The sequence below is a fragment of the Spodoptera frugiperda genome, chromosome 6 (assembly GCF_023101765.2).
Source record: "Spodoptera frugiperda isolate SF20-4 chromosome 6, AGI-APGP_CSIRO_Sfru_2.0, whole genome shotgun sequence".
In the NCBI taxonomy this organism is placed as follows: domain Eukaryota; kingdom Metazoa; phylum Arthropoda; class Insecta; order Lepidoptera; family Noctuidae; genus Spodoptera; species Spodoptera frugiperda.
The window spans coordinates 1,029,718-1,519,644 of NC_064217.1; the positions used below are offsets into that span (position 1 = coordinate 1,029,718).

At 35.3% G+C, this 489,927-nt stretch overlaps 9 protein-coding genes and 5 non-coding genes across 20 annotated transcripts; 10 read left to right on the top strand and 4 right to left on the bottom strand.

Moving 5' to 3' along the window:
- The first annotated feature begins 13,539 nt into the window (after positions 1–13,539).
- On the top strand, positions 13,540–15,525 carry LOC118267712 (aquaporin AQPAn.G-like). The gene is made up of 2 exons (XM_035581849.2): positions 13,540–13,866; positions 15,093–15,525. The coding sequence occupies exons 1-2, from the start codon at positions 13,542–13,544 to the stop codon at positions 15,506–15,508; spliced, it is 741 nt and encodes a 246-aa protein (XP_035437742.2). The 5' UTR covers positions 13,540–13,541; the 3' UTR covers positions 15,509–15,525.
- A 6,739-nt stretch (positions 15,526–22,264) lies between these two features.
- LOC126910741 (fumarate hydratase, mitochondrial-like) lies at positions 22,265–32,612 on the bottom strand. 2 transcript variants are annotated; one of them, XM_050694143.1, is made up of 10 exons: positions 32,354–32,612; positions 28,300–28,416; positions 26,422–26,503; positions 25,768–25,889; positions 24,964–25,196; positions 24,442–24,647; positions 23,865–24,068; positions 23,622–23,783; positions 23,308–23,438; positions 22,265–22,766 (listed from the first exon to the last, which is right to left on the bottom strand). In XM_050694143.1, the coding sequence occupies exons 1-10, from the start codon at positions 32,396–32,398 to the stop codon at positions 22,635–22,637; spliced, it is 1,434 nt and encodes a 477-aa protein (XP_050550100.1). In that variant the 5' UTR covers positions 32,399–32,612; the 3' UTR covers positions 22,265–22,634. The 2 variants fall into 2 exon arrangements, with proteins under 2 accessions (XP_050550100.1, XP_050550099.1); XM_050694142.1 differs by lacking the exon at positions 32,354–32,612 and adding an exon at positions 28,990–29,155.
- A 241-nt stretch (positions 32,613–32,853) lies between these two features.
- LOC118267379 (RUN domain-containing protein 1) lies at positions 32,854–35,832 on the top strand. Its single transcript, XM_035581298.2, has one exon. The coding sequence runs from the start codon at positions 33,592–33,594 to the stop codon at positions 35,233–35,235; it is 1,644 nt and encodes a 547-aa protein (XP_035437191.1). The 5' UTR covers positions 32,854–33,591; the 3' UTR covers positions 35,236–35,832.
- Positions 35,833–40,955: 5,123 nt separating this feature from the next.
- Positions 40,956–428,968, bottom strand: LOC118267378 (fumarate hydratase, mitochondrial). Of its 3 annotated transcripts, none has more exons than XM_050694141.1 (12): positions 428,957–428,968; positions 53,584–53,662; positions 53,229–53,368; positions 48,449–48,565; positions 48,100–48,181; positions 47,880–48,001; positions 47,205–47,437; positions 46,347–46,552; positions 44,794–44,997; positions 44,497–44,658; positions 44,225–44,355; positions 40,956–43,955 (listed from the first exon to the last, which is right to left on the bottom strand). In XM_050694141.1, exons 3-12 carry the CDS (start codon positions 53,337–53,339, stop codon positions 43,824–43,826), a joined length of 1,500 nt encoding a protein of 499 aa, XP_050550098.1. In that variant the 5' UTR covers positions 53,340–53,368; positions 53,584–53,662; positions 428,957–428,968; the 3' UTR covers positions 40,956–43,823. The 3 variants fall into 3 exon arrangements, with proteins under 3 accessions (XP_050550098.1, XP_050550097.1, XP_035437190.2); XM_050694140.1 differs by lacking the exon at positions 428,957–428,968 and adding an exon at positions 364,180–364,194; XM_035581297.2 differs by lacking the exon at positions 428,957–428,968 and having other exon boundaries at positions 53,584–53,739.
- LOC118267374 (acyl-CoA:lysophosphatidylglycerol acyltransferase 1) lies at positions 55,242–311,031 on the top strand. Of its 2 annotated transcripts, XM_050694137.1 has the most exons (8): positions 55,242–55,601; positions 58,641–58,763; positions 66,109–66,308; positions 205,461–205,675; positions 306,188–306,324; positions 306,860–306,996; positions 307,904–308,091; positions 308,898–311,031. In XM_050694137.1, the coding sequence occupies exons 2-8, from the start codon at positions 58,753–58,755 to the stop codon at positions 309,132–309,134; spliced, it is 1,125 nt and encodes a 374-aa protein (XP_050550094.1). In that variant the 5' UTR covers positions 55,242–55,601; positions 58,641–58,752; the 3' UTR covers positions 309,135–311,031. The 2 variants fall into 2 exon arrangements, with proteins under 2 accessions (XP_050550094.1, XP_035437185.1); XM_035581292.2 differs by lacking the exons at positions 66,109–66,308; positions 205,461–205,675; positions 306,188–306,324; ... (1 more) ...; positions 307,904–308,091; positions 308,898–311,031 and adding an exon at positions 59,576–65,811 and having other exon boundaries at positions 55,265–55,601.
- On the bottom strand, positions 277,232–282,422 carry LOC118267375 (uncharacterized). 2 transcript variants are annotated; one of them, XM_035581294.2, is made up of 2 exons: positions 281,414–282,422; positions 277,232–279,496 (listed from the first exon to the last, which is right to left on the bottom strand). In XM_035581294.2, the coding sequence occupies exon 2, from the start codon at positions 279,488–279,490 to the stop codon at positions 277,697–277,699; it is 1,794 nt and encodes a 597-aa protein (XP_035437187.2). In that variant the 5' UTR covers positions 279,491–279,496; positions 281,414–282,422; the 3' UTR covers positions 277,232–277,696. The 2 variants fall into 2 exon arrangements, with proteins under 2 accessions (XP_035437187.2, XP_035437186.2); XM_035581293.2 differs by lacking the exon at positions 281,414–282,422 and adding an exon at positions 280,196–280,408.
- LOC126910795 (uncharacterized) lies at positions 318,792–320,014 on the top strand. Its single transcript, XM_050694476.1, has 2 exons — positions 318,792–319,450; positions 319,930–320,014. Exons 1-2 carry the CDS (start codon positions 318,792–318,794, stop codon positions 320,012–320,014), a joined length of 744 nt encoding a protein of 247 aa, XP_050550433.1.
- Positions 319,966–324,127, bottom strand: LOC118267758 (chaoptin). The gene is made up of 2 exons (XM_035581934.2): positions 323,930–324,127; positions 319,966–322,758 (listed from the first exon to the last, which is right to left on the bottom strand). Exons 1-2 carry the CDS (start codon positions 323,949–323,951, stop codon positions 320,024–320,026), a joined length of 2,757 nt encoding a protein of 918 aa, XP_035437827.2. The 5' UTR covers positions 323,952–324,127; the 3' UTR covers positions 319,966–320,023.
- Positions 383,030–424,522, top strand: LOC118267654 (uncharacterized). 2 transcript variants are annotated; one of them, XM_050694138.1, is made up of 3 exons: positions 383,030–384,002; positions 404,773–404,945; positions 420,871–424,522. In XM_050694138.1, exons 2-3 carry the CDS (start codon positions 404,794–404,796, stop codon positions 423,545–423,547), a joined length of 2,829 nt encoding a protein of 942 aa, XP_050550095.1. In that variant the 5' UTR covers positions 383,030–384,002; positions 404,773–404,793; the 3' UTR covers positions 423,548–424,522. The 2 variants fall into 2 exon arrangements, with proteins under 2 accessions (XP_050550095.1, XP_035437654.2); XM_035581761.2 differs by lacking the exon at positions 383,030–384,002 and adding an exon at positions 391,887–392,048.
- On the top strand, positions 407,896–408,011 carry LOC118268016 (U5 spliceosomal RNA). Its single transcript, XR_004782994.2, has one exon. It is a non-coding gene; the product is annotated as a U5 spliceosomal RNA (small nuclear RNA).
- On the top strand, positions 408,706–408,821 carry LOC118268018 (U5 spliceosomal RNA). Its single transcript, XR_004782996.2, has one exon. It is a non-coding gene; the product is annotated as a U5 spliceosomal RNA (small nuclear RNA).
- On the top strand, positions 410,445–410,560 carry LOC126910818 (U5 spliceosomal RNA). The gene has a single exon (XR_007705392.1). It is a non-coding gene; the product is annotated as a U5 spliceosomal RNA (small nuclear RNA).
- Positions 419,412–419,527, top strand: LOC118268017 (U5 spliceosomal RNA). The gene has a single exon (XR_004782995.2). It is a non-coding gene; the product is annotated as a U5 spliceosomal RNA (small nuclear RNA).
- Positions 420,246–420,361, top strand: LOC118268015 (U5 spliceosomal RNA). The gene has a single exon (XR_004782993.2). It is a non-coding gene; the product is annotated as a U5 spliceosomal RNA (small nuclear RNA).
- Positions 428,969–489,927: the final 60,959 nt, after the last annotated feature.

The following is a 489,927-nucleotide window of genomic DNA, read 5'->3' on the forward strand; positions in this document are numbered from 1 at the left end:
TCCCTGTTGTCATACAAGAGTATTCATCGTGTATGTTTGCAAAAAAGGCAGAGGCTTATAAATACTAAAATTCTCTATAAGGTGGAGGATTTTTGCAATACATTGGATTTTGCAATGCAATTTCTCAGTAATAACATGGAGTCCAGAATTGTGCCCAGTATAATAAATATACGTTGACACTAGCCCCTAATACATCCGTGCGTACGGCGCGTCTCGTTCTGCGTGCACCTCAAAGGGCAATCAGACCACCAGAGATGGGGCCCAGCAGGGCTGATGCCTGTTCTGGAGCATTTCACCTCACCCACGGCGGGAGAAGGTATTGGATTATTTTTCCCCCTTAAAAAAAGCTCCTAATACATAGGACTAACTGACTGCTGAAAATCGAATGTTACAACCTATACTAAACTTACGTAAAGCTTTGCTTGCTGAAGGGGTTCGCAAATTAATAAAAGACAAGACACTATGCCAAAAACAGGAGAAGATTGAACTCTAAAAACAGACAAATTAAAAAGATATCACAGTAATTAAAGACGCAGAATACCTAGAAGCACGTAATTACTTAGTGAGGCTCTGCCCTAACGCCGCCTACGCCTAATCAGTGCGTGAAAGCGAAATAATTAGGCAGCCATTATTTAATACGTATACTAATTAATACTTTCATTCTTCTCCGGTAATTAACGATTTAATTAAGATCCCACATCTGCACGTGAGCCTGTTGTGCTCGAATTAAAACCTTACTCTGTTGCTATTACTATTAATATAATTATAAGGAATCCTCTTTCAGTAAAGTAATATTGGATTAACATTACTGCGAACGTATAGTCGGCTAAGTTATTAAAATGCAGGTGAGAAAATAAAGATTGATTAATTAGATAGTCACAAAACAAAATGACATGAAATTGTCTGTTTAGGTTTTAAAACAGTGCAAAAAAATGACAAAATTGATAAAAACATAAGTTTCTTGAGCTTTTCTGGAATAGTTAATTTAATAAAATTAGGCCATAACTACATTTCAATGCAGCAGACTGCCTAACGGGTTACCGGAGCTCCGATTCCAAAAGCAGGAGTAGGAACGGGGTGGTTTTTAGGCAGTAAGACTCTGATACTACCTCTCGTCTCGCCCAAAGCGAGAGAAGTCATTAGATTATTTTCCCCGCCTTAAAAGACAAAAAAACTACATTTCAATGAATTTAGTATCTCTTACAAAAATAATAATTCACAAACATGCCCATAAATCCCTTTTGGGAAATGATAAACCATGTTTTCATGCTTTTTCTATCAAAACACATTTGAAAAAAAACATTGTATAACTTAGTAAATCGAGTTTATTTAAATCAGTGCCGACTTGGGCACAAATTGGCGCAATCGTATATCTTTTGATAGAGGTCGGAGGGCCATCGCACGCATGTTCTGTGTCCTCCTCCCTGGTGGGTAACTCCTTATATAGGGCTGTCAGATACGTGATTTATGATTGTATTACTAATATCTTTTATTTTCTGTGCGAGGACAATGTCCTCTTGAGGTTTCGTGGGTGAAAGAATTTGATTGCTGACCCATAAGTATGTGGGAAATAGTTCATGTAGGTATCTTTATATTTACTTTTGATTCAGCAGTAGTAGTAGTTTAAAAAAAAGTAAGTGATGTTCTTGTTATGAGTATGTATTATTATCAAGTCATAGATTAAATTTTCAAGCAACAGGCCATGGTCGAGGGGCATAGCAAAAAAGAATTCTTCGTAAAATATTTTTCTATTTCTGTTTTATGTATTTACTTAACAATGTAGTTAGGCAGACACGTAGGTATTATTTATAAGGCTGACTAAAAGGTACCATTGTGAAAAGTACCCATCGAATCCCATATTTATTTCGCTGCTTTGCTTTAACTCAACCCTGCATCACAACCTTTTTCGATTCATCCAAACAGATAATGTTATTTCGTTGAATAGAGCTGACAAGTCAAGTTCGTCAAGTTTGTCGAAACTATGCTTAGTAAGTTATCGAGATGTCGTCAATACACGTGTAGTTCAGCAACATTGTAGAGGCTGTATTCTTTATTACAAACTATATTTTACAGGAAGACTGGACCTTAATATAATACCAAAAAGTAATTTAAATAAAACACGTAACGATTGAACACATTTGTTTAATTTATGAATAAAGAGAAATATACGACTGCCTCGATGGTCGCGATCGGGTTCGATTCCCGGGTCGGGCAAAGGTAACTGTGTTTTTTTCTGTTTTTCTATAATTTTTTAGTGGCAGCACTGTGTCTGGAATTACCCCCTATTATATGGGATTTATAACACAAATGGTGAAAAGTGGGGGTGCACCTCTGCCTACTCCTTCGGGTATAAAAGGAGTGACGTTGCAAAAAAAAAGAAATATACTTCAAAATTCTCCCTACTCCGATGGCCCTATTCCTCTCCTTCCCAAGTTCCTCCATTCCTAATCCCTACTCTCCAATCCTCTAATCCAATACTCGAAAGGTCAGAAACGCACCTATAACTACATATAGAGCAGCACCGCATGCAGCATGGGCAGCACGTACTATATGTATGAAGCTAATCTACCGCCTATGCCGTAAAACAATTCTGACAAATTATTTCTGATTCTAATATAGCTAAGTTTCAAGAATACATCCTGTATACCTAAGTCAGGGGATCACAGAAATCTGTAAGATTACGTTCGCATTCATTTCGTCCCAAAGTCCTGTTAATTCCTTATGAAGTTAGTAAGTACTTTTGGAACTTTTGCTCGATTTCGGTCCAATGAATATGAAGTATGATAAATAAAACTCTAGATTAGAGAGGATTGATGTCAATGGCGTGCCGTCATAGAGGCCTATGTCCAGAAGTGGATGGGAAAGAGCTGATGATGAATGACTACCTCGTTGATGGAGTTGTCGCAAATGAGATTGCCAAGGGTCTCGAGTTCGATTCTCAATCGGGCACTGAGAATCGAACTTCAATCCCAATCTTTCTAAACAACCCTTAAATTCCTAATCCCCAAAAACCCGGCAATGCACTTGTAATGCCTCCAATGTTTCGAGTGTCTATGGGCGGCGGTGATTGCTTACCATCAGGTGACCAATCTGCTCGTTTAAAATACCGGCTTATACCATAAAATAAAATAATTTATGACAATTTAAAATGTAAAGGGATGTAAACCTTCTCACGTAAAACAATAAGGTAAGAGGCTACGGAAGTTTCATTATTTCATGTGACTCGACGGTTTTCAGGCAACAGTTTAAGAAAAATATATTATCATTGATGATAGCGTGAAAATGCTTCTTTGTACTTTTAAATTGTTTTTTTTTTATCTCCTCTCCCATCCAATTACGATATAAGATTGCGTTTAGAAGCTGACGAGGAGTTTATTTTTAATTTCTATCTGGTAGCTTAAGCTGGTCATAAATAAAAAAGTTAATAAGATATTAAGTTGTTTATCACAACAGTCTTTCTTTTTAACACTGATGCATTTAGTTAGGATTGAACTAATATAAATGTTACTAATATTATGAATACGCAAGTTTGTGTGTTTTATGTGTTTGTGTGTATGTTTGTTACTCAATTTAAGTGTGGGAAAACCATGCATCGACCAGAGTGATACCACGACTTCACAGACCAACGTGAAACAACGCTTGCATTTTGTTGTGTGACTCACTAACATCGAGGTTTCAATTACCCCCCTTCCCAATCCTCGAATCCCCAACAACCCTTAAATTCCTAACCCCCAAAAGGCACTGCACTTGTATCAGGAGCGCGAGTCAAGCCGCTGACAGGAGCTATTATACGTAGTACGCCATTAGTAGTTTAGTATATCTTTAGAGCTTATAAAAAACTTAACATTCTACTTATTTCCGGTTTGATTTCGCTTTATCTGTTTGTTGATTTGAGTCTAAAGTAATAGTAATTTCAACACCTTCCTGACGACAGATCGATCAATCTTAATAAAGATAACCATACAATATTACAACCTAATTACTCCATTATTTATTTCTATAATTTCAAGTATGACATAATTTTGTCGACATTTATCTTATGTTTCATAAAAAAAAACATATCGTATGTTATAAGGCAATAACAAACTCTTTATACCTTTGTCCTAGAATTTTCCGTCTAGATTAGGCACAGGGTCAATACTAAATCTATCGTCTACTCTACACTATCCATCACACACGAGACAGTTACGACATGTGCTGTACGACATTATGTCGTCCTAGTTTTTGAGCGTTTCACTACTATATTGCGCTATTATGTGATATAACAAGAGTAGGCTGTGAGGCTTATAAAACCTTAGTTAATGTTAGTTGTGTTGTTGTTAGTAAGTAAGTAGTGTAGGTTGATATAGGTGTATGCAACGTTACGCCTTTTATCCCCAAAGGGGTAGGCAGAGATGCACATTACGGCACTTAAAAAATACTAAATGATAGCTGTTTCATAAAAGATTGGGAAGAATTTCAATGCCGGTTTTCATCTTTACTTCTTTCATTAAATCTTTCCTAAATGCTACATACATTTTACGTAGGTACATTATATCTCAGAAAACGATTCTCACAGTAATAACATAAAAAACCCTATCACTCCCCATAAAAGAAAAGCACACATAATATGTTTACATCACATCTTCATTATAACCATTTACTTGATATATAATAACTAAATAATAAAATGAACCTTATCTCCTGAGTCATAAGGATGCCGTATTCAATTACTTCTTGCTAAGCCTTAGTAGATAACAAGCTTGGTTACTTGAGAACAAACTTGAGACGTGTTCCAACTTGTTCGGGGAAGCTCACGATATGGTTCTTGACACGCGATTATCAGCTTTATTGTAACGTGATAGAGGATTTATTTGTGTGGATGGTGGAGTTGTGACTATATAGGTTCATGTAGAATGGATTATTATAATTTATTATCAGTAGTGTAATATTGGAAGAAAATAACTGACATGGATATTATAATTGCTCTTTGATTAGTTGGTTGCAAATACGACTGTTAAGCAAAGAGTTATTGGTGATATCTCATCATTGAACTTCGTAAGACATCATTATCAGCTGAAAAAAGTCCACAGCTGTAACAAGAAAGCTCCTAATTTATCAAACGACTACAACTTGGCACTTGCACACCTACCTGATTTAGTTAACAATCATGATTTATATCTTAATTATAAAAAATACACATCACTATTATAATTAAGTGTAGGAGAGCCATGCTTCGGATCGAATGGGTCGGCTCGACAGGAGTAATACCACGGCCTCACAGAAAACGTGAAACAACGCTTGCGTTGTGTTTCATTGTATGGGTGAGGTTACTGGAGGCGGTAATTGGCCCCTTCCTAATCAGGTGATCGGTGCGATCGTTTACCGACTTATACCATAAAAAAACTTCATCTCCTAACACACCTTTCTACACTAGTTATATGTACTTTTAAGGAAAATTGTGGAAAATTCTATAACTTCGTATACGAACATCAAGCTGTCACTATGTATTTCATTTTCATACCGTAACGCTACACATGACGTTATTAGATTTTCTCCAACACACACACACATACACACACAATGGTATTTCATCCAATCAACGTTAGAATTTTTATGAAACATTTTCTCGTGAAAAATGTTTATTTAGAAGCAGAGTAGTGAAAGGTATTTTGAAATGTTTTGTACCAAAAAGGAATTCCCTTTTATAAAATAAAAAATGTTTAAAAAATTCTATCAATTAATTTACTTCTATTTAATTTATCTGTATTTTATTGATTTAGCTGTACCTACATATAGTCCGACTATACAATTAAAACGTAAGCTGTGTAGCGTACATAAGCATGATAATATTGATCATGTTACTCGTATATCCAAGGTGGGCTTGATAGAGCAATTTAATAAAGACAAACAATCTGCGTTTAAACGGAGCAACTCTTTGTTGTGATCCACATATTGTCGTTTTGGATCTGGGTGTCTTGTGCATATGAAATTGTATATTATGAAAATCTAAGAATAGGGCAACGTTTTATTAAAAAAATAGGTATGTATAACAAAGCTCAGGTCCTATAGAATTAAGGAAAAAACTTCACAGCAACACACGAAATAAAACATATTTAAACAAACAGACAAGCAGCTTCACACAATATTGGTTAAGGCACAACTTGACCACATTTTTCGACAAAATATGGGAAGTGTGGGAGAGCCATGCTTCGGCACGAATGGGTCGGCTCGACCGGAGTAATACCACGGCCTCACAGAAAACCGACGTGAAACAACGCTTGCGTTGTGGTTCGTTATGTGAGTGAGGTTACCGGAGGCCCAATTACCGCCCTTCCCAATCTTCCCCATCCCCATTCCCGAACAACAATCCTTAAATTCCTAACTCCCAAAAGCCGGTAACGCACTTGTAAAGCCTGTGGTGTTTCAAGTGTCCATGGGCGGCGGCGATTGCTTACCATCAGGTAATACGTCTGCTCGATTATGTCCGGCATGTCTCATAAAAAAAAAGACGAACCATCCTTACCGCCCCTGTGTCACCCGACATCCGTGACACCGCTATAATGTGTGTAATAAAACGCTTACAGCACAGGAACACAGCCCACGTCGCTACAACAGATACACGAACATACACACAAACATACGTATGTACTTATAAAGGCTTTTTATCACGATACTCTTTGCATCATACTCGTCATATTTTTCAGTATGATGTTTGACGAGCCTGGAAATATTTTTTGACATCACTTTTAATGATATGCTTATGTAGAGCAAACATATGAACTACAGCATTAACTGAATCGAATAAGTAATAGATACAACTGTTAAGTTAAAATTGCACAGTTAAATCGTAAGATGTGTTGGCTGTAAGATATGTTGACTGGATGGACCTACGACTTAACTATACAGTCTGCCTGTACAATGCAAACTACACAGTTAAATTGTAAGGTGTGTAGCGTGCATTAATACTAATCCTTAGATCTTTTCTAATGAAGTCTATTATTAGGAATGGCCATATAGATTTATTTTTAAGACGAACTTACTACATATGTTGTACAAAATCGTATTTATTTTCTTAAAGAATTTTCTTTCACTACCTTAAATTCGTTGGCTATTTTATCAGCTGCAAACGAAAGCCTACAAGAGCGAAGCCTTTCAGTCCACTGAAATATCGTTTATTACACAAGATTAATTTCAAATCCATTACTGAAATTCAAAAGAACTTAGAGCTCGCAGTGTTTTGTAGTTCTTTAGAAATAAAGGCCGAAAGAAACTCTTCGGCCGTGAAATAAGGACTTAAGTGACCGAAATTATTGCGCAGAAAAAAATGTAATTGAAAACGTCTGGGCTTCTCAAAACGGTTTTGACTTAAAGAAATTTAAAACGGTTTTAATAAGTGGGTACCTGTAAGTTTTGTTAGATATTTCTATAGTGCTGATTGGTTCTGCTAGATTTAGCAGTTATTCGATGTTAACGACTTCTATAAAAAGGAGGTTCTCAGTTTGACCTGTATGTATGAACCGATTTTAATGCGGTTTTCAGCATAGTATTTTTCAGAATTAGTAAAAAGCTTAAGGTATATTACGCAACAAAAAAATTGAGGTCTTCAAAAAACGATTTATTATGATGCCTGTATTACATTTCAAAATAACAAAAAAAAAATAGCTGCAATGCAACGAGTAGCGGAATCGGAGCATCTCTTTGTGTCATCCACAAATTGTTGTTTCGGGTCTGGGTGTCATGTGTATGAAATTGTTTATTTTTCAAGGCACACATGACACAGGAGAAAATCCTAGTATAGGGCAACGTTAAAAAAGAAAAAGAAAGAATTACCATTGATGCTAAATTAACAAGATGAGCCGTCGAATGCGTTTCAAAAATAAACCTTAAAATTATTTAATTAAAGCTCCATCTACTTCCAGATAATGAACTAATTAACTCACTCTTGGGATTCTGCTCAGGTATTAAAAAAACAAAAGCCATTTATCCGACGCCCGCGCTGCTTGCTAAATATTACCCCTATTTTTCAAGATTCATTAAACGTAACATTTTCTAAGTAAGCTTAGTAAAATTTAATGAAGTGTCTTCCCTTGAAAAAAGTAAGAAAATAAAAAAGTGAAATTTATTTTTGAAACAACTACCCAAGGGGTAAACCGACCCGAAGATTCGGGCGCAAAGTATCGAGAAAATTATTTTAGAAAATTTCAATATTTTGACCTCTTTCGGTCATAAAAGCGAGGTCGTCCGTTCAAGGTGTTCGAACCCCGGGTCAGTTGTTAAATTCTGGGAAAATTCGTACAGAACTCTTGTCTTGATTTTCTTTTTTGTCTTATTATTCAAAATCAAAGTAATTTAAATGGACAAGTTACAGGCACCTTTGAGTGGCAGCAAATACGTCTCGCGATATTTCAAATCAAAATATCGTCGAAAGTATTTAGTTTCTGTAAGAAAATAAAGAATATGTGTCTAATGTTTAAAATAATCTACGTGACGGACATTAAAATAAAACTTAGTCATCCATGAAAATAATAACTGAAAACAAATATATCAATCACACAAAAAAATAATTTACTTTATTTGGCACAGACCTCTATGAAAATAACATCAATTTTTTAGCAAGGCATGGAGCCAAATTACATAAACTTAATTATATGGAGATGGTTTATCTGCCGACCTATTTACTAGAAGCTGTCGCCATGGGCGGTCTGCTCGGATACCTCCCGCTGTTATTACAAAATTGTTCTCTTGTATTTGTGAGTTACTGGAGCAGGAATAATAATAATAATGTTCAAAATGTTACACGAATACCTACACTATAATCATATCATAACACATAAGTTTATGTACTTGCCTATATAGGAATATAATTATGCCTGTTGTATAGGGTAAGTTCGCCTGTTTGCGTCCACCCAACAGTTTGCGACCATGTTATGAAACACCCTACAAAAGTGTGGGAGAGCCATTCGTCACGAATGGGCCTGCTCGACCGGAGTGATACCACGGCCTCACAGAAAACCGACGTGAAACAACGCTTACGTTGTGTTTCGTTGTGTGTGAGTGAGGTTACCAGAGGCCCAATTCCCTCCTTCCCAATCTTCCCAATCCCCCATTCCCGAAGAACAACCCTTCAATTCCTAACCCCCAAAAAGCCGGCAACGCACTTGCCTTTGGTGTTTCAAGTGTCCATGGGCGGCGGAGATTGATCAGGTGATACGTCTGCTCGTTTACCGTTTAGAAAAAAAAACCACCATATTAGTAGGTGTTACCACCTTATATTAGTAGTACACAACTGTTTGGTGTATTTCCAAAGACGTAATTTCATCAACCAAACCTGGAACAATAGTTTCAATCATAGAAAGATTTATTCCGTGCAAGATTCCTGCATTTTTTAAGGGGGGTAAGTTATCCAATGAATTCTAGCCTTTGGGGAGTTAGGGTTGATGGGGAATCGGGGATTGGGAAGAGGGTTAATTGGAAACACGTAGCTCCACAGCTCTGCTCCGCTTCTGTGAAAAGTGAAATCGCACCCTAAAAGAAATATGATAAAATTGATTTTCCTTCAGTTGTCGAATTCAATACTTTTCATGCATTGCTTGTAATGTATGTATGTACACGCCACCTTTTTATTTATTTCCCTTTGAACTCTTACTTCCAATACAGTACGTGTAGAGATTGCGTTTAAAATCATATTCCCTACATCGTCGCTGAGTCACTACATTAATATCGATTTGGAGTTGTGTTTTTTAAACAACATTTTAGTCTTGTTTCTCTTGAGAAAAGGAAATAAAAGTTTAACACATACAACAAATGAATTATTATATTATCGGCTTACTCACATAACCACGACAATCGCCGCGTCGTGGGTCGCGGAATGCTGCTCATGAATATGAGCCTCTAGCATGGTCTAAAAATAGTCGAGTTCCTCGTCAAACAGTTACGTGAGTTAGTCGATAACATAATAATCAATTATGTCCCATGAAATTTATATAAAACCGTACATAACAAAATCAAATACCAAAACAAAAATTAAGACTAAAAAGTAAGGTATAAAATTATGATATAAACTTGACTTAGCAAAGTAAGTTTACACTATTTGTAATGTTTGTTACTTTTGATACCTTATAATGCCAGAATTAGTAGTAGTCTTAGTACCTATATATACACAATCCAATTTTTCTCTGTCACATTTCACGGTTCACTGTTAATAGATTCCAAACATATACCCACCGAAATAACTGTATAAACAAGAAAAACACAAAAATCTCACATATTCGTATCTGAACAAAGATAAGACGGGAGAATAAAGATTTATTTTCAAGAGAGCAGAGAGGAAAATATTATGTAGGAACCTTGGCTTGTATTGTTTTTACATAAAATATTATTATTATAATGAGACCTTCATCTGCCGATTCGAGTCTTATATCATTATTGTAATATTAAATATTATTGTAATATAAACAGGAATATTTAAACCTAAGTAAATTTAAAAATGTTATTAAAGAAAAACTTTGTAGTAAAGCTTTTTATAAAATAAAAGACTACTTGGAGGATAATCAGGCTTGGGAATGAACTGCTATAATGTCCACACAGGTCTTGCTGACATGTTTGTAACATATAGTTACATTTTTTATACAATTTGACATTAACATAATTTGACATTGTTTTATATATTTTTTCCTTTTATATTTTTATATTTCCTTTTAAAATTGTTAGTTTGAGGACCGTGTGAGACTTTTGCTAGTCATTTTATTTTTAGTAAATTATATTCTGACAGTTTCAGCATTTGTGTGGCCTACCCAAATGTTCTTTTGGTTGGTGTTGTTCGTCGGATCATTCAGCAACAGCCGTCAGCTGAGCTGATTGTAAACTGACACATGCGTGCTGCCATCTGAACAGGTCCGCTCAAACTGCTGTGGTTCTTTCCTCAAAAGACCACTACAGAATCAACTTGCACGGTTCTCCGACATCTTTATTTGATTTTGTCTGGACTTTAAAAGAGACTATGACCTCTGAGTTTGTTTCGGCATTTCTTCTCAGAGTAGTCGGATAGGAAATGCCGGCCTCATCTAGTTATTTAAGAGATTGACGTGTAAAAGTGTTATTTTATAACCTATTTGCAAAATAAATATAATTTATCATTTATGTAGATTATGGTCTGGAATTTACACATAGACTACTTTTTATGCCAGGGGAACGCGGGCGAAGCCGCTTACAGAACCTAGCAATTTCATATTAAGTCAATCTCTTCATAGTGCCAATAGTGTAATAACTTTCAATATTAAATAGGTAACCAAGTAGTAGGTATAAATAATTTCTTTCAACAAAGTATAAAAAAATATTTTTTCTGAATATCTAGATATAAAAAGTAAGAAAATATTCTTTCATTCTTATAGAAAACAATAAAATTGCCACTTCAGAAACGAAAAATTTTTAGACGTACAAACTGAAAATTTCGCGTTTGTATAGAAAATGGAGAGAAAAGTGATGAAACAACAAACAATACATTCGTCTGTTTGTGTTATAATCAAGCGAGATATTCGCGGGAATGAAAAAATATGATACTTCACACTGCGTGGCGTCACTGTCCGCGGGTAGCGAGTTTCATTAAATAGTTATTGGTGTAGTACACCCGTATATTTTTAAAGGACAATCAGTAAATACCTAAGTAACTCACTTTTTACGTTAAAATGAAACATCAAAGTCTAGTATCGTTAATTATTATGATCGGCTTACTCACGTAAATGTTTGACGAGGAACTCGACTAGTTCCAAGCCATGCAAGAGGCTCATATTCATGCAGCATTTCGCGACACACAACGCGGCGATTGTCGCGCTGCTACTGTAATCTAGTAGCGTTAACATTAGTAACATAATACAATCTGTCACATTTAGAATTATAACTAGCACTCGAATTAGCAATAATTTGAGATAGACATACCCATCATCATCATCATCATACCAGCCACAAGACGTTCACTGCTAATACGCCTAATACGCCTCCCCTAATGACAGACATTCCTGTTATATGATTACGGTACTGTATTACTTTTTTTATAGAATAAGTGGCAAACGAACAGTCGAGTCACCTGATGGTAAGCGATCATGGCTGATTACTACTCAATTTTCTTTCTTTTTATCGTAAAGCCGCACACACATTTTCACTGCTCTTCAAAAATAAAAATAAAAAACTCAAATCATGATAAGCCGCCTACATTGCGACCACCCATCACATTTCACACCGCCGTAACTCGAAACACTGATTCTCCAAGAGCAAACGAATACATTATTTACACGCGAAAAATGGATTTAACAAACAAATCATATCACAGGATTGGATGAAATTGGCCATGTAAGCGTACCTTTACGGAGTGACGGCTATGGGTGTCAGGGGACGGGAGCACTGCCTATACCTGCTCATGTATGTATGTACAACAGGAGTTTTACATATTGACATAATTATGTTGGATTTGTGATGAGTTGTGTTAGAAATGTGTCAATAGGTAATTTGATTGTTCTAGAGACATTAATTATCAATTGCGAATTTTCGGAATCCTGCCTTTTTCAGACATAAAAATTTGACTTGGGTTACCGGGACTACGGCTCGAAAAAGAGGAATAGAAATGGAGACTGCCCCGTTCCATCCGACTAAAGTGGTTTTAGTCAGTAAGAGTCTGACACTCCCTCTCGCTTCGCTCAAGGCGGGAGAAGTCATTGGATGATTTTCGCCCCTTAAAAGAAAGAGACAAAAATTATAAAAAAACCTGTGAAAACCAAGTCTTTCTTTGATATTTGCACCTTAGTCCTTTCGTAAAACCAAATAATAATGGTTTATGTTTAAATATTTAGAAAATAATTTAGAATATTAAACATTCCAACGAACGTGAACAAAAGTAATTAATTTAACAGATCAGATAATCCGAGTTTAAGAACTGACAACAAAAAAGTGTATCTAATTAGTACGAAATACATCGAAGTTGAACAACGCCGCAAGCTGTATTGGAAATTAAGTATAAACACGTCTTTGAGAAAGGTTTACTAATAAAGATTGGAAGCAATCGCAAATTAATAAACTTCGCCTTAAGTCTAACCAGCTTTAGCTCAAACAATTATTTCAAGATGACTTCCCTTAAGCTAGGAACACAAAGGCGATGAGCAAAAATATAAACACAAAACTGCGTCTTCATAATATCGTCAAGCCTTTTATCCCTGACGGAGTAGGCAGAGGAGCATATTATGACCTGTAATGCCACTGTACAATGTACACCCACTTTTCACCATTTATTTTGTAAGTCCCATGTAATAGAAGGTGAACCTATTTCCATATATCGGGCACATTTCCAGACTTTGTGTTACTACTGAGAAATTTTCGAAAAACCGAAAAAAAGCACAAGGCCCTTATAGATTTTTGATCTTAGAATGCATAGATACATGAATGGTAGTTCAGCATGCTACTGTCTATACATAGCCTATATTAAAAAAAAATAACGTACTACATTGTACAACCGTCCTTATACTGAACTGAAACCAACCCCGTTCTTAATCTAGTAGGCTTATCCAGTCACAATGTACGCCATAGGCCGCTGCCTAGGCACGAAGGAGATAAAAAACTACAGAAAACTCTTCAAGCAATTATTATCAGAATTCCTTGGAACCTTCTTGTATTTAAGCATAGTTTTGTCTGCTGGTATCGCCCATGGGACTAATAATAATACCGTTGTGATTTCTTTGGCTAATGGTTTAATAGTAGCAAGTATAGTGCAGATGTGTGGTCATGTCTCTGGTGGTCATATAAATCCCGCTGTGACCGTTGGAGCTCTTGTATGTGGACATATAAAGCCGTTGAAAGCTGTCTGCTTTGTTGCTGTGCAAGTTTTGGGTAGCGTTGCAGGTGGGTCCTGGTTCTGACGTGTGAATATTTGTGGTTAGAATTTGTGGTGTGGAGGAAATTGTGTATTAATTTGTGTATATTTTGAAGGTGTTTAACCTCTTACTACCGCACTCAGAGACTTTTGATGATTACCTAAACTATTCCCTCACACATTAAACGCCACACTTGACTGAGGATTTGGATTCAACAGTTTTCTATTGGCAGTCAAAGACTTAATAATATTTTTGTTCCGAAAAGGACTAAGGAAAATTACTAAGGACTAGGTTAAGTAAACATTACATGACTCTGAATACGGCGTTTATTCTATAATAAACCATTCTATCTAGCATATTCTAGTAACCCAGCAATTAATAGCTACTATAATGTCGGTTTTAAACCAAAATAATTTACTACATCAGTTTTAGTGAAAATAATAAAAGAAATTTCATTATTCTGGCTTCGTTTTATCATAAGTACTGAAATTAATTGCCTCGCCTCAAATTTGATCCTACGTACGAGACGCCAGACAATAAATTAATGAGGACTTAACTTTATTTTAATTAAACTATAATTATCTTTTTATAATAAAGGACGGTGTTTTTACGTTAGTAGCCTTCAAATAGCTACCTATTTAATTACAACATTTACCTACGTAAATGTCTATACATAGCCTATATTAAAATTACCTACGTAAATGTTGTAATTGAATGGAAACGTTAGTTTTTTATTTGAATGAAAAACCGAAGACTTAAATCATAATATATATTTTCAAAAAGGTTCTATAAAATTATTAATTACAGTAATAGCACGTAATAGATCTAATACAATTACAAATACCATCGTGAATGATAAGTATTTTTAAGACAACACTAAACAGAAAATATAATATCCTAAGTAAAAATTTAAATGTTGGAGTGCCAAGCTTCGGCTCAACCGGAGTGATACCACGGCCTCATGGCAAACCGGTGTGAGACAACGCTTGTGTTGTGTTCAGTTGTGTCAGTGAGATTACCGGAGGCCCAATCACCCCCATTCCCAATCTTCCCAATCTCCTATTTCCCAACAACCCTTAAATTCCTAACCCCCAGAAGGCCGGCAACACACTTGTAACACCTGTGCTGTTTTGAGTATCTATGAGCGGCGGCGATTGCTGGCAAGCTGCTAGACTATCCGGTGACGCGTATACACATTTAACGGCTTATACCATAAAAAAATCACTAATCAACTCAATTTCTCCACACCTCCAGGTTCAGCAGTGGCATACTTAGTGTCAGCAGCCAAAATCAAAGGGAACCTCGGAGCCACACTCCCTTACCCCGACACCAGATACGACCAGGCCTTCGCACTGGAGTTCCTGATGACGTTTCTTCTTGTGTCTGTCGTCTTAAGTGTACTAGACGCCAAAAGAGGATCTAGGGGTCTTGGGTCCTCGCCTCTAGCCATCGGCATGTGCATCACAGGCTGTTATTGTGCAAGTATACCCTACACCTTCTCCCTAAACCCTGTCCGGTCTTTAGGACCAGCAGTGCTGATGGGGATCTATGATGCCATTTGGGTCTATTGGACTGGACCCCTTTTAGGTGGCCTTGTAGCCGGGATTGTGTACAAATTCTTTCTTGGAGTATCACACTATGAATATGATTTGAGAAATCGTTCCTTTTAATAAATATGGTTGTTTCATTTGGTGTTTGGTTGTAATATCCTGTCAGTATTTTTTTTTTGACTGCACGGTTGGTGCGGTGGCTGGGCAACTGGCCGCCGCGCAACAGGTTGCGGGTTCGATTCCCGCACGGAGTAACTTTGTGTGATCCACAAATTGTTGTTTCGGCTCTGGGCGTCATGTGTGTGTGAACTTGTATGTTTGTAAACGCACACAAGACACAGGAGAAAATCCTAGTGTGGGGCAACGTTTTAAAAAAAACTAAAACACGTGGTTTATATTCGTACCTAGAGAATTTTTAAACAGACATGGTCACTAACACTAACATTGGAACTTAAGACGGGACATATACCATGTTTATTTAGAGTTCATCCGTGATCATGGCGCTTGCAACAGTGCCGAAATATCGGAAACTCATAGACATAAATAAATATGGTAAATATCCCGTCTTAAGTTCTAATGTTAGTACCTAGAGAAGTTCAGGAATTTAAAGTTTCATGTTAAGACTTTATCACTAAGCGATAGTAAGGACCAATTTCTCCACGAACATAAAATTAACGGGAGAATTTGCCTAATTTTTCACAGATTCATATCACAGTGTCAAGATTAACTTTATGGACTGGGTTTTTCTTTTTTAATTCGAGCCACTAAACGTTATCTATTTGAGATAAGTAAAATAAATGGACTTCGTGTTCCAAGGTTGTGGAAGGGGTTGTGGTCGCGAACTGGTGACCAATCCATCTTGTTGGTAAACCTACGCGTGTCATGGATCCCTTACATAGGGCTTCTGGGAAAGCACTATGTTTGCTGAGTAAATATAGGGATAGGTACTGTTATAAGATATCATGTCTATTAGCTTCCTATTTTCTTGATAGAATGCTTTTGTTTTGGTGTTTATTTAACTCTGTTTTTCGTAAATTTCTCAGAAGTAAGAAGTCTGGAATTGTGCTCAGTATATGGCAATAGGCTCAACCCCTATTACATAGGACTTATAATACAAGTGATGAAATGTGAGTGTACATTGTACAGCTGCATTACGTACCGTAATGGGCACCTCTACCTACCCCTTCGAAGATAAAAGGGCGTGACTTGGCACGTTTATTTAATTCTTTTTATAAGAAGTTTTAAGTATCAAATTCATTTGTTTACCAAGGGTGCAATCAAAGTGTCTAATAGGTAGCACCATAGTCATAATTCTCACACATTTCGCATATAGATAGAGGTCGACAGTTTTTGAAGAGACTTTTGGCCAAAGAGTGTGATGATATATTTCTTTCTCTCACAACTAGACATTAAGGAGTAAAGCTAAATAGCAAGGCCTTATTTTATGATAAACAGTGAAGTCTACCTACCTATATAACAAGCTTCTTACTCATTGTATTTTCTTTAAAACCGTTCCTTAGGATTTAAGAGTTTAGTTTGAAATCGTTCAGTTAGCAAGAGCTCCTTCAAGTAAACTGCTTTTCGAGGCGAACTGTAATAGTGTAGCAGTAGCACGCTATTCAGCGCTCCCATGCCAATTGAAGCGAGGAGAGCAATTGATAGAAATACGAGAGATTTCTCTGCAAACTAGCATTTCATGCTCTTTCAGGGACTGGGACTTGTAAAATAGAATATTTTGCTTTAATATTGTATACCATATTTTAGATAGAAATGGTGCATTAAATCCTAGGTAAAATGTACAAGCTAAATTCGCAATTGGGACGCATTAGACGAACGAAGTACACGGATATTAAAAGAAGACTAAGGAAGTGCCCAGCGGATATAGGACGATAGACACACCCTCTAATAAATAGGACCTGAGGGCCCTCTACCCTTTGGTCAAAGTTGATGCTAAATACTACTACTACTACTACTACTACTGAGAATTTTTCCGAAAAACAGAGTCCAGCATTACATTGCCCGACCCGGGAGTCGAACTCGAGACCCCGGTCAGGTAATCGTACTTCCGACCACTCGACCAACGAGGCAGTCTAATAATCCAGCAGGACTAATGACTATGTACGTAATTCATTTTTCAAAACATTTCATTGTATAAGTTTCTCGATAGCTGTTGAATTCAATATCCGTAGCTAATTGCCTTACGCTCGGTGGTGATGTATTGATTTCACACGTTAATTTTATGCCTTCCCACCGGCCCTTGTACACTCGCTATACTTGGAGTTTGCAGGTAAACATGGCAGGTTTTTATGCCATAATATAGTTCATGATTATAATGAAGGATGTATTCATATACATCCTTCATTATAATCAACCACAACTATTAAAACTCATGTTTCTTATTAAAACTCAGTAGTAGTAGTATTAAACTCATGTTTTAATAGTTGTGGTATGGCTTATAATACACTTTTACATCGGAAGAATAGATCTAAAGGTCTTTTACTGTAGTTATTATAGCGTTCGAATGTGTTTGATCATTTTTGCAAACAGCGCACCCGAAATCTTATACCTTTTATTTGAGGGGAGAAAATCATCCAATGACTTCTCCCGCCTTGGGCGAGGAAAGTGGAAGGAAGTGTCAGCCTCTTACTGACTAAAGACAACTCCGTTACTATCCTGCTTTTCAAGTCGGAGCCCCGGTAAACCCGTTAGTTAAATTTTTGGTGACGGGGGAAACCTTCAAAAGGCGCCTAGCTTTTTGGGGATAAAAGACTAGGGAGTGTGGGATTTTTACCTCACTAAAACCACCCCGGTGGCCACCCTCAACACCTGTAAGGGGCACCGGGTCCTCTCAATAGACCTGCTCCGGAGCCCCACGGTGCAACGCCTGTTACGGCACTTCCCTAGGGAGGGAAATCTTATACCTAGCTTCGATATTCATTTATTTAACTTATACAATTTTAATTATCTTTTCTTGTAAAATAACTTCAACAAAATAAGCAACAGTGAAACTAATATTATTACAAAGAAAATGTAACAGAAACATTACTAACAAACCACTTGAAGCGAACATTCCCAACAGACAACAGAACGCAAGACATAGCAACGTACCTACTACCACAAACACTGTTAACAGAATATCTTGAGCCAGAAAACAGCTCTCTCTAGCAACAAACAATTTGTTAGATTTATAAATTAAATCTAGCTGTCCGGGCGATCCAGTAAATTGTCATTTAAAACTATTAGCTGGCAACATTCATGATATAAAGTTGTTGAACGGCTTTATCTTGAGCTGTTTATCGGGCAACACTTTACCCCATTGTTTTAACTTAAACTTCGTGTTTACAAACCGTTTATGTTACTCGTAGTTAGTTCACACGATATAATTTTACTTTAGTTTGATAACGTTAGCTTTAATATGGATTAGGTAAATTACGTTCAGGTTGGTATTTTCAAATGGAACTAATTTCATAGAAAAAGGCGGCCACATTCTTCTGCTTTAAATTGTGTTGTCAGTTTTAGACTATTTGCGTTGAAATATTGATTTCGACACACGTGACTACCTAATCATCACCAACTTACATGGCTAGCCCTTTATGTTTATAATAACTATCGTGAGACATACTAAATTAACTAAAAATCACGGTTTACTCACGTAAATTAATAGAGAAATGCTCGACGTCGCCGCGTCCGCATGCTACTCGTGATGAACAGTCCCTTTGTAATTTGAAACTAGTAGAGCTTTTCTCCATTAATTTACGTAAGAAAATCGTGATTTTTAGTTAGGCTAGTCCTTTATATGAGATCTTTACACATGTAGTCTAGCAAGGAACTATCAGGGGTTGTTAGGTAATGTTAATTTGTAGGAAAACTAAGTATGTATGAGGGCTGCTAACTCTCTATCGGATCTATCTTGATTCCATCATAACGACTCAGTGAGGTGTCAAGCAATATTCGACTGACGCAAACAAGACACAAGTATCGATTTGCTGCAAACTTTTAATTGAGAAAGTTGACACGCGAGCGTGAGGTCCCTTCAATATAACCGTTTGTGACAATCTTCTGTTCAGCGCCAAACATTTTTAAGATTACACTTTTATTACAGCCTCGTTTGGTGAGTGGTCGTAAGTGCTACTGTTGGGCAAGGGGTCTCGGGTTCGATTCCCGGATCAGGCAAAGTACTACTGGGCTATTTTTCGGCTTTTTCGAAAATTTTCTCAGTAGTAGTACGGATTTTGGAATTGTGCCCAGTATATGGCTCACCCCCTATTACAAGGCACTTATAACACAAATGGTGTACATTGTACAGTGGCATTATGCTTAAAAAAGAAATTATAATGAAGAAGTTGATCGTCTTGACTGTGAGACAGATGAGTGACATACTTTGACCTGTGAACATGCGGTTGGTAATCACCAAGTAGACCTTAGACCATTTGGAACGTCATGGCTCATTCGTTTTCTATTTTGATCTTCCAAGCAGTCAATAGAAACCGTCACTAGTCAATTTACACATCAAAGTATTGACAATACCCATCACAAAGCTAACTGCTAACTGGCTAAATCAAAACAATTCGACCACAAACCGACAAACCGTTGCGGAAAATCAGGATCCAACAATTGATGTTGAAAGTGGAAATAGGAATAAAAGGGTTCATTGTCCCTGGTTGTAATAATCATGATTGATACGGGTCTCCTGCATAAAGGCAGAGAGCCCTCCACCGTCTGTCTGTCACGTTTAATGGCAATTGGAACCATGTGGAGAACGATATACGATTTAAATGCACCACTGGTCAACGTCAGGAGGGACAGTAGCCTTTGTACGAACTCTGATTGGTTGATTTATTCGAGCTTGCCAATCAAAGCGCAGAACGCACTCTCGTTTCGATTACTTTAAACGTAAAGCAAACTCATACTAAGGGTACGGTTCCCACAACGATAATTTCCGAAATATGAAGGTGTTAATGGCCATTAACGCCATATTTCCATAATTCCCCATTGATACGTGATCTGAATCCACAAAATAAGCCACAAAATTATCTATCAACGGACCATCGCCGCGCTAAAATAGATATACGTGGACGATCAGAGCAGAGAGGCTCAACCTGCGGTGGTCAGTCAATGGGCAACATTTTTTAGTTGAAACGTGGATAATATTAAAACTATAATATTCTTTATGGTGCTTTTCCACCAGATATGTGCTATGTAACTAGGCTGGTGTGCTAAGCTGTGTGGTGAAAGCCAAACGCATCCACAGCAACGTAGCATAGACCACGATGGAAAAGCACCTTTTTTAGGGGGGAAAATCATCCAGTGACCGCCTTGGGCGAGGCGAGAGGGAGTCTCAAACTCTTTCTGACTCAAAACCACCCCGTTCCTACTCCTGCTTTTCGAGCCGGTAAACCCGCTAGGTAGTCCGCAGCTCCGGATCAATGGAAAAGCACCCTTAGGTAAGTATAAGTAACTGAAAAGTCAACAAGCTAATTGTCATAATATGCATGTGTACGACTCTATTCTTAAATTTAATCTCCAGATTTTAATTTAGACACATTCTAAAACAATCGGTCTTCAGATTCAGATAATATCGAACTATTAAATTAAATCAGCTCATTATTGGAATTCAACCACACATTTCACCGGTCACCGGACGACCTAGCAGGTTTACCGGGGCTCCGGCCTGTGCTCCGGCTCTAAAAGCAGGAGTAGGAACAGGGCGGTTTTTAGTCAGTAAGAATCTGATACTCCCTCTCGCCTCGCCCAAGACGGGAGAAGTAATTGGATGATTTTCACCCCTTAAAAAAAAGCTGAACACTATTAAAAATAGCGATAAACTGATGGACACTTAGCTAATTAACCTGTGAACTTAATATGCGAGAACAGGCAGATTAAATTACCTAGGAAATGGCGTCAACAGAAAATGTTGCCGGCTCCTGGTGGTGGGGGAATATTTTCCTAATGACCTACTTTCAACGGCAGGCCAATTAATTACGCCTCGTCTCGATAATACGCGGACATTGGTTGCTGATAGATAGCTTTAAGTACTTTGCTATGCTATACGATACGTTACTAGCTTTATTTTAGAGTACATTTTCCCTATTGTGTCTATTCTTTCTGTAGGTATTAACAGAAGTAGTAGTCTTTTTTTATTGAATAAGCCGGTAAACGAGCAGACGGATCACCTGATGATAAGCAATCGCCGCCGCCCATGGATCCGAAACACCAGAAACGTTACAATTGCGCTGTCGACCTTTTGGGGTTTAGGAATTTATAAGAATTTTTGGAGAATTGGGGATTAGGAAGATACGGAAGGGGGCCTTCGTAAGTAATTGAGCCTCCGGTAAGTAACAACGCTATAGTAAACTTTATAATATGTGATCTCCGAGCCACCTGCCAGGCGTGGAGATTACGACAAACTCCTCTTGATGGAGTATATAAGTACCTTGCAGTAATGATTACAATATTGTATGGCCTAGTGGACTCAAACACGATTATCGAGCAAACAAAAGGTAAGTATTAGGTTCAAGTTTCAATTTCTGAAAAATATATTTTTGGGATATTTTCGGTTTTTCAAAAACTTTTTAGTAATAATGTGCAATCTGCGATTATGCCTTTGAATGGCTATTATCAATAATAGCCCGGAAGGCAGGTCAGGAAATAGCATCCGAGCAGATATTTTTTAAAAATCTGCTAAATAACATTGACACCAACTGCCATCTCTCTTCATAATATAGAAACATTCCTCGTATAGATATCAGGAGTGGATGTGCTATGATTAGTTTACTTTAGTTAACCTAGATGGCGCGAGTAGTATGTAAATTTACCAGGACAGTATCAATCAAAATTATAACGATTTTTTAAGGACTTAATACAAAATGAAATACCTTGTTTTATTGTAATATGTATATTAATAAAAAATAAATAAACATTTCAAGATAATGAGTAACATAATTAGGTATAACTGAGAAGAATCTGTTCACGCGCTAGTAAATATATTAAACGAATTTCTGCATGACTGTAACGGATAATCAGATCTAGAATTCTAGCGGATACAATATAAACACAAGGAACTTAAGCTATTGAAACGTAAACAACTAGTTTTTAATGAAAATGGGCCACCATAGAACAGGCAGAAAAATTGGCACCAGAAATCACACAACGTGAATTCGTAACAGGAATTTGTGTCTTTATAAAATGGTTGCAGAAATACTTTAATGCCTAAGCGAAAAAATCGCTCTTTTTTCATTATTACAGTCTATTTCGGTCCCAACATATCTTCTGGCCTGACCCATTGGTCGAACTGTTCAGGTGTTAGGATTCCTAGCTTGATGGCTGTGTCTCTCAAGTTGCCTCCCTCTTTGTGAGCAGTTTTCGCGATTTGAGCGGCCTGAAATAGGTATTAGAAATATGAGATTATGTTATACAGCTATTGGACACATGGCTCTCGGAAAAATGTTACAAACTAAAAAAGAAGTGACCCAGCAGCGGACGAAACGTGCTGATGATGATGAAGAATGAATTGGCAATAAGATAAATGACAGGGCAGTATGAGTGTGCTTTAGCACCAGATATGTGACGTTGCTGTGGATGCGGTTGGCTTCCAGTGATCATATTCACTGGTACAAATGGATTAGCAATGGTGGAAACGAACTTAGCGAAACTATGTTTTTTTATATGGAAAGATATGCAATAGATGTGTGCTTCGGATGGCTTCCCTACTATCGATACATTTTCGCATACTCGAACTCCGCATCTTCCTCGCACAGCTATATTGCTTAGTATCAGTGGAAACGATCACATAATTTCACAGCTTAGCTATAACATTTTCGTATCATAGCTACATAGCACATCTCTGGTGGAAAAGCAACCCCATCACGAAGAAATTTCATATAGAATAATAAACTAGCTTCAACTTTTAAAAAAATTACCTTATCGTATCCTATGTGCGGGTTCAGGGCTGTGACCAGCATGAGGGACTCGTTCATGATCTTGTTGATCTTGCCGGTATTAGCCTTGATGCCGACTGCACAGTTCTTGTTGAACGCCTGACAAGCATCACCTGTGGACGCAGAAACATAATCCGTGAAGAAAACTGGACAGTTGAATTTGAACTTTATTTTAACAAGCACAATACCGAATTTGGCATAAAGGACAAAATTGCCAACGAGAGTAACAAAATCACAATGTTTTGGATTCCTATATTCCTGATATTGAGAACTTAATCAGTAAATTCAATACTTACCCAGAAGCCTAATGGACCTGAGCACGTTAGCGACAATCATAGTTTTGAAGACGTTGAGCTCGAAGTGTCCGTTGCTGCCTCCGATGGTGCAGGCCACGTGGTTGCCCATCACCTGCGCTGCTACCATAGTCAAGGCCTCGCACTGAGTTGGGTTCACCTTACCTGGATAACACAAACCATGATTTAATCAGGGGATCTCCAACAATACCTCATTCTTTTATAGACAGGTCGTGCAAACCATACCAGGCATGATGGATGATCCAGGCTCGTTCTCTGGCAGCATCAGTTCACCCAGACCGCATCTAGGCCCGGACGCCAGAAAACGAATGTCGTTGACGATTTTCATCAAGGAGCATGCAACTGTATTCAGCGCTCCCGATACTTCTACCATCGCGTCGTGAGATGCCAGCGCCTCGAATTTGTCTGGTGCAGTTTCAAAGGGTATGCCTGGAAATATTTTCAAAATTGAAAATTAAGGAATTTTATGATTGAAGCGATCGAAAAATTAAGGGGCGCTTTTTCACTAGAGATGTGCTATGCTACGTTACTGTGGACGCGTTTGGCTTCCAGGAATCATATTCATTGATACTTAGAGCTTAGCACTGGTGGAAACGGATTCGGCAAAGTTATCTTTTTATTTGGAAAGATGCATACTATGGATGGCTTTCCTACTATCCGATACATCGCATACTCGAGCTGTGCATGTTCCTCGTGCAGCTACTTTGCGGTCACATAGTTTCACAGCTTAGCTAAATTATATCTTTGTAGCACATCTCTGGTAGAAAAGCACCATAATTAACTTAGTTGATTATAATTTTACCAGTTATTGAAGCGATCTCTGCTGCGCACTTTTCAGCAAATCCGATGCGTGTGTTGAGTCCGGTGCCGACAGCAGTGCCGCCCAGCGCCAGGTAGTGCAGGCGGGGCAGAGTGGTGCATATGCGCTCGATACCAAAGGTCAACTGAGTCACATATCCACCGAACTCCTGGCCCAATGTCAGTGGTACGGCATCCATCAAATGAGTTCTGTGGAGAAAGTCATTTTTTAAGAAGACATGGACGTGTACAAAACAGATCATAGTGATCTCTAACATTAAACATTACTCAATTTACGGCAACTTTACGGCAACAAGAGCGCGTTCGGCGGTCTGATTGGTTGGTTTATTCGAGCCGGTCAATCAGAGCGCCGAACGCACTCACGTTTCGATTACTTCAAACGGAAAGGAAACTCATACTAAGGGTACAGTTACATTATAAAGTACTTTAGTTCGAATAGTAGCAACCGTTTCTGACTACATTTTAAGCAAACATCAACAATTTAACAATGCTGTCAACAAATTACCTTCCGATTTTGATGATCTTTTCAAACTCCTTAGATTTTGCTTGTAGAGTATCGCGAAGTGCTACAAGGCCTGGCATGAGCCTGTCTCTCAGTTCCATGGCCACAGCGATGTGCATGGCAGTGGGGTACGTGTCGTTGGAGCTCTGAGACTTGTTCACGTGGTCGTTGGGGTGCACGGGAGTCTTACTGCCCAACTTGCCGCCCAAGAGTTGGATAGCACGGTTTGCAACCACCTGGAAAACAAACAATTACAGATATTTAAGCTCTATCTAACATCTGCTAAAAACGCTTGTTGGTGCAAAAAGAAGAATGATTCTGATAACACTTGACATAGTTGTACGAGTACATCACAGCAGTTAAAATAAGATATTGGTGACCAATTTTAATCTGGTACTGTCAGTTTAAACAATGACTTAATCAAAATAAAATTAACATATTCAGTGGCATGATTATCGTCAGCTCATTCTGATTGACCGCAAAAGCAAACTCCTACTCAGGGTACTGTTGTAGTTAAAAACAACTATCAGAATTTAACTCAATATTTCGTAGGTATTGCATGCATGATAACCTAAACCAATACCGCAATAATTTATATTCTAAACTGAAACGTATCACTTACAACATAATGTTGTGGTTAGCTCATTGCAATGATCACAATGATTGATTATAATTATTCACTACCGTTATACCGTTATAAGGTGATAATTTCAAAGTGTGCGAAATTTCATTCAGATTCATTCCACCATTTTATTTTAGCATGATGGAATTTAATAGGTATGTGTAAAGAATTAAGGTCTATATTACCTCATTGGTGTTCATGTTAGACTGCGTGCCAGACCCAGTCTGCCAGATGACGAGAGGGAAGTGGCCCTCTCTGTACAGCTTCCCGGATATGACGTCATCGCAGGCGTGCATAATGGCTTCCGCTGTAACAAGTGCGAGTTAATTATTATGACATGGCGATTGTAATCTTTTTCTTAATTAATAAAATGCTTCATTATAAATTTTTCTTGTTAAAGAAAATTACAAGGAATCGTGAGAAATAGCTGAATTAAAAATACACGACCCGCTTTTTACGAAGATATTATCTTGATCATAATTTAAATCAGTGGGGGTGAACAGTCAATAAAAGATCGATCAATTTTAACCTTATTCACGGAATTTTAAAGTGTGAAATGCCTTCGGGTGTTCAATCAATGGGCAACGTTTATGGCTTATCCATCAGGTGATTCATCGGCTACTCATTTGACCCTATTCCATAAAATTGGAGCAATTTGGACATGATATAATTCTACACACTCTACACTGCATTGGGTACACTTTGGGATTGGCCGGTACTTAAATGAGCAGACGAATCACATAATGGTAGGCAATCGCCGGCGCCCTATGGATACCCAAAACACCAGAGTATTGTTGGGTATCCGGGGATAGGGTAATTGAAGTAATTAAAAAACTTACCGAGTTTCTTGTCAAGTCCATACTCCATGTTCACCTTCGCGGCAGCTTTCTTCAGGATACCGAAGGCGACAATCACAGGGTACTGAAAAAATTAGGATTACCATTAAATTATTTTTTATAGGAATAGATAGTACATCATTCATAGCCCGGGACAATACACTGCTGGTCTATGAGCCTCCTCTACAAAAAAGTGTTTGCCATTATAATCTCAAAATTTGCCAAGCAGGGTAAAAAATCACATATTAAACATACATCTTTTTGATTTATCTACTAGCTTCTACCAGCAGCTTCGCTTGCTTTCCCGTGGGACAGAAAGTAACCTTTGTGTTATTCCAGTTCCTAATTTAACCCTGTTCCAAATTTCATACCGAATGATTTAGCCGTTTTGACGTGAGCAACAAACATTCTTACAAACAAACACATAAACTCGGAAACTTAAGCATTTATTAATTATTAGTAAGATTTTTGTTGTGGTTGTTGCAAAACTATACAAAATAACTTCCATCACATTTAGGTAATAAATAAAAAATAATAATCATTCAATCATCACTATTGTGTGTCCACACCGATCATTATCAATTCGATTCAACAAACACTTATATTAATGTCCTTTGAAGACCTTCGATAAAGAAGTTTAATAACCTCTTTGTATGGCCACACACTATGATGTGTGCAATCTCAGGTAAAACGCAGTATTTTAATTTAAACAATAGCCAATTACCCAACAACTGCACTGACCGTGCACATTCTAAATAAAAATAAATAAATAAAATAGCCTACATTGCTGAACTTGTTTTTACAATTTCGTAAAAATATGTTTACTAACTTTAAAATATACATAAATTAGGGACTTATTGGTAAAGTGTCGTTTTTACTCTGCAGCTTGTCTTCCGACATAAACCTCCTCTAAAGATTTCCACTCTATCCTATCTTTCGCAATACGGATTCATTAAGAAACTGCTATTTTTCTGATGTCATCTTCCCATCTTCTAGTTTGTCAGCCTCTATTTCTTTTGCTATCTCATGGTTGCCATTCAGTTATTAGGGCATATCATGAGAGAGAAGATGGAGGAATGGATGAGACTAATAACTAATAATAAAAATAAGTCGGGTTTTCCTTCCTGACGCTATAACTCCAGAACGCACGAACTGGTTTATAGCAAAGAAAATTCAGGAAAAATTCAAGAGAAAAAAGTCATTATAAATACATGTGACTAAAAATATAAGGGACACAATAATAATAAATAGTTCAACAACATTGATAATAATCATTACGTGAATGATAGTTGCGATGTTGCATCACAGGGCATCGTGGAATCGTGGGTCACTTCACGACACGCAATACATATACACAATAGGTATTTCATTGATATCATTTACGTATTTGTTTATCTTCAATGATTCGATAGTTCAGTGTTCGTATGTAATGTAAAATACAAAGTACGAGATCTTTTTCCATCTTGGGTGAGGCGAGAGCGAGTGTCAGACTCTTACTGACTAAAAACCACCCCATTCCTACTCCTGCTTTTCGAGCCGGAGCCCCGGTAAACCCACTAGGTAGTCCGCAGCTTCGGAAGATTGCGTACCATATTTAACTGACTTAGGTTAGTAAGTTTTATTCCCATTTATAAATTTCCAGCTTTAGGGCGGAGTCCAGAAATTTGTCAGGCCTTTGATGTAGTAACAAGTAATAGTAACAAGTTAACATTCTCCTCTAGCTAGAGAGCTCTTTCGGTAGGTACCTACCCACATTTTTGGTTAAAGCTGTTGTACTTAAATTAAATATTCCCTTTCATTTTCTTGATCCAGTTGATGCTATTAAACTTAGCTACTACATATTTCCCAAATTTATTCCTGTATTATCTAATGATCACTTACCGGCATTCGTTCCTCGATCCCTCCAATGGGGAAGTTCATGACAGACCTGACGGTCTGAGCTCCATATAGTCTGTCATCTGGTACTTCCAGTTCCCCAAGAGTGTCACGCTCTTTCCTCTGAAATTAAAGAAAAAAGAGAAGATTAAATTTTGTCTACTGCAAGTCTATCATATAGACGACCAAAGTCGTATCATCGAGGCATCTAATCGATGACAAATTGGAATTGGAAATTGAAATTTTATTTAAAAACCAACTTGTATACAACTATGCATTTATAGTCATGCAACCTTTACATCGATACAAAAATTCAGCTCAATCGGCTGAAGATATCTGTTGCCAAATTCAGTTTGCAAGATTCCATTCCACACACATACTAGAAGTTAAGGTTGCTCAAACCCTACACTATAAGAAAGTTAATACGTTGGTGATGAGGGCCTGTGTTGAAGTTTCCCGAGCCCCCTACAAAATAAAGTAAAGTAATTGACAAGGACTCACTCACATTAGCCATGCCTTGCCAAACCATTGTATCACACACAAAACCATAGAACACGCAGAAATTTAGAAAGACGCTAGTCTAAAAATAAACTCGTTTCTTTAAGAATACCACGCTAACAGGTCAGATAATTACTTTCTACCTAATGATAAAAAGTCTCAATACCATTGCTTACATACTCGTACGAGCCCACTCACCATTTTTACCGGTTTCCCCTCAGTGTTCATACAAACTGTGCACGACATTTTTATAATGTACTTATTACAATTACAATGAAATAATAAAATTCAAAATACAACACGTATGAAAAATAATAAAATAAATGATAACAAAGCAAAATAAATAAAGAGTAAGCTTTGAATCTTGTCAAAGTGACAATGTCTTAGAAAATATTATTTGTTAGTGACTTTTTAAGGAGTTTTCATCCGTCCTAAAAAGTTTGCCAAGGTATCGAGGTCTCATATCGTATCTGGATAAATATTAGCGGTTTTCCTTTTTTTTAAGGGGGGGAAATCATCCAATGTCTTCTCCCGCACTGGGCGAGGCGAGAGGAAATGTCAGACTCTTACTGACTAAAAATCACCCCGTTCCTATTCCTGCTTTTCGAGCCGGAATCCCGGTAAACCCGCTAGGTAGTCCGCAGCTCCGGATCAGGCATCAGCCCTATCCAGGTGGATAGGTTACTCATTTTCAATCAGGTTCACAATACAATTCTTGGTTACATTTTTTCGATTGCTACAACTACGTCAGAACAATGTAACACCGATATTCAGTCAGAGAGATAGAAAAAGAAAATAACCTTGAGGACGACAAAATTAATTGGTGCCCATGAGTAAACAACAATGTCAAGGTCTGTGACCTAGAATACTATATTTTTTATTTAATGGTTCCCAACGCTACCTAGTTATTTAATATCCTATCTACACGCCATCCCTACTCGCTTCCTACTAATAACTATTTTTCGCGTTTGGAATAGGTCTAAATAAGATTATAATTAGAAATTGTGAGCCCTTGTTTTCTTATGATGTCTTACTTCACTGTTTGTCAGTGGTGTCTAAATATGCTTAGAAAATACATATAACTCGGAAAAAGTCACATTGGTACTTTGCCATAGGTACATAGGTTTCGAACCCCTCACTTTGATGCATGAGAACCTCTGGGCCACCACGACATTTTATGCGAGCGGTTTACAGATAATTTTAATTTGTTTTATACGCATTGCACATTATACCTGAATGACACACGGTATAGGTACTCTCAAGAGCCATTTCGTATGTTTCATACCAATTGTGGCACGACAGCCAGCCAAAACAATAAAGCAGGTAAACCAACATGTTTTGGTTATGGGATAGTAATAACTTGACCGTCGCACGAGTCGATGTTTCATTTGTAAATTGATCGCATCCGGACATTGCAACCTGTATTGCATTTTGCTTTTTTGTATTAAGTAGATGTTATATCTAATACTTCCTATACATTAGTTTAAATTTCCATCTCTTGAGGACACGAACTTCATTACGCACCCAAGGAGGAGGAGACGGCATACCAGTCTCCCACGCTACGCACCAGGGCCTGAACCAATGCCGGACGCAAGAGGTTGCCGTCGCCGACCACATCCCTGAGGACACGGCGGTGCTCAGCCCATGCAGGGCACACCGCCACCGTGTCCTCGGAGCGGTCCTCGCAACCATATCACCTACTTACAATTATTGATCGAATGTTTAAATCAATAAACAACTTAAGTTACCTAAAACCCTATTGTATTCTGTGTGCCCTAACACTTCGATACATAAGTAACCTATTATCACATTTGACTTCCAAAACACGAAAAGACAAACGAAAGTTGCTTTACGTGAGTAGCGTAGGATGCACTTGTCGCGTAACATACAATGCATTTTTATAAAGTTACTGCAGTCTCTTGAAACCGAGCCAAGATGTTGCTGAATTTTCGATATGTTACGTATTGTATGTAAACTAGAGGTGAGATTAAGCATAACAAGCCGTAGCACATAGTCGAAATTGGCAAAGTTTAAATCGCATTTACTACCCATTTTTTTATTGATATTTGATATTTTACATCAAGTGGCCACTGCTGACCAAAAGCTGCGATTTTAAACTTATAATTGATTAAAAATTATAAGCCCTGGTTTCCTTAAGATGTTTGCACTTAGAAAGCACATAATTTTATTATAATTTGGTAGGTTTCGAATACGCACCCTCATGCATGAAAAGGGGGCTTCTTAAACCTCTGGGCCACCACGACACCGCACCACACTTTTTTACCCCTATCTTTATACTTCGGATCCAGCTTACTCATGAAGTTTGGTTCATTAAACATAGAATGAGCTAAACCGAATAATTTCGAAAACATTGTACTTAATAACGTTTTTGACAACAACCCCAGATTTTATAGACAGCCGAACAAATCCCAGTATCTCCTCCTCTACCATGATCGCCTTGATTAGAGATCGGATGTAGTCCCTTGGTCAGCTCTTACGAATTGAAAGACAAGAACCTTCACCATACGGCAAAAATTAAATGTTCCTATACTGATATTGTACAGCTTTCCAATCTCACTTATTAATAGGTACCCATTGGAATTGGAACTAATTTACTGTCAGTAAAGTTTCTATCTCACAATGGCCGGCTACTCGCTCCCTTGAACAGTAAAAAACATGGTTGCACATTGCCATGAACCCATTACTTTCACTTCGTACCTACATTGGGCACGTAAGTGGTACTTTATGTAGGTGTATGCTGTGTGGTGGAGATTGATTCATTAATAAATGTTTTTCTATCTGCTGTTATTAAAGCACCCGAGCATAAAAATCATAGTATCATTGTAATATAGACGAGTGTTCTTCAAGTTGCCTATAAAACTGCACCCAATTTTTAAACTACGACAACTCCGTAGCACTAAGGATAAGTGTCAATAAAAAAACTTTCTGATCCAAGAATCAAGTCAAGTCATGTAATTTATTCCAATTAAACCATATACTATAAGTAGATATCTACTTTTGACACGTCAACAAAGTAAGAAATAAACAATAGTCTGTTAGTCTGTCCGTCAGTGAAGAATCGAACCTACGACCCGTTACCCAAATCACAAAGCTCACTAAACCATTCCAAAACACAATTTTGTGTCGCTAAAGACGTTCGTATTTTGCGTGAGACATAGATAGGGAACTTTGTCAATAAATAAATAAATAGAAAACATGACATCACCAATAGCTACGATTCAATAGTATCAAATACTTATATGTATGTATGTATAAACATCGATTTGTAAATCATTTCGTTGCTAGGCAGTGTTGCCGAACTTGACCCGCGAGTTATAGCATTACTATTCATTATCAAACCGGCAAGTAAACAGCCCGGTCTTGTTTTTCTAGTTTAAGTCACATGATTATATTATAAAACGTACTTAACAGCCGTATAAACGAATTATTTACGCATCAAAAACATTTATTTCCTTACACGATAAAATTAAAACGCATGCATACAATCAGAAATCAAATAAAAAATAATAAGTAATAGGTAAGTACAGATAATAAAACTCACCATCTTAACTTCTTTTATTTCTGCCTTGCATTTACAGCATTCCATTTTCAAAGCACAATATTAAAAAACTCTCCTAAATAAAAATGAAATGCACACGAATTCTGTACGACTAAACAACACTGGTTTGATGAACCGGTATCACAGTTTTTTTGTTGATTTTTTGCGAATATTTTAAGTAGACTGTGTTCTCCGTCGAAGGGTAAAGATACAATAAAGGCGACCGGTCGGTTCGGGTGCCCCACCGCGAAATGAATTTCTGTATAAGTAGTTATTTTGTTCCCTCTGAATTTATACGTGTGTAGTTGGTACTTTTAACGGGTTATCAATTTGCAATCGTGCCGCCCGCATTGGGAGCTGTGGTGTAACTGTTTGCGAATGGTTTACAACCACAATGTGATGTGATATGACTTATCAATTAACATGTTGATTCAACTATAGTCGCTATTTGCATAATATTTTAGTTTGTTTCTTGTTATGAACAAGATGTAGGTCCTATATTATCTATTACCAATTTATGAGATTGGCAGGTAAGAATGATCGTATCTCTTTTGTAGTCGCTCTTTTACCTGGATATTAATATTTGAGTACTTACATTACATGAAATCGAATCAGATATTTTGACCATTTACCCTTATTTTATTATCAAAGCAATTTTAATTAACGAGATGAATTTAAGCGATCTGAAATCTTGTTTCATAAAACCTTAAAAGATTTTATCTAGGTACCTACATACCTATATTCAAACTTAATTTTTGATTTGACTACATTCATATTTCTTAATTTAACTTTATTGGAATCGTATCATAAAAATGCCCTGAAACTAAAAAATAATCTTGTATTCCCTGCCATCTGGAATGTGATCCTATAGCTTTGGTTGAATCGAGTATTGATAGATGTCGCTACCAGAAGGAGCATTTTTATGGACTCGTTGACTCCAGATTTTAGTAGACTCTAAAATAATTCTAAACGATTTATTTAATTTTAATTTAAATATCTATATTTACTTCTGTAAATTCCAATTTCATTCTCTTCAAATTTGTCTTTCATTCAGTCCGTCCGTGCGTCGTTCATTTTGAAATTTTCGTTCCCGCAATCGTAATGACGTCAATGAAAATGACATTTCCTTTGTGACGTCTTTCTATAATTTTCAGGCTTTTTATAAGTTTTGATTGAAAATCAATGAAACATGTTTGCTTCTCATTATTTTGGTTAATAAAATCCGATAAACAAACCTAAACATGGATACACCCGGTGAATACGAAGAGAATGACTTTCCTATCTGGCAAGAACCGCGGTGCGAACCCTTGGGTGCACCCAAGGAAACACTTTGTGATGAAAACAACCCAGATCAGACACCCGACAACCACGGAGACCGACTACATGCCTTGGAAGAAGAACAGGAAATCCTATCGTCATCTGTTTTCTCCCTGACATCGCATCTTGCTCAGGTAGAGTTCCGTTTGCGACAAATTTTGAAAGCCCCGCCGGACGAAAAAGATGAAATGCTGAAAGCTCTTGAAGAGTTTACTTCACGAGGAGTACATGATTCTCGGGCTGCCCCTCAAGGCAGTTCGGGAGACGCCTCCTGCACTGAATGTGTTGAGTTAGAACGGAAAATATCGCGCCAACGTACGAAACAGGCACACTTTATAGATAGACTTAAAGTACAACTAAAGGAATTAGAACGATTTGCGGCAAACCCGACTTCCACATGTGACAGTAAACACAGAACATTAATTGACCATTTACGCACTGAAATAGATCAGAACCTTGAAGAAGGATGTCATCAACCACTCACTGCTGAGGAGCTCAGGCACCAGATAAACTGTGCGGTCAAACAGTATGCAGACAGACAACTATCAAAAGATGAAATCATAAGTAAATTGCAAGCTCATATTGAAGATATGCAGAAATTCATCAAACTAATGAAAAATGAGGAACTTAAAAACACTAAAGTAACATCTGAAGCCAAAAATGTTGGAAAATCAGAGAAATTTGACAAAAATTTCAGCAAAAGTAAAAGTAATGATGATTTGAGAGCAGAAACCATAAACTTAATGAGGAAAGCATCTACTTTGATTCAGATCTTTACAGTTTCACAGTTTGGTTGCTCGCCCAACACCAACAGGAGGCATGAAGGCAAGTCCTCAACCATTGTCACGCATTGGGGCAATTTACGTGCAAGATTGGAGATGTCAGTTGATGGGGTGCTCCACTTAGTTTCTAGAGACAGACCATCTCACACCATGGTGGATAATTATGACAGTGAGTCTGAAGAAGGTGGTATTATTATAAATGATGCTCCACTGACTACTGCTGTTCGCAGACACCTTGCTATCAACTTGCGAGACCTTCTACACCATGGACTGACTGGCCCTGAATCAACCTCTCTTGTTCCTATTATTGGATGTTTTCCTGTACGCAGATCTTCTTCATCCAGAGCTACACATATATGGGAGGTGATCCTTCGATACTATGATTTAAATGATGGTGATCGATTCAATTCCACTCCAGCAAGGAAGTTGAGTCAAAGCTTTAACTTGGATATTGTTGGAGGAACAGCTATAACCAATAAACAAAGTCTGCTGAGTGCTATTGGCAGCATTGTAGCATCCCATACACCATACAAAAGGAGTTATGATGCTCATTTCAAAGCCTTTGTTTGTGCAGCATTGAATGCTCATAAGCTTGTTATCTGGCTGAACATTATTTTGAAAAGCAGATCCTTGATTGATGCTTACTATTCATCTACCAGCTATGTGGTGAACACTGGATTCCAAGATGCCCTGCAAAGTTTAGATCGCCTAACTCCATACAATTTTGATCTACCCGTTGACCTTGCTGTGAAGCAGTTTCAGAATATTAAAGATGTATTTATGTAATTAAGTAATTTTATAAGAGTACAATTTTATACATAATGTATATTTGAATACTGTTTCTAAATGTGACAAGAGGTTACAGAAAATGTACCAAATCTAGTCTGATTATTGTAATGTTACCAAAGTACTTATTACAATGTGATGTATTCTCCCACCTTCGAAGAGTTGTCATCCAATTGTATAGTTGTAGATAATGACTGGCTTCTTGTCACATGTTTGGAAGCAGGCTTATGATGCCTTCCACAATATCAAACCATGCTGTATGCATTTACTGTAGTTGATCTAGTCTAATTAGTAATTAGTCCTATTTCTGAATATTTTAGTTAAGTAATGATCACTTACCTACTAATAAAATTACTTGCTCTCAAATTTACAAATATGAAATGTTTAAGAATCTAAACTATGAATCTGGAGAAATAACGATATTTATAATGGGAGAAAATAGATGACCAGTATTTATTGTAATTTTATTTGAAATCGAGTACATTCCAATCAGATCTTTTAAAATTGGATGATAAAATACCAAAGATGTAATTAGTATTATTGTATCTGTGTATAAAACTATCATTGTTGCTAATTATAATGTAGTTGAAGCATGAACTCGTAGTTTCATTTATCGCTATTGTTGTTCGTCAATCAATTTATGCGGTCTGTTATCATGTAGCACACAAGTAGTTACTTTGCCCAGTAGGTATATTGTGGTTACCTTGACCATATAAAAATAAGGTCAGAGCTGCTATTTTATTTATCAGATCTGGTTCAATTTTATTTGAAGGTCACAAAGGGAGTGAGGGAGGCTCACCTTAACCGATTTGATAGGTAGAGGTACAACAAGTTATGTGTAAATCTAACGCTAGATACCTAAGTATAATCATCTCATGACTGCCACGAGTTACCTACCTACTAGGCTATGTTACCATGTCGTCAGGTCTTACCCTTTTTATAATTTTCGAAAAACAATAATACTTAACTCAACTTTTCAACTCGGTTCCACAATCAGTTGTGTTGGTTTTCGGTGACCTAATCAACACTAATGTTCTGGAGTCTCCTTATAAACACCAATCGGTCTACGAATGGTGTGCTAATGAAACAAGGGCAAGATTCCATTATCCGTTGCGTCGTTGTAGTGTCGTTTTACATAGGTTTTTTTTTGTATATGTACCTATATTTTATGACATACCCCATTACACCGTTGCATCGTCACTTTATAGACGAAGTTTGTAAAGGAAGTTTGAGGAAATAAAGACAAAAAATAAATAAAAACTTCATTTATTAAAAACTAGCTACTTTCGCGCGGTTTCACCCGCTCTGCTTGCCTCCTATTGATCATAGCGTGATGTTTTATAGCCTATAGGCTTCCTCGATAAATGCACTATCCAACACAAAAAGAATCATTCAAATCGGACCAGTAGTTTCTGAGATTAGCGCGTTCAAACAAACAAACTCTTCAGCTTTATAATATTAGTATAGATTGTCAAACACATAAATAAAAATTGTGTCCAACATTTTAGATTAATATGTCTGCACAAATACTGACGGTAACTGTAATCAACAAATCTCTGTCAGAGGTAAATAGTATAGGTATAGGAACAATCACATGAACAAAACATGGTAAAGACAATTTATAACAAGACGATTGATACACTTTGCTTATTCATAACATAACACATACCTAAATGCAAATTACAGGGTCGTGTTTTGTTGTAACCAGAATTTTATTGTGTATTTGGCACTACGTTGTCTACACTAATATTATAAACGGGAAAGATGTGATTCTTATTTGGATTGAAAACGGTCCGAAACTACTGTAGCAGTGTAGCGATTTGAAACAATCCTTTACCAATGGAATCCTATATTATACATGGCGAACATAGGCTATAGGTATATTATGAGAATAAACGGGTGTGAAATATTAACCCGATGTATTAAAAAAAAAACCAAATTACTCCTTATATAGTAGCGGTGAAAATTATGAACAAAGAGCACAGTGATGAACTAATTTAATAGAGGACATAAATATCAACATTGTAGACGTTACTACTATACAAATATCTTTATATATATAATTCTTCTGTAAGTGGGTATGTCATTGAACTTCTCTTAAACGACTGGACCGATTTTGATGAAATTTTTTGTGTGTGTTTAAGGGGATCTGCGAATGGTTTAGATTCACAATTTTGTCCGCTGGACAGTGTTTTTGTTATTAATTTTTAATTTATTAGTAGTTGTTGATTTTGGAATGTTTTACATGACAAATTTTCAAATTAAAGACGTGTAGACAGGACAACGTCTGTCGGGTCCGCTAGTTTTATATATTTTAGTTTATATTTTTTGAACTAACAAATATTACAGTTAATATTGCACTAATAGTAACGTCCTCGCCAACAGAAACCAGGTCACATTATAAGTACCATGTAAGTACCAGAGTAATATCTTGAAAATCCCAAAAGAATGATGGTCGCTATCTTGTTTGGCGACGGGATCGTGATTCGTGACTATTCCCGAACAGCTCAAAAACGAGGTGGTGGTGTTTTAATCGCAGTTAAACGTGAACTAATTGTAGTTGAAAGACCAGAGTGGCGTAGTTCGGCTGAGGATATGTGGGTGTCACTTATTCTTCGACGCTCCAGGCCACAGGTAACGTACAATGTCCATCTATGTGCTCTTTATTTCTGTAAAGAAAACTTGGGACACTCATAGTAAGTATTCACAATTAAATAATTTTACTGCCAAACTAAACGAGCTATCGGTAACTCATCCATTGGATAAGTTTATAATATTAGGAGATTTTAATTTTGGTAATGTCGTTGACTGGGGTTGTGGCCATGATAATGAATTAATACCAGAAAAACAATCAAACGGCAATTGGTTGATTTTTTTGACACTCTCGAGGTTTGTAACCTACAACAATACAATGGTCAGCGAAACCTAAATAATAGATTATTAGACTTAATATTTTCAAATGACTCCTTAATTATTTCCGAAAGTACTAGGTAATCCCTTAGCGATACCTATAGATATCCATCATAAGCCGTTAATTATTCAATCTAAATTTGTCGAAATTCATACACTATATGCGACAACATCACGATTTATTTTTTCTCGCGGAGACTACTCAGCTATAAATCTGATCTAGACCAAGTGAATTGGCCAGAATTTTTCCTAACAAAACTCCTTAAGTTGCTTAAATCACTGGATTTAAATAAATCTGGCGGTCCTGATCAAATACCACCATTATTTATTGTTAACTGTGCTACTAGCTTAGCTGCACCGATGACCATTTTGTTTAGGCGCTCTCTGTCCGAAGGAATTGTCCCCAAGATATGGAAATCGGCCTACGTAACAGTGTGGGAGAGCCATGCTTCGGCACGAATGGGCCGGCTCGACCGGAGTAATACCACGGCCTCACAGAAAACCGACGTGAAACAACGCTTGCGTTGTGTTTCATTGTGTGAGTGAGGTTACCGGAGGCTCAATTCCCCTCTTCCCAATCTTCCCCATCCCCATTCCCGAACAACAACCCTTAAATTCCTAACTCCCAAAAAGCCGGTAACGCACTTGTAAAGCCTCTGGTGTTTCAAGTGTCCATGGGCGGCGGCGATTGCTTACCATCAGGTAATACGTCTGCTCGACTACCGGCAAGTCCCAAAAAAAAAAAACCCCGAAAATGGTCAACCACATCTAACCTTATCCTTGCGCATGAGTTCATATCCAAAGGGATGTATCAGCACGCGCAAGTCGATATAATTTACACCGACTACAGCAAATGTTTCGACCGTATTGATCACGTGTGTTACTGGACAAGTTGTTATTAGCCGGAATTCACGGTGACTTGTATCGGTGGTTCTGTTCTTATGTCGAAAATAGGACTCAAGCAGTGGTGCTCCAGGGTTATACTCCAGGTTGGACATCTGTCCCCTCAGGAGTCCCTCAAGGCTCAATCTTAGGTCCGCTATTGTTTATATTATTCATTTCTGATATAAAATATTGTTTTAAACACTCGTACATTCTACTCTATGCTGACGACATGAAGATACTCAAAATAATCTAAGTGTGGGAGAGCCATGCTTCGGCACGAATGGGTCGGCTCGACCGGAGTGATACCACGGCCTCACAGAAAACCGACGTGAAACAACGCTTGCGTTGGCCCCATTCCCCCCTTCCCAATCTTCCCCATCCCCATTCCCGAACAACAACCCTTAAATTCCTAACTCCCAAAAAGCCGGTAACGCACTTGTAAAGCCTCTGGTGTTTCAAGTGTCCATGGGCGGCGGCGATTGCTTACCATCAGGTAATACGTCTGCTCGATTACCGGCATATCTCATAAAAAAAAAAAAATACACATACATACATATCGTCACGCCTTTGATCCCCGAAGGGGTAGGCAGAGGTGCACATTATGGCACGTAATGCCACTGTACAATGTACACCCACATTTCACAATTTATATTGTAAGTCCCATGTAATAGGTGGTGAGCCTATTGCCATATTATTATACCGGGCACATTGCCAGACTCCGTGCTACCACTGAGAAATTTTCGAAAAACCGAAAAAAGCCCAGTAATACTTCGCCCGACCCGGGAATCGAACCCGAGACCCCTTGCGCGGCAGTCGCACTTGCAACCACTCGGCCAACGAGGCAGTCAGAATAAAATAAATAATAATAATATATAATGAATCAGATGTACACCTCTTACAGGAAGATCTTTACAGATTTGAAACTTACTGTAATTTAAATAAGCTACAACTCAATGTATCCAAATGTTATCACGTCACTTATACGCGCAAAAAGTCTTTGATAAGTACAGGATATACATTGTATGGTCATAGCATTAATAAAGTCAATTCCATCAGAGATCTTGGTGTCATACTGGATAGTAAATTATTATTCGATCAGCATATCGAGTCTATTGTTAAAAAAGCATCAAAGGCTCTAGGATTTATAATAAGAACGTCTGCTTCCTTCCGATCTTTAAAAACAATAAAGATATTATACTGCTCATTTGTGCGTAGTCACTTGGAATTTGCGTCTCAGGTTTGGAATCCACAATATGATATTTATAAGTCTCGTATTGAAGCTATACAGAAGAAGTTCTTAAAATATCTTGACTTTAGGGCGCATCAGTATTCGACAGACTATGATCATCGTTGCCATAGATACCATTTCTTACCTCTCGAATATAGACGACGTATAAATGATGTATGCTTTTTAATGAATATAGCAAACGGAACTATTGACTGTTCTGAGCTTGTTGCTAAGTTAGAATTAAGAACGAATCAACTATGTTTGCGTCAACGTCCACTTATCACTACGCTTTCTTTGCCAGGAGCGCGTCAAGTTTTAATAACCTATCACGTGAGTTGAGCATTGATCTTTTTTGTACTTCTGCTAGCACAACGAGGCGAATATTAGCCAAACAATTTTTTGAACGAGAATAAATAGTTATTGGCGAACAAACTGTAGTGTTGTTATACCTATATAAGTTTATGTGTTTGGTTTTCATATCTTTTCCATAAATAAAATTGTATCAAGTACTTAGACCTTGCAAAACAATTGTTGATAACAATTATAACAATAAGTTGCAAGTTTGGGGACTTCGGGTGAATTAAATTTGAAATAATATTTACTTGTGGAGGCTTGTTATTAGCAATTTAAGTATCATGTATTTTTTATTAGTTTTTGTAATTAGTCTGTTAGCTTTCTTAATAGAATAAAAAAAGAATATTCACCAACATATTTATTCATTTCTAGAAAAGAAAAGAAAAAAGTTTTAGAAAGAACATCAACACAAACATGGCATGGCATGGCATGGTCTATAAATTATTTGAGCAAGTTATTGGAAATATTGACAACAGGATTCCTGTGGTTGGCCTTTTTATGGACATGACAAAAGCATTTGACTATGTAAATCATGAAATTTTGTTGCACAAGTTGGAACAATACGGCATCCGGGGTAATGTACTGATGTTAATTAAATCATATCTCAGCAATAGAACACAGTTTACTCTCATTAACAAATTATGCTTAGAATCAAAAACAGAGAATACATATGTGTCAGAATGCTGCAAAATTGTTCGAGGTGTACCACAGGGTAGTGTGTTAGGCCCATTATTATTTATTGTTTACATTAATGATCTGCCTAATGTCATTAGTCATCCAACGGTGTTATTTGCAGATGATGCTACTGTAGTTTTTTCAGGCAAAAATAAAGTGGAAGTAGAAAAAGAATTAAATGATAATCTTATTACAATAATTGACTGGCTCAAAAACTCAGAAAAATAACTGGTAACATTGGTTGCAGCTTATTTTCATTTATTTGACACACTAAAAAATACTCGTCATCAACATAAAATCTGTGCAAAACCGCATAAAAAAGCTATATTTAGTGCAAACTTTTTAGGTATGGCCCCCAAAATTTATAATAATTTGCCAAATATATTACTACAAATGAAGCCTTCTACTCAATTAAGGAATATTTAAATAAAAAAGATGTAACAGAGTAATGATACGATTTGTGTGTTGTATTTTGTTCTGTGATTATTGTATTGTGTTGTTTATTTAGTTTTCTTGTTATTGCGATAATTTTTTTTAGTATTTTTTACTGTTATCACACGCTATTGACATTTGTTTATATACTTTTTCCCAATTTTTTTAACATATAAAATTTTGTACGCTTTCCGAAGCAAAACATAGCAGGATCTATTCACGTATAGCAGCATACCCTACAACTTATAATGTACCCTATGTTTCACAAATAAATACTTTGACTGCACTAGAATGGTCCATTGAAAAAAAGGTGGCATCTAGTAACTCCTACGTAATTATGTAGTGTACACTGTACAGTACTGTCAACGGATCTTGGCACTACGAACTACGTGCAGATGGCTGCGCAATAAGTCTTTTTTAGAACCAAATGGTGGCATGAGGCGAGGTGCGGGGGGCGGCGATCTAGGCTAGAGATTGACCATTTCTAAATACAATTGACCCTTTATCGATCAAATATCGCAATCGATATTTTTATTTAGAGTTTATTGTTTTTTTATATGATATATTAAACGAAATAAAATGTAGAAATATAGTTAATTTTGTCATTAATAAACGATATTTCGACATGAAAATAAAACTAAAAGAAAGTATTTTCTCAATTGAAAGTTATGATTTACTCGAATATCAATTATCATTAACGACTATTTGAGTAACGACTGTTTAAGAAAATTTAAAACATCAATATAACATTGAAAATAAATATATTTTTGTGTGATAAGTAATTTGTCTCGTAGTAATCGATTTTAAGAAAATCGATTAAACAACACCCTCACGCACGCCACTTGGACATCCCTTTTAGGTTACTTCGTGAATCTTCGTGCTTATTCGGCAATACTCGGTACCCGGTAATATGTCTCTGTCACACGTTAGGATCGGCGTTGTGTTAGTGTCACTAACTCTTTCTGAGTGCAGTCGGTAACAAAACTTTTCGTATATTTCGTTATTACTGTTGTTAATTTTTATTGTTAAGTTTTTAAGTATTTTGTTAATTTTTGTTTAGTGTTTAAGTTTGCAATTAATTTGTGCAAATGTCAGTTGGCACTTATATTATTAAATATGCCACCAAAATACAATAGAGTTTTAAATCGCCAAGCGACAAAACTCATTTATGATTTAACGCAATTTATGAAAAAATATTATATTTGGTTTATTTGTACTTCGTCACTGATTAGGGAATTTTATTAGTACATTAGGTTTATAAAATAATATTGCAGTAATAGTTTTGTACACGAATGTACATGCGCGAAAGTTCGCAAAGCCTAACTTCAGACCTGCCAGGTCTCGTTCATAGCACTGTACACACATTCAATTCAATGTACTACTTACTTTATTGCATAGAAATACAAAATATAACTTTGTAACAAAGAATAATTGTATTATATGAATATATATTTACAACACACAATAACAATTTTATTATACAACATGTAACAAAAAGGGGGTATACATATCAAGTGCACAGCTTCTAGATAACATAACAAACAATACGGTAAGGGTTTTTTAAACTCATATTTTCATGGTACCAAGTTATGAATTTTTCAAATCGCGCCGCCTCGTGTTTCCAAATTAGGTAGACAGGTACTAGGCGATCAGATTGACAGAAGAAATGTTTCGTAATATTAGCGAGTGACTTCTGTAGTGTTGTGACATGTTTGTATGATTTAAAATCAAGAACCATGCGATACCAAGTATTTGGTACAAATTTTTTTTAAACGTATTTTAAGCTGAAACTTCGTTTAGAGACTCTATTCATCCTGTATTCATCAGCGCTTCTTGATGTATATGGGTATTTTGTTACACGTTGTATATTTTTGGCCTCCACTTAAATAACTAAAATATAAATTTTAAATAATTCCGCCGAATTTAAAACGGCGGTTTATTTTGGAGGAACGGCAACGAACTCAGTGTTATGTTGTGCCCATCACTAGTCGTGACTAACTGATAGGTGTCAGGAACGCATTCTCTGAACGGTCGAATAATAATCCTAATTGCAACACAACAACAAATTGTTCTTCCATTCTGTGTTGACAGCGCCTTATATTCTTTACTTGGGTCCCAACATGTTCTCTGGCTTGACCCATTGGTCGAACTGTTCTGCGGTAAGGATTCCTAGTTTGATAGCTGTGCCTTTTAGGGTACCTCCTTCTTTGTGGGCAGTCTTGGCGATTTGTGCAGCCTAGAATGAGAAATAGAGCATGTTAAACTTTGCGTTAGCTTATATTCATCTTTAAGTACGTACTTTGTTTACTGTTTATGTTTATAGGATAGGATGGCAAGTAATCAAACGGATCACCGATGGTAAGCAATCGGCATCACCCTTGGTAATACCAGAGGAATTACAACAATGTTGCCGTTAAGTGAGGACTCGCATCACAACGCAAACATTGATTCACGCAATTTTCTGTGAAACCAAGGAATCAAGGCAGTGAAAAGTTAAAAGTCTACCTTATCGTAACCAATGTGTGGGTTGAGCGCTGTCACCAACATGAGTGACTCCTGCATAATCTTGCCGATCTTCTCTTTGTTAGCTGTGATGCCCTTCGCACAGTTTTTGTCGAACGCTAAGCACCCATCACCTGAAAAAATATATTTACATTGTAATTTTAACCTCTTAGCAAGAAGTTTTGTGTAAAGAAATAATAACAATTACACAAGTTTAGAGCGACTAGTAACTTGTATAGTAACTTAACTAGTATCTACATCTTGTATGGACTTACCAAGTAGTGTGATTGACCTAAGCACGTTAGCGACCATCATAGTTTTGAAGACGTTGAGCTCGAAGTGTCCGTTGCTGCCTCCGATGGTGCAGGCCACGTGGTTGCCCATCACCTGCGCAGCTATCATCGTCAGAGCCTCGCACTGAGTTGGGTTCACCTTACCTGGAATATTTAGAAAGTCATATTAATTTGATGATTCACTCTACTCTATTAAATATATGATTCACTCTACTCTATTAAATATTATATCTTTTTACTTGTTATCGAGATGAGGAATTTCACAAGTGTTATGCTTACCAGGCATGATGGATGATCCAGGCTCGTTCTCTGGCAGCATCAGTTCACCCAGACCACATCGAGGTCCGGACGCCAGGAAACGGATGTCATTGACAATCTTCATGATGGAAACCGCAGCTACGTTGAGAGCTCCCGACACTTCTACCATCGCATCGTGAGCAGCCAACGCCTCAAACTTGTTTGGCGCGGTTTCAAATGGAATGCCTGTTATTAGACAAATATAAAGGAGATTGTCCAAAGCTGGCTATTTTTAAACAGGCTGCTCAACAAAAATGTAATTTACCAATAATTTTATTTTATATTTTAATAAATGTCTGATGCTAATAACTTTGTACAAATTAGCACTATAAAAAAATCGATTTTTATTGGTATTTGTTATGATAAGACCAAGTATTTGTAGTAGTTGGCTTTGAATTTGACTTTAGTGCTGCCAATCTGCTGTCAATCTGTTGTGTTTTTCGTCAAAATGACAGATATTATTCGCTTTGTTCTTTTGCATTTGTCACCACAGTTACTCTTTCCGCGGGTGTTGCAAGAATCGTCTAAGGGTAAGGGAGTACATGATCAGCAGCACCGTCCTCTTTCTTAGCGCTTGTCTACAGAGAGAGTAGATGACACTGAAAGGTATCAAATGACAATGCCAGATCCTGCCCCGCTTAATTTCATCAATGTACAAGAAATGTAAATTAATCAAAATTATGCAATGAAAATAAGTCCCTTGGTTACTTAATTATTATTCTGATAAACTTGCGGATAAAAATTAGGAAATAAAAAGAATTTAAAAAACCCAAGGCCTATTTCCCGTATTTATCGCGACCATCTGCGTTTCTTAGTACGCTTGCACAAGGAACAAAACGAGTCATTCAATAAAAAAAAGATTTATTAATGTAGTGTGTACGGATTTTAATATGAATGTGGTTTTAATACATACTATTAGTTAATTTAATTTGTTTATAATATATATTATAATGAATGCATATTCTAATTATTATTTCGTGTTAAAACGTTAGTGATTAGATGTAAAGAAACGTCATTGGCGTGCGTGCGTCAATTATGTCCAAAAAGTCATTATTTGACATTCGCTCTGTCTGTTGTGTTTACATTGTTGTTTCGTTATGACTATGAATTAAAAGTAGGATTACCAAAGGTGATATTGGTGATGACATTCCTGCCTTTCATAGTTAAACACCCTTTGATAGCATTGTAATAATATAAAGCACTTAATTTAATTATTTCTACCATTATAACTGCAAATTAACCTAAACTGGTACCTAACCTAAATGTAATACATATTTTGTTCTTAGATTTATATAGAAACCGCAAGGTCTAAAGGCTTTTAATCATGTTTTTAGTTATCACTAATAGAGTAGCAATAAAATGCTACATTTGGCATGCCTGTACACTATATTTTTTGGTGGGGCAAAGCTCTATAGAGATTCTGGCATTGTCATTTTCGTCAATCCAATTCAATATAGTTTTCTACTCTACAAGTAGACAAGCGCTAAACTGGAACTGGACTGGGTTAAGGAACCATTTTTTTGAGTAATTCTCACCAGTTAGGGAAGCGATCTCCGCGGCGCACTTCTCAGCGAATCCGACACGTGTGTTGAGTCCGGTGCCGACGGCCGTGCCGCCCAGCGCCAGGTAGTGCAGGCGCGGCAGCGTGGCGCACACGCGCTCGATGGCGAACGTCATCTGCGTCGCGTACCCGCTGAACTCCTGGCCCAGGGTCAACGGCACGGCGTCCATCAAGTGGGTCCTATGCAACAACATTCATCATTACAACATATTTTTGTTTTTTATGTTTCTAATGGGATATCCACAGAAAGAAAGAAAAAAGAGAGAAAGACTGCAAACTTACCTTCGATGTTGACCTTACATCCGAAATGTATCCGATTAAAATCGAAAGGCGTGTAACTTTCTTTGTGGGAGAACCATGCTTCGGCACGAATGGGCCGCCGGCTCGACCGGAGTGGTACCACAGCCTCACAGAAAACCGACGTGAAACAACGCTTGCGTTGTGTGAGTGAGGTTACCGGAGGCCTTATTCCCCCCCTTCCCAATCCCTGATTCCTCAACAACCCTTAAATTCCTAACCAAAAAGGCCGGCAACGCACTTGTAATGCCTCTGGTGTTTCAAGTGTCCATGGGCGGTGGCGATTGATTACCATCAGGTCAGGGGCCTTAGTCTGCTATTACAATTGTGTCACAATGGTCGATCATGGAGCAGTGCAAGAGGGATGGAGCTATACAACCTACATAGCTCCGTCCCTCTTGCACTGCTCAGTGCCTTATTCTGCTATTACCATTGTGACACAATTGTAATAGCAGACTAAGGCCCCAGGTGATAAGTCCGCTCGTTTACCGTCGTGTTCCTTAAAAAAATTGCTACTTTCATATACAATACATACCTTCCGATCTTAATAATCTTGTCGAATTCCTTTGCTTTGGCTTCCATGGTGTCCCTGAGTGCTGTAAGGCCTGGCATGAGCCTGTCTCTCAGTTCCATGGCCACAGCGATGTGCATGGCAGTGGGGTACGTGTCGTTGGAGCTCTGAGACTTGTTCACGTGGTCGTTGGGGTGCACAGGTTTCTTACTACCTAACTTACCGCCCATGAGTTGAATAGCACGGTTAGCGATGACCTAATAAATGAAAAATATAGGCTTATAAATGCGAAAGTTTGTGAGGGTGTACGGAATGGACAGGGCTGATTTGGATGAAAATTGGTAGATGGATTATTGGTCTGGAATAATACTTGATGCAACGTCACGTCTTTTATCTCCGAAGGTGTAGGCAGAGGTGCACATTACGGTACGTAATGCCGTTAGACAATGTACACCCACCCACAAGTTCCGGATAGTATACCGGGAACACAGGCCAAGCTGCTAATAAAAGTTAGTAAGAAAAATAAATGCATGGTAGCCACTTGAAAGATTTTAGAAATTATTTTTTATAGGCGCGGTTCGTTAAACCAATGTGAATGGAATGTGATAATGATGAAGGTATACACATATACCTCACTTAACCTTTTGGTGACCTACTACTTGAAGAAATAAGGTTTTAAAAACTAAAATGGTATCATACCTCATTGGTGTTCATGTTAGACTGTGTGCCGGAACCAGTCTGCCAGATGATGAGGGGAAAGTGGCCTTCCTTGTATAGCTTACCGGAGATCACATCATCGCAAGCTTTTATGATATTTTCAGCTGTAATATAATTTGATTATTAGTATTTTCACCAAAATATTTCCATAAAAAGATAGATAGGTTTATTTAAACCTTGCCTGTATATTAGCATGACTTACCGATTGTCTTATCTAAACCAAACTCCATATTAACTTTAGCGGCAGCTTTCTTCAGAATACCCATTGCAACGATGACAGCAAGCTGCAAATATAATAAAAATCATGTCAATGCCACACATTTAATAAGGTTATTATTTAAACATAGTAGGTATAGGTACAGATTTAAAACCTTTCCTTAGGTATACAATATGTAATACATTAGTGAATGTAAATAATGTCAAAGCAGAGACGTCTAGTAAACTATGTTGTATATGTACACAAACAAAGCATCAACTTTATTATTAAAAGGAAATACTTCTTGGCCTAATATGATGTCATAAAATTACTACTGATTAACAGAAAAACTAACCGGCATGCGTTCCTCAATGCCTCCTATAGGGAAATTCATAATTGACCTCAAAGTTTGAGATCCATACAGCCTGTCGTCAGGTACTTCCAATTCTCCCATAGTATCGCGCTCTGTCCGCTGTAACATTATAAAAATAAATAAGTATTGTTAATATGAGCTACTTGAATTTTAAATAACCTATTTGGTAGGTCAAGTTGGAAATACAATATAAAGGTAGAATCTTAATATTTTTGGGTTTTTTTTTTTTTTGAGGGGGGAAAATCATCCAATGACTTTTCTCGCCTTGGGTGAGGCGAGAGGGAGTGTCAGACTCTTACTGACTAAAAACCACCCCGTTCCTTCTCCTGCTTTTCGAGCCGGAGCCCCGGTAAACCCGCTAGGTAGTCCGCAGCTCCGGATCAGGCATCAGCCCTATTGGGCCCCATCTGTGGTGGTCTGATGGCAATATTTTTGGGTAGTTATGGTTTTTGAATAACTGTTTAGATCCTCACGAACGTCTTCATAACCTGATGATGACCAGCACAATCACGCGTGCCGCCAGCTTTACATATTACCATTGGTTCGAGGTCGTTTTCGGGTTACATTTTTACTGACAAAAAAAAATATTTAGCCACTGGAGAACAAGTAGCACTGGTATAGCAATCCCAATTTTCACAACGCAGAAAACAAAAACGAGGGAATGTCAGACTTCTCTCACGCCAGGTACTCTCATGATATCAATGCCACTTACATTCCATGCACAGTACCATAATTTCTCTGTAATACTAATTTCTCACTAAACTTACCATGCCTCGACTACCACCTTTGGGTTTCGAACAAAGTGGACACGACATTTTGTTTTTACCAACCTAGGTACTATAATTACCACTGAAATATTAATATATAAACTAGCTACAAATAACGTAAAATTGAACAACACGAAAATTTTTTCATTGCTTATGGGCAGACGTGCTCCACCGTAGGCCGCATCATCACTTACCATCAGGTGAGATAGCGGCCAAACGTCGACCCATTAAATGTAAAAAAAAAAAAAATTGCCTATCTTCACTAAAAATTGTCAAACTGACAGAGATGACAGTGTTACTGATGCAATTATTACATACTTAAAATAGTTATTAGTTTCTTCTAAGAAAAAAGTCTAATGTCTATATTTTAACTTTACTAATCTATATATTAAAATCAATCGCTGTTCGTTAGTCCCGCTAAAACTCAAAAGGCTGGACTGATTAGGCAAATTTTGTAGAAGTCCATGGAAGGTTTAAAGGTGAGAAAATAATGTTTGTGATGTTTGCCAAGTCAGCTAGTAAGAGATTTATATAAATGTTATTAAAAATACATAACACACCATTGATTCTGTTTTGAATAACCAATCTAGTAATGTTTTACATTAGAAAATATTACATTACATTAATCTCATGAGATAAAAATTAGCAAAATCAAATGACATCCAGTATTTGAATACAAGATTACCTAAGTTTTAGATGCAAACCAGACATTTTTTTAGAAGAGAATGCCTTTTGTGTTGTTTCTATACCTTTGGATGTCTACAATATTAAGGTAATGTTAAGTCTGGTAACTAATACCTTGCTAAAAAGTGTTCTACTGCACATTTGATTTGCTGAAGCTTTAAGATTTGCTAGCAATAAGCATTCTCAGACATGCCCAAAATGAGCAAGCTATTTTTGAGCAACATTACGACACACAAGCTATTAAGCGGCAATGTTTGAAATGAGCATGTGCAACAGTAAATTTGCTTAAAATAAATAGGTATTATAGTTGCTAGTTAATCAACCAGAAATTGTTCTTTATTGCACTTCCATAGTGGAAAATTTGTCAACTGATATCCCATTACACTTAGATTTAAAATATCCTACAGGTCTCATTGAGTTGGTGTCACCTTCGACTTTTGGTCCCATAACAACTGAAGAGGTTTATTATAAAATAGCTACTCCCACATTTTCACCAGCTGCTGCTCGGCTCCTATTGATCGCAACATGATGTTTTATAGCCTTTTTCAGTAAATGAACCATACAATGCAAGAAAAATTATTCAATCTAAACCAGTTGTTTCAGAGATTTTTGTGCATTCAAACATACAAGCAAACTCATTGGTTTTTAAATTAAATTAAGTAAGTATATGAATATTAATTTAATAATTCTTTTACTTATTTAAATTAATTTCATTAAAAATATATAAGATTAATTTCTATCTTCAATAATTGTTATTATATCAATTCATTACATAACTACATAATAATATAGTGTTAATCAACACATTATTCTAAGATAAGGTGATCCTGTATATCAAAAGCAAAATGATTATTAATCATTAATTAAAAATAAACATTGACTGCATGTTGGAGCCATGGCTGGGTAACTGGCTGCTGCGCAATGTGTATGTTTGAAAATGGATACCCTAGATACTGGAGAAAATCCTAGTATGGCAATGTTTTCTCAAAGAAAAAGAAATTGTGAATATTGTATTTTGAAGACCTGGCTTATTTAAAAATGTGAATGGGTGTAAAGTCAACAGACTAAATTTAGTGATGGATAAAATATCTAATAATCTTATTGGCATTGTAGTTAAGAGTAAGCCATGGATAAAATATTGAATCAGATCTGACATTGCCAATGGTACTGGCCACTACCACTAAAAACTATTTATAAATTCGATCAACAAAATAAGGGACTAATAAGAACTTAGAACTAACTTGTCCATGCAACGAAGTACAATATACAGGGTGACTTTGAATTCGACGTATTCCTCTCGGGAGGTGATAGTACAACTAATTTCCTACAAAATTAGCCCTGAGGTCCTTGGGCGGAAAGTGGCTAGTTTCTGAGATATTCAACATTTTTGGTTTTGGTAAAAAAATCCCGAATTGATTACAAAAACATCAATAAATAAAAAAATACTGGTTGGATTTTAGTAGTTTTAGTTTTAATCAGTTGCCAATACACCAGTTATCATTTATAAATACTAATAATGGCAGAAATATCATTCGTTTTAAAATAGCAAGTAATTTCTTATCAAATTTTGTTTTGTGTCACTAATTTGGTCAATAGAAAACTGGATTTATTTCAAAAAAAATATATGACACTAAGCGTATAAACTATTAGAAAAACTTCTTTGGTTTATTAGCTACCCAGAAACGTAAAATTATTTACAAAATTCTCAAAAACAAATGAATTAATTGATGATAAGTAGAGCGTAAAGAGAAAAGGGCAACTTTAAAAACATCTTAATTTGCAAAATTTTGTTCAAAGTGACCTCTCCTATGACGAATACATGCCCAAACAGGCTTCCTTATCCCTGTAACGGTCACTCTTGGACTGAATATGCGTGTTATTTCTTCATTATCTTCAAGTATGAATTTCGATACACGGCCAAATCCGTTTGAATGAACAAGGGACTTCATGTAAAAATCAACCGGCTTTAGGTTCTGGTCATTGTGTATGCCATGTAGTTGGACCGCCCTACTAATCCAATGCCTGAGAATCAATGTATCCGACCATTGCCGCACAGTAGTTCGATAATGCACTTGACAATCGTTGTGTGGAATAAATTCGTCAATGTAATTCAATAAGTAGAATAAGTTAATTCATCTTGTTTCTAAATTCAAATTTAAAACAATGACCCTAGCTCATTCCTTAAAAATTCTTCATAATTCTCACCATTTAAATTGTTGGATGAAAAGTAGGGTCCAATCAAATAATTATTTATGATACCCATGCAAACATTTGAATTAAAACCGTATGCCTGAAACCGATGGTTTGCTTTTTTCGGATTTCGCTGACTTTTTTGAGGCTAATAATGGATATTGTGATGGTTTATCCAGCGCACTATCGAACTACTGTGGGGCAATGGTTGGATACCTTGGTTCTCAGGCGTTATATCAGCACGGGGGTCCAACTACATGGCAAGCACGGTGTCCAGAATCTAACGCCGGTTGATTTTTACATGAAGTCCCTTGTTTATACTTACGGAATTGGCCGGGTATTGAAATTCTTCTCCGAAACATACTTGAAGATAATGACGAAATAAGACGCATATTCAGCCCAAGAGTCAACGTCGTAGGGATAAGGAAGCGTGTTCAGGCATGTATTCGTCGTAGGGGAGGTCACTTTGAACAAAATTTTGCAAATTAAGATGTTACTGAAATTGCCCTTTTCTCTTTACACTCTACTTATCATCAATTAATTTATTTGTTTTTGAGAAATTTGTAAATAATTGTACCTTTCTGGGTAGCTAATAAACCAAGGAAGTTTTTCTAATAGTTTGTACGCTTAGTGTCATATATTTTTTTTGAAATAAATCCAGTTTTCTATTGACCAAATTAGTGACACAAAACAAAATTTGATAAGAAATTACTTGCTATTTTAAAACTAATGAGATTTCTGCCATTATTAGTATTTATAAATGATAACTGATGTATTGGCAACTGATTAAAACTAAAACTACTAAAATCCAACCAGTATTTTTTAAATTATTGATGTTTTTGTAATCAATTCGGGATTTTTTTACCAAAACCAAAAATGTTGAATATCTCAGAAACTAGCCACTTTCCGCCCAAAGACCTCAGGGCTAATTTTGTAGGAAATTAGTTGTATTATCACCTCCCGAGAGGAATACGTCGAATTCAAAGTCACCCTGTATATATCTCTCTTCTCACGGACCATTTTCTTCACTGCTCCATCAGAACAATTATTCTTCCAGGATTTTACGAATGAATTTATCACCGGCATATCTTTTCAAAGGTTTACGGGGTTACGCAACTTACCGCTAAGACACTGCTGGTCGAAAATCTCGTCCTCTGTATAGTGCGGACATATCTTAAGTTTCTTGATGTCTTCAATAAATTTGAAGTTAATAACTTAAAACAATTGGCCATGATTTCCTCAAAATAATCTTAATCTGTTTCTGAAAAAGAATTTCAAAAGATGTTATAAAAAGGATAATATTTCAAATTGTTCTAAAAAAAATCGAAACGTCGCCGACTCCGACTACACAGTCAACAACAGACTAAAAAATAAAAAAAAGTTTAGGCTATTTTAGTTTATGGCCGCATAGTTCGATGGCCAGAAAAAAAAGTATACTTATTCGTAGAAAATGTTACAAAACTCTTTTCGGTTTACCTCAAAATTGTGATAATAACATTAGTTATTTATGGAATACAACAGCAATGAGACCTATTTGAGAAAGACGAAGTAACTTTACAAAATTACAATCCCGTTTAAGATTGTAAAGTGACAGTGACAGTTGACGGAGGCACATGACATGATGCGAAAAACAAAAAAAGCATAGATTCATCATCTACTTGAGTGTCTATGGCTCAAAATTATTCAGCTTAATAAGCTGAAAGCATACTGCACAATATGTACAGTATCCAGTGAAGCGTACAACGGTACAACATACATAAGTAGTGTATATTTAAAGTATACTAGTGGCCGCCTAGTGGTCGAAATTCGACCATATACGATTTAATTTACAATACTACTTAACATACGTTCAAGGATAATTTGTATTTAACGAATTGCTATTAGTTTTTTAAAATTCAAATTAATATATTCCGGCGCATCATGAATAACCAAACCTCCTTCAATTAGAAACCTCTTTTCATATGAGACGTGAGTATATCATCGCAATGTCTGTCAATTTTGACGTTTTGTCAAATACGATACTATGCATGGTAGTGTGTGTAATGTTTTATTTATTGATTTAATGTATTTTATAAGCATTATTTTTGAAAAATATTAACGTTCTGCAATTCTCCTACACATAAACTATAAGTGTACCAAATTTTATGCTCCTACGTCCGCGCAATTTTCATAAAAACAGTTACAAAGTTTTTGCTTCACGTATTAATATACAACGTGTAACAAAAAGGGGGTATACATATCAAGTACACGGCTTCTAGATAACATAACAAACGATACGGGAAGGGTTTTTTAAACTCATGTTTTCATGGTACCAAGTTACGATTTTTTTAAATCGCGCCACCGCGTTTTTCAAAATTATGTAGACAGGTACTAGGTGATCAGATTGACAGAAGAAATGTTCCGTAATATTAGCGAGTGACCCCTGTAGTGTTGTGACATGTTTGTATGATTTAAAATCAAGAAAAATGCGATACCAAGTATTTGGTACAAAAAATTTTTTAATCGTATTTTAAGCTGAAACTTCGTGTAGAGACTCTATTTAACCTGTATTCATCAGCCCTTCTTGATGTATATGGGTATTTTGTTACACGTTGTATAGATAATTAAATTTGTAAAATATATAAATCATATATAAATATTTTATCAAATACAAACATTAATAGGTAAATATCTATTAATGAAACAATAGGTGATTACCTATGAATCATCATCATCATCATCATCAGCCTATAGCAGTCCACTGCTGGACATAGGCCTCCCCAATTGTTACCTATGAATAGGTAAATATAATATAATAATGTTTGATTTAATAAATAATAACATCCCATGTTACATCGATATCACACATTTTTGTTTTGGCGTATTGTAAGTACTAAGAATCAGTACTACTGTGCCAGTGCCTGCCACTGCTGCAAAATCAATATTTTCAATCATTGTCTGTCTGTATTTAACAGAATTAAAAAGGCGATAATATAATGACGACTTAATTCGATGGTTGGTCGTTTGTAGATAAATTCTTATTTCTACTCTACACACATACTGCTTAGTATTATTTTAGTTTTATAGAAATTATTATTGAATTTAGAACGCAGCCATAGTGACTAGCGACAAGAGCGCCCCTAGCGTTAATAGTCGAAAGTTGATACTCGGACATGTTCGGGTTTTCTCGGGTTAGTCACGCCTAGACTCGTTCGAAAAGCGAAACCAAGTCATTCCACGGCGATGTACGAAGACTGATGCTCTTGTCGTGGACTCCCTGAGCAAACGTGCTATTTTACTCATTCTAACGGGCTTTGATATCCGATAAAGATATTTTTATAAGTATAATGTTGTGATTTAAACCGTCGTTTGTGGTGTTAAGTGTTCCTTACGTTTAAGTGAAAAAAATATATACAAAGAATATTGTGTGTGGTGCAATAGTGCTCACGGCAGTTCCCTTATCCTGGATTCTAAAGGATTGTTGTTCAACCAGCAAAGAGATAATCTTTAATACGGTAAGTTTTAATTAAGTTAAATACAACGAATCATTCTTGGAGACAGAACGCGTGGCGTTTATTGGAATGGCTTCCGTTTATCGACTCGCGTGCGCGGTAATGGCTGACTTTCTTTTCTTTCACAGAAGGGATTTCGTTGATAGATATTGGCGAGAATATAAGTCAGCATCGTAAAATGGACTGTTTAATAATGAGTTTGTTATTTGTGACATTCTGTGAACGTAGGTGGTAGATTACACCGAGTGGGTGGAGGCAGGGAATGTAATCAAAATGTTGCGGCACGGTAGGCCTGGTATACCGGTCGGTCGCGGTCCTCGGTCGTGCACCGTACTCGTTCGTAGTGTTGTCTATTCGATAAGGCGTTTAGTTTTTGAAACCGACGCACGTTCCAGCGCAATATCGTGATCGTTTTTTATCCACGAACTTTGTAGCCTTCCCATTAGGTAAATAATATAAATATAGGCTCGTGTCCGTCTAGTATTTATGTTCCACAGTTTTCAAATAAACAAAGCTTACCAGATAGTGATAAATTAATGTGTTTGAACTTTGTACTCGTACTATGAATGAATTTTTATGACTCATCATCACAGAACTTTAAATACCTAAGATGTCTTAAGATTTTAGCTTATTTTGTCTATGGGGCATAATGCCTATGGTCAAGGGCAATATCACATAATGAACTACATTGAAATCCCGACATGTCGCCCTCAAATAACGAAATAGGCATTTCGGTGAAGTGTTAAATTTTAAGATAATAATCAAGTCTTCTTTAGTTCAGACGTTAAATATCTTGATTAATACCGGAAGTAATAATTTGGTATATACCTATCTAAGGTACCTAGATTTTTAATGGATACAGATGCTCAAAAGAGTACATATTAGTAATTCTTGAAATTAGTCCTTAAGTATGTCGTCATTCCTTGCTGTGTTCGCAACATACGATTTTGTTATCTGTACCTACATCAAATGGTAGTCGATTACATTTTAAATTACGAATTTCTTATGGTTTTTGAGCATTTTTAAAGTAATTATTTGCTATTTTTTATCGATTTTACGATTAACGATTTCTCAAGTTATGATAGAGGCTCGATACAAAAATCTTGGAAACGTTCTATTGATCTATTGATGTAGATCGACTAAGCTCCTATTTTTTTTCCTAGTAAAAAATAACCGGCAGGTAAATGACTGTTATTTTTTCGCCCCCACTTGACGAAATCCAAAAAGGTTTAATTTTTTTTTTCGAAACTGAACTTGCGGTCCTTTTACGCCGATTGTCTTTGAAGTTTCTTAAATGTTTTTTCTTCTTTTGTTTTTTTGATACTCTGAAGTCATTTGATAATAATATCATCCCTAAACTGATATTGCAGTTGAACTTATTATCATTTCTGAAAACATCAGATAAAGCAACATTGTCCCGCATTTTAACATTTCGATGCCGACACTCGATAAAATAAAATAAACTAGCTGGTTCCGTAAACTATTCCGAGACTGCTAAATTCGAGGCCCCTTTAAATGGGTACATAAACGAAGTAACTACCTAATAAGATAAAATGTCTACTGATAGTATTTTGATAACTGATTAGGCCCATCATTATGTTGTAGTAAGTACTCAATGCCATCGGGATTACGATTTGTCGTATTATGACATTATGCCTATTGAATAATGAAAAGTAAGTACATAGTGGTTACCATCTGTGTGTCTGATATTTTTCTTCTCAATCCTCATTAAGAAAGTCTTCCGAGACAAAAAATAACGAGTCTATATAGAACACACCCAAGCTCTGCCATGACACTGGTTCCTCATTTCCTACAATTTTCCGGCGACTTTATCCACGACCTTCACCAGGTCATTAGATCTTTCAGTTGCTTACCTATTTTAACAGGAAACATCTGATTAATGTTTCAACTGTTAGTTTTTAAAAGTAGTTTGGTATTTTTAACGTTTTGAATTCGTTGATTTCCAAGTTTGTAGGTGAAGTTCGTAAAATCACAGTTTCTAATAGGTCTTAGAGGAATTGGTGTTTAAACGAACGTAACTGGCGTTGAAAAAAAAAAAGGTGTTTTAAAGAACTAACACACGTGTGGATAAGAAATTAAAAATATTTGTTGTGTACGCGGAAAATGATTATAATGCATAGAAACGCAAAAATATCTGCTACCTAGCAAAGTTCAGTCTTAAGAAATCCTCATACAATTATTTCGATAGTGACTGATTTGTTATACATTGGTAATATCAAATCAACCATCAATGTGGGGCCTCAAATAACATCACAATCTACAAGCGCCTTTATCAGATACTAAGGTACAACAGGCCTTTGCGATGAAAAATCCCTGTACGGTGAACCAAGAATAATAAATGGATCAGGTCATTTAATTTAGCTCCTCGAGATCAAATTCTATTAAGGGTAAGAATGACCGAATGTAAGATAAAAATATTCGCGTAAATTTGGAGATCTTGGTTAAAGAAATTCTGTCGCGAGATTTCTTTTCCTTTTTAGATCAAGTTCAACTCTTAACTTAGTTTCTATAGTAGGATTTTTGTTTGCGGAGTTACGCCCGTTACACATCACAACTGATAAATGACGATACGTCATCGATCAAGCAGCTCAACCCTCTGATAACGCATTTCCAATTGTATTGTATGTATGCTTGTACACGAAGTCTGTAGGACTTGCATAACATAATTATGTTGGGTTTATATTTAGGGCGGTGGTAGTCGTCGTGTGATATTCGTCTAATTATTAATAAATAAATAAATGGTAGTCATTTGATATTGTTATAATTAGGCATAAACAATTTAGAAAAACAGTAGCTATAAAAGTCAGAGAAAGCTACAAGATAACGACTTAACGAGCTCATCTATCACGTTGTGTAATTTTATTCGACGTATCATTAACGTATTATGTTTATCTTATTGACTTGCTTAAAAAAGCATATGAAACAAAGCTAATAACACAACTGTTTTGGGTAAAAAAAAAACGTAAATCTTGGCTCTGATTGGGCCTTGATGGGCTTTAAACATAACATTTGTTGTTCCAGGTCTCGTCCACGAGCTTGCAGCGCTGTTACCGCACTATGAGAGTGCGTCTCACATGCTTATGATCTCAATATAGAACAAAATACACATTTGAAGCCCGTATCGTACATCACAATGGCCTTTCTGTGAGTATACATTTTTCGGTGTTTCGAATTGTCGATGTTTTTCGTTTCTCCGATTTTTCTTTTTCATTATTTTATCGTTACGCTACCACGTTCACTCCCTCGTTGCGAACAGCATGCCAAATTATTATTTTAGTTAATTCCCTTTATGATGATGCTGAGGCTTTCGTCGGCGTGTACCTTATATATCAGTGCACTGACCGCGTCGGGGTCGCCCGCGCTATTCTGGTACTAACCTATTTTAAACATATATTGATTAGTTACTGCTTATTAAATTAATTTAACTCATATTTTTAATAAACAACGGGCCTAGCTATATCTGGCGATTGCATACATTGTTTTTTATTTCGTGTTAACGGTTATCACGGAAGTTAAATGTTATTGTAAACTGCATAATCAATTATATACCCCAAAATAGTTGAAAGTCGAATTAATGAAAAGACTTATGACCTGTAACGATATGATATTGACGCAAAAGAAGATTATGTTGGAGATAGGTTGGTACCAATATCGTTTAAATGGGATGTTGGTGACTGCGTGTCACCAGAACAGCACGCGAATTCGCTCCGACCGCACTGGACCTCTCCGAGCCAATACGTGTACTCGTGCGCATCGCGGTTAAATAATACTTATAAAATACGCGATAGGTCCTCATCGTCGAATCGTTAACAGGCCACACTGGACCATTGTATAGTAGCACTTAGGCGAGTAGCAGGCGGTGGAGCGGTGCGGTGCGATGGGAACGAAGCGGCGACAGCGGTTGGTCCGTCGCACGGGCGCGGGCAGTGCGCCTGAGTGGGTGTCTCGCGTTGCAGATGCATGGGGCGGGCGGGCGGCTGCAGTGCGACGAGTGGGCGGCGGCGCGCGCGGTAGAGTGCCGGCCACATGCGCCCGCGCCATGTGGCGCGTGCTGCTGGCCCTGGGGGCCGCGTGCGCCACCGCGCGCGCCTCGCAAGACGTGGTCCTCTCCTTCAGCGACCCTGTGACGGCGCCCTATTCGTTCTTCAATCATCTGGCCGTCGACCGAAACACCGGCCGGGTGTACGTCGGCGCCGTCAACAGAATCTACCAACTCTCCCCCGACTTGGAAGTCGCACAGTCGATCGTCACGGGCCCTGTTAACGACTCTGCCCTCTGCACCTTCGACTGCCCCTCTAATTATGTGAAGAAACCTACGGACAATGTGAATAAAGCTCTAGTGATTGACTACGCTACCAGCCGCTTGATCACATGTGGTTCGGTGCTGCAAGGGTTGTGTTCTGTACGAAACTTGAATAATATTTCTCACGATGTGCGCGAAGTGCGTGAGCCAGTTGTGGCGAACAATGCAACTGCCTCAACGGTGGCATTCATCGCTCCAGGACCTCCAAATCCTCCGATGACACAAGTTATGTATGTAGGCGTCACTTTTACAGGCAATTCGCCTTATCGTTCGGAAGTTCCTACAGTAAGCAGTCGCTCTCTCGAAGATGACCGTCTATTTATGATAGCTAGAACGGCGGTTACGACTGGTACGAGAATGTTTGTCAATTCACTATCTCGCGAACGCTATCCAATTAATTACGTCTACGGTTTCAATTCGGAAGGATTCAGTTATTTTTTGACAACCCAATTGAGGGGTGTGGGCTCTGACACATATTACAGCAAACTAGTCAGAGTCTGTCATGATGATGAGAATTACTATTCCTACACTGAAATTCCAATGTCATGTACCGGAGAAGGTGGTGGAAATTATGGATACAACCTGGTACAAGCAGCGTTTGTCGGTAAAGCCGGTTCCGTTCTAGCTGGAGAGTTAGGGATAACTGCTCAACATGACGTGCTGTTCGCTGCTTTTAGTCAGAGTGAATCAATCAATACTAACACTCCTTCTGATCTGTCTGCACTGTGTGTTTATTCCCTCAAAGCAATCCGGCGTAAATTCATGCAAAATATAAAGACCTGCTTCAGTGGTAATGGTTCTAGGGGTCTAGACTTTATATCACCCTCCCACGCTTGCATTGGAACAAAGCTACAATCAATTAGCGAAGATTTCTGTGGGCTTGATGTGAATACGCCGCTGGGAGGCGAACAACCAGTGGAAGCAGTGCCTGTTGCAATATTCACTAAGAGGCTAACAGCGGTTGCGGCGACCGCCACTGGCGATTATACCGTTGTGTTTGCTGGCACTGCTCAGGGACACCTCAAGAAGATCGTGGTTGAGAGCGCCACTTCTGCGTTTGAGTACGGAGATATCGTCGTCGACGAGGGCTCTGCTGTCAACAAGGACCTGCATTTCGATACTCAATTTATGCATTTATATGTGATGACTGAACGTAAAGTGTCTAAAGTGAAAGTTCAAGAGTGTAGCGTATATAAATCATGCTTAACTTGTCTTGGAGCCAAAGACCCGTATTGTGGATGGTGTTCTTTAGAAAATAAGTGTAGCTTACGATCAGACTGTCAAGACGCAGCTAAAGATCCTTTGTATTGGATCTCTTATCGTAGCGGCCGTTGCACAACTATTACTCAAGTAACACCAAATCAGTTGCAACGAACGACTGCTAGAACGTTAGATTTACTTATAGAAAACTTGCCAACTCTCAATGGACAATTCTTGTGTGCATTTACAGCTCTAGATCGTACTCTCACTACTAATGCTACTCGAAAACCTTATGGCGTTAATTGTACCACTCCGCGTACCGACACGCTGCCCTCTATACCCACCGGCCAGCATCATTTTACAGCGAAACTGTCGGTTCGAACTACCCAAGGTCCTGATTTTGTCGCTACTAACTTTACATTTTTTGACTGCAACACGTACAGCTCGTGCACGCAATGCGTAAGCTCCTCATTTCCTTGTGATTGGTGTGTCGATGGACATCGTTGTACACATGACACAGCTGAAAATTGCCGAAACGATATTCTAGTCACCGGTGTTAGTAGAATCGGTCCTAGTTATCGCTCAGGGCCCGGCTTCTGTCCCACTATAAATTCAACGTCCGACGGCACAAACGAGATTTTAGTTCCATCCGGTGTAAAGAAAGCTATAAAAGTTAAAGTCCATATAATAGGTCAATTTATCGTTCAGACAAGGTTCGTTTGTCAATTCAATATAGAGGGGCGTGTGACTCATGTCAACGCTCAGCTCCTTGCTGACACAATTTACTGTGAAGCTGTTGAATTTACTTACACATCTCGAGCTCCAAACATTACCGCTTCCTTTGCTGTTATATGGGGAGGGTCTAAACCTTTAGATAATCCAGATAATACTCACATCTTAATTTACCGTTGTAATGATATGGCAGATAATTGCGGTATGTGTCTCGCACTCCCAGAGAAGTTTGGATGTGGTTGGTGCCAAGGATCCGACAGATGCGAGGTTCAAGAACAATGTGGTGTTCCTAGTGTATGGTTGAACCGTACTCAAACTTGCCCTAATCCGGAAATACACTCATTTAGGCCTCAGTTAGGTCCCTGGGATGGCGGTACTAATATAACTATTGAAGGTATTAACTTAGGTCGCAACATATCTGATATTTATAACGGCGTTACGATTGCAGGTATCAAATGTCAACCGATCATCGAACTATATGTAAAAACTAAACAAATTGTCTGTACTGTAGATGGGCCGGGTGAAGAAGTGCCTCGAGACGGCCCCGTGGTCGTACGCGTTGCGGACTATCGCGGAGAATCAAAACATCACTACGCGTTCGTGAACCCTAAAATAAATTCAATTCAACCGAAATACGGTCCCCAATCTGGAGGTACAAAATTACGTATAACAGGCGAATATCTCAATGCAGGGAGTAACATTCAAGCATTCATAGATGATTTGCCATGCGCCATATTATCTGTATCACATGAAGAGGCTGTCTGTAGAACTAGTCATTCATATCAAATTAAAATGGGTACTTTGCGAATGCGTTTCGATAACGGTATGCGAACACTAGAACGTGAAAAGTTTGAATATATGGAGGATCCTATTGTTGTGTCTGTGGAGTCGGGTCCACCTCTAACGACGCAAAGAAAACAACCGAAGGGTATTCCATCGGGCGGCATAAGTATTAAAGTGACCGGCCAAAATTTCCATACAATTCAATTTCCGCAGATATACGTGTATCACGATAACCGACCCTATATCGCCCCTTGTAACAGGATTGATTATCAGTCGCACCTTATTTGTGAATCTCCGGGAATAGAAAGTGCTGGTCTTGTTTTAGATCCAGATAGACCTTTGGAATTAGAATACGGTTTTAATATGGACGATGTCCAAAGTGTACAAAATCTGACTAGCAAAAGAGGCGAGGCGTTCTTACTTTACCCCGATCCCGTTTATGAGAGATTCGACGAAGATGTAAAGTATTTTAAGTCTGAATATTTAACAATTAACGGTCAAAATCTCGATAGAGCTTGTACTGAGCTTGATGTAGAAGTTCACATAGGGGATAGTTTATGTAACGTGACATCTCTGTCACGGCATCAATTGACTTGCCGTCCGCCTTCGCGGGATGAACTTCCTGATGGCGTAGATACCCCTGAAGTAGTAGTCAAAGTTGGACGTGCTCTCACGTACAAGATTGGTAAATTATCTTATTCCTCGCAAGCTGGCCTCCAAGCCGCCATCGGCAAACCAGCTTTAATAGGGATTGGGGTCAGTGCCGGTATACTCCTTTTAATATTTTTCGGATTTTTAGTTATGTATAGGAGAAAGTCAACTGAAAACATTAGAGTATTAAAGAATATGCAAGAGCAAATGGATATTTTAGAGTTAAGAGTAGCTGCCGAATGTAAGGAGGCGTTTGCCGAGTTGCAAACAGAAATGACAGATTTGACTGGAGATGTGACAGGCGGTATACCTTTCTTAGATTACCGTACGTATGCTATGAAAATATTGTTCCCTAACATCGACGACCATGCCGTCCTGCAATGGGAGCGCCCAGAGCTTATTAGAAAAGACAAAGGTCTCAGAATGTTTGGGCAGTTAATTATGAACAAAACATTCCTTCTATTATTTATTCGTACTTTAGAAAGCAATAGATATTTTTCAATGCGCGATCGTGTTAATGTAGCTTCTCTTATTATGGTTACTCTTCAAAGTAAGATGGAGTATTGTACTGATGTATTAAAGACATTATTAGCGGAGTTAATAGAAAAATGTATGGAAGGCAAGAATCATCCCAAGTTGTTGTTGAGACGTACCGAGAGCGTCGCCGAAAAGATGTTGAGCGCTTGGTTCACATTCCTCTTGTATAAATTCCTGCGCGAGTGCGCTGGCGAACCACTGTACCTGTTGTTTAGGTCGATGAAAGGTCAAGTCGACAAAGGGCCTGTAGACGCGATTACTTCCGAAGCACGATATTCCCTAAGCGAGGAAAAACTCATTAGGCAGTCCATAGATTTCAAACCCATGACTGTAAGTGTGTCGATATCACAACAGACGTTATTCGTTAGTGGTTTAGAGGCTACTACTGAAAATGTTCATGTTAAAGTTCTCGACTGTGATACCATAAGTCAAGTAAAAGAAAAATGTTTAGACGCGATTTACCGTGCAACTCCATACTCCCAGAGACCAAGTCGTGATGACCTCGACTTGGAATGGCGCACGGGCGCCTGCGGCCGTCTTATCCTCTACGATGAGGATAGCACTACTAAATGTGAAGGCGAATGGCGCAAGCTCAATACTCTGAATCATTATCGCGTACCGGATGGAGCATGTCTTAGTCTCGTTGCCAAACAAAGTTCCGTATACAATTTATCGAACATGGAAAAGAACGACAAGTCCCACACTTATGAAACGCTTAATCGCGGTAAATATGGTTCGGCTAGTCCACCAGCCAGTCCCCTCAAATATGAACATGGTGGCGGTTTCAAATACTGGCATTTAGTGCGCCACCACGATGATGACGCACGCAAAGAGGGAGAGCGTGGCAATAAAATGGTCTCGGAAATATATCTTACCCGTCTTCTTGCCACCAAGGGCACTCTGCAAAAGTTCGTCGATGATTTATTCGAGACTATTTTTAGCACAGCGCACCGTGGCTCGGCGCTTCCTCTCGCTATAAAGTACATGTTCGACTTCCTCGACGATCAGGCGCTGCAGCACACAATCTCCGATCCGGAGGTTGTGCACACCTGGAAGAGTAATTCCCTTCCGCTACGTTTCTGGGTCAATCTGATTAAGAATCCTAACTTCGTCTTTGACGTTCACAAGTCTAACACTGTAGATTCTTGCTTGTCCGTTATTGCGCAAACGTTTATGGATTCGTGCTCCACATCTGACCATATCCTTGGTAAGGACTCACCATCGTCCAAGCTTCTTTACGCGAAAGACATTCCTGTGTATAAGGAGTGGGTGGAGCGTTATTATGCAGATATTAAGTTAATGCCAGCGATATCCGATCAGGATATGAATGCTATGCTCGCGGAGGAGTCCCGTCTCCACACTAAAGAGTTCAACACGAACTGTGCGCTGAACGAGCTGTACGCGTATGCAGAGAGGTACAACGAGCAGCTAACGGTGACCCTCGAGGAGGACGAGTTCTCGCAGAAGCAGCGGCTCGCGTACCGCCTCGAGCAGGTGCACGGGCTGATGTCGCACGACTATAACGTGTGATCGCCCGTGTGGGAGGCCCGTGACACCAACCCCACCGCCCTGTATATAGAGCCCCCGCACATATCTATGCTGGCAAATATTGTATATATTAGATAGTGTACAGTCATTAATATTGTAATTTTTGTATCATTTCTGCGGTCCGATGTCGTTTTTTAATTTTATATAATGAAATTTGTATTAATTTTACACGACGAGCTCGGCCGGCCGCGGTCGTGCCACAGTAAGCATCGTAATAAAAATTGTGTATGTCTGTCTATGTGTGCTCGCGTCGTACGAGTTAATGTTACGTCGATCGGTGTAAAATGTGTGTCGCAAACGAAATCGCATGTGAGCTCGCCGGCGAGCGAGATCGTCTCTCGCCGACGGGCGATTTTAAAATTTGTACTCACTACTTAACGAAATATCCGACAGTGATGCCCTGAACGATTCCAATAAATAAATATCGTCGAATATAAACATTTGTTTGATTTGTCGGCGGTAGTGAGCAGCGCCATTGTCGCGCACGACGAAAGCCCCCGCGTCTCGGCAGCTGTCGGCAGGGTGAGCGCGGTACGACCATGCCACCTCGTCTCGCTAGCTCGCGTAACCCTTGTCGGTCGCGTCACTCAACTGTGGTGTCCAGCACGTCACATCTCATATCACCAATCATGTGTATGTCGTTGCGTTGAGGCACGCCGCCGGCCCACGAGGGTTGTTACGCGCGCCGCGCGGCGAGACGGTCATGGATGAACCTACGCGGCCCTGCTGTTTCAGCCGGTACGTGCGGATCGTGGCAAGAACGACATTCGCGGTCGTCAACAACCTTTACTGCATCCCCGCTTACGTGGTGTGGATGATGGCGCTGCGCCTCGTCAGACCCTTGTTCGCCCCCCTCTATTGGAAGATTGAAGGACTCATGTATCACTGGCTGCTGGCGATGGTGTCTATGTGGGCTTGGACTGCTGGATATGAAAGTAAGTCAGTTTTGTTGTTCGGAGGAGGCGCGCCAAATACTACATATTATGAGTGGTTAAAATTCAGTTCCATAAGCCGCTGAGTGGGAGTTAGTTTTGAATAGCGTAATTAGCATCTATGTATGTGGTAATGTTCAGATTGCGTTTAAGATAAGCATAAAGCGTACAGAAGATTTAAACACTTTTACCATTGTTCTTTGTGAACGGTATTGTTGGAAAGACGTATGCACATCCGACTTATCATATGGCGCGCCTCGTATTACATATGAACTCAGCAAATGACCCTATAAATGCCGATACTTCATAGTTACTAAAAATATTCTACAATGGGTAATAGAGATATAACATGGAAAACAATGTTACGCTTCTGTTAATTCCGCTTGCATTATGAGTGTACTTTCAAGGAACTTATTAAATCAGTGGTAAGCGGACGTAATGTACCAATGTAAAGCAACCGGATATCGTAACAATGAACCCGAACCGACGCTCGATATAAACTTATGTAAGGTATACAACTACACACTTCAAGAATGCAACGACTGCTGTGATAAAGGTAAGTAGGTCTAAAGTTTATTATAAGTAGGTACAAGAAGGCCTGTTATTTTCCATGATTCCTAAATTATGTGTATTTACATAGGTGGAACACAAGCGCTATTTTACATTACCGAGAATTAATTAGCATCGTCGACAATCTTATTTTTATAAGGAAATATATTATCTTCCTGAAACCAATGCTACCAAATTTAAACTTTATGACAGAATGGTTCAAAACTATACTATCTTATCTTTAATATATGATATCACTTAAGAAATATTTAAGATTGCTTTTGTAGCCACTTAAAATTGCCTCTGCAAACGTTGTTATCATAAAGTAGTACCTCACACGTATTATTATTCTAGCACATGTTTTATGAACACCATGACTGATGTCTGTAGCGTACATATGAATCATAGGATCAGGTGACACGTCAGAAGCAGATGTTTGCAAGGTGACAAGACGCAACACAGCATCTTCATATAAAACTACGTAATACATTAAATCGCCAATGTGAGATAGCTCCATTCACGCGGCTGCAAGGCTTAATCACGTTATAAAAGTGGGCTACCGTCCGGCGGACACGTCTGGCGACGACGACTAAACGGATTAGCGACCAATCATTTCTAGATAATACGCCTATGTAATATCATGTTACTCAATAGGGGGAATTAAGTTTCACATTTGGCGACCAGCTACGTCAGCTAAGTAATTGATTTTCGAATAAACAATAGTGTTTCGAAAGGTTCTGGTCGCGAGTGGTCGGAGACCGGTCGTGGATGGCGCGCGCTGTATTGACCTTATGCGGCTGCGTAGTTTATGCGCGGCCGCCTGAGGACGGTCGATGACCGTCGCCGCCCGCGCGCAGCCCCCGCGCTAGGAATGCTGCCTCCCCCCACGTCATGTCACGTTGCATTTCGAGTAGCGAATTTGCATGTTGTTGTCGAGTCAGCGCGCTCACGATCGACATTTCAAGTTTTTGAGATTTTGCACGTGGTGAAAGCACGTGAAAGTACACCACGCGATTGTTTTTCACAAAGCAGCAGGCAAACCGATTTAAATCATCTCATGGTACGCTTTTTAGATTGATGGTTTGGTAACATTGACATTAACAATGACAAAATTGTTTAGCGCGCTTTCGCTTCCTCTTTTGTACAAATAGAGAAATTCAACCGTAATCCACATTTATCAGTAAATACCTAGTTAGATATTGTTAGATTAGTAGGCTTATTTGTAAACTCTAGTTGTAATTTAAGTTTTAATAGCATATTCGTTATTTGAAATGTAACGTTCCTTTCGAACGAGCCTCCGAACTTGTCTCGACTCGACTGACACATCGTCACTTCATTCGAATTCTGTTCACATTAGACCTCCGGAGATAAATTAACATTGAAAGACTTAACACAAACAAATGATATTCAGAGCGTGTCCACCTACAATCATTATTGGTGGATTGCGTAGTATCATTCTCGGAGTTATAAATTCCTTTTGGTACATCCTTCGATTGTGGCGGTTCGCGTTTCAAATTGAGACCTTCCTGTATATAAATCAGGCGTCGGGTGCGTGCGACAAAGATCTTGGTAGGAAATTGTCGTTTTGCCCCAACATGGCGAAAATGATGGTTAATGAGGCCACAGCGCCAGATGTCTGGCCGAGAACTGGATCCGTACCACTATTACACGCATCTGTAAACCTGTGTGGACGTAACGCAATGCTTTACATACTGCTCTAGTCATTAAGAAGTGTGTTTAGCTAGATCCGACATGCGATGCTAATTCTCTTATATAAAAACAGTCGTGTATCGATGTCTTTACATATCTACATATTGATTATATCTAATAAACAACTGGTACAGAGGGAAACAATCCCTGACTTCCTGTAGGATAAAACATGGAAACAAAATAGGTAGATACGGAGATTAAACACTAGTTTTATTTCCTTTTGGCCTTATGCCAAGTAAATTGGGGTCACCGCTGAATCATAACCAATTGAATGTCGCAATTAGTAACAAAAGCTAGTTAGGTACGAGTAGTATAAAAAATGCACGTTTTGAAACTCGATTGATAATAATAACAGAATTGTTTGATGTTCCTCTGACCATCAGAGGCAACTGGTACGGCATTGGTTCAGTGGTACAGTCACACGCCAAAATAACAATGGTCTTATGACGAGTGATGTCATTTCCTTGTTATATCACATTTTGTTACAAATTCACATCAAGCAATAAAAACAAAACTAACAAACTAGGTAGTGTCTTGCGGTTTTGTCCATTTTCACATGAAAAGAAATATAATAATATTCTTAAACACTTTCCTTTGTTCTACTGTAATAAGTGTAATACACACTGCCAGTGCTGTACTGGATATCCGTATCCACCGATATTTAAGGAATATAGTAGGACTAAGTTTCCAGATGGGTATGCAGAGACCATAGATAAAAAATAGACCATATACAGGGTGTCCCTGAAATCGACGTCCAACGGGCACTAGATGATCAGCAAGGTTCTAACTGTTATCAGAAAAATATAAAAAAATTCTAAGTCCTACAGTTTTTAAATTACAGTGACTTATGTGTTATCCACGAAAAAGTACACCCTGTGGCAGTCTTTTGACTCTTGTTGCTACAAATCTTTATTTTTTCGTCTGCAGTCTTCCTTACATTATCCTGAATAGTGCTCCAGTAATATGGAATCATAAATTCTTAGCCAACTGCTTTAGATTGGAAAACATTGTTAGTTTTAGAGTAACCAAATACTCTGAATAAAATTTTCACCTTACTTTAAGTGACTGTACTGAATAAATTATGTATGGGGCTAGTAGTGGCAAATTTCACCAAAGTTGGCGCATTTAATAAGGATTATAAAATGGTATAGCACTTTGCAAATTATTTCTTAAATTCGACACAAAAAAAGATTTTTCAACGAAACTCCGTTTCGATGAATTTATTTGAACTTACTAATATTTCTTCTAGTGTACTCAAATCATACGTTACAACCTCGTATGCACTAGACAACACTTTGCACGCGATTTGTTATCATCATGTTGAAAATCAGCGAGGATCTCTTGTCAAACAACATTGTCTGTTTACCCGTGATTTCGCTTATTCGATTTCGATTATCGCTAGACGAACTGGTGTTGTGCATCTCGAGCTATCGTACTCGGGCTTCGGCATTTTAGCTTATTTATTTTTTTAAATTATTTTTTGCTTTTCCTACAATTCCTTGTAACGGTACAAATAACTCTTTCTCGACAAACTAAAGAATATTTGATGCTTCATCCCGCATTTGATCACAAGGCACGTAGAACACGTAACTTAATCGGAGGATTCACCCATTTCTTTTTTTTTTGATGGGGATATGACGAGTAATTGTGCGTAAGGGCTCATGTACACCACACCACTACCGCGTCGATATGCTGTATACATGACGCTGCCGCGTCCGTTCCTTTTGATTTTACTACACATTTGATAATGTGTTTGATGCACTATGAACATCATATTGCAATCATTCAATATTATTTAGTGAAACATGATACAACACAACATCAGTTCCTCTAGTAAGTCTAGTAATATTGCCGACGAAAGCTGCAAGCGAAATCATGAGTAGACAGACAATGTTGTTTGACAAGAGATCCTCGCTGATTTTCAACATGATGATAACAAATCGCGTGCAAAGTGTTGTCTAGTGCATACGAGGTTGTAACGTATGATTTGAGTATACTAGAAGAACTATTAGTAAGTTCAAATAAATTCATCGAAACGGAGTTTCGTTGAAAAATCTTTTTTTGTGTCGAATTTAAGAAATAATTTGCAAAGTGCTATACCATTTTATAATCCTTATTAAATGCGCCAACTTTGGTGAAATTTGCCACTACTAGCCCCATACATAATTTATTCAGTACAGTCACTTAAAGTAAGGTGAAAATTTTATTCAGAGTATTTGGTTACTCTAAAACTAACAATGTTTTCCAATCTAAAGCAGTTGGCTAAGAATTTATGATTCCATATTACTGGAGCACTATTCAGGATAATGTAAGGAAGACTGCAGACGAAAAAATAAAGATTTGTAGCAACAAGAGTCAAAAGACTGGCACAGGGTGTACTTTTTCGTGGATAACACATAAGTCACTGTAATTTAAAAACTGTAGGACTTAGAATTTTTTTATATTTTTCTGATAACAGTTGGAACCTTGCCGATCATCTGGTGCCTGTTGGACGTCGACTTCAGGGACACCCTGTATAATAGGTATTAAAAAAATGATAAGAACAATGCAATTACTTCAAGTTGACAAAGGAGCCATATAAAACAAATTCGTCCTTTCCCACAAAGGAACAATAATGAAACTTGAAAATTGTCGTGGTATGGCCTCTCGACTCGTATAAAAAGTAATTTAACTTAGATAAGCGTGACATAATCGAAAATCTACTTGCAGGGTTTGCTAGGTTTCGCGATTTCGGTCTTACGCATCATTGAGCTCGATACAATAAAATTGGTGATAGTTAGTTGAATAAAATAAAAAGATGTTTATGTTTTTCGAATTGGCTGATCATTCAATGGGAACAAATGTAAATAAATGAAAATAACATAGCTTTATTTATTGATACCAACCACCTTTGTTACCAAATATTAGAATTAAGTTACAAAATTAAAACTGTATGCAATGATATGGATATTAGGTATTTATTTCAGAATAGGTGTCTAAATGTATGAAACTCTCCTAAACTAAGGAAAACCTGTGACTTTAGGAGTCGAGTGTTGCAGTTGCCTTTGTTAAAACTAAATATACCATAAGTTCTCTATGATTAAGTCCAAAATGGTTTCCTGACCCAATGGTTACAATTTCTTACCATAGCTTTGCATTGTAGTACGTTAACATTCCTATCTGTTGAGTTAATCATAGCAAGTAATTAAATAAGTATGTCATTGACTAACTATAAAAAGTCTCGTTCTGTCCCTTTCTAGCGTATCTTGAGTTATTAAGGCGAAATCAACAAGTAACTATCATACAAATACGATTATTGGGATTTAGGTTGATGAATGACTAATACAGTGAGTTTATTTTCTAATTATTATGAAAGTGAATACTAAATTAGTTTTACAATATCTAGTTATAAGGTAACATAACATTTCTTTCTACACACACGATTTAAAAATTCATTGCACAGTTACACTACAATGTTTACGAACCGATATAGAAAGTTCATACGAACCAGCTGATACAAAACTATAGACGAATGAAAAACTAATTTTAGATGCATTATTTTAACATAATGAGTCATGCATCCTGCATGAACAGCTATTGATTAACCAGTAAAGTGCGTTACTATATTTTTATGCCTGATTCATCTTCCGGCGACAGTGGCGCCATTTTTTCTGACTTCATTCATGTATTTTACTTGCAAACTGGTTTGGTTTCCGTCAGATTATGCAGAAAGAATGCGTTTTCCGTTATTCCATTACTATTTAATCGTACTTAAACGTTTTGCATAATTTAACGATACAGACTGCATAGTACGAGTTCGTTTTGCGTATAGCGTGATCGAAACGTTACCGCGTTCGGCGCTCTGATTGGTTAGTTCATTGGAGCCGGCCAACCAGAGCGTCGAACGCGGTCTATTTTCGATTCGATTCGTTCAACATAAAATAAACTCGTACTAAGCCCTATATTATAGCCCTTTTGAACCATATAATTATGTATTTAGGATGAAAGTTATTATGAAGGTTGGTTTACAATAGGAACCAACTAATTCACGTACAATAATTGTGACTCAAATAATGACATTTCATGACACGATGACACGCAAAATTTCAAGTAGTTATCGCATGTGTAATCGTTTATCGTCTTCCGTTTTCCGTAACAGTAGGATAAGCTGGAACATATTAAAAATAAACTAAACATTTAATCGGAAGGGCAATGTCCGATGAACCTAAATATTTATCATGATTTATTTGAAGCTGGAATTTGTTTAGATGTAAGTAATAGATTTATTTATTTTTACATGTTACCTGTTCACAGATAGTTTACTAAAATAGTTCGGTATCCCATTCATAAGGTTTTACATATAGTGGAAGCTATGAGGCTGATGTTTTATTGCCTTTAGTGCCATAGATAGAGTAGTGCTTGGAAAAATCGTTAAACAATAGTCACTAATGTGATTAGAGATTAGTAAAGTAGTTGGTATCGGTCAGCAGTGAGTCATTGTTTACACTTTATTGGTAAATATGTATGTATGTTAATGGACTGTGTAATATATGTATTATAGAACTATTTTAGTCGCCCTTTACTATTTTTATCAAAATTGGAGGAGGAATCATTGTAAGTATCTAAACATTAAATAAGAACTGTCCTGTAGCATAATATTCAACTCAATATAAAAATGAAACGAAAGCAGAACACGTATCTTTCATAACACTCACTGTTCCTTATGCAGCTAAAAGCACCGTATTTTCATTTGAGAACGGAACACAATTCATGAATTTATTATCAAGTACCGCTGCATCTAGATAATTTCTAGTTTCCCTCACTGCATCAACAGAGACGAGAGATTGTATTATTTCCTGCAATTACATTTACAACGGAGATGCAATGCAGATCTGTTTCCGTTCAGCAGCGTAGATAAAACCGGCGAGTAGAAACGACTGTGTTATATACGCGTCCTCGTTCTAAAACAGTTGTTTCTGTGCGTCAAGGACGTTCGCTCCGTCTATGTACTCGTACTCAGAGATCGTGACAATTCGTGATAGCGACTTTTCTCAATTGAAACAAGTGTATCGTTCCGTATATCGCCGCGCAAACACTCCCCCTTGTACCTAACAACACATGTACTGCAAACTCGTTTTAGATCCGATCTCGTGGTACGTGGGTACGTAAGCTAAGTAAGGAGGTAACAAAGAACTGGTTTGCGCCGCGGTTTTATGGACCATCTTTCAGTAAGGCTGGAGAGCAACTAATTTTAGAGTCGACCGATCGCCATTTAATGAGCACTTTGGCTTTGACTTTGAATGCCGAAGTTCCTGTTGCCTTAAGCATTGTTTTGGGTACCTACTGTACGAGTGCCAAATTCTGCTTCCCATATTTTGCGTCCAATATCTCTTTGTGTTGTTAAATTCATAGGTAGGTATTTCAAATGAATTTATGTTTTTGATCGCCTAATGAGTCCGTAGCATAAAATATTTAGATAAGAATGTACCCACTTGTAATTTTTCGCTTGTTATTTTATCACTACGTACAATCTTAATTAAAACTAGGCAGGTTGGTACTTTTATGACCCATTATATCATAAATTTTCTACAAAATATGGGGACACGTGCTGTGTAAATAATTGTTACTTAGTATCTAGGTATTCAATTCACTGGAACAGTACATAAAGTCAGCCTTTATCTCTGTCTCAGTTGTCTGGAACAGGTATTGTAGGTACAGCATCAGTTTCAATATAAAAGTCGACGCCAAACATTAACTTGAGACATGTGCGTACATTAGTACACCACAAAAGCACTAGAGCAGAGCGAGTTCTTGCAATAAAACCACATTGGCCGTGTATTGTTGTCTGTCCGACTTTCTAACCAATAGGAGAGCGTGTTTTGTAGTGTGTGTGGCTTTATACGTATTAGGACTATTGTTTGGGCCAGTGTAGTATCCGTATGGTATGATCATGTTTTTTAAGCGAACAAAGATGGGCTGTGACAGTTTTGAATTTGAAAGCGAAAGTGTGAAGGGCTGCGGGCCTGTAATGGACTACAACACCACATGCACGTGTGACGCTTCACTTACTTGTTTGGAAATCTGAATATGGTTGGTATTAAAATACTTATGTTTGGGCGCTTGGAGACTTTGGAATTTATAACTCCAGGGCTTGAGGAAAACTGGACGTAAACGCCATCAGTGCTAAGTGCCTCCACTCTTCACGCATTTAGGTCAAGTTAAGCTGTGGCGACACTTTAGCTACCCATTTCGTTTACCAGATTTTTGCATTAAAATCCGGATAATTAAAACAAGTGGGTTGGACACGCCTGTGTAGCGCTAAAGTTTTCAACGGACCGTTTGATACGAAATAGTGTAACCACGATCGCATCGGAACTCCAATTGAAAATCCTGCCGTGCAATATGGCGGTAATTATTTCCCGAGCACCCGTTTCAAGCGCTTTAACAGGAATTCCAGGCATTAAACATTCAAACTAAAATCCGCTTCATAAATACGGGTCTTATCCTAATACCCTTTCATTATAATTGTTTGCGTTCGTATTACTCTGAAGTGACGAAAAGGGTATGAAATTAATTGGTGAAGGCTGACTCATTTCACAACAGATTTCTTTAGACGAAGTCAGGGCTGATGCTATGGCTAATGTGCTTAGCGTAACTCGTTAACTAGGTACGTGGTTACAACATAATATCGTTGACCTCTTTTACGGTAGGAGGATAACACAGTTTGCGAGAAACAAGGTATTCAAACTCTCCTTTATCACAAGAACCAAGTAGCAACCCTAGCTGAACTTAGTCAGCCACTTGACTGTCACCACGTGTTTATTATTAGCAAGTATTTGCTTTACTTTGAAACATAAGGAAACGGGGATTTAGTTAGCCTCCTTAGATCGTGAATAAGCATACCGTTGGGTTAGCTGGAACTGAATAGGAACTAGTTTTTATACATAGTTAAGGAACCACCGTACTTAGTCATTTAATGGTTACTTAGCAATTATTTTTGATGCAAAATCGCTACTAAGGAATAGTTTAAGGCATCATTAAATGTCTCTGAGTGCTGTAGTACGTAATTATTTATGTATTGTATGTTTTCTAACCACAACTTCAACTACAGTTAAGAGAGGAAATGTATTCGTCAGAAATATATTTTGATAATTACCTACATACATGATGATGACATCATTATCATCACTTAAAACAGGCCCACCTCTTCTGTCCTCCTCCTGTTCTCCACCCCCAAAAACTCTGTTACCTACAATCTTCACTACTTACTTACTCGAACTTACTGACCAAAATGTTCCTGTTTTGTTACTTTAAATATAAAGGACCCATCAGCCTAAGAATAAATTAGTAGAACTCGACTAGTTTTAAAGAGTAATCCGAAATTTTAATGAAGAACTTTACTAGTTTTAATAAGTAAACCGAAAAACATAATAAGATATTTTAGTTATGTCTCACGAAAGTTATAAGAATAGGTTACTTACCGGCTCGCTAAGACACTTAGTAAATGGTGTTAACAATATAAAATAGCTAGACTATTATCTACCTTTTCATCTCAAATGAAAGCAACGTGATTGTGCCAAGAGTTCACAATAGTTCAAGTACAGGAATTTGAACTTAACCTCACGACTGCTATTAACTCAGTTGTAGGCAGAGTAGCTTATGGTTATAAGTGCTATAATAAGAAGAATAGTAAGGCTGACCGTGAAAAATGTATTGTCATTGGATTGGAACTAAAAGTATTGAATTGTTAAGCATAGAAAAAGATACGTCATTTTTAATTTACACTCCTGATCGAGATTTTAAGTTTATTTTTATAATCTTATGAAGTAACTTTTGGAGTTTTTGTATTGTAAATTCTATGGCACAAATCTACTAACAGAAATGTAGGTGCATAGTGTTAGTTCGTAGTATTAAGTCCTTAGGAATCTATAGTTTATCTAGATGAATCATACATGTAAGTAGACCCATACAGATCCACAGTCACCACGACCACAGATCACCACCTTCATACTTCACCAAATGCTGCATCACTCGAGACAAATGCTGTAAAGAAAACCTCAAAGGTAGGTTGAACCATTAATTCTTAACTTGTTCTTCCATATATTTTAGTTGAACAGTGACAATAAGGAAGGGATATTAGATGCAACGTCTTCAATACGTCTATAAATCCTAAGTAAACACATCAAATCTTAAACTATCTTTATTCCCAACAATACACAATAAGGATCAAATTGACGAATAATGGCGTATTCAAAACCCATAAACCAATAGTGAATAACAAAAGCTTATGAATTGAAATGATTCCAAACAATCGCTTGGATCGGAACTGCGTCGTGTAAGGTGGAATATAAATAGCAGCGTGTTTGTTCGAATATTGTGCAGTACAACACGTGTCAGGTACAATAGCTTATTTTGATACGATGATACTTTGAACACACCCACTGGCACGTTTCGTAGATGGGCCATGGAACAAGCGAGACGCGAGTAAAGCGATTGAAAGAGAAAGATAATTTGATGTTGAATAGTTAATACATATGTACTTTATTTTATCACTACTAAACTATGGCTTTTATTACCTACAGTTAAAACAAGAGAAACAGATACTACATGTATATTATAAATTAATTAATTTAATTTAAATCCTTGGTTGATTGAACGATGTAGCCACATCAAATTCATTGGTAGGTGATGATGTAGCTCCACAGCAACTGCAACAAAATAAACGAGATAAGTAACTGCAAACAACCGCGACCAACGTAAAGTAAAGCAGATGGCGCCCTTATCTTTTTGAAGCCACAAACACTTGAACTTGAAAATATTTGTCAGTTCGTACTTGTGGAGTCTGTCTGTATTCATTTCTTTAAATATTTACTTTAAACTTCGTTGGACTGTTGAAATGTAACGAACGGGCCAACGCGATCCAATATTTACTCCAAAAGTTACTGTTAATGCAATTATCGAAATAGTTGAATGGATACGAGAAATAGGAGTTTGTTCACGGTTTAGTGCTTGCTTTTATGTTTTGAATACGTAGAATGGACGTAGAGAAAAGAAACTGAATATTGTATTTGGGAACTTAGTTTAGAGACGCGTAAATAAGACTTCTAAAGATGTTTTAAAAGTTTCCGTTAGGTACACCAGCGGTAATGGCGGGCTCAAAGTTTTTGGTGACTTACACTTCAATTACATTTAAGAATTTTGCCTCTACCGTAAATAAAGAAACATCATTCCGTCTAAGGTATTTCGGACGTAAGTTTAGATAAAGTTGCCTCCTTTACTTATGCGCCACTTCTAACCTTGCGATTTATTTTTAGTAGGTAATAATATTTTTACTTTTATATCTATAGGGCAATAATAGGATACATTGTTTAAACATACTTTACTGTTTTCATTATTATTCGGTACGCATCGTATTGAGCTGTGAAGCGTGACAGTGGATACTTTAAAGGGCTTAAAGCGCTGCAAAAAATGTTAACAATAAGTATGAAATGATCCATAACAGAAATGATCCATAACAACTAGACACACTTTTGATTGAAATTCCTTTACGTGTACTTTCTCAATCATTTGTATTCGAGTCTTAGTTTATCACTTTATATAGAGGTACTGATGGTCGTAATCAGAAGCATAGATAAGTAATTCATATTGATTGATACTGTAGCTAATTATAATATCTATGTGACAGTTGTATGTAGTTATTTTTGCATAAGGATATATTGATATTAGTTGTAGTTGTTCTAGCATATTTTCCTCTTGTATTGTGTGGTTGAATAAAACATCCTCATTTAAGCCAAAATGGTTTTAATTTAATTAGGTAAACAATACATGTGCTTCATGAATACTTGTTTACAGTCTTACCTTCCAAATGACGAGTTTGAACTGGTTTAAAACTGTTTTGATTTTTTGTTGTTGTATTTCTCATCATTGTTAGTCACTCCAGATTCATCGGAAACTTATGTTTACTCACTTAGTTTCTTACTACCTAATTCTGTACATTGTGCTTTAGTCATACCTACTTAATTAAAATTTAGTGCAATATATTTAAGGTCTTAATTTCTTTAACACGCTACTTAGTCATTTCATGCTTACTTAAACTATTCTTTAGTAACGATTTTGTATGGAAAACAATTGCTAAGGACTAGGTTAAGTAACCATTAAATGACTCTGAGTGCGCGAGTTAATGTCTTTAACACGCTACTTAGTTACCATATTAATGTAAATTACGATAATCACATGAACTTCAGTTGAATGAACTTGAATTCTTAACATAAAAAGGAAAACAAATAAAAAGAACAACAATCAAAAGCAGGAAATCCAATTCATAAAATCATTGAATTCATTCACACGTGTCAACACAGAATCAGTAGAATAAGCTGCTTGAAATAAGACACAAATTATTGTAGATAGATATTAGGGATTTGTAGTAAATAACCTAGCTAAAAGCCAAGAGAATCTTTAGCAGTCTACTACGTCACTACCAAGACGAGAAATCCCATCACAATCTCTTTGAAATCTTCCGAACTCATAATACAAACAATCTGCTTTCCAAACATTACAATCTTTCGACGATAGGGCTGCAGTCCATACGTCCAGCTCCAACCATCCATACCCCGTTATTTACAATTACTGTCAGCTTGTTTATTGTTGCCATGCCAGCCTCGGGTAGATCTGTACCATGTCATTTCACAAACATTATGGAGGTAACTTCCAAAAATAGCACCGCTTTAATCCTTGATCTTAAGACTTTTTTCTTACTTTTGGCATTCCAAGATTTTGTGTTGCCGAATTGTCTTCACTTTTATTATTTGTTATCAACTAAATCCATTATTTGTCCTCTAAAGTAGGTGACTCTTTGAAGGGCAATCTTACCGTTTGGCAATTCCGAATAGTAAAGCGAAGACGTTGGATGAACTAGATTTTTATGACTTGTTGTTTTGCCAATTTTTATTAGTTTGTTGGCTGCAAAAAACAGCAATTGTTGAGAGTTTCATAAATAGACGTGATTTCTTTTGTTGTAATGTTGACGGTTATCAATGCAAGCTTCTGGTTGTCAATAGTCTTTCTTTATTTTTAACGTCCGTCCGTTAGACGATATGGCTAGAAGACGTTAACTCTATTCAGCTTGATCCCCAGAAGGACTTAATCGACTGTTTCGTTTTATGGATTTTATTTTGGAAGATAATGTCATAGAATTAATTAAATGTGGCCTCGTTAGTGGCATTCATATTGTCGTTCCGAGCTTAAATGCTGACCACAAGATCTCGGCTTTGATTTCCAAAGGGATTGATGTTGTGTATGGCAATGCGTAGGTCTCAAATAACATAGGACTGGTAACATAACTAGTGAAAAGAGTAAACTACTGAACCTTTGTAATATTATGAAGTATGGGTGAATGCAGCTAGAAGTATAATAGTGTAAAAATGTCCAACGCTAGCAAAATCACTATAATTTTATGCATACCAAGATGGCGATTATTCACACAAAGATCTTATGAATTAAAGCCGTCTATGGCATTATAATTTACTAACTTATTTTGTAAATATGATCTCTAATTATATAGATTTACGACTAACTCATAAATCAGTTCTTAGTATTCAAATATAACCTGTAATCGTGACTCCTTCAAGGCAATTAGCCTCATTAAGTTCAAAGTTTTTATCTTTCGTTAAATCGATGCTTTTTTCTTCAGTGAAAATATTTAACGCTTTCACTTCACTCTCTACTTTCGACACGACTTACCGGGTTTACTTAAACTATGCTTAATGCAAGACGTAGGTATCTGAAATTACTTTTGATACAGTCACAGTGAATATTTTTGCTGTGAGTAATAAGCTGCAGTTCCTCGTTAGGAGCCATTTTGCATATACGTATTTAATCAAAACTGATTCATGAGTTATTTCTTCGAAGCATAAAGGACTAAGCTTCTAAGTCACGGTTCCACAGAGAACCAAGTTGCCATTGGAAACTATCCCTATAAAAAGTTAGTTAATATTCGTGCCAGAGCGCGGGTTTTAAGTTACGACAACTTTTTTATTACTTTACACCCTTCAAGATGGTTTGTTTACTTCAGATGTCGGGATAAATCCCCTGGTTTAAGTTTTTAATGTTAAATAAGCTGTAGTTTTACTGCCAATTTCAAGAAATACCTGAGGTAAGCTAGGAGGATTAACATAAAAAGTTAACGTACTCTATTATTTAGAGATGTCGTCCTGTACATACAAACTAATTAATACATTCGGGCTTTAGCTATTATTACAGTCAAATCAAAAAGTTTAAAACTAACCAATCAATCATTACCGTCTGCAACACCAGCCAGAATGTTCATCGTCACATGGTAAAAAAGAACAAAAAAAAAAAGATAAAAGCTCTCAAGGATCGAATTCCCGAAGTAACCGGTTTTGAGTCTCACGAACCTTGAATGAACGTACGAAAGCATTCGATAGCCTCAAAGGTTATTTCTCAAACGGCTTTTTTCAAACTTCCATCCCTAGTTTCTGGAATTTTGGAACACATGCTATTAAATATTAGGGTGTTATTTGCTTGGGGCTTAATGAGTGCGACACAACTCCCGAGTCAGTAAAGTAATTAGTGCCTAAAGTTTTAATGTTTATTAGGTCCTCCATAAACGTTTTCATCGTTACAAAGTTTAGAAACTTTAACCTCAATTAGATCTAGATATTTAGCTCTTTGTAGCCATTGAATGTGAGGATGCCACGTGTAACTTTGAAAGTTTTAGATACTGCTTTTTACTTTATCCAATTTAAACAAAAGGGATTAAAAAGATTAGCTTGCTTTAGGTGATCTCGTGGACCCGTACTTGTGTCTCTCAGTATTCTAAGTTCGAAGATAACGATCCTTTCAACATAAATTAATTCGATACAATATTCTTTAGTCCGATATAGATACGAGTCTTCGTTTTCACTTTCTTTCATTACATGAACTATTAAAGCCCAAGCTTTCCTTGTTTCATTAGCCACAGATACCGACCTACCCTCAGCTTCAGATAAAGAGACTGTGACCTTTCATAGAGCGATATAATTGCCCGTCTCTTATCTTCCCTCAGCCTTATCTTGAAGGTTAATTGCCTGCGATAAAGTGTCTTGTAATTTGTAACAGAAGGCAGTAACTGGCTCAGCGTGGTCCTAACAGAAGCGCTTTTTAAAGTAGGTATTTAGACCTTTAACTTTGGCGTATTTTTTCCTGCCCTGAGTGGGTTGAATAATAGGGTAATGAGGTTTTGTTCTGTTTTACTTTGGTGTTTTTAGGTTATATTCTTTTTACGGTTTTGGTGTTAAAATGCTAGGATAGTCAATGCAATAACATAACCGACGAGCATGCATGACAGGACTGATGACTGTTGATGAAGCGAAAGCGGTGTGCACGTTTCATTATTTTTGCCTACCGCCATTGGAGACAGGCGTGATGTTATGTACGTATGCATATCAATGCAATAATACAATCAATAAGAACAACGAGCCTCGATTCTTCTAGATAAAATTAACCCAATATGAAGTCGTTATCATACCTAATTTCTTGTGTCTATATTAGTCTTGGATCAAGAAAAACATCTAAATATAATCGTATACCGTTTCTTATCACGTTTGTAAGTTGCTTACATATGACTGAAGCGATTACGGTGTCGATAACTCGGAATTTATTGATAAAATTGCTAATTCTTATCTATTTGCGACAGGTATACGAATAAGGAGGTCACTAGGTGTCTTTAACACTTATTTCAGTACTTTTTTATAATAACTATCGTGACACATACTAATTTAACAAAAAAGTCACGTTTCAATACTGGTTATTTTGGGTTTTCGATTTTCTATGAAATACTCTATTTTTCATAGTTTAGAAGTACGATAATCTTATGATGTCACCAATTACGTCATATTTTAGCAGAAACTTATCGGTTCTTGATGTTTCGGAGAAAATAATAGAATTTGACTAGTTGTCAACTTCCCTGTTGAACTGTTTCAGTTGAGTACACAATAAAAACGTTTACAGTGTGATAAAATTCATTGGTCGTACTAGCAATCTTCCGATATGTATCTTTAACCGCGCCATGTAATGGTTCGAGTGGTTTTTACATTATATCGCGTGGAGTTAAACGGTCAATTTGAAAAGAATAATAATATTTTACATAAACGTTTGTTGTTAACGTAATAAGTTTCAGAATGTTGCCTTTTAAACTGTTATTGAGTTTCATAGTAAAAACTTGATACTACAGAATGGACCTTGTTTTTTTATACATCTGACTGCAGTGTCTCGTCGTCAGTGAAGTGTTTGCGTAACTATAGAACAAGGTTTTAGGTTTTATTCTATGTAGATTCATGGCTAGGTTAGATATAAACGGGTTTTTGGGCCAATAATCTCACTAGCACAAAATATCAATATGCAAAACTATTTTATTAGGTATATTTTACGCTGCATCATCAAAAATGACCTACATAATTGCTGAGATTTATTAGTAATCAAATTATGTTGAATTAATATAAAAAGAAAGCATAACATTGTTAAATAGCATAGCTTAATATAAACCAGTATGTAATCCAGTAAAGTTCACAAGCGATGACAAATATCAGAATAAGGAGATCAACAAGTAAAATTACCCTGATTTCCTCGACATATAGCGTTTCTGTGTCACATTCTTCTAGACCTATTAGTCTAGCTAACTCGTTCATTCATAAAGATAATAACATCCTGACAGGATATCTTAGTCTGTACACTTCAGACTGATTAGGTTTAACTAGGTATCCTTTGTTACTCCCTGCTTTAGTATGTCTTATTCTATTGTTTGTGTTCTTTCCTAATGCCTAAGGTTTATGTCCCTCATTCGCTTTTTCAAACAATTGTTCCACATTAGCAATATGGTTTTGTCTTCTATTTCCAAATTGTTCTAAATGTTACGTAGCTTCGTCTTCTGGTCTTTGAAACTAATTTGCATTATTACGAATAACTGGTTGGGTTGCTGACAAAAATGTTTGATCGATTGTTTCTTTATGTTAATTGATGATTATTATTTTAAATTCCTAAGACTAGTTTCGTAAAAGGTATTATAATGGATTTGGGTGTTTTTAAAGCCTTTTGTTTGTGTGTAGTCAAAGAAATGTTGAATGGTGTAAGTCTACGTAGTAACAATGTGTTTTATTGCGTGTCCATGTATATAGGTAATCGATCTGTAGTACAATATGATTTATGTTCAATTTACTACAAACAGGCGTACTGAACGTGTCATTTCATATATTAGAATGATGGTAATACAAAAGTACTTGACATTATCTGATATTGAAAACAAATAATTGATTTACCTACTTATAGATGTTACTTATTTCTTTTATTTTTGGGATTTAGTCTATATTTCTTTTCGTTTCAATATACTGGCCACTATTCTACTCACGTATGTTAATGTTCCTTAATTAAAGCATCTTATCTAAGAGCCAGCTACCATAATAAGATAAAATATGAAATCAATTTACACAAATTAAAATTACATCAGCTGTTACCGTCCAAAGTTTAAACAAATATGCGTTATCAGAACAAATACAAACGAAATAAAAAACTGTTTAAATTAATGTATATCGCAAATCAAGTGTTTGTACAACTTATGGTCGTATCGCATCCGACAGACGATGATTAGATAACATTCGCCAAACTGCACTAGGTGATAGGTCCCTTCACGGTATCGCTTGACATATTTTTCATTCATGATACCAAGGCAAACAAAAAAGAAATGGTTTACCTAAATACTTACTCTATCAGTGGGTGATTTTTTATTTCCTCGTATCGTCACGCCTTTTATCCCCGAAGGAGTGGGCAGAGGTGCACGTTGTGGTACGTAATGCCGCTGTATGCACAATGTACATCCACTTTTCACCATTTGTAAAGACCCATGTAAAAATAAGTGAGCCTATTGCCATATACTGGGCAAAATTCTAAACTCCGTGCTACCACTGAGAAATTTTCGAATAACCAAATAAAGCCCAGTAATACTTACTCCTTACCCAGCACACACTTGTGATCAATTGACCAATGACGCAGTCAGTTTTTATTTCCCTTAGTGACATTTCTATCAATACTGGCTCGCCTACTCCTATTATAACTAACATTCTTAGTAATTTTTTTATAAAAGTTTATCTGTTTTATATTTTCAACACTTTTCTCTCCATCCTTTCACGCGTCCCACACAATCGTTCCCTTTCAACATTCTCCCAGTGATAAACAGGTTACCTACATATTCCTTTGTTCCCCGATAGTGACAGCATTTATAAAACGACGCATTAAAACATGATTTCATCATTTACTCATGTATATTGATGTTTGCATGCGTAAAGATAAATATTGTGCAGTGATTCATCCATTATGGTCATAATTCAATAACATTGAGGCCTCACACCATGATGCTACATTACCACCCAGTACCGTTAAAGCAGAACTTACAGTCAATTAAACTTTAACGATGCAGCTTACGCAACATGTTCCGAAAACGGCGAAACGACTGAACAAGTTACTCCCTGTCATCATATACGACTTGCAGAAAATCCATTTGCAATGGACGACAAGAAACATGACACCGCATGTTGTGGCTACGGTAGTGTTGAACATGTTTCGACCTGCTGTTATTCTCAGAGTATTGTAGTGAGTGGATCTTAAAGGGCTCGTGACATGAGATAAGAATAAGAGGGCAGTGTGCCGAAGGTAGATAACTGATATCTCCGAAGGTCTTGACGAGATCATCATCTTAAATAGGGTCATTATGTTTTGGTTGGAAAAGTATCAAGCTAAATACGAAATTAATAAATATATTAATACGTATTGTAATTATATTAAACCTACTAATACACGGAAAACCACAAGCCACAAACTGTTGCACTTGTACAATGCAAAAGTGACTTGTGTGTACCTGTGGTATTTTCAATAACCTACGCTTCAGTTTAAACCTTCTGTTTCAACTTTTTCCTCCCCTGTCTCAATGTGGATCGTCAGTTGTCAAGTTGCGTCCGCGCAGGAATTTGTTTGCCCTTTGCTTGACGCCGCATTCCTGTGAGAGGACAGGGCTGGCACGTGGGCGTCTTTCATCTTGTCGATAATTTTATGATGGCGTTTCGAAAGCCGTTAAAGAAATTTTAATAGACATTAAATATAAATATCTGCATTCAAATTAGATATTTATCTGTCATTGCTATTGGTAGATGTTTTAACGGTACCTGAATTTTTGCTTGTACAACTTAATTGATAATTAATTCTTTAGACTTGAAACTAAAACTTGCTTCTCTCAAGTTTAGAGCGATGTTTTCTTGTGTCTAAGCTTGAAAAATACTTTGTTATTCCGTTTCATATAGTTAACATGTTCCATCCCCCTGTTCGTGTTTAATGCAGCTATCTTATAAATAAGTAAGAGCTTGCGTCGCGCCCCTGTCCCAAGATATGTACCGTCATGGGAAAGGGAGGATGTGGTAAGAATGTGTAAATATTATGAGAAAAAAAACTCATCATTAAGAATATTGTTCTAGTATGTCGCTTGGGGAATTTTAGGGGAACTGTTTACTTTGTGTGCTCGTGTTTTTTTCAATATGTTCGCATTTTTGGGACTTAAGAATATAGTGATGGGAATGGATTCGTATTTAAGAGGTTACTCTATGAATTCTAATAAACTTGACTGCTAGCCTCATTGCTTCGTTGGTCGAGTAAAGTATTACTGGTCTTTTTTCGGTTTTTCGAAAATTTCTCAGTAGTAGCACCGCGTCTGGTACCGCCTCTGCCTTCAGGGATAAAAGGAGTGACGTTGCTCTTGTTTCTCTCTAAAAACTTTTGTGTAGGATCCCAAAATGTATCTTCAGTTTTAATTTTAATTGCGACAACTTGATCATCTTCGAATTAGTCTTCATAAATATACTCGTAGAGTTCAGTAATTTACTTATCTCTCCTCCACTCATTACATTGTTGTTAATTAGATTGAATTTAATTTAGGCCTGTAGCTGCACATAAAATTCTTCCTTATCAGTTTCCTAACTTGGCAGGATACATGATACGATAAAACAACATGGCTGACAATTAATTTGGTTATAACCTTATCTCTATTTCTAATAACTTTAGAACAACCGAAACAAGTTTGAGACTTAAAAGGAGTTATTATAACTACAGAATACCAATTACTGGGTATTTGTATACACAATGTACTAGGTATCGAAATCATTGTTTCCAATTATATTTGGTTCCTTAAAATAGACTCTAGTTGTGGCTTTCTATATCAAGATTTATGTTCATTACTTGGCTAATATTTAATCTAAATACATTTTGATGTATTTTGTTTGTTGGTTTTAGTATAGCAATGGTCTTAGACTGTACTAAAATTAGTCTAGTGGCTACTTATCTTCATTTATCTTTAGGGTTAATCCCATTTTTAACAATAGTCGCATATACATTTCCATTGAATTTGTTTTAGTACGTTTATTTTCGGATCGTATAAGGTTACACACAAATACATTTGTTTCAGTTGTTGAACTTCTTCGGGAGGCTCTCCCTTTGCGTCTATTTTCTTATTAACTCATGTTTTTTTTAATGTTTCACTCATTTTCATAGCCTTTTAAATCATATTCATTCTCATATCTATTACCTATCATATCCAAATGTTCTCTCTAGGACCGAATTCCAACCAAGTCAGTAGATACCTATCTACCTACCAAATTTGCCAATATCAAACTCATTGATTTCAATTATGGTTGAGGTCGATTGACCACAATGCTAGTAATTATATTGAGTATATTTTGATCGGTATTTGAATAATGGAACCTAGCCCGCGGCAGACATGTTTAATCGAGTGTCAATCATACTGGTTCTGATATGACAGTTTAGGCATTGTGTTTGTGACAGGTAGCACTAATATATTATCATTTACAATTAAAGATAGATTCTGTCACATCAGAATTCTTACCTATTACATGACGGGTCTAAGTCTCTGGTTAAACAATATATTAATGGGGGTTTTTCAATATCCCCATCATTAGACATATCAGCTATAGGCTTCGCCCAAGTTCCCTTGGGATAAAAAGTATCCTATCACTCAAGTCGGCATACCCTGCCTGTATAGCAAATTACATCAATATCCATTCAGTAGTTTCTGCGTGAGCTTTTATGTATCATTTTTTTCTCGTTTACCACCACGAAATCATTTAAAAAAAGTTATTGTTTGTCCTAGCAACTTAAAACTCAAAATACTTTACCAAAGTCTAGCTACATCGAGTATAGGTTCAAGCTTCAAATAAACTATTTTCAAGGAGCTCCAAAGCTATAAACTAGCTGTGTTCTCTGACTCTGTTCACGAGAACAGCTTGTGGTTATCACCCAGTTAGCTATATATTTCCAAGTTGGCATGCGAATCTGAATTTATTGTCAAAGCGCGGTTCTCTCACGCTATGTTCCTGTTGTGCAATTGATTTGGATTCACAATGTTTGAAGGAAAATATTGCTTGAATTTGTGCGGAGAAATATGGGACAGAATAATGTGTCTTGGCGGAGATAGATAGAGGAAGAACATGTTTTTTTTTACATTAAATTAAGCATTACCCCTACACTAGAATTTTCTCCTGTGTCGTGGTTGTTCTTGCAAACATACACGTTCACATGCACGTCATGTGCATGTAAACTTATACCCAGACTCGAAACATACACATCACATAAAGATTTTCTCCGTGTGGGAATCGAAACTGCTACCCGCTTCACCGTAGCAAGTTGTTCAGCTACCGCACAGTGGTAGAAGATTATGGGTGCATTATGCCAAATCACAGAGCTATTGTTTATAATTTCAAAGATTAATTAGAAAATAATTTTTAAATTACTTTAATTGCACTGACAATTTTTAGTACTTAATTAAGTACTTCCGATTATTTGGGAGATAGGTAGTCATACTCATATCAATATGTAGCAAGAAACGCCAAGCAAAAATAACCTTAATTTAAATAGCCTTGGTATGATAAACTCGATACGAAATTAACCAGGATGTTGTTCAAACATTTCCAATTAAAATGCAAAAAATAAACTGATACAAATTATATAATACCTACAACTTATCGGAATATATTTTGCAGTAACCCTGAATCTCATCTCTGAATCCATCTCATTAAATTATTATCTGGAAAGATACATACACAACTAGGTAAATAAATACTTATTTAAAGCTTCTTTACCAACTACTTGTACAAAATCATTACATACATTGTCCATTTTAATTTGAACTCTCACAGTTTTGTCTGCCAAACTAAACACGGTCTTTTAAAGTTGGTTATTGAGTGCGAAGTAACTGTTAGAGGATTTCGTATTGAAGTATTTTTGTCTAGAGCGATTTAGATTTAGGTATTACTAATACAATAAACTTTCAATCTTCTTTACGTTGTTTTAAGGTTAAGTATTCTTTGATTAATCTTTAGATCTTGTTAAATGTTATTGTAGAACTTTCTAGTGCTTTTCTCTGATTTTTTCATTGATTTAGTTTTGGGAGTTCCCTTATTTCCCTTCAATGTTTAAGCACTTCTAAAGATGACTCATTCGGAGATATACAATTGATTGTTTTTGATGTTAAAGTTACTGTTGCTTCAGGTACTCTTCTAGCAATAAAGTCCACGGTTCATCTGAGGGCCAAGTACAATTTTGCTTTACGTACTTATATCGAGATTGAAACGAGATCGCGTTTTGTGCTCCGATTAGTTGGTTCATTGAAGCCGGCCAATCCTAGCGCTGAACGTGGTCTCGTTTCGATTTCGTTAAACGTGAAGCAAACTCGTACTAAGGCCTCTGATGGTATAATGATCACTTGATCACCAAAGCTTATGTACATATGTCTGGCAGGCGAGACATCCTATGTGCGTTGCGGAGTGGGGGACATGGAGTCATTTAATTACAATTTGAATCACACATTAACAGATTGATTTTTATGTAGCTATGTAAATGTTATTTGTTCCAAGTTGCCAACAATCTCTAAAAGCTGCTATCGATATTAAACAATGCGAGTAAATAAAGCCAAGACAGTAAGTCAGACAACTACTGCTTGCTTCACAACATCTAATCATAAAAACAATTGATCCGCCTAATGACCAAATAATTCCCAATTTAAAATAGTCCGTTAACAATACAAGTACAGGCTCAGCTAGATAAGACGGTCGGTAGGTTATCACTGCACTGTTATCACTGAACGTCCGGCGAGCACGAACGATGACCTCACGGTATCAGTGTTTCACTTTGATTTACTTGTTATGTTATTTATTCGCCATTTTACATTACTGCTGGGAATGTGATAACACAGTCTTGTAATTAGGTCTTTGTTGTTTAATCAAATTGATACTATGTAACATGTTTTATAATACGAAGGTTAGATACTTTATCTTCGACCAGAATATAAGTGTGCTCTGCTAAGCAAATGCCTGTTATCACAAGGAAAAGGTTTGAGTATTAATCACCGCTCAATACAGATTAGCGATTGCAAACTTATAAATAGAAATTATAATAAAAATAAGGCTAAAATAAAAGTGTCATTAACCGCAGAGCATGTTTGAAATTAAAATACCGATGACTGTTGATGAAACGAAAGAGGTATGTTAGATTCGATGCAATTGGCGTTCCTTTGTCTCTGCGTACCTCCATAGGAAACAGGCGTGAGGGTTTCATGTCATCGTCATCGACAGCTTGGAACAGTCCACTGGTAGACTATAAGCCTTCCCTGCAATATAATATCTATAGGTATTCGGCAGGTGAGCTGTTTTAGTTTAAAAGGTTCAGGTTTATCATATAACACACTGTTGCCGTGTCTGTGTCAAATTAATAGTCTTTTTTCTATCCTAATGAACCGCCTAAACAACAGGCTTGTTAAGTTTTTAGTTAAACAAAGAAACAAATAAAATAGATGGAATTCGCAATTTAAATACTTTTGTATTTTGTCCCAATATCGACGTTCTACTTAATTATGTATTGTCTTATTTAATATTTATTTATTCATGAATTTCTATAATTTATTATATGTAAATACATAATATATAATAGGTGATAGCTATGCATATTTATGTAATTTTTAGACACGTGCGGTCAATGGCCCCGAAAATGTTTTGAATATTGAGAAATAGGTATTAGAGTGCATCTGTGGGCTCTGTAATGTACTAAACTAAACTAAAAGCATTATTTCAAAAAGTAATTAAGTTTAGCGTTATTTGTTTTATCAATAAATTATTGCATTCCACAATTTATTCGTTGGTATAATTTGTAATGAAAATAGTCTATCATATAAAAGTTTTAACTTAAAGACTTTTTAAAAGGAACATTAAACATTTAAATAAGAATAAACCAAATGAAAGATACGAACCTATTGTACCGTCAATATGATTACAATGACAAACCCTTTCTAGAGACGTTTTTCTAGATTAGACCTATGGCCACTGTTACTTACTTATGTGTAGGGTCAAATACATCTCTCCATATACATTATTATAAACAGTTATGTACGGAATCCTAAACTTACCAAAACAACGTCTGCATTATAATTCGCATTTACCAGAAACAGGTGAGTATTTCCAAATCCTGTTCGCGTGACTTTGCATAATGATGAATTTCTTTTTACAGGCAAAAAATGGGTCTTTATTTAGACTAGTTAGGTTTAGGTATGGACTTTGGTGTCGCCCAGGTGTCTATACAAAATCACTGTTTGAAGTAAATGGTAAAAAGTAGATTTTATATTACCTGAATTGAATTAAAGTTACAAATCTGTATGTTTCTAGTAGTTAAGTGGTCACAAATATATCTAATTATTACAAACCTATAGAATTATTTGTTAGGACTAATAAGGAGTCTAGAATTTTATTGTAGTATTTAGAAATAGAACCCTATAAGCCAAAAATTATAAAAATTAATATGGTGTTCTTTGTGTATTGAGTGATTTTATTTAGGTGCATATACCTTCTATTTTTTAAGGCGTTCATTATAGGTTCTCCTATTGATAAATCATAGGTCATTACTAGAAATAGGTACAATAAAACAATACTATTGAATAACGTTCGAGATTGGCTTGAATACTACATCTCAAAAATTTAATAAATTAATGACCACCAGGTGTACAATATTATTTTATTAATCATCAAATTAATGAACATACGAAAAAAATTAACATAGAAGCTACAAATTAATGACACGTAACGACATAATTAATTGGCTTTTCTTAATGTTGTAGCAAAAATTATGTAATACAAAGTCAAAGTAAATGATATGGTTTCTGTCTTAACGTAAGCAAAGTTATTGTGATTTGTTTTTAATGATCACGCCAAGGTTAGATAAGGAAAATGTTAGGAATATGTGCCTTTAGTATGTAATCTATGGTGTAGTGTGAATAATAAGGTAAAATCCAGTTGCTATGTACTTTTAGTAGCATTAAAATATGGACAGAATGAAGTGGAAATCTTTGATGATGAGAAATAATACTTTTGATTGTTTTAAAATTCTATAGATTTTTAGTAAAAAGCCTTTCCACTTCGAGTTCTTTTATTCTTTGGTAAAAGCTAGGATTCTCTCCTTCCTCCCAGGCCCTTACGGTAGCTAAGATCAGTACCTATACTAAAAGTGGGTACTAAATAGAGTCCTGTAAGTAGACCAGCTCCAACTCCACTGTACAACACCTATTACAGCACGTCCCGCGAATCAAAGCTTTGGTTTACATTTTACAAAAAAGACCAACAGGCATTCCTTTCAGATCATAATTTCCCGTAAATTCATTAATATCGTAAAAAGTAAAGGCTTCGTAAGTAAGTACTTACTCTGAAATATAGGGTGCGTGACTCCGAATAATTTAAAGTCTATTAATATAAATTCAAAGCAATGGAATTTTGTGTTTTTAATGCCTCTTACTCGTCCCCATACTCCAATTCTATTGAATCAATATCACCCACGTGCTTACGTTAAACGTTGAGGTTATTTTGTCACAAAGGTCGTTGCTATGACATTATAAAGTGTAGAAAAATCATATTTTATGTCTTGATGACGTCATAGTGAAAACATCTTGATTTGGTACAACTTTAAATCCAACAGCCTGGTTGGTCAAGTGGTCGTTAGTGCGACTGCCGGGCAAAGGGTCTCGGGTTCGATTCCAGAGTCGGGCAAAGTATTGCTGGGCTATTTTCGGGTTTTCGAAAAGTTCTCAGTAGTAGCACGGAGTTTGGAAATGTGCCTGGTATATGGCAATAGGCTCACCCCCTGTTACATAGGACTTACAACACAAATTGTGAAATTGGGTGTACATTGTACAGTGCTATAATGCAAACCTCTGCCTATCCCTTCGGGTATAAAAGGCGTGACGATATGCATACATACATACATTTAGATCGAAATAAACCTATGAAGGATTTTAGATATTTAGTTTTTAAAGCTAATAAAATTTAGTTTCGCCTGTGCTATTTACAGTTGTTACAGTGTGAGTAGTGTGACTCATTGGGTCAACAACTTAACAAGTTGGTAAATTGTTGAAAGTAACGTTTTTTCTTCAAATGTCGATCCTCTTGATATGATGATACATTAAAAGTAAATACTTAGAAGTGCCTACTTAGCTAAAAATGTGTGTGTATCATGAAACCAAACTTAGTTTATGTTAAGTATATATTTTAAATATATACTGTTGAAATAATTTATCATGTAAATCAAAACAAATACTCAAAGGCACACTCAATATATTTCATAAAACAAAAGAAAATTATAGTTTACATTCTTATAAATGGCTAGCTTTCCACAGATAGTATAAAATATGTAGCAGTTAAGAACGGTACATAATGAAGAAACCTAATAGTTTCTGCACGACTTATACTATATACCCGAAAGAACACAACTTTAAATGTAAACACTAGTCTTACATTAAGAATCTAGTAATTTAACGTATGTATATATTACTATTCAAATAAAACAAGCACCAAATTGTTTACCCTACGCATTTCTTCACTCACCAACGCCAAGACTCAAGACGGTTGTGTTAAAACCTTTGTGGTTACTGTACCTAATGTTTTGATACCCAAACACGCCAGTATGTCACCGAGTGACGTAACTAGTGACTCATTCCGCTTGACCGGTTACAGATTAAAAAGATAAAAATATCCATACATACAACCACGTGTGGTCAAAACGTGTACAATGTATACGCTTTTCGTATCGTAGGCGTTATTGGTATAACTACAGTTACATTTCGAATTGTAACTTTATTTCATGTGAGGTAAAGTTGAGATTGCATTGAAGGAATTTGTTAGGAAGGTGTATGTTGATGTGCTGTTGATGGTTAGTATATTATTTATGAGGAGGTCGTCTTTTTATAGGATTTCGTTGCGTCTTTCATTGGTGTTTGACGACAGTAATTTCTGTTTGTAATTTGTGTAGTTTGGTTGATTTATGGGTCATTTCAACATTCGACATTCCATAACAGTCTACTGCTGGACTATGATGCGTCTGTTATCAAGATCAAGGTTCAATAATATGACGATGTATGATAATTTTCACACATGTGTGCTAAAAAAACTGTGAACAGTCCAATCATATTCTTCGTGAGGTCTTAATATTTTACTTCGGATTTTGGTCGTAATACATATAAATAGCAAATATGGTGTTTATTTCCGTGATTGCTAGAAACTGTTAGGAGTTAGGTATGAAGTATTAAAATATAATATTTTTACTTATTTATGAAGTCCCAGTTCCGTTGTATATAGAAGTGATATGATGCACAATAGATCCCGTATTCCACAATTCAGGGCAGAACTAATATTTATCATGATTTTCTAAATAAAAAAAATAACATAACAGTTTTTCATGTCACAATTCAATAGTTGGATAAAATCCTTGTTCCTCAATTCCTATTTTTTTTTCAAAAACATAGCTAAATTTGATCTGATACAGCGGTGACTATTAATTTACTGCACATTGAATAATATCAGCAACATAGAAAGCCACTATAAAGTTAATCGCTTACCAAAATATTCAGATTTTTATATTTGTTTACTTATTATATATTATATATTTGTTTGCGACTTTTTGTTAGGTGTCCAATAGAATCTTATTATTATGTTTCTAACCAAATGCACAGCTCGTTTTCGTCTTAAATAAAAAAACTTTAACTTAAATAAAAAAATACTTTTCAAGTTACACCACGTTGGCCTTCTGCCACCCTGTTCCATATGTATAAGTATATACGGCTGTAGTTTCGACCTCGTTACATTAAACATACGCTCTCCTCTAACTAAATATCGTGGGTTCAGATCAGGACAGAATTGATGGAGTGTTGTTATTGCGAAGCACCCAGCTTTACATATGTATTAGGCTTTACCTGCAGGTTGTTGTAGAAAATGTGAGGTTATGGAAGAATGGGGAAGGTCCTTTTTTGGAATAGGATAGGTTTTAATGTTCTAAGAAGATTTACTGGACTAATTTGGTTTTGTTTACAGAAAAGATAAAATAGTGTTTAAATCTAAAACGTGTTCAATTTGGGCATAATCCCGTGGTTTATTTCAATTAAATCATGTACTTAGGTACTTTTGAAATGTTAACAAAGAATGAAAGAAATAATAGTATGACAGTCGGTCCGCCAGTGAAGCTAGGTGCTCGTTCCAAAGTGTAGCTTCGAATGGAGAAGAACGAGCAAGAAACTCCATTTGTAAAGACAGTTGTTATCCAAAAGGCCTTATCATTAGAACTCAAAGCGGGATATTTACCATGTTTATTAGTTTTTACGAGTTTCTGATATTTCAGGACTGTTGCCAGCGCCATGATCACAGATGAATTCATGGTAAACATCCCGTTTTGAGTTCTAATGATGTTACTAGTGACAATGTCAGTTTAAAAACTTATATCAAAAGGCCTAAATACCACATTTCAAAGAAGACTATCACTAACATATCACAACATCACCTCAGGTAACAAAGTTGATATTTCCTAAACACTCCATAGCCGTGTGGGTGTATGGCTTATTCAACATGTAACCTGTAACATCAACACGCCTGTATTAGTAGTACATTGCATTGGAGTTACGGCGTCAGGTTATCGGGCTCAAAGGTTAGCGAAGTAATGAGAGGTCGCCCTTTGCGAACAGAATAGTGATTCTTCTTAAATGGTATAGATTTGATAGTAGGCAATTATAGGGAAATCTTAATGTATAAAATATAGGGGCTTTAGTGTATTATGTAGTTGTTGGACTAGAAGTGGTTAAAAGTTTTATATCTGTCTAAGATTGTAATGTAAAGATAAATTGAAGAATTATTGTATGAGAAAAGAGTAATGAAATGTTTTTGTCATCTGTAGGTATAGTACCCTTAGTATGGGTCTGCTTTGCGTTTAAAGTGCTGAAATGAGCGCGTTTTGGTTGGTTTATTCGGCCGGTCAATTAATGCTCCGAACTCGTTCTAGCGGTTGAATTACTTTAAACGTAAAGAAACTTTACTAAGGTTACAGTTTCCTTAATTAGTTCCACTGTCACAAGCAGCATTTCCTCTCTCTCTATCACTTCCAGTACTTCCTCTAATATCATCATCATCAATCATTCCTTATACACAAACAAAACACATAGTTATGTACATAACACTCATCCCTATGACACCCAGCTTCACTGACCCATATTCCACCAAATAATTCACCGGCCAGAATAAAAACGTAAATTGAATTCGCCAATACATCACGAACGTTGTCCGTTCGGATGTTGGTAACACATGCAAATGGATAGATTACACCACGCTTCAGCCTCGTGGAATGTTATTTGCAGCACCAGTAGTTATATGCAATCAATTGTTACAAAAATATTTTATGGCCCCTCCGTTTTGGTTGTTTGTTTGTTTATCTGGTGAAGCCATTTCAATTTTTGCTGGTTTCATCTGGATATTGAAGCATAGCTAACAAATGTTTTGGTCTATTTAGAATATGAATATTATATCCTACATTGTTAATATTACTTGTATTATAACTTTATGGTAGACGCGTTTAAGAGAGTATCTTTGGTTTGAAAGTGGCAGTTGTGCGTCTCACCTACTTTTTCAGGGTAAACTCCTGTAGTGAAATCAACGGGCAGATGTTTTTCTGTTCTCTATATTCTAAGTCTTTTTTATTACAGGTGACTGTATTTCGCCTTATCTTTCTTCAGATCTATGATTTACCTCATCTAGTTTTTATAGAAATATTTCTCCTAACTTTTTGTCAACGTTCGCAAGTTCCGGCAAAGTGTCATGCACCTCAGTCATCTGTATATGACCTTTTAGAGATAAATATAGTAAAAGAATGTTCTGATTCAGGTTTAGAAAGATTACATTAGTTAAATATATATTTTTTTAATCACCAGCGGCATCCGGATTTTTTCATACACGTGTTATGGAGATATGCGGTAAAAATTTTAGAGAAATAATTTATTTAAATATGTATAGCACACTAGTTCTTAAATCCTGGTTTTAATCGCTTGCTCAAACTCTTTAATCAAACTATGAAATATGTTTTTTTTATCTTCTTGGATTTGCCTTCGGCTACTCCTCTTTTAAGAATTTTTGTGTACGACACCAAAAGTGTTGTATGTCAAAAAAAAAAAAATGTTGACTGCACTATACAAACCCAACTCTAGATAAGTAAAGCTAAAGAACTTACACTCAGTTTGTCTAATTCGCGTTCAACTGAGAATCTTATTCAGTCCACACATTTTGGTATACAGTTACAAATGGCTGTAAGGTGCCAGGATGCCGTTGAACTTATTTTTTTCACGCACACATCCTTCTTAGAGCACTCGCAGAAATGTAGTACAACTGGCTTGGCACCTGCCCCGCTATATTTAAACGTAAACGGTCCCATCCGCCAATATGGACATGTTCTGACATGACATGTGAAACGAGTGGACCGATGACATGTCCATGTCCATACTTTGTGTCTACAAAGGAATGTTACTGTCTTTTAACGTCAACTTGATAGTTTATTGAAGGCAGGGATTATGTTTATGGTTGGTTCTTTAGATGATAGAGAGAAGGGTTGAGTTTATGGCAGGCTTCAGATGATTTTGGTATAAGTCAACTTTGTACCATGTGTGTAGTTAAGTCTTTTGGAAAATACCCATTAGTACTTTTTCTCAACCGAATCGACCCCAAGGTCAGAGAAGGCCTGTTACATTATAATTATTGTCCATCACACCACGAGATAGATATTGTTCTCTTCTTTGATTGACTAATGTTTAATTAAAGCATGACATGCGTTGATATAGCGTGAGTCATATCACATATGTCGGTGAAGGAGCTTGATCAATTATTTCATTAGGTGAATGACTTGATGTCCAAAAATTAAAAGCATCTCAATTACGCTAAGAATAGAGTTGTTAATATCTTTTATGGATCTCAACTTACAAAAATAGTCTTGTGTGTGATGTATGGTACTTAGCTACTCAAATATAAACTATCTTGATTCGGTAATACAAAATGTGCTCGTAATTGACCAGTGAACCAGAAATATTGAAGAAGAAGATACAATAGATATAGAAAACAGAATTTAGTAACAAATTCGTAAAGCACAAAACATGGCCGCAATTCCAGATAAGTTATTATATCCTATTGCATGGCGAACTAGGTCCATAGGTACAATTAACTTGACTATGACTATGCAAGTGGCCTAATTCATTTTAGCTGTTAACTGGTACAAACTGGCATATCGAGCTATACAAACCAGTTTATCAAGGCCTTGCTTTGTTTGATCGTTCCATACATTCGACGGTCAGTTTATACTGGTTTTGTATAGCTTCATATGTATCTGTGTGAACAGTATGGACTCATTTATATGATCTCATTTTACTGCAGCTACTTAATTACCGGAATTACTTAGTTGAATATGTTACGTTTTGTAGTGCAAACAATTTTTGGAATTCCTTACATTTGGGTCAAGATTACTTGGTATGGGTAGAAACTTCAAGAACGTTTTGTTTGTTTTCAACCATGCGATTTCATTGAAGTAATAGGATGTGAATTCAAAAAATGCCTAATCGAAATTTTAAAACGTATTGGCAAGAGCTATAACTTTAAGGTAACGGTACATATGTATAAGATGTATTTTTAAGATGACACGATACAGTTGCTTTCGAAAACACTTAAGTATATTTATTTAACATCTTTTAATTCCGACCTGTGTTACATACACACGAAGATACGATCCAGTTTGCAAACAACTTACTTAATAAGGAGAAAAGTATGAGCAATAAACATTTGCATTCCAGAACTGCTTTCATTAAGTAATCTCAACTTAACTCTTTAACCCATTGAGCAACTGCGGATTCCAAACTAGTTATTATGGTCTGTTGACATTCAATTAGTTAATAAAATACAAGCAAATTAAGGCAGGACGCGATTGCGTTGCATAAAACCGCGCGCTTCTTTACCATTCGCGAAACGTTCCCTTCACGGTCCGTTTGATGCAAAGACCTTTTATTTGTAATGGCCGTGCTGTTATAAATATTAAACCATTTAATGTATACTCTACAACACAAACGGATACATTAATAGCGTTAAATTGTTTAGAAAGTTGGTTTTAATTTGATTTATCGTTCTATATCGATGGTACCATGATTTATGTTCCAATTTAGGTCATTGTTTGCGTCACTTTGTCTTTTAATCGATTTTATAGTTTTAATTTCTGTCACTCGTCATTATGTAGCGACTGGACATTTTACATCATCACAGAATCGATTTGAATCGTAAATGAATTCGGTCAGTACTGTGAGGCTTTCGTTGATAGCATGGTTGAATCCCGTCGCATCGTATCGAATTTTAGGTGGTGTGAAATTAGATCCTTTGTACGGACCCTAATCCTTCAACCTAATTTCGAAGCCCGTTGATTGCAATGGTTCTGCGCAATCGGTAGGCCTATTTTCTCAGCATAAGTATCTAGATATACCTTCCACACTGGTTTGTCTTCAACAAGATGCAATTACCATAATTTTGGAGACTATAAATTCCACCATAATAGTTCCCAGAGTTTCTGTAACCCCAGTTACTACGATTTATTGCCGTTGAATAGCTTTGGGCATTCAGTATCGAGGTAGTAACGGCCCTTATTTACGTTGACACCTTATAACTAAAATAGGTTTCAATTAGCACTAAATGCTTTAGGACTTTGGTCATCTCGTTAGGGACAAAGGCTTATGAAAGATACTCATTATAAATGCGAGTTTACAACTATTAATGTTCGTAAATTAAACCTATGTTCTGGCAACGAATTAAAATAATTCCAATTTTGTGAATTCTACTTCTTAGAATTTGATACTGTTAGTTCCAATTTGTGTTCTATAAAAACGCTAGGCGACGTCCTCAATCGACTTTTATCATTAACGCCTTTTTCTTTTACTCGAAATGACCGTGGAAAAAGTGTGTGTAATAGGTAGTTACCGTAAGACACTTTCGTAAACCAAAACATTTCTGGAATGCATAATTTTTCGGTAATTAATTCCATGGTTACTGCATCAAATGCATTTGGTGAGGGTACCGGCGCAAATCGTGCTGTCTTTGAGTCGTCTTCATTCTCTGTGAGTAAAGGTACCAATTATAGAGCAATGCTAACGATCTCACTAATTGGTCCCTACGAACCTTTATCTTTATGATCGGTACCATGAACTGATGTTCGTGACAAATCGTGTAACAGTTACAACGGTTTCTCTTACTAAGAAGGTTGAATAAAAGGATAGTTATTATAAAGCATGAAGCAATATTCCATGGCATTCAATTAAATTTTTCGGTATTTCTGTAATACTTGCTAGTTATATTATGTTCTTGTAAAAGGTACACAGATACAGATATCGCAAGTTTATGCCCAACCCACGAATATATTCTATCTTTGTTCCCAATCCTGTAGTCCCAGCTGACCTACCATTTGGATTTGTGACCTCAGATACCCAGCATCTTTACAGATTCAGCCATGAGTGTGAACTAGGCCGTCTGGGAAGGCGATAAATACTAGCTTTGTGATATAACAATACGGCATGATTGTATTTCTTAGAAGGATATCAAAGGAACGAAAGTTGAATAGAAAATCTTTGGGAATCACCTTTGTATTGTTGTTCATTTTACGTGAAAAAAGAAGGTCAGACAGGTGTATTTTATAAATATCCGATAAGTAATGTCCAGAGGTCGTTTGGAGCAGGTTTATCTTTTAAATTACAAAGTAAGCACTGCGATAATTACGTTAACTCAGTTTGCTACCAAGCTTATTTAAAGACAATACAAAATCAGCTTCCCATGGTAGGCTCATCTTGTCATAACGGTCGTATCATTTACATTTTTCAACACTTCGACGATAGAAGACGGAGGCACGATGACAGATTATACGACCATAAACAAGGTACACCTTTTGTTGGTAACAAAGATGGCTGCCGTCAAAATGGCGGAACGTTACCGATACAAAATTGGCGGTAATTGACGCCTTTGTCGGCGGCACAGGGCTGCTATCCCGGCCTTTCTTAAAGTGTCGTATCATTTAATGATTCTTTAATTTTCTCAGAATAGTTGGGCCGTGTAATATAATATACAAAAAATATGGTACGTCACTACGTTAGCGTTGATTTTTTTCTTTTGGGTCGTAGGTTTTTGCATGCAACTTAACCATTTGAGTAGTCGTAATTATTTTTATATGGGCTGTAAATGGCTGCGTGCTGTGATTTGTATGTTGCTATTAAAAGTGTTACCTAATTACAGAACAAGCTAGCCGCTTATTTCTGCGCAAAGCTTGATGTTTCATTTCCTTTTTGTAAAAGTTTTGACATGTTTCTGTACATTTTAATCACTGCAGTAACTCTTTAAAACTCGTGCAGATTAATTAACTTAGCTTTGCTAAATTCAATTACTTGAAGACTTGAATACGTGTGTACTTTGTAATCTAATTCGTGTCGTGACTGCATAGAATTTGTAGATCTGATAGTGTCATGTGATGGGTCGTTGAGCTCCCTAAATTAAGGTTGAACAGCACGATGACCGATGTGTGCCAGCTGTTTGGACAGCTCACTACAAAATTGCAGCTCTCCTCTTGACTTAGGACCTTACTTTATTACCTCCTAAATTATTTGTGTCTGAATTTATGTTTGTGGTATCTGATGCTTATCTCCCTTATTATGTGGAGTTACTAGCTCTGTAAAGGCTTTCTCTCCTATCTTTTTCTCTCGTTAATATTAAAGCCCAAGCTACCTTTCTTATCATTGATGTATTTAGATGGATGACTTTTTTATGAGTAACTACCGTAAGTATTACTTAATTACGAACAATTACATAACTTACGTCAAGGAATTTGTACTTTCAAGGTTATATTTTGACGTCATAATATTTTATTTTATTGTATACTCACTCAGTAGAACCTCCATTATTTTATTAATACACATACTAGATTGATTACAGAAAAATAGTAATGTTGTGTATAATCTATTTGTACAGTCAGCGAAGTTATTTAGTATACAGGTATGAAAAGGATTGGTTGAGTACGGAGATGGTATCTATTGTTATAAAAAATTTTGCTCTTTAACAAAATCAAATCTTTGTAACCATTGGTCGGCTCAACAGCCGACTAACCAAATGTTAATTATAATTACTGACTGTACATCTACGTCTACGTCATAATTAACGCGATCTTGGGTTTTAATTAATTAAATAATATTCACAGAGTATCTAATATGGCTAAATAGGTACTTAATATTTATTAGATAGATATTTAAAATTCCATACGGAAACGAGATAAATTGTTATGAGGTGGGGAAAATTGTTTTGAATGGCAGTTTTTTAATATTTAAATTAAATTTTTTACATTTTTAACTAAATATGGTTGGTTAATTTATGCTGTAAGGAGCTGTTTTTTTTTTTCTCTCTGTTATCTTCTTGGGTGGTCGCTTTGCCAAAGTAATACATTGTTTGTGCGCTCTCATTTCGATTACTTCAAATGTAAAGCAAACTCGTACTAAGCGTACTGATTGGTTGGTTCATTCGCACTGGCGTGCCAAATAAACCCGTACTAAGTCATAAGGTAATGCAATGCAGGAAAAAATATCCCGTGGTTACAGTGTAAAACTGCACAAAACAACTGTTTTTCCTTCCTTCCACAGAATAGTGTTTCAATAAACTCGGCTATATTTAGCGACCATTTTGTAATTATATTTAATTGGAACCGTTAACTAGTGTAAACTGTTCGCAATTAAGAGTCGGTGACACTTGGTGATTTCATTCTAGGTACCTATATCTAGGTACCGCACAAAGAAAGTTGGTTTGAACCTTAAACCGTTAAAAAATTTAACTTGTAGAGGTTTTCCTAGTAGGCTACAATATAGGGTACTTCAGGAAGGAAGTAAATAGGTTTCTTAAAGGTAGGCAAGGTACATGTAATGCCCCAAATGTTGCAAGCGTTCATATGCCACGGTAACCATAACCACTTATCATCAGGTGGGCCGTGTGCTTTCTTGCCACCGTCGTGGTATAAGAAAAAAAAACTTTACTGTACAGTTCCCGGCCACATTATTAGATAAATAGGCTAGCAAGCACTGTATTCATATTGGGATAATATTTAGGATAGACTTTTTTATCATCAGGTGGGTCGTAAGTTTTCTTGCAACTGGTGAGCAATGCACTTTGACTTTACAGTTCCCGACCACATTATTAGACGAATAGACTAGCAAGCACTATATACATATTGGGATAGTATTTAGGATAGACATAGAAGAAATATCTTCACAGTTCACACTACTATTCATAGTTTAGGAATTCGCAAACCCTTACTTAAAAGCCTCTAACCCGTCGTGATACGTAACAATAAAATCACATACAACCCGCTAAGCACGTACTAAGCATCTGATATTTTTGTAAAACCTTTTCACTGGGTCGCCCGCGCACGTCTTACGACTTGTAAACAAGTACTTATACCTATGTACAAAGTATAAAAATGTATATGTGTGTGTGTTTGTTGTATGGACTGTGTTTTCCCGTTTTTATTGTTTGTCCGGATATGTAACAATTTTTGTTTCCAATTTTGCAATAAATTAACTTTTAACCGTGTTCATCCGATGATAATTTTTGTAAGCGTTGTTGTTTTCCTCCAAGATAAAGAAAAGAAAATCTTTCATTTAAATTAAAAGAACTTTTATCGATCAGAATTTGACGATTTAATTCTTACATTGGATCATGTATTAATAAATATGATACATTTACAAAGTGTCACGTTAACATATCAACGTAAAAGATCACACCATACTATACACTGTAGTATTACATTAGTAACAGACACAATAAGTCATCAAACATGTAGTGCGCAAAGCACCATTCTCAATAACGGCTGGACTGTAAGGTGTTCTTTATTACTGCCGTTTTTCCCTGATTCTATAAATGTATTATGAGGAAAACCGATCAAATAAACATTTTGATCGCTTTTCTATAAAAAACACAAAACTCCCAGTCAGTTCATAAACACGTAGTACATTGACCTTTTCAAAATAAATAAAACTGAACTTTAGTGTAGCATTTCAAACATATTATTCACAAAACTGTGTGCACTAATTGTTCCAATTCCAAATAACAGTTTAAATAGCAATTGAGGAACTCTATTGTCATACGACATGCGTGCGTGCAACGCGGTAATGGACACCTAGCTATGTACCTACAGGACCACAGCATATCAACCTAACCCATTCTGTAAAATAGACTTTAAGAAAAAAGGGATAAAGTTGAAATTCAAGTAATAATTTGTTTCTTTTGTGTAATATAACTTGACGTGCTGTTATTGATAGAATTTCAATCATAATCCTTTTTAATAAAGTGGAATATCTATTGTTAGATATTCGACAGTTTGTTACCAACTGAGGTGGTCTAAATAAGTACCTACTTTAGTACAGCTGTCATCGCAGAATTCAATACTTGCGTGTTTTGTAATTACGTGGCTAGTATTAATCATGCTATTAGGCAGTTACTCATTGTTCGTTTGAAGCGGTTCGTACAAAGATAATGTGCTTGTAACTAATAGGTATTTTGTATGGACAAAGCTGAATAAAAAGTACTGCTATGAATTATGTTTTGCGAGTTCTGTTTCGTGCTGCAGAAAACACTCAAAATATGCCTAGTTGTGGCATTTGACAAAAACCGGGTGTCAGTACTCTAATTTACCTGAAGTTCACCTTGGACTGCGATCTTCTACCTACCTGACAAACGTAGGGATGATGACAAACTTTCTTATATACAAAAGGCTCATAGTTCAGGAATTTATTATCACGGGCTATTGTGGTCATGCAGCAAATAGAAAGAAATGTCATATATAGATTTCCCTTTAACACAATGTGTGACACTTTACGGGGAGCGCGTGACGTTACAAACCACGCCCCTCTCTATTTTCCATCTAGCAGTCCGATACTACAAAAACGTTTCCACTTGTCCACATTTAATGTGCCACTTTCTGAGCGCTTATAACCTATCTACACCTTTTTACTTATAGTATTATTGGGTAAGGCCCATTTTTTGTGTCACAGTCAAATCACATTATGGCATCTCCTCTTTGTACTTACATCATGGTTGTGCTCAATGATTATGTAACTTTACACAAAATATTCAACGTGACCACTTAATTAATAACAAAACAAAAGATGGCTGATTGCCAGCTGACTATTTACCTACTACGCTATCAAACAAGCTAAAACGAGCTTCGAATCAAATAAAACTAACTATGCATACGACTATTATATTGTGATGAATTAATAATAATGTGCAAAGTGCAATGTCCTCCCATATTATGATGTCTGTGTGGTTTTAATAATATTAACCACAAACGTCCGTTTCGTGTCGATAATGGTTCTCGTACTCATATACCACTTTCACACAGGCTACTGATTGTCACATGAGTGGTTGCATGGCTGTTTAATTATTTTTTCTGATGTAGTAAGGCTTGGTTAGCGGAATTTTGTAAATGGTTCTATGTGGACAAAGTGGGGTTGGTGAAATGACTGCATAGTTTTAGTAAGGGTAAAGTCTTGGTGCGCTTTTTCCACAGATACTTATTCTAATTTCAATTTAATTCAAATTTAAACGTTGTGCTAATTAATGTATTTGATTAATTAATTTATTTAATTTTATTATCTCACTTACCATCAGGTGAGATAGCGGTCAAACGTCGACCCATTAAATCTAATAAAAAAAAAAAAAAGCAACGCGTGCTTATAGTAGCTGATCATAATTATGCAATATAAACTTAAATAACGGACGATGTACATACGAAAACCGAATACAATCAACAATATTTCCGTTCTTAATCAGTAAAATTCCTTAAAACGTTTTCGTTAGACGACCCAGTAATATCCTCAGTGAAGAAACAAGTTTATCGCGATAACACAAGTTTCAGACTTATTATTCATCAAAGTTGAACGTTGTTTATCATGATAATGCAGGTGGGAAGTTGTTCCGAAGTCGGTACAGGTGGTGCAAATCGCAGTAATGCAATAGCGAACTGAGAAGTAATCCATTTTACTTTGTTGACTCTTGGCATGCGCTTCGGACACGCTCGTTCGCGTATTTGTTTTGAATAAGTCAATTTGCTTTCATTGGGTTTGAACGTTTTTTTTTATGTATATAGTTTCAACATACTCCATTCACTGTGTGAAGAATGGATTTCTAGGATCGATCTTCAAGCTATTTATTATTGACAATTCTTATTTCCTAAAATACTTTTAATGTATTGTTAACGGCTGAACTGCATGAAATAACTTCTCTGTATATAAAGAAAATCTGTATATAGAATTGCGATCAGTGTTAAAATTGTGTGAAACTTTTTAACAGAAACGAATTTTATATTTGAAATGAGTTTGGTTTTATTTGTGAAGTAACTGTAGAACATGCATAAAGGGTTAAACTCATAAAGATACTTGACTCTTTAATAATTTCCATATGGTTGTTCCTTATGTAACTTCTGCCTATCTAATGAAGGCTTGGAATTAACAACTTAACATTTGTTTGTTTTTCCATAACCTTCAACGATTTCAGTGACTTCAAGTTTATCTTCATGAATATCAAGTCCATCAAACCTGTTATTAACCCCAAAATACGTTGGAATATCAACAATGGATAACAATCTATCGGCAGTACAATCGTTTGACCAAACACTGCTCAATGTTCGTACTTCGACACCTGTCATTAAAAACTGTGCCTACCCACGCGGTCAAATAGGATAATTTCAATGAATAAATCAATAATGTCGTGTTGAAAGCAGGTTTTCCCTAAGGGCAATAAACTGGTTTCATGTATGTGGTACAATCTCTGTAATTACTAGTTTAAATGCTGTATTGTTTGGGAGATGGATCATTTTCCGATGTATGGTGTTGGTTTGTGAAGTTGTTGTGACTTTGTGGAGTTTAACTGGTCTATAGAGTTGTGGAGGTATAAGAGAATTTCTATCGTCTGCCTCGTGAACTTATATTTCTTGAGACTTCATGGCTTTATCTTGTACCCATGACTTATGGATTGTTGTAGTTGGCTAAAGCTTTTGCTCCCATAAAAGTGAGTCATCTGATAATAAACTAGTCTTCAGATAAGTAATACAACTATTTATGGATTATTTGCACATCTACGCCAAATTAACTATTATTGTGTTCAGTTATGTCATTACATTTGTTATATCCCTGATACACTTTAGCTAAAAACTTTTTAATAGATCGCTCAAAACTGAATTTGGATTCGTGACGCATCATGCGGCCAGATGCGCTGAGATACCGGCTAGATTAATGTTCCAGAATCTTTATATTATTATATTCATCCCAAATAACGTTCCATAAATAAGCTTCTCGATGAGGTTATAGTCCGCATAATTTGCTTCTTTTATTTTCTCTTCGCTGTGTTAATAAATTGCTCGATCGGCGATTGGTAACTTCCATAGAATTGTTATGTAGACGGAATAACGATAGGAAAAACTTTAACGAAGATTACTATCGTAAAAAAGTATCAAGTATTAATTTTAAAGTTGTTTTAAAACATCCTTGAATGATTTCAACTGTCCTCAAATGGTATAATTTTATGTTTCAAGATCATACGTAACTAATGTAAAGATGGAATTAAAATATTCCACATACGAGGTGAATCATCTTAGAACTTTATGATACGAAAAAGACGCAGATTTAACAAAGTAATCTTTTGGCCTAATGTAAATATTCATGCTCGACAAAATCATGCTCTGTTCGGCTTAAACAAAGCCGTATTATTTGACTCGTGAAATTAACATACGCTGTATAAAATCAATGTTTTAATAGGATTCTTCGAAGAGAAAGGAAGGTTTTGTCGCAGTATTTAACATTTTATAGGCATTTTGGCGAAGTTTGAATTAAAATCGGTCTTTCGCAGTCACTGACTCGATTTGCCTCGATCGATTCGAAGACATTAAGGATTTTCGAGTATTCAAATGACTATCTAACCAAAGGGCCAGATAACCTCGAAAATCCATTTATTTTCTTGAATCTTGACATTTATTAATGTATCTAAATCCTTAGGACGGCCTGTGAGTTTGGGACTGTACCCATAAACACCACATTTATTTGGGGTACCGTAATTGCAGTATGATGTTACTGTTTGTTCACAGGTGGCCCTTGGCCCTTCCCCTGGAACCCATTACTTCTTAGTTGCCTTTTACGATACCCCAGGGAAGACAACAGGCGCTTATTGCTGGATTGATGGCCTTATTGCAGGCAACGGTCAACATTAAATATACATTAATTTATTAGGAAGAAGGTGTAATTTCTTTTGTGTCTATTTGTTTAAAGGGCCCTTTTTCGCATAAGTTTATTGCGTTCATGTTCAATTTCAGATAAATATTTCGATAACAGTAGCTGTTGCTCAGATTCCAATACCTAGTCTTCAATTCGAAAGTCTTCATTACTTCACAGGGTCAAAAATGCACTATAAATTGTAATCTCATATAGAAACCTTCATTTAGAATCACTTGTTTCATCCACGTATGTGATTATGTCATCCATCACGCGTATAACATGGGAACTAACGTCAATAGCATTTCGAACAATGTGCATGACCTTCGTGATGGAACAATTAAAACTGTCCAACTGAGCCGTTGTCTGATGGACGTACACACCATGGCCTGACAGCATTATGACTCAGGGATTCATATGCTTTTACTAAATTATCAACGTTTTGTTTCCCCTTTGTTTTTTTACGACCGTATATTGTAATGGTGATATGTTTTGTGGTCATGTCTTTGTTTGGTGAAAGTAGGTATATTTTTACACATTTATCTGTGTGATTTAAATTGTCGCTATTAATGACTGAGTCGTAACTAATAAATTATGCGTTCATTGCAATTGCGGTTAACTAGTAGACTTGTAATCTAAAGTGCTAGACTTGAATAACGCTAGTAAAGCTGTTTAAAGTTACTTTAGGATTTATGTTATAACTGCCTAAAAGTATCTGAGTATTATTCTACTATCTCTGTTTAGTATAATCTCCAGGTTCCTAATAAAGCCACTGAGGGCTTAATGGGTTGCCGGGACTGCGGCTCAAAAAGCAGAAGAATGGAGTGGTTTTTAGTCAGCAAGAGTCCACCACTCCCTCTCACCTCACCTAAGGCGGTAGAAATTATTAGAAGATAATCCCCCATCAAAAAATACGTCTAATAAAACTAATGACTATTTTATCTTCAGCTACTCTTTAGCTATCGTTATCTCAATAATTAGCTTTATGTTTACCTTAAAGATTTCCTAGTGACTACTAAATGTTGATTCAATTTCGTCTACCTGTTTCCTTTTATATATCAAGAGTTACCGGTTGACGTATGTATTTGCTTTAGTTTTGTTTACACAAGGTTTTAAATGATTGCCTTGAGTAGTATATTCTTACCTAGTTATTACGTAGTCGTTACATCGAGGTATACTAATAAAATCATTCATACGAGTAAGCATAGCGTATAGTTAACAGTTTTTTTTTTATGTTCATTACATACATACCTACATTACGGATATTAAGTGTATCACATACTTTAGTTAATATGTTATAAGTCAATTGGTGTACAATGATCAATAATTCAGATTTGGCACTGTCAATAAACATCCTTAAAACCTATTATATACCACATTATATACCCATCTATTAACCTAATATTTTTTTACCCAAATCAGGAACATAGATCAATATCTTGAAGTTAAAAGTCCCAGTAGTGACTAATCAACAGTCTAATATTTTGTATAGATTGCATAACTATAATTTTAGCAAAATAAGTATCGTAATTTGTTTAGGACAAAAACACTTACTGTGTTTGGCAATAAACATTGATTTAAAAGGTCATGTACGTTAATAAGCTTATTTTTATAATTTACTTGTGGAAACTGCGAACTTTGTTTTGCGACGTGAAACAACGCGTGCGTTGTGTGAGTGAGGTTACCGGAGGCCCAGTTATCCCCTTTCCCAATTTTCCTAATCTCCGATTCCCCAACAATTCTTAAATTGCTAACCGGCAAAGCACTTCTAACGCCTCTGGTGTTTCGGGTGTTCGTGAGCGGCGGTGATTGCTTACCATCAGGTGATCCGCTGCTTGGTTAACGGCTTATACCTTAAAAACTTCTTTCAGTACATCTTTTTTCTTTGTTTTGTCAAGCATTCTCTTAAAAACCCATAATAATTATCGAAATCGACTCCGCTGTTCTCGACATTTGCGCTTAGCAACACATTAAGAAATCAAATTGTCTTTCTGAAGAATTATTTATACTAGTGGCCGCCTAGTGGTCGAAATTCGACCATATACGATTTAATTTACAATACCACTTAACATACGTTCAAGGATAATTTTTATTTAACTCAAACTCAAACAAACTCTTTTATAAAACTCTATTTATATGAGACGTCAGAATATCATCGCAATGTCTATTGATTTTGACGTTTTGTCAAATACGATCAGATACTATGCATGTGTGTGTAATGTTTTATTTATTGATTTAATGTACTTTATAAGCATTATTTTTGAAAAATATTAGCGTTCTTCACTTCTCCTACACATAAACTATAAGTGTACCAAATTTTATGCTCCTACGTCCGCGCAATTTTCATAAAAAGCGGTCCAAAGTTTTTGCATCACGTATTAATATATAGATTCATTACTTTATGTACGAGCACGTTATTTATTGATATCATTACACTCTGAATGAATTCTAGTTTCCCTAAATAATAGGAACAGTGGCAGCTCAACAAGATTTATAAACAAAATTGGATTATGTTAATAATACATGCTAATGTTATTGTTATCTTATAAATATGTATACTATATCTTCTGTGTATTGACACAAAGACAATTACTTTTTAGCTTAGAAGTCACAGAATACATTACAACAGTAATGTTTTGAGAAATCTGAATGATACAAAGACTAATTTCGGTTTTGTATTTCACAATTATTATTTCAATATCTAAAATTAATAAAGAGCATCAACATTTTTCAATAGCTGTTTCTATGTAATGGTCAATTTTACTTGAATGATAGACCATCTGACAGTTCTTTTTTTACTTTCAAAAGTATGAATAAATAGCCAATTGAAAGAAATACTGTGTCTTTGCAATAACTTTGGTATATTTTATATGACCAAAGTGTGATGTAAGGTATCTGTAGTATCACGAATATAATATTTAAATCATTTTAATGTAATATTCAACGTAGCGTGCAAAGTATTACAAAACGTTGCGTTTAAAACTCAATGGTCGGGTGACTAATTGCTTAATTGACTATTTCTTTATATCATACTCTATTATTCACTGACAGCATTGTCATTATTTCGAAATATACCAATATAATTTTGAGGTGGACCTATGATGGCGCCTTGTGGCACTCCAACCAAACTATTGAGATAAGTACACTTATTAGGTACCTTTACCAAAACAAAAAGGGTTATAGCTCGAATTAAGAAGTTTCTTCTGTGAATTGGCATAATAAGAAAAACTGGACTAGTTTTAAGCCGTGCTAGACACACAGTAGCAACACGACTATCGCCACGTCGTGTGTCGCGGAATGTTGGTCATGAATATGAGCCTCGAAATGAAACTAGTCTAGTTCCTCGTCAAACACTTACGTGAGTAAGCCGATAACATAATAATTAAAAAGAAAAACATTTCTACTAAGTTAATCTAGACACACGGCAGTGTGTCCGCCAAGTTCGAGCAAAAAAACCGACACACCGGCCGTGGGTTATATTACACGAACCATTTCGGGCCAAGTTCGACCCACCTGTAACTCAAAATCTATTTTATCTACGCATATGAAATTTCTAGTGTCTGTCGAGATCTACTTACTTATCTAAAATACAAAATTTCATTAATGTACCTATTGTAGGTCTTGAGATATTGACGTCAGAAAATCGCTATTTTTACTATACACTCACTGACTGACTCACTCACTCACTCATCAAAAACCTAGACCACTTCCAATGGTCGTATTGACTTGAAATTTGGCATGGAGGTAGGTCTTTAGGTCAAGGTAAAGGAAAAAATCTGAAAATGGCCAAGTGTGAGTCGGTTTTAAAAATAATGAAGGTGTAAATTCATACCCCTAAGGAACTAAAACAAAAAATTTATCTATATCTTCCAATGGTCGTATCGACCTAAAATTCGTTACGAAGGTTTGTATTTAGTCAAAGTAAAGTAAAATAAGAAAAAAGAAAATAAACCTTACAAAAATAAATGAAATCCCACCCAAAACATAAATGTGAAAGGCTGCCAAGTTCGATAATATTGGAATGCTTCGCCTATAAAAGAAGTGAGATCTAAATAAGTACCAAGTTCCATACACAGACCTCAGTTAAAAATGATATAACTTGGCAAGTTTTAATAGAAAATTATATACTTGACTCTTTGCGTTTAGTAGGTTTATAACAAAGTGTGTGAAAACTTGCCAACTTGTTATATCATTTTTAACTGAGGTCTGTGTATGGAACTTGGTACTTATTTAGATCTCACTTCTTTTATAGGCGAAGCATTCCAATATTATCGAACTTGGCAGCCTTTCACATTTATGTTTTGGGTGGTCTTACTTTTCCATGTACTATACAAGTAAGTCAATTACAGTCATGTAGATTTGATTCACTATTTCGCTTTAATCGGTATTAGCAACAGTAACATCCATGTAAGTCCCGTTCCTAATACACACATTGAAGTTAACAAAACCAAACTTTATTAATTCAAATTAATTGGACCATTAAACAGATGGTTACGGTAAAAGCAAAAAATCTATTGATGAAAGCCGATTGTGGCTTTCAATTATTCATTCATCGACCGTTAGTCAAGGCTTTGTTTAGAGAAGTTTTTGACGTTCATTTCGTTCATATGTTTCTGCTCTAGTTATTAGAGTAACGTGGCAAGCAGCGGGTGGTGGCCTGTCATAACTTATGCATTGTTGCAATCTCTGAGTGAAACATGTTATGGTTAAATTCGCTTGAACCTTTTGTTAGCGAGGTTACGAACAGGTGAAATTTATGTTGCGCAAAATGAAAAGTGACTGCATTAAAAGTAGTGCTGTGGTTTTCAGTTTAGTGACTTATTTTCTTATCTCATTGCTATATTTCATTATTAAATCGGGACAGCAAATTAAAAATCCAACGTTTTCGAGCTTACCCTCTTAATCACAATATTTTTTCAACCATCTCCGACAATTGTTGTACGAAACAAATCTTTTTTCGCTTCAAAACACATTCTCATAAAAACAGACAATTATCCGTTTCCAACTCGCTTCCATACAAAGACTTTAAGATCAGTAGGTCCTTTCAAAAAACGTATAAACAAGGATTGAAGGAGCACCTTCATTGTCCAGGCTGGTAATATCGTTGGTCTTTTGAGGCGGGAAGGGAAGCGCTTTGTCCTCGCACTAATTAAACCCTCTCGGCTTGTCGCGGCGACGAACTTGCTGAGATGCGCTAAAGGGCTGAGCAGACGAGCGACGCAACGTCAAAAGTTATATGTAGTTGAAAAAAAATATCTATACTATTTTATTTACAAAAATCCTTTGTCTTATCCATGTATTATCCTTCTCATTAATATCATTAGTATAAATGTTTTGTTCTTGTAATTTATACCATGATGGAATAATGCAATAACCTATTCACAATTCGTCTATTAACAATAATTTCATCTATTTTGTTAATGAATATCAAACTTAATTACATTGTTTCAAGGCTTACTTTTCAGTGTCCATTAACAATAAAACCACTCAGACAATGAATGGAAAAAATAGCAGTTTCTAATTTTAGGTAACGTATATTTGAATAAAACTTGTTAGACGAATATTTTCTAGTCGGTAGTTTATGAATAAATATGGTTTCAAGGCGACTGGATTTTTAGTAATTCGTGTCTGAAACAGTGTCAATGTAAATGATTCATGGCTCCATTGATGTTTCCTTGAAAACTAAACAATGAACATTATTTACTGAAAACTGTCAAAATTATCATACTAAGGGCATAATGTGGTTGATCACAATTTTAATGTCGCAATTAGAAAATTAATTTGCATGAGTTTATTTGCAATTGCGGCGCTTGATGGCAATAGGTTTTGTTCATTTAATAAATACATTTATGTAGTTACAATTTTTATTATAAGCATCATGAGACACACTGAATTAACTAAAAATGCGCGAAGTCGCCGCGTCCATGCCCGCTGCTCATGATAAAGAGTTCTTCTGTGACTCGAAACTAGTAGAAACTAGACTAGCTTTTCCCAATAAATTTATGTGTGTTAACCGTTATTTTTAGTTAATTTAACTTACAATTTAACTACTCAAAGATCTGTAGACACTAGAAATATCTATATTCAAAACTTGGTGAACTGACGGTTTTACATGAAATTACTATGTATGTTACATAGTAATTTCATGTAAAACCGTCAGTTGTGTTGATGAGCCAAATAACCTAATCTAAAACGTGATTTGCTGTTGAAAATTTGAGGAAGGAAACATAATTTGCAGTCGTACTACCTATTTCCAGACTTGTTATCATTACGATCAATACTAAAACAAGAGCAACATTTAGTTGCCTTCGAGTTATAATTTAGTTGCCCGTCTATCCCCACTGACTTTTCCTCTGGCTATGTTCCAAAACAACTGACGCTTGTTTTAGCACTATCTACAAGGTTTAGATGTGTTATTTACTTTGTTTATTACATCGTAGATGAATGAACAATTTCATAGTGAGTTTCTTAAAGGGTGTTGCTTTTTGTGTAGTATTTTTTTTAAGACGGCCGTCTATAAGCAATGCGTCATAGCGTGTCACTTTTTACGTACAATCGTGTGTTCGTAAGAAATTAAGTATTGATTCATTTAGTTAATGTATAGTTTTAAGCTATTGGCATCCATTACTGGATACAGACTCCTGTATTGATGGCTGATGGATTTATAATAGACTATATTAGGAACACATTTATGAAACCAAACTGTTTAGCGAACAAAATAATTTCCATAACGACAAATATTAGTATTTTACGTACTTGTAAAATGAATTACAAGTACGATATTAAACGGGACAGAGATTTCAATCATGTTGATATTTATCTACACAAAGTACTGTACATAATTCAACAATTTTAGACAAGAGCTCAAGGATCATGTTTAATAAAATGGCGGCCTTTTGTCCCCAGTCATATTATAAGCGATAAAGCCGTCTTAGGAAACGAATCCTTTTAACTATAAAGATTATGCTAATAACACAAGTAATAACTTGAAGATAACAGTGCCCGCTCCAACACAATATGTTAAATAGTTTTTTAACGAGATGCTACAGCAAAAAGACAACGAATCGCCTTTTAAAATAATATATTGGCATCATTGAAATACATATTACCATAATAGATTTTTTAGATAAGGATACATTAGATCTTTTGGCTAATAAAAAGCCTAGAAATGTTCGATTATTCAGAGGTCAAGGTCAAGCTGCTGGCACGCTGCTGGAATAAATGAATTATTTTAAAATGAAAGCAAAAAAGTCGCGCTGCGATCTGCGTAGACGCACAGCGGCACCTCGTGTTACGCACACATAAAATAACGTTATGCCATTGGTGGAAATGTGTAAACACGTACTGCTTATTAAGTTACCTACACACAGTCATTGAGACTGAGTCATGACTTTGTACATTGAAATAATAGAAATAAGTAAATAAGAACAGTTTATTTTTATAGCAAGATTGAAGCGTGTACCGTAATCTTAATTTCACGCACACAACACACATTTTTATATCTCTTAAATCCATGAGCTTAGTTGAAAATAAATTTATATATCAATATTTTTCGAACCGGAACCATAACAAAATAAATTCACGTGGCCATACGAATACGATGGTGAATGTGAACGTTCTCTAAAAAAGCATTAAAGATTCGACCTTGTGCGCCAAACGTGAGTAACGTCGGTCGTCAAACCGCCGACCGAATATTTTCTAAACGTTTTTAGAGATTCGTGTCATTGATTCTTTTGCTGTAAATATCTGGCATTGCAACTAAATCTGTCTGTTTGGAATTGCTAGTTTTTACTACATAACAAAATGGCGAATTATTTGATTGTAAGTAGGTAACGCTGTCATTTGATGAAGCGTGGGTAAAGTGACCGCTAGGTGGACCGACATCGCCAGAGTCGCTGGGAGTCAGTGGATGCAGGTGGCGAGCTGTCGTTGGCCATGGAGGACTAAGGGGGAAGTCTTTGTCCGGCAGTGGACGTGGTCTTGCTGTTGATGACAATGCTGATTATAAACCTCATCTAGCTATTTGAAATATTTAAGTTATTTTATAACAACACACGCCATGTTGTAAAGACTGCATAGGTAAGTATGTAGATAATAAATTAGGCTTCAAACTTAAGGTTCACAATTCATATCATAATATGAAATACAAACATGAACAAAAGGTCAGAATCCAGTATTAGTAGGAATATTTTAATTTAAGAAAAACGCTAATACTGGTGTTTAAACTACTTGATAAGGTAAAGACTTGTACTACAACGTTGTTCGCTAGTTACATTACTATTGAAATTAAGACATATTCCTTTGTGATAAGGACTGATTTAATACTAGTGGAAATTAATAAGATGTGCAATTACATTGAAGAAGTTATGAATGAAATACAGTAAAATATTTCCTTATATACGTACTACGTATATATGTACGTGTCTAATTTCTTATAGCTAAGTTCCGATTTGTGATTTGGTCTGAAGTTCCCAGGATATTTTATAATGAGTCAAAGCAACTAACTTTTGTCAATTAAATACACTATTAATAGCTCATGGAAATGGTTTGTGTTCCTAGTTTAGAATTAAATGATTCATTGTATTTATGTTGGGAATTAACTTTGTTTATGTACATAAAATATACATATTATGTATGTATGTATATGTGATAGTATTAATGAGGTCACTGCCTTGTTGACATAGTTGCGGTAAGTGCGACTGCTGAGGTCAAGTTTCTGGGTTCGATTTCCGGGTAAAACTATAATACCTACTATCTTACTTCTTGTCGTAAATACGAAATTGAGAATGAGTGGTAAATTGATCTGCATGAAATATAGTGTAGTGTGGTTCAAGACTTAAATTGCTATTTGCTAGGTTTTGAATTAATGAGAGATACAAAAGTAGCTAAAGTTGACTTCATTATAAAAGATCCTGGGAACTTCAGTCCGAATCACAAATCGGAACTTAACTATAAGAAATTAGACAATAACTCAAAAGATAAAATTGTTGATAACCGAAGAATTAGAAATGAATCCATAAATTCGATTGGAGACTCGTCCTTCGAATTTATCTGGCATATTTATGGGCTAGATAACGATACTGTCGGTGTTTAACGATGCTTGTATCGAAAATTCGAAACTATTCGTGATTTCTTTGATTAATAAGTCCGTCAGAAGTTCTTTTATCGAAAATTTTATCAGAAATTATCCCTCTTATTTCTACCGTTGCTATGGTCGTTATGTTGTTTATTTTAATTGCTATTAGTCTTTAATTATGTTAATGAATGTGTAGACTCAGCTACACATCGAACTATGCAGAACCAGTATAAACTGACCGTTGAATGTGCAGTAAGATTGTACAAAGCGAGGTCATGATAAACTGGTTTTGTGTAGTTTGATGTGTGTACTACTATAGAAGCTTGCGTGGTGTCGCCTCCACTATTTCTTGCAAACGCATAAATCTGCTCGATGCGTGTCAAAAATCTAAAAGCCTTTAAGTGTTTGTATAAAGTATTGCAACGTTGTAATGTCGTTTTATAACATTTAGTTACAATGCATTTTCTTTGTTTGTGTTATTAAATTCCATTTCAAACACTAGCTACCTATAGATTTCACTATAGCATATGGTAACAGTAAAAGTGATCTATAGACATTTTTAAAACATTCTTTATTAATTTCGTCGATCGTGAAGAAATAGTTACTTCCCTTTGGTATTCTTCCAAAATTATTATTCATACTTCCACCTACAGTCGATTCTAGCTCTCAAATGTCATTACGAACGCCATTTAACATTCTATTCACGAAACATTCATTAAGATGCCCTTGCCCTTAAAGAAGTCTCCAAAATCGAGATGAGCGTGACTCCTCTCCACATTATGTTCTATCTTCATTAGGAATCTTAGTAGGTCAAGCAGTATTACTAACGCCTTCACAGTTTACATTGCACCATTCATTATTATCATCTACAAATGTAACGTGATCTCCTACATATCTCATCTCACCGACAGCTCTATGTTTTTCATTATCACTATTCATTTATTCTAAATAAATTATTTTCGTTCGTTAAAATTCTTTATTTGGATCTTTATTCACGCCTTTACGATTATTTATTTTTGTCGTTTTGATCGTAAAGTTTGTGACGATTCTCGTCTCTATTTCATGTTTTTCTATTTTTGGGATTTTGTAACATTAATTTTATGATGGTTGTATTAATTATATGTTTTCACGTTTCCTCATCTTGTTTTTCCTTCTGTGTGCTGGATATGTCCACTTGTAAGAAATCTAAAATCGGTTTCTTTTATAGCTATTAGATAGTACCTTCATAAACTTTGTATTCAAACTACTGTCATCAATTTATTCACTACTACTAATAAAATAAGACTTAGTTCATGATTTGGAATTGGATCCCATAGAATTAAATGAGGCACATATCCAATTTAATTACACGTCTCTCTTAATTGGAAGATTTAAGTATTGGAACGTATTTTAAAGTAAACTATCTTGCTTCCTGCAAGAACACTAGTACTTAGTTTAATCACCATCCATTTTCGTAAAGGAAATGTTCGTTCCTTGGTATTTTAATTAATAAACGCATAATTCCTTACTAAATGTCTCTTAACAGTGTAAGATGTATCTACCTCATAAATTTTCTATCGCGGCAAAGAGTTATATCTGAGCTCGGAGATTAAAAAGGTTTGAATTGAAAAAAAAGAGGAACTCTTTCTAGATAATTCATTCTTAGAAGTTGATTAATTACATTATTTTGGTCCTATAGACCTGATCAGCAATTTCTTACGAAGTTTCTGCAATTGCTTTCATTTAAAATGATGTGTGCGGATAGGTGTATGTCTTGATTGCTCTATCAAACAACGTCGATCAACATAAACGTTTCCGTTTCAGAACATCTGATCTCACTTTGATCATCTGCAATCCATACTTGATTAACTTCGCATTACATCAAAGGATTATTCAAGACACACTTCCCTATAATCGTTTATCTTTCTTACTAAAAGATTCTATATGCTAGCCGTCTTTATTGGTCCTATGGTCCGCTGTATATCTCCATTAATATGCGTTTGACATGCGGTAATGTGACCGTCCCCTATATCATTATCAGGTACACCAGTATCTATATATCAACTTTATGCCTTATACGTGGGTGGAGAATGATTCACTTTATCTTACCCCTAATGTAAATGTTAGAAATTAATTATTATGAGTTCGTTGTTCTTTTTAAGAACACGTTATTAAAACTGACAAGTTTTATATATAAAAATGTTTCAGACCTACTTTTTTGATATCAATATTTCTCCATTTTTGTCGCGAACCCCAATTAGGGCGACCTGATTCCTGTGTCCCTTTTTACAGACGAAACAATGTACCTAAATCAAAAAGTCTTAGGTAAACATGAAATAATTCGTACATCGGTAGTCACTTAAGGACAGATATATGTGGGAAAGGGCTGAATATTTAATAAGGGACGTCAGTCCGCCATGTCCGGCTGCGCGGTTCCGTAAAAGCCCTGCAGGAATCTTAGTTGCTTATTTATTAATGATTCGTGGACGTTTCTCGTTTTCGTTTCCTTTTTATTTTATTGTTTTATTCAACAGCTACCGATATTCTCTTGCTATTTTTAGACGTAGAAATTAGGTTGGAGTATGTTTCTGTTCCACGATATCGAGTATAACCGGCAATGGTTTTGGGTTGACATAAAATTCGGACGAACGATGTCAGAGCACTTAGGTTTCTGGAGCTAGACGCGATTTTATTGCCGCCCTCGATATGGCTGTAGTTTTGCTCCCTAGCTACGTTCTAGTTTCAGCACAAAAACGATTATTTTACTCACAGAGAGAAATTTTATGTTCATGATTGTTTGCACAAATATCTGTTCTAAAACTTGAAGTTCCCACAACCATGAAGTACTAATAAAATTGTGACCTATAAGGATTGGAATTTAACATTGCAATATCCAGCGGACGGTTACTACACCATCGCTTGCATACAGTTCACCTGACTTGCGAACAATAACATATTTCAAGTAGATCCTACGATGTAATATTGGAAGTGTGAATTGTGAGATAAATTCGAGCGGTCTGAGAATATTTGCTGCTATTAATATCTGTGGAGCGCCGGTCAGCTCCGGTGACATAATGGATTGGTTATCCAAAGGTGGTTTTAGATATACGGTGAATGAACAGAAGCGACCAGCCAAAGCGGAGAGGTTGGATATTTCAATTAAATCTTGAAGACATCAAGCAACATTTTAGCTTTCGTGCACTGTTTCTTTTCTTTAAGTGTGAAGAAACGTAGGGTTATTATTCTCTAGAACTTTTCTTGTGTTGTGTGAATGTGTGATATAAAGACACCAAGACTCACAAAAGCGAATGAAACAGTCTCAGACAGTCAATTCAGACGGATGTTGGTTTCTTGTCAATCCATTAATTTAGCGTTAAGAATTTTACACATACATTTAATTAAAATTTTCCATGAATCTTTTTGTTCGGTTAGAGTAATATCTATCGCTATTAATAACATTGTACAAAGACCTTTGAAGGCATTACTCATAAATGCGGTACTCAGTCGCCTTGACCGGTGATTACGATTTATTACTCGAAAGGATGCTGCTTTAATATTAGGATTTGTTCTCATTGAAAATCGGGAAGCTGTTTCGTTAATGGTTTTCTAATCATTTCTCGATGTGGATTAATGGGTTTTCTATCAAGGATGATTCTATTTTTAGCTTTTGTTATTAAAGTTTCTTCAACATTACAATCAATCACACCGCCATTGAGGTGCGTCATTACATACTTATTAACGTTAACAGTAGCTCGTGTAGGTATAACATTCTACCTTTGTTTATACACAATCTCAATGCTATAGGTATTGTTTAATTAAATCCTGCGTTGTTTACAGCTAGTAATACCCGACCTAGATCAGCATAGCAACAGCTGTTACCAACTTAATGATCACAATTATCGTTTTCAGTATTGCTTGTATTTTCCCACGCGTTCCCAACCGTGCCAGTTGACCCTTGTACTTGAATCACTGTAATATTACTTGATTGTGAATTTGTAAATGTCAATGTGTTTCTTTTATTGTCTTGCTAATTAATTTATAGATATTCTTTTACTTAAAAAAGAAAGGAACAGATGGGGTGTGATTTATAATGATTTATTATTGCCTTTATAGAAAGATTGTATCTTATAATTTCATATCGTTTGGTCATCATTGAAATATCTTATATATAAAAATGAATCGCTAAAAGTGTTGGTAAGCGCATAACTCGAGAACGCGTGGACCAATTTGGCCAATTCTTTTTTTATAATATTCGTCGAAGTTCAAGGATGGTTTTTACGGCGAGAAAATATCAAATAATTGACGGAAAAACCCTAAAAACTGCCCTTTTCTTTATCCCATACAAACGTTTTCTAACTAATACGTAGAGTCAATTTGAGCTTTATTGCTATTGGATAAAGTTCATTGTTGGATAAATGCTATTGGATACTAAAAAACAAATGCTATTGAATAAGTGTGCGTTGGAGACTTGGAGCACAGAATCCCTACTAATATTATAAATGCGAAAGTAACTCTGTCTGTCTGTAATTACGCTTTCACGCCTAAACCAGTGAACCGATTTTGATGAAATTTGGTACTGAGATAGAATAGACCTTACTTACTTTTTATTGCAAAAAAATAGCGGAGAATGGGTAAAAATAGGGGATAAATGGTCATATGGAAATTCGTCATTTTTAAAGCTGTAACAGTGAAATTTTGTATTTAGACACTTAATGAGGAGCGAAAGAACATAGGCTACTTTTTAATAAAAAGGGTAGAAGGCGTAGAATGTTTGATAGAGAAGATTAATGTTTGCTTGAAAATTCGTCATTTTCGTTAATACGTTGCCTGTGGCTTCACTCGCGTTCGATTCTTATTTAAATACACATATACTTATTTAAATCGCCAATATCCCTACTACCATACTAATGTTATGAATGCGAAAGTAACCCAGTTTGTGTTAAGGTTACGCTTGCACGAATGGTTTTTTATGGAATAAAACAACGAAACAATGTATTTTTTATTGATAGGCAATATATAGGAAATTAAAGGATAATAATATAGATAACCTTGGCTACTTTTCATCATGATTATAAAATGGTCGTGGTTTCTATGGAATACATATCTTTAAAAATGCTAACAGTAACATATTCTAATTAATTCACATTTTAGTTGACATACGGCAGCATTTTGACCACTAAAACCACTACGCGGACGCGGACGAAAGACGAAGTCGGGAAAAAGCTAGATTCAATAAATTTTCATTTGTACATGTCAAATTTTAAATTCAAATTCTGTAAATAATGATTGACATTATGCATAAACTATGAAAAGGGTGAATAAACAATTATCTGTTTTTTTTTTAATCTGTTGAAAATGTTGAAAAGTGCATTAAGCATTAATAGAAATTCCTCAAATATTTATGCGTGCGTTCAGAAATAATGACAAATTATCAACAGTTACGCGTGTGTTCAGAAATTTATTTTGTGTAAATTAAAGTTCTATTCACGTTTTCGAACAAACGATTCTCTCACAATATAGTCTATTGGTGTGAATGACATTGACATTCGTATTGCGCGTTTTTTGAAATATGCAAAATTAAATGTATATAATATTTCAATATTTCTGAGAGATTATCTTAATATTTTTTCGAGTTTTAAAGACTAAGAAGAATTTTGTTTGCTAATAAGTGTTTGTTAATCAAGGTAAGTTCACATCTTCATATTGATTTTTAGTAACTTTTGGTGACTATACAATACTACAATTTGGTATACATGGTTATGCAGAAAATGTATGAGAGCTTTTTATTTTCAGTTGGAATTTCGTTTTTAACAATGCTACCAACCAGACGTACAAGCTTAGGCCGCAGAACTCGGAATACGGCAAGTCAAAGAAATATAAGAGCAAATCAAACTGATGAGCAACGCGAAGCGCGAAATGAACTTGAACTGAATCGATATCATAGAAATGTTGTGTTTAATCCCCACAAAGCTGCATTCAGTTATAATGTAGCAATTGATTACAGTTCAGAGCAAATTGTTGCTATTGGACTAATGAACATTGTGTGTCCACATTGGGATTGAAATTCAAAAATGAAGCCTCTGGATTGTGTTGCGCCAGCGGCTAAGTCAAATTGACGCCATTGGTACCGCCACCAGAGCCACTACATTCATTGGTTCATTTTTTGACTCATATCCAGCAGTACAATAATTGCTTTCAAATGGGGTAACAAAAGTTATACGAGACAATTTTTTGCCTACTTTTAGCAAGTAAGTATAATGACAAACGTGTAGCTGGTGCAAAATATGTCGAGTCAATGATGTGTTTATTTTGTAAACAATAAGTCAAATACATAATAATAGTCTATAATCCGAAGACTTAATCAGCAACATTTTATAACATGTTGTATTTTATAGTGGCATGAGCAAGGTGTTCTTGGTAAAGCCTACTACCTAAAGCTGCCGTGGATGGCTGTTTAATGTCAAGGTTTAAAGTAGTTTTAATTTGAAATGATGTAAAGTATTGTGGCAGTATTTTGCGAGCCTCATCGTGGTACAATTTGCAATACAATTACCTGTATACATATTTATATTCTTACAGATTCAGGGATTCAAATATATCATCAAACATGTTTTTATTGCCAGTGCCTGTTGAAGACTGTACATTTTTGCAAATATATTTTATGGACACTTCAGCAAGAGAAGTCGATCAGCGTTGCGCACACAACAACTCAGTAAAAAGATCCATTGTGATGAACAACTTCAAACATGTTTCCATCATCACAATTATTTAGTTGCATTATTCACAAATGCATTAGACCGCATGCCATCAGATAATCACAAAATTGTCATCAGAACCGATAAGGCGCCTGCAGGACAGTGAAATGATTGAATCCTATGAAATAAACACTATTATGAAAATATATTTAGTTTTTTTTAAATTAGTAAAGTCCTTTTTAGCTATAGTGAGATCAGGAAATGATGGATTCATTTTTATATTGAGGATATTATAGATTCCAGTTCAAATTGAATAGGGACTCATACATAGCTCAGCTATACAAAATAAAGTAGAGCATATGGCTACGCGAAAGCGGTACGAAGTTCGCTGGGTCAGCTAGTTACTTATATTTTCTATATAACAGTTTCTTATGTTTTTAATAAATGTATTTTTAATGAATACGCTTATCTTATTATCTCTACATTTATTCACATTTTTGCTTAAATGTTTTTTCAATAGTTTCAAAGTCACATTACACAACTAATGACATACATAGGCATTGCATTCTCTGTGAGAAACATTTGGCTTTTTCTTATAAACTTGCAAATCATTGATTATCATGCGATTACGCGCATCAATTGGACGGAGAAACCTTGCCAAGCTGTACGTAATAATACTCAAATAGTACCCTAAGTACTGAGCGGCCATAAACAGAAATATTCAATCATGTTATTAGCAGTCGTAAAGCCTAGTGCAGCGTCTAGGTCGATAGGATATGATAAACTGAGTCAATGACATTATATGCGTTCACGATCTGCTGCAATAATTCCCGTTCACCATTAATAAGAATGAACTTTATTAAATGCATCGTAAAGCTCACATTTGAATATTCCAATCGTCCATTAGTTGTAATCACGCCTTTGTATTCATGTCCATTGAGTGCTCACATTACTGCACGAAGTCTATCTTTCATTGTTGACATGAGACGTGTTCCATCCCTTTCTAATGTACCATTACTTTAATCCATCCATCTTCTTCCTTCGCTGCATTCTTTACAAGTTCTTTAGTTGTCCTTACGACTGTTCGTCTTATTTTCACCACTATGAAAAGTTATTCAATTGTAGACAATGAAATCTTTTCTCCCGTGAGCAATGCTTTTTGTTTTAACATATTCCTTTTTTTTGTGGGCGTGAGTACCGGTTGTAATTTGAGCAAGTTGTTTGATTGTTAGATATAGCCGGAATTCCGTGGGTGGTGGACAAGTAATAGAGAAGCTAGGTATCTGCCGATGTCATGTCAGGACTGGTATTCAAGTACATTTAGTTACCATGTTTGTTAAGCGTGAGATAGGAGTTACAATGTACTGTAGTATTACTATAGAGAGACAATGATACGTGTATGATGCCATGTTATTACGCAAAGAACTTGTGTCTATGTCTAACGCCGTATAGAGTGTGTAGCCTAGAAACAGTATGTGGGATGTATGCGCTAATTCATGCGGTAACAATATGCTTATCATCTGTAACTGTTCGTGGACTTACATGAGAGCATTTCTGCGAATTAGTACCTGACTATTAATGTCTACACCTGCATTATGTGGGTCAGTTTGATCAGTTGTATGTTTTATTGATCTGGTCTGTATGACAAATAGGTTTTATACATGCGAAACGTCATTGATTTAACAACACGATTAATTATGCATTCAACAGTCTCGAAGAGAACTCCTAGCGTAAATAGTTGAAAAATATAACTGATGCTTACCAAAATATTTTTAGACAAAGCAATATATTATGATGACCTTAATCAAATTTAAATCTTTTCCATCACTACTTAGGGTTGATTATCAATACTTATCAACATAGAGATTTGTCTTCGCACACAGAAGTAAGCTCATCTCGTGTAGTAGGTACAAAGCAACACGATTAACCTCACTTATCTCCGATGTCGCCCCTTCTAAATGACTCGTGCAAAACACAAGGGTTAGAACTTGGAACTAAGATGGGAAGGATGTGACAAGAGGCGCCATACTGTTGGTGTGTTTTAGAATAATGCTTACAGAGTACAGAGTAGTAGAGTTTAGTTTTGGTTTTTACTTTGAAGATTGGATTTCTTTTACGTTTTCTGTGGAAATTTAATAAGTGCATAGTAGTGCATTTCTTTAATGATAACCTGTCTGAATATGCTTAATCATTTTTAGTATACATTTTGTGTATGAGCCTGTTGTCTGATCGTCTAAGTCTAGGCTCTGAGGTAAGGTGACGTATGAAACCATTCCGAAGGAAATCTGGGGATTAATTTATGACGTAATAATATTAATTATGTGGTCCTTTTATTAAAAACTGTTTTCAACTATAAACGAAACTGCAAATCTGTTATTTCTACTATGCAGTGTAACTATGCAGTAGATTTCGAAACAACATCGATTCTATATTACGTTTTTGTGTACAACAAACATATTTGGTATACATTTCGTAACTAGAAATCGTGAGATCTCGCTTCTTAATGTTCGGGGTTGAGTATTCGATCGTTACGCTGCTGTGTAGTTATAGACAGACAGACAATGATGCTAAAGTTTTATTTGATCTTACAAGATAACAACAATTTTTACTTTGGAAATCTCGGCCGTGCTTCAAACTCTCTCTTTTTCGTCTTGTAAAATTTTTGCTGAGTATGTCATTATAGCACTGTTTTACTGTATTCAAGTAAGAACTTCTTATCTTGTCAAAAGTCTATAGTAACTTAAATCACACTTATATTTTAAATGTGAAAGTGTGTTTGGATCATCAATTACGCTGAAACTGCACGGATTTTTATAAAATTTGTATACGACAGGGTAATGAAACGGCTTGGGTGATAGAATACTTTTACACCACGGTAACGCGGGTGAAGCCGCTGGCAGAAGTTCGTTAACTATATTTTAATAAAACGTAATTATTGCGAACTATTTGAAATAGTAGATTAAACTTGATAAACGCAATTTTTATCGTAATCAGTAAAACTTTATTTTATTCTTTAAACTTATATCGATCCTAATTATTAACTTTTTCAGATTTTGTATACAACGTTACATTTTAAACTGTTAACTCTTTCGAGACAAATACGTAATTATTTCCAGAAACATCTCCCTTATTTCTATACTCCGAGTCCTCGCGACGTATTAGACAATGGAGAGGCTTGGGGCGGGGCCATTGTCACTACACCTAGATCGTTCTAGACGACTTGTTTGGTAAATATCGCTTTAAGGACCACGGTGATACACGGGCCCCTTTTGTTGGGGTATTAAGTTCTAAAGGGGTGAATGTTACTATGTACAGTATACATTTTCTTGTTCAAAATTTGTGTTACAGTTTACAACCTTGTTTTATGAACAGATAAATTATATTACGTTTTAATCACCTAACTGACAAGCCATAACTATCTGCCACATTCTGTTTCGTACAAACGTGTGATAGTAGAGGGTTTAGTTCGAGTTTGCTTTACGTTTGAAGTAATCGATATGAGAGCGCGTTCGGCGTTGTGATTGGTTGGTTTATTGGAGCTGGCCAATCACAGCGCCGCAACGCAGTCTCGTTTGGATGTCGTGGATCGTAAACCAAACTCGTAGTAAGGCCTGAGAAATTATATGAACTTCAGTCGTTAACGTCTCTGTACATCAATTATCTCCTCATAAATACGTCGTTTTGGATCCAATTTGCATCAATCTCGCCAGTAACGAATCCCTTCACTACATAACTTAATTTATTTCGTTTCTCATCAGCACTGGAGCACATGCAATATGTAAACCTCGTAGGGAGCGAAATCAACGCACAATTTGCACGTCTCAAAAATATATTAAAATATAACGAATGAACGTTCAGAATCTCCTGACGATTGCTGCAACCCTTACAATGCCCCCAACGAATGCAATATTACCTTGTCTTTGTAAATTTATTATTATTACACAACATTGCATTTCGAGGGTTGAGATCGCATAGTGCATTTGATGGCAGCTGCTTCTCTGTCCAACGTGGGGTACAAATTATAAGCTCTACAAACTAAACGCAGCCATAAAACTTAGTTAAGAAAGTTCAATTTGGTGTGTGGGCGAATAAAATCCCATAGGCACATATGGGATGCCCACCCTCAAAATTAGATTTAGGCAGAAAAAATTACTTAATGGGGTGTTTTCTGTATGAACGGCGAGAGTAGATGGTGTCGTATTTTTTCTAAATCTGTCCGTATCCGCGTATTCACGTTGATATATGAGGATCTAGGGGATTTCAAGCCTGATTAGTTTTACTCGAATACTTGCCGTGTACATATAATATAATATTGCATTTTTGTACGTGGAAAAACATAACCTTAAGAAGTGTTACTAAATTAGCGAAAGAGGTATGTAAGAATCGTAACAATTGGCGGTCCATTGTCTCTGCCTACCCCCATGGGAGACAGGCGTGAAGTTATGTATGTATGTTATTAAATTAGATTACATCACACATGTTATCCCCGAAGACTTAGGCTTATCCTAGTCTTGTATTTACTTATGCCTATTTGTATTAAAACTTATAGCACATGAATTTTTCTATTTTAAAAAGGGGCGCGCTTATTATTTGTAAGTATACTGGGTACAATTGCGGACTCCATACTAATTACAGTGAATCTTAAAATGCTGGGATCTTTCATAAATTTCCATATACTAGGTATATGTGGTCATCAGTATAATAATCTCAATAGCAATTACCTAAACTAATACTGATAAACAACTACCAATTAATAAATTTGTAAATTAAATTAATTCCAACTATAATTATTGTACTTTAGTTCTATGTATTGTAGAAATATATACCTACCCACATTATAAGGAAGTAGGTACTGAAATTCGGCAAATTAATAGAATTCCAGGAAATAATTTGGAATTTACTTTCAAAACGTGTTCAGAATTTTAGTGTTTCTTATCTTATTAATAAAAGTACTGATTAACTTTGACCTTTACCCAACCTTTGATATAATTTGACTGAAAGACTAAAGAAATGTTTGAGTAAGTCAAGAGTTTACCATTAATTATAGTTATTTAGGAAAATTATTTTGGATGTTCAATTAATATTTTCTTTTTATAGCAACTGTAGGCGTGGTTATTTGTTGTCCATGATTTGGCTATAATTCACTTGTCTAATATAGGGACTTATTTAATGATTCATCTGGGTAATGAATATTCCTATCTCTATCTTTATAAAATTAATTATTGTTCCCTAACTAGAACTACACCACGAACAAACCAGGTTTAACTCGCAGACTAGGTTATAAAATTCTCTGTTGAAAACTCAAAAATGTTTGGTACCCCTAGTAGTATTCTGTACTGTGATTCTGTAAGCTCCCCAAATGTAAGAATTAAGTCCCATTGTGATCCGTGGCCTGTGGTGAAACGGGGGAGAGATGATACCCAGTTACCGTGCATGATTTTAATCCGGAGTTATAACGAACTGTACTAGGTAGGTACGTTTGTATGTATTTATACGAAATATCGAGAAGAATATTGGTGCAAAAAGAATTATATAGTTTAATCAAGAGTTTAAAAATGTATGGATCAACTTTGTTTCGATATGCTTGATTGTCAATGAAATTATTTAAAGTATATTTTGATTATAGGAGTTGTGGCAGTATAACTGACATCGAAATACTGAAATGAAATTCTAGAGCTAACGCAGTGAAAGGAGCACAATTAATTTATAGGTCAGTGTCTTTATAAAGCGACACAGACAATTTATGCCAAATGACAATTATTCACGGATTTACTTGGAATTAACACGAAATATTCCTCTAGACACCTTTTATACTGTCACCACAGGCGTCAGCGCGAACCGCAACAATGCGCGGTAATCTATTTGCACAGAGCGTCAACCGTACAATACCATGAGCTCTCACAAAAGGGTGTTTACTTAAACCCCTTTCACACCTCCATTGTTCATTGACCACTCAACTAAGAACCCCAAGTTTGCTTAAAAATTTACCTCTTCACTCTCCAGCTCAGAGAGAATCGGAGCGGCGCGGAAGATCAACACAAAATGGCCGGCGCCGTTCTGAATGGCCGTAATGCTGAATCGAGTGGTCCTTGCGTAGTGTGCAGGAATTTTAAACATACGACGTTGATAATATATTCGAAAACGACGAGATTTGTATGTTCGAGGATGCTTATAACAAGTGTGTATGAGTGGGGTTTAAAAGCCTTGGGATTTTTGGGTGTGTTAACAGGGTCTTTGAATACGATTGTGACGGAACACGTATAATATGTATAGTGTTTAATAAGAGGCGTTGGCTAGTCGGTCCTTAAATAATTAATTGAATTACTATAATCTAGTTAACACATACACACTGTTTATCTAACTAGAGTAAACATTGCGCGTGTAATACAAGCAATAATTTTTCAAGTGAAGTTTAGCAAGCAGAATTCATAGAAAACATCACTCTTATCTGTTTGTTAATTATGTCAGAAACAAGCTTCATGTTAACTTCTAAGAATAACGTTCCCCCAAATTGTATATCGTGCTTTGATGTCCCCAGTTCATCCAAAATCTCTTAGTAAAGTCTCATCACATAAATAAACAATGGCCTGGAGACGTTTTAAAACTTTGATATGAACAGCACAGCAACACACGAACACATCCATTGGACAACGAAAGTACTTCGAAAGACTTACGCACTCCTAACAGCTGTTACGGCTAGCCATTCTAACACGACCTTTCCACCCTTATAGAAAGATCCTTTTCGCTCCTTTATTAGATAGATTTGAGAGGGGAGAGGCAGGTCAACTAATCTTGGTTTGGAGTTATAAGGGTCGTTGAAGGGGCGCCATTGTCCCACGTGTGGGACCCCACGCATCGCGACAAGTGATTTAGTAGTTGTTACAAAAAACTTTGGTTTTGAAGATAGGTACTGTCGTGTAGTGAGAGATAAGTAGTATCGATTTTCGGGGGCAGTTCTGCTACTAGTGAGCAGAAAGAGGGCCTGTGCAGTGAAGTGATTACAATTAGTGGCGATTTTATCTCTTTAAAAGGCTCAGTATTTAGTTAAAAGGACGTTTAGGTGATCCTTAGACAGAATATTTATTGAGTTATCGTATTATCGATTCTGAATTATGTTTTGTATAAAAATACGAGCTAGATTTAACGTATTGTATCTTTTCTGAAATATGTCATAACAGGTATGTCATCTAAATGTCATCAATCATGGGATTTAGGGGGCCTTTTGCCCAGCGGAGGGACAGTGTAGGTTAATAAAAAACGACATTTACTTTAACATCAACAATATTATTATTAACAGCTCATGACTGTCCATTGTTAGACTTTTGGCTGCTTCTATGTAAGAGAGTTTTTTAAATTTTACTTATTAATCTATTACAATTATAAATTTTGACACACCAAAAACTAGACTAGACTTCAAACGACAAAATGTTTGTCGTGGTGGCCCCGTGGTTTAAGACGCCCGCTTCTCATAAGAAGCGGGCGTTAGTAGTAGGTTTGAACCTGCATGCTCTCATGTATGCATGAGAGCATGCAGGTTCGAAACCTACCAACGGCAAGTACCAATGTCACTTCTTCCGAGTTAAACTTTCTAAGATTATTTAGACACCACTGACAAACAGTGAAGGAAAATATCGTGAGGAAACCTGGGTTTATAATTTCTAATTAAAATCGCAAATTCGCATTGAGCAAGCGTGGTGATTAATGCCCAAACCTTCTCCGCGTGAGAAGAGGAAGAGGCCACTTATAAGCTGATGATGTGAAACAACACAATCATATGCAAATTACAACAAAACCTTTCAAAGACCCATTAATGAATCCTTACACAATTATCAGTATCTATACATTGAACTGTCTTTCTTCTAACCAAATCAATAGTAAAACTCCTACCGAATGTAAATCAATACGTCAACAATCATTGGCCGTCACTATGTCATCGTCTACGGAATGTCAAGTGTTCTAGGAACGTCTGTGGTATTGACCTTGGTGACATTCCGCCATGATGTTTGCTTTACGTTAAAGCTGATGCGTATTTAGATATTCGACTTTAATGCTCTTGCTATTGAGAGGAGACGGAGTCTTAGATAATACGCGACATATCTGTGGTATAATAATATAGAAGTTACTTAATCTTAACTTGATGAGTGTTGAGATGAATCTATTTTTGAGTTTATCAAGATACTTAGAATTGAACAATGTTTTGACTGAACATCACTGATCGTGATACAACTGCTTTTCTGAAACTTATTTTTAGACACAATGCCTACATACATAACCTTACACCTGTTTGCCACGGTGATAGGCAGAGACTATGGAACGCCAATTGCTACAATTCTTACATACCTCTTTCGCTTCATCAACAATCATCAGTTTTTGTGGACACAACACATTTCACATATTGCTCAGCTCTCACCGTACTTAATTAATACATAATTCTATCTATACCACATACCTGTTTCGAAGACATTGCCCCACAAACTAACATTATCCTCTCTGCAATTCCCTCCTCATTACCCAGTATTCGAAACTATGTTCCCGTCTCCACGTACTTAACACACCTACTGTAAACTTTGAATACATAACACATTCATCTAACCAACTTCAGCTAATGCTGTTGTATGCAAATGATAACACAACCAATTTGAGTAGGTAATTAAGTCAGTTCAAATTTTACGTCCCGTGTAGTCGGATTTAATTAGTCGGGTTACTTCGCCGAATTTGGCGCTAGGCGTCACCGTGGGCTGGGGCTGCTACAATGTACTTGTATGTGGAATTGTTGGGTTTGTTACATAGTAGTGTAATGGTTTAAATATAATTTATTTTATTTTCAGTAGCTCTATTAGTGATTTTATCATACATACGTATGAGGTATCAAAGTTGCAATAACAATGTCTTATGTCTATATGTATACCGCATACTACACAGTTGGGTACGGACTCAGCTAACCTATGTTTTATATATGGAAAGATGCGTACTATAGATGCGTCCTACGGATGGTTTCTCTACTGTCGATACATTGCTTACTCGACCTGCAGATCTACCTCGCATAGCTACATAGCTTAGTATAAGTGGAACTACCTACCCCTATCGGGACATGACATATGTATAATCGATTCTTGCGCATGAAATTCCTCGGACATACTTGTTTCAGTGGAAACGGTCACATAGTTTCGCAATTTAGCTTTACACTTTTTTAGTTACTAAATACCTATTGTATAATTAAAACCTCATTAATGATTTTTGAAACAGTCACAAAACGGTTACAATACGGTGTAACAGTCAGTTGACAAGAGCCCTAAGCGATCTTCCAGACTGTAGCTAAACCCATGTGCTAACTTAAACCTTGTTTGACAACGGATTAACTGACGTGCAGTTTGTAACAGTAGCGTCGCGTTCCATGCTGACAGTTGCACTGTATGATGCAATTCTTGCGACATGTTGTGAAATTATTCGGAGTTCTTAATTTAACATACTAATCATAACTTCGGCTAGTCTCCCATGGGGGTAGGCAGAGACAATGGTAACAACTGCTACGAATCTTACATACTTCTTTCGCTTCATCAACAGCCATCACTCATCAGTCTTTTCATGCATGCTCATCGCTTAAGGGTACTTTTAATTTGGCCCTTCTTTAAATATTGCCAATCTGGTCTCTATATTCTTAATTTTAATTGTAAGTCTATCAATTGCTACTTCTATTCGAGTAGTAGCATGTGTGATAGTCGATAAAAAGTTTCAGTTTCGATTCGTGACAGTCACAAATTTCATGGAATCACATGAGGATAGACAGATCACAAATATTCAGTGGTATTTTCTAATCTGCATAAGGTTATTAGATTCTTTCCGGTTAGCATTATAATTAAGGTTACATAGTAATTATATAACTGGTGAGGTAGTGTCTGAATACAAACACTATCTTGTTGATTTAGTCGTCACATTTTTTTCTGACAAGCGTCCCTATTAAAGTGACACGTGTCTGCTTAAGCGGATTAAGGCTCTTGTGATCATAAGTACCACTGCCACTGATGAGTATGAGATACTTACTGCCGCACTCAGAGACATTTAATCAATAAAACTTAAACTCACGTATACCTTAGTAGCGATTTTGTACCGAAAACTAATGCTAAGGACTCCGGGTTATGTTGCAATATATTGCTAATTCATTTTACTTAATTAGTTATTCCATTATAATTGAGTCCTAAAGTTATTGATGAAAAGTTTGCACAGATTAAAAATATCATGTGAAAAATGCCTACTTTAGTTACATCCTAATATTTGTAGAAATATTATTCATAGCCGTATAACATTCCTATGGTCTTGTTTGAGGGGGAAAAATCGTCCACTGTCTTCTCACACCTTGGGCAAAGCGAGAGACAGACTCTTACTGACTAAAACCATCCCGTTCCTACACTTGCTTTTCGAGCCTGAGCTCCAATAACCCGCTAGACAGTCCGCAGCTCCGAACATACGCATTGTATAAAATACAGTTCGTTTGCATATGAACTGTATTTTATACAATGTGGATACAATGGTACCATAGAAAAACAATTAATCACAGCACAACAAGTTCACACAAAGGTATGTCAGTAGGTACTTTACCAGTTTCAGCCACTAACTTAAATTCGCTTTAGTTCCTTTGCCAGCCGGCTTAGCAACCGTAGATTGTATAATTAAGCAAGTTAGCGTCCTATGACGTCGCCTGTATTGTGTGCACTTGTACTTTGTTGGGTAAAGGAGGTATGTGGTCGGTGATAAGGAAAATCTATGTGTTTTCTCATTTATGTTAAGTTAATGTGTCAAGGTTTTGTAAGTTTCACTTCCTTGAATGAAGTTTGGAGACTGATTAAATATTAAGTGGTTGAAATTCGGAGTTCTTCTGTAATGGTTTCTTTTTGAAGACAATTTTGGTTATCAATAGAAAATACCTCATATGTCTAAAGGTCTTATTTCTAACTAGCTAAACTTATGCTCAGCAGTGGATATCAGAAAATGATGATCGTATCAATTCCTATGGACTAAAAAGGTTTTTTTGAGGGGGGAAAATCATTCAACCCGCTAAGTAGTCCGCAGCACGGATGGAGTAAAATGTTTAAATTACTGTAAATAAATACCCACCAAAACATTCTCAACCGTCAAACTAATTTGCACTCTAATAGAAAACAAACTACGTTCAATTTTCTTCCACAATCCGCGGGCAAAAGTTTTTTCTAACACCAAAGGCACAATGCAGATTAAATCTGTTCACCAAGTTGGTGCTCTGAGCCTAAGCTTACTCTGTGTGTATAATTAAATGCGATGACACCCCTAGGCGCACGGAGAAGCTCGGATTTGTATTAACACCTTCGTGTTTTGCTAAAATAGTGGATTAGAGGGAATGTCTGAATACCCTGGCATGTTAGGTAAGTAAGGTAGGATATGTAAATAGTATGGAGTGTGCTGTGTGTGTGGATTTGTGGTTTTTAATGCTTCTATTTTTAGTCCAAGAACTAAGTAACCAACTAAAGGGACTAGATATGTGACAGAGACTCCACTCAAAAATTTATTGAACACAATAAATAAGGTGCTTGTCCACTAAGGATGTGCTATTGGTACGGCAGCTCAGCATTGGATGGGATACTGTAAATTGCTGTGGATGCTTTTGGCTACCACCAATCATATACATTGGTACACATAGCTTAGCACTGGTGGAAACGGACGCTATTAAGCTATTAACGAAACGGTCACTAAGTTTCACAGCTTAGCTAATACACCAATCCTTTCTTTATAATTATCTCCTTTTTAATCTTTTATACCAAAGATGGAGTTCTTTTATGTCCATTCTTCATTGGCACAAAAGGTTCGAAAGCAAATCTGAACCTAATAAGCTCAAATTCGAATACTAATCAATAATAACGATTTACATATTGACACGGATTTAACAAATAAGGTATTATTTCATTTAACAAACAATCGTTTCCTGTCAATAAATTATCAATATGTATTGATCAATCCTTTTGTTGTTTCTCACTTCCATAAATGAAATGATACAGGTTTAGACTCGTCTGTGGACAACCAGCTCATTATGCTACCCTCTTCTTATTATGAGATTATTGACCTTATATCAAGTGAATAAAGTTGAAATTAAAGAAGTGGCGAGACTGTACTATAGAAAAACCAGTTCATCAAACTACCCTCATCTTTTTATATGATTTTTAACTTAATAACAAAACAAATAGAGTTGATAATTGTATTGACAGTTCTGGAGGTGGCGTCTGCTAGGTACTTTCCAAGAACGATGCATGAGTCAATGTTTACGTGACGTCATCGTCCCATCCAGTCTGATAACGTGAGTAATGATAAGACTGAGTCAGCTTTCAACGTTTATTTGTCGTCGATGTGTCGATTTTGTTTGTGTAGTATGTACCTAGTAATTTGTATTTAATTGGACATTTAGAACTGATAGTGACCTATCAGTATGCATAAAAATGGGGTTGAATAAGGACTCTTCCATTTTTAGGGTCCGTAGCCAAATGGTAAAAAACGGAACCCTTTAGATTCTTCATGTCTGTGTCCGTCCGTCCGTCCATCCGTATGTCACAGCCATTTCTTTTTTTAAGTCGGTTAAAAGAAGACAATAAAATGGGTGGTAATATTACTTTTTTAAGAATATATCCCCAATTTAAATGAAATCAGCAGCAATTTGTAGCTATTACTACATTTTGAAACTTTTTGAAGAATGTTTCCTAAATTGAATCCTGTTTTTATTTGTTAGTACAACAGTGTAAGACTAACCTCCTAATTTAAACAAACCGATATTGCGTTTATACACGACACACTTAAATTAAACAAAAATATACCAAAACTTACAAACACATCACGGTGTGAATTGTAGCATCCTACAATTCTCAGAGTGCACAATAAATTATCATGCGCAAGTGAACTCGATATAATCAATACAGTATTAAACTTTAAACTGCACTCAAACTTGCACACGTGGCCCCATATGGGGGTGTTTTACAGGGTGCTTTATGGGGTCTTTTATGTTAGAAGTAATCTCTAGGATCACAAGCGATTGATTGTAAATAATGTTCTTAGTTTTGCTCCAATAAGTATAGCTGTAATCGCAGATCAAGCTACCCTATTTATTTTAAAGGATTTTCATCTTTATGTGTTTGTAGTAAAGTTTAATGTAATTTGACGGTTTTGCATCTGTAAATGTCCACTTGATTAGACTGGATCTCATGTTTCTTTGCTCCGATAAATATGGCCGCACATCAAGCTACCCTTAACTGTCAAATTGTTTAAAGGATTTTCATCTTTGTTGTTTTGAAATAGAGTTGGAAATGCTAGAAGCTATTTGCGTCTGACCATGTCCACTTGATTAAACTTAATCTCTTGTTTCATACTCATGGGATTGGCTGTAATTGCATTTTTTTTTAAGAAAGAAGGGACAATAAAGCCTCTTTGACGCATTCGCACTTTTTTAAAATGAGACTACAATAGTGTTGAAGAATTAAAATGCGTCATATTAGTTCTATTCAAGGTAGAATTTGCTTTACACAGAAACGATAATGTATTGACGTCTTGTTAGTTCTTAGATGCATAAAGAACAATAGTTTTTAAGTAAAGTTTATGTTTTATAGTACTAGGAACCACCTGCTACTAAGTTAAGTCCTGTTGGATGTAGACTACAATATGCTCATCATTTGTATTATGTATGAATACTTCTACTTCGTTTTATTTTGCTGTTTTGCAGTTTTATAGGGAAAATACATAGTAGACTGCCTCGTTGGTCGATTGGTGATGATGATGACCTCTTGTCTCGGGTTCGATTCCCGGATCGGGCAAATAATTACTGGGTTTTTTTAGATTTTAGATTTTTGAGTCTGGAATTGTGGGCAGTATATGGCAATTGGCTCATATAGGGAATGTAAAAAGTGGGTGTACATGTACATTGTATAGCGGCATTACGTGCCGTAATGTGCACCTCTGCCTACCCCTAAAAGGCGTGACGTTGTTTTTTATACAAGGTAAAATTGTAATAAAATCTCTAATTTTTGAGGTCGTTATTGGGGTATTATTAGTATTGAAAGAAAAATAGTTAAAATCTATAACTGCACTAAAATCTTAGGGCGCATATGGTATAGAGGGGTGCAGTTTAAATAGGAGCTGCGATTAACCACCCCGGCGGCGCCTTTGATACTACTACAACGTTGTAATCGGGGTAACGTTCTCACGGTTGCACGCGATCATGGGACGTGGTCGCACTGCTAGCGATTCTGTGATAGTAGCCGTTGGGTTGTATGTCGTGTGTGGTGTTAAATTAGTTAACTGCTTTTCCGCGGTTTCATCGTATAGTAATGTTTTCTATATTTTCTTAAAAATTGCTCTTAACTGTTCTTCATGGTTCTGGCAGAAAGCGCGTTGGTGGCCAAACGTAGACAACCGCGGACTATTCAACACAAAAATATTTTTTTCTATTCGAATCAGTAGTTTCAAAGATTCAAACAAAGAATTAACCGTTAATCGGATATGCAGAAAATTAATATTCTAAATTAATAGTACAATTACCAATTCTCTCTTATTCAATGAATCATTTTTTCTTCTTCTTTTTATCTGCCATGGGCCGTTGGTTTGTGGAGAGTAATAGGCATTTGTGAATACATCTCCTTTGACAACTGTCTCAGTTAGTATCTTTCATCCAGTTGCAATATCTGCCAACGCTTCAGCCGTATGATGTTACCGTACGTCTTGAATTGTCTCTTGCCAGTTCTTTAGTGGGTGTTCAATAAAATTTATTAAATAATGTGTTCGTACAATAATACTATGTACTTTTAACACTTATACCTAAACTGTTAAAATTTATTTATTTTTACTAGCTTTTAAATTACTTTCTCGCTGTTAGTGTGACCAAGGCTCATTGCGGCTTTGAAGATTTAAAAAAGAAGGGTAGTTTTTTTTTAATATTTAATTTAATAATAAAAGCTTATATTAGTGAGTTCTTCGTGTTGTTTGTTATCAAACATGACTGTTAGAAATGACTATATTGAGATAACATTCTTACCTAATATTGTGCGGTTTCCTTTATTTTATTTTTATAGGAATTGTTTTTGTGGTTGACTTTTATCCTTATAGATAGGGTATGTATAAGAATAGGGTTTTCAATGCATCAATTGCCTGTTTATATTTTATATTTAAAAGTGCACATTATAAATCATAACACCGGATTTTCATAAAAGTTATGAATTCAATTTTTGGTGTTTATTCTAGTGGAGAGTTATTGCTATATACTACAACCTACCTAAAACATACATAGGTACATAACCTCACGCCTGTCTTCCAAGTGGTTAGGCAGAGACAATGAGACGCCAATTGCTGCGATTCTTTCGCACCTCTTTCGCTTCATCAACAGTCATCAGTCTTTTCATGCATGCTCGTCGGTTAAAGGTTAATTTGGTCCTTCTTAAATATGGGTATATTTTGAAAAGCCGAAAAGGTCCCAATAATACTCAGCCTAACTCGAGACCTTTTACTCGGTTACTGGACTAACGAGCCTAATAATATCATGAAATTAACACAATATTCATGTCATACACATATTTCCTATATCTTTATGGTCCTAAAAGTATTTTACCCGGCGTACCCCATAAATTGTCGATGTGTGGCGAGTAATTCCTTTGTTCCTACTGTCCCCTACATTATTTGTGTACAAAACTGAATTATTTTCATATTGTTGGTCTACATTCGTGTAATATTTATTATTATTTTTTATAATATGGTCTTTCAACAGATATTTTTGTTCTATTGTTTTTTTTGTGCAGTCTTTTAGGGTAGTGATGTCTTTTGTAGTTGACTGTAGTTTTTGTACATCGACATTGAATTTAGTTTTGGAATAAATATTATATTATGAGTCGTGTGAGCTTCTGTTCGTGATTTTTTGATAATTCAGTTTTCCTCGTTTCCGTAGGATTTTCGGGAAATCCTTGGATAATAAATGTCCAATTTCCTACTCCTGGTACAAAGCTTCCTCCTCATCAATTTTCAGTCAAATCGATTTAGCCGTTCTTGAGTTATAGATAGATATACTACTTACTTTTGTATGTGGATTTGAGGGAATGACAAATGAATGAAATTATTTCACAATACATTTTGTAAATTATTTGTACTTAATTTATTAGCATTTTAGTCCCTTTATACTCGAAAACCTAGCGTAATTTAAATGTGTATTAACGAAAACTGATTCTTGATTTAAGTTTCATACTTAGAGTCAGCTACCTCCAACTAATTACTCCTGTCGTTCACTCATTGTGAAATGTACAGGTATCTACCATCTCCTAAATGTTATTATGCATTATAATAGAAAGATTGTTATAAATAATTTTTAAATTGCTTGCTAGATATCTAATGGGAGATCCATGTTTCATGTTAGACGCGAACAAATCGATGTACGGAGAACAATTTAGATAAGGAATCGCGATTGTCAGACAACTCATACAACTACACATTCATTTTCTTGCCAACATCAAAGCCTAAACGCTCTGAATGTTGCACCTACAAAAAAGTGAGTGATTACAAACTATTATTACCATCATTGTACTGTCACGCTCAAAATTAATCTCATCAACTAAGTATTCACAAATCAAAAGAAAGAAGAACCTAGCAACTATTCTTGTCTCCTTCTCACATCTTGGGTTCATTCATTTAAAACCACAACACAAACCAAAATGTCTCATAACTAGCGACATCTATTAGCCGTTACTTGAGATACGTTCGTCCCTTTCGTTCTCTCAGTATGGAGTCGGCGGCGCATAATTTTACTCACGCGCATCTGGCAGATCTTTGATATTTTTCCCTTTAATTTTAGACTTTATTTCTTGAGGGTTAGAGGTCTGTTTGTGTTGTATCAATCTGCAAAAGATTCTGTCTTTATTTATGTCCGTCGTGACTGCACTGCTTATACTTCAGCCGTATCTACCACTACATAAAACTTCTTCGCGTTTGCATATTTGATTGTATCGAACAAATTTTATTGATCTGACGTTTCTGCATATTACTTTAATTTGCGTTTACATTAGTATTTCTACAAAGCATTATTTTACTTATTTTGTGAGTTATGAGCCCTTCAACTAGTTCATTTAATGTACCGTAACTTTATTTATCTATTCTAACCAAAACGACACGATTTACTTAAACCTCTAATAAATATTCTCCCATTTACTATGACACCGAAATCTATGACCACGATAATGATCAAAATATTTTAAGGATAAAACATTAAGCATGCAGGCAACGTCTAGTAATCCTCTAATATTAGGTACTCTATGATAAATCTCCGTTTTGGAAGTCTTGTGTTGAAATGAGATACACGATTGCCACATTCGTATAAATTTCAACTTAATCCTTGAAGCTTAAGGTTGGTATTTGTGTGGCAGTTATGGAAGACGTGGGTATACCCTCGGGGTGAAGGTATTGCTGGACGAGCATTGTGCAACGCCACAGGAGAGCAAATACGCCGTTATTCTGACCGATTTCATTGGAATACTGTTTCTAAATCGTGCGACTGTTATTGCCCTGTGCTCTCTCGAAAGTTACCGTCTTCGTAAGAAACACAAGTTCTTGTTCTTCGTAGTTTAATAATGTGCTACTGGTACACTTTGTTCAATACTTCTTTTGTTTGTTCTAACTCACTCAATGACAATGGCAACAGTACTTCATTTGCATTTGAAAGACTTCTAATTTTGAGATTTTCTTACATTTGCTTAAAATTGCTTGTTAACTCCCATGGTCCACATTCTTGTTTATTTATCAAGGATCACTTTTATATGAATATTTACTTCAATAACAGACAATGGCTAATTACAGATTTATTCTGGTCAGCCCTATCATTACAAGATATCCGCTTGCTCCAGAGGCTTCATTCATGACCATTGTAAGCAGACACATGAACCCTCATATAGCTAACAAAACGCAGGTATAAAAGTAAGAGAATAATAGAACTGTAAAGGTCTCGTTATGGTGGTCGTTCCAAATGTTATAGTTAACGGTTTTGGAATTCTCTTGGCGATCGCGAAGGCCTACGGGTCAGGTTTGCATAAGCCCTGCGTTGACCTTTCGTAAGATAAACATGAAAAGGTCAGTATAATGTCTGTTATGGCACAGCCCTGTTCTGTTGTTGCAATTTGTTTGTAAGTTATGTCTTCTGATATCGGTTGTGTAAGGTGGGTGAAGTTTCGAGTTTATTAAGGACCCAACCGCATTGAGTAGAAATTGTAACAGTTACCCCTAATTTATTAGAAACCATTTCTCTTCAATGTTACTCAAAGAAAAGGTCAAAGAAAGGAGACTAAATTAAACTTGTTGGGTGATAAAAATCAAATCAATTACAAGTTTCATCAGACATCCTTTCTGTAAAAATTAAAGTGGTCCAATGAATAAAGTTTTGACAAAGAGATCTGGGAAAAAAGTTGAAGAAGTCGAATGAAATAAGTTTGGGGACCATTGGTCTGTTAGCTAACAGTTTCGTGATTGAAATTTTAGATTCGATGCTAAGAAATTAAATTATTTGCATTTCTTACTTGGTGAAGACCTGGCTCTGTATGATTCATTATTTCATTGTGCATGTCAACATAGCTAATGGAGATTTCACAGTCTGATCTGTGACCTAATAACATGCGGTCGCACAAGTCAATGAACTAAATAAATATGTCTAGACCAGCTTGATTCCATGACGGCTTCTTAGTAACATAGATTAACCAAGGATTTACAAAATGAATCACAAGAAACCTTAATTGCGTTTTGTCTTGAACAGAGGTAGACTCACATATATGTCATATTTAATTAATTCTTAATTGGCAAATGTCGTAAACAAATTTATATGACGGATGTCTTCCACAAATCACTGTATGTGTCGCGAAATTCAATATACGGAGTATGGGGAAATGATGAACGTTTATGAATAATTGAACGAACATTGTTCGCGACACAGACTAAGCAGTAAATATTTGTGGTTTTCCTCTTGTCCTGGTTTCTGGAGTACATTCAACTTTGTACTATAGATAAATATTTATTTAAGTAAATACATAGTAGCGATTTCAACGTCATCTGTCCATTGAGACTTTACTTTGTCTAGACCTACTGCGGTTTTAATAATATCAATTGATCCAGCTTTGTCTATAACCCAGACTAGTCTCATCTCTATTGGGATTTTGACTAATTCCATCTAACAGGGCTGAAAGTAGATAGGCTGATTTAGACAATGTAGTAGTTCTATTCCAGAATATTCCAAAATATTTGAAGATGATACATTATCGCAAGGTCTGTTTAGTTTCAGGCCATGTGTGCCCATCTCGAAATATTTTGTTTGCGTTTGCCCGACTGACGGATTCTCGTTTCGTAGAATAGGGTCCAGGTAGTTAAAGCTAATAGGAAGGAAGGAAAGGGACGAAGTCGTAAAAAGGTTGTTAAAAAAATATTTAATGTTTATTTTGTCCATGTTTCGGAAGTTGGGCCGAAAATATACATTTTTTTGGGAGTTTTAACGCACTTGAACTTATAATCAGATTTGATACGTGATACTGTGCCTAAGGACACAAAGTAAAAAATTCGGTGCAAATATTAGCGCTTTGTTCGTTACTCACATTGAAAAGAGGGAGTAATTGGAACTGGTATCGAAGTTCTCGCTGTTCCCTGATTGGACCAATAAAAATTCCGTTCATTCAGATTCTTATTTGGACTCAGCTTGATGATAGGCAAACTGTGAAACGTTTTCATAAAGAATGATTACTGGGATAAAGAAGACAGAAAGAATAATGCTATAAAATTGTATTTAACATTAATAAATCTGCTATCCTTACCAAATTCTTAATTCGAATCGAAGTTATTAATTCAAATTAATTCCCCCTATTTTGGCACTGTTCCAAATTCTCCACAAATCCCAATATTAACTCCATTTATATTAATGAAGCCTAAATTGCCACAATCAAAACCAAGAAAATCTTTATCGATATATCAACTTGACGCTTTGGGCTAATAGTTCAGGTATTATTGCTAATGACTAACGTTACGTTGGTGCTAGCTGGTCTTTGGTAAGCAAGGTATTTTTCCAAGGGGTGAGGGTTAAAAAGTATAGTTCTTACTAATATGTAAAGCAATAACAAATATTTTATTCTAATAACCATACGTATTAGAAACACCACGTTTTAGATTCTAGTACAGCTGATAATGTAGAAAATTTGTAATAACCTAATAGTAATTTGTTTGATTAGGATACAGAACCTAAGAGAAATGAATTAGTTTAAGTTTTTTAAAAACTACAAAATGGCAAAAAGTCTGTAAGAGTTAAACAGAACAACTAAAAGAGATATATGATTAATAGTAAAAAGGAAATGATTGTAATAAGGATACAATTGATTAAACAGTTCAATAAAATGATAACTCATGGTACAAGTACGCTAGATGCATCGATATCGGATATTCAATTAATGACAATTAGGACTGGCCATTGTTATGGGCCAGTGAATAGAAAGTTTGATAACGTTCATGCATGGGTTTCGATGGTGATTTAGTTTTCATAGTAAGATTTTCGATTGGATAAAACAGTTTTATAAAGTGGATTTGATTAATGACAATAGAAACATTACAAAACAAATAAAAACGTTAAACATATTAAAATTGTTATCCCTCTCAATCTATCTAACATGTTTCACATTCGCACTTCACCCAAGAAAATCATGATAAACTGTCAATTCGGTCAGAAATCGTCTGACTAAACCCTTAGGGTAATATTTGTAGAATCCACGACAGAATAACTTATGGCCAACTTAGCTCCGGAATGAATTCCTTTTCAAATATTACTCTGGAAATGTGGTGTTGGACAAATAAAACCTTTCGATGTCCCGGATTGAAGATTAATGGTGTTGGTGGAGATTAATTTGAGAGTTATCTTCGTAGGGGTCAGGTCGAGAAGTGAAAGTGGTACTGTGGTACTGCGGTCTGCGATTTGATTGATCGCCGTGTTTTATAATTAGGTTTGGTTTAGTGATTATTCTGTGGGAATATGAATTTATAGATTAATTTTTAAAATTGATGTTGGTGATAATGCCGAATTTCTGGACACTAGATATGAGTCTCGGTCATATATGACATACATACCTACAACAAAAAAAAAAATTAAGAGTATGACACTGCTGAACATAGGATTTTTCATATCCAATAGTTCGTCAGTGGGCTTAATTTCCAGCCAAAAGAAAGAAACAATAGGCTTCATAGTACTAAAACATCATCAGTATCAACATTATTATACAGTTTGTCTATCATTGTGTTAAATGACACCTTCTATTTTATAACCTTTCTCTCATCATCAGCCTTCTGAATCATTACTGCGAGGTGCGAATAACATTCCAAATATTTTATCCAGAGCAAATACCAACCTAAAGAGAAAATCGTTAGACAAATTCACGAATTTTCCAAATTCTTGAAAGGAATTTTCGTATCGGCATTTCAACTGAATAATCTAAAATACTGAACAATGTTTACAGTGGTCGTTCATTTTAAAACATTTGTTAACTTGCTTGTAATTCAGGATTTTTAAAGAAAACGTCTCAGTCGCAATGCACGGTTTGGGCAAAGTAATCTATTATCAGCAGGCTGCGTGACGTCATCGCATCTGGTGAAGCTGCTCATGATGAAGAGTTCCTCTGTAAGTCGAAACTAGTAGAGCTTTTCTCCATTAATTTACGTGAGTTAACCGTGATTTCTAGTTAATTTAGTATGTCTCACGATAATTTTACAAAAAAGTAATCTATTAGTAACATATAATTTTGATATTATCAGCGAATTAGCTCAATCTATCTATAACTTCCTTGGCAGTCGCTCGCAAGCTTTTGACAATTGCAGTCATTACTAAAGTTTATCTTTCTATGAATATTATACTCGATTATTCTTTATGTATTGATTATTCCAGAATATTCCTGTAACAAACAAAATAGCGTGAATTAATTTATGTTGTATACTAAGTACCTGTGCGTTGAAAAGCTTGTTTTCGTCAATTAGCATAATTTCTATCTGTCAAGCTGTCACTGCAACCCGACTGCCGAACAAGATAATTGAATTTATGTAATTGAACCAATTGTATTGGATTAATTTCATTAATTACGTTTTGCAATTTTGGAATTCGTATTGGAATTAAAACTAATTCTTTGAACAAGTTTGGTTGGTGGAGTTAAGCTAAGTAAGTGATTTAATGTTTTAAATGGAATATTGATTTCATTTTTCGATATTGCTAACATAGTCAATTTTTTGATACATATCTACATTTTCGCTAGTTGTGTTCTATGTAATAATAATTCCATTTTATTCAGCAGTGTAAGAAGTTTCATATCTTACAACATTCACATATTTAACTTAAGCTTCAATATAAACCATATTCTAACCATTTTCTTGGCACATAATTATAGTCACGCTTGAAAGGTCTGCTTACCCATAAACGAATAAGAGCATAAAGATGTAAAAAGTAAATAGTGCAGGGTAATTACCCATGACTTGTTCGCCCCCATAGCGACTGTATATGAGGTGTAAAGTAATGGGGAGATAGACAAGGCTCATTGAAAAAGTATAGATAGATAGCAGCTATACTCGTAATCCTGGAATTAAATTAAAAATTTTGCGTCTAAAAATAATATTTCAAACATCAGTTCTCTCTGTTCTTGAAAGGGTTAGAAGAGAGAAGGGTAAACTGTATTTCCAAACCGATACGCCTTTCAAACCATCTAAAAAGAGCGTACTCCTTTTTGGTATGGTCGATAACGCACTTTGAGGTTGCAGGTGTCCATGGGCGGCGCTGATCACCTTATTATTAGGTACTCCATGTGCTTGCCCTTATTCTGTAAAAATGGTGGTATCAATGACACCTGGTTCTATTTACAAGACTTACAGCACATTTCAATGCCCAAAGACTGGGTAAAAGACTGACCAAATCACACTTACGTCTCCTCAACACCATATCTACCTAATATTCAATTCTTATTTACTTTAAACTCAAATTCCTAAGATTCCAAGCATGCTTGTTATGCGTTAGGATGTAATTGACCGTGACTGATGTTTGTAGTCGTGACCGATGAGTTTTCTTGAACACGTAGGGAACAAGGCAATATTGTGAGAGTCGCGTGACCTGTATTATTCAGGACTTGAAGACGTTGTGTCTGTACTGTTTTGTTGCTTTATTTTTTAGCTTCTTTGGTTATTAGATCATTATTTAGATTGGTTACATCTTCTAGTGTTCCTTTATCTGCCCTGTGATATTTGTGGTTGGAATCCAATTCGTTGTTTTTGTAGGAAAGTTGATTGATTGGTCCACATGAAGAACGCTTTTTTATTTATTTATTTATTTTTTTTTTTTTGAGGGGGAAAATCATCCAATGACTTCTCCCGCCTTGGGTGAGGCGGGAGGGAGTGTCAGACTCTTACTGACTAAAAACCACCCCGTTCCTTCTCCTGCTTTGAGCCGGAGCCCCGGTAACCTTTTACGTTGTCCGCAGCTCCGGATCAGGCATCAGCCCTACTGGGCCCCATCTGTGGTGGTCTGGCTCTTTGAGACGCGCGCGGAACGCGACGCGCCGTACGCACGGGTCTGGTTCTGGTCGGGCGGCGAGCTACCCTTGCTCGCCGTCCGCAGACCCGCACGGTGGCCGGAGATCGTCACGCGATCCCCGACGCCCGGAGTGTCTTCTGCGGCGGCTGGGGCGTGAGGAGGATCGTTCCCTCACGCGCTCCGCCTCCTCCTTAGCTAGCATGACTGCTTCGCAGAAGGAGGAGACGGCGTCCCATTCCCTCTCGCTCCGCATCATGGCCTGAACCAAAGCCGGACGCGAGAGGTCACCGTCGCCGATCACATCCCTAAGGACACGGCGGTGCTCAGCCCATGCAGGGCACACCGCTACTGTATGCTCCACCGTGTCCTCCGGGTGATCCACGCAATGCCGACACCCGGGCGTTTCCTCCCGCCGAATCCGAAACAGGAACCTACCGAAACTTCCGTGTCCGGTAAGCACCTGCGTCAGGCGGTAGGTGAGGACGCCGTGACGCCTCTCTAGCCACTCCTCAAAGAGGGGACTTACCGCTGCTATAACAGCGAGCCCAGCCTTCGGTTGCGACAGTCGTTGCTTCCATTCCGCCATGAGATCGCGCCGGAGCTCATCCCGCCACGCACTAATCTGGCGCGGCAGTGGACTTTCGCCCCGGCGATGCGCCTCCGCACGTAAGCTATATACGTGCGCGAGCACTTTCGCCTCCAGATCCCACGGCGGTGATCCCGCAAGGACGTTAGCCGCCTCCCCGGAGATCGTGCGGTATCCACGGATCATCCGAATGGCCATGACCCTCTGGGATGAAACCAGCGCACGAGCTGGTCGTCGCCGTAGATTTGGCGCCCATACCGGGGCCCCATAGAGGGCCATGGACCGCACAATCCCCGCGTACAACCTCCGGCAGGAGGCGTTTGGTCCCCCAAGGTTGGGTAGGAGCCGCTTTAGGGCAGCCCCCGTCCGTTCCAACTTGGGAGCCAACGTCGGAAATGTACATGAAGAACGCTGAGACGACATAAACTACTCATATATGTTTATCAGATGGACTGGATGGACTGGATGGACTGCACGGTTTGCGTGGTGCGAAACTTGCTCTCGTGCAACGTGTAGCGGGTTCGAATCCTGCACGGAGCAACTCTATGTGATCCACAAATCGATGGATGCATGATTCCTTGTGCAGCTACTTTGCGGCGCCGTATCTTCATCGCACATCTTACTCGCAAAGCTTAGTATCAGTGGAAACGGTCACATATTTTCACAGCTTAGCTATACTGCATCTTCGTAGCGTAACTACATAGCACATACTCGGTTGTCCACAAATATAATTAATTGTTACCATAGACATTTTGTTATCAAAAGTCTCAGTCGTGTCATTGTCTAGGGTGAGAGCAAACACAAGCATGGTTTGTATTTTAATTACTGAATTATTAATTACAGTCACTTTCATACGATGAATTATTGTTCTACTGTTTTACTTAACCTATGTTCAAAGTCAAAGTTTATCATTAATTATTGTGAAATTATGTATACGACCTGTGGAGTATTTAGTGGAGATAGATTATCTTTAAGATGGATATTGTTAAATCTTCTTAAGCAATAGATTAAATGGAATAGTGTTATTGTTTTTCGAAGGCGTGAGGTTAATAATTCTACTAATATTATGCTCGTATGTGCGAAAGTTTGTATTGTCTGTTTGTTACTCCTTCACGTCAAAACAGCTGAACGCATTGAGATAAAATTTCGAACAGGGGTAGTTTATGGTCTGGAGTAAAACTTAGGACACTTTTAGACACACGAGAACGTAGGTGAAGCCACAGGCAGAAGCTAGTGATTACATAAATGTGACTATTGTACCAAACAAAACAAACACTCGAAATGCAACAATTATTTCCTAGCGTGTGCCTATTAAAATGACTTCTAATGAAATCGCGATTATGCCCATAAGGCTGAGCACACGCGAGCTTATTTCGCTTTTTGTTCTACGAATCCCAGGAAATAACATTCTTTGTGTTGGATACTCGTGTGTCGGCGGTTTGCGAATGACGTACCGTTTGTACCTTTTGTGCAAGGATTGTTTGTGAAAAGTTTAATTTATGTAGCTTTACGTAGTGCAGCCTGAGGTGGATTACTCCGGGTTTAAAGGATAACTTATTATTTAACGTCAGTTAGTAATTTATGTCTGTTTCTGTTTCCATTTGCTCTTTGTCTGATATTTTGAAATTGTTTTGTCTTGGATTTAGTTGTTAAAGTTAGTATTAAATGATTGTGGAAAGCGATTGTTGTTACGTGTATAATTTTGTTTTTATATTGTAATGTTATCTTTCACTTACCACCTTCTCGCCACCTATTACTTGGGACTTATAACACAAATGGTGAAAAGTTGGTGTACATTGCGTAGCGGCATGCCGTAATGTGCACCTCTGCCTACCCCTTCGAGGATAAAAGACGTGACGTTATCTGTCTCTGTTATCTTTCATTGTTATTCTCTGTTAAAATGTGGCGCTGTCATTTGCATTTAGAACAACAATAGATGTCACTAATTGAAATAAAAAAAAAATATTAATCTTACGTCGAAGCTAAATCAAAATAATCTTCAAACTTTAAAACTAACCACGATGACCTCAAAAAATACGATGCATCATGCAGTGAAGAAATCGATCGTCCACAGACGACTATTCTAAAACAAACAATACACATCACACGTCAACACGAGAGACTCCGTTACTTCCTCTATTTACTAACAAATTCCTCTCAGTAACTGTAGCTGTTGCATGAGATAACCTATCTCAGGTCATAGTACCAGGAAATCCTCTGATACGACAGCTGATGCAGACTTTGCGACGTCTGCTTTATGTCATGTGATAACGACATTAGAATTGTCTTGTTAGATAGATATATTATAGAGTTGATGTGTCATTACCGAGTGTAATTGTTAAGATGGTTTTGAGTTTGGGAATTTAGCAAAGTTAATCTTGAGTTTAGTTTTGGTTTGTATATGTTCAATTTAAGCTTAATTTGTGTGTAATGGTAAAAGGCATGCGAAAAGTTGGGATTTAAATTAAAGGCGAATGTTCCATTTAAAATAGTTTAATTGAAATGAGAACGGGAGTCTCTGTAATTGTATTCGGTGTAGCCCTGTAGATTAGATTTTATGTAACCAATCTCATAACTGGCAAATGCGTGTCCATGGCATGTGAAGGTCCATTTATAATATATATCTGGTAGATATATAGATAACATAGTATAGACAGCAAAGTATAATTAATAGTTTATATGGTTTTTTATATACAGACGTAAGAAGTTGTTAGAAAAACAGATCAAACTATGATTGTACTTGATATAATATACTAAGGTATAAAAGTAGTTAGCAAATAATAATCAATATCATCATGCAAGACCTTGAATAAAGTCTACGAACTTGAAACGTAACGTGAGACGTTATGCAGCTGATTGACTGGCTGCCGTCGATACCTGGCTATGACGTGAAAACTAAACAAACACGTGTCTTTTTACATTAAAGTAGATAGCCAGGCAAATAAAAAAGTGAATCGAATCGAATTCCATGTAACTAAGCCTTTAGATTTTTTACAATTTAATGTTAACCTAAATAGAGTCCGGAGCTGCGGACTACCTAGCGGGTTTACCGGGGCTCCGGCTCGAAAAGTAGGCGTAGGAACGGGGTGGTTTTTAGTCAGTAAGAGTGACACTCCCTCTCGCCTCGCCCAAAGCGGGAGAATTCATTGGATGATTTTCCCACCTCAAAAAAATAGAAGGCAAATAATAATGTGAATCGAATCGAATTCTTCTTTTCTAGAATAAATTTAATCTTAACTGAAATAGAGTAAGAACTCCGCCATATCTCCATATCTGTGGTACACTATAAAACAGCATCTCGTGTTATAAACCTGGTATTGTACTAACTTCACGGCAGCGAGCGCAGTGTCGGCGCCAGTCTTGTCGGCGCCCCTCAAATAAATGCAAACGACTTAATGCATGCTATAAAACTTCACAATATCTACGTCACTAAACTGTTTTTATTTGTCAACAGATTGTCCTAGTTCACCAACATTTGTGGTGCGTGAATATTTAGTTGTGTTAGCGTTTGTTTTGATTTTCTATCTGTTTATGCAGTCCTGGTACCTTCTATCCTATATTTCCCAATGATGTGAGAAGCCTTTCTGTCGTAAAAGTCTTCTTTTTGTTTTGAAATTGACAAAACACATCCACTAAAATGAATATTTTTATACCTACGTAATCTATTGCAGCATGGGATACCATTATTTTTCAAGAATGGTATCTAATAAGTTTATTAATAGGTCATACAAAACTACAGAACCTTATCTTTAAGCAAGGAGTAAAGGCAAGGAGCTCGTGCCAAAATAATTTTAAAACATAATATCTTCTTTGGAAACAAAGTTGAAAACAAAATGTTACAATACAACAGTGCAAAGAACGCTCAACAAATAAATCTAAGTGTCTAAAGTGTACGAGTGTCGACACGTGTGTCAGACATCGGTGCCGGCTGCTCTACGTGTTGCGAAGATATTTCCTAATTTATATGTTATGTGCAGATGATAGTTTAGTTTGGATGGAGAAGGCAAATCTTTATTGCCTTACCTGAGAAGTTTCAACTGAACGTGGATTTATATGTTCATTCTAATTTATTCCCTTCACATAATATTATATGTAAGATCTCTCATCATATGAAAGGTAGACTAGTATGTGTATGACGAGGTACTTGGTTGAACAATTACGTAAGTCGTAAATCATAATTAATTTAATTAAGATCTCGTTGTTTTAATTTGACTTCTGTTTAAGTGCACCATAATTATGATTGTGTACGCATATTTTTGCCTCTGTCAACTCATCCTAAGTGCAAATGATCTCCTGATACAGCAACGATTCCAATTAATAATAACCAAATCAGTTTGTTTAAACATAAACATGGCTTGATACTTCATATCAAACCTAAATTTTCGTATCTAAATCCACCAACGCCCACTTCAGTCCTACACTTGAATAAAACCAACCTGTTGTTCAAACTATCAGGTATCAAGATTGAAGTGTCGAAAGGTGTTCCACAAGGCAATATCGTGACGACAACGCGCCAAATGCGAGAGACATCTCCGACACAGACCGTTGACTCGTCTTGCACTCGATTTTGATGGAACGATTTGAAAAGCCTTTGAGAATTTTGTTGGACATTTGCTAGTGGTGTTCGAATTTTGTATTCGATAGAGGAAAGACGTTTTTAAGTAGTGATTGATGTCGTTTAAAATGATAGTGTGTTGTCAACTAAAAATCACGGTTTACTCACGTAAATTAATGGAGAAAAAATCTACTCATTTCGAAGGACATAGGGACTCTCATCATGAGCAGCGTGTTCAGAAGCAGTGACGTTGCGCATGCGCAGCCTACTGTCTACTCTTAGTTAATTTAGTGTGTCTCGCGATAGTTGTTACAGTGTGTAGTCGTTGGTTATCTTGCTAAGGTTAGCAGTTCTTTTCGTTAAGGTAGGCAACGAATCATTGTTTTTTTTGTTGGTAGTACCTCTGTACTAGACTAGCTTCTTCTCGTAGTATCTAGTATGGTACCTATTTTCGACTTCTTTTTATTGGCAATAGAAAAAAAGTCTAATAGGCACCAGATACCAGTATAGTGAACTAATACGAACTGTCGGTGTTTATTAATCACATGCCGCACATCCCAGATCAGTTAATTTCTAAAAAAAGAAACTCTGTTGAGGTTAAGGGCCAAACGTTTTTAGCAATAAAAATCCCGTTGTCATTATAAAGCTAATTGCAAGTAGTAATTACAGTGAAAATACATAAAATAATAATGCATTAATTGTTATATTATCTAACACCCAGCGTCAGGGTACTAACTACAACTTAATGGTTGTAATAAACTTTAATTCTATAAACGACCACACGTGACTTTCAACACAAAAACAAACAATAATGACCTTTATTACCATTCAACAAAGGTCCTTTTTACATTCCATCTTTGTTTATAATCTTCTCACTGCACAATAAACAAAAAGCATCTTTATTTACATAAGATGAAAGTTCAAATTCGTATGTGTCTTTTAAAACAGAAGGATGTAAATTTTTTGCCCTTGTTCTCGCTTTAACTGCTAACAGACAGACTAACAAAGAGTTTTTATTCGTTGATGACTGATGAGCCTTAATCATATAATTGACGTAATCTGCCCCGCTCCCAGCTGATTTGAATGCCGTGAATAAAAGGTGATGAGTCTGATGACTCAATTTTCTTCTTGTTAGAGAACATAGTTTTTAGTATTGATTGACACTTCTGGTTAAGTGGTTTTGTATGAATGAGGCTCTGACCCAGAATTCGGATCTCTGTTCCTGGGATTTGCTTTTAACCTAAATATTACAAAAATACAAATAGACAAATCTCTGAAGCTCTCATGAGAACTAGCGAGTGAGACTATTGCTATAAACTGAGTCCAGTTCTCAAAAACATACCATTTCTTGTTGGCACATAAGTGTAGGAGAGTTATGCTTCGGCACGAATGCGTCGGCTCAACCGGAGTGATACGACGCGACCGCCGCACAGAAGACCGACGTGAAATAACGCTTGCGTTGTGTGAGTGAGATTACCATAGGCCTAATTACCCTAACTACCCTTTCCTATTCACTGCGTTCTTGTTTTGGGTGAAAGTCGAATTCAATGTTCCATATCCAATTGACCGTTCATCATGATAGCTTATGCATCTCATAAAACCCACCTATAAAGGACCACATAAATTTCAGATAAAATTTTGATCCAAACATGTCTTCAAATTGACAAAGTCTTTTTTTATTTGCGTTACGAAGGAAGTCTTCTCAAACCATATCAATCCACTCACAATCAAACTAAACCACTATAAACTGTTACTTTACCCAAGAATCTTCTAGATCGTTCTAGAAACGCATTAGTATAGCCAACAACACTGAATGAGTTCACTGCATCTCATGAACGAACGTTCATTCGCTACGAACGGAACTAGTAAAAATGTTTGCGTTTCTGCATGTGTGGAGCCAATCAACTTGAGTATCCGATTGGGGCTAGGAAATACGCGAGTAAGCAGTACTTTGTTAGGCTTTTCGAGTAGGTTTATGAAGACTTAGATATTTCTACAGTTCCTAAACTTAACAGTCTATTCTTTCTCTTTCTTCTCCTCTAATTATATCTACTGATTAATTTCGTTGCGGGATCCAAGACAGTCATTCATGTACCTGAGACGCAACAGACTTTAGTGTTACGGTGTTTTTCATGGTTGTTTCTACTGTAGATCCTGGCTTACAGAAGTTGCAGCAGTTTAGAAGGTTACGGCGGGCTTGTCCTATGAAATAAGTTATAGCCTAATGACAATAAGTCTTAAATTAGTTATAGGCTATTTTGTAAGATTTATACCTAACATAAATGGCTAAAAGTGAATGTTACAATCTGTATGTGTCATATTTATAAGAATTATACTTATTTGCATGTTTTAATTTGTTTCAGGTAAGTGAAAGATTTTATTTAAACGCAATTCGTGATGTGTGCTTAAAGGTAAGTACAAATAAAGTAATATTTTCCTTTCAACTTGGACACGTGTACACTAGATTTAATGACATACCTAAATTAATCATAGAAGTCTAGACTCATAATTTCAATTTTATTAATTGCTTAAGTTTCGTAAAATATTTACATTTGCTCTGACATATTTGTTTCGAGTTTTGACGTCTCGTTTCATTGTAATGAATGAAATATATTAGGTAGGCACGCGAGTGGCCTGTCCATAGAAATATGGTGGTATAAAGAAATCATTTGTCATTACGTTAAATAAATATATCTTCTAACTTAAAAACTAACTTTTACGTTTTAAAGCAATGTCCTGCCTTTTATCCCCGAAGGGGTAGGCAGAGGTGAGCCTATTGCCATATACACAATTCCAGACTCCGTGCTACTGCTGAGAATTTGTTCGAAAAACTGAAAAAGGCCCAGTAATACTTTGCGCCTGTGAATCGAACCTGAGACCCCTTGTCCGGCAGTCGCACTTGCGACCACTCGACCAACGAGGCAGTCATTTACGTTTTATGTAATCGGTATTAATAAATACGAATGAAATGTATTCTAAATCATTTTATTCATCGTATGACAGAACTATAGCACCGTCAATGTTTATTATCGAATATTTTTTGAATAATTCATAAAGCATCAAACATCAACAAATATGTATGGAAAAATACTATGTGATTTTTTGCACCGCTGACTTCATAGCCTCATGCCTTTAGTCAGCAAAACATCATATAATATGCGATGTAAAGCTATCTTTTACTGCTTCCCTTATTCAGCTATAAACCTAGGTTACCTAATATCTAGGGTTTTCTATCTTTGTGCTTTTAATTTTATACTGAGAGTATGTGAAAACCAATACTGGAAGAAAACCAATATTCGACTGGGTTGTTAAAAGTTTGAAATCATGATATCTTTATTTTTACAACTAGCTTCCGCCCGCGACTCCGTCCGCGCGGATGTCGGTCTCGCGTGGAAGTTTTATTTCTCCATTTTGAGTAACTCTGACAATGACATCTTATAAATATCTATTGATTGGACCGAAATACGGTGAGGCCCATAATAATTAAGGAGATCCCTCTATTGAGCTCGCGTTCTGTAACTTAAGAATAAAACTGAAAAATAAAGATTATTTTCTACGTATTTTTCACCTTTCGCCCAAGATCTTAAGGTATAATTATACCAAGTTTCATCGAAATCGAACCGTTAGTTTTCACGTGATGCCTGAACATACAGACAGACAGACAAAAAAAAATTTAATCACATATTTGGGTTTGGTATCGATCCAGTAACACCCCCTGCTATTTATTCTTTCAATATTTTCAATGTACAGAATTGACCCTTCTACAGATTTATTATAATATGATGATGATGATGAAGATGATGAATGAATTAATGAATAAACGTAAGAGTAGACAAATATAATCAGAAAGCTCCGAACTGCTAAGCTATCGGGAGTTATACGTGTCATTGTGAGTCAACCATAAAAGATAGATATTTGCTGTCGTGGAATATTTTTTAAACAATTTTAAGGAGAACATTTCCGTCATACATGATTTCTGTGTAGCTTTAACCATTAAGGCTGCACACGCGACGGAAGCTTAAAAAATGGAGGAAGTTCTCCTGTTTTCCCAACATTTCCCTTCACTGCTCTGCTCCTATTGATCATAGCGCGATGAAAAGTATACTATAACCTGCCCAGGAGTATGAAGAACAATTGTACCAAGTTTCGTTAAAATCTGTCGAGTGGTTTTTATTTCTATAAAGAACATACAGACAGACAGACAGACAGACAGACAAAAATTTTTCTGATTGCATTTTTGGCGTCAGTATCGATCACTAATCACCCGCTGATAGTTATTTTGGAAATATATTTCATGTACAGAATTGACCTCTCTACAGATTTATTATAAGTACTAGCTTTTGCCCGCGACTTCGTTCGCGTGGAATAGTGACTTCCGGCAAATTTTTGGTTTTAACCACATAGTTCCCTATCTCGCGGGATCTCTTCAAAAATGAGATGTGGAAGATATTCCAGGGAACTCTTCAAAAATCAACATAATGAGCTCTGCGTTTGAATTTAATAGATGTATACTCACTTAGGGCATTGAAAAAATAGTTTAAAAACGGACCTAAACTAACTTAAAACTCAAGAAAGCTACGAATTACGAATTTATAACAATTAAAAAAGAAACTATATTACAACCTATCCTCTATGCTATAATAACCAAGCTTAAACTAAATAATTTAAAAGAAACGACTTAAATCTAATCTAATTAAAAAAAAAATTAGACTTACAATTTTATTAAAAAAACTAACTACAGTAACTACTAATAATCGATATCAAACTAAACCTATGTTAAATAGTTTAACCAAAAAACCAGGAAAACCCAACAAATAAACTTATTAATTGACAAATACAACGAAACCAATTTAGAATATACGAAACAGCAGGCCCACTACAGACAAATAATCATACGACTGATAATACACTTTTTCTACGATAGTACCGAAGCGCTCGGCCGATACCCAACCAAATGAATGTAACGAAACCATAGCGCGATCTATTTCGATGCCAACGCCATCTATCGAGGATAAAGACAACTTGGATTATTTATTTATACTCCGTTCGGGCATTTTCTTTGTACTAAAAGTTTAATTATATTGATATTATTTTATTTATTCATACCTTTTTACTATTTATTTACTTTTTTCGATGAATTAAAACAATAACATGAACCGAAGTCGTGTAACGATCGACATAGAATTATCTATACTCCGTTAGAGCATTTTCTTTGTACTAAATGTTTTATTATATTGATATTATTTTTTTCATACCTTTTTACTATTTATTTACTTTTTTCGATAAATTAAAACAATAACATGAACCGAAGTCGTGTAACGATCGACATAGAATTATTTATAAATAATTTATTTCTTATTTTTATTTTTTGATTTTTGAAATAAAAATATATCTATGTCCTTTCTAAGGTTCTAAACTATATCTGTACCAAATTTCAACCAAATCCGTCAAATAGTTGCGGAGATTAATGGTATAAGCATAGAATGTTCGACGTGATTCTTTAATTTGACATAACTTTTTTATTTATGAACCGATTGACATGAAACAAACACTAAATGTAAATTTAAGCATCCCACAATATATTCGTGAAAACCGCATCCAACTCGGATCAGCCGTTTCTGAGATTAGCGCGCACAGACGAACAGACAAACAGACAAACAGACAAAAAAAAGTTAATTACATTTTTGGGTTCGACATCGACATAACAATAACCCCTGCTATTTTTTTTATTTTTATTTTCAATGTACAGACAGCAGTTTTCTACGATTTTATTATATGTATATAAGGTTTTAGGCGACACAAAACACAATTGAGTTTCTTTGTTGTTAAGAAACAACATTTAATGTTTATTATTGTGTCGTTTCTTAATTAAATCGATATTCATTTTATACACAATGACAGTTACTTTTTTATGACGTCCATAATAAACTTAAACTCCTCTCCACCAAAGAGTAAACTTAAAAGTAGGTAAAAACACTTAAAAACTCTAATTAATGAAAAATATAGTTTTCATTACATCTCCCCTCCAAAGAGAAAATAAAATAATGAGCGTCATTATAGATACTCTTCAGATGCAGTCGGGGGCTGGCGTTAGTTTTGAGATGTGGAAAAAATTTGACTCTGACTTCCTATGATCAGTGTTTACCCTGTAAATAGACCTTGATATTTTTTCTATAATTTTGTAAGGTCCAAGTTTTAATTCTTCAAGCTTCTTCCTATTGAGTCTGTTTCCATTCTCCACAAAAACGGTATCACCAATTTTGAAGTCTATATCTCTGCGATTTTTATCATAAATTGTCTTGTTGTAATCATGTGATCTGATTGTATTTTCCAGAGCTTTTTTCCTAGCCTGGAGTAAATTATATTCTGTCTTCTTCTGCTTTAGCTCATTTGGTAAAATTGTTACATCTGTACCATAGAGTAGGTATTTTGGAGCATACCCTGTAACAGTGTGCTCTGTTTCATTATAATTCTTTACACAGTTGTGTGCTATAGTTGACCAAGCTATTCTTGTGTCACATTCATTTATCCTGCACCTGATTCTATTGACTAGCGTTTGGTTTAGCCTTTCATTTATGCCATTTGAGAAAGGACAGTTCACTGCAGTAAAAATTAATGAAATATTCTTTTCATCCAAAAAATTCTTGAATTCCTTTGAATTGATCCCTGGGTATTGGTCTGAGAGTATCAATTCAATCTCATCCTTTTCTGCACAGTTTCTTATCAGTTTGATGAAATCATTTGCATTTTGAGTGCTTGATGTTAAAATATATGCATACCTAGTAAAGTGGTCTGATAGCAAGTGTAAGTATCTCTTTGTTGATCTAGAACCGCCAAAACCTCCAATGGTATCAATAGAGCATATCTGAAAAGGTTTTGTCGCAGGACCCAAGTAGGACATCAATCCATATTTATTTTGCCCTCTTGATTTATTTTTTAAACATACTATACAATTTTCACAGATACTTTTTATGTTTTTTGACATGTTTTCTGCTGTATACACTGAGCTTATCATTCTTTGCATCTGTTTAATTCCTATGTGACCAAGATCTGTATGGACATTTTTCATAAATTCTAAGCTGAATTTCTCAGATATAATTATTTTTTCTTTTTTGTTTACTTTCTTGTAATAAACATTGTTCCTTATTTGTAACCTATCTTTTCTGCACTGTATATATTCATTGTTCATTTGATCTTTAAGGATGTCTTCTAGTGTTATTGTGTTAACTACTTTTAGCTGTTCCTCTTGGTTTTCATGGGGTTCGAGGACTGGATTCCTACTCAGGCAATCAGCTTCAATGTTATATTTTCCGGGAGAATATTTAATTTGGAAATCATATTGTGATAAGTAGTATGACAGATCACCTAATTCTTCATCTGTTCTACACCTTATGTTCATATTCTCCAGTGGCTTGTGATCCGAAAAGACAGTAAATTTCCTACCTATCAATAGATGTTGCCAGTATTTTACACATTCTTTAATTGCCAGGCATTCCAGATAAACAGCTTTCTTTCTTTTTTGTACTTCATTTAATTTCTTTGAGAAGTATGCTACTGGTTTCTCTTCGCTGTTTTCTTGTGGTTGTTTTAGGACAGCTCCCACTCCTAGTATACTAGCATCTGTGTATATGTGAATAGGTAAGTTTGGATCAAAGATTGTTAATATTGGTTGAGAACACAATAATTGTTTCATTTCTTCAAATGATTTTTGGCATGACTTAGTCCAGTTAAAAGGTTGTCCTTTTCTCAAAAGGTTATGCAATGGTTCTAATTTTATTGCTATATTTGGCACATACTTATGGTAGAAATTTATTTTTCCCAAAAATTGCCTCACATTTTTTTGAGTTTTTGGGGCTGGAAAATCTCTTATTGATATTAAGTTATCTTTTAGTGGCCTGACTGAGTTATTCTGTATTATATGACCCAAGTATTTAACTGAGTCTGCTGCAAATGTGCATTTAGAGAATTTTAGTTTTAAGCTTTCACTTTTAATTGCTTGAAATAGTTGTTTTAGGTGCCTGACATGATCCGAGAAAGATTTTGAGAATAGCAAAATATCATCGATGTAACATACCGTGAACTCTGTTAGCTTATGCTTCCGTATAATATTACACATTATCCTCTGGAAAATGGCTGGAGAAGTTTTTAATCCGAATGGTAAGCAGGTCCATTGGTAGTGACCTTCTTGTGTCACAAATGCAGTTTTGTGTCTATCTGAAACACGCAAAGGTATAGACCAAAATGCTGAATTTAAGTCAAGTGTTGAAAAATATTTGCAATCTCTTGTTTTTATTATGAGGTCCTCAATAAGTGGAAATGGCTGTGATTGAGGTACCACTATTTTATTTAAGTCTCGAAAATCTATGCACAATCTTGATCTTCTGTTTTCATCTCTTTTAAATGCTAACGTGACTGGCGCTGCAAATGGGCTATACGATTCTTCTATTATATTTTTTTCTAATAATTTTGCTACTTGATTCTCAATTTCTTTCTTGTCTTCCATTGTGCAACGATATGGCCTTTTACTGCAATATTTTTCTACTAGGAGATCAATGTGTGCTTCATAATCAGTTACCTTTCCTATGTCATATTTGTCCTTTGCGAACACTGTTTTATATTTGGATATTAATTCATCAATCAATGCTTTTTCCTGATAGTCCAGGTGGTTAATACAAATTTTGAAGTTTTCTTCATTGAGGTCTTCATTGAAGTTTACTAAATTTTCGGCTTTTATTTCCTTAAAGTCCATACTTCTTTTATTGTCTTCCTTAGAATCAATTTCACCTCTTTGTATTGGTATTTTCTGACTAATTTCCAAGTTTTCATTTTGGACTAGATAAAATTCCTTTATGCAGTCTAGTCCCACTAAAAAATCATAATCAAAATTTTCTTTGTCTATTACAAAAATATTCATTTTCTTTTTCAAATCAAATATGGCAACATCAAGAGTAATCATTCCATTTGCCTTTTTGACGCCATTAACCGTTTTTAAATTAGTTTTGTTGGAGAGACCGGTTTCCTCATTTTTTATCTTTAATGATTTTGAGTTTATCAATGAGACGTTTGACCCCGAGTCATAGATTCCAAATACTTCAACATTTTCATTGAGTACTAATTTTATTTTGATCAATGGCGGCACTATTAGTTTTTTTGGTCTTCACATTGTAATTCACATTCTAATTCTGAATTGTTTATAAGTTTTATTTGCTTTTTATCCTTTTCAATATTTGTTTTTTGTTTAAACCAACAGGAATCTTCTGAATGATAGCGTATGCCTTTATTTAATTTTTCACATATGCTGCATTTTTCTTTAATTGGCTTTGTATCTTCTTTTTTCTTGAATATATATTTTTTTCTTGTGACCAGATGTTCTAATTTGCCGAGTTCGTTGAATAAATTGCTTGTATGTATAATTTCTTCTTTGTTAAGTTTGTCTGTTATATAATCCGGTAAGCCTGCAGCAATTATGTCAATTAGGGTTCCTTCATCTATTGTTTTCCTTATTTCGAGTAAAAGTTTTTCCTTTTTCACTGCATACTCTAGTAAAGATCCTGATTGATACTTGAATGATAAAGCATACTTGCTAGATGCCCAACCCTTATTGGCATAGGTTTGCAAGAAACTTGATTTCCATTCTGACCATTCGGAGTGTAGACTAAGCTTTATCATCATGGAAGAATACCAGTCAGTGCATGATTTTTCTAGAAATAGTCGGAACGTTTCAATTTTTTCTTCATCTTTTAGTATGTCAAACCTTGCACATTCGTTTTCAAATACATTCATCCACTGATTTGCATTTGTGTTTTTTCCGTCAAACTTTTCAATTACAAATCTCTCCGCTAACTTTTTTACACTTTTTTTTCCTTGCTTTGTTGACCTTCAACTAATTTTTCTAAAATTTTCACGACAGGATCTTCGGAATACTTTTTACTCACACAAGATAGTTGTTCCTGGGTAGTTTCCTCTTGAAATTGGTCCTGGAAAATCATGTTGCTGTCCTCATCGACATATGTTTTTAAAATATCCTCTGTAGTTTTTATCCAAACATTTCTGGTTTGATATCTTTTTTTAACGTATTTTTCACAGTGGCGAAGCTTTTCGAGGCTTGGATATGTTTGTGAAGCGATACTGCTTGATATTCTTCAGGAATTAAGTAAATTTTGTCGTCTTGCGTGGCAATTGATGTTATGGCAATAAAGTTTGACTTTCCATCTGTTGTTGGTTTTATTTCAAATGTAAATTTTAATTTTTCCATCTTGTTACAATAAATGTTGTTTTATAAGGTTTTAGGCGACACAAAACACAATTGAGTTTCTTTGTTGTTAAGAAACAACATTTAATGTTTATTATTGTGTCGTTTCTTAATTAAATCGATATTCATTTTATACACAATGACAGTTACTTTTTTATGACGTCCATAATAAACTTAAACTCCTCTCCACCAAAGAGTAAACTTAAAAGTAGGTAAAAACACTTAAAAACTCTAATTAATGAAAAATATAGTTTTCATTACATGTATAGATAGATATAGATAACTATCGTGAGACATACTAAATCTATATATTAATACGTGATGCAAAAATTTTATATTCTTTTATACGAAAATTGCGCGGACGTAGAAGCATAAAATTTGGTACACTTATAGTTTATGTGTAGGAGAAGTGAAGAACGCTAATATTTTTCAAAAATAATGCTTATAAAGTACATTAAATCAATAAATAAAACATTACACACACATGCATAGTATCTGATCGTATTTGACAAAACGTCAAAATCAATAGACATTGCGATGATATTCTGACGTCTCATATGAATAGAGTTTTATAAAAGAGTTTGTTTGAGTTTGAGTTAAATAAAAATTATCCTTGAACGTATGTTAAGTGGTATTGTAAATTAAATCGTATATGGTCGAATTTCGACCACTAGGCGACCACTAGTTAACTAAAAATCACGATTTACTCACGTATTGATGAAGAAAACGGGACTCTTCATCATGAGCAGCGTGCGCAAACGCGGCGACGTCACGCAGCTGGTACCATAAGTAGGCATAACGATTCTTTCTATGTGTCAAAAATGACCCTTACCTAGCAGTGGGACAGTTGATGGATATAGCTAAATTGTATGCAAATCATCTTTAAGACTCCATTTTGTAAAGAGAAAATGATATTGTCTTTACAAATGTAATTTTCATCAGAATCCCACACGAATGAGTAATTACAAGCTTAACTTTCCATGAATGGAGTATAAAAAAAGATATTATTTTTAGATCGGCTACTTCTACGAAATCTCGTATTTATATACTTGAAAGCCTTATTTTATTCGTCTCAGAATAGATGTTCAATTTTTAGACTCGGTTGGGTTTTTGAAGGTATTCTTATTTTATTTCATTGACTCGATTCAATAATGTAAGGTCACTTGTGATTAATTCGGTCATTAATATTATTCTTATACCTTTCATGAAACATACTAAATGAATTGTTACGTTTTTCGAGGAACTCGACTAGTTCCAAGTCATGCTAGAGGCTCATATTCATGAGCAGCATACCGCGACACACGTGGGAACTAGCATGGCTTGAAACTAGTCGAGTCTTAAGGCCCTTAAATGTGGTTGATATACGAGGATATGTTAGTGAGCGCTTACATGCTAGGTTTTTGTAATTCTTGGTTACAAGATTGTATGAAAATTTTCATTATGTATATCTCACATAGTATTTTAAAGATATTTTTCCTCTATTTGTGAATCTACTAAAGTAGATAAGTATGTAGAAATGGTAAGCTATTACATAGTCTTTCGATATTTCCATTCACACCAGTGTTCGTGTCTGCTTAACAATATCAATGAGTATGATGTGGTTTTTGTCCAACATGCTTTTTAATCTTTTTATAAAGTTGGTTATATCAATTTCTTAACAATTACGTATTCGAGAAAATTTACTTATAGCACTTTGTAAACAGTTTTGGAGTGAAAAAACACAATGGTTCCCAAGTAGGTTGACATTATTTGTCTAGTAACAGTGAACGGGGCAGATTCCGAGAGTTCAATGACCTCCCGATTGAAATCTATTATATCAATCGAGCTTTCTTCTCGAAGTATTCCAAAGTTTGCACGATTTACTCATGTTTCTAGGAAAGGATGGATTTAGTTGTTAGTATAGTAGCCATTGTGTGATGATTCAGGCCGATTAGTCTGTCTAGTATTCATAAATGTTACTTGAATTTCGCATTGAATTTTCTCCTAAGATATTGTTTATTTGGTTTCATTTATATTTGTGTTTCTCAACACATTCACCCAAGGGAATTCTAGGCGTGTTAAAAATAAAATCTATATAAATAGTACAACATGATTATATCGTTTACCATTGATCAATAAAAAGGTTTACTATTTAGCGGTTTGTAATAATGACCGCAATTGACTTTGACGGTTTACACCGCATGTCATAAAATGTGGTAGTTTTATGACGTACGCGGTCGTGTTACGGTTTGAAATGCTTTTGGCACCGAGTGTGTAGTTCGACTAACATTTAGAATTAACTAGATAACATGAGAATTAAACACAGTTTCTTAGAACAAGGTGTACTACACACATACATAGCTATGTTAGTTTTGACTTTTGATTCCTAGTAATCTTGCTTATTAGACTTATGGAACCCATCACAAGTGAAACGGCTATGTTCCTACAAATACGCACACATAGGCGCAATTATATGCCTATGTATTTTCATTGGGAAATAAAAAAGTGTATTGAATACGGTTTGGATAACAACCTTGCGAAAATGGCCTAAAACTAACTCTATTTATATACTCCCACCAAACAAAAAACCAGATTTTCAGTGTAAATAGTTTCAATATTAAAGGAATAATCTAGCGGACAGCCGGACGGGGATCACAAAAGGCTTGTGTCCGAAATGGCACAAGAATTCCACACCCCGTGGGAAATAACGGCGTTTCTTTTTGTAGCCGACCTATCGAAGATCGTATCGACTGTCCAAGCATTTTGTGAGGGCCTCGTCATGAGTGACCAGCGGTTTACGGACGAAATTCTTGGATCGAAGTTAATTCAAAATCTTTGAATTTTTTAAGTAAGCTGTATTGAATTTTTTGTATAAGTAAACCAATGATTTTGATTGGTAATTAATTTTTAATACTATTTCAAAAGTATTTTACAATAAGATCGCAAATGGCTGGCGTGTAGGGTGTGGCGGGTACGATACCCGTATGTAGCAACTCTTTTTGTGATCCACAAATTGTTGTTTCGGGTCTGGTTGTTATGTGTATGTAAACTTGTATGTTTGTAAACGCACCCACGACACAGGAGAAAATCTTAGTGTGGGGCAACATTTAAAAAGAAAGATTTTTTCTAACATAATTAAATTTTGCTAATCAACTATATCTTCTTTAAACAATAAACTACGTGAATTAATGTTAAATTGAAGTAACTAAAAATAGCTCCTGACATAATGATCCGCGTGAGAAAGTTTACATAATATGAAACTTAATCATGTTAATCGATATTGATTTGCCAAATAAACGATAACACAAATATTTAAAGAATTCAAGATTGCCATTGATTAAGTAGAAAATAAATTTTATAACACCAAAATTATCAAGATTTGGACATCAGCTGTTAGATTTGGTTCATTAAAAGGTTAATTTGTTTGAAGAATGTTGTTTGTTAGTAGCTTATCTGATTTATCAGTCTGCAATCTCGTAATAAACATGAGAAGAACATTAGCATACTTATACCTAATTGACGTATACACGTGGTGTCGAGTTTCATGGAATTGCAAATTTTTATTAACTCCGATAACAATCTAGCCGTTAGATAAACATTTTAAATAGACGTGTTTGTGCCTATTGCTTTGTAATTTATTTTCTCTTAGAAAACTGACAGTGAATTATCATATTTTGGTACTATCTTCGGAATTTGGATGTTAGATGAAAAATAATTAAGTTGGAGATAAGATCTTAAAGACTGGTCAAAAGTCAAGATTTTGCATTTATTTGACAGTATGGGTATTTTGTTATGGTATAAACCGGGAAACAAGCAGACAGATCACCTGATGGTAGCAATCACCGCTCCCAATTGACACCCGAAATATCAGAGGCGTTGGAAGTGTGTTGCCGGCCTTTTGAGGGTTAGGAATTGAAGGGTTGTTGGGGAATCGGGGATTGGGAAGATTGGGGAGGGGGTAATTGGACATCTGGTAACCTCACTCACATAACGAAACACAACGCAAATGTTGTTTCACGTCGGTCTTTTGTGAGGCCGTGGTATCACTCCGGTCGAGCCGGCCCATTCGTACTGAAGCATGGCTCTCCTACACTTAGGTCTAATTGCTAATTCTGTATTTCTTATAAAAGGATTTTTGTACATTAATGCTTAATACTTGAAGCTTGAACTTAACATTTTTCGTAGGGACCAAGTAAACAAAACCAGTTTCTTTAAACTTGGACCACGTCCCATATTATTGTGTCGTGTCGTTATTATGACGGGCGGTGTCGGCCGGCGAAATTATGCAATTTGCGGTCGATACTCCAACAGCGGTGATTCAAGAAAGTGCCGTGTTAAATCGACACACAGATTTCAATGTAACAGTATTATAATTTGTTCTACCGTTTTTGGGAAACAGTTTTGTGGTACCAAATATATTTAAATTAAGGTTTTTATGCTGTAACAAAAAAGTACTTCAATTCCATTCAATTTGAAATGATTGAGTGTATTTTATTTACAATAAAGCTGTAACGTGCGTTGCGTATGTTCAAAGCGTTTTTGCAATAAAATGTACTACATAACAATGATAACTTTTTTAAGGGAAAACTTAAACTGTTAACCTACATTTTTTGAAGACGGGTTATGTACCTAAAACCTTCTCCCAAATCTAAAAAATACTATGTTGAAAACCGTATCAAAACTGGTTCCGCTAAACACAAGATAATCGGGCACAAATATACATACATACAGGTCAGAGAGCCTAATTTTTTTGAAGTCGGTTACCAATAATTATTAAGTTAGCCTTACTCGCTTTTCAACATGCATGATCTTAAATAAACAAACACTTGTTTGTTAATAGGCACCTACAAGCCCATTATGTTCCGCCGCATAAAAGAAAAGCGTTCATAATTTTAAGACTTTTAAACCATTCATCTACATATGAAAAACTCCTATCAGACACTTCAAACAGAAACCCATAAAGGTCTGTGCTTTATATAGCATATTTTGAACTAATTTTAAAATATTAATTACCATTTTAATAGTCTTTAAACGAAACGTTTTGGTATTTCCATTAGTCGAACTCGTAATGTCGGTAATACACAGGCGTTTTGCGTTGATACATTGTATGGAACACGTAATTTCATCTCCATGTATTTTATAGCACATAAAACCAGCTTTATGCCTAATTTCTGGGAGAATTGTTTAATATATTGATATACGAATCCTTTGCGATAATATCCTGTGGGAATGAAAGGGAATTCTCCAGTGAATTGAACATTTTTACCGTATTATTATTACTTGGGTATAGAAATGTTTAAGAATCGAGAAGCCCCGCGGTTGTTGGGAAAAGCTAAACATACTTTCACAAACCCATGCTTAGGAACGGGAAAACTCATGTATTCAATATAAATAACGATTTGAGTTATAATCGAGGTTCTGATTTTAACAATCATCTAGATTGAATGGGTTGCCACAGAAACATTTTATTTAATATTTTAAGACTACCTTTTCCTTAACCCTCGATCTTCACAAAAATACGAAATGAGAAATCAAATGTTGAATATTGAATATATTATATCGTAGACAAATCAAAATCAAAGCCGAAGAAGCAACATTTTGAAATTGAAGCTGTTATCTTTGACGTTACGAAATCATGTCGGGACCTGTCGTATGCCTTCGACAAGTTCAGACAAGTGAGAGAGAAAAAAACAACTGTCTATAAAAATAAATAATCGTTGACAATAGACAGACATTGTAAAAAGGTCGGTCGAGCGTTGGTTACAAAGGGTCTATTGTAAGATCTGGGAGGCGACGAAAGCAAAAAATAAAAGGGACCATTAAGGGATTTGAAATGGTGCCCGAGAAATTAGTAAACGGTTAAGTGGTCAACGATTTATTGGAAACACGAGGCCAAGGTTTGGCGTTGATTTATTTTTAGATGGAGATTTTACAGCTAAAATAAGCGTAAATTTGCACAGGAATAGTAACAAGGTTTCAACTTAATAGATTCCATTTATAGGAAATTGGTTAGTTCACACTCCTAAATTCAAATAATGGATTAAAATCTACTTTGCGTACAACAATCTCAATTACAGCAACATCTCTTTAATTAATACATACTTCCTAGTTTCTGTATTATCTACACAAAATTAATAAAGTGGACGTGAACCGATATCTTACCATATTCCAATCTATTACTATTCACATTTTATATTTACAGCAACTCAGGATACGAGTATTTTAAAGCTAGATTAATAAACATTTTCATCACCTATTTTATCAATACACTTTACACCCAGCAATTCAACCACTAAAATTTATCCCAAGTCCCTTAATAAATCTATAAATAAATCGCACCTCGTGTCTGATTAGCATCCCAACTGTAATTCCTGTTCACAGTCGCCCGTTTATTTCCAAGTTAGGAACACGCCTTAGGGCGTCACTTAGCGATGTCTGAACCACTAGATGGGTGTCTAGAAAATTTATGAGGAACTAGAAGGTTGGCTCTATTAAATTGGAAAAGCTTTGCACCATGTTTGTTTTCTTTGAAAGCTTAGCAAGTCGAGCGAAGTTTGTTAATTAAGAATTTAATAGTGGTTGCTGCTTTGTGCAGATAGATTTTTGATGCGTTATATGTATATAGCGTAGTCGGTCTTCATTCGTTGCGGTAAACATGGTTCTTTGCTGTATATTTTATTGGTAGATTGTAGAATCTACATTAATTGTTTTCGCCCAATGTCAATCAAAGAAAAAGATTATTGTCTAATATGTAAAGATCTACGAACTCATCCAATACATTGCATACTTTTATGGACGACAATTTTTCCGATTTATCTTAGCTGCGCGATTTTGAAATCGCGCAGCAAATGATGCATGATAAATGTTGACATTTATCATGCATCATACATCGGAAACTATCCCATGCATAATATGACAAAAAAAATCCTCCCTCTGCCACTGCTATCTTTATTCTAGAATAATTCCTACACCTGTGTCTTACACAGCTTACTTTAAACTAGGTAAATACGTTACACTACCTAACAAAGTAAATGTGTCCATTCTATTTTACTTTGTTATCAGTCTAGCAACTTGGACCTGTGTGTCTTCGTGTTGCATATTCAAACACCGTGTGGTCGTCACTCCTGCCACTAGATGTAATATTTATGTTTGCTGCTCTCTAGTCTTCTGCAATATCATTAATTATCTCTTTGTCCTTTGTTTTAGGATTTGATTCTAAAAAGTCTGAATTTTTCTCTTGAAAATTAATTTTCTGTTCAGCTTACTGTCTTAATCTTGAATGTGTCTACTGCAACTTTTAGACACCAATTGTCTCATAAGTCCTCAGCAAATCGATTTTGTATTTTTCACCTATGACAAGTTACGCATATTGTTATTGTCCAATTTGTTATTGTACTGCATCTATCGCGCAATTAGAATTAAAAATCTAATAAGATTCATTGTAGTATTGACGACAGCACATCAAGCCACATCAAATTTTCTATTTATGAACATCTTCAATTATCAACTTAAACACGAAACAATACAGTTGAAAATCAAATAATAAAAGACCTGCATCATAGGTAAAAACCGCAAACAAATTATGAACCACATGTCCCTTCCCCATAAACTTGCATGTTGATTATTCTCTCTATTTTATGGTGACCACTGGGGATCGTAGTTACGAAATACAATTTGTACCGGCTTCCGTCGTTCCTAACTTTATCATGCTTGCATTTCAAATGTGAATGCATTATGATATCCTCGTTTTGCCGTTTTGTTAGAATTTTACTCGGCTTTTCTGTCTTGAGAGAATTATCTTTGTTCTAAAACATTATTTGTATACGTAGAATGTACTTTTTGAAAGTAACCTATGTTATAAAATTCATTGCAATAAATTTTTATTTATTTTTAAACATAAAGCTAGAGCCAAATATCTTTTTAATGGAGAAAATGATTCAATACCTTTTCTCGTCTTGGGCGAGGCGAGAGGGAGTATCAAACTCACTGACTAAAAACCATGTGTACCTATTCCTGCCCTTTCAGCCAAATTCCGGTAAACCCACTAGATAGTCTGCAGCTCTATTGGGCCCTATCTGTGGTGGTCTGATGGCTCTTTGAACGACACGGGTCTGATTCTGGTCGGGCGACGAGCTACCCATGCTATGCCGTACAATCCGCACTAACGGTCAAGCCCAAATGTCTATAAAAAAATCTAAAATATTAAGAAACCAAATCATATGTTCAATACTGTCAATTGATAAAACCACTCATCAGTGTAATACAACAAAGAATATACACATCTAAATGATATACTATTATTTATGTCAGTACATTTTTACATAGTAAAAGAAACTGTTAGACGTTCAAAAGCGGCATGTATTCGATGCTATCACCTAATAACCATCCCACTTCCAGTCAATTAACTCCGCTGACAATAGTCGCTTGGTCGCAGATGAGAATATGATTGCTACCGACAGACCGACAAACAGTCTGCCTTCCACTATCATTAAAAGCCGTTGGAAACTGAGTTGTACTTATAATATTATACATACATACATTGTTTTTTGTGTTATTTTCGCGAATGTCCCGTTTTATTCTGTAGGTGTCGTATTTTTTGGGGCATTGTGTCAAAGTTTTGTACTAATACACAATTGTAACACTTCTGGTGTTTTAAGTGTCCATGGGCGGTGGCGATTGCTTATCATCAGGTGCTCGTATACCGGTTATTACATAAAAAATACACATATAAACTCACGTTTTTGTAAATTACAAAGCGTTCCTTTTCTGTTTGCATCATATTTATGCATTTGGTCATACTGCAGCACACTAGTTAGAAATATTCTGCACTGGTCAAATAATAAAATGTGATGTATCCAGATTTTTAATTACAAAGGCTCAACAGGCAAGGAGTATAGTAGTCCCATAATCATGATCCACATTAAACAAAAATAATTGATATACCTAACATGAAAAATATTATAATCGTTAGCGAATTTATTACTATCAATACGTTACATTAAAACAATTGCGATTATGAATAAAATTATGCTTCCACGTGCGATTAAAAAACACAATACCTTTATGCCAAACACATAGCGTGGCGCCATGTAACCTGCCTATACGCAAATGTAGCAGCATGACGTCAATGTACCACGTGATGTAACCACCATCTGACCTCCGAGGCCCGACGAATGAAAGATACCGATATTCCATTGTTGGCTTTTGTCCCTTTTAAGGGTCCAAAGGAAACGAAAGCAATTACTCGAGGGAAGTGATTGAATAATCCACACACGTTGACTTTCGGTTGCTCTCGAATTTACGGGTTTGTTGAACCAATGACTTTATGGTTTCCTGGTGCCTTTAATGAATAGGACCGTTATTGGAATTAGTCAGCCTTTGTATTTGTTGTAAAGTGCCGCCAGTGTCTTGTTTTAATTGGATGTCATCTATTAGATTGTTGGGTCTATTTTTGTTGTGAACCTAACCGCTTAGTGCTAAGATCAAACGAGTCGCATATAGTTGTTCGCTGCCAAAACTTGATATGTTTATGTAGCTAAAGTTTTATGAATTATTTATAAGTTTACTTGTAAAAACTAAAGTATGTCTGGTTGTTGACCGCTTGTCGATTCTCAGTAGGTCTGGGAATTGTTCAGTTTAATATCTTTTGGCTCCGAATATAATTTCCAGTTTTGGTAGTGATTTAACATTACTAAGTACATATAGTAAGTGCTATCTGGAAAGTATTTCATTTTATTCAAACAATGAATATTAATTCAGATGGAAAATGTGTATTTTTTGCATTGTTGACCAGGTTTTACTGCTGTACTCAGAGTAATTTAACACATTGAACGCCGTGATGGTCACCGGTGACCGACGTTAGCGGAGGATTGGACTTCAACAGTTTTCTATTGGCAGTCAAAGACTTAAAGGTTACTTTATTCAATCCTTAGCAATTGTTTTACGAACAAAATCGTTACTAAGAAATAATTAAAGTAAACATTAAATGACCGTAATTGCGGCAGTTACACCAATAAGTCGCGTGCGATTATTGATCTTCTGAAATCAGATACTAATCTGTTTTCAAGTTGTATCTGGACACCAGATACAGAAGTAACGTGTACCTGGCAAGGTTTTACATAATAATGTAGCGTAGGTAGGCGGATAGTGGCGTCACAATATTCGTCCTGCTTGAAGGATGCCTGCCGTACGTGTCGCTTCGTTGTCTACGTCGTCTGAATAGTAATGACGTTGTGTGCGCCACGACGCCCGGTCCACGTAGAGGATCTTGGGAGTAAGTGGGAGTAAGATTTTAGGTAAAAAAATTATGATTAATAAAATTATATTGATTTAGTATTCAGTAAACTTGTCCGTCTTGTAAATTAGACCTATAAGCAAAAATCTTGTGCTTTTTTTTTGTGAGTATTCTTATACTACGTTACTTAAAGTTTAATTTTATTAAAGTTTAATAATTAAAATTTATTTATTCTTTTCAAAGACGTATTTCGTAAGTATTTATTAATTTCATGAAAATAGTACTAATATTGAGAACTTTACATTACAACAATAACACGGCATCTAAATTATACTCTAAACACTATTTTAAATTTTGATTTTGACAATGAATGATACATAAAAAATAGCATTTTATTCCCCATTAACACAAACTTAACAAAACTCAAACACCTCACGTAACCCAGCCGTCGCCACGCACACGTCTCACAAACTCATCCGTACTCGATATTTCACACACGAGAGCCCACTTATTTAAGGGATCAGAGGTGCCCTAGCTGATTTATTCACGGGACTACTCTAGATTGTTGCTTGACGTCGGGAAATGGCGGACGTTGGGCGATAACGTTACACCTAATGTCAGTTTTGTGTAATGGTGTGTGAGTGACGTTTGAACGGCTTGAGACTTGATGCTTTAGCCAGTTTAGTCTTGGTGTGTTGCTGCGATTTTGTGATTTGGATTTGTAACTTTTTTTTGTATTTATTTGTATTGTACTGTATTTAGATACTTATATGTGGAAAATATGTTAGTTAATTGATTTATTATTTGCAGCCTAGTCAATACTGCTTGGCTACAACATGAAGGAAAATATTGTGTCAATTTGTCTGCTTATTTTTTGGAAAAACCTTGCCCCAAATCTAGGATTTTATTTCCTGTATTGTGCGTTTACAAACTTATACCCATGACACCTAAACTTTAATTTGTGGATCACACAAAGAGTTGCTTCGTGCGGGGTTCCAACCCGCTACATACCGCGCGGCATCCGATCGCCCATCTATCGCACCAACTATAAAAACCTGTAAACCACGTGTATCTGTAAAATCACACTATAAATAGATAAGCCTAAACTACATTTTTAATCTTATCTTCAAGAACAAACACACACATTCTCGTTTATACTATTTTATATGTATGTATGTTCATTCAGTGTAATGTTGTGAAAATGACGCCGATACCCTGCATTTGATGGGGCTGTATCGTTCCCGTTTATTTCCTCATACACTCTCATATAGCCCCATAGAAATAATAATTAACTATATACCTTCATACATATATCACTGCATATATGTCATAGCTTGTAGTTTGATGCTTCGTTGGGCTTAGGGTTGTGAGCTCGACTGGTGAGCATGAGACTTTGAAATCGATGTGTATGTTTAAGAGTAGGTATAAATATAGTGGGTGATAGAGCTTTTAGTTCACGTACGAAGCCTTGAGAAATAGTCTATATAACTTTCTAGTCGACCATCTCCAGATTAACAAACAATTTTTCACATTCACATTATCACATTAGCTAGGATTGTTGTTAGTAATTACATTAAATTATTTATTAGTAACATACAACATCAATTCTAATAATATTAGTAAACACTTTTTTTCGCTAGTACCGAAAATAAATCTCCAACATTATTTTCAATCAAAACTTTTACATAATTGCTTTAAGTGCTCTTTATTTAAGAGGCCTGAGAACTAGAACAATATATTCAAGTTAACGCTAACATGTTAATATAGAGAAATAAAATAATTCACAGCGACTGCCCGGTAACTTCCCTTTTTGGATCAATTCCAAACTCGACACTGATTACGTCACGACTTTGAGGGCTCGGTTTCAATACACACGCAGGTAAGTTCAGAAGGACAGGTCCGTATTTGTTGACTTACCTGTACTTCATATCGTGATCTTTGTGGTAAGTTCAATACCTTTTCTTGATACTTTCCTGTACAGAGTGTTAAATATCATCGTACTCCGTAGGTTACGACATCCGAAGGTTCTAAAATTATTTAGACATCACTGATAGTGAAGGAATACATCATCAGGAAACCTGGGCTTATAACCGGCCAACCCGCATTGTGCAATCGTGGTGATTAATGCTCAAACCTAGAGAGAGAAGAGGGCTTTGGTTAACAGTGGCCAGTTATACGCTGATGATGTGATGTGATGACATCTGAAAAATAGGGATGATGATCATGAACATATCCACTCTACTGTCACCACATCGCTAAATTCTAGTGAAGATTGAAAGTCAGCAAGGTCACCATTGTATTTTTATGGCAGTTTCATTTTATGTCCTAAAACTTCTGCCCTCTCTCCCCAATGTGGCTAAGTCGTAGTAAATTATTCATAACATTCGTCTTTAATTAACATGCACTGAACGCCTTCCGACCTAATAAACTTTTATGTTGATTTATTTGTTGCTCCTCTTCCAAAATACCTTGAGACGGGTGCCGCATTGGCCTTGCTAGTTGATACTTTAACCAAGTTTCGCTGCAATAGTTTTATATTATGTCTGTTTGCAACTGTATTGGGTTGAGTTATGGATATTTTAAGCAGATACTAGGAGGTGTTACATTGAATATGTGGTACTAAGATACAACGTCTAAAGTCCACTATCATTTTGTGCAACCTGAGAATTGGATCTGAGAGAACATTTACTCCGACGCGAACTTGTCGACCAACGAGACAGATGTTTTTTGGCTTTACGTTGATTAAGGTATTAAGTTAGTCTCTTACTAACCAAACTTCTATTCGTAGTCATACTTTAGATAAGTACCTTGTACAAGAAAACCAGATTTTGGGTAACCTATGTTTATAAGTACACACTATTAGTACACACCGCAGTACCTAATGCATCTTAATATACAGACCACAACAATGATCCAATGTTATGTAATTAGATCCACGCCTGCAATGTGCTGCAGCTATTCAGGTATCCTAAATGTTTGGGCTAGATAATGATGGCCACGGAATCCCGACTATTCATCATGTATTCGGTTTGACGTAATTAGTACATTGTATCGGTTTAGAGGCAATTGTTACGTGGTAATTAATTGCAATTACGTTATGTGAACAGTAGGGATAGGGCCCTGTTGTATTGTCGTGTTGATGAAATTTTCGGTTATGGGAATTTGTACCTTATTCCTTATCAATATTATATTTGTTTTTCTTTTTTTCGCGTTGCAATGGGTTGATTTGATAATAAGATTTTTGTGTTTGGAGATACATAGTTCAAAGATTAAGAAGTGATAAAGGCTACTTATTTCCTTTGGTCACGAGCTGCATGTAAAGTGTTTTGATTAAGAAAGGGCTCATTTTTTGCTAAGGAATTAAATAACAAAAATTTCACTTGTACTTTTTTCTTCTCTATTTCTCTTTTTTCTCATTAGGCCACTGCAACATTACCCTCATTGTGTTAACCAATTAAAATTGTCATCGTTTGAATACAATATCCTATTTTAACTACGAACCACCACGGAACACACCCACATTTTACTTCAAAGTTATCAAAATCTAGTTCAACGGTACCTGTATTTGGATACTCGAGAGGTCAACTTTAGAGGCATTCAGGGACGTAGTGGACCAGCCCGGTAATTATAAATTACCATTTCAAAGAACTACAAACAGACCAGAGGGTCCGCAGTGTACCTAGAAGGCCAAAGATGTCAGGGTTGGCTGACATCACAAAAATGTATTAATTTCTTGGAAGACATTTTTTATTTCGTCTAAAAAATAAGTATCTAATTGTTGACTTTATTAATACATTGTTGTTTTCGAAGAATTCGGTAAAGGTTGTGTCAAAGTCAAAGCATTTATTTCAATGAATCCTAAATTAGGTAGGTACTTTTGAAACGTCAAATTGAATTGTCCGTCAGTCTGTCTGTCAGTGAAGCTAGGTGCTCGTGTATTTTTCTGACTTTTCAAAATATCAAATTGGTATTTAAATTTTATTTCATGATTACAAATCTTAAAACAATACCAATTTGCCTAATAATTTATCAATGCCTAAAATATAGATGCACGATTATTCAACCCTCGACAGCACTGGTTTGCCTGCAATGTGAATAGAGGTCAGAAAGGACATAAAGGTTAATAGTACGAGATTGTGAAATTTCAATTTGTACCATTTTCTAGTACTTAGTAGTTGTAAATAAATTGCTTTACTTCAACGCTGATGGACTATTATGGCGGACAATATTGAGTTACGTTAGGATAAAATGAAATAAATAAATGAAAATGGGGAAAGATAGAAATAAATAAATGAAAATGGGTAAAGATGGGATGAATGGTCCATGTAATAGTTTTGAAAGTAATTTTATTTAGATTTACTGAGTTTTTTTTTAATTTATAACTTTTTGTAGTTACGTGTAAGGGTTGAAGATAGGTATGTGTATTAAATTATTGCATAAAATCGTTCCTCATATTTCACTAGGATTCTCTGTGTCGAACCATGGGTGTGAACCGTGGTGTCATCTGTTTATCTCTTAAATATCAGACCTATAAAACAATACTTCTTTCACAACACTCTTTAAATACTCAGACCAGAAATATGCTCCTCAACTACTTCGGGGAATGTTCACGAATAAAATTAGAAATACGTAAATTGGAAAATTAAATATTGTATTTTCTATTCAATACTTATTTAAATATTGTTTAAAGAAACTAACCTAATCCGTCAACCCTCGCCGCGAAGAACACGAAAGGTCGAATAGGTCACCGCTGTCGTCTTAGTGTTGGAAAATAAGAAAATAGAAAAATAAACACATAAGTATGTTAACTTAATGCGATTTCTTTGTATTTATGTAAACAAATGATGTATTGAATTCATAATTTGGAATTTAAATTCGTTTTGTGAATGTAATAAATATTTATTTGTGTTTTTACATCTGTTTAGTAATATTACATTATTATGATTAAAATGTAAGTGTAGGTAATTGAATGATGTGAGTGAGATGTGATCATCTTGAGAACGTCCTGAGGTTGTATATCAGTAACTCATCGTTTTCTTTACTCTGTTAAAATGTTTTGTTACTTAGTCGGTTAAGACTTCAGAGAATAAAACTAATTACACAGAGGCACATACATACGAGTACCTCACATCACATCAACAGCCTATAAGTGGCCACTATTGACCAAAGGCCTCTTCTCTCGCACAATAAGGTTTGAGCTTTATTCATCGCGTTTGCTAAATGCGGTTTGACGATTTCAAACTTATAATCAGAATATACATATAAGTCCAGGTTTCATCACATTGTTTTCGTTCACCGATTGTCAGTGGTGTCTAAATAATCTTAGAGAGTACATATCACTCGGAAAAAGACATACATACATAGCTAATTACGTTATACTTATGCTAACCCTTATAAAAACAGTACCCACTTCATAGGGCTGGGTACACACACGCGACAAATTTCAAATGTATACGAATAGTATTCGATTGGATGTGAAAATTCGATTGTGCAGCGACCCGAGCGGTATTCACTAGTATTGGTTCAAGCAGACGTGCTCTCTCGTAAATGCACTTTTGTTGTCGTTGTTTACCGTTGCGTCTGCAAATGTTGGGCTTAGCGTTTTATACTTTGTGGGAGCCTGATGTGTTTATGGCCTTATAGTCGTGTGGTATTGATTGGATGGATTGGTTTGTTATTCGATACGAGTTTTTTTAATATCCAATGAAACGTACCTAATAGTGGTGCACAGAACACCCACTTTCACCAGTTGTCTTGATTTAAGCACTATGCAATGAGTCTCATGTAATATAGTTTTTTTTTTGAGGGGGGTAATCATCCAATGTCTTCTCCTGCCTTGAGTGCGGTGACAGGGAGTGTGAGACTATTACCTACTGATTAAAAATTACCCCATTCCTATTCCTGCTTTTCGAGCCGGAGCCCCGGTAACCCACTAGGCAGTTCGCAGTATGTAATGAAACTGAGCTCAATTTTCTTGACAGTTTCTGTTACTGACAGAAGCAGGCTGTGAGACCCTCTCATAGCCTAACCTAACCTAACCTAACTTTTTAAACTGAGCACTATAATATATATAAGGGAGTCATGGTCCATCGCCAGTGGTAGACTGACACGGTCTTGTTAATCATGAAAAAGGTCATGAATCAAGTAAAAGTGTTTGTTTTAATAAAAGACTAAACAAAAGGATACATTTAAACACCCTTTTCTTAGCAACATAATTAAAGTGTACCTTACAATAGCACCCAATTAGCTACAAAATTCACTAAACAGATATCTAGCAGCTACACAGCTTGAATATAATCGCTTTACTAAATTCAAAGGCAATAGTAATTAACTAGCTGACAAATGGTCGTTTATGACACACTAAATGAGAATAAATTCCTAAGAAAGTAATTAGTCTTGAATAATATGAGTCGCGCCTTGTGTTTTATTACAATGAAAATCTTTTCTTATTTTCTATTGTTAGGTTATTATCCTGTCATTATTAGGGAGGTTAGGTAGATTACTTGTGTTGGTGTTTGGTCAATTAGGTTTAGTTACGTAGGTGTCGAATATAATTCTAAACGCTGGGATCAGACTTTATGTTATTATTAGCTACTATTACATTGCACGGTAAAGGGATTACCGATCAAAATAAGAATAATTAGATTCGGACTAGCAGTTCCGCAGATTAGCGAATTCAAACAAACTCTAACAGTCGTATAGATTAAGTAGGTAGTATACATAGATAAGGTAAAATAACAAATAGATTTTTAATATTGTAATCGTTTTTAACAATATTACTGTTATTTAAGTAATGTCATATAATGGGCATGTAAATGTGAGATGCTAATAGATTCTGAAATCCTTTGGAATTAGTATTTTCTTCTTGTACTCCTTGACTTCGATAAATTATTTTCTATTACTCCATATTGGCGGTACTTATTTTACTTATGACGACTCCTGAAACAAGGAAAAAGGAACTTTAGGATGTTAGTAAATGAATCTACATAGTTTGGTACTTCTACCCCACAGAGATAAAAGGGCGCGATGTTACGTTACATTACACGTCATAGCATAACGCCAAACTGACATTTCAGTGACACCATCACAACGGCCCTTTTGTATGCTTAATTAATTTCTACACTTACTTCCTTGGACCACTAACATCTACACACAATAAACAAACCAAAACACACCTTATACCATCGTGATACAGTCAAATATAACTCGGTATATCGCAAAGGGCCTATTATTTTACGTGGCTCAAGTTACACATGAGTTACGGTCTTTAGCGGACCTTTTGGGTTGTCGTTTTGACAAATTTATATATGACAGTTTGGATGAAGCCTTTAAATAAACGCTAGCCCGAGTTAAAATATTGTTGGGATTTCCTCCAGTTAAGAAGTTATTTGCAAGCGAAAGTATTTTTTTTTGTACTTTTTAGAAGAATTTATGTTCGAGCGCTGTAGGCGTATCCATTATAGGTTTGTAATAAACCTAGTTCGTGATGGGTAGGTTCGGTAGTTTCGACTTGTACATAGGTAATGTGTTAGTATAAAAAAGATACGCGAATATCGACCTTATTTCAGAGAGACATGTGTACTATTTTGTGAAGTATCACATTAGTTCATATTATAATGAAGGTCTGTTTCACAAAGTCTGGTTAAGCTGTTTATTTATTTATTTATTTAAGGGTCTCCAACAAGGGATACACATTGAAAACACGAATAACAATACAATCAATATTAGTACTGTTAACTTAATAGTAGCTAAACATATTTTATTGTATGTAGGAGGGATTTCATGAAAATACTGACTCAAACTTCAATTTCTTTCGTCTTCCTACAAATATAAGAGTAAACCCACACAGTGTCAATGTCTGTCTATGATGTCTTGAAAAATAAGATTAAATAATAAAAAACAGAGGGAGAATTATTGAAGCAAAATTGTTCTAGAAACCGCATCCCACTGCTTCTAGGAATAAGTGACATGACAATATTGATGTTTTTTATAATACATAGGCCTTTTCCAATGGCTTCCAATATTTCAATGATTTCGATTAAATTAATGCACTTGATCATAACAGAACTGCATACTTATTAATTTTAACGCGAATAGCGAAAAGTTATTAATTTCCATACTCTTTTAAGGACAAAAAAGTATTATGTATTCGAGTATGTACACATACTCGAATACATAATACTTTTTTGTAATTAACACATTAACCACCACGTCTGTCACTGGTGACCGACGTCTAGCGGAGGATCCAGCGAGACGTCCACTGCTGAACAAAGGCCTCCCCCTTAGTCCTCCACGTAGAACGTCAAGCCGCCACCTACATCCACTGGCTCCCCGCCACTCTGATATGCGCTCAACGGCTTTCTATCGGCAGTTTATGCTTTAATATTATGTTTCGATATAAAATCTCGAGATCTAATAATGATGTGGTCCCAGGATTTATGTACAAAACTAATCAGTATCCAGGGCGATATGATGAATCCCGTTTTCATTACGCTCCTTGCTTTATTAATATAAGGGCGTAGGATTCGAATGTGGGCAGAGAATACACATCCACCATCTTGTAATTTGATTAAGAGTAAATAAGGAAAGAAATATTACAGTCTCTCTTCTTAGTAACGCTTCGCTAAATTTGATAATAGGTCTGTAACTGTAAGTAAATTGTTTATTTTTCTTTATATATATAAAATTCTTAATTTATTTTCTCCTGTGTCGTGGGTGCGTTAACAAATATTTCACATACACATTAAACCCAGATCACAAAGTGGTTCTTAACTTGGAGATTGTACCTTTGGTGCTGAAATTAACTGTCTACTCACGTCAATTAATTGAGAAATACTCTACTAATTTCGAGTCACAGGGGACTCTTTATTATGAGCAGCGTGTACAGACGCGATGACGTCACGCTGCCTAGAAACTATTAGAGCTTTTCTCCATTAATTTACGTGAATATAAACCGCGATTTTTAGTTCAATTAGTATGTCTCACGATAGTTAAGCATTATAAAAATGAAGACATAATACAAACATACATAATATATCACGGTTCTTCGTGAACAGATGAACCGAAAATCCATAAAAACTTTCGGAAAATCGTCCGTGAAATTCTTGGTGCTTATATCACGTACCGCTGGCCGGGCGAACGTGCTCGCCGCCCACTCGTTAGGCTATCAAATCGAAGACTTAATTCATCAAATGTACGGCCAAGGCATTTGTCAACAACCGTGAAATGTTTGCACAAGGAATTGTTCGTGTACATTGCTCTTTATGTTCATGAAATATGTATTTGTAGTTTATTTTTCTGTAGTCACGCGGTAATGTAAGGTAAATATACTGTGTTGGTGTGATTTTGAAAGTGATTTTTGAGGATAAATATTAGAAAGATTTTCATCTTTATGTAGTCGTGTAGTTTATTTTAAACTCTTAAGTTTTTAACTACTGGATTTCTTCTAGAAGTTAGTGTAGTTTCACATTTTTTTTTCATATTTAACTTTCTTTAATTTCAAGTTATATTCCAGATTGTGCATCATAAATATTACTTCCCATATGTGTATGTAGTTTAGCCATCTTGTATTATTTTAGTCTTCCTTCTTCAAACTCTAGTAATTATCAGAGACATCGCAATAAACGCTTTGACTTTGACATTTCTAAAAGTACCTGCAATTTTAAAAAGTAAACAGGTAACCTCAACCACCATACAAAGGCACCGTGTTACTCTCACAGTTTGCAGCTTATTCTAAGCCTGGAACAGCCAGTGCGGGTCGTAAGTCGACTTAATTCATCAAATGCACGACACACGCTATTTGTCAACAATCCCTCCGGCCTGAGTTATTTGTCGCTATGACAGGAGCCAAGGGGAGCCGATGTACATTGCTGCCTTTGAAGTTTCAACCATCGATAGGGTTGAGTTTTGAGCTGATAGGCTTTTATTAGTTAGTAATCTGTTCTAGACTTATAAATAAAATTTTGCGAGTCTTTTTGTAATATTGAAATAACCTCTTTTACCTATATGCATATTAATAGAAATGCGTAAAGAAATACAACAAAAATGATTCTTTTTAACAATTTTGTCTCTGTGTCTGTCTGTCTATTCTTTTTAATCTGAAATGTCTGGACCGATTTTAATAATTGTATTGTTCGAATCACATGCACATTACCGCTTTTCAGAACTTTCTAGAAAAGCTAAAAAGAAACTAAACCATCAACGTACATCAAGACAAGCGATACGATCACATTGCTCTCACACATTCTATGCATTTTCGAAATGCTATGTCGACGTTATCCAAACGTTTTGATGCATGACTGCTATGTTATGGTCACTGCTCGACAGTGAAACTTGAGCCCAGTCAATAGCCCCCCATTCGTATATACAGACCATCACATCACTACACGAAAATGTCTTCATCGCTGCATTCAGCATCTATTGCTCGCTGTCAATACAAACGATGTTTCGTCGCCAAATTAAACCCAGCAATGTATGCCGTATGAAATAATCTTGTGGTTAGTTTATTTGATTATAGTAAAGGGTTTTACTGTGCATGTTGTTGAAATGTTGGTCCGTGGGCGTCCTGATATATGTCTTGTGGTCTCTGTGTTGTACCCAAAGGCGCCATAGCACAAATAAATAGAGAGATCTTTGATATAGATATGTTTGTACTATCTGACGTGTTTGAAATTATATGTCTTTATGTTAAAAGTTTTGTAGGGCTTACTAACTTGTGCGATATTATGTTGCGGTGTATGTGTGGGTATTAAAATGGGAAATGGTTTAATTATCATAACTTTTGTAATTATAGTTTAAGTCGAAAAGACGGTTGTGCTATTTCGTAGTAGCTTAAATCATCAACTAGTTTTATGGTAAGTCGTCTATTTCATAAAATATATTAAACTTATTTCTTATCATAATATAACTCATATAAACCTAGATACAAACAGTATTTTAACAGCGTACCTTTCCTTATATAATCCATCACAAATTGCTACGCAATTATGACCTCTATCAACAGCCTCCCCTAACAACGCAAGTCAATATCTATACCTAAATTATCCAAAGCACATGTTCCTTTGTACGCTACGTTACCAATTAAACTGTCTGGACAAGTACTGCAATGGCGTAGTAATTCCGCCTTCAATGTGCATACGACGTCTGTGTGTTTTGGCTAGCCAAAGGCGACGGCTTGTTGACGAAACGTACGTCCAAAGCATTCCCGCACTTTGATTTCAGAAACCTCTCTATCACCTACGCCTAGAGTCCATTTTCCTTTATTATGGAGCTATAACGCTCATGGCATGGGTTAATTCAGGTGTTCGTGTGTACGGTGCGCTAGATTAGTTGAATTTGGACCTTAGGTGTGAGGTTGTGATCATAACAGATGTTATGAGATTGTCAGGTAATCTCGAAATCTTCGTCGTAAGTCTCTGTTACCTGTTGAAGTACGTCATGTACTTACAAGATTATTCATAAGCTTATTCCATAATTTTAGTTCTTATTCACTTTTTTATCCGTTGTCTTTGATCACATGGTTGCTATATAAAAAACTGGTTGACTAAAAAAATAGTATGTCTCGCCAGCCATGAGATCCATATAGTAACATGCTTACACTTCATGAAATCTATGCTATAAACGCAACCCTTTCGAATAAGCATTAGGGAAGTTGTGATCTCCTCAACCCTTAATCCCCAACAACCCTTAAATTACTAACCCCCAAAAGGCCAGCAACGTACATGTAACGCTTCTGGTGTTTCGAGTGTCCATGGGCGGCGGCAACTGCTTATCATCAGGTGATCCGTCAGCTCGTTTATCGGCTTATACTATAAAAAAATATCCAAAGCAGGCCCTGCATTTTGGTCTGTCTATAGCTATATGTATATATATCGTACCAAACCGTGCCTTCTCCTGACCTGTCTTCACTTGTCTCTGTCAAGACGGTGTTGACATTTGAAGTGACCGATCTTACGAACATGCCTTAGTGCTTAAGCTCCTGTTTCAAAGGACATACGTCCATCTTCATTACATTAGATGGACACTTAGATGGGATTGTAAGTTATTTTGATCTTAATTCTTAAGTAATTAGGATTGAAATTGTTGTTGCAGAAAAAGTTACATAAATGTTTTGTATGAGCCTTATAAAATTGCAGAGTACCTATTTATTACGACAGCTAATTAATAAACGCATTATAACGTCACTGAAACTATAATATTAAATTTAGTGTATGCAATAATATTAATTTATTCTCGTTATAGCTCTATTGTAATGCAGTAATTGCATAAAATAATAATAATGACACCAAGGAAGAGGTCTAGTCGATTTACAGCTATTGTGGGAGCAACAAGTGCAATCACTAAGGAGTTTCTTCTATGGTAAGGCAAACAGCAGTAAAATTCATGAAGCAATAATTAATATAGACAAAAACTTTACACCTTTAAATTTACAAAATAAAGAGATACAGTTTAAATCAATAGGAGATCACCAAAAGATAAAACTAGATAGATGGCGCGCTAAAGAATTACATGGTAGACATATCCACGACCTAGAACAACGTCACGTAGATTTCGATGCTTCTAATAAATGGCTAAAACTAGGCTCATTATTCCCCGAAACAGAAGGCTTTATGATTGCAATCCAGGACCAAGTAATTAACACAAAAAACTATAGGAAATATATACTAAAAGACCCTAATACACAAAACGACAAATGTAGGAAATGCCATAGACAATCCGAAACTATACAGCATATCACAAGCGCTTGCCCAACTCTCACTCAGACTGACTATACACACCGACACAACCAAGTTGCACACATCATCCACCAACATCTTGCCACTAAACATCAACTTCTAACCGAACCTCCCAAGCCTTACTACCAATATATACCAAAACCTGTGCTGGAGAATACCAATCACAAGTTATACTTCGACAGAGCTATATTAACAGATAAAACCGTGCACAACAATAGACCGGATATTACCCTTATAGACAAAGTTAACAGAATAGTATATATTGCCGATATAGCTATTCCAAACACCCACAACTTACAAAAAACTATAACTGAGAAGATACACAAATATACAGAGTTGAAAGAAGAAATATTAAGAATCTGGAGAATGAACAAAGTATATATTGTGCCATTGGTGCTCTCCAGTACAGGAGTCATTCCTAAATATTTACATCACGGAATCAATCTGATAGACCTACCCAAAAATATATACATAACCATGCAGAAAGCCGCAATTCTCAACACATGTCGGATCGTGCGGAAATTCTTGCAAGAAGATGCCGTTGAAAACGAATCCCACCATGAAGTTCACTTGGTTTAGGCCCGTGAGCTTCATTAATACCGAAATTCTTAAAATTTCGAGAAAAAGGAAATACCTTAATAATGACACCAATATTTTATAATATGTCATGTCATATTTATTATGACATTGTCCGTTAATTATTACTCTGAAACTACTGGACGGATTTTGATGAAATTTGGTATACAGACAGGGTATGAGCTGACTTTTGCAACAAAGCCGCTGGCAGAAGCTAGTCTCTAATAAATACTGAATAGCTAATTTAATATATACCGCTGTTATCTAGTCTCTGTCAAATCTTCCATTAATCGGCACCTAAGACACCCATAGAAAGAGCAGTGGTGGATTATTTATTCTGCCATCTACGTACAGCTTAGAAACTTACACGTATTTTATGTATAACGTTGTTACAAAACATTCTTATGTAAGTAGCTAACCAATTACAGTAACACATGCTGAAGCCCCAAAATTTATAGGTCATAGGTACACGAATATTGGTTACGTTAAGTATCGAACGTGACACGTGATACTAAACATTGATTTTATTTACCTAATTACTTTAATCGTAGCTACATGTTGTTCTATTTTAAAGATATACGCCCGAATACAGAAACGCTACTCAATTTTAAGTTGAACTTAAATATTGTTCTATCTGTTCTTTTGTAAAATAAATGTAGTGACCTAGTCTTGAGAGCGTCTTAAAACTGAGTGATGTTTCAGTATTTGAACATTAAAATGTTAAAACTTTCTTCTAGAATTGGTATTGATTAGTCAAGTGGTAGAAAATGTGACTGCTAAGATAGCAGTGCCGGGATCCGCGGAATACTTACTAGGTTACTGAGGCTCCGGCTCGAAAAAGTACGAACGGGGTGATAGAGTCAGTTAGAGTCTGACGTTATCTGGCCACACCCGGATGGGAGAAACTAGTAGATGATCCCCCCCCATCCCCCCAAAAAATTGTCGTATACAGAATCTATAGCGTTATGAACTAAATGCATGCGTGAAATTTCTCAAAACATTTGATATATGTATGTGTGTATCTCCTTCGCGCATCCTCTATTCATCCCTCGGTACTCAAATTACGCTCTCATTGAACGAATCAAGCGTAGAGATGGGGGATATGTGGGGAAAAATGGGATTAATTTGCGTAAATTAAAATAATATTTTTATATGGTGTAAAGTTTTATAAGCTTTGAATGAATTGGTGATCAATAAATTCAAATTAGCATGACACTGACGACGCAAAAATCGCTTACTTTTTCTTACTTGTAAATATTTAAAAAGAAACTGGTTCAAAATAAAACTTTTTATCTTAAACATTAGACAATTTTTTACTATTTGTATAAAAAACTTTGTCCCACACTAGGATTTTCTCATATGTCGTAGGTGCGTTTACTAACATGCGTATTACGCCCAGACCCGAAGCAACAATTTGTGGATCACACAAATAGTTGTTCCGTGCGGGAATCGAACTCGCTACCCGTTGCACGACAATCACCGCGTGAACCGTGCAATCTTACTGCGACTTAGAATTATAAGAGAAAAGAAATACTTTTACCGGACTCATACCCATCTCCCATCTCTAATAAAACACAATTTCTCGGTCGTCGATACATAATCTAGAGTATTGTAACAACAATACATATTACGGAGTACAAGAGGTCGCGACCGCTGCCCGTATCCTCTAATCTTATTAACAGAGGACAGAGGGCATTCCCTCTGACTATCCAACTATATATTGTTATATCATGTTTCATTACGACTCTATTGAAGATCAACCATGGCTTATTGGTAGCGAATTGAGCGTATTTTTGGTAAATTATGTGTGGTCCATAAAGTATTGTGTTTGCCGTTTTTATGCTCAAAAAGGACAGGTTTGTGTATTTTATAGTTGTTCTATGAATTGCAACTGCGTTTTTGTTTTTTTTTAATGAAATAAGTCGGTAAACGAGCAGACGGATCACCTGATGATAAGCAATCGCCGCCGCCCATGGACAACCAAAACACCAGTGGTGTTACAAGTGCGTAGTCGGCCGTTTGGAGGTTAGGAATTTAAGGGAATTGGGGATTGGTAGATAAATTCAATCAATTGGGACTCTCGTCCGGTTCCGGTGGTAATTATTGTGATTCAACACCCGATTTCGTATCATAATTATGAAATTGCGATAGAAAATCTTGATACTTGATTTAACTTCATAAAACTATAACGAATAGGAAGCAATAACAAAGCAGTCCAATCATTATTATCAGAGCAAGTCTTTCGATTAACGAGTTCTCTATAAACATGAACTATCGAATTATAATCACCATGCCACGGTGATCCCATTAGAACGATAGAAGTTATACGAAATGTCATAACTTTTACACCTTTACTCCATTTGGATTATAAATCTTATAGTTATAGATTCTCCAACCCACTAATAATACACGGAGCTCATTAATCTGCCTGCCAATTGTAATAATTATTGTCTTGCACTGCGGAATATTCAGTGGTAATTAGTAATTATCAAGCCATTGTTCCCTTAATTGGTGTGGAGGGCTACTGGACATGAGCATAGCATTGTATATGTGATATTTTAATGATAGACTACGATTATGTGGATTGCTATGTTCTGTTGTATATATATGGGGTATGAACATACCCCATATACATATATACCATATCTGAGTATCGGTACTCTTCATAGAGTACGTTGTGTATAATGATTAAATCTATCCTGTATGGATTGTATGTGGAACATATTTTTGTGTCATAAATGATTTGCATTTGATTCAAGTACTCGTAACATTACACTAACCTGGCTTAGTTTCCAATAAATATGAAAAAATGTTCTTATGTCTTAGTTATTAGCCAAAGCTGTTGCAGGAAATTAAGTCATTCATCCAGTCATTACCTTTACGGGATTTTAATATGCGATTCCAAGCCAACAAAACTGACATCATTGCGTAACAAAGAGCCACAATCGCAGAACCAGGACAAAACATCAAATGTACCAGTTTCCCAGAGCACGTGCAATTAACCAATTGTTTAACAGGATACGTTCATTACTGGACCACCTACTGAAGAAACTTTATAAGGATGTGAACTGATATCAGCTTATTTTGATATCCACCAAATAATGCGAGGTGGGCGGCCATACGGCTATGCTTTTTACTCACTCGCTAATACAAAATGTCAGTCATAGTTCCAACTAGAGCTATGGGCTGTCAAAAACAAACTATAAACGTCTCAAGAGATTTAAAGACATCAGTTTGGATGGTTAAATTGTTGGTGTAAATCAAATGTAGTGTTTTATTGTGGGAACTTGTTCAGGTCGACCTTGCTTTGTTTGTAATTTGGAACTGTAGTAGTTCATAGTCATTTTCATAGTGTTGGTAGCAAGGCATATTAGCATTGAATGTGCCATCCATTTATCATCAGTTGTGTTTTATGAGACCTCCATCATTATTTAAATATTGTTTTAATACATTAACAATTTAGCTTTAAAATCAAACTGAACCAAATTTAAAGCTTCCTAAACTGTAATTTTCTGATCCGGAGCTGCGGACTACCTAGCGGGTTTACCGGAGCTCCGGGTCGAAAAGCAGGAGAAGGAACGGGGTGGTTTTTAGTCAGTAAGAGTCTGACACTCCCTCTCGCCTTGCCCAAGGCGGGAGAAGTCATTGGATGATTTTGCCCCTAAAAAAAAAAAAACTGTTACCAACGTCCTTGTCTAACCTAATTTGTTCCGTGACACTGTTACACATAATCCGATGAGCACTCACTGTTAGAAGTAGTTCGGGTGCTAGCATACGTAGCTCTTTCAATGACCAATCGATAATGTCTCGGCTTCGACAAACTAAATCAGTCGCGCCGTCACCCTCTAGCGTTGATATTTTTGGCCTAGCCCACTTCACTACTGTTTGCTTTTCAATGGTCTTGTATGTATGTGTGTGTAATAGAACTTGGAAGTAGTGGTAGGTAATTTAATTTGGTTTAATTGATTACTTCGGCATTCTTGGATTAGTACATACCAAGGTACTTTTTGTTGCTACGGAGGATTTTCTTGGAATTTGTGCTTGTAAACAGTCTTTTATTTGCGTGGTCTTTTATTTCTTTTAGATGCTAAACTAGGCTAGACACTATTCTATTATTTATAAAAAAGCGGAGCACTGAGTTAATGGTCTCCAGTTCGAATCCCGAGTTGGTTAAAGTAGGATTGAATTAAAATGTACCAACTTTTGCAAATAAAATTATTTGAATTTGGACTTTTGGATATGCAGTATGGTTTATTTAACAGAATACGTAAATCAGGGTATTTATAAACGTCAGTATTAATACAATTTCTACTGAGCTTAAGTGAATCCTCCGTTTATCCAGTAAATATAATTTCATTTAATAAACTCTCTCATCATTTATTTAAAACTACGCCATTTTAAATATTTTAAAATTAAATGAATGCTTTTCACTGAACATTCTCACGGGAGAATGATAATATCAGCTCAATTCTGTTTTTATAAACTTATAGTAATTTTATTATATGAAACGAGAAAAATGGGAGCATATCGGAATTATTATACAGTGTTTCGTTATTTTATTTAATGAACAAACAAGCTTATACATTTTAATTATGTCAATATTTTAGCTACTGAAGTTAAAATTAAATCTTATATTTATATTTCACACTTTATGTACAAAACGAACATAGGCAGGCTTAATGCCGAATGGCATTCTCTACCAATCTACTGCAGGGTGATGCGAAGAACTGTTAGGATAGGTTTGAAAAAATATCTTATCTTATTATTCACTTGTTTATTAACCATTAAATTTCTCTGAGTACGGCGGCTAGTTACTTAGTTAGTATGTTTGATAGGTATGTGTATGTTACACCTACACATATCAAAAAGTTAATAAAATATCCACTATGAAACCCTCAGTCGCCCAAGGAAAACAAACAAATACCTAATCGGTTTATAATAACGCATGGGGGCGATGCGACAAAATAGATAGAGCGACCTACTCAAAGTGATTCGACGGTACAATTACCAAAATATGTTTTATTCTATCCCTCATAGATAAGGAAAAACTATAGAAAACAAGGATATAAATTATTAAACAACTGTCATTTGGGTTTTTGATGACTCCCTACATCGGCCACTCTGTTAAATTCACGGGTATGATTGTAATTTGTGGGCTTCCAATAACTTTCCGTGCATTTACGGGTTAAATTATTCGTAAGTGATTTTTTTATGGAAAAGTTTGGTAGTAATTTAAGAGATTGGTATATGTATGTGATTCTATGTTGATATTTTCTGATTGATTGATTCGTTGGCCTAGTTGTTGTAAAACAAGTTTTTTTTTGAGGGGAATAATCATCCAATGGCTTCTCCCGCCTTGGGCGAGGCAACATGGAGTGTCAGGCTCTTACTAACTGCAAACCACAAGGGTCCTACTCTTGCTTTACGAGCCGGAGCCCCGGTAACACGGGGTAAACGGTTGGTAATATTGGTACCATGTTTTGTACCATGTTACATGGTACAAATAATACACAGAAAATGGACAGAAACTTCTTTTCAAAGTAGTGTCGAAGTCAAATGTGAAAGAAATAGACACATGTTTCATTTATATTTTGTCTTCAATACAAGTATTTCTGCCCTAAAGGGCAAGGCAGAGGTGTTATCAGTAAGTTACGCCTACGTTTTAATATTCAAACAAGGGATTCCATGTATTCTAGCCCAGCCTGCTATTGACAAAACATCACACCCTTTATTCCTAGAACGGGTAGGCGAAAGTATATCTATTTACACCAACATTTCGCTAAAATTGTGATACATTGCGTAGGCATTGTAAGGTAATTTATTCCTTAGTGCTTAAGTTAGTACTTAATTAATTATGTTTATTTGTTTGTGATGTACCTTAAAATATTAAACCAATTTTGTTGAAATTTTGTGTTGTTGAAAACGGAGCCTTGGGAAGAATAGGTTCTTTGAATTATATTCTTAGATTGCCCGCGACTTCGTTCGCGTGGAATAGTGACTTCCGGCAAATTTTTGGTTTTAACCACATAGTTCCCGATCTCGCGGGATCTCTTCAAAAATGAGATGTGGAAGATATTCCAGGGAACTCTTCAAAAATCAACATAATGAGCTCTGCGTTTGAATTTAATAGATGTATACTCACTTAGGGCATTGAAAAAATAGTTTAAAAACGGACTTAAACTAACTTAAAACTAAAGAAAGCTACGAATTTATAACAATTAAAAAAGAAACTATATTACAACCTATCCTCTATGCTATAATAACCAAGCTTAAACTAAATAATTTAAAAGAAACGACTTAAATCTAATCTAATTAATTTATAAATTAGACTTACAATTTTATTAAAAAAACTAACTACAGTAACTACTAATAATCGATATCAAACTAAACCTACGTTAAATAGTTTAACCAAAAAACCAGGAAAACCCAACAAATAAACTTATTAATTGACAAATACAACGAAACCAATTTAGAATATACGAAACAGCAGGACCACTACAGACAAATAATCATACGACTGATAATACACTTCTTCTACGATAGTACCGAAGCGCTCGGCCGATACCCAACCAAATGAATGTAACGAAACCATAGCGCGATCTATTTCGATCCCAACGCCATCTATCGAGGATAAAGACAACTTTTTTTTTTTTTTTTGAGGGGGGAAAATCATCCAATGACTTCTCCCGCCTTGGGTGAGGCGGGAGGGAGTGTCAGACTCTTACTGACTAAAAACCACCCCGTTCCTTCTCCTGCTTTGAGCCGGAGCCCCGGTAACCTTTTACGTTGTCCGCAGCTCCGGATCAGGCATCAGCCCAACTGGGCCCCATCTGTGGTGGTCTGGCTCTTAGAGGCGCGCGCGGAACGCGACACGCCGTACATCACGGAGGATAAAGACAACTTGGATTATTTATTTATACTCCGTTCGGGCATTTTCTTTGTACTAAAAGTTTAATTATATTGATATTATTTTTTTCATACCTTTTTACTATTTATTTACTTTTTTTCGATGAATTAAAACAATAACATGAACCGAAGTCGTGTAACGATCGACATAGAATTATCTATACTCCGTTAGAGCATTTTCTTTGTACTAAATGTTTTATTATATTGATATTATTTTTTTCATACCTTTTTACTATTTATTTACTTTTTTTCGATGAATTAAAACAATAACATGAACCGAAGTCGTGTAACGATCGACATAGAATTATTTATAAATAATTTATTTCTTATTTTTATTTTTTGATTTTTGAAATAAAAATATATCTATGTCCTTTCTAAGGTTCTAAACTATATCTGTACCAAATTTCAACCAAATCCGTCAAATAGTTGCGGAGATTAATGGTATAAGCATAGAATGTTCGACGTGATTCTTTAATTTGACATAACTTTTTTATTTATGAACCGATTGACATGAAACAAACACTAAATGTAAATTTAAGCATCCCACAATATATTCGTGAAAACCGCATCCAACTCGGATCAGCCGTTTCTGAGATTAGCGCGCACAGACGAACAGACAAACAGACAAACAGACAAACAGACAAACAGACAAACAGACAAAAAAAAAGTTAATTACATTTTTGGGTTCGACATCGACATAACAATAACCCCTGCTATTTTTTTTATTTTTATTTTCAATGTACAGACAGCACTTTTCTACGATTTTATTATATGTATGTATAGAGATTGTCGAATCTTGTGCCGTAATATTCATTTGATTCCCGACAGGGTAGACAGAGGTGCACAAACACGGAATAACCTCCCTTTTAGTAGTGATGTTATTAGTCCTATGTAATATATCATGCTATTAAAAAACCTAATTATACTTTACCCGACACACGTTTTTGGCTCTTGCGAGCATCGACCAATGACGTAGTGTAAATAAATCAATAATTAATCTCTTACTTCAGTAAACTAAATATTTGTTTGAAGCCTAGGTCGGCCCACTTATTTCTGTGGGTGTTAGAACCTAATTAAATTGGGATTACGTTACAGATTTAGCCGGATTAACGGTACAGTTAGGCTCTTGTTTTTTTAGCGGTCGTTTGTATCAACATGACCTTTTATTTATTGAACATGATTTTAAGACTATGGGCATTTAAAGAGGATTTATTATATTCTATTTAAGTATTTAATTAATTTTTGGAGAGCATGAATTATTATTAGTGGTGCTACTGGTCATTGTTAATGCTACAATTTATTTCGGTTATTTGTTAAGTTGTGAAAACCTGCTTACTTTGTTTATCAGCTGTAAGGTCCTGGCTTAGGGTGCTTTTCCACTAGAGATGTGCTATGTAGCTATGAGAAGCCATCCATAGCACGCATCTTTCCATATAATAACATAGCTTAGCTGAGTCAGCTATGCTACGTGTACCAATGAATATGATTGGTGGAAGTCAAGCGCATCCATAGCAACGTAGCACAGCACATCTCTGGTGGAAAAACACCGTTAATATTATACAACTTGTTCTAGAATAGTCGTCTTAATAAAGTATATGATTCAAATACATAATATTGTTTAGAAGATTGAGACTTAAGGTAAAAATAAAATAACTTTTGATATTATACGAGTATATTGTAATATTCAAAGTAAAGTATTTCATCATAATGTACTTACATCTGATTTCTTTACCAAAAAATGTGTGGGTATGATCTCTTGTTTTTCATCTACCAAAAGAAAAACTTAAGTAATAAAGTTGGTATCAACTAAAAATAACCTGAAACTTATAAAACAAAGCCACGGTTTACCCAGGAGTCCTCTAAATTGTCTACACGGGGGGGTTGGCTACCTCGACAATTTTATATACTCTCATATTACAGTGTACGGCCAAGATTACTGTAATAAACTTTAAGAACTGCTATCGAAAGGGTACAGACATGGATATTTAATTGACTGGATGTACCATCTCTTATTATTATATCAAGACCTTGATAGTACTCTACTTTTGAATAAGGGGCAGAATAAGTTATTTATACTGGAGTCGGTTTTATCGTAGCCTATTTACTAAAATAAATTCATTGTGTCATTTACACGTCAAAATTAATATAAAAATGTCTAGATGAGGTCGGCGTTTCCTAATGAACTACTCCAAGAAGAAGTGGCGAAACAAACTCAGAGGTATAATAATAGCACGGGATCCAGAATTGTGTCCGATACATGGCAAAAGGCTCACCCTTATTCCATAGAACTCATAATATAGTTGGTGTAAAGTGGGTGTACGTTGTATACATGGTACGAGTGCTATTATGTGCACCTCTGATCATCCCTTCGGCTCTTACCCGGTATCTCTTAATTTTCTAGAAATATTAGTTTCAAACAGGTTACAAAAATACTGCTTTACCTCTTCACCATTATTATAAAATCTTGATCTTTTCTCCTGTATAAATCTACAATGCTTTTACAAACAGATGTTGACGTAAGCCGTTCTTGAGAGTATGACCTGCTGAAAGTTGTATGCGGCACTCATAACTAGGTTAATTATAAACTTCAGTTAAAAATATTAACCTGTTTAGCGAGAGGTCGGGTCAAACGTACCGGTACACTAACCTAACTGAATACTTAACTTTTCTATAAATAATTTATTATTAATTACATTTCATTAACTCTGATTTTGTGTCGATTGTAATTAGGTATACAAATTATATGGATGCTCGTATGTTACGTTTATATTATGTAGAATTTATTTTATTTTATATTAGAAAGTGGGTCGTGTGCTAATTTGATTTAGTCTTTTGGAGTTAAACTATTAAGGCTGTTTTTGACGTTGTAATAAAATATAATTATTGTGTCTTGTAGCACAGCTTATAATTTGTGGGTTTAAGATTCATATTATACTATGAGATATTTTTAGCTTTGGAATTTAATTTTAAAACAATACTTGTTTATATTCCATATAATTATATTTATTAAGACATCATTATAAGAAATATTTATTGTTATAAATGATGCTCGCAACCTTAGAACAGTTCACAAAGATTATACTTACATAATCAGTTAGATTTTAATACAAAAACATAAAAGTATTCTTGTTATTCTATAATCGTCCCAATTTACAAACAGATAAGGGTTATAACCAGTCCACATTGAATCAGTCTAGAATGTTCCCAAATGTGTATTTCTGTCGATTTCAGCTCCTTTCATATCAAACTATAGTAGTGGAATTGTACGTTTCTTTCCATCTCGTGACCGCTGTAAAATGACCCTTGTAAATATAAACCATTTGTTGGCAAAATTATTTGGTTTCTATATAATGTGGGGGTCAAGAGAAAATGGTTGGGTTATCTCCGACCAAGTTTGTTTCGCGAAATAAGTAAGGGTATGTTAGGGACTGAAAATTATAGGATGACATGCCGTGTTTTTCTTTCTGCGAGATAAAAATAAATAGATTTTTTTCTTCTTTTTCATCCGTATTCCGGAATTCCGGGATATTGTTTGGTATAAGGTAAGTTTGTTTTGAGGACGGATTTTGGGTTCTGATAATTGTTTCGCGTGACTAGTATTTTTGTATGTATTGTCGAAGCTTGTTATTGATAATTTTATTATAACCTTCGTGAGACATACTAAATTAAGTATTGTGTTATCGGCTTATTCACGTAACTGTTTGACGAGGAACTCGACTACTTTCAAGCCATGCTAGAGGCTCATATTCATGAGCCGCATCCCTTCAGTAGCAGTGAAAATCGCCACGTCGTGTGTCGCGGAAGCCAATAACATAATACTTATTATTGATATTGAATCCTAGAAACTAACTGCCGCACTGAATCATTTAATGATTACTTAACCTAGTCCTTAGCAATTGTTTTCGGAACAAAATTATAACTAAGGAATTTAGGTAATCATTAAAGGTCTCTGAGTACGGCAGTAAGTGTTATTGTGTAAACTGACTGACTATAATATCCAACAAGAAAAGGTTTTGTTTATTTAAAGTTTTTAGTATAATAGAATCAGGAAATGTATAAGGAAAATAATTAGCGTCATAAAGACAATAATCGAATATTTTTATTTAAGACAACAAACGGCATAATATGGCCAAACAATGCCTATTAATTACAAAATATAAAAACAATCCCTCATTGAATTCTATAAAGTATAACACATAAATAATACGACATAATTAACAGATTACGTCACAAAACGTCTGCCGGTGCGTAGGCGCATCAAACTTATGAATATTAACGACTTTTGTGTTGCGAGAGGTTCTGCACACAATGCCGAATTCACTTTCGTTTTGATGAGCAGTTTGACAAGTTGAAATGCAATAATTGTTGTAATACAAATGTTTATAGAAAGTAGATAATTATGTCGGTCTGTTTTTTAGTCAAGTCTAGGTTATGTCTGACAAGAATAAATACATATTGTGTGTTATTCCATCATATTTATTCATGTTTTCTTGTACCCAGCTAAACAGTTAAGTGATATCTTAAACTACATAGTAATTTATATTGGAAACATTCTTGATGCATGTATGTAGTATCATGCGATTTTTTCTTCTTCTTTCTTCTAATGGAGTAAATATCGACGATAGAAAAACGTCTATTCGTATTGAGTCACTATGAACACAAAGAAACAGTCAAACTATTCCCCTAGAATTATCTATAAAGCTTTATCAATACCCCAACATAAAGAAAATTGCGCGCTACAATCTGTTATACCATCATAATGAGGCGTTACGTCACGCCCCGCATCGCTGCGTGGGCGCATCGAACGCATGAATTATTGAAACGCACAGTTCTGGTGTATCGCTAATGTTTCCTTCACTTTCGTTGAGGGTATGGTCCGTGTTATAGGATGAGGCGGAGTTTATTTATTTGTTTTAATACGTAGGTAACGTTTTTAATGGAAATTGGTACTTTAACTAACAGTGAGTAAAATTCCCTAAGAAAAGAAAAGGAGGATCCTCCGACCAGGCGATGTGATCGTGCCATGTTAATTTGCATGTAAACTTCATAATGTGCGTTGTAGAATTTATGACGTCATCCGTTGTTTTATTCGTCGATTTGTCATTTGTCATGTCACGTATCGCCACAGTATCTATGTATTGATAGCAACAGTTTACCACTTCGCAAGAAGAACGTCTAAGAAGGAATGTGACATTTATTGGTCTTCTGGAATGTTACGACGGTCCTCCTACTAAGTTTTAGACAGCGAATTAATTACGTATTTCACTGGTTTTAAACTACAGATAAAATATTACAATAAAATAATATCTACTTTTAAAATTCAATTCCACAGAAAAACTCAATTTTAATCAATTTTACTAGGATCTTACCTTGGCAAAGGTACTCATTAACTCGTTAACGTTCATTAACCTTGTAGTTAACAAGGCTGCCTTGCCTATCTTGCTTGACAGAAAAATACCAAAAAAACGCCACATCCAATAACTTACCCCACCCCCCAAATCATTGTTACCAACAAGATCCAATAGCACAGATAGCCACTTTGGAAACATCGTTACAATTGTACCACTTCCTAAATCCAATGTAAATTATTCAAACGGCACAATTGTTCGCTAATGTATTCAAATCCATTTTTAATTGTCTCCCCTCCACTGAGTCATGCATTTAATGTACGTTATGTATGTAAGGAGCTAAGGTTAATGTATTTATGCTCATAAACTAATTGGTAAATGGTAATTTTGAGATTTAGTTAATTTAGGTCAATGAGGTTAATTTTTATAATTGTTATAAAAAGGGGGTAATGTTTGCTATGTTTCTTATGTTATGTAAAGATTGTTTTGGAGTGCTTTTTTGCAGAGATGTGCTATGCGTTGATGTGGGTGCGTTTTGCTTCCAATTATCATATTCCCTGGTATACGTAGTTTAACACTGGTGGATTTGGACTCAGCTAAGCTGGGTTGTTTATATGGAATGATGCGTGCTAAGGATGTGTGCTATAGTTATCTTCCCTATTGTCGATACATCGCATCTCGAGCTGCGCATTTTCCTCGCACAGCTACTTTGCGGCGGCACATCGTCATAGCAGATTATTTCAATATTACAAGCACATACTCCAATTTTATTTATTAGTGTAGGTAACACATGTCTCGTATAGTAATTCTACTAAAATAAAATTTTATTATGCATCTCTATAAGTAATAATCACATTAATATTTCATTCATCAAATTATATACCTAGGTATCATTGCCATGTTAGGCATTCGTACTATGACCGTCGCGTCGTATCCATGCGATACTGTGGTACTATTCACCGCCATTGCATTTGACAGAGAATATTGCAGAAGGTTAATTAAGAAATAAGTGTGGGAGAGCCATGCTACAGCACGAATGGACCACCTCGATCCGAGTAATACCACGGTCTTACAGAAAACCGACGTAAAACAATGCTTACGTTGTGTTTCGTCTGTCGAGAGATTAATGGAGGCGATTATTCCCCTTTCCCAATCTTCCCAATCCCCGATTCCCCAATAACCCTTAAATACCTAACCTCCAAAAGGCCGGCAACGCACTTGTAACGCCTCTAGTGTTTCGGGTGTCCATAGGCGCTCAATATAAAATTATCTGTATTCTGTAATCATATTCCGTTAATTTGTCAAATATTTTGTTCTTGGATCAAATGGAACTTCTTTAATCTAACATTTACAATCGCAAGGTCGTCGCATGCATTGGATAGCACTGCAGGTATGCGTGCCACGTCGCTGCTGACGTAACCTTGAAGATACCTGGGTTAGCCAGCTAGTAGCACTAGGTATCTACGTGTTTATAGTACTAGGTGTGGTACTTATTTATGTGTGAAGCGGATTTTAGTGGATGTTGTGAACTAATTTGTATTATTTTGTTTTGAGTTTTAGTGCCATTGTTTTGGTTGATTTCAACTCTATTATAGGGCAGTCAACTTGTGGTTAGTTCAATGCCTTATCAGCATTATCTTATTTGAGTGATCTGCTGCTAAACTAATACCTCTTCTTCACAGTTTGGTAGGCTCGGTGCTAGGTCACTTACTTGGATGATACCAATTGTATAGTCGCAGTTTTAGAACATTCATAGTTAGATTTTTTTATAGTCTAGTTTTGGGTTTTCCATCGTCAGTAATGGTATTGAATAAATAGCTTTTTCTAACTAATAAAATCCATATGGAATTGTACCCGATTTTTTGTGCTACAAATTAATTGACAGCAGACCTCACGATCGAGATATGAGATTAGATTCAACGCTTCCATTGACTCGTCAGTCCAATCGTGTTCGCTGGTATTGGCTGAGTATTTTTAACTAGGCCGCAGTTTTAAAGGCCCATACAAGCCTGCATTCCTGTGCACTCCAATTATCCAGAACTCATTTGATTGAAGGCCTATTCAATCTTTGAGTTGGTAGGCCTTAATTATTTTCTCCTGTATTTTTGTATATTTACTAAACACGTAGGGTATGTATATCTAGGGTTCCAAATGGTTTGGTATAAGCTTTTTAAGAACGAAGAAGTATTTCATTAGAGTTCAAATCATTATGATAGTGTAGTTCTTTTAGTACATGTTGGACAAACTATTGTTAGGTTTTTTGATCTTGTATTGTAGATGAATAGAAACTAATATTATTTCTGAATAAAGTTGATCGACTCCATTCTTTGGGTGCGTTGTAGTAAATTTTTCTATTAACACGAGAAAAGTAACTTACTTCAAAAAGCAACCTCATTGCATTGAATTAAAGATACTTTTAGATCCAAATACCACCGTCTACGTATGGTCATGATACCTTGACCTCCTTTATCAAAAATATCCTCTTTGTTTCCTCTCTCCCATTGTCATGCGAATTCCTTCAAGACTCGTTTGCCTAACGAGTTTTGGGACCGACAGAGATGGAAGATATAGATAGGCTATTGTAAAAATGGGACAGAAACCATTTGATAGGAGATAGGTATCTTTTTGGAGATTTGCGTTTTGTAAAATGTTTTTGTTTGTATTTTGTTTTGAGTGAAGTGTTACCTAGTGATGCTACTAATATTGTTTTTCTTACATAGTCTTTTTTAAGGGGGGAAAAATCATCTAATGGTTTCTCGCGCCTTGGACGAGGCGAAAGGGAGGGTCAGACTCTGCTTTTCGAACCCCGGTAAATCCTCTAGGTAGTTCGCAGCTCCGATCCTTACATAATCTAGGAGAAAATTTTATCCATGTATAATGCTACTAAATATATTTGACAAAACATGGGCTCAATAAATCTCTACCCTATTCCAAAGCACAATTTGTAGAAATAATCTCTTTCATTATTGAAACTTAAACGTTTCATCAATCATCCTACTTATATTAGTGTAAATCAATACCCACCCAAATAAACACTAATCTGAAACAAACAAGCTCTTCAACCTTCCTAAATTAGTATAAACAAATCAGTCTAGAGTAAACATCTACGATTCCACCACCGTCACAATCAAAACAAGAACACAAACAGCGAGACAAATAACAAAGCGAATGGAAAATCGTAACGATTTTATTAAATTCCCGTGTACATTACAATAGGTAAGGTAATCCGGATTCACCCGCGGCTTTGCCTCAAATCCCCGCCATTGCAACCTCCAATTACTTAGGCAAACGCCTTGAGATGCTTAATTACAGCTATCCTTTCGTATTTAAATTTAACTTTGCATTAATGTTCGTGGAATATGAAAGAGAAAAGATGGCCGCTTTCGGTTATTTGCTCTGTAATATTATTTATTGTAGTTTCATTCTTAGAGATATTGTATGTTATTACTAGCTTCTGCCAGCGGCTTCGCCCATGTTCCCGTACGATAAAAAATATCTTATCACCCAAATCAGATCATATCCTGTCTGTATACCAAATTTCATCAAAATCCGTTCTGTAGTTTCAGCGTGGTTGACGGACAAACATTCAAACAAACAAACAAATATTAGTGTGAAGTGTAATTTATAAATTTTGTTTGGACAATCTATTGCAAAATCCAATGGTGAATGGAAAAGTAATTTCATTAAGAAGTATGAAACAAATACCTAAGTACAATTAAAAGCATTATTGCCCTTATGTTTTCAACACTTACACGATATGTGACTATATAACAATATGATTAGACTTTTTTCAAAGTTAGTGCTATCTATAAATCATAAGTCATCAAATCTGCTAAAGGCTTTTGACATATAAACGTTATAAAGTCACAAAATCTCATTTAAGGTTCAAATATCTATAGTTTTTGTCCTTTCCAAATATCTATTAAAGCAAAGTAAATTAACTTTAAATCACCGTCTTTTATATAAGTAAAAATAAAATGAAAAGAAAATTCACACCGAAAAAAAAAACCAATTCACATTATTAAATCTCGCCACCTTTGTACTATATTGTACTTTAATATCTCCAGACTAAAGAAAAAGCACTAAGCTCACTTAAATCAAAAGGAGCAGCTGTATATATATACAGGGTGTATAAGACGAAGATATTTCTTTGTGGGTAACGCCACGTCAGCAATACGACTGTATCTTCTTTGGTAATTACTCGGCAACTCGCCCCAGGGATGTCTACGTACTGAGAACGATGGAGCATACGATTTGGATGCGGTATCGTGAATTTGTGTTTAATATATGAAATGTCTGTTTGTGTTTAAGTCTTGTTTTGGCATGAATATGAGAGGTCAGTGTAGCGTGTGTTTGTTTTCAATAGATTTTATTTTAATTTCGCAACGCAGTATCACGCTTTTTATCCCCGAAAGGGTAGGCAGAGGTGCACATTACGGCACGTAATGTGTGCACCTCTATACTATACTACGTACACCCAAAGGGGGTGAGCTTATTTTAATTTCGATTGTCAAGAAAGTCGATACGTTTACTTACAGGGGCAATTAACCTCATAAAAAATCAATAAAAAGAAATTCTTCATCAATTCTCAAAGTAACGACATCATTATTCTCCAGCCATTTCTGACGTACGCATCATAATTTCGTCGATTAATGTACACCACCCACGGTTGGTAACAAGATATACCTACTACCCTACTCCTAACAAATCTCAATCTTAATACGCTACATTCATCACATCCACGCTCTCATTCTTTCTTCGTAGAATATCACCAGTTAATAAAGGCAACTAATGAAGGACTTTCTTTTAGCTACCGTCTTTACTTTGCGTTCCGATGCAACGCCCCAGGGACTAATGTTGCCAACATTTGACTTTGAAGAATTAATATAGCGCTTTCTGTAATGTATTGCCAATTTATTGGTTAAAAGAAGAATGGAGTCCTAATGTGATGTATCGTGAGGTGGAGTGTAATGGAAATGAATAATGATGCATTGTGATCGAGTGGCGCATTGGTAATTTTATAATAGTGGCTTCAGTTGGCAAACTCATTCCTGATAATGCGGGGTTCTTGTCAATGCATAGAATATACTTATTAGTTAAAAGAGCTTTTTTAGATGTTCATATTCAATTTAATCATAATAACTCAAATTGAGCTGAAATTAACATTGAATAACACGTTGACAACAAAAAACGATATAATCACATGAAATCTAAACTAACACAAAACTACAGCGCTACCTATAATACAGGAAACAATTTTCTCCTACCTCATAATGCTCAAAGAAAATACAATTTCTAGGCGAAATTAAAATTCCCTCGAAAAAGGGCAACACTAATACATTTTTAATTCTGGTAACCTCAAGAAAACGTGGCTCGTAGATCACTGCGTCTCATGCAAACAGAATTACAAATTCATGAAAATGTTAATAATTTTTACTGAGGTAGAATTTTTTTCTTTTCAGACTGATAGAAGGTGGGATTTTATTAGGGAGGTTTCAGGAGGGTGTTTAAGTAGATATACTGTAATTTGAATCTTAATACGAAAGCCATTATTTATTTTAAGTAGGGAACGAAATGCGTGATTCTTTTTACGTAGGATTTTTGGATAGCGTTTGATGTTAAGTGTGTTAGAAGTTTAGAGGGCTCTCGTATTGTTGGAGTTAGTGGGTCAGGACAAATGTTATTGGAATCTTTGTTTGTGCCCTGAGAGCTTTCTTTATCTATTACGTCTTGTGATTCATCGCCATTTGATATTACTTCTGTTGTGTTTTCACTTTCAATTGCTTCTTGAGTTTTGACATGAATTACCATATTTATTTTGACCAATATTTTAAAACAAGAAGTTATTATGTGTATCTATTTAAAAAAAATTAACCTGATCGCTTCTGAAAACTGTATGTTTATAAAATTCTAAATAGCTAAACTTTTATACACATTGCACACTCTTAAAATAATAATCAATTGATGATGTATTTAACTATATTATTACCCTATAGAAATAATGTATCACCTACTATAAAAAACGAATATAACTTTTAATATAAAACAACAAACACTACCCAATCAATATCATCTCCCACACACCCGACATCAATTTTTTGCGACCGTCTGATAAATAAGTGCCATCATAACTCCGACCTTCTTTATAGTTCCAACACAACACTCGAACACGTTTCCACAAAAATGCTTCCACATTTTCTTATCCACACGGTACCACCAAATTCTTAGACAAACCATACACCAGAATCAATATCCATCTTCCTATATGTCACGTTCGGCAAACATGAGCCAACATCTAAACGGTCTCGGAGCAAATAAATATTTCAGTGTAGTTTGTATTTACGCGACGTTTGAACAAACAGTCCTTAGAGTCTTCAGACTATGCTGTTATAGTTTTGGAGTGAGACTCTGAAGCCCTCAGTGGAACTGAATTCTTGATCAAATATTAGAAATTCAGTTTCTTCGTTTCTTTAAGTACCTAAGTGTTTGTTGTTGAAAGCGTCTTGGACGGTTCAATTATTTTTAGTGGACTTTATTTTAATTGAATTTTCTTATTTGTGCAAATATTTTGGAGGTGCTTCTTATTTCTCTTAGAATGTCTATAATTATAAATAGTACAGCCACAGACGAAATAAAACAGTGAAAATGAAGAGTTTTCAAGAGTTCAACCTTTATTAAAATTTCACCAGACAAATTTCTTGTCAGTAGTAATATTGAACCTTTTTTCACAGTAATCGAAACTGGGGACGAGCCAGCAGCATGCAACGGGAGACGGACCTTGGTCCTCGCCAACCACCAGAGCACAGCCGACGTACCCATGTTAATGGCCGCCTGGAATCCAAGACCTGGAATACTGCCCAACCTCATGTGGATCATGGATAGAGTCTTCAAGTTCACCAACTTCGGCATCGTCAGCGTGTTACATGAAGATTTCTTCATACAAGCGGTAAGTGATTTTTGATAATTTCTTTTATCTTTGATATGCATTTGCAGGACATAAATCTTTAGTATAACTATGCATTTGAATTTGAACCTATAAACGTTGATGATAAAGCTGAAGATGATTCTGCAGTAAAATTTACCACCTTTTAAGAAGAGAATATTGAACAACAAAACAATGACGGAGCCATCAAACAAACAAGAATCTTTATTACACATTTACTGCACCATCTCAATAACTAATTTATATCCTTTCACTTTATGGACGTTTACAACAAAATCACCCGGCCAGGTGTCTCCGTAAAACTAAGCTTTTACATCCAATCGTAAAATCTAATCGTTTGACCCACTTGGGTAACCAGGTCGTGCTGTCAAAGGCCAATATAGCCCTAATTATCCTACACTATAAATTAGTACTGGTCGTCAATCCCGATCGTATCAATGTTACAGTTTTTAATTTATGTCATCGACTGTATTAGAGTTAATGGATGAGCTATTGTTCTTTGCTGATGACATTTATCTTTTGTATATTGAAAAAGTCTTTTTGATTTTATCGTCTTGTTTGTTAACCTTTTTAGCTTTGAGTTTAGTTTTTGCTGTATCATTATCTCAATCTGTAGCTTAATGCATTTCTTTCAACAACATTTTTGCTTCCAGTCTCATAAAACAAAATATTTTATTACTTAATTGCCTCTCATTAAACCTTTCAACCGGTCCATCTATTTAAACTGTTTCACAAGTTTAGTGTTGGTTAGAATATTCTCTCGAATTCATCTCGCCATCAATTAGGGGGCGCTAATAACCCATCGATAATTAGCTCATCCGGGATCAAGTTCCCACGATACACAAATATCCCGTGCTAGAGGTGCCATGTGTACCGGGAACAAGATTTAAGGCGTCCCATGTTACGCCCCTTGACTTGGAGTTCAAAAGTCATCTTTCCGGGATGATGCGCATTTACTTCTAAGCTTTTGGACTAAGTAAATGTTACGCCTTATTTGAAGTGTAAAAAGTTAGTACAGTTGATTATGTTGACCAGGTCTTGATGTGTTAATAAATGCATTTGTGCAGTAATAGACGCTTCTTTTATATGTATTTTAACACTGTCATATTCATCCATAAAGTTCGTGATCAATTTTGGTACAAGAAAGTTTTGAAATCAAATAAGCCCCTAATTGCTAATATCCATTTCATCCGAACAAACAAATATCACCTTTTATATTAGTTTAGTAAAGTCTAGTTACACAAACAACCGCTTACATACTCCCATATGTAATAGTCCATACAATTACTTGCAAGCCCGTTGTTTGATCGTTATCGCATTAAAAGCACACATTCCGTTTCGTCTCGCAGATCCATTAAACATTCGTAGCATACAGTTAAATGAAGCTCTTTCACTACACACATTATAAACGTACTTTGTTGCCTCTTTGTAATATTAAAACAAATTCACGATGGGTTTGTTTGATAGTGTTAATTTGAAATAACTGTTTAATTAAAAGATGGGATTGGATTAATATTTTATTTTGTAGCTTCTATGTTCCAATGTGTCTGGTTGGTCTTCGAATGTGCAATATCGATCATGTTTTGTGGAGGTTATGACCTGCGATGCAATGCAGAACATGTCTAAATGTCTGTCTATAGGTCATTGTATACATACAAAGCTCATGAGACATAAAGAGTCATGTGTACTTGAATAAGCACAACAATTACTAAAGACTAAAACTGTTTCTTAATACACTTAAGTGACTTTTTATAGATTCGTATGTTACAAATGACAAGTCTAGTAGTCTGAGGTTGGTCCTCCACCACATGAGCTACGTTACGTTTGACCAATCATATTATTAGGTACGCATAGCTTAGCACTGGTAGAAACAGACTCAACTAAGCTATGTCTTTTATATGAAAAGATTTGTACTATGTATGTGTGCTATGGACGGCTTCCCTACTATCGACACATTGCATACTCTAGCTGTGCATCTTCCTCGCACAGCTACATAGCTGAGTATCAGTAGAAACGGTCACATAGTTACACAGTTTAGCTATTAAAGCACATCTTTGGAAGAAAAGTACCCTTAAGGCCTAAAGGACTTGTAATGGAGTTAAAGATTTCTCTCATGATGACAATAAAACACATGACATCAAATCAAATACAAACAGAGATGCACAGTTGACACCAAGACGGCACGTGCATTAAACATTATAACATCAGGAAACCGAACCTTTCTTTTTCACACCACATGCGTTTAATGCAGTACATATAAACGTATGCAAATATCACAGCGTATGTCACAAACACATGATTAATTGTGGATAAACAGCAGCTATTTACAGCGCTTGTATTAGCGGGACAGTTTAGTCAGCGCTTTATTTATGAGTTGGACACAATTTGCCCACAATTGGCCGTTACACTGACGTGATTCACTAACTAACGCCAAGTGTGGGGATGTAATGCGGTTTTCAATGGCGATACGGATGCGATACGATTTTTTTATTAATAAGTATTGTAGCATCAATGTTAATGATAAATGATATTTAATTTTGCAAATAGGTTACAATGTAACTCTTTTACACATACTCTTAAATAACTAAATGGGGCCGGTTGTTTAATAACTGTGTTACATGGTAAAGTACTTACTCTATTAGTCTATAAGAATTTTACCTGTGTGGAATCGTCTGTGGCTATTGGTTTAATAGTAAATTCTTTATTGTCATCTAGAACTTAGTGTTCTCTATGTATGTAACAAAATTTGGTGTCACTGCTTGTTTGAAAATAATCTACATAGGCACTGGTCGTATGAAAGTTAATAATGCAAGCCTTTACTTGTGTTAGGATGTTCAAAATATTGTTACTTACTTTCTTTAAGCTCCCTGTTTTCTTTTGGAGATACCATGATTGGTCTATGTAAAAAAAAATCTTCATCTTCTTGATATTCAATATCTTTCTTTATATAATTACTGCACGTTACCTCACCGTGACGACACCGACACGATCACCAGTCGTCCTGTATAAACAGCAGTCGCAATCATTCATTGTCTTGGAGCTGTCTTTGTTGTCTCGTTGCTACATTTGTCTCTAAATGTTTTAATGCTTTTAACTAACATGTATATCATAATGTATTGTATGTATTCTCTTGTACTAACATAGTATTATGTCCCTTTGTTTTCGTAGAATGTATGGAATTATGTCAGTGATGTGCGTTAGTAGTGCAACATTTTGTTTGTCGTTTTTGGTTTATTTTTAAAGTTTAATTTGTAATAATTTTTTGAAATTCTTTCTCAGAGCATAGGCTTTATATGCTTTTACATGCACTTTGAGTTTTCAAATCTTGATTCAGTATTTAATATATACCTATGTAAGTATATATCTAAACCCGAAGTGTCTAGCGGGTTACCGGGGCTACGGCTCAAATAGTAGGAGTAGAAACAATGTGGTTTTTAGTCAGTTAGAGTCTGATACTCCCTACTCGCCCAAAGCGGGAGAAGTCATTGGATGATCCTCCCGCAAATAAAAGTATATATCTCAAGTGAATATAGTATGGGTTATCACTGATTAATTATTTTTATAAAAGCCTTTGGTTCTGAATGAATAGCTCAAAATAATTTTTTTGATCTTATATTGCAACTAGTAAAAGCGGGAAGATGCCATCGCATAGGTGGGTTGTGTGCTGTGTACCAGCCAAGCCTTTGATGGAATACACCATACACACCATAATTACCTATGTAGATAGCTTCAATCAAAACACACTTTCTCTAAAACAAAAGGAAAAAAAAAAACTCAAAACCGCGTCATCTGGCGAAGTTCTCCCGAACAACCAGTAACCTCAAACATTAAGATTTACATTTTCGCAGTTAATTATTCAAGGAGGGTTTAAAACGCTCCCGCTGCACTCCCTCTAATCCCGGCTGAGATTACTCCGACCTCAGTGACAAACATTCAGACAGGGACCAATGTACGTGAATGATTTTAGTAAAGAGATCATGTGGCGTTACCTTATATTTTAGTGTTTATGTTTTTATGACTGTTTCTATGTGTATGAACTTAATTTGATTTGTATTGCATGTGTCATTTGATATACCAAATTTTTTAAATATCAGCTGATTGTTGAAGAGGTGCATTTTTATAATAACTATGAGACATACTATATTAACTAAAAATCACGGTTTACTCACGTACATTAATGTAGAAAAGCTCTACTAGTTTCAACGCCACAGAGGGACTCTTCATCACGACGTCGCCTACTAAGTAGGCTGCGCGACATTTCCATTATCTTTTTTTACTCCCATAGGGAGTAAACTATGATTTTTGGTTAATTCAAGAGGTGATTGAAAAAAAGAACTAAAAAAAGCATCTAATAATTTCGTAATCCAGGTACCAGTAGTAATGCAACCAAAACGGTTCAAACAGTAACTACAGAAAATCAATGTCTTATTAAAAAAACATACAATGAGCATACCAACGGATGTGACACGTTAATGCCGTACAAAGTTGTTGATGCAGTTGGTATAGCTTTTATTACGGTGCAACAAAGTCTAAAATTAATTGTAGATTGTGGGCCTGATGTTGTTAAGGGAGTTGGGTAATGTGTGGTACAAGTGATAAGGTTAAAGCGATGTATGTTTGTCCTAGTAAAGTTTATTAAAGCTATTAAATGACTTTGTTTTGTTTTAAGTGCTGTGCTAGGTAACGTCTTGTCAAAGTACTATGATGTGGTTGAATTTCTTAGAGATGCTTTAACCGTAATTTATAATATTAAATGGTTCAGTTAAGCGTACGATACAATATGAATTAGATTAATATTTTGTCTGAGATATAGATCAATGATCATACTTTCTAAAAGAACTCTTCTAACCTCTTTACTTTTTTAAAACTTTGCCCCTATATTAGGACTTTTTTCTGTGTCGTGGGTGCGTTTACTAACATACAATTTCACATACCCATGACACTCAGACTCGGAACAACAATTTGTGGATTACACAAAGTAACCAACCGTGCAGTCAAATCTCTTTATCTGTATCTGCGCAAAGGATATTAATTTCATGGATAGACTTAAGTATTTTTCACCAATTACTATTTCCCGCTGCCGCTTATAACATGTATAGCAACAGAAAGTATTAAAAACAATGTTGCATACCCCTCCCGAAGCGAGTTTACGACCCTTTCCCCCTTTTATAGACACAACTAATAAACTTGGATCGCCTTGCTACCGGTCGCGACACACAATTTTAAAACGATATAAATGCACCCATACACGCATATACTTACTACCTTATGCTATTCTATTATGGACTATTCCATAATGAGTGTCCAGTATTGGACTTTAATGATTTCATGTTTGTACTGAGGTTTCCTGTGATGTGTGGAGTTGGATTTCAAAGATTATGGATATTAATGAATTGGCGTGTGCCTGTACTTTGTCATTATTTGTGAATGTGATAGGGTCGAGTTGTTAAGATACCTGATTATATTGCTGAGGAGATTCTTGTGATCTGTGGTGAGATATCCGGAGCTTTGGACTACCTAGGGGGTTTACCGAGGCTGCGGCTCAAAAAGCAGGTGTAGGAACGGGATTGTTTTATTCAGCAAGAGTCTGACACTTCCTCTCGCGTCATCCAAGGCGTGAGACGAAGTTACTGGATTTTTCCAACCTAAAAAAAAAGAAAAAATATGGTAAGATCTTTTTAGATTGCATGAAACTTTAACCATGTATGGTTGTAGAATCGAACAGAGTTCAAATGAAGTGTATATGTAGAAATATTTAATGTTCGTTCTTTTAAAACAACCCTTTATCCCAAACAAATCAATAACGCCAAACGAATGAATAATTGAAAATATTTCTAATTAAAACACAAACAAACTGGAGTTTTAATTACAACACGCAAGTAATTGATTAATTAATTTTTAATCAAACATTTGGTACAATGTTTTTCTAATTTCAGCTTTATTTATTTGTGTTTAGAGTAAAAAATCAGGGCATTGTGGCTTATTTATCAAACTGTCAAAGTTTAGTTATTAATTGGTTTGCGACACCGGTATTGGACATTCATCATACAAGATGGCCGCGGACAAATCTGTACGAAACGGTCGTTGTAGATGTTGCCAGATTACAAAATATAGATTGGAGCGACATTTATTAACTGAAATTATTAAATAAGCTAAAGGATATGAGTGGTTTTCCACCAGAGATGTGCTATGTTTCTATGCTACGAAAATGAAATAGTTAAGCTGTGAAACTATGTAACCGTTTCTATTGCTACTAAACTATAAAGATATGCGAGGAAAATGCGCAGCTCGAGTATGCGATGTATTAATAACAATCCAAAGCACGCATCTTTCAATATAAAAACATAGCTTAACTAATTCCGTTTCCAAAAATGCTAAGCAATGTGTATCAATGAATATGATTGGTGGTAGTCAAACGCATCCACAGCAAAGTAACATACCACATCTCTGGTGAAAAAACACCGTAACTTATTTATTCAAGACTTTTGATTAACTAAGGACTACTTTACAAACATATTCAAAATTTTCATGTCTCAATATAAAAGTAAAAGACAAAAACTGTCCCAATTAACGTTACTTAGAATCTAATTACACAAACCATCAGAATATAGGAGTATACCTATCTTACTGTAGTCGCTGGCCTTAGGCGCTTCCCAATTACAAGGCACCTTTATCACCAACGCCCACCGTTATTAAACTCGACATTATGCAGTCAACTCGGATGGTTTTCTGGTTATTGTACAAATTCATACTTTATTTTGATTGTTATAATGGCTATATTAATATGCAGACTTTTCTTAACGCGTTGTGTTGCATAGTGCTTGAAATGCTGGTGTTCCAGATTAACCTAGTTTTTGGTCCTTAGATTTTTTCAATAGTGATATTTCTTTTACTTATTTTGATCAAATAAAGTTCATCGTATTTAGATTATTTTTAGCAGCAGGGATTGGAGAACAGACGCATCAACTAATGGCAGCTGATAAGAGTCTCGTATGGTCCACCCATAAACGATTATCTACAATAATTGTAATGAAAATTATAAATCTCAAAAATACAAGTATTCCTATTAATAATCTAAAGAAGCTAGATCCTGGTTTCAGAGTCAACAACAGTTTTTTTTTTCTAAAGTTCTTTATATAACTTTCAACTGTAGCATTGTTCCTTAAACCCACAAAGTTCTTCATCGTTCCACAGTATTATAAATCGGATCTCAGCTTGAGGCTCATAATTACAAAGGCGACCTTTATCGTGGAAGCCACGTAGTTATTAGGGGAAACAATCTCGGGAGGGATTCTATTAGCGATGGATTTATGAGACGGTTTAGTCAGTAGGTCAATTCTGGGTAGTTTTTTATGGGGATATTTTTTTATTGTAGTAAGTAATAACTGTACCTTTAGTACGAGTTTGCTTTTCGTGTAAAGTAATCGAAAAGAGAGCCTGTTAGGCGCGGGGTTTTGGTTGGTTTATTCGAGCCGGCCTGTGAACTTCTGTATACATATGTAGTCTATTAAGAATACACCTACATAATTTGCTATTAACAGTTATATGTGTATTGACATCTGAAAACGTTCAATTCAAAATCTAAGCCAATTCTGCCAAGAAATTAAATCCATCTCTTTGTGTCTTACTTTTCCTTAAGAATGATTGAGTCGTACAGTTTCAAAAATCAAAATCACTCGTAAAAATCTCGTTTGATTTGTCTATACAAATATTCTACAATATACTTTGTTTCACATCATCTTCTTCAGTATAAAGATTTACTTTTATTTTCGAAGTACTTGATATATTTTTTACAAGGATCGTAGGCTGCAATTCAGTTCGTTCACCCATCATTTTATTGTCGAATAATAAAAATACGACTGCCCTATAAAGATGCAGCAATCATAATAAAATTGTTATTGTGTATCACGAAAATTATGATTTCGGGTTTTTTATTTACCTACGAGAAATATTTTGTTCTGTTATATTGCTGAGAATTCGGTTTACTGAGCTCAGTATATAGGTTACACTTGTTAGATAAATATAAATGGAATTGGAGGAACATGTAATAATATTGAGGCTTTTTTGTGGAATTAGTGAGTAAAATTTACAACCTTGTTATACCTCCAACCAATTTTTGTTTCTCGGAATATGTTTGTACACAATAAGGAATAAACGAATCTTATTTACTGATATATTGTATTACGTATGTTGTGATTGCATTGATCATGAATCTAAATGTATAATTGTACTTTAACACTATCGCGAATTTAGAAAGCAAACATTTCAAACTACTTCGTTTTCCCTTAAAAAATCAATACCAAACGATCGTGGTCACTTGAATGAACAATTTCAATATAACCGTCATCTATTTATAAGTATTAAAAAAAATATTTCACAAAGATTTTCCTTAACAGGCAGGTCTTTACAGATATTTAAGCACTAAAAGAATTTTGGCAATTTCGTCTCAAAAGACCAAGTGCTGAATAGATTTTCTCAAGTTGAATGAAAAAGTGAAAAGCCATTTTCTCTCGAAGTTTCAATACTTATTTTTATAAAAGCGACTGTATAAGATAGCTTGGCTATCATTATAAATACCTGGATCGTGTTTATTTTCGTAGGCTCAGCTATAATTGAGTTTCTTCCAAGCGAAGCTTCCGACTGAATTTAAAATTAACAATTCTTACCAATTGGGCAACCGCTGGGTAAATGGATGTCGGAATACTGGATGAGATAAGGAAATTTAATTTATTTGTTGGACTAAAAAATAAACAAGGCAAAGAATAGGTGTTGACAGAAGATAGGGACCGGAGTGATGAGGGATGGAGGACGCTTGCTGTTGACTTTAAATTATTTTGCCAATAAAAAACTGAACGCAATCTCTATATTACACCTACAGTATATTCGTTGAAGTATCACATAATATTTGTTGCTAATTATTTTCAACTGATCTTCGGGTTCTTAATTTTTAATCAGGTTCAGGTTAATTCTCAGTCATTATCATTTTCATACCAGTCATAGAACCTGCTGCTGAATATTGCCATGGCAATGTTTCTCGAATATCTTCTAGCCCCTTTTTTCAGTGGGGAAAATCATCCGACTCCTCCTGCCTTAGGCGAGTCGAGAGGGAGTGTCATACTCTTACTCACTAAAAACCACCCCGTACCTACTCCTGCTTTTTGAGCCGGATCCCCAGTAAACCCACTAGGTAGTGACAGAATATTTTCTAGCCCCCGTCGCGTCGTAAACTACCACAGGTTTTAACTAATGGGTGATTTTTCAAAAATCTTTAACTTTTATTTAACGAATCATTAATCTCCTGCTAGCATCGCTGGCTTATTATCACCTAATTTTTATTGGATTGGTTGAGAGCGGTGTCACAGCTTAATTTATTGAAACAAAATTTTGTGTTCTAATCTGTAGAATTGTTAACGTCTGGTTGAGGATAATCACGTTAATATTTTGTGATTTTGAAAATCACTAATACTTAATTTCATCTTAATCCAATCTCCTAATACCTGAGACCCAAAAAATAAGCTGATAATAAAGTCATTAATTGGAAATTCTGATCACACCTACTATAGGCTGTTTAGTTTTCAAATTATCGTTACAACAATATCCAAACTAATTCGTGTTTATTATTTATTTAGTGTTAGCTCTTTGAACCGTGTCGGTATTAGTGTATCATGCCGGTATTATGACCTAATTATATCATTAAATTAATATGATTAGCTAACCTAGTGCCGCTGTTGTTGACATAAAATTAATTTGTACTGCAACTGTAGACCGAGTTCATTTTTAATTAGCAATTGATTGACATAGAATTTGCTTTTTTTTACAAAAGCACTGAACACGCTATTAGACAATTGATAAAATGGTGTTTGGTGATTTGAAATGCGTAATTTAAGAATCCTTGACAAAGGCTGGCCTTATAAACATACTGTTGCATTCAGAGACATTTAATGATTACTTAAACTTTCTTAGTAACGATTTTGTTCCGAAAACAATTGCTAAGGACTGGCTTAAGTAACCATTAACTGAGTCTGTGTACGGCGGTTAGACTTGTATTTTAGACGTTTTTTTATTAATATTTTTAATTTTCCACGGTTTTGTAATACTGTAATAAGACAACATAATCGAATTTCGTTTAAAAAGTACGTTATTTTTGTACTACACTTTAACAAAACTCACAAAGCAAAGAAAGGCAGAAATAAAACACGAATCCACCCACAAGCCCCTTCCATTCCTATAGAGCAACGGACGCATAAAATATCGAGGTGTTATCAGTAAGACTCAGGTGGGGGCGGTTAATTTACCTGCCACCTGATTTCCTTGTAATTAAAGATGGGATTTTGAGGAGCCAACCTATTTGTTACCGGCCTTTGAAGAAACTTTGGATATTGAAACTGCCTATTACGAACTGCCTGATTGAAATGGAACTTAAGGATTAAGGAGGTGGATCTCGTTTTGTTTTGTCCTTGTTTTATCTTTTTTGGGGGGAGAGGGGTGATTAGTGATGTAGCTATGTAGTGAAAGGGGTGAACAAAGAGATGAGTGCGCTTATAAGATTTGAGCTCGTTGTTTTAATTGGTTTTTTAATGGCAGTATGTTAGTATCTTTTGCAAACTGACATAAAACTGTTGGACCTATTCAGTTGTCGGTATAGACATTTTTAGGAGCCTAGATTTTATATTCGAAGTAATTTTTCTATTTGGTTTTATAAAGAAATATCTTTATTTCTAGTTATACTTGAATGATTACCCATTTTACACATTTTAAATGAAGAAAACCAACATCCAGCGTTATTGCTATCATTATTTTACTGTCCATCACTCAAATTAATTGTCATTTTATGCAAACACATACTTTAATCCATACCATCACTAGCCAAGTCCGATCAAGTCCTATGATCCAATATCCCGAATCAAAACTCCTATTACCACAAGCAATTAGTAAAACCATTAACGAGAATGACGCCATAATTGTTCGACTTGGCTGATAGCCAACCATCATGTCGTACAAGATTCGATTCCGGCACGACAACTGTCCATTGTGCTCGCAATGTATGGCCTGAATTTGAGTTGTTAATGTTACCTGATTTATTACTGTTCTTGGATATAGTATGTTTTGGAATTAAATAGGTTAAGATGATGTATACATCATATTACAATATAGTAAGGTCAGTTTGATTTTAATATTGTATAGCCAAGGCTTAAATATCTTCAGCCTCATAATACTTAACACAACGTCTGTTATCTGTATAGTAAAAAAAAACAATAGGCTCACCTTCTATTACATGGGACTTATAACACAAATGGTGAAAAGTGGGTGTACATTTCATATTGGCTTTACGTGCCATAATGTGCACCTCTGCCTACCCCATCGGGGATAAAGGCGTGACGTGACGTTGCTCGTAAAAAAAACCAATAAATTCGCAATTTAAACTTGCAATTTAAGATACAAACTAAAACTAAAACCAAACCTACGGCGTTTGCTCCAAAATTCCAACCATTACAAAAGCAGAAACTAAAATAAATAGCAAACAAAATTCACAAGTTATACCTTCAGCAAGTTCACTTGGACTTCTTTAAAGCCTCCGTAATGTTGGCGGGTTTCCAGAAATGCATACTTACACTAGCTAAGTAGAAATCTGTTCGATACTATGTTAAAATAGTCAGGGTTTTATCGACTTTGAAAAAAACGACGGCCATTTAAAAAACACTAAGTATTGGAAATGTCAAGAAGTGCGACTTGTGTGAGCGTTCGTTTTCCAGAATGTTCGAGAAAATAGCTCTGCTTGTGAAAGTTGTGGATAATATTCCTTTGGCGAAGTTTTAATAGGTTCCTTTTAAATGTTATGTTATGTTTTTGAAGTCGTTCATTGTGTCTCGTGGCTGACTATCGTGATTGTGGATGAGTTAAAGTTGCGTAGCTATTGTTTTTGTTCTACTTGCACTTGTAAATTGGTCCTTATGTCGTAAATGTTAATATGAGTTTTCCTTTGCGTTTAGTTTTTCTTCCAGATTATAAGTGAACAAGTATATATTATGGAGGCGTAGTATTATAGCTGATATAGGTACTATGTAAGTTTGTAGTTAACCTTGTTCATTAAACGTCACGAAGAACAATAATTATTTACAACTAAGTTGACTAAATTAGAAATTCTGTCACAGTATTTACTCATAAGTTTTCCAACATAAGACAAACATCACGAAAATATACGGAAATATTCGTTACTGAAGACATAAACAGAAAATCTCTTGTCTGAAAATGACTATGAAAGATGAACACAGAAGAACAAAAATGAACGCAGTATTCTATCTAAGAATACGGTATGAAAATTACAACAGCCAGCAAGACAGAAGATATTAAACCAACGTATATAAAAGCGAGCATATTACACAGCACACACCTTCCTTGAAAATTATTTATTCAGCCACATCTAGGGTAAAATTTCAAAATAAGACAGGCTCAAACTTGTTCTAGGTCAATATAAAAGTTTCAGGTTTTCCTGAAAATTTCAGGAGTTTCAGTTGGCTGCGAGCCAGGTGGAACGGGTTCACACGTATTTATTATGTGTGCCCGTAAGCCTGTATATAGTGTTTTTGTTTGGCATTCTGAAGACATCTTTATGAATTCAGGCGAGTTTTTGAAGTGGACTCGCTGAGCGTAGATTGTATCTTAAGGCTTTTTGAGGTGTTGTATGGAGAGGTCAGCGCTAAATGAAAGAGGCGTTTTTAGTGGACCACACTTAGCTTGTGTTTACTTAAATTGTAGAAGCAGGGTTACTTCTTACAATCAAAATATTCTTCTAAAATGGGCACGTTTTGGCGTCTTTCTGATAAAATTCTATACAGCACTACACATGCGAAATCCCAAAATAAATCTCCACACTAAATATTTAATTCAATGCAAACAGTAGATAAATTAAACTCCATATTCAAGGGTCTGAACCCATACGTGTATCTCAAACCAAATCAAATTACAAAACCATTTCCGAAGCCTTTTCAATTAAAACTGTTCCATCAAAGTTTGACGGTTGAAATACACATGTTGCACATTAAGCTATGCAAAACCACTATAAACTGAGTTTCGAATGTGCGGGAAGATTATACAATGCGAGACCATGATAAACTGGTTTTGTATAGGTTGATGTGCCTGTGTCTGTACAAATGTCCCACCTGAATTATATATGGCGATAAAACGTATCTTACAAATAGCAACGAAGTTTCTTTGGCGCCCCTTTGCATATGTTAGTAGTACCTTATTATGGTGGCACTCGATAGAATGTGGTCCTTTCGTACGTAATTTTGGTCCTTTTATTATTTAATGTTTTTTTTTTTTCACTTTTTGTTTGTGTTTTTGTATAGAGCGATGATTATATGTATATGAATGTATGCTGATTTTAATATCACATCATGTTAACTTGAAAAACGTATCTATAGTTAGGTATAGTAGTTTAGACATTTATAATATTAGTGTGGTAGTGTAATTTAATAAAATAATACAATGAAAATCAAGTCAAAATTGACATTTATCTCTTAATAGAAACGGTTGTATCTACGAGCGATCTAACTTGAGGGGATTTCAAACTTTGTGGGCTTTCCGCTGCGATGTCACTAAAACTATCTAACAGTGCAGGTTTCTACTGGCTAATCCTATCAGCCTTTCTGGAAACAAGAGCTTGTTTTAGCTTTGTAATATTACATTAATTGGGGTCTTTGTTGGTCCGAAAACCTTTAGATTATTATTACTAAGATTATGTTTAATTATTTCTAATTATGATCCTTTTTCCGCATATCGACAAGAGTTTTATTTCATCTTATAATTTACGTTGACTTGTATCACTAAATTGTTTATCACTTATTTGTTAGTTACCTTAATACGATGTGTAACATAGCATTCATAGAACTGTACAAATGTATAAAGCTTATTAAAAGATTCGTTTAGAATTTTTAAGAGAAAGTTACAATGTCATATCTTACAAGTCCAAATTTCTGATTGGTTTCCGAGCAAAACGAATCTCGTTATTTATTTCTAAGTCTTTGTGCTAACTAAACAAAACACCACGAATCCTTACAAGAGTTACAACACATGACATATCAAAACTGCACCCTTTCACGAAATGTCACAGCCGTCCCACGTGACATTATGTCGCGTATTCGCAAAATACCGTTCGACAAATGAAACCAAAGCGTGCCAGGTGTATTGGAACCGCGTACGAATGACATTATCCCTTTATACCCCCCCTCAGCATACGAAACGCTTGAGGTTACTTCTTAATGAGTTTCTAACGTACTATTTTGCGTTTCGGGTAACCGTTTTAGTGTTGAGCTTTTGAATATTTCAACAGGAGTTCTGTTTTGAGAGTATTGGTAGTTAGGGGAATCGCTTTTTAGTGTTTCTGTTTAGTACCTACGTACAAATGTTCGGTTTTATTTTTTAATTCAACTTAACCTACTTTTTAGTTTTATAAGTGTCTATGTTCTTTGGAATTGCAAATGAGTGTTATGTCTATACCTATTTATGACTTTTTATATAAAATTTAATATTAATCTTTACTTTTGACATTAAACTAAAATTCTTAAAGTGTTTCTTTTATCGATTTTTTTTTTCTAATATTTATATAACATTTCAACATAGAATTTCTATTCTAAAAGTCATATTACAAACATATTACCATTAAACATCCAAGTCCAAACTCATCATAAAACACAATTTAAATGTCACTTAACAAAACCCGTCTTTTAAAAAGGAAGTTTAATCACCACTGAACGTCACCTAATTCGCACGGAAAAGGAATAATTTATTCTCAGTGCCGCATCCCTAATGGAATATCCAAGTTGCAGAGCCGTTATCATCAAAATTACGAAGACAATGGATGAAAGAATGTCCCTTTTTCTCCGTAAAATGTTTGTGACAACTTTTTTGATTAATCTCCTGAACATACAAATGAATATATTGTTATATCTTTGGTGAAATGAATGTCATTGAGGAAAAACAAGGTGCTATGTTTGTGGACGATTCTTTGTATTTTTTTGTTGAAAAGTTGGTCCTTTGGTACTCGTGTTTGTTTTGAGAGCCCTATGTCAAGTTATGGACGTAGTCTCACGAAATTCTATTTATGTAAGGAATCGAAAATTCTGTTCCAGGAATAATACGGTTAGTAGATTTTCTAAAATTGGTGTAAAAGCTTTAATAATTTGAAATTGATTTAGCTAGGTTTTGGTGTTTAAATCCGCATTCAATATCACTAAAATCATTTGCGAATGTCACACAGAACTCAGACTTTGATCCACTTTATATTTTAATAATTTATCCATTTTCCACCGTGCACAAATATTTTACAAAATAACATTAAATAAAGAAACTTCGACTCATCTTAAAAATAGACAACAATTTTTATAAAAAATATTTCATTATCTTTTTAAAAATAGTAAAACAAAGATCAATCAATGTTATTTCAAAATAAGACGATAAAACGCCTGAGACATTACAGGCATCTGAGTATCAAGTTATATTGAAAATTCTTTAATGGTGAGGCGAGGAGGTCTGGTCCATAGTGATCGTACTGAGGAAAAATGCTATATTAGGTATCTAAAGTATGAAATGGGCAAAGTCCTGGGTTTACTATGTGATAATATAAGAGTATTGTGGAACTACACTGGCTTTTATAGTAAGTTATTTACTTTACACACCATACTTGGTACAGGCCGTAACATGATACTACTTGGACGATTCAGGTGGTCTTTTAGTACTACAACTTTTCGATAGTTAGTTGCATATTGTAGCACTGTAGGAGCCTATGACACTGGGCTCTGGACTTAAGCAACTAGTCTTTTTTGCGATCACTTGACCAATGAACGAGACTAAAAATAAAACCCCAACAAAAACAACTTTATATTTAGATCTGCTGAGTCAGCGTCTCATGTCGTCGTTTTCTTCAAAAGTGGTGACCCTACTCTTGCCTTACGTCAACCCGTGATACCTTAATAAGGAAGTTTTGTGGCCACCTTTCCTTTCTTATACCAAGTGAGACATAAAAAAGTTTAAATAGCATTCTTATGTTCTACCCGGGAATAGCATTGGAACCCCGACTCACATTACCCGTCTTTATGATTTTGGGGAACATTAATTGGGAGTTAATTACGATTAATAAATGGGGGAGGTTTTCTGAAAGCAGTTTTTTCTGATTAAGGGAGATAAGTGATTAAAATATGACGAAAGAAATGGTAACCAAAGATGTTAAGCTTAATGGAAGCCACGTTTATTTAAAAATGTAATCGGTTTACAAAAGTTAAATGTTCCTAACATAAAAACCCAGAAATCGATAAACCGTTAAAAATAAAATGCAAACTATTCCTATTTCGGAGCCGACCACCAAATACAATTTTTATTACGAGCTATTGTTCCCAATCCGATATTACTAATCAAAGTCCAACTTTCAGCTCGAACAGTCAAAGCTACGTTTTAGCCAATCAGCAATAACTCCCCCCCCCCCTGCGCCCCGCAACCCTGCGACCGCCACAACTGATTGAAATTCCATTATTATCCATCCCTGCGGTAATAGTAAATCTTTATAACTCGGGATTTTTCGTATCGGCTGCCTTTGAGACCCCGCTCTTTGTAGTGGAGGATTTGCTTGGATTAAACGAATGACGGATAGGGAATTCGTGTAGGAACGTCGTAAAGTGTCAGATTGGTTTACGAATGACAGTTAATTTGATAGTTGTGTTTGTTGGCTTAAGCTTAGGTATTTGTTGGATCTGTAAGACTAACTGTCTTGACATATATCTTTTGTGTGAAAGAATCCTGTAAGCTGAGTTAATCCCTACGAATTTCAACACCATAAAGAGTAATTACTATTTTAATTAGTTTGTCATTCTCTGGAAACAAAGCATCTGATCAAGGTCATCCAGTATTTTATAATCCGAGTCAGTATCCCAGTATTGACGTAATGTATAAATAGTGGAATGCGTGAAATTTGCGGCCCACAGTACTGTGATGAAAGTGTTCCCCACAAAGGGAACAACACTATCGATACTCCCGCTCAGGTATTTTTAGTAAACTCTTTATTGGAAATAGCTCGCGAAATGAGTGCAGATGTTTAGGATACTCCCCTTTAAACAACAGAGGTCTTTGTGTTTTCATTTGTTTTTGATAAGGTTTTTATAGGACGTAGTTTGGAAGATATTTATGTTTGGGTTTACATAACTTATTTTGGTCATCATATTTTATTGCAACTAATATTTTTCTTTGTTTAAACTTGCCTTATTCAAACCTTAATTGATTACTTACTTTGATTTGGAGCTGCGGATTACCTAGCAGGTTTACCGGGGTTCCGTCTCGAAAAGTAGAAGTGGAACAGGGTGGTTTTAAGTAAGCAAGAGTCTAACACTCCCTCTCATCTCGCCCAAGACAAGAGAAGTCATTAGATGATTCCCCCGACCCTTAAAAAAGTAATCAGTTAGTTAAAGTTACTAGTGGCTCATGTCACTCATAAAACTCCAATTTTAATTACCAAAACGACAAAAATACGTCTCAACATTAAAAAAAATACTCAGAAAAGCGTTTGAATGGCGAAGGATAGTGCATAAGTACACGAGTACAGTTTGGCAGTCTATTGCGCGGAAATTTTAAAGGAACGGAGCAAAGCCATGTCCTATGGATGAAAATAAGACAAACACGATGGTCCCTTTCATAATTTAGGACTATAAAAGATACTTTGTGAAATGCATGCTGAGCCAAGTCTTGCTGAGAGCGATGAGCGATTTGAAAATGTTATATTGCTTTCGGAATATTAAGATGGTTTCGGAATATAGACTATTTGTTTTTCTGTTTATTAGATTAGATAACATGCATTTTTGTCAGTTATGTTATAATGTAACCTTTATCACAGGGTCAAGCCTAGTGAGGACTGTAACATAGGACGTAAACTTAATAAATACCTATTAAAAATCTTAGGTTGTTTTTTAAAGACAATTTTCTCAGCTACCTTGACATAGAAATGTAGCCACTTAAAAACAAAGATTATTTGTTAGTAATATTTATAGTAACATCATCATTCATCATCATAAGCCCGTTCTCGTCCACTGCTGGGCACAGTAAAATTTATATGCCTGAACCAATCGCTTGCAATCCCACCGTAGCCTAACATGCATAAATTTTGCTCTGAAAATACATCCAGGGAGACGTCTCAACTATTTACCTTACGGAATCTGTCCGTCGAAAATAAAAATGAGGCAGAATATTTTAAATTTAAAAAAGACACCGACTGAGTTTTAAATGTAGTCGTTTTGGTGAAATATTTAAAGTCATCTCGCTTCGAGAGGGGAATAAACACGTTTGGAGACTAGATTTTCGGATTTGACACGTTGATGTAAAACTGTGAAGCTGGGGTTGGATTTTTTGCAAATGGAAGTGTTGTTCTCGGGATTTCGTAGCATACATGGATTTTTTCCTGCTTATAAAATATTTAATGATTTTATGATAGTATAGGTTTTGATATTTTCTCCAGAACTGGATAATGACCCGGAGCTAGTTTACCGGGGATCTGGTTCGAAAAGTAGGAGTAGGATCGCGGCGGTGGTTTTTAGTTAGAAAGAGTCTGATACACCCTCCTGTCTCGCCCAAGGCGGGAGGAGTCATGGGATGATATACCCCGCTCAAAAAAAGTACTGGGTAATAATACCACATCTTAGCACCTATAATAGTAGTCACTTAACACTACTTGTAAAAAAAACCGAGAATTTAATTGAAAAATTCAATAATAAAGCAAAAATCGCGTCATCCAAAAGACCGATTGATCGGTCCCTCACAACTCAAGCTATACAAAACCAATTTATGATAGACTCGCTTCACACGTTCTTTTCGAACATTCAACGCTCAGTTTATACTGGTTATCATAACTTGATATGTACCTACATCCTTCCACCTTCGAACTGGAAATAAAATTGATGCCATTACTTTTTCCAATAAACTGTACTGTATTCAGCATCAATCAATTAGTGAAGCTGAAAAAACGGTATCTCACACAAATTGAGATATAAAACGTGAAATACGTAGGTATTTCTGATGATGAAATGTTTTTCCATATTTTTTTTATTTTTATGTACCTACTGTGTTTTTGTTGACACGAGTATAGTGTATTTTTTGAGTAATTTAATTTTTTATGTCTTTTTGGAAGATTTTGTATACTGAGAGTTTTTTATTTACTGTAGCAAAGAAAGTAAATACTGTATTTTAATTTGAAATGCGTTTTCCATTTAAAATATTTGGAACTCTATATTTGTATGGTATTTTACCACTTCAGGCAATACGCAGTCAATAAAAAATTTAACGAAATGCAGACTTTATGAAAAATAGAATAGGGTGTATAACAGTTTGCCGGGGGACACTTCCATAATCTGAGTGCCCCAACAAACCAAAAATAAAGTGGGTAACTACCGTTGAAATTCACTCGTAGTATTCAGTTTAAAGGCTAAATTTACATAAATACATTAAATCATTCCCACCGCGCTATCGCTTTCTTTCATCAAAGAATTCATTTTCTGAATATAAATTTTAGATTTTCAACCTCATTAACTCTTATCGACGATTTAAAAAGGTCCTCTTTGTACCCCCTCGGGCAAGAGAATCATCCCCTATTGTGACTGTGCCCAAACGGGGATGAAAGTAATTTACCATGATTTGAAATAGGAAAATACTTTTAAAAAAATCCGACTGATTTAACTGCGTGAATCGAAGTGTATTCTTCCTCTTTGATTGGGCGAAGGTAATTTTTGACAGGATCCAATGTTTCCCGCTTTTACGAATGAGTGGACGCCATTTTTGTTGTGTGATTGTTTGTTTATTTGTCATTTTTATGTATGTAGGTATATTGTTATACTTTGGTAAAGTTTTATGAATTTGAAAACCTTCATACTTTGTGATTAAATACAGTATTTAAGTACCAAAGCAATAAGTTTCATTGCCATTTAAAATTTCTGCAAACTTTGTAATCGTTTTAAATCGCCTCCATTAATTTTACAACAAGCAGCTTCGCCACCATCAAAATATAGCCATAAAACCGGGCTATCTCGCATTTAATTATACACTGACGAACATTTTAAACTCATTTTAAAATCAAAATCCCCCGCACTTAAGCCACAGAAGGTGCACAACACCGAATCGATCTTCAATCTTCGTGCCTCCCTAATACATCAACACGTGCAAACTTAACCACGCGATTTGATAAAGAAAATTCACCTTTACGTTTATCAAATAGAGTTTAAATTATTGATGAATGACGGTAAATATAAATTTGTAAGAAAATACCTAAGAAAAGTGGATCTTTGTTGGCAGGTGTATAAAAAATGGTGGGCTGTAACAGCCTAGTCGAACGTTACTAAAATGAGATCTTGGAAGGAATGATTTTCCAACATTAAAATGTCTTTTGACAATCGAACTTTTTATCGAACGGTTATTTCTTGTTCTGCAATAGAGTTCAAATTGCTTGTTGAATTGGTTGATTTGTTGTTTGTTTCGGTGGACAAACAAGTCTTCTTAGTAGTTGAGACTAATTGCGAGTAAACAATTTTGTTTATTATTCATCTTGTTTAAAAAAGTTTTGTATAAAACTTGTTTGCTTGACTCTGCTCGGTAATTGGCGGAAATAGTTGGAGTTAATTAACTGCGGTAATTAGAAAATGTTAAGAGATCGCAATTTACTGTTGTATTGTATGTTTTATATTAATATTCTGCGGTTCTCGTATTATAAATGGGTTTAAAGTACTAGGAAATGAGATTTTAACCTTTAGTAAAGTTTGATTGTGTTATTTATATGAGAGACATTTATTTTCACATACATACAATAAATCTTTTGCCTATATAATTTAGTAATACAGCAGCCATACAATCGTAAACTTTAGCTATCATAATTATTTTTAATATTAGAAAAACATTATCACTATCTTGACAAAATACTTATAATATTTTTTATAAAATGAAGCATCCACACAGAAGCCGTGTCCATCCCTACCCTAGTCTTAATATTATAAAAGCGAATGAAATGATGGTAGCGTGTCAGCGCTCCTTCATCGCGTGGAAGTTGTATGAATTAAATGAGGAAGCGCGTCATTCACTCGGTGCACTTACCAACAACGTCGTGAAGAATTGTCCATTGTCACGAATGTCCAAGATTGTATCTAAAGACCTATTGTGTTATCCAAGTACTTTATGTCAACGAGCGACTTGTGAAACATCGCGGTTCGTTTGTAGTACTTTTTAAAATATGTTTAGTAGGTCTTTGCTACAATTAACCCTGTTATACTTCCATTATGAATGCCTCATGATAGTATAAGCTTGAGGCGTTTGTTATGTGTGTGTTTCTACTTTACTTTCTTTCCTACTAAAATAAATTCTGTTTGACAATTTCACACACACTGAATGCACTTGTGTTTTCGTACCTTTTTCTCACAAAATTGTCAAGGGAGTATCGTATGTGCTATAACGTAGATCGTCAAGGGAAAAATTGGGGTTGTTCTAAGAAAAAAAAACGTAACATCGTACCCCTTCAAACCAGTTACTTTCAACCCTAAGGGAAAATAAACCATGGATATGCTAGGCAGAGATGCCAGAATATACGCTAACATGGTTATAAACAGTAAAACACTTACGGACATAAAATTCGCACGTATCTTCGTAACATTTATTGTGTAAAAGAACATAATGCAGGGACCCACTGGGAAAACGTACCTATGGCGTTCACCGCGAATTAATCCCCTATTCCCCTCTTTCTGTATTAACCATTCATACCTTCCCAATTCCGTTATTTCTCCCAAACGAGTACGCTATTTCTATTATTTTTTGCGCCCCTTGCAACGCGGTGTTGCGACTTTTTTCACCGACACCGACTGAATAGTCGCAATTTGGTCTGAATGCATTCATTTGAAGTAAGAATTTTTCCGTTAGTGTCAGAAGCATGCAGGGTAAAGTAGTTTTAGTTTAAAGTGGTAAAGGAAATTAAGATGTTGGTCGGTAATGAAATAGGATTTTTAATTTACTCTTTAGAAATTTTATTGAGGTAATAGTTTTGCAGATTTGAAAAGAAATAAGTTTTGTTTAGAGAGTTTAAAAAATAATACTTAGTTTATACATATAAAATGGATGATCTCGCAGGCAACAGCTAGTATATTATATCGCTTCTAGATTCTCTTCTAAAAGAGAGGTTTCGGAAATGTATACCTACTAAAAACAAATGCAAAAATTCATCCTTATGTTGCTTACCATAAATTACCATTCCGCGATACTCTCATACATAAACATATGATCTCTTCTCATACTTAGTCACACTCCCTCTAACGTAGGTAGGTACAATCCACAAGTTTGTATCATGACCCGCTTTGACAATACAGCCAAAGAATCACTCAGAAATTAGTATTAAATACTGAGTAATTCAGTATTTAATACAATGAAAATTACGATTTTTTTTCTTTAAGTACGGTTGGGGCTGCAACAGAAAATATTCCAATGTCTACATCGAATTTAGGTTTTGAAACTGCGACCGAGCTAACCTAGCGAACAATTCTATTTTGATTGACAATAGTGCGTGTATGGGACTAATTGGAATAAATGTTTTGGCTTTGAAAGAACATGAAGGTTGTAGTGGGTCACAGTACGAACATGTCGATTGTACATATAATATTTTTATTTTACACGCAAAACATCCAAAACCAATCGGCAAAGCTCCCCCATTTCTGTCCCCCTACCATGTCATTGTTATTCTTTTATTACGGAATTGAAATTATCATATATGTCTGTTTGTTTGTTTGCGTAATTGAATGGTGGTCATGTTCAGTTATGAGTTGTTTTTACTGGTTGTTTATCAAGTGGTTACTGTGATTTTGGTTAATTGGTCTCCATACAGTTTTTAAATAAAATGTTTTGAAATAACTGCTGTAATCAGCATTCTGTAAGTGTCTAATGTTGATCTGAACCACTTTTTGCTTATATTCAGCGATATTTTACAGAGAATACATTAATGTTGAGGTTTGATGTTCCAAACCTCTCCCATTAAATTAATTACGAACGAAAGAAAAAACTTCAATGCACCGCAAAACACCGGATAAGGGGTTTTCACAAACCAAACACACGCCATCAAATTGATTCAAACTAAGTTTAAAATTTCATTAAAACCAACTTACCCATAATTTCATATCGTTCACAAATATAAGGGGGAATGTAAATAATTCTTAATTAAAATGAAGGATCATACGTGTGCCCCTGAGCTATGTCTGCGGTCTGGCCGTCTAGTTTGATGGTACTTTTACCATGTTAAGCCATGCTTCACTTCCTTGTACCACAGATGAATGAACGCACACACATGTAGCTCACATTCACGGGTATTCCGACGATCGTTCGCGGGGTATTATTCTCCAGTGCTTCCCAACAATGTTTATAAAACCAGTATAAACTGATCTTCGAATATGTGGAAAGATGATACAAATCAAGGCCATGATAAACTAGTTTTGTATAGCTTGATGTTTAGTTGTGTGTACAACATTGAAAATGTGTGCGTGCTTCGTGCAGCGGATTTACCAAGAACTCTCTGTACAAAATGTAATCTGTGGCTAGAGTTTCCAGTTCGAAGACTGCAGTAACTGCGTCTGCAATTTTGGTATGAAATACTTTTGCTATAATATGTGTTGTAGGGAACAGCTTTTGTTCGGAGGCAGGAGTTTTAAGCTGAGCTATAATTTTGACTTTGTGTACTGCCGTTTAGAGCTTTGCCTGGTTCAAATATTTTTCCACAAATGTTTTTGTTGTTTTAAATTGAATTACCAGTTCTATAAGTTTTGATTTGATATTTAGAATTTTTCTTTTTAGTTTTCTTCTCTCAGGGATGCTGGTTGTGTTGGCAGAGGAGTCCTTGTAATTAGTATCTAATACCTCTACCATGAGTTTGAAACATTTTTTGTATGTCAAATTTTACAACGCCTCTAACGGTCAAATACTATTGCTTCAAATTCATGGTAGAGGTTGTGCTTGTGAACTGACTGTTAAAATTGTCCGATGTGTAATTTTATTGAAGCTTCTACTGAGTCTAAGCTTCTCATTTTCCCATATAAACACTTCCTTAACCTCCCCGAACTTGGTCCACGCGAATTACAGAACAAACCGAGTTTCCATTGTTTTGTTTTGATCTCGACAAATCTCTCTTCAAAGCTTATCTTATGTAAATAAATAAATGTAAAACAAATACTCTCAGCAACTTTTACTTAGATTGCTTTGTAACAAATACACTTGTTTATCCTGAACTCCATAAGTTCATAAAATAATAATGTAATTGAAATAAAAAGTTGTAAAATAAAGGATATAAATTCTAGTCTTAAAAAAAAAATATTGTCCTGTATCGTGAACATACAAGTTCACATACACATAACTCCCAGACCCGAAACAACGATTTATGGATTACACAAAGAGTTGCTCCGTGCGAGAATTAAACCGGCTACATGTTGGATGGCAGCTGGTTGGCTACACACCGCACCAACCGTGCAGTCTTAGATCACACTTAGGATATACAAAAAATATTTACCTGTAAAATGTACTACTATCAATTATTATATACACTATACACTGTAAATGTACCTATTCATTAATGATTTGATTTATCAAAAACATTATACCATATACATACGAATGTACCTATTAAAGTGATTTGATTTGATTTACAAACACAACATATATACAAATACCAAATACAACATATCAGAGATGAAGCTTTAATATAATTGAAACCTAAATAACTTGAATAATTGACGAGATAATTTGGTTTGAACATTTCATCAATAAGTTTAACGTTAAAATATTCGTAACCACTGATCTGTGGATGAATTCCTTTCCAATAAATATAACGAAGAATTCACTAATTGACGTAATTGTTTGAAATTTTATCAAATATTTCATGTTATGAAAACCAAAGTAGGTACTTGGAAATTGTATGGAAATAGAACAGCGATTTAATATATTTTCTTTTAAGTTTATTAGGACCAATAATTCGTGTACTTATTTGATCTTGTATCTCTTACATATATTTAGTCAGTTAAGATTTTTATAATATATCAATACACAAGTACCGCAAATCGCTATATTGCGAATTAGAATCAATCGATACTCCATCTTCCCATTGCACCCCAATACTCAATAAACAAACAAAATAACATACAAATACCGCCAACTCACCTTCTAAATAAGAAATCCAAAGCAAAAATAAATAACATTTCACAAAACGAAAACGTAATCCAAATTGGTAAAGCTGTTTACGTTAGTAATCTCTTTACTGTACGATCCAACCCCTAAGTTTGATAAGAATCTCCTAAAACAAACTTGTCCTTTAATAGAACCCTTGCTATTATGTGTTCTTGATAATGAAAATCAAATAAATGTAAGGTATCAATTAATCGATGAACAGTAACTCTTAATGAGTTTAGATCCCCAAACGGCCGTCCACGGTTTTCAATGTGCACGGTCCAATCGTTCAATGAATGAATGTCCCATTCATGTTTATTTTTTCCGATCGGATTTGTAGCAGAGATTTGTTATATTCTGGCTGATTTCCAACGGTAGGTGAGGCCTAGATGAAGTTTTTACACTTTTCTTGGCACCAGTTTTAAAAGATAACGTGGTCTCTGGTGACTTGTTATTCATTTTTAAGCAGTTTTTACTGGGTTAACCAAAAGTTTTTTTAAAGGCTAAGAAAAAAGCGTGTATGAAGAAGATTGTAAGTAAGGTGTAGCACATTTGGCTTGGTGCTGTAGGTACTAAGACATTATTGATAGACAAAGGATTCCAATAGAGATAGCAAAAAATTTATCAAGAGTCTGTCATTAAGAAATATTGAAATTATTCAAACACAAATTCTATTACCGCCATCATTTCGCTTTTCTCTCGTGAAGATTAAGACGCCTCCCGAAAGGCGTGACGTAATATTTTTATTTTTCCAATACCTACTCCCCAAAAGTGCGGGGTCCCGAAAAGAGCAAAGAAACAAGATCAACATTGGTTAATATTCGCTCGGCGGCGAAGTTTGCGTTCCTCATTCATTATTTCCGACAAAGAATGTTTAATGCAATACAAACACCCAGTCGAACTGTGGGGTTACCCACTCAGAGGTGATAGGTAAGGATAGGGAGATTTTTTTAGAAATTGTTTTTTTTTTCTATCTATTGGGAAAATATTCAGATACAATTGGAACTCTTTATAACTAAATGTTCGGGTTATAATTAAGTCTAAACTAGATTAGGATAAAAGTCAGTATTTTATTTGATGTAACAATGACGATACATTAGGTTAGTTTGCATTATTAAAAATTAAGTTCTATCTACATAGGTATACATTTGCCCAAAAATAAACACCAATCTTATAACGAACAAATGCTTCTAATCCACGGGTTAGCAACACGAATGTTTGCGGAGACAAGTGGGGGGAGTGTTACATCCCCTTGTCACGTGACGTTTGATTATGGCATGACAAAACACGTCGCGCGCCACTTTTCAACCCCTCCCCCCCTTTGTGTTTCAGGGTTCTCTGAGAGCAGACCCCTTCTCACCTGTGGTTAGTCTGCCTGTCTGTTGCAGATGGCGTCTGTATTTTGATTATTCTATGCTCGAATATCAATTTAGCTGTGAACGGAATAAGAGAGCGGGTACGGGACTGTAGGCGGGAACCCGTGACGCCATCTTGGAAACGTCAAGACGTCAAATCTGACAATCGAAATTCGGAAAAAGAATTGGCAGTTCTTTTTTTAAGTTTCATTTAAAAATGTGGATTGAAAAAGAGTTTCGATTACATTTTTAATTAATTTGCTGAAGATTAAAAACTTGGATTGATCTTCGAAATTGGCACTTAGTCAAACACTCGAATTGTATATTTTAAATGAAGCAGTGCGTCTTATTTGAAATCTTAATTAAGACTATTAATAATTCTGGACCTAAGTCTAAGTGAAATGGCTTTTGTCTAGCTCTCCTAAGTAATATTAAGGTTTGGATTATTACCCTGAATAGTTATTGAAATGTTTTATTAGGTACTTTAATTTATTAAATGGGAGGAACATGAGAAATCACTTTACTTAAATATTTTGTTGCGAAAAAATAATTAATGAATACTTGAGACTCAGTCTGGATTAGATTTGATACGTGCTGATGCATTTTAATTTAGAAAATAAAATACTTGGGTTTTAAGACTTAATGTTACCTATAAATTCATTGCATATTTGAACTTTCTTATGATTCATTTAAAAGATCAGTACTATCTTGAGTTTATACTTGTAGTTAAATGACATTAAAAAAGGCTTGCTATTAGACTATTTTTTATTAGACTATTAGAACTACAATAATAACTATAGTTAACTATAGTTAATAAAGGTAACGACGTATGTAAGCTTCATAGCATGGCGTTCCATTGTCTCTGCCTACCCCCATGGGTGACAGGCGTGAGATTATGTATGTATGAAATATGATATATATGAAACATATCATGAACATAATGATATGTATGAAACCCCCAACACATCATGCACTAGCTACACATTTCTGCGTCAACCCCTCAAAACACAGACGAACTCTATCACTCCCATCTCCTGCATCACATATATTATTCCTCATTTTATTTACCACCATGATAATCCAGATTCCGAAGTCAGACAACCATGAAGACACATTACATCATCAAAAAAGATTAACGACGGAACCCACCATGTCAAAGTTTCACCCTTTATTCTGAATTTTTCGCGCAGTTTCCCACAATGTGCGACCAATGTGTCTTCGGTTGGTCGTAAGCTTGTAAGTACTGGAAAAAGGGTTTTGGTGCTTTATTTTAAAATGTTGAGAATAATTAAGAGGAATAATATGAATTTGGGTGTTGGCTCTAGGTCGTGTTCATTTGTTGTCATTATTTTAAGGGGTTAAGTTTTTTAAAAGGATATTTTCGGAATGGCTTCGGATTAGTTCGGATGCCTTTTTTTAAGGGGGGAAAATTATCCAATGACTTCTTTTGTCTTAAATGAGGCGAGAGTGAGTGTCAGACTCTTACTGACTAAAAACCACCCTGTTCCTACTCCTGCTTTTCGAGCCGGAGCTCCGGTAGACCCGCTAGATAGTCTGCAGCCCCGGAACAGGAGATTCAAGTCTTTATTCTTTTGGTGTCTTTTCTTGTAGATAAACTCAACAGCTAGGTAGTGTTAGTGACATACTCATATCTATCCACAGATTTTATATGTTTTCCACAGTTATATCTCTTTAGACATATATACAATACGATATCACCCGCGACTATATTACCTGCATACAAAAAAGACAATTTCCACCAAATTTTTATCAAACAATATGACTCTAAAAATAAAATCTACCACCAAATGGAATCCCGCGTCACCTTTATACCCAATTCGATTTTACATTACACCATATTCCCACACAAGCGCGAATATCCCATAACATTTTTACGCGTAAATTATCTAAGTACAAAGTGATGTGCCGAGGTGCGTAGCGTTCGCATAATAAGAGGAATTCCCGCGACGAGCATAAGGCTCTACACGTGAGCAGAATGGCAATGACAACATTAGCGACCTCTACAGGCCTAATATAGAAGTCAAACGGCCCGACACATGAACTTTGAACAATGATGATCTTGTGCTGCTTAGGGTTACCTGCTTTCGGTTATTTTGGCAGTCGTCATATTATAACAGTTATTTAAATACGAGTAAAACTAAAAATACGTGCCGTAATGAGCACCTCTGCTTACCCTTCGGTGATAAGAGGCGTGAAGTTGCGTTTAAAATAATAGCAATATGATAAAAAAATGCGTAACAATAGCAGTGTGAGATTTTTTAGGTTGGCTAACAATGCCTTTGAATGAGTAGCACCTTTGTATATCATTACTTGTTTAAACTAGTACATTTTATAAGCAAAACCGAAATACATTGAAAAATCCTCATTAAAAATTAAATCAAAATGTATAAAGCCATAGAGCAATCATCAATTTGCGAGCTAAAAGTGGCAATTATACCAATTACTATCCACGAATCGTTCTTTGAAGCGGTTTATAATGTTCGCCTGTAATTAGCGGCGAGCATTAACTCTGTGTGATGAGGACTGTATTGGTTTTTGATAAAAGGGAATACATATTATATTTTCACCGTTTAATTATTACCCACTTATTTATTACACGAGTACGGCTTTAATTGCAATGATTTTAAATGTCCTTTTGAAGTGTGAAATGGTAGTGACTATTAGTCACGTATTTTTTATTTTCTTACGGAAACAAATACTTTTGAAGATATATTAACGATTAAATATCCCGTGACGTCACTTATAGCTATATTTTGTAAACTTTGATTCGTTTCGATGACAAAATAACATAGCTTTAATGCATAAGCATCCAAAACTTGCTATGAAAATATTAGAGACAGCCCTAGATTTTGGTATTTTTTCTACTGTATAACTTTAAGCTAGTAACACAGAATAGTTCTAGTTCAGTTATGTACATCCTGGTGCAGCTAGATTCTGATGTTTTATCTTGACCATTTGTAGACTATTTTATTACCTGTTTTTCTAGCTTCATGTACTATAATATACATACATATCATTCTATAGAAGTAAAATACGTACAAACCTAAGTCTTTGAGGTTACCAGAAGCCCGATTCTCCAACAACCCTTAAATTCTTTACCCCCAAAAAGTCGACAACACTTGTAACACCTCAGGGTATCAGGTGAGATGGCTTATACCATAAAAAAACAACAAGCATACTGCAGCAAAAATATTAAATTGAAAACAAAAAAAAATGGTAAGAGTATTCTAATATCATAACTTTCAAGTTTTTTTATCATACAAGAGCTTTGATAAATGGTGAAGTGTTCATCTAAGCTAGGCAATGCTTTATCTAAGTCTGAACTAGATAAGTCTTATCAATCAACGCTTAAAAAATAATTTTCTAAAAATATCTCATTCTCTATAATAACTCCCAAAGTAACTGAGTAGATTATTAAAATTGTTTTAAATAATGACTCGGTTATAAAAATTGCTGATAATTTTAAGTGTTACTGAATTTTAGATTTTAAATTAACTATAATAAAGTCTAGACGATGCTTATCGATGTATTATGCTTGTAACTTTATTACAATGTGAATGTTATCGAATGAAATCGAGTAAAAAGCCCCAGGTATGGGATTCAAAGAGACATTTACTAAATTACTTTAAGTTTATTCATTGTATTTTCTATTCACTGGTTTGACTAGCAGTTAAATGTATTTTTTCTAAAGGATTCAAAACATCATCATCATCATCAACCGAAAGACGTCCACACCTAAACAAAAGCCTCGTCCTTAGTCCGCCTAGTTAGTAGTGAGAACAGTTATGATAAAAAATCTACTATTCCAACCATTTTTTGCGTATGTTCAAACTCATGTTTAAACTCTAAACTATTCGATAAACTGCCAAGCCGAATGGCTGCTGCGAAGTAAAATTGTAAACAAATTCACAGTTTCAACGTATCCGAGGGAATTCATTAAAATTTAATTCAAAGCGAATGTTTAAAGGGGAGTTCCACTACTTTCCATAATGTTTCAACCCGGATTCTCCATTCTTGACGTTGAATTTTAACGCTCACGACCCCATAAAAGTTTCTTCGCTTATCGCAGTCTGAAAAATTAGTTCGAAGACGTACACTGAGCGTGGATAAGCTGTGCTTCTTGTACTATGTTTATTTTGTGAATGTGGTATGCAATATTGATTATTAATGTGAAATAGTTGTAGCATTGTGATGTACCTGACTGCCCAATAAAAGCTAGACTTACCATAATCCCCACGCTTCGCAGGAGGGTTGGAGATTGTAGATTAAAATATTCCTTGGTCTGGTCGGCTTTTCCAAAACCTGTAGTAAGGTGTATTTTTTATTCAAATACTATTCAATATACCAAACGCATAGACTCAGACACATACGATTTTATCATATAACCTCTAGAGTAAAACCTTCTTCAAAATTAAGCCACAGAATCGGGATTTTAGTTTCATCGAAAACTTGTAATGAAGTACCTCGTTACAATGTTGGTTTAGTTAGACCCCAGACGTGGACTTAGAGACGTGACTCATGTCTGTACCAGGATTAAGTAAGTCATGAACACCTAATATAATTTCTATCAGAAAATAGAGAAAATAGTAGTAATAAATAATATTGAAGAGTCTTGTTGTAATATTGAAATAACCGCTTGTTACTTACTACATGCATAAATAATATTTTTTACAATGTTTGTCTATCTGTTTGGTCTGGCTAATCTCTGAAATGGCTTTACCGATTTGGACGGGTATTTTATTGGTAGGTAGCTGATGTACTAAGGAGTAACTTAGGCTAAGTCACAAAGTCTGTAATCCACGCTAGCGCAGCTGCGAGCATCAGCTAGGTTTTTTAAATGAAATTGTGATTGTGCACTTTAGCTTATTTTTACAAAAAAAAAGAAAAATAAACCTACAAAGTAAAATAGTAAGAAGGTGTAAGGAGCACATAAAACCACAGCGAATCTGGAGTGTGTTGCAGCGATACAGCTTACTCGGACATTGTAACAAATGACCGTAATTGGTCAGCCTGTCGCGTTGTGTTTCCTAGAGCTCGCTCGTAACGTCTCCGGATTACTTTTCGAGCACACTGATCGATGTCCGAGTTGTGATTTTGTTGTATATATCGATTTGGTTTTATGTTGGCTTATGTTTGGGGTTATTTTGTCTTGTATTTATTTCTTGGACTTGTATTTTTTTGTAATCACTGTAGAAGTACGAAAAAAATTATATAAACATACCTAGGTATGTTTAAAAATAGTACCACCCACAAAGTATAAAACATCTTATTTATACATTGCGAACAATTGAATGTAACACCATAACACAAGGAATCGCTCTCAAGTAATTATACGTTTAATTTTACTTGTTGCTGGCCGCAAAATTACAGAAATGCCATTAACTTTTTACGACGAACAAAATGGCGTACGCGAGAGAAAACTGAAGGAAACTTTCCTTTCGGTTTTGTTACCCGAAAATGACTTTTATTTTATTAATGATAAAGGTTACATGTGCAGAAAATGGGGTGTTAGTATGACTTTATGAGATTCTAGGATAGACTTTAATAGGCAGTCTGCGAGTTTCCACGCTACTCAAATCGTAACTGAGCATCGTAAAAAGTCTTTGCGTGTAGGCTTCAATTGGAGGCTCTGAACTGCTGTTGTTTGATGTCTTCTGTATGTTATAAATGAGTTTAGTTAAAGTTTTCCAAGTATCTTCGGGTACTGTCCGTAATAAACCTATGTTAGTACTAAGATAATGGGCAATTTCGGAAATCACTGAGCTGTGTATTGTACAGCAACAATTTTCGATCCATTCTTATGAAAGTTGAATGAATGTTACATTATTTGATAATCGATTCAAGGTTTTGATGTGATGATGTGTGAATGATGATTCCAAAGAATAACGCTACATAGTGTTTTGGTAATATGCCAGTAAATTATTGTTTGTAGGTATGTAGCATTTCTATTTATACACGTCACGGGAGAAAATACTGATGTTGTCTATAGTTTTGTTATTATTAATATGATAATCAGTCTATTTATATCACAATATACCTACTTAAATACTAAATATCTTGCCTCCCACTCAATAAAGACAAATAGCGTAAAGGAGGGAGTGAGAAGTTCCTTTATCAAGATCAACTGGTAATGCTTTCATTAACATTATGCTTTCTTTTGTTTCAGGTAAGTCCAGTTCAAAGATTAAGCGAAGCTATACAGGGTAATGTGCCTTTTATGGCCACTGGTGTAAGAGTTGCTATAAATAACAACGGTACTTACTGAAGGGGTAAGATTTTCAGATGTGTATCGACTTATTTCGATTCGTTGGTGATTTTACCTAAAAATAAACATATGACACTATTGGTACGATACTAAAATTATTTATTGTGATGTGTTGATTGTGTCTCAATAGACCGGTATTGAAACCAACTCACACAAAAATACGACACACTCGCTTGTAAACTTCAGACATATTAATAGCAGTAATAAAACAATACGCGAGCTTTATAAACAATACAGATTATTCAGCGGCGGACCATCTCACCTAGAAACGATAAATCTGCTACCTAAACCACCTGAGCGTTCGACATCCCTGTGATTATGAATGAGGGGACACCCCTAGCTACCCCCCTTCAAACCGTACCGCACGCACTACATACCGCCGTACAATTTTCAACTTTCTACCCAAGTAACTGAGCACAAAATCATTCGAACATGGCTGTACTTAGCGATAACCGAATTAGCGTTCGAAAAGCAGACCCTATTCCGTGTTGCATAGCATACAAATCGCTAATTCTACTTTCCTCTGAATTCGGGAAAGCGATTGTAACCATATTATTTGTGACGTAAGGTTGGTTTTGGTGTGTTGTTCTGAAGAGGGGGGTGTTATGAGGGTTCGTTTGCACCCCGGCGGGGCCCGACGGCGGCCCGGGCCGAGCTCGTATCCCGGGCGACCGACGTTCGACCCGAGGGCTGCACTTGCACAAAGTGGGCGCTTGTGTGCGCCGCACCTAAGCCGCGCGTTCGCGTCGATTGGCCGCGCCGAGTTTTCTAATTTCAAATGTTCGCTTCTGTATGGTTGATTTTTAGTCTTTTTTCAATTCCAAATTGAAAAAAGATTAGCGTGAACTGGAATCTTGTGACGGTCTCGCTCAATGTAAAGGCAAAAGAAATATTCAGTACAAGTTGAAATTCCTCAAAGGTTAACTGGCGAGTTTATGTTTTTTTAAAGAAATAACTTTTACGCTCAAAGGAAAAACATTTGCAGGAATCTAGCGGCTGAAAGGCGAATTCAATGGCTTGATTCATTGAATGAAAAATCTATTAGGTTCTTTTATTTAAGCAATCGAATAAGATATTTAGCTTTATTTGAAAGATTTTTTAATTAAATTGATAAGTAATTAATTCATTAACTTTATACTAATGAGTAAACAATTCATGAAAACTTTTGCATAAATATTATAAGTTATTGATCAGGTCGTCAGATCGTAATTTACTATTGGACAACTCCATATTACCAGTAATAGTACTGAGAGAACTACTCCCGATAAATTATGTATGACTCATAACTCATAAGAAAAATCGTAAATGTTAAATACCTTGTACACCTTCGAGAAATAAAATGTTCTATTCACAACAAATTCCCAAAAAAAAAGAAAACAAAAATACTTCAACATTATTCATACATCTAAGACTTCTCACTACGCAGTGAGTCAGGCAGGCAATAGAAACAAAATAAAACCGGCCATTCACGTCGGTTATCGGTGCAGCACCGAGGGTTGATTTAACTAGATGGGTACCGTGAACCACGAGCCGCGTATTTCCCCTACATAAAACCCTAAGAGTTATATACACAGGTGGAATTGTACCGAGCACTTTACTGCCTATTTCAATTTGGCCGCTCTGAGGCTTAGAATTTGGCGGTTAAAATGTCTGCGTGTGATTTACTAGAGTGTTGCTTTCATCTGTTGTGGAAACGCGTAATAGATTTGTGAAGGAATGCACTGTATTTGTTTTTATTGTTTGCATTTACTTTTCTGTCTCTATCAACAGTGATGGGAATACAAATGATGAAATGAAATTTTGCAATTTATTTCATAAAATCTACTTACTCTATTTTAAACAAAATTTGTGGCGAGGAAATACTACATACGTACCTGGTTCAAATATTTACATGAGTCAGCCGAAAAATATTGTAATTTATAATTGATAAACAAATTAATATGACAATCCTAGAAATAAATATACATATACACGACTACATTAATCGTAATTAAGAACGCACCAACGCTTTTATGACAAAACCCCTCATACAACTACCACAAAACAAATCTAAATCCAAACTAAACCAACCGCAATAAAACCTGCTTATTGCATTCCCGTACTCGTATTTCCTAAGAATTCTTTATTGCATTTCTTTTTTTGTTTTCCATCTGCGCTACTTAATCTTTGGAACCTTCGCTAGTAATGGGCGACTTGAAGAAAGCGACTCGGATATTGCCAGTAAACGTATGTCGATATGACCCCTGCTTCCCCCCTTCTCCCCGTACTTAGAAGTTGCCCACAGTCGGGGGAATGTACTTCGATAATAAAATAAAGTGTGCTTAATAGTACGTTCGTAGTTTATTTTACTCAATCGGTTTTTCTTTAGTTGAAAATTTCGCGTGGCTAAGATTTCTTTTTCTTCAATTAGTTGTGGTTTAGAAAATGGTTTTCTTATATTGTTTATGCTTTTGAATTAAGCATTTACTTGTGATATTTTCTAGTCCTTCGAGACGTGATGGTAATTTTTTTTTTCTCAAGAACATAACTATCACATCTTGAATTAGTTTTAGACTTATAGGAATTTTATACGGATAAGAATGCCAAGTATAACTTAGCAATTTATGTTTTTTTACTATAATTAAAATTTGTGTAAAATGTCATGCAAAATATGACATAAATATTCACAAGTAAAGCGATAACTAGCATTAATTAAAGCTCCTACTAAAACTACCGATGAGAGAATACACAACCAAAAACGAAATATGCAAGAAGAGATTAAATAAAAAACACAATTTTGAACTGCAGAATCCTAGCACAATCCAATGTGACGTTATTCGAAAAAGGACAAGTTTCGACATGTTCAGAAAGCCATATATCCGTTTTAAAATCCGTCTCATTCCTGTCACTGATGAAAATAAAAACACAACAGCCGTTTGCATAGCTTTGATAAAAATCTAGAACGGAATTTTATATTTTGATTCACGTCGGAACTTTCATTCAATGTTCGGAGAAAAAACCTTTAGAAAAATAGTCGGTAGGAACCGTGGAAAATTCTAGAATGAATATCACGTTTTGTGTTATAAAAATATGACTGTTTATATAAAATATATCATATGTTTGCTCCGTGTATAAAGTTTTTATGTGTAAGGTGTAAAGAAAAATATTATCTCGGCACGGTTTTCAGCGAATCAACGGTTTTGGTTGAATAAAATATTTATCCATAAAATGTATTCCCCTATGTTTAAACAATGACCCAGATATATTAAACTGTTTTCTTTCTAATTATTATACTTTTTAGCTTCTTTTAAATCCCAAATAACAGCAAGTCCTACGTATCTTCTTAAACATCATAAACTTTCGAAAGTACCAATTTATTATTAAGGGCCTGCCACGATTGCTTCATAGCTCCTATAAGCACATTGACGCATCAACGGTGTCCCAACACCATTGTTTTGTAGGTTGCTTCACTACGCCCACAGCCGCCCACAGCTTGACCAATTTATTGTACACATGGCGTCACATTAAGCTATGCAAAACCAGTTTAAACTGACCGTCGAATGTGCGAAACGAACCCACAAAGCGAGACCATGATAGACTGGTTTTGTATGGCTCGATATGTAGCCGTGTGTACTATAACACTTCTATAAAATGTTGTCTGTATACTTAGATAGAGTATTATTAATTTGAAGAAGAAATTAGTGATGTTTGTGGAATTATAAGTGAGAAGACGGATCTAATGGACGTGTCCTTTAAAGGAAATTGTTCTCATAAAACTGAATGAAGTTTAAAGCTTCTTTATGGTAGTGTCAATGTACTCAATATTATGGATAAGAATTTATATACGTTAGTCGGTTATTATGTTATTCTTAATAGTTTTATAAATACGGTATGGTGATAATTATTATAGATTAGTAAAGACATACTTAGCTAACACCTAATTAATGAGATTTATCATTGGATATTTTATCAAAAGATAGAAATAAGTTCTGGTCCTTGCTTCTCATAGAAATACATTAATAAGCACGCATGCATAAGTATTTAAATCCAAGACAAACACGAATTTCAAACGCAAAAATAAAACAGTCGTCCCAAATTACAATCTGCGGCTAATGCATTATTTTATAAAAGCCAAAGTGAGGGGAAAACTCATTTGGAATTTGACTCGTACAAAAGGACCAAAAGATTCTCGTTTGTTTAAAGAGAAATCTTGACGGCACTTGGACAAATTAAAAACTTTTTGGACGGAAAATATGGTAACAACAAAAAACTTTTATTCGAATGAGGAAGAAAAGTCAAACGATGTACTAAACCTTTTGAGAACCTCAAATTGTCTCGAATGTTAAGGATTTAAGGATTTCTCAGTACAATATTGAGGAAAATCGAAAATAACACAAAAGACATGCCTACAGTTTGGATGAAAGCCACTTTATATTAAAGTTAATGCGCAAAGTGAACTGATTTCGTGGAAAAACAATATACAAGATATTTTTTTTTTCATTATACCATTCAAAATCATGTTTATAATAGTTGTTATTTAAATTCTTGTTATAACTAGAGTTGACGTTTCTTTTATATGGTGCTCTCAAATCTTGTGGATTACGAAATTGTCACACTATCTTTACGAGAAAAAAGAATCACTCGAAAAAACAATCCAATTTTCTATTACAGACACGCGAATCTAACATGTGATAGATAAATGACGGAATGGAAAAATATATAAAAAGTAACATCTGTCAGTTTATCCAATTACATGGTTAACGCGTGCATCCCTTTGTTGCTTGACAGACAGGAAAGAATTGCCGCAACGAGACTTTTTGGGGCGCAAATTCCCCGATGACGAAATGGGTGCAACGATCGAACGATTCGGAATCAACGACGAGATTTATTTAAATTGTGAACAGCGTTCGAAGATTTTAAGGCAAAATTTCTTTTTTTTTCGCTCTCTCTCTCTCTCTCTCTCTCTCTCTCTCTCTCTCTCTCTCTCTCTCTCTCTCTCTCTCTCTCTCTCTCTCTCTCTCTCTTTATAAGAACGTTTTTTGTTGGGAGGTGTCACGTTTATATTTGTTTTCTTTTACCTGTATAGGATGTTTGGAAGGTTGATGTTATGTCTAGAGGGGGTGCTACTTAGACCATTTACAATATAAATATTAAACCAATTGTATCTTCGAAACTTTTATTATATTCTTCACGATCAAAATATATTTTTCTATTTCTATATGTATAGGTGAGTCAAGAATTTTTGAGACATTTCTGTTTATTTTGACCAAACGTATGGTGGTACGTCAATTTTATGTTTAAGTAAAATAATACGCACTTAAATGTTGGTAGCACTAAAAACATATAACTTTAAACATTAACTTTACACCTACCAGTTAAAACTTAACCTGCAAGTAATTACAAGGTATATTTTACCGACGTAATTAACCTTACTGCTGCGAACTACAACTAGTGCGAGGTATTATAATAGAGGGGATCTTTGTCAAACACTTTTTACATTATAATTGGGGTCGCTGCTGAGGCTGACAGAAGTCTACTTAAAGCAAATTTATTCAGTCAGTTCAGTCAAGTTATTTAGTTAGCAGGTCATAAAGATTGATTCAGCACAAACGGTGGTCATTGGTTAGCTATTAAGACCTCTGATTTGGTATAAAAATAGTTAATGTCTAATTTGTACCGGAACTTTTATATTGAAAGTAGTAATGTGCGAGCTCATTGCCAAAAATACATTTTGAAGGCATTGCTGCTCACAAATCTTAAGCACCCAATGTGAACGTGAATCGAATTTAAGACTTCACATCTCTAGATTATAAAATATTGACGTCTAGGCTATGGGAAACACTCTGTAAATGAAAAAAAAAACTTCCTACATATAAACGTTGACTCTTATGTATCGGCAGTGGTACAGAAAATCTGCTGGTGAAAGAAGTAAAGAGTGAAGCTTTTGTCAACAGTTGAACTCAGTGAGAACGCATAAAGCAACGTTAGTACTTACTCGAGGATTTTTGTGAAATAGTTTCTGTACGCTACGCTGTTTGAGTGACAGGGTGTGTGTATCTGTATGTATGAGTGTATAATTGTGAGTGTGTAGTTAGTTTTTGTTGTTTAAGTCTTTGACTGCCAATAGAAAACTGTTGAAGGCAAATCCTCCGCTATCGTCGGTCACCGGTGGAGCTGCGGACTACCTAGCGGGTTTACCGGGGCTTCGGGTCGAAAAGCAGGAGAAGGAACGGGGTGGTTTTTAGTCAGTAAGAGTCTGACACTCCCTTTCGCCTTGCCCAAGGCGGGAGAAGTCATTGGATGATTTTCCCCCTCAAAAAAAAAAAAAAAAAAAAAAAACGTCGGTCACCGGTGACCACCACGGCGTTCAACGTGTTAATAAGTAAATAATTATGGTAGTCGTATTGGTCCGGAGGTTTAAGACGCCCGACGGTCTATTTATAAGTTTGAAACTGCATTGAGCAAGCGTGGTGATTAATGCTCAAACATCTAGTGCGAGAAGAGGCCTTTGGTCAGCAGCAGTAACTACTAATAGGCTGTTGATGATGATGATGATGATGATGAAGTATGGTATTGCGTTGGTCAATGGTGAATGATGGTATGGTGAAGTTTGAGTTTCGTGTATGGCAAAAGGGTTATTGGGACTCCATAACTTATCTATTGAAAAGTTAGTGTTACATTTGACATTTTCTGCACTGCTACATACAAACTATTTTTTATTTTATTGCCGTCCGTACCAATTTTATTTACTCGAATTGGTCACTTTGTACAAAATCTTTCTTTAATACGCTTCGTTGATAGGTTTTTGTTGATTTTCATTAAACCATACTAACAACGTGGACGTGGACGTGTGAACTCACTTATTGAGGTTCGTAACATTTTATACTTAGATTTTATACCCGGGCGGTTACATTGTACGGTACGGATAATATACGAGTATGTCACACTTTGTATAGTTTACTGCGAAGTTCTATGGTTGAAGAATTTATTGGAAAATTGTGGTTTAATTTGGTCAAAATCTATGAGATTAGTAATGATAATAATATTGTTATTCAAATTAGACTTCGAGATAATATCCCATTACATGTTTGAAAAATAATAATAATAGACACATTGGAGAAAATTCTAACTAAAGTGACAATAGTAACAACAATATACTTGAATACCGTAAAGCTATATATACAGTTTGAAGGAAGTGGTTTTTTTTTTAAATTTATAACTAGTTAGTAAAACCTTCCTTATACTACAATATATCGTAAATCTCCAATTATATTTAAAAATACACTTCAACCATGTTCTAAACGCTATACCACTGGCAAACACCACCCAACTAAGCCAGACAAAAAAAGATTATTTCACTCTTTTTTCTGCATGATTTCCTCCGCACAGAGATGAACCCTCCATTTTCCGATAAGACGTGATCAAGTAACAGGGAAATGCAATTTTATATTCATGTCCCTGGGGAAATAATTACCCACATAATGCGGGTAAATACAGTCCATGATTGAGCGTGATAGGGTAAAAATAATGCCTTATCTCTTGCTCTCCTCTTTTTATTATGATTAAAATATTGCTTCGATCAATACGGTTCTGTTTCGTTTGGATATTGGCTCCAATTTTGATATGTATTAAATAATTTTATCTTTTATTACGATATTCTTATTAGGTATAATCGACAGTAACTTCGTTAAAATTGTGCTCTTTTAAAGGTTAGTCTACTAGATAATCAATATGTCATATGTGTTCTTTAATGTAAGTCAAATAGCAATACATAATTTGTTTTACAATTAATTATAGCGTGTGGTACATTAGTTATAAATTCACATAACTCCTAATCCTTTGCGAAACAAGCATAACTTCATGTTACTTTGTTAAAAATATTCCTTCATATCACATTTTCTTAGTAAAAGCTCGCAAATATTTACGCTAGCCAGGACGGCGCTTTTGTGAAAAAACCTAATTAAAATAGCAGAAAGGAAAAAGTTGATTCATTGCTAATGTTGGTACATGTTTTTATATAATGTGTAATGAAAGATGAATGTCTTTGTACTGAGACGGTCTTTCTATCTTATGGTTTTTGCATACTTCTTTATTTCGAGTTAATATTAGCTGACTTTATTAGCATGCTTTGATGTAATATTTTTGTCGTTATGCTATTGCATTGTGCTATTGTTTTTTTTCTTCATGTCAATGTATATGACAGGCGTGATGTTAATTTAGATCTGTATTATCTAAATAGATATTAATAGTTTCATTATTACATGATACGTCAATCAATGTAAATTGTATCGAAAACTAAATATCGAATTTTCATTAACACTCCATCTTCAATAAAACAACGCCAAACCATTTAATCCTCCAATTAAAACACAAAAGCAACAATAAAAATCGGCGTGAACGTAAATCATCACATCACTTTCATTTTGCCGTCCCCTGCATGCCGTGTGTGCATTTTTGTTGTGCCCAAGCATAGGGCACGTGGGCACAATGCATCTTAATGAATGCATTCCAAAGTCACGCGGCCTCTCCCTTGGGCCTTTTGATGTGTCAGGGGACTGTCTGGTGTTTACATGTATGCCACTGACATTTGGTCCTTTTCGGTCCTTTGGTACAGAGAAAACACGTCGTGTTCAATTTTCTATTAATCATGATTTTCGTAATGGTTTTGTTGGTGGTGGTGTTGGTAGGTTTTTGATGTATAAGTTATACATATTTCGTAGCATAAAACATGGAAATTTTATGATATTACGAAAAACCCTCTCACTATCGATCAACTAAACCAAACAAACACTGTGATCATAGTACATAAGCATCTATGTACACATTTATGTACCCACTACTCCGAACAAAACAGGAAATCGCGAGTGGATTAATTCAGTAACAATTCTTATTCAATCAGCATCATATGAGATGAATCCCGATGAATATTCCGCCATGTCGATCTTTATTATGTTAGTAGGTACAATATCTAATAAATCTCTGCTCTCTACATGACCACATAATCCGCAAATATGTTTGTGTGTCACACACGATATTGTATGAATGTTCTCTTTGCATGGACACGAATATTAGATTTCATAAGAGAATTGAAGAGTAGGTATGTTTTTCTTGATTAAGTACATATTTCTATGTTCTTGTATTTGAGTATTTAACTAATGAGGTATTTGTAGTTAGTTTAATCGTCCTTTTCTCTAGTATGCTAACCTTCTATTACATGGATCTCGTAACATAACTGGCGAATAGGGGTTGTAACATTTAAATAAGCACTTCGAGCTATAAGCGTAAAAATGTGTCACTTATTTCGACGTTATATTTCTAAACTAACTGACAAAACGCCAGGTGAACCTAAATCTCAACCAGAAAATGACTAGAATATTAAACACCGACTCATAGGACCAAATAAAAGCTTATATGCTTTATTATCATGTGTGTGTTTGTGTGTGTAACCACATATAATGTATAAAAGACACAATATAGTTAGTGTAGGTCCGATCGCCCGCGGCCAGTCTGCTTAGATGAAGCACTTATTAAACGTACGCCCGTACGTTATCATTGCGTATATAGATTATGTTGGTACAGAAGGGATGTTAGGATAATTAGTTATTTTAATGTGATATAAAATATCATTGATATTAGGTTTTTATTGTTAAGAAATAAAAGATTTTACTTAACACATTGAACGCCGTGGTGGTCACCGGTGATCGACGTTAGCGAAGGATTTGCCTTCAACAGTTTTCTATTGGCAGTCAAAGACTTAATGAGTGTAATCAAAGGGTATAAATTAAATCAAAATTTAAGTCTCTAATGAATCTCCAACACAGTGAAACTTTGCGATCATATTAAATGTATTTTATCACAAACCTTATTATAAGACGTCAATATAATATTCAGTATACGAGCTTTGAAAGTATGATTTACTGATAATCCATATAAAAATGAATATTTCCAGATGTCTTCCAGCCTCACATTAGGCATAAAACCTAAAACTAACATCAAACACACAACATAATCTTTGCATCTTCTATTTTAATTAAGTCCAGTGAAACCCGACGTAATATTCGTCCGTGTTCATACGTGCGTAACATAAGAGCCGGCTCTGTGTGCACTAGCCTTTGAGGGCCCTGTATTGGTTGACACACGTTGAGATGATATAGGTTTTCTCATAAGGGAACCGCGCTAAAATGAATATAATCTGATGAGCTTGTAGACGTATTTTTGCTTCAAAAAGCATGTTTATATTTAAAACGAGAAAATTTTCAACCTTGTGGGATTTCCAGCGTATTAATTTATATATGTTCCCTTGAAGATGGATTGAGGTAAAAGGGTGTGTCTTTGAGGACGCAAAAAAGTAATTTAATGCCAGACTGCCTGGTTGGGTTGACAAATTATGGTGGTAAAAAGACCAGCAGGTATCTAGTTGAGGTGGATATAATCTATGGGGTTTTTTGTCGTGTTTTGTGGTCTGTTATCGTATTTTTATTTTACGACATATTTCATATTATGGTAGAGCAGGTTGTAATGTGTCGTTTTAGTATATAGTTATTGAGTAATCATAGTTTTATGTATATCGGTTTTCAAATTTATAATACATTATATTACATTCGTAATCATCATCATAAACAAACAAAATTCAAACAGATACCTTTTCAAAAACAGTATCAAATACAATCAGTAAAAAAACAGGCCTCAACAATTATTCACATCACTCAATTGTTTTAAAACTCGTCCAAACATCTGCTACGCTTTGGTCCTTCGGTCCAAACAAAACTTTTATCCGCCATTTAATTCCCATTCAGCCTCAAAAATGTCATCTCTCGCATTAATCATTCCGCGTAGGATTCCTCTTGGCGTGAAGGTACGCAGAGCATTTCAGGCCTGCCCTTAATATACAGTGACGTAATTAACAGTCCGTACTTACTGCCCATTTGTCATAGGGCAGGCAGGTTAACAGGTCGTTAGTTTAACACTGGTTTTCAACTATGTTTTTTTTGGAAGCTATTTTGTTAACGTATCATCGATGTTATAATTGATTTATTGTGTTAGGTTTTAATATAGATCATCGATACAAAATACAAGCATAAAGCCAGATTAAAAGAAATTTTCATGTTGATTCTTTGGAGACAAAAAAGTGACTACAACTGTCTAATATATCACCAAGGATAAAATTATGTATTTTTTGTTTTTCCACTATACTTTAACCAGATTGCTTTCTCAGAAACAACAAGACTATTAACAAAACGAACGCAATAATTAACCAGCCACTGGACCACCCATTTGTCACCAGAACATCCTATTTACAAACAAAATACGCATTTTGGTTCTAATTAACCATTTCGAATTGGAGGAAACCCATTGTAAAGGGGGTCGTGTTTATTAATTACCATATTAGTAATTAAAATACCCTTAGATTTTAATGCAATATATTCTATGGTAGTTTGTTTACTTAGCGTGAATGGAGGACTATTCAAATAGGTAAAGTTTGAACTGGGAAGATTGGATAGAATTTTAATTTTCTAGAAAAATACGTGGTCCTCTTAGTAAAAAAATTGGTCCTTGTGGTTCTATTACATTGTCTGTATCATATATACTAAGTCACCCAAAAACTAATCATTAACGCTTGACAGCCAAACCGTCATATTACAGCCAATTGCACTAGCTGTGATCAAGCCAGTCACACTATGAAAAGAACTGGAAGAAAAAAAACCTTTTTGTTTCTGGATTCCCATAAAGGTTTGAAGGCTTCACTTAACCATGGAACTCATAACACAACAATCCCTCAATACAATCAAGTAATTAAGAGCCAGCCGGCAATGACGCGGCGTCCATTTATCATAACGAGGCAGGCAACACTGAAATATATCAATAGTAATCATTTTCCTTTCCCCTTGCATTTGTTTTGTTTTCCGGGGTTAACGTATGTCCAGTAATGGTCTTATGTGGCGCAAGGAAGGATGACACGTCATTTTTGTAGGAAGTTTTACTGGTGGAAAATACGATGACATTTCGTGAAGAAATTTTATCTTCATGACTAGAATGGTCGAAAGACCCACTAAAGAAGGTTACGTAAGCTATTTTTTCTATTAGTCTAAAAGTTCTTCTGCCGTTAAATAATGCCCCTCCATCAGATACGAGAATAACTACCACCTAGAACTCAAGTCGTTCCCCTAATGCTACTCATCAAGAAGTCCGAATTAAATTTCGCCACTTGAAAAATTATTTCTGATTGCGCCTATTAACATTAGACCAGGATAGGGTTGGTTATCGATGGCTTAATTTCCAAGAGTTATTTGCATCGAGTCAAACGCGTGCCGACTTAATTCCTCCAACATCTGCATATAAATGGATGTAATTTTGTACTGTGACAGCCCTGAGGCATTCCAGACAAATGTTTGCAGTCAGGGCTGTGTTCCTTCCGATTATTGGGGGACACTAATATTGTCTCGTCTGATTGTCGGTACTGGTTTGTTTTATGTGCTAATGAGGGCAACCCTACGCGTTTGACGAATTCAAAAGTTAATTTAGAAATGGGGCGGTTGAATATATGAATGTTTTATTAACCTCCCCTACTACATTTTTCATTGATTTTCTTTTAGACGGGTAGTTCTCGAAATTGGGACAATTTGTTACCGTTCCCAGCTACGTTTGATATTTTGCTGTGCCCGCATTATCTGTCTGCCAAAATTCTATCTTTGCGTTTTGAGATTGGCTCAATTGTGTTAGATTCTCTCCACAACGTGTTACTTCAAATGTTAGACATTTCTTACCTCAAAGATGTAGTTAGAGGGGGGCTATTATTTTTAATGTAGTTGGAAATGTGGTTTCGACTATTTTTACGCTTACTTTTATGTAGCACCACACTTTGTAATCGTTTTTCCATACATTTCTATCTACAGGGCAATTGAGTCATCGTTTATCTGTTTTACGCATCTTCCAAAATTTATTCAATCTATTAACAAAGACTATTTAATCTTCATTTCTACCTACCAAGACGTTTACTTTTCTTCTACCACAATTATCCAAGTTTCCTAATACACAAGAAACGCCTTCACAAAACTTGCCTAGTGCTAATATGATTCGTTAACTCGGTGTCACTTCGCCACTTAATCTGCCTGCCTACGTTTTGTGACACAGTAATTTGTATTCAGCGCGCAAATGTTGTAAGGCAGAGACCTCACGTTACATATACTCGCATACTTAGAATTATGACGTTTATGTCGGTGTACTATGACGAACATATTTGGTGGTGACACCGGGAAATGTCTTGATGTTTGTCAATGAAGGCTGGTTTTTGACTGGTATTTTTTTCTTATTGTTCTGGTTTACGTGGGATGTAGCTTAGTTACTAATTTAGGAAATAGTAATAGTAGTTTTTTTTAAAGTTTGCTATGTGTTGTGCCTACAGCCTCTCCTCTCCATATCATTTTTGATTCCATTTCTAAAAATTTATCAGTCGACATCACACAGCCAAAACTTTTTACAAAATAAAACACTAAACTAACTATTTCTTTTCCCAAATTAAAGCACGTATAACCGAGCCTTAAGAGACTTCCTAAAGTTTTCTTCACAAGGAAACGACTGTACCAGTTTACTTACACAAGGTTCTATCTCCTTTGAGCTGCTTAAAGATTTACAACCTAGTCGCAGTAATTGGATGAGTCTGTAAGGTGCTATGTGCAAGGGAAACTTGATCGTATGGTAGATGTTAGTCTAAGTACTGAAGGTTTCAGCAATTCGTGGAAGAAATGCTATGGAACTAATTAGTTGATTAACTAAGTGAGGTGGTATGTGATGAATGGTGTGTTGGGTTTTTCCTTCTTTAGATATATTGGTTGGATTTGCTACTGTAATGTATTTGCGAAGATGGTCTATTTTGGGATTTTTTTCTATGTAGGTATAATAGAACTTGTTTAGATAGTGTTTTAGAACCCACAAATTAGAGCTTTACGGCACAAAATCGTAGTTTATCTAACTGTCGTCTGTATCTCGTTATTAATAAAGTTTTTAAATCGCATAAATGTTCTGGTTTACAGCTTACAAAAACATATCAACAACTAAAACTCTAACTTCAATAGTGTTAGTACGAACTACTGCGAAAACTGTTGCGAAAAGCAAACCCCATACAAATGTCTCATTTCATTCGCCCCACACATACATAGCCCACCAAAGAACTACACGAACATATACTATAAATATAAAAATAACCCAACCGCACGACTTTTAGCAGTTAAATGTTTGAAACACGAGTTTCAAGTTTCACTTCCCGCTATGAATGCGAGTGTAGGAGTGGTGTTAATGAGATACGAGCAGTGAATATGCCACGCAAATGATGTGCCGACTACCGGCACTTTTGTACTTATTTAGTTTGCCGTTTCATGTTGTAGGTGAAGGGATGGTGTATTTATGGGTTTCTGTAGTATATGCTAGCTGTTACGTCACGTATCTGAAGTTGAAATACTAGCAATAGGAAAGTTCTAGCAATAAGATCTTTGAGAGGGAAAGTTCTAGAAAAGAGTGATCATGGAGTTTGTTTTGTTAAACACAGATTTTTTTATACATGGGAGAGCCATGCTTTGGCTGGAGTCGGCTGACTCAACCGGAGTGATACCACGGCCTCACAGAAAACCAACGTGAAACAATGTTTGCGTTGTGTTTTCTTGTAAGTGAGGTTACTAGAGGTTCAATTACCCCCTTCCCCAATATCCCCAATTCCCAAATCTCCAACAATCGTTAAATTCCTAACCCGCTCAAAAGGCCAGCAACGCTTTTGTCTATGATTGAGTGTCTATGGACGGCACCGATTGCTTACCACCAGGTGATCCGTGTACTCGTTTAACTCATATAAAAAAGTGATACGAGTAAATTATCCTATCACACTTTCCATCAGCCCAATCTTTAGTTGGTAAAAGTCAGCATTATAGATATTTAATCTAATCGAGGTATCATCTTTATAGAGATTATAAGAGATAGATAGCTTTGGATACACTCCATAAATTTTAAGCCTATTTTTATCCACCCTCAGCTAAAGTAAATCAACAAACACCCAGTAACCCAGTAATTTCACCAAAATCATACACAATGTCCGCGTGAGCCGTTATTATAGTTCCCAGCGATATTATATTACTAATTGTTAAGAGTACTTGCCATAAATACAGCTTACAAGCCATCCTACCGTCCCGTATAATGATGGTTTAATTCACCATCGTTATACCATAGTCTATGTATGAATGGCATGGAGGAAATTTATGTTTTGCGTATAATAGTTGTGATATACTGCCATAGTTTTGTGGTAATATAGGTTAGTAGGTATTACGTTGTATCTATATTGTAGTATCTTAATGGTATAGTGGCCCAGAGGTTGGACAAGCCTGTCTTTCATGAATGAGGGCGCGGATTGGACACCTATCAACGGTTAAGTACCAATGTGAGTTTTTCCGAGTTATATGTACTTTCTAAGATTATTTAGACACCACTGACAAATGGTGAGGGAAAACATCGTAAGCAAACCTGTGCTTATAATTTCTAATTATAAGTTTGAAATCGCCCGCATTTAGCAAGCGTGGTGATTAATGCTCAAACATTCACCGCGCGCTTTCTCTCAAACTTTATAGAATGGATCTTAGAATCATACTTCATACTAATATCATAAATGTAAAAGTTTATTTGTTTGGATGTTTATCCGTCCATCACGCTGAAAATACTGAACGGATTTTGATAGGTATACAGACAGGGTATGAGTTGACTTGGGTGATAGGTTACTTTTTATCCCACGGTAACGCGGATGAAGCCGCTGACAGAAGCTAGTGGAGAATAATACTTAATTCTAAAACTTATATCTACCAACTATTTATCGTATTTCCTATTTAAAACATTATTGATTGCAATACTATTCACATCTTCGCAAATAGAGAGAAAAACAGAAATATTTATGTATTCGTTAGTAATGCAATATCGACGATCTTGAATATTCAGTATCGTTGTGAAATGCTGTAATTTTCAGCTCTATTTTAGTTTCAAACTGTCATTGGGTTTTATGAAATACTCTTTCGTTGTTTTTTTTTTTCTATTCTCTTACAAATTATTTACAGTCACGGTTTTATTTGTGAAAATATATTTTTTTATTATTTTTCGTTGATATGGATAAAAGGTTGTAAATTGACAGGCTAACATGTTAGTGTTTGTTAACCTCTTTTTTATTCAAATAAAAATCTATTAGTGAATATTTAAAAGCAATTTTATACCCACGTGCCACTGCACGTTTGGCGCGGTGGCTGAGTAACCGGCTGTCGCTTGTGTCGGTTTGATTCCCGCACGGTGCAACTCTTTGTGATCCACAAAGTGTAGTTTCAGGTCTGGGTGTCATATTATGTCATGTGAAATTGTATGTTTGTAAATACCCACGATACGGGAGATACACGATTCAGTGTGGGGCAATGTATAAAATAAATATTAAAATTAAGCTACTTCGATAGAGTAATTTCAATCTCTCTTACAAAGCAATACATAAAAACCACTTTTCATCCATCTCTTCAGGGAATAACAACACCGAAAAAATAAATAAATTCACAAGTTCAACTGACATGGTTATTATACGAACGCATGATAAGATCTCTCGAGCTATCACAATTGCAAATTACAAATTGGCAAGCCGGCAATTTTATTTGCGTAGCCTGCTTTTTAATTTGTCAAAGTGCCTTTGACACGGGCGGTATCGCGGGGCGGCGATAATTTCAAGCCTTTATCATTTAAAGGGGTAGGGTGCAAAATACTCATACTTTGTAATTTGTATAAATTGACTGTAATTGTAATTTAGAAAGCGCACTTTTTTGTTAAGGTTTTTTGTGCCTCGATTGTTATAAATGCGACTGCAATTAAGGGTGTTTCGAGTTGAATGGTTGAGATAAAGAATTTAACGGTATTTTAAGATGATTTTAGTTTTTTTTTTAATATTCAATAGGATTTGGTGAATACTTTTCGGCCAAGTTTCGAAAATTTTCTAATAATTTCATTTGTGAACGAACTAGGAGTCTGGAATTTGAGTTCTATATTAGACAAAAAGTATCGAGTTTTTTTTTAATTTTCCGAGGTCATAGATTCTGAAAATATAACACTCATAATGTGTGTGTCAAATTTATTTTTAAATAATAAAACATGGTGTAAACAAAATTCACCCCTTATTGCCTGTAATATAACATAACTGGCAATAAGTGAGTGTTACATTAAACGTGCATATTGTACATATTGTACCCCTTCTTTTCTTGCCTTTGTTTCTTTTTTTTTGTTTCATATTTTGACGGTTCGTTTGTTCGTTATTGTTATGTTGTGATATTAATATTTTGCATAGAAGTATTCGTTGCGTGAAATTGATGTGTCTTTTTTATTCTCTGATGTTTGTGGGGTGGTACAAATGGGAGGTTTGGATTTCTATTACATTATGCAATGGAAAGGTAAAGTTTGGTGATGCAAAATGAGTGTATAATTATAATTTGTGGGTTTTATTGGTAGTAAGTTATAATATCATGTGACAATTAATTTTAATAATTAGATAATATTAATTGATAATAGAGTAATTTGCGTTGGTAAATAGGTTTAATAATATGTTGTTAAAGGTTTTTATTACATAATATATATTCAACTGTATATTCTGTTCAATTGTGGAATCACAAGCGTTGTCTAATATTGCGTAATTTTGTAATATTCCAAGACAAGTGTACCATGTTCCAACCTCTTATAATTCCTCACCCTTCACTCATAAACCTCATACTTCGCCCCATAACTCGCACTCAAAACTGTAACGTCACCGTAAATTACACATCACATAATCCCACTTCATTATAACACTTCCCACCTACCCACATACATTAGACCCGTTGACTTTAAAATTAACGTCCCACCAATGTTCCTTTGCGCATAAAACTCGAGTAAAACAATAAAACATACTCTCAATATTATGATTAGAGTAGAGGATTGTAATTTTCGAGGCCCTGGATTATGCTAATATTATGAAAATCCGGGCCTTGTTCGCTGACGACAAGTGTGGCGAAACATGCGCGAGGCAACCCTAGGCAGCGTGACGTCACCTTGTCACAGTATAATTCCCTGTATTGACGTATATTTATGAAGACGTTCTTTAGACGAATTTCACCTAAAAGCGTTGTGGGCGTTCGAAAATGGTATTTCGTTATTTATTTTCGGAATAGACTCGTGTAAATTGGGTTATGAAACCGCTGGGAGCTGTTAAATTAAAATTTCTAAAATTATAACTGAAGTTCTGAAAATATTTTTCACTTACAATTTTTATTTCCATTATCTATATATGCTTATCATTATATGTATGTCTAAAGGTCTTAATTTGATTCAATTAAGAAATCTTTAAACATGATTGGTCACTTTTGAAACGAGATTAAAATGAAAAATCTCAACCATACTTTGTGTGATCCCCGGTCAAATCCGACCCGTAATGCCTATTACCCTTGCAACGCTTTAACCCACGAACCAGTCAATGATAATATAAGCATCTATAATGAAATTAATGTATATATAAACACGGTGTAAATAAATACTAAACATTAATAACGGGAGTGAGATAATTTTATTTAGAAATGTAACGAAGCGTTTTTACCAGTTCGCTTGAGCCTCTGATCATAAATACGCACAAATGAACGGAAAATTGAATTTATTTCACGTGTTTATGAACCAATTTATGTTTATTTCATATTTTAGATTGGTAATAAATTATTATTTTTTGATTAAAGTTAGTGCGACATTTATTTTGTCTGCGGTAAGGACTAGTTTGTGGAACGTTTCAGTTCAAGCTGGACTAAGAGTCTCCTCTACATAAGAGGTTTTGCTATTATATCTTAGCATATGGGATTGGAGATTGCGGTTTAAAAGAATCAGTTTTATCAGAGAGTGCCAAGACCTGAGTCTAGTGCTTGTCTACAAATAGAGTAAAAAACTAGGACTCCTCTGGTGTTGCGGGTTTCTATGGGCGGTGTTGATCACTTACCATCAAGTAACCCGTCTGCTCGTTTGCCCCCCTATTCCATAAGAAAACTAAATTATATTGTATTGACGTACAGTTAGACACTTCTTAGTGTCGTCCCTATACATTTGTTTGTTTATGAGTTTTCTACTGTTTCGGTAGCAAACGCTAAAATGGCATTTGGCTAGAGGTTCTAGTCTCAGTAAATTGCGTAGGACATTAGTCGGTCTTTGTGACACCAACAGAGAGTACAGCGTTAGTGACAAGTATATTCTACTTTACTGTCACCACAGCTTATTTCAGCTTCATATACCAAAGCAATGACTTAACAAATCCCTTTTAAATAATCCGAAACTTGAAGAGAATCAGTTACATTGAGTTGTAGATTGTTAAACGTTGGCATTGAGCCAAACCTGACTCACCGGGACCTTGAACTGTGCTCCACTTTATTCTGTCTGGCTTTTATTTATTTACACTACTTTCGTAGGCTTTACAATCTTCTAAATCGTTTTTACTTAAGTATCTAGTATTTATTTGTTAAGGTCGAGAAAGGATTTCTAAAAGACAGACTAAGTACCACTCAGATTATGTATTGTTTGGCTATATTGTACTTTACTTATAAAAGGATTTAATGGATTGTGATTTTGAGTGGACATTCTTCAAAAATTTGAAAATCTTTTGAAGTAAATATCTGGCATTCTTTATAGTCTAGACTGCACTATAGATATTGCCCCTAGTGTTTACACTTTACGTGTGTTCTGTGACATAGTGTTCGATAAAGTATATTTCATTATTTCTATTATAATGGTTTTTGTGACTTTGTGACTGGCCAATGTGACTCTTTCCGAGTTATATGTACTTTCTTAGATTATTTAGATACCACTGACAAACGGTGAAGGAATACATAGTGAGACAACCTGCGCTTATAATTTGTAATTATAAACCCGCATTGAGCAAGCGTGGTGAATAATGCTCAAACCTTCTCCGTGCGAGAAGAGATCTTTGGTCAGCAGTAGCCACTAATAGGCTGTTGATGACGATGATGATGAAAATGGTTTTGTGAACAGAATAACACACCTTTTGCCTGACTACATAGAAGTCATATTTCAAAATCACCATACACTTTACAGTCTTTGTCTTTACTGATTTATACGTGCTTAACCTACCCAACGTTACCCTTCACCTACCACTTCAAGAACAAACAAAACACATTCAAATGTACTCACAAAGATCACAACAAAAGATACGAAGCTTTGATTTATAAAAAATAATTCCCTAACATGTCTTCCCATTGACATAATCCCCCGTGTATGACGTCACTCATACGAGTACGGACGAGTGTAATCCGTAAATAATGATGTACTTGGAACAACGCAAATTATTTTAAAAAAAAGTTTGCATTTTTGTTCGCAGCGCGATATTATTATGATGAATATGATTATGGTTTGTTTGGATATGATTTTGTCTTGCTATGTTTGGTGATTAGTTCTGATAGTTTTTAGATTAGGGTTTTAATGTCGTTGTAAATTCTAATCTTTCCTCCTGCTGAAATTATTTTTGTGCGCACAAAGCGAGCCGCTGCAGTAACAACGGCATGAGCGATGGTTCTGTTGAACTTGATGATAGCTCAGCATCCAGAATTAAGTTTGTTTTACAATAGGCTATACGAAAATTATGCATAAGTTTTTAAATATGCGATCTCAATAGTGTAATATCTAAGTAATTAATATTGTAATAGGTTTGAGTTTCTTTGTATCGTACTTTAACTCGCGCTGTAAATTTTCTTTTTTATTTTCATAAATAAATGAAATAATTCGATAAAAAATGAAGTAATGAACCTCATACCCAGTAGTAGCTCATTCTTGCTTGCCAATTTACCTCCTCATTATAATTTAAGCCTCTCCTAACTCCATACAGCCACACCCCATAAATAGAGCGAAGGTAAGAAAATTACATTTCTTAATTCACTAACAGAATGTGTAAGCAAAACTGGGTACTTTAACTTACCCAAGTAATATGAGCGGAATCGCTGTATAAGTATTATTTATTGCGCAAACTGTGCCGGGGTAATTATTTAGGAAGCTACCTCCCTCCCATTAAGGGGGAGTTATTAGAATGGTGGTGTTTGCGAACCAATGAACCGCGCATATTTCCTTCGTTGCTATTGAATTGTTTGGTGTTAACGGCCCGTTTCCGATTGGACGTGGGTTTAGTGTGTTCTAATTTATTTCTCTATTTATCTTTGTTTCGTAACGAGTTGTGTCCTTTCGGTATGGGTCAGTTTTGAGTGGTGGTCATTGGGAAATATTGCTTTAATTTAAGGTTATATGCTTTATTATTTCATTGTTAGCATTATATGATCCGTTGACAGTAGAAAAAATGCTGTTGAAGGGCAAATCCTCAGCTAACGCGGGTCACCGTGACCTATACGGCGATTAACGCGTTAACATAACCTTTGCAGCCACACAATCACATATATAAACGTGAAAGTGTGTTTGTTTGGATGTTTGTCCGTCAATCAAGCTGAAAGTACTGAACGGATTTTGTTCAAATCCGTTCAGTAATTGCTGATTAGTAGCTGATTTTGGTGTTAGAATACTATTTATCTCATGGAAACTAACTAGTTTTCTTATAAAGCATACACAAAAATTAGAGATTTAACTTTAATAATTTTGTAACTAACTGACAAACAATATAGGTATGTCACACCAACAACCTGTACCTGATGATATGAAAACTATTAAAAATCCATTCTCATCTCTTATTGTGACATTTCAATAGCAAATCCATTTCCTAAATGAATATAACGTGACGCGTTATATTGCATTCAAACGCGTTATTCCGAAAAGTCAATATTGCGATGCGTTCCATTAACAAATGCATGTATGCCCGCGTTATCAGCGGGGACCAGTCGACGAGGCGCGGAGCGCAAATCACATAGTATGTTGATGACAGTAGGGTTAGTTATCTTTGTGTTGGAGCGTGTTTCTATAGAGGTTTTGCTAAAGATAATTTTCATTCGACTCATCTTGGTAGGTTTTCAAGACGTAATAGCTCTCCTTTTCTCAATCTTGAACAACCGGTCAGTGTAGACAGTGTGTGTACAAAGAATTTGGAAGGGGAGAAATACATTGTATGTTCCGCAATAAGTAAAAAATGACACACCTTTTTTCTTTACAACCCTTTTTAACTTTTTTTCTGCTATAATTCATCCAACATATCAAAAAAGTGGCAGTGACTTCTTACTACAACAGTTACATTAAAAAAAATACAAATAATAATTCCCAATTCGAAATTGTTTTACTGTGACCCCCGGTACTACATCGCGATAGTGGCTAGTCGGGCGCCAAGTGCAATATCCGCTTTGACCGCGCGTTCCGCTAATTGATTCCGACTCTATTCACTACAAAACATATTGCGAACGCCGTTTAAAATATTTTTGAAGTATTGCTTCGAGCAATTATTGGGTTTTATTAAAAAGTTTGTGAACAAAATAGAAATTATAAATTGAGCTTTATTTAAAGTCAGTTAAGAAGAAATGATTTAAAAATCGGTTTTTATTTTCTAAATGAGACTTTCAAATATGTGTTTGAAAGTTTAAATTTAAAATCATAAAAAGATAAACACCCCTTACTGTAGAGGGTGATTCTAATAAAGTCAAAGTTAACATTATTTATTTCAAATAGACCAAGAAGGCATTTATGAACGTCAAAGTAATGTATAATAATATAAAAAATATCTGTCTGTCGGTCAGTCCCCAAGTGAAACTGTTTACTAGTTTCGAAATATAAATTTCTGTAGAGACGAACGAATAAGAAACTCCATAGGTTACTCTTTTTCTTTTTAATCAGGTTCACAATACAATTCTTGGTTACATTGTTGCGATTAAATCATCTAATACATAATGATAATGTGAATTAAAAAATAATATATTTTTTATTCCATTGATTAAGGTAAACTAGAACGTTGTTGGTCACAAAATCACGTAATCATCTATTTTATTGTATTCCGCTACAGCTTATTTAGATGGGTCCCCTGGGCGCCTGTTCGGTTTAAGTTGTCAGCCAAAAATATATTTTACGAGACGTGGGTCCTTTTATTTTGTTTATTGACAACTTTCATGCTGATGGTAAAATGTTTATCGGTAGCTTTTGTTTTTGCGTAGCCACAATTTGTATTGTTATTTTTTTCCCTGATTTTAAAATTATATTTATTTCACTTCAAGTGACGTAATTGTGAGGCTTGCCACTGTCTTAAATTTTTTGTTATTATTTAGCATGTTGTAGAAAAGAGATATCTGATGTAAATATATGTTTTTTAATTCAATTGCCAATTCTAGTGATTAGTGCGCTGGACACAACTTGATTTAGTCCTATATTATTTTCAAAATTAGATTCAAATGTGCTATTTTCTTGGTCCAGATTAGTCCTGGTTACTAAAAAAATGGTTTTTAACCAAAATGGTTCGCAAAGTTATACAAATTGTTATTTCTCAAAATTAATGATATGATATGATAAAATCATAAAGATATTTGTAGTTTCAATCTTGATGAATGATTGATTTATAAAGTGATGTCGTATCTAGGTACGCGAAATCCAGGTATTGTTCATATAAAATGAAACCTGGTGTATCGATTAACATCATGCTGTTGATAGCAATTGTTGCAGAACTCAGTTAATTTTAATAAAAGCGATGCCAACCGTGCGTCCACTGTATTAATTGCTTGGAAAAAACCAATCGGCGCGAGTGTTTAGCGCTCGTAGTCCGGGAGGCAGCAGCCGAGTGCGTGAAACATCGGCCGAGTTCCCAACAATATGTGCTCGACAAGTCTAGAAAACTGTTTTCATAACTCGTTGAGCGACGTGTATTGTGAAGGCTTGTGAACTTGTTTAGGTTGGATTTGTTGTTACACCTGAATGTTATGTTAAATATAGATTGTAAGTAAATATTTTTCTTAATGTAGGTATATAAAAATTGTGAGTCTTTCTGACAAGTTTGAATGATAGGAAAACATTTCGTGAATTGAAATTGATTCTTGAAAAAAATACAAAATATTCTAACAGTGTGAATAACGTAGCCATATGCTTGTTAACATTTTGAAAAAGCAAAAAAATAGCAAACTATTCCTAACAACAAAGTCAAACAATAAAAATCCAATACGTAAAATCGTCCTCTAGTTTCGAACTGCAAGTTACTCAACCATTAACACGGTGCCATAAAAAAATCGACAAACGTAACAACGGTACACCAAAGGGACATTTTTCACAGACGATGATATTTTTATATTTATTGCGCCAACTCCTGGTCTATGCGACCGTTAAAATTAATATGCCTTTGAACGTTATTGCTGGTAGCTTCACAGGCTTTTTTACGTACACAGAAAAACTAGCAATCCAGTTTCTGGTATTTTATGGGACGGAAAATTCTCAAAAGGGAAAATGCATGGGAAAGGAAAAAATGGTAATTTGATGGTGCTACGAAAAACTGATTTAAGGTTTTATTGAAATTTGCCTTTTTAAATCGTTTTTTATTGGAGGCAGTTATTGCTCTTCATGAAATTTCATTTTTATTCTTTTGTTTGACTTTTATTAAAATGCAAATTACCTAAAAGGACTTTTACAATAAAGGGATGTATTTAAAGGAGTTCAGTAGTCATCGGTGGAAACGAAAATTACTTATTTGTTGACATAATGAAATCACTCATAATAAAACATGAATAAATTAACTATACTAAATTGAAAAATCAATTTACTATACTTCATTATAGAATTTACAATTTATTTTCTCATTAGCTGATACCCGCGGCTTTCTTCGCATGGATTTTATGGACTTTGTAACTAAAGGAGCCTTTTTTTCTCATTAGTACATCAGCTATATTTTATGCCAATGAAAGTCCTATCAAAATCAGTCCAGCCATTTCAGAGATAATGATATCCTAAACCTGTAGAAATACTTCAAAAAATGGTATAAATAAACATTAAATCATAAATATTTTTATTTACACATACATATTTTGGTAAAAAACATGTAAGTGGTACAATATCGTATAAAGCAACTACACTGTGGAAAGTTGACCTTCGTGAATTAGCCTCCACAATGGCCTCGCCCAAAAATAACTGAACCGGAAGTTGTTACTGAAAACGTTTCCTGTTACTGCGCCTGTAAGCATTGCTTTTATTTTTGCCCCGTTTTAGATATTGGCTGTTAATATTTTTGGATGGGTGACCGTTAAACGAAGTTACTTTATATTAAAGTTTAGTTTAACTTGTTTTTTGATACTTTCATTGTAAGTTATTTTTGTTTAAGGACTCTTTTAAGGAGTTGACCTTGTTTCTAAATGGGTGAGTAATTTTAATGTTTAATAGTCATTCAGTCGTGTAGTGAGGTTAAATTCAAAGTCAAAGTCAAAATTATTTATTTCAAATAGACCAGGAAGGCACTTTCAAACTGCAATATGTTTGTCACGATCTCTACTCTACCCATAATATCGTGGTAAAGTAAGATAAGTAATTTCAATTAAAGCGTATTAAAAAAAATCGCTTAATATATTGTAAATTTTATTTAAAAAGCTTTATGCACATTAATACATGGGACATAATGCCGTCGGCATTATCTGCCTGTCTGACCCTTTGATTGGTGCAGAGAAAATAACCAGCGGGCTTTTGCCTAGTAGTAATCAATTTAAAATTGGAAATAATAGGAGACATAAATACGTGTATGATAGTCTCAGATACCTAGCATGGAGAAGTAGAGGCTTATATCACTGATTTCAGGTTCATTGTCTAGATACAACAAACATATTTATTTACATGCCAATACTTCTTTGGATCTCTGTTTGTCAATGAGAGATTCGTGTTTGTAAAACACCCTCCATGTACCACTCAAGAAGCGTAGTTCAAGAATATACTTCCCTTATATAAATATACGTTTTCTTGCGTATAAATAACTTTCTATTTATATTGTTGATTTAGGATCATTGTATCATAGTGTGGTCCATATAAAACCCTCGTTTTCACTGTAATAGAACTTTAACTCACGGTTCCCAAAATCCATATGTATGAGCCAATATATTTTTCCATCAAAACTTTACGAAAAAAAAATACACATACCAATAGAAATTCATCATTCACAGTTTCCAATACTAGAATCGTATAAAAAACGGCCATGGCAATATCCATTGCCTTCAGGGCAGTTACGTATTCAACAGATATATTTACTACGCAACCAAAACAGAACCTTATCCCCCTACGAATAGAATTCAAAATCAGTTGCCTTATTTACTTTTGCAAGCCACTTCAAAATTTATGCTGGCTGAGGGAATTTAGACTTTAAGTTGATGTGTTACGGTTTATACAGTGTGATTCATTGTCACAGTGACTAGATACGAAAGGTTTGTTGACGCAATCAACGTTGGCAGGTCACAGTACGGTCAAAGGTTCCGTTGGTATTTGCTCGGACATACATACATACATACATTCGTTACATAAAGCCTGTATGTATTGTATATAGTTTGTTGACGCCGTTAAAGCTCGGTAGGTATTGATTAATGCCTTTGTATGTGATTGATTCTTTTTGAACCATCTGATAAAACGATTTGTGTTTACGAATTAAGTATGTGTTTGGTTTTGTTGTTTGGAGAGACCATTTGATTTATTTTTATACGGAAATGATACTGGACTTTGATTTGTTTTGAAGATTGAGCTTGTACTTGTTTAACAGGAAAGCCACCGATTTCATGATTACAAGTCTAATACAAACTCATTTTTTATGTTGCACACAAGAATATTATTCTCATCTACACACTCACTTTACTTTTATTTCAAGTAAAAACAACAATTTCTCATCTCTTAGCTAATTAAAAACAATTTCAAACAAAATATAAACGAACGCAGTTGCTAGAACATATTACATTATTTAGCGTAGCATCCGCTTTCCGTAGCACACGCCGTAGTAGGCGTAGCACGTGAGCTACGAAACTCGTAGACTTGCTACGCGCGTAGACACCGTATCTTTAGTTTAACGTAGTTACCTGTCTGGGATGTTTTGAAGCTGTGACAATGCACTGAATAATGAGAAGCAGTATTTTTGAATTTTTGGTGATTCTACTCCCTGATCCCCAATCTGTTTTCCAAGGGTGGTGATTGAGGAAAATTACCTTTCAAGAATTAAGTTACGTGATGTAGAAATAGAATATGATTATTTTATTTTAAGTTCGTATCTGAATCTAGTTAATGAAATTCCTGTTTTATTAAGGACTTAAGCGATTTCGGCCTGATATTAAAAATATTTTACTGAATAACAGCCCGATATTTTATTACTATCAATAAGTGGAAACGATATTACATTACTTTATTCTTTACATTTTTATAATAACTTGAGTGTTTCATTTATCAAATATCAAGGCTTAAGCCTGTGTATGTAATACAACGGATCTGAGAAACTTCCATAAATTTTGTATTGAATTTTTCATATACTAGTATTATACAAACATGATATTCGCAAAATTGCTTCACATCGCTTGATAATATTTTTTGGCTAGGATAGCGAATCATGACTCCAAAAGACTCTAATATAACTAACATTAATGTTAAATTACGTCTAAATATAATATTGCATGCTCAGTAAGAAAACAAACCAGTTTTAATCATATTAAACAGAATTATTGACGAAAATAAATACTTAGTACTACGAACCATTACGGTTTTATATCTGCTACGCCGTAGCTTCGTAGCTCAGTGCTACGCCTACGTCTGTTGCTACGCAGGATTATTTTCATAAGAGCATTATTTTTCTACTACTTTATATTTCAATACGAGCTCTTATTTGTTTGATGTTTAAGTATGTAATTCCCTTGTGTAGAGAATATACTGCGTACTCACAAATGCTGGAATTATTTACTTTTTGAAAAGATTACAATTTATTGGTAGAACGATACGGTCAAAGTGATATATGTGTTTTAATTTGATTTTTGAGACTAAATTTACATTTCTGTCTGGGTTTTGTTATCTAGACTCAGAGTTAGAAGTATTATTTTTAGGGTTTTAAGTAAATTATGTAACAAAAAGAGTTTTATTTCACTTAAATATTCATGTACATAAAACCTGCAGCATTTTTCTTGCATACTGGTAGATACTAGAGTGCTACTCTTTTTTCTTCACGCACACATGCTTACCAATATGTAGAAACTCATATTGTTGCTTTTTAATTAAGAATTAATTAAAACTGTTATAGAAAAACAGCTGTTTCTGAAAGGCTTCCTGAAAGCTTGAAAAGTATTTTCTCTTAGGAATAAATAGATCGGATTTCGATTAGCAGGCGGCTCGCTCACAAGCTATAAATGTCTCATTTGTCAAATTTTATGGTTGACCCGCCCTGCCCGGTAATATTTTATTTTGCTAAGGACTTAGATTTGGATTAGAAGTAGAATTCTTACTTTGTATTTCGTTGTTGAGAAATTCAATTAGATACTTTTTCTTTAAGCGCTGTTTCACACTAGGATTTTTTATAGCGATAGCGGCTGCATCCAATCCCAAATTTTCATATTCGCACAGACGCCAAACAAAATTATCTAGCCCACACAAAACTTTTGTGTTTGACTTACATCCTAGCATGATAGCTAATTCAAACACTTTTCCAATCATTCGGCTACGGCGCTAATACTATCAGTGCACGTATAGCTTGTCTTTATATAAAAAAGCCCCCATAACTATTATTAATTTTACTTTTAACATTATTACCTAAAAATAAAACACAAGCCAATTTCCCATATTGACTTAATAAGCATACATATCACGTTTGACGAGCAACCTGAACATTTTAAAGTGCTTATCTAAAAATGTAGGTCGAGGACCTGGCCTGTTGCCCCTGATTCCACATTATTGATGAGCCTCAGATTACTTGATGTTGAAGTCGTTCGGTGATTGATATCACCGGTCGTTAGGACCGATTTATGTATTTTTCCTGCAAGGATCAAGTCAGGTTCGTTTATGACCCATCTGATGGTAATTGCTTCCGATGGGTTAGTGTATTGGGCTAGTAAGGGTAAACTATTCGGTGCTTCGGTTTGGAAAATGTTACATCTTGTAGGGTTAAAGCTTCATATGTGGAGAAAGTTTCTAGAAAATGGAATAACTAAGTATAGTATGTGGGTTTTAAACTATTCGAGTAGATTTCATATAAGTGCCGGTGAAAATGTCATACGAAATCTCTGTTAACACGTCCAAGCTAAAGTAAGGTTTTGTTAATTTCGTGAACAAAAAATTAAAATTCCTCAAAATGCCGACGGCTCGTGACATTTTTAGAAAATTCTATTTAAGAATTTTTGTTACTCTGACACTCACTGAGGCTTTACTCGGTGATGCAAAAACATTTTAATAAAAAGAAATGATGTATTTTTACGACGACCGTTATTGAAAATAAATATTTGATGGATCCAGACTTATTTACAAGAACCTTTTTATCGATAAAATTGTCTATAATGTACTCATCCAATTCGAAAACACATTAGTACACGTTCAGGTTAAACGAAAACATATTTTATTCAGTGTAATGACATATCTATCGTAATATAAAATCAATACGAACTGTCTGTGACAATCCTTTGAATGTCACTCAGAATAAATACAGTAACACGTGGATGAAAACAAAAAATCTCTCATTTAAAATACACAGGGAAGGGGGAAATAACTACAGGCCAAAAATGTTCACAAAGGGAGCTGTCAAAACCATCGAACCTTTGAAATAATGGATGTTAGATTAACTGTACTGACGAAGAGAAATGTACTTTGTGTAACTGTCATTTATTATTTTTGTGATGTATAATTTTTTTGGCCACTTTATCTGTTTGACGCAGTCGGCTGTTTGTTCTAGTGATGTCTCATTATTGAGAGATTTGTTCGGAGTCTGTTCTGTTGTGGGTGTGTTGCTTTGATCTCCAGTAGTTGTAGGTTATTTTTTCATAGCATGTGCAAAGACGTTAAATTGTATTACTAAGTCAAGTTCTATGGAACCTAAATTACAATTCATTGGAAAGAATGCTAATTTAGGTTGATTACACAAGAGATTAGACCTGATTCACGTAATTTCACACTGTAATGTTTGTTGATCCCTGTAGGAGGTTTCCGTGTACATACAATTCCATTATAAATAGCAATTTTATTTAATATCCAATAACTTTGAACTCCAATTAACCAGGACTACATACTCGACACAGAAACGAGAGTACCATTATCTCATTACCTAATACACCGAAATTAGACCGACTTTTATCAACTTATGAATTTTGATTAGATTTATTTTTCGCTCAAAGCTACGGTAGCGTGGCCTCGTCCTTATTTAATTAATTTGGCATTTAATGTAATTTATCGCGAACCCTCCCGAAGTCATGATTTTCTTGCGGAACGTGTTTTTACAAATTAAAAAGGAACCCTTTTTTTGGGATGAAATGTGTAGTATTGACATTTTCGGTAGGTTTACTCTAGTCAAATAAATCGAGATCATTCCGGAGGGGCGTTGTTGATTGCTTTAATTGCATCACTGGCAGTGTGTTCGTGTTTTAATTATTTTTGATGTACGTCTTATCATAATATTTGCTTCGCTGCGTTTGTTTGAGACCCTCTCAAATTAAGATGTGATTGTTTATTCAGTTGTTTTGCATTTTGCGTTTACCCCTTCACGTTTCACTGTATTGCTCAATTTATATTTGATTCTACACAACTGTTGTTTGTGTAGCATGTGAATATTACTGGTACACCATAGCTATGTGTGCAACATTTCTCATAAACGTCGGGTTTTTCTTAGTTATCACCAGCGAGCCTGATGATCGCTTTGCACTTACTGTTTGTCGAATATTAACTTCAATTTTATATAACGATACCTTCAATTAAATATTATTTTCAAATTATGAGAAACATTTATTAATAAATTACAAAGACTTTATAAAAAGACTTTATACAAAAAGCGTTTCACACTTAATTTACCGTTATCAATAACAATTAAAACATTAAACTTAACTTTGACTTTGAACACTTATATTACTTACACCGATTCTTTTGAAACACTAATTAAGCATCGGCTTTTTAATTTACACTTCGTCCATAAATTTTAAGTTACTAAGTTTAAGTAATTGGCTATATTGTTTTGAATAAAGATTGGCGCACAATATCGGCATGGCTGCGGTATGGCGTAGTTTTCCTTTAGAAAAGCCAACGGCGGGTTGTCAGCGCGTGGACCGCGTGCTTACAGCCTTTTTGTATTGACGTTATGAAATATACATACATTTATAACCTCATGCCTGTCTTCCACGGAGTTAGGCAGATACTATGGAACGCGAACTGCTACGGTTCTTACATACTTTTTCCGCTTCATCAACAGTCATCAGTGTTTTCATAAATGCTCGTCTGTTAAGGGTACTTTGAAATATATCATGCTTCATAAGATTTAATGTTCAAATTTTAATGATAGGTATGTCTGGGTTGGAGCGGTGCGATACAGTTACTGCCATATTGACGTTAGTTGTCTAACTAATAATGAAACTTTTTATTCCCCTTTTTAGTTTTAAAATGTTTCATCTAGTCTACGTGTTGCGCTAACGGCTCGTTGAACTGGCAACATCTCTTTGAAAATATTCTCTCCAGTACATTTTTGTTCGGATTCTCTCTTAGAAAAATATTGTAACGTTTTGTTCTCATATTTTTATGTGAACGCTGATGGGAGTATGTAGATTGAAATGTAATTTTCCAAGTTAAGATTATGTGTTACATCACCTCAATCTTCATGTTTTTACGGGGTAATATTCAATGGATTTTCTATAGGAATCTAGGGACAGACATAAGTTTAAAACAAAGTGCATTTCATTATTATGCTTTTTGGCTTACTCACGTAATTATTTGATGTGGAACTCGACTAGTTTCAAGCCATGCTAGAGGCTTATATTCATGAGCAGCATTCCGCGACACACGCCGCGGCGACTGTCGCGCTGCTACTGGCTAATACTAATGCTAAAACATAATAATTAATTTAGTATGTCTAACGAAAGTTATAATATAAACAAAGTGCATTTAACTTGAGAATCAGATTTGAATATTGATTTTGAAATACAAAACACGTTTTATAAAGGATACATGATTATAGAAACGAGAATAAGTAACCAAAGACAAAGGGCTAATAGGGCCGGATCGTCTTCTGTGTCTATATAAGATATGGTAGGAAAGCATAACAAATGTACATTTAAAAAACAAAATATATCGTAAACAAAAAAAGAAGAGTTAATACTCCACGCCTCTGGATCTACATACCTTCTACACTTAAATAGGGATGTGGTTATACTAATATCGATGTTAAAAAAATTAAAGACCAACAATTTGTATCTTATATCGTTTTCCCCTGGTCACTTTTTTCACCAAATCCGATTGAATGTAGATTTTACTGTCTACTATACCTATATAAATTGTCGAAAAATAAGTAACACTCATCTAGTTTTGACGAATGACGAATGATTCAGGTTTCTTTTTATACAAAATATAAAATCAAAGTAGGGATTACTGTTTACAATGTTGCTTCTACGTAGTTAGCATTAAGGGCACTTTGAAGTTCTCAACTCATTTAAGATGCGCAAACAATATCAAATGTAAACAACCTTAATATTTTTAGTACTCAACTTTAATATTACACAAGAGAAATATAAGCCTGTAAGACTACACAGAACAATTTAACTCGGAAAAGTTATCAGCACAGTTTTGCTGTATAGGAACTTTGAAACTGTCAATTTCCTTTCGTCTGGGCCACTATCGTAACAATAAAATTTTATTGACTCACTATCACCGTCGATAAATATTGATAGTCGAACTATTATCATGAATTTATCGATACATATCAACAGCACTACTCATAACTTGGAGTTAAGGTCGAATCTCAAACAAAACGCGACGCTGAATTGCCGGCAAATATGAGCTCGAACTTAGGTGGGCACCGAAATTAGATTTACGAGTTCGAGAATTTTCGGAACTCGCCGGATCAGTACCAAACCTCCTGCCAGGGTACGCATTATCATATAAATGCGGAGTTGACGGAAAAATATTGCCGAGGTGTGCCGTGGCTCCACCTGTAGTCAGTTGAGTAAAATAGAAACGTGAGCCAAATAATACGGTGTTTAGGTGTAGCAACCGAGTGATTCGGTTAACTGTACTGCATGAATGTTTTATTTGCGGAACGTTGCCTCGGAAATGAGCCGTGATCATCTTTGTTTACACTTAATTCCTTTCCTTTTTGATATCTCGATGGTTGTTTTATGTAAAAAATATCTATTAGGCGCCGAAAGGTTTCATTTTAAGCTTTTATGTTGAGAAAATGTTGTTACATACACGTGCTCCATTATACGTAATATTTTTGCGTTTCATCTTTGCATATGTATCTTGTTTTATCGCTTCGTCATAAAACATACCATTTATCGTTGTAGAGGTACGTGCAAATAATGAAAATTGCATGACTCATGTCTGCGCCCCCCTGCAATGTGGGTAAAAATTAAATATATCTTTGTGGATTAGCCATCGGAAATAATAAAGACAAAACTTTCCATTGGGGGAATACAAAAAGGGTCATACATTATTTAAAATGTCTTAACCGCGGTTTTTGTATCAATAAAAACAAAACTTTGAATTCACTTTCTGCGGTACAGAGGATTAATGGTATCGCCAAAATAGTTTGTGCAGAATAGTTTTTTATTAAACCCCTGACCGAATCTTGGCAATGAGCCGAAAAGAGTACAATAAAATCTTGTACTTTATTGTGACTTGTCAAGGTTTAATATAAATGCGCATTTAAGTTGCCTTTTATTCCAAAAAGAGAATTTACTATCGTCAAATAATTCTTAATTGCTATTGTAAAATTTATTAACACAATTTTCTCTTTTCTTTTGTTCAACTTTTTCGCGATTACTGCACTTAACCTGATGTAATACCTCCACGTTATAGGTACTACGCCTACCACATATTGACTCGACCATCAAGCAAGCACTGCACGTACCAAACCTACGTTTTTTCCCATAAAAACAAACTGTTTGACACTAAAGTTTGCCATCACAAAATTTCATTGCACCTCTCATATTTCCTATTATTATTTTTTGGTTCCGTAACCGTAACATATAAAGGCCAAAAGGGATCTCTTTATACCAATTGTTTCGTCATAGCCTCATAATAAAAACCTTTACGGAGTTGGGGATTAATGCGGGATAGTTTCGGGGGATATTGCAAGGGGGGCGAATCCCCAAGGATTGCGAGGTGGGTACCTAATAGTATTTATAATGCCCGGCGTGTGGGATTAGGCAAGTACGTGAGGTTACCACCGACCTTGTTAGCAGAATGTGTTTATGTTGGCGAACCTATTCGGTTTTAAATGCCTTTTCTGGTTTCAATGTTAGTGTAGGGTCTTTATTAGTCTTAACTGTTATGCTCCGGTCTTGTTACAGAGGTCAGTGAGGGTAATTTTTGGTATAATTGCATTTTAAGGTAGTTTATATCTTCTAAGTTTGAATTTATTAGTGAGCTATTTTAGCCAAACAGCTGTTTACTAATTTAATGATATTTTGGCAATAAAATAGCGTCAAGACTGATCAGATACATTTATTTCTTAGTACGTTACCTAACCAAATAAAAAAAAACACTATCTTTACTCTACCCGAACACCATTTCGCTAAGTCAACAACACAGTAACATAAAGCAAAATAAACAATAACACACAACAAAAAAAAGGCATTTCAACCCAACTGTCTCTTCCACGCTCACACAATGCGAACTTTCCAAATTTTATTACAAACGACCACCTGAATAATGCGTTTTATATCACGTACATGAATAAAACTAAGTTTCCTAACATGGTGAAATGAAATTCACTAAGTTACGATTCAAATTGGCCAGCCGTATGCTAGTTTCTGAACTTTTAGCTCGCAAAAGGGATCATATCTAACATAATAATAGCGTATAGTTTGCGCCGCAGTTGCTGTAGAGTGTGGCACAATTTTATTTTGTAAAGGTTCTCTGTAAAATAGAAAATGATTTTTGTTTCTGCTTTTTAGTGAGTTGGTGTGTATTTGTGAGTTTTCTAATATTAAGCTGTGCTTGTGATTTTGCAGTTGTTACATCACTATAATAGTAAGTTGGTTGTGTCCCAACACTATTCCATGATGGCGGAACTGTTATACTTGGGTGTGCAGACGGTCACTCCATGTTTAATAAATTAAAAATCACAATATACAAGCATAATATAAAAATATGGATTTTATTCTATATCTCAATAGCAGTAGGGTTTTGTTTAGTTTACTTCAGATTTACCTACACGTTAACATTAGGAACAGAAAACAATATGAGTACACTTACCATTTTGATTACCACTTTAGTTAAAACACAATCATGATGTTTGCTATAACTACCAAAAGAAGGTAAATTATTCAACATCGGTCATTCGAGAGTTATAACAAAAAATCACAGTAGCTTAACGTTATTACCAGAAATGACAGATAAACCCAAATGGTTGACAATCACAGCATAATACCACCTAACATCACAACCTCCTTTTCCAACCTCATTTGACCAAATGGATCGTTGAATACTGAACGCTGATGGTCAACGTGCCATACACGGCTATAAGAATACCATAAGTGCTATAATAGCCTGCATTATTATCCTGTTTGCAAGGGAAGGAATGGGAACGTTTCCGGGATGCACGTAGCGTAAAACAAGCCTTAACGGCGTTTGATGATGCTCATGATATGACGGAAAGTATTTTCCAAGCTATTTGTATTAAGCGCCGCATTTGACTTTAAGATTAGATTAGTTGTTCAGATTGAAATAAAACAAATTTAATTGAATATCAATATGCTTATATATTTTAACACAAAGAATAGTTTATTCTTAAACATTTATAGATAAAAGCATTATGTAATTTAGGTATTTACCTTTTGTCTATGTGTGCGTGAGTGTGTGTGACATAAACGAGGCTAGATAATTATCATAATAATTTAACTTTAGGGCTTTAGGACGTTTTCTACAGCTAAGAATAATATAATTATGTAAGCCAATTTTACCAACATAATTCCTTTAAATGTACTACGTAGGAGCATGTTAATTTTATGCCCGTAACTCGATTTAACGTTAGCAAAGGGTGTTGGTTGACTTGAGATTTTTACCTCTTATATTTTTCTTAATTTAGTGTCATGTAATAAGAATTTATTTCTATTTATTGTTGTTACTTAAAAACCTATGTACGATTAAATCAATAAATAATATTTATTAGGTAGTACTAACCACATAATACGTGAACATAACAAAATGTTCCAACAAAAGCACTCCTTACTAATTGAAATAATAACCCAAGTTCGCATCTTCAGTCGTTGAAACTACTCTACGGTTCACATATCTCTATTCACAGTTATAAAATATTGGCCAACTTGCAGGGAGCTTGCTTATTGAATTATATCTAACTCAAACTATTGTAAGTTCTAATGAATGGCGTTTTAAGGCTTAAAATCGGTGCACACGAACCATTTTACGACCGAAACCTTTATTAATTTATGAGCATGGGCTTAAAAATGTCGCCGTAATTTAGTCTATTTTAATCTTAATTAGAATGAGGCACTTAGTAAGGGCTTCGCATAAAGGTTAGTTAGGAGGGCTGATAACGTGAAAATAACGGTATGACCAAAATACGGTGTCTGTAGATGTTTAGATAAAGAGATGAATACGTAAAAGCGCTTTATGTGTGTTTTATTTAAACATCGGGTTAAATTGTGTCCTAAATCCTTCTACCTGGGAAGTTTAATTAAACTAAATCCTCGTGTAACATAGAATTTATTTTTATTGAAATTATTTTCGGTGTTGCTGTTTTTTGTTCTTTCTTTCTCAAATGTTTAAAAAGTTAAATCTACTACTGTAACATATATCTGATAGAAAATGTAATTTAGTATTACTGGCGTAGCGTTCACTTTTTTGTTCGTATCTATGTACTATTAATAATATAAAGTTTAACATAAATCGTCCTTTACGTTGATAGAGTTATCATATTGCCCAACAACATTAATCAACCAGACTAGACAACCGTATCACAGTTCTAAATCTTTGAGTTAAAAACTAATATTTAAACTACACCCAAAATTAAGATCTATATCGTAACATGAAAGCCGTAATTTCCAAAGGGCAAGCCAATATGCTATTATGTACAATTATCAAAACTTTAGAATGTATCCATATGCAATAAGCCCTATACCAAGTACTGGATAAGTCCAGTCCTTAATAATAAATTCCATTTTAGTATCAAATCAAAAATAAAATATTGTAGGCCCCTGATACGGCTTGAAACTAGTCGAGCCACCTCGTCAAACATTTAGTAAGTTACGCGAGTAGCGAGTAAGTCACACAATTAATAAGAAATTAAAATGTCCAATATTTTTAATAAACTTACCGCCGCATTTAAAGGTTACTACTTAACCCAGTCCTTAGCAATTATTTTTGGAACAAAATGGTTTCTGTAGAATAGTTTAAGTAATTATTAAATGACTGAGTACGGCATTTAGCAGCAAACATCAATACAAAACTAGATTAAACCGAACTAAACTCGAAAAAGGATTGACGAAGCTCTCATTATACTCGTATAACTTAACAAACAGTTAGTACTGAGTTTCAGTTAAAGTTTATCTTTTGTCAAACTTAGATTAGTTGCCGATTGGTTCAGAAACAATGTGGTTTCAAGTTATAGTTAAGATATTTGATGAATTAATTGACTTCGCCCGAATTATTGGACAAAGGTATTCGCGGTTTCTCGAATTAATTAAATTTCAGTAGGTATTTGCGATGAAATTTATTGTAGATCTTATATTCAAGCCTGGAAAGGAAATAGTCTCGGTTTTGATTAATATTTAAAGTAAGAAACTTTTAAGAATTGATATTTTAGATAAAGAGTCTATCTTTAGTTTTTTTCTAAAATTTTGTAGCATGCGGTGGGGCTTATATAATACCTAATACGGCATTATGGTAATAGTATCACCCCTTATTACATAGGACTCGTAACATTACTGGAGAAAAGTGCGTGTCACATACTATGTGCCCATCTGATCTGATATAATAAGGTGTGCAGTTATGTTTCGCTGTTACATAAGACTAAAACCATTACTGTTTATAAATATAAAAAAAGAACTGTCTTCAAACGTCAAAATGCGAACCTGCATTTTTTAATCGGATAGCATACATGAAACCTTCTCCTAAGCCTGAAAAACACTATGCTGGAAACTACATAAAAATTACTTCAGCCAAACGCGAGATAATCGCACACATACATACATACAAACAAACAGGTCAAACCGAGCACCTCTTTTTTGAAGTCGGTTAAAATCATACTACATTATCCTTTAGGGAGCGAAAGATAACTCATATTTATGTTTGTAATAGAGTAATTTATCAACCCAATCTCCATACAAACTTACAAACAAATGACATTAAGTATAATGCGTTAATAACTGCGACTAATACAGATAGACAGTTGCCGTCAAAATCTTTGTTACCATCAAACTTTTTAGACGATTTTGTTCCGAAATAGCTCGATTTTCCGCTTACGTAGATGATTAATTAAACAAGCTGAGGCTCCTCGATATTTCTCTATCAGACTATTGTCAACCTTATGTCTTCGCTCTTAAGTTTAGATTTCCATAATGCCAATTATCCATATAGCAGTACTTTAGTGTGGGGTTCGGAAATAAAACTCAATCATTTCGTTGTCTATATATGGTTTATTACATAGTTTCAATACTTGTTGAATCTTATATTAAGAAATAAATTAGATACGTTTTAAATAAAAGTCTTATTTCGTTCCGAATGATTACAATAGTTAAATAGCATGAAATGCTTCCTATACTAAGATAGTTATACCAACGTGAGTTTACTCGAGAAAATTTTAACAAACTAGTGAGTAATTTTACAAATTTTTCACTTCGGAGGAGATTATCTCTTTCCGGAAGACCTAACCTAGTTCAATTTGAGTATCCAATAGACTTAAAATAAGCGCAAAGCGCTGAAGAGTATAACTCGAGTATTTCATACAGATAACATCATTCTTCTCAACTTTAGGCGTTCCAAATACGTATAAATTTCCAAAATTCCTTTGGCCCAACATCACATGTTTTCAATTTTTAAACAATTGACACAACCGTAACTAAAGTAGATAAATAGAAAAACTTACTTGGAATATTTATCAAAACAATTTGTGCACACATATTTACTGTGTTCTAAACAAGTAAATCTTGAGCAAGTTACGCAGACATCGCGCGTTGTTTTGGTCATATGAGCTCGTCGGCAGACGTGGCACCTTCCACGGGAACCCTTCTTTGCACCTTTTGCAGGTTTATCGGTGAGGTCCGATTCGGATTCCACATCCATAGAATCATCCGTCGATGGCACAGGAACGCTCAATAAATCGCTCATTTTTTGTTTCATTACCTTAGGTATCTTCTCTGCATTCATTTTCCTCTGAATTAATGGCCTTATCATGCTCAGAGCCAGTTCGGTTAGAAAGTCACGACGCACTATACGCTCCTGACCTTTGTTCATTGTGTACACGCATAACGCGTTTATAGCCGCTATGTTCATCAGTCGAAACAATATATTCAGAGGCCATCTGCGTGAGTTTCTAGTGACATCGTGTCTGGCACACATTTTATCCATTGTTTCCACAGCTTTCTTTGTGCGATTGTAATCTACCAGTATTTCTGGCTTCAGTTGATCACCGGAGTTCATATCTATTGAGCAATCACTATGTTTTGTTGACAACAAGAGCACAGCTTTGTCTCGTTTGCAAACATACTGCACCAACGTGGCTACCTCGTTGTATCCGAAAAGCGACGATTTTAAAGATTTATCTTTAATTTTTTTGAAGATTCTTGGCACTTCATGTTTATCAGGCTTCATAGCTCCAATAATCGTAATCTTCTTACTAAATAATTTTTCAGCAGTCTCTAAAGTCGTGAACCAATTGTTCATCGTAACGTTACGGTATTCTCCTTGAATAGGATCAGTCATTCTCACAACAATGTCTAACTTATTGTTACTAACTTTATAAGGCCCAGGATTATCACCCACGTACATTTCCAAATTGTATGTGTACGGATATTGGCAATCTACCAAAGCAAACATCCTCATTCCAGATTTAACAATCCTCTTGGGCATGTGCTGGCGAAATCTACATCTTCCTTTGTAGGCGATGGTTATTTCACCCAGACTTAGTTCGTGACTAGGTGTGAAATGCTTTTGAAAATTGTTTACTACAATTTGAAATATCACCCTGATTGGGGCCATTTTATCTTCATCTAAGCTCTCATTTATGGGATCATTAAATCGAAGATTCTTCAATAGGAATCGATATCTTTGAGCGCTCATTGCGAGGTAAATGGCTTCTATTCCAGTACCACTTTTTGAGTCAAATAACTGCAAAAAGTTTTCTCGGCTAGTTTTCAAGCACCCACTTAGGAAGAATATACCGAGCAGTGCATTTATTTCCACTTCATCAGTAAGTTTTGCATCTCTTTCTCTTGCAAACTTCTTCTGTTCTTTTATAATTCGTTCGTTTGTGAACCTGGCAATCATGTATACGGTGTTTTCGTCGAAGAATAAGTCGAAGCATTCGAATTGAGATTTGCGTGTTCTTGCAAAATCTTTAGGCCCTGGTGTAATCTTTGAGTCATTGTTAAACAAGACTCGGGGGGTTTCTAGGGGTTTTTTGAACCATTTTGTTCCGTCGAGGGCTAAATAGTATTGGGAGCTTGATCCCTCAATTACATCGAACACAGTTTCCCAGTAATCGTCTATATCAGTGTTATCTTCTTCTTCTTCAGTGCTGTATTCAGTGCTGGTGCTCTCTAGCTGTTCTTCAACATGGTCTACATCATCGTCACTCCCAGCTGGTGCATCCACAAAATCTTCTTCTCGATCTTCATCAAGCCATCTGGCTATGTGGATGTCAGATCTTTGTGCCATTGTTACCTGTAACAAAACAATACGATTGTTACTTACCAAAATATAATTTATAAACTACCAAATAAATGTTGGTTACAACAACAATTAAACAAAACACCAACAAACTCTTAAAAACTCGACAAACATAACGTTCAAACACCCGCTCCACAAATCGCCCTAACGTCAACATTTGTACCACACGACAACAATTTCAAATCGACAATTATTTTATATCAAACGACTCAATGTTTGTGAAGAGTTAAAATCGTTCGTACATTAAATAGATGCAGACAGATTCAATATAAATACATTCAACTACAGGAGGGGAGAAAATCGAAGCGGCCGCCAGTCTGTGTGTATCTACAGGTCGCCATGATATGGAGTGGGGAGCTCCACGACCCGGGAATTCGTCAAACCGCCCACGCGTACCAAAGGCATAAACTTCCAGAACATATTGATGCATACTTTATATTACCGAAGCGCTAGATACTCAAATAACAAAACCACAACACAAACGCTTTGTGGCACTTCATGTGCCCTGAAACGCGCAACAATTCGCTACGTGTCTAGCCACAAAATTTGTGGCGGTGCGCATGCTACTAACCACAATGATTGCTTTTATCGTTCAATAACTAAGAACAAAGATCAAAATCAAAGGTAACTACAATAAAGCCAATCAAAAATATACATGCGTGGATAATTAATTAATGACATGTCAATACATACGGGAACGGTCGCGTGATTTATTACGATGCAAACCGCCCAATGCACTTACTGACACAACCATACACTTCAAGCGCACGGCTAACACTGATGTTCCCGAATAGCCGCCCTAGTGAAATATTATTGACGAGATTTATTTATGGCTGGGAGATTCAAGGTGTACCTAATTACTTGTATTGGACTCCGCTACAATTACAAGGCCGTGGAGGGTAGGGAAGTGGATGTGTGTGTTATGTTTTAAGACAGAACGTTGTCTTAAGACTTGTTACAGTATTAATTTCATTGTTTATAACGTGTTTGTATTAATCAATTAGTAAAAAACGTTACAAATTTAGTTTTTAGGCTATATGTACCCTAAATAACAGTATTAAATTATTCATTTAAAAGAAATAAGTTAACAGTCTGAACGTTACAAGTCCCAGTGGGATTTTTCTGAAAGGGGCGTTGTACCTGGAAGTACTTTTTTTAAAGTAAATAAAAAGGTCGCTCACCTCGGCAAAGCTCTTAAGCGCATTGGAAACGAAACGAAATTTCGTTTCATGGACAAAATTCATTCGCATCAATCGGTTTAGACAGCACGATGGCGGGATGCTGCTCTCATAGAATAAACGATGCGTCAGACGATGAATTCAATTAAGCCTACATTATTTTTTGTACTAAAGATTTGAAAATGCTGAATTTTATTAGAAAAGAAAGTAATTGGCTTCGACATTTTCTTCTGAAGTAAACCAGAAAGGGGCGAATTCCGTGGACTTAATTCTAAGTAATAAAATCATGACTATTACCCTACTAAGGTCAAACATGGAATATCGCAAATCTTTTATTCGTTTTACTGCCTTCTCGTCCTTGTTGGGCTTCGTGTGGGAATGTATTCAAGTATATTTTACTAGCTATGGTTATGTCTGTTAACAGCGAACACTGTTGAATTATGTTGTCAACTGTTGCATCCATTGAGGATATATAAACATAGAAGCTTCCTTAAACTTACGGAAACAGATGTACCGAGGGAATGAGAGAAAATCAATAACATCTATATTGATCTAGTTGTCTACAACATCCAGAAGAACGTAGGTTTTAATTAAATATTAATCTTGAAAGCGTTTTAGGTGAAGTACGTATCCGTCCTCAGGGAGTCTCTAACCCAAGCCGTTAGCTGTATATCTTAGCACATGTTACGTGATATAAAACTGAATAGAGGACGTAACATCTGGAGTAACTTACTGTCAGTTGAACGCCGACATTCTCAATTCTAGTAGGAACATATTAACGTAGTTGCCGTTTTAGCACCTGTGCGGTAATGCCCACGCCATCACCCGCCATAAAATATTGACGTCCGAACTACTGCACAGTCGTCTGTCTGTCTATTCTATGACCGCGGAACCGGCGGGGCGGCTGCGGGCGCCGGCGGGGAGGTGGCGGGGCGCGGGCGGCGCGTACCTGCGCCCGGCGACTCCCGCCATGGAGGGTTTCTGTATTGATTATTTGAGGGCGTTCACTTTCGCCAGTGTTTTAATGCGAGCTATGAAAATGTTTTTATTGGCAACTTGGCAGCCCCAGCGCCAAACTGAATAAACAGACGAATAAATGTACGAAAGCTCTCGTAATGCCCGATTATTCATTTTATACCGTCTCGCTTATTTGTCGATGCGATATTTTTTTCTTCGTTTTTCGTTTCGGTAATATCTGTAAAGAGCCTTATTTTGTCGAAGGCCTCAGAACTTCGCTTTTCAATGATTATTTCTTATTTCGTCTACTGTCATTCCTTCTTCGTATTTTATATATCAATAAATCAATTCGTTTTGAGGAGAGGAAGAATTGTGTATTCTTTTTCTGTGAATGTCTTTGTGTTGGCTGGTGATTGTTTAATTTTCGTAGTAGTTCCAGTCTCCGTTATACCGTTTGCGCTTTGAATCGTTAGGGGTCTTTGTTGTTGCGTCGAGTGAGTATTAGTGCTTTCAGTGCGGTTCCGCTTGGCTAAAGCAGTCTCAAGCCAAATACTCGCAGTCTAATTACATTGTTAATGGTGCGTGGAATGAGAGAAAATATTATCTCGTGACGTAACAATATTAGCTACTACTGTGAATATTCTCGTAGTTACCACTCGACATTAATAGAAAACTATTTTAGCCTTGAAAAGGTTATTTACTAAAATTGATTTCGCGTACCTTATTTCGGATAATCTTAATGCTACCGTATATTGAGTGGGTGGCGTATTATAGTGGTTTTATGAAACTAGTGAATTGTTAGGTATCGTAAGTATTAGTTCTGTTTTTAGGGTATGTTTTAGACACCCACTCAGAAGATAGGTATAAAAACGTATTGTTTAGAAATATCAAATTTCTCCAGCTAAAAAGACGTTTATTTTGCACCTTGCACCTATTTTCTTTTTATGGAGATTCAATTAGCAAAAAAAGAAAAATCATTTATGTTGTGGGCAAATAGAATGACCATTTTAAATCTAAGAGTTCCAAGAGCCAATCTAAACCTTTTAGTTCTCTAGAATGAGGAGCCCTATTCTAAGGATGAAGTAGCAACGCATGCTAACTACAGCGAGTCACATCAGACCGTCACCATTGAGGTTCGGTTCACGTCACTAAAGTCCATAAAGTCACATTGACATGTAAATTTCCAACGATAAAGTCTAAAAGCTTTTCTTTGAAAGCGGATTATGGTTCTTTTTGTACCCTATCTGTTTGTACAGGTACGCCTATTGAAAACCCGTCTTAAGTAAGGTTTTTGGGACCTGCAATCTTCAATGATTCATTGTACCAATTGAGGTTTTCAAGTAATGAATCGACCGGATTATCACGTCTTTTGGGTGATTTACGTTGCTATAAAAGTTTGGTAATTTTATTTCCTTCTTTATTCTGCCCGTCTATTTCTTTGATAAAGGTCTTGCCTATCTTTAAGTGTTTTTGATGAGTTTATCCACGAAAGGTATCACATTATCCGGTTATTGGCTTTTACTGGTGTATTTTTACCACATTTTAATGATACAGATATTAAAAATATATTTTTAAACATGCACTCAAAAATATTAGCTACCTTTGAATCTGTAAGTTCAAGTTTGCATAAAAATAAACCCTGGTTTATCAGCAAGCTAATTAATAAATATGACACGACCACCAATGAGTTTGTCAAACGTGGCGATTACACCATTGTCCCTCAGGAGTTTTTGCAGCGGTCGAGTTGGATTGAGGCGGCCAATTACCGACTATTTATTAATTAGGGGCATACAACATTACACTGCGTTTATTCCCAAAGGGGTGGACAGAGTTGTATAGACTTATAGTTTTGAAAATTCAAAGATATACTATTTTAAACTCAGGATAAAATTCAAAATCCAATAACTCTTTTTTTTTACCCGACTGCGCCAGAAGGAGGGTTATTGGCAGGGTTTTTGTTTTTTTTTTGTAATATATTGTGTTCAATTACCACTGCCATATTGACAAGGCAATTTTAGATTAGAAAGGACTAGACAATGAATAATAACAATTTTCATTAAGATACAAGCTGAAGCATCAGGTGCTGAACTCAAACTGAAACTAGCAAAAACAATTACCAACAAGACATTAGACTTATAGATGAAAATAAACGAGTCTCGCAAAAAACTAATCAATCAAGATAAATTACTTTTCTATTGAAGTTTTCTCCTTCAATTTAGGTTCTCATGTACCACTCAAGTGCACATCGTTCCATATATTAAGGCGTCACAAAAACTCGCTCACTAATCGTTTATCATATTCAGTCTCGGTAACGTACCTGAGCAGATAATTTATGTGAATATTTCGCGAAGCTATCGGTAGGAAACATTAATTTCCGGAGACGTAACGAGATCGCTTCACGCACCTACACAGCCATGTTTTTTGATGGCGTATTCTCTCCTACTCTGATGTCGAGAGCTTGTTTGCATGGAATTATAATATTCAAAATGTTACGTTTTGATTCACACCAAATAACACGCTACGTTTTTATATTGTTTCGTTATCAATAATTCGCTTCTTTGTGTATTTTATGTTCTTTACAAAATACTTGTATTCAATAACATTCACACCATAAGCTTTTCCCCCTATAATATCTTTTTTATTCCGTTTATTCAAAGCGTGTTACTAAGTCTCGCTTTGCTGAAAGGAAATAAGTGTGCGGTCATTGCAAACGCGACCATTTCCCTCTTCCGCGTTATAGCGTGTTTTTTGTATTCCTCCCTCAAACGCAGTATTCCGTGCTCGTCTTTTTTGTTGCTTTTCCGCACAAAGTCCTTCTCATATCACGTTAAACGGATGCAAGGCTTTAACTGAACTCAAACAGTCTAATAAACGTCACATAATTCGTCCATAAAGGGGCCTTATTTTATTACTGGCGAAGACAAAATGGGTTTTTGGGGGCAATAATAAGTTAAAAAAGCGCCCCTTTCCCTAATATCGTACAGAGCGAGCCACTCGCTACGAGGTTTACGTGACCAGTGTCTTAATATACACCTTTCTGTCTAGATGTAGTATTGTTTGAATGGGAGACGACCTATCAGCCGCACGACAGTAATAATGGCCCCCGAGGATCCTGATTTTGGAATAGATAATGAAATATTTGGAATTCCGTCGCATCCTCTATGTTTGTATTGTGCCGTGCTAAGAAAAGCCTGATTTTGTAGAAGTTCATTGAGTACTTGGGAAAAACTTCCAAAAACTTTTCTTTGTGTTCCAAAATGAGACTGACGGTCTCGTACTGTGCTTGTTAGTTTTTAATTAATTACAACAAAGGGGGAAAGCCCCGTCTTTATATATGTGTTTGGTGTAACAAATACGACACGTGATATTTAGATTATAATTTAATTGTTATTTAATTAAGTTGCTTTTTGTTAATTAAGTTGTTGACAGAATAGTTGGCATTATAAATCACGACAAATTTCGTCATGACAGCTTTATTCTTTTACTGAATTTATGCTAATGTTATTCATATTTAGCAGTTCAATACTTTCCCGGCCCAAGAAGGCTCATTGAACTACAAAGCAGTTTCTGTTTATTACATCCCTTCAACTTTTAATGTTACCTGATACATTTCCTTAGCCCTGTTTCACGATACCCTAGAGGATAATAATGTAAATCTATAATCGCAATTTCACTTTAAACCTTTGTTTTACGAATCATAAAATTACACAATTCTTATGGGCCCTATCAGATGTATTGTATGAAGAATTTTATGAAAATAAATAAATCGCAAGTCCCCAAATCGTAGGGGAGTTTAATGAAAACTGGTGATTTAGTGAATTCAGGGGTTACTAGTATACCGATACCAGTAAATTTTCGTTAATGGAATTATTTCATTTCTCTTTTAGTGTTTGTTTCGGTCTAGCAATTCTAAGTAATATTTCTACCATCGCATCTTTTGAGCTAAATTCACACAAATGTAAAAAGAAAAACTGTCCAAAAAATATTATAATCAATTTTCAATGTTTCAAATACTTCGTTAATTTTGAAAATGTTAGCAAAGAATTCGATAATTTTAGAATAACTCTAAAGTATTCCAATAAAAATGTTACAAGAGGATATTTCAAAAATGCTGCCGACGCGAAATTAGTAAATGGCTGTATTTAAAATGAGCTCAATACAAACAACAATTTTCACCAAGTTCAGTTTAATTTTTCAAAAGCTCATGTTGCCGAATTCTCAAAGACGGGATCTATTAAAAGCGACGAAATTAAATTCGCCGACTTACTAGATGAGTTTAAGATTATTTATTCCCTTCCCTATTTACGCATAAACAAGCTTTTGTCTTACCGTTGTTTGGGACTTTATTTTTAGGTTCGTAGAGGCTAGTTTTGTTTGGTTGATTTGGGTGATTAAGTTTGTAATTTACCTGTCGGGGGTCAATTCGCTCTGTGTAATGAATTCCAGTTTAAGCGCCCACTCTGACAGGCTATTGGGGATCATACTATAGCATTCACTGGACTTTTATGTTTCCAATGGACTGATCTTTTAACAATTTTAATTTTACCTGGAATAGCTTCTACAGACTTTAGTTAATAGGCATCGTTATCCCTATGAAAATTAAAAATCAATTTAGTCCGTCAGTTAGGTAATGAAAAATACTAGACACGTATTTTTTTTATTTTGTCTTATAAGATAACAATGCAGATACAGAAAATAAGTGAAAGTATGGGATTGGGAGCAAATACGTAATTGCTCCGTATAAAATGTACCTAAAAGTGACGTCAGGCGACATTTCAAATTGATAAATCGTCGAAAGTATTTGTTTCCGTAAGAAAATAAAAAAATACGTGTTAATATTTTAAAATAATCTTACAACACGGACATTAAAATAAAAATTAGTCATGTACCCTATTATCCATTAAATCCTAATAACACAACGTTACGTCACATTGTTCATTATTCTGTAATAGAGGTTAAGTCTTTACATAGTCAAACATTAAATACAACTCCAGACTCCGTGCCAATACTAAGAATTTTGATATCGGTCAACAGGGCAGCCAGATCTAACTAAATATATACATTAACTTATTACTGGGCCGTCTGTACATCTTTATTTTAGCTACAACCTCTTCCATTAAAACAACAACGTAATATTAACAAATATTATGACATAAGTTCGAGTTTCCATTAAAATTTTAATGTTACATTGTTTTAAACCATTACAGAGACCGTCTAGTTTGGTGTAATGGATTTTGGACTTAAAAGGTGTATTTTAATAATGAAACAGGAACGCAATCCGAAAGTTTGTTTGCATCGGATGTAACGACTGTTGAACATTTAGAAGAAGTGTATCTTTTGAAGATTAATTCTGAAGTTTATACGGACTTCCTCGTTTGTAGGTGCAGGCATTAACTTTTGACGTAATTTTCTGGTTTCTTTTGAAGAGATAGACATTTTATTGGACTTTTCTGTTGTAAAATTCTTAGGTTTAATTATGATTTTTGCATTCATATTATTTTGTGTTGTATTTTAGTGTCTATCTTACTTACTATAATAGAATTCTTACACACTCTTTAATCTTGACAATTCAAGACAAAAATTGAAGACCTTTTGAAGCACAACGAGTCTTTTACTCTTTGTAGCAATGAATTTTAAACGTACTTCTACCTCCACTCAGATTTTGAACCCAAAATTACTACCTTCGCTCTCAAATTTCAAAACAAATGAAAATCCCCTAAAAAACAGCACTAAGAACCACTTAAAAACAACCCCGCCTAAAGCTGGGTAAGGGAAAAATCCAAGTACCCTCATCGAATGCCCATTGGAAGGGCGACTAAACCAATCATTAAGTTAAACTCGCATGTTCGGACATTAGACGTTCCTGTCTATCCCATTACAGATAAAAGGCACTAGTGTCCCGCAGATTTCGATTGTCCCTTTCTTCGGCCAAAGGGCTGTTAGGGTTGTCGAAAGTAATTTGGGGCTTACCTGTGTCTTGAATTTTGGACAGGTGACTAATAAGGTCCGTGTGGTCTGTTGTGGTTACGCGACTGTTGAGTGGATTGGGTCGACCTTTTAATTATTTTGGTGTAAAACTGGGATTCGGTATTTGAGGCTATTTTTGCTTGTATCGCATGTTCTGTAATTAAATGGCGTGTTAAAGTCAGTAGGCGACAACATACACTTATATAAGTGTGTGTTAATGTATGTGCTTTGTAAGGTTGACTTTATCTATAAGGACATTCATTACTAATTCATCATAATCATCTTCATTTCTTATCCGAAAATAATTTAGAAATGACAAAATAACCTTATCATAAACCATACGTAACATTTTAATATAATTTTCCATTTAGTTTCTTATATCCCCACAAGATCCGATCTGTGTCAATATCCAATATTTTAATCCTATGACATTTATCTTCAATTTGAACATTCGGACATCCCTAACCCAAGACAGGGCCTCCTGCTGCCAATGTCTACCGACCATGACCCTTACGGCAGTCTTATACATATACCTACACTGTTTCAAGGCAAAGACACTCGTATTGATCACCCTGCCCATCTGCCCCACGTCCACACTACACATGAAACTATACAAAACCAGTATAAACTGACCTTCGAACGTGAGGCAAGATCATACAAAGTGGGACCATGATAAACTGGTTCTGTATAACTCGACGTGAAGCCATGGGTACGTAATATTGAGATGAGATCCACTGATAAAGTTCTACAAGTATCCATACAAGATTATGGTATCGTAGAATTCAATGGGAGTTACTTGGGTTCAAGCTGTTTGTGTATTATTTCTGTTATTGTTTAAACTACTGTTGTTTAATAGTGGTCTAGTGTAAGGTGAGTTTAATCAATGAAACGTGTACTTTATATTGCTTTTTTGTCAAATACTTTACAATTTGTAATTAACCAGTAACGATGTTCAAATCATTTTAATAAATAAATTATTATTATTTTCTTATTAAAGCCTCTCGACGCGAACCGATTTCACTAATTTCCTTTTAAAAAATAAATCGGAATTTATATGAAAAACATACCTTTATGGAATTCACAATAGATTTCTTAGGCGTCACGCGAAAAATAATTCAAATAAATCCATCAGCCATTATGAACAATAACTTGTGCGCGGCACGTTAAAATCGCGGGGCGTTTCAAAGAAAATCGGGTTTTTATTAAATATTTCCCCTCCGAATAGGAGCTGAGACGCCAGCGCTAAATAACAGGCATACCGGACGCTCAGACGCGGAAAATTTTCAAATAAATATAATAACGATGATAGAGAATGCCCAGCGAATATTGAAATTATTTGTTTTTGTTTCAACACAATATTCTCTATAATAATGGTAGACATTATCGATAAATTCCGTCTCGTATTTATTTGAGATTTTTATCATATTTTCTTTAAGAAACTCCGGTTGACGAGTTTTCTCGGAAACCTTGCCAGTCTTCAAAGATTGTGATTGACATACGCTTTCCAAAGTTATTTTCCTGGGAAACGAAATTGCCTTCGTCTTATTTCTAAATCCTGATAGAATTTTTAATATCATATAACATCAAGCTTTATTTTTGCCTAAAGGCGTACAGAGATGAAATTAGCCTATTATTAAAAAAGGAATAATTTGAAACACAAAATAGTTTGGCTATCTCAATTGGTATTTTATTCAATTGTAACAAAGACATAATAGACTAAATAAAAATATTACTCAAAAAACGGCCTCATCAAAATCCTTTACCTCCTTTTAACGAAATTAGCAAGTAGCTAAACTAAACCTTTATCTTTTTAAAATATTAAGTGTCACAAATGTTAAGAAGGTGAATTCCTTTACTAATAGAGAGAAGACTTATAGCAAAATATGCTCTTTAACCATAATCTCAATAGCCTAATTGACACACGATATTTCATGTCGACTCGAAACTAGTCGAGTTCCTCGTCAAATAGTTATGTGAGTAAGCCCAAAAATATAATAGTTAATTCAGGTGGTCAAGCTTGAAGTTTATGGCAAGAGACCCACAGTCCAGAAGACTGCATCGAACTGTTTTCGGTGAAGTTTTCAATAGCTTCCCAAAGGCTTTAAATTATACGTTATTTATCGCAATCTAGATTATAGAGCAATGCAACTATTACTAACAGATGCTGAAGTAATCAAAGTCTATTTATCATATACTTATGTCACTAACTTCAATACGCCTTCGATACAAGCGCCATTGAAAAGTTAAACAGTCGTTTGTTTTAAGCTGTCCTTACTAACGGAGTAATGTATAGTTAAGTTTTATTTATTGTAGTTGCAGATTTATTATTTAGTCTTTTTTCTATTTTTGGTTGTAATTTCTGGGTACTCGTAGAAGGTTTCAAATCTGCTGCTTATTTCAAATATTTTTGGAGTTTGCATATTTCGAAATGGACACTGTTACGAGTAACAAGATTATTCTGATACCTAAATCAGAGTGATTTACGAGAATATGTCGTGTATAAAATATGGTACACAATATTTAAAATGTAATTCGATTAGAACTCTTTATAAATTCAACCGATATACAAAAGGCACTGTGATCAAACCATCTCCAAACTCCGAAGAAAATATTATACTTGAAGAGACATCCCTCATCCATCCTTATGTAATAAAACTCAGGCTATTTTCCACTTGTATAAGAAATTTTAAATCATTTCTAACCAGTGACGCACATGATGTTGATTAAAACGACCCCGTTTGAATCCCCTTCGGCGATTTCTTTGTTTTATTCCTAACGCTAATTTTGTATCACAAAAGTTCTACGTGAACGCGTCCTTACGTTTGGTCCAAGTTGTAGGAGATTTGGTAATCAGGTTTATCGATGATTGATTGATGTCAAAAACAGATATCTGGATAGGAAATCTTAGAAATATAAATCATCATCTTCAGCGTGTCACGTGCATTAGACCAGTTAGTCTATTAGCTCTCCAGTAGCCACTGATTACAACGTAGCTAATATTATTTCTCAACCTATTACGTAAATACCTAATCTAAATGTAATCGTAAATGCTCTAGGTTTATCCGTTATTAAATAATACATCTACTGTTATTAGTTCTGCGATACGTGTTACAAAAATTTGAATAATAAAGCCAAAAAATAAAACATTTATTTTTCCTTTAGGAACATTCAATTGCCTAAGTTGTTTTTAGCTTATAACTTAAACCACAACGTAAAGTCGAGTACAGACAATAAGGAAGACGCCGGGAGGTGTCGTCCCTAGCCGCCCCCTCCTCCCTTTGATAATTTATTATTGAAACCTCGTCTCCATTCTTTTCTTTTGTAATATTGTCTCTCGTCTCTTATTTGTTCCGTGGTACTAATTTGTTTGTTATTTTTTTTTCTTGATCGGCTCTGCTTTTGTGCTTCGTCTAATGAAGTGCGTTTGAAAGGTTCGAGCCACGTTCGAGCTAAATTAACGTTCGATTCGATTGTAATTGGATGGGTTTTCGTGCGGTTTAGTAGCGGGGGTATTTGATGATCCGAGTGATGGGTAGTGCTTGTAGGATTCTGGGTCGTTTGGTTTCAACCTTTCTGTTATTTGGGAGATAGTGTTCGTTTATCGGATTTTCTTTACAAATACCCAAGGTCGGTTCTTTCGTTCGTTGGGTTATGTGTCCATTGTATTTAAATCAATACTCACATTTGCGTATCAAAAAAACACACACACAGCATAATAAAATTATACTTATACAAGAATAACTCGAAAGAAATTTACGTAGTCCCAGGAGAAACCAATTATATTATAACGAAAATAACAAAAAAAGTCCACAATACATACACAAGGCACAATGAAATATTTTCTTTCCTAATAATGTAAGAATTGTGTTCCCTTTATATCTCCGTCGTTCAGACAACCTACGGATTTAGGTATCATCGTCGTACGCACTGGCGAGGTTACACCAAATTGGGAAAACTAAGGCGTTGGCAACACGCCAGACAGACAGATATTACGTGTCTTAATACACACTAATATAATAAGGATGAGCTGATATTGAAGGATAAAGAAAAAGAAAAGGAACAATGGCCAAGTAACATGACCTAAATATTGTGTCAGATTTTTATGATAAACAAACATAAGATCCTTTACGGAACCTTTGTCATATTGCTTTATTGATCCAAGCATCACATCGACTAAATTATCAAAAAGAACTTTCGTAATGATTTCCCAGCACAAAAATATTGTTAAAAATACCCAAACAGGTCGATGTACGTCAGTATTTTGATTAAATATTTAATTAAAAAACAAAATGAATGCAATCTGTGGATCTTTTGTTTAAAAACAAGTAGTTTGGGAGCACAAACAAGCTGAAGTTAATTTCGATTCGAGCGGAGCTGACGAAATTTTTTAATAAAAACATCACCTGTTCTGCATTTAGCGAGTACAGGGTCGGATTGGGTGAAGTGCGAAAGGTGAATTTTCGCCAAGCTTGTACCCTAGCCCCCTAATAAGATTATTTTTGACGAAAGGAATAATTTACGACATTTCAAGGCGCCTGCGATAAATTAATGTAATGAGAAAAGTGTCTTGCTAATGCACATTATTACTCTTTTTCATTTATATTTTTTACTGAGATACATTGCATTATGTCAAATTTATTCCTTTTGCATGTTTTAAATTTCAAATTTCTTATAAACTCCAAATGAATATTAAAGTGAAATAAAAGAGTGAAATTCCTTAATCTTTGTCTTCTTTTCGATGAATAGTAGCTTAGAGGGATTCAAGTCTTTAGGCATGAATCTTAACAAGATTTGATGTATTATATAATATGGTAAATACGTGATATGATTATTAATTTAATGATTAATTCCCAGAAACAGTTCATTGCACCCACAACACACAATCCCTTGATGTCCCAGGGGCGTAATTAGATTAATTGCTAACTTTCACAGCAGAATGGGCAGCGTCTGCCAATGTGCTAATAATATCTCATTGATTACCAATTTGCCTACGGATTGTGTAATTACTGCAGTATTCCCTAAGGTTTACAGGTAGAAGGTGTAATGATGTCTGTGTTGTCTTAACAATAATTACAGTATATTCAAATAGACATACTATGGATGTGGTATTAAATTAGCTCAATGCTTTGAGTAAACAAATCATGTACTATCAAATAACTAAAATGTCAGTTGATAAGTATAATTCAAAGGCATATAATTCAGAAAGCAGCTATTATATATGTAGAAGTCTATACTTAATCCAAAGACGAAATACCACTTTGTCTTATTGCAGCTTTACGCAGCCAATAAAATAGGTTGAACAAAAAATGTAACAAACAAAAAAAGGTTTCATACAAATATCAGTTAAATTTACAGACCGTAATAAAATTAAACAAAATCTGGAACGTTTTATCCTGAATTTATTAGGCATAAAGGAGGTAGGCCAAATAAATCTGAACTCCAAAAAAATTACTTGCAAAAAATCTTACGAATATCCGACCCTGTGCAGATGTTTGTATGTAGATGAAAGTAATGTCATACTACAGTTTTATACAGAAGTTCCATTTCTTATTAAAAACTTTCATAACTTAAGAGTGTGGTATTCATTTTAACTAATTTGAGATATTGTACTGTTAATTATTTCCCGAGTTACATTTCTAGTCCTATCAAGTCCGTAGTACTTAGCGGGTTTACCGGGGTTTCGGCTCGAAAAGCAGGAGCAGGAACGTGGTGGCTTTTAGTCAGTAAGAGTTTGACACTGCTCATCTCGCCCAAGGCAGGAAAAATCATTGGACGATAATCTGGAGAAGTCATTGGATGATAATCCCCTAGAAGTCCTAGTTTGTAAATAATTTTATTTTCCGTGAACATTCCTAATGATTAATATAAACTAAAGACTAACAATATCATCATCATCGATAACCACTGGATATAACTTCATAAAATTCTAGGTGGTAACAAAAAAATCCAATAAGAATCCTGACCCTAACTGTGTACACTGAGTTTTCTGCTACAATTTATTTAGTGCGACCAGTCAGGGAGACAGGTTGCGCAGTTCCGTGAGGGGCGCAACAATGTGCCTCGTTTGATAAATTGCGATATTGTTACCAAATGCCTCCCTGTCACTACACCAGCCTCACCTGATCCTTTATTTCATTCAACTACAAACAAATAAGAGGTCGACGTATTCCAGTCAGTCTACCGGGCTTTTTTATCGAGTCAACATATTCTGTTGGCGTAATTTGGACTGGTACATTGGATTGTTAGGTTGTTGCTTTTGACGTGAATTCTGTGTGAAAAGTAAAATAGTTGTGGGTTCAATGCTTTAAAATAGTTCGTTGATCAGCCCTGTAGTCCTTAAATTAGAGTTTTTGTCTTAGAACTTGTTTCGAAGAAACCGCTCGCTGTAGTTTAACCTCGCTGAAATGTTTAAACCAAAAACAGGTTACTCATAAACTAGGTATTATCTTCTTAGTTCGTTATGGTTAAATCCAATTTCTGGTGCATTGGCCTTAACTGTCCACACCTTAATAAGCAAAGATTATTTTCTCTACTAACGAAATTGATAATATAAAACATAAGATTGTCCTTATCATCGCCTAGATATTACCACCGCACTATTTATAGCAGTTCCACAATAATTCTACATACTCATGCAAGTTTCTTTCCACGTAATTAAGTACCTCCCTTACCCTCATTCATATAAAGGTTCAGATAAGGAGGTCCCATTCATTTCCCGAATTCAAGCCGGCGTAACATTCATTTAGTAATGAGCACACGTGCAAGTCACTGACGACTGGGTGCCTACTGCTTACCATCAGTTAAAAGCAGTTTTGTATGACTAATTGCGAATTTTAAAGGGTGTTTTTTTAATATTTTGGCCCTTAAATTAAACTGCGATATGATGTTACACATTCTTTTGGTATGTGTAATATCGACTGTGTCATTGGTCGAGTGGTGGATAGTGTGGATTCTAAGCATAAGTTCGAATATCGGGTCTCGATTTAAAAAAAAATTTCAGTCACTGATGGAGTAAACCTAATCATTGGCAAAAAGTTAATGATGGAACATTTTTATAATAAGTATTATTGACTATAAAACTAAAACGAATTGTATGCCAAAGGCAAGGACTCGAGTCCGTGGAAAACAAACTATTTTAATATCAAAAAAATAAGTAAAAGATTAATTTTCTAAGCAATAAATAGCAACGAGCCTAAAATTTTGAATATGGCAATAGATTCACCCCTTATTACATGACACCGATATCAAAACTGTTGAAAAGGGGGGTCTACATTGTGTATGTGCCTCTGCCTACCCCTTCGGTAACCAAAAGGCGTATTGTTACATCCAATTACAATTATTAATTTCCCGTAATTCATTTGTTAATAAGTACACTTGCAAGTTGCAAGTCATCGATGGCTCATTCCCTCTGCTCACCATCAGTTAAGCGAAGCAGACAGTTTTGTATAACTAATTGCGATTTTGAAAGGGCGTTTTTTAATATGGCCACTCGTATTGGATTTTAGGGTGATTAAGGATTTTTTTCTAAATGTAAATGAGTCGTTATTTGCGTGGTATTCTTTTTATGCGCTTTTGGAAATTATGTATTTTTTGTTTGTTCTAAGTAAATGAAAATAGATTTATGACAACTGCTAAATACTTTTTTGTTGTTTAGGTAAACAGTAAAACTAAATCGGATCTAAAGCACCCATACTTTTACTTACAAAAAGGTTTAGTAAAGTTTATACCACCATTTATCAAATGCTATGTACCAAAATTATCTATCAAGCTGAACACTATGGGAGCCAGAAAATACCGGTAGATACTAGCGAATGATTTATTTTTAACAGTTTTTTACCGGTAATCAAAAAGTGAAACAAAATCTTTACTATGAACGTCTCTTTCACGCACATACACATACTATACGTTTACCATAGTGATCATAACTTGCAAATAATAAGTGTAATGACCACAGCGCGTGCCGGATTACTCGTAATTTCAATATGAGCCGCGGTGCGCCACGAATATGGACGGATTGTGGACGGAGCGACGGACATTGGCGTACCGTCAACATGTGAAGACATATTATTTTCTGAGCAAAATTCACAGCATAGTAAAAAAAATTGTAATGTGATGAAGACACGGGGCAAAAGTATAAGATGTATTTGAATTTAATCGTGGCTTTCTCAGTTTAAGTAGCAAAGCTCTTTTAAATAAAGTATAATTAAATGAAATAGGATCCATGCAAACTCTCAGATAATAAAAAAAAAAACACAATTCCATATTGGTAAAAATTATACCTCTATGATATTAAATGGTTCGTTTAGAAAACAACAATGTTTATAAATTACTACTAGCTTCTTTGCCTGCGTTCCTGTGGAATAAAAAGTATCCTATTACTCAAGTCAGCCTATAACCCTATCTGCGTTCCTTTCATAAAAATACGATTAGGAGTTTCAGCGTGATTGACGGACACATACAAACAAACACATTTTCACATTTATAATATTAAGTGTGCTACTAGTATATAGTTCTAGTCAAAACTTCAATAGAGTTCAAATTTTTCAGTGACTAATCTAACAAAACATAAAACCTAAAATCTAGTCAAAACCCAACATCCTTATTTGCATCCAGTACAATACCGATAACATCGCATAACATAGCGATTGCATCGTTAATGTTTAGCCTTAATTGCGTGTTTTGTACATACATACATACGAACATATATACATAGTTACATACATGTATGTGTGAATAGAATGTAACTACAATGTACCGTGTTGCTGGTTAACAGGGAAGTCATCCAATTAATGAGCTTTGGAGTTTGGAATTTTGTTAAAGGACTGATTGGTGTTGTGTGTAGGGTGTGTAATGTGTTAGGTTAGTATAGCATGCTAGTGTTTCTTTTTTTTAATAATGGACTTCAACAAAAGGATGTTTTTAGTTTCAGCTGTATGTTTGTGTGCGATTATCTTGCATTTTGCTGGACCATTTTGATGTGGTTTTCAGGATAGTATTTTTTAAACTTAGGAGAAGGGTTTTAGATATATTACCCGAATTAAAGGGTTTGTACTTTAACACGTGATTAAACACTTGTGTTGAAGTTGTTTTTTTTAGCGTTCTGTTTCCAGTCATTTGTGTTACTTAATATTTTTTTGTGTAAAAAAACGATATCTCATGATTAAAATCGTCTATAAAATATTAAAATCGTTTATACTTTAAGATAATAATATATTCCTTTTCAAGATAGTGTTAAAGAATCTTTCACTGCATTGTCAATAGATTTTCATTCATGTCTTGTCTAGCGTCTAAGACAAACCAACAGCATATATTATCACCCTTTAAATTTAATACATTTAATTTAACATACAACCACTTAAAACGCTGTGCCATAGCCAGTCACCTCCACCACCCACTTCCAATTCCAAAATGCCTATACCCACTTCACTTCAATTCCATTCCAACGGCCACTCCAGCCAACTGACATTCCGACCAGTATCGGTATTATTTTCAAGTGTGACCCACCTAATCACCAAACATGGTGGACATTTGACGCAGAGGCCATATGAGTGCACCCAATTATACAGTTCACGCATCGCTTGACGCATGCTTAAGCGGGTAGTTTCTACCCCCTGTATAAAGTTACTAGTTACTAAAATACGAACATATTGTGAAGGTATTTTTGTTATTTTGTTGGTTGATATTGGATTGTGGAGTTGTAGTTTTAATTGTGGTGTGATTAATTTTTTTATGAAGATTAGCCATGATTATTGTTTTGTAACAGAAGGTTAATGTTTGTGCAATTAAATGTTGCAGTAATTGTGCGGACTGCACAATTAGTGCGGTGGCTGGGCAACCGGCTGCCGTGTAACGTGTAGCGGGTTCGATTCCCGCACGGAGCAACTCTTTCTGTAATCCATAAGTTATTATTTCGGATCTGGGTGTCGTGTGTATGTGAACTTGTATGTTTGTAAACGCAGCCACGACACAGGAGAAAACACTAGCGTGAGGCAACAAAAAAAAAATACAAGATTACGATAAAATAATATTTTTATACGGGATAGAAAACAAAATTATTATAATATTTCAATTTTTTAATAGACAGCTACTTCGTGTACAGTAGGAATTACAACAATATCAATAGCCTTTATTGACAATCGTACAATTATTACTATCAAATAAAAAGAAGAACAAACGAAACGGGGTAACACAAATACCAAACAAAAATCATTATTCCCAACATAAAATAAAAACAAATACCCGAACTGAAACAAAACAACGTATCTAACCGTACTTCGGCTGATCTTTTACGTAATCAAGATATTATTGTGTGTAAGACAAAATAACACGAGCTACACAAAACATGGAAAGAAAATAGACAGTCCGGGAAAATATTCCGGCCGCTGGTTAATTTCCTCCAAGGGTACAACTCGGACTGTGGACAGTGAGCCTTTGCTAGTGATGGGACAAGTACGGGATACTTTGAGAACTTTTTATCTTGTATTAAGATGTATTGATATAGTTTGGAGATGATGTTTTATGGTATTTTTCTTTCTTTTCTTTCTCTTTCTAATAACCTAGAGACAAAATCGTTAGGATATTACCTATATTCCTATGCAGATTAAATCAGGGGATGATTATGTAGTGGGTAAAACATGGGATTTATAACACAAATGGTGAAAATTGGGTGTACATTGTGTAGCGGCATTACGTGTCTTAATGCGCACCTCTGCCTACCCCTTCCCCTGGGGATAAAAGGCGTGACGACCCAGATTAAATGTTATACTTGAAATAGTCATTTCCAATACTTAAATATGTCAAAGAAATCTTTTGCAATTGATTTGATAAAGTAAATTGAGTCGATGTCTCTCTCTAAAAATAACAACCGAGAATGAATCACTCCAAAAATCCCATTCGCAGTCCCGTATTTTAGTCACACCACTATTCCCATCTGTACAACAAATTGGGGCAAAGTTTGCGGTCTTCATTTCCTGACCGCGGCCATTGCGCAGTACTGGCCAGATGAAAGGATTTTCATTAGTTTTTCGACCACTCTTTTTGTAACTGAAATTGATAGCGTCTGCCTATCTAGTTTTCTGTTACAGTAGACTTTGGCCCTATCTACATATTTGTGATACGAAATTGGAATTTCGGTCCGTTTTATTTGATTCTCGTTGGAGAGTTTCTGTGGTGAAATATAAGATTGGTTGATTTTTTGTGTAGTGTAAGTAATATAATAAATTATCTAGTTGTGACTGGGTTTAGTAGTAAGGTGTGTATCTCTGTCCAGACTAGGGCCTAGATGATGTATCTTATCTTACTTACTAATATTATAAATGCAAAAGTTTGTGAGTTTATGTGTGTGTGTTTGTTACTTTATCACGTCAAAACGTCTGAAGGGATTGGGATGAAATTTGCAACAGGGATAGATAATGGTCTATAATAACACATAGGATACTTTTTAGCCCACGGAAACACGGGCGAAGCCGCTGGCAAAAACTAGTTTAATGATAAATGTGGTGATTCCTTTTTTAATCATGTAGCGAAAACACCATTAGTCCTGTTATACAATTTTATTATAAACCAAAATTAATATTTCCACCCTAAAAACCGACAAGCGATAAGTTAATTCACTTACATTTTTCAACGATCCATATTAATGAAAGTAATATGTCTTCTTGCGATCAACACAGCGCGACGCAGTCATGTGTGTACTTTAACTGCGCGCTCCACTCAAATGTGTAGCGATGAAATATATGAAGCGATTTAATTATTTATTGAATTCTCGTCAGCGTTTGCTGGGTTGAAATGTATTGTGACGATTTTTTCTGTAGTTTTTATTGACAAAAGTTAAGTCATAGCGTGTATTATTTCCTTGAATAACCAATCATCTGTCCGGCAGTGAAGCTGGATGCTTTAGAGAAGAACAATACCCGAGTTTAATGTACTAAAATAATACATTTGTAAATTTAGCAATTGGCGTTCCATTGTCTCTGCCTATCCCCATGAGGACAGGCTTATTGTTATGTATGTATGTAGTTGTCTTTTTTTCTATATTAATTGATATGAAGATAAGAATTTCCTTCAAACTATTTTACATAAAATTGCATTAGCCATGCTTAATATTTAAAAAATATCTCTATACTCCATAGCCTGCACTACGACATCACCTTAACTGAACAATGGGTATACACCGGCGCGTGCGCACGTGCTGGCCAGCGGACCGTGGTTCCGGCAGCAGTTGTATAGGAAATATTGCTGCGGGTTCCTTTAGTGGTCGAGTGGCACAGGTGGTGAAATATGATCATCATCATAACGTTATGATTTTATTGAAGGAAGGTACAAAAAATAAGACTGTGTATAATGGTAATACATGTGTATTCAGTGGCATTACGTGCCATAATGTGCACCTCTGCCTACCCCTTCGGGGATTAAAGGCGTGACGATATGTATGTATGTATGTGTATGTGTATTCACAGAAAACAGAAGTAGGTACTGGGTGTATTAATACGTTACTAGTTACGATGTTACGGGTCCAAGGAGGTGTAGAAACGGGGTGGTTTTTAGCCAGTAAGAGTCTGACACTTCCTCTTACTTCATTCAGTGAGATAGGAGTCATTCGATGATCTCTCTCCTTAGAAAAGGTGGTTAAGAGTTTCATGGCGTAATTACGTAGAGTCTAGATTATGGTTTTATCTCTACTTCGTTTTCCTCTGACTGCTTTATTGATCAAGAAGTCCCAAGTACAACTGCCAAACAATTCAGTGCAGTAGTAGTGAGAAGTATAGAACGATAACTGGTGTTCCTGTGCCTCATCCCTTATTACATGGAACTGAAACATAACCATTACTATTCGTAAGGACCTCTGCCCATACCTTTCGAAAAACAAAAGGTCTACTATCATGTTACCTGTGTAAAACCACAGATACTGAATTACAAGCGTATTAACTTGTTCCATCATAATGATTTAAATAAATTATAATTCAATATATTCAAACACGCGTCTGATTACACTGTGTTGGCGCTTCCGAAGCTCGTGCGCATAATATTTCCTCAACATTTTGCAGTAAAGGAGCAGAAGTCCCACTTTCAATCGGCGTGATGTGAGTTTCGATGTTATTTCTCAGAGTGACTGATGTCAATCGACGATGCATTGTTTGTAGTGCAACATGTTTCGGGTCAAAACCTCGAAGAACAATTCTTTATAAGTTAAAAGAGTTATAATTTTGTTAGTCGTTAAACGTTAAAAAAACTTTTAAAATACATACGACCCCTAATATTTTTACGTAATAGTACCGAACTGGTAGTAGATACCTATGTGTGAAGCTGATATTTTTGATTAAACAGCTCATGTACCATATCCTCAGAAATAAAATAATAACACCACAAAACAAAAACATTTAAAAATTACCAGTAGTTAAGAAAGTAGATTTGATTTTCTGTTGTAAAAGTGGTCGTGTGACAGCGCAGACGCACCGTCCATGACCGTAACCTCATTTGCATAGCTATTACACTGTGTGGGTTAACGCACTATTTAATTACACGAATTCATTAACCTTTTGTTTGTTTTCGTTTTTGTGACTTTTGATTGTGATCTAAGAGTTATTTATAACAGAGAACCTGAACTTGCTGTTATATGTAGCGTTTAAACTTAAAACATAATGCACTTGTAACTCCTCTAGTGATGCGGGCGTCTATGACCCATTAACTAATATGTTCACTCACTTATCTTACTCTCATTTCCAAAAACTGCATTAAATACCCTACAGTGCCTTTTTATGGTATAAGCCGGTGAACGATCAGATGGACCCACCTGATGGTAAGCAATCGCCGCCGCCCATGGACATCTGAAACACCAGAGGTGTTACAAGTGCGTTGCCGGCCTTTTGGGGATTAGGAATTTAAGGGTTGTTGGGGGAATCGGGGATTGGGAAGATTGGGAAGGGGGTAATTGGGCCTCCAGTAACCTCACACACACAATAAAACACAACGTAAACGTTGCTTCACGTCGGTTTTTTGTGAGGCTGTGGTATCACTCCGGTTAAGCCGGCCCATTCATGCCGAAGCATAGCTTTCACACAATTGTAACTCGCTCACAGCTTACTCTCCCACACTTAAAACTCCCTCACAGGTCACTCCTTTTACGGAGTAAGATGTCTACATGTTAATATATCATTTAAGCAACCCAATTAAAAAGCTTTATTAAAAAAGAAGACACAAAATACTACAACTACAAACATGATTATCTTAACCTAAATATCGCATGGCTGAAGCTCGCTCCCATATTTGCAGAAAGAGAAAAAAATGTTGCAATTAAAACAAAAATAGAAAAGGAGGGAAGTCGGCCGCAGGTAATTAGGCTTGCTTTCTATGAGAACGGCACACGTAGCAAGTTTTACTGTACACTGCTGGCCAGTAAAATGTGGACCACAGTTGTAGTGAATAAAACTCTTAAGGAGCTAATAAATTGCTACTTTTAGGAATACTTTTTTGTCTTTGTGATGTTTATTATATTGAAATTCATAGCATAAAATATTATAGACAGTTTATGTGTGTGCTTAAATATCTAGTGTATTTATTATACATTTTTTAAAACATTATATTTTTTTATCTTTATTTCGTTACATTTTTAGTTCTTGTGTGAGTTTTTTCCACAACTTAGAATTATGCTAAAGAAATCTTATTGTTAACCATAAATTTTAAACCTCCATTACGCTTTGGTCCTTAACATCTGAATCTATCTTTTATTCACTCAATATAAATTATTTCAAATTAAACATATTTGACCGCGCGACCGTTAAACAGCGCTTCCACTGTAAACGTTACAGTAAGATTTTTCCCTTATCTTACTCGTAGTAGCGGTAACGATGCGAAAGTTTTCAACTAGATACCCTCGTTACTGCTCCTTGGACGTTTGTAACGAGACTTTTTTCTTTTAACGAATTTCCCTGGACGCAGTTTTGTGTATACTTTCTTCGTGGCAGACTTGTAATAGTTTGGACGATTAACAAGTTCAACTTGTGACGGTTTATTCTAAGCGGATTATCTTTAAGTGTGGCCGAGTAATTTTGGTCGCGAGTGTAATATGGTTTTTTTTTTGTATAATATTGTATACGGATTGTAGGAGCTTATGCTTTCGATGTTAAGGATGTTTTTAATATGTCAGTCTTTTGGATATAGTGTTTTTTTTTTTAGGTTGATTTCGTGGGTAATTAAAATAAATTACGTGGTTGGCTAACGCACTTATGAATCTTTTTGTATTGTACTTAGACTATGCTACCAATAATACTTCGTGTGTATTGTAGTAATAAATAAAAAAAATATTGGCTTGTATACTTATATTATTATATGAGCATCGATGCTTAACCCGAGTCATCTAAATATCATATTTTACACAAATCAATAGCTATCACTTTAACAATTTTCACTAATTAAATCTTATAGTCTTACATTGTTTTCGTTCAGTATAATATTGTGTCGAAGTAATATGTATGTATGTATCCTAACATGAAACTTTACCACCTCAACAACAAATTGAGCAGTTAGCTCATCCGAGCGTTCAATATTTTAGCTTATCATCTGCCATGTTCAATTAGAAGTTGCACAAAAGGTGCTTACACCCGTACTAGCATGATATCCGGGTTTTAATTATCCTCTACTAGTGTTGTTTAAGTGGGAACAACGTGCTAAGTATTCCATTAGTTTGCAAAAGTCCTTTTGAGTTATTTATTGAATGTAATACAGTTAGGGGTACATTTGGGTCTAAAATTATATGTATAGCTAGTTTCTGCCAGTGGCTTCGCCTATATTGCCGTGGTATAAAAAGTCTTATGTGTTAGTCTAGATTATAATCTACCCCTGCTCCAAATATTTTAATTGAAGAGTCCCTCTGTGATTCGAAACTAGTAGAGCTTTTCTCCATTAATGCAAGATAAATTAAACTATTCGCATTATTAAATTTGAGTTCCATTTAATAAATCCATTTACAGAGACAACAAACTTTTAATATAAAAGCAACTTTATTTATTACTTTTCAACAATTTTCTAAGTCCTTTTAGGATTCTCTCCAGCATTTAGCAGTGACAAGGAAATAGGTTTCCTTTACTAAATAGGAATCTAATATAAATGAAGTATTTGTTGGAAAAACGCTAAGTATCGGATAGCGTTGCTCAGTGACGCACGTTCCCACTGCTGCGATGATCACGATGCTGTTGTTTTCCAATGTTATCGACACGATGGGTAAAACAGTTTATTGGGTGACTGGTGCTGACGTTAGGAATCGTTTTAGATATTTTGTACAACAAAGATATTTATTACATTCTACCGTACTTATAAGTTAGTGAATTTTTTTCGTATTCATAAATAATTATTATATTCTCGTAATATGTTCATTAATTTCTTATAGCAACGAGCGACAGGTTAAACTCGCTCTTTATTAAAATCTGAAAATGCTAGATGTAAAAAGAGTAAAAAATTATCCTCTACTTATTCTTTGGCAGGTTATCGAATAATTAAGCGTATGCATATTTTTCATTATTCTGTTGTTAGGATAATTATATATCCTCTACGAAGCTCATGACATTTTTTATTAGAAGCAATAAAATACATTCACGACGTTGGAAACACGCACCCAATTGGACGGTCGTTAGCGTTTTCAAAAGTCTTGCCGATGGTTCCCGATCGGATCTCGTGGATAGTTCCCGGCTGTGCGGTTCATTGCTCCCGTGGGAATCGAACGATTTGCGTTCTTGGACTTCAAAGAACTTGCGTCTAGGTCTCAAGTCCCAGATCTCCTAGGTTTGTTGACATTGTTGGCTTGGGATTAAGAAGTTCAGCACGTTCGCCAGAGTCCCGAACTTTGTCCAAGTTAAATTGGAATTTAATTTTAGATTATTCTAGATTTATTTTCGGTTGTCTTTCATTGTTGTTTCTTCTCGAAATAGTTTGATTGAGTAATAGTTTTGGGTTACTGTTTGTTAGGTTTGTAGCTTTGTGTGTAAATGTTTGAATAGTTCTGTTGAAGTTCAATGTGTAATCTCCTTCATTAGTCAGACAACGCTGGCAGTATGAATATTGACTGACTGGTTTTACAAACGTGTTCTTCTTTAGTGGTGTACCATATCTAATTGTAAGTGTACAATATAAACCTACCTACAATACAGAAGCGAACTAATATGGCATTGTACCATACAATAGTAATTCAAACAAAAAACTTCCCATAGTAACATGAAGTACAATCAACAACAAAATGTCTACACAAAAAACAATAAATAAATATTTCTATTGAACAGAAATCGTGAGCCGGCCATGTTTGGTACAAACACAACAACGGCTTTAATTAAAACATCGCGTTAGCTGACCCTTGTGTCCAATCAGGGGTGGTCGAAAAGTTGCCCACTCATCGACGGGCCAATATCGACAATATCCATTAGAGGTAGCCCTATGTGTAGGGTTGGCGCTAATGTTTTCGTATTAGTTTCTTAATTTTATTTTATTCTTAGCAAAAATACAAAATTTAAGGTATAGTAAAGGTACTATGTATTACAATATCATACATCATATATCATATAAAAATGCGTTGACAAGGAAAATATATCACACTTGGTACCTAATTTCTAACCAAAAGTACATTATAATCGTACTTGTGATCTATGTACGTATGTAGTCTCTAACGAAATGGTCACTGATATCATTTATTTTGTTTTTATATGCGTACTAAACACTTGTTATTCCGATTAGCTTAATTATGTACGGCAGCGTAATTTAGCTGTGCTAAAACCAAAATAATTTGAAAGCAAAATAAAATTCTAGCGTCCTCAATCATTTAATCAAAAATTTTATTTTTCCTCCTAATTGTTTAAACAGGTTTAAGCTCGTTAAATGAGCAAGCAAATGCTTGAATTTATCAAGCATTTTCCTTTAACAGCGACAACCCTAATTCCCGAACGGATCTCGATAATGACGTATGAAATGCACGTTAATAGTTAACGCATTGTGTCGGCGACTGTACTAGCCCTCGAGTCCACCTCGTATTATAGTTTCTCAGTAAAATAGGAATTTATATTAAAATATTCGGGAAACGATTTATCTATAATTATACACGGTGGATGAGGCGAATTATTCTGTGACGACCCTTTGATAGAAAAATGATGTGTAATCATCGATAGAGCAGTTGGGTGACATTATAGTTTTGGGTGAATAGTGGATTTTGAGACATTTAGAACCCGTTTGGACGCAATTTTTATTTCTCTGCCTAAAGGTTAAGAAGAAAGTAATAAGGTGTTCTGAAATTATCTGCCACGGCTTTAATGGGAGGTAATGATATTTTGAATTCACTGGTCCGGGGTACGAAATTTCTTCACTATTGTAATCTTCAAACACAACACTACCTCCCATTAAAACCGTGGCAGATACTTTTAAAACTCTCAAAGTATGAAAATGCAAGTAACTATTAAACCAGTTTTAAAAGTTAATTACAGTCATCCTTCCAATTTTAAATTGACGGTGACCGCCGATCTTCCAAAAAGTTTCTATCAGTTATCCTCGAAATAATAAAATATTTTTATACCACACCTTATTAAACCATGTATTTCTTTGTTCACAGGGCAAATCGAAACGAGAGCAGTCATTGGAGGACTTAAGACAGCACATTCATAAATGGTACATACCTCTCGCAAGGCAGTTCATAGTTCTATTCCCAGAGGGAGGGTTTCTGCACAAGAGGAGAGAAGTCAGTCAGAGGTAAGAGGATAAAAAGTTATTTCATTAATCTTGTTAATTAGTTACTGCGATAGTTTTAGGTGTAGATAGGAAAATGTTATAGCGTTATCCCTTTTAATCTCTGAAGGTATAAGGGCATATAACAATGTAACCTTTCACCTGTCCTGTTATGATTTTTTGAGGGGGGATCATTCAATGACTTCTAACGCCTTGGGCGAAGCGAGTTACTGTCTAAAAACCACCCCGTTCCTACTCCTGCTTTTCGAGCCCGTGCCTCGGAAACCCGCTAAGCAATGCGCAGCACCGGATTGGCATCAGCCCTACTGGACCCCATCTCTGGTGGTCTGATGGCTCTTTGAGGCACGCGCGGAACGGACGCGCCGCACACACGGGTCTGTTGTATGACCCCTATGTAATATATTATTTTAGATTCCATTACTATTTTTGACTTCAAACTGTTACTGAGATCTTTTCGATCAACGGTAAAATAACCCTATTTTAAAATATAAGTTTATTGGAAAAGTCGTAATAATCAATGCCATGTCTGACTTCACAGGTTCGCAGAAAAGAATAATTTACCGAAATTAGAATACGTTTCACTACCTCGTGCCGGTGCTATGAAGGTCATCATGGAAGAAGTGGGACCTCACAGGGACCAGGGAGCAAGCACTTCTAAAGAGAACTCTAAAAAAGGTAATAAAATACTTAGGTACTTATAAATAAGACGCCAGAAATCTTAAACAATCAGGATAATGATCTAAATAATTTAAATTGAGTTAATCAAACGTATCAATAAACAGAAATCTTTTCGAAACAAAAAGGATCTTAAATACTTCAATAATAAATGTTACTTCTGCTATAGATAACTATTTATCTTCCCCAAACAAGTCGTGGATAATAACATCAAAAAATACTCTCAGAAAATATTTTCCCATTTTACGTAACATTCTTAAATAATTTCCTAATTTTGCTTCTTCAGAGCTCTTAATATAAATTCTGTAGACCTTATTAAAATAAATCCCTCTTAGCTCGAAGATAATTGGGAGACTCTTAGCGCTTTCAATCTCATCAATGTATTTATTTCTGTATTCATTAAAAGTCACTTTATCGTCTAAATATTTTATATCATCTTTGTTATTATTAATTTTTTCTTGATTTATGAGCTTGTTGGTGGAACACAAATTTTGTGAGACAAATTAGAAATTAACGAAGCTTCTATTATTTACCCAACGTATCATTTGAATTAAATTGACACTGAGATTGGAGCATGTGAAGTGTTATATGTAATATTGATGCCATAATCAGTTTTTGACAATGTTTGCTTAGTAGACGTTTTACGTGATATTTTGTATGGTATAAGTCGGCAAAAGAGCAGACGGATCACTTGATAGTAAGCAATTGCCGCCGCCCATGAACACCCGAAACACCAGAGACGTTACAAGTGCGTTGAAAGTGGTTATTTTGAGATTCAAAGATATGATACAAAATTTTTGCTTAATAGTCGTACTTCTATGTCACATATTTAAAAGTGCCTGATATTGATGCCAAGTGAAATAAATGTATTGACTTTGAAAAACAAACACTTTTCTCCAATTTACAGATAATAACTTTAACCAGAGTAACGCTAAGTTGATTGTGGAGTCCAACGTTGGTGAGAGCATCGAATGGGTTCTGGATGTGACCATCGCCTACCCAGACCGGATTCCCTTACATCTTCAGGACGTGGTCTGCGGGATCAGACCTGCGTGTGCCACACACCTGCATTACAGGCTGTACCCGAGTACCGAGGTAAGTTCATCTAAGAAATAACTAAACTGTACCTATATACATTTATTTTATTTACTTTTGACAAGACACTGTTCTCAGTTCTTCGGATTTTAAAGTGGTACTCGGATTTTGGAAATTCTAAAATAGGCTCACCACCGATTACATGGGATTTACAACATAAATTGTGAAAAATGGGTTTTACACAGTGGAAATATTGTGTACTTTTATCGTAACACTTTTATTAAAAGTCTTGCGTCTTGACTTTAAATGTCTATCTGACATTCACTTCTTTATCAGTCTCTAGTAGAATTACGATATGGTATCGAAAAGAAATATGTTTCATAAAAGACAAGCCCTACATTTTTCATCCCGATTTTTGCGACGGCCAAAAATAGCTCAAAAGAAATCTGAAACGATAAAACCTTTTTCTTTTTCAAATTAATCATCACGCTCTACTTCACACTGAAATTCGACGACGAACTATTTTCAAAAATTAGCATAAAAAGACTTTTTGGCGAGCCCGAAATGTGCCATTACTTTGGACCATAAAGAACCTTTTGATTACACTGAAAAGGCTATTTCTAAAGCCTTATGTTAATGGCCCAAAAATGACTAGTATTCACAATGACAATCTTGATCAAAGCTTGTAACATATCAAGAGGTGATTCAATAATTCATGCATCAGTTGAACATTGATTAGGAACGACAATGCTAAAGAGGTAATCACGTATGTATAATATCTAACCAGAAGAAAAAGTACGATTGTATCACCAACTTGAACCCTTATTCTGTAGCGTCATTAATCAACGATCCCACTTCTTTAACAGGTACCAGCAGACACGGAAGGCATGACCCAATGGCTGTACGACAGGTTTGTAGAAAAAGACCAGATGCTAGAAGAATTCTACCGCACAGGAAAGTTTCCTACCAAAGGCAGCGGTCCCCACCTCACTAGGGTTGTAAGACAAGATAACCTCAAATACCTGATCCTACACATTTTCTTCATAGCCTCAACTTATATACAATTTACGATGGCTCGAGCCATCTTCAATTATTTTTGGTAACACCATATTTACCAGGCCAGACATGATTTTCTTGAGACCACTATCTGTAACTTTTGTATTGAAATAGTTTTTGATAATTGGAGTTGTCTTAGCTGTGACTCGAAGGTAAACAGGGATTCTGTGTTTTGTTTCGTTTGTACTCGTACTAAATTAGTCGAATTTATTTTGTTTGGTGATGTTTTGGTATGTCAATTCAATTCACAAGGTCAAATACGTTGTAGCACGGTTTTGTGGTTGATTTTTGTAATATTACTTTCATTTCAAGTTGTAATGAAATTTTGGGACTAAGATTTCTTACAAGACACACATTACAAGTAGGTTTATATCCATTAAAATCGTACGCAGACTAATTTTGAAGGCCCATTTATGATTTAACTTTAAACCAATTTCAAGCCAACTTTAGCTGTCTTATTATATACTTATATCTATTGTATATTATATACTACTAAAATATATTTTTTGTGTTTGACAAATGTAAAACAATTTTAGTCTCATCTTTGAGTACAATGCATAAAAAAACTGGTTCGACTCATTAAAAAGCCTCCGAAATATCATTCTCAGATGCAATTAATAATACCATCTAGCATAGATACCAGCATATCAAGATTTCTTCAATCGATTTTTGATTGTATTACAAAACATTGTTAAAAATTGTATTTAAGTTAAATCTTGATATGTTAGCATTTGTACATTAACAGAATAATCATGTCTGGCCTTCGAAAAATGATGAAGCGACATACCTACAGGTGTTGGATATTGACTGCTAAACATTTAGAAAAAAGAACGTTATGTACTGAAAATAATATATTTTTTATTATTCAAGACAGAGCGAGATAGTGTTATGTAACTTTAATGTGTTAAAAAGAGAAGCTACATTCGTTAACCAAAAATAAATCGTTTTGATTTATTAATACTATTAAAATATTAGAACGCTTACGTATAATAGTTATATACAGCACAATAATTTACTTAAAACGGTCGATCGGTTTTTATTTTATACAATAAATTCCTTTTGATCTAGTCATTATATCATTTTCATGTTGTTTGACGGTACTTTGTTTATTTGTAAGACCTATTTGTGAAAATTTAATAGAATGCCCTAAGAACTAGTCTAGTGTACTTATACATAACGTATAAGCTGTTAGGATGAATATAAACATAGTTTTAGTGAAACTATTCTGTAACCGTATCGGTTCACTTATACCAACGATAGTCGTAGGAGCAACAAACAATTATTTTCAAACAATTACAATATTGTTCGCAGTCAATATCCAATACATTTGCCCTTATTTCACAGGTGCAAGGCGGAAGTACATTTTTTAGTTTTAATTTACTCGTACTTTAGAATTTACTAAGTTTTTTTTTGTTAGTTTTAACATGTGCGTTTGAGGTTACCTCGAGTTTGACATATCGGGTCAGAGCTCGATAATTTCGTGCCCTGGGCACACTTAATTAAGACCAATAAGCACTTTCTTTTAGTGAGACATACGCTCAACGATTTAAATTAATTGGAAAATATTATCCGACTTCGGAAAACTCGATTTCCAATCGATTTAAATGTATAACCGATCGTATGTGACACGAGTATGTGTAAATCAAAGCGTGCTGTGACATACAAGTCAATATATAAGTAAAAAATTAGCATAGTAATTGTGCTTCGCAATGAACCAAATTTAAATCCCTTGTGACAATAAAAAAGAAAAATAGACGAGTTTTTATCCCTCACTTTTATCACGTTTCACGTCCTACTTAATCAGATACTCTCGCTTCAAAGTTTGAATTTAAAAAAAAATCTAATTTTATACGAAGAATTCTCGAGTCAATTCGTGGTGAGAATTCAAAATAAATTTGAAATAGCGAACGACGACCGTTCGTGGTTGCCGTTTGAAAAAAAATATAATAAAAAAATCCGGATCGAATTTTTGTACATTATTATTTACGATGTTTCCGTCAAACGTAAATACGACTATGGAAATCAGTGAGTTTTCTTTCCGGATTTTTTTATATTTATTTTGTAGTTTGATCTTGGGTTTGAATGGTTTTTTCAAACGTTGAAGATCGAACAGCGTGCCAGGAAACTTTGTCAATGTCTAAATTAGGAATAAGTCGATGTAGTATGGATAACAATAGCTTATAAGAATCACGTTTTTGTTCTAACTAAAAATGTGGGCATCGTTCCTTTTAGTTAATAGCTATTGTACAGGTTTATCCAACATGTTACTATACCTAAGTAAAGGTATGTGTTTTGTGGTAAACTTATATACCTAAATTTAATGAATATGCCAAAACATATTTGCCGTAAGTGCCTAGGCTTATATTTGTGTAGTTTACCATTGTAAAGAAGATATAAAAATGTACATACTTTCTTATAATGTCACACAAATGTAATGTTGGTAGTCTCAATAGACATTTTCAATGTGGAAACATTATTTTAAGCCAACAAGTGAGAGAAATTGGATGAGTTTATGCGAAAGGTAACCAATTCTAAATTTTCATATGGTAATTTTTAATAAATAAATAATAGCACGCTACACGCAATCGTTGAAGCCGATATTTTTATCCCGATATTAAAATAGATTATAGATAGACACGAATTGATCATATCCAACCAAGTTCCTTTATTGTCATGTCCAAATATGTGCCTTTTCAAGTAACAAATTTATGTTAAAACAGGTTTTCTTTTATAAATATGTATAACTAACAAAATATAGGTGTTTAAGTTAACGATTTTGAAAATACTAACCCAGAATAAGTATCATTGTGACCATATCAAAATGTGATTATTTTATTTTTAGAATGAATGAAAATAATAATTTCGTATGCAATCTTAATTATTGAGATTTCGATTTCATTGTTTAGTAACTAAACAGCATAATATTCTACTAATATACACAAATGAGACACGGAACGCACTTCACATTTTTTTCGTATATACACGAACACTTTTTATTGTTATAAAGATAGATAATTAACTTATAATTTGAGGCAGAGTAAACAATGCAATTTTTTGATATATTAAAAATATTATAAGAATAAAAAAAATAGCTACAAATAAAACGCACTATGAAAAACCGTGAGCTTTTATTAAATTGCTCGCTATTGTATAAACATATCCATGCGTCTATTAATATAAACAGTCGTTAAACGCATTTCTTCCAAGTATTATGTTTTATAATCTTACGTATTTCTTGCATTTAGCTATCAAAATAGTTTTTTTTTAATAAGCAATATGACCTTCAGAAATGTATTTGAAAAACCCTAATTGGGTTTTGTTCTAAAAATAAATGCTATTTTCGGTTTTAGTAAACGATGGTTTATGTGATACAACTTGTGGTTGTAGACAAAATGATGTTTTTGATATTATAATGATTGGAAAGTTAGACCATCGATGGGCTTCATTGTGGCTGTCGTAGAATGAACACATTGACACGTGAGGCAACCACAGTCTGACATATTTGTTTTAAAAAATAACGACTCTATTGCATGCCATGCCAAATGTTTTCAGAATGGAGTAGCTTGACTTGCTCGTGGCAGGATAGTACCCACTGTACCAGTATGCTTTACGCTTTACGAAATCGAAACGAAAGTGCTTTCGGCGCTCTGATTGGCTGGCGCGAATGAACCAACCAATCAGAGGGCTGAACGCATTCTCGTTTCGTTCAACGTAAAACAAACTCGTACTAAGGGTACTGTATGGTTCTAGGGCTGTCAAATTGACCAGTCAAATATATCAACATCATTTTTGTAACGCTGGCTGTTCATTACAAACTTATTAAACTTGGCTGTTATACATAATATTCAAGTATTTTCTTCATGTATCTATGTAAAAGTGATCTATGAAGACTAGTCTTTTATCAACATTTTTTTTTAATTATAACGTTTTATAGCTACGACGAATTATTCTGACATTTCGTAACACGTAACATGCAAATCTGTAGTACAGAAAATTTAATCTTTTACTTGGATGTAAGTTTACATCGCAAGTTTTCTTTTTTAAATATAATTGTAATTTTAGTTTTATTAGTAGATAGGTAGTTTTCATATTTTAATAATTAGTCCACATTGGGATTTTGTGGCTTATCCTAATATGTGAAGCTTGTATTATATGAAATTAACATCACTGCACTAACATTGTTTTAAATTAATGTATCCTAAGGGAATTCCCATGATTATCCCATGATGTTAAAGGGTAATTAATTAATTAATTGAAAGTGTGAGAGAGCCATGGTTCGGCACGAATGGGCCGGCTCGACTAGAGTAATACCGCGACCTCACAGAAAACCGACGTGAAACAAAGCTTGCGTTGTGTTTCGTTGTGTGAGTGAGCTTACCCTTAAATTTCTAACCCCCAAAAGGCCGACAACGCACTTGTAACACCTCTGGTGATTCGTCTGCTTGTTTACCAATTTATACCATTAAAGAAAGTGTTTAAAGTACTTTAGTATATTTCGTATAAAACACTGTATAATGCAAACAATGTCACATTTAATTTTTATGTTTTTCGATTTAAACACGTAACTGTTTGACTAAGAACTCAACTAATTTCAAGCCACTCCAGAGGCTCAAATTTATTAGCAGCATTTCGTAACACACGACGTGGCGACTTCGAAAAAACATAATAATTATGTATTACGAAAATTATATACAAATATCGTAATGATTTTTCTTTCGTTGTTTTGTATAAAATTTTTTGATATTCTGTTTTAAAAACTATGGGAATTCCCAACGTAGGAATGTTAACAAAGATGTGTATGTAATTAATGTTTCCCAAAGCGAAATTTGAGTGATCAATGTAAGATTTTTTCATTGTAAAAAGTCTCTTTTGCCAATCTTTTTAGGCTTAGCACATTCGAAATTATTTTTGATTTCCAAAATTAAGGTGTTTAGTAAACGTAGTTTGGGATCCTTGGGTAAATGTGATTATTTCTAGATTAACTGCCGTACTCAGATACATTTAATGATAGTTTAAACTTTCATTAGTAACGGTTTTGTATTGAAAATAAGTACTAGTTTAAGTAACCATTAAATGACTCTAAGTACGGCGATAAAATTTGTTGTTTTTTTTTCTTTTTAACGAGTTAAGTTTGTTTTTTTAGGTAAGGTAAATAATAGGCGAGTAACAAAATTTTGTGATGCTTTTCGTGTTAATTTTACTTTTAGTTTTTGCTTAATTCTGTGAAACCTTTTTGTTTTACTTAAAATGTGTTTTTTTTTTCTTAAAAGGGTATTTTGTGGTAAGAATGGCATCGGTCCTTAATTGAGTGAGATAGGATTTATGCTAAAGAAAGTGTCGTAATAATTAAATAAGAACAGGAATTTTAGTTTTTGACGTACAAGCAAATAGCAACAGTTATTTTGTGAACTTAAACTGTACATTTACGTGGAAGATGCACATGTGATTCAATTAATTTCATGAACTAAAATTTCCGGACGGAAAAATTTTTGACTTCTCTGATTTCCATAGTCGTATTTGAACACGAGTAATTTTCCGAAGTCGTACTTTTCCGCCGGAAATTTTGACAATTTGTGTTTATTTTTATATTCATTGTGGAAAGCGAATCAGTGTGTGAAATACTAATTGTACCGAATTATATCTATCTATTGGTCTTAAACTATGAGACTTGTACAAATGTCATTAAAACTAATTACAGTTGCCTACTGTGAAATTATATCGAGATATTTTTGAACTAAAATTGTTATTTTAGTAACAGTTCTATCAAGTTATAGAACATTTTATTATATTATAATTTACTGCTTACACTGAGGATAAATAAACGTTGCCATAATTCTTTATTAATGAAATCCAACCAAAAATTGACAAAAACTATTTTTGTAAAATAGAAATGTATTTAGTCCTTACACTGTGTATGAATTGCATTCAAAAATGTTCTTTTAGTGCACGTAATAAGACGTAATTTAGTAGTAATCTCGATATAAGCAGTGGGTGACTGAGAGAGCAGGACGCTTAGCTCGCTGTATATAATACTTACGGACAATGATCCACGGTTTGTCAGTAAACACGTTTGTGGCACTCCATCTGTCGTTTTATTTTTTAATCCCTCAATCCCAACATTTGTTAAAATGAAATCTTAAAAATTGCTGTCCGATTTATCAAATTTTAGCCCTAAATTGTTTGTTCAACTTCAAAAAAAAATCAACTGCCTCGTTGGTCCAGTGGTCGCAAGTGCAACTTCCGGACAAGGGGTCTCGGGTTCGATTCCCGGATCGGGCAAAGTATCACTGGGCTTTTTTCGGTTTTTCGAAAATTTCTCAGTAGCACAGAGCCTGGAATTGTGCCCAGTATATGGCAATAGGCTCACCCCTATTACATAGGACTTATAACACAAATGGTGAAAACTGGGTGTAAAGCGGCTTTACGTGTCGTAATGAGCACCTCTGCCTGCCCCTTCGGGGATAAAAGGCGTGGCGTTGCTTTCTTTGTTCAAGTCCAGGGAAGGTTTCAAAGTTGAGAAAAAAATGTTTACGGCCGTACAAAGTTTCTTTAATCTAAAATGTAAATCAGTTATGTTATTACCCAAATTGAAAATAAGGAATAACAGAGAAACACAAATTGAGTATCGAATCTAAACCTCGTTCGTAGTTATCTGTCTTCTAACTGCTAGCCACTAAAATAACAAATAAAAGCTAATCTTCAAAAAACTATTTTTATAAAGGCTTCTCTTAAAAGGTTAGCCAACCAAAAGGCTTAATCTTCCAAAAGGAATAGCAACTAAAATAATTTTCCTCACTCCATTCAACAGTGACAAACAGTATCTCACGAATGCTCAAAATAATAACTTTTAGGAAACAATACTGCTTACACTCCGGCATTATAAGGTGTGAAATATAACAGCAAAAGATTATTATCATTCAGAACCCCTTTACGTAACCTTTCGACCAATAATTCCTGGTCTCAGAACAACCTCACCCTCGCCCCGTTTTCCTATATTTCTTTCAGGCGGGGAAAGGGAGAGGAGATCAAGTTACATTGGCTACTGCCACCCTTGTCAGGCGAAAAGTATTAAGTTGAATTTCGGAGGCATGTTTCGGTGTTTCTGTGATTAAGACAGCCTTAATGTTGGTCTTGATATTTTCAGAGCAAAAATGTTTATATTTTCAGGGAACTCGCTTCATTGGTTCTTTGAATATTTTTGCTGAGATACCTATCAACGTTGGTATTTTTAGGCGTAGGCTGAAGGTTGAAGTAATTATAATACTCATTTTTAGGGTTCCGTAGCCAAATGGCAAAAAACGGAACCCTTATAGATTCGTCATGTCTGTCTGTCTGTCCGTCTGTCCGTCCGTCCGTATGTCACAGTCATTTATTTCCGAAACTGTTGGGCCTACATTGTTGAAACTTTGTAGGTTGATGTATTTCGATAACCGCTATTCGAATTTTGAATAAAAATTATTAAATTTAAAAATTAAAGGGGGGCACTCCATACATGGAACTGATTAAAAAAAAATTTTTTTTCAGCTAACGTATCCGTGATGGGTATCTATGGATAGGTCTTTAAAAAAGACATTAAGGTTCTTAAAACCAATTTTGGTCAAAATCAATCGTTTGAAAGTTAGACGCCTCCAAAGTGGAAATATGAGTGCCCCCCCCCCTTCTAACTTTTAAAATAAGAGAGTGAGAAATCTAAAAAAAATATATGCTGTAGATTTCAATGGAAACTACCAACGAAAATTGGTTTGAACGAGATATCATTATTAGTTTTTAAGAAATAAAACATTTTCAAAAACCGCAAATATAACTTTGTCTTTCATACAAACACTATGCAAAGCCAAGTTATTTTATAACTTTGATATTATGTCATCTACTTGCTGCTACGGAACCCTTCATGGGCGAGTCCGACTCGCACTTGGCCAGTTTTTTTATTTATTTGTACATTAATCGCCAATTTTTTGGGGTCTATGTTACACAGTAATAGAATTTATAATCCAACGACATTTACCTAATCAGGAACACATTTTTTTCTGCGTCAATAATTTCCACTAGAGAAGCAAACGTGACAAAATAAATATCTAAATAATAACTTCGTCCTCAATATAATCGAATATTGAAGTACTTCCTGAAGTCTGAAAGAGGGGAAGCTGAAAATCGCTCCTTCCCGACGGTAAATAACATTTTTAGGGTTACGTCGTAAAATAGACGTCGTCTGAACACGTGTCGTCGTATGGGTTCCGTGACAATGATGTTGGGGACTAAACGATGTACTGGAACAGTCTTAAGATACACATATTATTATGACAAATTCTATGAATATCCAGAATGTAACGAGAAGACTACAACTAACTTTCAAGGATGGGAGAGCCATGCATCGGCATGAATGGACCAGCTTGAGCGGAGTGAAACTACGGCTCCACAGAAAACCGATACTTTGCGGATGTTCAATTAACCCCTTCATCCTCTTCCACCATTCTTCAAATCCCTAATCCTATTTTTTTATATTATCATTAGCCAGAGTAAGCTCAGAACTGAACAAACTAAGAGGGGATTCGAATTTCTCTTAATCTTCACACTTGGCGAGAATTGAGAACTTAGGAACTCAGACATTAATGACAGAATTTTTTGTGGATACATGTTTTGGGACATTATTAGCCCAAAGTCATTAGTTAAATCAACCTAGTCTAATAAAAATACGTAAAATGTTTTTACGACATTAATACGTTGTCTCTTCATGTAACTACGCATCCGTGTGGCGAGTCCATTTTATGAGGCTGTCTGCAACGACAGCCGGGTATGTATTGATAAAAAGAAAACACCATTTATGTTTTATGTGCCCGCAAAATGCGTTTCATACCGTATTTTGCTATAAACAATCGTATAAAATGTTATTAAAGAGAATATTATTGAGATGCTTTATATTATTTGCATATTAAATTCCAATAGTCGTATATTAATTTATGCTAAATCGAGCTAAAATAAATATCAAATAAAAACGAGCAATAAATATTACATTTCTAAGTTTTTCTGTAGATTTAGAAATTTTATTCCACAAATTAAATTGAAAATTTGTAGGTAAGGACTTGCATTGCTTTTATGTAGGTTGTAGATATAGTAAAGACGCACTCAAAAATAGGAAAATGGAAATTATACTCTGAGTAGATTTAACACTTTATTGTTGCTGATACAAATGATACATTACATAACACTTTATTACACAACTCTAACACTACTGGGAATAAATCAAATCTACACAATACACAAACAAAAACAATACCCCTCCTCAAGTCGGGTAAAAACAAAACAACTTTCATACGTAACTTTACTCAACTTTTAAAATTCCTATAACATTCGTTCATAATTATATTTATTTATTTTATTTTGTAAAACTTAAAATACTATTTCTATATTACACAACACAATTTCACGCCTTTACAATTTCTTAAATTATGGATAAGTAACACATTGCATAGATGTACCTCTGCTACCTTTTCGCCAATTATGTCGTGAGTCTCATGAAATAGGGAGCGAGTCTTTTGTCACACCCTAGACACAGTAGGTTAGTAGACAGGGTAGGAAGATTCCTATTGGCTATCTCCACTGCCACCACATCTATAAAGCTGTGGAAGAGGTATGTCGATGACGTTTTCTGTATCATAGAGGGGAGCGAACAAGAGGTGAAAGTATGCTTGGCACATCTAAACAACATGCACGCGAAGATTAACTTCACTTACGAGTTGGAAAATGAGAGGACATTGCCATTTCTGGACGTGAAGATTTTAGTTCGTGCTGACGGCTCTCTGGGACACTCGGTTTACAGGAAATCGACTCACACTGACCGATATTTACAAGCTGATTCTCACCATCATCCCAGACAACTAAACTCTGTAGTCACCTCACTCACCAACCGCGCATATGATTTATGCGACGAGGAACATCTACAGGAGGAGCTGACACATGTGATGAAGGTGCTGCGGAGTAACGGATATAGGATTGCAAAGCACAAGAAGAAACCCACTAATAGACATCGGAGGTGCGAGGTTGAGAGGCAACCAGCATTTATGCCATATGTGAAGGGAGTGACAGATAAGGTTGCAAACATTCTCCACAAATACGCCATTAAGACTGTCTTCACTCCTTTCCGGAAAGTTTCCCAGATGCTGCGCTCGCCGAAGGATAGCTTCCCTCTAGAAAGACCTGGTGTCTATAAAGTGGACTGTAGTTGTGGCAAATCATATATCGGTCAGACTAAGCGTACTGTGGCTTGTAGAATTTCTGAGCATATCAGAGCGGTGAAAAACAACGACGCACAAAAATCCGCTATAGCTCAACACATCCTGGAGGCGGGATCAAACCACTGGATTGAGTTACATAACCCACAAGTTATCTCGACAGAACGCCACTATATACCTAGACTGGTAAGAGAAGCGATTGAGATAACCAAGTACAAAAACTTCAACCGGGAGGATGGGTTTCAACTGTCGAGGGCTTGGAATCCAGTGGTCCAACTGTGTAAAGCCCGCAAAAGTGCCAAGAAAGAAAAAGTTCGCGAGCGGACACAGTGAGTTTTGTGTGTCGAGAATTAAACCGAGATACAAGTGACAATGGTAGTGGTGTTAGTGACGTCAGCAAGAAACGAACGAGAAAGCGGGTAGACCGATTTGTCTGCTCGTGAACACCCACCCGCATTTACTCCAGTTAATCCGTGATCATGGCGCTTGCAACAGTGCCGAAATATCGGAAACTCACCAAATTCAATAAACATGGTAAATATCCCGTCGTAAGTTCTAATTATAAGATTCCTATTCTTTCTCTGTTACATAACTGCCAGCGATTTTGAAACAGACCCTGGGACTCTTGCTTAGCAATCGCTGTCTATAATCACTTGGCCAACATAACAGTCAACAAAGCACTTAAATCTAATCAGTAACTCTAGTATCTAACTCAAAAGGTCCCTTTGAAAATCAGACGTTTCTGAGACAATAGAATTTCTCATTTGCATCGTTAAATTATTGCTAATAGCATAATCTTGGTGTCTGAAAACTTTTATGTAAATCAATAGTCCAACTCCTATAAACAATAAGGTCAATATGGAACACCATACTAAGACTGCAGTACTAGATAGAGGTGGTAATACAGGTGGAGGGCTGATACCAGTCGAATTCCTTGCTTTGGCATCACTAGCGTTGTTCCTATCATCAATACCATCATCTCCACACTTAATACCATGAACATTATCTTCGTGGTATATTTTGTCAACAGCAGTAACTTCCACCTCTCTTACAGTATAAGAACTTACATTAATAGCCTTAATATTATGAACAATCTCCTTACAAGCTATAGGATTACCACCTAAACTCAAAGTTCTCAGTTTTCTCACATGGATAAGTATCAGTCTTTCCACATCCAACGTTTTGATACGATTGTAATCTATTATCAAAGTTTTTAAGTCATCACAATCGTGGAACACATCAACATCTAGTACAGATATATAATTCTTTGATAAGTCTAACACTTCTGTCTTGTGAAGGCCTTTAAGACTCCCAAAACGAAGTTTCGTCAAGTAATTGGAAGACACGTTCAGTAACTTTAGATTTTTCATCAACAGAAACGTGCCTGGTGGTAAGTCAGTGATGTTGTTTCTACTTACATCTAGTGATTGCAAATATTCATTATTCCTAAACGACGTACCATTTACATGTGTAAGTTTATTATTGCCAAGATTTGCAGACATCAGTTCTTTGAAATAACTTAAGTTTATATCTCTAAGTTCATTGGAAGACACATCTAAGTCAAGCAGAGTAGTCAGAGAATCAGTTTCTGGATTATTGAATTCATTAATTTTATTGTTTCCAAGATGTAACACTTTTAGGTTAGGAAATAGATGAGAGCCAATAGATGTTGTGTCACTTATGTTATTATTAGACAACTCCAAGTAAATTAACTTGGACGTATTTAGAAAAAGTTTACTTATGTTTGAGAGACGATTGTTGTTTAAAAATAAAGCTGTTAAATTATTTGTCGAATCACTGTTATTGAATGAGAAATACGTTAAGTTATTGTGCGATAAATCTAGACTGAACATGTTGTTAACTCCATTGAAATTATTTGCTGCTATACTTTCTATGTGATTCTTTGAAAGATTTAACCGAGCTAATACATTTAAATCGATGAATGCAGAGTCGTCGATTCTCGTTATATTAAAATTACTCAAATCTAAGAACTTTAGATATTTTGCTGGACTAAACGTATTTTTCTTTATGACGCCATTTATGTTATTGCCTCCAATATTGAGATACTGGAGATTGTTGAGCGGTAACGCGTTCGGCTCAATAGATGTAATTCTATTCATTGAAAGATCTAGTTTTACTAATTGTATTTGATCAGCAAATGTATTCTTTTGCACGACAGTTATATTATTATTATTTAAATACAATTCAGTCAAATTGAGCGAACAATTTTGTAGGAAATTTAAGTAGTAAATCTTATTATACGACAGGTCTAATATAGTCATGGAATTACTGTTAAAGCTAGAAATATCAATATCGTTTATATTATTTCTACTTAAATTAAGGTGCATTAAATCCCGCATGCCACTAAAAGTGTTATTCTTTATACCGACTATATTTTGATTAGATAAATCTAGCGTAGGAATATGAATTATGCCTTTGAAAGTATTTTCATTTAAAATCCCACTGATGTTGTTATTTTTCAAGTTAATGTCAAATAAATTTGTATTTGAAAACGAGTTATCTTGTATGCCTCTAATAGAATTATGAGAAAAATTTAAATAATGGAGTCGAGAATTAGCATTAAATAGTTCACTTTGAATAGTCGTGTTGATGAAATTATTGCTAAAATCAACTGATTCTAAGTATTTCGCTTGGTTGAAGCAATTAGATTCTACTGCAGTGATCATATTGTAGGATGCATTGAAGTAGACTAAGCCAACCATACGATTGGTTTCATAACCCGAAAGTTTAAGAAGATAATTTTGAGAAACATCAATTGTTTTCAACATTTTCAAGTTCATTAAGGTTAAATTCAAATTTTGTAACCGATTATGGCGTAAATCAAGGTACTCCAAATGTTTTAGACTAACAAAAGAGTCGTCTGTTAGACTGGACAACATGTTATTTTGTAAGTACAGTTTAATTAAATTAGGCATTAGGTTCAATTCACTTGACAATTCGACTAATATATTATTTGATAAATCTAATATTTTTACTGTATTTGTCACGCTATCCGATGTATAAAACGATCTGGGATTTAGTGTTCTAATATAATTGTGAGAAATATTTAAATATTGTAGATTCACTAGGTTTCTGAAGGCTTCATTGGAAATTTTTTCGATACTGGTATTGGATATGTCCAATTTGATGGTGTTTGGGTAATATCTGAATCCTGAGCCATCGATGATTTCCCATGCGTTACCTTTTGCTATGATTTCACGAACTCGGGAGTCGAAGTTGGTTGAAGAGAAGTAGCCGGTAGTAAGGTAGGTTAAGCGAGATTTGGTGATGACAAAAGTAACGTAAGGGTCATTCTCGCAGGATGGATTGCTGACCGATGCTGCAGTCAGTTCGCAGAAGACTGTGTAGTTGCAGTTGCTGTACCGTCTCGTAAGAACACATTCAGATGATACTGAACTGATGAACGCCAAGAACAGTAGACCTGGAATTGTAGAAATTAAATATTATAAAAGACTATATTTCGATTGCTAGGTTGGGTACACTTTTGTAGGGCTGATGCCTGATCCGGAGCTGCGGACAACGTAAAAGGTTACCGGGGCTCCGGCTCAAAGCAGGAGAAGGAACGGGGTGGTTTTTAGTCAGTAAGAGTCTGACACTCCCTCCCGCCTCACCCAAGGCGGGAGAAGTCATTGGATGATTTTCCCCCTCAAAAAAAAAAAAAAAAAAAAAAAAGGTTGGGTACACTTTTGGGCCTATGATTTCTAAATATTCCATAATAATAGCATGGAATTTAGAATTGCAATAAGTTTTCTTTACTGTTCAACTATTGGGTAATACAACAGTACAACAATAATTTATGTACGAAGCTAAAAATAACAAATTAATGAAACTATTTTAACCAGCTAACTCAGAGTCATTTTATTGGTTACTTAACACAATCCTTTGCAATTGTTATCGATACAAAATCGTTACAAAGAATACTTTGAGTAATCATTCAAAGTGTCTCTAAAGTGCGTTAGTTAGATACTTATGAATGTAATTGGCAAAAGCGTTATTGTAATTAAGTTCGCACATAAAATAAATGACATTTGAATTTATACTAATACTTATTTGGTTTGGGGACGAAAGCAAACGGTTTGCTTATAACATTACAATTACATTAAAACGGTTGAAACGGTTTTAATTTAAGAACTAACTACTACTTACTAACTAAGGAATAATATAAAGATCACTTTATTTAGGGATTGTGGCAGAAGCTAATATGGAGATAAAATTGTCTAAAGTCATTCAGTCAACCGACTTTAGATAGTTTTATCAGCATGCCAAAATGGCTAAACGAATGAAATTGTTTCACGCAGAGGTAAAGAATTGTAGTCTTACTCAAAAGTAACTACTACTAGGGAAGACTTTCTATCGTAGAAAAGAGGAGACAAAAGATAGTAACACTTTAATATTATAAATGTGAATGTTTGTTAGTTTGGATGTTTGTCCGTCAATCACATTGAAGCGATGTACTCAACGGATTTTGATGAAATTTGGTATACAGACAGGGTATGAGCTGACTTAGGTGATAGGATACTTTTTGTTCCACGGGAACGCGGAAAAAGCCACTGGCAGAAGCTAATATAATAATCACAAATAAAAATACTCACAAAAAATAATTTTGAAATCCATTTTCCCAATTTCTCAAACGATACAACGATTTTCACTTCACAGAGAGAACGCACTATTTAAACATAAATTCCATTTCAAATTACAATATTAAAGTATTATTAAATATAAGTGAAATAATAATGAATTTAACACAACAAACAAAAGCTTCTATTAATGTCGACGGACGTAGAGATAGTGATGAATTGTCGGTCCTTGTTTTACGAATCATTGATAAACAGATGAATCATGGAGTCCATCGGTTAGTAATAAGTAAAAAATATTGTAATGTAAGGGACTGTCCTAAAATATTAGTTGGGTGTTGCCTAAAAATAATAATGGTATGATGCTGTTTTAAAATAAATACTGGTTTGTCTATATTGTCCATTATACCTGGCTGCGAAGAGGCGTGCGGCAACGGCAACTACGGTATTTTTTTTCCAAAGTAAATGTTATTTTATTTCAAAACTTGATGAATTAAATTTTTCCCGCGAAATCAATTAACAGTAATTCAGTTAAAATATTATCGGCCACATTTTGATATGTTTTATTCTTCTAATCTCTATTTATAGTAGTATCTTCTAGTCTATTTATAGTAATAATGTAGATTTTAACATGTACTCGATAACTATACAAATCTGCAGCCGAATCTTAGACACAAAGCAATTCATAATGTTCTTTGAAACTTCTCAGATGATACCACGATCTGTTAAAGCTTTGCTCGTCAGCAACACAGACCGCTCGACGAGGCAGTGAACCAGACAAAATAATATACAAATATTTGGAAAAACCTTCTAAAATAAGGTTCATTATTTTATATTCTAACTTGTTTATTCAAGGTGGAGTGGCAATATAGTCTGCAGGTGTACTTAACAACCAATATGTTTTGAATTACTACCTAATATTTCTGTAGGACCCTCGAACGCAGACAACCCTGGGATTCACGACGAGACGGTACCTAATACCCAAGAACGCAAAATATGATACTTAAGATCAACCTTTCGTAATGTAATTAAATTATGATTTTGAACTTGTATTTTAAGGTAAAAGTGTAATATATGATTAATAAGGAATTGCGGTTTAATATTCTTTTTAGTTTATATACAATGTGATAGGGGCGAGACTTCTAACCCGTTAAGGCTGAGTTCTACACCTAATTTTATCGACAAAAGTCGGGGGTCGAAGTGGTCGAATCCCCTCCCCCTAAACGTTATGGCTGGCTATTTTAATCAAAATGCGTCGTAGAAACAAAAAAAATTCGTCATAGAGACAAACGGTAGCTATAATAACCTTGGCTAACTAATTCATTACTTTTTTCATATGTTTGATAATGTTTTGGTGAGAAAAAAAATCATTTGTGAATTATTTTTACCGAAAAAATCACTATTTCTCAATATTTTCAATTAGGGGTTCAACCCCCATAATCAGATCAAGGTAGCTACATGTTACTATTGTCAACCAATTCCCAACAACCTTTAAATTCCTAACCCCCAAAAGGCCGGTAACGCACTTGTTACGCCTCTAGTGTATCGGGTGTCCATGGTTGTTGCAGGTCTGGGCGTAGTGTGTATGTGCACTTGTATAGTACAATCGTATCATTTCGGATAATATGTAAGAGTAAATTTAAGCTTAATTCAAATATGAACTCAATGTACCTACCATTTACGTACTGTACAAGACATAAAAATAAATACAGACAACATAAATTGACAATCCCCTTTTACTTCGGTAATGTGTCAAAACATCCCTAAAATCAAGTCAAAAACACATTTTTTAACAAAAAAGGAAAAATCTTCAAGAGCGACTTGCTTTCAGAAGATTAACCGGAAGTGGCGTACTTTGTGTAGTTGACGACCCCCGCCGCTAGGTGGCGCCGGAAATGAATGTCTGTTTGTCTTCCTCTAGCACCTGAATTTTCTTTTATGTACTTTTTTTCAGGATTTTTTTTCTAAAACTTTTTTGTTTGAACTTTGTTCTTGTGGATTGGAAAGTAATAGGTTTTACGTGGAATTGCTGAATATGATGTTTTGGTGTCGCAGGTTCAATGATCATGTCAAGTAAAGTAAGTATTGGGATTTCAATTACTTAAAAAAATATTGCTAGTGACTGTTATCGATCTCAGCAGATTGTAGTAAAAATGTAAAATAATGGAATTTACTGCTTGCAATTTTAATCAATGAGTAATTATCGCGTAGTACTATTTAGTATGTATTAATTTAAGAAAATTCTTGGAAGACCTGACCGGTTACCGGGGCTGCTCTTCAGCCGCGTAGGAACGGGGTGGTTTTTAGTCAGTAAGATTCTGTTGCTTCCTCTTGTCTCACCTCAGGCGGGAGAAATCAATGAATGATGTTCCTTCCATTAGAAAAAAAAACAATCCTATTTTCTCTAATTTCTCCTAAAAAACTATATCACCTGCACAACAGCACAACACTTTGATACACCGAAAAAAGTAAAAAAAAAATCATATACAAAAGAACTTCAGTTCAGTGAAACTTGAATAAAAATTGAAAAAAAAAGTATAGAAAAAAAAACTAACTTTTCAAAGCATCGTATAAAAAGCCATTGAAATTGTTCAATGCATTGGAAAGGCTACGATAACCACACTGTGATGGGGTAGAAGGGTGACCACCCTTCTAGCGACATATGGACACTCCGTGCATAATCGCGTTAACCATGCGACGGTGAAAAATTGAAGGATAATGTAGATTTGAATAGTATTTCGTTTGTGGTTCCGTAGCATTATTTGTGGTCAAAAGTTAAAAATAGTGGCAGTGTCAATCGAATGGTTACAATGGGTTAGATGACAAATTTTTACTGAATTTTAAGTAGATTATTTTAAAACATTACCCACGTATTTTTTATTTTCTTACAGAAACAAGTACTCTGGACGATATATTGATTTGAAATATCGCATGACGTCACTTTTGAGTACGTTTTATAATCAATAGTGACGTATTTAGCTCCCACTCCGATGATTCGTTTTATCTAAGTATTGTTATCTTATACGATAAAATAAAAAAATACGTGTCTAATATTTTTTCATTACCTAACTGACGGACTAAATGGATTTTTAATTTTCATACCTCGTCATCATTCTTGTTTTTTTTTTTTGTAATATTCCTTGCTTACAAACATTCTTTGTAGGTACAGAATTTGTAATTTTGTTCAAAATAGATACGGTATTTTTTTGTATTGTGGAAAAAAAATTGTTGATGATTTTTGTATCGAATGAGATAACTTGTGATTGGAGCTAGTCCTTTTTTGTTTTATCTAATCTTAACTTCCTATTTTTTTGTTTTCTTTTTTTTAAATATCGTGTCTAACCCCTTTTTTATCTAATTGACGAACTAAATGGGTGGTTTCCTATTTCACACTTTATCTACACCACAATTGTTTTAGGGAAGTTCGTATACTTCCCTAAATAAAAATAAACACATTCTCCACTTGACTTTAAAATACTTAGCAAAATACCTTTTAGGTACAAATGTCTTTTTCTACCTCACTCAATCTTCATTAACTCGTTTGTAAGACAGTTCTGCCGACTCCCCTGGGAGTCCGCCGTGAAAATACATTATCTGAATGAGATTTCTAAAATATGTACATTTCAATTTCTTGGTTTTATTTTCGTAATGTCATTTATTTTTTCATTGAAATGGGTAATTAATTTAAATAGAACTTTCGTGTACTTGTATTAACTGCCATACTCAGAGATATTTAATGATTACTTAAACTATTCCTTAGTAACGATTTGGTTTTGAAAGCAATTGCTAAGGGCTATTAAGGAGAATAGTTAAGTACCATAAAATGACTCTGAGTGCGTCAGTAACACAGTTTTGTAATGAAAGAAAGGAATGAATGATGAAAATACAAAATGTCAATTGAACTTTTTTTTTAAATTTCTAATACCTATAGTCGATGTATTGGTTTGTTTTTTTTCATTTTCTTATTTATGCGCCTGTTTCATGAGTGTTACGAGATTTGATCAACGACATAAAGTATAAAAATACTAAAAAATAGGACAAAAATGTTTATTAACAACTATCATCTCTCCTTAAATTTATTCTTCAATGGTCATTAAAAAAAAAACAATCATAAAAACATAAAAACCCAAACTTTTTCAGCACACAGTCAATACCTATTAGCATTTTACGGCACTAAACAGCTAAACTTACGCACCAGTACCGACGGAACCCTTTTAGCACGTCACGCCTCATCACGGTTCACGTCATCGGCATTCAATTAGCCACGGGCGATACTGCGGAACCCTAAACAGGGGTGCAACGTCATGGTTCCTCATTGACATGTTTGTACGATATTGAATATATGAATTTGTAATTGCTACTTATACTTGTTAATGATAGCTCTGATTGTGGCATTTTGGAAATTATGTTCCTGTATTGGAGTGCTTTTCTACCAGACATGCGCTATGCTATATTGCTGTGGATGCGTTTGGCTTCCACCAATAATAATTATTGGTACACACAGCTTACCAGGGAGAAACGGACTCAGCTAAGCTATGTTTTTATATGGAAAAATGCGTGCAATGGATGCCTGCTAGTAGTTAAGTAGTTTATCGACGTATTTCTCTTTTACCGACATCAAAAAAGGAGGAGTTTCTATTCGGATGCTTGTTTTTTTTGTTATTACTATTTCTATGCAAGATTCGTATAACATATAACAAATAACTATTTATCAGCAGTTTCTTTTTCTTTAAAAACGTTGCCCCACACTAGGATTTTCTCGTGTGTCGTGGATGCGTTTACAAATATACGAGTTCACATACAAGATACCCAGATCCGAAACATCAATTTGTGGATCACACAGAGAGGCAGCCCATTGCCCAGCTACTGCGCCAATCCTACAGTTGTCGTTACTCGATACTTTACATAACACACAAAACTTAGGTATTTTCTTAACTAGAATATGTAATCTAACATAAGTAATACATACTGTACTCGTCCATAATGAAGTCAGGTAAGGCCACTCAATCCTTGGGCCCAAAATCGTCCAATCACAAGTACCTATCAATTAAATTAAGTCCTAAACAAACGGAGAATCGGGTAAATCGTTAGCTAGGCTTGGGATAGGGATGGCCAGTCAATGGGACATTCCGGGAATCGGGATAATATCCCGCCTTTGGACGCAGACTTTCCCGGGATCGAAGTTCCTGGAATTTGGTTACCTTTGAGGTCTTGATATTCAAATAGAGTCTTTACTTTTGTTAGTTAATAATTAATTGTCATTAACTAACAAAATAGGGGAAACGAGCAGACAGGTCACCTGATGGTAAGCCATCAGTGCCGCCTATGGACACCACAAACAGCACGAGAGGAGTCACAAGTGGATTGCCGGGTTTTTAAAAAGGAATACGCTCTTTTCTTGGAGGTTTCAAGGTTGTATCAGTTCGGAAATAACGAACATTTTTTTTGGGATTTTGAATTCTATCCTTTGTCTACTAAGTACCCATTATCTTCACTTGGTTTATTAGTATTTATCTGTGAAATTAAAGGTAGAATAAAAATGAAATTTATTTTTTTTTACTAAAATTAACCCAATGTTTCTTTCAGAATACTCATACCTATTTTATTAAAACTAATCTTTTGTATCTTACCTAAAAATACATAGAAAAAAAAAATTACAACTAACAAACAGCCCACACAATTAAAAACAAAAACATTTATAACAATATACAGAGAACATTTTTTTTTCTCTAATCCTACACGCGCCCCGCATTTTTTATCTATACTTAACAAGAACTGTCAAAAGTTTAGTCCCGGGGACCATCACTAGTGTTGTCAGTACTTGTTCGCTACAGTTTGCCAATCCCGTACAATTGGGGTTTATCTTTGCGGCGACTTAATTGGTAGACACGGTTACACATCAAACTGCACAAATCCAGTATTAACTGACCGTGTTATGTACGGAGGGATTAGAGAAGGCGAGACCATGGTAAACTGGATTTGCTTAGCTCGATTGGTATGCCATGTTTGTTCCAAAGATTTGCGTACCGTTAAAATAGTTATTTTGCTTATTTTATCATAATGGCGCCGCTGTTGACACATCTAAGTGGATTTTTAAGTGGGGTTGCATTAAGTGAATTTGTTTTTTTTTTAGTTAGTTTTTCATTTCTTTGCTTTTGATGTTTTTCGCTGAATTGTGGTTTAGAGATTTAGGGCTTACTTCTGCTTTTTAACACAGTATTGTAGTACTTAAGACAATGGGATTTATAATGAATCGAATTCGTCTTGGCTTTACTTGGTTTGTTTTTCATGTTTCTACAGATATTTTTTTGTATGGGATCATAATAAATGAGTTAGTTAATTTACACAATAAAAAAAAACAATTTAATCTTTTTGATCCATGATTAAAAGCAAATACAGCTGTCACGTAGCATTTCTGCTCTCTTAAACGTTAAATCCAAAATAATATTGCAGTTATAGAAAAAAAAAAAAAACACAAAACACAAAAACCCCTCACACTACAAACAAAAATCTTTCGCAAGTCAATTCTTATCAGAACAAAAACTTCCCTTATAGCACCTGTATTGACTATTTCCTACAATTTTTGCAACATGTTCCGACGTGTTCTGTGACGTGACGTCACCAGGACGTGACGGGAATACGAACAACGCTTGTTAACACTTGTTTAGGCGTCATTAACGACTGTTCTCGAAGAAAATTCGCAATAATCTGATAGTTGGCACGAAGTTACGACGAGTATAAGATGAGGATCATAGGAGTAAATGTTTTGAAGTAACGTGGGGATAATATCACACCTTAGCTGGAAATTGCTTAGCTTATGTAATAACTAGCTTCTGTCAACGGCTTCGTCCATGTTCTCGTGGGATAAAAAGTATCTTATCACCCAAGTCAGCTACATACCCTGTCTGAATCAGTTCAGTAATTTCAGCGTGATTGATGGACAAACACCCAAACATGCAAAGATCCAAGCACACAAACTTCACATTAATTATTAATATTATATAGTGTGAACTAATAACTCACACGCATTTCATGAGTGAGTCATAAACAGTTTTAGGGGTTAATCATCCCATTGCTGCTCCCGCCCTGAGTGAGGCAAGAGAGTGTCAGACACTCACTGACTGAAAACCAACCTGATCCTATTCCTGCTTTAAACCGGAGTTCCGGTAACTCTTTAGGGTTGTCCACAGCTCTGGATCGGGTATCAGCTCTGCGGGGCCCCATCTGTGGTGGTCTAATGGCTCTTTGAGTAAAGGGAGATAACAGAAGTTAGGTGATAAGAGAAAATTGATAATAAAGGTATTATTGTCCGAGTAATTTTTATCGGGTACCTATCTTGTTTAAAAATAACTTTGAAACATTATTATAGTTTGTTTATCAGTCATCATTGCGTACTAATTGCAAAATAAGATAAAAACGTGTGGGTGTTACGCGTGGGTATTGCATGTAACTGGGTTTAATAACCTATATTATTTCCTTCCTTTATTAAATAATATTATTACATGAAGTTAATATTAGCTACATTGCAGTTAACAACGATCGTTTTGATTCACATTTCGGTTTGACACAAGAAGGTTTGAGCATTACTCACAACGCTTGCTCAGTGCAGGTTTGCGATTTCAAACTTATAATTAGAAATTATAAGTCCAAGGTGATGTTTCCCTTTACCGGTTGTCAGTGGTATCTAAATAATCTTAAAAAGTATACCTATATAACTCGGAAAAAGTCATATGGGTACTTACTGTTGGTAGGTTTCGAACCCGTACAATCATGCATGTTGAGCAGACAACTTAAACCTCCAGACCACTACGACATTACCATGCCTACCGTACAATATAAACCCATTAAAATCGTTTAACATATTTTTTTAGGTATTACTTGTGTAATCAAACATTCAAGATCTCTTTACTACATAGTATAAAACAAAGTCGCTTTATCTGTCCATTTGTATGCTTAAAAATCTTTAAAACTACGCAACGGATTTTGATACGATTTTTTTTTATAGATATAGTGATTTAAGAGGAAGGATTATATCTATAATTCATGCATAATATATCACCTTTGTACCCATGCGAAGCTGGGGCCGTTCGCTAGTTAAATGATAAAACAGCTTTATTCTCAAACTCCATACAGTACTTATTCGTACATGATCACGTTAACAGTGTGAGAAGGGTCTAAGTATTAGACATGTGTTACTAACTGTATTATCTTGTTCACTAACAGGGTTATCGGGCCCAAAAGGGAAGCCTTCTTGGTACATTAAGTAGGTGATGTTGTGTATTTTATCGTCTGTATGTACCTAAGTTAACATTATGGCTGTTAATTCATAAAGGGAATATTCTTTTTATTTTATTTATTTGGACTGCCTCGTTAGTCGAATTGTGGCAAGGCAATAAACTATAGTAGGAATTCGGATGTTTTTCCACCAGAGATGTGGTATGTAATCTATATAATATGTAATGCTACGAAGATGTAATAGCTAAGCTGTGACACTAAGTGATCGTTTCCACGGATACTAAGCTATGTGTGTAAGATGTGCTATGAAGATGCACCGCCGCAAAGTAGCTGTGCGAGGAAGATGCGCAGCTCGAGTATGTGATGTACGTATCTTTCCATATAAAAATCATCATAGCTTAGCTGAGTCCATTTCCACCAGTGCTATGCTATGTGTCATAAATATGATTGGTGAAAGATAAACGCATCCACAGCAAGCATATATACAAATATATCTGTTGAAAAGGCACCCTTACGACTTGCAATTCCTTATGACAAGTGCCGAAGATATTTCGATGAGGATTTTTATAATTGTAGACTCAAATAAAATTATCATTGTTAGACACAGGAGGCCTACTCTAATTCAACGAAAAACGTCTTTTCATCCGAAACTTCGCAAATTTCGTACTACAATTCCATTTATTGCGAACTTTTGTAAACAAAAATAAACGAATAAAATGAAGATAAATAAACAGGTTTTGACTTGAAATTAAAAATAAAACTTTATTTTAAGTAGATTCATTAGTAAATCAATTAAACAAAATTTCGCATTCGAGAATCGGAGTAGCCCTACAGGTAACATACCTACTAACTACTATGCCTACTCAATATAATATCCTTTGAAGCAACATCTGAGTCGCAGCTGTATTCCAACCAATCAAACGCTGCCAAAACGTAATTAACACAAATTGATTAACAAACATAAACATAACCAATATTGAACACTAATACATTTTCTTTGTTCGACATCAAAGCAGTACTGAGCTTAAAGCAGTAATTAACAATGACAACAGTACGCCAATATCGCCCCTATAACAAACACACAAAGACGACAATTCCATAAATACGATCAATTGTATAATCATTTCATAGTGCTTATACGAAATAACGCAATGTACTTTGTTGAAGTAGTTTAGTGGGTGGTTGTTGGAAATTGGTCCTTATTGGTTGGTGATAAGGTTGTGTTAGAGTAATTTTGATTTGATGATCGTATGGTAGCCATTTAATGATGTCGTGAACGGTGTGCTTTGATCTCTTTTGTGGTGTTTGGTGTAAGTGAAGCAAAGTGAGATGCGATGTTTAATGCTTACTGTGATTTTGACATTATAATTTCATTTGATTATAATGAAATATGTTATTATGTACCTGATTTATGGCACATGGGATGCATACTCATAACAAACTAAAAATGTTATAACTCTTCAGGAATTACAGGGTATGACGTTTTTTTAAATATGTTGTACTGGATTTGACTAGCATTTAAGTGCACCTACAACAGCAAAGGATACTGAAATGTAAGAAACTGCCTAATTATAGCATCAAATTCAAAAGTTAAAGTCAAAGTCAATATTATTTATTTCAAATAGACCAGGAAGGCACTTTTTTGTATAAGTAATAATATTAAAAATGTCTGTCTGTCGGTCAGTCTTCTAGTAAAGCTATTTACTCGTTTCAAAATGTAGAAACTCCATAGCTTACTCTTTTTCAATGAGATTCTGATATAATACAATTCCTGTTTACATTGTTTCGATTGCTTTAACTATTTAAACAATATGTAACACAATTCAGTTCCTAAAACCGGTGACGCTATCAAATGGACATTTAGACGTATTGTTTGATCAAATTCCAAGCAATTGAGGTCATTAACCTAATAGTTTTTCATTCTAAAGCTTGGACCACACATCCTTCCGATGGTGAAACTTATCCGCTATATACTTATCCGCTAATAGTTGCGGCCTATCAAAGGACACAACTTCGGCCAACTTCGGCCAACTCCGTCAACTTTCGTTAACTCCCGAGTCGGTAACGAGATTTTTTTTAGATTAGTTCGGTTTCGTTTAATAATGAATAGGTCTAATCAGGGAGCAAACTTTTTTAATTTGCCCAAGTTTGTCATGTTATTTGGAAGGTTTTAATAAAATGATCCTATTACTTCAAAGATGTCTTTTGGAAAGTCGGTCTTTCGATACGGTATTGGTTTTCCAAGTTTTATGAAAAGTGAGGTGAGGCTTGGCTTAAGGAAGAAATTTCTTTAACCTAATTAATAGATTTTTGTTGATTTTCTTCAAAACAGAAGAGTGAAAACAGATTACCCAATCGCAGTTGTGACATTATTACAGACAGCTTTGCTTTTTGAGAGGTGAAAACTCATCTAATTTCTTCTCCCACCTTGGGCGAGAAGAGAGGGAGTGTCAGACTCTTACTAACTAGACACCACTCCGTTCCTACTCCTGCTTTTCAAGCCGGAGCCCCGGTATCCACTAAGTAGTCCGCAGCTCCGGAAATACACACAGCAAAATTACTTAATAAAAATATGTATATCCATAGAAATGTGTAACCAACTTTACCTACCCTTTTTTACCTTTGATTAAACAAACTAGAATAATTAAACAAAGAAGATTTAGTTAGCTACCTGAACCTGATTCCTCAAGATACATTTAATAGAACACTCTTAGTTTTAACTAACAAGATCCCAGACCAATCTTCTAGATTACTGAAGAAGATTGCTTTAAAAAGCAAAGCAGAGGAATGCACTGTTACGGTAACCACACTTTGCACAAAAGATGGAATCCTCAAGTGTCGCCTGAGACCCATTGCAATCTATATGCAAATATGCGTTCCATCCAATTAGAAATGACTTATTTTATACGCACTGTTTTAAGAAAACGTTGCGTTTCTACTTCAGTACATAATATTATAATAAATACTAAATTAGATACCCTTTTAGTTTTAAACAAAATTACCTATTTTTATTTTTAAATGACTTAAAAATGCGGGTTTTATGTTTGACTGTGCATTTTTAAACGACATAATCATAAAATCTGTCATTTAGATTGATTATAAGATTCCTAAATATAGTTACCGGGAACGATATATTGACATATACCAAGGTTTTTTGTTGAGGGGGTAAATCATCCCTAGACTTCTTCCACCTTGATCGAGTCGAGAGAGAGTCAGACTCTTACTGACTAAAAACCACTGCGTTCCTACTCCTGTTTTTCGCACCGGAGCCTCGGTTAAATTGGTATTGTAATGCAGGTAAATATTGTATCGCTTCTACTGTTTAAACCAGTGTATAGTATGAAAGGTAACCCCTCACTACAGCTAACAATGTATATTTAAACCGCCACAGTTTCTCATCCTAGTGCGTACACAAACTTTCAGAGCCCCCTACTCGTTACGATAGATTATTGCATTGTCACGTCATTTGCATCTGGTAACACCTATTTGCTTACGGGATTTCTTAATAAAGGAGTGTAGGGAGCGCCACTAAACATGTTAATGGAATTTGGTCAAGCGTCGATGCTTTGTTCTGTACATCTTGAGGGGTGAGAGGCTCTTAATTAAAATTGTCCAAATTTATGCGTGTTTGGTAAGATCCTATGTTAAGCTGGTGATTTAATAAACTATTGGAAATATACATTGTTGATGAAGTTGTATAGTATGATGATATATGTATTGTCATGTTTCATGTTTAACTATATGTAAGTAATGATGATATTATAAGAGTCCAGTCCATCTGCAGACTACCTAGCGGGTTCACCGGGGCTCCGGCTCGAAAAGCAGGAGTAGGAACGGGGTGGTTTTTAGTCAGTAAGAGTGACACTCCCTATCGCCTCGCCCAAGGCGGGAGATGTCATTGGATGATTTTCCCCCCTCAAAAAAAAGTCCATATTCGGGTGAATATAAGAGTCTTAATTTTATCAGTGAGCACTTTACGGGAGTTCTAAAACTAATCTTGGAAAAAATCTCTAAGCTAGGCTTTTCCCGTCCTACAAAATGGCTAGTATAGAGGCTTAAAGGTAACTTTATGAAACAAAATGAAGGTATTCCTATGCCAATTCTGTCACACCGATACTTTTTAAACCAAAAACCGTCCTCTCTAACATAAAAAGAAAAGGTAAATGGACAAGTATCTACTTATGCGTTTTAAATTAATTCCGAAAATCATCAAAAGGATGTTTCTTGAACATTTCTATGTGCGGCCAAATCTCCGTTCCCTAATTTAAATGTACCAAAGTGTCCAGCCATGCTTAGTCAGATCCAACAAATTGGATATAGTCCTTTTTATAAGCCACGCTGCTTTCCAAAGCGGTTTTAACCGGATGAAAGCGGAATTTTTCGGTTAGGGCCGCTACATAGGAGTACTGTTGGATTTGCCTCATGTAATTTTATAGGAATTATAAATTGATTTTTATGGGAAAAGTGAACGAATGAGTATAATACAATCTTTCGCAGCCGCATCCTTAGCCGCAGGCTTAACCTCAGAAGATCTACCAACACCAGAGGAGCTGTATAAGTACATCACAAGGTTTTCAAAATTAAATCTTCAGTAACTTTACTCACATGGCAAAACAAACAAACACATTTTCCGAAAGTACACTAGCATAATAATTATTAAAGACAATAATAATTACTGTTAAAAAATAAAACCATAAATCTCATTACAAATATAAAATTTACATTATCTATAAAACGCTTATGTGAATACACCCTTAATTTAAAACGTATTCAGTATTCAAATGCACGGATCTTACCGTATCCGAAGTGCGTCTAATTCGGATAAATTCGTACTGTTTCGGTTAATTTAACCGGTCTTATGCCCATCCGTATGGTATTTTATATCAATGTTTAGATGTTATATCTCGACATATGTGATTCGAGTTCACTTCGACTGAGTTTTTGGTATTAGGGTGATGTGTTTGTTTCATTGCTTTGCGCGCGTTTAATTTTGTGGTTTTGTTATTGTGATAAAAATAAAACTAATGAGTATAAAAAAAGTTTCTTTGGGAAAGTCATTAGTAATCATGAGTACAAAGGTACCTTTGACTAATTACCAGTCACCCTATATAGGTAAACATTTTTTTAAGGGGGGAAAATCAACAATGACTTTTTTCGCTTTGGGCTCTTACTAACTAAAAACCACGCCGTTTCAACTTCAGCTTTTCGAGCCAGAGCCCCGGTAAGCCCGTTAGGTAGTCTGCAGCTCCGGATCAGATGCATATATGCAATGGACTATAAACTTTTCACCAGTTATGTTATGAGTTCAATGTATTAAAGGGTAAATTTATTAATACATACTGGACATAGCTCCAGATAAACACATACATAATTACTGAAAAGTTTTCATCAATTTATTATGACAGCAAATATTCCAACTAATCACGTTTCGAATGCAAACATAGCTATCCATTGAAGATTTTTTAAGAGTAGATTGACTAAAGAAAAGACTCAAACAATTTTGAAATTTGGAAAAGTGCTATATTAGCATCGGCACTCGGTACCTCCAGTATATGACCAATGGCTCGTAAATGTTATGACGATAGTTAAATAGCTGGTGAAAAGTGAACATTAGTGCACTTCTGGGTATAGATACTAATAGTTATGGTACCTATACATTTATATTATAAGTATATTGAGATCTTTTTGCTTTTTTTATTAAGTATTTTGAAACTTATTTTTTTTTATAGTAGATAGATTTTATTCTTAAAGGTGCTTTTGTTTAGATTGTGAGCGTGTCACCAGTTCTTGAATACTGTATTTTTTATCCGTGACTACGTAAAATAAAACCCGAAGGAGTAGGCAGAGGTGCTCATTACGACAGGTAATACCACTATATAATGTACACCCATAATGTATAATGTACACCCACTTTTTACCATTTTGTATTCTTATTACACATCCCATGTAATTCTTTATCCTACTCATATAATAACAATAGCTGATAAACCGAATTATTATTATTAACAAGGCTGACCCTATTCAGTCGAACTTCGGATATTTTAACCATGAGTCAGAAAAAACTGATTCAGGCAGGAAAAAATTACTACCCACAATTATATCGTGTTGTTTCGCCATTGTACCTAAAATAATAAAAACTTATACAAAGAGAATTTAATAATAGAATATCTAATACCTAAAACCACTATGAACCATAAAGAATGAATAGAGTTACAATAATTAATACAATTGAACAATAATATAGGTAGTGTTTTTAACTTACCTTTTTTAATATTCAAGTTTTATTAGAATAGGGATGATGACGGGGTATGAACATTAAAAATATATTTAGTCCGTCAGTTAGGTAATGAAAAGATATTTAACACGTATTTTTTATTTTGTCACTTAAGATAACATTACTCAGATAAAACGAATCAAAGTTTAGGAGTGGGAGCAAATACGTAATTTCTACGTAGAAAATGTAGCTAGAAGTATCATCACGCGATATTTCAAATCAATATATCTTAGAAAGAATTTATTTCTGTAAGAAAATAAAAAATACGGGTTTTAATAGTTTTTGGAGGGTTCAGTTCCATGTACCACCTAAATTCTTTTATACCTCTATTTCTCTAGTAGAGTACAGCCCTAATAGTGATCCTGCAGTTTAACATATAAAAAATATTGAAATACAAATCTTTAGTACGAATTTTAATACCCATTACCCAAGTAGTTGTACCTACTACCTTCATTTTCTCGTTCAAAAGTGCCTTACTGGTATATTTAAAATAAATAATTTTGTCTTTGACTTTGACTCAATACCCTTATTTTAACTTAGACACTATACATAAGGACCCAATTCTACAACTACTTCTATATAGGTACATCTATCTGTTCGAATCTCAAATTGCTTACCACAAGAGATTGCAAACGAGGCTTATCATGGTGTATTTTTTCCTGCGATCACCTGCTGAGCGGTGAGACGAGCGTAATCGCGAATAAGCGCTCGATCGAGCGAAGTGAGCGAACTGAACCACACTGGAAGACAAAAGTGTTTTGTAGATCTTAAGATACTGGATGAGACTACCATTAACTTAAGATCCGCACAATCTGATAACCTCACACACGCTTAAACACTACATAGGTGTTGTTTCATGGCGGTTTTTAGACTGAGGTATGAATCAGATCGAGCTGTTCTATTCACGTGAAAAAATGACCCTTTCAGGTTAAAAATAACAGTGAAATAGACAGTTCACAGTGCAAGTAGGTATTTTGCATATACATCTTTTATAGGAAGTTGATTTAGTATATTATATCAGTGCACATTTTTGTACTATCGTACTATAACTTTAATAATGTATGAATAGTAGGTAAATCCATCAATGTTTTGGGACAATAGAGGAAAATACTCAAATTAATTTTAAAAACTTTAGAACAAAACTTAAGTACCATATATTTTTAGTGTAAAAATTAACAGAGACAATAGAGACTTCGTAGGCTACACACTGTTCATAATGAAGTCCCTCTGTGACTCAAAACTAGTAGAGCTCTCCATTAATTTACGTGAGTAGGTAAGTCGTGAACCTTTTTACATAGGTTAAGAAAGAATAAATTTTCTTTCCAGCCACTCCCTATATCTGTGGTTCCCTTGTGGACTGGATCGGAAATCACTTGGTCGACATTTGCGTCTTGAGTGTCTCGCGATACACTCTCACATGCCACCTCTACGTCTTCACGCATTTCAAGCTTCAAAGAAGATGCAGCGTTCAAGAATTTATTCCATTTCCTATTACTATTCTTCCTTTTTTTATTATTGAGACAGTTTTTTATTGCATGTTTTATAGTCAACTTTATAGTTAACGTGGTTACCAAATTGATTAAAGGTTAATATTTGTTAAGTACATTTTCACAAATATTATAAGTATTCTCAATGATGTAAATCTATTAGTAAATATGGCAAAGTTGTAAGCTTTAAGGAATTTATTGCTTTTCTAACAGAAATATGCTAAGTATGGACCAATATGTAATAGCTACGCTAGAAAATATGTGACTGTTTTCACTGATACGAAGCTATGTAGCTGTGCGGGGAAGATGCGTAGCTCGATTATGCGATCCAGGGAAGCCATCCAAAGCATGCATATTTCCAGCTTTCTTTAGAAAACATAGCCACCAGTGCTAAGCAATTGAGAAATTTCAATATAAAAACTTAATTATTTAATCGTACTTAACCCTTTGTTTTCTAATCGATTTTGTATAATCGAGTCAATGTATACTGTTATACATACTTTCTAAACTTTCCTTTAAAAGATATAAAAGATAAAGAATGTTCAATTTGAACTGTTTATCGACTTGGCTAGATGACTTTGAGTTATTTAAAACGTTTACTAATTAAACAAGAAGTTTCCTATCAATTTGGAGGGGGTGGGGGGCGGAACAATGAACAAGCTTTTAATTAAATAAGTATTGGCGTTTTGTGAACGTTTCGCCTTAAAATTGATTGAAATATTTAGGCACAAAGACGGTTTTGTAGGAAATTAACAATTGTTTATTGAGTTTTATTCAATAGAACCTTGTTGCAAGATCTTAGAGTTGACATTTCGAAATGTATTTGAGTTGTCCATTTTGTATTTTATCGTGTTTTAACCTTCTTTCAAACTTGTACTTAAATTCTTGTATTTCGCCTTTGTTCAGCAATGGATACAGTTCGCCTAGTGTAAACTACATGTAAAAATACATGTTATGTTAAATAAGCTCCATTTATTCAATCAAACCCTTTCGTTTGATATCCATAATGCAGGTAGTTGTGGAATAAAATATTATATGAAATTATTGTATTGTCATCAAGATTAAGAGCATGTGAGATAAATCATATCGATCTGTTGTCAGGAAGGGGGTGAAATTCTTAAAACTAAATTTGACACAAACAAACAGGTTAAGCTAAATAAAATCATTTATTAATAAAAAATCAATAGAACAAAACCAAATAATAAATAAAAAAAAAAATATCATAATACAATCTTTACACTCGCTTGACGACCATTATACACTTTTTCATAATCAAATTAATATACCCTTTATATAACAAGGTAAAGTACATAATGAATTAATCAATTCATTATTATGAAAGTGACGAAATTGATTCCAAGCCTTTGATGTTCCAATTTTATAATATTGATTCGGTTCTTGGTAAAAGAAGCTCTTTGATAACAGGTTGTACTAATAAATGATTAAATCTTTCCTTGTTCGAAGTAAATCTATTGTCAAATTGTGATTGATTGAAATTTAAAAGTTTGGCAAGTATTTGATTTGCTTTGGATTTGTATTTATATTGTCCGGAGTTTGGATAAAAGAAAAAAGGGAAGAATGTTTTAAAGTGAAAGGTATTTTAAGGTATTAAAGGTAAAGTGAAAGGTATTAAAGGTATTTTAAGTAGGTATATATTTTTTTTTCATGGTGTAAAATCTTCTACTACGTCTTTAGGTGAGGCGAGAGGGATTGTTAAACTCTTACTGATTAAAAATTTTACTACTCTTGCTTGTACCCCGTTTAGACTTCCGTGACTCCGGATCGAGATATATGTAAATTGGAGTTTGAAATTTTTAGGTACTGTAGATGATTTTATAAAGTGCGGACTGCCTAGCGGGTTACCGAAGCTCCGGCTCGTTACAAGTGCGACTTTAGAGGATTCGTGATCAATATCCGTCAAATGATCCACAAAACCAGAATTATCTTCGTTCCAAAATAAATCATAACACTTTAGAAAAAACGTCAACTTTTCAACGACAAAACTTATACACAATAAATTAGTCGCTACGTTGGAGTTCTAACCACCTCATAACTGTAGTGACGTACGTAGTTGCACAAACTCGAGCTGTCACATCGAGTAATATAATTAATAGAGAGTTTGTGCCTCCGTCTCGCCCCCGTTTGCTTCGATATACACCCGCTGCTCGCTTCTTATTGGGACCTTTGATTCCTCCCGTGTTATCTTCATCAATAGTTATTGACAATCCATTGATAGTATGATCCTCTTTTACATAAGTATTAGAGGCATTCCAAGTGTGGGAGAGCCGTGCTTAAGTATGAATGGGTTGGCTCGACCGAAGTGATAACACGGCCTCAAGAAAAACCGATGTGAAACAACGCTTGTGTTGTGTTTCATTGAGGTTATTGGAGGCTACCTTACCAATCCCCGATTCTCTAACAACCCTTAAATTCTTAACCCCCAAAAGGCCAGCAACGCACTTGTAACGCCTCTGGTGTTTCCGTTGTCCATAGACGGCGGCGATTGCTTTTTTTTTTTTTTGTTTTTTTTTTTTTGAGGGGGGAAAATCATCCAATGACTTTTCCCGCCTTGGGCGAGGCGAGAAGGAGTGTCAGACTCTTACTGACTAAAAACCACCCCGTTCCTTCTCCTGCTTTTCGAGCCGGAGCCCCGGTAAACCCGCTAGGTAGTCCGCAGCTCCGGATCAGGCATCAGCCCTGCTGGGCCCCATCTGTGGTGGTCTGATGGCTTTTTGAGGCGCGCGCGGAACGCTACGCGCCGTACGCACGGGTCTGGTTCTGTTCGGGCGGTGAGCTACCCTTGCTCGCCGTCCGCAGGCCCGCACTTACGGTGGCCGGAGATCGTCTCGCGATCCCCGACGCCCGGAGTGTCTCTCGCGACGGCTGGGGCGTGAGGAGGTTTGTTCTCTCACGCACGGCGGCGATTGCTTACCATCAGGTGATCTGTTGGCTCGTTTACCGTCTTATACCACAAAAAAAAACTTGTCGTAATTTCCAGGCCTTGGAGGAGCTAAAGAGATAACAAAAGTTTTTAAGGTTCAGGTTTATCTGAGAGCACCGCTACCTAGTTTCATGTGTATTAGGTACTTAGCGTTGCAGTCCCATTACATCACCTAAGGGAAGACAAGGTATGCTGACAAAAATGTACTCTATTCTGTCTTATTATTACGTAGCTATACTTCAGTTCGATCTGAAATCTTTTTGGTACTTAAACTTCGGTTGATCGTTAGAAGTCATCAAGTATCAGAATAATTAGGTTCCCTAAAACTGAAGAGATATAGGTAATTATTACCAAGCCTCTAACGCTTCAGTGTCATAAACAAAAGGTAATCGGCGCTTAAAATCCACATCGGCTATTGTCAGGTATTAGCCGTTCACCGCAATTGATCGGCTAAATGACATCGTTAGTCCCAATCGGATACTTTTGGGACAGAGTCGGTATATTGCTGTGGATCGATGATAGAGGTGTTAAATTGTATGAGATGAGTGTTTGGCACATCAAAAATGTATGATAATGGATTTCATATTTATTTTACTTGGTGATTATACTGATTCTCTGGTTGATTATGCTTGAGTTGCTCATGCAATTTATGTACCATTTGACTGTAGTCACACTCCGATTAGATAGAATTTATAACGTAATAAAAAAGTGCTAAAATCAGATTATACCTACGATCTATACTTGAATTCTTTTGCAACCTTTTGATGGAGCTGCGGTCTATCTAGCGAGTTTACCGGACATCGAAAAGCAGGAATCGGAACGGGGTGGTTTTAGCCAGTAAGTGTCCGACACTTCCACTCGCTTTACCCAAAGCGGGAGAAGTTATTGGATGATTTTCACCCTGCAAAAAAAGGTAAGGCTTCTTTAATATTCAGTTGCTCTATCATTCATCAGTTTAACCTTTTGTCAATTAGCAAGGTATTTGACAATCATCATAGATTGTGGAACATCATCAGTATCAATTCAATAAGACAAAAACGGAACACACCAGCCCTCATGTACAAAATGACAAACTTCGCAAAGCGTCAGCAAATAGGTATTTGTTGACTGAATTCGGAAGTGAGTTCCGAAGATCTGTTGGTGGACTAGTTGTACAACTAGTCGACATTGTGTCTGATTGACGATGATCATAATTGGATTTGAGTTAGCTTATAGAGTATTGGATAGTGTAAAAGAAAAACACATGTGAAATAGTGTTATTGATTGTAATTAATTTGCTGTTTTTATACATTATAAATAAAATTAATTTATTTTCTCTTTTTTTAAATACGTTACGTAAAAGCCGCATCTAATACCTAGAGTTTTTTTTTTGAAAAAGCCATCTCAATTTTTGGTTGGAGTTTTATTATCTAAGTTAAAAGTATTAAAATGTTTTTCACATAAGTAATAAAAACTTTTACTGTAAAGAAATATTTCCTTTGAACTTTGACATTCACTCTAGATCTTTTTAAAGCACAAAAATTCGTTCTAACAGAAAACGCCTGATTCTTTTATCAGACAGATGAGATCAAAATACATTTAAAGCCATTAATATTACATTAACATACAGTAAATCAGTTTAACAATTTTAAAATTAATTCAATAACAACCATTAGGAACATAAAGGTACTCACACACCACTCCACGTGAATCGATTAAGAAAATTTTATTAGTAACTGTACGAGTAAGAGCAAAGTGCTCAGTTCGGTACTCAAAAACCCGGAGGAGCACGTTACACAGGGGTGTACAAGTACGTTAATTCCCAAAATAACTTGTCGACACAACCACTCCCTTTTTGGTAGGGTTACCACCGATTTGGTTTTGATAGGATAGATTTCACTACTATTTTACTATTACTTGCGTGAGACATACTAAATTAATGATTAGGTTATAGGTTTACTTACGTTACTGTTTGTCGAGCAACTCGACTAGTTTCAAGCCATGCTAGAGGCTCATATTCATGAGCAGCATTCCGCGACACGACGCGGCGATTTTCGATAACATAGTAATTAGTTTTACTACTAGTGTCTTATACTAACTTCTTCGTACAAGGCAGTAAAAAATAGTCAGCAATTTGACTTCAAAACCATTTAGAAGACTAACATTTTACCCATAGTATGATTGACAATAAAAATTGTGTTAATTATGCCAATTAATAATATGTACTAACAAGACTAGCTTTATACTAGATGAGCAATGTTAATAAGTACTCAATGTAAACTAAAAATCTTATAGTAACACAACTGTTGCTTTATACATAGATGAGCAATGTTAATATATACTCAATGTCATTTAAAAATCATACAATACTCTCGTCTCAGAAGGAGTGATTCTTATTGCCCCTGTTCATATACACCACGTATCTTTGTGCTGTATTTACCTAATATAGTTCCTCAATCCTTGCGTCAAGGAAAATCATACTATTTGAAGAAGATCTATTACTAGAAAATATAGGTGTAAAATCTTCAGGACATTGTACGAAAAACGATTCGTGTATCAAAACAGCGTTACCCTAGCCGCGACTAAGTTTCAATTAAGCCTTCCCCTCGTTCATTCGTCGCTCCACCTAAGCCTACGGCAGCCGCCTACAAATAGATTATAGGATTTATACCACAATTGTTTAGGCTAGAAGATAAATTTTGATAGAAGCCCTTTGTTCGGAAGGGAAAGATAGCATTAAAATTTAATTAGAGTTCTTTTACCGAAATGGTTTTGTAAACAAAAAGGATCAGGCAGTATACTATAACGTGTTTATACTTGTTTATCGACTTGAAGTACCTATACTCGTATATCATAATAGGGGTGAGTCTTTGGTATCGTAGCATACTTTGGAACGTGCAGACGAGCACCCAGCTTCACTGACGAGCAGACTGACAGACTAATATTTATTTATTTATTTGATAACGTTTCAAATGTACCTATTTATGGCTTAATTGGAATAAATGATTTAACTTTGATTTTGAAAAAATGGAACTGATCGTTATTTCAGATTTTTTTAATATTGAGCGTCTCACTATAACCATATCGCATTAACCAATGGGGTGAATGACCCCGTATAAATAAGTGAAATTAAAGACAGTTCTGCTTTTAAACGCATCACAAAACATTATATATTTTAATAAGCACCAACACGACACAAGTAAATTACCTTTGCTTCCCAAAAATAAACCATAAGACCTTTAATCTAAAGTAAATTTTTAAAAGAAGCTGTTCTGTATCCGAGTTAGCTTGGTAAACAAAGCCTGGTAAGCCTAGTTATATTAAAGCGTCTAGACGCGTAGGATTATTGAATCCCCTTCAATGGTAGGCCTCTTGAGCGCGTACTTAGGTATATTGAGTGTTTAACCTTACGTTTATATGTATAACGCTAGGGGATGAGCAGAAATATTGTAATAGATTAAAGTTAATAATGTTTTATTAACATGATGATTTGAGGCAGTCTTTATAATTGATTGCTTTGTAACCAGTGGTGTGTAAAGTAATTGTTGGAGTATTTTCTAGTTTTTGTGGCACGGTCACTAGAATTGTGCTTGATAAATGGCAATAATCTCATCCCTTGTTATATCAAGGACGGATGGGTGGTTTGATGTTATATATGCGCACCTCTGCTTACCCCTTCTGGAATTAAGAGCGAGACGTAATATTATTTTGCGCAGTTTTCCATAAAAAAGAAGTTTCAATTTTAAAACAGAGTACAACTGTAAAAATAATGACAATTTACGCAAACCTAATCAAAACCTACATGAAACAAAAAAACTAAAAAACCAAATTTAAAAACAAATTCAATAATTTTAATAGAGGCAATATTGATCCTTAAAAACAGACACCCACAATCAACAAATGAGACACAAATCTAATTACATAAAACAGAAACACAAAAAAATAAAAACAAATTACAAAATGAATAAAAAAAAAAGAAATCGATACAAACGAAATCCAATCTAGTTTTATCAGCAGATTGAACAGACGAAGCCAAGTAGCTTTGTTTGTTTTCACAGATAAAATACTCAACGTTCGACATCGGATAATCCCGACCGATCTAAAGTTTCTTTACAGCAGGGATTCGAGGCAACAAAACAACCGATATCAAATAACAGTATGTTTTACAAAGGTACCTATTACAGAAGAAAATATTCCAATTCAAATATTCGCTGGTGGGTAAGATCTTGTAAGTTGTATATATTGGGAAAAGACGAGCTGATATGTACCTGCAGCTTCGCTCGATGAATACGGACTATGTAACACATAAATGTTGCCTATGTATACGGAGTTATACCAGGGCCTCAGAGAAAACCGAAGTAAAACAACGCTTGCGTTGTGTTTCATTGTGTGAATGAGGTTACCGGAGGCCCAATAATTACCTCCCTTCCCAATCTTCCTTTTTTTTTTTTTTTTTTGGTGACGGGGGGAATCTTTCAAAACGCGCCTAGCTTTTTGGGGATAAAAAACTAGGGAGTGTGGGATTAATCTTCGAATCCCCAACAACCCTTAAATTCCTAACCCCCAAAAGGATGGCAACGTACTTGTAACGCCTTTGGTGTTTCAAGCGTCACTGGGCGGCGGCGATTGCTTACCATCAGGTGATACGTCAGCTCGTTTACCGGCTTATTCCATAAAAAAATATTCTATCCATTAGAAAAATCAAAATGTAAAAACCAAATACGAGCTTCAATATGCCATTGCTAGAACATTTTCTAGTAAAGTCTGTTCTGTAATCCGTCCATACGGATAATGCACGTCTAGTATTAGCGGGTGGTCTATGCGCCCGTCGACCCGTTATTGGATCCTTTACAATGGTAGGCTTGTTGCTTTGTACTACTTCTGCCGAGTTTTGTAGCTACATAGTGTGTTATTTTGAGGAACGAGTATTTTACGAAGGTATTTAAATTTGAATTTGATGGCGATTTCAATATCGTACAAGTGAAGTTTGACCACGAGATTTGACACAAATAGAAATACTTAACGTGCAAAGGTTTTTTGAGGGGGTAAAATCATCCAATGATTTCTCCCACCTTGGGTGAGGTGGAGAGAAGAACCAGAATCTTACTGACTAAAAACCACCCCAGATCTACTCCTGCTTCGAGCTGAAACCCCGATAACCGTATAGTTTGACCGCAGCCCCGGGTCGGGTATTAGCCCTACTGGGCCCGAACGTACACATGTTGAGCAGTAACCTGGCAAACATGATCATTCTATCTGAAAGTCTCTGGATAGCGATTTTGATTGGAAGGAATTCTTTTTCCTTGGACCCCAAGGGTAAAACCACTGACAGAAATCTACTTATTTCCTAACTTATAATGTATCGTAAAAATATCGCAAAATAATCGCTCTACGCCTTATATCCAGCTCTTCTTTAATAGGATTTTGATATTGTGACCGTGGGCAGCAAGGGTCACTTCGAATTAGATCCTGCTTTCACATCAGCTTTGCTGTGAGGTAACTATATTTTCCTTTAGCTGCATTTACTGAGAGGTTTTAGTCGATATTACCTACCTGATGTCGATATTACCTACCTGATGCTTTGGGGCTTCGGTTTTTGGTTCCGAGTGCTTTGTTAGATGGAAGATTTTGGAAACGGAATCTGGTGGGGAAATTATTTGGTTATTACGGTTTTTTTTATATAAAATCTCTATGTAGTTTCTTATATGGCCAGTTTCATTAGCTATAATATAACGAAATGAATAATGAAAATCGATAACAATGACTTGCAATGGTCCACCACAATTTTTATTCACTCTAGTGATTTTTATTCACTCTAGTGAATAAAAATTAATGAAACGGTTGCATGATACTGAGATTTGGCATGAAGGTTAAAAGAGATAACACACCAACAATCTAAAATCAATTTTGGTCACTTTTTCTGTCATATTATGCTCCATCGCTTACGCAATATGTAGTTTCCTACTGGACAAATTCGATACATTTTTCGAAACGTCAAAAACTAAAATAATAAATGCGTAGTCAGATTTTACGTCAAATAGCAGACTTCTTTCTAGAAAATTAGCCAGAAAAAATGGAAAATTAATTAGATCATCAAATCTATGAATTAAAGTATTATTATTTATGCACATTTTATTGTATTGAAAAGTCAAAACAAAAATTATTTACTTTTTACTGAGGAAACTACCCAATTAGGTATTACCCAATTTATACGTAAACAATTTACTTACTCGTACAAAAACAACAAAGTTAGTCCCGAATAAAATCATTCAAGGTACAACACTACACTTGATAGATCGTCGTCATCGGTATCGGGCTCTCTATCTTCATAAATTGTTCAAAACGCCATCAATCTGAACACAACCCTTATTTATAGAAGACAGTGATAAAACAAAATATTTCAACTTCACTCGACTTCTACACAAACCAGTATAAACTGACCCGTGACTGTGTGGAAAGGTTATGTTAAGCGAGACCATGGTAAACTGGTTATGTGTAGGTTGATGTGTCGTCCTATATAGCCGTGTATACTATCCTTGACCTTTTCAAGTTGTATCAATTTGTTTCTCTGTTTTGTTTTTTTGTTTGAATTTTTTGTAAGTAGTGATGGCGGCACGCGATTTTATTTTGTGTGAATAATTCGAGAGTCTTTTTGTGTAAATAAATTATTTGTTTCTTTTTTTTAATTTTGTTGATAGAATTGTATTGAGTGAGGTGTTGGGTACGAGTTTTTCTTTGAAATTGGTAATTGAGAGAGATTTTTATTGTAGCGGTAAGTTAACGGTTTGGTACTGCCTATACATTTTAGATAAATCTAAGAATTCCAACTAAAATTATGATAAAATAACCGACCAAAATAAAAAGGAACGTTACTTTAATTGATATGGCAAAATATAACTTACATACATTTTTTTAAAACACCATTTAATGTCTAAACCAACTAATAATAAAAAGTAGTCTTTCATAAAATGACTGGACGGTTGACGCGGCGGTACAAATTATTGTTTCTGGTCAGGGTATGATGTGTGTGTGAACTTGCATGTTTGTAAATGCACCCACGATACAGGAGACAATCCTATAGCGAAGCAACGTTAAAAAAAGAAAATGACAAAAATATTAAATAACAAAATTATAATTACTAGCCTGTAAATATTAAAACACACTCTATTTCTCAGCACAAACAAGTTAAATATAAAAAAAAAAAAAACGTAAAGAAAAAATTCGTAAAAAGTTCCTTTTGGCATACGAAACTTAAGTAAGCCTTAGAAAAAAAAATAGACGTAAAAAATGTTATGAAAAACGAATGATTTATAATAGGCCTCCTTAAAAATTTACGAAACCAAGACACCGATTTATTACATCCGAGCGTAGAGATAAGAAACTTGTAGAAGAAACCATTAATTAAGAGGAACGTATTAATTTTTATTTATTTAATACAAATAATATAATATAATAAAATATGTATTGAAGAGTTTGTTTGTTTGATTGAACGCGCTAATGCTAATCTCCGGAACTAATGTTCTGATTTGAATAATAAGAAAGGCTTTAAAACATCTCGGGTTTCACCAACCTGTAAGTGAAACCTAACAGTACAAAAAAGGTTAGTTTAGGTGCCCAGTAGGGCTGATGCCCGACCTGGAGCTGCGGACTACCTAGAGGGTTTACCGGGGTTCTGGCTAAAAAAGTAGAAGTAGGAACGGGGTGGTTATTAGTCAGAAAGAGTGTTACACTCTCGCCTCCCCAAGGCGATAGAAGACATTGAATCATTTTCTCACCTTAAAAAAGGTGCTATGCCATGTTAAATACCTTTTACTAAACTGATGGTTTAGAAGTGGCTTCTGTACACGGCCATAAGTTTCTAGTTATCTTCCAAGTCCTGTCTATACAATTCCAAGCACAAAGTCTTATATTTCCTACCCTCCTAATTTAAACGTCGCTTAATATAAATCCCCTCATGAATTTGTTTTCGAAGAAAATATTTGTATATTTTCTCTTTTGGGTAAATATAATAATATTTAATATCGTAACTTGTAAAGTATTTTATATTGGCATCGAATATACTTGGTATGATGATGATGGTACCGTGTGATATAAACTTCGTCCCTCTGACCTCCCTTTAATAAGAATTAATTAAGAAAAATGACGACGTTTTTGCAGTGGACTGGGTAATTTGTTTATTTTTTTAATATTAACTGCTTATGTGTATAGACGAGAGGTTGTCAAGATGGCTGCCAAAGCAGAGGTTCTAAAATTATTCATAGATGGAATAATTAATTGTACTTTTTTAAAAAACATTGCCCCTCACTAAGATTTTCGTCTGTGAACGTCAAATCAAATATAATAATTTTAAAAATGTCTGTCTGCTGAAAATGTACAGGTTTCAGATTTATCACTAAATGGAATGGGCCGAATTCGCCGTTTGTCAGTAGTTTCCAGATAATCATAGAAAGTACAACATGAAAAAAGTCACATTGGCACTTGCTGTTCGAACACGCACACTTATGCATGATAAGCGGGTGTGTGCACCTCTGCCTACCCCTTCATGGATCAAAGGCGTGATCTTATTATGAAGTCACAATATCACAACGAAAGGCTTTATTATTCACGTAAACACCATATTGTGATCAAAATATAACCTCAAGCCTCCCTGAAAGATAGAAGAGGCTGAAAACAGGAGAACAAATTAAAATTCATCCGCAGGTGTCGTGTGAACTTACCGTCGAGTTCAAGATCCGAGTTACATGCTTTAGGCGAAACTTGGAGGCGTATTCTGGAAGCTTTTTTTTTAAATAATATTTTACATAATATTAATGAAACAGTTAAAGACAATAATTTTTTATTTTTTGTGTCGCATGCTTATTGGAAAACCTTAATAATTCCATTCCATTCCATTGCCAATGAACAAAAATTTAACCGCACCATTTTCTCTACCGCCTTCATTTTCAAAAGTCAGGGTAATATCCTTAAAACCTTCTTTGAAGTCTGACAAAAACTATACTGAAATCCACATCAAAATCAGTTCAACCAAACATGAGATAATCAAGTGCACAAACATAAATACTTACATATACATACAGGTAAAACAGAAAACCTCTTTTTTTAAAGTCGGTTAAAAAACCAAATTTATTTTTTTAAACATTTGTCACGATCCTGTCACATCATCGTAATAACATAGCCTCACCTCTCCGTAATACCGTCCGCCACAGCTTGCGCGAACTTGTGTAATTTTGACAAGTTTAAAATTTTCCACCTCCTGCCGGGGGGGGGGGCTGGTTACCCTCCTGTCATTCTTTGCAAACTTCACGTGAATTAGATCATGTTTTTCGAAAGGACAAGTTTTGAATTAAATATTGTTCGCATTAGTAATTATCTTGAATTGTTTTGTTGGAAAATATTTTGATATTATTTTGCGGTAGGAGGTACTCCAATTATCTTAGGTACGTATCTTCACGCCTTCTATCCCTGGAGGAGTAGGCAGAGGTGCACATTACGGTACGTAATGACACTGTAGAATGTATACCACTTTTAATTTATGTAGTAAATCCCATGTAATAGGTGGTGAGCCTATTGCCATATAATGGGGGCATAGTTCCAGACTCCGTGTTACTATTGAGATATATTTGTTTTTTTTTTTATTTACAATTAATCCCATAAAGTGATAAACATATATTTTATACATATAGCAAATCTAAACGTAAGAGAAATAATATGATACGTGCCATTCCACATACTTTTAGAACACCGTGGTTGTAACATCAAAAAATGATATCATATATGAAATGTAAGAAGTCAAGGTACCTCATGAGACTACATAGACATTTGAATTCAGGTACCATACACGGCAGCGCATCTAGCTACTCATACCAGTTTATAATGGTCTCGCTTTGTATGATCTTTTCATACATTCAACGGTCAGCTTATACTGGTTTTGTACAGCTTGATGTTGCTGTGTACACTCTGTGTTCTACTTCTCCCCTGAGAAAATGCTTGAAGAAAGATTGTAACGAAATCCCAAGCATGCTATCGTATGTGTATTTTTTAATACTTTGTTTTGAATTGTGTTGCTTTTGGAGTTTTGTTTGTGATAACATAAAAACAAAAAAATAACAATTCTGTTTTCAAGTCGTGGTGGCCAGTGGGCTAAGATGCCCGCTTCTTATGCTTGACAGTGCGGGTTCTAAACCTATCAACGGCAGTGCCATTGGCATTGGCCAATGGCATATCAATGTGACTTTTTCCGAGTTATATGTTTGTACTTTCCAAGATTATTTAGACACCACTGACAAACGGTGAAGGAAAATATCGTGAGGAAACCATTGCTTATAATTTCAAATTAAAAGTTGAAAATCGCCAACCCGCTTTAAGTAGTCGCTGTGATTCTTTATCAATCCTTCTCCAAGTGAGAAGAGGCCTTTGGTCAGTAGTATCCACTTATAGGCTGATGATGTGATGTAAAGTTCCAATTGGAAAAGGTCTAAATAAAAAGGGGAACATTAAACATTCTCTAACTAAAATAGTCATCTATTTTATGAGACTTTCCATCTAAAACAAGACGTTTCATCATAATATCTGTAGCCTTTAGCATAATTACTTTTCCAAAATAGACCAGAGATACAAAAATAGCGCTTATTTTTACCCCGACGTATTTATTTTCACATTACATCTCCCCGAAATATAAAGCCGACACGCTCCTTAGCAAAAAGGGTTGCCATTATTCGAGAAAATATTTTTCTACCAACCTTAGGGTAAGAGGAGCTATACTCGTACCTACCTAATTGTCGTTTTTACCCTACACGTCACGTGTTGACGGAAGTGATATTAATTTAGGGTTCCGTAGGGTGGGTAAACAATTGACCGCTTGCTGTATTATTGTTATTTTCCCTTTGGACCCTTTTTCGGGGATTTCGCGTCTTTATTTTGAAGGTAAATCGTTCTGTGTGAACATTGATCAATTGTTGTACGTGTAGCATTGTTAGCGGGACAATGGACTTAATATTAATGTCAAACGAACATAATATACAATGTACGGCTTGATTAATTTTGATTAATATCTTACAATGGTCGTTTTGTAACGATAATGCTTTGAATGACACAAGTAATGTGTTGATAGTATTTTTAATAATTGGTTTTATTGTTGACTTGAAATTGAGTGTTTCAACGTATTTAGGTTCTAAGAAAATGAAATATTTTATGCAAAAAATGGAATATAAAATACAACCTTCTGTTAGCCGTTTGCTGATATTAAGTGAATTTAATTAATACTCATTCACGAATATGACAGACTACTTTTTTTTAAAGAAGGGAAATTCATCCAATTACTTCTCTCGTCTTGGGCGAGGCGAGAGGGAGTGTGAGTCTTACTGACTAAAAACCACCCCGTTCCTACTCCTGCCCTTCGAGCCGGAGCCCCGGTAAACTGGGTAGTCCACACTTTGCATGACAAAAACATCATACAATCACATTTGACTTATAAAGTCCTAATTAGTAACTTAACAAACCACATCACCTCTCGACATCCCACCATTCAAATTTCAAACAACCTAACAGCGTAACAAACACAGAATGTATAAACAAAACACCTTACAAGAACAATCGAAAAAGTATTCGGGAGGCGCGAACGTCACCTCATTCCTGACAGGAGCGGGATCCGGCGAAACTTTTTGATTAATTACATTTCGCTCGCCGTAGAAATATTGCCACATTCCTCGTAGAAGTTATGCGAAAGGTTATAGGAGTATGAATTTTTAGAGGGGGTTTGCTGTAAGGTAGCTTCGAGGAACACTGACGTACAATGTATTGTAATAAGATGATGTGTGTGTGATACAAAAGATATCATTTAAATAAAACTGGTAAAAATGTATATTTGCCTATATTTCCGAGAATTAAAACGCCTGATTAAATGTACTTGTACGTATATGTATGATAAGTAAGAAAAGGTTTTAGACTTTATTTTCAGTTTCTACATCAGATAAACACCTACAGTTTCATTTCTATTCCTGACAATCTTATCTGGTGGCAACTGATTGTAGGTGAACAAAAATTAATTGCTTTTCTTTAGTTTCGCTAAAACTCGAAAACAGCTGGACCGATTTGGCTAATTTTGGTCTTGAAATGTTTGTGGAACTCAAAAGAAGTGTTTAAAAGGTGAGATTTCAGGCGGTACAAAGTTTGCCGGGTCAACTAGTTCTAACATAAAGTCACGATTGGCAATACAACTATGGTGTTCTTTTAAAATAGAGTCGTAATATTCAAAGATTAAAAGCCAAATTCAACTACCGATTACATTTTCACCAAATCGAGTTAATGACTTTCCAATAGGTAATATTCACGTCTTCTTTAAACCTTTCTAGCTCTAAGTGTAAAGTATGGTACGCGACTTTCAAGTTTATTACCTGACATGTTTGAAATACCGGTTTTATTGTAGGGGAAGGGAGGGTTGAACGTGTTGGGAGATTTTTTATATATTTATATTATGTAATGGAGTCAAAGTTACGTCAGAACTGCGATAGAGTTCACGAGTCATTCAAGGGTGGGGTTTTGATTTTTATTACGCTGTTGGAGTATTGTGTTTTGTATTACATTAGTGGTAGTGAATTGAATTAAATCCATCAACTATCTATGACATTGTGGATGCAGGTGGCGGCTTATCGTTCTACGTGGAGGACTAAGAGAGAGGCCTTTGTTCAATAGTGGACGTCTTCCGGCTAATGATGATGATGATGATAGTCTATGATAGTAAATTTATGGACTAGGAGCCTTTTTTACATGTGATTGTTTGCCATATTTTCCTCGTTTAGGCAGGTTTTTTGGAGATCACAATCGAATTAATGGCACTATTGCTTATTAAAACTGCTAGTAGCATGACTAACAACAAATTAAGTAGGTACATTAAAGGAGCATTGTATCCTTTTTGGGATGACAGACAATTATATTATGATCTAAATGTTATATTTTTTTCCAAACATATTTTTTTCTGCTGTTATTTGTTTGTTTATAAACTTATTCCACAATTATAGAACACATAATGCCACAGGCATTCTTTCTTGTCAACCTTTAGATGTTGCGGAGACAATACGGTAGGTGCAAAATTACAATACGGTGGGTGCAAACATAAAATACGGTAGGTACTTCATTGAGCAAAAAACCGGATCTTTCCAAACAATTTTACTGTAACCGATATAAAAAATAGCACTCTTCAATCCATTTATCTAATGTTATTCAGCACAGGGCTCGCCCATTTTAATCCTCTCGAACATAGAAAATAAAAGCTCAAAAAATAAAAATTGTTCCATCAAAAACGGTTTAATGGACAAAACACCGGTATTCCATTAAACACTGCAGGTTTTATGCATAACAATTTTAAGTCGTTCAGTTAGTGTTATTATTTATTTGCCCACTAGTTTCTGCCTACGGATTTGCACATGTTTTCGCGGGATCAAAAGTAGCCTAAATATTACTCCAGACCATAATCTGCCCCTGTTCTAAATTTCATCCCGATTCTTTCAGTCGTTTTGACGCGATTGAGTAATAAACATACACTGAAGAAAAGCACTGTAGGTTCGACTCTGTCTCACCCAAGAGGAATTATTGGTAAACATTAGATTAGTGGCAATTTTATAAGCTAAAAAAAGGTTTTTGAGCCTTGAGATACAATAGATTCTCAAAAAACTGTACAAATTCTTAGTTACTTGACTCACCAGGCATTATTTCTCGCTGATTTTTTGGAAAGCCATGCTATAAATTCAGCTGAGACGAAGTCGTAGACAGAACCTACGTACCAAATAAACAGAGTACAATATTCTTATTTTCCAGAGTAATAAATATCCTATTTGAATTACTTTCCTAAAACTAAAACGGATTAAAGTCCAATATTCAACAAAATCCATAGATACTTCTATAGTTTAACATAGCGAGCCACTTATGTAGGTACACGGTATTAATTAGTCGATCAGACGGCCACAACTTGCGGCTAAACCCTTTCCATACGCTACCTGTTATTGATGTCACGGATATTACATCGCATGGAAGTGACAAGTGAGCGCAGTTGAGTTTACAAAGCTTGTCTAGATGGATGGTAATATATTGTCAAGGATGTTTTATTTTATATTGTCTGTCGGGATTTTTATGATATGATAATATGATACTGTAAATGATAGGTGTATACGGAAATCCTTTGTTTAGTTTAATTGCATGGTAGATGTAGTTTTTTTTTCCGGAGCTGCAGACTTCCTAGCGGGATTACCGGGGCTCCGTCTCCAAAAGCAGGAGTAGGTACGGTGTGTTTTATTAAATAAAAGTCTGACACTTCCTTCTCGCTTCGAAGAAGTCATAAGATGATTTTCCCTCCTTAAAAAATAAAAATAGTTTTATACGTTTTACACTATACCACGGCGGCTTCGATAACACATCGACATTTTGTAGATGATGATGATATGTCGACGACTTATAAGTATCAATATTGTCAATTCATTGAACTGAAAAAAGGCTTATGATATTTTGTTTAGGCAGCTAACTCTCTATAGCTACTTACTATCATCCTAGGGTATTCACGCCTAGCTACATTACTGAATAATGAACAAAGAAGAAAGCAATGAAACATGTAAAAACTGCACCATACAACAGCATGCACTTCACCAAATCAACTCGCCGATACCAGTCCGTTTTAATCAACCATGTATTGTGCGATTTTTAATTATCCTCAATCGTTGATTGGCCAAAAATCAATCGAATGCGTGAGTCATGTTTAATTAAATGCCAATCAGCGTTGTGATTGTCACCACTATCGGAATTGAGTGGCACTCCAATTATGTTATGAAATCTGATATCGATAATTATATTAATTTTAAAGTGTTTAGTTTGTTTTTTTTTATTTTGGTGTTTTAGTATGTTTTGCAAAGAGTACCTACGAGGATTTTCATTTTAAACTTTAGGTTGGTGAAAAGGTGAAGTACTGTGAATTGATTTTGGAGAGTTTAATTCCCAGATTAGTGAAAAAAAAATTTTCGGGCTCTATTAGTATAAAATCTAGATTCCATACCAAGATTGGAGTGTATTTCTTTTTTTTTTTTGAGGGGGAATATCGTCCTGTCACTTCTCCCGCTTCGAGTGAGTTGGGAGGGAGTGTCTGACCAGAAGACTAAGTACGAGTTTGTTTTACATTTAACAAGAACGAAACGAGACTCTCTTCGGCGTTCTGATTGGTTAGGTCATTGGAGCCAGCCAAAGCTACACCAAGCCGGCTGTACAATAGCTCTCACAGTATGGTTTCGGACTAAGACTTTTTTATATTGGAAATGGGTCGACGTTTGGCCGCTATCTCGCCTGATGGTAAGTGACTGGTCTTAAGAGGTTAATCACATTTCATTAATACAAGTTTATTTTTATTTTTTATAGTAAAATAAGCCTGATTATGTTATCAAGCCTCATCTAGTAAATACAAATCCCTAATACGAATCAGGGACAAAGTTATTTCAATTATAATGCAATTAAAATCTAATTTTGTGGGTTGTTAAACTTTGTACGATGAATTCAAATTAAATTACACCTGATATGTTGGGATAATATATTTTGTACATTATGTATTGCTATGTGGATTATGTAAGTAAGGGAATTATGTGTTTGGACATTTGAAACATTATTTAAGTGTGGGAGAGCCATACTTCGGCACGAATGGGCCGGCTTGACCGGAGTGATACCACGACCTTATAGAAAACCGACGTGAAACAACGCTTGCGTTGTGTGAATGAGGTCTCTTCAATTCCCGATTCCCCAAAAACTCTTAAATTCCTAATCTCTAAAAGGCCGACAACGTACTTAAAACCCCCTTGGTGTTTAGGATGTCTATGAACAGCGGCGGCGGCTCACCATCAGTTGATCCGCAAGCTCGTTTACCATTCTTTCATATCGGTTTTCTGTGAGGCCGTGGTATCACTCCGGTCAAGCCAGTCCATTCGTGCCGAAGCATGGCTCTCCCACACTTAAAACATTCAACAACTACAATGGAAAACTATACATTTTCTCTAAGTTACTCCAATGTTCAAATCAAAACACATATCCAAAGCAAAAAAAAAATAACAGAACAGTATAATCTAATGAGATTAACTCCTGACTTTTTCATCGTGAATCACAATTTTAAAGCAAATAAAAAAAGATAGGAGCACTGACTAAGGCACTTCTCTTTAAGAGTGTACGTTTAATCTCGACACTGACTTGTGCTAAATTGCTGACATCAATCCGAGCGATTACTGTACTAAAGCCTGTACTGTGTTGGAAGTTCCTCACTGAGACTCTCTTACGAGGGGTATTTCTTTAGAACGTTGCACGTGTGTGCTATTTTAATTGTTAATCTCTTTTAAGAACGAAATTATATTTTTCGGAGTCAATTGGGATTTTTATGAACGAAATTTTTCAGAGTCATTATTTCTAGTTTTGGGATTTGGATAGCTTATTGTATGAAAATATTGTGCAATTGCTAGCAGCCTAAAAAGTGCCTTAATTCGAGATTTCTTAGATATGACTGCACTGTTGGTGCGGTAGCTAGGCAATCGGCTGTTGTGCAACGTGTAGCAGGTTCGATTTCAGCACGGAACAACCTTGTTTCAGTCAAGTTGTCATGTGTACCTACATAAACTTGTATGTTTGTAAACGCACACACGACGCAGGAGAAAATGAGGCAACGATAATAAGATAAAAAGATTGGAGTGTATTCAATTCTTTACCTCTTCACAGTTTTATTGATATGAAATTGTGTTATTTGATATTATGATTGGTATTAAGTAGGCGGTTATTCCGAACCGATACGACCTTCAGACCAGAAAAGAGCGTTACCCTTTTTAAAAGGCCGGCAACGCACCTGTGACTCCTCTGGTGTTGCGGTTGGCCATGATCGCTTACAATCAGGTGATACGTCTACTTGTTTGCCTCCTATTCCATAAAAAATAATACTCATGATAAATCATAGTTTTTACCATGGAACCATAGAGTTATTGGACACGTAGTACCTGTTTCGTGAGTTATGGTAATGTAAACATAATATTTACAGTTATGATGATGTTTTTTTACAATTCTAGGGTTGATACCATAGTAAAAGTAGTCCATTACTTGAGTAGTTTTACTCCGTGAAAGGTTGTTAACATTTTACTATTTTTTTATAACTTAAAATAATAATATTACGAGTATGTTTTACAAAAACTTGTTACGTTTTTAAAAGCATAATATACCGGATGCATGCAATATACCAAAAGCATATGCACCGGACTTAAAATTATTTTCTTGAATTATTTGTATGTATGTAGTTTGACAATAAAATGCACGCAGTTTACATTATACATTATTCTAATTGTAGGAAACAAACAGTCATTTTCAGCTTTAGATTAAGTAAGTGTGGGAGAGCCATGCTTCGGCACGAATGGGCCAGCTCGACCGGAGTGATACCACGGCCTAACAGAAAACCGACGTGAAACAACGCTTGCGTTGTGTGAGTGAGGTTACCGAAGGCCCAATTAAACCCTTCCCATTCTTCCCAATCCCAGATTACCCAACAACCTTTAAATTCCTAACCCCCAAATGGCAGGCAACGCACTTGTAACGCCTCTGGTGTTTCGCGTGTCCATGGGCGACGGCGATTGCGATTGATCCGTAATTTTACACCCTTTAATTAAATAACTAAAATAGCACTAAAACAAATTTTAAACAGTACAACGACCTTTGACTCCCAAAATCCTCTAACAACCCAAATTCGCATTTAGATGTGCAGTTACCATACCTATTTATACTTACTGAAACGGAAAAGGTATATCTCGTATTAAAACTTGAGACTTTCAGTAGCCATGATGGCAGAGGACCCCTAAAATAAAGGGGTGGAAATACAACCCCCTAACACGTAAAGTTATCCCCTGTGAGTTGTAAAACTACCCTTTCTTATTCGAGCACTGCCTGGGGATGTAGCCTAGAGCCTAGGGGAGGTCTGTCATAGAGTAGACTGGGTAGTTTCGGATCGTATGACGGCGGTTTTTTGTTATTCGGATGTTGGATTTTGTTCTTGATACTATAGGATGTATTTTAGTGAATTATCTTAGGTATTTAGTTTCCAATATTATTGTTATATTAAAATCCGGAGCTACTGACTACCTAGCGGGTTAACCGAGGATCTGGCTCGAAAAGCAGGAGCAGGAACGGGGTGGGGTTTTAATCAGTAACAGTCTGACACTTCTTCTTGCCTCGCCCAAGGCGGGAAAAGCTATTGGATAATTTTCCCATGAAAAAAAGTACCATTGTTATGTAACTGTATTTTCTCTTAGGTAATTTTTTTCAATTTGGTTCTAGCAAAACACTTAATTCAAATTCCAAAGACATTCGATTCGGTAATCGATTAAATTGTAAATAATATCTCGAATAACCAATCAATTAAACGTGTTCCACGTGGTACAATTAACTGAATATAGGTGAAATAACAGTTGTTTCAGAGCCTCACAGAGGCTTCTTTCTAATATCCATAAAACTTAGCACCCCTCCTAACTAGTCGACAGTCGTGCATCGCATCCGGCTCTCTTTACGGCCTATTTGCAATGAAGGACTTTTATAACCATCCTGTATATCCTTATTTCCACCATTTTTTATTTTATTTTCCATAATAAGTAGAATAACGCCATCTGTCGGCATCATTACGAACGACACGTCTTGCTTTTATTGATTTTAAAACGTGATATTTCAGCTTATAAAGATTTTATTGGAATGTTGATTTTTGACAAAAATTGTAGCAATTTTGCTGTTATGTATTTTTTGTTTATATATTTTTTAAACAATTGTAACAAAGCAATGAATATCGTAATGATATTTAATGACCTAGGTGTAATCATCTGAATCAATCATTTTATTAACTTAATAGGTAACTATTAAAAGTAATCCTCATATCAACAGATGCAGATAAAAAAAAAACAAGTCACATCACTGAACCACACTAAAAATAATAAATGAACGACTCACAAAAACTGTCCAATAAAAATCCATTAAAACAAAAAGGGAATTTAGAAGATCTGTCTCAATTGTTTGCGTGATCTTGTCGCTGGCGGTCCAAAGTGCGAGATCGTACTCCTGCGAAATACCTCGCCACATAAGGAAAGGAATAATGAATCACTTTTTCCCCAGCGAACGCGAACGTAACAAAATTCGAATTCCCGATAAGGGAATCGGACAGACACCGACCACGGTTTAAACTAAAATGGATTTTCAAATGTAAAGAGCGTTTTGAAAGCGGGATGCGAAATATTTTCTAATGTGTGAATTTTTTTCTGTTTTTTATTTTTTGTTTGGGTTTTCGTACCAAAATCTACTACAGTCAAACTTTACTTGATTTTTTTTACTGTCACAATTTTGGTGAAAATATTTCAATCTTCTTTTTGTTAGGATTTTCTGAAGATTATTATTTGTTTTTTTTTACGTTTGATGGGTCGACGTTTGGCCGCTATCTCGTCTGATGGTAAGTGATGATGCAGCCTACGATGGAGCACGTCTGTCCATAAGCAACCTATTCACTTGGACTTTGAAGACACCCAGGTTATACCCATCAGGAATGTTATACCCATGATTGTTGTGTTAATTTAATTTAAAGTTTTTAGAATAAGATCCACCATTATGAACGACATTACCAAAAAGTAAGTGAAATTAACACTACCTTTTTCGGAAGATAATGGTCAGTATTTTATCTAACAGACTATCTAAACAAACACAGGTGAACTTGCAATTCCGGTTTATTTAAGTACCTACAAGGGTATCTAACTAAGGTCCAGCTTTAGAGAATAGCTACACTAGAGACTTTAGACTATCGCAGCCCTGCCAATTTAAACAGTAACAACCCAACTAGAGAATCAAACTAACAAACTATTGAAGCATTTCAATAACGACATCCGAACAAAGTTTGTCACAGAACAATGCAGAAGCGACACAATGCCCAATTACTGAACGCAGTACGCAGAAACGGCAGTTCACTCATGTGAGAGCTTGTTAGACGGGCGTCTGTATCTAGTTTACGGGGGAGTTCTGGTGTTGCGCTTTTTGTTGCACACGGGCGACTAATGTGTAATGAAACTGCGAGAGGATTAAGTTTTTTTTATGGTATAAGCCGGTTAATGAGCAGATGGATCACCTGATTGTAAGCAATTGGCGCCGCCTATGGACAACCGAAACACCAGAGGCGTTACAAGTGCGTTGCTAGCCTTTTAGGGGTTAGGAATTTATGGATTGTTGGGGAATCGGGGATTATAATAAAGTTACAAAATTCTCTATCTGTTACAATAACTAGTTGTAGTTCTCTAGAAATTCATAATTACGTGTCTAAGCCTCTGGCTTTACATGATGAACTATGTCCTTAAGCTTTCTTATTCTGGTAGATACAATTGACATGTAGGTACAATTAACAGCTCAAAGTTATGCTCAACAGCAATGCTAAGCAAGCTATAAAATAATAGGAAAATATACAGTAACACTCCCAGACTTTCCGATTAAAATCCGTCCCAATAGAACCCACCCTTAGCTAAAGATGAGAGAGGGGTGACCACCTGTGCGGGGGGAGGCCAGACGTCAGCTATCGATTATTCGAGAGTGAATACAGAGAACTTGTTCGGGACCCGGGAGCATTTCCTTTACAAACTTCCCCACCCAAAATATAAACCCTAACACCCAAAACATAAAGCCCATTTTCCCTTAACAGAATTTCATAAATCAGTCGTGCTCATCCATGTGTCTATAATGACGCTTCAATCTGTCAAATTAGAACTTAAAATTGACAGATCCAAGGTCGAATTCGGCGTGGCAAGCCCTGTCGCTTCGTATTACGGAATCAATTTACGTTTATGAAAATTTTTCAGAGTACGATTCCATGTAATATTATGGTTTGCTCCGGAATTAAGGTTGGATGGGATTTTTGTATGATAATGAACGTGTGTTCGTATTCTTTGGGTAGATATGAATGAATGTTTGACGTCTGTGTTGTTTGAAATTAACTTAAGGAAGCTGTCGTCTTTTGTCACATTTACTTATATTACTCACATATACACGTGTCAATACATACTTTATGTTACAAAGGGATATTGATTAACAAAGACAATTCATTGTAGTAGTATGAAAAGTAATTGTTGTGTTAAAATCTCTATCTCTGTCTCAATTTTCTAGGGAAGTAGAATAAAAATAAAAATTAGTAATGAACAATTACAAAAAGCAACCTCATCTACCGTGATCACGCAACCCTTTAACGACCATTCACGAATGAATTAAAAAAAAAAGGACATAATCGGGACAAAAGTGTCAAAAAACAGGAATAATTTAAATCAAAAAGTCGCAAATTTTCCCCGCGTTCCCTTTACAAAATAGACAATGCCTATTTTCGTGAAAATTTTCTGAATAAAAAAGGGGTTATTAATTATAAAGACAATGGAATACATCAGTCGTTGTCTGCTGTCCGTATTTCACAATGAGGTTTTTTCCCCTTTTTCCTCCAGTTCATGTAGGTACAGATGTTCTGAAGGGCTTGGTACAGACTGCTTTGCTTTTTTGTTATATAAAAAATATGCAAAGTGAGTTTTTTTTTGCAAAAAAGTCAACGTCGTCGCGGTCGTGTCAATGTTCGCATATGCTAAACATAATTAAGGGTTCCTGGTGCTACTTGAAAGTAGTTGAAGTATTATTTCGTCAAACACCTAATTAAGATGGTTGTTTGTTTCAAATATTGCTTTATTGCAGTTGGTAGAGTGATATGTGCGGCTACAAAGTAAAATTTTGAGTTTAATTTCTACTAAGTCATTGTTTATTCGTGTCGTGTTTTATGGGCGTAGATCTACAATTTTAAATTATATTATTCAGTACCTCTACCGATAGTTAGTTCCACAGGTGACCAACAGAGGCGTTGTAAAATTTGCCATACAAAAAAGTTACGTCCTAGCTAGCGACTATCGACAAATACTATTGCTTCAAACTTATGGTAGAGGTACAGACAAAACATCACCTCAACAAAAAATGTGTTCACAAAACAAAAGACTACCCAATCGAATGGAAATATTTATAACAAAAATAAAAAAAATATATATTTTCTCGCCCGCTCATGTGTCTCAGTCCTTAAAAACAAAATCTTTTTTTATTCAGCATAGAAAACAAGAGCAGTGAATTGATAACGTCACCCAATGAGATGGGTCGGTCAGTAAGAAAGTTACTTGTTCACTCGTCCAGAACTAGATACCGAGTGTTTGAAACTTCGCATTGTTTTAATACCTGTGAGTTCTTTCACGTTTTTATTCTGACGTAAAAAGGTTAAAGATTTTTCAGACGATTTTCTGGATTTTTTCTTTTTAAGCAGAGATGTACTATGTAGAAAACTGAATGAAACTAAGTGTTTTCACCGATACTAAGTTATATAGCTGTGCGAGGAAGATGCGCAGCTCGAGTTTGCGATGTATCGAGAGTAGGGAAGACACACACCGACACCAGCAATTTATACTGCGCTAACTCAAAAAGCGTACTTTACAGTAGAGGCGTTTAAAGGGAAAAACGTGATAACTTTTACATTAATTAAGATACTTTTTTGAAAGGACATCAACCACTTTGTATGGCGTTTGGGCTTGAACGTGAACATGAGAATATTGTACTATTTTTTACTTTATTGAGCGGCTTACAGTACAAAGAAAACGTATAGATAAGAAACTTTGTATCAAATTAATAATTAAACATAATATATGAAAAAACTTCAACACTTTAAAATAAATCGTTTATTTGTGAAACTATTCATTTTCATAATGTTAACAAAACATTTTCTAGAAACTGAGCTGGTGGAGTTACATTTTCATGCTTTGCTCAACTTAAATACCATATCACAGACATGATATGAGCGCAGCAACCACTTACACTTACTTACTTAATGACTTACCACTTGTGGTGCGATCCATTGCAGTATAACTCGCTGCACTTCCACAAGATTAACATTGTGTCTTCTCCTGTGAGTGATTTCAGCTCTACAATTGACACAATATATAGATTCACTAGGCAAAATCGGAAAGTCCAAGTTTACGGGGTCGTCGTCATGTAAAGCGGCTTCGTTGCCAGGGTTAACGTTTGAGCGGGTACTGAGTCTAAGAGTGAGCCGGGGTCATCGAATAGAAAATCACCAGAATCCATTTTGAATAGCACAGTCGTCAAAAATAGCCAAAATCAAAATAATATTCACAATATAATACGAAAAAGAACTGTCACAAAACTGTTGTCATGGCAGTGTCACCGATAATAACAAAAATCAATTACAAAACTGTTTTTATTCTTATTTAATATTATTTATATTTACACTCCCGAATAGAAATCAAAATTCATTAAATATTATTATTAAATTATTTGTGAACTTCTTTTTTCTCAATACAGCTGTTCAAAACTCTAGCCCATTTTGGTTGATGTCCTTTGGTATGCTTAATATTTAATTTATTCATTGTAATATCTCATATTTATATTTCCTTAATTATTTCTATTTTTTGATTTAGCGCAAGTTAGCTGTATATAAACGTAATTCATCAAAAAAATGTTACATCTTATACACGTCTAACTAACGTTAGCGTAGTGTAGTACGGGACGTCGTATTGCATGATCAATCATCTGATGCATATTTCAATATTTTATAAAGAACATGTACTTACTTACAAAAAGAATAGTCAACGTACCATTAATAAACTAATTAATACGTTAACACATAAGTATTTACTATGTAAAAGTCGCTAAGTAGTTCATTTTACAAACGAACAAGTATACACACTAACGCACTAAACTACGCTAACTATGAGTTAGTGCAGTGTTGGACAGACTTTGACCAAAGTGATGCCCGCGCACACTCCGCTAATAATAGTTGGCGTAATATAAATCGAGTGATTTCAAAAAGTACCTTTACTTAGCGTTTTATAAGATTTGTAACTTTCTTATTTTTGCATATTTCTTCTCAATTTTTTATGACGTATGTAAACACACATTTTAAGCAACTAGGCATAAAAAAGTTTTTTCCAAATTTCGAGTTAGCGTAGTATAAATTGCTGGTGTCGACACAGTAGGGAAGATCTATAGCACGCATCCATAGTACACATCTTTTGCTTTCATCTTTAAAATACATAGCTTAGCTGAGTTCGTTTCCACCCGTGCTAAGCTATGTGTACCAATTAATATGCTTGGTGGCCAAACTCATCCACAGCAAGGTAGCATAGCAGGTCTCTGGTGACTTGGTAAGTGCGACTACCGAATTAAAGTTGTCGATTTGGAATACCGAGCTAAGAATACTAATTTTATATATATTTTTTTTTAATTTTGTAAAACCCGACGATGTTGGGAGGGGAGTTTAGAGTTAGTAGTGCTTAGCATTAAGGAATAAACTATCTATCAAGGTATATTCTAGGTGACAAAAAACGGTGGATACTTATGTAAGCTATCTTTTTACTTTAGCACTTAATATACACGGCTTTTACAAAACAAGGTCTTCAAAAGTTAAGAAAAAAATTATATCTCCCACGAATATTGATTATTTTTCCAAACTAGTAAATACTGTTGGGTTACGGACACCGGTATTGGCTCAAAGGACCATTGATGTCAATCAAAGTATCGAGGGGTGAGTGTAATTGAAACCTGGATCCATGGGGTGACAAAGGGTTATGATTTGCTATTGATTTTTTTTATTAATTGTGCACGTGGGATCTAGACTAATAAATAAAATAAGAGTGTCTGTTTGTAATATTGTAATACGTGCTTTGTACTTCATGCATATTTAATACTAGCTACTTCCGCGCGGTTTCACCCGCTCTGTTCGGTTCCTATTGATCGTAGCGTGATGATTTATAGCCTATAACCTTCCTCGATAAATGCGCTATCCAACACAAAAAGAATTATTCAAATCGGACCCGTAGTTCCTGAGATTAGCGCGTTCAAACAAACAAACAAACTCTTCAGCTTTATAATATTAGTATAGATACATGCATTATACCTACGATACATACGAAACAAAACATTTTTACAATATATGTCTGTCTGTTTGTTCCTTTTATTGGCAGGTAGATGTACTTAGAAGTAACTAGAGTATAAACCATATAAATTTCAAATATCCTTTTGTTAGTGTAACCATTCTTGATCAAGGGTAAAAATTAGGATATTCCGATTTAATAGTATTGTGTTCTTTTAATTAATGTGTTATATGTACCATCCATTACTACAATACACTAATGATGGTATAACAGATAAAATATTAATGTTTATTTTTTTCACGATATTTCCTACAATCTTCAAACCAGAACACAGCCTCCCTTTTAAGAAACAAACCAACAGCAATTATCGTAATTAACAATTAACATTAATAGGCAATGTTTCGACTTCATTAGCGAATAAAAAAATATGATTATGTTAGAAATAATTTAATTACATCCCCTTCAAGTTTTATAATTAAGTTTAATGTGAAAGGGGCCACCATAAACAGTATATACCTACTTACGGACGTTTTCAGTAGGACCATGATAAAAGACCCCCATAGAGGAAAAGTCTTATGGTGTTATTACCGACGATTCACTAAATGGAAGGTCAAGGTATACTGGATACATTAGTCCGCTAGATAATATTATTTCGTTAGGAATACATACTTTTTATTTAATTTGTTAATGTAAGAGGAAATGTTAGTTGTGATGTTGGTTCATTTAATACAGTTATTATTTTTTCTTTCCGAGTTATTTTATCCACAGAATGTTATATCTATTTTCTTGTATGAACCTGTTACTAGACGCGATAGTTTTTCAACAAAATTAAGAATCATAACAGACAATATTATAACTATCATTATATTTTTTTACTGTAACACAAGACTGGTCTTTTAAGTTAGTGTAATATTGTGAACAGCGCCATCTATAAACAATCTCTCGAACTAAATGTAGAGAAAGTGCTGGCTGAGTGAATAGAAAGTGTAAATATGAAACAGTAGATGGAGCTGTAAACGTATTTCGTCCACTGTAACCATCAAGCAGAATAAAATAAATATTAAGATTGTAATCGAAATAAGTTACCAATGTTTTAAAATGATGTAACTTCCTGACAGTATTTTTTATTCATTATCGTAAAATCTTAATAAGTTAGCATAGTTTACGAGAAAGTGTCTGTTACCTACCTGTCTAGGTACCAAAATAGCAAAGTTACTAAGTAAATTACTTATGCCTTGTCTAGGAATACTAATTAATTAGAAAACATAAAGACAATGGTAGGCAGAAAATTCTTTATTTAGTATTTCTTATGTGGGAAGTTTACACGATATTATAGACATTTAAATTTTTACTAAGTAAGTATCTATAAGGACTGACTAAGGCTGGGCATTTTTTGGATTTTCGAAAATTTCTCTGAAGTAGCACGGAGTCTGGAATTGTGCCCAGTATACGGCAATAGGCTCACCCCGTACTTGTTGAAGAAACTACTAAGGTGGCAAATGAAAAGATAGATTACCCGATGATAAACAATCAGCACCGCCTTGGGACAACCGCAACACTAGAGGTACAAGACCAACGTTGATTTGCGCCGGTTTACTGCTTTTCATACGACCCTCCGAAAAAATTGGAGCTGTTGCCTATTATATGAAAATTAATAGTAAATTCCACAGTTACAATCACTGTCATTACCTGGAACTGATGGAAGACTATCACCTTTATTAAGAGTCTGTTTCACGCTGTTTAGTTACAAAAATAATGATAAAGTTGCCCCACACTAGGTTTTTATCCACCTATGTCGTGCATGCATTTACAAACATACAAGTTCACATACACAGGAACGCGGACGCGGATTTTAGGACAATACAGTATTTTTTTCAACTGACATGGTCTCTAACATTATCATTAGAACTTTTCACCCGTAATCATGGCGATTGCAACAGTGCCGAAATTTCGGAAACTCATAGACATAAATAAACATGGTAAGTAAATATCACGTCTCAAGTTCATATGATAATACAGTAATATTATTATTGTTATAAAGTCGATATCATTAAATAGATAAAGTAAACATTTGAACAGTGACAGTAATTGGACTGACAAAATCTTCAGTGACAGTGGCGCCAACATGAGAGAACTAAACAGTACGCCTCTATCAGCTTATTACAAACTCCTACACGCAGATATTTTGCTTAAGCATACCATCACTACTTAGGGTTGAAATTCCCAAAAAATCTGATATTTTTATCCCCGAAGGAGTAGGCATAGGCAGAGGTGCACATTACAGCACGTAATGCCCCTGTACCTACAATGTACACCCACTTTTCACTATTTGTGTTATAAGTCCCATGTAATAGAGGGTGAGCCTATTGCCATGTACTGGGCACTAATCTATGTACTACTACTGAGATATTTACAGACTCCATGAGAAATTTTCAATGAACCGAATAAAAACCATCAATACTTTGCCCGACCCGGGAATCAAACACGAGACCCCTTGTCCGGCTGTCGCACTTGTAATTTTTATTAAATTTATTTGATAGTACATACTCAATATTTTGTTTTATTTGATAAGTAATCACATCTTTAACTGGCATTGCAATGTTTGAGTTATTAACTCATCAAGATATTCATTAAGGCTCCCTTTGGTGAAAGTCAAAGTCAAAGCATTTATTTCAATTTATCCTAAATTAGGCATTTTTGAAACGTCAAATTGAATTGTCCATCAGTCTGTCTATCAGTGAAGCTAGATGCTTGTTCCAAACTATTGTGCTTACTCTTTAAAAAAAATGCAATCTCCCTGATACATTATTTGATCATTTACGTATTGTATATATATGTAAGGAATAGCACATGTAGTTTATCTACTTATTAAGAATTTACATTTAAAGTTTCTTCTTCAAGATACATTATGAAATTTTCTCGAGATGGCAGCCCTAAACTAATCCCTTAAACAAATACTGCCTTCAAAGTATTTGTGAGTAACATCTTAATCTGAATACGGCATCATTATCAAAGAGGCCCTTTAATATAAAGTACTTAATCTTACTTGAAGAATTACATCGTTTTTACTTTTACCTTTTACAATATTTTAAGTAATCTAAAACACACTCTAACTTTGTAAATTTAAAGTTACTTTTTGTTTGACAAGTGAAATTATCCATACAGTGCATGTCGTTAGTAGAAAGTATTGCGATAATGGGTTTAGTTACTTTGGTGATAAGGTTGGTTTTCCAATGTAACGTAAAATAAATAGAAGCAGTGGTTTGTTGACTGAGCAGGGAATCATTGCGCTATTGCTCGCAGTGATGTGATGACGTGAGCTCCAATTCAATGTTCTTTTTTTGAAATTTCGAATGTGTGTTTTTTTAAATGAGTTTACATTTTTTTTAAGTTTACTTTTTTTATTTGTGGATTTTATGCGACATTTTTTGTGTGAGTACTTACTTTTCTTTTGTTTATTTTTTTTGCGATGGCGCGAAAATAAATTGTTGTAAAACATGGCGGAATTTCGTTAAAATATGAGACTTATAAACACAAGTATAATGCTATAAGTTTTTAAACTGACATGGTCACTAACACTAAAATTAGAACTTAAAACGGGATATTTACCATGTTTATTTATGTCTATGAGTTTCCGATATTTGCGAAATATCGGAAAAGTAAGTTAAGTATAATGCTTATTTTATAACTTTATTTTTAGATAGGCCCACTTCTACCATAGAATTTTCGTTGACAATCAATTTTCCATGGTGAAACTTTGACGTATTTATTTATTTTCCATCGGATTTGGCTTAGTAAAGTGAGAGTATTATCAGCATATTTTTATTTTGAAACATTATAGTGCGAATCGATCAACTAATATTTTTGCGCATTTTTTCGCAAATAATCTAAGAATGAAATAGGTATTTAATTAGAGAAAATATTTTTATTCTATAAACTCTGATTACATATAGGAATGTCTAGATGGGTTGTCAGGTCACGAAGAATTATAAAAAAATGCACAAAACTGTTCACTGCAACGCATTTTCCCGTCAATTAATCGTGTTAGCTAGACGTCACCACGTGTCATGTACGCTCATGGAATACAGAAACTATTATACGCTACAAAATATAAAATACGTAAATAACCCTTCCTTGGCAGTCGGGTAACAAAATAGTACATTGTTAAAATGGTAACATGCTTCATCAAATTATGCTAAAGTTATAAAGGACGTTATAATTCCTATAATTGATGGCTCGAGTCTAGACTGGTGTTGGTAATTAACTAACTATCTTCTGGTAAATGCTGGTTGCTTCCAACTTTTAGAATACCTTCTTTCAGTATCATCGTAACAAACGTCGTAAAGAGCCACTAAAACCTGCCGATCTGAAAGTCACTAAGGGTGCTTTTCCACCAGATATGTGCTATGATATGTTGATGTGGATGCGTTTGGTTTCCAACAATCGTATTGATTGGTACACATAGCTTAGAACTGATGGAAACGGATTTAGTCAAGCTACGTTTTTTTATATAGAAAGATGCGTGCTATAGATGTATGCTATGGATGGCTTCCCTACTATCGATACTTTGCATACTCGAGCCGCACATCCTCTTCGCACATCTACATAGCTTAGTATCAGTAGAAACGATCACATAGTTTCTCATCTTAGCTAATACATCTTATATTAGTACCTACATCATATTATTACAGCACATCTCTGTGTGCTATGTTACTATACTAAGAATAAGGACGACTTACCCTTATTTAGCAGTTGACGTTTTGCGGCTGATGAGATTATTGTAATGGAGTTGCCATTACAACAAAGTATAATATACATAAACAACCCACCCAATTCTCAACCTTAACCTACAAAAAGATATGCGCAAAGAGAATAAGATAAGAAACAATTAAAAAAGTAAAAAACAACAATAAATAATGTAGACCGTGTCGTATGTCGTAGAGTGTGACAGTACAATTACGATCTCAATTGCAGTCATTATGAGATAAAAATCAAAGATTCACTCGTATGGAACCGGCGTCGCTAGTACGTACACGTATATAGGAACATATTTTTGATATACTTATTATATATTTCCGCACTGAAAACTGTTGCTGGAGGAAAGCGAAAGGCTTTCCAAAATGTTTTGTTGATTTTTTTAATATGTCTCTTATATGTTTATTTACGAAATTTTACATAAGGCTTACAGACTAACAAACAAATTAATATTTTTTTTATGGTATAAACCGGTAAACGAGCTTGCCGATCACCTGATGGTAAGCAATCATTTCTCATCACAATTTATTATCGATTCACAGCACGTTATACTAGTTTATTGCTGGACTTTAGGCCCTCTGCATAAGAGGGTATACTTACTTATAGTTGGCAGGTGGGTAAGAGAACACACTTGAAAATACTTCTAAAAGTACAAAAAAATGGCTCTTTAACACATTTAAACGGATTGGAATACCCTATTCATATTTATGATTGATGGCTGATCAAAGGCCAATTAGGTACCTATATTAATTTTGCAAACTTGTATAATCAGACAAATTCAGAATTCTTCATTCAAAGTAATATTGATAAAAAAAAACCATAAAAAATACCTTGAAGACTGTTTGCTGTGAGACTATTAACGGCGCAGCCATACCAAAGTTAGATAAACGGGTTAAGTAAATTATTTCGCAAAGATTAGTGTTACATTTTATATCTGACATTCTTTAGCTTCTGAAAATAAAAGACGATACCCAGGTACAGGCGTATTACTACACCAAAAAAATAACCAAAATAATTCAATTACCAGAACAATTATATGGATGTTATTCGTGTAATTAGCAATTAAAGTGCGAAAAGAAGCGACAAATCATTCCGTTTCACTTTTGATTTAATTTACAGATTGCTTTGATTTTGTAATGAAGATACCGATATGATAGATAATGTTCTCAAAAAGTTATTGTTTACAAAATAATAGTCAATTTATATGGATTTTATTGATAAGGTTCAGATTAGAATGAAAGTGTTATGCCTATTTAGGTCGCAATCCGAGCCAAAAAAATTATGAAATACTTAAATGACTAAAATGACAGTGTTTCATTAGAAAAAAATGTTGTGTTGATGTTTTGGAAAAAAAATGTCGAACAATTAGGAGTAGTTATTACCAATATGCGAGCTTGCTCGCCGCCTGCAGACCCGCACAATTCGTGGTTACCTAACATAAAATATTCTAATAAATTTACTTACTATATAAAAAAAAACATCATTACTGGGTTCTTTTCGAAAACTTCTCAGTAGTAGCACAGAGTCTGGAACTGTGCCCAGTATCATGACGATATGGCAATAGGCTCCCCCTTATTACATAGGACTTTAAACACAAGTAGTCAAAAATTGGTGTACATTGTACAGTGTACAGTATCCTATCTCGTCGAAGATAAAAGGCGTGACGATAGATAAAATAACATCAATACAATACCACAATCACAGTGCCACTATATCGCAGTAATTGTTACAGGTGTGAATGTGCCAATTATAATGAAAGGGCCAAGCCTCTTCAATGTGACCATATTTGGTACAATACTCAGCTTCTACCCATTTAACCAATAATTGACAGTTACATGTAAGCTAGTTAGTTCAGAACACCGCCTACGCCTGGTGGAAACGGGCTTAGCTAAGCTACGTTTTTTTATATAGAAAGATGCGTGCTATGGATGGCTTCCCTACTATCAATATATCGCATACTCGAGTTGCGCATCTTCCTCGCACAGCTACATAGCTTAGTATCAGTGAAAACGATCACATAGTTTCACAGCTTAGCTATTACATCTTCGTAGCATAGCTACATAGCAAATCTGGTGGAAAAGCGCCCTTAGAATTGCCTAAAGGGGCATAATAGATAGACAAATTATCTAATAAAGGTCATTGACAGCCACTGGATGCAACTGTTACTATCCAACTGGCCCATCTCAAAGTCATTGGGTCTGGAAGCCCCATGTTAAGTAGTGTACGTCTTGTAGTAGATTTAAATATGCTTACATGCTTTTTACTATCATAAAATGCTACCATGTGTAAAGTTTTAATATCTTAAGCAAATAATATCAATTTATCTCTTCAGTTCGGTTCAGCTAAGAAAATCATATTGACTTCAATCAAGATCCATAAGTCATGTACCATAACTATATACGTATAATATAACTATGATACGAATTTCTATAAAATACAAAAACCACCCTATTGCTTAAAGAATAAAGGTGGTATTAGTACGTTATAGTCCAAGAGCCCGTTCAGTGATATGCAGATTTTGTACGAAGAATTAATTATTGGAAAAGCTATCATTATATTGTGTGAAATTGCTTTTTCTTATAGAGCTCGACGTAATGGCTTGAGAATGGTAGTTAGCTCCCGGTCTATGTAACGTTTTGATACGATAGAACTGGTTTGATGTCTCAATTTCTATCACATAATCAGTACGTGTAGATAGGTATGTACTTTAAATAAATAAACCGAACGTTATATACTTATACACAAAAAACTAATAAGCTATCAATTAGTTAATTCTATCAAAATGATAATTAAAAAAATATTATTGTGTCAGTATTTTTTTATTTGTGAAAAATCCCGACCATGTCATTCAATTTTCAGCGGAAAACCGTACATAAACGCTCACTTTACCAACGTCTCCTAACTTTAAAGGACTCTTCGGGGTAGGCAGTATTTTTAAAGGTGGAACCCAAAATGTCGTTAAATGACACCTGTCCTAGATATTTTCGGTTCTACTGACCTATGAGTGGTACCTTACAATAGGTATAAGTAAGGGTTAGTTTAGGTGCTGCTTCACTCTAAGTAAATTTCTTACGTCTTACTATTTTACAACTACACCCAACTCAGAAGATTTACTACGCTACCAAAGTATTATTGGAAACAAGATCAGAGTATCATTGACCAAACCTAATCGTGTTATCGATGACAACTACGATGATCACGACCTCACGATCGAGTACCACTACTTAGTATTGTGTTTGATTTGATCACGATGTGATATAAACAGTTTGCTATGTAAACTAAATATGCAGTATTTGTATTTGCAAAGTATGCAGATGGAAGATTAGTGAGGTACCTATAACCCAATTTTTCGTAAACAGAAATCTAATTCCGAAAAAGAGCCTAAAAACACTGCTTGATCCGACACGAGAATTAAAAACAGCATTTCTTGCGTGGTGGTCGCACTTGCGATTACTCGACAAATATGAGGCATCTCTTTTAGTATTTGGACACTACCGTGTCTGGTGGTAAGTGATGATGTGGCACGGCCTACGATGGAGCACGTCTACCCATAAGCAAGCTATTCACTCGAGCCTTGAAGACACCCAGGTTATAGGTACAATTCCATTCCTTAGCGTATTTAGACCTTAACGGAGATAAATAATCCATTTATTCTACCCTCGGGGTTATGTCCTAAGAAAGTGGCTTGCAAGTTGCAACTGGGTCATTGCACTGGACTAGCATAATAATTTACGTTTATAGACCAATACTGACTCGGTAGAAATGCCCCAAGCGTTTTATTAATATACCGTATGGAGAAACCTCTTGTAACTTATTTTAAAACACATATTAGTTATCATGTTGGCTGACAATATACGAAAAATGAGCGAAATAGGCCTAGTAGGTAAATCAAAAAGTTAATTATTCTTTCTGAGCTCATTTGAACACTGTTTCCAAATACGGCATTATAACAGCCGCGCCACATGTCTATAGCGTTCCTAGACAACTTCCAACATGACAGCTCTTCTACAGAAGAAGAAGGCAAGGAACATGGAACTGTTTACACCGAATTTAATGCTTGACTTATTTTTTTAAATATTTTAATATTTAGTTGTATTATACTTCTGTAGATGAGTACTACCTGTAGTTTCATTTAAGTCTTAAATAAAAGTGACCTCCATACTGTATAGAGTATACTATATCTAATCTATATCGTCATACATGGTGGAACACACGGTTGCAGTCTGCCCTGCGTGGGCTGAACACCGCCGTGCCCTCAGGGAAGTGATCGCCGACGGCGACCTCTCGCGTCCGGGTTTGGTTCAGGCCATGGTGCAGAGCGAGGGGGACTGGGATGCCGTCTCCTCCTTCTGCGAAGCAGTCATGCTAGCTAAGGAGGAGGCGGGACGCGTGAGGGAACGAACTTCCTCACGCCCCAGCCGTCGCGAGAGACACTCCGGGCGTCGGGGATCGCGCGACGATCTCCGGCCACCGTAAGTGCGGGCCTGCGGACGGCGAGCAAGGGTAGTTCGCCGCCCGACCAGAACCAGACCCGTGCGTGCGGCGCGTTGCGTTCCGCGCGCGCCTCAAAGAGCCATCAGACCACCACAGATGGGGCCCAGTAGGGCTGATGCTTAATCCGGAGCTGCGGACTACCTAGCGGGTTTACCGGGGCTCCGGCTCGACAAGCAGGAGTAGGAACGGGGTGGTTTTTAGTCAGTAAGAGTCTGACACTCCCTCTCGCTTTGCCCTGGCGAGAGAAGTCATTGGATGATTTTCCCCCTGAAAAAAAAAAGAAAAAATCTATATCGTCATAAAAAAAATATTGAAATGTCATTTTATTTGGAAACAATATTTAGAGTACTCCGCCAGTGCCAGTACATAGCTAACAAAATAATACAACTGTAAAATACTTTATTGATACCGGTAACATAAAAACACATTCGCAGACGTCGCTTACATTTCTAAATGTGCGTATAATTGCTAATAAAGTGTGAAAATAATGTCCAATACACATGCATTACACGTAATATGCGTGATTATAATCAACAGACACTTTACGTTTTCCTTTTAATTAAAAATTTACATCGAACGGTGATTAATTACGTAATTTATTTGATTAAACCGGTTATGTGTTAGTGATCTTGGAATTATAAAGAAATACGTGTAAGTCAGTTTTGTAAAAACTTCCTTAAAGACACGCAAATGCCATATCGGGTGTTTCCGTTTTCATCCCACGTTTTCATCCCAGGAGTTAAAAATAATAATAATTATTCCGCTTTCAACCCGCAACAAAAATGGACTCCGTTTTCAACCCACGGCATAGTACATAACTGTTTAGTAACTTATGTAAGTAACGTTAGCAGACAAACAAACTTTGTTAGAAAAATCTTTATTCATAATTAACACAACTAAGTCTTTAGAATATTGATATCTAGAAAATCACAGATTCGTACTACATTAGTTAGTATTATCAATTCTACATTTTAAATATGAAATTCTAAATATGAAAACTTAGTGAGGGCACATACTTACGGCTGGCTTTTTAGAATGGGTCCCGACTGCTTCAATTTTACGATGACTTTCTTGTTTTAGGGATTTTTCATTTAAATATTATAAAGAAACGCAGTCGGGTTTTTTAGTTTTTTAAATTACCTTTTTTATTTTATGGTATTTTAGTTTTATTATTTTTATATTTTGATATAACTAGTGTCACTCTCACAGTAAATACGAATCAAACGACCCCTATCAAGCAGAAATCCATCAAGTCGTTCAGGCTAGAGAGTGAGAAATATTCGAATTTGGCGCCAAAAATCCGCCATTTTGTTTTTTTATTATTTTGATATATCCAGTGTCACTCTCACAGTAAATACGAATCTAACGACACCTCTCAAGTCAAAATCCATCAAGCCGTTTAGGGTAGAGAGTGAGAAATATTCGAATTTGGCGCCAAAAATCCGCCATTTTGATTTTTAAATATTTTGATATATCCAGTGTCACTCTCACAGTAAATACGAATCCAACGACACCTCTCAAGCCAAAATCCATCAAGCCGTTTAAGCTGCAGGGCGTGCCAAACAATTATACATACATACATATATACATACATACTCTCGAAAAACATAACCCTCCTTCTGGCGCAGTCGGGTAAAAAGTTTAAATAGTTTAAGATTATTTTTCTGTCGGTACAAAAAAACAATTATAAACTGCAGTGGGTAGAAACCGGAATATATTTTAGGTAGAATACGGAAAAAACAACTATTATTATGATTGTGGGTAGAACACGGACTAAGATTTGGGTAGAAAACGGAATAAAATATTCGTGGGATGAAAACTTGGGATGAAAACGGAAACACCCGGCATATCGAGTTGACTTTGTAAAGAGATAAGTTCATTACCTGACTTATTGTATATGTAAATAGTTTTTTTACTGTTCTGCAAAACTTACTATGGATTCAGACGCACAGGAAAATGCATACGAATAGTGACAATAATCTTAAACTTAAATACTAGTAGAAGTAAAATAGGAAGTGTGAGAGAGCCACGCTTCGTCATGAAAGAGCCGTGTTGACCGGAGTGATACCACTTTGCCTCACAGAAAACTGACTTGTAACGCCTTTGGTGTTTCAAGCGTCCATGAGCAGCGGCAATTGCTTACTATCAGGTGATCCGTCTGCTCGTTTACCAGCTCATTCCATAAAAAAAGGAAAATACCAACATTTTGAGTATTTGATTTTTACATTTGATTTTCGAAACCCATAAATTCCACTGAAAATATCAAATTCTAAAACTCTAGAATTATAAGTACTTTCGTCGTCACCAGGGTCGTACCCATGACCTCACGACAATAATCTCGATAACACCAACAACAATGGACATTATAAAGTTTCATAATTCTTACTAAACACTCACTTTCAAACAACCACCAATAAATCATTAAACTAATGAGCATATGAACGAAAGTGAAAACCAAACAGAAAAAATAATAATACTCTAATTAGTACACTGTTATAATTCTCCATAGTAAAATATATCGCAATCGATCCTAAAGCACCACTTTAAGTATAGTGAAAAAAGCAGTACTTTAGATTTTCTCACATAAGACAATAATCTATAATCAGTCTACAATCGATAGGCTTGCCTGGGAAGCTGGGGTCTTCTCAGGCTCTTAGCACAATATGGATCAAAGATAAAAAAAGCGTAAGTACATAGACATTGTTTATTTTCACACAGTGTTTGTTATTACATATTATTATTTTTAAAATCTAAGTCATCTGCACATCACGTCAATATTAAGTGTGGGAGAGCCATGCTACGGCACGAATGGGCCGACTTGACCGGAGTACTACTACGGCCTTTTGGGGGTTAGGAATTTAAGGGTTGTTGGGGAATTGGGGATTGGGTTGGAAGGTAATTGGGCCTCCGGTACCTCACCCACACAACGACGCAAGCGTTGTTTCACGTCGATTTACTGTGAGGCCGTGGTATCACTCCGGTCCACACTTCTGTTTTAATTGTATTGCTCATTGGTGAGTTCAAATCAATATTCAACTTAACAGTTTCATAGAAAAACATACCATCAGCTCTCCAGAACCATTTAACAAGCAAATCTTGGATACCATTCAGACCATTACCCGATGAAACCTAAACCAAATCCTTCAGAACATCTGAGTTCAGTCACAAATGACAATATAATTTAACAGATAGCAGTAATTACAGGGGAATCCAATACGTTGATGCCCTGAGCGAACAAGATTAAGGTGATTACGGTCGCTTACCATAAATCGATGTGGCTCGTTACCTTAACGAGAAAAAGGCAAGTCACTCAGGATCAGCTGTTTGACTCTGTAATTATGATGCGCAATTTAACACGGAGCTCGTTCGAGCAAGGAGTTTCGGATGGGATTCAACAGCAAATAATTGTGGTATGTTCATTTGAGGAGTGGTGCATTTGTTTCTGAATAATTGATATTTTTGGGTTAGTAACCTGTGATACAATTTGTATGTAAAATCTATTGATGCTAGAATGTAGAGTTACGTCTTCACATCATTCGAATGAAGTTGAAAATAGTATAAATTAGTTTTTGTTGATCAAATAATTGGTGTAAGTTAAAGAGCATAAATTTTTTTATGTAGTAATAAAAAATATAATATTGCTATTTTGCAACATTTTTAAGGGGGGTACATCATCCAATGACTTCTTCCACTTTTGGGCGAGGCGAGAGGGAGTGTCAGATTCTTTCTGACTAAAAACCACCGCGTTCGTACTGCTTTTCGAGCCCCAGTGATCCACTAGGCAGTCTTGTAAACCTTACTATGTATTAGTACAACACCTTACTATGGAATATCGTGTCGCTGACTTTTACACAAAGTTTCCCTAAGCACCAAAGGTCAAATACCACTTTACTGTTGCCCTAGAGGCCTAGACCATAAAACTACAACATCACAGGTGAAGGTCAAATATCGTCGCGAATCATCAAAGTCACTCTTACTTCGAGTCACGATGTTTGCTACGATTTTGGAAAACCATTGTTTAGTACCAAGTACTTACGATCGTGACCAACTACCAAGATAGACATTACACTTGACCTGAATTTCTATTCACTCGTGCGTTCATAAAAATAAGGATAATGATATGTAAAAGAAATATGAGTATTCCAAAACTAATGAGAAAAGTAACGAGGTTCTCATTTTCTGTCTCAATTCCTTTTCGCGTGGGATGATGAAATGTGGATTGAAGATTGTACAGTAGATATGGGTGGTAGTAATATGATTTCTATAAATAGACATTATTATGTAGGTAGACATAAAGCAGTGGAAATAGTTATGAAAGAAATATATTTAGCTCTCGTTAGCCAGGAAATTAGATTCCTGTGTTTAACCAATTATAGTTAGTCTAAGACATTAATTCAAGCAAACAGCGTGAGGAAACCTCTCAACTCTCTTCTTTGAGTTGTCGCCATTTATCGTCCTTTCTCCATTCTCTTCAACACAGTCCAGTTACAGGCTACTGGCTATTGTCAAGAGGAAGAGGTCATAGGAGACCTTATTCCCAGGACCATTGAGACTGATTTTGTATTCAATGCAAAATTTTGGCTGTTAGATCTTACGCACTAATTCACAAAATACAACAATCTAACTCGTTTATCAGATATACTAGTCCAATTAAAGATTTCAAACTAAACGATTTAAATGTTTTACTCTAAACAATGCCAGCTATCCCAATTACAATCTTATTAAACCAAGAACAAAGTTATATTTTGTATACCACCGTCATGCAAGAACAATTTTCAAACAATGTTCAGGTTCATTATTTTCTAAGTAATACGGTTCCCACATTCGTCTTACAGAAAATGTTAGCTTAACGGAAAGTGCAAATTTTAATACAAACATTGTATGGGTGTTTGTATGTTGATTTGTATGAGAAATAAGTACTGCATCGCTGCTTGCAATTCTAAGTAACGTTAGTAAGGAATATGCATATCATGCATGCGGCGGGTTATTCATGAAATACAACGGTTTGGCGCAGTGGGTGAGCGATTTGCTTAGTAGTACCTATAATATTTTTTTATATAAGCCTAGAAATATTTTTAAATAGATAACTAATTATACGTACATATACGTAACCAATGCAATATATAAAACCTAATAATTTGGTACTAAATCATTTCAATCACCTTTGAAATCTAAATACTGCATAGTAGTGGCACAAATCTAAGACCTGGTGACATTTGAAAGCTGGGCCACAAAGCAAACGCAGCGAGGTTAGCTGAACTAGGCGATCAATCTCCACCGCTATAGAACTCCACGTTCCTCCTTATTTATGTGACTTGCAGTCACCATAATTTCTCCATAGCCCATTCAATGCGGTCCACAACCAGATTTAAAAGCAAACGAGAGAAATATGGCTTTACTGCTAATTAACTTAAGTCTTGTATATGTAAATTATGCTTTACCACCGTAAACTATTGTAATTTACATTGAGCTAGAAATAGAAAAGGAATTCAAAAGCTATTTATTTTATTCTTTATTAGGTAAGCAAGGGTGTCGTTCGCCCGCTTTCTAAATGAAAAAGTGAAAATAAGCCACGATACCGCAGTTATTTTATACTACCTAATAAAAAAATCTTCATGACTTTATTTGAAATGGCAAATAAAATTTGTAAAGTTCAAAGTAACGATTGATGATAGAAATCTTTTATTAAAAGAGACAGCTACAACCTACCAAGTCGCTGACAGATCGATCGTGAGGTTATCCATAGTTCAAATATTTGCCCTTACATAAACTTATTCATTTCTATCATCAACTCTGACAGACAGTTTACATGAAAAAATAACAAACATACTATTTATTGCTTGCTTTTTTTCTATAGATTCAATTTTATAGATACCGTACCGAGAATCAAAGATATCAACTCAAAAGAAAGTGAAACTTGTCTAGGTAGAATAAACATTAATAGAGCTGTTACTAATAGCGAACAATATTTTATTACAGATGCCGTTGACGAAGCAAAAACTACAAGAAACTAGAAACTTTATGATGGCGGATAAACAGTATCAAGATTGCGACAAACTGGTATAAAGGGATGTGGAACAAGATTGTATCGCGAAACCGCAGATCAAGAACACTCGAGGAAGTTACGGAAGGAAATATTAAGAAAGACAGACAACGAACGCAACGAAATCGAAAGTGAAGCAAAAACGTGTGACACTACTTGGAAAAGTTATGGTTGATATAAATGTTAGTGCCGAAGATAAAAGTTATGTGCTAGCACAAGACTTTATTGAAACCGAAAATCAACTTCACACGTACGTCTAATAAAACGGATCGTCATCAAATCACATACGCGGTTAAGTCTTGCACCAATTCGCAACACTGTAATCTAAGATTATTCGAAACGATCGAAGAAAGGAAAATCGTTTTATCTTTATTGGCATCACTCATTGTTTGCAGCACATCAAGTAAATATAACTGATGATTTACTAGAGAAAGCAAATAATATTTTCTATAGAAATTCTGCTGAAGATGTCAAAGACCTACTGTTCTCAAGCTTATTAAGTCATCAAAGCCAAGTATCAGCTTGTTAAGTAATTGAGTATCATCACATTCATTACAATGAGAAGATAACATAATAATCAAGACGTAGTAATTGATACTTGCATAGCCGTCTATTATTTTATGAACAAAATTGTGATTTGCGGTTGAAAAGCTGTAATAGCTTTTTGTTCCGAAGTGGATTGTGGAGATGGAGACGAAACAATTGGATTAGCACCGGTAAATGTAATCTTGCACGGCGTAACCTTTACAAAGGTTATAAGAATTGACGATGATATTATGAATCGTAATAAAGAAGTGCGTACTTTAGCTGGTGAAAGAAAAAGTGTTATGGAACAAAGGAAAGTGATACGAATTTTTGAAGAAATGGAATGATTGGAAGCAGGTAGGCTCGGCGTTGGACCAATGTATTTGGCAGGTGAGTTTTTTAAAAAGATATATATTCTAAGGTGGAAGGCCTTCTATCGAATGTTTTCGGTTATGAACTTAAAGTCGTTCAGGTCATTGCATTGGCTTCAAATACCTTATAATTAGAATTAAGAACTGCCGTAGGGGCTTAAAATACGTTAACAAAATAAAGGAGTCTGAGAACATACGTAAATATAAAAAAATACTACCACGACTCAAATACTAGAAAAGCTAAAATAAAACTAAGTAGGTTTACGATGAATTGTACGTTTGTAAGCATTATTATTGGAATTTCACCGTTCATTACTTGAACACATTCAGTCTGTGCATTATGACAGTTTTCGAAGTCACGGTAGTTTAGTGCGAATAAAATAAAACAATATAATTCAAACATTTATTGTCGATCATAAAAATGTCTATTTCAAAAGAACATAGAAAAGCAAAGTTGAATTTACTGACTACTCAGTCTTTGCCAATTGTATGTATAAATCATCTAACATTTTTTTATAGATACTGGGTCGGCGTTTGGCCCCTTACTATTGCAATATAATTTGATTAAAGTTGGAAAGTAAAGAAATTAATATAAATTTAACTAACGAATTTAGTAGTCTAACTGTTACTGCATTTATACGAAATGATACACCACTCCGAAGTTGCAGACTAACTTTTGGGTTTACCGGGGTTCCGGCTCGAATGGCAGAAGTAAGAACGGGGTGGTTTTTAGTCAGTAAGAGTTTGACACTAAGTCTCGCCTCGCTCAAGGTGGGAGAAGTCTTTGGATGATTTCCCCCTTAAAAAAAAGGCCGAAATTATGCTACAATTTATAGACCATTCAATAAATAATTATTAGCATTTAAGCAATTAAAGAGCTCTTTCTATCAAACTTCTACTTCCAATTTGATAGAATACGCAATCATTCAAAGATTGGACCACCAACAGCCCATGGTTTTTGTCATAGTTTCTCTAATTTCACTAAGAAGGCAATGGCTGTGCATTTCTTTGAGAAAAAACACAAATTGTTAGAGCTATTACGTATCAGTGGTCAGAGTTTGGAATAATGGTAAAAAGGGCTGTAGACTGTTTTTGTCTGAAGTATTGGAGCACTTTGTAATTGATAAAAAAATTTGATTGAAAGGTGAAGAAAGTGCTTGAAAAGTAAAACAATAGGGTTTGTTAAATGTAAGGGACATAGGAATGCAGTTAATATATTACTAGGTATTCCTATAGGTGTTTCGCTTTATTGACGTAATGGCTTGCTATAGGTCAGTGTTTTTTTTATGTGGGGAAAAATCATCCTATGGCTTCTTCTTGGGCAAGGCGAGAGAGAGTGTCAGACTCTTACTGACTAAAACACTCTGCCTGCTCCTGCTCCTGATTCCTGCTTTTCGGCCCGGAGCTCCGATAAACCCGCTAGGTAGTCCGCAGCTCCGGATCATAGGTCAGTGTGTAGTATGAACTGTATTAGGATGATTCCATGTGCTTCACGATATATCTAAGACCCTAAGTATCGTCCAAAGTAGAAATTTTTTAACTTGATGATAGTTAAAGTGCAAAATATGAACTTAAAGTTCTTAAATGACCAACCACCTTGTTAGCCAAACATCAGCAATTTTGACGAACGTAAATTCAATACCCAATTTTAAACAAAACATTACACTATCCAATGAAGATAACCAGTGTTTGTTTTTGAGGGGCCAAAATCATCCAATGACTTCTACCGCCTTGGAAGAAGCGAGAATAAGTGTCAGACTCTTACTTTCTAAAAACCACCCCGTTTCTATTCATGCTTTTCGAGCCGGAGCTCTGGCAACTCGCTAGATATTTTTTTAACGTTGATAAGTCTGCGTTGCAGCTCCAAGAAAACCAGCTAAAATGTGTATTAATCCAAAAAATACAGACGTCAAAATCCCCTAAATGAGATAAAATTCTCCGTACATGTCAACTAACTGTGAATTTTGTCGCATGGAAGCGGCATATGCAACGATTTTATTGCTACACACAAAAAAATACTACTCTCGAATATTTTCAACGAAAGCTTGTTTAAAACATTACGTGTGGAGATTGCTAAGGTTTATAAAGGAGGTTCTGTTATGTTAATATATTCTGTGCTCGTATTATTTTCATACTTATTGGCATTCCTGTGTTCACCTTTGCCTTCTGAATTGGTATCATCGTAATTTTGTATTATTTCGTCGTTTACTACTGGTATGTAGTAATGTGCGAGTATTTTGGTGTGTGATATCGTAATAGAGGAAACCATATTGATATTGACTGTTTTAGTTTTGTAAACTTTCGTTTAGCATTTTTCTTTCATCACTATGTAGATGTTACAAGTGTCAATTTTAAGTTCTTCTTAAAGTTCTCTCTCTCTAATGTCTCGAATATGATCACATCTGAGACGTAGTTCGTCACCACGCTTTCATCTACTGAAGCAGAAAAGCGTTTAAGACCTTTGATTTTTATGTTATGATTTAAGCAAATTATTATTGAAATTTCATTCCATTCGTTAAGAGCTTAAAGTTCAATATTTAAATAGCAAAACCAACAACACTCGTCTCACAAGTTATATCAAAACCAAAATGGTTAAAAAGTGATTATTTTAATAAAATTACATAGAGCTCTGTCAAATCCTCAAAGAAAAGGTACCATGGCATCATTTACAACAATTTATTCTGGATCAAAGCATAACCAACTAACCACCGATGTCCTTGCACTTGCAAGAGAAAGCTATTTAATTTGCAACTCATTACAAATTCGCGAAGTGTAGGCAGCTCTCGCTGTCATGCATTCAGTCTGCGTCTATAAATATGAAACGTCACGCGTAGGCTCGAAGGTCGAAAACGTGGGGTCATGTCTTCTGCACTATCGCTGTGAACTTTGGTGTATGTTTGTTTTATTAATTTCTTATTTACTTCTTTTATTTGTTCAGCAGTTCAAAGAGGAAGGTGTAGGTTAAAAATGTTAGTTATTTACGATCTGACGTTTCGGTGATTATTATATCGTTTAGCATGTCGTTTAATTTATTAACTACGGATGATCATCAAATGCTGACCTATAGACCTTTTATAATTAAGAGATAAAGACCACCGTATTGGGCCTTTTGTTGACGGAGAGTAACCTTCAAAAGGCATCTAGCTTTTTGGGGGAAAACTTAGTGCGTTACTTTATTTTGACCTCACTAAAACGAGCCGCCCCGGTGCCGGTACCATCTACATAGAAGGCACCTTTTCCTCTTAGTAGACCAACTCCAGAGCTATCATGTCGCCTGTTATGACATCCCTATGGAGACCTATATGTCCTTCTTTTATATGACCGTATAAGGCCTACAGTCTTGTGATAGGACATTTTCTTTTAAATGGAATTGAACAAGAAGTAATGTAGGTACTGTTAAATCACCTTTATGATAGAAAACAAAACGTGATAAACTTTTTCAAAACTAAAATGTTCAAACTATTTTCCTTTACTAAAAGGATTTCTCTACAAAATGTAATGTTATTAATCACAGTATACATCTTTGTGACGTAGATATAATTATGTATATGAACCTACAAGTGCTTATGTAAAACACGAAGCACGAGCTACACGATTCACTCTGCACAGAGCTACCTCTTTGAAACCACTACCTCACGTTCGCAACTAGTTCATCGATTTCATCTGTCGTTTGTAGTCAGTGGTTGCCAAACATTATTCCAAGATATCTAAGTTTTCAAAGTACTTACATATACAGAAAATCTTATTTTTAAACGAATTCTAAACAAATATGTAACATTATACATTATGCATGGTCTACTGATAAACAACGAATCAAATCAAATCATATTTATTGTGTATAGGTATGCATCATAAATACAGGTCTTAAATAATTAAAACAAGTTCAGGTATGTCCCACCGTTGAGGCGGAAGAGGCGGAGGAGAACGAAAATCTTACAAATAAGAAGACAATAAAAATAAATTCATCGTTGCTTACGTATTCCTATTCCTAGCAGTAATTGGTAATTTAATTGACGAAAAGTATGATTACATACTGAAGATAACCTCTTTAGGCCTTTGCTTTCTTATTCGAGAGTTAAAACGCATGGAACCCTTAAATAATTAAGAATTTTTCAAAGACACACAAGTCAAATTTTTAGTCCAGAGGAGTCTCTCCATTGCCAACAAGACCTGGCTTGACGATATTTGAACTAAACTAAATTCAAATAGCAAAATAGTTTGAGCACCACCATCGTCTATCGTACAACGTTTGTAAGTAAATACTACAACAAACAGATGGTATCGCGCACGATTCCTCGGATACATCTAATAATGGCTGCTCTAATTAAGAGATTATCTCGTCGTGATGAGCCGAACTATGAAAGGCTGATGAAAGGGACGCTTGAGGACTGTTGTGTTCTGTTCTGTGTTGAAAGTCGTGAGGGACGTGGAATTGAAGTACTTAGTAGAAGTAGTTGTAGGTTTAATTATAGTTATGTTTTGTGTGTATTGTTGTTCTTACCTGTATTAGATTAGATTATGAAGTTTGTGTAGGTTCCAAAAATTTTATTGGTTGAGTCTATAGGCATTTATAGAAATAGAAATATAGATGTAAAAAATAGAGGTATAGAAAATTATACTCTAAGGTTTATTCTCAATGTGAATGTAAAGGGTGTTATTAAATTTTAAGTCTAATTGCCACCCTCAGAGACATTTAATGATTTCTTAAACTATTCCTTATAGCGATATTGTTCCGAAAACAATTGCTAAGGACTAGGTTAAGTACCTAACCATTAAATGATACTGAGTACGGCGGCGAAACAATTATTAAATTAAGTATATCTGAGACACAGTAATAGGTGAGGTAGTTGGGATCAAACAAGGCTAAATTTAAATTTGTATAAAGACATTGATTAAATAAACAATCACCGAAAAGTAATCTGATAAAAAAAATCGACACTATTTGAATAATAAACGTGAAAGTTTAATTTGTAACATACAAAAACTAGCCTTATCAAGCTTTATCTTATTCTTCAATCAATATTACGAGTTTCTAGGAACACGAAAAACATCGCGTGCTAACACTTAGGTAAGCTTACACAACTGTTAGCTCAGGGCTTTAATTGATTGGTCGTGGTGCTAGTAATTTTGTTCAATCAAACAAAATCAAAGAACTGGGTGCTGTGAACCTTTTGACCTATGCCTTACGTAGGAGGTAGGATTGCTGGTTGTTATATAATATGAGGTTAGTTTTTCTCCCTAAAAGGTAGGACTGTGGTAACAGATTAACATAACATACCTATGAGTGGAGAAATGTTAACTACCTAACGATTTCCTTACATGTATTTGTTAAGCTATAGTCTTTTTTAATAGGAAATAAGCTGGTCACTATACACTGGTTATTATTGTTGTTGCTATCATACACATAATATGTGTGAGCAAATACGCTTGCGTGAAATTTACTTTGAGATTAGATACTTAGAATGTGGTAGATAGCGCCATCTAGCGATTTTACAGGCAACTAAAGAGCTTGTCTTTAGAACGAATGCAACAAAGTTGTTTGGAGATTTACAAAGATGACGCTGTACGTAAAAGTGGCATAACGTTTTAATAATTCCTCGCTAGGTGGCACTCTTTTACATTACGACTATTTCGAGAAAAATAATGTTTATAATCTATTATATAAAAATAAGTCGGGTTTTCCTTCCTGACGCTATAACTCCAGAAGGCACGAACCGATTTGCACGATTTTACATTCATTGGAAAGGTGTCGGGCTCCGTAAGGTTTATAGCAGAAAATTCAGGAAAAATTCAAGAAAAAAAGCAGGAAAACAGGGAAAATCATTGCTGGCGATACGGAGTTCGCCGGGTTTGCTAGTTAATTATATATTTCTTGTTAATTGAGAAAAAACATAACATTAAAAAAGGATCATAGAAAATCGGAATCTAACCAATGATTGAATCTAACCACTTAAAGTAGGTAAATCATCAAACTTGATGTCTTTCAAAGAGTTAAGCAGAAGTGAGCTTAGGTATCTAAATCCAATATGGTTATTTTTTTAAATATTGACAGTCATCTTCCTGATCTTTTCAAAATTTCTTAGTAACAGCACATAATCTAGAATTAAGTTCGGTATACCGTACGCCAATAGGTGCTGATTTTTAATCATCTAGTGATCCGTCTGCTCGTTTTTCGGCCTATCCGACACAAAAGAAATATATATAAGTAGATAAACAATAACATTAAAGCAGTAGGCAGTGTCAGGAACAGTAATTAAGGTCTACTAATTACTAATGGGTCGAAGTAGGCCGTATGCTAATCACCTCGAGCTTTCTAAGTCTTTGTCCCTTCTTATAAAGCAGTTAAAAGTAGTCTGCAGTAGTCAAGTTACAAATAGCTACTAATTTATGTGACAAATATTTCCCCTAAGGAGTAGGCATAGCTCCAGCTAGGGTTGCGTTACCGCGACCTCTGGCTCAGAGTAGGAGTTAAAATGGGGTAGCACTGAATCATGAAGAGTCTCCCTTTCACATCACACTTTCATTTAGAGCGGGAAGAGTGAGTAGTTATTAAGAGTCGGTTCATATCTGACGTAAAATCCGTCGGGCGTATCGTCAGTCGTATCGGTTGAGTGTGAACGGTCAAGTGATTTTCTATACATTTGTATGTTCTGGAGTTACGCGACTCTAAATGATTTTTGCTGGCTGATACTAGTTGATACAGGTTTACTTACATGTTAATTATTAATTACAGTCCTCGACTGGCCTATAACGGGATTTGTCATAATCACCACGATTACCAGGCAGGTTGAGGATCGCAGTTTAAAAGGCGCTCCTCTCTGTTAATCTGGTAGTGAAACAAACGCTAAGTGAATTTAAGTGCTGCAGACTGCTTAACGTATGTACCGGGGCTCTGGCTCGAAAAGCAGGAGTAGAAACGGGGTGGTTTTTAGTTAGTAAAAGTCTGACTCCCTCTCACCTCGTCCAAGGCGGGAGAAAAAGTTAATTTAAGTATTTACCTAGTTCTAGGTGATAACTGTTGTGCCTATATAGTTGAAACTTTGTAAGTTTTATTTGTACTTTCAGTTTACGTATCTGTGCAATTTCTTATTTTTATAAGTAACACTGATTTGTTATTACATTGATACTTCTTGACCTAATGCCATTTTGATGTTTTAGTCTGATGTACCGTAACGCACTTCCCTGACACGTAATTTCGGAACTCGGTTTATGTAATTCGATTATGTATGACGATGACATGATTGGTTGCTTGCGGCAGACATATTGATACTTTGAGAGGGCACTAGACACTTTATATGAAGCCTATTTAAGGAATAGAGAGTAAAAGAGAAGTAAAGAAGTAGGAAAGAAAAGGACGATCCTCCGACCAGGCGTGGTGATCGTGGCTGACGGGTTTTTTGCCCTACTGTTGTTCGTTGTGATTTTCTAACCATGTTTATTCGCATGTAAACTTTATATGTGCAATGTAGGATTTATGAAGTCAGCGGTTGATTTAACCGTCGATTGTCTATGTGCGAATTCTGTCATCTGTCACTTGTCATTATAGAATATCCCAAAAGTTAGAAACTTCTAAGTAATTTCCCAAAAACTATTATGATGAACAAAAACGTCACAAAAATTCTGATTACGGGTTGATGGCTGACTTTCACAAAATTAAACAGAATTAAGTTTGAGGATTAACCCAGGATTTACCCACGCTTACAACCGTGGATAAACATACAAGTGTAGTCAAAAGTAGCCCACAACCTTGCGTCACGTCAACCATCTTAAGAATTTAAACATTCATCGTTTTGTTTACATATTAGGAAAACTGTAAATTAATTAACATACGAGACCTTTCTGAGGCCGCATTTTTGGACTTATTCTTCTAAGGGAATCTAGTTTAGTGTCGGCACAGTTCTTGTTGGAATGTGCTGTGTCTTCTGTGTCCCAGTAGGGGAAGTAGCACGATATACCGTTATGCATCTTCGGCCGCCAGTCTATCGGTATACACGGTGGTACCCGCGCGTATCACAACGGGCGATCGCGAGTTAACGTTTTAGTTCTTTCGAAGTATTCATTAACGGTAAGTTAACTTCGTTTTTTTAATGTTACGCGGTGCGTTCAGCCGTTTTTCTTCGATTGTATTCGGAATTTGAAATTTCGTATGCGTTTCTTCTTTTTTTTTATTTATACAGTTATAATTGTTTTTCTTTGATTACCTATTTCACCACTTTTATATTTTAAGTGCCCAATAAACTTATGTGACATATCGTTCCTACAAATTAACTTCTTAATTCAAAATCTGGAACATAGCGGCTATCCAGACATTGTGAAATAGGCCCTAAATGGCATATAGAGTATTTCCCCTCGGTTTTTATATAAATTTATTTGTTTGCTCGTTAAAATGAGGTAATTAGGTTGTTATGACTCTCAGTATGCGATGAGAGAACCTGTTGCGTTTGCGTCTACGTGCATTTGTGTCCGCAGGTGTCTTTACATAGATACTTGAGATAACTGTTAATATTGTCAACCATATATATGGACCTATTATAATATTTTGCTCTATAATACTAATGACTATTTTGTGGTAGTAGAAAATTTATTCAATTAATTAGGTAAATTGTTTTTGGATTGATAAAATACAAATCAAATACAATTATTTTAATGCATCCGTACTGTACAGTGTTGTTTACAATTTTAATACAGTAATATGTCTAAACTATGAGCTCTTTTGGGCACCCCAAAATCTATTTATACACTAAGGAAAGGTTACTCCAATACCTCATCTAGTTATTTGAGAGATTGACGTGTAAAAGAGTTGCATTGTAACCTTTTTGCAAAAATAAATATCATTTATCATTTACCTATACAAAAAAACTGAATTAACAAGACTGTCGTATATTTATATGCTAGACAAGTTTAATGTATATAACTTACACATTTCAAAGACTTTAAGACATGTCTACGAATAACGCATGAATTCGTGCGTGTATTCACAAATGCTATCATATTGCATGCACTCAAATTCTTCACGTTTTACTAGAGAGATTCCGGAATAATAAATCAATATTAAAGTAGAAATAATATATCAAAATATATAATACTAATTAAATACGTAATATAATATATTATGTTATAACGATATAAGTTATTTCAAGTTATTCCAATAGGTAATCGTATCGTCACGCCTTTTAAACCTGAAGGGGTAGGCAGAGGAGCACAATGCATATTACAGCAGGTAATGCCATTGTACAATGTACAACCACTTTTTATAATATTAGCTAACTATTCCTTAAGAAGCGGACAGTAAACATCACACTAATATTATAAATGTGAATTCGTCCGTAAATCACGCTGTTTTTTTTTATAACGTTATAATGGTATTCGTTGTTATGAAAATGACTTTTGTGATAAGAGATCCTCTCATTCTCCATCTCCTGTATTTCTTCCAAACACACACGCGATACTAATGTATACATAAACTACGAACAGAAAGCTAGAACTAGAAACAAATACTAGTTCTTAGTATAATATATTCACGGGTTTTAAAATGACAAGGACGAAAGCATGTTAACTCCTTACATTGTATACAAACAATATTATGGGGACAGGTGAAAGTACAGCTTCGGTCGCCTTCTCTTGTAAGTTGTAAGGCGATGTTACATTGTTTGGGATGTAAACATCAGTCGGACATAGACCTTGTCTTCTTAGAAATGGGACGTGGTTTCTAGAACTAGTTGTGTTTTAAAGTGATGAAGATAGTCTTTATGCTTGATGATAATATTGTGTTTTGTATTGTTAGGCTCGAGAACAGGGTAGATGACAAATTTTTATTTGAATGAATTACTTAAAAATTACAGAAGCGTATTTTTATTTTCTTACGGAAACAAATACCTTTGAAGATATATAATATGTGTCCAATATTTTTAATTTTCGTACCATCCTTATTTATCTTACAACATAACTTAAAATTAGCCACATCAGTCTATTTGCCATTTTTATTTTAATAAGGCTGAAGGAAGCTAAAGATTTCATCCAAGTACAAAAACATATAAAGGATTCAATTTTATATTGTTCACTTGGCCAGTATCTAAAAATAGTGAAGTAATTACATCTCTCATTAAGTACCTACAAGCAAGACATACAAAAAAAAAAAAACAAAATATTCCGAAAAAACTATTAGTGACATTTTAGAAAACTTTTCAACTTAAAGACCAAACATAGTCTAAGCTAATCTCCCAATCTAAGATCAGAGATAAAATACAAAATCCATTAATTAAATCGAATTTGAACAACGGCCAAGCATTCTCTCCGTACGTATAATGTTTCCCTGCAGAATCAGGGCTACTTTCGCTCAAAGATTGCATTTGAAGGGCACTTTCATTTAGTACTAGTTATCCTTGTTTTAGTATACGTATGTATTAATGTACTGCTTTCACCTTCCATCCGGGAGAGATTCGGTGTCTTTATTGTTGTTAATTTTATTATAAGTACCTAGTTGTTATTGCCACAATAATCTTGTGATATATGATCATGATCTTGTTTGATCTTACCATTATTGGATTGCTCCTTGTGTTGCATTGATGTGGTCAGGAATTTTAATAGGAATGATGACGGGGCATGAATATTAATAAAAAAAAATAGGTAAATTATACACGTATTTTTTATTTAGGAGTGGTAGCAAATATGTCATTTCTATGTGTAGAATGTAGGTGTACATAGAAGTGACATTACGCGATATTTCCAATCGAAATATCTTCGAAAGTATTTGTTTCCGTAAGAAATAAATACTTGTCTAATACCTATTTAAAAATATCCTATTGACCGAGTGGTAGTCGACCTACCTTTTCAATAAAAGTATGTAGTCGTTTATGACATTAAAAACAAAAATACCCGCAGAAATATCTAAAACGGAGAAATTTTCCTCAATGTTTACCCCTTTTTTGTTAGTTTTTTAGAAAAGCATTTTGCTAAATCATAGCATAACTAATTAAAATAGTCTGCAACCTTAATGCTTTTCTTATACATCAGTAGCTTAACATGCAGGCGTAAAATTGCCGATTCTCATGGTTCAAATAGTCGGTCATGCACTCACTTTCTTGGCACGCGACCAATTTGCCGAATAATTTGTAAGTAGCATATCAAAGAGAGTGTAAAAGAAAAAGAATTGTGAGAAGTGGGTTTCTGCGGTTTTCACAAATGTGAATCTAAAATAGTGATATTATTTGTTCATTAGTGTCAATTCTCGCTGAGTAGAGGTCTGATCTCACTTTCTTCATAAATAAACAAAAACATATTGCAGTTGATATTTAATTTGATATAGGTGTACTACACAAAGAACTAAATAAATATCTACTTTTCTCAACTTACTGTCACTTGCTTAACAAATCAAAATAAATAATGTGAAGATAAGAGTCCAAAACTTTTATACAAAATTATCAGTTGCGTTTATGAATGCCATAAGCATCAAATTAAATACGGTACTTATAATGTGACTGATTAAACATTTCAAATGATAATTTTGAATCAGTAAAACCTTTGAGACCTCAAAGAGATAGATTTAGTTAATTCTAAAACGCTAATTTTAAACATTATTAATGATTAGCTGCTTACCTTACACATGCATTCAAAAGTATCACTTAAAACAGATCAGAGTTAAATCATAAGATCATTAAGTACAGTGAATGAATGAAACACACATTTTCGCCATCAACATTTTAATCCAAAACTTATCTTAAGCCAAAAATATATTAATAAACACGAAGAAGAAGATGATGATTATAAAAGAACAACTAATAATACGAACAAAACTAATTCAATTTATCATTTGTAAAACATAAAAAGGTAGATGTGTGTCAGTCATTGTGACCATTAAAGTCCCGTTGTAATCGTGAGCGATGTGGCATACTTTAGCCTTAAATGAATGGTCTTGTACCATAATAAGTAAAGGATGGCTTTCTTCGCACTCTTTGAGAAAGGGAAATGAGATTGGTGTGATGGTCCTGTCACTTTTTGAGATTGTGGTGTCGTTGTCATTGTTATGGTGGGTTGTATGCTTGTCTTATGATGTAGTAAGCTTGTCCAGTGTAAGGATAAGAATCTATAGTAGCCTTTTTTCAAAATATTTGGTTTGGTACTCAGTGTCTATGCCTGAAATGAGCAAGAATATTTTAACTTGCTTTATCATAAATCAAGAGCGAATTTGAATTACATTTCATTTTTAAATCTATATTTACTAAAATTGACGTGTACGAGTATTACTTGTAATTGCATTTAATGTCACCGTAAATAATGATTAAATGTTACACAAATATTACCCATCGATTGCACTATAAAATTTGCCATCGCTTAACTCCATATCATGCAATATAGGGCGGTCAAGGAAACAGGGCCTAAAACACACTGTCACAATCTACTAAACAAAAAAATCATATGGTATCAACAACAAAAATAACACTTTTGATATAACATAACCGCCTTTGTCATTTTATAAAAAAATAGGCTCAATACCGAAGAAGTAGAGTCGGAAATTGGTTGTACACCTGTCATGTGTTGTGTAGCGTTAAGTGACATAAATTGGAAAGTGTTTCCGCCTATGATGGGCCAACCATGCCATAGTATTGCACACAAATTATCGTGTATTGATACAAACTGTTTATTATGGACTGTGTAGGGTTAACGCACTGGTGTTGCGGTAGTTTCTGTACCATTGATTCTTGAAAAGGCTTTGGCAGTACCGTGTATTCCAGATATGACAACGTTTTAATCCATAGCAGTATCTATAATCACAGTTCTGTCATTATTGTTTGTTATATCTTCTTCATTATCATTATGCCTTATTATTTGATAACGACTTAGGGTAAGATCTGTTACAACCTTACCACCCTAGACACTACTACCAGATCAGGTCTAGGACTAGATCTCCTTTTTCATACTAAGAAGATTTTTTTTTCCTTCTGATCGAAAGATCAAGCTTGGCTTGCATTATTTATGTAAAGACCTATGCTAGATAAATGCAAGGGTTGAGAATTTTTCTTTCTTATCAAACGATCAAACCAAAAGGCTTGTATGATTTATTTAAGTACACATACAAAATACTCTTGTTTAAATACTAGTGAGGCTTTAAATGTTTTTGTATTGAGGAAAAATTCAATCAATTTTACCTAAAGGTCGAGGTACGAAAAGCTTTATCAAAACAGGAAATATTTTCGTTAAAGATTCAAATCTAATGCATTAGTCACAGACTATGACAATACTACTAATTTCTTTCTTTTAAAAGCAAAGAATGCGAACAATTCGGTCGATCATGATCGGAATTGAGAACATCTGCAAATGAATCAGAATTATTTGGATGGTAGAACACTGACCTTATAGGTTCACAATATCGATTTATAGGTATAGGATAAATGGCAATAGAAGTCTTATTATTTTATATTCAAAAATAATTTTAGTTCAGCAGTATTTATTTATACTTTATTAAAATGTTTGAATAATTCATGAATGGCTTGTTAATTAGCTGCAGTAGCTTAATAGCCAGATTACTAATTGGCTGATTATAATTAACCTCAATCATTATTGATTTTAATTTTGATTAAGTGATTATTACTAGTATTTAGCATAAAATATTTAACACAAAATAATCCTGATTTTAAAAAGTATTGCTGTTTTTATTTTCCGTTGTTCCGGGTTGGGGTGAAATGGAATGTATCGCATCACACACAAAAACGACTACCTAATTGTAACTACATATAGTTACAATTATTATATATTAAGTTTACGTTGCTTTATTTGATTCAGTTTACGTAGCAATTAGAGTATGAAATAGTTATCATTCGCTTTCACATATTTTGTATGAAGATATCATGCCATTATGAACATTAACCTTCTTACTTAGTTGTTTTATAGTATAGCATAAAGATTTTGCTCTTCTGTGTTTTGAGTTTTATAGTTTGTGAAGAATATTTTGTTTACCACACTCAACACAGGCAGCGTTAGTTTTTTTGAGGATATCATCCAATGATTAATCCCCCCTTCGGTGAGGCGAGAGGGAGTGTCAGACTCTTGCTGACTAAAAACCACCCCGTTCATCCTGCTTTGAGCCATGCTCGCAATCCGCAGACCCACAAGTCTGCATTAGCAGCACTAACGTTGTTGGGACTACCATTAAACCAAGCCCTAACATGGTTGATGCTCGTACACCTCTACTTAGTGTAGAACCCTTTGCTTATTAATTGAAGCCCCAAAAATTTGCCAATAGGGCGAAGTGATTTGTATAATATATGGCAAATAACATTGAAGGGGGAACCAAGAAACTGGAATCACATAACAGTCACGATACCGTTACTAGGACGTATAACACCTACTAATGATAATGATCCTGCAACTGCTAAAGCAAGTAAAAGAGTATAAGCAGAAGATGACACAGCCGTTATAATTAAAAACTATACCATTCACAAATACTTAATAGTACCCTTCGAAAGCTAGCAATCTCTCCTAGTAAAAACCAGTAAAGTGGAAATGGGAACGCGTGCCAGTGCGCGTCAGTTATATCATTAACATAATAATCGTGCGCAACACGGCTGAGGTGCAAGACAGGTGAGCGAGCGATGTTCGAGAATGTTCTAGATTCTTTTTCCTGGTACAAGAATATTCTAGTAGGATGAGACTTTTCAAATTTTTTACTCGCTAATCGTCAAATTGGTCACTTGTGATTAAAGCTTAACGGAGGAATTGCCTTTAAGAGTTTTCTTTCACCAGTTAATGTTTTAATGATAACGATTGTTTTGTGGATGGATAAGTCGACAAAATAGTTTATAGAAATATAATCTGGCATAGTTATTGTCTCATCCCTGGCTCTTAGCGTTTGATGGCATTGCAATCTGACAATGCGATCATCATAGAGAAGAGGGTTGCAGAATCAACAGATTTTTTATCATAATGTATTTCATCGTTTTTTTTTTTCATACTTCTCTGGTTTATTGGTAATTCAAGTAAACTATCAGCACTTCTAACTATCTCCAGACAAAACACTCGATCAACAAAACACACTTGTCTCGTAGCCCTATCCATCACTGTTATGAATGAGCACTTCAAAAATCTAGATACTAAACGAGAAAGGTTGACCTACAAACTAAATCTAGATTAACACTAGTTCTAAGATAGTTGAGCACTTTAATACTAAAACATAGATTAAATCAAACGGGTTTTAAGTAGGACTGATGTACTTGTTAGATGCAGACTACAACTTTCAATTTTGATTCTCAAACGCGATATTTATACTTATTCAGAGTATCTTAAGTGAATTTTGTCTGTGATGAGTACTTTCGCCAATAACGCTTCAAAACGTTTCAATTTGCAATCTACTTTCTATAGCAGAAGAGATGCAATCATGTATCGTTAAACAAGGGGTTTTAAATTCACCACCTAAGTGTTGTTGAGCCATGATTCGGCACAAAATAATGAGCCGGCTCGACCGTAATGATACCACGGTCTCACAGAAAACCAACATTTGTAACGCCTCTAGTGTTTTGGGTGTCCGTGTGCGGCGGCAATTGCTTACCATCAGATGATCCGTCTGCTCTTTTATCGACTATACCATAAAAATAAACCTACCAAGCATCACATACCTCTTTGACTTTAGAGATATGGCAAATTCTCTTATTTAGAAATTACCCCTATCCCAGCAATAGATATTCATGGGCTGCTATAGATAATGAGATTACCTATCTACAGAAACTAGTAATCTAATGTCAAAATACATTCACTTACCTGGTGGCAAAACAAGACTAATTTATTTTTCCATTGATCTCTCGCCCGCCATTCCCTTACAACTTAAGTCCTAAATGTCAACGTACTACAAGTTGCAATTAAGTAGTTGAATGTTACGGTCAAGTACGATAAATATGGCGAGCGGTGGTTGGAAGTGGGAGGCTGCGGATGCAAAATATTTAAATGGAAAATTGCGTCTTTACGATGTAGATACTGGTTCAGGTTGTGTAATTTCTGGTAGATATCTTAAGTTTTGTTTTTTATTAATTAAGTCCCCTATCCTTACTGTGGTTGCAGCACCGGCAACAAAACTGTTGTCTCTTGCCTGTCACTCAGAAGGTTTATATATTTTACATCATCAAAATTGTAATCCAGTCCACGACTGCCGTGCTCCGACTCAAAAAGCAGGAGTAATTTTAGTCAATCAGAGCCTGAGTTTCCATTTCGCCTCGCCCAAGGCGGAATTGATTCTGATGATTTGTCCCTTTAAAAAAGTGTCCATTAGCTCCCCAACATAAAAGGTGTTTACTTTACTTTCAGTGCTTACTTTATACATGTCTGATTTATTAATCATAATTATACAGGAAAATACGCGCATATGAGTCTTCGCAGTAAATACTTTGGTAGAAAGTTGTAAACAATTTTTGCTTATGCGTCATCGTAAGTGAAATGAGCCCCGAATTCTAGAAATATGTAGACCGTCATAATTGCATTGAAATTTTGACAGTGATGCGTAAAACTTCACTTTTATGTTATTGTTTTTGAATCATTATTTAGCGACTAGTGTGTACAGAAAATGAAAATGGATGGTGTAAAACAAATATGGTGTCACTCATTCTAGTTCTTTAGTTTCTCTATTTGTGGCACTCAAAATATCAGAAAAATAAATGCGAATGTCAATTTGCTTAAAGATTTTTTTGTCGTATAGATAAATAAGGATACATAATAATTAAACTAAATCAACATGTTTTTAATTAACCTACTTCAAGAAATAAAATACATAAACTAAATAATAATAAAATCATTAATAATGACTGACTAAAATAAAATTTGCTTAAATTGGTATTTTTTATTTCACACAGCACTATAATAACTCTTTAATAAAACATATAATTTATCTTACAAAAATTATAAAAAATATTTATACAAAAGTCTCAAAAAAAATTTTATTAAAATTCCATATTTAGGCATTTTTTATGTACCCATTAAAAATGTAAATGCGTCATTAAATTGTATACGTATGAAGATAAACGGGAACTTCTTATACCACAACTAGGCCAGTGGATCTGGTGGACGAAACTAGTCGGTCATGGTCGTACGGTCATTGACCTTAAACTGTGGTTTGTTGTCTCTTTCTGGTGTAGTACAAACTAAATGTTTTTGAAGTGCATGAGATTTTCTGGTAATGGAAGTGAGATAAGTGTTTTTTGGGAAAATTGTTATTTGAAATTAAGTTTTTTAGTTAGTATTAGGGTCTAGGAAGATTTTACGTGACTAAAATCTAAATCATAGAATAAAAAACAGTTCACAGTCTCGGTATAACTGAGTTTTTGTTAATTTTTTCAAATAGTTTACGTGATCCAAGCATATATTTTGCTTAGTTTATTTTGTGGTTATTTTATTTAAGGTTGCTGTAGCAATTACTCAATATAATAATGAATATAATAGGAGAGAATAAATAGATAACTAACTAGATTCGCGGGGGTAATACCATCTAGTTAATTATATTGATGTCTACATTCTTAAGATTATTTATTGATAAGTAAGTTAATAAACGGTACTTTTCTATATTTATCCATAAACTATTTAACTGCATGAAAGTAGATAGGTAGGTTAATCTAAGCATATCTTTAGACATAATTTACTGCAAACTAATAAATGTTGATGTAAAGACGAAGTAGTGATTTCTAAATGGTGCTAATAGAAATTAACTGAAATATTAATATTAAGCGAAATCATCTTATGTAGAGGAGGTCTTTGGTCCAGACTATTATCGTTGTCTTATTATTTATTTCATAAAGTATGTGTCTTGAAAACTTACGAGAATCTTGTTATAATAATACTTTTAACCCGTTGCGTGTTTGACCTTGCCGACGCCGACGTTGGCACATAAGACACTCGATGTCCTGTTAGCAGAAAAACTGTCATGCCTATTTACCAAATATTGAAATATCCATTTAGGCTTATTTCTATCAGTTATACAAACATTAGTACCTACTACGTAGTGTGTGTATTTGTAACAGACGTCACCATGAAACACGTAGAAATATACCGTAATATAACTGATACTGTACATAAAAATTCCATAAAATAGACGTAGCTATGCTGAGTTTATGTATTCCGGAAGATATAAACATAGTACTTTAGTATGGACTTGTAAACGGTTTCTTAGTTACTTCTTTGATGGCTTGTTTGAAATAGAAGACTAGTTTGTCTAGTGGTCGCAAGGGAGAGGTTTTATTCTCAGGTTGACTATTTTTCTATTTTTGGTTGATTATTGGACTTATCGAACTTATTATTAACCCGCCACAACTTCCCAAATCGCTGCAACTCCTGTAAGTCAGGATCTACAATGGATACAACCCTGAAAACATCTAAAGTCTCAGAGATATTAATAACTGTTTTGTAGCCTCGAAGCACAAAAAAAACTGCGCAACTGAGAGAAGCCCAAACTTCAAGCACTACAGAAATTTGAAATAAAAGTAAACGGTGCCTATGTGTGAGCTGTTAAGCAAAATGATAGTAAACAATCTGCTGCGTCATTGCTAGGTACTAAGAATTTTGATCGGATCTTCATAACCTTTAATCGACCTGGATATCAAATCGTTTCACAACTTAACAGTGTTTATGAACTGGACTACACCAGCCATAATGCTAAATTTATGTCTATCATTTAGTCATCAACAAGGATTTAAGTTTATTTGGGTCAATACACATATAATTAAGTGACTAATCTGTAGAAAGTAGAATTCAAAGAATTACTATTTTCCGCAAATCTTAGTCATTGGTCAGCAAAAGTATGTAAATGAGTTAATTAACATAACATTTACAGAGATATGTGCTTCGAATGGGTAAATAAAAGTATAGATTAGTAGTTTATTATTTCAAAGGAGACGTTTCTGCCAGTTTTGACTTCAATGTAATTTGGAATCAACGTACTTTGACCCTATTTTTTATGAAGGACATCATTGGCCTTGCTTTATCGAGAAAGGCTAGGGAGTGTAGGATTTTACCCCACAAATACCTTCCCGGTAGTCACCTTCAGCACATACAAGGCGCACTGGGTTCTGCCAAAGTATTTGTTTCCGTAAGAAAATAAAAAATACGTGTCTAATATTTTAAAATAATGTACAAGATGGACATTCAAATAAAAATTAGTCATCTACCGTATTCAGCACATTCCGATACCAGGGCCACTAAAAATGTATAAAGACATACTATCTTCAAAACCACAGAACGTAGTAGATTTTATCTTCAGTCTTTGTGAGTAATTGAATAGAAACCACATATGTGTAAGTGAAAGAATTCCAATACATATTTGTGGTTTCAAAACTAACATTCTGTTTACAATATTCACTTTGTTTTGTGGTTGATGGTTTAGTGTTGACCTTATAAGGGGTGGAAAGACAAATAATATCTACAATGAAAATACAAAAACATACGCTATCCTTTATGGCCTTCCAAATTATAAGTCTGTTTATAAAATACAGGCGTCATAATAGAACTGTGTGCAATTAATCTTTTTTTTTTTCGTTTGCCGAAACGTGGATCCACGCTAGACACAATGTCTTATATACAAGAGGTTAATTAAATTAAAACAATTAAAACTGTTTTAAAACATAGCTTAGCTAAGTTTGTTTCCACCAGTGCTAAGCTATGTGTGTCAATGCGTATGATTAGTGGAAGCCAGACGCATCCACAGCAACGTAGACGTAGCATAGTACATATCTGTTGGAAAAGCACTCTTTGTGTATTAAGTTAAACGAAATTAAAAGTTTTTGAAGGCTGTTTTTTTAGGTTCAATAGAATGGAAACGCCGTTGATGGTTGCCAAACGTACCACCAACTCCTTTAAAGTTTATTACAAATATGCACAAATCCATTTCCATCACACTATTCCTAACTTTCAATACGTCATCAACAGATTTTTTAATATAACCTACGAAGCCTAAACAAATAGCCCAGGCCGATATTACGGCCAAGCTTAACGGTACCTTCTTAATGATGGGTTAACGGATCGTTTTTTTTTTTTATATCTTTTACTCCGTTCCACCAGTTTTTCTAGTTTTATATTTTTGTTTTGAATTGGAATTGGAATGTTGTATTTGGGTCAGTGGATTTGTTTTGGTTAGACTTGTTTAGTGTCCTTTAAGTAGGTTATGGTGAAAATTGGTGATCGATTGTTTTATTGTTGTAATGTAGGAGTTAATTTTATTCGTCGTTGAAATCTCATGGTCCATATAAAATTTAAGTTTTTCTAATATCACAGTTGTACGAAAGAAAAATATCACTACTTAATATATTCCTATATAAAAATATTCCTATACCTTATAATTTTTCAGAAGTAGCACGGAGTCTGGAAATAGGTCTGGTATATGGGATTAGGCTCACCCTCTTTTAGATGGGACATATAACATAAATTGTGAAAAGTGGTTGTACATTGTACATAGTGTACACCTATGCCTACCCGATTGGGGATAAAAGTCGTGACGATATTTATTTTATTTTTATTTCTATTGCATAGCGTGTAGACTTCGACTAATTTTAAACGTTCAATAACTCCATGTATGTTCATGTATGTATAAGATTGATGATAATGAAAGATTCTATATGCGAATATAATCAAACTAAATGCTAAAAGTACAATACAATGACCTGTCTCCTCCTCACGTAGGCTTAGCTTGTTTAAGTAATAATAAACACATCATTATTTACTCTTCAAAGTAACACTTTCACCTTTTTACCGTGGTAACCACATACACCTTACATTGTTATTTTATCTAATTATCATTTTCTAACCATAACCTCTCTTTTTTACAGGTAGAGTACGCGAAAAACATCATGACGAGGCGAAAAAGTGTGTGTTCAAAGTGGACTTTAGTTTTGTTAGTAGTTCTAGTTTGTCCGTCAGTTTATTCGCGACCTCAAGATGATGTTGCCTCTTCTACTACAAATAAGGCACAGAATGAAAAATCAACGAATGCACCAATAAGGTATAAAAGTAATAATTTAAGTTCGAATAGTTTTAAGTTAGCATCTAAAGTCATTAGTTTTGTTAATAGTACAGAAACCGATGAACGTAAAGTTAACAATGTAACTAGTAATTTAAATAATTATAGTGAAAGTTACAATACTAATCAAAATGTTATTAAATCAGCACGCAATAGAACAAGTCGTCTAATCCGTACAAGTTCTGAAGAACGAAAAAACAAATACAAACCAAAACCCGTAAATAATAATGATGAAGAATCTCACGACAGAAAGAGACCAGCTATCAGAAAAGTTTTAACTAAATGGAGGGACAAAACTAAACTAAATGACTTAAATTTTTCCTATGAAGCTAGTACTTTGGACCCTGATCTTAAAAGTACAACAAAGCATAGTGGTAATAGTGTAAAAGATGACACAAGCACCGAAAATTCTAGTGAAATGAATGCCAAAAGATATACAAGGCCTCCCAACGATATGTATGATGATCCATATTATAATGACAATAACAATATGATGTACAATAATAATCCAAGACCGCAGTATCCTTATCCAGATGAATCCCACCATGTTGTATATACCCCAAATATTCAAGTGATTAATACCCCACGCCCTCGTCCCACAAGACCTCCGTACTATCACACAAACATTCCTACACCCACACCAATCATAACAAATCTAGGCTACCCCAAACCCTGGACTCAACAAGTGACCCGTAAAACAACGACACAAAGACCATATTACAATACACGACCAACAAATTATGAATACAACAATAATGTTCAAAATTACGGTGGAAATAACTACGAAGTATCCACGTTTGAACCGACTAATTCATACACTGATAGGATTGTTATAAGACCAGAGGAATACAGTCCACATGCTGAAGATTGCCCCACTATTTACTTAACTTTAAATAATACTTTTCAAGGTCAAGCTAAAGAAGCTTGTCCAGATTTAAATATTGCAGTAAATACAAATGTTATTAATAAGAATGTCGTGATAGAATCAGAAGAAGAGAGTGATAGTTTATTTCCTGGAGGTTTTGGTTTAGGTCTAGGTGATGACTCAGGCACAGATTCCTCAAAAGACGAAGATTATTTTGAGTCTGATGAGAACCAAGATGGTAATGCTGAAAGCGCCTCAGTTGAAGGGACAGAATTAGCTAATTATCAATCTGCAAATAATGTTAAAAAGCCACAATCTGCTGAATCTGGCTTTGGGGCTGCTTCGTCACCAAGTTCTGCTATTATAGCTCCAGGTGGTGGAGGAGATTCTGATGATGACATATTTAGCTTTTCATCATTAGTAGATTTTTTTAGACCAGCATTAGACGCTTTAGGTTGGTTAGCTACTATCAATCCATTGAGTATAGGTCTGTTTCCATTAATTTTAGCACCTCTAGGATTATTATTTGCAGGGTCGGGTTTCGCTGCATTATTTGCTCCTTGGTTTTTACCATATGCTAGGGAAGCTCCAAAAGTTATTCATGTTTATAAGCCTGAGTGGCGATGGGATGATGATTTGAAAACTTGGCAGTTACATTCTTTCCCAAATAATAGAAGATTAGTTCCTGATATGAGCGAAGCAAGAATTTATAAGGGAAGTGAGACAGAGATACAAGATAATAAAACTACATTGTTTTCTAGAGTAAAAGAATGGATGAAGAATGTAACAAATAAACTGAGAGAGAATCAAAATCGTCGGATAGTTTCAAATGGTAGGAAAACTAAAAGAAAGAAAAGAGAAGTTTGGACTAGACGACTTAAAAATTTGTAAAAAAATCACTATATTTATACTACATACACTCACCCACACTAGTAATTAATAAAAAAACCTCACGCAAGGCGGGAGAAGTTATACCCTCAAAAAAAGGACGCCTACAAAATAATATGACAAGTAATGTCGGGTAACAATATAATTTTTCAAATCTTAATTTATACGTGCAATAAACTAATGACTTTAGATGTTATAAGATTTTTAACAATGATGAAATTTATTTATTTAGGATTTTTATTATGTGACGACTAAATCTTGTAACGAAATGATTACTCATTATTATTTTTATAATAAATGGTACGCCATCAATAATGTTAAATTAATACTTGATAAGTTATACTTAACTATGCTCTGAACGATTAACAGTATTATTTTCTGTATTAAATGTTAGGACACTAATTTATTTATTTATTTTATGTGTAATTATTTATTGATTTTAGGTACTTATTTAAATTGCTTTTTGCTCAAGTAGCTTTAAGATTAAGTTTAAGTTTCTGTTAATTTATGATTCCTTCCAAAACTAACTATTCTGAGCCTGTAGAGACCTCTAGCCAAATGCCTTTTAGTGCTTGTCTATAAAAAGAGTGGAAAACAAAATTATATGGGATTGGTGTAAAGTTTTATAGTTATCATGGTCATCCCCGTAACTTAAGTTTTCTACATTCATTCGGTAGACAAGCATTAAAGCTATATTTGGGTACAGGTTTTGTCTGCATTTCCTGAACTAACCAAATTCTTACTTTAAATATATACTAACGTGTGTAAATATTATTTATCTAAAATAATTTATGTTATAGAAATGTGTACAAAAATGAAAATAATTATTAAAATAAAAAAAATATTTATTATTGTTCTCCAATAAAATATGTATAGTGTGGCTAAATGTCTCTGTCCTGAACTAACCAAATTCTTACTTTAAATATTTAGTTATATTATTATCTAAAATAATTTATATAGAAATACAAACATGCATTAGCAATAAAATAGTATTGAATTGTGTTGTATCTTTTATTTTACTTAATATTTTTTACATAAGAAGAGCAAGTATAATATTGAACTACTTGTGTAGTTTTGTTTTCAACCAACAGATGGCAGTGTGCTCTGACGTCATTTTCTGAATCGCGGTGTTAAGATTCTCCGCGGTTTGGTTGGGTCGGCCGGAGTTCGCAGTCCAAGTAACTCTGGTTTCCCTTCAAAACGCATAAATCTTTCGCCTTTTACTAAAGATTTCCGTGAAGGGGAACACTCAAATGAGTCTTTTATATTTTTGACAACTTCACTTCGGCGGAGTTTATAATACTTAAAAAAGTCTAAAGTGACTTTAAAACTGAGTGAGTTCATGACTTATAACCTGAATGAAGATATGAATTTTTAAATCGTTATTACACTTAAATCGTTAATTACAATCCAAGAAATCAAATGTATGATTCACTTCAACAATATTCTTCACAAAAATATCAATATTGCGATTAAAACAATTTCAATTAGACCGGGAACTGTCGATGTATTATAAATTCATCAAATTATTATTATTGGCAGTAAAAAGTTAACTTGCGTGATAAAGTTGTTCATTGTACTATATTTCCCACACAAAATGTAATAAAAGAATCAAAAGTACATTTTGTAACCGTATTTTCTTTATGTGATTAATGCAAAATAGTAAAACAAATAATAATATTAATTATCTTCGTAAAAATTTGTCTTGCGATGTTTCATATCATCTGGAGATCCAGTTTTTGCCTCATTGTGCATTGTAGTTTGGTATCCGTAACTAAAGGGGTCTGGTATACATTGTTAAGAGCTCAAACTCGCTGCATTGTTGGTAAGGGCCACACCTTAAGAAATTGGCAGCAGTCACTTTTTTATCTCCAAGCAGCACTTTAAACTTCTACTCATAGATGGCGGTGTGCTGTGACGTCATTTTCTGAATCGCGGTGTTAAGATTCTCCGCGGTTTAGTTGGGTCAGCCGGAGTTCGCTGACTATGTAACTCTGGTTTCCCTTCAAAACGCATAAATCTTTCGCCTTTTACTAAAGATTTCCGTGGAGGGGAACACTCAAATGAGTCTATTATATTTTTGACAACTTCACTTCGGTGGAGTTTATAATACTTAAAAAAATCTGAGTGACTAAGACTGAGTGAGTTCATGAAATGTACATAAATGAAAATATAAAATATTATATCACTCCAAACGTTCATCATAATTATTCAAGAAATAAAATGTATGATTCACTTCAACGACATTCTTCACAATTTTTTTTTGATAAACCATTTCAGTTAGACCGGGAACTGTCGATGTAGGGTAGACTGGGTACGGTTGAAACAAAGGACGGTTGAAACAAAACGAATATCTCGCAAACCGTTGGCGGGGCAGCTAGGGGTCCAAGGGGAGAACGAAGCGGACGATAGGTCTAAACACGAATCTTAGTGTTGCGTCACTCTCCGCGCGCTTTGGCTATTTCTAGGGGACCCTATTGTGTTTTGATAACCAAAAGTAAGTATTTTTACTTGGAGATTTTTCCAATTATTGTCGTTTTTATTCAAGTGACAGCATTGAGGGTGCGTTGTTGTTTGAAATGAAGCTCGCGGAATATGACATTGTGACTAGTTTTTGTGTATCATTATTGTTACAATGACTAATAACTGAATTTTACCTAAAGTAGGAGTTGGGGACGGTTGAAACATTTTTTTTGGGTACGGTTGAAACAGTGTACTTATTATTTTTTTCTTGTTTTTACACCAAATAATATTTTTTAATGTGGACGTGTGAAGAGTGATCTGATTGATCTTTAAATTTGGCTTATCCTTATTGGACTAATGAAAGCCAAAAATTGTTTTCTTTCACTTTTTTTAAAATATTATTGTTTAGTTTGCTATGTTTAAAAAACAAACAGTTGATTTTGGTTTAATTTACGTAAATTTTATATCAATGTTAAGTAATTTGTAGTTACTTAGTTTTTTGATGATTGATAATATATATTTTAAATAGTGTGCTTTAAAACATTAAAGGCTGATTAAAAATATCGTTTCAAGTATATAAATATTGAAAACTGATTACTAATGTCAAAGAGTTACTTAATTATTCTTAGATTTAAAATAAACAATTAATAAAACGTGTTGTAATATTATATTTTGTATTATTCGCATGTGTTTCAACTGACCCCATTCACTGTTTCAACCGCCCCTGGTATGGGGACGGTTGCAACAAATCCGATTTATTTTTTAATTTGATCTACTCTTAAAAATAACACACCTGGGACTAAAAACATATTGCCTATTAGTAGACAGAAACATGCTCTTTTATTTAACATATCTTCTTCATCGCTCGGGTTATAAAAAGCAGAACTATGGACGTTATAAGTGAAACTGTTTCAACCGTACCCAGTCTACCCTATTATAAATTCATCGAATTATTATTGGCAGTAGATAGTTAACTTGTCTTGCAATGTTTCATATCATATGGAGATCTGGTTCTTTGCCTCATTGTGCATTGTAGTTTGGTATCCGTAACAAAAGGGGTGTGGTTGGCATTGTTACGAGCTCAAACTCGCTGCATTGTTGGTAAGGGCTACACCTTAAGAAATTGGCAGCTGTCACTTTTTTATCTCCAAGCAGCATTTTCAACTTCTACTCATAGATGGCGGTGTGCTGTGACGTCATTTTCTGAATCGCGGTGTTAAGATTCTCCGCCGTTTGGTTGGGTCGGTCAGAGTCCGCAGTCCAAGTAACTCTGGTTTCCCTTCAAAACGCATAAATCTTTCGCCTTTTACTAAAGATTTCCGTGGAGGGGAACACTCAAATGAGTCTATTATATTTTTGACAACTTCACTTCGGTGGAGTTTATAATACTTAAAAAAGTCTGAAGTGACTTTAAAACTGAGTGAGTTCATGACTTATACATGAATGAAAATATGAATTCATCATCAGCCTATAGCAGTCCACTGCTGGACATAGGCCTCCCCAATTGTTCGCCACTTTGCTCTATCACTAGCGACTCGCATCCAGCTCCTGCCAGCCATCCTGCGCAGATCGTCACTCCACCTCGCCTGGGGGCGTCCTACACTACGTTTACCGAGACGCGGTCTCCACTCCAGGACTCGCTTACCCCAACGGTTGTCGGTCCTGCGGCTAATATGGCCGGCCCACTGCCACTTCAGCTTGCTGATCCGGTGGGCTATGTCGATCACCTTGGTTCTCTGCCGAATCACTTCGTTTCGAATGCGATTTCGGAGAGAGACACCGAGCATAGCCCTTTCCATAGCCCGCTGAGCGACTTTGAGTTTGTGGACCAGTCTAGCCGTAAGTGTCCACGTTTCGGCACCGTATGTCATTACGGGTAGGACGCACTGGTTAAAGACTTTCGTCTTTAGGCACTGTGGGATTGACGATGAGAAGACTCGACGGAGTTTTCCGAAAGCTGCCCAACCCAACTGAATTCTCCTATTCACCTCATCCTCAAAGTTGTTTCTACCTAACTGCAACGTTTGCCCGAGGTAGACATATTTCTGAACAACTTCGAGGACGGCTCCGTGAGTCGCAGTCGGTTCCGGTAGAACATGTTCATTGAATATGACCTTGGTTTTGTCCAAGTTCATCCGTAGGCCGATGCGTGCAGAGGAGTCAGCCAGGTCGTTCAGCATCCCTTGTAGGTCCTGCAGCGTTTCTGCCATTATGACGATATCATCTGCGAATCGCAAGTGAGAGATGTGTTCGCCATTGATATTGATGCCACGTCCTTTCCAGTGCAGCGACTTGAACATATCCTCCATTGCATTAGTGAACAATTTCGGGGATATGACGTCCCCTTGTCTCACTCCTCGATGCAATGGTATGAGACGTGTTTGCTGATTCTGTACTTGGACGGACATAGTGGCGGCTTCGTAAAGACATCTCATCACTTGGATGTATCGCCAATCAACCTGGCATCGCTGCAAGGACTCCAGGACAGACCAGATTTCTATCGAGTCAAAGGCCTTCTCATAGTCCACAAATGCTAGGCACAGGGGCTGATTATACTCTTCGGTTTTCTGTATAATCTGCCGCACTGTGTGGATGTGGTCTATGGTGCCGTATCCGCTCCGAGATCCAGCCTGTTCCGGTGGTTGGAATTCGTCGAGTCTTCGCGCAAGACGGTTCGTGATCACTCTTGAGAACAGCTTATAGACGTGGCTTAGAAGCGAAATGGGTCGATAGTTCTTCAGAAGGCTTTTGTCCCCTTTCTTGAAGAACAAGACGACCACACTTCTGCTCCACGCCTCTGGAGTTCTCCCTTCAAATAGGACAGCGTTAAAAAGCTTTTGGAGCTCCCTCAGTACGGGTTTGCCTCCAGCCTTTAGCAACTCTGTGGTAACGCCGTCCTCTCCAGGGGCTTTTCCATTTTTAAGCTGCCCAAGAGCAATCTCGACTTCGCCAATGCTGACTTCTGGCAGGTCTTCAGTGAAATGGCGCGTTAATGTAGCTCTAGAGTCCTCATTTTCGGGATCAGGGCGAGATGCATGCGAAGCGTATAACCGGCTATAGAAGTCCTCTATTTCCGAAAGAACCGCCGGCTTAGAGGCAACAACTTCTCCAGTTGCTGTGGTCAGTTTCGTCAGGTGGCTTCTGCCGAGAGATTGTACGAACACCTTAAAATATAGAAGCGGTATTAAGGTCGTGCCGCACGCGTTTGTTGATCTCCCGGTTCAGTGCTCGTTTTCCTACAGTGACGGGTGGGTTTTCACGTCGTTTTCATCAACTCCTCGGAAAGTTTAGACTTCCTGCCCTTACGTCGCATGTTACAGAATCTTACCTTCGTCCCACGAACTACAAGGTTCTGGTTAACGTCCGTTGTGGTTTCCAAGGCAGCAAATCGGTTTTCCAGATTAATGGAACGTTTCAGATCCAGTGATGGTTTGGAGCATAGTAGGTCGGAATCATTTGCTTTAAAGTCGATATTCAGAGTGCCTAACTAACTGCGGTGCTTATCGCGTATTTATGTTCACGCGCGGGCCAACCGGTTTCATCAAGAACAGCCCCTCTCGTTCGAGGAAGTTGACCATCATCCGCCCCCTATAGTGACAGTGACATTCGTACTGCGCGTTTTTTTAAATATGCATAATTAAATACATATTTTTCATGTTTTAACTTAATATTCTCACTTCCGCACGAAGCTTTCTTGTGATCGGACGTGCTATATTTAACTAAGCGCTTAATTTTGTTCACGCGCGGGCCACCGGTTTCTCCGGTCGGGCCTGCAGCTGTTGCTTTGTGCATATGAGTGAATTGAATTTCACCCACACATTGTCGAGTGCTGATGAGTTAGAAGACGGTACAAATATGGAACTTGAGGACAATACACAACAAGGTGAATCGGAGTTGATAAGAAGGAAAAGGACAAGAGATGAAAACTCTTCAGAAGAAGGATGGAACGTAGTTAATAGAGGACGAAGCAAACTCATATGTAATAGGGAACAACAAGTTGAGAATAGAAGAGAAGAAATGATACAAGTATATGTGACGTGTAAAGAACCTTTGCCGAAACAATTCGCTTTAGCACGACTATTTAAGACACACAACATTGCTAGTGACAAGATCTATAAGATTAAATACGTACATCGGAATAAAATGTTAGTTACCTTTGATAATGATATCGGCGCAGAGGAATTCATAAACTGTTCGGTGTTTACCGACATGGGTTGGTCTTGTCAAAAAACATCGGAAGTAGGTGTATCGTATGGACTTATTAGAGGAATGGAACTGGATATCTCTGATGAGGATCTTAAAAGTAATTTATCAAGCAGTGCTGAAATTATATCGGTCAAGAGGTTAAATAAACGTTGCTCGGATGACCCTGAGGGTAACGGCTGGACTCCGAGTGAAACCATTCGGCTAGGATTCAAAGGTCCTTCTTTGCCACCTTATGTCTATATTTACAGCTTGAGGATCCCAGTGGAGCGGTTTGTATTCCCAGTTACCCAATGTGCTAACTGCTGGAAATTCGGCCATTTAAAGATAAGTTGCCCATCCAAACAACCTGTTTGTCCCAAGTGCTCACAAAAACACCATAACTGTACAGCCACATCATTCACGTGTGTGAATTGCTCGGGTGATCATATGGCGCTTGATAAAGCATGCCCAATATTTAAGAAGGAAAAGAAGATACGAGATATTATGTCACAGTTTAACTGCACCTATAGGAAGGCGCTGACCATGTACGTTCCTCCTTCCCCTGTCCAAGCTCCTAGAGTGGTTGCTAATCCTGTCTCCGAAGATGGGCCGACTTATGCAGAGATTACAAAAACCACTCCAGTTCCAGTGCATGGAAATGACGACACAGCTTATGAAATGGACTGCCCAGACACAGCGACAACAAATATACTACCTAAGCCCAAACGGAATTTGAAGAAGCCGCGCCGACCAATGACTCCCACGCCTACAAAGGACATACCATGGCATCATAACCCCGAATCTTCAGATTCCTCAGAAAACCCGGACGTACCATTAGTAACTAGGAACAAACATTCAGATGAATCTTTAAATAATCTAAGTTTTTGGCATTTGATTAGTAAAATAAGAAATATTATAAAAAGCAAAGAATCACTTCAGATTAAAATCCAGCAATCAATTTCCATATTCACAGAGTGGCTGAAACAAAAAATTGTAAGTAGCTTATCTATTGACTCGATATTTCATTTAATCGTAGGAAATGGCTAATGATAATAATTTTACGAACTTAAATATAATACAATGGAATTGCCAAAGTATACGGCCCAAATACCATTCACTTGAATTATACCTAAGTCAAGAAAAAATACACATTGCCGTGTTGAGCGAGACCTGGTTGGAACCCGAGAGTTCTTTTAGAATCAGCGAATATAATACGTACAGGTTAGACAGAGAAGATGGTTACGGCGGTGTCGCCATTATGACCCATCGCTCTGTTAAGTCTATTGTTTGTACTACACAAAGTCGTAATCCTGGTATAGAATTATTACATATTAAGATTCTAAATTGTCAGCATATTGAGAACATAATTTCCATTTATTGCCCGTCGACGGTACACACCACGCAATGCGATTGGGACACAATCTTTTCTATCGGTAATAGTAAAACTCTTATCTTAGGGGATTTTAACGCTCACCACTCTAATTGGTCTCGAAGAACTGATCGACGCGGCTCAGAAATATTTGACTCCATGTTGGATTATAATTTCATTCATTTAAACGATGGTAGCTTCACGAGAATCAGGATGGTTGATGGTGTTCTCCAGCAATCTAGTCCTGATATCTCATTTGTTTCTGTAGATTTGTCCTTGTTATTTACGTGGAAACCAACAAACGAATCACTCGGCAGTGATCACTTAATAATTAAATTGAACTGCTTGCTTAATACAAGCCGTGATTATCAAACGAAAAGAAATTTTAAAAAATCTGATTGGACTTCGTATACTACATTTATAGATAATGAATTACAAAACTACATAATTTCCCAAGATCCTCAGAGTTCATATGACCAATTATATAATTTAATACAAAAAGCCGCGGACAAGTATATTCCAAATATAAGAATCCCTCAAAACATAAGTAACTCATTCAAGCCAAAACCATATTGGTCTTCAGAATTGTCCAGGGCTGTTGCGGAGCGGCGTTTGGCTCTTGCGAATCTGAGAAGGTGTCCCTCTTCAAATAATTTAGATATTCTAAAAGAGAAAATAAGCACTGCTCAAAGGCTTATTCGTATAGCTCGGTGCAAATCTTTTCAGCAGTTTTGTACATCTATAGACGAGACCTCTTCAGCATCCGAAATGTGGCGTAAGATGAGGTGGCTAAAAGGCCGGCAAGTCCCTAACACCAGTGTAGATAAAGAAAAAGCCGAGCGTCTGCTTAAAGATCTCACTCCAGATTTTGTTTGTCCTTCGCAGCCTGCCTTTTATTCCAATAATGCCCTGTTAGAGTCTCCAATCTCAATGCCAGAATTAGTCAACTGCATTAAGACTACTGACACAGCCCCTGGGTCAGATCAAATTTCCTTCTCCATGATTAAACACCTCCCGCCTTCCGGCAAACAAATGTTACTTCAAATATATAATCAATGTTTTTCTGTAGGTTTTGTTCCCCAACAATGGCGTCAAATTAAAGTAGTCCCAATACCAAAACATAGTTCATCTTCATCTCTTCGCCCTATCTCCTTGATATCATGTATCTGTAAAATTCTTCACGCCATTTTGGCTAAGCGTATAGAATGGTTCTTTGAAAAGCAGTGTCTTTTCCCTGAGGACATGGTAGGTTTTCGTAAAGCACGATCTTGTCTCGATAATCTTTCGCGATTGGTTTCTGAAATTCAACTAGGGTTCTCAAAAAATTGCGTGACAGCGGCATGCTTTATAGACATTGAAAGCGCTTATAATAATGTTGATATTCCTTGCCTGTTACGCATATTAGATCAGTTTGGGGTTGGATCAAAAGTCTGTAGTTACTTGTGGTCCTTCTTATCAAATAGGCATCTGCAAGTGGTTACGTATAATTGTGAGATTGTTAGATCTACTGGCCGCGGGTTAGCCCAAGGAGATCCGTTGGCTCCACTTCTATTTAATATTCATACATTACATATATGTCAAAATATTACCCAGGTTAATATCTCTCAATATGCTGATGATTTTGTGTTGTATTCAACCAAAAGTAATTTAGATTTAGCATTTGAAGAGCTCAGGTCTGCTTTACGATACACTAAAATGTTAATTGAAAAATTAGGTTTAACGATGTCTTCAAGTAAAACTAAGATTTGTGTTTTTAAAAAAGGATGCTTTAGAAGATTAATTAATTTCGATTTTGACGGCACTTCGATTGATGTTGTCAATAATGTAAAATATCTAGGTCTCTGGCTGGATAGCTCATTAAGATGGGGTAAGCATATTAATGAAACCTCACAGAAAGTCATAAAGTACATTAATTTACTTAAAATTTTATCAGGTCCGGGATGGGGAGTCCATCAAAAACATTTAAGACGTTTGTATATTTCCATAATTCGTAGTAGAATTGATTATGCCAGTTTTTTATTTGATAACAGCTGCAACTCTAAATTAATTAAATTAGACCGAATACAAAATCAGGCGCTACGCGTTATCGGCGGATTTATACGGAGCACCCCAATACATGTAATGGAAAACGAGTTATGTCTACCACCACTTCATATTCGTCGTAGATACCTAGCCAGCAAATTCATTTTAAAATCAAAATCTCTTGTTAACAATAAAACCTTACAATCGCTAGAAAATCTTTCACTATTCACAGGTTCCAACTATTGGCAACACAAAAAGTTGCCGTTACTTATTGACATTCTTTCACAGTATAACTCTACTCCTATACACTCTAGTACTCAACTTGGAATGTTTTCCCTCGATAAGTGGATTAGTAGCATAGATTTGTCCCATATAATCAGTGATAAAATTCCTAGTATATCTAAAGCTAAACGTCATTACAGTATTATACAGCTAAAACAATTATGTACTTCATATATACAAGAACAGTATCCAGATTATCATACAATTTTTACTGACGGTTCCAAAGATAAAGATTTGGGAGGCGCAGCCTTTTTGGATCCGATTCTAATAAGTCATATGAAGATTAAGATTGATTCAGATATTTCTATTATGCATATTGAACTGATTGCTATATTGGAAGCCTTATCCTATATTCTATCAGTCAGCGGTGATAAATTTGTGATTCTGACAGACTCCAAAAGTTCGCTGCAACATTTGGCTCGAAACACTTCTCACATGCGAGGTATTCCGACAGCCTACGCCATATATGAATTAATCTTAAAACTTCAATCTAATTCCAAAATGGTACGTCTCCAATGGATTCCGTCACATGTTCAATATGAAGAAAATGATGTGGTAGATATGCTTGCCAAACAAGCGTGTGTTGATGGTGTTCCCATGAATATTACCCCACTGTTTTCGGACTATTTTGGAAGAGCAAAAAATAAGTGTTTCGATCTTTGGCAGGAGTATTTTGATGAAAGATCAAAAGAAAAGGGGATCTGGTATCGAACTATACAGCCAGAGATTTCTCGGGTTCCGTGGATTGACTGCGACCTTAATAAAAATTTAATGACTATCGCCTTAAGACTCCGTTCCGGACATATTCCATCAAATAAGTTTAATTATTTAATGAAAAAAGTTCCGTCACCATGCTGTGATTCATGTGGAGTGGTTGATGATGTCCTTCATATTTTGATGGAATGTGCCCGGAATGAAAATACTAGGGTTAGTATTTTTGGTCCGCAAAGAGTGAATGACATTGGCCTTTGTAACTCCATGCTTGCTTTTCCAGTGTCCGATAAAGCACAACACTTGTACAAATTAGTGATAAGTAGATCGTAAGCTAGTAATAAGTAACCAAACTTTGTTTTTCCTGCACTGGGCGATATGGTCGCCAAGCGACAAAGCCCTTTAAATAAATGAGGTACGCTACCCTGCTCGACACACTAGATATTTCCACAACGTTATCAGAGAGAGACTTATTGACCAGAAACCCAACGCCACCTTGGGATTGTTGGTCTCCCTCTCGGAAGTACATAAGGTGGCCGGACTCTAGGGTTACGGTGTCCTCCCCTCTCTTCGGACTTCGCTTAACCCCAGAACGTGCCACCTAATCTTCCCAAGATCCACCTCCAGTTGCGCCAGATGCGAGTCAAGCCGTAGTGTGCGTCCGTTGTACGTCGCCAGGGTCAATTTGTTTTGGTGGCCTCCCATAACCCGGGGATTCTTCGCACCCCTGCCCCGCCGCTACCATGACCGCCACCGTGGCCAGGCCTAGCGGGGCCGCCGGGAACTAGGGGCCGCGGCCTTGTTCTTTTAAACATTGGAGGAGTTGCCCGTAATCGCCACGCTGGGCAGGCGGGTTGGCGATCGCAGGGCGTAAACTTCTCGCACCAGTGATGCTGCTGCCCGTCACTGGCCTGTAATTTAGTTTACCTTAATAGTGATGGTTATCCCGCCATCAGTCGGTCGCCAGAGCCTCGTTCGCTAATCGGCAGGATGCACCACGGGCAGGTGAGGTTGGCATTTGGGCAAAATGGTGGTAGTTCACCCCTTACACCCCCAAGATATGAATTATATCACTTAAATTATTCTTCACGATTCAAAAAAATAAATTTATAATTCACTTAAACAACATTCTAAAAATTTAAGTCTTTCAGTAGACAATTTTATTTCAATTAGACCGGGAACTGTCGATGTATTATAAATTCATCGAATTATTATTGGCAGTAGAAAGTTGACTTGCGTGACAAAGTCGCTGTTTGTACAAACTTATATTTTCCATACATAATGTAATGAAAGAATCAAAAGTACATTTTATACCGTAATTCCCTGTAATGAATGCAAAATAGTAAAAAAAATATATATTATCTTCCTAAAAATCTGTCTTGCGATGTTTCATATCATCTGAAGATCCAGTTTTTGCCTCATTGTGCATTGTAGTTTGGTATCCGTAACAAAAGGGGTGTGGTTGGCATTGTTAAGAGCTCAAACTCGCTGCATTGTTGGTAAGGGCCACACCTTAAGAAATTGGCAGCTGTCACTTTTTTATCTCCAAGCAGCACTTTCAACTTCTACTCATAGATGGCGGTGTGCTGTGACGTCATTTTCTGAATCGCGGTGTTAAGATTCTCCGCGGTTTGGTTGGGTCAGCCAGAGTTCGCTGTCCAAGTAACTCTGGTTTCCCTTCAAAACGCATAAATCTTTCGCCTTTTACTAAAGATTTCCGTGGAGGGGAACACTCAAATGAGTCTATTGTATTTTTGACAACTTCACTTTGGTGGAGTTTATTATACTGAAAAAAGAGTTTATAAATGATAAAATATCTGCAGTTACTTTGAAACTGAGTGATTTCATGAGATGTAGGTACATGAATTGAAATATGGAATATTTCACTTTAATCGTTCATCATAATTATTCAAGAGATAAATGTATGATTCACTTAAACAATATTCTTCACAAAAATATATTTTATTCGATAAACAATTTCAATTAGACCGGGAACTGTCGATGTATTATAAATTCATCGAATTATTATTATTGGCAGTAGAAAGTTAACTTGCGTGACAAAGTCGCTGTTTGTACAAACTTATATTTTCCATACAAAATGCAAAAAAAAAAAAAACAATCAAAAGTACATTTTGTTACCGTATTTCCTTTTGTGATGAATGCAAAATAGTAGAAAAATAATGATATTATCTTCATAAAAATTCGTCCAGCGATGTTTAAGCAATGGAGATCTAGTTTTTGCCTCATTGTGCATTGTAGTTTGGTATCTGTAACAAAAGGGGCGTACTTGGCTTTATTATGAGCTCAAACACGCTGCATTGTTGGTAAGGGCGACACTAAGAAATTGGCAGCTGTTACTTTTTTATCTTGAAGAACTACTTTATTTTTAGTTAAAACTTCTACTCATAGATGGCAGTGTGCTGTGACGTCATTTTCTGAATCGCGGTGTTAAGATTCTCCGCGGTTTGGTTGGGTCGGCCAGAGTTCGCAGTCCAAGTAACTCTGGTTTCCCTTCAAAACGCATAAATCTTTCGCCTTTTACTAAAGATTTCCGTGGAGGGGAACACTCAAATGAGTCTATTATATTTTTGACAACTTCACTTCGGTGGAGTTTATAATACTTAGAAAAAGTATTGTAGTATAATTCTTTACTTATGTGAGATCAAAGGATTAGCAAATTAAGACGCTTTTTTTTCATAAAATATTATTATTTTGTTAAACCCATGTAAATCAAGCTCTTAAGCGTATTTTATCAGAATTTGGAGAAATTTGAAATCGAAATCACATGATTAACCTGAAACCTCCAGTTTAATCATTCAGTTAGACCTTAAAAATAATTATGAAATGACATACGAGTACATGGATCTACAAGTTATTTCATTACATCACATTTTAGTTACTATTGTCCCAAGGATACAATATCATTTTTTTTTTTAGTATAGTATAGTATAGTTAGATAATTTATAAACATTGCAGTTCTACTTAGTAATACATGTGTTGTAATGAAAAAAATACTGTAGGAGTCACATAATGTTTAATATTTTTACCCGACTGTTCCAGAAGGAGGGTTATGTTTCTTTTATAGTGACAGTTTCTTATATTGTTATTTTCTATTTTTCCAGGACTTACCAGACAAATGCCGAAGCAGCCCAGACTCAACAGACAGCCACACCGATTCCTGAGAGCTCCTCTCGAGATGTCAAGACCAAGACACCAATTCGAGAATCCATGGAAATGGTTGCTATTCAACTTCTCGACAAACCTAACACTACAGCTGAGACGCCAGTTATAGCTGACACGAGAATACCACCAAAACTAAAAACTCAAGTCAAACACAGAATTAAAACGAGGAATGAAAATGGCGAAGAGTTCGAAAATGCTCACCTTGGTGTTGCAGTTCCTGTCACAATGGAAGAATTGGATACAGAGAACAAAATAAACGAGCCTAGTGAATCTTCAACGTCTAATGAAGGTATTTCCACTTGGATCTCATTGAGCAATTCAGCTAAGGATAACGTTACTACTGAGCCATCCAAAGTAGAAGAAGTCACGAAGAAACCTAAGCCAACTGTTACAAAGAACAAACCTAAACGTCCTCAGAATAATAAAATACCTAAACGTCCTATAATTGGCAGTACAAACAAAGCTGATTTAGTTGCCAGTGGATCAGCAATTAATGAGAATGTTTACAATAAGATTAAGGATACAGTGCTGTCTAATGTGCAGAAAAATAAAAATACTTCAATTCGTCCAGCCACGACAACTACAACCACGACTACAACTACTACTACAACCACTGAAGCACCAACAACGAAAAAGGAAACTAAAATCCCAATTGTAACACCAGTAGTAACAGTGACCTCAAAGCCAAAGAAAAAGAATAAGAACAAACAGAAAACTACCACTACCTTAGCGCCTCCCGTTATCAGTGACTCAGCACTGCTTCCCACAGAAGCTAAAGAACAAGAAATTGAACTAGAAGTAAGTACACCAGCAGCCACAACCAAGAAACCTAAAAGAAGCTCAACTAGGAAGAAGAACAAGACTAAAAAGCGCAAGACCTCCACACCTAAACCCAGCACAGAAGTCGCTATTTCTGATGTCAAAACATCCAACAAAACTAAATCAAATAAGAATGCTAAGAAACCGGCAGCTGCACCAACTGGGGCTATCACAACACAAATCTATAATTACTTGTCTAGAGAAGTGATGCCGTCTGTGGGAGTAGGCATGTTGGGCTTGGCTAGTTTAGTAGGTATTGCTGGTTATTTCTTGTATCCGTTTGCAACTCCAGTACGCAGAACATTTGAAGTAGACAAGAATGACGATATCTATAGAAACAACGCTGAAGAGTACGCTAATGATGGCAATGGACAAGCCGAAGAAGAAATGCTGGGAACTGTTTTAGCTGGAATGCCCGCCCACGCCAAACAAAAGTTGAATCCCTATGCCGGACAAACTGCATACACAAGTCGTTACCCAGTGAAAAAGGAACAAGACATTAGGTACAGACAAGTGGCCACAGGATACAAACCAAACCCCAATTATGGAAAAGTACATTATGCTCAACAGAAAACAGGAATCGCTCATGCTGCTGTTTACTCAAAGCCACTTAGTTACAGTCCTCATTATGAAACTAGACACGCTTATACAACAGAAGGAAAATACAATTATGAGAAACCCCAACAACAACCAAACTATACTCCATACCCAGCTGTAGAACCCATTTACGCTGCACCACAAACTGGTCCCACAGGCATTTCAGCTTATGGGAATGAGAATTCTAACTCAGTTGTCTACGGTGTAAAGCCGGCAGCTGAATCTGATTTCAAACCTGTATACCCATTCGAAGGTCAGTTTTTCAGCGAAACTACTAGTAGTTCAGTGACGTATCCTCCAACCTCTATGTACTTAGGATCTAATAACGATTCAGAAAATCAGGAAGAAAAATATGACGACAATACAAGCGGCAGTGAAGCAAGTTCTGAATCTAGCGACAACAAATTCGTAGTTGGAAATGTTCCTAAGGAACTAGTAGATTCGGCAACACCTGCAGTAGTACCAGAACATGGCCCCAGAAACTTAAGAAAGAAACGTAGTATTTCAGGTTCACTTGAAGAGCTTTTAGCAGAGAAAGGAAACCGAGATGTCTTTATAAGCAATGAAATCGACGACATTTACAACATGAACAACCCTATAAGAAACCTGGCTGCTAATGAAGTATATGATACCACAGTTTTACCTAAAGAAGTCACTGAAGTTTCTGCTGTATCAGAATCTGAAAAAGATGCTAAAAACGAAGCTACGACTGATAAGATCGAGGTTGTTGAGAGCGTGTCAACGATTCCAGTGAACAGTAAAAATGACAAAACAACAGAACCAGACATGTCTAATGAAATGGAAACTACGACTAAGACTTTTAAAGTATACGAAGTGTTTCCTTCGAACACCGAAGTGACTGAACGCAACAGTCCTATAAACTCACCTACTACCACTGTACAAAGTATGATGACTGAGACAACAACAGATTTGAAATCGGAAACAACTTCTACAATGCCTACAGTACCAGTTTCGACTGACAAGCCAGCGACTACTTCAAGACCGTGGAATGATCCAGACATTGTCACTTATCCCCCCTTAAACCAACAAGGTGGATTCCTAAACTTCCTACAAAGATTAGTAGACTTTAAATTCAGACTCGGTCTAGGCATCTTACAGACAACAGTTGATGCTCTAAATAGATTTAGGGATGATACGATGCAAAAAGTAACGAATGCATCACGTACACACAATGGGTAGTTTGTTAATTCTAGATTTGGTGCACCGTTGCGATGTAATTTGAGATATAATTTATCGATGTAATTTTTTTGTCATTCGAAGCGAATTTCACTATTTTTATAGCAGTTATTTTGAATGGTAGAAAAATGATTAATGCAATTAGGTATGTATAGTATAGTGTAGAAATGTGTACTTATATTTTTTTACAATCATATCAATGGGATTAACTAAAAATCACAGTTTAATTACATAAATTAATGGAGAAAAGCCTACTGGCACGGGGCAGCGCACGCTGCTCATGATGAAGAGTCCCTCTGTGACTCGAAACTAGTAGAGCTTTTCTACATTAATTTACGCGAGTAAACCGTAATTTTTAGTTAATTTAGTATGTCTCACGATAGTTATTATAACATATCAACGGTATGTTTTAGACTGAATAATACTCATTTATTTGTACTAAAAAATACAAACGTAGGTTAAATTGAACCTACGTTACTCGTACTTTCAATTGAAAATCTTTAATATTGCATTTATGGAAATCGATCAAAACATGTATTTAAGATTGCTTAATTTTTAAGGTTAAAGTTTAAGTACAGGGAATTATGTTATATAATATTCTGATTATTTTTATATAATATAAAAATTATAAGATTATAATTTCAGAATGCTATCCTCGATGCTTATATTTGAGGGAAGCCTACTGAAGTTATATTGTGATAAAATATATAAATAGTACTTTTATTAGGCGTTAAAATATGTAATAAATATTTTATAGCCGCGTAAGATTTTATTATTTGCGTCCGAAATATATTATACAGTATTATTGATTTTCTCAGATTAAAAGAAAAGGTTTTAACCTATTTTATAAGATAAAAATTATATAAAATGGAATTAAATATATTTTTAGGCACTTATAGCAGTAATTTACTTATTTTTTTATAATTTTATAAAAATAATTCTTCTGTGTAAATATTGAAATAAAGACTTTTTAATTATTGTACTTGTTTTATTGATTTATTGCAGGAGTTACATAAATACAAAATTATAAGATTAATTAAACAATAGAAGTCCTAAATAATTATTTTGACGTATTACGCCATCTATACGCAAAAGGTAGTACTAACTTTAGTGTGAGTATTACACTTACTATTACTACTTCAAACAAGAAATCATAGATGGCGCTAACACACATTTGCGTATATTGAGTAAATGTTATGAGTCTCATATTAAATTATCTAATACCAATAGCTGCGAGAACATTTTGAAAAACCGAAAAAAGCCCAGTAATTTTTACTCGACCCGGGAATTAACCGAGACCTTGGCTGAGCAGTCGCGTTTAAATAATCACGTCATAATTTTCGTTGGGTGGTAATTACTTAAATGATTTTAGAAATTGTCTTGGGCCAAATATGACCAAAATATGTATTTATATGCTTAAATTAGGTCATTAAGCCTTACTAGGCTATGTAAATATAAGTTAGTATCTATAAAATATCTAGTTTACATGATTAACTTTGCGGTTCCTCACAATAACTTGTGGTTTCAGTATAATCCACCGCAGAAATTAGTTTCTATATCTATATATGTACATATATATATATAGAGAGATATCTAACGTTTAATTATTACATGCTTATTATGTTAGTATCGGAATATATCTAGTAATTTGAATTTAGTTTAATGATCTCCCAAACATGTACTTGGTATATAGGTAAATCCTAATTTAATACATTTTACTTGATACAACCCGAAGCCCTTTGCGTAGATGATCATTGGTAATAACTTGTTTAATAAGTCAAATCAAGTCGATAGGTACAACACCTGCGCATCGCGTTCCACGCGCGCCTCAAAGAGCCATCAGACCACCACAGATCGACACCAGCAATTTATACTGCGCTAACTCAAAAAGCGTACTTTACAGTAGAGGCGTTTAAAGGGAAAAACGTGATAACTTTTACATTAATTAAGATACTTTTTTGAAATTTGGTATGCTTAATATTTAATTTATTAATTGTAATATCTCATATTTATATTTCCTTAATTATTTTTATTTTTTGATTTAGCGCAAGTTAGCCGTATATAAACGTAATTCATCAAAAAATTTTTACATCTTATACACGTCTAACTTATGTTAGCGTAGTGTAGTACGGGACGTCGTAGTGCATGATCAATCATCTGATGCATATTTCAATATTTTATAAAGAACATGTACTTAATTACAAAAAGAATAGTCAGCGTACCATTAATAAACGAATTAATACGTTAACACATAAGTATTTACTATGTAAAAGTCGCTATGTCGTTCATTTTACAAACGAACAAGTATACACACGAACGCACTAAACTACGCTAACTATGAGTTAGTGCAGTGTTGCACGGACTTTGACCAAAGTGATCCCCGCGCACACTCCGCTAATAATAGTTGGCGTAATATAAATCGAGTGATTTCAAAAAGTACCTTTACTTAGCGTTTTATAAGATTTGTAACTTTCTTATTTTTGCATATTTCTTCTCAATTTTTTTATGACGTATGTAAACACACATTTTAAGCAACTTGACATAAAAAAAGTTTTTTCCAAATTTCGAGTTAGCGTAGTATAAATTGCTGGTCCGCGCGCAAAGAGCCATCGAGATGGGGCCCAGTTGGACTGATACTTGATTCGGAGTTGCGGACTACCTAGCGGGTTTACCGGGGCTCCGGATCGAAAAGCAGGCGAGTCTGACACTCCCTCTAGTAAACTGGATGATTTTCGCCCTTTAAAAAAAAAATGTATCAGTTATCAAAGAAATATACGAAGTTACAACACAACCCAAATATCCTTACCAAACAGTCAGACTCAGTCCCTTAGGAGAAAACAAGAATAACACTTTCGAAAAACCCTAAAACTGTCACATGGGAAGAAAATGTCACAAACCACGTTTAATATGATCGTAAAACAAATTGATAGTAAAAACCAACTTAAACTGTTAACCCTTTAACAGTAAAGTTAAATAATAAAACTGTGGTCACTGGCAGCGTTAAGTAAAAGGGTTGAACGTTCAGTATTATGACTACGTTTATGGTTTTATAGTTTATTGCGAGATAATTAAGACATTAAACGTTATTAGGCATGAAGTAAAGGTAGGTGTTTAAAGGTACTATATAATAATTAATTATTATGTAGATGTATTTCGTCGTCGTCAGGCCCAGAGGTTTATGACGCCCGCTTGCAACTGCAAAGTACCAATGTGACTTTTTTGAGTGATATGTGCTTTCTAACATTATTTAGACAGACGGTGAAGTGAAAACATTGTGACCTGGGATCATATTGTATGTTTGTAAACATAACCACGACACTGGAGAAAATTATAGTGACGGAATTATAGTGACGTAAAAACGGAATATTTTTTTGCCCACTATAATTAATAACATAAAAAAATATACCTTTTTTTTTCACATTAAGAATATTAGATAATCTTGAAAATAAAAATAAAAAACAAGCATTTTAATCTAATAAGACTATTATCTTATCCATACATTTTGTAACGTTAAAAATAATGCTGAATATATTAAAAGCTAGGAGAAAAACGTAGGTCTGTGTTTTTAACAACTACGCCATTTTTTAATTTTTTTTGACTAAAAATATATCATTTAGATGTTTATGTTCGCATGAAATTTCGGGTAAACGTATGATTTACCCAAAAATGTTGTGTCAGTGTCCTAAGCTATATTAATGCGACCCTTGTGGTTAGATTAACACGTCGGCCGCCGCGTGCGGTCATTATGACCTACGCATGACTTTAACATACCCCTTAATCGCATTCTTTGCCATTGCGTCGGTGTTTACGGGTTAATATGGCGTCGTGTAAAGAAAAAATGGAGGGGATTTTTTTGGTCTGTAATTTTTTGGATATGTTTTGCGTTTTGTATACTAATAGGGTAAAAAGATTTTGAGTTTCATCACATACATACAGTTTTTATTCTTCAGATTTTCTGTAGTTTGATAGGAATCAGTCTTTCTTCTTTCTATAACTTCTAAGTTTTAATTTTTGTAACTTAGGGAATTTAATGACTAAAAATATTTGGTATTTTACTAGGTAATTGGCAACACTTTAAACGCCACGTCCCCGTGGCGTTTAAAGTGTTGACACCGGTGACCGACGTTAGCGGAAGGATTTGCCATCAACAGTTTTTTTTTTGAGGAGGGAAAATCATCCAATGACTTCTCCCGCCTTGGACGAGACGGGAGTAAATGTCAGACTCTAACTGACTTAAATTGGCAGTCAAAGACTTAAAGAAATAAATTTAATTTCTTTTGATTGCTGTGTCCTTTTTTTCGACGAGGCTACAAATCATCTGATGGTAAGCAATCGCCGCCGCCCATGGTAATTCTAAATACCAGAGCCGTTACGAGTGCGTTGCAGGCCTTTTGAGGGTTAGGAATTTATGGGTTGTTGTGGAATCAGTGACTGGAAATATTGGGAAGGGGGAAATTAGGCCTCCGGTAACTTCACACACACAACGAAATACAACGCAAGCGTCGTTTCACGTCAGTTTTCTGTGAGGCCGTGTACTTCGCTTAACTAGAGAAATAATTATACTTACATTAAAATTTACTCGCTTTTGCTTACGTCATTTATTTCTCAAAGAAAAACTTTGGTAAGTTTATCTTTACCAGGAATTCATTCTTCAAAGTACAGCACGATAGTGTTATTACGAAATTGGTTTCCTTTTACGTCGTATTAATTCCAAGAATTACAAAGAAGACCACTATTTTAATCTTCCTTCTTGCTGTAGGCTAGTCTTGTAGTTCCAAGAATACAGTTTTAATTTAAATTTTTGCGTATTTTCTTCGTTTTACGTCATAAACTTATTTTAGTTTTAATGGCGTCAAAATGCAATTAGCTATAGCGTAATAGCGGCTACACACCTGTTTTTGGAGGGGGAAAATTATCTAAGGGCTTTTCCCGTCTTGCGTGAGGCGAGAGAGAGTGTCAGACTCTTACTGACTAAAAACCACCCCGTTCCTACTCCTGCTTTTCGAGCCGAAACCCCGGTAAACCACTAGGCAGTCCACAGCCGGCTACACACCTTACGATTTTACTGTCCAACCAGTTAAATCGTAAGGTGTGTAGGCTGCATGGACTTAAGATTTATTAACTGTACAGTCCGACTGTACAGTTAAATCATAAGGTGTGTAGCGTGCTTAAACATCTGTTTAAGCACGCTACACACCTTATGATTTTCTCTCGAAATAACTGTGTTTGTTGCAAACGCATTTATGAGAGAAAATCTTCTTGCGAAATTTAGGTAACTTATTGTAAGATCCTATTCCAGAAAAATATTCCTGTCTGCATCCACACAGGAGAAAACTAAATCACAAGAAATAATAGTAGACAGAACTACTATAAAACTTTCACTATCATTAAAAATACTTTCACGAGAGTAAACCTTTACAAAATCATTGGACGCGTTGTTGCAAACTTCCAGTGTTTCGGATTGAAACTACTTTTGTTCCATGACGCTTTCGTATTTAAATTGAGACGAAATCATTCTGTAGTTGTGCTCACGAACAATACCCCCTTAATTTATTCTGTTGGGTTAATTTCGTATACAATTTTGTTACCCAAAGGCTTGAGCGCGAACGCTGCGGTTTTTACAACGGAAATTTGATAAGTATAAAAGGGATCTGCGATAGTTTATGGGACATTCAAAGGGTCGAGTCTATTTGTTTCATTATTTGTTGCTATTGAATAGTTTCGAGTTTAAAGGGTCAGAATAATTTGCTTTTGGTATTAGAGTTAGGTGGCCTTTTATATCGGAAGACCTTTGAGTGGTTTATTAGTTCTGCAAGTGATTTTATTCAGGACATCCGTTTGGAAATGTGAAGGAGTTTTTATTACAAATCATTGTATTAATATTAGACATTTGGTGAAATCCAAATGTTTGCGTACTATGTGTGCGTGCTATGGATGTGATGATTGCGACCTATTTGCAGAGCAGAGTACCTACAGCAGCAACTTTGCGGCGGTGCATCTTCGTATCACATCTTATTGTCACGGCTACATAGCTTAGTATCAGTGGAAACGGTCATATAGTTTCACAGTTTAGCTATTACATCCCCACAACATAGTTACATAGCATACATCTCTGGTGGAAAAGCTCTCTACCTATAATGATCGAAATCTCACAAATATACAATTCAAACATCGAGCTGTAAACACAAATCAAATCTCTCACAAATGATACAACACTAATTTCATCAATAACATTAATATAATTTGGCAAATCAATCAAAAACCAGCGCAAAATGTTACTAAAACATTAAAACTAATAAAATTATTACAATCATTCACGCATAAACACAATAATTGTATGCTGTAATAATATTTTATTGTTATTAATTAAAATTGGCGCGCGGGGGTTAATGTAGTGTGACGGGTACAAAAGGCCCAGTGACCAGCGAGCAGTGAACTGTGCGAATAAAATTTATTAGAAATTGTGGTCACTGTTCGAAGCGATTGTTTAGATTGTTATTAAAGTTTGTAAATGTCGATTATATGTATAATTTTCGATGTTTATAATTAACAGATCATTATTGTATTATTATGATTCGAAAGGGTTAGTGAAATAGTTGAAAATTATAGTATTATCATCGACACTAATCATTTAATGAATAATACATATGATTGTTCAATTAGGTTTGTCTATTGACGGTAGAATAATAGCCTAGAGTTAAGCACAATAATTAAAGATCTCTGATATCCAAAAATCATACGAGGATGCCAAAACATTAAGTTAATACATTGTACTGTATATTACAGTGTATTAGGAGAGCCATGCTTCGGTACGAATGGGCCGACTCGACCGGAGTGATACCACAGCCTCACAGAAAACCGACGTGAAACAACCCTTGCGTTGTGTTTTGTTGTATGAGTGAGGTAATCGGAGGCCCAATTCCCCCTTCCCAATCTTCCCAATATCTGATTCTCCATCAACCCTCAAATTCCTAACACCCAAAAGGCCGGCAACGCATTTGTAACGCCGCTGGTGTTTCAAGTGTCTATGGGTGGCGGCGATTGCTTACCATCAGATGATCCGTTGGGTTGACTCGTTTGCTAGCCTATAACATAAAAAACACAGGAGTAATCAGCTAAACATATTCAAACTCTTTTTTCAAACACACACCTATACACAAAACTCTCAAACAAACAAAATGGCATTTCACCCAAAACCCAAATGGCTCATCACCAATCACAAAGCGACACATCGCCAACAAAACACAAAAACGTGACCCACTTTTCATGGTATACATCATTAAATCAACAAATTATGTGGTAGCAACTCTTTAGAAACACCACAGGAGATTTCTATCGGGAAGGGATGGGTGCTAAATAAAATAAAATGGGAATATTATCGAATCGTACCCGCTGTGTGTAATGTGCCGTGAGGAGGGTGCGGGATTCAAGTGGGGTGGAGTCGTTCTTGTTGAATTGCTTTGAGAATTCTTTGTGGTTTTTGTTAAAGATGTGTGTGTAAAGTGCATGTTGTAAAGTCGAGATAAGTAATGTTTGTTTAAAAACAACAATTGATCAATCGATTTTTTTTAAAAAGGAACCGCTTTCTTTTCTCATTACCGCCTGCATTGTTTTTTAATCAAGTATTATCCCTAAAACCTTCTCCTAAGTCTGAAAAATACTTTGCTGAAAACTGCCAGTGATGCGAGATAACCGCGCACAAACATACAAACAGACGCACAAACTCATTTTTATTTAATCGTTTAAAAATTACTTTGTTTGTGTACAATACAAAAATATTGGGAACATAAAAATTGATAAAAAATCTAATTAATATCCACAACATATTGTGGATATTAATTAGATTTTTTAGACAATCCTTATTTTCCACATCTCCATAACTTTCCCTACTCCAAACACCCAAAAACTGTCACTCTAATAAATCTACACTCGTCGATACATCTTGTTGACAATCGGCGGTCACGTCGCGGTCGCGTCGCACCCGTGTCGTCGCCCCTCGTATCGCACTCGCCTCGCACAATGGGACTTATGACCCGTGATCGGAACATCACTATTAATTCCTATATTTGCGTGCGACTTTTTGTAGCCCGTTTAGGAACTGTGCAGACGAGCAACTTTGGCTGTTGACGATAGAAATCGATTCAACTCAAATTCAGTTGATGGAGTGTATTTTTGTTAATCAGTCATCGACCTATGATAGTCCTAGATAGACATAAAAAAGTAAGACAATAAAATCTATAATAGTAAGACAAGTTGAATATCATAGTATAAAATGTTCAAGTTCATCAAATAGCACTTCTGGCAGATATCTGTGAAAATAACATAATGTTGTGTCATATGAGACGTGAAAATATCATCGCAATGTCTATCGATTTTGACGTTTTGTCAAATACGATCAGATACTATGGTGTGTGTAATGTTTTATTTATTGATTTAATGTACTTTATAAGCATCCGTTTTTGAAAAATATTAACGTTCCGCAATTCTCCTACACATAAACTATAAGTGTACCAAATTTTATGCTCCAACGTCCGCGCAACGCACCTGTGACTCCTCTGGTGTTGCAAGTGTCCATGAGCGGCGCTGATCGCTTACCACCAGGTGACCCGTCTACTTGTTTGTCACCTTTTCCATAAAAAAAATACATATTTGTAAAATCAATCGAACAAATCACAAACCAGACTAATTTACACCCTATGACACAGTTGCGTCCTATCAAAAGTAGCTTGTCTGCACAGTCAGTTAGATATAGCAAAATTTATGTTTCCAGTAATTGAATCGCATAGGGATTTTGTAAACAGTTTTGGTAACGAGATCCGTGTTAAATGGTTTGTTAAGGAATATTGTGAGGATACATGTTATGAAGTGAAAGTGCGGACTCCTGGTTGCGGCTGAATAGAAATTTGTTTTTAATTTAGTGTTGTTAGTGGTTTGGGGATAATAAATATAGTAAAGGGGTTTTTGTTAACCGCATCGTTGGCCGGGTAGTCGTAAACTAGTGTGTTACTGGGCAAGGGGTCTCGGGTTCGATTTCTGGGTCGGGCAAAGTATAACTGGGCCTTTTTCAGTTTTTCTAAAATTTTTCAGTAGTAGCCTGGAAATGTGCATGGGACTTACAACACAAATGGTGAAAAGTAGGTGTACATTGTACAGTGTACGATGAACGAGTTTTGGTTTAGTGTTGCATAGTTAGAATTCAAATATGAATTGGATTTTAGTTCTCATTGTGCATATGACAGAGGGCAGTCATTTGAACAATGAATATGTAACATAATTCTAGATCAAATATTACAACAATGTATAAAAAAATAAAAGATTTTACTAGAAACCCTTACAAATACACGTATTATTTTATTTTAAATCTTTCTCCCATATTATCGCGTCAGACGTCTAGCGTTTCTCCAAGCTACATACGCCAGGAATTGTCGGGTTTCCCTACCTGCCAGCGACAGACCTGTGGGAGACACGAACGTTTATAAAAAGGCAAGTTTTATAATATTTCTTTAAGATATTTTATAGTGAGTTTAGGTGTAGAGATGTTGATATTTATCAAGTATGAAGAAATAATAATAGTTGTTAAATAAACCGACGTGAAACAATGATATGAGTTGTGTTTCGTTATAGAAACCAGCAACGCACTGGCAACTCCTTTGGTGTTACAAAGGACTTGCGGTTATCATGCCATTAAAACAAGGTGGTACCTATATGAAGTGTAAAAAGTGTGTTTGTATAAAAATAGGTGTGCAATCGAACAAACTCATTTTTACGTAGCTTTAAATAAGCCAGATGTAATAGATTTGAATCTCTCGAACATAATAAAAAAACCCGTTATTATAGAATCAAACTATAAATACATATTTTATCAGTTTCAGAATAATATAACAATTTTTTCTCCGAAATGTATTCTATCAGCTTGAGAACAAAATCCCTATTTGAAAAGTAAGTACGACTAGGAAATAAAGTTATCTACGCATTAGAAACCGAGCAGAAGAACTCGTTACGTAAGATCGCGTGTTCTTTGTTAATGAAAGCGTTAAAATATTTCAAGTACGAAAATACCACAAAAGAAGACCTCATTGATCTTGAGCAGTTACACGCAATATTGAATACTAGCTACTTCAGCACGGTTTCGCCCACTCTGCTTGGCCCCTTTTTATCGTAGTGTGATGTCTTATAGCCTATAATCTTCATCGATAAAGGAAATATAAAAAAACAAATCGGACTAGTAGTTCCGCAGATTAGCGCGTTCAAACAAACTCTTCAGTTTTATTTATTAATATACTAGCTACTTCCGCGCGGTTTCACCCGCTCTGCTCAGCTCCTTTTCATTGTAATGTGATGTATTATAGCCCATAACCTTCATCGATAAATGCACTATCCATCACAAAAAGAATTATTCAAATCGGACCAGTAGTTCCGCAGATTAGCGCGTTCAAACAAACAAAATGTTATTAATTTTGAATCCAATTACAATCGATCGACATTGATATTGTGAAATTTCATACTCTTGAGTTGTAACTCTAGCGCCCATTGCATCCGTGGATATTGAATTAACTAAATGCTATTGAGTTTGGCTTTATATTCCGTACTCTGAAGGCTATTGTAACAGCTACGATCGGGGCTGTAAAGTTTTGACATTGAATAATTATTGAAATTGCAATGACATTGAGATTGATTTTAAGAGTAAGCTTCCAAGTCGAAAATAATTCAGTTATTCTATATCGGAATTCTGCTTGTGGCTGTTTGGAAAAAGTTTTGTGGCAAAGACATTGTGTTTTGGGACAATATTGTAACACTGAACTATGTAGCTATGCGAGGAAGACCCTCTGTTTGAGCATGCGATGTATCTATAATAAGGACGCCATCCATAGCACGCATCTTTCCATGTAAAAAACAGCTGAATGAATATGTTGGTGGAAGTCAAACGCATCCATAGCAACGTAGCATACCATATGTCTGGTGAAAAATCAATCTTAAAGTAAATAATTTAAAACACGTAAGTACGTACATTTGATACAATCATGTGCCTACCTTTAAAATAAGTGCCTATTTTTAAGTGTGGGAGAGCCATGCTTCGGCACGAATGGGCCGGCTCGACCGGAGTGATACTCCGGTCGAGCCGGCCGGTTTTCCAAACAGCCACAAGCAGGCCCACGGCCTCACAGAAAACCGACGTGAAACAACGCTTGCGTTTTGTTTCGTTGTGTGCGTGAGGTTACCGGAGGCTCAATTCCCCCTTCCCAATCTTCCCCATCCCCGATTCCTGAACAACAACCCTTAAATTCTTAGCTCCCAAAAAGCCGGCAACGCACTTGTAACGTGTTGTTTCAAGTGTCCATGGGCGGCGGCGATTGCTTACCATCAGGTAATACGTATGCTCGATTACCGGCTTGTTTCATAAAAAAACACAAAAAAAATAATCCATAATTTCTATCTCGCGAATGACTTGCGTAAATCGATTTCAAATATTGCTCAATGCTCATTGTATGAAAATTCGTATCAATTAAACCTTTATTACACGACCAGACCAATTCTGTATTGGACGTCGGATTAATTGTTAAAAACTCGTTAAGAATATCGAGTACAACGTAATGTTTTCTACCATTTTCTTTTAGGGATCCCTGGTTGTTTTTATTTGATACTTTGTAATATTTTATGTTGGTTGTGTATTTGCAAGAATAATTAGAATTACTGAGTGGTTGCAACATAAGGTGTGTTGTGTAGGTAAGGAGGTATTATTGAGAAATTGGGACAATAAGTTTAAGAATATGTCTTAATTATTATGCACTAGACTGTAGCAGTTCGACAACCACCGCGTCGTGTGTCGCGAAATGCTGCTCATAAATATAAGCCTCTAGCATGGTTTGAAACTGGTCGAGTTCCTCTTTGATCAGTTAAGTGAGTAAGCCGATAACACATTAATTAAAATTAAGTATGTCTCACGAAAGTTATAATGATTATATATACCTACAGTCCACTAAAAGCTATGGTGCTAATGGGTAGAGGTAACTAACAATACATTACCAAACTAACCCTACACTTACATTATAAAAAAAAAACATAAAACCTTCCTTAATTTACATAAAAAAGGTACCGAAAGAAACATAAGCTAAGCACACAATAATAAATAAGTAAAAGTCGCTGACACATTTTAATAACAGCAAAACTCTGTGTGACATGTACAGAGATTACAAACCTAACATTATACCCCGAAAATACGGAACCTTTATGAAAAAAAAACCTATTTTTTCCTATTTTTATGAACAAAGGGTTTTTCCACGGCGGATTAGAGTACTTTTTGTTAAAACTCTCGCCCCCTATACAATTTATGATGACAATACGAGATGAGAAAAATATTATTATCTTTTTATTTCGTTTTATTAATAGAGGTATGATTCCGTTTTTATTATGTATAGAAAATTCTGAAATTTGTTACGATAGGTACTGCGTGAATGCGGTGAATTATTGATACGATTTGTTTTGTTGTGTAATTTGTTTTGGGTGTCTGTTTAAGGTCCAGTGTTATTTAGTTACTAAAAATAAAATACATAGATACAAAAGAGAAAGTGAGAGAAATATTAATTCACGAATTGAACATAACAGCTACACAGGTACGTGCTTTTCAGTATGATTGTTTTCGAAAACGTTGCTTGGTCGTTTTCGGATAGGTAACGCTCGAAAGTGATCGAGGATGTTCGAAAGTGGTCGAGGATGCTTGAAAGTAATCGAGGACAACTGATAGTTTTCAAAACACTCGATTGTCAAAAATTTGATATAAAAGTGTGCCAAAGTCCTTAAATTATTGTGAATTATTTTGAACAAAAATCGTGATGTAAATAAAAACATAGATACCTAATATGACCGTGAACTTGGGATATAACATTATGTATGTCTGTACGTATGTATGTATGTATGTTTGTACATATAATAAAAGTAAGTTTAGGCAGGTTTACTTAAGAGCTCACGATGGATTATGATGGATGCGACATCAAACGATTTGTCATTGGCCCCAATGACGGGATATGAGAATATAGATATACCTGGTCTGTTTTGATCTGTTTTACGTTGAGGCACAGTTTCAATTTTTGTTATCTTTTTTTCATTATCTTACTTTTTGAACTAGATACACATTTATGAAACAATGAATTTATTTTTGTTAATGGGCTACAAATTAGCTAGTAGATCTAGATGAGGTCGGCAAATCAATTTATCACGTATTAAAACAGAAGATTAATTATGTGGTTTTAAACACAATCTTCCTCGAGATTTCCAATTTCATGTTAATAGAGATTTTTATCCATTAGCTTTCTGCTGGACATTGTAAAATGTTTGTTCCCCTTAATGCAGAAAGACACTACGGTGTGATACCACGACCTCACAGAAAACCGACGTGAAACAACGCTTACGTTGTGTTTCGTTGCATGAGTGATACCGAGCGAGGGTCCAATTACCCCGCTTCCCAATCTTCCGAATCCCCTATTCCCCAACAACTCTTAAATTTTCTAAACCCAAAAAGGCCGGCAACGCACATGTAACGCCTCTGGTGTTTCAGGTGTCTGTGGGCGTATCATTAATATCGTAGTTGTTATTATAGCATTTCGTTTATATTGTTATCGAGAGATTACGTAACCGTTTTAGTACCAAAAACCAATTTCCATTTTCAGGTCAAAAAAGTGTAGGTAATATTACATTTCAATAAATTTCTAGACAAGCTTAAAAACAGGCTCCAAATAAATTAACGCTTCAATAATATTTTACAAAACAACAACGTTTAGTTCTTATTAATTATGTATGGAATAAATTTTGTAAAATTTTATTATTGGTCAATACAACTATTCGTATAATAAATTCGGTTACTGAAAATTGTTTGCCTTAAACAACATTGCTCTTCGTACATTTTGTGGTCCATTAGTTTGTATTATGCATAAACAATTAGTACACTCATTACACAAGTACTGAATACGTCATTATTAAAAAAATATAGCGAGTTAAATATCAAATGCTCAAAATTTATTTTAAGACCTTACATTATCTTCTGGGCGCAGTACCCTTAGTACGAGTTTGCTTTACGTTACAACGCGTTCGGCGCTCTGATTGGCCGGCTCGAATAAACCAACCAATCGGAGCGCTGAACGCGCTCTCGTTTCGATTACTTTAAACGTAAAGCAAACTTATACTAAAGGCATCGATTACTTGCAACTTACTGGAATCTGGAAATCATTAGGTGAGATTTGTAAAAAATAATTTATTTTCTAATCACGATGATTAGGATCTCACGTACGCTTAAGATGTAACAATTTACTCAAACTTTAATGGGTCATAATTATATCATATGGAATTTTGTTCATAAGTATCGTGATACGAGTAAACAACTAAAAATCTCAATAACTAGCAGCCTACATACCCTACGACAAATTAGTTGTCAACAAATATAATATGTATATAGGTACGCACTTACACCGATCAAACAGGCTGTCGAATATTACAAAGTCACACAGAAATTCCAGTCACCTGACAACATACGACAAATAGGTCTCGCAAGTCATGTTCAACAAAATACGAGTCAATATGAATATTGCCACTTCAACGTTTCTCGGTAAAGTACTAAATATTTATTCTTCTGGTGTCACGAGACGTGCTTTAGGGAATATCGGAGTAATGGACAACAGTAGGCTACAGTACCCATAAACACTATACCCCCAGGACACGACGGTAGCAACATAAAATGTGAACCGAAGATGAATAAATAAGTGATAAAGTTCACCTTTTAAAGTTAAAGTTGCTTTTGTGAATAACTGAGTGGTATTTGTGGGAGGAATATTGGTGTGTTTTAGACGCATATCAAGTAGGTAGCTGATTAAGGTTGAAGTGTTGTTCAATGAGGTGGAAATGTCTTCTATTTGTCCTTTATAAGTTTAAAGGATTGTTTGGGGTTGAAAATAACTGTGTTAATTAATTATAATGGCTAAGAATTATTAACTTAAAGTAGGTATATTACATCACATCATATCAACAGTTTATAAGTAGCCACTGCTGACCAAAGGCCTCTTCTCGCACGTAAAAGGTTTGAGCATTATTCACCGCGCTTGCTTAATAAGCGCCTACAAGCCATCACGACATATTCAAACTTAAAATTAAAGTATGTATGTAATAAAAAAAAACTCTTATTAAAAGACGATAGATACACTCGGCGTCACAAAAATCGCACCTCTTGGAAAATTGTTAGTTTAAAACATGTCCCGCCAGTAACGAAGACATTACACCTTATTAATATTGGTATCAATTGAAAGTACGTTTAACGACCTTTAAAGTAACAACAGTTAGAATTCCTAAACATAACAGATCTCATCAGCACGTAACGATAAAAAAATGTTGTCAAAATATTCAGAATGGGATAACATTCCTCAAGAGACTGTTGTCACATTAATTCGTCCATGAGAGAAAGCATGGAAGTAGTCATCAGGGCTAGGGAGGGTAACACTAGGTTTTAAGTTGTTTTAAGGACTTATTTGCTGATAAAATAAAATGTAACTTTTTAATCATTTGCATTTACTTGCTTTTTTTAATCCATTGATTTATTCTTAAACTTTAGTGAATTGCCTTTCCAATGATACCTTACAGTCATATGTCTGCCATTGATTAATAGATGCACTTTTAAAGAGGTGCTCATTGTAAAACAAACTCGTACTATATACCCTCTTTACTACGTCAAAAATTGTATATTTGATAATTACTCAAACCATTTCTATTAATCCTTTCATCTCAATTTCACTTAAAAAATGCAAAACCCCAACTCAGAATACGACAGCAAATTTCTGCAAGTTAGCATCAAGTTTGCACAGTTAAATCGATCCGTCGGACGCAAGCGTACCCTTATCTTAGCTGACATATCTGTAAGTAGACCCTTAAATTGCCCTTTTGGGAGTTGACCGATCACGTGTTTTACTCGAGATGTTTAATTTCGAAATATGTTTGTGTCGTGGCTTGTAAGATATTATGAGTGAATTTTTATTGGTATGGGATTGCTGGTAAGGAGTAATTACTGTAGCTGGTTCGTGGGTTCGACCTTTTTCGTGTTGTACCGTCACGCCTTTTTTCTCCAAAGGGGTAGATGGAGGTGCGCATTATATCACGTAAGACCGCTGTACAATGTACACCCAGTTTTTACCATTTGTGTTATAAGTCCCATGTACCTAATAGGGGGTGAGCCTATTGCCTTATGCCTTATAAGATGTAATAACTAAGCTGTAAAACTATGTGACCGTTTTTACTGGTACCAGCTGTGCCAGTAAGATGTGCGATGACGATGCGCCTCTGCAAAATAGTTGCTGTAGGTACTGCTCTGCACATAGCTACACCGCTCACGCACGCATAGCACGCATCATAAAAAACATATCTTAGTTGAATCCGTATCAATCAATATAATTGACGGATGCCAACTCCAGACGCATCACAGCAAGGTAACATAAGCACGTCTCTGGTTAAAAAAAGCACCCTAAGTTGCACAAAATACAAATATTAAAATTTAATACTAACCTTCTGGCTCAGTTGAACTCAATATTTATCTATCAACTACAATAAACAAACAACGATTGAAAATTCAACATATTGAATATTACTCCCACTCGCACATTTTGATGTATTCAATAGAAACGTATCTAATTTGGCAGCCAAACTCTCTAGAACTGATAGCTCATCAAAATTTCACTGTCTTAAGACAATCTCAATTACCATTTTGCTACGAACATGTCTACTTTGACCGTGATGTGTGATGAAACATGGAATGCTATGAAAGCAATGGAGATAATAATAATATTAATTCCTACCAACTCAGCTCTTACCAATATTTGAATAAACAAACGATAACAGTACTATAAAGAATCTGAATGTCGGCTAAAGATAGTTTATTTTGGGATCAGTGATAGGAATTGGTTTGGGGAATCGAACTTTTGGATTGGCCTTGAACTTGCCTAAGCCTTTTGGTTTGTGCCAAATACCCGGTAAAATCACACCTTTTTACGCCCTTTATTTACAAAGGATCATTAAAAATTGTACTACGTATTTTTTGTTGTTTTTCGTTTCGTAAAAGGGATGGATGAAAGCAGATTTACAAAAGAAGTATACAAGGGGGATATGAACGGGACCGTCGCTAGAGGGCGCCCTAGACTACTACTAGATTGGCGATATATTAAAGAAGGGCCCAATTATAAGTACCTTTAACCGACGAGCATGCATGAAAAGATGTCAGGTTTTTCATGCATGTTGATGAAGCGAAAGAGATATGTTAGATTCATAATAAAATTGGCGTTCCATTGGCTTTGCCTGCTCCCATGTGAGGTTAGAATATATGTATTCTAGTATCGTTGCAAATAAGTAACGATGCCACCATGTACAGGGCATCTTAAAATTATGTAGGATGTTCCTGACTTGGTCACATAAGAACAGCGACGACGTGGTTTGTCTTTGAGGACATGATAGTATGAAGTTCAGTAACAAAGCTTGCGATCGATACACTATACAGTCAGACAATTGATACAATGAATTAACATAAGTATACACTACACGTTATAAGCGTACCCATTCATTATTAACAGCCTATTAATGTCCACTGCTGACCAATGCCTCTTCTCGCATGGAGAAGATTTGAGCATTAATCACCACGCTTGCTCAATGCGGGCTGGTTTCCATTCCAAATTTATAATTAGAAATTATAGGTCCAAGTTTTTTCACGATGTTGTTCTTCACTGATAATCAGTGGTGGAAAAAGTCACATTGGTACTTGCTGTTGATAGATTTTGAATCCGCACCCTCAGGAGGAGCAGGCGTCTTAAGCCTCCGGGCCACCACGACATTAACGTACCCATTAGAAAACATAATACGACTTAACATTAACGTTAGTGCTTTTTACTAATGTTAATTCTCAAGTCATTACTATTAAGAGTGACATAAAGATAAGCTGAAAGGAAAATGTTCACGAATCACTTGTAGAATAGCGACTTACAGCTGTAGAATTTGTATTCAGGCACCGTAGCTGACTCATAGATGGGCTATCAAAATTGACAGACACAAAGATTAGTATTCTTTCTACGTTTTACGAGTAGCTATTTGACGTCGGATTCAACTGATTATTCCCAGATATCGTGACGCAGGCGTGACATTTGGTTTCGTTCGAGATACTTCTAAAGAGGAAAAATCCAACAAAAGAGAAGACAGATTTATCCAAGCCCTATTACGAATTAAGTATCTTAAAAGCAGCAAAGAAATTGATCTCTTTAAAAGTAAATATTTGAAAATTTACTCGCTTGCTTTTAGAGGAAATGCTGCTTAAAAATTAAATTACTTTTAGCTTTTTTTCTTACCTTCGGTGAGGCAGTAAATTTCGAAGGTTTTATGATTTTTTTATACCTGAAGTTAATTTCGAAACAAAGAACCTTAACATTATGCACTGACTTGGCTGTAAAATCGTAAATAAAGCCTAAACTGCTTAATATGCTGAACTGTTACAATTTGCAGCAAAAGCAGTGATTATTTCAAAGTTATTTAAATTTCAATCACAATTCACAGAACTTGTGCACTGTTAATTTTCTCCCGCGCTATAGTGGCTGTAATCCAACATTTTCGTTGTCGATTAACAATAAATTTAACAAACAAAAAGGGACACTCATTTTCTCTATTCAAATTATAATTCCGTTCAGTTGAGCACAAAATAATTTATTCAAAATTTTAATATGACGCGACCACAATGGGAGAAATAACACGACGCACGCTGTATAGTCCCCCATACTATACAGGGCGCTTGAGAATACGTAATGTGAGTTGGTACGTTAGGTACCTAGTTAAGGACAATTATGTTGGGAACATTAAACGTTTTGGAGTAACCTATGATAATGATCCGAGTTAACAACGATGAAAATACAGTTGCAAAATTTCAAGTATGCAAACGGCCTAAGAAAGATATTGTTGAGAGTTCCACCGGAATTAAATTGGCAGAAATTGTTTTTGTATTTTTCCTTGGGAACCGTCGCATGGCAAATTATATTAAACGCAAGTCCCGCACTTGTATGGGAAACGTTGGTATCATGTTTAGCCAAATCTTCGTCGCGGGATTCATTTTGGAGGATGCCATTTTTAAATTGTGTGTTTCTGGCAGGTAATACTAGAAAATGATACAACATTTAAAGCAAATATATTTTATTGATACATTTTTATTTTATTAATTTAATTTGTTTTAGTATTATAAGTGTGGGAGAGCCATGCTTCAGCATGAATGGGTCCCACGTTCCCAATCTGCTCAATCTCCGATTCCCCAACTACCCTTAAAGTCCTAACCCTCAAAAAGCCGCAACGCACTTGCAACACCTCTGGTGTTTCGGGTGTCCATGGTTGGCGTTGATGGCTTACCATCGTCTTCTACAAAAAGCTTTTTTCCAAAAACCTCATAGTCCATAATCATAACCAGTAAATCGAAACCCAAAATCCGTGATAAAGCAGAATAAAATAACCTCATAATTTACCTACGGTACACATTCTGGTACAAACAAACGTAATATGGCGGTAATATGTTATTTTTATTTATCTCTGATTACCCCCAGTTAAGACAACGGGTAATAGGAAACAGGGAAATGTGTTTACAAAAAATATGTTTTGTGTTTTAATAAAAAAATTTTGGTTATTCTTTTACGGAGTTAGAAACGATTTGTAGGTACTAGATAATATGTTTTTTGGCAAAGTTCTATTGAGTTGAAATGCTAGGAATTGTATAAAAAAAGAAGGGTTTTATGATCAAGTGTGGGAGAGCCATGTTTCGGCACGAATGGTCCGGCTCGACCGGAGTGATTCCACGGCCTCACAGATAGCTGACGTGAAACAATGTTTGCGTTGTTTCGTTGTGTTAGTAAGATTACCGGAGGCTTAATTATCCCCTTCCCTTTCTTCACAATCTCCGATTTTCCAACAACCCTTAATTCCTAACCCCCAAAATGCCCGCAACGTACTTATAACGCCTCTCATGTTTCGGGTGTCTCTGCTTACTGTCAGGTGATCCGCATGCTCGTTTACCGACCTAAACCATAAAACAAATATGAAAAGACATCTATTTTTTAAATATATTATATGAAAAAACACACCCCATATCTATTTTATCTACAACATTCTTCAAGTCCTATCAAAGAGTAGAATTACCGCATAATTGTGTACACAATAATGATCAGTATAATCACGTACATAAGGACGTGTTTGTTATAATTAATGCGATTATGAAATTAGTATGTGTGTACGCACGTGTCAATTATCGTCCATTTCACTTTATGAGGCTATAACTTCCAAAGTAACTGCATCACGTAAGCAAGCTAATTTGGTATTATGTCTTGTTTAAAAATGTTTTTTATGTAAATCAAAGTAAGGTTGGTTTTTTGTTGACAGCGATATTTTTATAAACTTACGATTAGAATAAGAACAAATCTCATCCATTTCATTATTAATTATATATTTTTAAAATAGCCTCAATAGTATTCTAAGGATATTTGCTAAGTTTGAGGTCGTACTTTGAGGCTTTTTGGAGATCTAAAATTAAAACCTATCCTCCAGTCCTTTTATCTCAGAAGGGGTAGGCAGTGCACATGACGGCACGTAATGCCACTATACAATGTGTATCTACTTTTCTCCATGTGTGTTATAAGTCGGATGTAGTAGGGGGTGAGTTTATTGACATTTATACTGGGCACAATTCTAGACTCCGTGCTATTACTGAGAAATATTTCGAAAAGCAGAGGAGACCCAGCAATAATTTCCCCACCCGAAAATCTAACCAGAGACCCCTTGTGGAGTAGTTACTCGCACTTGCAACCACTCGACCAATACTGTTAAATTAACAGACAGTTTCATTACCTCTATCTTTCTTCAGATTTCTTCACTAGAGATAGGATTTTAATACATTTCGTTTAAAATTTTTCTAAAAGGCAACAAACCACCTTTTCTTCAACACAAAACAAACACAACATCTTAAAACCCCATCACCACCATACCTTATTATAAAAATAGTTTTAAAAAGCAATTTATCTGAAGCTTGAACCACACACGACACGTTTGAGAGCACTTTTAATATCCGTAACTATAGACTAACATCGCTGACCCTTTGATCACATAATCGCTCCCGTGTCACTTTGACTGATGGAAAATTATTTTTCACTTCACCGATACTTGATCCTTTGCCGGCTCTCCGTGATGTGAGATTTTATTGAAAAAATCTGCCCTAATTTTATTTATAGCGGTTTTATATTGTGCCATCAATATCTTTGAATATTCTCCTCTCCTTAGTTTTCTTTTTGGGATATTCGATATTGGATTTTTTGGTAAATAGATTTAGGGTTTATTATTGTATGGGTTAGGTTTTTTAAATTATAAAGGTATTATGTGGTGGGTGTTGTTTCGTCTGATTGTTGTTAGTACGAGTGAACTTTGGAATAAATCGCTAAAGCGTTGTGTAATTCTAGATTTTACTTGAGAAAGGAGGTTTAAGATCGTCTTTGTGACCCGCAGTACATGTTCGGAACCTACCAAAAACAAGTAAAATAAGAATTTTTCCAAATTATATTTTCAAAATTATATAGACACCACTGACAAACGGTGATGGGAAACATCATGAGGAAATCTGGGCTTCTTATTTCTAATTATAAGTTTGAAATCGCCATCCCGCATTGAACAAATATTATTGATTAAAACTCAAACATTTCTGTGTGAGAGGCGGCTTTGGTCAGTAGTGGTCACTTATAGGGTTTCGCTGTATATAGATATATACTTGAGGAAAAAAAACTAAAAAAATATGTGAATCATTCATCACGTAAACAAAAACAATTAATGAACACAGGTTGGTATTAAATTTTGAAGTTCATCAAAACTGACTGCTTGTACTTCCCAACTTCCCAAGGCCACTGTGTGAAAACAGATCGATTCCAAACACAAAATAAACTCAGTAGTTTCAAGTGTGGGAGAGCCATGCTCTGGCACGAATTGGCTGGCTCGACCGGTGTGATACCACGGTTTCACAGAAAGTCGACGTGAAATAACGCTTGCATTGTGTGAGTGGGGTCATTGGAAGCCCAATTACACCCCTAATTGCTTACCATCAAGTGATACGTCAGCTCGTTTACCGGGTTATGACATAAAAAAGTAGCTGTTGAAACATGTGATCATCGAGGCATTAAGTAGATACGGATAATCTAAGCAGGGACTCTAAGAGATCTTTGCAACTATTTCATCAACTACAAAGGTTTGATTGCCCTGTCCTGAGACAAAGAGACGCCCTTCTAATTCCATCCACATTTTTCCTCAACAGAACGCAAGCTAGTCAATTACGTGGCTTTATTTCTTTTAGCACAAGACAGTCCCAATGGATTGGAAATGTTTGAACACTAATAAGGAAAATTAAATCGTAGAACGATTTGTTTGAAACATGTAAAGGGATTAAGAATTTGAATTTTATTTTAAGGATACAAAGATAAAAATTTGATTGAAAAATTAAAGGATGAATACGAATAGGACCGTTGATCGCGCCCTAGACGGACATATATCGACCAGATTGGCGATGTATGAAAGAAGGGCCAAATTAAAAGTGAGCATGTATAAAAAGACTGATAATGAAGCGACAGAGGTATGTGAGCTCTGCCTAACCCTATGAGAGACAGCCGTGAAGTTATGTATGTATGTATATAAATTAAAGAGATAAATATTTTCAATAGTAGGTAAGTTCTTGATGATAATTTTGATGTTATTCAAAAGACGCCCACTACTGTGACCTTTATTAGGTCGTAGATTAATTATAGCTAAAGATAATTATATTTCTTGTATTCTTCTCTCACTGTTTTTTGGTTGAAAAGACTTGACAACAGACACCCGTATGTTGTCGAATATACAATAGAACAATTTTTTTTTATTTTTATGATGGTTAAAACATTATGAGGCTTTTTGATCTGAAAATCTTAGCACGATATCTATACCCGGTGATGTTGATTATAATTATAACGTATTTGTAATATATTATGATCATTATACAGACAATGTAATAAAATGTGAAAGTTTGTTTGTTCGGATGTTTGTCTGATAATCACGCTGAAACTACTGAACGGAATTTGATGAAATTTTGTATACAGACAGGGTATGAGCTGACTTGGGTGATTGGATTCTTTGTCAGTTGCTATAGTAATAATAAAGACAAATATAGATTTTCAGTTACAACAAGTCCTATATTATGTCGACGGCAACATACAAGTTTATTCTACGTCCCATGGATGTAGTAAATGGAACGATGGCTAGTTTTGGGGAACGTTGTTTTCTTGTTACTCCATTTTGTTCTTGTTCATTACAGACATATTCGTGTGGGACTGTTTGTAGCTTATTAAAAGAAAAAAGATATGTCCTAGTACAAGATTCATTTAGAAACCAAAAGATGTTTTTTTTTTCAGAGCGTGTTGCGGACGGACTACAAATGTCTAGGTACAATATTATGTAATTATCCTTATATCGGAGATTATTGTGGCAGTTATTTATTTTGTTACCTAGTAATTTTTTATGAAAAAGAATATTCAAAAGTAGCGGTCAGACACATTCTGCAACAAAAAGGAATTTTGTTATTTAAAAATATAATGTTATAAAAACAATGACACAAAACAATGACATAGAAAAAAATGAGAATTGAGAACCTCCTCTTTTTTGAGAAGTCGGTTAAAAAAATCCGTTCTTAATAAAGCCACTGAAATCAATCACAAACTACCAGGAACGCATAGACGTCAAAAAGGATCGTCCATTCAGAATCGTAAATCATTCATATAGCGTAATATCAATGGAAATCCCAGTTATCCAAATCGACAACGTAAGCAATATTTAAAACTACCCCTATATAAAACTTGGCTGCGACTAGCAAATGTCACCAATTTGGGAGCTAAAACGTCACAGTCGGGATGTTCCGATCAGAATTGCAAATGTGAGAGTAAATTCACAAAGAATACACGAAAATTATGCGGGCCCGGTCAGAACCGGTTTTATTCGTGTAACATACGAAACCCTGGCCGTTAGGGGTCGAAATGTAAATTTATTGAAAGGTACTCATTACTGCTATTAGCTAATGAGTTTAAGTGATATTTTAAATACGTATCTGTTTGGTGTGGGCGATTCCTTTTCATTTATCTTTGTGAAAATCTGGTGAGAGCCCGTTTTATCTTACTACAGTTTTTATAGAAAGAAAGAAAAGGAGAAGAGAGGCGAGAGGGAATGGCAAACTCTTATTGACTTTTAGCCGGAGCCCCGGTAAACCCGCTATACCTAGCTGGGAGAGCTGCGGACTACCGTCCGCAGCTCTCCGCAGCCTCCATGTCCTGCAGATTAGCTAGAAATACTTTATTTCAGTGTATGTATGTATATCTTTCAGTGTCTTCTAGACAGATTTTCATGAATTTTTCACTCATAAATAAAAGTAACGTTTTTGATAGACTAATATAGAATTATATTTTGCAGTTGAACCAAACGAGGTAGAGTTACTGGTATAAAATAAACTAAAAATATATAAAAAAGAACGACTATATGAAAAATTACAAAAAAAAAAACCAGTATACAAGCACTATGAGGTCAGAGTCACATACAAATTACATAGATGCTTGACCTCTTTACTACAATTTTACGTTCAATGAAACTGGTTGTTAGCTCAGTCAATGGTACTTATGAATACCATATTAATTTTATACGATATTATTATTTTACGTCAAATATTTGCTCACTTGAGCCTGGTTATGATTTTGCCTGCTTTATTATAACGTAAATTAATTAGATTATGTTAATTATTAAATCAATGAGCATTATTCAAAGAATGCTTGATTAATTTTCATCAATTAATTTTGTATTAAACGGTATTTCTATTATTACTGTTTGGTTTCGGCATGTTGAAATCAATAATTGTGTTGTTGCGTTGTTTGGATTCATGTGTGTAAAAGGAACTTTTTGCGAATTTAATTTAGGTCGTTATTGATATTACGAAAGAACAAATAAACCATTACATACGTAATTTCATACAATACGCAATGGTTGAAACGCCAATATTTTTCTTCTGATTGGCTATTTTCTAAACATAACTGCGAATCTCATAGATAAATCATATCTCAAACCGAAATAGAATGTCATAATAATTCTACTATTATCTTCTTTACAGACAATAACTAAGTATAATAACACTAGATTCTGCAAGCGGCTTGGCCTGCATAAAAAATTAGCGCATACCCTGTCTGTATACCAAATTTTCATCAAAATCCGTTCAGTAATTTCAGCGTGATTGACGGATAAACATCCAAACAAAAAAAAAACACATTTATAATATTAGTGTAATAATTATTTAAACCTCTTGTGAAAAATGGGTCTCACGTACACCTGTAGTTGTATTTTAGACAAAGAAAAAGAAAAGAGTTTTACGTTACTATTTTCGTAAAAGCATTACAGACCCATCTATTTTCTATAACCAATTTATCTTAATATATATCGTCCAAACACCAACAATTTAGAAGAACTTAGGCCCGTCAGTACATTTGTTTGGAAACACTTAAGTTTAGGTAGCACTTAGGTACAATAGAAATATAAATTTAGTCTCGTAGGCTGTTACAAAAGTTTGGACGTTTAATCAATTTTGAAATTGATGTGTGAGTGTTTAATAAATGGGTATATTGTTAGTAAATATTAAACTTACCTACCTTACCGGGTCGTTGGTCAAATTAATATTATTGAAATAGCCACTAAGATTATGACTATTGAGCATGAGTAAAATTGTTATTCTTAGAGGATCTATGTGAAAATACGATACGTTGTTTTTGCACCGACCTTAACAGTCATAGGTAAACGTTTCCTCAACTGATTATTTTTTTTTCTTGACTGATTAAACATCAACAATAATTACTACTAAGACGATCTAACAACAAAACTTAAGACATTAGTCAGTACTTGGCCTTAATTCATCCAGATATCTAAAAGAGGCCAATTAAGAACTATTCAAAACACAATTGAGCACTTTTTTAAACATCTAAAATATCGATTTAGAATACAATACAGAATCTTGAGTACGTACAACTGAGATAAACTCAATCAATCAGCACACAGACAAACATTACAACAACAAACAACAGAAGACATAAGTCAGCACTTGGCCTTATTTCATCCAGATACAACATAATAAGGCCACTAACTTTGCTATTTCAGTAATCGTCAAGACAAATGTACGACATTCGTCTTATGATATCGTAGAACCGTGTTTTGTCTGCGAAGAAGAAACATGAAGTATTGGATCGTTTTTGGGGTAGGTAGAAGTGGTCCTTGGCGCTAGATTTATTTGTGGAGGCGTTTATGTTTTTCTTGTGTTGGTTTAATCAGTTGTAGTGAGTGGTAAATAGAATTCTGCTAGATAGTATATACAAAAAATAAATTGATTTTTGATTTATAAAATCATGAATTTAGGTACTGGAAAAAGATTTGAGTTTGAATAAAAAGAAAACAGACCCAATATATTTTAATACGAAATAAGAAATAAAAATGTTCGATGAATAAAACTATAGAGCAATGGATGTGAGAGTATTTTTTGTCATACGTCTATTTTTTAGATGTCATCGTAACTTTTAGTTGAATTGACAGTTTACAAATTGAGTTATTGCTTGACACAAGAATCAAAATTACATGTCGCTACTCAGAATATCTTTCTGAAGTAAAAGACCACACATCGGCCTAGGCTACATATTGGCCCAGTACCTGCGCGATCGGCTGCCGCAAATAATTCTGATACTCTTTCGAGTATGTATGCAACGTCAGGCATTTTATCCCTGAAGGGTTAGACAGAGGTGCAAATTACGGTACATAATACCGCTATACAACGTTCACCCGTATAACATACAACGTACAGTCACATGTAATAGGCGGTGAGCCTATTGCCATATACTGGGCACGATTCTAGACTCCGTTCAAATTTTCTAAAAACCAAAAAAGGTTAGTTAGTTTTCCCGACCCGGGAATTGAACCCGAGACCCCTTGTGCGGCAGTTGCATTAGCAACCACTCGACCATCGAGGCAGTTGTATATGATTTTTGCTTGTAATACCATAATAACAAATTAAAAAAATATTCCTAACTAAGCAATACAGGTACGCCTTTGATCTTTTTTGAGAAAGCTAGCACTTTCTAATATAATATTATGTTAGGTAACACAATAATTACACTCATAATTACAAAGCCTAAAAGTGTAATAAAAAAAATATTAGATAGGAGTCTAAATAACAAACTTTATCTCGCTCAAACAACGTGGCTTATTAGAATTTCGTTGAAAAATCCTATTGAATTTTAAATGTATAATTAATCCTTTTATATTCACCTTGGTAATTACTATCATCCTCGCGAGACTAGAATAAATAATGTTTTTAATTATAAAGCGAAAAATAGCGAACATGTAATTGTTGTTTTCTAAAGAATGGAATAATTTTGATCAGTAAAGTATTGTTTGTTTTGTTTTTATAGACCTTATTGAGTTGATTTGTGTAGTAAAGAATACAACTGCTTAATTAGAGGTAAGATTTTTTTGGGTAAGACAAAACAACAATACAGAAAATGATATGGTAAATAGCTTTAATGAATTCTATTCTACTAATCAAGCCTTTACGTTTGATACCCTTGATAGACCTCCATTTTACATAATAATATTTAATCTATTTTCTTCCAGAAGTAAGTAGTTGTTTTTAAACGGTTTTTGTTTGTTTGTTTGGATCAAATTTAGTTATTGGAATTTCTCCCCTTTCCTGCCGATAGATTAATCTGGTTTTTGGTACACACTCTTATTCAGTACAGTGGAGGGCAGATCCGCCTAGTCATTTTAAAATTTTATTGCTTGAACCTAGCAAAAACATTAAGTCATATCCCGTAAATCTATCTATACTAATATTATAAAGAGGTAAAGTTTGTATGTAATGGGTAATCTCTGGAACTAATGATCCAATCCTAAAAATTTTTTCACTGGTAGAAAGCTACATTATTCCTGAGAGCTAATAGGCTATAAATTATTTTTATAACATGTATATTAACCGAGCAATCACAATACAAATGCTGTTTTCTGACTTCGAATACTTAGATAGGTCGATAAGTTTTGGTCAGGTACGACCGAGCTCGATAGACTTATTCTGTTGTTGGTTTCAGAGGTAGATGGGTGTTGGTCGACCTATAATGGGATACGTTCCCCACCGCGTTACCACCGGCGTTAGTCGCCCAACATACGGGTTAATCCCACCGGGTTAGTCCCGCACCGGCATTGTCCCTCACAAGCTTTGTCCCGCACAGGCTTTGTCCCTCACATGCTTTGTCCCGCACATGCTTTGTCCCGCACAGGCTTAGTCCCACACAGGCTTAGTCCCACACAGGCTTAGTCCCACACAGGCTTTGTCCCACACAGACATTGTCCCGCACAGGTATTCTTTCCCACAGGCATTGTCCCGCACGGGCATCGTCCCGCACTGGCATCGTCCCGCACAGGCATTGCCTCGCACAGGTTTTTGCACCGCACAGGCTATTGTCCCGCACAAGTATCGTCCCGCACACGCATGGTCCCGCACAGGCATTGTCACGCACAGGCTTTCTCCCACACTGGCATCGTCCCGCACAGACTTTGTCCCGCACAGGTATTGTCCCACACAGGTTTTGTCCCGCACAGGTTTTGTCCCGCACAAGCATTGTCCCGCACAGACATTGTCCCGCACAAGCATTGTCCCGCACAGACATTGTCCCGCACAAGCATTGTCCCGCACAGACATTGTCCCGCACAGACATTGTCCCGCACAGGTATTGTCCCGCACAGGTTTTGTCCTGCACAGCTTTTGTCCCGCACAAGCATTGTCCCGCAAAGGTATTTTCCCGCACAAGCATTGTCCCGCACAGGCATTGTCCCGCACAGACATTGCCCCGCACAAACATTGTCCCGCACAGACATTTTCCCGCACAGGTATTGTCCCGCACCTGTATTGTCCCGCACATACATTGTCCCGCACATACATTGTCCCGCACAGACATTGTCCCGCACAGGCATTGTCCCGCACAGGCATTGTCCCGCACAGGCATTGTCCCGCAAAGGCATTGCCCGCACACTGGCATCGTCCCGCAAAGGCATTGCCCGCACAGGTATTGTTCCGCACAGGCATCGTCCCGCACAGGCATTGTCACGTTCAGGTATGTTCCCGCACAGGTTTGTCCCGCACAAGCCTTGTCCCGCACAAGCTTTGTCCCGCACAGGTATTTTCCCGCACAGGTATGTTCCCGCACAGGTATGTTCCCGCACAGACTTTGTCCCGCAGACATTGTCCCGCACAAGCATTGTTCCGCACTACATTGTCCCGCACAGGTATGTTCGCCAGTTGTGCGGGAAAAAACCTGTGCGGGACTATACCCGGGACATATAGCGTTAGTGCGGGCTTTAGTAATGTGCGGGCAATGGTCGGTATAAGATGGTTGGGACGCCTACAATATTATATTTTATTAGCCATTTTCCTATTTGTGCAATTGAGTGATCCTTGCACGTAAGGTTGTATGTCGAGATCGAGCGGCGGTCACGAGCCTCGTGGCGGTACTGATGAGAGCTTTCGTCGGAGTCACCATGTTCCCGACGGTGGTTAAAGCGATAACGTCGCAGCTTAGTGACGCAACACGTGTAGTCCCTTAAACAGTGGAGCGTTTGATGTTGTTCGGCTACTTGCGCCGGCGGCGGCCCTGCCTACCACCGTACTTCATCACATCAACATGGAACATTAACTTAGAGGTGGTCAGGCGTATGTGACCACCATTGTACTTCAGCACACTTTTAACACCTTTGGGGATTAACAAGGCAAATTATGTAACTTTAACAAAATTAAATTTTTCATAGAGAATTGTTGACTAAGAACATTTTCACGTTGTTACACCTAGCAAGCGGAGTCACGGTACCGAACCCATATCAAAGATATCTGACACAGGAGTATATTCCCAAATGAATTAGTTATTTCGATGTTTCAGTACACAAACAACTTGTAAATTAAGGATGAGGCTCTTAACGAAAATATGTCGTACATAATATTATGTTTATCTGAAAGGAATGTTTTGAAGGTAATATGTTCTGATATGTTTTGGAGTATGCATGTTATAACTTGTATTTCATGTTAATTCGGCTTTTAGATTCTTTGGGTATTACGCTATGGAGGTTTAATAACATAATCATGACTATAAGAGTAGATAGAGGCGGTTTTTTATGTGTTGTTTTCTGTTTTGATTATATTGATTACGATTTCAGCTAATGACCGGCAAAGTTTCAGGATTCTTTGAATAGTTTGTTGTTAGATACTTTAAACGTTTAAGCACATCACTTCACAATCAGACTGACAATTCTATTTAGATGCGTTATGACTATAATATTACTGTCTCTACGTCATCAGCCTATAAGTGGCCAATGCCGACCAAAACCTCTTCTCACATGGAAAAGGTTGTACCGTTAATTACCACGCTTGCCCAATGCGGGTTGGCGATTTCAAACTTATAATTAGAAATTACAAGCTCAGGTTTCGTCCCGATGTTATCTTTCATCGTTACTTTGTCAATGGTGTTTATGGAATCTTAGAAAATGCATAATATGTATAACTCGGAAAAAGTTACAATGGTAGGTGTCGAAACCGCACTCTCATTCAGATTAAGAAGCGGGCATCTTAAACATCCTCTCTAAGTATCTATTAGTGAATAAATACTTTTTCTTTCAAATGTAAATATTCTAAACAGAAACTTATTCCTACTAAAACGTCAATCAATTTATCTGATCGGATAAAGCATGCTCGTATTGCCAACGAATTTAATAACCTACCCCAATGGCTACCCTCAAAATATCAGGACCCTCTATTTTCGACCCTTCAACGACCCCTAACTCGACCTTGGGGCTAAACACCTGTCTATGTTTATACTTACATTTTTGCAAAACTTCCAACGCAATATTCTCATAAAGTTCTGAGCAAATTTTGATAAATTTGATTTGCGTCGACTCTAAAGGAAAATAAGCTTTAAAAGTATATCAGGTGCTAGTTTCCAGCGAGGTAGTGCAATGTGACGGTAATGTATGAAGCGACTTCGTTTGGTGAAGAAACACATTTTTTGGTTGTAAACATTTTGTTAGCGTGTAGACATTTTTTAAGACTTTCCTAGCTGTAAAAAGGGATACACAGGTTTTATAAAAATGTGTATGTATTTTGATGTATGATATGACTGTGGTTATCAAACTGTTTTTCTTGGATTGACCCAGGAAGAGGGTTCCACAAAGTGCTCGACCTACACTAATAGTTCCCACATAACAGATGGAGTGAATGGGCCGAAGTCCCCCATATAATTGTAAGTCGTTGAACTAAAACCGACCAAAAAGGCCCGTTTGTCTTTTGTTCTTATCGCTCCATTTCGGAACGTGACTTCTAGATTAGATTAACCAAAATTCTTTCCTCCAAATTGCATTCTATGCAGTTGTATTAAGACTTAAAATATTTTTAGCAGCCGCAAACGTAACATGGTTCGCGAAGTTTGAACAAAGGAATGATCATGTGTGTTTTATGTTCGGAGGTGTAAGAGCCATTTTCGAATGTGTTAGAAGTAAATAAGGTAGCAGTAAGTGGCCGTCCGCTGACAGATGACGACACTGTGAAGCTCTTTCTTGTTTTCTTGGTCCCTTAACTCGATTTAGGTAAATGAAAGCTTTGACTCGTGTCATCTGTTAGACTGGGATGGAACTATACACCAGAAAAGGACACACATATCGACCCTTTAAGAGTAATCGCTTGGAAACTGAACTTTGCCAAACTTGTAAAGTTGCTGTTCAATTTTTGCTTTTTTTTATTTACGTTTTGAGAGCAAAATAAATGTCAATAATAGTAATTTATTGTATTCTGTTCATTGACTTTGTTTGTACTTTTATATTTTGCTGTTGATTCAGGAATCAGCATTCAATAAATAAACGTGTTATGCATACGAATACAAAATTTAATGGCTTAGCAATAAATTCTGATTCAGTTAAGCTGGGGTCAGAAATATGAATTTTAAAACTAGCAATAAATAGTTTTGTGTTGAATATTTTATTTAGTTATTTATTTATGATTAAATAAATTGTTATTTAAATATGAGTGTTTACCAATCCGTAATGTATTTACCAATCAATAAATCATGTTATTGATATTCATATTTACGTTTATATCCTTTCTTCGTTTTCTTTATAAATAACTCAAATATAAAACTGACTGCAAAATATCATGTTTAAACAAAATTTCATACTAGATGCATCCTGTATGAGGGGGACTCTACAATTGTATCAACCTGAGCTCCTCACGAAATCCGTTTGCGAATATGCAGACACATTAAAATCGATAGCCGTTTCAAAATTTGTATTGGAATAATATGATACAAGATGCAAACTGCATTGATTCTTTGCATACAAAGTGCATTTTATACTGTACGATTATTGAATAATGTACCTATGTAAGTGATCAGCACTGTTTATAACATCGGACAAACCCGCAACATCGAAGGAGTGACAGGTGCGTTGCCGACTTTTGTTGGTAGGAATATGTGAATAACATTTATTTATTTCCATACTAACTTCTGCCAGTGGCTTCACCCGCATTCCCGAAGGTTGAAAAGTAGCCAATGTTAGTAGTAGTGTTAATTTTAGCCCATAATCTAAATGTTCCCTGTTCTAAATTTCATCCAGATCCCTTCAGCCTTTTTGACGTAAAGGAGTGACAAACATACATAAATTCATAATACTAGTAGGATGTATGAGGTTCTATCATTTTTAACCGACTTCAAAAAGGAGGTTCTCAGTTTGCCCTTCTGCATACATTTTACTGAATTTGAAATTTAGTATTGTTTTCTACTATTTAGACATCTTCAACCACTATTAATAGTTGAGTAGCAACACACATATTGACATACTTTATTTTCTTTGACTATTTTCTAACCTCAATTTGATAGTTCGTTATAAAAGAATTGGCTACGGTTATCAAAACAATGACAATGTTTTGTGAACCGTCTCGTTGCCGCCCACACTCCTGTGTGACAAATCGTTCAGTGTTAAACACAGATGATTATGTTTTGTTATTTATTTACGTGGGTCGTGTATCGTATTAGCAACGTTATGACAACATATTATTGTAAAAAAACATGTCAACATTTTAACTTCTAAAACAAAATAAGGTTTCTAACAAAATTTTTAACTAGAAATATAAAAACTTGACCATCTTTTAAAGTGTGGGAGAGCCATGCTTCGGCACGAATGGGCCGGCTCGACCGGAGTGATACTACGGGTTAACAGAAAACCGACGTGAAACAACTCTTGCGTTGTGCTTAGTTGTGTTACCGGAGGCCCGATTCGCTCCTTGTCAATCCCCGATTCCCCAACAACTCTTAAATAAGCCCCAAAAGGCCAGCAACGCACTTGTAACGCCTCTGATGTTTCAAGTGTATAGACACTTGGGCAGGCGATGGGCGGCGGCGAGTGCTTACCATCTGGTGATCCATCTACTCGTTAACCGGCTTATTCCATAAAAAATCTCATCTCTTTACACACAGTCTATTAGTCATTATATTTTATATTGCTGCCTCGTACAATGACTTCCTGATGGCTGGGTAGAAGTAACTTGCATCCAGCGGCTTCCTGATATGATAAACACTTTTACGCATCAATGTTATCATTTTGTTAAATTATTATACTAATATTATTAATTACCACCATCAATAAAAGAATACATTACTAAACATTATATCGTGTCGTAACCTGTAAAAGGCCTCCGATATCATAGTATACCAATATAACAGGATGGGTTACGATCATCCCTTCTTATTTGCTTAGCTGAGCATTTTCGATGTCGCTTCATATCGACTGAGGGTTAGACTCCAAATTGACGATGATGCTATTAATATTTATTGAATGTTCAAGAGGTAATCTGGTTTATTTGTAACATGTATAAACAAATAATGGAAATAAGGTGTGACATTGAATTGTATTTATTTTATTGAGACAAGCCCGCCACAACCTCCCATACCGCTGCAATTGCTGTAAGCCAGGATCTACAGTAGATACAAACATGAAAACACCGGAACACTGAAGTCCGGCGCGTCTTAGGGAAATGAATGACGGTCTTGGATCACGCAACGAAATAAATCAGAAGATGTTATTACAGGGGAAGTAAAAGAAAACGGAGAAGAAATTGAATTGTATACCTCTACTTTAAGCCTTTAGGCATTATAAAGTGTGGTGTTATGTTATCGTGTTTAGCTTGAGTAACCTTAGTATGAGTTTGTTTTACGTTTGAATGAGATCGAAACGAGGCCGCGTGGCGCTCTGATTGGCCAGCTTCAATGAATCAACCAATCAAAGTGCCGAACGCCGTCTTGTCATCCTCGTTCTCGTTATTCGTCTGGAAATCAAGTTTAATATTTCTCTAATCCTTATTTTCATCAATAAAGTACTCATCCACTGATAACATGTGTATGATGTATAATGCATATGCAAGACATTACAAATGAAAGGTTGCAAAAATAACTCTTTCAGAATAATAATTATTCTTGATGTAAAAGTAACGAGACATACATGAATATCAGAAAATGCACTTTTGTATAATGAGGAAATGTGTTCTCTTCAAAGGAAAATACAGAAGTCTGGTATTATTGCCTATAATATTTTTATTTTCTGATATAAAAATTTACATTAATAATAACGAGCTTTTTTTTTAATAATTTTAATATGTACGAATGCTCCATTGATCGATGGAGGTTCAATGTCTCAGTTAGGCAAAGGTATAGTTTGATATGTTTAACTTGCTTCTGCCAGTGGCTTTGCCTGCATTTCCGTGGGATTAAAAGTAACCTATAATTATGTTAGTTTGGACCATAATTTGCCCCTGTACCAAATTTCACCGAGATTTATTTTACGATGTACCGTGATTGGGTAACAAACCTATTCTTATGAGTAGACAAACTTTCACATTTATAACATTAGTAAGGTTGGCGTTTCAAAACTTCCTAGCTGCTTTCATTCTTTTGTTAATAAAAGCCATCATACGTATTGTAAACTACATACAGGCCAATATTTCAAAACATACCCTGGCACTACCTATCACCCTAGTCTAGTAGTTTATTGGGACCTTTCAATCATATCGAGAAGTTATGCATCACTTCATCAATATGAGCAAACGAAGCTGAATATTTATTACAAGACGTAGTACAGTTTATTACATACATATATTATGTATGCTAGTACTTCTGTCTTATTACTTGTTACACATTCTTCCATGAAGAGACTATAGAGAGTATTATTAGGTTTATTTTTGTTGTTGTCCAAGTGGTATGTTTGTTTAAGTCTGTAGTGACTTTGTTGTGTGTGTGTAAAATAGTTTTAAATGATACGTTTTGTAGGTAACGTGGAGGACAGATCCGCTTGAACATTTTAAAATAATTGTTTTGCTTGAATCCAGAAAAAACATAGAGCTCATAAATGTCTTATCGAATAGAAAATCAACAACGTCGCAGCTTAGTGACGCAATACGTATAATCCCTTAGTCAGTGGTGCGTTTGATGTTGTTCACTTACCTGCGCTGGCATCGCCCACCATTTCATTCGTCAATTCAAGGTCATGAGGCGGGACTAGAGAGCGCACGGGGCAAGCAAACATTTAATTAACTTAGTGGTGGTCAGGCGCATGTGACCACCATTGTACCTAATTCTAATTTGCCCAACATAGTGAGTTGATTATTATATTTTCTTAAGTGTACATATACATAACTTTGAATAAAAAAAACCTTTTTTTACTAGTTCGTGGCAATAGGAAAAGTTCATAAACAAATGATTTATGTATATTTTAGCCAATACAATATTAGTGATTATTTACATTTAAGATAAATGACTCTTTAAATCCGATAATTAATTAATATTATTCCCAGAAAAATATACATTATAATACAACCTTTATTGCACAAGCGAATACAACTCATATTGCAATACAAACAGTATGTATAATACTTTTGCAACTGCGGTGTCCAATTCCCCCAACAAGAAACATAACTTTTGCCAAAGTTTAATACACTTCATACTATACAAGATCTATTAAACTATCCCGAACTCTATTTTCTCTAATTAAGAACGTAATCTACTATCTTAAACTTGAAGATTGAGCCTCGTATTCTCAGAAACTAATCTTACACGTGCCTTTATTACTAACTAATTAGAGATAAGCAAACTATTAATAATAACTAAAAACTAACATGTCACACCACTTTGTCACATATTAGTGGTTAGAAAGTCCTTACCAAAGCTTCAAAAGTTAAAACTTGTGAGGGCACAACTCTAAAATCTGTTAGCAACAACGTGGTTTCGGAAACTCAACCTTATGTCTAATGTATTTAGAACAATCATCCTCAATCCAAATGCATTATACAATTTGCTAGACTAATTCGAATACCACCTTAATTTTGCGGATAAAAAATAAATTGAGAGACCATTTTACGCGTTATGCCTATGAAAATAAGGTTACTATAAAGTTTGGTGAAGTGTTAAATTATTTTGGGTTAAGCATTAACTATGGGCGCTCAGTGAGATCCGTTTTGAAACCCAATTTGCATGTAAATTCATCGAAGTCGGTTCAGATTAACTTTAGGATTGGGGTTATTGAACGCACTTCAAGTTTTGAATTGTGACAATTTTTCATTTATTACCTAAAATTGCAAGTGCACTTAAATTAAAAATTCTATAAAATCTCTATTTAAATAATATTCTCCAATTCATTTTTTAAAAGAGGAAACTCATCGTTCTGATTGGTTATCGACGAGCTTCAACCAACCAATTAACTGAAACGTCAATCTAGATTCTAGACTGTCAAAATCCGAACGAAATTGATTTTGAATTTAAAGCATTCCTATATAATATTTCTAGCCTTTTAACGTTCGCATAACTCTTTGGAATATATGTATTACTTTATATAGTTTTCTATTAGATAAACTGATGTTAGATTGATGATAGAGATGTTACATTATGTTATGTAATAAGTTTAAATACGTGATTAATTACTATGTTTTCGGCTTACTCAATACGCACGTAGCTGTTTGAACTGTTTCGAAGGACTCGACTACATTTCACTGCTGCTTTCACTGGAAAGCACAACACTGAACGTGAAACGTGTCGCTGAATGTTGCTCATGAAAATGAGCCTCTAGCATGGCTTGAAACAAGTCGAGTTCCCCGTCAAGCTGTTATGTCGTGAGTAAACCGAAAACGTAAGTTTTAACTTCATATATGATTAAATCTCAGTACAATAGAATCAAAATCACACCAATATTGTATATAACCCACTATCTACCACAAACTTAACATTCTTGAAACAACTATCTCACGCTTACAAGACAACCTTAATATATTCTTTATTCCAATTGCGTAAAGGTCGTAAGCGAAATTTACGTGTGTCCCTTCCAAAAATAAGCCACCAACATTGCGGTGGCGTTTGGCCAATGTTTTGCCAATCCTGACCACGTTATTTGCTTAGGACATCAAACGATGGCAAACATTTGTTTTTCATTCCAAATATTTGTTTCCACTGTCACTATTTGTGTATCGTATATTGTTTTCTATTGTTTATCTTCATTATAGATGCTGTTTTGAAGTGAGCCTTTGTTGTGATACAGGTCAGGTGTTAGTAGATTAGTTTTTGGATAATAGGATCGTGTTTGGACAAAGGGACGTTTATGTGTTAAACTGTTGTTAAGTGATCTGTGTTCTATTTCAAATTTTGTTTTAATTATGTTATTGTGACATGTTTTCGATTGTATTAATGCTTGTTCATTTTGTGTACTCGAGTTTGAATTCAACTTTTTAAGGTATAAATGGATTTGGACACAAGTAGAAATAGATTTGTAGTTCTTAAAAGATATAATGAAACAGTTAATAAGTTATGTTGTGTTATTACTGTTTTCTTATACATACATCTCAGCACATGGACTAGACTAAATTTATCTATAGTCTGGTCTTATAAAACAATAAAGCTATGTATTAAAACTGAACAAGATTTTATCCAGCACCGGTATTATTACACAAAAATTCCACATATTAAGTAGACTCTGAGAATATTAATTACACATAAACACGGAGTATAAAACACAAAAGTTAAATAACAAACACGATCCTACTTAACCCGTTCTTAAAATTAATCATATTAATGAACGTGTACTTAACAAAAACGACACTCGATTCCCCTTCTGTTTAATATTTGCACTGTGACAGAGCTTTCAAAGGAGCAGTCAACATCAGAGAGGCCCGTCAAAAATCAACCTTATAACCCATCAATCAGAGTGCAAATTCAAATAGCGTTACATTCAAAGCAGAACCGTAATTTGCTGGAAGCAGAGATCAAAGTTAATAAATTAAACCACTTATAAAGATGTGCCTTTATATGGGGGATTTAGATATCCAAAACTATTGAATTGATTTTAATTAGGTTACGCCTTTGATCTCATGTGCGATACTCGCTTAGTTTGTAGGTGGTTTGGGGTAGGTTTGACGTGACATATTTGATGTAAACTCTGACTGTTTGTCGTCAAAGGGATTAGGTTATGATGTCACGCCTTTTAGTTTCCAAAGAGGAGTTTTTTTAAAGGGAAAGTCATCTAAAGTCATTCAAAGACTTCTCCCGGCCTGGGTGAGACGAAAGGTAGTGTCAGACTCTTACTGACTAGAAACCATTCCGTTCCTACTCCTGCTTTTCGTTCTGGAGCCCCGGTAAACCCGCTAGGTAGTTTGCAGCTCCGAATCATCGCCAAAGGGGTAATTAGACAAGCACTTTTTATTTTTCGCTTTTCCATTAATCGATTTATGAGAGCTCGTGATCAATGTCACTCTTGGGACTACTCAATCAAATCCATCGAAACATTGTCACCACACTGGACCAGCGACTACTGTGCTATGTACTATGAATTTGATTTCTGCACAGAATAACTCTTTATGTGATCTACAAATTGCTTTTCCGGGTCGGAATGTGATGTGTGTATGTGAATTTGTACTAAGTTTTGTTAATACATACATAAAACAGGAAACATTCCGAGTGTGTAAGACTCGATTATTATTAAAAAAAAAACTATACGTCTTGTTGTTCCAGATATAAGTATAAAATGTGAGTGAATTTGTATCTTTATTAAAGTACTTACAACATAAAAATATACCCATACGGAAAAGCCATATTTAAAAAAAGATGGAGAAAATAAAAATAAGTATATTAACTAATTATCACGGTTTACTCACATAAATTAACGGAGAAACGCTCTACTAGTTTCGAGTCACAGAGGGATTCTTCATCATGAGCATGTCTTCTGAACAGCCTACAGAAGACAATCTTCTTCCCTGAAAACAAAACATCACAAATTAAGTGCAAGCACAAATAATACTAAATACTAAAACTACCCTTAACAGCAATATAGATAACTGTTACTACCGCAGTCACGTTCGTAGTCTCCTAAGGATTAATTTGAGGTGAAACTGTCGTGTAGCCAGTTCTAGATAACAGCATTAAGTCTAACGTCATATTATGAGGTAACTGTGTCGTTATGTGCTCATGAGTGTAATAACTAATACGAGTGTGTCATATTTTGTTCTATTATAACTTATGTTATTATTTATTGTTCTAAGAATAGGGATGTAATGAAAGATATAAGATACGTATTGTTTTTATTTTGTCAAATAAGATAACAATGAGATTATAAGGTTTTAAATACAATTTTAACAATAGGACTGATAAATACCGATTAGGACTTATGTCCGATACGGAACCGCGGAAGACTTAACAAGTTGTCGGAGCTCCGGCTCAAAGAGCAGCAATAGGAACAGGGTGGTTTTAAGTCAGTAAAAGTCTGACACTCCCCCTCGCCTCCCCAAGGCGAGAGAAGTCATTGGATGATAAATCCCTCGATAAAAATAGGTTAATAAGTAAACTTAAAACTGAAGTAGGAAAACTTGTAGATATTACCTACTTTTTTTTCTGCGATATGCAGAAAGGAAAATAAAATTTAGACTCGTGATGACGTTATGAATTAATTCTTCTCTCAGTAACAGCAACTCAATAATAACTATGAGAATAAACTACTTAAAGTCTAGTTAAATACATACAAAGTATTTGGTCCTAGTGTTCCTTCCAAACTAGTGCAGATGTTATTAATCATCCGCTTTAATCGCGAACTAACAAGTCTTAGCGAAACTGTCAACAGCAGATGGCCTAAATTATTTATCAACAGATTATTTTAAGAGGTCCAGTTAACCTAGATATCAAGTGTTAAGATTTTTTATAGACTAGGATATACACAGGTAGGAAAACATGAGCCCAGATGTGATATCAATGATAGAAACCTGGTGCAAGAATTTCATTAATAAGTACATTGTCATCTAATGATGACACCGATTGAATGATGACATGATTTGTTCACCCATGGATCTGTCAGGATTATCCGACAGATCCATGGAAGGGTGAACAAACAGAGGATAGGTAGAAGGGTTGTACTTGTAAGCAAATATTTATCAAAAACCTCCCTCCTCCTTGTGTCGTTTGTCCTCAGTGCTGAGGGTTGTGGCCTTGATGAATTCCTTTCTCGCGGACTATCGTTCGCCATCTTGTCCTATCTTCGGCGGTGTGAATGGCATCGCAGACTTTTGTGTTTAGAGTGGTGCTGATTTGGACTATCTAGTGCATGGAGCCTCTGCCTTTTTTTTCCATTCGCCCTGCCAGGCAGTAGCACTTCAATTTTTCTAGGTCATCACCAGTTTACCTTGAAATGTGTCATTTGACAAATTATTTACTTCAATATAGGAAATTTAATACTGTTCTAAAAATAAAAGTATTTATTTTTGTTCAAAGTAAAAATGTTTTTAATCTTCAAACAGCGATAAAAGGGAAATCTGATACAGTTTAGACGTGACGTATTATATTAAAATCATTATGGGCTTTGATTTTTATTTTTGCACATATCAAGTATGGACTTTAGATTATCGACATTTTTATCCTGGAACAAAGACCTCGGTATCTGGTTCACAAGTTCCGATAAAATAAACAAGCAACAAAGTACTTCTCATGTATGAGAGTGCGATTTTTAAACCTATCAAAAGCAAGTACCAATGTGATGTATTCCAAGTTGTATGTACTTTCTAAGATACTTTAGACACCACTGACCAACGGTGAAGGAATACAGCGTGAGGAAACCTGGGCTTATAATTTCTAATTATAACTTTGAAATTTACCGAATTGAGCAAGCGTGGCGATTAATACTCAAACCCTTTCCATGTGAAAAGAGACCTTTGATCAGCAATGACCATTTATAGGCTGTTAATGTGATGTGTGAAACAAGCAAAGTTGCAATTTCGAAATTATCTATTATTATAGAGAGCAGTTTGAAATCACATTACATTTAGTAATATACCAGCCTACATTACGAAACTAATAAGGGTAATATTGTGGAGTTCGAAAAGTGCTGCTTAGAAGAACAGGTTTCAACACCTCTTTAAGGAATAGCAGACGTTCAGATGTTTTACTCCACTGTTGACTTTCGGGAAAATAAGATTTAATACTGTGTTATGAATTACTATTGAATAAGCGACGAACACATCTGTTATCCCCGCGGCTTTGTCAACAATATTTGTCTTAAACCTAGCAAAGAAATAACTTGTATGCAACTCATGTTTTAATATAGATTCCGACGCTTGTTTATTTTGTTGCCCCCTTTAACAGATAATGAAAGATGGGTCGTGGGTACTATGCCTCAAGGGACTGACCGAAGTGAGCGTCTGACTTATGTCAACATAATATTTGTTTTTTCGCTCCGTATTGCGCAATACAGAGATTGTGATTCGTTTGTGAGATGGTGGCGCCTAAAAACGCTAGAAGCGCCATCTGGGTTTAATTTTTATTACTGTTTTTTTTATATTTGGTTTTGTCAATGGTTAATTAATCCATGACAGGCAATGAATCCAAAGATACGAAAGGAAATATTTATAAAATTTATTTTAATTAGATTAAGAAAATATGTTTTTTTTTTGTCACTGTTTCAGCAAAGAGTTTTATGCACTGTGCACTGTTTTTCAACAAAGTGGTTGTCTGACTGTTTGGTTGATATTGTGTAATTTGCGTTCATAATGCTTTGAAGATGAAATAAAATTAATACGAAACAAAGTCAAGAAGTACAAATATAGCAGACGAGCGTTTAATTAAAATTGTTTTAAATTGCGATGATGTCAAATGCCTTATGCATGTTTTATGAACAGCGTTTGTCAAAAAGTTTATTGTTATAATTTTAATTATGTTTCGTAATCAAATTAGTTTGAGGAATGAAATTAGAAATTACTTCATGTATTATTTATAAAACCTTTGAATCTTATGATACCATTGAATAGGAAAAGGTCTGGCGTATATACCAGTAGTTTATGTGCTTTTAAGGGTTTGACTACATGGTTGGCGCAGTGGCTTTATGTGATCCACAAATTATTGTTTTGGGTATGGGTGTGATATGAATGTTTGTGAACACACACGACACAGGTGAAAATCCTAGTGTGGGTAACGTTTTTTTATAATAAAACAATAAAGTAAGAAAAGGATGTAATAAAAAACAATAGTAACATTTGTCGCTTGCCCTCCATTGCCCTAACCATACAGTCAAACGTAGTTCGAGACCTTTCCAGGAATCAGCGATATAACAAATACTATACCTAATATCAATTTATTATCCCTCCTTTAAATCGCTTACCGCAGTAAGCTCACAAAAAACATAAATCAGATCTTGCTCAAAAAGAGCTGTTGATGTTTTCCTTATACCAATAGAGGGCAGCACTGGCCTCTGAGTTTGTTTAGGACATGACCACCACAAATAAAGCGACACAAGCTGATTTTGCGCTTTTCATTTTTTACTTTATTTGTATGTGGAAAAGAATTTAATATTCTTTGCGGTGATATAAATAAATATGATTTTTATTTTGTCATTTCAAAAAGAGAATATTATAGGTTTAAATAAAATATTTCATAAATAAAGCATTCCTGTATTTCTTATTTAAAGCGGTATTATAATAATCAAAGTCAAAGTCAAAGTTTTTTCGTGGTGAACCAGTGGTTACAGAGATATTTTAGATTTGTGGGCGTACTACGGCATATTAGCTGATGACTGGGCTTTTTGCGCGATGTTTCTTATTTGTTTACTTAATTATTACCTTGTTTTGCAAGCATATAAACTTTTTTTCTTTCTTTTTTTTCTTTCAATCAGGTATATAATAACTTGAGATAGAAGAAAAACCAGTTAATCAAGTATGTATTAGGTAATACTTAATATCATACGGAACAGAATAAAATAATCAGTTACACTAGACTTCACTGCCTTTGCATTCGACTTCCAATTTACTTACATCAAAACTCCATCAATAACAACTACTGATCAATTTAAATAGAGATCAGAAATATCTCTTTCAAATACGACTAACGATGCCAAGACACCCCAATACAAGGGGTAACAAAAATCAAAGTACAGAAAAAATCATCATGCATCGTTTAAAATATTAAACGCACGTGCAGTCACGTGCTTACGCCAAAAATTCTTAAGCGTGCTATTAAAAGTTGTGCAGCAATTTATTTTTCTGGTCCTATGAGCACCCAAGTTTTAACGATGTACGTATTTGGTCGTAACTGCATTTCTATACCTGTGCGATACACAAATAACAACTAAAAGTTTTTTTGAATCGCTTTAATGGGTGCTATTGTGTTTATTTGTATTTTCGTGCTTGTGTATATTGTAATTTTCATGAGACTTACTCACGTAATTATTTGACGAGGAACTCGACTAGTTTCAAGCCATGCTAGAGAGTCAGATTCATGATGGTATATTATGATAATTACGTGATTAAACCCCTAAAACTTAATCATTAATTTAGTGCTTGTGTCTTTAGTATCTTGTATTTAAATTTATATGAATTTAACGGCTTTTTTAACATATTATGTAGGTGTAATTTTAGCAAACAATATAAAACTTACCAAAAAACCAATTAAATTGACAAACAATTAAGAAACTAATAATACTTCAAACAAGAACTATTAGAACATTATCACAGTCAGTTTCAACCTTCATTCATCGTTCGTTTCCAAATGAAACGTTAATTAATCCAAAATCCAGTTCACTTGTGCGAATTTTCCGTGTGATAAAACATACTGACTGATCTCCTTTGGCTATCGTGAGCAATTTGGGCATATTTAGACTCTGTATTGAAATGAACTAAATAGACACCCAGCGGGCGGAGAAGGGGCTATTCGATAAATTGGAAGAATAATTCATTTTTCCAGTCGATGGCACATGAAAGAGGACAGTGCGTTGCTCTCCAATTTTTTGGATTTCACGGGTGGGGTTTTGGTTTAGTACAGCGGCGTTTTGAGTGTTTTTTCACGTGTCTGTGTATTTCACATAATACGTAGTTTCAATTTGTAAATGGTGATCAAGTTATTATGGGTCTTATGATTAAGTTTTTTTCTGGCTGGGGAAAATCAATGACACTAGTTTTCATGGAGGACGTTTAGTAAGAATATATATTAAGGGAAAATAATTGAAACTAGTTTTTACGAAGGAGATTTAGTAAGAATACGACAAATTGCCTCGTTGATCGGGCAAGGTGTCTCAGGTTCGATTCCCTGGTCGGGAAAAGCAAAACTGGGCGCTTTTCGGTTTTTAAAAAAAATCTCCCGCATTGAGTAAGAGTGGTGATTAATACTCAAACCTCTCCGTACGAGAAAATGGTCAGAGTGGTAAGAGTGGTGATTAATACAAATAGAAACGTCCAAAGTAAGCACCCCTATATTTTCCAACTAACACCAATTGTTCTAAAATTACTACTCGCTGTTTTGATACTGGTGCATTCGTTTTTTGTTCTCTTCATATCGGCATACAATTGGAAATTCGTTCTCTATTTTATCAACAGCGTATTAGTTTTTGTTTTTACTAGAAATCTGGTTGAATGGTTCCTGTTCATCGTTTGAAGGTTTTTTGGAAGCTTCGTTGGTCTTGATGAAGTTTGGTTTGGGGCAATTTTTGTAATGGTATTTTTTTGAACGACAATCGAAATTGAATTTTGTAAATTGTATGGTTAGGTTTGTTTTTCTTTAAACTGATAATACGTCTTTTTAATGTCGATTTGTTTATTACGTAGCAGAGCTATTGTTCATATTGAGACAAAAAATGTTCTCAGTTCAGTTCTGGCTACATTTTTTTAAATGTCTTATTTGTAAGTCGAAATAGGAAATCTTGTTAATGCATCATTTATTTTTCTAGACATACGCTCCACGTGTCATACATTTTCTTCGCCAAGGTAACGCGTACAACTACATATATTATAAGGAAAGGATTTAAGAAAATTTTGTTTCCTTTAGAAGCGTTGAAAGCTAATGAGGTGTACGCTTATATTTTCATACATAACTAACAATCACGGGCAGCATACACGTGTTCGAAAGTAAATCTCTTACCTTTTAAAATGTTAAATAAAATGTCCAGAAATAGAATGAAAAATGTTCAATATTTTTGTGAAAAAAGAAATACCAATCACGGTAGCACTCAGTTAATAACGTTCATAAAATCCGCATTTATAACCCAAAAAAGGGAAACGACTGGTAACAGAAAAAAATATTTACGAGAATAATAAATAAAGTCTTTTTGGATACCACGGATACCATTGTAATCGAGTTACCAAGCAACCGTCATATTACTTATCTACTTAATAAAAAAAGTATCCGAATATTAATTTAATAAGTCGTCTCAATATAGAGAGTGGGAAAGCAAAATAGCACCATCATCCCCTCGACTCAAAGTCAATTTTCCTTAAATTTGCCAAAACGACTCGTTTCTTGGTGAAAAGAAGTCATAATCTCGACGTTAAAATCATCGAAGTTGCCGGTTTAAAGTGAACCCGATGGAATGCCAGAAATTGTTTAATATGATTTTTAGGGGACCGTTTCGCATACTCTAAGGAAGACTGATTTAGCTAATGTAGCGTAATTATTTTAATTGAATCTGATTTTTAACTAAACGCAGCTACAGAACACGACTCCATTAACCGATTTTTCTCTAGGATTTTATCCTGTGTTTACAAACATACACGTTGACATACAAATGACACCAATACCCCGAAACAACTATTTGTGGATCTCACAATGAGTTGTACCGTGCGAGAAACGTCTACTGCACGTTATGCTGCAGCCGGCTGCCCAGCCACCGCACCAACCATGCAGTCTAAACAAGATATCATTCAGTTTTTATTCTTAAGTATCGGTTTTAATTAAGACATTACGACCACCATACATGGACTTTTTGAAGCAGTCAGGATTAACGACGATTGCGACTGCATGGTGAACTATAGACTTCTACGGACCAGATATCAATGGCAGCTTCAAGCTGTTGACTCTAACTGCAAGAGCGGTATGTGTAAGTGAAACACTGGCTAACTGGTCGAACAGTGTCTATGGCGGCTCTTACCGCTAAATCACGTCTTCATGTGAAATGATTAATGTGAAATGATTTTACTCATATCTGAACATTACTTACTCGAAAGTATGAAAGTTCAAGAGGCATCTAAAAATAATCCATAAAATTCAACGAACTCATCTCATCAGTTCATTCATATACTTCTTTATTAATAATCCCGAAATACCACAGACATTAGTATCCATCAACGAAATGACATCGTACGGAACCACCCTGTAAAAAACCAATAATATGGCTGCCAGTAAAGTTTTTAATAAATTCAGTCAAAGCTTCCCCGGACATAATCTCGGACTTTACAAACGTCAATCCCGGCGAAATGACACTTTTCTTTTTATCAAAGTCCCCAATTAATGATGATCTATCGTTGTAGAAGGAATGAAGAATTTTTCGAAGCGTTCCCACAAATAGAAGGGTCTAACATTCTGGTCAGAAGCGAAATTTAATTTCCTTGAAGTTCGAATATAAGTTTAATGAGATAAAACTGACATGTTGCGTTTAAAAATGTATGAGGTATATTTTTACTGGGTTTAGTGAATTTGAAAACTTAGTTTCAGATTCATAAAAATATTGTAGCTAATTTTGGCGCATGATACAAATAATTATTGTAATATTAGAATTCATTCAAAATGTTATCGAATTCTTTTAACTTCATAGAAGTACGTTTAATAAAAAAATTACACCGACCCAAAAAATAACCATGTCTAAATAAGCGTTTATTTTCTCAAATTAAAGAACCGTACTTTATTATCCTTGAAAGACTTGAAAGTAATTGTACTAATCAAGAACGTGTGAGAGAGAAAGAGATATAATTCTTACCAACTCCCATTCATACCAACAAACATCCACCACACGTGACGTCATCAAATTGTTACAATTAACAAACTCCAAAGCTATTTAATTACAAAATTCTGTTCGCTCTGCGTCTCTAATTATAATCCTTACCACGATCATTATAAAGTATAAATTGCATTGTAGATATGACATCTGTTACCTAAAGTATACGTCGTACATTGAAAGGAAATTATTTTTCCGAATCGTTTCACACGCATTCGCATAGTGATGGGGGATGTCAACTTTTGAATGCGAGTCGTCATTTTATTTATCGATGTTTGCGAACCGATACTTATTTTGTCATCTATGGTTAAATGTTTACCAATTCTGTTGGGTTGAGAGATAAGAGTTATTTATGAGAATTTATCTTTTAAAAGATTTATTGAATAAAACAAATTTTGTGTAAAGGAGAAGATAAAGTTTTAAGATTTTCGTTCCGATGACGATTTTCAATAAGGAAGACGACTTACTAAATGATGTGAGGAACTCTTGATATAGGACATTTCTACTCTACCAATCTGGAAGTCATTGGGGGAGATTTATGTTATAATGGACGCCTTGTGGCTTATGGTGATGATAATGATGGATGAACATACTCAGCAAGATTATTTTAAACTAAATAATGCAGCGTAGTTTATAATAAATGCATTAGCGATTCACTTCTAATGCATCAGGTTCGAAACCTACCAACGGCAAGTACAAATGTGATTTTTTCCGAGTTATATGTACTTTCTAAGATTATTTAGACAACACTGACAAACGGTGAAGGAAAACATCGTGAGAAAACTTCGGCTTATAATCTAATTGTAAGTTTGAAGTTGCCAACCCGCTTTGAGTAAGCGTGGTGATTAATGCTAAAAGCTTCTCCATGTGAGAATAGGCTTTTGGCCAGCAGTGGCCATTTATAGGCTGGTAATGTGATGTGAGTTTATTTATAATAAGAATAAAATAAGTGTCATGAAAGTATAAAAATGATAATCTTATTCTTGTAACCTCTTTAATCCTACTTAATGAAGATTAAGACTACGCCGCACGTATTTCGTATCGAAATATATTATTTTAAATCGACCAAAACTTTAACAGTCCATCGAGCCTATGTCTTTATACTAAATTCTTTAACAAAAAGGGCGTGAAACTCGTTCACAAGTTATTTCATGAAAGTGATATAAAAGTTGAAAGATGTTGGAATCGACTCTCATTATCGTAAGTTTTGAAACTTCCATTTACTTTGATGAATTACCCCCATTATTTAAAATGAAGCCAATATTAAAGAAAGTTGCGAATTGATCTGATAATGTAATTGAATACTTTAATCTTTTGGCAAGTCTTTTGTGGTGTAGGAGTGCGTTGTAAATGTAACTTATGTGGTCAGGAATCTCGGTTTTGGAGGTTACAACTTACGCATCAAAGTCATGAAAAAAGTCAAGGGTAGGTATAAAAATGTACTAAAATACTACAAAAAATTAACAAATGTATTTTCTAATAATAATGTTAACGTAAACAAACCATTGGAACATACAACCAATAATAATTTGTTAGTACATTGTTAGATTTACTCCACAAATTCATGAAGCCTCCCATAATAGAACAGTATCAAATTATAATAATAACAAAGCGTCATTCACATCGTTGAACAATACAAAACAACATCAGCCACATACAATAATATCGGTAACAATCGATTCGTACAATTAATCGATTTATGACATATGATTCCAATGCACGTCCCTAACCGCGATTGCCCCAGGCACTAGTGTCGGAATGAACAATGTTTTATAGCGTTTTTATGAGATTTTTATCCTATAAGTGAGATCGCATTCCGCGAAGGGGTATTTCAGAAATTCCTTTTTACATGTTGTATTTTTTTTTAAAGTCGCTTTTTACGACTGAAATGATTTTTATGACGGTTCTTACTCGTATTTTAAATTCGGTGTGTTTACATTTTCTCTGTGATTCGCTTACAAAGATTGCGAACGGAAAATGGCGAAGATCTGTAGCTATTTTCGTACTTTCGAACGATTGGTATCGTCTTTTTTTGTTATGAAACGATTTTCATGCGATCCTTGGTATTACGAGACTTTGAAATTAGTTATGTTTTCAATTTTGTTGATTTGTTGCTGTTCAAAAGTTTTATATTAGAACTAAAGATATTGAAATACTTTTGTCTTGAAATATGTTTCGTATTGATTTTTCAAAGTACCTACATTTGTTATTGGATGTGCAGACTTGGGGGTTGGTGCATTGTTCATACAACTCCAAATAAATATGTATTCCCATTAGTTAAATTTAAATGAAACCTATAAAAAAAAAAATATAAAATTTAGTTTAATGACATTCACCTTCACCGCGATTGAATTTTGAATAAACACGTCGAAACATTTTTGTACACACGCAAATGGTTTTGCACGTGTAAAAATACGGAAAAAGCTATTTACACATTTATTCAATAAAAAATAAAGATTATTTTACATAAATCATCAAAACAAAATTCACATTTTAATTACCCAAACAAACCAATACTCAACTCTTTGAAACATGACAAAAGAAAATCAAGATCCCAATAATAATGAAGCGAAAAACAAACAAAAAGAAGTTGCACTCGATAAATCTAAAAAGCATTAAAAATTCATACCAAGCAAGCATGGAGATCCTTTCGCGAAACACCAGAAACAGTCTTCAGTGGAACCTATTGAATTAATTTTGTTCTGTTGATTGTAAAATGAAAATGGTTATATCTGCAATGCAAATGTCGCCGAATGATGTACCGATTCAGAACGGTCGACATTCGAAACGCGAAACGTTAACAACGTTATCGTGGAAAACTGAGAACGAAAAAATTTTGGAGGTGTGTTATTCTGTGTTGTACGAGTATTTGTAGCCTTTTTTTAAGGGAGAATATCATTTAAGTGTGGGAGAGCCATGCTTCTGCACGAAAGGGCCGGCTCGACTGGAGTGATACCACGGCCTCTCTGAAAACCGACGTGAAACAAAGCTTGCGTTGTGTTTCGTAGTGTGAGTGAGGTTACCGGAGGCCCAATTTCCAATCTTCCCAATCACCGATTCCCCAACAACCCTTAAATTTCTAACCCCCAAAAGGCTGGCAACGCACTTGTAACGGTGGTGCTGGTGTTTCAAGTGTTCATGGGCGGCGGCGTTTACTTATTGATCCTGAATGAATGGATCTTTAAGCCGTATATGAATCCTCATTCTGTAGTAGCCAAGTTAGTAGGTACTACTAACTTTTTCATTCATAACTTCAGAGGAATAGTTAAGCACAATCATTAACGGCCAGTCTCAACAACTTATCGATTTGCTAGCTAGAAATAGAAGTTTGTCGTAAATTTCAAACAAAATTTGTAAAAGTCTTTTTAATAAAAATGGATTATTGATGATCCTCAAATGTATTTAAAAATTCAAGTAAAAACACGGGACTGTAAGTATGTTGTTACCGGTATAGCATTGTAGCGAGGTACTAAAAAGACAGATGACGTAAAGGGTTATATTGTACCCAAGTATGTCTTCCAGGGGAAACAGGCGTGACGTTTATGTTTAGTATGATTAATTGATCCGTGAGTCTGACAACGGGTTTGAAGCAGCTCAAAATTGCCTCTTTAGACGTGCCTGCGATTAAATCTAAGGTGGATCGCACTTGGGTTAAACAAAGCATGGTAGCTAAAAATAAAACTTATGTTGTAAACATTAATTAATTTGTATTGTAAACGTTTATTATGGGAAATGGTTATCAGATTTTCGAGCTTCTGATAGTGTCAATTGCTTAAGTTCTTCATTTTAAACAGGTTAGATAGAATACACAACAAAATGTGGTCATCAAAACATGTTGTTACCTGAGTTTTAGAGTTTGAAAAGGTCACTTGCATACAAACTATTTGGTGTCTGTGATGCCACACTCTAACTTGCTTCCTCAATCCTGAAGCCTGACAATTAATTTTCCTATGATTATCGATGTCCGAAATTTTTAAACGTAACTTTATTTTGTCTGAATTTCGTATGCAATGGAGTGTACAATGAGTTTTATTGTGTTACAAGTAATTTTGTTGTTGTATGAAAGTTTAAAAGCAAATAATTTACTTTTATTTGATTCCACGGACGGGAATCGTGGATTTTAAAGCGTACTTGTCATTCTGTGTAAGTTGAAATGGGGTCTGTGGAAAATGGTTCATGTAGGTCACGGTTTATTGTCCATTAATTATTTGTATTTATTCACAAATGGACCGTAAACGCAATGAGCTGCAGTACATTTTCGTTGCCCCAGGTCGTATGGAAGTAGTCACCGGGGATGGTTATTGGTTTGTCGATGTCCATGTATTCATTTTCAACGTTCTTCGCTTATTTTTGTTGAGATACTGATATATTTCTGCTGTTGCGAGAACATGTTTCTGAATATATTCTTCGTCCTAGGTCGTAGTAAGCCGTTACGTTTCATATGAGTTTCAATTAGGTCTGATCAAAAAATGCTTCGATTTATACTTCAACATGACACCAAAGGAACTTTAGTATTTGCTTTTTTTAACAATTGAACTTTTTGGTGGTATTCCTGTTAAATAAATAGGCATATATTATGTAACAAATTCTTAATATACAAGCAGTAACTCCTCAAGTCAGGCAGTTAACCCAGTTTAAGGGTAAGGTCTTGCATCTTAATCCAATTTGGGCGACATGTTCCTACCACAAGTAGCCTCGAGCAGTGTCTACAAACTTGTTGGTGACGGGCTCTACTTTGCAAGGAAAATAAAGGATATGAAGCCAAGATTCTGTGAAGATACAAAGTTTAGAATTTAGCAGTGAATTATTAAAACTTTAACTATGTCAGATGGTTGGTTTAGAAATTTTTAAGAAGTCTTTAATTTGTCAAATGTTTCTATTTATCATATGCATTGAGTCTTATTCAATTTTGTGGGTGTATTTACATGTAATATGAACTTATGTTGTAAATTGGAGTCATCGCACTTTCAGTTGGATTTGTTTCTAGTTTAAGTTCAGAAAACTTAAGTAAAAATTGGTCAAAACTAAACGAAATAACTGGCATTAATATAATTAAGCTGAATACAAGTGTGTAGTAGTGTTTGTGTGTATGTTTGTTACTCAATCACGTCAAAACAGCTGAAAGAATCGGGATGAAATTTGGAACAGGGATACATTGGGGTCTGAAATAATACATAAGCTACTTTTTATTCTACGGGAACGCAAGCGTAGCCACGGGCAGAAGCCAGTTACTAAATATACTTAAACGAACTTATACAAGTAATATTACAATTATATTAAACTTTTTAAAACAGCAAACCAATCAATTGCTTTGTATCACTAGGCACAGACAGGCACGAGAGGCAATTAAAAGGTACCCTCTACGTTTTTTTCAATTTCAAAGCCCCATTCTATGGCAGGACTAGAATGGACGATGCGATGTGTAACCATCTGTTTCAATGGGACAGCTACTGGCTAACTGCATTGCCAAACTCGCTTAACCATATCTTGTTTAGCAACGCCTGTCTAAGCAAATACATCGCTAGTGGCGTTCGTTCGTGGTTCTCTCACACAGCGTTTATTTTATGAACGCCAGTAGAAATGTGGCGATTGATTGATTGTTTTGTTTGTAATTTAAGGAAATTGTGAATGAATATTTCGTTGAATTTAGTTTTAAAATTGGTTTCTATGTGATAGGAAACTTAATGACAATTGAGCTCGGCTAGATAAATGGCTTTTAAACTTAATTTAAAAATATTACATTCAGTGCTGGCTAGCCAGTTCCTTTGCTTGAACTTGGCTTGATACGCTGCCGCAAGTCTAAATTTTGGGGACTGTTGCAAAGTATAACCATACGGTATTGATTACTAAATACAGGCGCCTAACAAACTTTATGATACCAAAATGTTGCCCCATACTAAGATTTTCTCCTGTATCGTGGGTGCGTTTACATACATGTTCACATACAATATCTCAACTAGAAACAACAATTTGTGGAGCACACAAAAGGGTTGCTCCGTGCGGGAATCGAACCCGCTACCCGATGTACGGCAGTCAATTACACAGCCACCGTGTCAACGGTTCAGTCAACCGATATCATAAATGCCGTCACATAAATTTGTATTTATTCTATCTAAAGACAAGGAACCAAGATATAAATATACATAGAGTATATAAGTATATTTATAAACGATAAAATTATTATTCAAGTATAAGCAAGGTAGCAAAGATGTTTCAGAATAAGTCTGCGGCTCGCTTCAGGTTGGAGATCCGTTATTTTACATAGCCTGCTTCAAAGATTGGTTTATTTAGGCCCAGCGTTCAACAGAATTTCCTATCTTTATTCATTGTTTTATGAGTTTACAATATTAATACGCTATGAATTTTGTTTCTATTGTAAATTATGATTTATTTGGAGAACTGTATTCGTGTTAAGAGGAGTGGAGGCCTTTAAACTGATCCGTTTATTAGAGCTTTACTTTGTAGAGATTGGTGGGTGGTTGTAGGGAAGTCTTGATATTTCTGTTCATTTAGAAGATGAATTAATTATTAAGTATTGTTTCGTTGGTCGGGTCAGAGAGTCACAACAAGAGTTCTCAGTTTCGAGTGAAGTGAAAAATTATTTTGGGTTTCAAAAAATGTTTGTAGTCTATAGATATGTATACTGACAATAAGCTCAGAGATAAATTGTAATCACAGGTACTGCTCTTTTTAACCAACTTCAAAAAAGTAGGTTCTCAGTTTGTCCTGTCCTCGATGTATGTATATTTGTGCGCGACTATCTCGCGTTTGGCGGAACTGATTTTAATAACTTTTTCAGCATATTATTTTTTAGACATAGGAAAGGAGTTTAGGTATATTACCCTATTTAAAGATATGGAGGCTCGCACTTTAACTTTTACCCTTACAAAAATATTTTATCTTTTAATTTACCTAAACATTTTCAGCTTCACAAATCCTGTCAAGTAAATAATACTCAACAACCACTCTTAACAAATACCCAGTTCACACTGGTATCTATATACACAAACCTTACACTACACACACATGAGCACACCACACCACAAACACATAGCACCCGCAAACTAGTGAATTCATGTGAAAACAACAGAAACGTCTCTACTTAACTGATTAAACATCAACATTGAAGTGTTTCCGAATTAATTGTCGTGTTCTTTGCAAGGCTGTTGGGTATTAGCAATTCAAATATGGCGTCAGGCTCGTCTTGTCCAAACTTGTCGTGGCACGGATTTTGTGATGCGTTCGTGTTGATTGCTTGTTAGGACGTATTGTTGGGTGTGGAAGTAGGTTCTCACTTCGATTTGTTAGGTATCTAGATTGTTAGTGCAATGGTGATGGTGATTTGGTTGTGATCTGAAATGGTTTTTGGATTTAATGGAGATATTGGAGGTATTGATATAGGTCGTGGAGACATCGTGGAGAATTTTTGAAGAGTAGGTATACTCTAACAAAAAGCTCTGTGTTTTATCTGTAATTTTGTAATATTTGTTAAACATTGTTTGTTTCCTCAATAAAATAAATAAATAGATATTATATTTAAAAATATACTATGATGTAGAGAGAGGTTAACGCTTAGATCACTAGGCTTCGCCAGGATCGCTTAATACCAAGTTGTCAATTAATACTAAATCGGATAACATAATAAAGGCAGGGCATTGCACCCAAGACCTTGATATAGGAATATATTTCTTTTAAATAAGTTACTAAATAAATATTTATCTTCACCGACCAACTGCGGACAAGCCTTGGTAGGCTCTAAGTTATTCGGGTACATATCAAGTTATTTTCACGAAAGGAACATTGGTTTCATATTGTGTCCGCCTACGCGGTACTAAGTAATCGTTTTACGACATCCTTTAGTAGATACGAAGGGATTTCCAGCCTTTTTTGTAGGTAAAGTAGATATATGAGATGATATTTTGGTCTATTTCTAATTCTATTACGTTATGCCTAAGCTGGTATTGAATGTTATAGGTTTGGTGGTTATAATAATTTATCATTTTTTAACCAACTGTTCCCTGAGAAGTGGGTAAAGTAGTATTCGCCAACTAATAATGTTATTTTAATAGCGGATAAAAAGTGATAGGCACAATTTATTTGAATATTACGTTCGTGGTGTACCACGAATGAACTGAGTCGGTCTAAAAAATATGTACACTATACTTTTTAAAAATTTTGATAATATTTTGCCAATTCTGAAGGCTAATCTAAGGATTAATTATAAAAATAATACTGAAAAAACATTAATAAGATATACTTCAAATTTAAACTAAAATAGTGCTTATTAAAAGAAGATTAAAAATAATGATCATTTAGTATTCAAGAAAACAAAATTGAACTGATGTTACTTAATCCACTGAAATAAGTAAGATTGACATTATTTAAAGTAACCCCTAGAGATTGAGGAGATATCCAGACATCTGTCAAAGGACTGAAAGAAAGGCTAGATAGACTTCACTAGAAGATTTATTTCAAAACTTAGACTTTTTAAAGCCAATTTAAGGCCAATACTACATTTTATTATTGGTTAGGGAAACTCTATGTAAAGCAGTAAAAAAGAATACATAATTTACAATAATATAAAACTAATTAAGATAGAATAGAATAATTGATTACAATACTCCACTTTTTTTGAGGGGTGATAATCATCCAATGACTTTTCCTCCATTGGGCGAGGCGAGAGTGAGTGAGTGAGCAGACTCTCATTAACTAAATATCATCCCATTCCTACTCCTGTTTTTCGAGCCGTAGCTCCGGTAAACCCATGAGGTAGTCCGCAATTTCGTTTTAGGTATCAGCGCTATTGAGCCTCATATGTGGTGGTCTCATGGCTCTTTTATGGTATAAAATTACGTAAGTATTACAGAATTATTAGATAAATAAATTGATTAATGATGCCACAGAAGCATAAGAATGCATCATTTAAGTATAAGGGGCTTTCTCACAATATTCCTTTTTTGAAGAAAAATGTATTATTTTTAATCTCATGAACAGTGAATGCCTATTTGTAAAACGGAAATATTGCACAATAAACCTCTTTTATATCTCTACCCTTTCAGGAAGATCCAAGCAAAATGGCTTTCTAAGGAAAGTCTTGGTTTACCTGCACTCCCACTTATCCTGTTTATTATTCAAACTTGTGAATGTAAATTTAACTTTAAAATTTAGTTTCATACTGCATCTGCAGTAGCATTAGTACGCTACAGCTTTCGTAGGCATTGCTACGAAGATTGTGCTACGGCGTAGCACATGCTACGAGTACTACGAAATATGTTTTCATTTCATTACAGTTACGTTAAGTTTTGTCTGTAATCTGAAGACTTGCCTTTCAGAAACCTCACACAGGTAGTTTATCCTATAATTTTCACAAACTTTACGTATAGTATATTTGGCTAAAATCTAAGTTTGGTTTTCGTTGCTAAGGTTTACTCCAACTTAGTAATTGGATACTTGACTGTACCCTTTTGCCGGTCTTGTAAGCCGAATACTGTTTGATATATGTTACCTATTTTGATCTGCTATCTCATATATCTTAAATCCTACCGTAAGAGTATTAGCATAAAAATATATTTCAAAGGGATTTGAGAAATAGTTAGAAATTGCGGTCGAAGATTGAATCTAAATACGAGTACGCGTACTACTACTTTCTATTTTCGTTATCTAAATATTCTACAAAATGGTATTAAAATAATACGAGGATAATCATAGAAACACAACAGCGTTTTCAATTGATATTTATCAATATTATTATTCATCCTATTTTTAAGGATATTATCACACTCATATTCTTTCTAGACTTTTCTTCCCACAAAGAAACATTCAATTACTTTATTTGTACACAGTAGTCAGACAGATGCTCCGTGTTTCTATATCATTTCAGTTACGGTGCAACGGCGGTTACGATGCGAATAAATGCAGGTACGTTGTATGAGTACGTTTGAAAATAAGAGTGTTGTTAGACGAGACGATATTTTGTAGAACCGACGACGAAAAATTAGTTTATTTAAAATAAGTAACGTCACGCCTTGTATCCCCAAAGGAGTAGTCAAAGGTACACATTACATACCACTGTGCAATGTATAGCTACTTTTCACCATTTATGTTATAAATCCCATGTAACAGGGCATTAGCCTATTGTCATATACTGGGCATAATTCAAAACTCCGTGCTACTATTGAGATATTTTCGAAACACCGAAAATTGTTCAGTAATAACTTTGCAAATTCTGAGATTTTTCTGTCCCTTTTCTCTACAACTTCAAATTACCGTGAGTTTGACCCCGATAAGTTCGAATTAACGAGTCATTTGGTTACGTAGCAATGATTTTTCCATTCCAATTATCAAATTCACAAAAAAGTATTGATTTGGCTTGAAACGTAAGGAAGTTTTCTAGGAACCCCGTGACAACTACGAATTATGGAGAGGTTCGAATTATAGAAAGTTTGAATGAACGAGAGTCTACTGTAGTATTTATTATACTACATGAATAACATTTAATCTCTGCCTGCCTCGTTGGCCGAGTGGTTACAAGAGTGACTGATGGGCAAGGGGTCTCGGGTTCGTCTCCCGGGCGAAGTATTACTGGGCTTTTTTCGGTTTAAAAGTAGCACAGAGTCTTGAAATGTGGCCGGTAAATGGCAATAGGGGCATTACATATTACATAGGACTTAAAACATAAAATGTTTTGTGAAATGTGGGTGTACATTAATTGGCATTATGTGCACCTCTGCCTACCCCTTCGGAGATTAAAGGCGTGACGTTATAAAAAAATCTAATATGTAACATTGCACCGTCTATGCAAGTCATAAGCCACTAAACATGTGTGCACTATTCAGTAGGTGTAAGCGTTCTTTGAATACGTCGAGTTTACTTGTTCTAGCTACTTAGACTTTGCGGTGTGACGCTATTTCTTTGTCAAGATCGTGTTTTAATGCTGGTCTCTGAGTTGGGAGTTTTATGAGTGCTTTTTAACAGTCAACTACTGGGTGTTTGTACTGTTTTTGTTTCTATTTATGTTAAATACCATAAATAAGTTTACCTTTAGTCTATACATACTAATATTTTTATTCCTACTACTACTATAAATGTTTTATGTATATTTACTTATATATCTACTAATATATAAAAGGTTTATTCTATGCGAACGCGGGTGAAGCCACTGGCAGAGGCTAGTTTTTATAAAGCTGAAGAGAACAAACAAATATTTGTTTGAACGCGCTAATCTCCGAAGTTACTGGTCCGAATAGAATAATTCTCTTTGTTTTGGATATTCCATTAATCGAGGAAGGCTATAAGCTATGAAATATCTGTGGGATAAAAAGTAGCCTATGTGTTATTTCAGACCATAATCTACTCCTATTCCAAATGTTATACAGATTCCTACAGCCGTTTTGACGTGATTGAGTAAAAATTACATATAAACACATACATTTTTGCATTTATAATATTAGTAAGATATATACACAATATGTAATTTATTTAGATACATGTTACATCAAAAATACCATCTAACAACTGTCAAAAAAAACTACAACAAACTTGGCTACTAGTAATAAGTTACAGCGTTCAAAACATCTTCAATAAAATTGCCTGAAAATGTAATGCCCTCGTCAAAACAAATAAAAATGTCTATTTATTATAACAGAATGGAGAACTTTTGACAAATTCATATTCTTCCACCACGTCACTTGGATTACTGCTCATTTTTTCATTTGAAACTTTGTATCGTCGTTGTTTAAAGAAAAATGAAATAAAATATTATTAAAGTAGATACGAGTATTTGTGAAAAATATTGTTTTGACTGTAATTTTTGAAGGAGTTTTGATGGAAGGTATCGTCAAAAATTACGTTTAGTTAAGCAAAGTCAAATCATTTATTCCAATTAAACCATAAATGATACTTTTGAAATGTCAACAAATATAGAAATAAATAATAGTCTGTCAGTCTGTACGCCAGTGAAGTTAGGTGCTCGTTCCAAAGTGTAAAGAGCTTTATAAGTATTGAAACATTAAGATTTGTTTGTTTCTTAATTCCCAAGTTTCATAATAGACTCAATTAGCCATCATTAAAAAAATATATGTACAACTTGCAAGTCACGATGTTATATATTTAAGAAAAGCGATACACATAATATTACTCTTTTAATTTTAGAAGGGGTAGATTAAGTACTTTTTTTACTGTAATACCGACGTTTTCCCAGTAGTGTAAGGAGTCTCATCGAAATAAGGGTTAAACCAAATGCCATTTTCCAAGAAAAATTAACTCCACTAAGTCTCACTTCCCCTAGGCACATAGGTGTTGGCGACAATTATTTTTCCTACAAACTGACGTTTGACGGAAGCCCTATTAAAACTTGTTGGCAACTTGAGTCCATTCGTAATAAGTCAGACGTAGGGAAGTGTGTCAAAGTTAATGATGAAATTCAGACTTGCACGCTAGGAAAAAGTTATATCGTAATATTATTTGATAGGTTTTGCCAAGTTTAAATTGGGAAAGGTATTTTGTGGTTGACAGGTTTTGGTATGTTTTCGTGTTTGTGTAAGGTAATGTAAGAATTAAATTAAAATTATATAAATAAAATTAATATTACATAAAATTTTAAGTCTTTGACTGCCAATAGAAAACTGAAGGGAAATCCTCCGCTAACGTCGGTCACCGGTGACCACCATGGCGTTCAATGTGTTAAAATTGTTCAATCGGAATATTCGACTATAAAACCGTTGTTAATCGTAGAGCTGTAATCCACTTTCTTGTTAAATTTTCCAATATAATATATCCTCCTAACTCCGTACTTTATACGTCAAGTAAAAGAAAACATCATAATAAAATCAAGTGATGATGCATCAATTTTTATTCGGACATAAACGTAATCTAACGCTTCATTACTCGTTCGCTCTTAGCCATTCATTCGGTAATTGAAAGAACCGAAAATTCTGGAATAAAAATCCATCGTAACACACATTTTCTGGAAGTCTTTCATTAAAATACCGCTTTTAGAAACCAGAAACTGAATCCCGGTCCCTTTTATTTTTCACCAAATAATTTTCGGCACCAATAAATTTTATTTTATTTTTTCGCAAAATCAGCAATCACTAATCAAGTATTCGCTCAATCATAATCTCGGGCCTTCAATACGCTTTTTTTAATATTCATGAAATTTTTCCTAATCTTTGTGTACAAAAACTCGGCTTGAAGGTAAACCTTTTGGTGTCTTGGGATTTTCGTGGATTACAGTTGTTGTGGATACGATTTTTGCGATTAAATTTTAAACAGTGATAGTCTATAGATATTAATTTATTTACCTTTTTTTCTGTGTTTTATTTAAAAGGATTTTTTGTTGACAAGTGTATTATATGTATATAAATCAACTAGAAATAAACTGATTAAAACATATTTTTATTAAAAAAAATATCTGCGTTGATCAAAAATATTAACGGACTGCTTACAAAACTAAATCGAAGACAAACAAAAAAAAAAACAAATTCAATCCACTCCAATAAATATAAAAATAAAAACCCGAGAATCCATATCCAATTTTCAAAATCCAATACGAAAAAATAAAACCGGAGACCAAGGTATTGCGTATTTTAAACCGAAACGCAATGATTTACGAAGCAATCTTAACGAATGGGCTATTCGTTAAAAATAAGTATTTTTTTCGTCGAAAAAATAAGTGATTTGTTTGTTTGCTAAAGGTAGATGATGTTATTGTATTGATTTAGGTCCAGTCCAATGTGTTTCCATCGAATTCGCTATATGGGCTATGCGATGACGATTTCGTAAACAAGTTTCTGTTGTTGCCAAAGTATTTGGTGCATAATTAATGATAAGTTATATTGTAAGTTATTTCTTAGTTGACGAGTTTGACAACACATTGCAAAGTTATATGTATAAATGAAAGCATATTTTATTATTATAAAAAGGAATCTAGAGAAAAGTTTATGTTATTTCAGGACACCTTCATCATCATCATCAGCCTATTCTCATCTACTGCTGGACATAGGCTTTTCCAATGGCACGCCAGGATACCTTAGTGTACTCGTATTCCTTGAACAAAAAACAATTTATAATTTCACATTTCCATTATGAACAGCAATTTTGTAAACGGTTGTATTTAGCTTGGCCTAACGACAGATCAATCTGATTTTTGGTACAAACTCTTATTCTTGATGACTATAGACATTAAGACCGTTAAACATATATGTAAGTATTACTTGTTTATCAATTAAGTACAAATCTATAGATTTACCATTCAAATATTCATCGTCAGTTCAAAACTGTTCCCTGCAAACGGAATCCCCTACCAATACACTATATATGTTTATTCCTCATATTCCTTAGTTTTCTGACAAAATGTTTAGTTGAAAACGACTCACAAGTCTTTGGATTCTGTGACTGACAGTTATACGTAGGTAACATTATATGTCCCGACGTACATAGAGACATTAAAGGATATATTTATTTGAAATTATTTCGAGGAGAGTAAATAGTACGCCTGTGAAGGACACAAATATCCTTTTGTATTTGTTTTGTACTGTTTATGAAGGGAATAAACGTTGATATTGTTAGTTGTATACCTTTCTGTGTGTAGTTATGACTTATTGGTACCTTTCTCGGTTTTAGGTCTAATTTCAGTATTTGAGAGAGCTCAAATTGTATTTGAAGGTTGGTAATAAGCCTTTTGAAGTTTGTAAGTTGTACTCTTATAAGCCAACTAAAAACGGGACGTATTGATTGGTATTTTTCCCTAATGCGAGTGGAAATAGGTGCTTGTAATTTTATATTATATTGTAACAAAATGAGCCTAATACTATGTGTCTATGTGTGTTACTGATAAAGTATTAAATTGGCCTTGATTTGTACCCTTAATATCATTGTAAATGGGAATATAACAGAGCTACATTTTTCCTAAATTAAACCTTGAAATCTGATGCGTAAGGTTGCTTTTCTATCTCATGTCGTCCAAGGAATCTAAGCTAGCCTCGCTCCCAATTTCCAGAAGCTATAAAATCTTTAAGCCTTTACCCTTTCTTAGGAAAATACATAGCAGTTGTTCGGTCAAACAGAAGACATAAAACTTCACAAGTATTTACGCATGTATCACAAAGCTCTAGGATCCCTTATTTATCAGGATTGGCCAAGGAATTAATTAATGAGGCATCTACAAAGGTCGTTTGGGGACGTGCGTACCTCCTTTTAGCCCTTCGGAGCCATAAGAATTCCACCCTGGAGAACTATAAAAGAGATATACCTCCTTGAGGAGAGTTTTAAAAGTAATTGACTATCGAACCGCACTGTTCTTTTTACGAAAACAAGACAGTTTGCCTTCAGATGGTTTTAGTTTTAATTTATTTTTTTGAATGAAGAACTTCTTTTTCTGGTCTGCGCTTGTTTTTAGGGTATCGTATAAATAGGGATGATGACGAGATATGAAAATTAAAATCCTATTAAGAACGACAGTTAGGTAATAAAAAAAATTTGACCTCGTATTATTGTTTCGTATAAGATAACAATACTTATATGAAACGTGTCAAAGTTTAGGAGTGGAAGGAAATTCGTCATTTCCACGTATAAAATATATGTAATGCATGTAGAACTGACGTCACGCGATATTTCAAATAGCTTCGAAAGTATTTGTTTCTGTAAGAATATAAAAAACAGGTGTCTAGTATTTTAAAATAATCTACTTATGGTTGAATTGCTAGTAGTGCCCATTTAATTTATTTGAATTATAATGACAAATAAATTTAATAAAAGTATATGAGTTCTAAAATGTTTTTTTATGTTTATTTTATTATCATGAACTACATTTTTGACATGCAACAATAAAGAAACAATTGGAATCACACAAATGAAAACTTTTTATGTCACCTCTCATATTTTATTTGACACGAAATAAAATTAATGTCATTGTTAGTTTGAACTTTGGAAAACAAACTAATATTTCACTTAGAATTTTCGATAGGCGAGGTGCTGAAAAATAATTCATTTTAGCACATTTCTATTATATTTTATGTAAGTAACTCAAAAAATTATGTATTGTTGATGTTGAATATCTGAATTCATATTTGAATGGAGACAATTACTTTTTTATTTTAACAAGGAGTGACATATCGTACTGGTATAATGCATCTTTTTAAAGGCGTTTATAGCCACGATCGACTCAAAGGATCTTTAATTTCTAGTCTTCTAAATTTCTTACAAAATTGAACACTTTTTACGATAAATTGATTTAAAATATCGTGTGACGTCACAATTTACTACATTTTATATGGTAACGTGACGTAACGACCTCCTTCTTCTAAATTTAACTCCAAGTAGGTAATGTATACTTATGTGACACGTATCTAATATTTTTGATTGATTAGTAAGATGTGATATTATGATAATATTCCAATATATGAGAACTGAACCAAGCCTTGACATTTAAGACCTCAAATATTATAACAAGAAATAATAAGGAAAAGTCACCTCCACCGAACTCCAACAAGATATAATTACTTAATTCTCCTAAACTACGTAACATTGTTTACAAACTTATTTACTTTCTATTATATTGGGTTAATTTTAGGACGTTTTTGTTATAGGATAATGATGTATAACGATAAAATAAGATAAGATACATAATGGTCATAAATCATAAAAGAACTGAACATTGAGCTTGGGCTCTCTTTTACATGGCCAATGTTAAAGAGAGGCCTATTTCCAAAACTTGATCCGTTGATGTTGATATCAAAAAAATATTTTAGAAATCAACTCGGTTTAAATTTCTCCGAGCTAAACATTGCATACCTACAGGTAAACATTGCATAATTATCCCACTAAGATTATTAATCTGAAAGTATGTTTGTTATTATAAAAACATTTTTATACAGACAGGGTATGAGTTCACCTGGGTGATTGTTAAACATTGGACTGCGGGCGAAACCACTTGCTGAAGCTAGTATTACATATAGTCTAAATATACATATAAAAATTCCAGCTGTACACTATTTCGGATCAGTGTCATAGCCATTGCTAAACCAATACATAAAGTGCTATACAATAGAGGGTGACCCTATTGCACCAATATAAAACATCAATAAAAACACCCATAAAAGGTGATCAGCGATCAATCCATCAGCCAAACCATACCTTTTTAAAACCTTTACACCCTGAACTTATAGAAACCTTGCTTCAAAGGCTGTTCAAAAACAGTAAAGGCATGTCCCGAGGGTGTTATAGAGGGGTCTCTTAACTATCAACGTGCATGGTGATAGACGTGACCACAACTTAACCAAGGGGGCGATGACGGTGACTGGCGTCTCCCTTCTCTGTTTGTGTGTTTGCTATAAACTCACCTGTCTGTCGTAATGAACAGTTAATAATGATGATGTAATAATGGAAGGAGGGTAGGGAGGGTTGCAGTGGGACGACCATGGCTAAAAATAAATAAAATAATAACAGTTTTTGGGGAGCTGTGTAGAATACCTTCTTAACAGTTTTTATCCTGATCAGTTTCGACGTCATTTCCGTCATTTCGTATTATAATACGAAGTCAATAATGTCATAGGTGTTTTGAAATTCCGGAGCTGCGAACTACCCAGCGGGTTTACCGGGGCTTCGGTTCGAAAAGCAGCAGAAGGAACGGGGTGGTTTTTCTAATTAAGAGTCCCTCTCTCTTCGTCCAAGGTGAGATAAGTCATTGGATGATTTTCCCCCTTTAAAAAAAGGTGTTTTCATAGTTACGTTTCTCCAAACGATTAAGCAGTAGTGCAGTGTTAATATAGTTTCCGCAATTCATCTCATTAATTCTATTTAGGTCATTTCACATTACATTAATTATTAAAAACATACTTCACAACTAAATGCAATTACATACACATATTTTTTGTATTAAACCTGCAGGACTTAATACAAAATTTGGTCTGCTTACATAATGTTAGTACCTGCTGTACATTTCACCTATTTCACTTAAACAGTTACCTAATTTAGTAGAATTCTACAACGATATAACAAACAGTACCCACTTTTCTCATTAAACTTACTATTCTAGTAGCTGTGAAGGTCAAATATAATTACAAAATGTTTAGTACTAGAACGCTAACAGAGTTTTGTACCGCGCGCAAAGTTTCCAACTTTCATCTGTGTGTACTAACGAAATTTAATTTATATCGTTGCAATTCATGCATTCCTGGTACTTGCATCGTCGGTGTACATTAACTTTCTATATATTCCACTTGAAATTATTCAAATAGGTAAATAATTGCTTAGATGTGAACGTAGTTGTTTCTGTGTACCTATTTGTTGTTGTGTAGTTTATTTTAGGAAAAGTAATTATGAGAATATAGTTCATTTTCTTATGAGATAAACCGGTAAACGATCAGTCGGAACACCTGATTGTAAGCAATGGGCACTCGAAACACCAGAGGGGTTACAAGTGCATTGGCGGCCTTTTAAAATGGAGTTAGATTAGAGGATTGTTGGGAATTAGAGAGATTGGTAATTGGGCCTTTTACAACCTCACACACACGACGAAACACAACGTAAGCGTTGTTTCACGTCGGTTTTCTGTGAGGCCCTGCTATCATTTCGATCGAGCCGGCCCATTCGTGCCGAGGTATGGCTCTCCCACACTTATAATTATTTTATTTTATTACCTTACCTATACATATGATACGTTATTGGTAGATACAGGCTTTGATCAAAAATAATAACCAGTATAAAATCTTTTAAGCCGAATGATTTTATACTCCAGCCATTATAAATAATGAATGCAGAAAAACATCAATTAACACTCCAATGGATTTTCCAAGAACTGTATTTTTAACGGAATAAATAGTATCATACCGTACCGACATTTATGTACTTACACATAATATTATTCGTAGTGTTTGCATTTCTGTAACATTAAAATAGCATTATAATAAAAATTCATCTGGCCCGTATTTCCAAATCAATATCACTTTCGAATCTTCAAGAAAAATACTTATTTT

What these genes read in the sequence shown, in the direction of transcription:
- LOC118267712 (XM_035581849.2), top strand. Translation starts at nt 13,542, where the DNA reads ATGTACGCCATAGGCCGCTGCCTAGGCACGAAGGAGATAAAAAACTAC. An exon ending in AGTTTTGGGTAGCGTTGCAG is followed by an intron (nt 13,867 to 15,092) that starts GTGGGTCCTGGT and finishes CCACACCTCCAG; the next exon opens with GTTCAGCAGTGGCATACTTA.
- LOC126910741 (XM_050694142.1), bottom strand. Translation starts at nt 29,037, where the DNA reads ATGTCGTGCACAGTTTGTATGAACACTGAGGGGAAACCGGTAAAAATG. An exon ending in AAGATCATCAAAATCGGAAG is followed by an intron (nt 24,648 to 24,963) that starts GTAATTTGTTGA and finishes CTTTCTCCACAG; the next exon opens with AACTCATTTGATGGATGCCG. An exon ending in TGGATCATCCATCATGCCTG is followed by an intron (nt 23,784 to 23,864) that starts GTATGGTTTGCA and finishes TGTGTTATCCAG; the next exon opens with GTAAGGTGAACCCAACTCAG.
- LOC118267379 (XM_035581298.2), top strand. Translation starts at nt 33,592, where the DNA reads ATGGATACACCCGGTGAATACGAAGAGAATGACTTTCCTATCTGGCAA.
- LOC118267378 (XM_050694141.1), bottom strand. Translation starts at nt 53,339, where the DNA reads ATGGCCAATTGTTTTAAGTTATTAACTTCAAATTTATTGAAGACATCA. An exon ending in CGACCAGCAGTGTCTTAGCG is followed by an intron (nt 48,566 to 53,228) that starts GTAAGTTGCGTA and finishes ATAATGTTACAG; the next exon opens with CGGACAGAGCGCGATACTAT. An exon ending in CACACATTGGTTACGATAAG is followed by an intron (nt 43,956 to 44,224) that starts GTAGACTTTTAA and finishes TTCTCATTCTAG; the next exon opens with GCTGCACAAATCGCCAAGAC.
- LOC118267374 (XM_035581292.2), top strand. Translation starts at nt 59,659, where the DNA reads ATGTGGCGCGTGCTGCTGGCCCTGGGGGCCGCGTGCGCCACCGCGCGC.
- LOC118267375 (XM_035581294.2), bottom strand. Translation starts at nt 279,490, where the DNA reads ATGGCACAAAGATCTGACATCCACATAGCCAGATGGCTTGATGAAGAT.
- LOC126910795 (XM_050694476.1), top strand. Translation starts at nt 318,792, where the DNA reads ATGCACGCGAAGATTAACTTCACTTACGAGTTGGAAAATGAGAGGACA. An exon ending in GGATCAAACCACTGGATTGA is followed by an intron (nt 319,451 to 319,929) that starts GTTACATAACCC and finishes ATTTTGAAACAG; the next exon opens with ACCCTGGGACTCTTGCTTAG.
- LOC118267758 (XM_035581934.2), bottom strand. Translation starts at nt 323,951, where the DNA reads ATGGATTTCAAAATTATTTTTT. An exon ending in GGATTTCAAAATTATTTTTT is followed by an intron (nt 322,759 to 323,929) that starts GTGAGTATTTTT and finishes CTACAATTCCAG; the next exon opens with GTCTACTGTTCTTGGCGTTC.
- LOC118267654 (XM_050694138.1), top strand. Translation starts at nt 404,794, where the DNA reads ATGACGAGGCGAAAAAGTGTGTGTTCAAAGTGGACTTTAGTTTTGTTA. An exon ending in TCAACGAATGCACCAATAAG is followed by an intron (nt 404,946 to 420,870) that starts GTATAAAAGTAA and finishes CTATTTTTCCAG; the next exon opens with GACTTACCAGACAAATGCCG.